Source organism: Podarcis erhardii (assembly GCF_964252035.2).
Source record: "Podarcis erhardii genome assembly, chromosome: 15".
In the NCBI taxonomy this organism is placed as follows: Eukaryota; Metazoa; Chordata; class Lepidosauria; order Squamata; family Lacertidae; genus Podarcis; species Podarcis erhardii.
In genome coordinates this window covers 12,561,644-13,138,359 of record NC_138505.1, presented here as the reverse complement: position 1 = coordinate 13,138,359, position 576,716 = coordinate 12,561,644, and the positions used below count along the sequence as shown (strand labels likewise).

At 46.1% G+C, this 576,716-nt stretch overlaps 8 protein-coding genes and 4 long non-coding RNA genes across 39 annotated transcripts; 8 read left to right on the top strand and 4 right to left on the bottom strand.

Annotated features, from left to right (window-relative positions):
- The first annotated feature begins 28,563 nt into the window (after positions 1-28,563).
- Positions 28,564-138,422, top strand: MARK2 (microtubule affinity regulating kinase 2). Of its 14 annotated transcripts, none has more exons than XM_081842910.1 (19): positions 28,564-29,154; positions 99,222-99,401; positions 104,513-104,566; positions 109,554-109,602; positions 109,988-110,053; positions 112,624-112,694; positions 113,004-113,060; positions 113,202-113,438; positions 113,873-113,992; positions 116,474-116,573; positions 116,734-116,906; positions 122,081-122,213; positions 123,075-123,253; positions 124,189-124,286; positions 127,722-127,880; positions 129,246-129,497; positions 131,808-131,834; positions 134,938-134,982; positions 135,286-138,422. In XM_081842910.1, the coding sequence occupies exons 1-19, from the start codon at positions 29,098-29,100 to the stop codon at positions 135,641-135,643; spliced, it is 2,415 nt and encodes an 804-aa protein (XP_081699036.1). In that variant the 5' UTR covers positions 28,564-29,097; the 3' UTR covers positions 135,644-138,422. The 14 variants fall into 14 exon arrangements, with proteins under 14 accessions (XP_081699036.1, XP_081699046.1, XP_081699045.1 ...); XM_081842921.1 differs by having other exon boundaries at positions 28,567-29,154; positions 116,794-116,906; XM_081842917.1 differs by lacking the exon at positions 28,564-29,154 and adding an exon at positions 36,758-36,909.
- A 193-nt stretch (positions 138,423-138,615) lies between these two features.
- On the bottom strand, positions 138,616-166,022 carry RCOR2 (REST corepressor 2). Of its 8 annotated transcripts, none has more exons than XM_081842950.1 (14): positions 163,178-166,022; positions 162,308-162,374; positions 148,507-149,941; positions 147,837-147,933; positions 145,845-145,901; positions 144,995-145,075; positions 143,987-144,039; positions 143,204-143,365; positions 142,400-142,524; positions 141,622-141,691; positions 140,830-141,045; positions 140,561-140,638; positions 140,379-140,436; positions 138,616-140,060 (listed from the first exon to the last, which is right to left on the bottom strand). In XM_081842950.1, exons 3-14 carry the CDS (start codon positions 148,534-148,536, stop codon positions 139,387-139,389), a joined length of 1,701 nt encoding a protein of 566 aa, XP_081699076.1. In that variant the 5' UTR covers positions 148,537-149,941; positions 162,308-162,374; positions 163,178-166,022; the 3' UTR covers positions 138,616-139,386. The 8 variants fall into 8 exon arrangements, with proteins under 8 accessions (XP_081699076.1, XP_081699077.1, XP_081699078.1 ...); XM_081842951.1 differs by having other exon boundaries at positions 148,507-149,727; XM_081842952.1 differs by having other exon boundaries at positions 148,507-149,114.
- A 572-nt stretch (positions 166,023-166,594) lies between these two features.
- NAA40 (N-alpha-acetyltransferase 40, NatD catalytic subunit) lies at positions 166,595-181,736 on the top strand. Its single transcript, XM_081843030.1, has 8 exons — positions 166,595-166,752; positions 170,518-170,613; positions 171,237-171,289; positions 171,869-171,964; positions 172,611-172,769; positions 174,731-174,814; positions 176,307-176,384; positions 177,512-181,736. The coding sequence occupies exons 1-8, from the start codon at positions 166,747-166,749 to the stop codon at positions 177,651-177,653; spliced, it is 714 nt and encodes a 237-aa protein (XP_081699156.1). The 5' UTR covers positions 166,595-166,746; the 3' UTR covers positions 177,654-181,736.
- Positions 181,737-182,754: 1,018 nt separating this feature from the next.
- LOC309331013 (actin, alpha cardiac muscle 1-like) lies at positions 182,755-197,111 on the bottom strand. Of its 4 annotated transcripts, none has more exons than XM_081843017.1 (7): positions 196,935-197,111; positions 193,558-193,698; positions 189,728-190,052; positions 187,538-187,699; positions 186,296-186,487; positions 183,949-184,130; positions 182,755-183,245 (listed from the first exon to the last, which is right to left on the bottom strand). In XM_081843017.1, the coding sequence occupies exons 2-7, from the start codon at positions 193,684-193,686 to the stop codon at positions 183,102-183,104; spliced, it is 1,134 nt and encodes a 377-aa protein (XP_081699143.1). In that variant the 5' UTR covers positions 193,687-193,698; positions 196,935-197,111; the 3' UTR covers positions 182,755-183,101. The 4 variants fall into 4 exon arrangements, with proteins under 4 accessions (XP_081699143.1, XP_081699142.1, XP_081699144.1 ...); XM_081843016.1 differs by lacking the exon at positions 196,935-197,111 and adding an exon at positions 195,776-195,865; XM_081843018.1 differs by lacking the exons at positions 193,558-193,698; positions 196,935-197,111 and adding an exon at positions 192,192-192,246.
- A 2,629-nt stretch (positions 197,112-199,740) lies between these two features.
- Positions 199,741-201,405, top strand: LOC309330826. The gene is made up of 2 exons (XR_014151606.1): positions 199,741-200,121; positions 201,075-201,405. It is a non-coding gene; the product is annotated as an uncharacterized lncRNA (long non-coding RNA).
- A 3,161-nt stretch (positions 201,406-204,566) lies between these two features.
- LOC309331040 lies at positions 204,567-212,911 on the top strand. Its single transcript, XR_014151697.1, has 3 exons — positions 204,567-204,648; positions 206,971-207,242; positions 212,587-212,911. It is a non-coding gene; the product is annotated as an uncharacterized lncRNA (long non-coding RNA).
- A 1,615-nt stretch (positions 212,912-214,526) lies between these two features.
- Positions 214,527-228,413, top strand: OTUB1 (OTU deubiquitinase, ubiquitin aldehyde binding 1). The gene is made up of 7 exons (XM_081843024.1): positions 214,527-214,681; positions 221,345-221,406; positions 223,490-223,588; positions 224,002-224,120; positions 225,161-225,245; positions 226,713-226,907; positions 227,969-228,413. Exons 1-7 carry the CDS (start codon positions 214,627-214,629, stop codon positions 228,164-228,166), a joined length of 813 nt encoding a protein of 270 aa, XP_081699150.1. The 5' UTR covers positions 214,527-214,626; the 3' UTR covers positions 228,167-228,413.
- Positions 228,414-229,073: 660 nt separating this feature from the next.
- On the bottom strand, positions 229,074-229,862 carry LOC309331039. Its single transcript, XR_014151696.1, has 2 exons — positions 229,621-229,862; positions 229,074-229,454 (listed from the first exon to the last, which is right to left on the bottom strand). It is a non-coding gene; the product is annotated as an uncharacterized lncRNA (long non-coding RNA).
- A 1,130-nt stretch (positions 229,863-230,992) lies between these two features.
- MACROD1 (mono-ADP ribosylhydrolase 1) lies at positions 230,993-542,739 on the bottom strand. Of its 3 annotated transcripts, XM_081843021.1 has the most exons (11): positions 542,386-542,734; positions 537,088-537,189; positions 535,800-535,919; positions 313,008-313,037; positions 258,358-258,474; positions 235,373-235,494; positions 233,986-234,016; positions 233,799-233,872; positions 232,678-232,759; positions 232,488-232,519; positions 230,993-231,174 (listed from the first exon to the last, which is right to left on the bottom strand). In XM_081843021.1, the coding sequence occupies exons 1-10, from the start codon at positions 542,645-542,647 to the stop codon at positions 232,515-232,517; spliced, it is 945 nt and encodes a 314-aa protein (XP_081699147.1). In that variant the 5' UTR covers positions 542,648-542,734; the 3' UTR covers positions 230,993-231,174; positions 232,488-232,514. The 3 variants fall into 3 exon arrangements, with proteins under 3 accessions (XP_081699147.1, XP_081699146.1, XP_081699148.1); XM_081843020.1 differs by lacking the exon at positions 232,488-232,519 and having other exon boundaries at positions 542,386-542,735; XM_081843022.1 differs by lacking the exons at positions 232,488-232,519; positions 313,008-313,037 and having other exon boundaries at positions 542,386-542,739.
- FLRT1 (fibronectin leucine rich transmembrane protein 1) lies at positions 338,489-498,043 on the top strand. 3 transcript variants are annotated; one of them, XM_081842933.1, is made up of 4 exons: positions 338,489-338,800; positions 454,000-454,818; positions 494,178-494,535; positions 495,793-498,043. In XM_081842933.1, exons 3-4 carry the CDS (start codon positions 494,230-494,232, stop codon positions 497,476-497,478), a joined length of 1,992 nt encoding a protein of 663 aa, XP_081699059.1. In that variant the 5' UTR covers positions 338,489-338,800; positions 454,000-454,818; positions 494,178-494,229; the 3' UTR covers positions 497,479-498,043. The 3 variants fall into 3 exon arrangements, with proteins under 3 accessions (XP_081699059.1, XP_081699060.1, XP_081699058.1); XM_081842934.1 differs by lacking the exon at positions 454,000-454,818; XM_081842932.1 differs by lacking the exons at positions 338,489-338,800; positions 454,000-454,818 and adding an exon at positions 472,448-472,912.
- A 14-nt stretch (positions 542,740-542,753) lies between the features above and the next one.
- LOC309331038 lies at positions 542,754-546,413 on the top strand. Its single transcript, XR_014151695.1, has 3 exons — positions 542,754-543,036; positions 545,463-545,700; positions 546,374-546,413. It is a non-coding gene; the product is annotated as an uncharacterized lncRNA (long non-coding RNA).
- Positions 546,414-548,797: 2,384 nt separating this feature from the next.
- On the top strand, positions 548,798-569,734 carry STIP1 (stress induced phosphoprotein 1). Its single transcript, XM_081842958.1, has 14 exons — positions 548,798-548,949; positions 553,913-554,122; positions 555,124-555,265; positions 557,391-557,532; positions 558,599-558,767; positions 559,599-559,725; positions 560,237-560,339; positions 561,589-561,709; positions 563,321-563,417; positions 564,534-564,658; positions 565,853-565,889; positions 566,256-566,359; positions 567,586-567,758; positions 569,220-569,734. Exons 1-14 carry the CDS (start codon positions 548,941-548,943, stop codon positions 569,290-569,292), a joined length of 1,632 nt encoding a protein of 543 aa, XP_081699084.1. The 5' UTR covers positions 548,798-548,940; the 3' UTR covers positions 569,293-569,734.
- Positions 569,735-576,716: the final 6,982 nt, after the last annotated feature.

Sequence of the window (576,716 nt, the reverse complement as noted above, 5' to 3'; positions counted from 1 at the left end):
CCCGGTATGACGGCTGAGACCCTGCCTGCCTGCGCATTGTCTCGCTAGGGTGGTGCATTCTCTGCTTATCTCCTGCTTGGACTACTTCAATGCGCTTCTGTGTGGGGCCACCTTTGAAGGTGACTCGGAAATGACAACTAATCCAGAATGCAGCAGCCAGAATGGTGACTGGGAGCAGCAGCTGAGACCATATAACACCGGTCCTAAAGGATCTGCACTGGCTCCCAGTATGTGTCAAACAGATAAATAACTACATGCCTTTTAGAAGATATATGAAGGCCTTTTAGAAGATATATGAAGATATGCCTACATGCCTTTTAGAAGATATATGAAGATATATACAGGGAAGTTTTTAATGGTTGAGGTTTTATTGTGTTTTTAATATTTTGTTATTAGATGGGTGGCATATAAATAATAAAATTATTATTATTCTGAGAAGACTAAAGCTGAATTTCTTTGAACTGGAACTTAACTTATATTATAATTTTTATTGTTAATGTCTGTAAAGTCGCGTGTATTGCCTGTTTTATTATTCAATCAAATAAAACAAAATGATATAACAAACCATTGTTAAGCAAGCCATGGTTTATAAGCCAACAACAAACCATGGCTTTCCATTGTGGTTTGTGGGTGGAAAACAGACCATGGATAGTCTGCTGCACTGGGTTCACATGTTCAAGCAAACCATGCTTTGGCTAAGCTAACCATGGCTTAGAATTATATGTGAACCAGTTCATTAAGCTGAAGGGCTTGTAGTGACTAAGACACCTAGCCCACTGACTGCAGTTGCGGCACAGGTGAGATTTTATTTGGGAACGACCTCTTTAACCACTACACTAAAGAAAAGCCGGACTTAAAGACGGCAATGAGGCAGACAAGTTTGCTGTTGGGTGTGCAGGTTACAGAGAATGTGCAAATTTTCGTTGGTCAGGATGAGAGTAGGTGGCAAATGGTGTGTGTACACCAATGTCACTTCCAGATTGTCACCATTTTGCAAGTCTGGCTCAGATACATCCCAGCACATTTAGGCTGCACAATTACAGCTGATTTGGAGCTCTTACACTACGAATCCGCTTTCCCAAAAATATTAGACTTTTTGCAGTAAGGAAAGTGATGGGAAGATGTGCTAGAGAGAGTGTGATAGCATTTGCTTGACACAACTCTCAGTCTAATCTCCCTGCAAGCCAATCATGCCAAATGCTCACTAAATACCTAACATCATCTAATCTTTCTGCAAACAAATTGAGCTGAACACTCTTTCAGCAGGTCACCTGAAAGGGACCTCATCCAAATATGTGTATAATTTTGTATATTCAAACACAAAGCTATAATTATCGTCCTACTCAAACGCTTTGATAAAATCTATATAAATATCATTTATATTAATAATCGATTATCTCAGCAACTTGTGCCAAATAGTTCCAATGTAAACATTTGCTTCCCATTACTGACAGTGGGGACCCATGCGTTTTCAAATGGCTTCCCCCCTCCCCACTGTCTTCCATCTCTAAATTTGACCAACTCTGTATAAGTTCTTCCATATACACAACAAACTACTACACCTTGCAAAAACCATTCTCTTTAAATAGGCAATTGAGTAAATCACCATCGTGCAGCTAGAATCGTTGCCGTCACATTTATTTAATCAATATACAATATGGGTTTTTTTGCTAAATGAAGCAAGAAGTCAAAGCAATGTAAGATTTCATTCTGCCCACGTATTATAAAATCCTGCCTTGCTGGAGAAAGTCGCACGTGCATTTTGTATAACCCATATTATTCTGGCATTCTCAAAGTCTGATGACAAAGCCTTTATTCCGGGGGGGTGGGGGTGGTTTGGTTAAAAGCAGCCGTGGTGTGTTTGTGTGTTTTTATTCCCTTGAGACTTCTAACCCCCCTGGCAGCTTGTGGCCATATACAATAAAGAGCACACCCACACCCCCTCTGCTGCCCCACCTATTTTCCCTAGGGACTCAAGGAATGATGTCACTGCTGGCCAATCAGAACGCATCCCGCTTACCCCAGATTGTAAATCTTCCTATTTATTTATTTTAATTGGGCAGAAGGGTAAAAGGAGGGTGGTGTGTGTGTGTGTGTGTGTGTGTGTGTGTGTGTGTGTCTAGCAAATAAGAGCTCTCTGCTTGTTTCATTGTTAACCGCAATGGAGCGGCAGATAGATTATAGATTTTTGTTAAATAGTGCTGGGGAATCCTTAGGAATCATCATCATTATGACTATTAAGATGAAGATGATTAATTACATTTTACTTTTGAAAATTGGGTGGTTGGGGACTATTATGGAGCTGCTTTGTTTCATTTATTTTATTGTGATTTTTTAAAAAGCTTCCTCAGTCGCCTTACACATCTCAAGGCAATGTAAAAACAGCAAAAAGCAGCTAAACACACATCAGATACAGTGATACCTCGGATTAAGAACTTAATTCGTTCCGGAGGTCCGTTCTTAACCTGAAACTGTTCTCAACCTGAGATACCACTTTAGCTAATGGGGCTCCCCGCTGCCGCCGCCACGCAATTTCTGTTCTCATCCTGAAGCAAAGTTCTTAACCCGAGGTACTATTTCTGGGTTAGCGGAGTCTGTAACCTGAAGCGTCTGTAACCTGAAGCATCTGCAACCCAAGGTACCACTGTATTCCTTTAAAAGAAACACAACACAACAAGGCAGAATATACACCCACGGCAGAGACCCATTCACTCAGCTGGGAAAGCCTGTCTTAACCCAAATGTCTTCAGGTGTTTCTGAAAAGTGCAGGCCATAGGCCACCTGTCCTAGGAGACGTCTCCCACAGAACAGAGGCAGCCACACAAAAAGCCCTGCTCTGAGTTACTACAAGTTACTACGGGGAGTCAAATCACCCCATTGCCTCCTTTCTCATTCTCCAAAACACCTGAAATAATCTGATTTATTTCCTGCTAAGGAAGGCATGTGTGGCCCCATCCTTGTTCAATTCCTTTAGCTTGCGTACCCTAAAAAATTTCTCCGATGAAAATAGGGACATCCTATTCCAGCAGCAGCAACATCCCCATCATCATCATAGTTTTATTATTTATACCCCGCTCATTCGACTGGGTTGCCCCAGCCACTCTCAGCGGCTTCCAACAGATACAAAAACATAATAAAACATTAAAAGTTTTTTTAAAAAAGCAACCTTCCCTAAACTTCACATGTCTTCTAAAGGTTGTATAGTTACTTGGTGCTTTTTTTTTTCCTTTAAAAAATGTTTAGGGGAACTCTCATTTTGACTCAAGAAAATCACCATTTTATAGTTCAAATCGGGAAAAATAAATACAGTAAATGGACAAAAGTATACCGATTCACAAAATGTTTAGGGGTATACATCCCCACAGAAAAAAGCACTGCATATCTCCTTGGTTCAGTGGTCACATTACCTTCTAATATATTTTCTATGAAAATAGGGATGTCCTAAGGAACAGCGTGACATTCTGGGATCAAATAAGAAACCAAGGTGGCTTCTGTAAATCTGGGACTGTCCCAGGAAAAGAGGGACCCTTGGAGGCTCTGAGCTTGCATAAAATTAGTCCTACTCAGAGAAGATCCATTGAAAACTATAGCCACGATTAGCTTTCAAGTCAACCGATTTTAATGGGTTCTCAGTGCAGCACTGAGTCTAAGGGGCAGGAAGATGGCAGCATGTGTTGCTCTTGGACCAGTTGTTGAGTAAGAAGATGAGAAAGAGGGGTCTGGCTGAGGGTAGATTGAGGTTGGTGGGGCAGCACCCCATTTGTCCTCCTGGACCAGCCTCCCCCCAACTCTTTCCCTGCCATGTCAGTCTGCAGATGGGAGGCAGGAAGGTGCTAAGGCAGCAACGCTTCCTGCAAGAGGGGTATATATATAAATGTATTTAAAAACGCTTGAGCCGGGAAGCGACCCACTTTTTCATCTGAGTAATGTTGACGGGCATGAACAAAACAGGCAATCGGTACAGAAGCAAGTGGAGCACAACAGGAAGCTGGCAAAAAACGAACCCTGGCAGTCAGCTTAAGATTTCAGCGGGGAGGAGAGAGAGAGATACCTAGAAAGATGAGACCGAGAGCTGCACAAAATCTGCCTTTACTAATTCAACATATGGAGCTGCAGGTTTAGAAATAAAAACTCATGGCGAATGGATGATTTCAACACCAACACCCCTTCTAAACATAAATCATAGAATTGTAGAGTTGAAAGAGATCCCCAGGGTCATCTAGTCCAACGCCCAGCAATGCAGGAATCTTTTCCCCAACATTGGACTCGAACCCATGACCTTAAGATGGAGTCTCAGGCTTCATTGACTGAGCTCTCCATCACGAGCCATCTTGCCAGCTTTTCAAGCAGATGATGTCTTTAGATAGAGAAGGACTGTCTTCTGTAAAGTAAGATACATGACCCAGCTCAGTAGGAAGGAGGTGGCTGGAAGGGGCTTGAACCAGGCAGGTACACGACCCTTTTTTGGTTTTAGGAACATTGGAAGCTGCCTTATACTGAGTCAGTCTTTCCAGCTCAGTAATGGGCACATGTACTGGCATCAGCTCTCCAGAGTTGCCCCATGATATTCTTGTAAATAAGCTGGTAAAATGCGGTCTTGACTATGCTACCACTCAGTGGATTTATAACTGGCTGACTGACCGAACCCAAAGGGTGCTCATCAATGGTTCCTCTTCATCCTGGAGAAGAGTGACTAGTGGGATGCCACAGGGTTCTGTCTTGGGCCCGGACTTATTCAACATCTTTATCAACGACTTGGATGATGGACTAAAGGGCATCCTGATCAAATTTGCAGATGACACCAAACTGGGAGGGGTGGCTAACACCCCAGAGGACAGGATCACACTTCAAAACGACCTTGACAGATTAGAGAACTGGGCCAAAACAAACAAGATGAATTTTAATAGGGAGAAATGTAAAGTATTGCACTTGGGCAAAAAAAATGAGAGGCACAAATACAAGATGGGTGACACCTGGCTTGAGAGCAGTACATGTGAAAAGGATCTAGGAGTCTTGGTTGACCACAAACTTGACATGAGCCAACAGTGTGACGCGGCAGCTAAAAAAGCCAATGCAATTCTGGGCTGCATCAATAGGAGTATTGCATCTAGATCAAGGGAAGTAATAGTGCCACTGTATTCTGCTCTGGTCAGACCTCACCTGGAGTACTGTGTCCAGTTCTGGGCACCACAGTTCAAGAAGGACACTGACAAACTGGAACGTGTCCAGAGGAGGGCAACCAAAATGGTCAAAGGCCTGGAAACGATGCCTTATGAAGAACGGCTAAGGGAGCTGGGCACGTTTAGCCTGGAGAAGAGGAGGTTAAGGGGTGATATGATAGCCATGTTCAAATATATAAAAGGATGTCACATAGAGGAAGGAAAAAGGTTGTTTTCTGCTGCTCCAGAGAAGCGGACACGGAGCAATGGTTCCAAACTACAAGAAAAAAGATTCCACCTAAACATTAGGAAGAACTTCCTGACAGTAAGAGCTGTTCGACAGTGGAATTTGCTGCCAAGGAGTGTGGTGGAGTCTCGTTCTTTGGAGGTCTTTAAGCAGAGGCTTGACAACCATATGTCAGGAGTGCTCTGATGGTGTTTCCTGCTTGGCAGGGGGTTGGACTCGATGGCCCTTGTGGTCTCTTCCAACTCTATGATTCTATGATTCTATGAGTTTCGGGTAGGCGGGGGGTTCTTTCCTGGCCCCAACTGTAGATGCCACTGAACAGGTGCTTTGCTACTGAGCTACAGTCCTTCGTTTAAAACTAAAGTAAGATTCTAGTCCTCATGTTGAAAGCTGCAATGAAAACTGACTCTGCATTTGTGCAGCTCAGGTTCTGGGGGAATCCATGGTGGGATCTACACACATATAAAAAAACGCTGTGAAAATGCTTTAAAAAAAAAAGTTTTGAAAAATACATTGAATTTTGCATAGCTCACTGTCGCCACCTAGTGTCACATTTGTATGTTGCGCTTTACAACACATTTAAAACGCTTTACGGTATTTGCAGCTGTGTAGCTGAGTCCCTGGGTGGTGCTGTGGGTTAAACCACAGAGCCTAGGACTTGCCAATCAGAAGTTCAGCGGTTCGAATCCCCGCGACGGGGTGAGCTCCCATTGCTCGGTCCCTGCTCCTGCCAACCTAGCAGTTCGAAAGCACGTCAAAGTGCAAGTAGATAAATAGGTAACGCTCTGGTGGGAAGGTAAACAGCATTTCCGTGTGCTGGTCTGGTTCACCAGAAGCGGCTTAGTCATGCTGGCCACATGACCTGGAAGCTGTACACCGGCTCCCTTGGCCAATAAAGCGAGATGAGCGCCGCAACCCCAGAGTCGGTCATGACTGGACCTAATGGTCAAGGGTCCCTTTACCTTTTACTAGCTGAGTCCCATGCTTTTAAAAAACAACACCCTAGAAACAAAACCATGTTGTCACTTCCTTACGCCAAGGCAGAAGAGTAAAATTCAAACTGGGAGATTCATAAGGACCAAGCAGGCTTTCTCCCAGGAAGACATATCTCGAGTAATGTGAGGAACATTTTAGACATTTTGGAATTGTTGGAAAGAGAGATTAACAGAAAAGCAGTTTTGATCTTTGTGGACGCGGAGAAAGCCTTTGACAATATTTGTTGGAGTTTTATGAGGAAGAATCTCCATGGGATGGGGGTAGGCCAGGGATTTGAAAACGGTATTGGTGCGATATATTCTGAACAAAAAGCTAAACTGATAGTGAATGGTATGGTTATGGACGAAATCTCAATAGAAAAAGGGACACGACAGGGATGCCCGATATCCCCCCTTCTTTTTATATCGGTCCTGGAGGTTTTATTAAATATGATTCGAGCGGACCCGCTGGTTAAAGGGATTCAGGTCGGAGTGAAATTCTATAAATTAAGGGCATATGCAGATGATCTGGTATTAACACTGCAACAGCCAGATGAGAGTACTAAAAGAGTATTAGAACTAATTGAAGTTTTTGGTCAAGTGGCAGGGTTTAAACTGAATAAGCAAAAAACGAAAGTGTTGGGAAAAAATTTGACATTGGAAGAGAAAGATAGATTCCAGAGTGTAACTGGTTTGGAAATAGTAAAGAAAGTGAAATATCTGGGGGTGGATGTAACATCAAAAAATATTAATTTATTTAAGGACAATTATGAAAAATGTTGGACAGAAGTTAAAAAAGATCTAGACACATGGTCGAGGCTGAAACTTTCCTTGCTAGGCCGTATTGCTGTTATTAAAATGAATGTATTGCCAAGAGTGCTGTTTTTGTTTCAAACATTACAAATTCTAGACAAGGTGGAGTGCCTCAGAAGATGGCAAAAAGATATTTCTAAATTTGTCTGGCAGGGCAAAAAGCCAAGAATTAAATTTAAGATTTTAACAGACGCGAAAGATAGAGGGGGTTTTGCCCTGCCGGACTTAAGGCTTTACTATGAGGCAGCAGCTTTCTGCTGGCTGAAACCATGGCTACTTCTTGAGGACACAGATATCTTGGATCTAGAAGGATATGACAATAATTTTGGTTGGCATGCGTATTTATGGTATGACAAGGTAAAAGTACACAAGAGTTTCAAAAACCATATTGTCAGAAAGGCGCTGTATAATGTTTGGATTAGATATAAGGATTTATTAGAAAGTAAAACCCCCAGATGGTTATCACCAATGGAAGCAAAGGCAGTTAAAAGACTCAACATGGACTCCGATTGGTTAAAATACTCAGAAATTTTGGAACATGATGGTGATAAATATAAACTTAAGAGCTACGAGAAGCTAAAGTCAAAAGTCCGAGACTGGTTGCATTATCATCAGATAAATGAAGTATTTAAGCAAGATAGGAAGATAGGCTTTCAGAGTGAGAGGTCTAAGTTAGAAACAGAGCTATTAGATTCCAATACTAAGAATCTTTCTAGAATGTATAATCTACTGCTGAAATGGAATGTACAGGATGAAACGGTAAAATCAGCAATGATTAAGTGGGCGCAAGATGTAGGTCATGATATTATGTTTGCTGACTGGGAACAGTTATGGACCACCGGCATGAAATTTACGGCATGTTCTGCCTTGAAAGAAAACATAATGAAAATGATCTATAGGTGGTACATGACCCCAGTCAAGCTGGCTAAGATCTATCATCTGCCTGACAATAAATGTTGGAAATGTAAAGAGTCTGAAGGAACCTTTTATCACCTTTGGTGGACCTGCCCAAAGATTAAGGCCTACTGGGAAATGATCTATAATGAAATTAAGAAAGTCCTTAAGTGGACATTTCCTAAGAAACCAGAGGCCTTTCTCTTGGGTATGGTGGGCCAATTGGTATCAAAGAAGGATAGGACTTTTTTTATGTACGCCACTACAGCAGCAAGAATACTACTAGCAAAGTATTGGAAGTTGCAAGAACTACCCACTCTGGAAGAATGGCAAACGAAGGTGATTGAATATATGGGACTGGCAGAGATGACCGGCAGAATCCGTGACCAGAGGAAGGAGGTGGTGGAGGAGGACTGGAAGAAATTTAAAGTGTATCTTGAGAATTGTTGTCAAATTAAGGACTGAAAAGATGTCGAGGGGTAAGAAATAAAGATTTACAGCTGTAAACTATAAACCATAGGGAAGAAGTTTTAAGGAGGTGATATGTAAAAATTGACTGAAGGGTTGCTAGAGAGAATTGTGAAATAAGGGTGCAGAACAGGAGAGGTATGGGGAAGTCTTCAAGTTTGTATGATTTGTGTTTTTTCTTTTTTTTATGTTGTATTGTTATTTTTTCTTGTTATGTTTATGTTGTTATGTTTATGTTGTGAAAACTTAATAAAAATTATTATAAAAAAAAAAGAGTAAAATTCAAACTGTGGTAGTCTGTACTGCCAAGTCCTGATATATACAGAGATACACATGCTGTCTGTGTCTGTAACAACAGCAGCTAGGATTCTTTATGCACAAAAATGGAAGGAAGAAGACGTTCCCACTTACAGAAGGATGGATAAGTAAGGACTATGTTGGAATGGCAAAGTTAACAGCTAAAATAAGAGAACCTAACAATGACTGTTTTGTGGAAGAATGGAAGCCCTTTTCAGACTACTTAAGGAAATGCTACAGTATGATGAACTCACAAGCAGCATTTGAATTAACACCTTGGAAAACAGGGTGGGAAGTAAAAAGAAAGACACACACACACACACAAGAAATATCAAGCTCTCCAAGTGTCCCTATTTTCCAGGGACAGTCCCAGATTTACAGAAGCCGTCCCGGTTTCTGATTCAATCCCGGAGTGTCCCACTTTTCCTTAGGACATCCCTATTTTTATCAGAGAAATGTTGGAGGGTATGGAGCCAAGGAGATAAGTAACTATACAACCTTTAGAAGATATCTGAAGGCAGCCCTTCTGATGTTTAATGTTTTATTATGTTTTGATATATGTTGGAAGCTGCTCAGAGTGGCTGGGGCAATCCAGTCCGATGGATGGTGCACAAAATAATAATAATAATAATAATAATAATAATAATAATAATAATACGTCCCTGTTTTCATTGGATAAATGTTGGAGGGTATGCAATATGCTGACATAGTCGTCTTTCTCTCTATAACATTTACCGTGTCTCAGGCCACTGCAGGGAGGGGAATCAGAAGGTTTGTTGTATCAGGCAAGAGCTCAATAGGCTCGGTCGATGTCTGACGCCACTGATCGCCCTGCAGCTGACTAGGCCTAAGAGGAAAATCTATACTGTGCCCTGGGTTGTTCAGCCAAGTTGAGGCTGGTTATAGTTATGGCACCACCAACCTTTTGCTCACGCTTGTGTTATAGGAATTCTAAGGTCTCATATGTATGTATATATATATATATATGCAGGTTTTGGTGTCCTCGGGTGTCTTCCCGTGTAAAACACCCGAGGACACCAAAACCTGCATTCCTGTACCCGTGAAAATCTACGAAAGCATATATATATATATATATATATATATATATATATATATATAATGTTCGCAAATTTGCAAGGCAAACACATACATAAGTATATAAACTATGTGTCTGAAATAGTACAGGAGAGCAATCCTGAAACCATTTTGACTCTCCCAAACTGACCTCAAATGTTTCTCTGCAAGGAGGAAGGAAATGGGAAAGGCTCCCCATTGTCTCTTTGCTCACAAATCCTGTCTTAAGGGCAAATGAATAGGGTGAGCCTGTGACCTGGATTCAGGAACTGAGTATTTACCATCACAAAAGGATGGCCAGGATGCCCAGGTAAAAGCAATCCATGACCATTATCAGGTATCCTGGCAGATAGGTTTTCTGCTGTAGACCGCCCCTTCAGTGATATATATATGATGTTTTTTTTGGGGGGGGGGGTCTTGAGCTACAGGGGAGGCAATTTTCAAATGTCTATACTGTATGAGAGCTTTGATTCAGGTAGGTAGCCATGTCGGTCTGACGCAGTCAAAATAAATAAATAAAAAGTAAAAAAAATTGTCCAGTAGCACCTTAGAGACCAACTAAATTTGTTCTGGGTATAAGCTTTTGTGTGCATGCACACTTCAGATATGAAGAGCTTGCACACAATTATTCTGGGTTCCTCTCCTCCCTCCCTGTGTGGGGGGAGTGGGGGACCCTGTTGCAACAGTTCAATAAAGATCATGCTTAGTAGCCTTTGTTTCTCAATATTCTCTGGCTGGCCTCTGTTATTTTCTCCCACTGATAGAGAACCTACATAAGGACTCTATACGGCCTCTTGGATACCCATAAGGCGGGGGTAGGCAAACTAAGGCCAGGGGGCCGGATCTGGCCCAATCACCTTCTAAATCCGGCCCATGGATGGTCCAGGAATCAGCGTGTTTTTATATGAGTAGAATGTGTCCTTTTATTTAAAATGCATCTCTGGGTTATTTGTGGGGCATAGGAATTCGTTCATTTTTCCCCCCAAGGTGTGAGGGACAGTGGACCAGCCCCCTGCTGAAAAAGTTTGCTGACCCCTGCCATAAGGGATAAAGGAGCAGTTTTTTCTTATAACACTCGCTATTATATTCTGCAGCATCTTAAAAAGCAGAAAGCAGAGACATCACCCTGCCAACAAAGGTCCGTATAGTTAAAGCTATGGTTTTCCCAGTAGTGATGTATGGAAGTGAGAGCTGGACCATAAAGAAGGCTGATCACCAAAGAATTGATGCTTTTGAATTATGGTGCTGGAGGAGACTCTTGAGAGTCCCATGGACTGCAAGAAAATCAGACCTACCCATTCTTAAGGAAATCAGCCCTGAGTGCTCACTGGAAGGACAGATCCTGAAGCTGAGGCTTCAATACTTTGGCCACCTCATGAGAAGAGAAGACTCCCTGGAAAAGACCCTGATGTTGGGAAAGATGGAGGGCACAAGGAGAAGGGGACAAAAGAGGACGAGATGGTTGGACAGTGTTCTCGAAGCTACCAGCATGGGTTTGACCAAACTGTGGGAGGCAGTGGAAGACAGGAGTGCCTGGCGTCCTCTGGTCCATGGGGTCACGAAGAGTCGGACATGACTAAACAATTATATTCTGACATCGCTCTGATGTTTTACGCCTGCCAACATAGCTTCAGTTCTGAACGCATCCCTTTTGTGACCCCCAATTTATTTTTACATTTGCGTTCATATCCCAGGAAGTGTGTGTGCTTCTTCCCCTCCTCGCAAAGAGAAAGAGTCACTCAAGGCGCTTGAGGGCTGAGTGGAGATTTGAACCCTGGTCCCCCAAGTCCTAGTTCAGCCAGTGAACCACTACGCCGCAGCTTGCTCTCTTCTCCAAGCACATTTACAGAGCCAGTAAGTGCTGGAGACTTGCATGCATGGGATATTATACATAATCTGCACCTTCCTGGAATGTTTCTGCCTGGCTGCAATGCATCCTTAAACCTCGCATCATGCCACTTGCTTGCTTGAATGGAAGGAGTCTCTGTGTATGTGAAGAAAGCAGCCAACTGCACAGAAATGGAAAGAAGAGAAGGTTTGAATGAAGGCGGAACAGCTTTCAAAAGCAACGGACTATGTGGAAATGGGGGACGCGGGTGGTCCTGTGGGTTAAACCACAGAGCCTAGGACTTGCCGATCAGAAGGTCGGCGGTTCGCGCCCTATATCACTCTTGAATGTAGATTATAAAATTTTTGCAGACATTTTAGCAAAAAGATTCAAAAAAGTTTTGTTAGAGGAGATTCACAGGGACCAAACTGGCTTTCTACCAGGCAGGCAATTGTCAGATAATGTGAGGAATATTATAGACATTTTAGAACTTCTGGAAACTGACATAAATAGAAAAGCTGTTTTGATTTTTGTGGATGCAGAGAAAGCCTTTGACAACATTTGTTGGAGCTTTATGAAGAGGAATCTCCAAGGGATGGGGGTAGGCAAAAACTTTGAAAATGGTATAAGTGCAATTTACTCTGAGCAAAAGGCCAAACTAATTGTAAATGGTATGGTTATGGACGAAATTCCAATAGAGAAAGGGACACGACAGGGATGCCCAATTTCCCCTCTATTGTTTATATCGGTACTGGAGGTTTTCCTAAATATGATTAGAAGAGACCAGCTGGTTAAAGGTATACAGGTCGGAACTAAACATTATAAGTTAAGAGCATTTGCAGATGATCTAGTCTTGACATTACAACAGCCAGAAACCAGTACAAAAAGAGTTTTGGAACTTATTGAAATATTTGGTCAGGTAGCAGGTTTTAAATTAAATAAACATAAGACAAAGGTGTTGGAAAAAAATCTCACGGTGGGGGAAAAAGATAGTTTTCAAAGAGAAACTGGTTTGGAAATTACTAAAAAGGTAAAATATCTGGGGGTGAATTTAACATCTAAGAATGTGAACCTATTTAAAGACAATTATGAGAAATGCTGGGCCGAAGTGAAGAAAGATTTCGATATATGGTCAAGATTGAGACTTTCCTTGTTAGGCCGAATTGCTGTTATCAAGATGAATGTATTGCCGAGATTGTTATTTCTGTTCCAGACATTGCAAATTTTAGATAAGATGGACTGTTTCAAGAAGTGGCAGAAAGATATATCTAAATTTGTCTGGCAGGGCAAAAAACCCAGAATAAAATTTAAGATTTTGACTGATGCAAAGGATAGAGGGGGCTTTGCCCTGCCGGACTTAAAACTTTATTATGAAGCAGCGGCTTTTTGCTGGCTGAAACCATGGCTACTTCTTGAGAATACAGACATTCTGGACCTGGAAGGTTATGATAATAGTTTTGGTTGGCATGCATATTTATGGTATGACAAGGTAAAGGTACATAGAAATTTTAAAAACCATATTGTTAGGAAAGCATTGTATAATGTATGGAATCGATATAAAGATTTGCTTGAAAGTAAAACCCCCAGGTGGTTGTCACCAATGGAAGCCAAGGCGGTAAAAAGACTGAACATGGATACAGAGTGGCCAAAATATTGTGAAATTATAGAATATGATGGTGAAAAGTTGAAACTACAGAGTTTTGAGAAATTGAAACCTAAAGTTCGAGATTGGTTACATTATTTCCAGATCAATGAAACTTTTAAGCAGGACAGAAAACTAGGATTTCAGAAGGAGAGGTCAAAGTTAGAAACAGAATTGCTAGAACCCAATACCAAGAATTTGTCTAAAATGTATAATCTGCTGCTAAAATGGAATACACAGGATGAAACGGTTAAATCAGCTATGATTAAGTGGGCACAGGATATTGGTCATGATATTATGTTTGCTGACTGGGAGCAGTTATGGACCACAGGTATTAAATTTACGGCATGCAGTGCCCTGAAAGAGAACATAATGAAAATGATCTATAGGTGGTACATGACTCCAGTCAAGCTTGCAAAGATATATCATTTGCCCAATAACAATTGTTGGAAGTGTAATGAATGTGAAGGAACTTTTTATCACCTTTGGTGGACCTGCCCAAAGATTAAGGCCTACTGGGAAATGATCTATAATGAAATTAAGAAAATCCTTAAGTGGACATTTGTAAAGAAACCGGAGGCTTTTCTCCTGGGCATGGTCGGCCAATTGGTACCAAAGAAAGATAGGACCTTTTTTATGTATGCAACAACAGCAGCAAGAATCCTTTTGGCGAAGTATTGGAAGACTAAAGAATTACCTACTCTGGAAGAATGGCAGACCAAGGTGACTGAATTTATGGGATTGGCAGAGATGACCGGCAGAATTCGTGACCAGAAGAAAGAGACAGTGGAGGAGGACTGGAAAAAATTTAAAATCTATCTTAAAAATTGTTGTAAAATTTCGGAATGTTAAGATGTCAAGGGATTGGATACAAAGAATTACAGCTATAAATTGAAATTTATAAAACAGAATTTTTTTAAAGAGAATTAAATATAAAAATGGGATGAAGAATTGCTAAAAATTTTTAAAATTTGGATGCAGGGAAGGGGAGGTTTGGGGAAGTCGTGTTATGTTTATTTGTTTTTTGTTTATGTTGTAAAATCAATAAAAATTATTTTAAAAAAAAAAAAAAAAGAAGGTCGGCGGTTCGAATCCCCACGACGGGGTGAGCTCCCGTTGCTCAGTCCCTGCTCCTACCAACCTAGCAGTTCGAAAGCACCTCAAAGTGCAAGTAGATAAATAGGTACCACTCCGGCGGGAAGATAAACAGCGTTTCCGTGTGCTGCTCTGGTTCGCCAGAAGTGGCTTAGTCATGCTGGCCACATGACCCGGAAGCTGTACGCCGGCTCCCTCGGTCAATAAAGCGAGGTGAGCGCCGCAACCCCAGAGTTGGCCACGACTGGACCTAATGGTCAGGGGTGCCTTTACCCTTTACCTTTATGTAGAAATGGCAAAGCTGACAGCAAAACCAGGAGACCCAAATGATAAACTTTTTATAGAAGAAGAGCAGAGTCAAATGAAACTGCTGGCAGGATTCGAGATATGAGCAGTGGAAGAAAAATGATAAAAATAATTGCATTGGGGGGATTTTTGTAATAGATGAGTGTCTGATATACAACACAGTAGAAAAGGGTTCAAACATAAACACTGTGGAAGTGTAGCTGGGAACTCAAAGCTGTTATGTAATTATTTGATTTGAAGTTAATTTGTGAAATTGTGGAAATTTAATAAAAACAAGACAGTAAGAAAAGGGAGAGAGAGAGAGAGAGAGAGAGAGAGAGAGAGAGAGAGAGAGAGAAGGAAGAAACCAGCCAAGTTTGCAAAGGTAAAAATTTCACCTCTGACCCTTCTTGTCGCTGATATGTGGCCCCCGGAATGTTGCCAGGAAGGAAATGCGGCCCTCCAGCTGAAAAAGGTTTCCTACATCTTTTTTGTGTGTGATACCATACCCGTTTTGTAAATGCACCTTAGAAATGCTTGAAATAAAATTGGCTCTCTGGGTGCTCCTGCAATTTCCACCCACCCACCTGAAGCTGGTTGAAGTTGCTGAGTTGAAGACTCCTGTGGCAGATTTGGTTTGATCTCTCTCTCTCTCTCTTTGAATGCTTTGATTGCTTTTGTGACGTAGGCGTTCTATCCTGAGACCTGAGCCGGAAATGTAGACATGTCCTATTTTCTTCCCCCCTCCCCTGTTTTCTCCACTGATTGGTGTATATATATGCACCAATTCCAGCTTTCTAGGCCAAACCAGAAGTGTTGATGCAATGGCAGACTGCGTAAAGGAAGAAAAGAAAAGCTCAGATAATGGAGGGCGCTGGAATCATCCAACTTAAGTCCACTGATTTCGATGGGTCTTTTCTGAGAAGGACTATCATCAGATATGGCCCACAGAACGGTACCTTTTAAAGCTGCAACTGTGGTGCTATAACTTTAGTAGCGCCCTCCCTACCCAACAAACTGCCCTTATAGATCATAACAATAATTTGACCCATCTGATTGGGTTGCCTCAGCTTCCAGCATATTGGAAAACATAATAAAATATCAAGCATTAAAAATTTCAGTTGTCTTCTGAAGAGATAAATATTTATCTCCTTGACATCTGATTGGGGGGAGGGCTTTCCACAACAACACTGGCAAAAAGAAAAAGAAAAGCTCAGCAACTTTTCTGTCGGGAATTTCACTTTTTGAAATATGGCAACCCTAAGATAGATAGAAAGATAGATACAGTGATACCTTGGTTTACGAACTTAATCCATACCTGATGTCTGTTCTTAAACCGAAATCGTTCTTAAAACAAGGCATGCTTTCCCTAATGAGGCCTCCCGCCGCCGGTGCCCTTCCACCGTTCGGCTTCCGTTCTTAGACCGAGGTAAAGTTCACAAACCAGAACACTATTTCTGAATTTGCGGAGTTCATAAACCGAATAGTTCATAAACAGGACTGTGTCGTAAGCCGAGGTACCACTGTAGATCTTTCTCTGGCGCCACCTACTGTTGGGCTCCCTGCCTTCCGCCCTACAAGTCCCAATGTCACCTGTTGGTAAAAAACGACCTACCTTCCAGGACTGCTGTGCAATAAAGGCGACAAAGGCAGCAAAGCACTTTGCAGAGAGCAGCGCTGAGCGCTAGCAGTCACGAACGAAGCCTAGGCGACTCGGCGCACCGTCCTGGCTCCTGACTTTTGACTTTGCTTCTCGACTTTAGACGCAGACGCAAACAGACCCCCCTCCCCTTTACCAGCATCATAGCAAAGGCTGAGTGCTGCCTACCTTGCATTCTTCCGTCTGAGGCACATGAAAGTGAAGGGGGAAATGGGTGCAGGTGCCCAGCAGAGAAGTCCAAAGTGTCTGGGGAGCCTCTCTACGTTTCTGCAGCCCGTGTCCTGCCTCCTTTGAACACACACAGGCTGACTTTGCTTCAGGTGCCCAACGTGGACTGCTCTGGAGAAGCCGTGTGCCCAGCTGCACCCCGCTGCTGCCACCCTCTATCCTCTAATGGGTATCGACAAGGCGAGGGAGCGGGAGGCCAGGGAGCGGACACCTGACCTTCCCCCAGGGGGGCCTTTCAGGCGGCTTGCCTGCTCAGTCCATTAGCAAAAGCAAGCTGGTTTGAGGGAGGGAGAGAGAGAGAGGGAGAGACATACAGAGAGCAGGCAAGCCAGGGCAGCTACCTGGCGCTTTCACTTGATTTGCGTTTCCTCGGGAGGCAGTGTAGCGTAGCGGTTAGAGCTGCGGGCCAGGGTACCCAGATTCAAACCTCTGCTCAGCTGCAAAGGTCTTAGCACATTTGTACAAATGGTGTCAAGTGATCTGGAAAGCCTCCATTGCTACCCCCCAAAATGTGTGTGGGTGAGGGGAGCTTGGGCAGCAAAAATCATGGCGAAAGGCCTGTTTTCTGCTAGAGCATCTTACTGGCACTCATAACCCTCCTCCCCTGGCATCCCCTGCCTGAAACCCAAATTGGATTCCTTGATATGAGTTTTGCATTGCTGCTGAATTTCGATTCTGTCTCTTTTAGCATTTCTGTTATGCTGCTGCCACGCCCAAGTAAGACAGCAGCATCTCAGCGATTTCCCTTTAGGAAATTAATCTCCTGCCTCTCCTGCGCCAACCCAGTCCACTGCGATGTGGGGGAAGTCCTTGGACCTGAGATAGCTCAGTCAATAGAACATGAGACTCTTAATCTCAAAAGTCATGGGTTTGAACCCCATGTTGGGCAAAAGATTCCTGCACAGCAGAGGGTTGGACTCGATGACTCTCATGGTCATTCCAACTTTGCAACTCTATGATTCTTACAGTGGGGCTCTCCAGATGTTAGCTGGACTGCAGCTCCCATCTCCCCTGGTTCCCCGGGCATATTTATTTATTCCATTTCCATTTATACCCCACCTTTCCTTCAGCAAGCTCAAGGCAGTGTACAAACTTCACCTCCCCACTTTATGCTCACAACCACCCTGCGAGGTGGGGTGGGCTGAGAGGCAGTGAATGACCCAAGGTCACCCAGTGAGCTTAATGGCCAAGGGAGGATTTGAACCCTTGTCTCCCAGGCCCTAGTCTGACACCCTAAGTGGTCAAGGAGTGCGGTAGAGTCTCCTTCTTTGGAGGTCTTTAAGCAGAGGCTTGACAACCATATGTCAGGAGTGCTCTGATGGTGTTTCCTGCTTGGCAGGGGGTTGGACTCGATGGCCCTTGTGGTCTCTTCCAACTCTATGATTCTATGATTCACTACACCCCACTGGCTCACCATAACAGCTGGGGCTAATGGCAGTTGGAGTCCATCAAGAGCTGGAGGACCACAGATTCCACAGCCCTTGTGCTAGGGCACATGGCCTGCCACTGTGCCCAGACCTGCAGGTCCTGCATGGACTGAAACACACACACACACATTTCAAAGGACTCCTCTGGAGCTGAACAATGTAAGGGGAATTACAGGAGCAAGTCATCTTTTGATAAATATAGGGACTCCGGTAGGTTTTTAAATGTTGCAATGTTTTCATGTGCTCCAATAAAGATGTGTATTTGTGTGTGTACAAGCACATCTTTTTTGGAACACGTGAAAACATTGCAATGTTTTTCGTTTATTTTTTGGAGATAAAAACCGCTGCCGCCTGGTGGTCAGCATGTGGCATTGCACACTTTAATCTTTCAGTTACAGATAGGTAGCCGTGTTGGTCTGCCATGGTCAAAAAAAAAAAAATAAAAAAAAAATTCCTTTCCAGTAGCACCTTAAAGACCAACTGAGTTAGTTCTAGGTATGAGCTTTCGTGTGCATGCACACTACTGGTATCTGAAGAAGTGTGCATGCACACGAAAGCTCATACCTAGAACTAACTCAGTTGGTCTTTAAGGTGCTACTGGAAAGAAAAAATTTTTTTTGTTTTTTGTTTTGTTTTGTTTTAATCTTTCAGTTACAGATAGGTAGCCGTGTTGGTCTGCCATAGTCAAGACAAAATAAAAAAAATCCTTCCAGTAGCACCTTAAAGACCAACTAAGTTAGTTCTAGGTATGAGCTTTCGTGTGCATTGGTATCTGAAGAAGTGTGCATGCACACGAAAGCTCATACCTAGAACTAACTTAGTTGGTCTTTAAGGTGCTACTGGAAGGATTTTTTTTATTTTGTCTTGACTTTAATCTTTGTTACTGTATTACTGTATTAGCTAGTTTGTATGAGAAACATAATAAAATAGAAAACAAGTTATTAAAAGAAAAAAACAACACAAAAATATAAAGCACCCCCCCAAAAAACCCCCTCACATCATCAAATACCAACAACAAAACACACATAGGAAGATTAGAGATTAGTACTGCAAGCCTAGACAAAAGGAAAGTTTCCTCACCCATCACAACAGTCCTTGGTCCTCTTTAAACTTTAGCTTTTGGTCCTTCCTTTAAACTCGAAAAGTGGCTTTCCTCAGTTGTTGAATTTTTGATGCAAAAAAGCTATGCAACAAGAGACAGATTCTGGTATTTGCTTGGCAATGGCTATGCAATAAGGCCAGGATCCCAAACAAGGGTAGATTGGAGACAGAAATCTCCAGAACCCAGAAGTTGCCACAGCCGCCTTTCCTCGCTTCTGTGGTGGTGGGAGGAGCATGGGCCCCTTGGATTCTGCCACCTGAGGCAGCTGCCTCACTCTACCTCATGGGATCGGCTGGCCCTGTCTCTAGGTATTGCTAGACTGCAACTTCCACCTTCTGATCATGGGCCATCCTGGCTGGGTCTGATGGAAATTGAAGTCCACCTACATTTGGAGGGCCTCAAAGGTCCCCCACCTTTGATTTAAAAGGCTCAAGGGCAGACCCTCGAAGTGTCCCTAATTTTCAGGGACATCCCTGATTTAGAGAAGCTGTCCCGGTTTCTGATTTGTTCTCGGAATGTCCCACTTAGGATGTCCCTATTTCCATTGAAGAAATGTTGGAGGGTATGGAGTTATCAGACTCCCAAGCTGTCTGAAGGCAATCCTGTATAGGGAATGTGTGGTTTTTTAATGTTGAATGTTTTATTATGTTTTTATATATGTTGGAAGCCACCCAGGGTGGCTGGGACAGCCCAGTAAGATGTGTGGGGCATAAATAGCACAATTATCATTATGGAATGTGACATCCCTATTTTCATCAGAGAAATGTTGGAGGGCATGCAAGAGCTGCCTTGGCCCTCACTGTTGAATGAAGAGCTCGAACTCCCAGTACAGCTTCTGCCACAGTCTTCTATTTGCAAATCAGATCGGTGCCAAGGCAAGGCACCGTTTACAATGTGCAGGAGGTACACACATGTGCCATAGTTTTGTAGAGCACGTTCTAGTTTCCATCTGTGTCTGTTTGCTCATCCTACAGCCACCTGCCACAGCTAGAGACAGGTGATGAACCGGATTTGTACTTAACCTTCGCCATGTTGGGAGAGGGATCCTTTTCCTAACGGCAGGTGTGGGCTCTCCAGGTGTTGCTGAGCGACAAATCCCATCCGCCACAGCAAGCATGGCCAAGGTGGGCGGGCGCTGTGGTCCAGCCACATGCGGACGGCTGCAGATTTCCCCACCACTGCTAAGAAAAGGCTCTGAAAGAGAACAGGGCTCCGGCCCTTGCATACTGCCAAATAAGAGAGGATTTCAGGAGTGCATAACTCAACTATGGAATCTGCTCCCATAGGAGGCAGTGACGGCAGTGACTGGGCAAATTGGTGGAGGAAAAGGCTATCAATGGCTACCGGCCATGATGGCTGTGCTTTGCCCCCACCACAGTAACAGTTCTGAATACCAGTTTACGGAAACTGCAGGAGAGGAGGCGGCTTTTGTGCTCAGAGGTCCTGCTTGTGAGTTTCCCAGAGGCATCTGGGTGGCCACTGCAAGAACAGGATGCTGAACTAGGAGAGCCATTGGCCTGATCCAGCAGCCTTGTCTTACGTTCCTATGCATAACAAAAAAAATTCCTTCCAGTAGCACCTTAAAGACCAACTAAGTCAGTTCTTGGTATGAGCTTTCGTGTGCATGCACACTTCTTCAGATACACACTTCTGAAGAAGTGTGCATGCACACGAAAGCTCATACCAAGAACTGACTTAGTTGGTCTTTAAGGTGCTACTGGAAGGAATTTTTTTTGTTTTGACTATGGCAGACCAACACGGCTACCTATCTGTAACTGTTCCTATGCATGGCAAGCAATACCTGCTGAAATGCCCATTTCTACTTAACTAATAATAGTAATAATAATAATAATAATAATAATAATAATAATAATAAATTTTATTTATACCCCACCCTCCCCAGTCAAGACCGGGCTCAGGGCAGCTAACACCAAATATAAAAACAATTGATTGAAATAGAGCTTAAAAAACAAGATTAAAATACAACATTAAACATTAAAATGCAGCCTCATTTCAGTGGAAACTCAATCAAAAACTTTTTTTGGGGGAAAAATGTCAATTAACAATAGTTAATTTTCGACATTTGACTGCCCTGTTTCCTGTTGGTAATGATATTTGGGGATCGTCTCTCCCCACTCTGCCTTGCCTGTCCTCCAAAGAACTAGCAGCCCTGACGGCTTTTGTGCCTCCAGAGAGGCTGGTGCATTGGAGCTCGTGTGGCACTGCCCCACCACCCTCAGCCTGCCTTCATCCGGTCCCTCCCTGCCCTTCTTCTTCTTTTTCTTCTTCTTCGGCGATCACTCGTAGCCGAGTAAGATTGTCTTCCATAAACACAGTTTTAACAATGAGTCCGTAAGTGACTGTGGAGGCCAATTCTGGATCCACACGTCCTTCCACAGTGGGGACATTGGTTTCCAGGTGGGAGTTGATCACAATGTGCATTTCCCAAGTGTGCCTTCCTCTTAGCATGTTTCTCCCTTGCGTCATGAGTTCAAGTGTCTTCAAAGCCCATGACACCTTTGGTAAAGGCTGTTCTCCACTGGAGCGCTCGCAAGCCAGTGCTTCCCAGTTGTCGGTGTTTGTACTACATTTTTAAAAATTTGCCTTGAGACAGTCTTTGAACCTCTTTTGTTGACCACCAGCATTACGCTTTCCATTTTTAAGTTCGGAATAGAGTAGTTGCTTTGGAAGACGATCATCAGGCATCCGCACAACATGGCCAGCCCAAGGAAGTTGATGTTGAAGAATCATTGCTTCCTTCCCTGCCCTGCTTCTTACTAGCATCTTGTCGAGCTGTGACTCTCTGCCTGTTAGGTTCCTCCTCCGCCTTAGTCTCAATATTGCCATGTATGGTCTAGTTGAGGTTCCTGCATTGCTAGATGACCCTCGGGGTCCTTTCCAACGATTCTATGAAAATTCAGCCGGGTGGAGGAGAAGGATGGAGGGCAAAACTATAGCTTGTGGGCTCTGCCTGTCATTGGCTCCACCTCCCTGCCTTCCACCCCACCAGCCCCAAGAGACACCAGCCGCTCTGTCAGGCATTTAACCTGTCAAGGCTTAAGCAACTATTTGATGATTATGTCCTCTAAGCTGTGCACACGTTAGTGTCTTCTCTGTCTTCCCACTGCTGGCGTCTGAAGCTGAGTGCACATGACTTTAGCCCAATCCTTAGGCATCCCATAGTTTCTCGAGAAATGCTCCCGTTTGATGCACTTTCTGTCAAAACAGCTTCCATCTGACTTGAAAGCAGAAGCTGCCGTTAAGCCAAGGTGTGTACATTTGAGACATGTTCTGCACATGCTCAGATGACAGCAACACCAGATCAGGTATCAGCCCCGGGAAAATAAATCAAGTACAATAATGTGCATTGGGTGAAGACAACCCCACACAGTCCCTGGTGTATACTCGCTCTACGTGGGGCTGCCCTTGAGACTGACCCAGAAACTCCAGCGGGTGCAGAATGCCGCGGCGAGACTCCTTATGGGGTCTTCGCTGCGAGATCACATTCACCCAGTACTATACCAGCTGCACTGGCTCCCGGTGGAGTACAGGATCAGGTTTAAGGTGCTGGTTTTAACCTTTAAAGCCCTATACGGCCTAGGACCCTCGTACCTACGGGACCGCCTCTCCTGGTATGCCCCACAGAGAAACCTACGGTCTGCAAATAATAACATCCTCAAGGTCCCAGGCCTCAGAGAGGTTAGGCTGGCCTCAACTAGAGCCAGGGCCTTCTCGGCTGCGGCTCCAATGTGGTGGAACGCTCTGTCACAAGAGACTAGGGCCCTGCGGGACCTGACATCTTTCCGCAGGGCCTGCAAGACAGAGTTGTTCCACCAGGCCTTTGGTCAGGGCGCAGCCTGACTCCCTCCTCTGGCAACCTGCACAGAATATTGCTTAATTGGTTGCCACTAATTTGATTTTAATTTTTATAATGAATATTTTGAATGTGTGATTATTTGATTATTTGATTATTGTTAGCCGCCCTGAGCCCGGTTTCGGCTGGGGAGGGCGGGATATAAATAAAATTTATTATTATTATTATTATTATTATTATTATTATTATTATTATTATTATTATACAGCAACATTAAAAAGCAATTTGAAACATGGAGGGGGGGGGAACGACTGTTCTGTGTTTTAAACCAGTAATGCGTACATAGCCATAGTCTGGAATACAGCAGATTCCTGTGTTCCTGCAGATCCATGGTTTTGTTCATGCACAAATTTATTAAAGCAATCAGCTAAGATTTCTTTAGTTGGGTAGTGGGCCAATTAATAATTCAGAGGATGCCATCCTACAGGGTGAGATCCATTTGGGAGTAAGAAGTTTTCAACTCAGCAGAACTTAGCTGGGATAGCTTAGTCGGTAGAGCATGAGACTCTTAATCTTAGGGTCATAGGTTCGAGTCCCGAATTAGGCAAAAGAATCCTGCATTGCAGAGGGTTAGACTAGATGACCCTTGTGGTCCCTTCCAACTCTAGAATTCTATGAAATATGCCTAGGAGTGCGCTGGGGCTAACGGCGCTAAATTAGCTGCAGTGCCTCACTAATACCACCAGGGGGCAGAGCGCAACTGCATATTTTTTCCATTCAAGGTTTGGGCACCAGTGCAGCCAGTTCAGGATGAGTGCTGGAAGCAGGCGCAGGGGTCAGAATTCTGGGGTCCCACTGAGCAGAGTGAGCAGGAGGGTCCTCAATAAGAGCTCCAGGCTCTTTTAAAGTGAAGGAATATGTAGACAGTATCTGTTCCTGACCATCTTGTTTGTTGAGCATTCATCCTGGCTTGTTTGCAAGGAAGTTAGTGGAAGGGCTGTAGCTCAGCGGACAGGGCATATGCTTTGCATGCAGAAGGTCACAGGTTCAATCCCCGGCATCTCCAGGTAGGCCTGGAAGAAACTCCCTGTCTGAATTTGCAGGGAGCCACTGCCAGTCAGTGTAGTGAATGGCCTGACTCACAGATACATAGAATTTTGGAGTTGGAAGGGATTCTCAGTGGTCAACTAGTCCACCCCCCAATGCAGAAATCAGCTAAGGAATCGCTGGCGGACGGCCATCCAACTTCTGTTTTTAAAAGCCTCCAATGAAGGCGAGTCCATTTCACTGTGAAACAGCTCTTGCCATCAGAAAGTACCACCAGAAATCCAGAAAGACTCAGCAGCAGGCATTTTCCTGTATTCCTATATTTAGACAATGCCGGCTATCCATTGAGCATTCATTTCGATTTGCTCACAGGGAGGTTAGACGACATTGCGTCATACAGGTGTTATTCCAGTGTGTTTCCTTGTCGCTTTTGTTTACTGCACAGACATCCAATGGGGCAGTGAAGGAGCTGGTTTGTTGTGCGAGAGCCTCCAATGAACTCTAATTGCACCAATTAAATTTAGGATTGAATCCCACCTGAAAATAGCAACTGTCTGGAAGGGCCCTAAAATTAACCAAACTGTATCACTGCAGGGCAGGCATGGCTTTAAACACACACACAAATGCTAACAACTGGTGCATGTTCTGTTCTGCTCTGCCTCTGAAGAGAAGTGTGCAGTCTTCATCCTTTCAACAGCAGCCTCATAGCTGGTGCTCAGCCACATGCAAGATTTTCGCTGCATAATTTCCCACCCACCTTGTTAGCAGTTCTTATGTGAGAGATCCTTCTTCAGGAAGGGAAAGGATAAGGTGTGGAGGTGGGGGGTGGGTGGATGAACAGCTGGGGAAGCTTTGGAACACCTCTCATTATTTTAAAAAAAGAGGAAACGTATTTGTTAACTAATAAATAGCGCCCGAGTTTGCTTCTATCCCGTTATTTATTTATTGCATTTATATCCAGCCTCCCCCCCTCCCCACCAAGGAGCTCAGAGTTTTACAACATGGTTCTCCTGCTCCTCATTTAATCCCCACAACAACCTTGTGAGGTTAGGCTACGAGGTAGTGACTGACCCCAAGGTCACTTATATGGGCCTTTAGCTTTGCAACATCAATTTAGCCCTTGCAGCAGGAAAGTGATCCATAGTCTTGGTTTAGTCCCAAATAAATTTTGCCATCATTATCCAAGAGGCTAACGGGGCGGCCCTTCTGGCATTTGTCAGCCTGACAAGGGTTTAGGGTTTCATACAGGCAGCAATTTGAGACGTCTGCTTAATTAGTTAAAATATTTGGTGCTGCTTACAGGTGCCACTTGGGACACGGGTGGCGCTGTGGGTTAAACCACAGAGCCTAGGACTTGCCGATCAGAAGGTCGGCGATTCGAACCCCCGCAATAGGGTGAGCTCCTGTTGCTCGGTCCCTGCTCCTGCCAACCTAGCAGTTCGAAAGCACGAAGTGCAAGTAGATAAATAGGTACCGCTCTGGTGGGAAGGTAAATGGCGTTTCTGTGCGCTGCTCTGGTTCGCCAGAAGCGGCTTAGTCATGCTGGCCACATGACCCGGAAGCTGTACGCCGGCTCCCTCGGCCAATAAAGCGAGATGAGCGCCGCAACCCCAGAGTCTGTCACGACTGGACCTAATGGTCAGGGGTCCCTTTACCTTTACAGGTGCCACTTAATACCTATTCTGTGTTTGTAAAAACTTGGTTGTTTAGCGTGGCAGAGCCTACTGTTGGAACTCCTTGCCTATTGAGATCAAAGCAGGCGGGACTTCCGGGTTAGCGCGAACGGCTAATGGCGGATTCCCTCCGAGCTCCGGAGGGAATCGGCTCCGCTGAAGACGGGTCTTGCCGTGCCGGCGACACGGGGACCCTCAGAAACCGCAGGCGCGGAAGCCTGCGGACTTGGTGACTCGGTGGGCACCTTAAGCGCCCTCCCCGACCCATGAAGAGCCTTTTTAAAGGCTACGGAGAGGGTACGGAGAGTGGCGTGGTGCTGAGAGTAGACCGCTACTTCAGTGGAGCGAAGCCGCAAGCCATGGCCGGAGAGCGCTGACTTTCTTCCCAAAATTTGGACTGGATAACAAAGGACCCGTGAGTAGTGGAATTTGGACTTTAAAAAATTTTTATCCTTTGAATTCGGCACGATCGGGGGATGTGTTAAAGGGAAGTCCGCACCCCCTCTACTTATAGACGATTTAAAGCAAGGAACGGAGAATTAAGGCGGAATGAATAGTGTTTTGATGATTTAAAAGTTTTTCACAAATTTGATAGAAGAAGATTTCGTGCTGGAGAGAAAGGGAGGAACTTTGGAACTTTGTGTGTAATCCCCCCCAAAACCCGGGAGTGTCCTGTTTGGGTGCCGGAGGAAGAAGTGAAAGGAGTTTGACAGCTGTCAAAGAAGCTGTCAAACGGGCGGACAAAGTAAAGAATTTTGTTATTTAACAACTCTCTGAATTAAAGGTGATACATTTGAGCTGAGGCGATTGGAAACAAAGTAGTGATAATAACAAAGTAACAGATTATTGGAAAAGGACTTATAAATAACTGAAAGCCCCCTAGGGGGAATTAGTGACATTACAATGGCTGCAGAGGGAAAATTACTGGCGGAGATAGAAAAAATGTTCTTTCTTGTGGGAATCCTGCAAGAGCAGAGTATGGCTCTGAGCAAAGTATTTATGACCTTGAATTCTGAAACAAACAACTCTGCTGAATGCACAAAGGAGACGTATGACAAAAACTCTGCAGCTGGGCAGGAAGAGATGCTTTTGGAATTGACAGAGAAGAAAGAAGGAGTGCAGATACTACAAGTGGAAAATATCAACCAGGAATCTACACTGTTAGAGTATGAGCAAGAAGACCTTTGGATTACAAACCTGCAAAAGATGAGAAAGAAGAAGAGGGAAGTCCCTGGAGTACTTGGAATATTAAAACTAAAAAGAATAAAGCAACATGATTGGGACTTTCCTCTTGAGTATGGAAAAGTAGATGATCCTTCGCAGCAACCACTTTTAAACATTTTGGATGAAAGAAAATATGATGTGACTCTGACTGAACTCCTTCGGGGTCTTAGGACCAACAAAGAGGACTACCAATATAGTTGGCAGAGAGGGACTGACAGAGAATCAGACGTTTTTTGGACATTTGTTTGGGAAGGGACAGAAACCGGGGCAGGGGGGGGGGAGAGAGAATAGAACTATAAAATGTTATGATTTGTTTATTTGGTCAATGTGACCTATAATTAATATAATAAAGGGAAAAATTTGTGGAAGGGAAGTTAGATCGACCTTAAAAAAAAAAAAGAAATTAATGATTATAAGAGAATTGGATAAGTTGAATATAGATAAACAAAAAGAATTAAATTTTTAAAAGCAATATGAATATGTTTAAGAGGTTAGGTAAGAACTTGCTGAATTAATTATTGGAACTGGGATGTAAGAGGAGGGGGTGGGGGAAGTCAATGAAAGTGGGTAAAGAAAATTAGGGTATGAAATTGTATTTATGTGTTTTTGTCTTTGTGTGTGTGTTTGTTGTTATAAAATGTAAAAACCCAATAAAAATTATTATATATATAAAAAAAAAGAGATCAAAGCAGGCGACTTCGCTGTACTCTTTGCGGCGCCTGCTAAAAACATCCCTGTTTAGAGGAGCCTCCCCAGATGCCTAGAAATCTGGGACAATTTTCAGACCCTCTAATTGTCCCTATTTTCCAGGTCCAATCCCAGGTTTACAGAAGCCGTCCCGGTTTCTTATTTGATCCCCGCTTTTCCTTAGGACGTCCCTATTTTCATCGGAGAAACGTGGGGAGGGTATGAATTTTGATCTGTTTTAGTATTTTAATTTCTGTATGTTTTAAAGCATACAGTATGTTTCTCCGTTTACTCATTTTCAAATTATTGTAAACCACTTTGAGGTTGTTGGTTGTTGTTTTTTACAGTCAAGCGGTATATAAATTTTATGAAATAAATAGAGAGACACAGACACACACAATATATATTTATTTTTCTGCCCATCAGGCCTCGTCACTTTTAGACCAGAGGATGGAGGAGAAATTAATTCGGATATTTCCGTGGAGCCCAGACAGGAGACAATTCGGGCATTTCCGGACATTGCCAACCAGAGCCTATTCGGCTGTTTACGTCCATTTCCGAACTTCTCTCTCTCTCTCCACAGGTTTCCGGATGTTGCCTCTACCTTCCCCCCTCCCTCTCCCAGTGACTTTCTCTCCCACCCCAACGCAATAGAAAGCTTTAGCCACGCCCTCTCCTTTTCCTCCCTCCCTCTCTCTCTCTCTCTCTCCCTCTCCCTCTCTCTCTTTTTCGCAAAGAAGCCCCGCCTTTCTTTCCTTGCCCAACCAATCAACTATCCACCGGCGCCTTCGTGTTTTTCCGTGCACCGTGGGAAGTTGAATCGGCTTAGCGTTCGGAACTTTCCGCCAGACCGCTGGAGGATAGCGGATGACGAGAGCGAGGCGTGCGAAGCCGCCGTTGTTGTCGAGGCCGCTTTCGAGTGTTTCCGGAAAACAGGCGGAACTTCCCGAAGCCCGGCGGAGGCGGCCATGTTGGGAGCCTCCGCTGTGTGAAGCTGAGGGGCGGCGAGTGGAGCTCGGGCACCGGCAGTGACGGGAAAACGGTGTCCGGGCCCGGTTCTGGAGGCGCGCCGGGGCTCGGAAGCCTCAGACCAGAAAAAGGCTCGCTTTGGGTCCCGGCGTTTCCCCGCTTCGGGTTTTTTCGACCGGTGCGGCCTTGTCCCCGTGCCTCATCCTCGGCCTCGCGTGAACTGTCAAGCCGGGCACCCCTCATTCAAAGCCGGCGGGGCGCGGGACCCACCTATGTATAGGCGGTGCTGGTGCCTTCCGACCACCCATTGAGCCCCATTTCCCCCATGCTGGTGGCTTGGCCGCCCCCCTCGCCGTGAGGAGGAGGAGGAGGAAGAGCCGGAGGAGGAGGAAGACCCCGACCCCTTCCAGCTGGGTCAGGGCGAAGGAGAAGGGGAAGCAGCTGAGCAGCAGTGGGGGGACTCTCCCCTCAGGCCCTGCCCAAGGGAGCCATGTCGAACAGTGGTCGGAGTCCCCTGCCCACCCTCAATGAGAGAGACACGGAGCAGGTAAAAGGGCTGGATGTGCATTTGGGGAGGGGGTGGGATCTAACAGGGAAACCTGGGGGTTCCTTGATCCCACATATATTCCTTCTGTTGGGGTTAATGTGGATGGGGAGGCATGTCTAGGTTCTTCTTTGAAAGGAAAAAGGAAAAGTGATCCTGGTTCGGCTAGCCCAGCACATGTGGGAAATTTAGCAGAGGGAATCTTCTTCTTTTCCCATGTCACAGAAATGTAGTGGTACATCTGTTTGTGTGGGTATGTGAAGCCTCCCACGTATTCCCCCTCCCCCACCAGGCTGTTGTCAGAAAGCAGACAGATATTTTTAAAAACAGCACCACACGGGTGGCAATCCTGCATGGGAAGCTGGATAAGTGCTGTCCCTTTAAGAGTTGCGTGGTAGGGAGAATCTAGCCAGATGAGATGTTCTTCACCTCCCACCCATTCCCCCTCCTCAGTCTAAGTCTCTGGAGCACTGTGATGGGAATAGCTTAAGGCTGCCACTTTCCTTTTTAACTGCCTGTGTTCCTGTGCCTTTTAAAAAACCTATAAAAGCATTTTGAGGCATGCAGAAATATAGCAGGTGAAGCGTTGTTCAGCTGTTTGTGCAATTCCAGGGAGTGTGCTTCTCTTGTTTTTATTTTCCTGTTTGATAGGCAGGTGCAGGGGAAGATTGAAAAGGTATAGAAAAGAAGGGGCAACCCTGACCTCCTCTGTGCTCCAAAGATTTGGGGGTGGGGGAGGAGCTGCATCTGACTTGATTTTCCATTCCATGTACTGTAATGTTTAAAGGGGAGCATTCTTCGTGGAGCAGCTTCCCATGAAGGAATATTGTTACTGCTTTTTTCCCCTTTTTAAAAAGTGACTCTGCTCCTGTGCTGCTTTTCAACAGTAGGTTGTTGTGGAGAAATTCAACAGGCATAACTCTCACCACCACTGATTCATCTCTTACGTGGGGGATGCAGGGGGAAGCTTACCTTTCTAGATTTCATGAGCAGGGTTAACAAAGCAACTCAATGAATGGCAACCCTGCCCTGTAAACTTTGTACAAGGCTTGAGTGCTAGGAGGAGGCTGGGAAAGGAAACCTTCAGGCTTACCTTCTTCTTGTAAAGGTGGATGTGTGGGGTAATTGGAGTGGTGGCAGAAGTGAATAACATGCAGGGTAACATCCAGGAGGGTAGGTTAAAAAAAACACCAGGAGCTGGGGAAGAAGCGGCTATTTGGGTGGAGTTACTACTGACTGTTACTTGTTTGGGACATCGTGAAAGGTATTGCTTTGGTGAATGGTTTGGGTAACAAGCAGCCACCACTGGGACGAATGAATCACAGGAAGGTGCAGCTAAAGGTGGTTAGAGAATATCTTTCTTGCATCTTTTCTCTTTTTATCCAGAAAGAACACTTGGGAACGGTACTTAATAGTGAACAGTGCTGGTACTGAGAGGAGCTGTATTGGTTTGCTTGCTGGACTGAAGAAGACAATTGAGCAATGGATAAGAGGATGAGGTTGAATTGTCAGGAATTGCATGTGTGTGTGTGTGTGTGTGTGTGTAATATTGCATTTTATTTTGAGAGATTGAGTCATTGAGTAGTCTTCCCCTTTTTGCTCTTTTGTGGCAGGGAGTGCTGTTGTGGGATGCACTGGGGAGCCAACTCAATCTAGAAGGCTGCAGGAGGTTGAAATACCATGTGGAGACATCACTCTTCTTCTCCCATTCCCCCATCCCCCTTAAGTACCACTCTTGCCTTCATGCTTCTCTTTGGATTATTATTTTGGATTGAGGAAGCTTGTCAGTGAAGCAGGTAGAGGATAGCACATTTTCTAGACATGTAGATAGGTCAACTACCTCAACCGAGTTTGAGGTTTGATGTTGCCCAAATGATACCTTAAACCACCAATAAGATTGCCAAGTCTGGTTCTGAGAGGTATATGTCAGGAACACTCTGTCACTTAGGTTCAGTCCCCATTCTGGAGTGCACTACCATGGGGGTTATCTCTGAACATGATGTATGTGTGATAGCATGAGTGAATTGCCCAGGTGCTTTGGACAAAGGGCATTTCCTCAATGAAGGTATACCATTTTCATGCCCTTAAAAGGGGTTTCATCCAAGAGTTTGAAGCAACACCTTAACATGCGTTCCCCCCAGCTGACAAACCCTTAGAGATTCCAAGTGATGAGGCATCATCTTGTTTGGGTGACTTCTGAGTGCCTACCTAATCTATCTGTGGCCAATTTTGTAGATGACACAGTTCAAGTGCTGAAAGCACTCCATACATGTTGTTCAGGTAATCCTTGTAATCTAAAGTAGAGCAATATTGTCCCTATGTTTCAAGTGTAGGGTGGAGACTGAGAGAAGTATGGTTTCACCAAGGCCACCTACTGAGTTTGTGGTGAGGTGCAGTTTGGACATGAGACTTCTCAGCTGCTATTCTACATGTGGAACGCACATAGAATATTTCAGCTTTATAAGCTACCTTCTTTCAAACTAGGAGCATTGCTGGGTCAGGCCAGAGGACGATCTACTGCTGCATCCTATTCTCACAGTGACCAAGCAGATGCCCTAAAGCAGAGCTTTCCAAAATGTGTCATGACATATTAGTGTGTTGGCTACAGTATGTAGGTATGTCGTGCGAACGCTCCCAGCGCTCCTCCTGGGGCTGGAAATGGGTTAGTTTAACCTCTAGTTTGCTAGTAAAACTGAATTACTGTGTTGCAAAATGATGCATGTCTAAAAAGTGTGTCACCAACATGAAAAGTTTAGAAAGCTCTGCCCTAAAGGGAAGCACGCAAACAGGACCTGAGTGCAACAGCAACTCCCCCCACTTGTAGTTCTCAACAACTGGTATTCCAAAGCATACTGCTTCCGACACTGAGGACAGAACATTGACATTGATAGCCTTACCCTCTAAGGTGGTGGCCATCACTACCCTCCTCTTGGTACAAGTTCCATAGTTTAACTGTGCTGTGTGATTATGTGCTGTGCAAAGGAAGTACATTATTTCGTATGTCCTCTTTCTTTTATCTGTCCTGAATCTTCCAACAACCTTTCCTTGCCTGCCATAGCTTATTTTTTTGCTACTGTACATGAGGAGTGATCATATGTACTCTCTCCTTCCTCCTTACATCACTTGACTGCCCCCAGAACCAGCACTCCCTCAGAGCCAAGAAGAGGATAAAAACCCGCTTCCCACCCTTTTTGTCTCATTCATCCCTCTTACGTGCCTATTTCTCTCTCCAACAGCTTTTTGCTCTTGTGGGCTGCTCTTTGCAGCTTCCGCAATCTCTTAATTGCGTTGGTGGGACAATTCTTTCTTTGGTTGGGCTGGGGCAGGTGGGTGGAGGAATGCATCAAGGATTAGGTGAGCTGTAGCTGATGGTTAAAAATTTCCTCTGTAGTTATACAATACATGTATCTTGGGCCACATCCACACCATACATTTGAAATCACATTAACAATCGTGACTTCTCCCAAGGATTCCCAGGAAGTATAGTTTGTTAGGTATGCTGAGAGTTGTTAGGAGTCCTCTATTCCCCTCTCAGAGCCACAATTCCTAAAGTGGTTTAACAACCAAACCCTCTTCCCAGTGGAATTGTAGCTCTGTGAGGGGAATAGGGGTGCCCTAACACCTGTCATACCTTTAACAATCTGCAGTTCCCATGATCATTTGCGGGAAGCCATGGCTCTTAAAGTACTATTTTACCACTTTAATTGTCTAGTGCGGATGTGGGCTTGCCCTTGGTAGTTCAGCCCTATGAGGAGGCATGGTTGAGCAGTAGCTTGTGGGTGCCATTAATGGGGTGATTCAGTGGCAGACAGAGATAGATTTAGGTGGCACAATCCACTGATAATTTCTCCTGCACATTCCTCATTAAAGTGAATGAGAATGCAAGTACAAGAGCACAGTTCATTTTTTTTAACAGTGCCACCTTGTCTTTAGCTGTGATTCCTTAATTGCAGGGGTTGGGCTAGATGACCCTTGGGTGTACTTTCCATCTCTACAATTATTTGAGTTTATGATAATATCCTGATGGATTGTACTCCAAATTACAGTATTGAGTTGTGGAGGGTAGTGGAATGGGGAAAGGGCTGTAGAGCACCTACTTTGCATGCAGAAGGCTCCTGGTTCAATCCCCATCATCTCCAGAATGAGAAAACCTCATGTTGGAAACCCTGGAGAGCTGCTGCCTGCCATTGTAGACAGTACTGAGCTTGATGGACCCAATGGTCTGACTTTGCAAAGGCAGATTCCTATATTCCAATGAGAGTTTGCTGTTTGGGGTTGTGCAGTGTGTGTACTGACTCATTTCCAGCAATTTATAAACTTCTCCATTTCAGCTTGCAGTGGCTGCACCTCACTTTGGAAGTTGAACACTATGACTTTAGGGTGAAGGGTGGGTAATTAATGGTGGTAAAGGTAAAGGGACCCCTGACCATTAGGTCCATTTGTGGCAGACTTTGGGGTTGCGGCGCTCATCTCGCTTTATTGGCCGAGGGAGCGGACGTACAGCTTCCAGGTCATGTGGCCAGCATGACTAAGCCGCTTCTGGCGAACCAGATCAGCGCACGGAAACGCTGTTTACCTTCCCGCCGGAGCGGTACCTATTTATCTACTTGCCCTTTGACGTGCTTTCGAACTGTTAGGTTGGCAGGAACTGGGACCGAGGAAGGGGAGCTCACCCCGTCGCGGGGATTCAAACTGCCCACCTTCTGATCGGCAAGTCCTAGGCTCTGTGGTTTAACCCACAGCGCCACCCGCATTCCTTATTAATGGTGGTATTAGTAGTAATAATAATGCATCACACTGTCCCGTCTTTGCCAGGGTGATGGGTAATCCTGAGCCCCTTCCTTATTCTGCATCTTTCCATTTAGAGACACCTTGAATCCCCTGCCCTATTATGTGATGCTGTTGCTTGCTCTTTCTGTTTTCTAACATATTTTTGGCCTTATGAGAAGGTTGGGAAATAACTGCTGCTGCCTCTTTGGGGAAGGGCCATTGTTCAATGGTATTGCTGCTCTGCATGCAGAAGTTTCCAGGTTTGATCCCTGGCACCTTTGCATAGGGCTGGAAATGTCCCCTGCTAGAAACCCTGGAGAGCCACCATCAGAGTAGACAGTGAGCTAGATGGAGTCTGTGCAAGGCAACATCCAATGTCCAAGAGATGCTGTTTCCTTTGCTAGCACACTGGGTGCTCTTCCTTTGAAACTCCTACCCTAGTAAATTTCTCCCTTCTCCTTAGAAAGTAACTTCCTAAGGTGACACTTCCTGATCTTCCCAGAGGTGGGGCCATGTTAGTCTGGTGCAGCAAAAATAACAAAGAGTCTTGTGGCAACTTAAAGACTTAGCACATTTATTGCAGCATAAGCTTTTTTGGACACATCTGATGATACATGAATTGTTATCCTGAGTTACACAGGTGTATACAGTTTATTCACATGGTTTGGTGGCTGGCTGGCTGTAAACAGTGAGGTCAGAGGGAAATAAAATGCAGAGAGTGATAATGACATAATTAACTACGGTAATTCACAAAACAGTTATTGATAATAAAGACATCCTGGCATTGATATGCCAATTAACACACACACACACACTGCATTGAAATCCTTGGTCTTGAGCTAATTCACAGGTGATGGTATTAAAACTCTTGCTGTATTGAAATCCAGCACTTCTGTGTTGCTATTTCACTTGTGATGTTCCAGAATGGCTACTTTAAGGTCATCTACAAGAGAATATTTTGGGTGGGTGAAATGTTCCCCCTGCTAGCTTTCTAATATAGACCTTTCTGATGTCAGGTTTGTGTCCATTATTCTTTTGGATAGAGACTGGTCTGTTTGTCCTACATAGAATGTAGAAGGGCATTCCTGACAAATGATGCCATATATCACATTGGAATACAGTGGTGCCTCGCAAGACCGAAAACCTGCTACACGAAAGGGTTTTCCGTTTTGGAGGCGCTTCGCAAAACGAATTTCCCTATGGGCTTGCTTCGCAAGACGAAAATGTCTTGCGAGTTCCTGCGGGGTTTTTTCCCTTTTCCCCCCCTTTTCCTAAGCCCTAAGCCGCTTATCAGCTGATCTGCTAAAAGCCGCTAAACTGCTAATAGCGCTAATCCGCTAAGCTGTCAATGGGCTTGCTTCGCAAGACGAAAAAACCGCTATATGAAGAGCCTCACGGAATGGATTAATTTCGTCTTGCGAGGCACCACTGTATGAGCAGGTGAATGAACACTTGTTGTCGTGGATGACATTATCAGGTCCTGTGATAGTGTTGCCAGGGTAGACATGGGGACAGATTTGGCATCTGCTGTTCATAATAACTTATGTACTCTGCTGGATCACCTGTGTGGTGCTACCTCTCTTCCTCATATTTTCTGTTTCCATCATTTCAGATCCCTTCTCAGAATCACCCTCCACAAAGCCTTTGGTTGAACTGCACATTCCTCATCACAGTGCTATAGATTGGGGAAACCTGTGACATGCCCGCCCTCTCATCCAGTGCTCTGGATGTTGTTTGTTTGTTTACCATACTTATGTGCCTCTTAAGGCAGCCTGTAAGTACAGTGGTACCTCTGGATGCGAACGGGATCCGTTCCGGAGCCCTGTTCGCATCCTGAAGCGAACTCAACCTGCGCATGCGCGGGTCGCAATATGCCACTTATGCGCATGTGTGTGACGTCATTTTGAGTGCACACGCGAGTGGCGAAACCTGCAAGTAATGCGTTCTGTAATTTCCGGGTCGCCGCGGAGTGCAACCCGAAAACGCTCAACCTGAAGCAACTTTAACCCGAGGTATGACTGTAATACATAATAATAAATACAGTATATGTAGTAGTGAAACCAAGAAAGTACAATGCATCTACAATATGGGCTCTTTGGGGGGGAGGGGTAAGGTATGAAGCGAATAAGTAATAATAAATAAGAATTATCGCTTCTTGGCCCTTTGGCTGAGATCAAGTGTAGTGTAAATAAGAATTCAATGCAATATTAAACAAAGCTGCAATACAGTTCAATAAAGCAATAAATCTTTAAAAACAAAAGCATAGCCACACCTTTTGAGAGATGTCCTTAGAGTCAGTTATCTGCTGGGAGTGGCTCCAGGCCCTGTTAGCCTTCGCCAGCACAGCTAATGGCCATGAATAATGGGAACTTCAGTCCAGCAGTGTCTGGAGGGCCAAAGGTTAGCCACCCTCAACATAAGGCCTTTCAGTAATTATAATAATTCATGATTTCTTCTGGCTTCTTCATCATGCAGTTTTACATGGCCCTTGTTAAAATGTTGATTTTATTAATATGGTTTTGATTTGTATTCTGTCTTGGAAAGTTACTTAGAAAGGTAGCGTATGCATAATGCATTGATAACAACAATTGATTAATAGAATTAAAATCCGTTTTGGATCATCCTTGGGAAGATTCTTGCAACTCTCTAATCCAAGCAAGTTAAATAGCAATGAGGGCAACTCATTGGTGTACTGAGCATTACTTACTCTCCACTGTTTTGTGTGTGTGTGTTTTGAAAAGGGGGGGAGTTGTGCTTTTCCAGAAGGTAGTTGCAGGGTGGGGCAAGACAGGGTGCAGCAACTGTTCCGGTTCTGCAAAGACTGTGAGCGCACCTTGTGACGTGCTTAACAGATTACAGGGGAAAGGTAGCAAGGGTAGGTAGGGGTGGTTACTTGAAAACACCAGCTGCAGGAGAGAGGCCTGGCAGGCCTTGAATTCCTTCTCAATGAGCCTTCACCCACTGGCTTTGCTGTCCTCTCCTCCTCTGGTGAGTCTCCTCAGGCCCTGCGGGTCAGCAGTTGTGCCGCCTCCTCAGTTTTGGCTCCCACAGCTGCCTTCCACTTGATTGTGCTTTTCCTTATTTTCCCAGGGGAGAGTGGTCACCCTCCCTATGTGTTACGGAGGGGAGGGGGTGGGAAGCCTCTAACTCGAGTCTTTGGGGCTCTCCTCTTTCTTGCTTTCTCTGCAAGCGCATGCATGTGTCTTAGCAACAGGGCCTGAAAAGGACAGCTAGCATGGAAATGAGACAAGTATAACAGTGGACTAAATATATCTCCAGCATCCTTTATCTTAGGGGTGGCAGAGGAAGGAAAAAAAAGAAAGAAAAGAAAAAGAAGGTTTGAATCTGGTGCCTGGTACCTTTTCTTTTGAGCCCTTCTAGCTTTGGTCTCATCAGTGGGGGTTTTTTTAAACAAATGTGGGTCCAGAGAAAGGAAAGCACATCCTCCACCTTGGTTTATAAAGCAAGAACATCTATTTAGCAAAATAACCAAATTCAGTCAACATTTAAGCATGACTGAATCAAAGTAGTTCTCTCCCCTCCTCCCTTCACCCTATTCTTTCCTCTGTAGTTTCAGCTTAAACTAGTTGAAAGCGGAGGGGGCAGAGCCCATATGACTCAGGTTACCTGTGGCAGCTGCACCTTCTTAACTGAGTAACTGAAATTTTGATTTTTTTTTTGTTTTTGTTTCCTGAGAAGTGTGCTGCTCTTTTCTCCCTGTCCCCCTTTCCACCCTGGTTTTAACATTATAATACATTTCTGTTGCTTTTTGCAGATCTTTCTTTGGTAAATCTTAAGTATTCAAGTATCCCCTTTAAAAGTAAAGTGAGGGGAGATTTCCCCCACCCTTTGGCCTTGCCTTGATTGAATGCTTGTATACACACAACTTAAACCCTGTTATTATATAATCTAATCATACAAAACTCCCTTTTTATTGGAAATCCTGTCCCCAGGGGAGAGCTGGTCCACTCAATTATCCTGTTTCTTTTGATGTGTCCGAAACATTTCCGATAAACAGGTCTGTGTGCTACCTTGTGTGGCTGGCTCCATCTCCTGGCTGGTGAAACGTAGCAGCACGGCTAGAGAGCTTCTGCTCCCCTTTCCAGCTGGACCCTCACAGTTGTTCTATCCGTCCCACTGTGCTGCTGGTCTGGGCCCCATCCCTTCCCTGGTGAGAGCTTGTCAATGTGGCATGAGGGCTGTTTCCAAGGGACACGGGGAAGGTATAACTTACGGAAGAGGCAGCATGTGGGGGACGACACAGCCCTTTGTTGCTGAAGAAGTGAACCCCCACCATTCTTGGCTCCCATCTTTTTTGATGGGGGTCAAAGCGAATGTAGAAAACAGTTGAAAAGGGAATGCTTTTGTTTGGATCCAGGCTTCCTAGCTAAGGGTTGTGCTGGTTGAACAGGCCTAATCCAAGTTCCCAGCCTAGAAACTGAATGTCTGAATGACTGACAAGGCCAAAAAGGGAGAAAGGGGTCATGAACTCAGTGGCAGCAAAGTGAGGATTTACATGGAGACAGTTTGCACTTGCCGTCTAGGAGCACAGGCTCCCATATACATAACCACAGCAGGATATTTCTCTTGAAGCATCTCAGCTTTTGAGTTTCGGCATTCGTGGTTGGATCTCTCTGTCCTTCTGTTTGTTATTTCTGTCTCCACCCCCCCCCCAATTGCTCTGACAATTCATTTTGGAAATCTGTGGAGGCCAATACCAATAGGGGTGACTTATGCATCACTTTGCAGCCAGCTGTTTTGTGTCCCTTCCTCCCACCTTTCTCTTTTTATTCCTGCTTCTTGAGGACCCTTGTGCAAGTGCGGTGGGTGAGATGCAGTGACTGGGTATCATGTGTGTCCTGGCAGCACATTTATTCAGCCTGAGTAAGAAGAGGGTTCTTAACCCACCTTTTGCTTTCCATTGGGAGGGTGAAGAACGAGGAGGAGGAGGGCAAAGTTTTCTCGCTTGCCAAACTGGTCAAGCCAGTTCTGATAATGATTGGTGTTCTCTTTCTTTTTCTGTGGTGCTCCGGGACAGATTGAGATTAAAAAAAACACACATACTGTATGCCAGTCTTGCAAGCTACACTTGATAGATGGTGAACTTTCTGTAACAAGTAGAGACTGTAGTTAATACCGAGTGGAAAGCTTGGGCTGTAACAGTACATTTTGTTATCCTTTATTACCCAGTATCCAAGGTACATGCTATGCAGCTTTGCAAATTTAGTTGCTTAGACTAGAGCGCACATAGTCTTAAAATCTCATTCGCGGGTGGAGGAATCTCATCTCTTGCATCTGTGGTGTGTAATAGTTTGCTGCATTTTTATCAGATTTATTTGTTGCTGTAAATTCCTAGCATCTGCCCCTGCTGGTGTAACTTTTTTTAAAAAAATTGTAGGGTTACAAACCAAATGTGCTTTGTTGGTGTGGCATAGGAGCTTAAGTCACAAATGAGGTTCAAATCTCACCTCAGCCACAGATTCAAGGGTCATTGGCAGTGATACGGGGTGGAAGCGTTTCCAGATTATTATTTTTCAGTGTGTAATTTTTCTATGTGTAATTTTCTGTTTCTTAAGTTCATTCGTAACAACAAATGGATGCTAAGTGCAAATAAACATTAAGCAAGTTTTTTAACTTCATACAGGTATAATAAACATCTCAAACAAAACTTTCTGGAAGCACCTGGTCAGCCACTGTAGGAATCAGGATGCTGAACTACATGGATCTTTTTGGTGAATCTCTCTCTGTCATCTTTAATGCTGACTCTTGTACTGTAGCTGCCTGGGCCTTCTGGCAAATTCCAAAATAGCAGCTTCTCCATGATCTATGCATTTCCTGGACAATGTCTAAATGGCAAAGATCTGAACAGAAGCCTTTTCTGTCTGCCATAGCTAACGTGGCACTTGGGACCAGTTTTTCAGCTTTGGTTGAGCTGTGTGTCTTGAGCCATGTAGTCTGCAGTAGTATTGGAGCTACTCAGTGTGTTTTGGAAAGAAGTACAACTGGGTCTCTCAGTATTCCACTGACCAGTGTTTCTATCAGCAGAGGTGTTCAGGTAATTTAGTTTGGGGGAGGAGAGGGTAAACACTTGCAAAGAAGGGGTCTGATACCATTCCACAGGGCCAGCCCTACCACTGGCAGAGTGAGGCAGCTGCCTCAGGCTTGGAAGATGCAGAGGTTGCTACTCAGATGTTAGTGGGCAGAGCTGTGCATGCCATCTGGCCTGCCCCGCATTCTGTTAGCTAGCCTGCTGTCCCCAACACAGTCCCATCTCTAGTACTGAAGTAAGGTTCAGCAGTTCAGTCAAGAGAAAGGACTGTAGCCCCGTGGTAGAGCGGCTGCATTCCATGCAGAAGGTCCCAGGTTCAGTCCTCGCATCTCACTGGTGAGAGACAGATCACTGCCTGAAATCCAAAAGAGCGGCTGTCAGTAAGTGCAGACCATACTAAGCTAGAAGGAGCGGTGGTCTGATTCATTATGTTCCTAACTTCTGGTCTGATTGGCTTCCCAGCTGGTGCTCTCAGGAGGTGGAGGAGACAAGATTACTTGGTTGTTTTTAAAAGAACATCCCATTTGCCATTTCTAAGTGTGTGGAGAAACACCCCAACTTTTGGCCCCAGCAATGTAGTAAGCTGGTGAGTACTTTGCTCCCCCCACCTTCACCACACAGGCAGAGCAGTGTGGCTATGCTTATATGGGCCATTAGAAGCTCTGTAGCTAGCATTGCAAATCAGGAGGCAGTTTGCAGGAAATGTGGAATTTTTTTGGGGGGGGGTGTTTCCTGTGACCTGGAATGATCAGTGTTATACTTGTAGATAGAGATGTATTAAAAGAATGAATGCTATCCTTCCGATAGTGCCTTAAAAAAAAATCAAATGTGCAAAATGCACAGAGGAAAAAAAATGCTCATTAAGCAATCCTGGACCTGGGTTAGGAGAGCAGAGCGGCGTCAAAGTTCCCTCTGTGCATAAATCTACTTTTAATTAAAACTACCTGAATGGGAGACTTGAATGTTCTCTCTCTCTTTCTCTGGCTTTCCATCCTGAAATCTCCTCTGTATATTATCCGTCATAAGGTTTACTCAGAGCACACAATGTTCTGTTACAGTTTCAGTTCGGCAAACTCGTTTTCCCTAGCTGCTGACTTTTTTCCAGGGCATGTGTTTGGATTCACGTGCCTTCAGGTACAATGGATTGCAGCAGGCTCTGTTGCTGTCTTAAGACTACTTCAATTTTCTGAATATTAAAGCTCATTTTCTTTGCAATGTGGAAATTAGTTACTGCCTGGAGATAAGCCTCCAAGTTATAGGTTCTGCTTTAATACTACTAACTGCCACACCTAAGAAGTAAGGTGGCTGGGGATGGGGCCTGTGCCATAGTGTCTATGTGTTCATGCAGTAGCCAAAATTGCAGTCAACCTGGTATAATTAGGCTTGCCGTTGCACAAGAGGATTGTAGAAATTATTACTGTTTGTTTTTTAACCCATGTTGATCCTACATGGCAGCTTCCAATTTAAATATATATGTGTGTGTGTGTGTGTGTGTGTGTGTGTGTGTGTGTGTAGTAGAATTATTCATTCCCTGGCATCTCCAAGTAAGGCTGGGAATTAATTCCTGCCTGAAACCTTGGAGAGTTGCTGCCAGTCAGTGTAGACAGTACTGAACTGGGTATACTAATGGTCTAGCTTTAGCACAAGGCAGTTTCTTATGTATTTGAAAAACAAGAGCAACTTTCATTTAAGTTAAAGAATTGGGAATTGGATCCAGCAGGTTTCCCCACCCATAATGGTCCACTTTGACCTGTGGACAGTAAGGTGAATGATTTGAGGGCTGTTACTCCTCAATTTTGATTTACTGTACGTTTAAGCCACCAGGTGTTCTCTCAGACTGAGAATAAGAAAGGAAAATGGTGAATGGTGTTTGTTGAATTGCCATTGGGTTGGGTTGTAGTGAATAATAATTATCATTTATATGGCATCTTTTTGAATAGTGCTGGTATTGGCCTTGGGCAGTTCCTAGGGCTCACAGGTGCTGACACCTGTTTTGGAACTGAGCAGCCACCAATTTCCTTCAGTTCCCCAGAGCAATACAATTTTGTGTGCTCTGGTGCACTGTGGGATATTTAAAATTGTGGCCACTCAGCCACTTGCAACAGCTTTGTAAGGTAGGTCAGGTGTTGTTTCAAATGGGGAGTTGAGATAGTAATCTGCCTAAGGTCACCCTTGGCAGAAAATAAATTCAGACTGGATTCTCTTTGGTTCAGTTGTTGTGATTGTTGGTCATTAATTTGATTCAGCATTCTTGTAGTAAAGAATCTTATTCCAGATTGGAACAGTGGCTAGTGCAGTTTGTTTTTTAAATCTCTTATTCAATTTACATTGAGCCCCAGTGCCCTCATCTATATACAGAGAGGGTTGAACATTTACAATACGGTATGATCACATCTTGCGTGGGTGTTACATTCTGGTGCATATACTCGAACCACCCCTGTGTATGCATCCTTATATTTCTGGAGCACATGCACTGAGCAGGCCTTGCCCAGTAAGTAAGCCAGAGAGCTTAAAAGCTCTATCTGTGCAGTTTCAACCAGCTGGCCTTCAAATGCACATGGCTGAAATTGCACAAGTTAAACGTATGTAAGTTGCGGTCATACTGTATCTGTCAGACACTTGGTTTGTTGTATTTTATGTAAAAGTAATTACCGTCTGTTACATTGGTTTGGAAAGGGATGCGGGTGGTGCTGTGGTCTAAACCACAGAGCCTAGGGCTTGCCAATTGGAAGGTCGGCAGTTCGAATCCCCGCAACGGGGTGAGCGCCTGTTGTTCGGTCCCAGCTCCTGCCTGCCAAGCAGTTCAAAAGCATGTCAAGTGCAAGTAGATAAATAGGTACCGCTCCAGCGGGAAGGTAAACGGCATTTCTGTGCGCTGCTCTGGTTCTCCAGAAGCGGCTTAGTCATGCTGGCCACATGACCCAGAAGCTGTCTGCAGACAAACGCCGGCTCCCCTTGGCCTATAGAGCGAGATGAGCGCGCAACCCCAGTGTTGTCTGCGACTGGACCTAATGGTCAGGGGTACCTTTACCCTTACTTTTTACATTGGTTTGATGATTTTTTGGGTTCTAATTTATTCTACAAATATATACCTGTATTGAGGCATAATTCATAATTTTAATCCTAAAGTCAGCTTCAGTGTCAGGATTCCATAGTCCACTGTTGGGCAGCACCTTTATTAGGGCCAACTAAAGAAATCACAAAAATGTGGTAAGTTTTCCAGTTTTCCAGTTTGCCACATTTTTGTGACCCCCACCCCCGCCTAAAATAGCTAACCATTTTGCTTCTCATGTCAGGATTATAGGCAAGGTAATACTGAGCATGTGTATAACTTATTAAGTGTTCAAAAGCACTTTACTTGCTATTTTGTTTATTCCTTATCGTAACTATTTAAGATAGGTTAGTATTATTCCCCATGCTGCAGTTTCACGGCAGGTGAGGGGTGGCTTGCCCAAGACCACATGGTAAGTCCTTGGCAGAGATGACATTTGAGCTGGTGACCTTCTCTGTTTACAGCTAGTTCTCTAAGCCACTATGCCACACCAGCTCTCTTCAGAATGTAATTCTAAATGTTTTCCAGTGTCAAAGGAGAGATTGCACAAACAGGAGCCAGAGGAGGGCAGCTAGGATGGTGAAGCACCTGGAAACATCCTGTGAGGAACAGTAGTGGGGAGCTGGGATTTTTTTAACCTGGAGAAGAGATAAAGGGGAGACACAAAAAGGTCTTTGAATATCTGAAGAGCTGTCACAGTTCACCTTCATGCACTCCCCAAGTGCTGTATGTATAGGATGTGGTCACACTCATTGGTTGAGCCTTTCGGCTCATTTTATTAACCTATTCCTTGAGTTGAACAGACTCCTCCTCTCTGCATGTTCCATTACAGACGCTTCAGGTTACAGACGCCACTAACCCAGAAATAGTACCTCAGGTTAAGAACTTTGCTTCAGGATGAGAACAGAAATTGTGCGGCGGTGGTGCGGCGGCAGTGGGAGGCCCCATTAGCTAAAGTAGTAGCTCAGGTTAAGAACGGACCTCTGGAACAAATTAAGTTCTTAACCCGAGGTACCACTGTAGTTCTGTTGAGGGGAGGTGTCAGTGTCTAAGGTGGAAGGGGGTTAGCAGAGGGTCTGCTTGGGGTATGTGTGTCTTGGTTTGATGGTGGAGGCTGTAAAAGCATGTCAAATGCCTGCTGATACGTACTTAGGTGAACAGCCGCCTGAGTCTTGAACACCTCTGTTGGCAAATTCCCTTCCCAGATCCAATGGTTCACCTGCTCTGGCTCTGGGTGGACAGTTTACTCATCAGTGGCATTACAGTACTCAGCTTGTTTAAAGCTGCAAAAATTTTAAGCATTTAAGTGGGGAGCAGCAATTCAGGTTGCGCTCCCCCCCCCCCCCGCTTTCTTGCACTTAACCTCTGCTTGGCAAACTTAGAGTGAGATGACTCACTTTCTCTTAACTCTTTCCGATTTTTCTTTCTGGTCATCTTGCAGTCCTTGGATAACTGAATGTTAATGTTGTTGTTGTAGTAAGACTTGAAGGGCTTTTCGCCGGAACTGGCATGTTAACAGAAATTTATTTTAGACTGGTGAACCACATCTTTCCAGTAGTGTCTTCAGTAGCTGTGGGAAAGAGATGCCTTTTTGAGAATGCATAGGAGACAGGAAGCTACCATAGACCAGGTCGACGATTGTCTGTAGATCAGCAACAACTGGCATGCCAGAGATTAGCCACAAGGGTCGCTGACTTGGTGCTCTCCAGACATTGCTGGACTATCTCATCAGCCCATACTCATTGTCCATAGTGACTGGGGCTGGTGGGAGTTGGCAGTCCAGTAACATCTGGAAGGGGCACTAGGTTGGCTGTCCCTGGTCCATACTGACTGGTTGTAACCCTCTAACGTCTCAGGCAGAGACAGTTCTTTCTCAACACCTGCTACCTGACTCATTTAGCTGAAGATTCTGGGGATTGAACTTGGAGCCTTCTGAATGCAAAGCAGATACTCTACCACTGAGCCATAGACTCTGCCCAAACTGAGATGACTGTAGAATCCTGTACAGTGAACAGAGGGCAGGCAAAAGTTGTGCCAGGATCAGCAGCAACTTAAACTGAGTCTGTATGCTGGTGAGCCTCTTGAGACTTCAAAGGGGATGGGAGAAGATGCCATCCCGGACTACTTTGGGGAGGAAGGATGGGGTATAAATTAAATGAATGAATAGTGTTAGGAGTTCTTCATGGCTCTGTCTGTATCTGGTTGGCTCTTCCTGGCCTGACTATAAATGTTGAGATACTGACAGAAGAGCAGCCCTTATAAACAGACCAGCAGAGTGTGTTTCACTCACACAATCTTTCTTGTGAAGTGACATCAATTCATAAACCAACATCACAGCAGATGCCAAGCAGGGATTCTTTCACCTGCACATCTTCTGACATGAAATGTGCCCACAGTGCCTTTCTGCCTCTTACATAAGCCAAGTTGTACTATCTCTATGTAAGATGAGACTAAAGCTGACTATTCCTGTACCAGTGGCGTAGCGTGGGTTGTCAGCACCCGGGGCAAGGCAAGTAATTTGCGCCCCCTAACCCATGGATTTGCGCCCCCTAACCCTAACCCCCAGATGTTGCGCCCGGTGCGGCCGGCCCCCCCTGCACCCCCCATGCTACGCCACTGTCCTGTACTATTCACTACAGGAAGTAATTTCCCATTGTTTAGGTGGTTTAGGATGGAGAACCTTTTTCCAATCTAAAGGCTGCATTCCCTTCTGGACAACCTGGGGGCACCATATGACAGTGGTGAGGTAGAGCCAGAAGCAAAAGTGGTTGGTTCACTATATGTACATGTTCACCTTTGTGCAGTAGCCAGGCTGGAGAAGCATGCTAAGCTTCTTCACTGCTTCCTTTTGACAAGTGGCAAAGACTTGACTTTTAAGCAGGCATAGACTGGTGACCACTGGTGGTAAAATGACCTACAGGGTCACTGAAATACCCTTATCTGGTAGGGTTTATGGATTATATAGGATGGCATCTTAATATCTTTCAAGATCTATACATTCCCCCCAGAGTCTAACTGAGTGGGTTGGGAAATGATTGTATTATTCAAATAGCTGAAGGGCTGTCATGTATAAGAGGGCAAAAGATTTGTTCTTGCTGCTCCAGAAAACAGGGCTAGATGTAATAGGCTTAAGATGCAGGAGGGTATATTTTGATTGAACATTAAGAGAACATTATTCATGGTAAAAGCAGTTTGACAATGATTCCCTACAGGGTTGGGTGGGCTCAGCTAAAGGATGAATGACCTTTTGTTGTCTCCTGGATTTCCTGCGTGAAACCGTGTTAGATTTAATGGCCTACAAGGCCCCATTCGTCTCTATGGTTGTATATAAATGTTTAAGAGAAATGCCAACTTGGTACAAAAAAACAGCTTCAGATTTGAGAGATCCTAGAGGTGTGAAGAAATCCAAATATAGCATTGGTACAAGAGCTTTAGCAAAAGCTAAGCAACATCCCCTTTCAACATACAGTTTCCTTTATTGCTATAAGGATACGCTTCATGTCAACCCAAAGTGAGGTTATGTGGCTTCCTGAGCCAGCTGCCCCACCCATTTGAGATGCCCAGGCATTGAAAAAGATATTTTGTCAGCACTCAGAACTTTTAAATTAATTAGTATGCTATTCTTATACAGTCGTACCTTGGAAGTCGAACAGAATCTGCTTCACATCTGGCCTCTGGATCTTGCCTGCCTTTAGCCCCTTCTCTTCCTCCAGTTTTGCCTCTCACTTCTAGCTATGCTTTCTGCCTGTGTTAATGCTTTTGTTCCTACCCTAAGACTTGGGAACCTGGAAGGAGGAAGGTCAGCTGGTTTGGGGAATGGAGCCAGTACAGCTTCTGTGCCTTCAGCTTCCTCCAACTCCTGCTTTCAACCCCCAGAACTACCACATGCATTCTGCTAGCTTGCTAGCAATATTCTGAAGGGCTGTGCAAACCAGGGGCAGCTCTCTTGCTTTGAAAAGTACTTCTGCATCAGTCTGGAGGTGCCTGTTGGCTCTAGAGATAATTTATGGTGTGTTACATGGCAAGTTTGGAAGGGCTACCTATCACTATCTGCTACTGGCAATGTATTTTTTTTTTTTAAAGTAGAAATCTTGCCTCCACAAATAGCAGCAAAGGGTTGAAAAAAAACAACCAAGCACCTGAGCTTCATCCAGTTAGCTTGGCAATTTTTTTCTGGTTCCAACTTCCCTTTAAGGAAGGGCTGCAGCTCACTGGTAGAGCATCCTTTTTCCATGCACAAAGCCCCCGATTAATGCCTCATGGCATCTCCATGTGAGACTAGGAGAAGTCCCTGCGTGAATTCGTAGCGAACCACCACTAGTCAGTGTAGACCAGGGGTAGGCAACGTAAGGCCCAGGGGCCGGATGTGGCCCAATCGCCTTCTCATTCCGGCCCGCGGACAGTCCGGGAATCAGCGTGTTTTTACATGAGTAGAATGTGTGCTTCTATTTAAAATGCATCTCTGGGTTATTTGTGGGGCATAGGAATTCGTTTATTCCCCCCCCCAAAGGTAGTCCAGCCCACCACATGGTCTGAGGGACGGTGGACTGGCCCACGGCTGAAAAAAGTTGCTGGCCCCTGGTGTAGACAATACTGAGCTTAGATAGGCTAAGTGTAAAGCAGCTCCCTATGTTCCTATGAGATGGCCCATTAGATGTTGATTATGAACGCTTCCTTTAACAGGCTCTGCTTAGCAGTACTTCAGTGCAATATGAATTCCCCAGGAGGTGGCGGCAGGAGGGGGGAATCTTTACCTTAATTACTCTGATCATGTCAGATGGAGAGATGGATACTAATTGATTAGGCTCTGGGCTGGCCCTCCCTTAGCAAATAAGCTGAGGAAAGGAAACCTCTTGTGGTCTGTTGCTTCAGTTTATGACTATCCTAATAACCTGTTCCCTGTCAAGTTTCTTTCTTTAACTGCAGAAGCAATTGCTCTTGAAGCTTGTTCCTTGGTAGCGCCTCTGCCTTGTTGTCACAGTAGTGTCTTTGGCCTTAGTGAGCAGGAGGGACTTAAAATACAGTGTTGTTTGAAATGGCGTGAAGGCCCAAAGGGGAGGTGCCATTCTGCCTTTTGGATATGAGCATATGACACTGCCCTCTACTGAATCAGGAGACCAGTTCTTGTTTTCTAGTTCTGAAACTGTCTTCACTAGAGAGATTAAAGACTCAGCTCTCCAGCTCCCACCAGCCTCAGCCAGCACAAGAGTACGTCTGCAAGGTACATCATATAGTATACATGACAGTTTTTATTCCCGTATACAGTACCACATTTGACCTGGAATATTGGAGGGGTGAAAATAAAAGCACTCTTAATGAACTTGAAGTGTAATGCTATGTGGTCATTTTTATTGGGATACTTTTAAAAGTATAAAGACAATGACATAAATTTCTGTAACATTAACATTTAAATTTACAAAAAAAGACAGAGGTGCTAAATACGTTTTATCAACCCAAATAATGCATAATATGCTGACTTGCATACTTCAGAGAGTTAACCACTGAAAAACAATTGCAGTTTTGAAATGGCGAGACTTTCCTGATACTATATTCACAGTTGACACCCATTCATTGCTACTACTGAACTATGAAATGGAACGTTTTATTGGGGGTGGGGATTTCCACCCTGTATCACAGGCTCAGTCCAGTTAAAAGATGGTAAAGCTGGGAAAGGCCTTTATGTTCCTGAAACACTGGAAAACCACTGTCAATCAGAAGAAGCAGTGCTTGACTAGAGGACCTCTGGACTGACTTTGTATAAAGAGCCTTCTTATATTATTATAAGTACAAGGGTAGCCAAAGTGGTTTCCTCTAGCTGTAATTGCGCTCCAACTCCCATCAGCCCCAGCCAGCACGGCTAGTTGTTGGGGATCATGGAAGGTGTAGTGTAGCAACATTTGAAGGGAACCACATTGGCTATCCCTGAAAGTGTAACTTTACCATGATGGATTGTGCTGAGGTTGACTATGAGCAGTCCTGTTCCTCCTGGAAAGATGAGAGAGAAATATTTTAAATAAGCTGTCTCTCTCCCCCACCCCATTGACCATTACATGTTCAGTAGACTCCTATTAACTTGAGCATGCAGAGTTCCCCCTTTGCTCTTCTGCTTTTCCTGTTCAGCATTTTGGAAGCTTATATTGCCGTGGCTGTGTCCCCCCCCCCCCGCCAAAAAAAAAAGAGTAGCTTCACAGTCCACTGGAAACCAGAGCTTGCGTCAAATAGAGCAGCAAACTCTTTAGCTACTGTTTGGGCTGACTCCATTGTGTGCCGGACAGTGGGACATTGTAGTGGAACTGATTAAGCAACAACGGAAAGGGGGGCAGCGGGGAGACAGATGCTCAAAAGAACCGTAGGTTCAGAGGGAGTTGAGCGGATATTTACAAAAGATTTTTTTCAGGAGGTTTACTATTTAACTGGTCCAAAAAGAGTTGTGGGGGGAGGAGACTTGGCCAACAGGCTGGTTATATATGGTCAATTACTTTACAGCATTGATTTCATAGTACTGTACCAGAGAGACTTGTGTTTTTTTTCTGTACAAGCTATGAAACAAAGAAACACAATCCTTTTAAACCAGTGCTGGCCAACATTTCTCAGCAAGTGTACCACTAGTTCCGTTCAAAATAAGTACTTGAACCACTTTTTAGAACACGTAGCATCTCCATATGCAGCCATTCTCTCCCCTCCTCTACACACCCACCATAGTTCTGTCACTTGTCTACTGAGCCAAGGCTAATCCTTTATTCCAGGGGTGAGGGATGTCTTTCAGCCAGAGGGCCACATTCTCCTCTGGGCAAACTTTTAAGGGCCACAAGCCAGTGGTAGGTGGAGCCAGGGGCAAAAATTGTTGGAGCAACCAAGGCAATTCTTACTTTTGCTTAGTGGACAGTCCCCCCCCACTCCTTCACACATGTCTGTCAATCCATGCAAACAACCTAAAGGTACAATCAGAGTTCCTTTTCACACTGGATAGCTCAGTGAGTTAGAGCGTGGTGCTGATAACACCAAGGTTGCAGGTTCAATCCCAGTATGGGACAGCTGCATATTCTTTCATTGCAAGGGGTTGGACTAGATGGTCGCTTCCAACTCTGCAGTTCCATGATTCTATGACTTGGGGTGTGAAGCAGGGGTGGTGTGGGGTGTGGCTGGGAAAGAGGGAACGTGGCCTGGGGAGGAGCACTGGAAATAGCTTGTGCGCATGCGCAAGCGTTATTTCTGGTGCACATCCGATGAATTAATAAACCCACTTTGAAAGGTAGTGAATGAGGGAGAATGTTCAAATTTCAGTGATGATTCTTCTAAAAAGAGGTCCCCAGATGTTCTGCAGGTGGTCATTCATAATTGGCCAATGAAGAAATCCAGTGGAATAATGAAAACAGAATCTGAACTGCAAGCAGGACTGAAAGGTTGCCCACCTCTGACTTGGTAGTACAGGCAAACCCCCCTTTATGCATGTTCAATGTGTGCACACGTTGCAAAAGTGGGTGGGGCGGAATGGGGGTGTTTGCAGGCTTTTTCAGCGGCATTTCAAATATACGCAGAATGTGTGGTGCTGGTGAATGTAACTCCAGTGTAAATGGGGGGTTGTCTGTACAATTATTTTCTTTGTATGCAGATGGCTCCAGTTTCAATCTGGCATCTCCAGACAGGACTGGAACTCTGGAGAGCCCCTACCAGATAGAGTAGGTAGTACAGGCAATGACCAGGGCATGTACACATTGGCTCTGCACCAAACCTGTGCAGGCCTGTGCTACTACACTTGTTAACTAAATTCTTCTGGAGGTTCCTGCAGATAAAATTAGGCCCCCTTTCTCAGTGTGGAATCTAGCATCTGCAGTTAAAATAATTTCAGGTAGTAGGTGATGGGAAAGACCCTTCTCTGCCTGAGACCCTGGAGAGCCATTGCCAGTCAGGGCAGGTAATACTGGTTTAGATGGAAAACCATCTCACAGGTCACACAAGTTGTTTTCCTATTATTATCTTTTATGGCTACTAAAAAGGAGCCCTAGTTAACTGGTTTGCAGATTTTTTAATATATGTACTTCGAAAAGCTGCAGATAGCACAGACCATCTTAGAAGGATTCTTCATTTTTTATTCTCTGTTGCCTTCTCTACAGTGATGTGGGCTAGGATGTATGAGTGCATCAACTTGAAACAGCCTGCTTCAGCCTGGTACCCTCCACTCCACTGATCATTTACATGTAGTTTGGCCAGTGGTTGGGGATGGTGGAATTTGTCTTAAGCATATGTAGGGTACCAGGTTGGAGTTGGCTGCCTCAAGAAGGCATACAATTTCCCTCGGAACTACTTTTTCCTCAAATGCAGATTTTAAAGGATTGCTCATATTAGTATCAGTTGGTTGGTTGACTAATTACCAATTAATTAATTGCCAGGGCTCTCTCCCAATTTAAAATACAAAGAAGAAACTTAATTGACTGATAGCCCTAGTAATAACCAACCCTCTGTGCTCTTAAAAATGGGGACAGAATGTAGATGTAACCAGACTTTCAACCCCCCCTCCCTTCTTGCATCCTGCAACGTGACTTTGTACAAAACGAGGGTTGCCAGTTGCAGCTGCTGCTTCCAGAGAACTGTGCAAACACCTTCATTTTTAAAAAATCCCTGGGCAGATGGTAGGGCTTCTCAGAAGCTTCAACTCCTTTGAAGCTGAGCACTGCTTCCATTTATTATATATTACCGTTTTTGTTTTGACTTTCTTTTGAAGGATCTCTGGGTGGCATACTGCTCTTGCCCTCTGAGGTAGGCTAGGTTGAGAGATAGTGACTGGCCCAAAGTCACCCAGTGAGCTTTATGGCTGACTATGGATCTGAACCCAAATTTAGTGTTCTTTCTGCTGCTTGCACCTTGAATAGAGTGAGTTAGCTCTTTAGGAAATGTTAGAAGCAGTGGCAGAATTTCCTTTGATAAAGAGAGAACACATCTCAAAACTTGTCTGTCAGTCCAGCCATTGGGTGCTTTCGTCTTGCTTTTTAAAAAAATCTTTGTTATTTGTGCTACCTGTTTGCCCTGAGCCATCTAGATCCATCAGCAGAGATTAACACGACATGGCTCAGTTTTGAAGGTATTTCCTTAGCCTACGACTTTGTTTGCATGCTTGGATGGGCAGCTTGAAATTTCCCCTTCACCAATTACTTATTTGGTCTCTTTCTGCACCGCCACCCCACCCACATCTCTCTTTCTTCAAAAGTAGTGATTTCCCCCCCTTCTAGTTAGTAGCTGTCTAGCTGGGAGTTGAAACTTTTCACTCAGGGTTCCTGAACTAGGGGCAATGTGACTGGTGCTTCTAAATAGTTTTGGGTGTTATTTTTGTTGTTTGGAAGAGAACCATAGCAGCATGTTCTCCCTGCTTGATTTGGAGACCTTTTTCTCTCCTTGGTTGGGGTAGGGCAGGGGTCTGCAACCTGCGGCTCCGGAGCCGCATGTGGCTCTTTTACACCTTTGCCACGGCTCCGGGGCGGATACTAGCGAGGGGAGGAGGCGCATTGTGCGCCCCAACACTCCCCACTGTGGCGGGCGCTGTACTGACTGTGACGTCGCATGGGGGCGGTGCGTGCGTTAGTCACGCACCATCCCGACGTCACCTTCCCGCCCGCCCGCCCACTACATTGTAAGGGGCATGTACGCTGGTCACTGCATTGAAAGGGGGCATGTACGCTGGTCACTGTTTTGAAGGGGAGTGAAGAACACACACACACAAAAAGGTAACTTGTTAATTTGACGTTTATTTCTATGAGGAGGAGTAATTCTGAGGGGTCAAACAAAGAAATAATCAAAAAGTTATTTTTAGAATGACGAGTTTTGCGGCTCCCAGTTTTTTTTCCCTTCGGAAACGGGTCCAAGTGGCTCTTTTTGTCTTAAAGGTTGCAGACCCCTGGGGTAGGGGAAGGACAGAAATGGAGTGGAAGTGCAGCTGAGCCCTTTATACAAAACAAGACGGACAGGCAGAGGGCACAGAGTTCAGTGTCACATTACATGGTACAGGCTTTGAAGACTGGCCAGCAACAGAGCTAAGTGTCTGCATCCACCCACCAGGACCTTTGCCAAAGGCTTCCGTATTTGGATCCACTTTATCCTCCACTTCCAGGTGTTCTTAAAGGCCCTGTATTGAAACAAGCATGGTTAAGGGATGGTTGCCAGCTGGAGGGAGAGGGGGACCTCATGGAATACCTGCAGAAACTTAGGTCTAAGGAGGTGTGTCAAAACACAATACCCTCCAAAACAAAATGTACAAGCAGAGGCAGGACCCCTCCCTCATGCTCCCTTCCAGTAACCATCCTGGATGCTCGGATGTACAAGATCCTAAAGTGACTTGATTTCTCCTCACGTTTTGTTTGGTGTGTCTGGACCAAGGAAGCAGTGTCAAACTGTCTTGCTTCATCTTCTTCCAGTTGCTGCATTACAGTCCAGGAGACTTGGTTGCCCAGCCTCTGTTTCCTTTGAAAGTGTGCAGATATTTGGGTTTATGAACACACCCACACCTCCCACCTCCTTACCCCATATGTCTTGCAGACGTCCTCCTGTTCTGTCTGCAAACTGGGGGCAAGGTTGGCTTCTCAAGGATGGGGGCCTAGAAGCTGCTTTAAGACCCTGATGTGGTGAAAAGTGGAATAAAGTCTGTGTTCTATGTTTATAATAATATTTTATTCTCTTGTTAATTATGCTGTTTTAACTGTTCATTTTATATTTGTCTTCCTTTGGTAATGTTTCCTTTTGAAATGTTTTAGGGGTTTTTTGTTGTTAACTTTGCTGCGTTGACTTCTCTATAATGTTTTATTTTGAAATGTTTGTTTCCTGTTGGTTATGTTGCTTTGATTGTATAGTTTATGTTTGACTTTCTTCAGTAATGTTTTATTCTGGATTGTTTTATTTGATGTTTTAATGTGTTGTAAACCACTTTCAGATTTTTTCCTAAAAATATAAAGCGGTATGGAAATGAATAATAAGAATTATTGTTGTTAAAATAAAATAAAATAAACAGAACCTGGCTTATGGAATTCCCTACCTGAAGAGGCATTCCTGGCACCAGCATTATTGTCTTTTGGTATCAGGCACGGATTTAAAAAAGATAAATCTCACAGACTTTTTAGGTTGTTATTTAGACACACTACAATTTAATATAAATTTTTATTTAGTATTTTTGACTTGCTTTTGCATGCCGTCCTGGAAGATTTGCTGAAAGGGGCAGTGTATAAAAATATCAGATGAATAAATAAGTTTGATTTGTGTCTGTAGCAAGTCACTGACACAGCCTCTGTGGATGCAGAGAGCTCTTTCCCACCATCCGGAACTTTAGTGGAATTAAATTGGAGCCATGCAAACCCACCCCACTCGCCTGCAATCTTTTCTTTAGGTCCCAACCCTTCCCCCTGCTGCCAGCTGTTTAAGCTGATCTGTAAAGAATGCTCTTTTCTCTGGCTTCTAGGCTTGGATTATACAGCTCTTTAACCAGCTCTCTCCAACCCAGCAAAAGTAGCATGGTGGGTGCAGGGGTAGGGGGAGATCTGGCAAAGTCTGTTGCCCTATGGCAGTTGTTTCTTTTTCACTACCCCTCCCTTAATTATCATTCACATTATGGTGCTCCATATAAAGAGGCTGGGAAGTGGGTGTAAGCTACCTGTAATGGAGGTGCCCCATGGCTGTGGGTATTAATATACAAATGACTTACTAGAAAAGATTATGGGACAGATTAAAAACAGGAAAAGAATCCTTTAGGAAACTGAGAGCCTTTTGTTACATACTGGACTCCATTTTAACTGTATGGAAATGCTAGAGAAGGCGGCCAGAATGTTTTCTAACTTCTCAGGAATTGTAGACACTGTCATTTGCTTTAAATTTATTTTGAATCTTGAAGAGAGGATATAAATGACACTGACCATTTTTACTTATTTATTTTTTCATGTCTTTTTATATGCTTTCCTATTATGAAAGATAGATTTTAGCTCAGTTGGTAGAGCATGAGACTCTAAATCTCAGGGTTGTGGGTTTGCGCTCTGTGTTGGGCAGAAAGATTCCTGCATTGCAGGAGGGTGGGCTAGGGGACCCTCGGGGTCCCTAGAACTCTACAATTCTATGAGAAGGCGGCTGCCTCAAGACAAAGATGGCTTAGTAAAACAGACCAGGGGGAAACCCCAGTTTCAGTGCATGAGGAATACAATCTTCTCAATAACTTCATAATAGGAAAAGAAATAATGGGTCTGCATGGGTAGGTAAGCTATGCAGGAAAAGTGGGGGAAATCGATTCTCACCTGATTTTAAACTTTCCTCCCTGCTCCCCTGGGGGCAATTTTTACTTACCACAGGTGAGTGGCTTTATCTACATTTCTATCTGGATTTCAGTCTTGGCACCTCCTTCCTTACTCCCCTCTTTTGGGTTTCAAATAAAACCTGAAACAATAATTAAAATTGCAATTCAAAATAGAAACAATGCTAGTTTATGCAGCACTGAAACAAGTGTATTTTTTTCAACTTGCTGGAATGCAATTAGCAAGGGAGGTAGGCTTCCCTCACTTGAGAAGACCTTTATGAGCTATTTCTCCCCTCTTTTTTTAATGGCATCTTTTTAACTTGAGCCACATTTGGTTTTTAGATCGGCTGTTGTAATAATCCTGCTCCTGCTATCTGGCTACCCACCTCAAAGTGGGGTTGATTGTTGCAGTCAAGGACAATGTGGGAAGCAACCTATTACTTATGGTGGGCTATTCACGCATGTGGAATAGATGAGGAGAAAACCTTAGTTTGTTTACAATGTGCTTTTTAATTTTTTATTGCTCCACATATATACAGTAATGTAATTCTTACAACACCCCTGAAAAGTGACCCTCCATTCTGATTCAGAGCTTGCATGGCCTCTACTGATCCAGATGTTGCAGAGCTGAGTATTATCAGCCAGGTGTTCACACCTCACCCCAGATTTCCTGATGACCACTTCCAAAGGCTTCATGTAGATTTGGGACAAGATGCCACCCTGTGGCACCCCGGGGGGGGGGAGACAATCACTCAGTGGTAATACCTGAAACCAACCCTGGATATAGAATCTGAAGCACCATAGAACAGTGCCTCCAGTACCCATCCCACTAAGTCGACTCAGAAGGATAAAATGGTCAATGACAGCAAAAGCTGCTTGGAGATCATGTTAAGAATAACCAGTTTGCACTTTCCCTGTTCTCCTCTCCATAAAAGTAATCCATCAGTGCAATGGATTTTGTCCCAGTGAACCTTTCCACAACCTTTGATTCCCCCCCCCACCTGCTTGTTTTTCTCCCCTTTGAAAAAATACTCTGCTATTACTTCCCCTCCTTCGCACAATTGTTTTTCTGTGGCACTCCCGGCCCTGCTAAACTTCTCCTGCATCCTGTTTTACCACTGCAATATCAACTCTCTCCTTCTCATGATATTTCCCAGCTGCGTCTTCGTCTCGCTGAATTACTTGTGTCAAGGTATGTTAAGTTTCTGGAAGCAAGCCAGTTTCCCCTCCCTCCCCCTCTCGTGTGTGTGTGTGTGGGGGGGCGGGTTGGAGTGCAGAGGGGAAATAACTGTTATGGGCTTTCAGGTTTTCCTGTGTGTAGCTTTCTGTATGTTCCCCAGATATCTCACAGCACATCTGAGTTAGATGTGTGCTGCCAAACAGCAGGAAGCTTTCTCTAAAATGCCAACAAATCTCTCCCCTCCCCATCCACCCTGCACCTCCCTCCCTCCTCCCTCCCGCTAGTCTGGGAGGGAGGAAGAGGCGGGGCTAGTGCCATACACAGGGAAGTAACCTTTCGGTTCCCTTGCAAGGAGTAGGACAAACAGGAATTGCTGGCCCATGAGAAGTGGCAGCTAGCCTGTCTAACAGCTCCCCATGACGGCCGCGATATGGAAGAGAATTAATGGGCTTGTGAGTACCGGGCAGGAGGGGGAGGGAGCTGAGCAGCCAACCACAATCCCGGTGTTCTGGGTGGGGGGGGGTGTATGTGTGGCATCTTAAGCTGCGCTTGTCACTCTCATAACTACTCTTGAGAGCCTTTGGGGGAAAGCAGGGAGGTGCCTTGGGAGCCTCCAGCCTCTGTTCATTGGGGGGAGAGCACAATTGATGATGGTGATGATTACCCAGGCTTGATGGAGAGACAGTCTTTGTGGTTCTGTTTCTCTACCTCTCTCTCTTTAAATTGTTGTTTAAATCATGTTAACTCCTGTTGTTTGGTTGGAACTCTTTACCTTCCCATAAGTGATATTTGAAGCTTTTACTTGAAAGCCCAGTAAAAACAGAGTCATCTTTTTCTCCCTCTCTTGCGTTTATTTTTTTGGATCGGCTATTTGCACTTGGAGGCAGGTTTTCTGCTGGGAAAGTCATTTGTTTAAGCACGGTTATGCAGCCCTTTGAGGAGTAGTGAACATGTATCCAACTTGGCTTTGTTTTCTTTCTTTTCCCGTTCAAGAAAACATGCCAATTTTACAGTGCTTTATTCAGAACCTGAAATTTGGAGTGTGACTTGCAAGTTTTGAAACACTAGTGAATATTCCCGTGGCAAAAGAGGGGTGTAAACAAGTGGACAGGGACCATAGTGGTGTTTGGAGGGGTGGGGGCACACCTGCATGTCATAAATGGTGGGGACAGGTAGCAATGGGCACAGAAACACTGCTTCTGAACATTGCGGGGGGGTGTTGGGGGCTGGGGTTGACACTCTTTGTTTTCAGGTATCTCTGCAACATTGAGGACTATAAACTTGCTGCTTTTGTTTGTTTGCAAAAGCGTTAAAATTGACAATCAATTGAAATTGGGGGTCTCAGGAGTCAATACTCCTGGGCAGAATTGTAGAATACAGACTTGTTGGGTGAAAAACTTGAATGAACCCTGGAATCTTGTACACAGATCTCTAAATCAAGAAGCTGGAGCCGTCTAATGTGTGTGTCTGGGCAGTCCTGCTATTAATGGTTCCTTTTATACCTCAGCTATTTTTATTGATGGCATGTGCACTACAGCCCGGCCAGCAAAACAGAGGTGCCTGGGGTTTATTTTGGTGTCACTGAATAATCTTCAAACATTTCATTGCCCATTTCCTCCTTGGCATAGTAGAAAACTTTGACGAGTGGGGGGAGCAGAAGTACTCTTGTTTAATTTTTTTAAAAAAAGAATGTTCTGAGGTATCTCTGGACCACTGGTGATTCCTGAAATGGCTCCATTAGCTGGCAGGAGGTCTTGTTAGAAAGCTTCCAGCTTACTTGATTTCTTTTTTAAATTGTGTCCCTAGTCCTCAGGGTTCCAAGCACATATTTGTCTCAGAATGCCAAAAGGTCACAAATATGGAACCAAATGCAAAGGAAACCCAAATTGCTACATTTTTAAAATGAGCACTTTTTAATTTACAAAACCGGTGTTGTTTGTCTTCAACATTACTGAGTAGTATGCCAGAATTCCCTGTTTAGAGATGGGAACTGAGGCTGAGAATATGTAACTTGAGCCTATGTTTCCACGCAGAAGGTCCCCAGGAGCAGTCTCTAGATACGGTTGGGAAACACTCCCTGGAGAGCTGCTGCCAGTTAGTGTAGACGATACTGAGCTAGACAAACCAGTGGCCTGACTCTGTATAAGGCAGCTTTCTTGGTCCAACTCATTGGTTGCACCACACTCTCTTGTTTGTGGATGTTTTGGCACTTGGGATTTCTGATTCTATGACAAAGTTTTTAAAAAAATTATTTAAGACCTGAAATTCTTCCACATTTTAGTTTACAACTTTAAGAAGAGAATTTGTTCAGAGGGCTCGAACAATTTGCTTGTACAATTGCTGAATTGTAAATTCAGATGCTCTTAAATATTAGTGGGATCCCTGTCTTACCTTGTACGTGAGTGGCGAATATAGCACAACTCATTGGCCTGTGTATCATAAGCAAATTACCTTTTTATGTCCGGCTACCTGGTTGTTACTTTCGTTTCAGCGTTTAAGCCTTTGATTCAGGAACTCTTCATGACTTCCTGTCTGGTGTATGCTGTTCTTCATTTTAAAAAAAAATACTTCGAAGTGTCACAAGGCCCCAGATACTGCATGCTATCTGCCCAGAAAGTTTAGAAATACTCCTCAGGTACTTATTTACGTTCCTTTATCATTTGCTATGGGGAACAACATATCCCATTGGCTCAGTGATGGAACATGTTTGCAGTGTTAGAAACTGAGATATGAAAGCTAGGAGCTAAATAGCACCTTAGACCTAGGTTATGGGCACTACAACGGAATGTCTAGGAACACTTTTTTCCTTCCACTCTGCAGTTTTAATCTGATATCTTAGGCACAGTACTGCGCCCAGAGCTCAGAAACTGCGTGCACTAATGAAATTCCCTGTCGCAAAATGCACCTAGAACAATGGAAATTTCAAACACGGCATGTTTGTCACATGCAAAAGATCCCAGTCCAATCTCCAGCATCTTTGGTAAGAATGGAAAATGGCTCTTGCCTTGAACCCTGGAGAGTCACTGCCCATCATTGTAAACCAGGCAGTACTGAGCTAGATGAACCAATGAACTCTCTGTAAGGTACTTTCCTATGTTCCAGGTCATATTTTGATATTGATCTTGGATGTGTTATAGCCGTGTACTGCTGTTTTCCATCCCCATGTTAAATGTGGTTGAAAGTGGCAGTATTCATATGAACATAAGAAGAGCCTGCTCAAATATGGCCAGTGGCCCATCTGGTCCAGCATCCTGTTCCCACAGTGGCCAACCAGATGCCTATGGGAAACCCGCAAGCAGGATCCGAGCACGAAAGCACTCTCCCCTCCTGCTGTTTCCAGCAACTGCCTCCAACCATGGAAGCAGAGCATAGTCATCATGGCTAGTAGCCATCAGTAGCCTTCTGCATGATACTGTGCATCCTCAGTGAGAAAATCAGGAATAGATGGTCAACTTCTTTGAAAGACAGCATTTCCACCATTGCAGGAGTCCAGCAGCAGTGGCTGCATTCTCATGTTACCATGGTTTGGTGGCACTACATGGATGAGCTCAAGCAAAGCATTGGGCTTGTGTGTTGCCTCCTTCAGGAGGAGGATTTCTGCTGAGTTTTGTTTTTCTTTTTATTGGTGTCATATAAAGATTATTGGTGTCATGTTTGGTTCCAAGGTTTAAAGCAGGGGTCAGCAAGGTTTATCTTGCCTGGGCCAGTTCGGTCCCACAGAGATCCCTCCTTGGTTGGATCGCTTCCGCCCGCAATTTTCGGTGCCTGTGCATGCACAGATGCAATTTTCAGCGTCTGCATCTGTGCAGATGTGATTTTCAGCATCTGTGCATGTGAAGACGTGATATTCAGTGCTGCATAAGCGAGTCCCCGCGCTGCGCCAGTTTAGCACAGCGTGCGAGCTGGCAACTGAGTTCAGAGGTGGCTCATGGGCCGGTCAAACGACCTCCGCGGACTTCTTCTGACCCATGTGCCCTAGGTTGCTGACCTCTGGTTTAAAGCAAACACCAGTAAGATTTTTTTCTATAACAAGCCAACTTCAAACCATGGGTTATGAAGCTGGTTTGGGTTTTAAATTCCTGGTACAAAGATAAGGCCAAGCTTGAGGTTCTTTAAAAACTGAAAGGAAACTCAGCAGAAGTCTTCCAGCCATCTGAGAGGAGGCAAGGAGTACTCTGGGGCTATGCATTGCTTGTGTTAGTTGAGTCTCATCTACATAACCCTAAACCTTGGTCTAGGGTTGCATGCAAACGTGGTTTGTATAGGAGTTGGGTGTTCAGTCAAGGATTGTACAAGGAGGCCCCACATGAAGGGAGTGGAATGCCATAGAGCATGCCCCAGAATCTTCTGCTGCTCTGTGCAGAGGTGTGTGTTTCCACATTGCCTGGTGCAGAAAAGGTAAGAATTTCTTGAAAACTGGTGGAATAGAGCTGTTCTCTCTCACGAATGCTTCACATCAGCTGCTGTGACGCTGTCATGCTTGACCGAGAAGGAAGGAGCCCATCTGTATACCCTTGAGGGCATAGGAGTGGTGTGTTCGCGTGAGAGTTAAACTGAAGTTTGATCTGCCCATGCTCATCGCCCGTATAAGGTTGGGGGGGGGGGCTGGACATTTTTTTCCTCCTGGCAGCCTTCCAGGGAGCAGTTTGAAATGGAGTTGAAGAGGACAATATGGCTGAGCCTAGAAAGAAAGGACGTGTGTGACCATTTGGGATGGAAAGGACAGTTGATGGCACATAGGGTGAAGTGGAAACGGTAGCTGTGAGAGAGGGGAAGCAATGAGCTGTGCAGACTACTGAAGGCAGAGACCGAGGTTGGAAGCTTTCCAGGCTCATGGTTGCCTGGGCATCTAAAAGAAATTGTTGCTGGCACTTAAGAATTTGAAATATTCATGTGGGGCTGACGATGTTTTCTCCATAACCACAAGCGCCAGGGATGTCCTCCTTAAAAGAGAGTCAAATGGCATTAGCTTTTATTTTATTTTTAGTGGAGAAATCATGAGTGGGTTAATTCTGAAGCCTCTTGAGTTCTCTCTATTGCTTGGCTAGCATTCTTTACTCCCGACCACATTATCTACAGTGACATGTTTTGCTTCTCAACAACTTTTGCTGCTGCTGTTAGCAGGGACTCGAAGGTCACAGGCTCACGCTGACCAGGAGAGCTCTGCAGCAGTGTCATATTCTGTGATGACCATGACGTGGTGGTGAAAATATGGGTATTTCATATAAGATGGAGTTTAAGGAAGGGTCATGGCTCATTTTACATCACCTACCCAGATGCCTCCCAAGTGAGGGTTTTTTGGCACTCCTTTGCCTTGTAAACAAGTTGCCCCAGAGCATGCTCACTCTGGCTCATGAGTGGCTCTTATCTTTAAGTAGAGTACTGGTGTCAGACTTTGAGATACTGCAAATCTTTTGGCCAGTTAAAGGCGTCCTGGCAGAAGGCTGGAGATTGTTGCCGAAATGTGACTGAATAGCACAGATGACTTTGGGGCTGTGGACAGTGTAGATGAGAGGCCTTATCTGCCGAAGTTAGTGAATGCATATTTGATATAACTTTTAATAATATGTGTATGTGTGTTGCTGTAGTGGGTTGTGTGTGAATACCTTTTTTAAAAAAGCATCACATACCTGATGAAACCTGTTTCTCATCCCATTGGTGGGACTGAGAGCTAGCAGCTTCCCAAGCTGCCTAATCTATTTATGTCAGAGGATGGATTTGAACACAGGATGCTCTGGCTTAGATTCTTAGATGCTGCCCTGTGCTGGTAGCAAAAAGCAGTGCTACCAATTGAAAACCTCAGTGGTACACAGCCTGTCTCATTTCCTTGTGTCTCGTTGGTACTAATTACTGTGCAGGCACCTTCTAGCAGAGCACCTTGTTGCTCCTGTTCTGTGCAGCATGGAAAAGCATTTGTCTTGTGTCCCAGATACCATGGTGTGTGTGTTTGTGTCCGTGTCTGGATGGCAGATGGGGCAGTTGTGGTTCCATGCCTTGGAGCGTTAATGGGGAATAATGAGGCTGCTTTTCCTGAGAGCTATAAACAACTGGAAGCCACTGAATCTATTCTCTGGCACACCCTGCTGCGTGACTCTCTTTTTTGGACTTGGATTTTTTTATTTTTTTGGCCTGCTTCCTAATTGTGCTTGGCTCTGTGGAGAGTCCCTGGAATTGCAGCATAAAGCCTGCTTGGCTTGGCTTCACAGTGAGATGGTGAGCAGAGATACTTTTGGAGCATCCCAAGGTATGTGGTGTCTGCAGTGCACCAAATATGTTTCTGTCTGCAAGATGCATTATCATGAAACTGCTAGGAGGCACAGCTGGGTAAGGCTGGGCATGTGCTCCAAGGTTAGCTCAGACTTAATGAAACTGTCGTCCATCTAGTCTAGCATTGTCTTCTTTGACTGGCAGCAGCTGTACAACATATCAGGTGGGGGGGTCTTCTTCGTTACCTGCTACCCGACTCATTTCAGTGGAGTTGCTAGAGAGTGACCCTGTGTCCATACATGCTAGAAGTCATGTGCCACTGAGCCATGGTGTTATGGAAGTTACTAGGAATTTCCAAGAGCAACTATTTTAGGGTTCTATCCTTTGTTCTGGTACTCAAGAGCTGAAGGTGCTAAAAACCCAGAGTTTAGTAGGCAGATAATGCCTGCCTTAAGAGAGAGACAGAGAGACTCTGACCCCTAACAGTTTTGTAACTGCACTTGTACTTCAAGTCTCTTCCTGGAGAATTCCACCATCCATTTTTAAAGATGCACGTTAATCATTGTCATTGCAACAGAGAAGGTGAAATCAGCCATTTGAGAGGAACTGGAAAGAGCTTCTCTTTGGGCATCATGAGGGCGGTTGCCCTTCACAGACAGTCATTGCTCCCCATTGATTTCAGGGCCCAGTTCTTCTGCCAGTACTCTTTCCTTCTAAGTGCACTGTTGAGCACTTAGAGAGAACAGCTTAAGCCAGCTTTGGAGTGATAGTCTCACTTGAGCTGTCTTCTGTTTAACCAGCTGAATTTGATTTTCATCAGGTCAATTAGTACAATTTCATTGTTGATCTCAATATTGTCTCACTGGTAATCATTTGGAACCTAGATTATTGGATTGCTGGGTTCCTTTCTGGGCTACAAGGGTGTCTGCTTGAATTTCACTGCGTGTCTGCCTTGCTTTCATGCTGTTTGGTTGTTCTATTCTGCAACATTTAATTTTTAGCTCAATAGTGTCTCCTTGATTGTCCCACATTCAAACAACAAGGACACATTGAGAGGCAAAGTTGGTGGGCCACAGCTATGACTGTAGAACCTTCTCCTTCTACAAGCCTGCCTATAAATACTTTCCAGAACAGCTATGCAGCTTTCTTATTTGGGCTGGCATTAAACAGTCAGCAGTAAGCAGGTATGGACTAAGTTTAATGAGGTGGTCTGTATAGTCTGACTCTTTTTATTACTGTTGTAACTTGCCCCAGCCCTTGGGAAATTGTAAGATGGAATTTGGGACAGAATAAATAAACATTCACAAGCAAATTCTGTTTAGGACAGGAGTGGGAAACCTGTGGCACTTCAGATGTTTCTAGACTTAAGCTCCCGTCCGTCCCAGACAGCCAACTGTCGGGGGATGATGGGACTTGTAGTCCAGCAAGATCTGGAAGGCCACAGGTTCCCTGTCCCTGCTTTACAGGCACAAACGACTGACACACATGTATGGACAAGCACTCTACTGAAAATGTGTGGACTAATCACTTTTGCAGACCTGTTTGCAAGGCTAGTTACTTTTAGCAGCCCACAGCATCCATGGAGGTGCCAGAAAGAGAGAGAAAGTCAGATTTGCTGCTGTCTCTGTTTGCTGCGATCCAAGGAAGAACTGCAGAGCTGGCAAGCGGCCTGGTGTGCAGTTAATCTTGTGGCTCATACGAAGTTGTCCATGTCTCCCCCACCCCCCTCTTTCTTCTCAGTTAATTTCTACAGTATTAGGGTCTTGCCAGCTTAAACGTAGAACCACTTAACCACAGAAGTAACAGTGTGCACAGCTATAAATATGATGGCTTGAACTGGTGCCTAGTTGGGCTCCCCCCTGCCCCCAGCTTAGAAGCATTCATTCCTTTTGGCCTTGTATGAAAACACCAGAGGTCTCTAGGCCTGTACCCAAACAAAGGGGTTGAGCCTTACGGGCATATTGCCAGGCTACTGGTGATGGGGGAATAAAGTCACAACACCAACAGTTTTTGGGTCAAAAAAAGGGCAGCAGGAGTGTCCTGAAGGACAGCAAAGCCTGGGAACAACTTACCCAAAAATATCAGGGGCCATCTGTAAAATTCCAACCAGAATGCTTTCAGGCATTTGTTATATAAAGGTAAAGGTAAAGGTAAAGGTACCCCTGCCCGTACGGGCCAGTCTTAACAGACTCTGGGGTTGTGCGCCCATCTCACTTAAGAGGCCAGGGGCCAGCGCTGTCCGGAGACACTTCCGGGTCACGTGGCCAGCGTGACGAAGCTGCTCTGGCCAGAGCCAGAGCCAGAGCCGCACACGGAAACGCCGTTTACCTTCCCGCTGGTAAGCGGTCCCTATTTATCTACTTGCACCCGGAGGTGCTTTCGAACTGCTAGGTTGGCAGGCGCTGGGACCGAGCAGCGGGAGCGCACCCCGCCGCAGGGATTCGAACCGCCGACCTTTCGATCGGCAAGTCCTAGGCGCTGAGGCTTTAACCCACAGCGCCACCTGCGTTATATAGCACACATCAAATGCTCAGAGCACTTAATATGTTTCTCAGTGATCCTTTCAGCACTAGAGCAGTTTTACTATTTGGGGTGGGCCTTAGCTCTGTGGTAGACTTACCTGCTTTAAACATGGGACATTTGGCACACAGGTTCTCATACTTTCGGTAGGATTGGGGGCCAGCTTAAGCAGAAGATCCTGGAGAACTGCTGCCAATTAGATCAGGCAATATTGGGATAGAATGAGCAACCAGTGATCTAACCTGATTTAATAACGCTTCTCATGCACCAGTATATTGCATATATACCATATGTAATACAGTTGGAGGGCTGAGGCTGAGACCATAGTTTTGAACATAATAACAAATTATGGTTTGGTGATATGAAAATGAACCTGAAAAGAGCCTCAGACTCTCACCCTCCCTTCTCCCTTTGCCTGCTCTTATTCATTTTTGCTTAATCTTCAAACCACAATTTGCTGTTGTGTTCAAACTGATAAACTCTGGTTTGTGCTTGTGTTGCAAACCAGGGTTTGAATCCTGACCTTCAGGGCAAACGCAAGCTGTAGTTTGCTGGTTTGGCTATAACAGCATACTCTGACGTAGCTGTAACTGGGAAGGAACTGTTTAAGCAATCCTGAGGCTCCTCCCAGGCTTGTTCTCATAGTAGCACCAAACTGGTTTGGCATTACCTCTAAATTGAGCCAATGATTCTGTGGACAAGTGAGGTTTTCACACAGGGACTTCCTGCCCCTTGGTCTAAACTGCAACACAGTTTCTCAGGTGTGTGTCAAAACAAAACAAATTCCTTCCAGTAGCACCTTAAAGACCAACTAAGTCAGTTCTTGGTATGAGCTTCTTCAGATACACCAATGTGTGCATGCACACGAAAGCTCATACCAAGAACTGACTTAGTTGGTCTTTAAGGTGCTATTGGAAGGAATTTGTTTTGTTTTGACTATGGCAGACCAACACGGCTACCTATCTGTATCAGGTGTGTGTGTGTGTGTGTGTGTGTGTGTTTGTGTGTGTGTTTGTTTGTTTGTTTGTTTGTTTTAGGAAACTCCCAGCTTGGATGTCCTGGTGTTGCTTTTGAGTTCAGTTATAGGCTTGAATCTTCCCATGTTGATGTGGAGATGCTACTGCCTTTGAAGCTCTCTCTCCCTGGGGTGGGGGGTAATTGTGCACAAAGGAGTGGAACAAATAGGGAGTTGCCACTCTGGTGGGGAGTGCTGGGGAGGATATCTTTGCTGCTTATCCTCTGGCAGCAGAGCCCTGGGCGAGGAGGTACTGATTATGCAGGGTGAGTCAACAGAGATTCCAGACAGTTGTCTCTGCTTAACCTGCCGTCCCTGAGGTAACCTGTCCTTATGAATTCTGTATCCTGCAGCCAGATTTCACTCAGAGGTGTTATATTTTTATTTTAGAGGTTCCCTTCCCATCCCCTCTAGGAACTGACTAGCCTAAGAGTGGATGCCATCTTCAAAACATATGCAAAAAAATTAATAATCCTCACGTGTGCGTGCGCATATGTGTGTGGATTGGGGGGGGTGTTGCCTGTTTTCGAACTCCAACCTGTTCTCAGAAAAGTAGGTGCAAGTTAGCTGAAGGGAGATCAAGCTCTTTATTCGGCTGTGGTAGTTAGTACAGCAGAGTGCTTAAATGGTGTTTAATCCACATTACCTGGCCTTGAATATGTTCCATGGTTGGGACATAGAAAATGAATGGGTGGAGATCAGGCAGTTGGAGCTGGATGACTCCGGAGAGGGTCCTAGAGAACTGGGGGAGAAGAGCTGGGACCCCATAAAGTGTTCCGCCCGGGGAAGCCTCTAGTGGGCTGGAAGGGGAAGAGTTGGATCCTGGGGAGGGACCGAACACACTGTTAGAAGAGTGTTCTGCCCACAAGACTCTGGATATCCCAAGTCTAATGCCTCCTACAAAGGAGCCGCCTCCAGCCATTGAGGACATCCTCCTTTCTGGGAACGCATATGAGAGTCTAATGCCAAGCTGGCTCTCACTCCGCCCCCATCTCCAAGGACTGGCAGTGTCATTGCAAACAAGCTTTGCAAAGCCAGCCTACTGGAAGGAGAGCTTGTTTGATTCCTGCATTGCAGGTGGTTGGACTAGATGACCCTTGTGGTCCCTTCCAACTCTACAATTCTTTGATTGCCTAGTGCCAAGACTTATATTTGCTGTTAGAGAAATGTTTTGACTTGTGCTTAGTCAGGTATTCCAGTCTCTGATTTACCTGCTGAACTCATGCTTTGTAACCTGACTTCAGTTCATTACTCTGTCCTCAACAGGAATAGTGTTAAGGGTTAGCATTCTTTGCCCTGCCATGAGAGCCTGGGCATTTGCTTTATTTGGAGCATTAACCCCCCCTCCCACAAATGTATCCCTCCTCTCATTTATCCAAAGTGAATGTGAAGTGGCTTAAAATTCATAGTGACATGATAAATACCAGTAATACAACAGCAATGGCACTAGAACGGATAATCTTCTTTTCAGTAGAGACCAAAAAACATGGCTACAGTCTCAGGAACAGCAACCAGCAGCAATTGAATCCTTGGTAAGAAAGGAGAGCTTGCTACATGCTCTTTTTGAATGAGAGGGGTTGTTTTGCCAAACTTCTTTTGTAAGAGAGGCCAATGTCAGGACTTGGATCAGTTGGTGTGACTACTGAGAAGGTCCCACACAGGTGAGTGCCTGCTGACCTTTATTTGGTAATGACACCTTGGGTGTGGGATGGAGCACACAGAGGGACACATCCAGAACAAGGTATCCTTAAGCTCCAGCTTAGTGGTAGAGCATCTGTTTTGCATATAGAAGGTCTCAGGTTCAATTCCCAGTGGCAAATCCAGGTAGGGCTGGGAAAGACTGCCAGTATAAGGAAGCTTCCTATGGCCAAAGCCGTGGGTTTTGTGGAGGGATTTGCAAGCATGGGAGGTGGGCAGCCAGGGAATATGGGCAACTCAATTCAAGAGCAGAGTTTCTTCTGTGGTTCTGATTAACACCATGCTGATTTTTTTAAAAAATCAGGCTGTTTCTTTATTGTTTCGGTGGTGGCATTATAGTCTTTATTTCAATGTATGTGGTGGTGGTTCAGCGTGTAGGCCGCCTCCAGCATGGATATATGTGGTGCAGAATGCGGCATATTAATAAAATAAAAAGAGCAAGGTGATGATTTGGATTGTGTTCCCTGGCCCTGACTCTTGCTTGGACCTATTAATGAAAGAAGAGCAGCACGTTCAGGGAGGTGAGGGGAGAGGGAGGAATTCCCTTTCTTCTAAAGCAGGCATAGGCAAATTCTGCCCTCCAGCTGTTTTGGGACTACTACTCCCATCATCCCTAGCTAACAGGACCAGTGGTCAGGGATGATGGGAATTGTAGTCTCAAAACATCTGGAGGGCCGAGTTTGCCTATGCCTGTTCTATAAAGGCAGCAAAGCTGGATAGAATCAAAATGCTCTCAGAAGCAAACCTTCCTGCTTCCCACCAATCAGTCTTCCTTGTCATTTGTGTTGCCGGTGTGCTGACTTCCCCCCTCTCCACCCCTCACCGCCTCCTGTCTCTCTTCCTCATCAGGAGTGTATCCCTCTGGGCTTCACGTGAGCAATATGGATGAAGGAGAAGTGCTCCACGCACTCTGTGGGTGCTACAAAGAATTGTTGCTTAATGCAAGGGCGGGGGGAGAATCCCAGTGGGAGGGGAAATGGAGCTTACCAGAGAAAACTTATAGCTAACCACAGAAGTGGAAGGTTGCTTTGGAGGGGATGGGGGTGGAGAGAATAGAGAGGGAGAACATATGCCAAATGCTAGGATGAGTGCCGAATAAAAGTTCATATTCTTAGCTGCCTATTTTTAGCTTTTCTTCTCAGATGCAGATGGGGGCAGTTTGCGTCAATTTTTCCAGTACGGAAGGACCTCCATTTTCTGGACATGGATTTACCTGCTTTTGGCCACATTAAGTTTATTCAATTCTCTTCCTCCAGCCATTTAAGGGAGGAGGTCGGATTTCATTTTGTTTTATTCCTTGCATTTTTTTATCCTGCCTTTCTCTCCAAGGTGTTAATGGTGGCATAAATGGCCTTCCTTTTATCCTCCCAACATGAAGGAGGTTAAGTGTTTTTGCCCCACCTCTGCAAATATTCTCATCAGATCATTTTTTACTGTCTTGTTGGTTGTGCCTCTTGTCATTCAAGAGTTTGTGGATTTGCTTCCATTTTGGAGAGATGCAACATGTTAGCACAGCCTTCCCCACCTCAGTGCCCTTCAGATGATTTTAGACTATGATTTCCATCATCCTTTTAAATATGTAAACTGCCCTGAGATGTATGGATGAAGGGCGGTATACAGATTTTAACAACAACAACAATCCCTGAACATTGGCTATGCTGGCTTCGGGTGATGGGCTATCCAAAATATCTGGAGGGCACCTGGTTGGGAAAGTTTAAATTAGTGTTTCTTGGATACTATTTGCATGAAAATATTCCAATATTAAGCATACGATTTGGAGAACTTTTCCTGGGTCACCTTTTGTTGAACTGACACAAGCTCACTTTGATAATCTTTACCCATCACCACCTGACTTAGCAGTGAAGGTGAGGTTTGCTGATGATAAAGCTTCCTTCCACTCCCACAGTGAGTGTCTTTGCTTGCCTGCTTTCCTATTTAAAATAGTAATTGGGGGCCATGGACAAAAAGGCAGGCAAAATAATGCACGTTTTAGCCATGTTGCTCCTTTTCCTTACCGGAAAGCATCTCAAATATACAAGACATCACAACTAGCTTAGAGAAACTAATGTGTGACTTGCTACAGTAGATGACAAAAAAAGGGATCTTTTCAGTTGACTGGTATGCAGGAGCCTTTCCTGGGAATATTTTAGCGCTTTGGTAGTGCCCATTGAAGGTGGTGAGCAGAAGGAAGCCTTCAGCTTTGTCTCTCCAACCCTAAAGTGGCTTTGTTTTTTCTGTGTGGTCACTGCGCTCTCCTTTCTAGACTAGCCTTCCACAAGAACATGCTCACTTATTTAGGTTGAGAGAGTTGGCATCTGGGTGGTAGGCTTAGATACACTTTCAGATCTCAGGGCTGTTCTGTGCCTCAGCTGAAGCACATGCAGCACAGGCTGCAGAGACTGGTGTCATCCCAGCCTGCGTCTCCCATGCTATGCTAATACTTGCTCCCTGGCTCATATAAGAGAAATTGCCCATGTGAACGGAGAATGCAAGACTAGCCCACTGTAATGTGGGTGTCCAGGCTGTGGAATGCTCTGCTGTGTGGGAGATTCTGCCAGCCAACACTCTCTATGGCCATAGGCACCAATGAAACCAAATTTATTTGGACACATTGTTGCATTGGGTGTTCTTTCTGTTTATGGTTGTTGCTGCTATTTTGTTTTCATGATGGCAGTTTTTTGTTTGATTATGATTTGCTAATCTTGAGGGATCCTGTTTTAGGACAGAAAGGTGGGACATAGTTGAATAAAATCACACCAAGGCTCTGAGCCCATGAAGGCTGAATGTGTATAACACTTGGCTTCCTGGGACTCCTGAACCCGGGATCCTGGTTAGTTAAGCCAGAATTCATAAGCCAGCAAGAAACCACAGTTTAAGGCTGTCTAGCAATCCTGGCAACAAACCAGGATCCTGGATTCAGCTTAATTGTGGCCTCTTGCTTTGATTTGGTGAAAAGCGGTGGCTCAGTGGTATGGCATCTGCTTTGGATACAGAAGGTCCCAGGTTCAGTTAGCAGTGGCATCTCTCAGTTGGGCTGGGAATGCTCCCTGTCTGAAATCCTTGAGAGTCATTGCCGGCCAGTGTAGACAATACCGAGCTAGATGGACCATGACTCAGTATAAGGCAGCTTCTTGTGTTCCCACTCGTGCCAGGGGAGGAGTGAAGCAGGAACAGAAGAGCATTGTGCATCAGTGCACTGCTTGTCCACAACAAACATTGATCAGCCAGCGTCCCTGGCTTGTTGTGATATGTTAGCCCAGCCATTGTCTCATGTCGTACTTGGCCAGTGGGGGACATACTTCTTTGAACAGGTCTTGTCTTCTTTCCCCCTCTCTCCATTTTTTAAAAATTAAATGATGTATATATTGATTTATTTTATTTGAAAGAAAAAAGTACATACCAAAAAAATCTCACGCAGCTGAGAAGCAGCACATAAAGTACAAGTGTGTACACAAAGCATCACAGCATCTTATTCCTGTTCTATTATCACTGATATGCTGTCATACCACCATGAATGCAATATAACTTTAGACCTGATTTTAACTTTTAGCTGTTTTGTTAGTAACAACAAGAAAATCATATCAATTACTGTCACATTCTCAACCAGTTTCACTTTATCCTCTGTACTTCATAGTAAATACATGAATTTCAAATAAGTTAAGCTCTCATTGTTGAATTGGTAGAGCCTTAGCCTCCTTTAAGTGTTGAGCAATTAAGATTCTAGCCGCAGCAAGAAAATAACTTATATCTGGGTTCCCATTGGTAAAATGGAAAAACTAATTTTCTTCTTTAAAGCATTGTCGGAAAGATAGAATAAGCAAGGAGATGTGTTTTCACTTAGGAAAGAAGGTGAATTGTGAAAGGAAACTGTACCAGTGGTTCTTAGTGCTCTCTGGTGATCATTATGTTGTCAAAGGGGTGAGATTCCTGCGTGATTTTTCCTTTGCAATTAGCATGAGCTCTGAAACAGGACAGCATTTTAGCATGAAGTTCGGAATGCCAATCCATTGATCAGACAAAAAACTGTTAATCAGTAACTTCAAATATTCCACACAGGAATATAAGAAGCTAGCTTAAACAGACTCACCACTCAGCTTAGTATTGCCTGCAGTGACTATAGTTGCTTCCCAAGGTTTCATGTGTTTCACCCTAGGGAGGCTTAACTGTGAGTCACAGGACTTTAGAGTCTACGGTATTTATTTATTTAGAATATATAAAGTTCTATGTATAGACAAAAATACCTAAGTAGTTTACAAAAATTGTAAAATGCCATAAATACAAAAAAATAATAATAAAAATGAATCAGAATATATTCTATTTAGAAAATTTCTCCATGAGAGATCATTACCATTGTATGGGAAAATCATTCTGCTCTCGCTCGCTCTCTTATTTCATTCTCTGCTTCACACTTTCTTTGTGGGGGGGGGGGGAATTCCCCTGGTGAAAGGTGGAAGGCGGTCCTAGCTGAGTGTTTTCCTTGACATGCTACTTCTCTGAGTGCAGGGATTTATTTTATTTTTATACAGGCGATTCAGTTTATTCTGTTATCTTTGTTTGTTTGTTCCAAATTTTATATCCCACTCTTCAGCCTGGAAGGCTCCCAGAGCAGCTTATATATATATCAATAAAAATAACATTGTTCCTGCCCTTAAGCATATAGTCTAGAAACACACCACACAAAAGGAAAAGGGGATGAGAAGGAAAGAGGAAAACAAGATTGCTGAGGCACCAAGTTCTTACTGTTATAAGGCTCTTATAATAGCCAACTGGGAGAGAGAGGGTCTTCTCAACATTCAAAAGCAGTCCTTGTTGGGCTCCTGAGAAGCAGCCTGGTGAGCCAGCCTTTATGGAAGTGGCTGTAATGTAGACAAGTTGTTGGCCTTATAGGGTGAGACCTTGCTGGAATCTGCCAGCTTCTTGTCTCACCTGCAGTTCTGAAGTGGTACAGCCCAGAGACAGGTTGATTGTCTCTTCCCCACTCCCTGCAGAGTGGATTCATACCAAAAATGGATAGTATTCTTGGTTGACCTCTGTAACTTGCAACACTCCCAAGCTGAATGCAGCCCACCAGGAACTTGATAACACCTCTTTTAGCTGCCTGCCAAGCTCTACAAGCACAAAGCACTGTCAAGCACACAGACGAGGCTGCATTCAGTTTGATAAGTCATAGTTGTATAAGCCTGGCTTAAGGATTCCTCTTCTTTCTTTGCAGACATCCACCTCCCTCCCAGATCCCCTGCTCATGTTGCTTAATATTTAAGTTGCTCACAGACAGGGATCTAAGTATTCTGCCTTGGAAAATCCCAAATGATGTAGCATGGAATCCCCTGTGATTCAAACACAGTCCTTTATTAAGCAAAATAGGGAACTGATCCTGCTGTTCTTAAACTGATGACGTGGAGCATTTACCCAGAGGGTTTTAGGCCCCTTTGGAACCTTTCCATATTAGGCAGTGAGGGGGGAAAGGGAGAGGGTGTCAAAAGAGTTCAGTAGCTAGGCTTTAGAACAGGCATAGGCAAACTCCGGCCCTCCAGATGTTTGGGACTACAGTTTCCCATCATCCCTGATAACTGGTCCTGTTGGCTAGGGATGATGGGAATTGTAGCCCCAATCATCTGGAGGGCCAGAGTTTGCCTGTGCCTGCTTTAGAACATAGGATAGGCAACAGGCTGCCTTGCACAGAGTCAGAACATTGGTCCATCTAGCTCAGTGTTGCCTCACTCTCCATGATTTCAGGCAAGAGTCTTTTCCAAGCCTACCTGGAGATGCCGGGGATTGAACCTGGGTAAAGGTAAAGGACCCCTGGACTGTTAAGTCAAGTCAAAGATGACTATGGCATTGCGGCAGTCACCATTTGCTTGCAAGGCATAGGCTCTGCCACTGAGCTATTGCCCTTCTGCTAGTTTATGGGGCTGGAAGATGGAGCATAGTGATTTCACACAGTGCTCATAGTCTCCTGCCATTTGAGGCAATGTTGACTTACCAGAGCAATCCACTTAGTTACTTCTGAAGTGATTATTCAGGGGATACAACACTGCCTATACTATTTACATGCATAATACACAGGTTGCTTTCCAGCAAGAATATCAGGTTGAGTGGATTTATCGTTGGCATTGCAAATTTTGTCCTCCATGTTCCATACCAGCCCTTACTGACTACTCTCTACATCAGGGCGGCACAGCTTTTCATAGCAAGTGGGCTGCAAGAATACTTTGACAGGAAACCCACAGGAGGTGTGAGGCTCTGGCATGGTCCTAGAGCCCTCCTACCTCCTTCCCAAAGCTGGGAAAGTGCTAACTAGGTTTTGGGAAGGAGGCAGGATGTCATGGGCTGGCTGGATGCAGGGGAGTGATGGGAGGCATCAATTGGGGACCCCCAAGGGAAGAAGGCTCAGAGCCAGGGAATTGGTGGTGGGACGAAGATGAGTGGACAGAGGGAGAAGAGTTTCAAAGACTTGCAGCCAACTAAGCCTTTCTCAGAGTAGGCCCAATGAAGTTAGTCATTGCCATTAATATCAGTTGGTCTACTCTGAGTAGGACTAGCATGGAATGCAACCCAAAGAGTCTGATGGAAGGTGATATCTGAGTCCTAATGTCTGTGCTTGCCTGTTGTCCACTGTTGCTTGATCCTAGTGCATGATTATCTTGAACCACTGGTATTTTCTGCCTCAGATCAGCTGAAGCCACCTTTTGTTTTTATAATTGTAGGATTAGGAAAGAGTACTAGTCCCTGTGAGTCATGGGGATGTTGCAAGTTGCTATCCTCCTTGGGAAATTATAGTGAAAAATCTAACTTGTAGCTACTGCCTGATTGTGGTTTAGTTCAGATGCTCTTCCAAACGATTGTGAGCGCTGTGGGGCTCAGTTGCTCCTTCCTTCCCTCTTGTGTAGTTTCACTTTCTTTTTCCTATTTAATGAGAACCTGATGTCCAAATCAGCAGTTAATGTTGCCCCTCTCCCCAACCTGAATCAGAAACTAGGGTTTGAAATGGGCTTCTGATTCCACTTCAGAAGGCAAGCGTTAGCCATGGGTGGTTGATTTGGACGTCACAACAAGGTAGACTTTAGCACTAGTCAGAAATTAGAGAGGGAAGCCATTTGAGAGAAAGAGGGAACTTGGTAGTCAGTGGGTTGTTTGCCATCTTCTAGCCAATTCTTTCTGAATTTAGCTTGTGTTTGATTTACAGGAAGGTTTTGAGGCAGAACACATTATCTGAAAACCCAGTTCAATATTTATGGAACTAGGTGGATTTGGCAGAGATCTGTTCTGTAACATCCCATTAAGCTCACTGGGTGATTTTGAGCCATGGTTATTGTGAGACTAAGAATAGGGGAGGATCCACATAGGGGAAGAAGAAACCACCTTCAACTCTTTGGAGGAAAGGCAGAATATAAATGTAATGAATTAACATCAGCTTCTAGTAGCAGGAATACTAGCTTTCTGAACAACTAAGCTTACAGCAAGAATTTTGAAATAGTTTTTAATTGGAGTTAAGTTGCTTTGTGCATCACACCAGAATTTAAGCAATGACAAGCAAATGTCTCCTTTTTTAAATACAGGAAGAGATTTGTCACATACTGCATTCTGTTTCATAGTCACACAATTGGGGCGTGTACATCAGTATTTTTTAATCTGCCCACTTCATTCCAACTTAAAATTGTGCTGTGCTTTACACGAGTCAGTTTCTTTAACTTCTTCCTCCACCAGCCCCTGATGATCACCAAATGATTGCCCTCATCTTGTAAAGGGAAACTGGCTCTCCCAAGAAAGCTGGCGGCTTTGGTTGGGGCTTTTGCCCCAGGGTTCGCAATTGGGAAAGGCTGAGAATAGTCATAGGCTCACTTCCTGTGACAAGAGGAAAGCAGCACTAGCCAGAATCAAGAGTGCCTGCTGGTTTGTGACTTGATGAAATCACCATCGTAATGCAACTCTTGCAAGTGCTGTGCTCTAACCCCTGCAAGACCCCAGTTCCAGTTTGGTGCTAGCAGCAGCACTGTGTTAAATGTGCAAGCAGAAGAAGTCCGGTCTTCAGCTGCCACCCTGGATATGTGTGCACTCACATGATCTTGTTAGTAGTTTTAAACTTGTTTAATGATGGCCTTCTCTAGTGCACGGGGCTTTGTTGTCAACAGGCTAGACCTGGGGTGTGGGACCTCGGGTCTTGGGGCCAAATGAGACCCTCCAGGCTTTACTGTCTAGCCCTTGAAACTATTTCCAGGCCATCCTCTGGATTGAGGATTCAGGGCGTGGGTGGGTGGGTGTGTAAAAACCAGCCTACTGTACAATGCTAAAATTCACATATATTGCCGCACCCACTTCCACCCCTAGCCCTGCTCAACATTGGCATGTGGCCCTTGAATGGTTGCCCAGAGGGGAATATGACTCCCGGGCTGCAAAAGGTTCCTCACTTCCGGGCCAGACTAATAAACTGGCACATGTAAGGGCAGCCATCTGGACTTTCTGTATAAGGAAGTGATTTGTTTTATTGTTGACGTTTAAGTTAATCTGATGCTGAAACTTAGGCTGATTTTAAATATGGTACTGCAAAGGTAGCTGAGCTACAAGTGCTTGTCCTCACCCTACCCCATCTCCTGTTGGCCTGTTATGAATAGGATAGGTGGCAGCCTTTGCTGAGAAGCAGCGTTTGTCTCAGTTCACAACAGCAGCACCACGGCAATTTATGTTCCCAGTACCCTCCTGAATCCTCCTCCAGACTGCAAGGAGGCAGTCGCCAGGTGCCTGTTCAGTTTGAGCTTGGCATTAAATTAGAGCCATAAAGCTAAAAGGAGCCTTGAGTGACAAACAGGCCTCACTTCCTGTTCCTGTTTGAAAGCTGCCATTTGGGAAGCCGGTTCATTCTACCGTCTTATCTCTGTAACTCCAGGGCTGGCTGTTTGACATTAGTTGCCTTTCAGATGGCCATGCGCAGTAGGAAATGAGAAATTTGGATCAAAATGTTTTGGGACTCTCGTTTGGAGCTCCTTTGTGACCATGTTGCTCAAGCACAGTGCCAGTTGTCCTTGATGATATTGGGTGTGTGTGTGTGTCTGTGTCTGTGTCAGACTCTTGTGGCCTGGCCTTGTGCCAGCTAGAACCTAGATTGATAAGTGCTGGAGAATATCTTAAAAAGAAGATACAGTCTAATCTTCCACAGGCTACCTTGTTATCCCAGATTTACAGAAGCTTGCAAAGGTGTATTGATGCACCTATTGGCAGTAGAGGGAGCTAGCTTCTAAGCAGAAAGGAGAAGAAAAAAACTTGAAGATTAGTATGGTTCATTGGCTAATGCTCAATTCCAGCTCTGCCTCACCCAGTGGGCTGGGCGATGTTAGTCTCACAGCCACCTTTCTTCATGTGGGAAATTTAGGTGACTTACTAATATGGTGTCTGTAAGCTCCTGCCAACCTAGCAGTTCGAAAGCACGTAGTATAAATAGGTGCAAGTAGTTAAATAGGTACTGCTCCAGCGGGAAGGTAAACGCATTTCTGTGCGCTGCTCTGGTTCGCCAGAAGTGGCTTAGTCATGCTGGCCACAAGACCCAGAAGCTGTACGCCAGCTCTCTCGGCCAATAAAGCGAGATGAGCGCTGCCACCCCAGAGTCGGCCACGACTGGACCTAATGGTCAGTGGTCTCTTTACCTTTACCTTTAAGGATGATGGAAAGTTCATGTGATATATTCCTAGTCCAAGTTCCATCTTTGAGGGCTTGCTTTGAGGGGGATGGCAAAGCTAGATTAGTATTCTTACAAGTTGGAATGAATATTTTCGGGTTGCGCTCCGCAGCGACCCGGAAGTAACAGAGCGCGTTACTTCCGGGTTTTGCCGCTCACGCATGCGCAGACGCTCAAAATGACGTCATGCATGGAAGCGGCGAATCACGACCCGTGGACGCGGGTTACATTCGCTTCAGGATGCGAATGGGTTCCGGAACAGATCCTGTTCGCATCCTGAGGTACCACTGTAACATTAATAAGCACATAAAACATTTTAGAACATCAAAACACGTTTAAAAATGATCACACACCCTCACAGTTGCTTACTTCAAGGTTGTCATCATGGCCAGTATTTTTTCAGTCATCAAATGCCTGGGTTAGCAGGAATGTTTGTAGGTTTTCCTGAAAGTCAGTGAGGGAGATGAACTTGTCTCAAGTCAACACCAACCAGAGGCAGCACCACCAACATGGCCTCCTATGCTGATCTTTGGGTCCTATTAGTGGTGGGGGATCTTCAGGTACTTGATCCCAAGCCATTTAGGACATTGTATGCTAGTACTAACACCTCAAATTGGACTCAGTAGCTCACTGGCAGCTGCTGGAGAGCTCTCCTGAGGGTGGTGCATGGTCCCACCCGGCTGCCCCACTTGCCAATCTAGTAGCCACATTCTGCACTAGCTGCAGTTTCTGGGTTGTCTCCAAGGGCATCTCCACATAGAGCACATTGCAGTAGTCTTAAGTGGGAGCTCACTAGAGTCTGGGCAGTTGAGATCAGGCTGTCCAAGTATGACAGGCTGTCCAAGTAGTAGGCAGTTCAGCCCAACCTGGGCATAAACACTCCTGGCCAAAGAATTCAGTTGAGACTTCATTGAGAAGTTGGAATCCAGGCATACTCGCAGACTAGGAACCAGTTCCTTCAGGGGGAGTGCAACCCTTCCAGAACAGGTTCTACATCTAATTCCTGGGCATGGGAACCACTCATCCACAGAAACTCCATCTTATCAGAATTCAACCTCAGTTTGTTGGCCCCCATCCAACATTTTACTGCTTCCAGACACCAGTCTACTTTCTTCACAGCATCTCCTGATTCAGATGGAATGGAGCATTTCCAAATGGTTTGGGGCAGCTTACATGGTTCTCCTCCTCCTTCATCATCCAGTGCATAGTTAAACTATGCCATTTTCTCCCACAAGATATAGTGATGGTCACCAACTCTGATGGCTTTGAAAGGAGGTTAGACAGATTTGTGGAGGATAAGACTATATTCTTTCTACACTAATGGGTCCTGCTTGTGGATGGGCATCTGCTTGACTACAGTAAGAATAGGATACTGCACAAGATAGGCCACTGGCCTGATCCAGCAGTACTGTTCTTATGACCTTTTACAAGCAAGAAAGTGTTGCTGTGATTGTAAATGAAAAGGAAATAAGTAACATGGCTTTCTTTGACTGTTGAGTATTTTTGTTAAATTTTATTGCAAATTACTTGCCTGTATCAATAGAGATTTTGGTCATATATGCATTGATTTATATTTAATTACGGAGTGAACATTAACGTAAACTGGCTGACCGCCCTATGTGGCTTCCTCCTCAAATGTTTTGGCTCTTGGCTTGGTGGATTTATACCAAGTGCGGGGAACCTGTGGCCCTCCAGATGTTGCTGAGCCACAACTTCTATCAGCCCCAGCAATACTGGAAGTTAACATTCAGCAACATCTGGAGGGCCACAGGTTCCCCACACCTGGTTTATAGTTTTTCTTAACCCCCACCCCTTTTACTCCTAAGGAGTGACTTCAAATGAAGCATAATTTTTTCCTAGGTGACCTCCTTCTGTCAGAGGTAAATAGGTCTATCTCCTTTTGTTAACTCTTCAGTGGGTGTTTATTCAGAACAAACATACTGCAGGGAGATGCAAATGTAACTGGAGTTGCTCTGCTGGGTAACAGGACTAACAAGTTCTGGCAGGAAACCGGAAGGGCTGCGCTAAGGGGTGGTGGTAGAACTTTCTCCTTGGCTGCCTAGCTCAAAATGAAGTTGGGGGGGGGGGGGGAGAAGGAAGTTCCACAACCACCAGGTTAGCAAAGTTGGTGAAACAGCCTATCTACCAATCAGCTTTCTAGGGGTGTGGGTGTACTTCTAAGCTGGCGGCCTGAGGAAGCAAGCATCCTTTATTCCACCCCGTATTTGCTTTTACCTTTCTGTGTGTGTTTTTTTTCTCCTTCAAAAAACCTTTTGGCATTTAAGGAGATTTAGATAAACTTTAGAGGCTAGATTGAGCTCTCTTTGGGGAGCTGTTCAAATCCCTGCAGAGCCAGGAAGCTTTTCTGTGCAACCTTGGTCCCAGTTGCCTCCCCATTCTGCCTAATCCGCCTCACGAGTTTCATGGGGAGGTGAACTAGAGGGAGGATTCCCAAGTAGAATTGCACTGATATATTTTCATGCAGGGGTCCTTTAAAGCAGGAGTGGGTAGCCTGTGGTTCCCCAGATATTGCTCCCATCTTTCCTGATCATTGGCCATACTGGCTGGCACTTACAGCAGTTCAGAGTCCAACAACATCTGGAGGGCTACAGGCTCTTCCCCATCCCCCGCCTTGAAGCATATCATAGGTTTTTATGCCCAGGGTCTGCTCTGTATGAGATAGATAGAAACATACACACCAAGAAAGACAGAATTCTGTCACTGTCTAAATTCTGGTTGCCACAGAATAAATGATGTCAGGAACCAGGCCCCCCAAATGAATCCCCCTGGTTTAAACTCTTTTTCTTTCTTTTTTTAATGCTCTTGAAATATACTTTATGTAAAGCCCGGTCTGTGTTTTCCACAGAACATCTGCTTGGGTTTTTTTCTGGGGAGGATCTGTGTATACACGTCATATCTGTATTTCCTCTGCCAGTATGCTGAGATGATAGTCTGAAGCTCCCAAGCTTAAAGGCTGAGTTTTCTTCCAGTGTACAGTTTCATTGCTTTGGAGCAGTAGATATGGATCAATATACTAATCAGTAATGACATGCATTCCTAGCTTCTTTGGGGCCAGAAGTGAGGTAGATGACATGGTGGCCAGACTAAAACTGGCCAAATGATGTGGAGTAGCAGCCATTTTGATAGATACCCACCTGAGATAGCATAACATGAATAATGATGGCAGCTCTTCTATTCATTTCATTCTCTTTCCTCAACCCCATACTTTTGTCACACTCCAGCTTGACCAAGAGTGAAATGCCTTTAGGGAAGGGTCATAGTTCAGTGGTCGATCACATTGTTTGCAATTAAGGCTGGAAAAGCCCCTGTCTGAAATCTGGAGAGTCACTACCAGACAGTGTCTGTGAATGGTCCCTAAGCTAAATGCACCCGTGGTCTGACTCATTACAAGACGGTTTTTCATGTTCCTGGGTAACAAGCTCAGAATGGTGCAGGTAGAAGCAACTTGATTTTTTGATATTTTTTTTTTGTAATAGGGAGGGAGCAGGGTTAACACACAAGTGGTGTTCCCCAAATACACCTGTTATCCCCACTTAAATTAATAGATGCCAAAGTTAGGCATTGCACTTGGGGACCCTTTTAGAGGAAGAGAAGTCTAGCCTGCTCTCCTCTGGAGACTTATGTGGCTTGAGCCTTCCTAGACAGGGTTCCCACAGGAATGCAATACATCTTTGTGTGCACACATCACTATGCAACACTTTGAACAATTGTTGGACATGGTCCCCTCACAATGCACTTACAGTATTCCTTTGTTTGTTGCTTTTGCAACAAATGAAATGTGTTAAAACCTTTATGCCTTTTGAAATATTGGTGGCTTTAAGACAAGCACACCAAATTGATGGTGAATATACAGCAATTTTTTTCAAGCCTCAGCCTCAGGTGACTCCAAAACCTTAGATAAGAATGTCAAATTGATGTTGCATTCTAGCCCAAATAAAATGCAAGGAAGGGTCATTACACTGTGTGGGATAATTGTGTGTTAGGGTGTCCCTCCATCTCCTCCTCCAGATGTCTGCAGGCTGTTGTTTGCCTTTAATTGGTGAATGAGGCTAATGACTCCTAGGATATCTTGTGGTGATTGTTGTTTACCCAAACAAAATTTGGTTCTGAGGCAACTTGTGTATTGGCTCAGCAGAACAAAAATTGGCTTGATGTAGACTAAGAATTTGAAAAGATTATTGGATGACCCAGAGAATGAACTTAATCTGGGCCTCTACAAAAGCAGATGAGACTTTCTCAAGTGCACATTCACTTGCTTACTGTCTTCCCCACTCAGGCAGGCTTACATTGTGGAATAAATTTGAAGCACATAAGAATCTGAAGCCCAGAACATGCGTGTGTGTGCTTTGTTCTATGAGCCCATAGATTTAGAGACCAAGTAGAGAATCTGCCATTTAGTGGTGCCTTTATTCTTTCCTTGGGTTACTCTCCCACACACACCTTTCCTCTTTTTTGCCTATGTCAGGTTTTAAATTGTCTGCTCCTCAAGGTAGGACCCAGCCCTCCTGTGCTGAGTGAAGTGCCAGACACATTAAATGCACATTTGTACAAATAATAATGTGATGCAGAATTTGATCATAAGGATCTCCTTGCTTTGACCAGGTGTGGGGAACCTTTTGCCATGCATGCTGGTGCTGATGGGAGCTGTAGTTTGGCAACAACTGGAGGGCCAGCGTTTCCCCACTCCTGCTTTAAACATACAGACAGCTGCTCCAGCCTTCTCCATTGCATAACATAGTATGTAGGGGTGTGGATGTGTTAAACCTCTCCTCTTATGTTTTATGAGGGCTAGGTCACAGTGAACCTTGTCAGTGCCATCCATCCATCCATGCAAATAGGTGGATATCTTGCCCTTGTTTTCCCAAAGAGAACTTTGGAAACTGAAGGCCAAGAAATGACTGGGGTGGGCTGAGCTGGCACAAGGGTGTCTTTTTTATACTTTTCCAGAGGTTAGTACTTTTCATCTGTTTTCTGAGGCTTTTAGTGGTTTTTAGTGGCTTTTTATAGCTTTTATTGTCTCGCTGCTGCTATTATGATTTTTATTTTATGTAAGCTTTATTGATCTCCACTCTTAGGTTTGAAATAACTTAATAATTTATTGCCTCCATTTTTGCTTGGGTTTGTCCTCTCTGTAAGCTGCTTTGTATCTTTAATTTTAATAGAAGTGCAGTCTCAGATAGGTTAAATAATTGTTTGCTGTTGTCCTATTAATATCAGGAGAAGCTTGTTCAACCAGACAATGTGCATGTGCATTTTGGAATCCTGTCAAAATGGAGAAGGTGAACTGAGGTTGCTCTCCAATCAGAAAGTGTTCACACAATGCCACTCTCCGGCATCAGAGTTTCATAGGGAAGCCTGTGGAAATGAGCTAAGTAGTGGGGTGGTTAAACCAAATGACATCCTACTTACTCTGAAGTAGGAAACCTCCGGTTCCCAAAATGGAAACCCAAGGTGCAGCATATTATTTTTACCAGGCCCATTTGCAAGTCTAGTGGGCAAACGGAGCAGTGACGGGGTATCTTAGTGGATGGCATGTGGCAGCTGCTGTTGTTTTTCATGGGGACAGTGCTTACCGACCATTCTAGAGACTTTGAACAAAGCAGAGGTTCATGATTGACTATCTGTGACACTGCAGAGTTGGCCTGATGGGATGCAGCAGAGCACTTCCGAGACCAAAGGGAAAGGTGTGAATTTGAATCTTGTTTGCTATGACCATAACTGGATGCAGGTCATATGTGTGAAGCTTTTGGAGGGGTCGGGTTATTATTTGCACTGTTGCTGTACATCACACTTGACAGAGATTTTACAGTCTACCCTGATGGTCATGTAGGCCAGTGTCCTCAATTGGTGGTCCACCCAGGGGCTCCATGGCACCATTCACACAATGAAAACCACCGTAGAGACATCTCCCCCCCCCCCAAAAGCAGGGTTCCATGGCTTGGCTTTTGAAAAACAGGGGGTCTGCAGTACTGATGAAGACAATACCAACCTAGATGGATGGGTGGTGGGACTTGGTGTGCAGCAGCTGCGATATTCCTACAATGTATGCCTGTTGAAGATTAGGGTTTGTATTGCAACACCTGCAATTCAACAACCAACTAAATTACAGAGGGAAGTATTTGGCTGTCTTCTTTCTATCCATATAGGGAAGCCTCTGGAGAAAGAAAATGCTAGACCCTGCAGCACCGCCCCAATTTGGCCCAGGGCTCTGTGCATGTCATGCCTGCAGGAAGCTTCTCTAGTCATCTCCAGTCAGCTGCAGTTGCAAATTCCCAGCCTTCAGGGGCCTTGAACAAAAGGCTCCATCCTGCATATACTCCAGTAAGGGTCAGCCCCCTCTAGGCATCTGCTTTGGAGCAGCATCAGGGTTGGGAGGGACTCTCCTCTAATTTGCACATTTAATCCCTGTGCATTTTCATGAATGTGACAGGAAGGTGCTGAATGAACTGCTGACTACATTTCCTCTTGTGCACCATTCTCATTCCTACATCAAACGTTAAGAGTTCAGGCAGACCTTTAAAAACACACAACTGATAACGACTTCAAAATCATGAGAGTTGGGAAACATAATTAAGTTGGTCTTCCGTCTGCTTTCTACAAGCAGAAAGAACACCATGTTTATTATGCTCCTCAACACTCATGATGTCCAAGTAAACTAGTAACAGTAAAGATGCGAACTAGTATTTCTTTTTTGACATTAGTTTTTAAAACTTATTTAATGCTAGAATCTAAAATGTAACTCGCAGGAACCTACTCTGGGGGGTGGTGTTGGCTATGCATGTGTTCCACTTTGTGGGTTGGGGGTAGTGCTGCAAGCTCTAATCCAGTGTATTGATAAACTAATACTTTAACAGATGACAATTAACACTTGTGTGGAGGTGTTTCACTACTGTTTTGTTTAGCTGTTGCCGTAATGACACTGAAGCAAATATCCAGCTGCTGGAAGTAGTTTTAATTTGAACTACAAGTTACCTTGCACTTCCTTCAGTATTTCATATAGGGTATATATGCTGATATTTTGGTAAGCTGCACTGTGACAAATGAAAGTGAGCATTCCCTGGCTGCTGGGAGCCTTTGTTACCTTCCTGTTTCCTAATGAATTGTTCTCTCATAGAACCCCCCCACCCCCACCCTGCTCTGTAATCCTCATGCAAATTTATTTTGGCCTGATTGCAGGTTGGGGAGCTCTGTATTAGCACACTTACTTTGCATGCAGATCGTCCCAGATTCGATTTTCAGCATCTCCAGTTATCAAAGGATCTTTGACAGTAGAGCTGGGAATACTTCTTTCTGCCTGAAACTTGAGAGAGCTGTTCCCAGACACAGCCGATACTTAAATATATTGACCCTCTTTGGATGATCATGCTTACTAAACTGAGATACTTATGAGCACCTTTCCTTGACCTGTGATTAAACCAGGAAATCTCTAATTAATTAAACTTCATTTTGTACTTGTGTCTAAAATAAGGAAACTGTGGTTATCAGCTTCAAAACAAGCCTTAAACAAACATCATACTGTGGTTTAAGAGCCTAGCTTGTTCTGAAGTTGGCAACTATAGTTTCCTGATGATCACGAAATAATAAACTATGGTTAAAGAGACATCCTAGTTGGAGCTGTGTTGAAGGTGGCCACTGAGTCAGACCACTGGCAGCTTTGTGTACAGAACCATGGGTGCTTTTAAAAAATCTGAATTCTAAGGTGCACACTCCTCCTGAATTTTGTAAGCACAGTGTTGAGTGAAATGGAGCAGTTCACAGCACCTGTGTTCCTGGCTGCTGAGAAGCTGGCACCTAAAAAGGTTTTTCCCTGGAGTAGAAAGTTTGTCCCAGTTGTGGGGGTGGAGATGGAGCTTAAAGATTGCAGCATGTCTGGAGCTTCTATCCCTATTAGGGAGTTGTAATACCCTCTTGTGGTATTGTGGCTCATTTTAACAGCTGTTGCACCTCTGCAAATGGGCCTTTTTCTGTCCTTTTTGATAGGGGGATCTGATACTTTTGGCTGCTGCATCTGTGTTCTGCATTCACACACTACAGAGGTGGAGCTGGTTGCCTGGAGGCAATTGTTAATTGCTGCAGGTGATCAGATGTGGGTGAAGGGTTTCATAATGCTATACGTATACAGAAAACCATGGTCCTTGGTGCCTGTACACAGCTGAAAAAGATTGCTTATAACTAGGTAGATAGCCTATAACTGCAGTTTTGTGGGAACACACACACAAAAATTGAATATAGTCTTGGATGCAGGTTTCAGATGTTCAGGTTTCATGGTGTTCTTTAAAGCTATCTGGTCCTAATGGCTTGCAAGGATATGGGCAATGCCTCATGAAACCACTGAAGCCGAAGTATATAAACTTTCCAGTGATCAGAGAACCATAGAAAGTGAATACATTTTATGTTTCTTGGAGGTGGGGGGCAGAATGGCAGGATATATTGGGCAGGATTTGATGCTTGGGCAGGATAAATTGGGCAGAATTCATGCTGAGGTGTAGAATTTATACCAGTTGCAGAATTCAGCTTCCCTAACTGCAGAACTCTGTCTCTCTAAGTGCAGAGTACACCCAGCCCTGCCTAGAAGCTGTTTGCTCAGCCGTACCTCTGTACAATCTCTCCTAGGCTTTCTCTCCCTTCCACTCCTTTCAAATTGGCAGCCTTTAAAAAAAAGTTTAAAAAAATCTGCCTTGCAAACTTAGTAGGCTCTGCAGGGCTCAGTCAACAGAGTTGCCTGTCAGAGCTCCAGATCACCTGACGGCAGGTCAAAGGGGTAACGTCATCCTTTTTTCCTTTGCTTTCTCTTCCCCTCCCTGGTTCTCTCCAAAGCCCTGCCTGCCGATTGCATGGGTGGGGCAGGCAGCTTCCTGTGGGGGAGAACCTGACGTTGCTCTAACTCATTCTCTCTCACACTTTCTCTCCTCCCAAGTGAGACGCAGGTTTCCTCCTACCTTCTGTCTTGGGGGGGGGGGGAGGATCTAGCAATTTGGACTTCCTTCTGGAGTAAACCTTGATTGGATTCTAGAATAACCCGTTACCTCCATTTAACTATTTGGTTTTGGGGTTGTTGTTTTTTGAGGGGTGTGTGTGTAAAATATTTCCCCGCCACCATCACTCAGACTTTAAAAGAGGCTTGGAGGACTTGCCAAACAACCCAGGTGCTCTCTGGCTCAGCAAGTGGGGAAATTGCGAAAGGTGTTGCCTTTCTCAGGTATCGGAGGTGGAGACTTGGGCACCGGCTGGATGAGGAAGCTCCACACTTCCTCAGTTCTGTTGCTGTACTTTGCTCCGTCAGGAAAGTTTTGGGTCAACAAATGAAGGGGTAAACGCACCGTCCCAGGAAAGGATTATTCCCTCTTGAGTTTCCACGAGCTGCTGCTTTGCTCAGACTTGTTCGCAGTAATTTTGGGATACCTGCCTTATCCGTTTCTTCACGGCCGAGAAAGCAGGCAACTGGATCCAGTCTTTTCTCCCTCTCTTTCTCATTTTTTCTTTGGCCTCTCTTGGAGCAGCGGTGGATCGATGAGGTACAGCTTGCCTCTGACTGGCAGAGGCACTACTGCGTGAGGTAGCAGAGAAGACTACGATTAATGAGTGGAGGACATAGATACGTTGTGCCTATGACAATGGGAGTAGTAAGTCTCTTGTATTACTGGGTATGGTTTCTGGGGTCCAAAATGGGATCCTTATATGAGGTGGTGGATTAAGATCTGGTGATTATATGAGGAAAAACTGGTATTTTGTGGCTAGTGATCTGATGGAGGTAGGAAACTGAGTTTCCAATAGGGGCTCTATTTAGAGAATGCGACCCCCCAACTCACCTTTCTTTTACACCCTGGGATAAATGCGGATCAGGCCTCAGACTCACATGCTCTCTCTTCCTTCTCACTGCAAGAGTGAGTAACTGAACAGGGAGATCCCATATTAAAAAAAAACTCCCTTGACCTCAGAAAGGTAAAATTCACCAATCCCAAGGGCTAGGAAGCAAGTTTTAATTCCATGCAGATTGGTAAGATTTTGGGCATGCGGTCCTTTCATGTTGGCCCATGGTGAGCGAGGAAAGCAGACTCAAGCTGAGGCCTCATTCTTGATCTCTCTCTACCCAAGTACTATCCTGGAAGGGTAGGGGAATATTGCTGGATCAGAACTGGCTTTTGCTGGATCAGAACAGGAGAGACCTTCTGAATCAGACCAGCTGCCCATCCAGTCCAGCATCCTGTTCTCACAGTGGCCAACTAGATGCCCGTGGGAAGCCTGTGAACAAGACCTGTGTGCAACAACAGCACTTTCCCTTCCTGCAGTTTCCAGTAACCAGTATTCAGAAGCATACTGCCTATAGCAGTGCAGGTATAACATAGCCATCAGGCTTAATAGGCATTTGTAGACTTATTCTTCATGAACAAAGGCCCTTGCACAGGTTGAAAGTACCCATCTTGGAAATGGTGACTTTATTAGCCTCTAGCGACAAGGGGCAGTGTGCTAGGGAACAACAGCAGTAGAGGGCCATTGTGCTCTTCTGTCCTGCTTATGGGTTTCCCCTCAGCATCTGGTTGGTCACTGTGGAAAACGGGATGCTGGGCTTGGATAGGCCCCATGGCATAAGTGGCTGGGGAAACCCAGCTAGATGGGCGGGGGATGTATAAATAAATAAATAAATAAATAAATAAATAAATAAATAAATAAATAGCAGCGTGCTCCTCTAATAATCCTAACAGAATATTAAAACATGATATGTCCTGAAATATTATGGGGCAGCAAATATCCTTCCCTCCTTGCATTTGGTGGTATCTATTAGGCCTGAAAAAGAGTTAGCAGTGATATTATGTGGAGTTTCATTGCTAGAATCCAGTCCGGCTATCCAAATTGACTTAAGCTTTGTGCCCTTAGTTTTTTGATACTTCTCTTAGCCTTGGTATTTTTTGGTATCGTGGATTTATTGATGGATTATTCTTCCTATTTTTATTTTTGTCCTTATTTTTTAAATACCCGTCAACTGTTTTGAGCAATATGTTTGTGGTGGAAAAAACAGGATATACATTTTTGGATAAAATAAATACATCAGATTTTCACAGAATGGGTAAACTCAGATCACAGTTTATTTCAGGATACTGTAAGTGACTTAACTGCATGACTTCAGGCATCTGACTTTTTTTAAAATCTTACTCTGAAAATAATTTTTATTTTATTTATTTAATAAAATTTCTATACTGCTTGATTGTGGTAAAACCTCTAAGCTGTTTTACAATAAATATTCCAATTTACAAGAAATGTTTAAACTAATTAAAAGCATTAAAAAATAATGACAATTAACAGTAAATTAATATTAAAACATGCCATCATTAACATGTCCGGATAGGCTTGCTCAAACAAAAATGTTTTAAGCAGATACCGAAAAGAGTACAGCGGGGTACAGCGAAAAGAGTACAACAGGCAGGGGATTCTAAATAAGAGCTATGAGCCAGTTAAATCATTTTTGTTGATTTTAAACTGTTTTTTAATTGATAAAATAATTTAATTTGGATGTTACCACAACCTGTGTTGTTGAGAGCTAGTGAACAAAAGGGAGTGTTTAAGGAGTAAAGTGCAATTTAATAAACAAAAGCTGCCACTCAGTCATTTATTTATTTTAGAAGGAAGATTGTTTTTAATCTGTTGATTAAAGCTTAAACAACAAAGAGTCTTGTGGCAACTTAAATGACTTAAACAAATGTAATATGGCATAAGCTTATGTGTACTAGAGCTTATACCATAATTTTATTAGTCTTGTTAAGGTGCCAAAGGGCATTCTTGGTTTTGCTGCAACGGACTAGGCTTGATATTCCTCTGAAAAGTTATATTACAAAGAATGATCTCTTAAGTTGGGAGAGGGAGAGCAGCATTTTAAAAAGGTTTGAATGATGAGCTGGTTCAAGAAGAGATAATTAGAACAATGTGTTTGATTTAGACCTCTGTGCTCGTGGTCTTGAGCCTGTTAGATTATCATAAAGCTCTTAACTTCCTTTCCTGATCATGGCCTAGTTCTTGCTAGGTAATGCTATACCTTGAGTATCTCTCTTCAGACTGGGGACTCGTGGGATGGGATGGCTCCTCCATATTATAATATAATGGGGAAACCTCTGCACATAGAAAACTAACTTGTAAGGAGATGGGCAGGTGCTAGGAATCACAAAAGCTATTGGACTATTGCTTGTGGTCTTCCCATAAGCATCTGGTTAGCCACTGTGAGAACAGGATGTTGGACTAGATTGGTCTCTGGGCCTGATCCAGAAGTCTTACGGCCCGACTGAAAACATCCCCTGCTGCATTTTCTGCCCAAGTTACCACAGTACCTCTTGTTTCTTTCCGGAACGATTAGGACTGCCATTGCCATCCTCCACTCCAGATTTTGAGAGGTGGGTTCTTCCAGATAGGTCTTTGCACAACGTGGGGTGCTAGCATAAGGCCACTGGTTGGAGACACTGGTGAGCCTTCTCCACAGAGCAAGCACTTTGAAGGTAAGAAGAACCTTGCTGCTGGATTGGGCCCAAGGCCCATGTCCAACTTCCTGTTCTCAGAATGCCCAGCAAGCAAGACCTAAGTGCAACTGTGCTCTCACCAGTTTTGATTCCCTAGCACCTGGTATTCTGAGGCTCACTCCAACAATGGAGGTGGAAGATAGCCAGTGTGGCTAGTAGCTATTGCTAGCCTTACTGTTTCTTCCATGAATGTATCCAATCCTTTAAAGTCTGTAGGCATCACTACATCTTGTGGGAGCAAATTCCATAGTTTAACTATGGAATTAGTACTTTTTCTTATCCTGAATCTTCCAGTGTTCAGCTTCATTGAATGGGCCCAGGATCTGGTGTTACAAGAGGGAGAAAAACTTCTTCCTATCCACTTTCCCCACACCAGACCACTATGTCTCAACAGCAGAAATGGTTCCTCTTCTCCATGTTTTCTGCAGACCTTTGTCAACAAGAGTGAATGGTCGTGTTTGCTTCTCCTTGCTCTTGTGGCTTAGACTTAGCTCATACACTGGGAACAAGTGAAATAGGATATTCATGGGTTTCCACGGATGCATTTTCTGCTTTGAGAGCAGCCTGCTTGTGCTTTCTGTGACTTAAAAAAACTAGGAGAATTGGGATGAAACCCCTCTTGCTGCTAATTTAGGAGAGAAAGGGATGGGCAACCCATGCTCTGCTCTTGGTTAAGTCACACATCAAATCAATGTGAAAAACAGGGGTTTCGTCCCCACCGTCTCTGATTTTTGATGAAACTTGGTGTATACCCTTCCCTTATGGTTGAAAGAAACCTCCTTAATTTTTTTTAAATTTTTTTTTGTCTATCTCACTTCAAAGTTTTGTGAAATCTGCATTTCTGTCCCTCTTGAGATCCTCGGCCTTGTGTACATTTTATTTTTTTCTCCATACCCAATGATCAGATCTCTTTGGAATTGTACACAGAGTTCAATAACATGATGAGGATTTCAGGGGAAAATACACCAGCACTCAAAAGATTTTATAAATGCCTTAAAAAATTATAAATGTAGTTTTTTGGGTGGAAAAACTAGGTTTAGAAAACCTAAATTTTCAGTGTGTGGGCATGATGGAATCAAAAGTTTTTGATGGTGAAAATTATTGCAAGACATGCTCTTTCTCGACAAAGAATGAAATGCAGATTTCACGAAACTTTGAAGTGCTATAAAATTAAAACCGTTCGAGATAGAGGATTTTTTTTTAAAGGGGTTTCTTTCAACCATAAGGGAAGGGTGTACACAAAGTTTCATCAAACTTGGCCCATGGAGTCCTGGTTCCATAGTATTTGGGAGTTGCTTAATATATTAGGACCATGACCAACCCATGTAGTAGGACAGATGCTCAGTTTTCTTCTTTCTACGGGAAAGGAGGATGGTGATCTGAAAGTGAAAGATTGTACATCAACGCACTGTATTTTTCGCTCTATAAGACGCACGTTTTCCCTCCTAAAAGGTAAGGGGAAATATGTGTGCATCTTATGGAGCAAATGCAGGCTGCGCAGCTATCCCAGAAGCCAGAACAGCGAGAGGGATCGCTGCGCAGCGCTCCCTCTCACTGTTCTAGCTTCTGGCTTAGCTGCGCGTAGCCTCTTCAGGGCAGCGGGGAGCCTTCATCTCGCTGCCCTGAAGAGGCTGCGCAGCTATCCCAGAAGCCAGAAGAGCAAGAAGGATCTTGCTCTTCTGGATTCAGGGATAGCCACGCAAAGCCTCTTGAGTGCAGCGGGAGCACTCCTACCTCTTCACTCAAGAGGCTTTGAGTTGCTTTCTTGTTTCTTGTTTTCCCTCCTCTAAAAACTAGGTGTGTCTTATGGTCAGGTGCATCTTATAGAGCGAAAAATACAGTATTTTTCATAGTCAGATCACTCCCTGTTGAGGTTTATGGCTTATAGCAACTGTTCCCCTCTACAAGGGGGGTGGGTACTAGAGGTTAATGAATTGTGATGGAATCTAGTTAGTTTTCTGGCTGGTTTGATTGGCAGTTCTTTCAAATTCCTGGTTACTCTGTGGAATGCAGAGATTACTCGAGTGGTTGTCGAGCTAAGCTGAACCCTACACCTGAGCTGAGGGCATTGAAGCAGGTTGAAAAATTGCATGAACACATCTGGATAAGATTTCATGATGAGTCCGACTGAACACAAGAGCTAATTATCAAGCCTTCTCTGTAGTGATGGTGAAGTAGCCATTTTTCTACACCATAATTGCATTCCCACAAAGCCATCCTGTGGAGCTTTTCCAAATGGTTTTGAGTCTTTTGAAATCTGATTTGATAGATTTGGTGGAATCCCAGTACTGTAGTTCTTTGTGATGTGTTTGCAAGAGACTTTGAGAACAAAATTGCCTGTATCCACCAATTTTCGGACCTCACAATTGTCTTGCTGGATAACTTTTACCTTTTAGGACCTCTGGATGTGGCCCTTGCCTATCCTAGCTAACTGCATCAAGCAGAGAGGGGGGTGACTGGTTGAGTGCAGGAAGTAGCAAATTCCTTGTTAACAGAGGGTGTATTCCCAGCCTCCTTTATTCCCAGACAATAGTGTTACTATTCCTAAAAAGTTTCATTGGGCCCAGAAGTTCTGAACAACTGTGGGCCAATTGCTAACACTCCCTTCCCGGACATAGTGTTCAAGCAGTAGTTGCCAGCCGTCTCCAGACACTCTTAGATGAAACTCATTTTCTAGGTCCATTTCAGTTGAGGTTTTGGCTTGGTTTTAGCAATAAAACTGCCTGGGTCACTCTGTAGCATGACTTTTGCTCAAAGTGAGATGGAGGTGCAACCCTACTGATTCTTTTGATCCCTCAATCAATCATGGTATCATTCTGGAGAGCTTGTCAAAATTGGGTGTGGGTGGCACTGCTCTTCTGTAGTTTTACTCATCTGTGTAGCAGCTGCTTACAGAAGTGGTGTTGTGGGTATCTCTGTAACTCTGTGGCATTCAGGCTTCAGGTAACATAAACATCAAATCACCAAGTGTGCTTACTGATCATAACATTTGGGCCTCAAGTCAGTACTTGAGAAAATAGTCTGCTCCAGTTTGTGATGCTTTGTGGGCTGCCCAATTTGATTCAGGATCTCAGTCTATTTCATTCCATCACCTCCCATTCACTCATAGGATTTGGGTTTTTGTTTTTTAAAGGCTGTAACTTCTCTTTGTTTTTGACCAAAGTCAATGGAATTTGCAGGTAAACTAGCCCATATTTAGTGAAAAAAGGCTACCAAATTGCAGGCAAATAGCTCAAGGGGCTTTTGTACTAGCCATATTTTTAAAGTTGATTCAAGGTGGAGAGAACTAAAAGGGATTCATTTTTCAGACAAAATTATTCCCTCTGATGTCTAAACATATCAGTCACAGTGGAGCTCTCCCTCAACTCTCTTTCCTCTCTATTGTTTGCTCTCTGTTCCTTCACCACACCACACCTCATGTTATGGAAAGCTTAGGGATCTTACTTTCACTTTCTCTGCAACTTTTTGCTATTGTTTGGATCACCAAAGCATCACAGGAGGTCTTGCTTCAACCTGTGCCACCTCATACGGATTTCATTTTGCCTCTGACAAGCCAAGGACACCCCCCCCCATACAGACATATCCCCAGGATTTGCCTGAATCCTGATGCACAACCTGTACTACATTAGATCATTTAGGGATTTGGAATGCAGCTGGCACCTAACTCTATTTCTCTTATTTATCTAATTGGCTGAGATGGTGGATATGCTAAATTAAATCCTAGGCATGGTAATCGGGTGGAGGAAGGCCAATAAACTGATGTTCAGTCCAGACAAGGCAGAGGTACTGTTAGTCCACTTTTGCGCTGGTGAATGGTGTTCAACCTGTTCAGCAGGAGGCTATACTCTCCCCTAAAAGGGGAGCGGTTCATAGTTGAGGTGCTCATTGTTCCGTCTTTGTCACAATGCCCTCCGTGGCTCAGAGTACCTTGTTCTAGCTGAGGCTGCTGCGCCAGGCATGACTGTACCGGGACCAAAAGAGATCCTTGCTTCAGTGTTCCACGCCCTGTAAACCTTCTCTTTGGGTTACTGCAATGTGTTGTGTCTGGGGCGGCCTTTGAAACTGGTTTGGAACGTTACACTGCTGCATAATGCCAGTGTGAGGGTAGTGACATTCTCTCACAGGGCTGTGAGGATAATTGAAGTAATAAGGGGACAGGTAGGGAAAAAAGACTTCCTTGGAAAGTTTTCTTTTAAAAGCAGCTGTTTTAAATGTATTGGGACAAAGATTAAACTCATCTGGACTCAAAACAAAAAAGTGCACTACCTCAGCATGCTAAAGGAAGTGTTTGGAGGGAAATTGAAATACCTGCTTCAAACCCTCCACCTTCTTTTACTTGGAAGGAAAGCTGCAAGCAACAAAGGAAACGATTCACTAACGCTTTAAAAGGCACTGTTAACTGAGCCAATGTACCTTATCAGTTAGGATTGTTTGGTTTGTTTGATCTGTATTTGTTTGTGCTTTTCTAAGCAAGGAGGGAGGGAAGAACCATGTTCAGCGCCACCTTGAGTTTCTTGGAGGAAAGATGGGAGAAATGTAATAAACAGGTGCTATAAACATACTTAATACTTGCACTTGTATCCCACCCACCAATTTCATGATGTTTACAAAACTGATAAATGCCTATAAAATAAAATCACAGCAACATTTAAAATAGAGTTAAAATGCAAAAAAATTAAAATCCCAGAAGCTTCAGAGTAAACGGCCTTCAGTTCAGCATCACATCAGTTTCCAGCAAAAGCCTGAGAGAATTGGTACCTTTTTAATCCACATCAAAAGATGACCAGCTGAGGATGCCTGTTATACCTCAGGAGGGAGGGAATTCTGTGGCTGAAATGCCAGTCATGGAGAAGGCCCCGTGCGATGTAACCACACACTGAGCCACGTCTTATCAGCAGAACTACATGAAAGGCATTTCCTGGTGATCTTAATGCACAGGCAGGCTAATACAGAGAGAGGGCCTCATTCATGTACAGTATATGGATCCCAAGTTGTCATACATGAAAGTTAAAACTTTTCAGTTCAGTTTGGTAATGTATAAGCATCCATTTTAGCATGAGTGAGAGAGAGAGAGCGCAGATTTATTACCATCGGAAAACATCAACCCCACAACATGGCTCTGCTGCTCTCTTGCAGGGATGGAGGAACTTGGTGACCTCCAGGTGATGTTGGACTAAAGATCCCATCAGTCCCAGGCAGCATGGCCAATCTTCAGCATCACCTGGAGGGAAATGGATTTCCCATCCTTGCTTTAACTTAGTTAAGGTGACCTTTGCTTTCCATTTTCTGCCTGTGGGGCTCCCACTGCACTGCTCATTTCACAGAACCATAATTTTGCTTGAGATTGGGAATGGGTGGAACCCCAGTGGTAGGGCCCCAGATGTAATCCCCAGTAGCATCTCCAGTCAGGGCTGGGAGAGTCTTCCTGTCTGAAACCCCGAAGAGCCACTGCCAGCCAGCCTAGACAGTATTGAGCTAGATTGATCAAAGGTCCGACTTGGTATAAGGCAGCTTCCTATTCCACCAGATTCCCTTTAGGATAACTTTTTTACAGTGTTAGAAACTTAGATATGAAAGCTAAGAGCTAAATGGCACCTTAAACCTAGGTTATGGGCGCCATAATGGAATGTCTAGGCACACTTTTTTATTACAAGAATACAAAGCTGAAAATGAATGAACTGCAGCTAAAATACTACGTTCCTTTTTCACATGGTCTAGTCCTTCCCCTGCCCACCCCCCTAATATTCTTAAGAGGGTCTCTTCTCCAGTATTCAGAGAGTAGCTGGAAGTGGGGAGGCAGAAAAAGGTCCTCCTTTCCTTCCACTCTGCATACAAGCCCTGGATTCTCCCTGCACCCCCTTTCCTTCACATAAATGTATCTTTTTGGCACCACAATTAGCACATATTAAAGCCCTATACAACTGATGGCAGAGACACTCGCCTTGAGTGTCCAGTTCGCAAACCTAAGTCTTCAGTGATTCTACTCCAAAATTGGTTTTGATTTTAAGCATCACTGTGAGAGTCTGAGGTAGATAACACTTTAGCATGCATTTCTTAAATCATCACAACTAACTGGCTAGTATATTTCAAATTAAAAGCACAGCATACATTAAAAGTGCATTAAACAAGGCATCTGAAACCTAAACAAAACATGTTGGGTAGAAAAGAAAAGAAAGTTTTCAGGTCCCCAATCCATGCACGTTTTACTTGGAAGGAAGCCCTGTTGAACTTGGTTGGGATTTACTTCCAAGTAACAGTGGCAATTTTAATCTGAAATCTTAGGTGCAGTACTGTGCCCAGAGCTCAGAAACTGCTTGCGTTTATGAAATTCCCTGTCACAAAACGCGCCCAGAACAATGGGAGTTTTGAATGCTGCTTGTTTAGTGGCAGCCACCTTTTTATATCTACGGAATAGGTTCCCCTGAAGGTGCAGTCACGTGAAGTCCCCATGCCTCTAGTCCTGCTCTCAGGAGTCGAGATTTGGTTGTTGTCAATGTTTTGTGTTCCTTTTCCTCCTTCCGTACCCAGACGTGAGTGTAAATTATAAATGAGTGATGCAGTGTTTGATTCTGCTCCTCCAGGGTGCCTTTTGGAATGGTGGCTCAGCTGTTGCAGTGAGCCCAAGAGAGCAACAGCCCAGAGTGTCCTTGGGAAAGCAAGCCAAATGTGGGGTGCAGTGCCAGAGCAGAAAGCATTTTTTCCGTTTTGCCAGGCCTGTCTGCATTCTGCACATCTGCAGGCTCACTGCACAAAATTCAAGACCTGCTCTAAGGTGCAGAGATTTGCACGGCTGCATTTCAGCGGTCATGATTTTTAAACGGGTTGAAAATCTGGCCAATGGGAATGTTGTGGGCATGTTCAGCCTGGTCTCAATCAGGCACTTTTAAGTCATAGTCCAATTATCCTGTAACCACTTTAAAAAAAACCAACACACACCCCCACCCTGAAGTGTTGTGAAATGCTGTCCTCAGTCAATGTGCATGTTGTCAAGTCTGGGTGAGTCTTCGTGCTCCCTACTACTTGCTGCAGCTAGGACTGTCCTCTCTAGTCACTGTCAAGTCAGGAATACGTCTTGCAGTCATTGGAGTGCAAACAGAGTGCTGTTTCCTCTTGCTAAGAAGAGTGCAAACAAATGCCCTGTGCCAGTGGCTTCACATAGGATGACAAAAAGTGGAAGGAATCAAACACACTCATATAAAGCACTGTTGATTTTGAAATTCTGTTGATTGTCTTTGAACTCTTTTCATTTAGTATGGTGGTTCTAAAAAACCCACCCACCCCCAAAAGCTAACTTCTGCCCTTGTGTGAGATGAAATTAGCTTGGGAGAAGTTGCAAGCAAGTTCTTTGATGGGGGGCTCTGGACCCAAAGGTGTGGTTGGCAAGGCCATCCAGAGATGGAGCTCTGGAGGTTTCAGTTTTGAGGACAGATTCGGAAATAGGATTGGGGAGAAGTTTGGTAGGTGGAATAGATGGAAGCGGAGATTGTTTTGACTGCAAGCTCCTTAGGACTATCTCTCCTTTTCTTTTTACTTCTCTTGCTTTGTTAATTGGGTGTGTGGAGTACTTCTCCATGTTCCACTCCTAGGAAAACTTGCTTTACAGAGCCTTCTTTGTGATGGCACCTCTTGTGGAATACAATCCTCTTGCAAACGCCAACATAGTTATTTTGACATCAAGTTAACACTTTGAAGATCCTCTTGCCAGTCAGCATAGGCGATGCTGAGCTTGGTGGAACAGTGGTCTGACTCAGGATATGTCAGTTTCCTAGGTTCCTGTATAATTACAGTCCTCCATTCAGACCCACGAAGAATAGAATCTTAGTTTACTTTTGTGGGCGGGTCATAGCTCAGTGGTAGAGCATCTGGCAAGTGGTCCAAGGTTCAGTCCCTGGGATCTCCAAGTAGGTCTGAGGGTTTCCTCTCTCTGAAACCCTGGAAAGCTGCTGCCAATCAGTGTAGACAGTACTGACTGTACATGGACCAGTGGTCTGATTCTGTATAAGGCAGCTTCTTACAATGCTGAGCTTGGTCTGTTGTTTTATCTCTGTATGCTGGTTATTAATTTTGTGCGAACTCTGCCCTGGTATCTGTACTGATGAAGGACGGGCTGATAAATCCTTCAAATATATAAAGTAAAATAGCCTAGGGATAGGGAGCCTGTGGCCCTCCCAGTGTTGCTGGACTACAGATCCTATCATTCCTCACCATTGGCTATGCTGCCTGGGACCAATGGGAGTTGCAGTTCAGCGTCATCTGGATGGCCACAGCTTCTCCATCTGTGGTATATTAGAAAATGGGAGCCGCAGCTCAGATACTTCTGGTTCCCAGCTATGCCTTTGAATGGCCTGAACCAAATTTGCATGTTCTCAGTTTTATTTCCCTATGTGTGAATTGGGGATGGTTATGGCAGGGTGAATGTGATAAGCAAGGTAAAGCGGGCAGTGTCATTTCCTTAGGGGATGTGGCCTCAACTGCATGTTTAAACAACAACTGGGTGAGACATCCCTTGAATTTCTGAGCATGCTTTGCTCTTTGGCTTTCTATAAACCCTGCAAATAAGATCCTAGATCCTCAGTCAGCCTGTGTCTGCCTGAGGGTGTGTTGGAAATGGCTGTTTTGAGCTGCGATCCACAAAGAGTCAGCCTGTACAGCAGCTGTGCTCCCTTCCTCGAACTGATAGCATCCTGGATCTTTTCCCAGCTAGAGTTTTGAGTTGGGGTATCACCCCTGGATGCTACTTTTCAGCTGCCCAGCTGGTCATCTCATTGAATATACTGTGGGCAGCTTTGGTTAATGGGGGAGGTTTTGTAGGGTGATAGAGGGTAGGGTTGTGTTTACTTTATGGATTTTTAAAGTACAAATTCTGTGCCTAATAAATTTTGCAACGCAGTATATACATTGCACAGACTGAGCAATTTTTCCACATTCTTCTAGACTAGTAACTTTCATGGTGTTTTTGAAGGACTGCTGTTTATAAGTATTTGTTACTAGGTACTGGGTGACATTCTGTCTCTCTCTCTCATTCCAGAATGGGAATGGAAAGTGGGAAATGGGGAACTTTGACACTGAATAGAACTGCTTAGACATTGCAGAAACCAAACTTTTTTTTTAATTTCTTCTCAGCCGGCCTTGGGACATCCGGAGTCCAAGCCCAACACAAAGTCCAACATGCTACGAGGCCGCGGCCCAGTTACCTCCGCTGATGAGCAGCCACACATTGGGAACTACCGCTTGTTGAAGACGATTGGGAAGGGCAACTTCGCCAAGGTCAAACTGGCACGGCATGTCCTGACAGGGAAAGAGGTGAGAGAGGGAGAGCAAGAGCAATGGGGGTCTTTTGCTTATGCAGGCAACCTCCAAAGATGTGAGGGAATGAGAGTCTAGTTGTCCAACTAACAATGCTTTTAAAAAGAGAGATGTGGGGAAATCAAATTTTGCAACCAGAAAAGCTGGCTTCTGTGTCCTGTCTCGGTGGTTTAGGTTAAAGCACAATTTTATTCAGATCTGATTATCATAGATCTTAGTGTTGGGCTTGGAGTTTCTAGGCTCAGCTGGGATGCAGAAGTAGGAGAGGGACAGGCCGATGAATACCTGGAGTGAACGGGTAAGAGGTACAAAGGTTAAGAAGGGAAGTGGGGAGACACACACAAAATGTGTGTTTGTCACACCTCCATAACCTTGAGGACTAGTAACTTGCTTTACAAATAAGCCTCTCTTGTAACAGCAACAACAAAAGCCAAGGTTCTCAGGAGAGCTAGTTCTGCACCAGCAGTAATACTTAACACTTTTGTGGTGCCTTTTTGAGTGTTGAAAGAACTTGCCTTACATTGTCCACAGAACACGCCTGTAAGGTAGCACAGTGTTATTAACTGAAAAAAGATGGAATGGTTGAGGCTGAGAGGGGGTGGCCTAGTGAGCCACCTAGTGAGTTTGTTGAGATTTAAATGGATATATCTCCCATCCTTAGCTGCTGTGCTGCATCAGCACTCACTGCATAGTAATATATGTTGACTCATGTATAAATTGATTTATAATCCTTCCTATCCACAAGGGCTCTGGGTAGATGACCTTTATAAGCACTGCGGCTTGGTCCCCAAGAGCCTCTTGAACGAGCATAAGGTGCAGTTAGTCAGCAGGGTCAGTTGTCACTGTCTCTGTTCCACCATTCTTCAACTCTGAAGAGGTCCCCTAACCTTCAGAAGCAGCTGGGTGGGTTGGGGTGGCATTCGTAGCTGCAGCAGCAGTAAGAGGAGACAGGAAAGCCCAATAGCACAAGTCAAAATCTCATTGCCATTCTTAGGCTTAAAGCCAGTACATTGCATCTTAAAAAAACAAATATTCTCTCTCACTGCGTATGGATTTTGTTTTGTTTCTAAAACCACATTTTAGCAGTAAAAACATACTACTGAAATAAAATCTTTATCTCCGGCCACTGAAGTGCCTGTCCAAATGAGAACCCCACTCCACTCTGAACCACACCAAAGTCATTGTACCAAAATAGCCTTTACTGGTTTTCCTCTTGAGACGTTGGCATGCTGCGTCTACTGTACCACACTCCCTTCTGTTAGTGAAGCACTTTGAACATACCACACACCCCAAGCTTTTTCCAGGGCTAGTTCTGAGGAACTAACATGCAGCCTTGGAAAAAAAGCCAGCTTTTCCATTTGCAAAGCTTTTAGATGCTCTCTACCTTCTCCTCCTGAGTATTTCAGCCAGTGTGGGGAGAATCTGCAGTCCCCCCTGCCCATTGCTCATCAAGATGGAATCTGCTGCCCTGTGAGGCAGACAGTTTTCTGGACGCTTGGTTATTTTTCCAAGCAGCCAAACTCAGCTTCCTGGAAGCTAGTAAGCACATGCTGCAGGCAATTTTCTGATGAGGATCCTTGAGGGAAATACCTGCTTCCACTGAAGAGAGCAGGAGTGGCTTGGCTGAAGCTGACCTGCCCGCCTTGTTTGTTCTTCCTCTACTACATCACATCCTGCATTCTTGTCTGAGGTCCCTGGCGACTCGGTGCCATACATATGGAAGGCTCTGCGTGAGGAATAGCCAGTTCTTTCCCCTTCTGGCTGAGTTTTCGCACATAGCATGCGATAAGGGCCATACTGGCACCTTTCCTGCCAGGACAGGCACTCAATGATGTAACAGGCAGGAAGGGCAGGCTGCGGGAGGCCTGAAGGGAAATAAGGAAGAAGCCAAATGGCTTCATTAGGCGAACTGCAGCTTAGAATAAGCACCAGGCTCCAAGCTTTGGAGAGGAGGAAGCCTGAGATGTTTGGCTGCTCCTGCTTATTAAGGGAAGGGCCATAGCTCAGTGATAGAGCACATGCTTTTCATGCAGAAGGTCCCAGATTCAGTACCTGGCATTGCTAGTAAATATTCCTGTCCAAAACCCTGGAACACCATGGCTTGATTCTGAGCCAGATGAATCAGTGGTCTGACTCCATATTCTGCTGCATGTGTAGACTAGGCCTCAGATTAAAGATTGTATTCAGTATTTGTTGTATTCAGAGTAGACCCATTGAGATTAATGGGCATGATGAACTTAGATCAATTAATTTCCATTGGCTATAACCCTAAAGGCTTTCTGTTGGCTTAAAGTCTTAGCGGTGAGTGAAACCACAGATACTCGACTTTTGGTGCTTCCCAGTTAGATTCCTGCAGTTCCTGGTGCCAAACATCCACCCACCCACCACTTCTTTAAGGGGGAGTGAGTTGTAGGTGCATCCGCTTCCTCATTCCCATCTTAAAGCAGCTTTTGAGAAATTCTAGTTGCTGATCAGAGCTTTCCACAACTGACTGGTCATGTCTGATACAGCTCTGAAGTTACACTGGGGCGCCTAGTTTCGTACCTAACAGGGCTCTTTTAACTAGTGACTTTGTCACGCCTCTTGCCCTAGCGTCATGGAATGCTGTTCCTCCTGAATTTTTTTCCTAGGTGTAGCATTTGCCAGAATATCTCTCTCTCTCTCTCTCTCTCTCTCAAAACACACACACACACACACACACACACACACACACAAACACCAGGCTTTTAGTCCTCTATTTATGGAGGTACTTTAAAAGGCCTGCAGGGCAGTGGTTGCAAAGGGCCTGTCATTTCTGTAATTTGCACGAATGTCTGTTAGTTACTCCTGTGCATCCTTCACATTGCATCTTCCTGCTTACACCCCCCCCCCATCACCACTGCTCTGTTTTGTCACAGGAGCACAGAATTCTGTTAAAAATGTGAAAGGTTGTGTTTTGGAGTAAACTATCCCTAATCAGCTAGCTTTGCACATGCATTTTAATTGACTTTCAGGGTTTTTAATTTTTAATTTTGATGTGTGTGTGTGTGTGTGTGTGTGTGTGTGTGTGGTGCATGATTAGGGATTCCATGAAGCGGAATCAGAAGTCTTTTAAATGCAGGGGTGTGAGCTTGCCAGGGGAAACTGGAGCACTGATATTGCTTTGAGTCCCTGTGCTCGTTACAATCATTCCCTGCCACTTGACAAGAGCTGCAATTACCAGCCTTGTTCCGATCGACTGGAGTTGCAGCTGGCCTGGTTCCATCTCTTGTTTTGCGGGTTGCTGGCTATGTTTCTCTTAATGCTCACTCACACACCACCCCCAAACCCAACTAATTGAAATTACATAGGATTGTGGCATGTTTGACCTATGAGCACCATAGGAAGCTGCCTTGTACTGAGTCAGACCAATGGCCCATGTAGCTCAGTACTGACTACACTGACTGGCAGCAGGTTCAGACATTGTTGTCTGCCAGGTCTGCCTGGAGATGCAGGCATTTCTGTTTTGTAAATGTAAGAATTGCCCTTGCTGGCTGATGCAAGGCCCAGCTATTTGAACATCCAGGGCAGGACCCTGGACTTGAGAGACGTCAAGATGGAAGGATATAGCTTGTATGCTGCCGCCCAGCTTCTAACACCCCAAAACCCCTAGTGGTGACAGCAGCAGGTTCTGGAAACTGAGCTGCCTTTCTGTACATGCAAGTCTGTTCCTTGATAGTGTCTCTAGATCAGTGACCCGTGGAAAGATGTTTAGGAGACTGAAATTCTGCCTTGTGTCTTAATTGCCCGTCCTTGTAACAGCCTGCCTAGAGAGCAATAGCTGTGCAGGCAGCCATTTAGCAAGTGGTGTAATGGGGAGTGTTTTGAACATCCACCCACTCAAGACAATACATCTCCCAGAGTGTCTTATTAGCACAGTGTCTGGGGAAACTGCAGCGGAATGCACCATGAGCCTTCTCTCTCTCTCTCTCTCTCTCTCTCTCTCTCTCTCTCTCTCTCTCTCTGTGTGTGTGTGTGTGTGTGTGTGGCTGCTTTAGGCTTGAAACAGACATTGCAGAATGATTTCCCCTCCTAGATGGAACTGTCCATATAAGGGCCAATGTGATGTCATGGCTGAGGGTGTGAGGACCTGGATCAAATGTTGCCTTGACCACAAACCCCTGAGATGGCTTTAAGTCAGCCGCATCCTCTGCATCATGGGCACAATTGTGCTATTGCTGATGCAATGTTGCATGCGAAAGCACTCTTGAACGCTCAGGGAAAATGCTGTGTAAATTTGAAGAAGCACTGTGTCCTTGTAGCTACAGGGTTTGGGTTTAAATCTCCGCCTGCAAAAAAGCTTGCAGCTGACCTTCAGTCTTGGAGAAGGCAGGAGGTATAAGAAAAGTTATAAATAGGAATAAGTAATCAAACAAACACTTTACTGATTCCATCTCTGAACCAAGCCCAGGTGGCCATGAAGTGTGCTGACCTGGTCCTGAAGCAGATACCAACATTCTGCACTAAGACCCCAAAATTGTGGAAAACATTTACAATCAGGGTTAATAGCCAGCCTCCTGAATGATTAGCCCCACTCTGATAGCATTACTGTTACACTTGACCTGTGTCCAGAAATGAGCTTCCAGAGTGACTTGGGTTCTTAAAATTCTTTTTAAAAAAGCTAGGGATGCTTCAAAGAAGCCCCTGTGTTCAGATACAGTGGTGCCCCGCAAGACGAATGCCTCGCAAGACGAAAAACTCGCTAGACGAAAGGGTTTTCCGTCTTTTGAGGTGCTTCGCAAGACGAATTTCCCTATGGGCTTGCTTCGCAAGACAAAACGTCGGGCGAGTTCTTGCGAGTTTCCCCCCCCCCCTTTTTCTAAGCCGCTAAGCCGCTAATAGCGCTAATCCACTAAGCCGCTAATAGCCGTGCTTCGCAAGACGAAAAAACCGCAAGACGAAGAGACTCGCGGAATTAATTTTGTCTTGTGAGTCACCACTGTACACGGTTACAGCTCCCATACCTGGCTGGGGGCGCAATGGTGTTGTACCATCGAGAATTAGCAAATGCCCAGGTCACCTGTTATGCATCCTATACATCAGTTAACAAGACAGACTAACATTACCTTTCTTTGTGTCCCTCCATCCAGGTGGCTGTGAAAATAATTGATAAGACGCAGCTGAACTCCTCCAGCTTACAGAAGGTAAGGAGTGTGTGGGTAGTTTTGATTTTTATACACTTAACTGAGGATCATTGTAGGATTGTGTGGCACGCTTTTGCTATCTCATTGGGTTTGCTCTTGTGAAGCTGCTCACTCCTTGTTCCACATACTGAGAGAGTAGGGACTTTGTATTTATTTGTAAATGCACAAAAAGATTTCATACTGGTTTGGTGTTTGATGAAGTCTCTGTCAGTGATAGGCTGAGGTTTCCATGATGTCACAGAGTGGCCGAACATTGGAGGCTCTGACTGCCATTGGCTATTGGGCAGCTTTGGAAAGGAGTGCTGGAGTAGAAGAATCCAGGGAGAAATAGTGGAGAGATGAGAGATACATGGAAAATGTCCAAAGCTTGGAGCTCTGCATAAACATCCTGTCCCTGGGGAATGTCCAGTCTTGAAATTGGTGATCTGCTGACAACCTAGGATTCCCTTTCTCTTCTCCCAGCTGTCCAGGCCCACTTCGTTCTCTTTTTTTCCCTTGCCTTCAGCATGCTTCCTGCATCCTCTCCCTCTCTCCTTCATGATTCTTTGCCCAGGGCAGTGAAGCTCCCACACCCAAGACTAGGCACCCCCTGACAGCATTGCCCCATATCTGCTGGGCTGGATCCTTATCACCCCGCATCTTTGCTGGCCCTGCACTTGGCATCACATATGGTGTCATGCTTAGGCCAGGTGAGTCTGACTTAGCCAAAAGAGCCTGGTGCGCCATATAAGGTTGTCTGGTGGGTTTAATTGGGGGCAGGGGTTACACATCTCCACCCTATATCAAAACATTTAACCCTGTACAGATGGTAGAGGCGCTGTTTACCTTTTTTCCTCCTCCTCCCTGCATTTGGGGAAAACTTTTCAGCCTGATAAAAGGTAAGGCCAGAGAGCAAGCAATTCAGCGCAGACTGATCTGTCCTCCTCCACCTCCCCTCCCCATTTCTCTCCATCTGCACCCTTTGTCAGCTCAGAGAAGCATCTTAGCTGCTCCTCCTCTACTTGGCTGCCCTTTGATATAATCCCCCACCTCTCATCAGAGTTGGGCTTGTGTCTGGCTGAGACCCAATATTAGCCTTGCCGTGTCCCCACAGTGGTGTGCGCACAGCCTGCAGACATTGCACCTGTCAGCAGCAGCAGCAACCAGTGGTTAAAGTGATGACCACAGAGCCAGTTGGACTTTGGGTCCTGTTTGATTCCGGGCCTGACACAGCCAGCCAGTCCCACTGCGACTCTGCTTGGCAGTGGCAGCAGCAGCTGCTGACGCGGCCTTGTAAACAAAAGGCTGAGCGAGCCAGCTGGGTTTTCTGTTTCTGCAGCAGCTCCCTGGATCTCAGAGCAGAAGCTTCCCTCTCCAGCCCAGATTGCTTTGCGTTGCCTTCCCACCTGCTGAAGCTTTCAGCACTGCCTTTCAGCTTGCTGGTGGCTGAAGGTGGGGCTTGACCTCTCTTTCCCCGGCAGCAGACCAGCATGGAATTGCTTCCCTTGAGCAGTTTGGTTCTGCTTTGGAGGCTTCGTGGTGGTGGCTGGCTTGCCAAGAGAAGCCTGTTCTATCCACAAGAGGCTGGCCCTCGCAACAGCTTAAAGAGGCCACAAAGTGACCAACCCCGTATGCTGTGACTGCAATTGAGAGCAAACTTGAAGCAGCAAAAACATTGCAGGGAGAATAAACTCCAGGAGGGTCAAAGGTTTTTCTCCCAGCCTTCACCAGTGACCAAATTTATGGGCATTGCATGCCGATCCCAGTGCTTGGAAGTGTCCTGCTGAGAATAGCTCTGGGGTATTAGTTGAGGCTTTAGGTTTCTAGTGGCAGCTGTATTGTAAACTTCAGAGCATGGCCTCCCCATGTGAAGTGCTGTTATTCTGAGGATTTTTGCTTCCCCTCTTCTCCCTACCTCTTAAAAAAAGGTTGTTTATCCCTTCTAGTTCACAGAGTGCACCCAAAGCTAGTGGCTTGGCTGTGGGTCAGTATAGTTCACTCAGTATAGTTCATTGCCCCTTATCCTGACACTTGTGTTGCTATTAACAATTGCTTGCAAAAATTTCTAGACCACCAACATTGAGGAAAAAATACCATGGGGGTTCACATTATAAAATCAATAATAAGATTATATTCCTGAAACAATTGCAGACACCCCCCTCTCTCCATTTCTTCCCTGCTCTTGTCTTGATCTCTGTCCCACCCACCACCCAGCCTAGGATGGGACAAACTATACCATATTTTGTCTGAAAAAGGCATTTTGTGTAATAAGACTCAGTAATGAAAAATAAAAAGAGATCAAGTTGCATATCCTCTGGCATTGCTTTAAGCCAGTGATGGAAAGGCCTGTGGAGCCCTTCAGAAATTGCTGGACTCCCATTCCCCATCGGCCCCAGCCAGCGTGGTCTGGAAATGACGGGAGTTGTCAGTCAGCAACATCTGGAGAGCCACAGGTTCCCCATACCTGTTTCAGGTGAATGGTTTGCTCTCACTCCCTCAGCCAGCACAGGAGAGAGATGCATTACTGAAGACTGGAGATTGCAGCTTTCTTTCTTTCTTTCTTTCTTTCTTTCTTTCTTTCTTTCTTTCTTTCTTTCTTTCTTTCTATAATGCATGCTGCTCTGTTGGTAGCAAGGTAGCCGTCCCCATGTTGCTTCCCAAATGTTCCTTCTGCTGTTCCCACCGCAGGCGCCTGGACTGCGTAGGTGTCACAAGCACATGGACTCCTCCACGAGAGGAAGGAATGTTGCTGCAAAGATAAATCCCCCCCCTCTCTCTCCCTCTCCCTCCCTCTCTCTGTCAGCTGCAATGGGTTTTTCTCAAAACCCTTCCCCCGAAAGAAACCCTTTATAGCTTTCTTCCTCAGGATGATGGATGGGGACCAGCATGCTCAATGTACTTGAGAGAGGATGGCTGCCCAGGAGGGCAGTTCCTGTTTGCACTGGTGTGGGCTCACTTGAAACAGTTCAGGCCTTCCTGTGGTTAACCTCTCGCTGGTTAGCAACCATCTTGCAAAGATGCCAGTCATTCCCCCACAGTGCTGCTCTGCAGACCGGGAGGTGCCTTGAAAGGCATCATTGCAACTGCCCAGGTGGGCGGAGGAAGAGTGTGGAGCTGGTGCTTATGCTGGGCCTTAGGCAAAGTGTTGTTCAAGTTAGACAAAATCCTGGAGGCTAAGGCTTCTGTCAGTGGCTGCTGGCCACAACGGCTATGTTCTCTCTCTCTCCACTCTCAGAGGCAACCGGTTGCTGAGAATCATAAGTGGGGAGAGTTGTTGTTGCACTAGGGTCTTGCTTGCATGTGGTTGGCCGCTTTAAGAACAGAGTGCAGAGATGGGTCTTTGTCCTGGTCCGGCAGGGGTCTTCATCTGTTCCTCTCCTCATAATCCTCTATCTCAGTGCCACAGGCCCCACCCAAGCAGCCAGATTTCAGCCAATCAGGAAAACGTCTCGTATGTGCAATGTTCTGTCAACACCTGTCAGCTGCATCCCCCTCTTGAGCCAAAAGTGCTTTCTGCTTACATTGGTTGGGCATCCGGTGCACCTGGCCCAGAAGCCTCCTTGCTGGCAGCCTGGGCAGACATCTGCCTGTCTAGTGGGCTGCCAGCTTTGCCATATCTCCCAGACGCCTCCTCCTCGCCTTCTTGGTTTCAGAAGTAATTTATAGAGCTCTTCCCAGGAACGGTCATTGGGGATCTCACCAGCTACTTAATTGCTGTGGACTCAAAGCCGAGGGAACTGAATTATTGGAAATCCAGCAGGGCCAGGCAGGCAGTGTCTAGGGTCTTACAGAAACTACTCATGCAGCCAGCGTGCTTGTAGGGCTCCTCCTTCCCCCAACTATGCTGGTGGGTTTTTTTTACCTGTGTGTGCATAAGCTCTGCAACTCCATTCAAGAACACGGAAGCTAAAATGCAGCCCTCAAGGTTGCAGCATGGAGGTGGAGCTATACTGGGAGTCAGGGCAGAGCAGGGTGCTGACCCCTCCCCAAGATTGGGATGGTTTTTCATCTTCAGAGCCCATCACTATCTTGTCCTCCCCTCACATGTCAGAGTCCTCAACATCTAGGCACACAGGTTAGAAACTGGGGCGGGGGTGGAAGCCGGCAGCTGGAATATCCATCTGCCTCCAGCTTCTGGACCAAGGCAGGATCTGAGCTGTGAGCTGGTAGTGGTGTTTTTCCCCAGCAGCAAAGGGATTATTTGCCTGAACAGCTGCTCCTGAGCTTGGGAGGGTGGGGGTCTTCCCTCCTGCATCAGCCCAAGCATCTGTTCCTTGCGCTAAGGAGATGAAGTGTCACAGGAGACCCGCCCTTTAGGGCTGCAGAGCCAACTGCCTGACGTTTGCCAAGCAGATCCTGAGCAGAAAACCCTTTTCTCCCCACCCCCTGCCACATCCTTTTGTAAATAAAGGAAATATTATAGGGAAGTTACACTCCTTATTTATCATAACTGTGTTGAGTTTGAACCTGGCCCCTTCAATCTCCTGTCTCAAGCCGATGCCGGGCGGGGGGTGGCGGAGAGCTGTGTGTTCGCCACCCCCACCTATCCCTCCGGCTCAATTATTAGCGGCTTATTACCCAGGCTCATTGCAGGCAATCGGATTGCCTTTTTTTAATTAACAGATTACTGTAACACATTATCCTTAAAAAATGTCTAATCCAAGGAGAATCAAAGATTGGGGCAAGGTTGTGGGAGGGAGGGCAGGTTCTGACCAAGCTTGAGGTTTGGGAGATTGTGATATTTGGCAGTTTTTTGGAGTGTAGAACAGACCTCCAAAGGCCACCCCATTCAGCCACTTCCTGCAAGGTCGGAGCTTCCGGCCAGTCGCCCCAGATGTCTTTAAGCCAGGCTTTTCCCAATCTGGGGCTGATGCAAGTTGTACTCCACAGCATCAGGCAGCTGCCAGGTTGGGAAAGACTTAAGCTAAGGGGCATAGGACTGTTTGTGCCTGTGTAAATCCACCTGCATTGATCCTTCTGTTTCTGCTCTGCTCTTCTGTTTCTGCAGCTCTTCCGGGAAGTGCGAATAATGAAGGTTTTGAATCATCCTAATATAGGTGAGCCCCCTTCCATTCCCCCTTCCCCTCCCTTTTGCCACCGGATTTTGATGTACTTAAACAGTATATTCTGACCTGTAAGGCACTTAATTTCCAAAAGGGTAATTGAGAGAGAGTCCCTGAGGCTTTCCTACCTCTGTGGCAATTCTTCTGAAAGCCTTTAAGTGAGCGGCTGTTGCTGCTTCGTCATGCGGCAGTGAATTCCACACATTAATTACCTCTAATGTTCAGGAGTGCTTCCTCTTTGTCTGCACTGAACGAACTGCCAGGCCGTTTCATCATGCAGGAGAGAGGAAGAGCACTTTCTCTCTGAGCCTTTTGTAATTTTTTGTAGTCTGCCCCGTCTTCCCCGCCCTTAAAAGTCTTCTGTCCTCTTGTCTTGCAGTTAAATTATTTGAAGTAATAGAGACAGAGAAGACACTGTACCTCGTCATGGAGTATGCCAGTGGGGGTGAGTGTTTGATCTGAAGCCTCTTTGAAAGACACGTTGTGGAGAACCTTATTCCGAGAGTCTATGTGGTGTATTTCAATATTATTCGTAGCTTACTTTCCCCCCCCAGATTGTGCTGGACTGCGGCTTCCATCGTCCTCATCCAGTTTAACCCGGTGGAGAGGGATTATGGGAGTTGTAGGTTAACAGCATTTGGGGGCCCAGGTTTAAGAACAATGGCGTATTTGGTTTCAATTGTCAGACTGGGGTGACCAAGGTTCAAATCCTCACTCAGCCAGGAAGCTCATTGGGTGACCAGTCTCTTTCTCACACACACATACTCTCTCTGACCTACCTCATAGGGTTGTCAGGAGGATAGAATGGAGGGGCGTCTCCTGAGCTCTTTAAATGAAGAATAAGATATATCCCTAGATCTGTCACATTCTTCTCCCAGTTCTCCCCTTTCGGCCCAGAGACAGAAGAAGAATCACAGGGTGGGGTCACAGCTAGCTTCACCTTCTCCCTCATCACATAATTTGGGAGGTGAGACATGTATCCTGTGACATACTAGTTATAGAATGGAAGGTGCACTGAGTCAGGTCAGTGACCCATCTTAGCTCAGGACCATCTGCTTAACTGGCAGCGGCTCACCAGGGGGCTTTTCCCCCATAGACAGCAAGGTGTGCACTGATAGTGTTGTATGCCATTTCGTACAGTGTTTGAACAGTAAGTACATGCAGGCAGACCTCATCTTATTGCACTTATTGCAGCTTATTTCAGGCACAGCTACAGGCAGCTTGGCTGCTTCCAGGAGAAGGAAGCCCCCTGCCGCCGTCACCCCTCTCCTGGCCATGGGAGTGGAGCTGGCTAGGGCTGGAGATGGGTTTTCCCCGTCCTGCCACTGCAGTCAGGTGGACCTGGCTTAATAGACTGCAGTATAGTGTAGTCATAAGTTTTGTATGCCTTGGGAAACAAAATTGTGTGGCTCACTTTATTGCGATATTTGCTTCATTACGGCGGTCTGGAACCAAACCCGCAACATCTCCGAGGTGTGCCTGTAAATGTTCTAAATACCACATCCTAGAGGGTTTTTTTGAAAGTGCCTATCTTTAGGTAAGTTTTATCTCACTCCTCTCTTTCTTCCCCCACCCCCTGGTGACTCTTGACAGCGGCTTTGCTGAGTTTAAGGCTTGCCCTTTTTTTTAAAGCAGGCTCTGAATCTCTGGAGGCAATCTTGCCAGTTTTGTGTGAATGTCACGCGGTCTGTCGGAAAACACAAAGGCCTTTAGAAATGCCATTGCCATTACTGGTGGGCCCTAGACAATTGCAGGAGATGGACGGAACGCATCCTACTCACCAGGCAGGCAGTGCCTGGAGACAGCCGTCCGTGGGGCATGGCTCTCTTTCAAGATGAAGCTGTAGTGACTTATGGAAAGACCCATTGTAACATAGGAAGCCGCCTTATACCAGCCTCGACTATGTGGGGCTGTCTAGTCCAATGCAGGGTCCCTGGCAGAGAAAAGGTGTCTATCCCTTTACCTGATACTTTGAACCAGGGATCTACTGCATGCCAAGCCGGTGAATGCTGCTTCCTTCTTTGGAACATAGGCAACTGCCCAATACTATGCCAAGCTATTTGTTCATCCAGCACAGTCAACTGTGGGAGGAATTTCCAGTCACTCTGTCAGCATAATCATGTCAGCTTGCCAGACAGAACCACCTTCCCTCTCCTCCCCGTCCCCCATATGCTGGTCTGGGGTTTCGCCTGACCCCAACCCCGAGCCAATTTCAGGGGTGCATGGGGGAGGAGATGGGGGGAAGCCCCATTGTGCAAACCATTGCTCAGGGTTTCCACTGGGAGAACTCGTTAGGTGAATCTTGCTCTCTGGCAGTGGTTCTCCAATTGTCTCGTGCAGAGAAAGGTCCTTCCCCGTCACCTGCTGCCTTCCTATTTAATTGGAGATAATGAGGGTTGAACCTGCCACTGAGCTCTTGTCCCTTCCTTAGAACACAGCCTTGGCCTGGTATTTATCTGTCTAGCCCAGTACTCTGAACAGCATTTCACTAGGGCGGGCATCCCCAAACTCTGCCCTCAAGCTGTTTTGGGACTACAGTTCCCATCATCCCTGACCACTGGTCCTGTTAGCCAGAGATGATGGGAGTTGTAGTCCCAAAACAGCTGGAGGGCCAAGTTTGGGGGTGCCTGCTCTAGGGTCTGTAACAGAGAAGAAGCTTCCGCATCACTTATCTGATCCTTCAAAAAACACACACAAAAGTGGCAATGACTGGGATTGAATCCAGGGTCTTGTTCATGTCAAGCAACTACTGAGCTATAGTGAGAGAAGTGGCTGAGACTTCTGAAAAGTACAGCTGGACTGGTGTGCTCCTCTCCTCCAGGCCCAAGTGGAATCTGCTCCTGAGTTTTGTTATTCTCGGTGATGGCAAAAAATGGGGGTGGGGAGTAGAGGAGGCACAGGATGGAGGGCAATGTTCTAAGTCCTTTCCTCTGACACCCCCCCCCACAACCTCAGCATCAGACTTTCAGCGGAACTCCCAAGTAACATTATGCTTCCCTCTTGCGCCCCCTGCAGGTGAGGTGTTCGATTATTTAGTAGCCCATGGAAGAATGAAAGAGAAAGAAGCACGGGCAAAATTCCGACAGGTTGGTGCTGCACCCTTCTTGAAGTGCGGGAAGCAAACAGTGTTTATAGGGCCACAGCAGCTGCCCAGCAAATATGAAAGTGGGGCTTGATGCTTTCTGTGGTGAAGATCCATGTAATTCCACCCCCCGCCCCGTTCCCCCAAGCAGTTCTATTATTCACACACAGCCCACAGGCATATGGGGATACATTGCAGAAAATCGATTCCTACACTTCTGGGGACTGTGATTAAAGGGCAATGCATCTAGATTGCGTGTGTTATGAAGCAACACAAACCTCCCCCCTGACCTCTCTGTCCTCTTGTCTTCCAGATAGTTTCTGCTGTGCAGTACTGTCACCAAAAATTCATTGTACATAGAGACTTGAAGGTGTGTATAAATGCTGAAAATGCTCCTGTAAAGCTCTGTGTTTACCCTGTGCAAATGCTGGATTTCCTGTTGGAAGTAAAACGTGGTGTTGTTGGCCCGTTGGCTTCCCCAGCCTGACTTGCCTTTCGCCTCCCTTTACAGGCAGAGAACCTGCTCTTAGATGCCGACATGAACATTAAAATTGCAGACTTCGGTTTCAGCAACGAGTTCACGTTTGGCAACAAGCTTGACACCTTCTGCGGGAGCCCCCCGTACGCCGCCCCTGAGCTTTTCCAGGGCAAGAAGTACGACGGCCCCGAGGTGGATGTCTGGAGCCTAGGGGTTATCCTTTACACACTGGTCAGCGGCTCCCTGCCCTTCGATGGGCAGAACCTCAAGGTAAGGGAGTTGTGGAGGGCGAGGAGAATGGCTTACAGCTTCAAGGGGTTGGCAGCACAATTGCGACTTGAGGCTGGCTATCCCAGTATTGAGGGAACAACCTCTGTGGATTCCCAGCTGTGTCAGTCAGACTGAGCTGTGGAGGAAGTTGCCTCGGCAATGGACCAGAGCCACCCAAAGGCTTCAGGGCCTTCCAGTATCTCCACTCCCTTCTGTGCATGTGTGTGTTAGGATCAGGGCATCTTCCCTTAGAATAGGTATAGGGAGCCTTTTGCTCTCCAGATGTTGCTAAGCTATCTCTCTTTGTCACTGGCCATGCTTGCTGTAGCCAGTGCGAATCGTTCTGCAACATCTGGAGGGTCAAAGGCTCCCCTGCACCTGCAGTTGAGTTACGTGCGGAATTGCTGCTCATTCCCTCCCCTTTCCCTCTGCAGGAGCTGCGAGAACGGGTCTTGAGGGGGAAGTACCGGATCCCCTTCTACATGTCCACGGACTGTGAGAACCTGCTGAAAAAATTCCTCATCCTCAACCCTAGCAAGAGAGGCACTTTAGAGGTGAGGAGACAGGACCGGGGACCAGGTGGGCTGGGCAGGAGGGAAGCCGGCATCCGCTTGTGGAATCCTACACCACACCACTCATCATTTTGGAGTTCCTGCTGTTGTGCCATCTAGTCATAGGAAGGTGCCTTCTTCCAAAGCAGACCATTGAGCTGTCAAGTTCAGTATTGTCTCTGCAGACTGGCAGAACCTCTCCCAAGGTTTCAGACTAGGAGTCTTTCCCAGTTCTGTCCAGAGTTGCCAGGGATGAAACCTGAGACCCAGTTTGTTCTCACTGGTGAAGTGGTAGCAGTTTTCCATACAGGGTAAGACAGATCCCTGGGCAGCTCCCGGTGGACTCTGCTGACTGAGCTATGGAAGATGCTGCCTCAGCAAAGGGCCACATGCTGCTGGGCAGCTGCTGGGCAAGAGATGTTACAAGGGATCCATCCCTAGAGTTTGAGGGTGATGGGAGATCCAAGATGGTGCAGTTGTGGGCTTCTGAGGGCTCCCTCTCCCAAGTGAGGTGATTTGTGAGCCATCTGAATCAGTCCTCCTGGGGCGACACTGGGGTGTGGATGCCAGGGACATGAGAGGACTCACTGAATGCAAAACATGTGCTGTCATTGCCTTAAATCAGTAGTTTTAGCTAGACTCCCCTCAGTTTGGAACCCATTCCCTCCTGCCCTGCCTCCCCTCCCCACCCCACCCCCAAAAATAAAAAAAATTCTGAGAAGTATGTGAAGACTTCCTTCTTTGGATGCCTTTAAGAGATTCCCTCCCTTTCTCTCTCTGATGAGATCCTTTCCCAAACACTTCTGCTTCATTCACCCGTTAATGCTTTTCAGTTTGCGCTCTTGGAAACAAAGATAACAATACCACTTTCGGTGTATACAGAAAACGTAATGTGTGAATGTACCCTTTGACAGTATTTGGTTAAGCAAGTGTATTTTGGGCAGTTGCTTAACCAACTCTGCATCCAGGTTTTGCCCTTGGTTTTTAAGTCTTAGAATTGTGCCAGCGCTGTCTCAGTTTTTAGAAGGCGTATCCAAGTCCATGCTGGTAGGAAAGCCCTATCCTTGCAAGCAGTGCGCGGTCTTGTTTGTTTTTAGTTTTATTTTCCAAAAGGCGGTTTTCCTTGCCTCCAGTGCTAGCGTGAAGAGGGCCTGGTTCATTTCCCAGCGGTTGGCTCCTGCCTTTGTCTGGCTGGGCTGCAGTGCCCCCTGCCATCCGAAACTGCCTTTCTGCGTAGGCAAGTAATTAAGAAGCCCCGCCAGCCATTCTCTTGAATAGGAGAGGGAAGTTCCTTGCTGTCTGGTGCTGGAATGCCATGGCCCCTGCTGCTCTCTGCCTGCAAGCAACAATTTTAACTGTGGGCTTCAGGGATGCAGAAGGGGAAGTGCAGGGAAGAGTGCATTAAGGGGGGCAGTTGGGTTTGTGCTCGGGTGTGGGCGGAGACAAGGCAACACACACACACACGCATGAATACACACACACACACACACACACACACACACACCCCGTTCTCTGTGATACACAGAGGGAGGGTGCTGTGTTGATTTCATGCCAGAGGCAAGGAGAAGGTCTTGGCAGATCACTGCAGCAGCAAGCTGGGGTTTCCAGTCAATGCTGCAAATTGCATGGTTTTTCTTCCTGGTTTGGTTTGGGCATAGCAGGTGTAGAGAACCTCTGGGCCCCAAGATGTTACAGAACTACAACTCCCACCCAGCCCCAGCAAACCTGGCCAGTGAATGAGGGTGATGGGAGTTGTAGTTCAGCGACATATGGAGAGCCAAAGCTTGCCTACACCTTGTTTATAGAATAAAATAACTTCATTCATTATAAAAATCTCTATCCCCACCCCACCCCCAAATAAGAGTGACTTGCAACAATATATATGTACAATGGGCAATATTCATTGTCAAGCAGAGAAAGGAAGACTGATATTAGGCAGACACCTTTGCTGTATATATATTTAGTTGCCTGCTGAAACCTTTTTTTTTTTTTTTTTAGCAATCCTAACCAGACATCTAATTTAGTTACCTATATTCATAAAAGCCTATCTGATTTTTATTTGTATTTTAATTATAATTATTTCCTGCTTACATGTTTTCATAGATTTTTTTTTGGATTTTAGTTATTTGCAGTTTTATTATGTACACTAGCTGGGAGAGCTCGCTGATTATGCCATGGTCTTTCACGAATTAACCATGGGCTTGGGTGGCGACATGGATTGCATTACCCAGACTTGCGGAGAGAGGGAGAGGTGGGCCAGATCTCCTCACAGTTGGGAGCTTGCTGTGAACATTGGGGAGAGAGGTGTGTGCAGAGCCTGCGTTTTGCACAAGTGGTTCCAGTTTTCCAATAGAAAAAACTTCCAGCTACGCAACTGGGACCATCCTCACTAAAACATTAAAAAGGAAGAAAGCACTCCTCTGTGCTATTGTCACCGCCACCCCCCGCATACTGAGCCAACGTTTCCCCTTCCCCTCTCCATAGCAAATCATGAAAGACCGCTGGATGAATGTGGGTCACGAGGACGATGAACTGAAGCCTTACGTGGAGCCTCTGCCCGACTACAAGGATCCCCGGCGGACAGGTGTGTCACTGAGGCGGGGCGGGTGATTGGGTGGCCCTGCACAGGATCTTTCCGGGCAAGCGCTTGGCTATCGTTTCCCTGCAGGGCGTACCCACAGATTTCCCTTCCTCCCTCCATGCATCTTTTAAACACAGTTTTATTTATTTATTCACCCTTCAAGGCGCTCTGACCGTCTCTCTCCTTTCCCTGTGTGTGCGTGCTCCCTTCCGTTGTCCTGCAGAGCTCATGATCTCCATGGGATATACCCGGGAGGAAATCCAGGACTCCTTAGTCAGCCAGAAGTATAACGAAGTCATGGCTACATATCTGCTGCTAGGATACAAAAATTCAGAGGTGAGTTCCTTGTCCGTTTGTGTGCGTGTGTGGCTTCCGTTTGAGGGACTGAGCTGCAAACATCTGGGTGTTCGCATGTTTTCAGCGGTAGCACTTCCCCATTGAAGCTCCATCAGTGGAAACACACTGGCGTGAAACTCCCAAGTGCAAAAGCACAATTCTGAATCTTTCCCTTTGGGTGTCTGCGGCAGAGGTTGGTGACCCCTGGGACCGGCAGGGCGGAAGGTAGAGAGGTCAACAGGAGGTGGAGGTGGAGGTGGAGGTGGAGTCAGTGACTGGCGGAGCCGTCAAATTCTACTTTGGTCATCCTCCTCCTCCTCCCTGCCGAGTCCCACAAGGACAGCATCGAGACCAAGGAGGAAGAAGTCAGCAGGCAGGGACCCCACCTGGACTGGTTGTAGGTAGGAAGGCAGCCAAGAGCAGGCTGGCTGTGGGCAGGCTGAGGTTGGTGGGTGGTGCCCCAGTCGCCCTGATAAACCAGCCTCTACTAGACACCTGCCTTCCCTGTTGATTGCTTAGAATCATAGAATTGTAGCACTGGAAGGGGCCCTGAGAGTCATCTAAACCAACCCCCTGCCCACAGCCATCCCTGGATGGGCTCAAACCACCAACCTTCTGGTTAACAGCCAAAAGCCCTGACCCATTGTACCACGAAGAGACTTGTTGGAGTTTATGGCACCCTTGTTTGTTGAGGTGTGCAGACTTTCAGTGGCTTTGCATCTGAAACCTATATTGTAGCGCTGTTTGTGGTACCCGTTGAACAGAATTTAAGAGCAAGCTTAATACTACTGGAGACCACCTGAAATTAAATATATTGTCATGAGCACACCGGATTGGGGGAATCTCTGGCCCTCCAGAGGTTGCAGAACTACAAATTGCCTCAGCACCAGCGAGCATGGCCAATGGCTAGGGCTGACAAGAATTGTAGTTCAGCAACCTCTGGAGGGCCGGAGGTTCCCCACACCTGATGCAGAATGAACTCCACTATTTCAGTCTGCAGTTGGGTGATACCTTTTTTCAAATGCCCCTTAAATTTTTGCTTGCAGTGATCTTTGGTTTTTTTTTAAAAAAAAATGTATCACAAAGTGAGCAGGTTAGGATCTTTCTCCTAGGAATATATATATATATATATATATATATATATATATATATATATATATGCAGGTTTTGGTGTCCTCGGGTGTCTTCCCGTGTAAAAGTTGGGGTGTCTAGGCGACGTTTCGACGAGGTCTCACTCGTCATCTTCAGGCTGGTGCTTTTGGCTTCTTGTTACTGGAACAGAGCAGGATCTCAGTGTTTGAGTTCCTATAAATACTGTAGAGGGGGTGTGGTGTATAGCCTCCAATGTTCTGGGCAGAGAGGAAGTTCCCAGGCTAGTGTGCCTTTTCTTCTTTTGTTCCTTAATTACTTGAGAGATATCTTGAGTGATTTCTTGAGTGATATCCTGAGTACCACTTAGGTGGGTCATTAGGTGTGGATTAGTTGTTAAAGTCTTTGTGTCTTGACCTCTTGAACTTTGTGAAGAGTTTTCCTGAGAAGATGGCTGTACTGTACTTAGTTGTGCTCTGGCTTGGCTTCGTGTATAGGGGCGAGCTGTGGTTTTGTGGCTTGTGTCAGCCAGATCTGTGTAGGGATTGCAGGGGGGTGCAGCATCCGGAGGTGCCACCATGGATTGGCTACTGGATGGTGTCTGTAATTCATCTGTGGAGAGGGTCTGGGTTTGGGTCTGGTGTGGTTGATTGGTGTTGGCGTTCTGTGTGCCTCTGGATCTGGTGTCAGTTTTTGTGGGGAGGGCTAATTTCCAGATGTCTGGCAAGCGGGATGTGTCGTCACGCTTGTTCATGTTGTGAGGGTGTTTCTCTATCTCGATGGCTTCCATGATTATTCTCTTGTGGTGATGTTCCGTGTTAAAGAGCAATTTGGAATCTGCAAAATTAATTTCGTGTCCTGTTTCTTTCATGTGTTGGAAAAGAGAGGAAGTTTTTTCTTCTTTTTTGACGGCATTCTTGTGTTCTGCGATACGTGCATTTATTCGTCTGTTTGTTTGTCCAATGTACGTGGCTGGGCAGACTTTGCAGGGTATTTCATAGATCCCTTGGTTTTCCAACTGGATTTTATCCTTGGGGTTTCTGAGGATATTGGCTATTTTTTGGTTGGTGCAAAAGGCTGTTTTGATATTGTGTTTATGGAGGATTTTGCTAATTTTATCTGTAGTGCCCTTGATATAAGGGAGGAGGGCCATGCCATTGTTTTCTTCTGTGTCTTGGTTTTTGGGGGGTGTTTCCTTTTGGATTAGCTTCGTAATCCTGTTTTGCTGGTATCCATTGGCAATTAACACGTTTGAGAGATTCTGTAACTCAGTTGTCAAGTGGTCTTTGTCAGCCAGGCGTTTGGTTCTGGAGATGAGAGTCTTGGCTACGGAGTTTATTTGTGCAGGGTGGTGGTGTGATTGTGCATGTAAGTAGCGGTTGGTGTGTGTTTTTTTCCGGTAGATAGTGTGTCCTAGGGAGCCATCAGGTTTTTTGTAGATTAGGACGTCAAGGAAGGGAAGTTGGTTGTTGGCTTCTATTTCCATAGTGAATTGTATTTTGGGGTGTAAGTTGTTGAGATGTGTGAGGAAGCTATCCAGTTTTTCTTTCCCGTGTGGCCAAATTACAAAGGTGTCGTCAACATATCTGAGCCAAAGTTTGGGTTTGTGTTCTGACTTGTCTAAAGCATTGGTTTCAAAGTGTTCCATGTACAGGTTTGCGATGACCGGTGAGAGGGGTGATCCCATAGGTGCTCCTTCTATCTGTTTGTATCTTTGTCCATTGTGGATGAAGTACGTGTTGGTTAGGCAGTGGTTGGTCAGGTCCAAGATGTATTCGGGGGGATTGTATTTGTTTTGAATAGCTGTCAAGGCTTCATTAATGGGCACTTGTGTGAAGAGAGATACAACATCGAAGCTCACAAGTAGGTCATTAGGATGTAGGTTTTGCTTCTTTATTGTTTCTATGAACTGGAAGGAGTTTGGTACGTGTGAAGAGATGGATTCTGCATAGGGCAGAATCTGCACCGGTCATCGCAAACCTGTACATGGAACACTTTGAAACCAATGCTTTAGACAAGTCAGAACACAAACCCAAACTTTGGCTCAGATATGTTGACGACACCTTTGTAATTTGGCCACACGGGAAAGAAAAACTGGATAGCTTCCTCACACATCTCAACAACTTACACCCCAAAATACAGTTCACTATGGAAATAGAAGCCAACAACCAACTTCCCTTCCTTGACGTCCTAATCTACAAAAAACCTGATGGCTCCCTAGGACACACTATCTACCGGAAAAAAACACACACCAACCGCTACTTACATGCACAATCACACCACCACCCTGCACAAATAAACTCCGTAGCCAAGACTCTCATCTCCAGAACCAAACGCCTGGCTGACAAAGACCACTTGACAACTGAGTTACAGAATCTCTCAAACGTGTTAATTGCCAATGGATACCAGCAAAACAGGATTACGAAGCTAATCCAAAAGGAAACACCCCCCAAAAACCAAGACACAGAAGAAAACAATGGCATGGCCCTCCTCCCTTATATCAAGGGCACTACAGATAAAATTAGCAAAATCCTCCATAAACACAATATCAAAACAGCCTTTTGCACCAACCAAAAAATAGCCAATATCCTCAGAAACCCCAAGGATAAAATCCAGTTGGAAAACCAAGGGATCTATGAAATACCCTGCAAAGTCTGCCCAGCCACGTACATTGGACAAACAAACAGACGAATAAATGCACGTATCGCAGAACACAAGAATGCCGTCAAAAAAGAAGAAAAAACTTCCTCTCTTTTCCAACACATGAAAGAAACAGGACACGAAATTAATTTTGCAGATTCCAAATTGCTCTTTAACACGGAACATCACCACAAGAGAATAATCATGGAAGCCATCGAGATAGAGAAACACCCTCACAACATGAACAAGCGTGACGACACATCCCGCTTGCCAGACATCTGGAAATTAGCCCTCCCCACAAAAACTGACACCAGATCCAGAGGCACACAGAACGCCAACACCAATCAACCACACCAGACCCAAACCCAGACCCTCTCCACAGATGAATTACAGACACCATCCAGTAGCCAATCCATGGTGGCACCTCCGGATGCTGCACCCCCCTGCAATCCCTACACAGATCTGGCTGACACAAGCCACAAAACCACAGCTCGCCCCTATACACGAAGCCAAGCCAGAGCACAACTAAGTACAGTACAGCCATCTTCTCAGGAAAACTATTCACAAAGTTCAAGAGGTCAAGACACAAAGACTTTAACAACTAATCCACACCTAATGACCCACCTAAGTGGTACTCAGGATATCACTCAAGAAATCACTCAAGATATCTCTCAAGTAATTAAGGAACAAAAGAAGAAAAGGCACACTAGCCTGGGAACTTCCTCTCTGCCCAGAACATTGGAGGCTATACACCACACCCCCTCTACAGTATTTATAGGAACTCAAACACTGAGATCCTGCTCTGTTCCAGTAACAAGAAGCCAAAAGCACCAGCCTGAAGATGACGAGTGAGACCTCGTCGAAACGTCGCCTAGACACCCCAACTTTTACACGGGAAGACACCCGAGGACACCAAAACCTGCATATATATATATATATATATATATATATATATATATATATACACACACACACATACACACACACACACACACACACACACACACACACACACACACAGAGGAGCCTTCTCCTAGGAATATATATATATACACACACACACACACGCACAGAGGAGCCTCCAAAATACGTATCTCTTCCTTGAGCTGAAATGGTATAATCTGTTCTGCCACATTCGTTTGGCTGTTGAGCAGGGCAGGGGGGTGGGCAGGCTGCAGTTTGGCTAGGGGAGGGGCTGCGCTTTGTATCTCAGAATGTTCACAAGCACACCCCAATTTTTATTTTCACCCTCCAGCAGCAACTATTAAGAACTCCTATTCTCCTCTTCCTCAGCCAAGAGTAGAGATCATATAAATAATGTGTGTATGTTCTTCATCTCTGATATAAATAAATGATTACATGAATGGAATGCCTGGGTCAGAGCTTCACCCACTGAGTGAGCCTCTTCTCCCCCCGCCCTCGTGCTCCTGCCTGATCTCTTCCAGCTTGACAACGATAGCATTACCCTGAAGCCACGGACCCAACCCGAACTTGCCAACAGCACCGCCCCCTCCCCGTCGCACAAGGTACAGCGCAGTGTATCAGCCAACCCCAAGCAACGCCGCTTAAGCGACCAGGGTGAGTCATGCCACCACTACCACCACATTTCTTGCTCGGGGGGACCACAGTGAGGGTTCCCTGCCATTACAGTGGAACCTCGGTTTTTAAACGTAATCGGTTCCGGAAGAACATTTGAATTCCGAAACGTTCGCAAACTCAAAACAGAAGCCTCAAAACGGAAAAATCAATACGGAAGCCGCCTCAGAAGTTCATCTTCTGAGGCATGTTCGAATACGGAAGCAGCTACTTCCGGGTTTTCGGTGTTCGAGTTTCGAAATGTTCGTCAACAGAGATGTTCAAAACCTGACGTTCCACTGTATTACAATTATTACTACTGCTACTTCTACTACTCCTGTTACTACTCTGCTCATCTGACTGCCTATTCAACAAGGAGGCATAATTTTTTTTATGTGAGATGGGGAAAGTGCATCCGTACGGGCTATTTTACAACATTCGCCAGGCACTGCGGGGACTAAGATTCTGAGATCCAGCAAGGAGAACTGGAAAACTAAACTGGGATGTTTGTGTGTGTGTTTTTAATTACACGGTTATATTTTCCCTTCTGCTTTATGTAGCTCATGACTGCAGCCATGCAGGTTATTTAAAACTCCGGACGGTTTTTAATCTCCTTCTCCCCGCATTGGGGTGCAGGGAATTTTCCAGTTGCTCATTGACTCCTTAGAAGAGAGAGTCCGTCCTTCCTTCCTTCCTTCCTTCCTTCCTTCCTTCCTTCCTTCCTCCCACACCTGTGAAACAGGGTCCTGCCCAGAAAGCACAAGCTTCCCCTTGCTGGGTATCCCTTCCCCAAACCAGACCTCGCCACGCTGACTCTTCTTCTCTCTTCCCCCACTCCCTGGCCCTCTCTTCTTCCCACCACAGTACCCACCATCCCAACATCCTCCTCGTACTCCAAGAAAACACAGGCAGCCAACGCAGAGAACAAGCGGCCTGAAGAGGAGCGGGAGGCTGGGCGCAACAAGGCCAGCAGCACGGTGAAAGTGCCTGCCAGCCCCCTGCCCAGCCTTGAGAGGAAGAAGAGCACCCCCACACCTTCCACAGTTAGTCCTTTCATGCTCTGGGGCGGGTGGGGAGGGACTCTTGTCTTGTTGTGGCCTCTTCATGTTTATGACGCAGGGAGCTGCGCTTCCAGGTCAGAGGGTTGCTGCAGCAGGGGGGGAACGTGCCATTACAGCACACGAGGAGCTGCTTCCCAGGAGCTGGACCTCAAATGAATCCTGCCTCTGAACACAGAGGTTCTGTTCAGCTGTCAGCGGGGGTGAAGGGAACCAGGGCATGCTTCTGAGAGTTTAAAGGAGGAGTTTGAGGACTGGAAGACCACAAAAAAGAGGGGGTGCAGAATTAAAGTTTGGGGAAAGTACAGCATCTCCGGGCAGAACTGGGAATGACTCCTGGTCTGAGAATTCTAGACAATACTGAGCTAGATGGACCTCAGTAGGTCATTCTCAGTATAAGGCAGCCTCCTGTTTTGGGGGAAAGGGCCAATAAGTGGTAGAACATATGTACTGCATGCAGAAGGTCCCAGGTTCAATCCCTGGTATCTCCAGGTAGGCTTGAGAAAGATCCCCTGCCTCCCTTGCAGCCTCTTGAGAGCTGCTGACAGGGTAGACAATATACTGAGCTAGATCAGTATTTTCTGAACTTGGGTCTCCAGCTGCCTTTGGACTACAATCCCCATCATCCCTGACCACTGGTCCTGCTATCTAGGGATGATGGGAATTGTAGTCCAAAAACAGCTAGAGACCCAAGTTTGGGAAACACTGAGCTTGATGGACCCTTACGTGTCTCTCTTGTGTAAGGCAGCTTCCTCTATCCCTATGTTGTGACTCTCTGGGAGACCTGGGTGCTGACTCAGGTAGCCTAGCTCAGGTAGTCTCTGCAGAAGCAGGCTGGAGCCGCTTAACTCCCTTTCTCTTTCTCTGAAGCGTGGGCAGTGAATGGCTTGTGCTCACTCAGTGTCTCTACCCCTCTGCAGAACAGCGTCCTCTCAACCAGCACAAACCGGAGCCGCAACTCCCCCATGCTGGACCGGGCCAGTTTGGGCCAGAACTCCATCCAGAACGGCAAAGATAGGTAAGGGCTTGGAGCCCAGGCCAGCTTCATCATGTTGCTTGCCAGATGCAGACATAAAGATGTACTAGGAAGAGAAAACTTCAGTAGTAGAGAGGTGTCCAGCTGTTTTGGGGCAGCTTTGCAGGTGGAGCAAAATGCAGGTGGCTGCACAGGGCTGTTTTGTGTATGGGTCACAGAGCCGGCCTACCTATGAGGCAAGGTGAGGCGACCACCTCAGGCAACAGGGCCCACCAAGGCTGCAGATCCTGGTGTTGATATTCCCCGACCCCTGGTGGGGAGCAGGGCACCATTTTGAGGTCCATCTCAGCTGCCAATGTGTCTTGGCTAGCCCTGATGGGTCATGCATTTCTTAATGCGGGGTGTGTGGCGGGGAGAGAGAGAGCCATCCCTGGAATGTACCATTAGAGATTGCAAGATGGTGGCCGAGGCATGTGTTTGAATCCTCAAGGGTGGGAATTCCTGCACTGAGAAAGCCAACATATCAAGAGGCAACAGTCAGCCAAAAGCCTTCTCCTTGGCATGACAACTTTTCTGTCTGCAGGCACCTTTGTAATGCAAAGGAGGCAAGTGATAGGGGCAATCCTAAAATTGGAGAGGTCATTGTGAGGCCATCCAGCGCAGTGCTGGAAATCAACAGCTGACTATGCAGCCTCAGCTGGAAGGTCAGACCTGCCTTGTCAGTTCTCTGTTCAGCTGGGCAAAGCCACAGTTGCTGCCTGGCTGGACTGCATGATTGAAAGCCACCAAACAGAGCTGCACACGCATGCACGAACCTTTGCCTCTGGTTCCCTTATTTCCCCTCCCAAGTCACGGATGGAGATCCTATGGCCTCTCAGATATTGCTGGACTCCAGCTCCCACCGTCTCTGACCATTGCCTGTGCTGCCTGGGACTGATGGGAGTTGGGAGTCCAACAACACCTGGAGGGCCACAGATTCCCCATCCCTGCTCTAATCCCGTGTGGTTTTAAGAATATTAGGAATGCGCTGCATACTTAAAACTGATTTTAACAGTAGTTCCTGGGACAGAGGAAGCAGTGCTCACGTTTCAAAGAGTTCTCCCCAACTGTACCAAGCTGTGGTTCCCTGGGTTTTTATGGCGCAGTCATTGCAATTACACAGGCTCAGAGGCGGTGGGTCCAAACTGCCTGGGTTCTCTGCCTTCTCTGTCAGTGGTCCATTCTCTTCTCCCCTGCTCCCCAAACACAGTCCTCAAAGAACGGAGCTGCATCCTGGTTGTGGCAAGGTGGGATTACGAGCTAGTTTGGAATACTTCAGAAGTGTTGAAAGATGATTTGTAGCATTGTTCTGCCAATTGATTGAGAGAGGGGAGATGGCTGTGGGTATTGCTGGGGGGGGCGCTTCTGTTCTTTCTTTCTGTCTGGTTCAGCAGCGGCAGCAGTAGCCTGAACCACATGTCCTGGATCTGGAGCAACAATGTTCACCCTCCAGCCCATAGTTAGCCCTGCCAAATGGAAACCGGCCTTCCTCTCTAGGGTCCCTTCCTCAACCAAGCAATCTGCTCCCTGCAGAGTTCTCCTTTCTCTGCCCCACCTTCTCCCCAGAGAATTCTGCAGCATTGGAGGAGCATCTCCTCCTATGAGCTCTCTCGCCTGCCCCCCCCCCCATGGCAGCCTGAAGTGGTGGAGCTCAAACACAGCTTGAGCCACTTCAGAGAGAACTAAGCAAATATTAGACCTTCCCTACAACGTAGCCTGTTTAAATGAGCCGGATGCATCTTGAACTGTGGACCCTCTGCAGTTAAGGCCAGTCCGGTGCGTGTTGATCCCATCACCACCCTTGCACCTCCGGGTCTTAGGCTACTAGCTACTAGCCTGCAGGGTTTATTTCATCAGCTGAAAAGGCTACTACCCTGTGTTTCCACACTGGCCGTGGAGGAGAGGAAGCCCCACCCACCCAAGGGGACTGATGGGAAGAATGGAGGGACCCATTTTTTTCTGCCAACCAGCTCACTCGCCTGGACGGGATCCTGGTCGCCTGTGTCTACCAAAAGAGTTGCTAAATCCACAGCTGGTCTTAAGCTCTCCCCACTTCTCCTACTTCCAATACGGCTCAGAAGAAGCAGCCCTGCTTGACCTCTTCATTTCTCATCCATTACGGACACGCAAATAACATAACATGCATAGATACATACAAGCAAAACCCATTTTCTTTTTGCTTGAGAACATTGGCTCTCTCTTTTTAGGGTCTAACTGCCATGGTGTCCCGTCCCCCACCCGACCCCAGCACGATTCCCTCCACATCCGTTCCCACTCTTGCATCAAGGTTGTTCCTGACACATATACACATATACCGGGTTGTATATTGTATATTTGCTCTTCCTCCCCTTCCCCGGGACATCCATGTACCTAGTAGTGGCTGTATCCATGGTGAGAAAGGGATGGGTTGGGGAGGGGGAGATCCAGGGCCTTCTTCCTTCAGCTGAAATGATTAGAAGCAGCCCAGTTTCATTGAGCAAGGGCAAGCACGTGGATGTGGTCTGAGCTGCCAAACAGACAGATTGATTATTTGACAGCACGTGCCGTATCCAAAGCTGAAGGTGGAGGATCCGCTGCCTTTCCTCCCCCCGCCATACAATCCTGCAATGAGGCCCCAGCTGCAGCATCGCCGTACCGGGGTGAGTCGGGGCCTTTGGAGAATAAGGGGGCCCTTCCCCCTTTCACAAAGCATTAGGGTCAAGCAAGGGAACAGCATCGGAGACAGACACATGCAAGGAAAGGAAAGGTTTGCTGCAAGGCCCTTGAGTGGCCCCTCCTGCCTGGGAGGAAAATGACTGGCAGAGAGACAGCCGGGTGGGAGACAAGAGCCCCTGGTGCCTCCTCTGGCTGGGCTTCCATTTTGCTTTTTTGTTTTAGCCTGTTTTGTTATAAAAGGGTTCTTTTTAATAAACGTGCATTGGTTCCGTTTTGCAAATGCCCTAAATCGCTCTAAGGACTCCAGTCAAAAAGCAGGATATAAATCCAGTCATTCGACAAACGTGGCTGTTGATGAAAGAATGCAGATCAGTTAGCGAGAGGAGTTCTGCGTTTCCATGCCCGTTGGGTGGGAATAAGGGGGAATAATCAGTGCATTGCTACTTTGGCAGTCTGTTCAGAGCCCACCCACCCCCATCTTGTGCACAGTCCCAAGTACCTTTCCTTGTAACATGACTTTTTTTTATTATTCCTGGGGGCTTGGGAATAAATCCACCTGAGACTCATAGAACGAGGAACTCTCCTTGAAACGGGGCAAACGAGATGTTGGGCGCAGTGGGTAAGGTGGCACCTCCCTCCTAGACTGGGAGTCTGCTTGGGTCAGCTACGGATACAGCCAGCCACCTTCCCTGATTTTTCCCTCCACCCTCCACCCCACCCCTCCTTTTTTAAACATCTGCTTCTCCCCTGCTTGTGTTTTCTTTCCTCCCCTCACCCCCCTAGCCTAACCACTCCAGGCTCCAGGGCTTCTACCGCTTCAGCTTCCGCCGCCGTGAGCTCTGCGCGCCCGCGACAGCACCAGAAATCCATGTCTGCCTCGGTGCACCCCTCCAAGCCCGCGCTGCCCCCCTCCGACAATAACTGTGAGGCGCAGCGACCCAGGCAAGTGGGCAGCTCTGCGTGCCTTGTGTCCTCCGTCCCCTGCCCACCCCTAGGGCTCTCCAACATTTTTGTGTCTTCCGCCTGCTCCGCACCCTGGAGCCATGTCTCTTTTTTTGCCCTTCCCCAGTGCGCTCGCTCAGGGCCTGGAGGTAAGTAGAGGGGGACAGCCAAATGTTTTGGGGTTGGAAGGATTGTGGTGCCTTGGAGGGCAACTTGGTGCCCTGCAGCTGTTTTTTGGACAAGCTGGCTTGTAGGATGTGACAGGAATATTCTCCCGCCACCACCACAAAACCAAGGAGGCACAACACTAATGCAGGGGGGACAGGGCTGCTTGGTAGAAAGTGGAACAGACATCCTTTCCAACTTCAGGTAATGGCAGGTTGGATGGCTTGAAAGGAGTCTGAGAATGAGATCAGAAGCCTCCAGTTAGTTGCCTGTCCTTTCCAGGCAGAAAAAGGACAATTGGAGCCTTCTGAACCCTTCCCCTTCTTTTTTTATCCAGCTCTGTTTGTCTCTACTTCACCAGCTGAGGTTCAGGCAAGCAGCTCTTTAACCTCATCTCCAGGGTCAACAGCAACAGCAGAGGCTATTAGCAAGTATCCTCTCTGGGAGACTCATTCCTGTCAGCTTGTTGTTGTTGTGCCCCCCCTGCCAGCGCAAAAAGCTAGTCTTCACACTGAGGACTAGGGGCTTTGGAAATCTTTTCCCTTTATCCAAGCTGGTGCATGAGTGAGCAGCGGAACGAGCTGAGATTTGAAGTGGCCAGAAATGGCAAAGGGGGCAGGGCTTCTGCACCTTTCACAATTGTGTAGAAGAGGGGATTTCAGCAGGTGAGGTTTAATTAAAGGTGTAGGGGCCCCATCCTCCTCCCCCCAACCTGGTGCCCTTACTTAAGATTGCAGGCCCTTCAGCCTGTGCTCAATTCAAAATATGGGTTGTTTATTCATTTATTTTTAAGCGTTGGCTGCCAACGAGGTATCTGCTGCACATGTTGGGTTTAAGCGACCACAGCCTTGTGGGGAGCTGCCAACATTCCGCCTGCAATTATTCTGCAGTCTTAAACTAGGCTGCAAACCCATTTTAACAGGCTCACCATTTTTCGAGAACTCCTAGGATATCAGGAGCACCTCTTCATATAATCTCAGCTGTGCGGTTCTTCATAGAACTCCCCTTGTGTTTCCTCCCACCCTCACAAGCGGAACACCACCTCCCAGAATCCTCTGGGACGCAAAGGCCATAACCCTTGAAAGTGGCTTGCCCCAAAGACTTTCCTGTTCAGCCCAGGCAGAGGAGTGTTCCTGGATGGTGAGCAAGTGGGGTCACTGACTGTCGTCTTCTCTGCTCTTCCCCCTCCCCTCCCCACAGCACTGCACCCCAGAGGGTCCCCGTCGCCTCTCCCTCAGCCCACAACATCAGCAGTGCCCTCCCGGAGCGCACCAACTTCCCGCGGGGTGTGTCCAGCCGCAGCACTTTCCATGCCGGGCAGCTCCGGCAGGTCCGGGACCAGCAGAACCTCCCCTACGGCCTCACGCCCGCGTCGCCCTCCGGGAACAGCCAAGGCAGGAGGGGGGCCTCAGGGAGCATCTTCAGCAAGTTCACCTCCAAGTTCGTGCGCAGGTGAGCAGGGAAGTGGGCAGGGGTGGGAGGAAGAGGAGCCGTCCTCCTTTTTTAGCCCTTTCCAAATCCGTAGCTGGTATTCTCTGCCAATTGGAAACTCCAGGATTGCTTGAGATATGTGCTTTGGGGGTTCAGTTTGGGGGTGAGAGGTGAATGCAAGCCATCCTCCCCCGCTTCCCCAGGGCGCAGCATGAAGGCTCACTACCTCGTGTGTGTGTGTGTGTATATATATGTGTGTGTTGTGCACAGCCAGGCCCACCCTCATAAGTACCCCTCTTCCCCACCCCACACCAAGGATGTCCTTGTGACCCCAGCCGCCTCCTCTTCGTCTTGCATCTCTCCTCCCTGCCCCCACCGTATTGCTGCACAGAACCAGCGCAGGGGCAGGAGTGTCAGCTGCCTTCCTTGGCCGGATCCTTTCCAAACTGTGCTTGGAAGGGGTTGGAGAGGACTAGCCTCCTAATTAAGCTTGGGGCAGCTCGTTTTTTCCTCTAGCATTCAACCAAGAGGGGTGTGTGTGTGTGTTTGCATGTGTTTATATGTGTGCATGTAGGGATGGAGAACCCCTTTCCTACCTTTCAGCTTCCTCCTGGTATTGGAGCAGTGAGCGGCAGAGAAGAGGCCCCTCTCAAAGGACGTCTTCAGACAATTGGGCTCAGGCGCAAGTTAGTGCACCTGGACCAGGGATGCTTGGGGAGAACCATGGCTCATTTAGACAGTGTCTGCATTGCATGCAGAAGGTCTCAGGTTTGATCCCCAGTTTCTGGTAGGTCTGGGAGTTGTCCCCTGTTGGAAACCCTGAAGAGCCACTTCTGGCCAGCAGAGACAAGGTTTGGGGGAGCCTTTGATCTTTCTGGTGTTGCTAAACTTCAACTCCCATCATCCTTTGCTCATTAGCCATTCTTCTTGGGGCTGCTGGGAGTTGTAGTTCAGCAACATGGGGGGGCAAATGCTCCTCACACCTGTTGTAGGTGATACAGCGCTAGGTGGATCAATAGCCTGACTTGCTCCATGGCAACTTCCTGTGCTTCCCTGACGTGTTAAGACCAATCAGGAGGCACCACATTGGAGAGAGGCATTCTGGGAATGGAGATCAGAAGAGCGGGCTGAAGGTCACCTTCCTCCTGGCAACTGCAGAGCTCAAGGCCATGGAGGAACCACCTTGCGCTCTCCCCAAGAGCATGCGCATGCTGCCTTATGCGCTCCTCCCCGGGAATTCCCATTTCTGCTTGCAGCTCAGGAGACCAGCAGAGTCTCAGCTGAGCCGCAGAGCAAGCCAGGCCTGCCTCCCACACCCTCCGATGGCACCCTGCTTCTGTTGTGGTTCCTGCAGTGACCTGGGGTGCTGCGAAGGCCGCAAAGCTGAGGGTGGGTGGGATCCGCCTCGCCTGCAGCCCAGCCATCCCAGGGGTGGGGGGTGGACAAGGATTTAGCAGAGCAGCCCAGATGGTGAGAGTGGCAACCAAGCTCATTTCCAGGGTTCCCCGATGCTTCTCCATCCCCTTCCAAGCGACAGGATGGAGGAGATGCCTTCTGGACCCTGTCAGTACCAGCTGCCTTCTGCGGTGAGGATCCAAACAGGGAGGTCTTGCAGCTGGGGTCTGCTCGAACCTGTCCCTCAAGGCAGCTCTTTTGTGGTGTGTGTATATGTGTGTGTGTGTGTGAATATGTCTCAAAATGGCTTCTCTCTTTCCCGTACAGCCCTGAGAGGGGATGGGCTGTGAGATGGGGCACAGTTTCCTGGCAAAGCCTTTTGTCTCAATTGGGGGGAGGGGGTGTTTTATGGTGCATGACGGGGGAGCCATTCTGTACAGCCCAGCGCCTCCTGCCCCCAACCCCTTTCCCTCTTTGCTGTAAGTGTTTAACCTGCCCCTCCACCGCACCCCCAGCTTCTGTTCCCAGCTTTGTGGGGAGAGTTAGGCTGTGGCAGCACTGGGGACGAGGGGGCAGCCAAGTGCCTCTGGGGTCCTGCCCTCCCTCCCTCCCTCCCCCCCCCCTCTGCAAGGTTCCAGCACCAATGGGAGGGGGGCAGTGGGAGCCCCAGCTCAGCCCTCCTCCCTCCGGCCTGTCTCTGTCTGAAGCAAAGGAGGCTCTTCAGATTCTCAAGTTTGCAGGGAGGAGGGAGCTAAGGTCGAGGAGGGTTGTGAGGCGGCGGGGTTGTGGGGGCCTTGCTGTGACACCCACCGCCAATTACTATTTTAGGGAGGGAGGTTGGGGCACCCTGGCCTGCTCCCGCGCGGCTGGCACTCCTGTCACTCGGTCATTTGCGCACCCACCCACCGTTTCCCCTCCTTTTTTTTTTCCTTTTAGAAATCTGTCTTTCAGGTTTGCCAGAAGGTAGGCGTTCATCACTCTGGTTTTGTTCTGTCCTCCTCCTCCTCCTGTGCAGTACTAACCTCCTCCCTGCCGGCTTCTTCCTCTCCTCTCCCCGCCCCCCCCCCTTCTGTGCCTTCTGGCTGCTAATGGTGTCTGTGTGTGTGTGTGTGTGTGTGTGTGTGTGTGTGTGTGTGTCTCTGTGTGTGTGTGCACAGAGCATGCTTAAAGGGACAGCGGGGGGGGGGGGGCTTGTTAACTCCCTGCCTCTGGGATGTGGGGTGGAGAAAGACCCCCATTGGCTCTGGCCTGCCTCTCAGCCGCCTGCAAATGAGCTGGCCTGGGACTTGGTGGGGAGGAGGGTGGGCAGGGGAAGCCACAGAGGTTGCTTGCTCACCCGGTGCTGGGCCTCCTCCTCCTCCACTTGGGCATGCTGTCTCTTTAAAGGTGCCTGCCATCTTCCTTGGTCCCCCAGGCTGGGCCTCTGATCTTTAACCGAAACCCTTCTCTCCCCCTCCCCCTGCCTTTCTCTTTCACACACGCCCACCCACCCCCCAACCCAACTAATCCCCTTTCTCCCTGCATGGTGGTGGTTAGGAGGCGCTGGGCTGTCGCTGTGCCTCTATTGCTTGCAGCTGCCTTGAGGGTTCAGGGGGAACATGTGGGGAGACGGTTGCCTCGGAATCTGCATGGCCCCAAAGAGCAGATATTATTATCCTGTGGCAGGTTTTGAGCACAATCTGGAAGATACTAGCAGTCGGTGTGTTGAGGGTTGGCTTCCTTTCTCCCTCCCCCCCCCCCATTGTAGTAGGTAGCCTTTTTATCTTGTTCTTTTTTAGAAAGGGGGAGGTTGCTAGTTCTCATGGGAACAAATCTGCAGAAAGTGTCAGCAGGTTCCACTTTAAAAGACTGTGGGTTTTTGCTTGTTTCTTTGGACATCCCAGGGCACAGGGCAGGATGTGAACCCTACATACCTCTTTGGTTCTGGCGTGTTCCAAAAACCCTGGCCTTCCTCATTCAGTCTACTTCACCTTTTTATTGTTTCAAGTTATGCTGAACATCTAACAGATTTCTCTCTTGGGGGGGGGTCAGGAAAGAACGTTTTCTCCTGGGTAAAATTGACTAAAAGTGGGGGTTGGGGGAGCAAGCAAGTGCTTTAAAACCTTAGCATTGTGGAGCTACTTGCCATAAGATGGATGACCAGGGATGGGGAGGAGAACAAAGTGGTTGAGCAGAGGGTTGTGCTAGAAATGACCTCCTCCCAGCTCTCTGATCCCGTGGACCATAAGAGACAGCTGCAGCTGCTGTATTAAAGGCTTGTGTGGGGTGTGTGTGAAGGTTTCTCCATTGTTTGATTCCCCCCATCCTCCGCCCCTACCCCACCTCCTGCCTGGTGATGGTGGATGAGCAGAGAAGGAAGCACACTGGTGATCAGGAAGCAAGTTGCTTGCTTGCTCCCTCCCTCCTCTGAGCTGGCATGAGGGAGCTCCATTGGCTGTTGCAAGTCACATGGCTTAGTGATGGATGGATGGATGTGGCTGGAATATTTAAGGATAGCAAGGAGTGGGGGGCCTGTGGCACTCCAGGTGTTAATAGCTGCTTGCTCCCGCCTTCGCCAGCCACCATGGCCAGTGGTCAGGCATGGAGGGACTTGTAGTAGTTCCACAAAATCTGGAAGGCCAAAGATTAGACATACACCGCCCTCGGTGTATATGGCTCTTTATCCCCCAGAAAGCGGTACCCAGAATGGCAAGCAGTAAATATCAGCAATACCAAAAAACAAAACAAAGAAAGAGACAGAGCTTAAACAAAAAATCTGGGCAGTTTAAAAGGCCAGCATCACTTGGCCTCAACGCCAGGAAGAATTTTGAGGAGTTGCTTTAAAAAATAAATCCAGAAGTGGTGCTTTGTATAACCAAAACCAAATTAAAAGGGTGCATGCTACTAAACGTTCGGAGCCTGAATCCAGTGAAGCAGCAGCTTTGATAAAATTGGCTCTCAGTGTCACAAAACCATTCTCCCAGGACAGCCCATTGGGCTGCTTAAAAACCTGATGGAAACCAAAGTGTTTTTAGTATGCCATCTCGAGACTCGTAAGTGGATTCCGCAAACTGTGAAGCCACCGTGGCAAGGGTTGTGCTCTTCCTTCGCTCTTGCATGGTGGTGCCATCAGCACGCTCTCCTCATTTGCTGGTCTCAGTGGGCAGGTGGGTTATGATGCAAGTTTCTATGAAGCGGGTGCAGAGTTGGGCACAGTGTATTTTTAGGCTTGGAAGTGGTGCTCAGATGAGAGGGGAAGCACCTCCCAAGCCATTTACTTTATATTCCAATAATGTCTAGAATTCCTAGAGCATGTTTTCCCCCACAGGGGTAAAGACTGTAGTTCCATAGTAGGTCATCTGCCTTGCATGCAGAAAGTCCCAGGTTCAATCGCCAGCAGCATCTCCAGTTAGGGCCAGGAGAGACTCCCTGCCTGAAACTCTGGAGAGCTGCTGCCAGCCAGTGTAGACTGTACTGGGCTAGATGGACCAGTGGTATGACTCCGTATAAGGCAGCTTCCTATATACTGATTTTCGAGTGTTAATGTGTACATTCTCTTTGTGGTCCTTGCAGCAACCCTGTAAGGTAGGCTAGTGGTGGTATTGCAGGTGGAGGCCGAGAGAGATCATGGCTCATTTTGCAAGTCTGTGGCAGAGGTATGCTTTGAGCTGGTGATCACAGCACAGCCTCTTCCCCTGCCACTCCAGCTCCATCTTCTCTTCTCTTCTCTTCCCTTCCCTGACTGTGGCTTCTGCTTGTGCTGAGGGACCAGGGAGAGAGGTGCCGCTGCGCATCCCACACCTGCAACCAGCCAGCCCAGATGCCCTCCTCCTCACCACCATGTTGGCAAAACGCACTTCCCAGCATGCCGCGCAGTGTTGCATGCCAGGGGCCTGTGGGCTTGGCATCAGCCCTCATGACGCCCTCACCAGCCCCTTCCGTGTCTTGAGTCCCCCCCCCCCCGCCCTGCCCCACCTGCCAGAGATGCACACTCGTCCCCCTTCCCCCTGGGAGAAAAGGAGAGCAGGTGTAGGAGCTGCTGACTGGAGGGTGCCTGATACCTTGTTCTCCTGCTCTGTTTTTTGAGGAACCTGCATGAGCCCGAAAGCAAAGACCGTGTGGAGACGCTCAGGTGAGATGCAGCCAGTGTCACGGGGCCTCCTCCAGCCTTTGGGGGAAGCCTTTGCTCCACTCTGTCTGTTTCTCCAGCAGGGCCAGGCTGCTCTCTGGCACCTCCTCTCCGTCTCCTCCATGTGCCTGTCTCTCTCTTCTGTTGCTCCCAAACTACTACTTAGCGTCTCTGTGTGTGTGTGTGTGTGTGTGTCTCCCCTCTCCAGCTCTTGGTTGCCGACCAGGCTTGGCTTCTGGAGGCAGCCGAAGGGGCCGAGTGGGGAGGGCGCCCTTCTCCGCTCACTGTCTCGCTCTCCCCTCTCAGGCCTCACATGGTGGGCAGCAGCGGCGACAAGGAGCGGGACGAGAACCGGGAGGCCAAGCCGCGCTCGCTGCGCTTCACCTGGAGCATGAAGACGACGAGCTCCATGGAGCCCAACGAGATGATGAAGGAGATCCGGAAAGTGCTGGACGCTAACAACTGCCAGTGCGAGCTGCAGGAGAAGTACATGCTTCTGTGCATGCACGGAGCGCCGGGCCACGAGGCCTTTGTCCAGTGGGAGATGGAGGTGTGCAAGCTTCCCCGCCTCTCCCTCAACGGTGTCCGCTTCAAGCGGATATCGGGCACCTCCATGGCCTTCAAGAACATTGCCTCAAAAATCGCCAACGAACTGAAGCTTTAACAGGCCCCCCGGGGGGGTCCAGCCTGCACGCGCATGGGGTGGGGGTTAGGAGTAAAAAGCTGCAATTTTAACTCTGGAAGGGTTTATTTTTCGATACCCTGGTGCAGGACGGAGATTGGGGGGGCAGGGAAAGGGGGCGGCAGCTGGATGTTTGGGGACATCCCCCCTCTCCATCACTACCCCCCCCCCCCCGTTGCTGGATCACCATGGAGACAGAGTGCGTGGGGTAGTGGCTGGCAGCCACCCAGCCCGTCTCCGTGGCAACAGTAGTGGGAGCGTACCAAGGGCTGTTGGTCTCTATAGTGACTGTGTTGGGGGGCATCCCTTTTGGTCTCCGTGGCGACCATGGTACTTTCCTTTTATTTCTTTTTTTTTGTTGTTGCACATGAGACAGGGTTTTAAATTTTTACCAAACACAGCAAAAAGCAAAGATGGGGAGATAAGTGGACACCCCGCCCCCTCAACTGCCAGAGCTCGCCCTCCCCCACAATGCCTTTTACCTCCCACAATGCCTTTCACTCGCACCCTCCTCTCCCGCTCCTTGTGTTGGTGGTGGGCTTTCAGCTGCCGAGCGTGTGCTTGCTCATGCCCTGGGAGAGTTGGGCTTTCCTAAGGGCGTAATGGTGCCAGTGGTTCTCCCTCTGGGTTTCCCCCGTCAGGCCAGTGATGGACGGTGGTGGGTTTGGACGGTTCTGCGGTCGCCCTCTCCTCACCTTCCTACTCTTGGCCAGTTCTGTTCCCAGAGATCAGGGCCTGTTTTTGGCAAGGCCGTTGGAAGGAGCACTGTCCTCCAATGTGCTCTTCTTCTGGCAGGGGTCCTGAGACCCCCTATAAAAAGAGTGAGGTGGAGATTCTAGCCATGCATATGGTTGTCTCCCACCTTGGAAGAATAAAGGGTGGGGAGTGTCCCAAGCCACAGCGGTCCGTTTCTTCACCTCTGACCACCTCCCTCCCCAGCAATTCTCTTCCCTGCAAGCTCCAGGAGCAACAGCATAAAGCTAGCAAGGGCTTCTGGGAGCAGAGCATTCCTTTGTTCAGCCCGAGCCAGTTTCTTTTATGGGCTTTTGACAGCTTGCACAGCATCATGGTTAGAACTGCTGCCCCATCAGTCTTGCTGGTGCCTTGCTTGTTGGTTCTGATCCCAAGCCTCCACTCCCCCCCCCCTCTCCAGCACTTCCAGGCTAAGATAACTTTCAGCATGTTTCTTCCTGACCCAGGATGCTCTGGAACACACCAGACCTTGGCCACCAACTTTGCACACGTGTTCATACTTGGCTTCTTTTCCTCTGTGCCCAAGAGTGGCTTTGGCTGTTATTAAAGCAAGTGGCACCATCTGCCTGTGGGGAGAGTTGCCTGAAGCGTCATTAGCTGGGGGAACAGCTATTTTTGCCCCAGTCTTTCCATTACGGAAGACGACATACACAGGTCATGCTGATGTTTGGGGGCAAGAGGAAGAGCTTTGTGGTGGGGTATGTGGGGGGGGGGGCTCTGTTAACACTCTCCCTGCCCAGGTAGTGGTTGCAGCAGTGGCCACCAGTATCTTACCAGTATGGTGGAAGATAAGGGGAGCTCCCCCTCCCATTTACCTCCTTCCCTGCATCTACAAAAGCAGGATAGCACAGCCTGCCCTTCCTTCCCATTTGACAAGCCGGCTTTTCCCCTCCTCTTTCCAAAGCACAAGAGAAAAATGGGACCCTGGCTGCAATTACCTCTCTTGTTCCTCCCTCCCCTTCACCCCACCACCCCTCAAGATGGGTTTCTTCCATTGTCATATCACCACTTGAGAATGTATTTTCAATCCTCTTTGGGGTGGTTGGGCTCCCCACCCTGGCAGTTTGTACTGAGCTCCTTCAACCCCACCACTGTCTCTCTCTCTCTCTCTCTCTCACACACACACACACACACAAATCTGGTTTGTATATAACTGTACTGATACCTCGGTTTTGTGAGTGGTTACTTTTTTTTTTTTTAATTCTGATCACAAAATGCCTTTTTTTAAAAAAAGAAAAAATCATGTCCCTTTTTTGTTCATCCCCCTCCCCCCCCCTCTAGGGACGCTGCCGTTTGATGTAGTTTTACAGGTTCTAGATTAAAACTTTCCAGAAAGTACCTGCCTGGCCTTGGCTTCCTCTGTTCCCACCTCCCTCCCCAAGCACTTTGCCTGGAGATGTGCTTCCACTCTCTGGGAGGCTACAAGCCTTGGTACCGTCCTGTCAAGAGTGGGTGGGGGTGGCTCCAGGGGGTTGTGGTGATGGGAAGCAAGGCCTGGGTGCAGCTGTTCCAAATGCCCAGTGGTTCCCCTTGAACGTGGAATGCTAATTCTGTGCCCCCTTTGCGTGATTTCTTTTTGCTCTGTGCCCTGACCAGGCAACAGTTGGTGAAGGAACTGATTAAGAGGGGCAGTGTGGCACTCACAACATAAAATGCTGTGGCCTGCTGTGATACCCTGAACTGTTTTTGTATTCTGAGGAGATGCAGTGTTCCACAAGAGGCTCCCTCTGTCCCTGTTACAGCAGGGCAAATTGCTAAAGGCTCTGGGAGTGGCAATTTTGCTGTCACCGCGTATGCAATTCCTTCTGGCCTTTGCTGTGTTCATCTTGCTGAGACTGGCAGGACTCATCCTGGGCAAAGCTATCTCTGTGACAGGATCAGAGCACCTTTTGGAAGACCATGCCTGGGAGGAGGCTGACGGGGCAAAGACCTCCTTCCTCTTGCTTGTGACCAAATAGCTTGCCTGATTCTCCCCTTTCCATTCTTATTAAAAGCCAAAGAAGAAAAATCATAAGCTCCAGACCTGTTTTTCAGAAGGGGAGGGGGAAGCCTTATCTCCGACATGCATCTTGAGACATGACAGCCCTTTGCTAGAGCACAGAATTTATCTTCTGCCTTGATTTGGGCAATTGTGAATGCCACACACTTTCCCCATGCTCCATTGCCTCCCGAGCTAGACACAGGGTGGAAAGACCAGCCAGTTGTAACAAAATACCTTTATTGAAAATGCTCCATGGACGACAACAACAACAAAAGACTCCCAGCAATGGGTGGGGCCTTGGAGGGGAATCGTACACAGAAGACTGCCCAATCCTACTCTTTAGGGAGTCGTTACATCTTTGCTGCCAGGGACTCCTGCCTGGCAAGGTGGACAGGCAAGTACAGAGCAAAGCAAGCTGCCACTCATTCCCTCCCCCCCTTCCAAATCTCCATGTAGAAACTGGAGAGGAAGGGAAATTGCTGTTACAGAGAGAGGGGCATCTTTACTTGGGAGCACTCTTGCCTCTGCATCCAGTCTGATCAGGTGTAAATCTTCCCTCCTTCCTCCCCCTCCCCCCAAGCTTCCACCTGTGTCAACTCTGACATACCTCCCCTTGCCCTCCCCCCAATCCCCGATTCACACAGGCACTGACGCAACTGATCCTGCAAAAGTGTAAACATAATCCAAACCCACCCCAAGCTACTAGTCCTATCACTTCCTTTCTCTTCCCTCCCCTCCCAAGAAAAAAAAAAAAACCCACCCCACCCCAATGTACATGGGATTGGGATTCCTTGCCAGCTTTCTGGATGCTACCTGAACTGGGTCAGATGACAGTTGGGACCCCGAAGCCCCTCCTTCCCCTGTTCCCTTTTCATGACCACCACAGCCGATGCACACCTTGTGGGGGGAGAGGAGGACTGTACCAATCCCAGCTGTGACTGTTGTAGAGCCAGGCTCACAGATGTCAAAGGAAGCACTTTGAAACCCCTCCTCAGAGGGAGCTGGAGGAGGGGGGAGAGGGCTCTCCTATCCCACCAAGGAGTGATGGGGGGTGCTGGCCACTGCGGGGCGCTTGTCGCGAGGTGGCTGGCCGAATAAGCGGGGGTGGCGGCTGGTTGAGCGACAGTCTGGGCTGCAGGAAGCGGCCTTGCTGCAGTGGTGGGGGTTGGCGGTGCAGCGTGGGTGCTGTTGGAAGTGTGGGCCTCAGCAAAGGGGGTGGCTGTGAGAGGGCAGCAGGTGGTGGCCGGGGAGACGCTGGGAGTGGCGGCGGAGGGGGCAGTGGCGGCGGTTGCTGCTGCTGCTGCTGCAGGGAACGGGACACCGCAGTGATCTGTACCTGCAAAAGGGCAGAAGGAGAGCTTTCAGTGCTGGAGAAGCTCAAGAGGTCTGTGCGGTGTTGGTACTTGGGGGCAGCCCCTCTCCTCACCTCATCTTCTTCCTCACTGCTTGCTAACGAAGCGCTAGAGCTCTTTTGGTCCTGAGAAGGGGAGCTACCTTGGGGGGCAGCCGGCCCCACACCCTCCTGCTCAGCCTCCCATTCCTGCAGCACCTCTTCCAAGTTGAACCGGCGCCGGTAGCTGACAAAGAAAGTCTTCACCTGGGCAACTGTCTTGTTGCCAATCACCTCTGCGATGGCCTGGAAATCTTTGCCGTATTTTCGGATGGCTGAGCAGGAAAAGAGAGGTGATTTTTGCACCGTCCCGCAACATAACCAAATGCCACCATTTGGCAAGCCAGCTACCTACTGTTGTGTCTCCAGGCCCCCAATCCATGGTAGAGAAGTTTGGTATAGAGGGTGCCACTTTAGGGTGATCATAACCTGCACTCTGGCCCTCAAATCCCAAAGACCAATAGCCTTCTCTGATACAACAGGGGGGAATAACCCATCCATCCTCTCCTAGTTCAGCCCTGCATTGCTAAGAGGAGGCAGCCTGTCACCTCTCTGCTGCATGGGCTCCCACCTGCTGGACCTTGAAGGCTCACCCTGTACAGCCAGCAGCTGTTCATCTGTTGTCCAGCGTGAATTGAACTTGATGTTTGTCTGCAAGGGAGAAAAGGAGCGTGTCTGAGCTTTGCATCCCTCCCTCTTATGCCTCCCCCGAACAGAGAAATCTGGAAACTACCATTACAGAAAAAGGGCAGCTTGCCTGCGCATGCACACTCACCTCGGGTGGCCGTAGTTTGTCTATTCCACCTTCTAGCACCTGCTTCATACTGCTATTGATCTGCTTGATGCTCTGTACCTAGTATGGACAGAGACTGGAAGGTCAGGAGGCAACAGCTCCCTTGCCCACCCCCATAGTCTGAAGAGCCCAAATTCTTTGGAAGATGAAAAGGAGAACAGGTTTTCCGTAAGGGGCGGTGCATGCTCATTGGGAGGGAGGCAGGCAGGCAGCAAGTTGTGACCACGTGTACACACTTAGGATTTTGCTACCTGGCGCTTGAGGGAAACCAGCTGGGAGTCCAGGTGGCGCAGGGTGAGAACAGCCATGTCTGGGCTGGCAGACAGGCCCGTAATGTCCTCCTGGCTCAGGTACATGCCCTTGGGAGGACGCCGGCGAGTGCGTAGTGGGTGGTGCCGATACTGGGACAGTTGCACCTCCTTCTTCACAGGCCCTGGCTTGCTGTTCAGGGGCTTCTGGTAACTAGGCTGGAGAGGAGAAAATGAGAGTGAGAGAAAATTGAACAGGACCTCCCTTCAAATTTATCATGGTTTTTACTGCCCCACTGCAGCTCTTCCTCCCATGCCCTTTAATGCTGCTTCCTTGAGGAGCTGGATTGTAATCTGTCTTGGCAGGGGTAACTCCTTGGGTTGTATCCAGTGCTAGTTGTACTCAGTACAGATCCACTGAAGTTAATAGACATGGCTAACTTAGGTTCTTTATTTCAGTGGGTCGACCCCCCAGGTAGAACTTCACTGGTTACTTCACTGGTTCATCTTCCTTAGGTTAATGTATCAGCCAGTCCTCTACCACCCAGTTCCTTTTGACATACAGTTGTCATTCAGTTATAGCTCTTTTAAGCGGTTTAATGTTCCTTGGCACATGACATCTCCATCTTGATAAATTCAGGACTTTGTGTGCCCTGTACTTAAAAAAACACACACCAAAAACCATTTTCATGGCAAAGTGCCTGTTTTCTTGCCGCTGAAGGTACTGGAACCATGTTGACCCTTGTTTATCTTAGCTACCCTTAGTTTAGACCTGTTAGTGGCCATTCCCCTTACCTCCTTCTTGGGATCCATGGCATCAAATTCACCCTCACTAGCCTGCCGTCCTTCCTCCAGTTCATCATTACTGTAGGGGAAATGCAGCAGACATTAGACGTTATTCTGCTTGCTCCAGAATATGACTTGCCTCTCCGGCAGTCTTTTTCTGGTTTCTCCAAATAGGTCTCTTCCCCCTACTGGGCTATTGCCATCCTTGCTTTGAGCTCTTCTGGGAGGCAGGAATTACTGCTGTTCAGTGCATCCTGGCTCGGCTTCACTGGAGAAAACGAACTTCTGGCCATCTCTGCTTGTGCCCCCACTTTTTCCCAAGCAGTGGGAGAAACTTAAATTGCAGGAGAAAAGTTTGGAATTCTGTCACGTACTTAAAAAAAAACAAAAAACTAGTTTTCAGTGATGCAGTGGTTAGCACAAGCAGGGGTCTTGGAGTTTTAGAAGTCCAGGCTGTGTCCACCGAAGAATTGCGTACAAGGTAGTCACTTCCAAGCCATCAATGTTTTGCCTGGTTCTGTCCTTGCTAGATTGCAATTGGTTTTATGGGCAAATCTTGACATTATACTCAGCTTAACTGGGTTTCGGCAGGCTCCCTGCCTCAGAAACTGATTTGTAGTGTTCCATTAATTGGTGGGGTCCCACTAATGAAACTGCTTTGGGGTTGAAGGCAAAGTTATTGGCTCTGTGACAAGCCCAGCCACCCAGCTACCTCTGCTACAAACCCTTTCCTTCACGAGCCTGCTAAGCCCATCCACCCCACGTACATGCACTCTTGGTCTCTGACCTGTCATCCTTTTCCTTCTTGCTGAGCAGCTTGCGGGCCTGCCGATCCATCACGCTAGTCCTGCTCCGGGTTTTCTTCCAGGAGTAGTAATACTTCACCAGGCTGGGAATCATCTTATCAGGAAGCTAAGCAAGGAGTCGCAGGAGGAACGGTGAGTAGAAGAGGGCAGCCAAAACCTGAATTACTGTGTGGCACAAGGTAATTCTAATAGGCATGTAATTAGGCCATGGAGTGATGCTCAAATACAGAGTTAACGAGTAGAGCTGTGGCACTGGGTCATTCGTATATTGTGTGTGAGAGACAGGAGGTGCCAGAATGGGACTAGTGAAATGGGGAATCTGGTCCAGAAACAACCATCAGCCCATATAGTTGCATAAGCTGGCTCCCCATACAGAGTAAAAAGGGGATACAGAACAGGGGAAAATCATGGTGCAGCCAGCCCAGGATTTCAAAGAGCAGGCCTTAAAACAGTTTTGTAAATTGTCCATATAGGCACATATCTGGTTGCAAGTTTTGGAGGGGGACTTATGCAAGATACCCTCAGCCTTACCTCCACCTTGCTGCTATCCCTATTTCCCATTCCTTGCCCTCTTCTTCTTGGCCAACTGAACCAGGGCCAAGAGGGTGAGGAAAGGCTGCTCCCCTCCTTCACTTGCATCACTGCTCACCCAGAGAACAGCCAGGAGGTGGCAGTAGGGCTGCGGAAGGGGCCTGACGAGGCCAACCTGGCACTGGTTGAGAAGAAGATTGTTCTTTGGACCCCAGCCACCCTGCCACTTACACCAGCAATAGGGGAACGCATACCATCTGCTGGATTCGAGCAAAACTCTTGCCATGGAAGCTGAAGGCTTGCTCAAACAGGACTTTGTCCTCCACCGTCCACTCATCAGGGAATGGTGTGAAATTGGCCAAGTCAGCCAGGGACTTCTCCACATCGTGTTTGTGCCACAGCAGCATCCCCAGAGCCTGTTGGGGGAAAGAAGGCAATGGGTAAGAGAGAGGAGTGACTGTCCCAGCAATGGAATGTCACTCCTGAAAATGTGGCTCCTGAAAGTCTGGCGATACCTAAGTTTCTGGCAATTCTGAAGATTAAGATAGTGATGGCAAGCAGGTCAGTGAAAGAGAGATGGCCTAGGAAGGGTTACCTTTGGCCATGGAATGGCATGTTTGTCAGCTCTTGGGGGAGGGATCCCTCTTAAATGTATCTCTCAATCTCTCACCTGGTCCTGTGGTATCACATTTTTGCTATGAGAAAATGCCTATCTTAAGACTGGGTAGCATTGTTTCCAATAAGCTTTTACTGGCTTACAAGTTGATGCTAAATGGAATGAAGTGTCCAATAAATCTAATTTGGTTAACCCGATCCAACAATGTCTAATTTTGTGGAATTTGCTCTGCTCTTATAGAATTTGTAGGATATCAGAAATGTTGAGTTAGGGTCAAGAAACAAGGGGTTGTATTCAACTTAAGATTTACACTGAATTAATGACCACCACTAAGTTAGGTCCAGTAATTTTAATGAGTCTGCTCCAAGTAAAACTTGTTGAAGCACCACCCAGGGAATCCAGTTTGTTCTGGTTTTCCTACCTGCTCTATGTTGTATCCGTGCTTCTCCTTGGCCATGGCAATATATTTGTCCACTAGAGGGAGAAAGAGGCAACCGTCAGTGCTGGGGGAGGGAAACAGAGAAGATGTAGATTCTTCATCCTCTGACATCTCTTTCCCTCGGTGGTTGACTAGCCTGCCTGCCTGCCCGGTGGGGATGGCAGTGATCATCTCCTCTTCCATGACATCCACAACCACTTTTGGGGCTTCCGGTGAGGAGCCCCTCCTGCTAGCAAAGAGGGGAGAAAATTGTAGTGCTATGTTGCGGTGCACCCTCTAGAGGAACATAAAAGCAGGCATGTGGCCAGAGGGTCCAGCACGCACTAGATCAGTGTTACAAGAGCACTGCCCAAGAGATGTGTCTGCCGGTCCCATGTGAATTCATGTTTGGGAAGGAGGGGAGAAGCATCCCCCATAGAAGTGGAAAGTGTGGCTGTAAAATATATTATGTACATGTGATATATTCTCACACAAACCCTTAATGGCAAAGCCATTGGGGTGACAATTGGCCATGCATCAATCTTTTGCCGCCCTCTTCAAAAGTGACAGCACTACCTGGGCAAGCGGAACCCCAACTTTGGGCCTCTCTGCTTCAGCATAGGCAGCGACACCATTTCTCTCCGCCCCCCCCCCCCAGCTGCCTGCACCAGCCAGATTAATAACCCAGGAGCCGGAGGCAGCGCACCAGCCGCTCGGTAATTGCTTCTAGGAGTCCCGGGAGGGGGGGAAGGGGGAGCTGTCAATCAGAGGCTCTGTTACCAGCTGAAGATGGAATGCATTTCCCCACCCCCACCCCTATTTTAGCCAGGCTGGTTCTTGGTTGATTCTGGAACTGGTTCAGAATCCAGGCCAGGGAGCAAAGGCTGTTGGAACATCCAACATGGCCTGAAGGGAGGAGAGCTCCACAGGAGTGCACAGGGCCCAGGCCCAGCCATTGATCTGACCTGGCCTTTCCACTTTTTACACAATAAAGAGGGAGGAGCAACTCACATTTGGCATCAGAGACGCAATGATTTGGAGACCAAACGAGCATCCCTTTCAACTCCTTGTTGCTGTAGCGAGCTGGGCTCTCTGAATTACAAAGACAGAGGGAAGAGAAAGCTTTAAGCACTCTGGGCAGGATCTCCTGATAGGTTCATCTGCTGCTGAAAATCAAGGTGGTGAGAGAGGAATGCAGTTGTGCTGAAGCAAGCAGTGGATGGCTTGGTGTCCACACAAATACAACCTCTCTCCGGTATCCTAGCCAGCAGTACGGGCTATCCCAGCTCAGTCAGCTTTCACTGTGTTTTCCTGGTAGTTGACCGCCCCCCCCCTCCATCACACCCACTCAGTCTGCTCATGTCTTCAGTCCCCACCTGTATTACACATTATCCAACACTTTGGTGGACCCCTCTCTTCACTCTTGGACAGCATGTGGGGAGGAGGTACATATAATTTCACCCCACTCACCCCGGAACCAAGAGCAAAGACAGGTGGAGCCTCCAGGTCCAGAAACTAGCAGCTACGCGTTGCCAGGGTGGTTGTAAGCAGGAGGCGCCAAAGATTTGGCACTGGAAGAGAGTGTGACTGCATTAGAGCTTCGGGCTGCTGTCAGGTGCAGGAGGGGGATGGTCAGAGAGAAGCCATCTGGTGCAGCAGGGTGGGGGTGGGACCCGTCGCCCTTGTTCACCTTAGGGGGAAATGCTCAGGTTCCACTTAGGAAGGAGGAGGACTCAGAATGCAATGATCCACCAGGACTGTTAAGCCAGAGCCTTTATTTGAAGGAGCCGGGAACATGACTGCCTTCTTGCTTAACCCTCTCCTGTAATCTGTAATGCTTATATGTGCCCCCCCCCTTTACCTGGTTTGCACTCTGGAATCACAGCTTGGTAATCTGCTCCCACACGGATCATGCTGTCTGTAAGGGAACAAGAAAGACAAGCTTGAAGGACCTGCTGCTGCAAGGGAGAGAGGGCAAAGGCTGGCTCAGACAGCGATACAAGCCCTCAAGAGAGGAGTCGGATCATTGAATAGCCTCAAATGCCCAGAGACATTCCCAAGGGATGTGGAGAGTGCAGGAAGCAGAATGAGACGCTCCACTGCTTTTAAGTTCAGTGGTCCAGCATAGTATTTGGGGGAGACTTCTACTGTATATGAAGGGGCAACTGCATGTGTTGGTTGGGAGGAGTCCTGGTTCTACTTGAGATATTGCAGTGGGGTGTTTGTGTGTTCCTTCTATCACTGCCTTGCTCCATTCTCAAAGGTGGTGGCGGTATGGCCAAGGGGGCAACAGTATAAATGGCTGAGCAAGCCATAGCAGCTTTCCAAATGAATAAGGAGGATCTTGGTACAAACACTCAGTGCACATACCCTCCACCACCCGAAGCACTTTGGCACTTGAGAAGCAAGGACCCTTGGGAGCCCTCCAGGGAAACATCAAGAGAAAGGCTACTGCTGAGAAACCTTCCCAGGCAGCAAATGCACCATTTTCACCATAACTTTGGATAGCCTAGTATTTTCTCCACCACCCCCTGCAAACTCCTGTTACTTAAAAAAAAACACCAAAAAAAAAAAAACCCCAAGCTACCAAGCAGCTGCTGAACGGCAGGCAAGATCTGGAAACATTTAGCCAACGTCATGCCAAGGAGCTCCTGAGCTTTCACTTTCTGGCAGAGGGGCCAAGAAACACATGCTGGGCTGGGGGCCGAGTGTCTGCTGAAAGGGCTCCATATCCATTCTGGGAAACACACACACTGTGCCCTACAGAGCAGTTTCTGGGATGGCAGTGATGGGATCCTCATGTGGCCATGTGCAGGAAGGGGCAAGGTTCTCCAGATATATCTTGGGGGCACCATCTGCACCTCCCCCAAGAGTGCATCTGGCAGCTCTAGGGTGGTGTTGGGCAGGGTGGGGTGAGGGGTGGATGTCAGTTGGCAAAGACAAATAACACCACCTTAGGGCCATGCACCATCACCACCCGGCTCACTAGAGCATGATCCAATATTCAAGGTGGAGAGAGAGAACTAGAGAAGGCAGCAGTCCTATCCAACAGTTCAAGAGAGCTAAAGCAAAACCTGCTGGTGGATGGATGGTCATGGTTATACTATCAGGGTAAACACACACATACACACACCTTGAAATGCAGGTGACACACTGAGGTAGCTTCTGTCCAAAATTTGTTTTGAGAATGAAATCTTACTAGGGTGGTTTTACTTGTGTTGTGTATCTATAGCCTGTGGCAGATGGACAAAAGTCTCTCCCCATCCAGCCCTATCAACAGCACTGTATATCTCCTAGAGCAGATGTTCAGCTGCAGGTGCACCAGTGGACATGTGGAGTACTGGGCGGGGGGTTGTCCCTCCACCACCACATCCCACAGAGAATGGAGGGAGGTGGAAGAGGAAGCCTAACAAAGCCAGAGGTGTACAGGAAATCATAACAGAGTTCGGGTGGGAGGGTGGGGAGAGAGATGACGGGAGGGCTCTGGGGACAATAAAGCTATGAGCTCAAACCCAAACCAACTTTCTAATTCTAGCCCCCAGCTGGCTCCTTTGTTAACCTGGCCAATGGGTGAAGGTGGAAAAAAGGAAAGGGGCAGTTGCAGAGGATCCCCACCCTCATCATGCTTCTGGGTCTGACCACACAGGCAAAAATGGATCAAATGTCAGAGGTAAGATAGGTGGGTGATCACTAAAGTGTGAAGCAACTGGAAAGGATTAAGGGAAAGAAGTGTCTCTTCCAACCACAGTGACCTGGCAACTATCACACTGTTTTATTCAAGGATCCCAAGCAGCAGCATAACACATGCTTGGGCTGACATTTGGGAAGATGCACTTCACTAACAGCACCTCACCTTTTGGAACACCTTGAGCCAGACTAACACCTGTGCGTCCCCCTTTCTTCTTTTGAAGCCTCATGTCACAACACTGAAGGAGCTCATCATCTGCTTCCTGCAATCAGGGTAAGACTCTCTTTTGCACACTCCTAGCTCTCTCCCTGCACCATCTCTGTTGCTTTACAAACTACAGTTTTCCAAGTTACATGTTTCTCACATGCTGTCATATGCACCCCAAAACAAACATTTTCTTAGATATATTATCCATCAGCTGTGCCCCCACAACCTCACCCCACAGCCCTCATGGAGCCAGATTTCTCTCTGCACCCCCCCCCCCATTTGTGTTACCAGCTCTCCCACGCCCACTCTCACTCTGTGGCCAGTAGAGGGCAAGGTGAGCCTGATAAAGGCCTTTCCCCTCTATTGGAAAGAGCCAAACTAAAGCCATTGGTGTCATGAGCTCAGTGGCCTGAAGTCCAGCTCCAAAAGGGTCCCTGATACCAAACTCTTTGTTCCACCGCAGCACACCACAGTGGATTCTCTCAGCCCTCTTTTTAACTGGGGCATCTTAGACCTTCAACCCACGCATCCATTGGTTCAAATCCTCCCACCCCCTTGAGTACAATGAAGTCTTGAGAAACAGCCACTTTTAATAACTCCTCGTGTGAGTGTAGCATGCTTGGCTTACCGTGGGAGTGTTCCTCTTCACTGCTGTCATCTTCTGAGTTCTGGTGGTTGCCGTTGGTGGCTGACTTGGACCGGCTTCTGGACAGGATCCCTGATTTTTCCATTACGGAAGGCATCTTCCAAGTCCCAGCAGACCACCGGGCTGGGAAAGGATATATTTTCCCCTTCCAGTCTTCGTACCTCTTTCAGGAAACTGAAATACTTGTGTGTTATTTAAATTTTAAAAAACTGAAGTTCCGCCGTTTCTTCTCCCCCTTTGCTGCAACTTCCAACTTTAAAACATTAAGAGGAGGAAATTAATGCCCCTTGTAAAAATCCATTGCAGTGAAGGTAGGAGTTAAACGTAAATTCTGTGCAAAGGGAGGAAAGATCAGAGTTCAGGTTTTCCTTTCCCACTCTGAAATTTTGTCTCTCATTCCAAAGTTACTGTAAACTTCCTTGTAATGGGTATGAACCATGAGGGGAAACTCGGTACTGCTGAAGTTATGTAGAAGATGCTCTGAGAAAGTGGGGAGCTTAACACCTGGAATAGATGTGTGTTTGGGGGAGCAGCAACCTAAAAAAGATAACTTCTAAAATAAGCTGCTTCTCCAGCTAAGATCCTCCAATCTGCAAAAAGAAGAAGGGGGAAGGAGGAAATATCACCTTAAAAATCCTAGGTAAACGTAAAAGGGGGAGAAGTCCTTTGGTCCCTAAAAGTCTACCTAAGCCCCCCCCCTCAAAAAAAGATCAGTCCTTTTCTTTTCTTCTTCAGAGCTGCAGTAACTTGTACAAAAAGGGAATATCCTCTCCAGAGTCCCAGTTTTTATCACCAGGAAAGAGAAGAAGGATCAGGAGGAAAGCCTCCCTCGTGCGTGTGAGGCACTTAAAGGAAAAGTTGCATGAGGAGGATTATTTGCAGGCGCTGCCGTCTCCTACTGCTGCCGCCACCATCTCTTTTTCCCTCCCTCTCACACAATGAGTCTGTGGCTGCTTTGCTCTTGCTCTTGCTCCTGCTGCTGCTGCTGCTCCTGCTGCTGCTGTGAGAAAGTAGTTCCAGTTCTCTGCCTTAGCACCTCTCCTCAGACTCTTCCGCCTGCCTGCACATCTGGCCAGAGGAGGCACGCAGGGGCAAGAGGCGCGCAGAAAGGGGAGGGTGGAGGCCAGATGTGCAGAATGGGGAGGGAAAGGTCAGGAGCAGGGAGGGAGCACATCAGTCCTCTGAAAGCACAAGCTGCTCTGTCTTAAAAAAGAGAGAAAAGAAAAGAATTCCCATTTCTTCAAAGGGGTGAAGGATAGAGGAAGTCTGTTCCCCTTGTAGCGAATGAGGAGAAGGTGCTGTGAGATGCTGATATTCAATTCCCAGCAGGAGACACGTGGGAAAGTCTCTCTTCCCCCTCCATTGCTTCTGCTCTAATCTGGCTTCTCTCACTTTCTCCTTATCCAGGAGAAAGGCACTGTTTGGTAGCAGCAGAACAGTAGCATCTTTATAAGATACATAACTGTGAGGTCATCTAACACTCTCAAAATTTCACTTAGCTGTCATTTTATGCTCACTATGTAGAGCTTTGGCTGCTGTGTATGGGAGAGTTCCAAAGTGAGAGAAAACAAGTCCACACCCCTATATCAGATTGACCTATTCCCTTGGCATCACTATCTCCACCACACTGCTTTTTAGAAGACAGCTTCAATCTGGATAGCTCTGCAATTCTGCAGAACAGAACTATGAAAACCCAAATGAACCCACTCACCCCACCCTCTACACAGAGGGGCACAATTAGTTGAGAAGGAAGTAGCCCTTTACTAGGCTCATTGAAATGAACACGAGCGAAACACTATGATGTTCTTGCGCAGTTCGCATTCATTTCAGGGGAGCCTATGTAAGAGAATTACCAATGGTTGTGAGTCCTATTCATCAGATCAGACCCTTTTCTCCTCTGCCACACCACAATCAGCTGCCTAAGGCAGCCAATTAACCTTTCCTCATGGTTGGGCTGCTTCTGTCTAAATTCTCTTCGGTGGTCTCACTCATGGAGAAGGATAAAATGGTAGCCCTTACACAAGGTTTACTGCACACAGGAGCAGCCCATGCACAAAGCGAGGTGAAGCCATTTGCTTCAGGTAGCGGATCCAACCCTCCCCTCCCCCATTGTTGTGTGCCTGCTAGCCCCACCAGGGCTTCCTGCACCACCATTACAGCACCATTGCCCTTGCAGCTGCAGCCTTGCCACTGTGTCATGGTGGCAGCATGGGCACAGCCACAGGTGAGGGTACAGTTGCAGTGCTAGACTGCAGGGACTGGGTGAGCGCAGGGACCTGGATCTGCTGGGGGGGGGCAGCAGGGCATTTTGCCTGCAGTGACAAAATGTCTTGGGCCAGCCCTGCACACCTGTGTCTATGAATATAAACCATAGTGAAGAAACAAAAAGCAAATGTTCTTAAAAACCCCATTACACGCAAGTTAAAAATATTATTCTAGTAATAATAAACTGATTTACAAGGAAAATACAACATATCAGGTAGCCACTTGGATTCAAACCAATCTTCCTGTGGGATGTCTTGCAGAAGTGACACTGCAAATGTCAGTGTTGGGGGTGGGGGATTTAAGCCATTTCCTGGCTACATTCAAGATTAAACTGAATGGTGGTTGTGCATTTAACATTGCGTGGAGAAACTCAGGTCCATGGGACTCTCCTCAGGCCACACCCCTTGCTAGTCCTGTGTCCATGTTCCCAATCAAAGACAATCTTTTCCCTACCTCCTCTCCCATCCCCCACTTGAAGCAAACTGATTTAAGTATTTGGCAATGTGTATCTAGGAGAGAGGAGGTCCATTTAATTGTTTCTAGCAATAGGCACTCAGTGTGAGTTGGCCAGAGTGAGTAAGAGTTCCTGAGGAAGAATTGCATAAGGTATGAAAAGGGTCCTTAAAGGAAGCCACAAATTTAGGCTCTTTACACACCAAGCACTTAAGCACTCCCAACTCATAGTGCTGGGAACTTTAATTTACACCTCACAGAGCTACAATTCCCAGCACCCTTCTCATGAGTTTGGGGGGAGGGGTGTGTTTTGAATGTGTGGGGTGTACGCTGCCTAACTTTTAAGACCTGGGTTTACCTAACTCTACCCCTTCTTCGCATGGTGATCCAGGACTCCAGGTAAATTGTCCATCCAATTACCAGCTGCTAACCCAAAAAACTCTACCATGCTTTCCTCTATTCATCCTTTCTCTGTCTACCCCAGCCTGCTTAACATTAGGTCCTTTCCCCACATTTCCCGTCAGCCTGCTAGAACTTTCGGTGATTTCTACGGAAATTCACGAGGTGATGCCCCCCTGCTTTCCCTTTTTGGTTGTTTCAGGCATTCTCTCTTCTTCCATTTCATAAATATCAGCCTCTCTTATTTCCTGTCATTTTACTCGCAATAGGATTCACTGTGGGAATAGACTACCAGCCTCCAAGGCAGCCAGACTAATGATTCAGGAGGGCTAAAAAATATTGTGGAGATCTGAAAGAGCATGGCTAAACAGGGCCATAAAATAATGGCTGGTTGAGGAGGGCTGTGGTGGGTGGCGGAGAGAAGCAAGGTGACAAAACTGCGCCTGGGTGCAAAGAGGCATGGCACTGTCAACATGACAGAGAAATTCCCTGCTGGAAGGAGAGAGCAGAGGAGGAACAATAGCTTCTTCCCCAACCCTGCTGCTTGGAAGCGGGAGGAAGCAAAGGGGAGAATTTTAGTAGGGAATTCTGTTTGTTCACAGACTCTTTGTAGCAGCTCTTTGATGTGTCAAAGGAGCTCAGGTCCTAGGCTGCCTTCCAGCCCTGTATGGTGGAGGTGGTGAGGAGCGCAGTGGGGGGAGAGGGGATTGAGCTGGCAGGAAGGGAGGGAGGACTCTGGGAGCTGAGGCCATCCACCCTGTCTCTGGAGTCTTGTTTGTTTCCTGGTCAATTAGCTGGAATGGAATGCAGGGGTCAGGGTTTTCTATCTTGGCTGCTTCTGCAAAGGAGAGCAGTTACTCTGGTTTTGTGTCCTGAGATGGGCTATCATCCCATCTTCAGCTCAATTGTGGAACCTGATTTTAATTTTTATTTTATAGAGTCCATGAGAGGACAGAATAAGAGGGGACAGCCGTGTGTAGAGGGGGGGGGGCAGTTTGTGCCTGATTGATTATGGTGTATGGAGCTGTAGTCCATCATCCAGGAAGCATTACAGGCTTCTCTCTTCCCTACACAAAGGAGGGGGATTTGTGGCATTGGAGAGCTGTAGTGAAGAGGATGTAGAAGCACACAACTTCTGCTTTCTACAGCAACAAAATCTCAAAGCTTGCTGAGGCACATTGTTGTTATTCCTAGCTGGAGATTAGAGACCGAGAAACAGATTTTCCTAAGTGTACCTTGTGAATCTAGATGGCTCCTGGACTGTAAGCAGATGTGTCTCCTTTCTCTCTCTCTCTCTCTCTCTCTCTCTCTGTGTGTGTGTGTGTGTGTGTGTGTGTTTACAATATATGTGGCTGGGCTAGAATTTGAACCCAAGTGGCTAACAATGAGAATAAGGAACATGGAAGCATGTAAAACTGTAAAGCATATGCACACATTTGTACACACACCTAGACCAGTGTAATACACACATGATGAAACTGATACCTCTTGCAGCACAGCAAACCTAACACCACAAGCCCCTTCAGCCTTTGTGGCAGTTTAGATCTGCTGGGATGAGCAGCTGCATAACAGAGGAAAAACCATTTTATTTAGGCCTTAGCCACGCTAGGAGGACACAGTGTTTTAGTCAGACAAGGGCTAAATCCATTCAGTACAGGCAGCTATGGAAGGGAGTTTGCTTCCTGCAGCAAGGACCGGACAAACACAGTCCTCTAACGGCATGACATGCTGTCACAAAAGGCATGAAAAACAGAGCAGGCCTGGGTAAGGTAAATGGATCAAGGGAGAAACTGAAATGGAAAAACAAACATTCCCAGCGGTCACTAACCAAACCATTTTCCCCCTCAACCCCAAACACCACACCAAATCCAGCATTCTATTCTCTCACTCTGCCTTCATCCCAAAATTTCAAGAGCTATGAGCTACACCCTTAGAACAATGGATAACAAAGACAGCAGAAAGTTCACTACCTCTACTCTCACTCCACATGTAAGTGATGTCTCTTAAATCACATCCTCTTGTCAGTCAGTCATTCAAATATCTATTCACACATGCACACTAATCCCCTCCACAAAAAAACTATAGCAGCCTATGCAGAAGTCATGCACACAGACCCGTCTACCACTGTCACAGTCACACAGGGGAAATCCTGCTCTTACATTTATTCTTCCCCATTCCCTTTCCCTTCTTCACCCCACCCCCATCCTGCCCTCCCACTGGAGCAGGACAAAGCAACTGCATTGTCTAAACAGACACCTGCTCCTTTGCTCGCTATGTGTGTGTGTGTACCATGCATATGCACGCGCGCGCACACACACACACACACACAGCAACAGCCCTATAAAAATGGCTGCATGAGGGAGACTGTTGGGGAGTAAGGAGTTATAAGTTATAGGGGAGCTTTTTCCTTCTTACTGCTCATTTCTCTTTGCAGAGGGAGTGGTGCAAGGAAAACCAGAATGTGAATGCCAGGCTGGGTGGCAATAGCAGCAGCTGCAAACACAAAAGCAAAGGGCCAGTCTGCCCACTTCCCACACAACACAGATTTGCTGACTCCCTGCTGGACTTCTGCCTCTCCCACCCCCTTTGCTTTATTTGAGTGACATGCTGGGGGTGGGGTTGAGAGCAGGAGCCCAGGATACTGTCCCAGGAAGGAGACAGTTGCCAAGCTGCGGAGAGAACCAGGCAAGAAGTGCTTTATTTTTTACCACCACCCCTTTATTGCTCGTATCATACAACCAGGGTAAATTGAGTGGGTCAGGACAAGGCCCCAAAATGGTTGATTTGCTGGAGATGACTATCTGTGTGTATTAAGAGGTTTGCAATGATTACGTGCCATGGTTATGATTAGACAATGGATAAAGCTAATGCGAGCCCCTGTGCTTCCGAACAGTAGAAAGATACAGCTATAGCTCACTGTTCCTGCCACCCACTCTGTTTGCAGTGGGGTCAGGAGGACACAGGATTTGGAGGGGAAGCCAACAAGGCTAAGACAAGAGGACCACAATCTTTACTTATGGGAGCAGTGGGGTGGCTTGTATCTCTCTGCAGCAGCACAGCCCTGCTGGCTCAATGCCCTGCTTGGGGTTTAGCTTCCATATTGGCTCAAAAATAAGAGACACCAACTCCCCTCTCAGGGTAGCACTGTTGATAGGGTTCTGAGATCTGGCAACTTCCACCATTATCACAATCTGGCCACTGTTTTTCTTCCAGCCAGGAAGATGCTGCCCCTGCCACAATGCACCCATAAGAACTGGACTGACATGAATGAAAAGTGGGATACTGTCCTGCTACTGCAACAGTCAGAAAAGCAAATACTCGAGTGCCTAACTCTTGATTTCAAGTGGGATGAATTACCACACAATCAATGGAAAATTGCTCCTACAGGAAAAGCAAAACTGTGTGTTTCTGTTCCAACAGTTAATCCAGTACGGCTGCCTTGTTTGACTGAGGGCAGAGACTTCGAGTGAGAAGGAGAGACACTCTGTGTGTGTGTTCATGCATGTGTGCACATAGACACACAGAATATACATGCAGGATTAGAAAGATTGCTTCAGTGGCTTTGGAATTACAGGGGAACATTTTACTCTGGCCCGCATTAATTCTGCTTTGATAGAACAGCTCTGTGCAGCTCAAAAGCTTGCATGCTCCAACTTGACACCAATAAACATTACTGCATTAAAATACAACACCTTGTCTGTATTGCATTTCTCTTTTTTGGGATTGACCCAGGAGCAGCTGTCATATGGAGTTACTGTGAGTGCACAAGAAAAAATAATGTGTTTGAGAGTGTGAGAGAGTGAGAGAGAAAGAAGGAGCACAGGTGCCTTTCACACATCATGAATGCATTCTCATGATGCAGATTCATGCAAGCATGTGCTTTTCGCTCTCCTCCTCCCAAGCTGAATTTCTATTTGGTGGGTATTTTCCTCTCTTCTTTCCAAGCCCCAAACTATAATCAGGCTCCTAAATTTAGAAGATACCAATGAGTAGCCTGCCTGGTCCCTTCACCGCATATGAGGCCATTCAAACCTCCTGCTGTCAGCAGGGATCCCAGAGTTCATGAGTCCGCCTACCCTTCCTCCCTCCACCAGCCCTCCCTCCACTGGGGCTGTGGGATGAGGAACCCGCAGGCTAGGGAGCCTAGAGTAGATGCTGACTAGTGTTGCAAACTCTCCAGTCTTCTCAGTGCACAAGCTGCTCCCCCTGCGGCATTTACAGAATAATAGGACATGTATGGGAGAACATGTGCCAATAATGCATGTGTATGTGTGTGTGTGCACATGCGCGTGTGCGTTGCACATGCATGCTCAGATGCAGCCCAAAGATGTGAATGCCCAAGTCTGTCTGCTTCAACATGGAGAAGCTGAACATCAAAGCCAAAGCACAAGGGGTGGGGGGAACTGATGCAAGGGAGAGTGAGAGCTCTGAACAGACCCAGCCGCTTTCCATCCTGCTGAAGATTAAAGGATCTGATTGCCCTCCAGGGAGCGTGCCTGGCCTGTAGCACTGCCCAGAGCAGAGGGAAGAGAAAGGGCCTGATTGGGGTCACGTACACACTCCCCCCCCCCATCGGCACACAGATACACAACTCTACTCTCCCCACCTATATCCAGAAGCACAGCCATGCTCCCTCAAGTCTAGTCACACTCCACATCCTGCATTCCCTTCTCTAGGCACACAAAGAGCCATACACACACTCCCTCGATTGTCACATGCTGTTGCTACTACTTCATCACTCTATGCATATACCATCACATTTCCCCACTGCCTGCCATCACATACTTCCTCCCTCACTCTGCTGCTGCAAAGCTACACTCATTCCACAGCTGCTGCTCCATAAACTCCATCCTTACACAGAGTCATACCCTTCCTGCTCATAAACCACAAACTGTGTCACTCCCCACCTTGAATGCAGAGAGTCACACACCACACAAGACTATGCTGTTCCCAATTTATATGCTCCCTCTCCAGTGCCTACAGCTGTTTCCTACCCAAGCATTCCACATACTTAACAGCTCTCTCTCTCTCTCTCTCTCTCTCTCTCTCACACACACACACACACACCTATGTATGGATTTCTCTGAACTACTTCTCATGTCTCTAGATTTAGTATTCTGCATGTATACCCTGTACTCAGATGTCCATTCCACATGTACTAACAATCCACAATGCCTATGCATCCCTCCCCAGTGCTCCTTCTCTGTGACAAGAGATCCACCTCTATAGAAATGTAGAACCCATAACCACTGCTTTACCGTTCATATAGCATTCCCACTCCTGATACAAAGACCCATCTTTTCCCACCCACTTAAGCCTTCTGCCCACTATTTCTAGGGTTTGCTGAATGACTTAGTTCTTCTTTTGCTGATTCTGCCTTCCTCATGATGGTCCCCAGCTTTCCAGCTACAGCAAACCTTCCCACTTCAGCACCTCCCCATCGTTTAGAGGCTAAGAAAGGGAAGGTTTGAGGTTGCATTTGTGCAGTGCAGTGGGGGGCTGCATCCACAATAAAATAAGTCCCTGGCTTCCCCCTTTTCCAGTGCACAAAGGCCTGGAAAATTCAAGTTTACTTTTGCAATAAATCTGCTCCACCCCCTCCCAATATGGTTCCTTCCCTTCTTCAGACCTCCCCCAGCTGCATTCTCCCTGCACACAGCTCCACCCCAACACAAAGGGGGGGGGGTAAATTCAGGAGAGACAGGCTCCCTCTTTTGTGCAGCCACACAAAGAACAAGGACTGGAAGCAGATGCCATCTGCTCCCTGCAACCTGACAGTCTTAAAGAGACAGACACTTCCCCCTCCCCCTCTGCCAGGAGAGCGAGGGGTGAGTGGGGGGAGGGTTGCTAGTGTTTGGTGGCAGGGAGGATGGAGAAGTGCAAGTTTCCCTTTTCACCCCAAATCCTAAACCTATCTGAGTGAAGAATGTTTGTTTGCACAATGTGATGGGGAAGGAGCCAGCTAAGTCCCAAGCACCAGTGACACCAGTTTAGGTTATTAACCTGCATGTTTGTGTGGCAGAACTATAGTAGTGGCAACAAGAAAGAGTAGGGAAAATTGCCTGCTCAGGCAAATGGATTTCATGGTGTCAGTTAGCCGCCTGCAGACACCCATACCTACAGCACCCCACTGTCACAAGAAGCACAATGTCTGCCCTTTTGTTCCCTTAGGGTGGAGATGGAGATGAAGCCCCATGCCCTGGTGCTTGAGGGGTTAAGCTTTCAGCAGTGGCAGCTGCGCCTTCAGTCAAGCTGTGCCAAGCCATCCTCTTGCAGCTCTACTCATCAGGAGGAGGAGTGGGGGGGCAACAAGAGATATGATCCAAGCTGCCTGTCCCTCTGGCCATGTCCATTCATGCTGGCCAAGAGAGGATATAGAATTTGACTGGCAGAAACCCCAAACCTGGAGAGGCCTGAAGGGAAAGTAGGAGGCTGCCACGGATGATGCCAGACAGAAAAGAAAGATGGGAGGGGGTGGCAGAATTGGACAGCAAGAAGCAATCTGCTCCCTGGGGAGTGTTGGTGAAGAGGTACAGGGTAGAGAGCAATATTGTTCTTCTTGGATTAACCACTAGTCCCTCTTGCCTGAGCTTGTCTATTTCTCTCTCTCTCTCTCTCTCTCTCTCTCAACTAGGAGGGTGATGATGCCTCCCCTCCGGAAGGAGGACACAGGAGCTTGTCTCTAGCAGCCTGGGAAAGGAGCCAATGTGGTGAAATGCAGCCTCCCCTCCTCCTGCCATCACCTTGGCCTTTCCCCTGGAGACTGGATACATGAGCTGGCTATGCAAGGAAGCTCACTCCCCCCCCCCGCACCCCCCCCCAGCAGTAAGAGAAGGAATACCTGCATTTCCTGAGCTGCTTTGTCATTCACAAAGCAAAAGGTACAATAGGCTGGAAATGGAAATAGTACCACCAGCATCTCTGCAAAAAGAACTACAAAATAAAAGCCATGACTGCGGATGCTACTCAAGGAAAGATGCTGGACAAGAAACCTGGTGGTGGTGTGGATCAGTTAGGCCAGAATGCTTTTTGAATATCAGCCAACAATATTCAGTTTGCAAACAGAGAGGAGAGAAACAGCCTGTTGTTCACACTCCATACTTTCTGTGCTCATATATTACAGTTAGCAACTTGTTTTTTTTTTATAAATATTTATTAAAGTTTTTAAATATAAATGCACACATAATAAACAATCTTACTTCTTTTACAACAATTTCAACACTTCTTTGGACTCCCTCACGTCTCCCGCTCCCATTTACATCGTTAAAATTTTTTTCCAAACAAATTATCAACTTGTTTACAATCTCATGTCCACTCATTCAAATATAATCTAGCACTTCTTCCAAAAAATTTTTATATTTTCTTTAGTCTCACTTATCATCAAATTTAAATCTAGTTTAGTGGTGGCCAATTTTTTATAATCTAGCATCCTTCTTAACATTCAACCAAATTACAATGTTTTTGTAGATACATCTTAAATTTCTCCCAGTCTTCCTCCATCTTCTCTTCTCCCAGATCACGGATTCTGCCGGTCATCTCGGCCAGTTGCATATAGTCCATCAGCTGCATCTGCCACTCTTCCAGTGTGGGTAGATCTTGAGTTTCCCAGTTTTTTGCAATAAGAATCCTTGCTGCCGTTGTTGCATACATAAAAAATGTTCGATCCTTCTTTAACACCTTCTGGCCGACAATACCCAGAAGGAAGGCCTCTGGTTTCTTTGTGAAGGTATACTTAAATACCTTTTTCAGCTCATTATATATCATTTCCCAGAAGGCCTTCACCTTAGGGCATGTCCACCAGAGGTGAAAGAATGTTCCTTCATTTTCTCTGCATTTCCAACATTTATTATCAGACGAATGGTATATTTTGGCAAGTTTAACTGGGGTCATGTGCCATCTATATATCATTTTCATTACATTTTCCTTCAGAGCATTACATGCGGTGAAGTTCAGCCCAGTGGTCCACAACCTTTCCCAGTCCTCAAACATAATGTTATGCCCAATGTCCTGTGCCCATTTTATCATAGCCGATTTAACCATTTCGTCTTGTGTATTCCATTTTAGCAGCAAGTTATACATTCTAGATAGTACCTTGGTCTTTGGTTCTAACAATTCTGTTTCTAACTTCGATTTCTCCACCTGGAACCCTAACTTTTTGTACAGTTAGCAACTTGATCTACAACTGGCATAGCCATAAGAAGTGCAAGAGGACCTGTACTTCTCAACAGAGAAGAACTGTTGCAGCTATAAATGTAATATGTAGTTCCAGGTTTGGAAGAGCAGAATGAGGGGAAGCAGCTGGACTGAAGGTCAATTCTTGGAAAAGGAGATGGGGGGGGGGATGTGGTTTGGGGCCCAATGGTGGAAGGCAGAGTATAGAATGGCAGAAGGCTGGGTCAAAGAGCTGTTTAACATAAAGGGAGGGAGACAAGGGCCTGAAGGGTTGAGGCACTTGTGCCTAGCTGCAGGGAAACTGCTTCCATGTGTGAAATAACACCCAAGGAATGAGAGCTGAAGAGCACCCTCAAAACTTTTGTCACAAAAATCCAAGGCCAGGAGAATCAAAAGGCCACAGTTTTGGACTGAAAAGCAGGCTGTGGCTGTTCATACAGACAAAGACATGAAACTGCATTAAGGACTCTGGCAGCAATCATTCAGAAATGAAGCATTTTGCTCTGATCATATTCACAAGTTCAGGAAAATACTATTTGCAAATATATAAAAATGTAGTATTCCCATCTTTATAAAGATTAATGCATACTTCCAGTGTATGAGATAAACTGATAGAGAGATAATGCGAACCAAGGACACTACAGTGGTACCTCGGGTTAAGAACTTAATTTGTTCTGGAGGTTCATTCTTAACCTGAAACTGTTCTTAACCTGAGGTACCACTTTAGCTAATGGGGCCTCCTGCTGCCGCCGTGCAGCCGTTCTCATCCTGAAGCAAAATTCTTAACCCGAGGCACTATTTCTGGGTTAGTGGAGTCTGTAACCTGAAGCGTCTGTAACCTGAAGCATCTGTAACCTGAGGTCCCACTGTGTTAATCTGAGCAAAGCTGCTGCACTTACAGAACTCAGGCAAAAAACACACAATGAATTATCAAGGTTGTGAAAAGCAGCAGTAGGGAACCTGTGGCCCTCCAGATGTTGATGGACTCCAGTTCTTATCAGCTCCAGTCAGCATGGCCAATGGTCAGAAATTATGGAAGTCGGAGTGCAACAATATATGGAAGGTCGCAGTTTCCCACCTCTGATGTTAAATTTTGTGTTTTTATCACCTTCCCCTCTGTGGGCCTCTGGAGCCACTAACTGCTTCTGATGCTTCTCTGAATGGGTTTCGGTTCCAGCAGGCTAACAGGGAACCATGATGCTTTGTGCTATATAATACATTCAAAACAAGGATACAGGTAATATTCAGAGGAAGAAAGCTGAGTCACAAAGCAGAGGACTGGAATTAAACACAGGTTTAATCTGTGTGACCTAGGTAAATCACATGATCTCACTAGGTCCTTGTGCTTTCAAAAGGAGGAGATGGTGATGACGCAAGCTTAATAATGAGAGAGAAATGTGTGGAGTTAAAGGGGTAAAAATGCATGTTAAAAGGTCATATATGTTAAAAGGTTAGTGCTGAGAATCTTACATATTGTTGTAAGATACTACAGCAGGGAGAGCAGCAAGCAGTACAGGATGGTGGGGGTGCTGAGTGAGAGAGTGCCCTCTAACTTGTGATCTCATTCTTCTTTGACTCTAATTCCAGTCTCAGGGACATTTCCTCCAAAGGTGACACTGGGTCTCTGGCACACAACCTGAATCCAGGGTCATATGACCCAGTGAAAAAGCAAGCAACAACATCCCAAGTGACCTGGAGGCAACTCAGTACCACCTCCTAGTTTAATTCATCTCCTGCCCCCACCCCATCATAGCATGGAAGGAGGAAGCGGTTGAACCTCCCCCTTTTCCGTCTAGTTTTGAGGGGGGAAACTTACAGCACAAGCGCCCTCTGGTGCCTGACAGGTTGCATAAGCAAAATAGGGTGTTTTTTTTAACAATACATCTGGTTTTAATCTTCACATGTGCCCTGCCCAGTATCATCAGGCATGCCCTCTCTAAAATAGGTAGGATGTTCCTTAGTCAGTTCCTGTTCCCTCCACAAGGTATTATCAAGATGGTTCGTGAACTTTATATATTTTATTTTTTGGTATTGTATTTTAACAGTACTGAACTGTGAAAAATTCACATCTGGAAATTGATATTGAGGGAAGAGGAATAAAACACTTGATTTTAAGGAAAGAGACAAAGAGGAAGCTACTAATTAAAGGGAGACCACCCCAGAAAAACCTTCCCAGTTATCACTCCATACTGGACTGAAATACCATTTGAATAAAAAGAAATCACCACAGATCAGTTCTGAGATGGGAAGGCAACACAGAATATTCTCAAATGAAATAATAAAGTAGCTGGAGAAACCCAGCCAGATGGGCAGGGTATAAATAATAAATTATTATTATTATTATTATTATTATTATTATTAGGTGGCAATGACACCTCCTGGGTTTTCTATAAAATTGCAGTGAACAAAGGATGTCTATTCCAGACCAAATGACTGGTAAAACCAAGTGTAGTATATAAGCTGTGAGCCTGGAGAGATCTAGATCAAAGCTTACCTTTGCCATGAACTCAGTAGGTGGTCTTCTTAGATAAACTACAGTTCTCCTGGTCTCAGCTCTCTATCTGCAATATAGGAATAATAGTAACCTACATTACAGGGCTGTTGTAAGATTTCCTGAGTTTAAGTCAAATCCTTTTAATATCTGAAATGTGCAATATTAATATTTAAAGCATTATTGTGAGGCAAAACCCACCTATAAAAACCAAGTATCTTCTTGCAATAAAACCATGTTTAGCCACATTGACTGCAATGAGACTAAACCAGATTAAGTGTGGTGTGTGGATTGTAGCCTCAGGCAAAGAAGCCATCCCCTCCAGCTACAGGAATAGGAATAAGCATCTGTAGGGACTGCTTGGAGAGGAGGGCGCAGATAAAAGATCCAAAGGCTTTGTGTCTTTGTGTTTCAAAGTAAAAGATTCTCATCCCCAGCTAGACTCTCCAGGATCAATTTGTTGTTTGATGATGAAAGAGCAAACCGTACATGGCAAAGCCAACCATAGCCTCCCCAATGGCCTTCTCCTTATTTCTTGTTCCTTCTCCCAACATTTACTCTCTTTCCTCTTCCCCCACCCCCTCGTTCATTCCTCTCACATATTCAACAACACTGGTTGGATAGAGGTCAAAACGGGCTGACAGGAGCCTATTTCCTGGGATGTGACAAAAGTTCAGCCTGCCTCAGGGCAGTTTACAAAAAGCAAAAGTCCTCGATCTATTGGAGCTGATCCCTATAAGAAATGGGCTTGTGTACTTGCCAAATTAATACTTTTGAATATCTAGGGTGCTGCAGCTGATGTGTTCTGTGGGGCTGGGATGTTCTGGCTTTAAGGAGACACACACAACAAAAAAGAGGTTTCTGGAACTTTACCTTTTCCCAAGGAGAGTCCGATGTCCTGTTGTGACTTCAAAACTACAACAAGCCTTACAAATCAACCAGGAAGCCACACCTTCTCCTCTACAAGTCCATATCTGCAATCCCAGATGTTTTCGTGCTGATGGTGATTTTTCAGTTGTGCAAGAGGAGGAGAAGCACTCTGCACATGTTCAAAAGCCCTCAGCCATGTCAGAGCTGAGCCCTGTGTTTCAAACTCTGATGAGCCTTGGCTCAGATTAAATCCTACTGAAGAAGAACTCATCTTAGCCCTGCCGCAAACAAGTGACATAAAAGATTGTGTGAGTTTATAACAAGAGTTGATCACCTTTTGGTCTGATTTTACTGGGCTATCTCTCCTTTTAGTGAAAGATCAGGAATAGGTAGGGAAACATTTTAGGAGTCATAGAAGGTGTAGGTAGAGTGATTAGGAAAGATGGAGCACAGAAGATTAAACCAAGAAGTTAACACCATCATGAGGACCTGCAGAGTGTGCGTACCCTCTAGAACTAAGCTGAAATTTATCAGAAAAGAATTCCACACTGAACAGATGATTCTTTTTCTAAAAAAAATGGGTCACACATTTTTATGTTCTTTAAAAATTATATTTTTATTGGCTTTATATGACTACAATTGTATTTCCCTCCAGTCTTATTGCCAGCTGCACATAAGGTTCTACCAAAAAAAGCAGCTCTAAAGGAACACATTGATATCTGAATGGGGACATGTGATTTAGAATTTGAAAAACAAGGGAGAATTTCTTAGGTTGTTCCAAGTAGAGCTGAAACAACCATGAACTTTAGACTGTGAATTAAAAAATGCTAATAAAAATGTTAATAAAATAATTAGTTTCAAACTCTAAAAAATAAATCCCAAACTGAGCAAGAACGGCAAACTTCATTTTTCTGCAGAAGAGTGCAGGGAAAGGGCAAAGGGTTAAGTTGCAAGGAAATTCACAGGCTGAATATAAGAGTCTTGCTGGATCAGACTAAAGGCCCATCAAGTCCAGAATCTGTTTCTACAGTGGCCAATGAGATGCCTCTGGGCAGCCCACCAGGACATGAAGGCAACATTGCCTTTCTATCCCATTCGTACCTCCCAGCAGAAGCTCCTTATTTAAAGGTATTATATACTGCCTCTAAACAGAGATTCAATTTAGCCATCATGGCCAATTCCCATTTGTAGGCAACGACCAGCAGCACATATTATGGCAGTGAATTCCATATGTTAATTATGAATCATTGTGATGTGCTTTATTTCATCTCTGCTGAATCTATTGCCAGACATTCCATCTGATGAGAAACTGAAAATATTAACTGAAAATCCTGCATTGCATGACTAGATTTCCTATTGCTTTCCTCCCCCACACCCTTCCCTCTCAAATCCACTCTGGAGGGTCCCCCAACTCCAAAGAGCAGACTTTGAGACAGTCTCATTGCACAATTGAAATCCTTGTATATATTGGATAAAGCCCTTTCCCATTAGTAATATTTAGGTAAGAAATTCAATTTGCATATAGAATATATATTGATAAGAGTTTAATTACTTCTTTGTGCATTTGTAGTACAGTATAATAACCTGTATCCAGTGCTTTTTTTTCTGGGGAGACACAGGGGTACGCATACCCCTAAACATTTTGTGAATCTAAGATTGGTCTCATTAAAGGTAAAGGGACCCCTGACCATTAGGTCCAGTCGTGGCCGACTCTGGAGTTGCAGCGCTCATCTCGCTTTACTGGCCGAGGGAGCCAGCGTACAGCTTCCAGGTCATGTGGCCAGCATGACTAAGCCGCTTCTGGCGAATCAGAGCAGTGCACGGAAACCCCGTTTACCTTCCTGCCGGAGCGGTACCTATTTACCTACTTGCACTTTGACGTGCTTTCGAACTGCTAGGTTGGCAGGAGCAGGGACCGAGCAACGGGAGCTCACCCCGTCGTGGGGATTCGAACCACCGACCTTCTGATTGGCAGGCCCTAGGCTCTGTGGTTTAACCCACAGCGCCACCCACGTCCCTTGGTCTCACTGAGGGGCAGTATTTCAATATAAGTAGGAAAATGAGAGTACCCCTAAACATTTTTTTAGAAAAAAAAGCACTGCCTGTACAGTATCTGCTTCTAGGATATACCATAAATAAAAATTAAGTTGAAAATGTCAGGAGCAGTCATTTTAAGCACTTAATCATGCCAAATATTTAAAGATGGATAAGCTGGCGGTAGGGAGCATTACAAAAGTTTATTTTATGGGATACTAGCAGCTCTGTATCTGGCACTGCTCAGGAATTCTAAGAAACCAAAAAATCAGTGAAGTTTTTTAATTGGTTGTTAGAATCAGTGGTTTTGAAAAGTTCAGTCCACTATCTTGATTCAAAATGGCATGTCTTATTCAGAAGGAAAAACCCTGTTGCGAATAGGACTGCTGCCTAATTTCCCATGTGTGTGTTGCCTTTGCATACCAATTACTGTTTGTTCTTTATTGATTTTAAATTATGAACCACTATGGGTTGATTGGGCAGTATAAAAATGCCTAAATAAGTATTTCTACATTTAACATAGCATTTTTAATGGCTGACCTATGTTCTTCACTATGTTTTTAAATCTATTTTTGTTGTATATTGCTGTAATTTTATTCTCCCCCTCTCCATGTTAGTTTAAGCTGCTTTGAACGCATACAGTACTGGAAAAGTGGGGTATATTTTAAATCAATTGGATTATTTAATCTCTTAACTGAGACACACAGCTCATTATTTGGTACTTTTAAAAGTATAGGCTCTTTTTAAAGTACATATTGGAGATTTAAATAATGATAAATAATTAGCTAATGTTTTAATCCTTTTCAGAATGGTGTCCCGCTTTTTATTGTGCTAGTCACGATGACTGGCGGTGGCCTTTTAATATACGGATTCGAATTTTTAATTGTTCTTTTTTTAAAAAAAAAAGGGGGGGGGAAGGAAACGTAGTTAGAGCTGAAAAGCAAGGGCTATTATGAGGAGAAATTTGTTGAGGCACAGCAAAGTCATCCATCTCCCCTCTCACTGAGGTAAAACAGCCGTCTCTCCCAATAGCCAATCAGCGCGGAAGAAACTTCGCCTCAACGGTCCCCCCAAAGCGCGAGACCGGCGACCGAAGATTGAACCGGGGCACTCTGAGGGCTACACCGCGCACGCGCCATCCTCTCCCTCTCATCATAATCAAGGTCTTCCACACTTTCCCGCCTTTCCTCCGCTTTAAATTCTCCTCTTCCCTCCCCGCCTTCTGAAGCTTAGGCCACCAACCCCTCTTCGGCGCACGCGCTCCGGAAGCCCCTTTACCCCTACCTTCCGCCCTCTTTACTACCCACATTCCGAGCCACGCGTGCGCGGCCACGCCCCTCCCCTCTCTCCTTTAGATGCTTCCCACCTCCACGCTGTGCGTCAGGTGCCGTTTGGTTGTCTCTTTCTTCCCCGCCGTTTGGGGCACTGCGCAGGCGCAGTAGGGGAATAACACCCCCCGCCTCTTATCACATTCGGCCCCCCCCCGGCTTTACGGATATCTTGAGGAGACTGTAGGGGGGCTCGTTGTCGTCATCGCCATGGGAGTGAGTAAGGCCTAGATTCCTCCCGGGGTGGGGGGGGGAGCGGGAAGGGAAGGGGGGGTCAAGATTTTTTGGGGGGGTGAAATGGGGGGGGCGCTATTCTGTGGGTGGAAAGTTTTGTGTTGGGTAGGGAGAATAAAAATAAAGGGGAAATCTGGAGGAGGGGGGGTCAGCGTGGGGGTACCAAAGGAATAATAACGGGGGGAGAGTTGGGGGCGTTAATGGGAAGTTTGCTGCTGGAAGAAGTGGGGCAAAGGCTTAGGGATTGGTATTTGAGATATTAAAGTAGTTCATGGAAAAATGAGTGGGGCGGGGGTTCCTGACCCCCCTACAGGCAGGTTGGTAGTGGTAGGATTAGGAGACTTGGGGAGGGGGACGGCAAGTTTAGAGGAAGGAAAGTAAATGGGGGACACCTGTAGGGGTGTAATAAGGCAACTAAGCAGGGAGAAGTTAGGTTTAATGGGGGGGGCGAGGATTAAAATAGACGGTGGAAAGTGGGATAAATTGACGGTATTGGTGGTATTAAAGTAATTTGGGAGGGGCAGGAATTAGGGGGGCGCTTTGAGTTAATGACACCCTAACACAGGCTGGGGGGTAAATCAGGGAGGGAAAGACTGGCTTGGAGAGGTGAAAGCAAGTTGGAAAAACATGTATTATGCAGGGGAATATTTGGAGGAGTGGGGTAGTGGGGAGAAAGGAAAGTTTGATGTGGGCCGGAAAATGAAAAAGTAAGAGGGAAATCCAGGGTGCAGCAGAGAGGAGGAGGAGACAGGGGGTGTTAAGATAATGATGATGGGATGTGAAGGCGTGGGGTCAGGTTGTGGGGTTTTGAAATGGGAAGATATAAGGGGAGATAAAAAGTTTTGTATTGGAAGGAGGTGTGAATGGGGTTGTGGCTATGGTGGATGGGTGTGTTTTAGGCCACTTTCTCAACCTGGTGCCTTCCAACTGTTTTGGATTACAACACCCATCAAACATGCTGGCTTGACTGATAGCACCTGAGAGTCCAAAACAGAGGGGGAAGACTGGTTTGAAGTAGGGTTTAGGATGGGGGGCAGAGATATGTGGCCTTGGTGGGTTCAATTTACAGGGTGGAAGTAATGGATAATCGCAGAACTGAAAAGGTTAAATACTTGGAAGGTTAGGATCAATTGTCATGGGCAGAAATATTTGGGATGGAAGAACAATAGTGGGGGTTGTCAGGCAGTTCAGCCCTATGACAATGCCCACATTCTTTTAAATCACATTTACTTTTTATTTGAAGAGGTTTTTATGTTTAAAGCAGAACAAATAATTAAAGACTTGTGTTTTGTTAACATACATCATTCTCCATGGAGATCTGAAGAGAGCACCCATGCTAATAAAAGGGTTTCTTTTTTAACCCAGTTCAGTCCTCACACCTTTGCGTACTTCTAAAATCTAGATGGCATTGGAGGTGCTTCAAGTTAGCAAATTGAAGCAGCTTTGACATTTGTTTGCCTTGCTGATAGGAATGGTTTTTCTTTCCCTTTCTACAACTGGATGATCCTAGGTGTCTGGAACTCAGGGGCAGGGTGGGCTATATGTTAACCCATGAAGCATCAGTATGATTTTTAGAAATCTAAATCAGTTTTTTAGATGCCAAGTGTTGGCAGGTGTACTTTGTCATTGTGGGAGAAGCTGCAGTTATTGGAATTCTCCTAGCCTGCTCAGCCCTTAAAGGTACAGGCACCTTCTCTCAAAACGTGTCATAGGTCAAGGTTGTCAGTCGCCACTTGCCTGTTTCCCAGGGGTGCGCAAGAACTGCCTTCAGACAGCTTGACACAAACACTTCCATAAACTGGAAGAAGCCTATTTACCTTTCTTGCTGTAGATGTGCCACAAATAACATTTAACAATATGTCATTCACATACTTAGACTGCAAGGCAGAAGCAGGCAAAGAAGGGTTCATAAAATTATCTCTTCCAAGCAAGCTAAAGAACCCCATCTTCCAACATAACAGAGTAGCACCTGCAAGGAAAAAATATATATTTATTGCAGGTGCATGCCTGTTCAGGCCAGGAGATACACACCATCTATCCTTTTTTATTGTTTTGGAAGTTGCTTCAGGTCTTGCTTGTGCCAGGAAGATGCAGACACAGCATTCTGCTCCCATCTGCTGGCAGTCTTCCTGCCCCACATTCTCCCTGCTCCGACTGAACTAGCTTCCCAGCCAATTTCACGTAGGGGGTGGGGGGAGAAGGATGTCCTTGCTTGAACTTTAGCAAGGGTGAAAGGGTTGCATTGAGGTTAGGCACATGTTTTTTGGCTCAGAACCTCTGGTATTCACTGACTCACCAGCCTGGCAAAACTTAACAACACTTTGTAAGCGAGTGTTTCTTTTTCTCCCTTTTTTCATAAAATGGTGATTGTATCCAGTGTTAGTCCTATTTAGAGTAGACCTATTAAAATTAATGAATATAAGGTAAGTCATGTTTGTTAACTTCAATGGATCTAGTCTGAGCTGGACTAGCACTGGACACAACTTGGTATTTCCAAGTCAGATATGAACTGGCTCTTGGGACTGTAGGTGGAAAAACGAATGTAGGATAGAAAGCTGTTTCTCTAGGAAGCCTGGGTCCTGTCTCTTTAGCACAAAAGTAGGCTGCATGCCCTCCAGGTTTTGCTTAGCTACAACTCCCATCATCTCTGACCGCTGGCTATCCTAGTTGGGGCTGATGGAAGTTGTTTCAAAACCTCTAGAAGGTACCCCACTGACTACACTTCTTCTAGGATTTGATATTCCCTGTTGCTCTCAAAGCCTGCATCATAACCTCCTTACACTCACCCACACCCTGGACAGGAAAAATCGTGATATGAGAGGAGAAATGTAACAAATGAAAAAACCCTCTGTCACCCATGAGCTGCAAGTTCTTAGCATTTCCCTGTGTTCCCTAGCACTGCTCTTGCCAAAAGGGTGTGTTTGTTTGTTTGTTTGTTTGTTTGTTTGTTGTGTGTGTGTATTTAAACCTGCAAGCTTTAATTGGCTGAAGTGGTCAATTAATCCACAAGGTTTAGTTGAAGCAGTGAGGGGCAATTTTAATCAGTGGAGCTGCAAATTTGAGAGTAAGCTCCCCGTTTTTATTTTGCTTTGTTGCTCTACTAGAAATAGCTTTCCCTGTTTGGCAGCATCATTTGGTTTGGCATAATCCTTAGGTTGCCAGTGTTTCATAGAACATAGGAGCCGAGGTAGCTGCCTTAAACTGAGCCAGGCCATTCTGCCTGTCTCACTTAGTATTGTCTGCACCAGGAGTTCTCAAACTGGTCCACGAGCTTCATTTAGGTGGTCTGTGGAGTGTCTGTGGATTTGTAGTCAATGACAGAAACCACATGTGCATTGTGTTACATATTCACATTGCTTTGTAATAGTATTTCAATAGCTTTTTATATCTTGCATTGTTTTACACTTCGGATTCTGTGGAATACAATAAAACAATATATAATAAATAAAAGAAGCAGTTAAAAATACACTGTGCTAGATGCTGTATGATTTTTTTATTGTATTTTTATTGCCACCAATAAAGTTGGGAACCACTGCTCTACACTGACTGACAGTGTGGCTCTAGGATTACAGGCAGGAGTCTCTCCCAGCCCTGGAGAGCAGATGCTGGGAGATACCTGGAGATGCTGTGGAGTGAACTTTCGTAGTCCATGTAGGGGAAGCCACGCTTAAGGCTATATACTGAGTACAACTCGGCTGCATTTACATGTTGTGTCTTGTTCTAACATCTCAGCCCTTCTTCTTTCAGAGGAAATCAAGTAAAGGCAAGGAGAAGAAACAGAAACGACTGGAGGAGCGAGCAGCAAGGGATGCCATCTGTGCCAAGGTGGAAGCTGCAAATAAAGTGAGCTTTGTTTTCTCTTTCCCCTCGACATGGAGACTGAGCCTGATATAGTGGCAGTAGAGCAGCAGTGCCCTCCAGATAGTTTGGACTTCAGCTACCATCTTGCTTGACCATTGGTAATGCTGGCCAGGGCTGATGGGAGTTGTCCAAAACATTAGGAGTCCACCAGTTGGGGAAGTCTGGATTCAAAGGTTAGATTCGGGTTAAAGAGACCCAGGTTCAAATTTCCACTTGGTTGTGGAAGTTCCCTCAGTGGCCTGGACCCAGTTTGCTTGTTTCTGTGCAGCACCAGCCAGTTAACACTGTCTGTCACTGCTGCCAAGATGTTGCTGCTGAATGTCAGAGACCACTCATTATAACTTATCCGCTGTTTGCTGTTCCAAAATTTCTTGGACAGTATATGCAAATAAACAGAAAGAAGTGGTTTAAAACCCCCCAACTCTAAACACTTTCTCTCCTCCCCACTTGGAATTTATGGTGGGCTAAAAGCAAGAGAGAGAGAGCACTTTTCCCAAAGTGAACACTTTAAATGTTAAAAGCCCCTGAAAAAGTATCTCTTTGCTTGACTGCACTGCAGACATCTATCTCTTCCTATCTTTAGTATACTCTCTTTCTTTCCATAGTTGGGAGACCCCTTAGAAGCCTTCCCAGTGTTCAAGAAATATGACAGAAATGGGTGAGTAGAAGTTCTCTGCTCGTTGAGGCTAGAGGGATTTGAACCCAGGTCTTCTTGGTCAAAACTTAGCACAGGCTTTGAGACTGTGTGTGTGTGTGTGTGTGTGTGTGTGTGTGTGTGGAAAGCCATGAAACGCTGCTGCTCCGTCTGGTATTGCATGCTTCTTGCTCCTGGGACTCAGCTACAAAGTGGACTTCTATTTACAGTGGTGCCCCGCAAGACGAATGCCTCGCAAGACGAAAAACCCGCTAGACGAAAGGGTTTTCCGTTTTGGAGGTGCTTCGCAAAACGAATTTCCTATGGGCTTGCTTTGCAAGACGAAAATGTCTTGCGAGTTTTTCCGACTTTTCCCCCCTTTTCCCCCCTTTTTCTAAGCCGCTTATCTGCTTATCCGCTAAGCCGCTAAAAGCCGCTAAGCCGCTAATAGCGCTAATCCACTAAGCCGTCAATGGGCTTGCTTCGCAAGACGAAAAAACCGCTAGACGAAGAGAATCGCGGAACGGATTCTTTTCGTCTTGCGAGGCACCACTGTATATATATTGAAAACTAATGGCTTCCATTTCCTTTCTCTCTTTGCAGGTTAAATGTCTCCATTGACTGCAAACGAGTTTCCAGCTTGGACCCGACCACACTCGACTGGGCTTTTGAACTAACCAAAACAAACATGCAGACCTTGTAAGGCCCAAGGGGGACACTCGGGGGTAGTGGGTGGCGGTGGGGAGCAATTGCCAGCTGTAGTGGGGATGTGCAAGAGCATGGGGGATGACTCCCTTTCTTTCCCGTCCCCCAAAAGTCGTATCTCTGCTAAAAAAAAAAAAAAAGCATTGTGCTCCAGATATTAGAGAGCTACTGCAAGTCAGAATAGGCAATCCTGGGGTAGATGGATCAAGGGCTTGACTCAGTATTCTGTGTTTCAGAGATTCCCAACAGAGGCTGCTGTTTTGTTAGTAAGGATGAACAGTTTTCCACAACTTTTTCTCTGTAAGGGATTCGAGGAAGGAAGAAAGTAGAACGGATTGCAGAACCTATCAGGCAATTGCGTTGCTAGCTGTCACAAAGATCTTGCAAACCAGCTTCTTGCCCCCTCTGATGGCTAATAGAGTTGGGTCCGCTTTGCAGAGTTTGTTAGGTAGCCATCCAGAGGTGCTGCTCAAAGCCCAGGTGGAGAAGGGGAACGGGTCCCGAACCAAGAGATTCCCTCCCTCTCCTAGGCAGCAATGCAGGCTGCTTCTTATGGTGAGTACTATCTCCAGGTGGCTGAGCTCTCCCCTAAGGAGAGGGTGTGAAGCGATTGGTTTTTATGCTCTCTTCCTCTCCGCAGGTATGAGCAGAGCGAGTGGGGCTGGAAAGACCGGGAGAAACGAGATGAGATGTCAGATGACCGTGCTTGGTACCTAATCGCTCTGGATGACGGCTCCCTTCCCGTGGCTTTCTCACACTTCCGCTTTGATGTGGAGTGCGGGGATGAGGTCCTCTATTGGTACGTCTCCTGCTAGGCACGTTCATATTTATTTTCAGAATCTGCCCTCAGATTCTGCACTTGGGGAGGGCCAGGTGGGTCATAGCAGAGTGGAAGGATGCACACAAGTCAAACCTGCTACAACATTTTGCAGGGTACAGGAAGGGGGATGTGGGAAGTGGAAGCTTATTGATATCCTGTATCAGCCCAGCTATATAATTGGGAACAGAAAGCTTCCTTTATTGTGTAAATCACTGCTGTTTCGATAACTAACACAAAAAATGTAAGAATGGATTTAGACACTAGGAGGGAATATATTGTTTAGTTATTACTGCTTCCTTGCTCCCATTAGTGAGATCAGCACAGTACCATCCTTTGCAGCTTAAACTTGGAAGCTAAGACAAGATTGATTTAACTTCTTGAAACAATAATCCAGAATGCTTTAAGGCGGGCTGTATTTTCCCTGGAATTACCTACCCTTTTGCCCCCTCTTAAAATAACAATCACACACACATTGTTTTGTGAAGAAATGAATGTAGTAATTAGTTACATAATCTAGGTTTTGAATCATCAGTGACAGTAGCAAGATCATCAGCAAAACTACCATCTGAGTTACAAAAGCACAAAATGTAAGTTCAAAAATGGTGAGTTCAGAGTGCCGAGTTCAGACATGTATGTGTGGCCAGCTTGGAAGCATAATGAAGAAAGAGGAGTCTGCCCCAAGGAGGAAGGAAGTACATAGTGTTACAGCTTCCTGTCAAAGGCAGACAAAGGAAGAAATCTCAAGAGTTTTCTGTAGCAAATTTTACAGGAAAGCCCTGTGAGCCTCAGCTCCTTCACGTTCCCATCTGGCAAAGCACAAATTGTTGGGTTGACTGCAGTAATGTCCCACACAAAAAAAGTTAAAGTGTGGAGTGCTCTTGTTCAGTGCGCAGGCCAGCCATGTCCTCTTTCAGGTTGTTCCTTTCCATTCTGCACCCATCCATCCAACATTCCTATCTTCCTTGGCTACTTGATCCTCATTCAGCTGTTTGGGGATTTATTCATTTTAGTCTCTTAAACTTGTCCCTAAAGACTCCTAAAAAAACGTTGGGTTTCCCTGAGGATGCTGATAACTCCAAGCTTGATATATACCATCCTTCTCCATGCTGCTTCCCTTTAGATGTTGTTGGACTACAGCTCCTATCACCCTACATCACTTGTCACACTGGTTGGGCCTAGTGAGAGTTGTATTAAAAAATGCCTGGCGGTCATCTGGTTGTGGATGACCATATGATGCATTCAGTCCCCAGCATCTTCCAGCTTCAAGGTCAGGTAGCAGGTGACGGGAGACACCTTTCTCTGCCTTGGACAGCTTCTGGTGCAGCCTTGCCTGGTATAAGACAGCTTCCTATGTTCTGAACAGAAGCACATAAAGGACAGTCCTGCTGAATCAAGTCAGTGGTCCATCTAGTCCAGCTTCCTGTTCTCACAGTGGCCAACGATTCCCATGGGAAGCCCACAAGCAAGACTCGAGTGCAAGAGCACCTTTCTGCCCCGTGGTTTCCCGAAACTGGTATTCAGAAAGACATTGCCTCCAACTATGAAGCATGGCCTTCAAAGCCTTATCTTCCATGAAAATCCGCACAGATTTGTTGTTTGATTTATGTGTGTAAACTGCTGTGTTTATTCCAGGTGCAAAATCTGAAGGGCTGTGTTCTTGCAGCTGCCAAAGTGGTGGAAGAGAAGGGGTGAATGCAACATTACAAATCAGTTGTGGCTTAAATAATCATTGTTTAGTGCTTATATAGTTCTATTTTCCTTTTCCTCTGAGAGTTTGAAAGCCATTTGCATCCATTATGTCATCTGAAGCTGTGGGGAAAGACTGAATGGGGGGTGGGGTGGAATTTTGCAGCTCAGGGCAGCGATGTTTGTGGAAGGATTTCAAGGCCTGGATGTTCTTTAATAGCATGTTGAAGCTCACCCTTTCCTCAACTCCTCAGCTACGAAGTACAGCTGGAAAGCAAAGTGAGAAGGAAAGGTCTTGGCAAATTTCTCATACAGATCCTACAGCTCGTGGCGAACAGGTAAGTGCACTATTTTTTCCTCTTCCTCTGAATTACAATTCTCTCTAGCTGTCTGAAGCTGCAGTCCTAAACATGCCCACTTGGAGTCGCTAATCTCTCCCCATTAAAAACACCCTAACAAACCCTGAATATCTTGATACCAAGGATTGACATAGAATGGCCTGGGTTGCATGGCCACCCTAACTATGGATTACCAGGTTCATGCAAGCATGCAGGTTTCCAGACATAAGCTTGCTGCTGCTTTGCTTGTCCCTGCTCTTTTTTTACTGCCACTCCAAGGTTTGGCTTAGTGTGTTATCTGAACTGGGACTCAAGCTTAGTGAGAGGAGAGAGCTTAACCTTGAGCTGTTGCCAGGGTTTGTGCTCAAAACGACTGGGGAGAAGAAAAGCAGCTGTGAGCACTGCTCAGGGAGCCTGCACAGTTCCTGGTAAGCCATGGTTTGAACTTGCTGTGCTGTTGTATGAACCAGGCCAGTGTGAATTCAGATGGTTCTGTTTTTAACCTCTTAACCATATCCAACTAAATTCTACCCAGCTGAAATTCATGATCCTAAATTACTCCTGTCTATTAACTTCAGTGGATCTACTCTGTGTAGAACTAGCATTGTATACAACCCTCTGCAGGTTTTGTGTATCAAGTTAGGCATTTTTATTTTGCTTGCATTAAAATAAAAAGCACACTGCAAAGAATTTAGCATGGACCAGAACTGGAGCCTTCTGAAGACCTTGGGTGAAGAGAGAAATTTCTGAGCAGCACCCTTCCCTAAATCTTCAACAATCTCTTCTGACACCTTTTTGAGCTTCCTTTGGTAGTTGTAAAGACTAGTGTTGGGATAGGGAAACCTGTGGCCCTCCAAATGTTGCTGGACTCCAGCTCCCATCAGCCCCATCAGAGATTATGGGAGTTGGAGTTCAACAACATCTGCAGGACCACAGATTTCCCATCCCTAGGCTCCAATCTTGCTTTAATATAATCATCGGCATCATCTGATTTGCACATAACAGGTGTGTGAGCACGCAAGATAATTGCTCCCAGATGAACATGCAGCTATAAACTGCTGTCGTGCTAGCTAGCTTGCTGTGCTCTTTGAAAATGTCTGGATTTTAAAACCTAGGGTTGTATCCTGGGGAAGTCCTACTGTGAGTAGGCACACTGAAATGAGTAAACCAAAGTTGATCAAGTCCATTCTTTTGAATGAGCCCTACTCAGAGTAGACCATCATTGGGTACAGTCATTAGATTATGCTCTCTGTTTTAATTAGTACTGTGTTAGCTCTGCTAAAACTTGGCAGTTGTGTGGAGGATCCAATTCTATACCAAATGCACTTTCAAACTTTGGGTTAAGAGAAGATGGCCATAATTTCAATTTTTACATGGGATTGGAACTAATTTAAATTAGACTACTGTGAAAGTGCAAGGAGCTTTGTTTGGCTTTCGCTTTCTTTCTTGTGACCTCATACCAAGCTGACCTTGTCTTCTCCCTGGCTCTTAGTACACAGATGAAGAAAGTCATGTTAACAGTATTTAAACACAATCATGGGGCCTACCAGTTCTTCAGAGAAGCGTTACAGTAAGACTTCATTTACTTCTTTTTTGCTCACCTGAAGTAGAGACCAGAAGAAGATTGGTTTGGGGAGATGCCCCTCTCCTACCCTTGTGATAGTTGGCTATTTGACTCTCTTTGGCCAGGGATGGGGAGCATGTGGTCCTTCAGATGTTCCTGGACTCATCATCCCTGATCTCTGGCCATGCTGGCTGGGGTTGATGGGAGTTGGAGTCCAACAAAATGTAGAGGGCCAGTGGTTCCCTGTCCCTCTCTGAGCAAAGGGCACAGAGCCCTTTTCAGAACAATATTCCTTGATGGCTAACCTTCTGGGAGACCACATGCCAGAGGTGGGTGGGGCCACAGCAAAGTGGGTGCGCCCATATATATCCTATACATCCACACACCTAGTCCTTCCCTTCCCAGCTACAATCTCCAGGCAGATCATCCATTTTTCCTGCTTCCTTTCCCCCTTCAACAATGGAAAGAAAGCTCCCACTGGTTCCAGTAGAAGGCTCCCCCCCACCACCACCAGTCTAATTGCTGGGTGGAGATGAGGCCAGGAGAGGAGGCCTTGCAGGTCCGCGGTTCCCCACACCTTTCTTAGGCCAAGGGCGGCAGGCACTGTTCCAACAATAGCACAAGCTACCAAATAACTACAGCTTCCCACAAGATACTCTGATGGCCTGGACCAACTTGGAAAGCTTTGAAACGGGACTAGAGCAATTCATGGAATAAGAGCAATTCATGGAATATAAGGCTATTAGTCACAGTCTTCCCTCCACTGTCAGAGGCAGTATGCCTATGAAAATCTTTTGTTGGGGACCGCAAGTGGGGAGAGTTGCTGTTGTTCTCTGATCCTGATCACAGGCTCCCCTTTGGGACATCTGCTTGGTTACTGTAAAACAAGGAACCTAGGCCTTTGGTCTGGTCAGCAGGGCTTTCCTCACATATTTTCTTTTCTACTGATGCTGCCCTGTTTCTACAAACAGACTCTTCATGCAATCAGTTGCTTGTGGAGACCACGCCAAGGGGCCAGGCCAGCTCCAGTTGCACAGATGTGGCTGCATTTTAAGCATTGATGCAAATGGCACCTGACACTTTCCTCTATCTCCTCTCCTCCTCCTTCACTACAACTACTTCTGCCCCTGCAGATTTGAAATCGATGATACCTCACCCAGCATGTCTGGCTGCTGCGGGGATGACTGCTCTTACGAGATCCTCAGCCGGAGAACAAAGTTTGGCGAGAGCCAGCACGCTCACCTGGGTGGTCACTGCGGAGGCTGCTGCCATTGAGGTTGTCCTTCACTCCTGAGAAAGAACCCGGCTCTCTCCACACAACCCTGCCTTTCTCTTTGGTTTCCATTGCCTGATCCTGCCCCCCACCTCCCCACCTCCTCCATTTCTTGGTACACCCCCAAGCCAGGACAAACAAGACTCCTTTATTGCATCCTGAATCCCAGGATGGAAGATCTTCCTCCGTACGGGAGGCTCTGGGAACCAAAGTCATGCCTAAGTCTCAGACCTAGTGCTAGATCTTGCATACTTAGTCTTGATCCGAAGGCATGAATCTGGGCAGCAGGGTTTGCTTGCTTATTTGTTAAGCCCATGCTGCTGCAGTGAAGAAATAGTTAATTCCCCAAGTGAATGGTGGGGATAGCTCTCTCCCTCCAAGCTGAAGAGGTGCAGGGAGTGAGTTTTACAGAATCCTTATTGGAGTAGCAGATCTAGAAACGTGACCTTTCCTCACCTGCATTGATCTGTGCCTCTCCTTTCTTCGGTTGTTACATTGGACTGCTGTTTTGCCACAAAACTGCAATGTGTATCTAATTGGATGTGGTCCCCTGCATGGGCTACCTGGGGAAACCTTGCCTGACTCCATCCTGTTGCTTGGATTTCTCCTGGGTGTATGTTGCAGCCACCTGTTGTTTTTTGGTTGATGGGGGGAGAGGGGAGGGGAGGAGAAAAGATTTGTACAGGTTTTAGAATCATACCCTGATTAATGTTCTGCATTGATCATGCCTGGAGCACTTCCCTTTTGTTTGTACGTGGGGGGTGGGGGAAATATTGATGCAGATATACTGCTTGTGCAGTTTGCTGCTGGCGAGTCCCGTATGGCTGTGTCCTTAGAGGACCTTAGAAGCCAAATCAAGCTATCAGTGACCTACACAGGTGACTTTCTGCGCACAGACACACCACCTGGAGAAAACTTGCAAGAGTTCGACGCAATGATAACTGAATTTGCTATTCCTGTTTCCAAAAGGCTGAGTTGAAGGAAGCGTGCAAGAGATCCCCCCCCCCCCAAATGCTATTAACATTTTTGGTTGTTCAGGGCCCTTCACCCTTTTGAGTCTTTGGGAAACGGGCAGCTCTAGCATTTCTGAATCCTGTGTAGCGGGGTGAGTAACCTGTGCCCCTCCAGCTGCTATTGGTTTCCAGCTCCCATCAGCCCCAGCCAGCATGGGCAGTGGTTGGGGAGGATGAGAACTGGAGCCCAAACACCCATCTTGAAAACTATAGGTTCCTCATCTCTGCTGTATATTATGAAGCGAGGATGTTCTGGTTTGGGTTTTTCTTTAAGATGTTCTTGAATGCCTTGGCTTTGCATTGATGCTTCATCATCAGAAGGGACAGCCTTTGCCTTCAGTTAATTATCTTGAGTTGCAGCTTTTTAACACAGTGTAGTGTCACTTCCCCATCATTATGACATGCTGTGCAGAAATGACATCTTACTCCCTTCTTGCCTCAGTGAGGTGTGTTGGTGTGTACAAGCTTCATTTGAGGTGTTAAGAATTGATCAGCCTGGTCCTCCTGCTGCAACTGTCAATCACTGGCCTGGCCCTGCTCTTCCCTCCAGGCTTCCTTAGTGATCTAGGCTGCAACATAGCAGCAGTTTTGGGAGGAGAGTGGCTGTTGGTTGCCAGGCAACCGCCAATAGCTTTCGTGCGTCCCAAGTTCTGTTGTTGCATGCTCTACCAGGCCCTGCTGACAACTGCCTGGGTAGTATTTCCCAGTGTTGGTCCTCCTGTGCTGTAGCAATGCTGGTGGTGCAAGTGATCCATCCCATAACTCCCCTTTGCCCAAAATGGAGCCTCTCGCACCAGCCACACAACCTCAGGACCTCACTTCTGTCTCAGGGTGTGCCTCTTTGCCTTTTTCTGGTTCCCTCTGAAGGGATGCAAAATGGGTGCTCCTACTCTTCAGCCTTTAAATGCCTGAACTCGGGGTGACCAGTGTGAGTGCCCCTCCCCCAGATGTTGCTGGACTCCACCTCCCATCAGCCACAGCCAGCATGACCTACAATCGGGGAGGATCATTCAGCAACATCTGGAGAACACCATGCTGGCTTTCTCTGGCCCCAAGTCTCTTTTTTAAGAATTAAAAATTGCCCTGCTACTTGAATTGCATCTTACCAAATAGATAGATTGCTAGTGGTTTTTCCTCTCTTGGAAATTGGATCGTAACTCCACAAGTTCATACTTAGATTTTTGTAGAAATGCATTGTCTACAGCCAAGGAGTGAGTTGCATGCAGGCTTTTGTGTGTGCATGTGGATCATTCAGGCTGCAGAATCATTCAGGGCTGGAGCAGCGATGGCCAACATTGTGAGCATCTGGGGATCAGATTTTCCAAGATTGATCTGCAGGCGGGGTACAAGTGGATCTCATCACTGTGTCTTCTCACTCCTGGTTGCATAATTGACAGGGACAAGAGTGCCTGCATGGTGAGACAGACAGGCAAGCTGCAAGTCTCAGACTGTTTCTTAGTTTGCACCCCTTCCCCCTTGAGAAACTCGCTTTGCTTTCAGTTGTCAGCACTGGGGAAAGGCTCATGGACCAGTGATAACTTGAGAACATTGCAAGCACTGCTTTCAGTCAGTCTAACAGGCATCTCCCTATCCCTTTCTGGAAGTGACGGAGACTCAGCCAGGAGACCTCTTCATGAGCTTGGTGCCTGTTCTGCAACTTCTCATTTATCAAGGGGCAGCTACAGCTACAGAATAGGCAGCAGTGTGCCACAGACTCTATGGCAGGGATGAGGAGCATGTGGCCCTCTGGATTTGGTTGGACTCCAACTCCCAACAGCCCCAGGTATGCGTGGTCACTGGTCAGGGCTGGTGGGAGTTGTAGTCCAGTAACACATGGAGGACCTCTAGTCCTGCTGTGCAGCGGTTTTGGGATGTGGCACTGCCACTTCTCACCTCCCCTCCCAGGAAATGTGTGCCTTGTAGATACAAAGTGATGAAAAAGTGAAGTTGTGGTAGGGGGTCCAAATGCCGCCTGTGGGGGAGGATAGACTACTCAGGCAGGCTGGGTGCCCTAACTGAAGGGGCGCTCACTTTGCTGGGGGTAGCACAATTTTGAGCACTTGCTGCTTCCAGAACACTTTGCTCCCCTGCATGGGTTTAGCATGTCTTTCTCCCATGTGGCAGTGGGAGGCTCTTTAATGCACTCTCCTGTTTGTGCAGGAACATGCCGCCCTGGCCTAGGGCAACAAGAGATGCAGAATTCAGCCTTGCATGGCTGTCTTTAATCTAATCTGTTCCATTGTGAGCAGGACCAAGGCAAAGAGAGCTATTCTGCCCCCCTCTCTTGGATGGGGCATCTACTCATCTTAGCACTGTTCTCCCTGAAAGTTTGTGGAGTCAACTTCACTCTTTGGCATGACCATGTCATCCTGGTCTCACTTAATTGCCTGTAGCAGGATGTAGAAACAAATGGGCCTCATTTAACACAAAACAATCCCCCTTTTTGTTTAAAAAACAACCATGTTCCTAAGATAAGCCCCCCTGTTGCTTTTTTTTAAATTATTAACATGGGAAAGTTGCTATCGTGTTCATTTTTGTTTTGTTTGATATGCTAGGGACAGTCTACGAAGCTTCTAGCTCTTTTGGACTTTTTGAACAGTAGATAAGCTAACAGTTCTCTGGATATTACCTGCCTATAGGAAAGATCCATTGATAATTGCAGTTTGCTATATTAACCTTTTGTTTTTGTTACCTTATACGTGAATCTCTTTCCGTATTCCAAAGTATCAAGAAAAGGTGGTTGAGTGTGGCTAACTCTCACTTGTATTTTTATTTTTTTTTCCCGCCCCCCCCCAAAAAAATCTGGCATGCTTTGTAATATTAAGTTGTAAACTCTGCACTGTATACTTTTATGTATCTAGTGTCCTTTTTGCCCTCTTCATTTGCCCTCTTTATTTTGTGGGTTTTTTTGGGGGGGGGGTTGTCCCCCCAAAAGTTTTTAGAATAATTTTCTATGGTAATTACATTTCTTGGCAAATATTTTCACCAGAATCAAAGGGAACAAACTGACTTTTTAATTTTGGTATTTGTTTTATTCATATGTTTGAAAATAAACATTTTCTTCAGTCTCTAGCTGTGTGTGTTTCTCAAAAGTCTCAAGTGTGCAAATCCTGGGATGTTTGGAAGCAACCTGGCCCTTCCCCCTACGGTTTTTTAATAAGCGCTCATTAATTCAACCATCTGAGCAGTTTCCATCCTTTCCCAAGGATGAAAGGCCATTAAAGACCACTTGATTCCTTTATATTCCCCCTTGATCACTGTGATATTCAGGGAAGACTGTTAGTGGCTCAGATGCCCAGCTCAGAAGCTGTGCATTCAGTATTGAGGTCCCAACTCTGTGGAACTCTCAGCTGAGATGAGACAGGCCTTAGCAGACCAGAAGCTGAACGCGAGTCAACAGGGTGATGCCGCAGCAAAAAAAGCTAATGCAATTCTAGGCTGCATCAACAGAAGTATAGTGTCCGGATCAAGGGGTGCAATAGTACACTTTATTCTGCCTTGGCCAGAACCCCATCTGGTGTACTGCATCCAGTTCTAGGCACCACTTAAATGGTTTTCTGCCTGTTGCATCAAGTTTCATGTGCTGTGCTAGATACTGTACGATTCTCAACTGCAGTTTCATTGCTTCCTTTCTTTCTTGTCTTTTAGTGTATTGCAGTTTGAATTCCATAGAATGTAATACACGTATTCCACGTAATGCAGTAAAACGTAATATAAGTAAGCAGAGGAGCAATAAAAATACCTTTGCAAATCAGTACTGTATACATATTGAATGTGATGGATGTGCTATCTCCTTTCTTCAACCACAAGGCCACAGCAATGCCACAGACCTCCTGAATGAAGCACACAGACCACAGTTTGGGAATCCCTGGCGTAGTGGTTCAAATTCCAAAGGTTCTAATTCCTGGTCAGCCATAAAGCTCATTGCTGGAATAGATAGGCCATTGGCCTGATCCAGCAGCGCCCTTCTTATGACTGACCTTTGGTACTATGCGCCTTGACAGGACCAGCCCATTTGCTGCTTCACCTCAAGTAGGAAAACATCTTGGGCCAGTCTTGTGAATGCCCCAGAAGACTCTGAGCCACGGTATTCTACTGTAAAACTGCTTTATTCTTTAAGGTTTCAGGAAGGAGAGAGAAAAGAGGGAGTAATGACAAATACTCAAACTTGAGACACTAGCACCATATGTGGTGTTGCAGAAGGGATGATTCCATGGAAATAAGACCCTGAGGAGCAGAAGAGCCTTCTGCAAATATTTTTATTTCCATTATACTCATGAGTAGACCTCTCAGCGCTGGGGCTCGGTGGGCAGTCAAGAGGAGGAATGGCTCTTGCAGCGTGAGCCAATGGCATAAGCACCACCATGAAATCTGGGAGGAAGGGACAGCAGCTGGAACCTGAAATGGAGAAGCCAGGGAGGGTAAGGAAGAGACGTTTTAGAAGCACTTCCTGTGGACAATGGATGGCCCGGCTTCATCATACTCTTGCTTGCTGATCCACATCTGCTGGAAGGTGGAGAGGGAAGCCAAAATGGAGCCGCCGATCCACACAGAGTACTTCCGCTCCGGAGGAGCAATGATCTAAAGGGAGCAAGTGAGAAAGTTAACCGGGGTGGATGATGCCTTACTAAAGCAGATTACCAAACATTCAAAAAGGAGAGAAATAGTAATGGGGGGATTCCAACTTCCCCAATATCTGTTGGGACTCAAACTCTGCCAAGAGTGTAAGGTCTGAGAAATTCCTCCATTGCATCGCTGACAATTTCCCAAAAGGTGGGAGAACCAACAAGGGGATCATCTGGGCACTACAATTTAAGAAGGATGTTGACAAGCTGGAAGGTGTGCAGAGGAGGGTAGACTTGAACCAATAGCTTCAAGTTGCAAGAAAGGAGATTCCGACTAAGCATTTGGAAAAACTTTCTGACAGTAAGAGCTGCTCAGCAGTAGAACAGACTCCTACAAGAGGTGGTGGACTCTCCTTCCTTGGAGGTTTCTAAATACAGGGAGAAAACAAGCATGCTCCCTCCTCCATGTGACAGCCCTTAAGATATTTGAAGATAGCTATCATATCTCCTCTCAGTCTCTTCTTTTCCAGGCTAAACATACCCAGCTCCTTCAAGTGCTCCTCATAGGCTTAGTTTCCAGACCCTTGATCATCTTGGTTGCCCACACACACACACAAACACCCCAGTAACTTCTGAATCTATCACAGCTTTCCTCTTACCTATCTGTTGGAATGGGATGCCAAATGTTAATAATTCTGCTGTCTATTTGCCAGTCTCACCTTGATCTTCATGGTGCTGGGTGCCAAGGCGGTGATTTCCTTCTGCATACGGTCAGCGATGCCAGGGTACATGGTGGTGCCGCCAGAGAGCACGTTGTTGGCATACAGGTCCTTACGGATGTCGATGTCACACTTCATGATGGAGTTGTAGGTGGTTTCGTGGATGCCTGCAGACTCCATGCCTGGGTTAAAAAAAAAAAAGAAGCAGCAAGATTGCAAAATCTGGGGAGCAGGGTATATGGCTAATTTAATGCTAATTGACTATATTTGGCACAAAAGGATGTATCCTTAAACAGAGGTACATCTTTACCCTGACCTTTGACATCTGAGGTGTGTATTTTCAGGAACCACCTTGTTTTTTGTGATACCAAGTTGCCTTAAACTGTTTTTAATGTTGCATTTTTGTCTTTGTCCATGGAGTTTTCTTGGCAGGGATACTGGAGTGGCTTGTCGGTTCCTGCTCCAGGTGGATCACGTTTGGTCAAAACTCTCCACTATGACCTGTCCATCTCGGGTGCCCTGTATGTGCCATACATCAGTAGTGATGTATGGAAGTGAGAGCTGGACCATAAAGAAGGCTGATCGCCAAAGAATTGATGCTTTTGAATTATGGTGCTGGAGGAGACTCTTGGGAGTCCCATGGACTGCAAGAAGATCAAACCTATCCATTCTGAAGGAAATCAGCCCTGAGTGCTCACTGGAAGGACAGATCCTGAAGCTGAGGCTCCAATACTTTGGCTACCTCATGAGAAGAGAAGACTCCCTGGAAAAGACCCTGATGCTGGGAAGGATGGAGGGCACAAGGAGAAGGGCACGTCAGAGGACGAGATGGTTGGACAGTGTTCTCGAAGCTACAAACATGAGTCTGACCAAACTGCGGGAGACAGTGGAAGACAGGCGTGCCTGGCATGCTCTGGTCCATGGGGTCACGAAGAGTCGGACACGACTAAACGACTAAACAACAAAACAATGTTGTGTTTTAATTGCTGTAAACTGCCCTGGGACCTCAGGGTGAAGGGCTGGCAATTAATGATAATTCTGCACGTGACAGGTGTGGTTGTATTCATTCTGAGAGCCAATCTTGTTCAGCCTTGCATTTAACTACCATGCCTGGTCACCACAGGCGACAAGTAATTCTGTGCAAATGAACAGGCTAGTGGAGGAGGGATGGATCAGCCTGGCCTCCACAGCCAGAACAGAAACCATGGAGGCTGTCAGCAGATGAGAAGCAGAGAGAGCTAGCCTAGTAGAAAACAAACAGGAAAAAGCAATTGCCAAGAGGCTACTAAAAACAACAACACTCAAAGACCTCCCAGGAAGTGCCTTTATTAGGGCAATTGCTAAGTTGCCTAGTTTTAAGCAAGTTTTATTTATTTTTTTCCGGCTCCTCCGGGCCTTGTGAGCTCTCATTAGGGCTAGAGACAGAACACAGTATCTTCCAGATCTGATTTTAATAAGGTGAAACAGCCCATACTGCTGCTTTGTCATGCTAGTCCCGGGTACATCCTGCAATCTCTTCTGCACCTGGTGCTGCAAGGCCGGAAGGAGTTTGAAGAAAGAAGGGCTGGGAGATCTTTGAAAGCGAGGAGACCCACAGAGAAGAATCCTTCGCCAAGGGCAAAAGTCAAAGGATTTTGTGATGGCCTCAAGTTACAGCAGCTGCTTAGCAGGAGGTCATGCTTCCCCCTCCATTTAGGAGAAGGAGGATACTATCCTGGAATTTTGTCGCTTCCCTGCCTATTTTTGGGGTAGAAAAAAGAGCATCGAAGAGCCCTGTCCTGGCGCGATCAGCTGTTCCTCTCCACCCGCTGCCAAAGCCTCGGCCCTAATCCGTAAGTGGAATGTGTCTACCTGATACCCCTCTCTCTGGTCAAGGCTGGTATCATCGAGACGCCCACCCTGGGCTCCCTGCACTTCCTGACGTGTGTCAGTAAACGTTTTCGCCATCAGTAAAACCAGTGTGACATTTCTGAGCAGTCTCAAAGGAGAAGTCTGACCTTTTTGCCACTGACATGTCTTAACCCCTCACACATCTCTCAATTGCCGCCCCAGCCAGCAAGCCTCTGCTTGATGACATTTGCAGAAGCTCCCCATCCCTCACCTATGGCCGCAGATGACTTCTCAGGTACTCCAAACCCCTCACTCTTCCAGAACAAGCCCACCAGTTGCAGATTACCCTGCCCCATCTATAAGCCCCATGGTTGGGCCAGTCTGTGGGCCCTCCAAATGCTGTTAGACCCCTAACGCCCTTCAGCCACAGCCACCAGAGCCAATGGTCTGGCATAATAGGAGCTGTGGGGCAGAAGTCTCTGCTAGAGAGGTCTCCTGTGCTCCCACTGTTTCTCACCAATAAACGAGGGTTGGAAGAGGGTCTCTGGGCACCGGAAACGCTCGTTGCCAATGGTGATGACTTGCCCATCAGGCAGCTCATAGCTCTTCTCCAGGGAGGAGGAGGAAGCGGCGGTGGCCATCTCGTTCTCAAAGTCCAAAGCCACGTAGCCCAGCTTCTCCTTGATGTCGCGCACAATCTCCCGTTCAGCTGCAGGGAGGCAGGGAGGATTTGGTCCGTTAGAGGAAGCCCACAGCTTGGAAGAACTGGTTCTGTCACTCAGCTGTAGGTTCCATCTGCACTCGAGATTGAAAGCATTATCATACTGCTTTGAACAGTGTGGCCCCACCACAAAGAACCCCGGGAGCTGCAGTTTGTTATGGGTGCTGAGAACCGCCAGGAGATTCCTTTTTTATGATTTTCAGTTTATACATTTCAATAATTTTACAATCATTTTAACATTTCAAAGCTTGACTTCCTTCCCCCTCTTCCTGTGGTTCCTTAAATTTATTTTTTATATTTTCGGCATATCCAAATTAACTTAATTTGCTCATTTATTCATGTACTTTAAAGATATACTCTGATAAAACTGCAGGTTATTACAATAATCCTGCCAATGTTCTTATCTGTTTACAGTTTGTTTGTAAATATTCCATAAACCATTTCCACTCTTTTATAAAAAGTTTGTTAACTTTTTTTTTCCTAGTAAGTTTCGCCATTTCTGCATATTCCGTATCCATTCTTCATTTGCTGGGATGAATTCTTCTTTCCATTTTTGGGCAAGTAACATTCTTGCTGCCATAGTCACATACATGAATAAATTTCTATACAGTTTGCGTAGTTCTGTCTCTATAGTTCCCAAAAAAGGGAAAGTTCTGGGTTGGTTTTTTTACAAACGTTATTTTAAACATCTTTTTCAATTCATTATATTCCTGTTCCTCTCAGAGAGCTACAATTCCCAGGGTTCCCTGGGAGGAGGGATTGACTCTGGAAACTGGAGCTCTGTGAGGATGATAGGGGTCTCCTAATAACTCTCAGCATCCTTAACAAACTACACCTCCCAGGATTCTCTGGGTGAAACCATGATTGTTCAAAGAGGTATGATACTGCTCTAAATGTATAGCGCACATGGGGTCAGAGTTAAGGCATTCAGTGTTTGTTTTCAAATGGCATGAACAATGCTCTTGGCTGGTGCAGGGAGTTGACTCAAGCAGACATTGGCTGCAGAATTAAAGCGGTACCACGTAGCAGTTCTCTTACCAGTGGTGACAAAGGAATAGCCACGTTCGGTTAGGATCTTCATCAGGTAGTCGGTGAGGTCGCGGCCAGCCAGATCCAAGCGCTGTATGGCATGGGGCAAGGCGTAGCCCTCATAGATGGGGACGTTGTGGGTAACACCATCTCCAGAATCCAGTACAATTCCTACAGAAGAGGAGACCTGAGTTGGTAGGGAGCTGGAGAGAGAGGAAGCTGCTAGGTGTCCCACAAGACAGCCTTTTGGCTGGGGGAGAGGGCTTTTAGCCTGGCTGGCCTTACGTGGTGAATGCATGCCAGACAGCTGCCAGTTAACATTTGCCACAATACTTTAGAGCAGGGGTTGCCAACCCAGCACCCACACAAGTACCATGGTGCTCCAGACTCTGAGCTTTCTTGCCCTCCTAGAAAGAAAGGGGTCAAATGTGCCTTCTAAGCAATTTATAAGAAACAAGAGTGGTGGGGTCACCTTGTATATTTTCCCTGGTATTGAGGAATGCTCCATGTTCCTGTTAGACAGAAACAACAGCATTGTGCGTGTGTTTGTGTGTAAAATCAATACTGCGTGATCTCCAGAATAAGGACCAGCAGGGCATAGCTGACTTCTCATGGTTGCCAGGCATGGCAGTCTCTCTAATTTTGTGTTATGGCACACTCTCCATGGCAGCCATTTTGTGTTGTGCCCCACCCCCACATAGTAGCTACTGTTTTGTGACTGGCACAAATGAAATGTACCCGCTGGTCCTAAAAGTTTGGCGACCCCTGCCCTAGCATAGAGGTGGGGAACCATTTTTAGTCTGAGGACCACGTTCCTTCCTGGAGGTCTTGGGGCCAGAGGCAAAAGTAGCCGGAGCAAGGAATCATAGAATCATAGAATCATAGAGTTGGAAGAGACCACAAGGGCCATCGAGTCCAACCCCCTGCCAAGCAGGAAACACCATCAGAGCACTCCTGACATATGGTTGTCAAGCCTCTGCTTAAAGACCTCCAAAGAAGGAGACTCCACCACACTCCTTGGCAGCAAATTCCACTGTCGAACAGCTCTTACTGTCAGGAAGTTCTTCCTAATGTTTAGGTGGAATCTTTTTTCTTGTAGTTTGGAACCATTGCTCCGTGTCCGCTTCTCTGGAGCAGCAGAAAACAACTTTTCTCCCTCCTCTATGTGACATCCTTTTATATATTTGAACATGGCTATCATATCACCCCTTAACCTCCTCTTCTCCAGGCTAAACATGCCCAGCTCCCTTAGACGTTCCTCATAAGGCATCGTTTCCAGGCCTTTGACCATTTTGGTTGCCCTCCTCTGGACACGTTCCAGTTTGTCCGTGTCCTTCTTGAACTGTGGTGCCCAGAACTGGACACAGTACTCCAGGTGAGGTCTGACCAGAGCAGAATACAGTGGCACTATTACTTCCCTTGATCTAGATGCAATACTCCTATTGATGCAGCCCAGAATTGCATTGGCTTTTTTAGCTGCCGCGTCACACTGTTGGCTCATGTCAAGTTTGTGGTCAACCAAGGAATGAATGTGAGGAGAAAGCAAGAGGAGCAACAAATGTAAATTGCTCATTAAACAGCCCACAATCTCCCTGCAAACAAGTCAGGATGAATTAATCATAGAGTTGGAAGGGACACAGAGGGTCATCTCATCCAGCCCTCTCCAATACAGGAATATGCAGCTGTGCCATACGGAAATTGAACCTGCAACCTTGGCATTATCAGCACCATACTCTAACCCAGGGGTCAGCAAACATTTTCAGCAGGGGGCTGGTCCACTGTCCCTCAGACCTTGGGGGGGGGGGCTGGACTATATTTTGAAGAAGAAAAATGAACGAATTCCTTTGCCCCACGAATAACCCAGAGATGCATTTTAAATAAAAGGACACATTCTACTCATGTAAAAACACACTGATTCCTGGACCATCCGCGGGCCAGATTTAGAAGGTGATTGGGCCAGATCTGGCCCCTGGGCCTTAGTTTGCCTACCCATCCCCTAACCTACCCACTTATTAAGCTACCCAGTGCTTAATAAACAGCTGGTTTGGAAGCAGCTGGCAAGTTAATGCCATTTGTTAATCCATTGAAAACATGTTTACCCCTGCCTCTTGGTCCCAAGGGGGGTCAATCAACAATTTTGCTGATTTCGGCCCCCCACAGCACACGCACACACACGCACGCAAACACACACACACTTACCAGTGGTACGGCCAGAAGCATAGAGAGAGAGCACTGCCTGAATGGCCACATACATGGCAGGCACGTTGAAGGTTTCAAACATAATCTGGGTCATCTTCTCCCGGTTGGCTTTGGGGTTGAGGGGGGCCTCGGTGAGCAGGGTGGGGTGCTCCTCGGGGGCCACGCGCAGCTCGTTGTAGAAGGTGTGGTGCCATATCTTCTCCATGTCGTCCCAGTTGGTGATGATGCCATGCTCGATGGGGTATTTCAGGGTCAGGATGCCTCTCTTGCTCTGGGCCTCGTCTCCCACATAGGAGTCTTTCTGACCCATGCCCACCATGACGCCCTGGAAGCAAGCGAGAGCAGGGACTCAGGAGAGGGTGGTCCTTTAGGGAGAGCTAGACTGTTGCCAAACCAGCCTGCCTTCGGTCCAGCCCTCACCTGTCCTGTCCAGGGGGTGGCTCTGCCTCCTTAGTCTCTGTGTGGCCCTTGTGTGGCCCTGTGTGGCCCTGTGTGGCCCTTGTAGAATGCAGCAGTGGGGAGAAGGATGGGGGCAAAACCAGAATTAATTGGCTCCATCTGCCATTGGCTCAGCTGTCCAGAGTGGCTGGGGAAACTCAGCCAGATGGGCGGGGTATAAATACTAAATTATTGTTGTTGTTGTTGTTGTTGTTGTTGTTGTTGTTGTTGTTGTTGTTGTTGTTGTTGTTATTGGCTCTGGCTCCAGCCACTGTTGGGCTCCCTGCCCTCCAGCCCCAGGGGGGGCTGGTCACCACAGCTAATCCTCCCTAGGCTTTCTGGTGCTTAATTTCAAGCAAAATAGACACAGGGGTTTTTTTTGGGGGGGGGGGTAGAAACACTGCCCTCCAATCTGGATTCTGTTCTCCCAATCATCCCCTTAAAGGGAGCAGGGAATGGTGCTTCCCCCTGCCCAAAAGGGTACAGAGCATTCAAGGCCGGCCAAGTCATTTGGGTGCCTTGGGCAATAATAAGGGCTGTAGCTCAGTGGCAGAACACCTGCTCGGCATGCAGAAGGTCCCAGGTTCACTCCCCTGTGGCAGCTCCAGGCAGGGCCGGGAGAGACTGCGTGCCTAAAACTCTGGAAAGTTGCTACCAGCCAGTGTAGACAACTGTTTATATAGGCCAACTGTCTGGCTCTGTAGAAGGCAACTTATTTTGTCTCTATGTTCCTACTGCAATAGCAATAAATTATACAGCTAAGTTTAGGATGTCAGTGAAAGTTAAATGACTGATAATTTCTTGTCCTTTTTCTTACACTCATATTCAGCTGAGTAACTCCTTGTTACTCGATGATAACTAAAATATTGAAATTATTATTGTTAGTTATTGTTATTATTGTTGGAATTTATACCGCAGCTTTCTACCAAAATACATCTCCCCACGGAACTTTGTACAAAGTAAATCAGGATGTAGGCTCAATAAACATAGTGTCTGAAACTTGAAGCATCCTCTCTCTCTCTCTCTCTCTCTCTCTCTGTGTGTGTGTGTGTGTGTGTGTGAGAGAGAGAGAGAGAGAGAGAGAGAGAGAGAAGACTCTCCAAGTGTCCCTATTTTCCAGGGACAGTCTTGGATTTACAGAAGCTGTCCTGGTTTCTGATTTGATCCCGGAATGTCCAGCTTTTCCTTAGGATGTCCCTATTTTCATTGGATAAATGTTGGAGGGGATGGAGTTATGCGACCCCCCGAGCCAAGGAGATAAGTAACTATACAACCTTTAGAAGACCTCTGAAGGCAGCCCTGTAGAGGGAAGGTTTTTAAAAAGATGTTTAATGTTTAATTTGGTTTTTATATATATATTGGATGCCACCAGAGTGGCTGGGGCAACCCTGTCAGACGGGAGGGGTATAAATAATAAAGTTGTTGTTGTTGTTGACTAAAAAAGGTAAAGATACCCCTGCCCGTACGGGCCAGTCGTGTCCGACTCTGGGGTTGCATGCTCATCTCGCTTAAGAGGCCGGGAGCCAGCGCTGTCCGAAGACACTTCCGGGTCACGTGGCCAGTCTGACGAAGCTGCTCTGGCGAGCCAGCACCAGCACAGTGCACGGAAACGCCGTTACCTTCCCGCTATAAAGCGGTACCTATTTATCTACTTGCACTTGGGGGTGCTTTCAAACTGCTTAGGTGGGCAGGAGCTGGGACCGAACGACAGGAGCTCACCCCGCTGCGGGGATTCGAACCGCCGACTAGGACATCCCTATTTTCATTGGAGAAATGTTGGAGGGCATGACAGGCTGTCTTTCTCCCCTTGCCATTGACCCTTATGCCCTGGCTCCCAAATGCTCTTTGCCTTCTAAGCTTTGGCCTAGCAGCTGTTTAAGAGCATAACTTCACCCCAGGAGGAAACAGGATCCCATTGGAAAGCCAAGAGGCAAATGATCTCTTAATTGCCTGGGTTGGAATTTGTCAGGGAGACCCCTGCTGTTCTGGGGGTGATCTCCGACAGGCCGCCTGTAAGGTCATATACATGGCTGGTGGTGGAGTCCCCCAAAGGGAAGGCCACCCGCATCCTTGCTCTCTCCTCAGGGCGACCCCCTCCAGACCAGGGTGGGGTGGGCGGGTTTGCAGGTGCATTCTGAAGCTTTCTAAAACTGGTGGTGGTGTTTTTTCCTACTCAACCACCCACACATAATTCAGCTTTTATTAGTTGGTCTGCAATGTTTCCTCAAGGGCCACATTCACACATATATTTAAGGCGCTAAGATACCACGTTAAGAGTCATGGCTTCCTCCAAAGAACCTTGGGAGCTGCAGCTTCTTAAGCAGGGGTCAGCAAACTTTTTCAGCAAGGGGCCAGTCCACTGTCCCTCAGACTTTGTGGGGGGCCAGACTATATTTTGAAGGGGGAAAAATGTACACATTCCTATGCCCCACAAATAACCCAGAGATGCATTTTAAAGAAAAGCACACATTCTACTCATGTAAAAAGATGCTGATTCCTGGACCGTCCGCAGGCCGGATTGAGAAGGTGATTGGGCCGGATCCGGCCCATGGGCTTTAGTTTACCTACCCATGTTCTTAAGGGTGCTAAGGAGACCCCTAACTGTGGAGGGAGAACATAGCCATTGTGGTTAGGATCCATCGCTTGTGTTATCCTCCATGAATTTGCCTAGTCCCCTTTCAAAGCCAGCTAAATTGGGGGCTATCGCTGCCTCCTCTGTGGCGTGTGAAACAGCACTTCTTCTTTCTCTCTCCAGAAACTTCAATCCTGCCCACATAACTTTCAACGGTCACGGCTTCGAGCCCCAAAGAAACCTGGGAGTTCTAGAGTTCTTAGGAGACCCTCTACTCTCCTCCCAGAGCTACAATTCCCAGAGCTCCATGGAAAAGGAGGATTGGTTGTTAAACCATCCTGGCCAACGATAACGCGCTATTGCTGTATGGAGAGGCACAACAAAAGTGACAGGAAAACAACAATTCCCCACAATACATTTCGTGATACAAAAAGATATAGGATTGCAGGGGGAAGTTATGGGATGTGTATTGATTGGAAACGAAGCAGCGTGGCTTCCCCAACACTTTGGCAGGCAGAAACACGATTGAAAGCAAGATTGTTTGTATAACCGCCCTGATAACACCATAAGCACAAATCACCATGAATGCCACAATAAGCTACCATTCCCAGAGCGGTTTAACAGCCAACAGGGAGCTCTGGGAATTGTAGTTCTGCAAGGGGAAAGAGGGTCTCTCCTAACAATTCTTAGCACCCTTCACAAATTGAACTCCCCAGGATTATTGCAGGGAAGCTGTGACTTTTTTAAGTGGTAGGGCTCTGCTTTAAATGAATAGTGCAAGTGGGGACCAAACAGAGCCTTGCAGCCACCGCTTCCTTACCTGGTGTCTTGGGCGCCCAACGATGGAGGGGAAGACAGCGCGAGGAGCATCATCCCCAGCAAAGCCAGCCTTCACCAAGCCAGAGCCATTGTCACACACCAAGGCAGTTGTCTCCTCGTCATCACACATGGCGCTGGCTCACTAAGGGATGAGATATGGGTGGTGAGGGTTACATTTTGGAAGTGACCCACACTGACCTCATCTGTTCCTCTTATCTCCCCCTGACAGCAGTCCTTCTGTGCCATATCTATGTGGGGCAAGTGCTGCCAGGTCTAGAGCATCCCATACCCTGAAATTTCAGGGCCCAAACTTGAGACCTAATGGCGGACTATTAAACACGGCACATGAAACATGAAACATGGTCGCTGAGAACACGTAATTCAAATATTTTTAAAAATTGCAAGGTCTAGCAAATTAGCGAATACATCACTGGTTGGAAATCCCTCCCAGATTCCATCTGATTCCTTTTCTCCTGCATGAATTTTAGGATTCAGGAAGGGGGAAGGGGTTGTTTGCCCTGGTTTTCCTCCCTCTTGTAGAATAAACTCGTAAGGTGTGAATCAACTAAATTCTCCTTTGAGTATACCTATTGAAATCAATGGATCTAAGTTAGAGCTCATCCATACTTCTGCTGGTGCCCTGCCTAGAAAGCACGGGTCGCCCCAGCCCCACTCCTTTCCAAGGGAAAAGCTGACCTTTAGCGTATCGGGGAAAATAGCAATCTAGGGGAAATCCGAATTGCAGCTTGGGGGGTGGGTGGGCAGGGAGGAGCAGCAGGGCAAGAGGAAGTGCGGATAAGCCCTTAGCCATGCTGATGAATTTCAATGGGTCTACTCTGAGTAGGACTAACATTGGAGACAGCCCATAGAGTTTCCCCTACAATGGTAAAACCCAGAAAAGCTAGAATCGATCTGGATACTTTCCAGTCCGGAACGCAAGCAGCTTGCATTTCCAAATAGAAAGCTTCCTCACCTTTCCGCTTGGCAGAAAGCAAACATTTTAAGCGTACACGCCAGACAGCTGTAGCTGCAATCACTGGCGGCGGCGGGAGAAAGTTGGTTCCAAATTCTAGACTAGAGCAATGCTGCCTATTCCTGCTGCTGGCAGCTCACCACGGCCATAGGCGGAGGTTTTCCGCTGGGATCCTTTCAACGGGAGATGCCATGCATTGAATGTGAAGAACAGAAGAGCCTGGATGCTGGATCAGGCCAAAGACCCACAAAGTCCAGCATTCTGTTCTCGCAGCCAAAGCAGATGCCTTTGGGAAACTCACAAAGAGGACCCAAGCTCTCTCTCCCAGCTTGCAATTCCCAGGAGTTGGTATTCAGAGGCCATTGGCATCCTTCTCCAGTCATTGGTCTAATCCCCTTTTTAAGCCAGCCAAGATGGTAGCCATCACTGTCCCTTGGGGGGGGGGGGCAAATTCCAAAGTTGAACTGCGCAGCGTGTGAATAAGTCCTTCCTTTTGCCTGCCCCGAATCTGCCAACATTCAGAGTCATGGTGTGGCAATTATGGGATGCCCACGAGTTGTGTGTCTTAAGAGAGGCAGAAAAACATCCCCCTCTACAACTTCTGCCCACTATGCATAATCGTATACACCTCTCAGTCGTATCCTCCCTTAACTTGCATCCCCCCCCCAAAAAAAAAAACTAAAAAATGATCACGGGGAAAGATGCTCGCTGTTTTTGCCCTTTTAGTTGCCATTTTCCCAGGTCCGCATTATCCTTTGTAGAGGTGACCATACCTGGCCTGCTATTCCTTTTCACTATGACTGGCAGTGGCTTTCCAGGGGAGCAAGGCCCTTAGTTCCGTCACAGAGCATCTGCCTTGCATGTAGAAGGTCTCGCGTCCAATCCCCAGCATATCCAGGTAAGGCAGGGGGAGACCCTTGTCTGAAACCCTGGAGAGCCACTGCCAGGCAGTATGGACACTTCTGAGACAAATGGACTCAACATAAGGCAGCTTCTGATCTTCCTACAAGCTCTGCATACACACCATACATTCAAAGCATGTTTCTCCACACCTCCAATAAGCCTGGGAACTGTGGTTTGTTAAGGGTGCTGGGAATTGTTGCTCTGTGAAGGGGTAGACGACAATTCCCAGGATTCTTTGCAGGGCTGGGAGGAGGAACAGGCTTTAAATGTATGCTGTGTACATAGCCGGAGTCTCTGCCCCAAAGAGCTTACAGTCGGCGTCAGCTGCTCTGGGGGTACTCACCAGTTCCTGCAGCAGCCCAGAGAAAGGAAGCAAAGAGCAGTCAGGCTTGGCTCGCAGGGTCCAGTCCTTTATACCCCTAAACTCCCACTGGCCTTACTCCTCCCCTCCCCTCTGCTCCTGGCGGCCTCTCTCACTCTCACCCTCTGTTTCATACATTCCATATTTGGACACATTCCAGGCCACCTGTCACTTGTGCCTTTCATGGGCATTTATGGCTCAGCTGCTGGGGGAAGCCAGACCCCACCTGCTTACCTCCCACCCCTCACCAGTCTGGCCTCCCTCCTTCTCCCATCTCTGTTTTGCAGACACTTGCAAGGCCAAGAGTGGGGGGACGGGGGGGGGGGACGGTCCAGACCCCCTGCTTGCAGTAACCATGGCAAAAACCATTCCCCAGCCATTTACGGCTGTGACACAGAGACCTGGGAAATTATTAGCATTCAGAGCAGTCTGTAAAGATCCATTTGCTGCCTTCGGATTGCGAGAGATGGAGGCACTTTGCTCAGGGGTCTTATTTTTAGATGCAAGTGGGCAGCCCCGTGGCCTGTGGGCCAGAAGCAGCTCTCTACCTCCTCTCCAAAGAGAGGGGAAAATGTTTTTTTTTAAAGGTTTTAAAGCACTTTAAACAATCTGCCCCCCCCCCGATAATTCTGGGAACTGTAGTTTGTTAGGAGTGCTGAAAGTAGTTAGAGAAGGCTCCCTACAGTGGTACCTCAGGTTACAGGAGCTTCAGGTTACAGACGCTTCAGGTTACAGACTCCACTAACCCAGAAATAGTACCTCGGGTTAAGAACTTTGCTTCAAGATGAGAACAGAAATCGTGCAGCAGCAGCACGGCGGCAGCAGGAGGCCTCATTAGCTAAAGTGGTACCTTGGGTTAAGAACAGTTTCAGGTTAAAAACGGACCTCCAGAATGAACTAAGTTCTTAACCCGAGGTACCACTGTATTCCTATTCACAGAAAGATATAATTCCCAGAGTGCTTGAGCAATCAATCCGTCTTCATAGGAAACTTGGGGAATTGTAGCTCTGTGCGGAGAATAGGGGTTCATTCCACAATGACATATCTAGGTCGGGCTGCCTGAAACTCCCAATCCATGAGTACAGATAATTCTGAGCTAGACTGGTCTGACTCAGCATAAGGTAGATTCCTATGTTCCTACCTGCATGCCTAATGCTGAGTGCATCCTCTGAACTCCTTCGCTCCAGACTACAGAGGTGGATCATGATGCAAAGCTCTCTCCTCCTGCGTTTGAGTGGCATTGACTGAGGCTAACCGGAGGCCTCTACAAAGCTGCTAATCCTCCTCCTTTCACCAAGGGAGGCCTCTGCTAGTCAGCTGGCCTGGGCTTCTGCTGCTCCAGCATTTTTTAAAAGAGCAAGTGGGGGGGGGGTGCAAGTGAGAAGGCAGCCCAAGAGATGCCACCACCAGAAGCCTAGGGCTCATGATGCAAGCTGTGTTTACATGGATAAGTTCCAGTACCACGTCCGCTGGGCAGTGCCAAGGAACGTGTGTTCTTGGCCTCAGGGTCCTCCATTGCCCCCCAAGGAAAGGGGATGCAGTGAATCTGGTTGCCCTCTCTGCTCCCGGAATACTTTGAAATCTGCATTTCCCAAAATTTTGCAATGCACTTCTGCAGCCCAGCCAAGTGAATATATTAGTGGAAAGTGCATTAAAAGCGGAAATTGCTTTGCCATAAAGATATGTATTGGGCAAAACGTCATAGCAAGAGAGGAGAAATTCACACTAAAATGCTGCCAAGTTTTCACAAGGACTTGTCTTTAAGAAACACACAAACTGATGTGGAAATGTGGAGAACAAGACTCAAGAGTGGAGAAATGAGAAACAGAATCCAGAGTTAACAGATCCACCCATTCCTAGCCACAGGGTCCTCCTTGTCTGTCCTCACATAAAGGGGTTGAAGCGAATCAAGTCCCTCCCACAGTGCTTCCAGCATAAGGTAGAGAGGGAGGTGGGAGACGGACAGAGAGCAAGTGGCCAAGGGCGAAAAGTCAAGGAGCTGCCTGGAGCATCCTGATGAAACCGACTGTGGAGGATGAGCCAGGAAAAGCCAAGTGAGATCCATCCAGCCCTTATGTGGGAAAGTTTGTGTGGGAAAGTGGCACCTTGATTCCCATCTATGGCTGGGAAGGATGGGACAGGGTCTGGGTGGGGGCCAGTCAAAGAAGGGAACCTCCATGCTCGCTTTGTGAAACAGCAGTAAGCAAGGTCAGGCTTTCGGCAAATTGTGCTCAGTGCAAAATCCTAACCTGATGTGTGCATGGGCTGGGAGCCTGCTCAGGTGAGAACTGGTCCATCTTGATCTGTATTGTCTACGCTGACTGGCAGCAGCTCTCCAAGGTTTGAGGCTTGAGACATTCCCAGTCTTTCCTGGAGACCCTGGGGAATCTCCTGCATGTAAGGCTCCACCACCAAGCTGAAGCACCACCGTCTGTTAAGAGTAATGCATTGTCCTAGGGGTGTATGGGGTGTTAGGGGAGGAGTTGTGCCTCTGGTGGGGGACACACATCATGCTCTTTCTGGGGCAGTTTGTCCACCTTTGGTCCCCACCCTGCACTCAGCTCTCACCCGTGGCTCCTAGAAGCTGTCAGCATGCAACAGTGGCCACACCCTGGAACAGCTTCGACTGGCTGGCTAAACCCGGTGAGGGTAGCTAGTGGGTCACAAAGTTAGGGACTTCCCTGGCATGTGAAGACAGGCATTGGCAGATTGAGTGGGCGAGGCCGAAGGTGGGTCCCATGGTCAAGAAGGCGGTTTCTGCATGTGCTGCAGAGGGAAGTAAGAGGCAGATGGGGCTTGTCAACCTGGGAAGGAAGCCCATCTAGGAGGAAGACACTGATCCTAAACCTCTGCAGGCTTGCAGGGTATATTCAGGAGAAGAAAAGGCTAAGAGGGAAAACCCTACACAAATCTGGAGTCCCTAGGATGGTTGGATGGCATCTTGGATGCCTCCTTCCGGCAACTCCTGCAGCTAAGCTGCCAAATGTATTGCTTTCCTTTCCTTTGGATCACATAATTGAGGCTGAGAGGGGAGTCTTGTTGTCCGGACAGCCCAGGTCCTCCATATACACTGCCCAGGCTTGGTACCCTAGGGAGGTCACTTTGGCACTGCTAGCTCTGTATTGCTGACAAGTGGCTGTAACTCACCAGAGTTATAGAGCAGAAAACTTTCCCAACCCCTGCCTGGAGATGCCCAGTATGCAAACCATTGAGCTGCAGTCGTTCCCCTGAAAAGAAAAACTAAGAGTCCAGTCCTCATGGTTATGAATGAAGGACTGCATTAAGTAGGAACAAAGGAAACTGTCTTAAAGTGAATCAATTAAATGCTCCATCCAGTTCAGCAGCGTCCACACTGACTGGCAGCAGCTGCGCCCACAGGCGTCTCTCCTCGTCCGAGCAGGAAACGACAGAGGCTCAGTCTGGAGTTTTTTTGTACAAAGCAAGTGCTCTGCCCCTGAATCATAGAGTTGAAAGCGACCCCAAGGACCATCTAGTCCATCTCCCTGCAATGAAGGAATATCAACTAAAATCAGGGATATATATTTGATAAAATAAACGAATAGGAATATGCAATTAAGTGTATTGTAGGCATGGCTAGCTAGGCGAATGGCAACCGAAGCCGTGCATTGTGGGAAGACATGGAAAGCAAGCGACCACCGCAGGAGATCGGCTAAGACACAACTACTGTACTGTACAGTACAGGACTCTTAGCAAAGCCCTCTGCTCGTAGATCTCGCGCCACTTCCTACGTAACGTGACGGCGCCTTTCTAACTGCCCTTTTCTGAAGCCACTTCTCCGCCCCTTCTATCATGTCTGCAAGAGGGCGCAATACTAACGCGGTGCTAACGGAACTTCCGGTATACTGGGAGGGGAGGATTTCCCATAGAGATGTATAGGGCTAGAGTGATACCGCCGGAATTTTTCAGATTCCAAAGCACATGGGGGGGGGGCATTTCACCACAGAGGTGCTAAGGAATAGAGCGGCACCATTCCATATAAGCCAAGATGGCGGCGTTCCTCCCCTCCCGGAAGTTTGGGTCTCTGACTCTATGAGCCGCTCTATTTTTTCCTCTATAGAATCATTACGTTGGCCAATGGCGGCTGCCGATCTCGTTTATAACGGAAGTCCCGGCTCCTGTTAGAGCTCTGTGGTCAGCCGCCATCTTGTTCTTGCTTCGTACCGGAGGAGAGGAGGAAGGTTGCATCTCTCGGCCTCATCATGTCCCTGCAGTTGCTGAGAAGAGCGGCGCTCAGGCTGCCCAGCCTGGCTGCCCAGCCTGCCAGAGGCATCACTGCTAAGGCCCCCAGGGATCCTATAGGGCCCGCGGTAAGGAGGCACCAGGGTGGGTTATGGGGAGGAGGAGGATTCCGTTTTAAAATATTTTGATTGGAGACGAGAAAATGTAACAGAAATACAGAACCAGGAGGAAAAGAAAAAAGGTGGCGCGGACCACCGCCGTTGCTCATGGAAATGGGTGACGTAAATCATAAATTATTCCAAATAAAATGATATTTGGATTAGTGTACAGTTGGGGAGCTGATCTTGTGCTGTTCAAAAAACGAGGTGGGTGGGGGGGATACAGACACGTTAGACGTGTGACTGGTATTCAGCGTAGGCCCTTCCTGTGCTGCACATCTAAAGCAGTTATCGTGCCCCTTTAAACAGTCGTGGTCATTGAAAGATTGGTCATTGAAAGGCGTTTGGTTGGGTGGTATGATGTGTAGCACGCTTGCTGCTAGGAAGGAGTTGAAGTTGGGCAAGAGATTGAGTGAGGACAGACGTCCCTTGTGGACTGCTGTGCAAGCAGATTTGTGAGTACCTGGGCACCTAAAGGATGGGCGGTGTGAGGAGAGGGCTTCTGGTGGGAATATTTGCATAATGCATATATAACAGAGCTTTTATAGATGTCATTTGTTACAGAGAGCCTTTTGGGCCTACCAAGTAATCCATTAATCTCTTGCTTCCTGTGCTTAGCTGATGTTCTCTGTCAGCGGTGTCTTGTAGCTGGAGATGTGAACAGCCATGTCTGATTTTTAAAATTTATTTTTAAGCATTATAGAGTAGTGTTTTCACATGTAAAATGTGAAAACACTACTCTATAATGCTCTTCTTCAGCTGTGGCTGTTTCTTTGAATATGCAAATCATCACTAGACACTCTTATCTCTAGCGCTGGCATTTAGAGGACTGGATCTAGCCCTGGGGCGTCTGCTTGGTGCTGATCCTCTCTTCCCCCAAGTCTCAGGGCTGAGCGCTGCTGCTTTTGTCTTCTCTTGTACAGGAGACGGTTATTGGCCTGACCACCTTCTTCATAGCATTCCTGGTCCCATCAGGCTGGATCCTGAAGAACTTGGAAAGCTACAAGACCAGAGAATGAGGAAGGAGGAGTGGACCAACCCTCATCAGCCCTGAAGCACAGGTGCTACTTCCTCCCCAGATGCATGGCTTCCTCCATTCCAGGGAAGAGTTCTCTCCAAGGCCAATCTTCCATGGGGACCAATGTCCAGAAATAGACTCTCTGCTGCTTCCCAGCCGTCACAGAGGATGTAGTTCAAGATGGCAGCACTCCGGAGACTTAAATCTGTTACAATAAATCCTGTTACATTCCTGTACTTGTGTCCTCTTTTATCTCTTGTTAACTGTTGGCAGAATACATAGAATTATACTTTGAAACATCCCAAATAAATTGGTGCACAGTTATCTACAGTGCTACCTCAAGTTACAAACACTTTGGGTTATGAACGCCACTAACCCGGAAGTAGTCCCACGGGTTGAGAACTTTGCCCCAGGATGAGAACGGAAATCGCGCACTGGTGGCAGTGGGAAGCCCCATTAGTGAAAGCATGCCTCAGGTTAAGAACTGTTTCGGGTTAAGAACGGACCTCCGGAACAAATTAAGTGCATAACCCAAGGTACCACTGCTTGTGCTTCTTCTGAGGAGCGCAATCAAACTTGCATCTCTTGTTATTATTAATTTATTGATACTCTGCCTTTTCCCCCAATGGGAATCAAAGCAGCTTACAATTGAAAATAAGAATCACTAAAAACATGAGGGGAGGAATAATTTTAAAAAGCAATTAAACATTGATAGAATTCGAACTATATACATTCATAAAATACTGTCGTACCTTGGTTGTCAAACGCCTTGGTACTCGGATGTTTTGGCTCCCGAACTCTGCAAACCCGGAAGTGAGTGTTCCAGTTTGCGAAAGTTCTACTTCCGACGGGGCTTCTGTAGCTTCCGATTGGTTACAGGAGCTTCATGCAGCCAATCAGAAGCTGTGCTTTGGTTTCAGAACATTTTGGAAAGGGAAAACAAGCTCTTTAGGACCCCAGAGATTCCTTTTGCCAGGTGTCCAAACAAATCAGTTACGGATCTGCCTTCACTCATTGGCTAAAAACACTGACAGGTGGGAGCAGCCATGTGCCTTATTTCACAGAAATTGCTTAGAAGGGGGCCTGCACATTCTGCTTTGTATCTTTCTTCCTAGGAGGGCTGAACTTACCGTATTGGCCCAAATATAAGCCACACTTTCCCCCCCAAATTCTGACAGTGAAAAGTTAAAGTGGGGCTTATATTCATGACCTTACACTGCCAGCAAAGCGGAGTGGCTCCCACCCCACCACCAAGGAAAGAGCCCGGGAGCTTGGGCCATGGCACGAAGCCCACCCACTGCTCCCCTGAGCACAGGTCAGTTGCAGATCATGGGACTTGCCCTGAAGCCAATACAAGTATTTTAAGCACAACATTTTTTCAGAGATCTGTTCAATGTGAACGTAGCCCTAAGGTTGCAAAGCAGTGATGGGTGACCCCCACCTCCTCAAACGGTTGGATCAGAAATAAGCCATGCTATTTCCCATCCTGTGCAAAAGTGAAAAATAACTTTGCTTGTTTTTGAGCCAATCTGAATTTGGACTGGAGGCCACCAGCTGCAGCCCTAATCCCCAAGCTTCCCTCCCTTATCTCCCCATAAGCCTCCCTGCCTGCTCATCCAGTACCCCCTTCCTTCCCACCCACTCACTCAACCCCCCAAACCCCTTTTTCCTGCCCCACATGCCTGAGTACTGCTGCTGACACACTTAATTTGGGGAAAAACAGGAGCAGGAAAGAGAAAGAGGTCTCTTACCACCTCCTGCTGGTGCCACATCCAAGAAGCCCACAGGGAAACTATTGAAACGCCCCTTGGGAGAAACTACATTTCCCAGGATTGACTTAGGGACACATTTATTTGGGTATTGTCTTTTCTATTTCCCCCCCTTGAATTTTAAACATGTGGCTTATATTCGGGTGCTTCTTATATTCGGGCCAATACGGTACTTTAAAAATGATAATAATGAAAGCTCAGGGTCTGGGGCACTAATGAAGGTCTTTACAGACACCCAGTTGGTGACCCCCCATTTAGAATATTGATAATTGAATAGTGTGGATACTTAGGAGTAAAACGGCTAGCAGTAACAGAATGAATAATGTCATAGTCTATTTATATACCCTATTTTCCACAAATGTATTTGTCGTTCACATTTTTTTTTAAAAAAGGCTAAATAGTCATACAGTGACAATCCATAATAAAAAAGTAAAATAATATGACTACAGCATTAACACTAGAAACACCCCCACCAACAATTAACAGTTTAATGTAGGCCATATTGTAAGTGAGCATAAAGATCACCCAAAGGTCAAGTAAAGCTATCTAATAACTTCCACATACAAAAGTAGTACCCAAAGCTGACAGTGTTAGTATTTACACGCCCAAAAGTCCTCTCTCAGAGCTGGAGAGTGGAATAAGGAAGGTAGAACCAATCCCTCCCCAGACAATGGTCAATGTAGGGTTTTATCCAATGCTAGTCTTGGGCCTAGGACCCTCGTACCTACGGGACCGCCTCTCCTGGTATGCCCCACAGAGAAACCTACGGTCTGCAAATAATAACATCCTCAAGGTCCCAGGCCTCAGAGAGGTTAGGCTGGCCTCAACTAGAGCCAGGGCCTTCTCGGCTGCGGCTCCAATCTGGTGGAACGCTCTGTCACAAGAGACTAGGGCCCTGCGGGACCTGACATCTTTCCGCAGGGCCTGCAAGACAGAGTTGTTCCACCAGGCCTTTGGTCAGGGCGCAGCCTGACTCCCTCCTCTGGCAACCTGCACAGAATATTGCTTAATCGGTTGCCACTAATTTGATTTTAATTTTTATAATGAATATTTTGAATGTGTGATTATTTGATTATTTGATTATTGTTAGCCGCCCTGAGCCCGGCTTCGGCTGGGGAGGGCGGGATATAAATAAAATTTATTATTATTATTTATTATTAGTCTTGCACAGACTTGATCAGTTGCAATTAATGAACTCAAGGTAGTCATGCTCATTAAATTCAGTGGGTCTACTCTGAGTGAAGGTTACCAGATTTTTTTCAATGAATCTGGGGACACTTTTCAACTTCAATGGATTTTGTATGGGGGCTGATTTGTAAATCCAGGGACTGTCTCCGGAATACGGGGATGTCTGGTAACCTTACTCTGAGTACGGCCAGCATAGGATTCAATCCACAATCTCTTTAAAAGAGCTACTACAGCTGCTCCATCCTGGCCTTTTAATGGCTCAATAAATCATTTAATCCCCCAGCTCTTGTCAAGAGGCACCCATAGCCACGTGGAGAAAGGCGGGAATCAAGCAGGCCAATGAAAAAACTGGCTGACTTCCTTCCAATTTGTAGGAAAGCAGGACTGGATCTGACTGGCTGGCCAGTTAGTAAGGGGGCGGGAAGCAGGGGGGTGTTCAACCTAAATGCTCTTTATACAAGTGTTGTTGGGTGTTTTCTTGCAACTTCATTCAAGCAGTGCAGTTTCTAAAGACATTTTTATGTAGGTAGTTTGTGTTCAACACTTTAGAGATATGTGCATATCTAATATAAGTTACAATGCTAACTTGTCTGTGTCAGAAGCTAAGTTTTACTGATTTGCAGTAGGGGTTTATTCCCAGGTAAATAGGGTTAGCATTGCAGCCTTCCTCTCATGACTTGGTTGGCTTGCTGAAATAGATATGATGGTTTTATGTTTTCTTGCTTAGTAATTACTTGCTTCTTATGGTTTCTTACAATTATTATACAGTATAGTATATTGCTAAAGTTGTACATGTTTTTGGCTGATTTTCCCCAGGCTTATTTTCTCCTCCAGTACAGTGGTACCTCGGGTAAAGTACTTAATTCGTTCTGGAGGTCCGTACTTAACCTGAAACTGTTCTTAACTTGAAGTTTAACTAATGGGGCCTCCCGCTGCTGCCGCGCTGCTGGAGCACGATTTCTGTTCTCATCCTGAAGCAAAGTTCTTAACCTGAAGCACTATTTCTGGGTTAGCGGAGTCTGTAACCTGAAACGTATGTAACCTGAAGCGTATGTAACCCGAGGTACCACTGTATTGTATTCTGCTTTGGGAAAATATTGAAAGATGATAAATATATGTAAGTAAATTTTTCATTTCTAAGTTGCAATGAAACTTTTGAGTGTCTTGTAATAAATAGACTGACATAACTACTCATCAAGAAACGAATCAGCCCCCACTCCCTTTTTTTTAGTTTTCAAAAACAGGATAGTGTGTTTTTTATGATGGCATGTTACTTTCCTTCTGCTGTTCTGAATCTAATGATTGTTTAGAGCACACTCTTTTATTTGGAAGTTTTAAAATTTGGCAAAAAAGAAAGAAAGAAAAAAAGACTGTGCCCTGCAAGCTTTTCAGCAGCAGTTTCTTTTTCATTCAAAACGAGTTTCGAGTTTCCCTCATATTGGGATTAATTAAAATGCATTGAAAGTGTGTTGCCTCTCATTGGCAGTAGGTGGCGCAGTTGTGTGGTTCTAAGGTGATTCTCTAGTTAAAGAGACATCCACCTTTGCTTGGTTGTGATTCATTACATTTTATATTTTGCCTTCTGCCCAAGATGTAGCTCAAGACGGTGTATGTGGGGCTTCCAGTCTTCCATCCTGGAGGTATCAGGACAAAGACAAACTTTGCATTAGCAAGCTTGCTAGACTGATCATGTGTTTTTAGGACCATCTCCTGGGAATCTAGCCCATGGGTAGGCAAACTAAGGCCCGGGGGCCGGATCCGGCCCAATCACCTTCTAAATCCAGCTTGCGAACAGTCCGGGAATCAGCGTGTTTTTACATGAGTAGAATGTGCCCTTTCATTTAAAATGCATCTCTGGGTGATTTTGGGGGCATAGGAATTCGTTCATTCCACACCCCCCCACATAGTCCGGCCCCCAACAAGATCTGAGGGACAGTGGACCGGCCCCCTGCTGAAAAAGTTTGCTGACCCCTGATCTAGCCTCTTAGCAGCAGTATAGTATAGTGGAAAGATTGTGGTTGCACTCAGGTGGGATTCCCTGTGGGAATTCCCATAGGTCATCTGGTTGTCCATAATGAGAACAAGAGGCTGGAAAGATTCTTGCCTTGCAGGGGGTTGGACTAGATGACCCTTGGGGTCCCTTCCAACTCTACAGTTCTATGACTAGGTGGGCATGTGGCTTGATCCAGCAGAGCTCTTCTTGAGGCAGAAATGTTCTTGGGTTTTTCATGTGAATTGAGGATGCCTTAGGAGCCCCCTCACAGGAAAACGAACTAGCTCTTATATAGCAAGATGGTAGCTCCACCGATGGTTCACTTTTTTGCCTGGTATAGCAAATGTTTTGTGAAAAGTTTCAGAAAGCCCAGCTTTCACTCCTTCCCATCTTTTGCAAGCAACAGGGAGTGGTGACAGACTCTTGGCACATAAATCAATACGATAAGTTACTCTCCTGCAGATGGCCGTAGTGTCATGGTTTGGCCAACTCCTGTTTCATTAGTTATATTGGTGTTCTTGGGTCCCCAAATGTTGGACTACAAATACCATCTTCCCTAGCTATTTTTAGCCAGTCAGGGATGATGGGAGTTGTAGTCCAGCAACATCTTGGAATGCAGGGTGCTATATCACAGGCAAGTCCTATTTCCTTGGTCCGAGCAATGCTCTGTGTTGGCAACTTCCTTTTTTAAAAAAATGATTTGCATATAGCATTTCAGTTTCATGCTCCATTTACAGGGGAGGCAAGTGCCTAAAACACGGCTGGACAACCTTTTTCAGCCTGAGGGTTAAATCTCACTTCTGGGTTGGCTGGTTTTTTGCTTCCTTCGACTATGTTCCTTTTCCTCCCAGGGACACCATGTTGGAAGCCAACGCCACACCTGATGACACGGAGGCTTCCGTCCAAGAAATCCCAGAAGCTCCCAGAGCGGTCCAGACCCCTCTGAGGAGCCAGCAGGAGAAGAGGAGTATAGAAGAGAGGTTGGGATTGTACCACACCCTGCCCAAGAGACGTGAACGCATTGGCTTCTATAAGGGCAGGCCCATCTCGTCCAAAGTAGACTCCTTCCGACTGAAGAAGCCCTTGTAGGCCTGCCATGGCTGAATCTTCCCCCAGTCCTTTGGTAAGTCTTCCCTTCTCCCAGCCTCCCAAGTATGGGTAAGGGCAAAACCTCAGGGGCAGGGCATCTGCTTTGCCTGCAGAAGGTCCCAGGTGGCAGGATCAGTCCCCAGCATCTCCAGGTGGAACAGCGGAAGACTCTCTATTTGATGCCCTGCCTGCCAATCAGTAGAGACCACGGGTCTTCAAACCATAGCTAGGTCATGAGGCCATCTCAGGTGGGTTGTTGCTACCATAAAAATATTCAATAAACGTTCATTTTTAATATATTTTCAACTAATTTAAGAGTAGTTTAATAATAATAATAACAAATTTTTATTTATGCCCCGCCCTTCCTGGTTCAGAAAACCGGGCTCAGGGTGGCTAACAACAAATTTAAAACACTTAATTCATGCAACAAAAAACAGCATAAAATATAGCATAAAACGTGAATAACAATAAATTCAGAATTCAAAAATCAATTTAGGGGGGAAATCCATCCAATAAACATTAGATGATCACCAGGGCTAGCTGGCTAAATTAGTCCTATTTGGGCCAGCGAGGAGACCAGGGGAGAATTAGCTGTGGGATCCCAGAGCAGGTAATCTTCATAAAAAGGGGAGGGGGAAGGAAGAAAGGGGAATAAACAATCAGGCTAAGTGATTTACCGGTACTAGTCAAGTTTCATCTGCTTCCTGACTCAGGGGTCTAAGTGGAGCCCCAGTGAGCTCAACTAAACTTACTTCTGCTTTCCTGGGATTCACTGAATTCAGTAGGGCTTGCTTGTGAGTAGACACACATCTGCTTGCACTGCTTACCGACAAACACCCTCCCCATCATTCTCACATGGTACCCAACCTCCTATTTCAGCATAAGGCTGCCAGCTAAACCTCCCCTCCATTCTGTTCCCCCCAAAAAGCCTTCCTCCCACCAATCTCCTTTTTTATCAAAGGGAGGAAGGGCAAGCAAAAAGACAGTCTCCTTTAAATAAAAAAAAAACCTTCCTTTTTGATATGGAGGAAAGCTGTTTAGGGGAAAACAACAACATAAACACCACCAGAAAACAAAAACAATAACTATTCTGCCTCTTTTTTTCCCTAATAGAAAAAAGAAAGAAGTCCAGTCATGAGGGGTTCCTCCTGGATTGTTAGCAGACTCTGCATAAATAGCTGATCTCTAAGTGGGAAGATACCAGTGAACCTGAAAGTGTTTGCTGGTTTGTGTGAGGGTTTATCTTCATTTCTTAGGAGGGAGGAGGAAGAGAGGAAACAAAGCTGGACACACAGTGCCTGCAAATTATCTGCAAAGTAACTAAAGTACAGTATGGGTTCAGCTGAGATTACCCCTGGGAAGCTGTTAAGTGTCCACCTTTTGTTCATTGGTATATTGCCTTTTTGAAATACTTACCACTATATACTGGTAATCAAGGTATTCAACAGTAGAGCCAAACCTCGGTTGTAATCTGTTCTGGAAGACCGTTCGACTTTTGAAACGTTCAGCAACCGAGGCGCAGCTTTTGATTGGTTGGAAGAGTTTCTTGCACTCAGAGCCAGTGTGGTGTAGTGGTTAAGAGCGGTAGTCTCGTAATCTGGGGAACTGGGTTCGGGTCTCCGCTCCTCCACATGCAGCTGCTGGGTGACCTTGGGCTAGTCACACTTCTTTGAAGTCTCTCAGCCCCACTCACCTCACAGAGTGTTTGTTGTGGGGGAAGAAGGGAATGGAGAATGTTAGCCACTTTGAGACTCCTTAAAGAGAGTGAAAGGCATGATATCAAATCCAAACTCTTCTTCTTCTTCTTCTTCTTCAAGCGGAAGCCGCGTCAGACGTTTTGGTTCGGAGAAACGTTCGAAAACTGGAGCATTTACTTCCAGGTTTTCAGCTTTCGGGAGCCGAAATGTACGATAACAGAGGCATTCGGGAACCGAGGTTTGACTATATGACAATTTATTGCACAGCCCTAGACATGGCTGCTTGGTTCGAAAAAGTCCTCCTGTTATGCTGTTGGACTAGGATTTGGGAGACCAATATTCAAATCCCCACTCAACCTTGATGCTCACTGGGTGACTGTCTCTCAGCCTAGCCTACCTCGTGGGGTTGTTGTGAGGGAAATATGGAGAGCAGGCCACCTTTAGCTCCTTGCAGGAAAGGTGGGCTATCAATGGAGCAATTCTGTAAGTAAGTAATAAAACTACTCCCATTCTCATCCTCTTTGGGTCCTGTTCCTCCCTTAGAAGCCAACTCTTGAGGAGAAATGAATGTGTCCTTTATCCACAGCCTGCATCTCCCACATTGCAAGAGCCAAAGTATGTTTTGAACTGTTGGTGACATACTGTCAGACAACTGTGCGCTGTTGTTTTTCTAATATATATTTAACCCAAAAGAACAAACAGTTCTGGCTTTTAAATCTGTGTTGAACAGACTGCTGCAGAGCTAAATGAAAACAAGCTGGGGGGACCCCCTCCTGTCCTCAGCAGTGTGGAATAAGAGGCGAAGCTGAGGCTCACAACCCTTTCCCCCTCTGAAATGCCGGAGGTATGTTTTTACGTCCCCTGAGGTTGCGTATGTGCCGTACCTTTAAAGCACATTCTTTCCTTCAAAGAATTATAAGCGCTGTAGCTTACCCCTCGAAGAATGGGAACTGTAGTTTAAGGGTGCTGGGAATTGTAGCTTTGTGAGGGGTAAATGACAGTTCCCAGGAAGCCATGTGCTTTTAAATGTATGGTGTGGATGCGACCTGAAACAATTGTCAAATCAATTCATTATATTTGTTATCATGACAGAACGCTTTGCAAGCCTTGAAAATTAGTTGATCACTGCGTGCTTACACACACACACACACACACACACACAGAGAGAGAGAGAGAGAGAGAGAGAGAGAGAGAGAGAGAGAGAGACACTACATGGGGCTTTGCTTCCCCACTTCTGGTCCAGCTGCGCCATTACCTGCCCCACTGTTAAGTTGTGGGCGAACATGTCAGACGACACAGCGATTCTTTAAACAGCTCTTCTTTATTCAGATGCCAGAACAGAACTAGGCTGAGGAGCTCAGTCAGCCTGCTTATATAGAGCTCCAGAACAATGCAACTGTTGCCATTTTCTAAAACTATCCAATCACTGAACGTCACTTTTCTACCCTTCATTTGCATAACTATCTACAGTATCCCCCTGCTGGCCCAGGGTGAGAACTTCAGTACATAACACCCACAAGTGGGCGTAGCTTGGGCAAAATGGCCTTGTGGGACCCAATGGGGAGGCTTAGTGGGCATAGCCAAGGGCCTATGGCTGCTGATTCCCCACCCCTGTCTTAGCTAATCTGAAGCCATCTACAAGTTTCTATTGGAAATTTGTGCTTTTTAAGACTTTATTCTTTTATTTCTGGTCATCCATTCCCTTCAGAACTTATCATTTCTCAGATACCTTCATACACTTCTTTTGCTGCTGTTAACAAGTACTTTGACTTTTCTCCATTTTAAATTGTTCCGCAACCGTCGAGTAATTGCTGTATTGATCTTTGTCTGGAAATGTCAAGTTTCTCCAACTGTCCTTCTAAAGAATTTTCCTGCTACATAATTATCATCTGGTTTCACTTTTGCTGCTTTACTAAACTGGCAGGATCTTTAAAAATAAATAAATCTGCATGAGCCAATGCAGGTAAATCAGTATTTGACCTTAACGGCATTTAAATGCTGTATTCATATGTCTTATTTTAATTTGGCTTCTGTTTCCATCCAAGTGTTTCTTCAAAGTAATCATAAAACGACCAATTACTACATAGAGTGCCTGGGGAGGGGGGGGTTGTCAAGCTTTTACCTTTTACAATCTGAATAAATGTTTACTAATTACAGGTAACCCTGCATTAATCTCATCTGACCTCCTGGTTAATATGGGAAACAACATTCCGTTGGGCTTCAAGATAGCTGTGAACGAGCAGATTAATGAGTGCTAATGACGGTGCCGATCTGTTGCAAAACCAATTAACGCAGATTGGAACGTTGTTAAAATCCATTTTTAAAAAATAAAATAAAATAAATGAGCTTCCTTATCTGTCTTGTGGAATACATATGGGGCTTTGTACCTTTTTTGCAAAATGGCAGATAATGAGAAGATGTGTAAGTTATCTCCCACAGAACTGGATTTTTTGTGTGTCAAATTATTGAAAGGGGTGAGAGGTTGGGATGAATTGTAATGGACTTGGCTATTCTTTATGAAGTAGCATCACTAAATCAAAAGGCCAAGCTGCGAATGATTAATACTGAAACAAGCAACTGGGAAGATCATGACTGGATAGCTCAGCCAGTTAGAGCATGGTGCTGAAACCGCCGAGGAGGCTGCAGGTTCAATCCCCGTATGGGACAGCTGCATAGTCCTGCATTGCAGGGGGTTGGGCTAGATGATCCTCAGGATCCCTTCCAACTCTACAAATATATGAATCTATGACAGCTATGTGCTGTGACCCGTAGGTCAGCTAGGAAGCTGGACACGTCTTTTATTTGGATGTATTGTTTTAAAACTGGGAGTTTCCATAACCATACTTATGAGCACCTCCTCTTCTACAATCTATTTCCTACTGTGAAAGCAACAGCCTCCCCCGCCCTCCATGGCATTTGCCTCAGCAGCAGCTGTTCACAGGTACATTTCACTTGTACATGGAAGTTCCATTTAGATGCCATGGGTCATAAATATACATTTCTCCACAAATTTGGCTGCCTCTAGACTGTCGGCATTGTGTAGAAGGAATTCAAGCAGACATTGAGAAAGTTAGGTTTGTGTAATTAAAGCACTTAGTCGCCCTAGCTCGACAATCCCGCTTAAAAAGAAGGGAAGAAATGGATGTTTTGTGGTTAGGAAAGTGACAGTGAAATGTACTGGAAAGTGTAGGAAGAATAAATGATTAATGAGAAGATGTCTGACCACCGTGCAAGCAAATAAGGACAGATGCAGGAAGAATACTTGTTACCCTTTATTCTTCCCACAGAGAAATTGGAGCAAATGCTCAATAAAGACTGGATACAATCTAACTTCTGCATAAGCTTTGTGCAAACATATCGGGATGAACGCTTGCTAAACAGGTCAACTGGAGGTGCCCTTTTGTTAACCTGCTGCTTTTTACAGGCATTGAAATGGTCATGTTGCATCCTGCAGTGGTAAATTCCATGTTAAGTGAACCTTCTTAGAAGGAACCTAAAATGCTATGAGAGAAATAAGATTAACTAAAACAAGAGAGGGAGACTAGTCCTACTACAGTTTCGCCTTCTCGAAAGGGTCACTGTGAGGCATATGCCTTTGATCTCAATGTGCAGTTTTGTTTTTTTAAAGATCTGCAGTGTTTTCTTTCTCCTTAACTATTTTCTCCTCCTTCTTTCTTACAGTTCTGTTACCAGGATTCTGGTGTATCCATGAAGCAAACATCTCTTTGGATAAGTTAAGAGCCGCAACCACCTGCCGTATGAAATTCCATACACATTCACAAGCACCAATATGAACTGCATTTTGCTCTTGTCTCTAGCAAGGTTGCTCCGGTCTCTTCCTCCTCCTTGCCCTCTGCATTCTTCTTCTTTTTGCAAACCTTGAAGCTTTCAATGCTAAAGAATGTTCGTAAGGCAAACACTTCCATGTTAGAAGGATTAAGTTGGGGCACTGAATATGTATATAACTTCTGCTGTACAAAATGATTCTCCTCTGTTTCTCATTAGGTTTCACCGTTATTTCATTATTATCATTTTGTAATAAAAAGATTTGAAACCTCTTCAGGCTTTTAGGTACACTTAAGATGAAAAGCTTTCTATTTCTTTGCTGCGTTGAGAGAAATGAGTGCTACCTTTTATCTTCATACACCAGTATTTGCTCAATTATCAGGACAGTATATGATGAACCAGATCGCAAAATAAAAACAGGAGTAAATGTATACTAAAATTGGTACTAACATATAACACATTGAAAGTGAGGGTGTGAAAAGGTAACAGGTACAAGGACCCATTTCACCCTGATAAAACATGGCCAGGCATTGGCAGAATGAGAATCACATTATAAGTGATGATGAGAGTAAAAGAATAATTTTGGGGGAGTGGGGGAAAAGAAAAACCTTGGAAAACAATGTAACTCAAACATGAAATAATATTTTTCATGCTTCCTTGTCACAGAGCTTTATGGCGGTGGGAGACAGCTGGCCCATATGAAGCGGGGTGGTGAACCTCAGAGCTGTGGGCCAAATGTGGCCCTCCAGGCCTCTCTAGCAGGCCCTCAGAACTCTCCCTAGGCCACACCCATCACTAGCCCTGCTTTGCACTCTCCTTGAATATTTTTGCCTGCTGGAATGTGTCATTGAGTTCTGATCATGTCTCTTGCTTTCCCTGGATAGAGGACAGAATGTGTGTGTAAAAAGTACCCTGCTTTCACAGTGCTAAAATTTACACTTGCTGCTTCACTCACTTTTGCTTCTGACCCTGATCACCACTGCAATGTGGCCTCATAAAGTTGTCCCAAAGGGAATATGGTCCTTGGGCTGAAAAAGTTTCCGCAACCCTATTACAAAAGTATGAAGTTTTATCTTAACTAAATTATATGCAGAGTAGACTCATTGAAATAAGCAGGCCTAAGGTAGGGCCACACCTGGGATAGCTCAGTTGGTAGAACCAGTCATAGAATAATAGAATTGTAGAGTTGGAAGGGAACCTGAGGATCATCTAGTCTGCCCTCCTGAAATGCAGGAATATGCAACTGCCCATATGGGGATGGAACCTGCAACCTTGGCTTATCAGCACCACACTATCCATAAGACTCACCTCCAGGTCATGGGTTTGAGGTCCCCACCCCCTTGGCCAAGATTCCTGCAATGCAGAGGGTTGGACTAGATGGACCTCGTGGTCCCTTCCAACTCTACAGTTCTATTATTCCAGGCGGTTTTGACTGGAAAGTAGCCATGCCCATTATTCCCAAATAAGTCTATTCCTAGCAGGGCAAACATTACTACAACCCGTTATTTCCTACCCCACCTTTAAACTAATCGATAGACACAGCTGTGCATATTGATTTGTCGTTTTTAAAAAAGAAAGGGAAACAGCGATGCTTTGTGAAGTCATTTTGCGATCCATCCACACGGGGAGGAGGAGGAGTCGCGGCACACGGGTGACGTCATAGTCGGGCGCACGTGCTGCGGATTGTTGTGATGACGTCACAGCAGCAGCGTGATTTTTATTTATTTATTTTTTTTAAAGATTTCCTAGCTGGGGAAGAAGAAGATAAGGTGGGTGGATTTGAGAGAAGGCGGAGCTTCCCAATTAGCGTGTGTCCATGGATGTGAGGAGCGAGTAGCGGTTGCTAGGAAAGAGAGGGCGCGCGAGAGAGAAGTGCTTCCGGTGTCCCCCGAAAGCAACCCGGAAGCGCTTCTCTGCGGGGTTGCAAGCGCGAAGATGGCGGCGGAGGAGCCTCAGCAGCAGCCGGAGCCCCTCGGCGGGGACACGGACGGTAATGGCGGGCGGGGTGGGGGAGCCTCTCTCGGGGTCGCCGGCGGCGGGACGGGGAGTGCGCAGGCGCGGCCTCCTTTCCCTCTGTGGCAGCGTCGCTTCCCGCCTCTGAGGGAGAAGCTCTTTCATTCCAGCAGCAGCAGCAGCAGCGCCTCCTTCCCTCCCTCCCTCCTTCCCTGCCTGGCCCAGAGCAGAAACGTGCTTGGCCTCCCCCTCCGCGCTCTCCTCCCGAGGAGGCCTCGCGGTCTCTTGGGCAACGGCACCCGCGCGCTGCCGCCGCCGCCGAGTGGACCCCGTCCTTCCGCCTCCGGTCGCCATGGCAACGGCGCCCCCTCCGTCCTCTCTGGCCCCGCCTCTTCTCTCTCTCCCCCCCCCCCCACCTCTGAGCAGGACGGGGGAGGCACATCGTCCAAGGCCAGGCTTCTCACTCCCACATGGGCTTCCATAGAAACGCTCCTCTGGCCCCCAGGGAAAAAAACACCTGGAGGGAAAGGGAGCATTTTTGCACTTAAGGGCTTTATTATTATCCTCTCCCCACGCAGAATTCCTCAATCCTTATATGTACGGAATTGTAAAGTCGGAAGGGGCCACGAGGGTCATCCTGTCCAACCCCCAGCAATTAAAGAATATTTTGCCCAAAGTGGGGCTCGAACCCACGACCCTGAGATTAAGGGTCTCATGCTCTACCGAATGAGCTGCTCAAGCCCATCTCCGCTCTTGCCTAAAAACAATTATTACTATATATTTTTTTTATATATATTTCAACTGTGTCAGACCAACACGGCTACCTACCTGAATCTAGAACAATTATTCCTGTTAGTGTGCTGTCAACATACCTGTTGGAATGAATCAAAACTGATAAAAGGGTTGGACTTCTGTGCACACTTCCCTAATGGTCACAACCACCCACACCCACCCACCTTGCTGAAGGTAGCGGAGGTTAATTTTGAGGAAGCAAGTGTAAGTTCATGCTGCAAGGACTGGCTGTAACTCAGTGGTAGAGCGTCTGCTGCATTGCATGCAGAAATCCCAGGTCCAACTCCTAGTCTCTCCAGGTGGGGCCGGGAGAGATTCCTGCCTGAAACCTGCCTGTCATTGTAGACAATACTGAGCTAGCTAGACCAAAGGGTCGACTCAGTACAGTGGTGCCTTGCAAGACGAAATTAATTCGTTCCGCAAGTTTTTTCTTCTTGCGAGTTTTTCGTCTTGCGAAGCACGGTTTCCCATAGGAATGCATTGAAAATCAATCAATGCGTTCCTATGGAGACCGTCCGGGGACAGAGGGGAAGCGCCGCGCGCCTTCCCCTCTGTCCCCGGACCTGTTTTAAAGCAAGGGGCGGCGAGGAGAAGATTGCTTCTCCCCGTTGCCTACCCCGCAATCTCCGGGGACAGAGGGGAAGGTGTGCGCGCCTTCCCCTCTGTCCCCGGACCTGTTTAAAGCAAGGGGCGGCGAGGAGAAGATTGCTTCTCCCCGTTGCCTGCCCCGCAATCTCCGGGGACAGAGGGGAAGGTGCACGCGCCTTCCCCTCTGTCCCCGGACCTGTTTTAAAGCAAGGGAAGAGGCAGCGGGGAGAATCGCTTCTCCCCGTTGCCGCCCCTTGGTTCAAAAGGGGTCCAGGGACAGAGGGGAAGGCGCGCGCGTGCCTTCCCCTCTGTCCCCGGAGATTGCGGGGCTGGCAACGGGGAGAAGTGATCTTCTCCCCGCCGCCCCTTGCTTCAAAAGAGGTCTGGGGACGCGCTATCCCCGGAGCTTGCGGGACAAGCTTCGTTTTGCGAAGCAAGCCCATAGGGAAATGCGTCTTGCGAAGCGGCTAAGAAAACGAAAAACTCCTTCGTCTAGCGAGTTTTTCGTCTTCTGAGGCGTTCGTCTTGCGGGGTACCACTATAAGGGACCTTTGTATGTTCCCAGGATTGCTTGGGGCTTCAATTAGGGCTGAGAAACCCATGACTCTTCAGGTGTTGTTGCACTCACAACTCCTCAGGGCCAGCCAGCATTACAGATGAGTCGGGAATTAGGCGAGTTGTTGTCCAGGGACTTATGGAGGGCCACAGCCCTCCTATCCCTTAGCGTACACATTGAGACCGCAATCCTAAAGACACTGACCTGGGACTGCTTTCTTAGTAAAGGGACTTCCTTTGATGTTTGCTAGAGTGACCGATTATAGAGGAGCAGCCATGTCAATTTTAGCAACACCAGCATAGTACATCAATGACTAACTAGATTTATTGTGGCAGATGCCACAGCAGAAGGCCAATTTATTAAACACATGAAATTCTATCCTCAGTTGGCCGATGGGTATACATGATGAATGAATGGGCAAAAATGGTAATCTGGGATCAAAAGGCAACAAGAAGCACGAGGCATTGCCTGTAATATTCTGTTCAAAGCTAAAGATGTGTATGTGAGGACCATTCAAAACCGTAGGAGCTGCGTGATAATTAACATTTCTTGCTTTGCCTATTTAGGACAGGTAGTAAGAGAATCCTGATTTCAGCTGAGTCCAAAAAGAATAGGATCAAACTTACTGACAAGAGCCTAGTGACACCTTAAAGATGAATGTATTTATTGTTGGAGAAGTGTTCATAAACTTGAGCCCACTTGATGCACCCAGTGAAGTGCTTCAAAAATTTATGCCACAGTAAACCTGCTCATCTTTAAGTCGCCACACAGGTCACTTCCTCTCCCTCATTCTAACATTTACACATTTTAAAAAATACTGTTACCCCTTAAAATTGAAGAAACATAACAACTTGCGTAGTTCACCAGATGCTGATTGAGAATTCCAGCTGTTGACATAGTAAGTAATCATATCTGAAAGTTCCTGCTCTTTTAATAAAATCATTCTAAACAGTAAAGCTGCAACTGGACTTTAATAATAATAATAATAATAATAATAATAATAATAATAATGGAGACTAACACCAAAAGCCTTACATTACCTATGTGTGCATGGTGCAATACATTTTTTTTTGTCAACAGAATACAGGTCTACATTCCCAATATGTTTACAATCTGTCAGTGGGGAAGGAGAGAGGAATGTAGTCTGGAATGAAATAGGAGCAATGCAGTTATATGTTCTTAAGCGGGATCAGAATTGGGAACGAATATTATGGCATTAAACCAAAGGTTTAATAGAAATTCTGAGTTTTGAGAGGAGATAGGATGGGAGATCTAATATGTGTTCAGGAAGGGAGTAATCAGCATATGAGGTAGCAAAGGAAAATGGGCAGAGATGTGTTTTAACAGAGATCTTTCCGGATGGTAGAATTCACTTTTGGTCCAATAGTATTGCAGTTTCTCTCTTCCCATCTCCACTGATCTTTCAACAACAGCTTAACACAGAAATGTAGGGGTAGAATTTCACACATACAGCCAGCCACACATGTTAGCTCCTTTCCAGGAGAAGAACTGCCTTCTTTAGCACCAGCTAGGGAAGGGGTGCCCAAACTTTTTTCAAAGAGGGCCAGATTTGATGGAGTGTACATGCATGAGAGCCAACCAAAGTTGTTGAGTTGGATTAGGCCTCTAAAATGAACTTTGGACATGCCTAAGATAGGGTAAAACAAAAGGTAACAAACATTCCACATCTCCATAAGATGTACCTCCCCACTTTCCTGCCTCACTTGTGCTTGCTGCCTTCCTCCTCCATGCGCGCACACCATGAAAATACCCACCCCAAACATTCATTCATTTGATCTCCCACTTCACACTTCTCCATGGATCTTGCATGTCCAAACTTTAGGGATTAAACCCACAACTGCCCCTCTTCTGAAATAAGACAGGGGTGAGGGGACTTGTGGCTTTCCGGATGGTGTCAACCCCTGTCAACATGGTTGATGGTCAGGGATGAAGGGAGCTGGAGTTCTGACAACATCTGGCGGCTTAGCCAGTCCTGCTTTGAACTCTCCTTCTGCCTTTCTCCCAAAATGATCCAGGGGACAGCTCCAGTTAAGAGCCCCAAACAAAGCTGATCCCCTTATGTCCGTATACATACTTTGTTCCTCTTCTAAACATCCTTCCTCTCCACAGACTTCTCCTTTGCTATTTTAAAGAAACAATTACTCCTCTTGACACTGGGTTGGAAATATCCCTTTCCCTGTTGAGGAACTGCCCCATTGGTGACACTTTGAGATTTCTGTATACTTTTACTCGGTGTGTACAATCCATCTGCACCAAAGCACTCTTAACATGCACATCTATTGTCTCTTAGGCAGTGCTGCCCAGTTTGCATACGTTGAATTCCTGTGCAGTATGAAAATAATATTTGTGCATTGTCATGTTGGGGAACCGGTAAGGGATGCAGAAGGATAGGATCTCTGCCTAATGAACAGTCTGTACCAAGTCAGCTTCCCTTTGGAATCCAGGCCTCATCTGCCATGGTGAGAGAATCCACATTCTCAAAAAAACCCAACCACGGACCCTTGCCTGTGTTTGAGAGCATCTATTGCTCTGGTGGGGAACCTGATGTGAACATAGGAAGCTGCCATTGGTTTAACCAGCTCCGTATTGTTTACGCTGACTGGCAGTGGTTCTAGTGGGTGTTGTTCTGGAGATGTTTCCAGCCCTACCTGGAGGTGCTATAGATTGCACCTCAGAGCCTCAATCACCGAGCTACAGTTTCCCAAATGTTGGGCTGAAACTTCCCTTGTTCTTGGCCGCTGGAGTCCAACAACAAGAGCAGGGCCACAGGTTCTCCAGAAGGTGCCTGCGTTCAGACTCCACCCCCTCCAGGTGCCTGGGAACCCCATTTTGGTTGATGTGATAATCCCTCCCAGAATGAGACACTCTTGCCCTGGAATGAACTTTGCTTTATTATTGCTCATCTGCTTTGACAGTTGCTTCTGACAGTTCCGCCTTTCTGACAGCATGTCCCCCTTTAAAATGGAATCTTGATTGAGTTCATCTTAATATACGTTGTGTAAGAATTGCCTGAAGTCGCAGTTGGTTCAGGGCCAGGTTGCCAACAGGTTAAGTAGCCCTGGACATGGGCTTTTAAGTGGACTCGCACAAAGAAAATTAAGCATCTTGAGCTTTCTCCACTGCTTTACTCCATCCCAAGAAAAGCTCAGTCTCTGCGTCAAAGGCACCTGAGAAGGGCCAATAAAGTTGGCAACTCTAGGCAGGGAAGGGGTGGACATGCCCGTGGTGTGGGCTGTTGTGTTCTTTTACCCTTCATCTTGTACCTTGCTGATTGTAAATCAGAGCATGAATTTTGCTGCCTGCCTGTGTTGGCAACCGGAAGAGCCCCTGATCCCCAAATTCATTCCTGTTGGGGCTCGCAAGCTCCAGACCCTGAAAATAGCTGCTCTCTTGAATCACACTCGCCCCTTCAGAGTTGTGTGTCAACCATTTGACCCAGATTGCATGGTAATATACATTGTGTCCCCCCCTTTCTTAAACAAGTCCTGCACGTAGCTCCTGCCCTTTGAGGATTCATTAACTCATCTTTTGCCAAGAAAATCTGGCCTGAGTGTTGGCTGATCCAGTTTTGGAAGGAAGTCTGGAGTAAATTGGGTACAATTCCACTACCTTTCTGTGGCCTGGGAGGGAAGAGGTTCGGGGGGGAGGGGAGTAGGCAGGGAGGTGAAGCCTGCAAAACCAACTGCATGAGAAAGAGTTGCAGTTGTGAGTCTCAGCCTCACTGCGGTAGCATCCTAGCAGGCTGGGAGCTGGGACACCTCTCTGGATGATGTATGATATGGAACTGGCCCAGATCAGGTTTCCTGATTTTTCTGCAGCGTTGGCAGCTGCTGTGAGCAATTGATGCTGCTGGAGGAAGCAGCTGAGAACCTGCACTGCCTGTCTTACAAAGCAGATAAAAACTTCCGCACAGCAGGCTGCGGTGTTACTATTTTCCTTTTTTTTTTGTAGTGGTGTGCAGCTGCTTGGGTTTCTGCAGCAACTGGGCCTCTCTCTTGCTCTCTCTTTTCAAATGGATACCCCGCTGGAGCCTGGCTGTAAAAGGGAGGCAGCGTCAGCGTCTGTTGTTGCAAAAACATGGTACCCAATGCAGCTTGTCATGCTAATAAGGAGGGGATGGGCCACTTGCTCAGCCCTGGGGGCTCTGTGTCGGAAGCGTGGTTGCGGGCACAAGAGCTGCGGTGAAGGTGCGATGGCATTGCATGTCCTTGAACATAAACCGGCATAGCTTCGTTTGCGAGGGTGTCTTCTTTTTTTCCGTTTTGTATTTGATGAGGCTAAGCTTTAGATTTGGCGGTTTAAAGCTGTGTGGTTCCTGTAGTTCTGAAACACTGCCCTGCAGAGGTTTTAAAGTGTGATGAGATGTTGCGATCAGGACCATAAAGTACCCTGTATTGTACAAGAAGAGATGTGCTGAATGATAAGAATTAATTAATTGACTCTTGTCTGCTCTAGAGATGTCAAAATCAATTGCAGCTGAAAATTGTAACAGGCTTAGCTCTTTCTCTAATTGCTGTCTTGCTTCTGATCCTTTGACTTTGTTGTCATTATTGTATTTTCAAGCCCTGAGGACTAGGAACTTAGGCATCGTTTTTGTCTTGAGCCATACTGTGAAAAAGCAAATTTTATCTTTTTGTGTGTGTGTGCCAGAAGATCATTGTTAATGCTGTCAAGACTGCACTGGTGCAAAGGGACCTTTCTCAACTTCATTATTATCTTCTCTCTCTTTTTTCCTGCCCGCAGGAGTGAATTGCTTGGCCTATGATGAAGCCATAATGGCACAGCAGGATCGAATTCAGCAGGAGGTGAGCCCTTGTGAACATAAGAGGTTGGCCTATGTGGTCCTGCCTGCTTTGTGTTCGGCTGCATGAGCAGCAAGCAACCACAAAAAATTGTACCCATTCATTCAGATTCACAGCCCATCCCATCTTATAGATTCCAACTGTGTACAGATGTGCTGGACTTAACATTGTACTCCTTCCGTTGTCACATCCTAGAATCTCTCCGGAAAGCTCGGTAGCAGCCTGATGTGACTAACCCCGTGATTCCCAAGTAATCGCAACATGCGTGAAACTAAGGGCTGGTTCACAAATGCACCTACATTCCTCCTTGATTTCTCCGTGCTTAATAACTGGAGCTGGCTCTGCGGTGCTGGCTCCCTTAAAGCTCTGCGTTAAGCAGAGTGAAACTCTGGGGTTCACTCCCCATAAGAAGAAGCGATGACCACCAATTTGGATTACTTTAAAAGAGGACTAGGCAGGTTGATGGAGGATAAGGCTATAATGGCTGCTAATCCTGATGGCTTGATCCTGCAGCCAGGCTCTTACGATCCATTGCATTCTTTTCTGTGGTGTTGTGCCTGGGATGGCTGCTTCACACATTCCAGTCAGGGCAAGCTAGTTGATTTTCATTGAATTGTAAAGTTGGAATTCATCTAGTCCAACCCCCTGCAATGCTGGACCATGCAGCTGTCCTTTATGGGGGATCGAACCTGCAACCTGGGCATCATCAGCACCATGCTATGCAGGCCCAATTTTCAAATAGCTAAGGCAGGTTTGGGGACCCTTTGGCCCTCTAGATACTGCTGAGCTATAACCCCCACCACCCCTGTTCCTAAGCTATGCTTGTGGGCCTGATGAGAGTTGTAGCTCAAGTCCAAAAATTCTCCACACCTGTCCTAAGGGGAAGTTCTTGTTTTTAAATTGGTGGGGGGTGGGGGAGGCCAGTGGTGAGCAGGGCTGGAGACAAAGAGGTGGGCGATGCCAAAGGTAGAGGTGAACAGAGCAATGGATGTGACTCTTGAGTAGAAGGACCTTCTAGTCATGGAGAAGGCAATGGTCTCTCTTTGCTTGTGAACATCAAAGCAAGCAAGAACCATTCTCACAGTTCAAGGATGCTGCATTGGAGGAGGGCTTGGGTGAGGGCGGTGTGGCCCCCTCACAGTCCTGAGGGCCAGATAGGGAGGTCCTGGGCCCCTGCTTTAAATGGAAGTTTCCAGCTTCCTGATTAATGTATTTTGCAAAGAGGCTGTAGAAATAAGGGTTGATGATGCGAGTGAGCTGTGCTGAAGCAAGCTATCAGCTAGCTTTGCAGAGCCTCTTTTATTGGCAAAAATCAACAGTTGGAAAGCAGTAGTGAAACCACTCTGAACTTTAACATATTTCCAGCAAAGCACATTTCCAGCCTTAGCAATACACGTGTCAACAGGTGCTCCCCCCAAAAAGCTCCCCTGATACTTGATAACGTCTGCTTTACTCGTCATGCTCCAGCCAAGCGATATGTCTAAGCAAGCAGTTTGCGAAAGGACAAAAGGTCAAGGGGAAAACCCTATCTTCCAGCCAAGAAGGCAAAAGGTCAGAGAAAGCAAGCGTAACACTCCCAGACATGCTGTGGCATATCTTTGGGCGAGGTTTGCCTTCGCAATATGGAGCGTTACCCCTACATCGGCATGGACAGAATTGGGTTGCTGCAACAACAGAACTGTGTCTACTTGCAATAAAAGCAAGCCTTTATACCCCCGGGACCATAATTCAGAACATCTGGTTATGAAGCCCCACGTAGCCCCTGCAGCTCAAGAGGGAAATTTTGCTTACTGTTGGAACTTCTAAACAATCCTCCATTTCTATGCTGAATGCTGACAGCGGAGCTTCCCTCTTCTGGGCTTGGTTTCTACTTGGAGTACAGAGGAGAGCCAGTTCATTCCATCCTCCTCTGCCAGCCCACTCACTCGCCTGCATACCACTCCTGATCGCCCGTGGCAACCAAGCTGGTGCTTTAAATAAAAGGCTGGTCCTTTTTAAGCTGCCCACCTCCCCCATATGAAAATATGTGTTTCTGTGCTCTCCTTCCTGTTCTGCACCTCTCACGTGCCAACCTGCTTCTCTGCAGATAGCCGTCCAGAATCCTCTCGTCTCAGAAAGGATGGAGTTGTCTGTCCTGTACAAGGAATACGCTGATGATGACCACGTCTACCAGCAGAAGATCAAGGTAACAAGGACCACAACCATTCCAGCGCATGGGCTGTGGAGGGCAGCTGAAATGGAGGAATGGGGTGGAGCCCTTCCTCCATGAGGAAAGGGGAACAGCCGTCGCTCAGGGACAGAGCACTGCTTTGCATGCAGGCAATTCCAGGTCCAATCCCCAGTAGCCTCTCCAGGTAGGGCTGGGGGAGATTCCCTGCCTGAAGCCCTGGGGAGCTGCTGCCAGTCAGTGTAGACAATGCTGAGCTAGATGTACCAGTGGTGTGACTTGGTACAAGGCAGCTTCCTGCGTCATTGGGGTTCAAGAGGGGAAAGTACCCTGAGGTCTGCTTTTAGAAGACAGGGCATTTATTCTGTTTCTGTCTCGAGGCCACCAAGTCAGTCGTATGCTAACCCACCTCCTCCATTCTCCCTGCACAGGATCTGCTGCAGAAGTATGCATTCATCCGGAAGACGAGGCCAGACGGCAACTGTTTCTATCGGGCATTTGGCTTCTCCCATCTTGAGGCACTCTTGGAGGATGGCAAGGAGCTCCAACGGTAGGATGTGCGGCGGGGTGTGTGTGTGAGGTGTGTCTCTGGAATTTGTTGTTGTTGTTTAGTCGTTTAGTCATGTCCAACTCTTCATGACCCCATGGACCAGAGCACGCCAGGCACTCCTGTCTTCCACTGCCTCCCGCAGTTTAGTCAAACTCATGCTGGTAGCTTCGAGAACACTGTCCAACCATCTCGTCCTCTGTTGTCCTCTTCTCCTTGTGCCCTCCATCTTTCCCAAGATCAGGGTCTTTTCCAGGGAGTCTTCTCTTCTCATGAGGTGGCCAAAGTATTGGAGCCTCAGCTTCAGGATCTGTCCTTCCAGTGAGCATTCAGGGCTGATTTCCTTCAGAATGGATAGGTTTGATCTTCTTGCAGTCCATGGGACTCTCAAGAGTCTCCTCCAGCACCATAATTCAAAAGCATCAATTCTTTGGCGATCAGCCTTCTATATGGTCCAGCTCTCACTTCCATACATCACTACTGGGAAAACCATAGCTTTAACTATACGGACCTTTATTGGCAAGGTGATGTCTCTGCTTTGTCTCTGGGATGCTCCTACTTATTTATCGCCTTCCACACATCTCAGTAAAAACAGCTAAACCTTAAAAGCAACGCAGGAAGTAAGATCAGATAAATATAAAAACATTACCAAGTAGACACCCACAACAGAGAGACATTCATCCAGCTGGCAGAACAAAGATGTCTTCCGTTGTTTCCAGAGAGTGCATCTCCACAGGGATGCCGTTCCGCAGAACAGGGGCAGCCACACGGAAAGTCCTGCTCTGAGTTACTGCAGAGAGGGGGCTTCTGATCCTTCTGGAACTGGAAGGAGAAGCTTCTCTGCAGACCAAAGTGACCTACTGGCTACATCTTGGATAAGGGAGTCTCTTGGGATGCAGGGGGGGTGGTCAGCGCTGTCAATGAAAGTATACTTGGCAGTTCTCAGCCCATTGCTGAATGTTGGGTCATTGGAATTTGCAGTGCAAAGATTCTTGCTTTACTAGAATTACTTATTCTGTACTTGTTTATTTTGCTGAGCACAGCTTCAAAGAGGTGGCTGCCAAAAGCAAGGAAGTGTTGGTTTCGCAGGGCTTCACGGAATTCACCATTGAGGACTTCCACAACACGGTAAGCCAGGGTGGGAAACCTCAGGCCAAATGCAGCCTTCCGGTCCTCTCTGCCTGGCCCTTGGGACTTTGCTCAGGCCACACTTCACACCCTTCTTGGAAGTTTTTGCCCTCTGTAATTTTTTTTGCCTGTCTGGAATATGTCCTTGAACTCAGATAATGGCCCTTAGTCTCCTGGGTAGAGAGGGGTTTGTGTGTAAAACCAGCCTACTGTACAAAAGCAATGCAGGTGACTCTTAGCTTACACAGGGGTTATGTTACGGGGAGTGCATAAAGCCAAAATCAAGTATAGTAAAAACACACTGGATGCAATGGCAGGTTCGATGGCCAAAGTTCCTTGCCCCCCCAACACCCACCCCCTTTTTGCTCCATTTTTTTGATTGATTGATTGGTTGGTTGGTTGATAGATTGCTGAGTGCATAACGCTGAAAGCATAACTTGCCAGTTACCTTTATTCACATTCGTTGCTCTATCCACTTTTGTCTCTGGCCCCGCCCACCACAGGCAGGAGTCCCATGGAAGATTGTTTAGAAAGGATTGCAGCTCTCGGGCTGGAAAATATCCCCGACGCCTGTGCTAAGGCCATGAAGGGGAGGGGTGGGGACAGGACACTTGAGCGATAGTTTGAGATTGGAAGAATTTGGGAATAAAGGGACTTCACTGTCTGTGTTTCAGTAGTCACAAACCTCAACCTTTCTTTGTTGGCATGGTGGTCCACTCCATTGTCCACTTCAGTTGCCCCCTTCTGCGTCTTTCCAAGTGCAAGTAGTATTGGTGCTTAAAACACCCGTGGGCCTCCCAAGTGAAAATCAAAAGGATGGATGGCTCACAAGTGGCTGCCGTAAATCGCGGCTCCAGCGTCACCACAGGGGCCCCTCCCCGTTGGGGCAGCAAGCAGTACTTTGCCAGGGAGACCCTGGTGTCAGCCATACCTGCTAAGATACCAGGGGTGGGGAGACTGTCAGGCCCTCCAGATGTTGTTGAAGGGAAGATGGGCATCTGGACATCTGGAGGAACATAGGAAGCCCTTGTTTCTTCTAGCTCTGTGTTGTCTACACTGACTGACAGCAACTCTCCAGGTATTCAGACCAGGAGCCTTTCCCGGTCCTTCCTGGTGCTGCTAGAGCTTGAACCTGGGACCTTCTGTACATCTTGTGAAAATGTGTCTTTCTGCCCAGGCTTTCCCAGACCTATAAGATTTCATGTGTTTGAGGCCTCTGAACTTGTTTTGCTTGCTATTGCGTGTTTTTGTATTGCTCTCTTAGTGGTTTTAGGCTTTTTGTTTTAATGATACGTTGTTTGTTTTAGATGGCGCACCGTTCAGAGAGTTTTGAAATATTAATAAATGAGTCTGATGTTGTGCCACCAAGTTAAAGCCCTTCCCCACTGTTTCCTCATCACTGGCTTACACAGCCAGCTGTTGGCGCTTTTCTTTGACCTTTTCTTTCTCTCTCTTTAATCCCTGTAGTTTATGGATCTGATAGAACAAGTGGAGAAGCAAACCACGGTTTCAGACCTGCTGGCCTCTTTCAACGACCAGAGCACCTCGGATTACCTTGTTGTGTACCTGCGGCTGCTCACTTCTGGGTACCTGCAACGCGAGAACAAGTTCTTTGAGCACTTCATCGAGGGAGGACGCAGCATAAAAGAGTTTTGCCAGCAGGTCAGGAGCGTGGAGGCAGGGGAAAGACATCTCTGACCAGGACGAGACAAGATTTTACACACACACACACACACACACACACACACACACACTTTCCATTCACTCCCCTGGCCCTTTCCTCTTGAGGTGACCATTCTGCTTTGGCCATACAGACCTTTCCTGGCAGGATCTGCGAGTCTGCATAGCTGTAGTTTCCCTATGAAGCTTTTAAACATTTCTGCTTTCTTTTTCTGGGAATCCTAGTTCTAGCACACATTGAAAAGGGGAGGAACATCTAGGTAGAGTCTGCTTAAAACTGGCCGTTGAGGGGGCCCAGTAGTGGCAGAATGCACAAGTCTTGTAATCAGGCTCTTTCCCTCATTCTGTTGTTCTCACCAGTCATTCAGTTTATTACTTGCCCTTCACCCTGAGGGGTCCCAGGACAAAACTGCAGCCCCAAGAATAGGGTGGGCCCTACCATAATATGTATCTCAGGGGAAAGAGCATTAGCCCCTTTGCTCCCTGAAGGGCCTGCCAACTCCCTCAGGTTAAATAATTAGAGAATGTTCTACAGTACCACAAGTGTGGCAGGAATGAGCCCCCTCCCCAAGCAAAGATAGCTTATTTTAAGCAAGGGGTGGCAGCAGCTAACCCATGGACTTCTGGGTATTCAAACACAGGAGCAGTTGGGGTGTTTAGTGCCGTGTGTATCCAGCCTTTGCTGAGGTGAGGATTCTGGTATCTGCATGCGTTCAGTGCAGTTCTCTATCTGGCCCGTGGCCTACAAGATGCAGCGTGGATAGTCCACCTGGGTGACATCACTGCATCGAGTACAGAGCTTAGCATCTAGTGTCTTGCTTGGCAACTTTGAAATCTCCTGGTTGCTTTTCTTGAGTATTAAAGTTAGGTTTCTAGGACTCATGATCACAGAATAGCTTGGGTGCATGGAATCTGAGAGGGGCTGGTCTGGGCAGGGCAACTCAGGTGGGGATTTCAGAGCCTTGCAAGGCGCCTTAATCTTTCTCAAGTGGGTACTGTCAAGGGGCGTAAACAGCTCTGTGTGCCTTTCCTCTCTTTTCCAGGAGGTGGAGCCCATGTGCAAGGAAAGCGACCACATCCACATCATTGCGCTGGCCCAGGCCCTCAACGTCTCCATTCAGGTGGAATACATGGACCGGGGTGAGGGCGGCACCACCAACCCCCACATCTTCCCTGAGGGCTCGGAGCCCAAAGTGTATCTACTGTACAGACCGGGACACTACGACATCCTGTATAAATAGAGGAGAGGCGGGGGGAGGCAGTCTGGCCGGTGCACCAAGCCCCCCCTCTTCTTCCTCTCTGCCTCGCATTGTCTTTCTCGCCCGTGTTTCCCTGCCCATCCGCCGGGCAGCATCGTCTGTGGTTGTAAATGGTGATCGCTCTTGCTGCCATCTCGCTCACTTGGTTTGTTATTATTATATTTTTCCTTTTTTTGTTGTTACACTCACACTCTTCTGTGTTTTATTAAAGGGGATGCCGGTGAAACAATCTACCTTGCCTGTAGCTTCTCTCTAGGGCTTTTATGGGGTGGAACCAGTGCTTTTTTTCTAAAAAAATGTTTAGGGGTACTCTCATTTTGACTCAAGAAAATCACCATTTTATAGTTCAAATTGGGGAAAATAAATACAGTAAATGGACAAAAGTACAAAGATTCACAAAATGTTTAGGGGAATGCGTACCTCTGCGTCACCCAGAAAAAAAGCACTGGGTGGAACCTTTCTCTTCCTCCTCTTTTCTGTCCTCATAGAGTGAGCAATGATTGATTTGCTTTGGTACAAAGCCCCACCCCTAAAAAGCGAGTGAGCAAGTGATGGTTTTTCAAAAGGATCATCATGAGGGTTCAGTGTGTGCCAGTGCAGATTCTGGTTGCCAGCATGTTGAATCACTTAAGTGGAGAGATTCTACTCCTGAAGGCTGCAAATATTTTTTTTAAAAAAAGAAATAAGTATACAGCATCTGGTAAAGTCCTGGAAAGCAGAGGAGGGATGGGTAGCGATTCCAGATGTTCAGGGACCAGTAGTTTAGTGTATTCACAGTGACCTGTCTTCCACCTATCTTAACTGTAATCTTGCATATTTTCCTGCCTCACAACCTGTCACCAGACTCCTTGCCACTTTTTTTCTTGGAATGTATAATGAATCTGCAGGGTTTTTGTTTTTTTTAAGAACTTTAGTAAATCACCAGTTTTTCTATCAGCAGAGAATTTGGCTTCCCTCGGAATGCAATCATCCACTGTGTTATTTTTTAAAAGTGGAGAGTGAGGTTCGTTGCTAGAGCTGAGCCAAGAGAAGGTTTTTCCTGGGAGACGTGGAATGGGAACCTGGCTAGGCACATGACCCAGAATGGTGGCTGTGCCACTGTTGCTATGGGACTTGGGAGGAGGCACCTCAGCAGCTGACTCAGTGCTTGGTTAGCAACTGTCTCTTCAAACAGGAAGCCTCTAATTGCAGAACCGGGAAAGGGGGTCCCTGTCTTTGTCGCCAGTGTTGTGTTGCTTCACTGGAAGAGTCTCCTTGCTTTGTGAAGAGTCTGTTTGTGTCAGTGGCGTAGCGTGGGTTGTCAGCACCCGGGGCAAGGCAAGTAATTTGCGCCCCCTAACCCGTGGATTTGCGCCCCCTAACCCGTGGATTTGCCCTAACCCCAGATGTTGCGCCCGGTGCGGCCGGCCCCCCCTGCACCCCCCACGCTACGCCACTGGTTTGTGTGCCTCTTGGTGCGATGGACACACACATTTGTATGAGCCATTGTGCTTGTGTGTATCCTACACATTCAGAAAATCCCTTACTTGTGGTAAAGGACTTCCTGAATTGTACCAATTTAAATCTGAGGGGGGGTATGTGGCGATGTATTGGGTTGGATGCATTTCCCCCCTCACGTGAGGAAGTGTAGCCTTCTTAAAAAAAGAGTGTTTCTAGCTTCCGACCAGACAGCATGGAGCATGGCCTCTAATCCTGCTGGCAGACACTCCCTGTAGTTCTCTCTCTCTCTCTCTCTCTCTCTCACACACACACACACACACACACACTCTTAGGCTGATCCATAATCTATCCATGTCTCTTCCAACTGCTGTCGTCTCTATGGAGCTCCATGTGTGTGAGAGAGGAATTGCTGTTTGGATTCTCCTGAATAGATAATAGAGCAATTAATTAATCCAACCCTGCTCAGAGGCAGTTTGCGGGGGGTGGAGGTGCGGTGTACACATGTGATTTGCCTTTTCCCTGCTGTGGAGATGCTGCCCAGACAGACACACTCGCAGTTACTCTTGCATCATTCCCCTGGTGCCCTCGTTTGACTGGTTGCCAGCAGGATGTGGAGGTGGGTCTGGGTCCTAGAAAGCTCCCAACTCTCTCCGTGTGTCTTGTTCTGACGTGCATTCAAAGGCTGGAGCACAAAGGTTCATCTTGTAATTGGGCAGTGGCAGTGTGTGTGTGTGTGTGTGTGTGTATGTGAGAGAGAGAGAGCGTGCGCGCGTGCGCGAGAGAGAGAGCGCGAGTGAAGAATATGGTGTCCTCCACCTGCTTCCTGGGAGCAGAAGGCCAAAGGCATTATAAGCAGTTTTCTGTTAAGCGCAGGTCTGGGGACTCCACCTCTCATCAGCCCCAGGAAACATGGTTACTGGCCAAGGATGATGGGAGCTGTAGTCCCCAGAGGAGCTGAAAGGGGCCTCATAGGCTTCCTCATCCTTGTTCTTAAAAGAAAAGTTTGGGTTTTGCTTTTGTTTTTTTAAAAAGGAGATACAGAGCAGGGCTTTTTAAAAAGTGACTAGACTTAGTCATGCCATGACTATCACCCACCTCCCCAAGCCCATGGCCTCCTACTCCCACAAAACTATTTTCTGCCTCCTGCTGTTGCTGCTGACTATGGGGAGAGCCTTGTGAGGAGCGAGTGCCAGCTCCTTCCAGACAAGCAACATGTCGCTCCAGCTTGCCTCCTGCCCTGGAGGTTCAGGCGGGGAGGAGCAGGTGAGCTGGTACCTTTTGTTATGCTTGTGCTTCTCTGCAAGGCCGAGTCCTCACTCTTCTGACGCCCCCCCCCCCTTTCCAATTTCACAAGGCATGCAACTGGAGTGTGTTTCGCATGGTTTTATTCCAACAGCAGTTCCTGGATGTTGCGCTTGTCTGGGCATTCTCTCCCACCACCACTGCGCCTCCTCCGAGCCACGGTGTATTCTGCAGCGGGGTGCTTCGCAGGGGTAGGATAGTCAATGCAAAGCGAGCTCAGAGGTGGGAGGGCAGGACCCCCGAGGCATCTGGCAAGAAGAGAAAGAGGCAAAGGTCAGGCCTGCTGGCTGGGGGCTGCCTCCCCTCTGCCCTGCATATTTCATCAGCATGACCTGAGTTGCCCAATGGGTATGCAAAGGGCAGGGCTTGAAGCAAGGGATGTACATGCTGGCTGGCAGAGTAAGTCTTGCAGCTTTGGGAGTGGGGAGGAAGGAAAAAGAGAAGGATGCAGGAGCAAATGTTTCCATTCCTCAACAATAAAGCGGGGAGGGGGGCGGAGAGAGACTGAGTGATCAGTTAGACAAGCACCAAACCCCCAACTCAACAAGCTTTTTGTTAGTGCTGCAGGTGTTAGGTTGGCCCTCAGCCCCACCAGCTACCTCCTGGATTCCTAGCGTTGCTGCTGCTTCAGTTTGTGTTCTTTGCTGTGTGCAGCAATTTCTAGTCTTGTTTTTCCCCCGAACTTGCAATTTCTGCAGCTGTTGTGACCACTGTGTGCCACATTACTCCCTCCCCATCCCCACAAATGACGTAACCAAATATGCCCCCAAATGCCTCCTCCCCAAGCCAAAAGCATTTTAAACCCTTCTCAATCTTCCAGGGCTCTAAATCCTCCGTGCCTTCTGTGAGGGAGGGGATCCTGGGTTACTGGCTCCTTCCTCTCTGTCAACCTCATAGACTCAAACCCCGATTCTGAGGCTCTTGTGGGGAGCTTTTGGATAGCTGCTCTGTGCTTCCTTCCCAGGATCAAAAAGGACCCCATAAGTCCTGGCTGTGACTGCGGTTCTTAACCCTGGAGGCCAGCAGCAGTGCCTGTGTTCGTGTGTGTGTGCATGCACGTAAGGGCTAAAGGGCACATGTGTCACAGGAGACCTGTCGTTGACTGATCCACTACTTCTATTTCTGCTTAAAAGCTGATGGGAAGGGGTGTCTGTTTTTATTTTTCTTAAGGAGCAGTAAATCTAAAGTGGCCGCAGTTGGTATTTGGCTTGTTTGGGTAGACATGAACAATGACCTATAGGACACCTTTGATGCCCCCACCTCCCCCAAGTCAGGCTAATATTAACTTCTGTGAGAGAGAAAGAGGTGGAGGCGAAGAGATTTAGAAAAAGGCCCTGCCCCCTCCAAGCCACTGCTCTGCTGGGGAACCTTTTATAGCTGCTTGTAAACTGAAACACCAGGAGAACCAGCCACAGGTCTCTCGCATCTCAGGATTCCCTAAGTGAAATGGGAATCCAGCAAACGAGGAAGAGGTTAGTCCGTGTTGGCTGCCGGGGAAGCGGCGCATGCAGACTCCCCTGTGCCTGTTTCCGCACTGCAATCGGTGCTGGAAAGCTCTTACCCCCATTGGAGAGCGTGAGGAGTGTGGTCAAGCTGGAAACAAACGGAGGGAGAGGTGAGAATCTCCCACAAAGGGCTTTTCCCTCTCGCCCTCCCTCGAAGAGCTGGAGCTTTTGTGGAAGGCCCACCAGCAGCTTATCGGAAGCATCCTCCTTTCCTGAAAAGGCCTCCTGCTGCTGCCGCCAACTCACCCACGGGGAAGAAGCGGGGCAGCATCTCCCTGTAGATCTCGTCGTCCTTCTCGAGGAAGACACAGATGATGAGCCTGTCAACCTGCCGGAGGAAGAGGAATTGGAGGGGGGAGTGAGAGCTGCACCTTTGCATTCTGTGCCATCTGCTCCTCCAGGACAGGGCTGGGAAGCCTGCCCCCCCCCCAGGTGTTGCTGGACTCCCATCATCACTGACCATTGGTCACCCCAACAGGGGCTGATGGGAGTTGGAGTCTCTTGCTGCTCTGAGCTGCCTGCAGCTGGTGTGATCCACCATGCGTAGCCATGCGTCTCTTCCTGCTTTGTCTTCCATTGTTGGGTATTTTTTTTGCTTTCCTTCCATCTTGCTCTTTGCTCTGTTCCTCCTCTGCCATTTATATTGGTGTTTTAGATAAATACCTTGGGTTTGTTTTTTTAGTTCTTCAGGGCTGATGGTGCACACATCTACCTATTCACCCATCTCCAAAAATTATGTATTTAAAATTAGAAAACATTTGCACATGCCTGCCTGTTTTACTCAGGCTGCTTTTGTCTGGCCCTTGAGAATCGCCCTCAGGCTTCACCCTTCACTGGCCCGCCTTTCTGCCCTCAAGCGCTCTTGCTTGCTGGAATTGGGCCTGTGAAGTGTAATATTGCCTCTCAATTGCCTGGCTGGATGAGGAAGGTGGGGGTACATGTGTAGAATCGTAGAATTGTAGAGTTGGAGGGACCACAAGGGTCATCTAGTCCAACCCCCCTGCAATGCAGGAATCGTTTGCCCAACATGGGGATTGAGCCCACTACCCTGAGATTAAGAGTCTACTGATTGAGGGAAACCTCCTTTTTAATGTGGCTGGAATGTAGCATAGCCCTGCCATCATTGGCATGCAACACACCCACCCTCATTGGAAAGCGTGTGGCCTTTGAGCTGAACCCACCCGTGCCTTAAAGAGCAAGGGGGCTCTGAAACTGGATTAGGACAGATGGTTAGACTGAGCTCTGCTCCCAAAGTCAAAACATGGAAGAAAGAATTCTGGGTCTCAAAGGAGGAGGCACCTGCTAGTGCCCAAACCTGCTCCTCCACACCTTCCCCAGCCAGACGCATCTTCCTCCTCTTCCCTCACCTTCTCCTTATTCTCTTCTAGCCACTTGCGCAGCGTGTTGAGCACCACCTCAGCAGCGGCATCGTTTGGATAGCCTATTGAGAAAGGGAGAAGGAAGAGCTGTAATGCTGCGGAACAACCTCCGTCCTGTCTCTTGGCCTAGGGAAGGACGGGTCCCCCTGCTCCCACTTTCCCATGCAATACTTACCAAACACACCTGTGGAAATGCAGGGGAAGGCCTGTGGGGAGAAAGGCTGTGTGTGAGAGAGATTCTGCGTGCGCATGAGCACTCTTATCTCTGGGTGCTTAATCTGCAGCAGTAAGGGTACAGGAGCTCCATCCCACTCCCTGGTTCCAGGTGTGGAGCTGAAGGTTGAAGAGGGGCTTACAACCTGATGCACCTCACGACAGCAGTGGCTGGCAGTCAAAGACCTCCTCCTTGCCTCCCATGTAAATTCGGCAAAAAGCCATAAAATAGGCCCAATGCATGGACGGTGAACCTGCAAGAGCCTGCCATTCCCAGCAGCGAAGAGCAATAGCTTATATATTCTAAAATAGCCTTTGTCAACCTGGTGCCCTCCAGAGGGTTTGGCCTACAACTCCCAGCTGCCCCAGCCAGCATGGCTGTCCTACAGTGCTGCCCCATGTGCTGCAGATAAACCACAGAGCTGGAGGCTTTTGCTCTCTTCTGAAAGCTTGGGTTTATAAAAGGCTAACTCAATTTAACAGCGCTTGAATTCAATGATTTTATATTTCGATTGTGAGCCCCTGCTTTCTAATTGTATTACAAATATATATCTGTCATCATCATTTAGACCTGTGGTTAAACCTAATTAATTTAATTATCTGTCTTATCTATCAGCCATAATAGCGAAGCATTCAACTTGCGCACTCCAGTGCAGTATCAGAAGAGCAGACGAAAGGGGGATGGTAGCTAGAAATATCTCTGCTGTTGTGAGCTCTCCTGGGACATTGAGCTGACCACTGGCAGAGGCAGAAGACTTGGGGGTGATGGTTTTTTGTAAGGAGGGAAAGGAACAGTAGTCCAGCCGAGGGGAGCAGACACAATGAACTGGGCTGCAGGTCTGCACCTTCTGAAGGCATAAAAGCAGGCACCAGAGATCTTGGCTGCATACACAGCATACATTTAAAGCACCCTTGCAAAATTCCTGGGAACTGTAGTTTATTAAGGGTGCTGGGAATTGTATCTGTGAGGGGTAAACTACAGCTCCAATGATTCTTTGTGGGGTGGGTGTGCTTTAAATGTGTACACAGTCCTTGTATCTGATGCCTGGATTTTTTCCTGTGCCTTCCATTCCGATCAGATTTAATTTCAAAGTACCCTTGGTGAATGAAAGGGGAAATTACACTGTCAGCAGCTCTAGGAGAGTAGCTGTGCTTGGGAAAAGTGCTGGCTGGCTTTGGTAGAGAAATACCCCCATTTTTTAAAAAAAGAAAGAAAGAATATCAAGAACTACCTGTGTAAATTCTTTCATCACTTACAGAGCAAGTCCCAAAGCTGAGCCATGCAGATTTGCACCAAGCCTTGCCACCTGCTCTATCAAACACCTTAAGCCTCTTCCCTGTCTGCTCACCACAGTCCGCAGCTTGTTCTCTACGGTTAATTTCAGGCTGTTCTTGTAGCAGTCGCTGAGTTCGGTCGCTTGCGCAGCACTGGGTTGCCCCTGGGCGATGGGTCCTACCGTGTGAATGACGACTGAGAAAAGAGAGAGAGACAGATGAGGGTCATCGGCCAGAAGCAGAGCCTAGCAGAGCCCCTCTTGCTCAGTTCCTTCCTCTGCAATTTGATTGAGAGATGCTTACAAGAACTGAGCTGCTGGACTTAATCAAGAGCGCATTGCTATTGCTCCTTCCAATTCTCTAAACCACCAAGGGACAAAGCATTTCTTCACGTAGTGCACGGCTGAACAATGGAACTTGCTTCCACAAGAGGCAAGCAGTGATCGCCATCAACTTGGATGGTTTTAAAAGAAGATTAGACAAATTCTAATTGGAGGTCAGAGGCTGTAATGCTTCTGACTACTAGTTGTTGGGAATCACAAGTGGGGAGAGTGCTGTTGTGCTCAAGTCCTTACTGTTTACTTCCCAGCGGCATTTGGATGGCTCTTCTGAGAACAGGATGCTGATGGGCCACTGGTCCGATCCAGCAGAGGTTTTTGCAAGTTTTTGTGGGTGGTGAGTCTCTGGCACTCCCAGCAGCAGAGCGTGTTCTCGTGGTGCCTGGGGTGTGCTCCCACGCGTGCCCGGGGAGCAGAGTGTGGGGCATGGAGGACGAACGGAGCCTGACACGTGCCAGCCCAGGCCTAACCGCCAATGCCACCCGAGCGATACCAGCCCCAACCCACTTTGCAAGGCTGCAATGATCCCTCAGGAGGCTGGGATCAAAGGGCACATGACTACTGCATCTTTCTCATGCCACCCTCCCCGAGTCGCTGATCAAATCCTAGCTTTGCAAAACAGTGCAGGGCTGGTTCGGAGAAGGTGCCGTGAGTAGCGCGCACATACACACATGAAAAATGTGCCCAGGGCACTTGCCCTGGCAGCCCCTCCAGTGCTATGCCCCTGGGCACTGCAGATATTTCTAGACTACAATGCCCATCATTCCACCCAGTAATCCTGCTGTTCAGGACTGATGGGTGTTGAGAGTCCAGCAACTTCTGGAGAGAACCACATTACTTCTCTAAAACAAGCTTACTGCAAGCCTATTCCTTCTGAAGAATAAAGATTATTTCTCAAGTATCCCTTAGGCATTTAGATAAATTATTAAGTGACAATTACTTATTTTCCTTTATTTGCTTTATACATACATACAGCCCTTTGGCTACATTTAGGCTCCCTGGGTAGTTCTGAAGTTATTACTCAGGCTTAAAGCAGCAGTATATGGAACGTTCTCATTTTTTTAATATAAAAAGTAAAACACGCAGTTAGTAATGCCCTCACTGAGTAGCAACATATTCTTTAATGTTCTCTTTTATTATAGTGAGGTTAGACACTTCTACAAGAACATATACTCTGCATGATTCATGTTAGCATTTTTATATCACTTACACTCCTGCCTTTTTTTTTTTTTTTTTTTTGGCCTTTACGAAATAAATGAACAGCAGCTCCTGAGAATAACCAAGACCTCATTTCAAATATGGCAAACGGGGGACCCGCCTGCAGTGACCCCACTTTCATGGATCTGTCTCCCCAAAGAGGCTTAGACAACCTCATCGCTGCAACCTTCAAATAAGCATTAAAGAATTGTCTGTTTCAAACAGCCTTTTCTTGATATCGTTTTGCTGCTATTAACTGAAGTGGTGCTGAATTATTTTATTTGTTTTAATTTTCTTGGACTGAAGCTGGATGTTACTATTTATTGGTCTCATTGTCTTGCTGCTATTTTACTGTTGCCGAATCTTATTGCTGCCTTTTATTCTGCAGATATCTACATAGCTATATATAGATACGTTTCTCATTTGTGCTGCTCTTGCTTTTACTTGGTATTATAATCCTATATCTGCACAACAGGAACTGCCTGGTGAAGGTATGGTCCCATAAGAGGGTATAAATGTATTTTAAATAAATATCCTCATGGCTTGGACAACTTCAGAAGCATCCCCTACCCTAGCCCCACATCTCAAGGGTTTTATCTATCTGCATTTTTAAAAATTCATTGTCTATTTATTAGGCATATTTCTAGCCCACCCTGCATCATAATCTGTCCCAGGGCAGAGTAGAATATACAAATGCATGAACTACTAACCCCCCCCAAAAAAGCTTATAAGTGGGCATAATAATAAAGCAGCTAAAATGCATTACACTTGTATTTACAAATAAAGATACATTAAAACTACAAAAGCAACCTAAAAAACTACAGAGTGAGTTACTCGCTCTCAAGCAGGGATGCTTTAGTACCCGGGCAAGCCAGCAGGTCTTTACGAGTCACCAGAACGATAGAAGTGTCTGTGTCAGAGGTGCTCCAAGGTGAGGTCATCCCAGAAGCAGGGGCCACCACACAGCAGCCTCTTTCCTCAATCTACACACACAGCATGTTTGCTGCCAATAGGAATGCAGAGGAGAGAAGTCTCTGAAGGTCTTGGGACACAGGGCTTGGGTTGGTATTGGGAGGGGTGTGGGTGTTGAGTCCCAAGCTGGCGCCTTGCATTTGGCACAAAGCGTCTGCCAAGCGCCCAGTGGTGTAAGGATACCCCTGCCGCATACTCCTGCCTCTGCCGCTGCAGTGGCACCTACTACGCATCCGGAACAGAACAGAATCAGAGAGTTGGAAGGGACCCTGAGGATCATCAAGTCCAACCCCCTGCGATGCAGAAATATGCAGCTGTCCCAGATGGGGATTGAACCTGCAACCTTGGCATTATCAGCACCACGCTCTAACCAACTGAGCTATCCAGTTGAGGACATTCAGCCAGCCTTATGGTAAGTATCCAATTGGGCCCCCGGTGTCCCTGTGCACCCTACTCTAAAATCTGCTAGTGATCCCTGGGAGAGAGTGGAACCCCAAAGAGTGATGATGTTTGCAGCAAAACATACCAATGTTTTAACAAGGCACCAGTCGCCAAGGCAAATGCGGAGATAAACAAGGGACAGTGACTTATTTACCAGGGGGAAAGAGACTGAAGGTGAGCTGGACCCAATGAATTAGTTTCTGAATCGAGTGGGGTGAGTCAAAGCTCAGCCAACAGCTGGGTTTAGTTAAATAAAGGAGGAAGTGTGCAAATATTAAAATACCAGGCGCATATTTATTGGCCTCAGCGTCTCCTGCAGGAGGAGGCAATGGTGAATTTGTAGATGGTAGTTAAGGGAGCAGGAAGATGAGTGGAGTGAGGAGGTCTGGGGGCTCAGGCCTGCCAAGAATACCAGAGGCCTCCTCCCTCTTCATTTTCAGCTGAATCAAGTTGTTCTGCCTGCTACGTAAAATTCAGGATCCAAGCGTACAAATCAGGAAGAGTAGCTATGGTCAGCAGGGGGTGCTGTTGAGCCAGCAATCATTGCCCACTAAGGTTGGAAGACTGCTTTTCGTATTTGTATTTGTGTGTGTGTGATTTATGTGAGGTAGGACTTCATCTGAGCCTGCCCTTGCCCTGCTATGAGTGTCCAGTGTTTGAGCTCATGGAGAAGGAGTCATTTTGTAGAGAGGAGTGTGCAAGCACTGGAAGGTAATCTTCCAGCCCCTGCTAAAACACTGCCTTCATCATGCTCCCTCCAATTTTGCTTTGTTTTGCAGGGATCAGCACAGCCAGGCATCTGTCAAGCCCACTGCCAACCAGCAGAGAACCCCTGGGCCCTGCTGCTCCTCACTGCCTGCTTGTTGCTATCTTCTCCAAGCCAGCAATAAGAGAAAGCACAGCTGCCGCCCCTGACAGGCCCCTGCCCACCCCTCCGCCACCTGTTCACATCCCCTTGCCTGTTCTCTTCTTCCAGCCACGCATGAGAAGTGGACTCAGAGGCAGGAGGGGGAATGCGCAAGCCACCCTTCCCCAACCTGTTGCCCTGCAGATGTCGCTGGACTCCAGCTGCCAACGCCCCTGACCATTGGTCATGCTGGCTGAGGCTGATGGGAGTGCAAAAACAGCTGGAGGTGATCAGACTGGAGGAGGCAAGGCCTCCACAAAAATGTATTTTGCCCAGGAACTCCACCACAAACAAGCGGCCACTTGTGAATTACTACTACTACTACTACTACTACTAGTATTTATAGCCCTTCAAACTGATAGGACTTCATCAAGTGGAAGGCTGTCCTACGTAAAGTAGCATACATGGGGGCACCCCACCACTGGATAACTACAAAAAACTATTCAGGGTCTACTTAGCCTCTTTTATGAGGGATACATTTACAATTTTCTTTCCGTACAAATTCTCAGTAGTGTTGTCCAATTTAAAGGGCAAGGATAATGCACAATGCACAGGAACACACATACAGGCACCGACACCCAGCTCCATTAAAATCAGCTCAAATGATTAAAACAAATAAGCAATTCAATTTTGCAGATTAAAAAGCTTTCTCCTTAAAGGACGGTTGACCTCACAACTGCCACCACCTGCCCTGCTGCGGTAGTAAAGTCTCAGTGGCGTCAGCCGGCACAGAGGTGTGTGTATGTGTGTCTCAGTGTAAAAAACACTGCGTTTTAACAAATCAAAATGATTACATGTGCTATCAATTAGTAAACATTTAATTCTGATAAAATTAAAACAGAATTTGCCAAAAAAACCACAAACCCACAAAAAATAGATGGAGTGCCAGCACACGTGTCAATCAGCCACCAGGAGGCGGGAGCAAGTTGACTTCTTAGGGTGAAACTGGTACAGGATATGACATGACCAGACCTCTCAGTGCATTCACTGTTTTCCCTTTCTGAGCAGCCATGAGTGGGGCAGGGGCAACTTGGATCCCTTGCACCAGTTTCCCAGTCTTAATTGCTCACATACGCCCCAGTTGGGGGGAAACAGGTCTGTGCATCTTAACAAGCTTTGCCCTTGCTAAGCAACTTGGCAGGTGGTATGATGATGAGTGGTCAGAGGAAGAGGACAGGGAAGAGGAGGTGTCGGAAGCTGGAGAGGTAACAGGGCTTAGTGAGCAGGGGGAGTCTGTGGCAGAGAGAAGGCCAGCGTCAGAGGAAGAAGCTGAAGCAGGGGAGGAGGGAGGTGAAGAGACAGAGGTGTCTCCCCCTTCTGCTGCAACATGTGTCCCTCCCTGCTGGTTTCCCAAAACCAGAAGAGGCATGAAAAGGGCAGAGGAGAGGTTGGCTTCACACAGGCACAGTCTCCAATTGTTTGGAAAAAGTCTTGGAGAGGAGGGGACTTGGACGGCTATGGTGAGGCAGGGGCTTTCAGTCTTGGCAACTGATCCATGGGACAAGACCCACCGGGGATGAACTGCTGTGCTCATTAGGCCAGACACTCTGCCAAGTCTGCGCAGATCGTGTTCTTGCTAATAAAGAGTTAACACCAACTTTCAGGGTATGATTTATTGTTGGCTTGCTCCTGTCACCTGCACATTTTCCCCTGCTAAATTTTGGTAGTGAAGCCGCAGAATTGATCTTGTGAGGTGATCTGGTCTGCCCCCCCCCCCCTTGCTGCAGGAAATCCAGATCCACAGCATCCCCACAAGTGACTGTCCGGCCTCTGCTTAAGGGTCTTCACCCGCTGTTCTGGGCCATTGCTACCACTGTTTTAAGTACTCTAGCCATCCAGAATTTTCTCCTAACCTTGAACACCCATCTGCCCTTCTGTCACTTAAGCCCTTGAAAACTAGTCTTGTCCTCTGAGGCAGCAGCAGAGAATGAGCCTTTGCCCTCTTCTGCGGGGCTACCTTGCAGTGATTTGAAGAGTGCTATCCAGAAAAGAAATTTCAAGCCAAAGCAGTGGTTGTGAAATCTAGCAGGTGATGTTTATTGCAGCATAAGTAAACCAGACTTTGTGCATGTGTGTGTGTGTGATGTTGTCAAGCTACCAGCCCTCGCCCAAAGGACCCAGGAGTCCTGCCTAGGCACTCCATCTTTCAGCACTCAAATGCTGCTGGCCAACTGCTGCTTCAGCTTCTTGAGTGGCCACATGCAGCCTTAGCTCTGTGAGTGATTTACTGACCCAAGGAAGGTGGCCTGGCTTCCTTGCAGTGCCCAGAGGTGGCTCGCAGGTTTGCTGCTGTGCTTACAGCCCGGCTCCTGGGCTGAAGATTTAGAAGCAATGTGCTCTGATTTTTTACCCCAGTAAACACGGGAGTTAATCCCCATGTTTCAGGATTTGAGGTTGGCCTTTTGTGGCTTCCCTTATCTACCACTCCCCATGTCAGGGACATCTGTTTGGAAAGGGAAATTGATACCCAAGAGAGCATATCCACCACTGCTGAAGAAAGCCATGGATTCAAGCTTTAGAGGGGCAAAGGATTCACAGCGGCAGGACTGGGGAAGGAACTTCAGTCACAGGGTGGTTGCTGTCAAAATGTTGTTGGGCTCCAACTCCCATCAGGCTCAATCAGCATGGGATGATGGGAGACGTACATGGCTCTGTTTTGTTTGTTGTATTTGTCAGCTGCTTTTCTTACAAAGGTAACTCAAAGCAATTTATGTCAAAACCAATGGAAAACAACAATAAAAAACCCTAAAAACACAAAAATTCAAAAATTCAAATGAAAAACACAGTTAATTTTTTTTAAAAAAATAGCAATAATGACCCAGTACCCACTAATGGAACAACAGCTGGTCCCAGGCAAAAGAAAAAAGGAAGGAAAAGCACAGTCCTGGGATTCTGTCCTTTCCTTGGGCTCCTCTTTGCCTGAGCATGGAAGCAAGAGGAGGTTCTGCGTCCTGTCTGGGGAAATGCAATCAAAATGCAAATCTCCCACTGACACACCAGCATTGCCCCTGATAATAAAGACAAATTGCCCGTGCAGACTCCATGGAGATGCCGGCGATAAATCAGCTTCTCTGGTAACCTGCATTGAGGGACATCAGCTCAACCCCCACCCTGGGGCCACAGGGTGTTTGCGGCCCTCCTCACCCCACATGCCCAGCATGAATGGTCATTTCCCCCTGTAGGTCCAGCCCTATCATGGGGTAGAGTGGGGTTACCTCAGGCAGAAAAAACGGAGAGGGAACCAAAGGCAGTTTAGTCCAGCATCCTGTTTTGGACACCAGCCTCAGCCAGGAGCTTCCAGAAAGCCCAAAAGACAGGCAGGGGGAGATGTCTTCCAAAAGACTGTTGTGCTTTTGGACACTGGTGCTGTGGTGTGCTGTGCTGTTTTTATTGCTTATGTGCTTTAACATATTTTATATATGTATATAGTTTTAATTCTAGCAATTGTTTAATTGATTTTTAATGGTAGCTTTTTCTAAAAATAAAATAAAATAGCAGTTCTTTTTTCTTTCTTTTTAATCTGTAAGCCACCTGGAGTCCCATCAGGGGAAAAGGAGGCGTATAAATAGATTTATAATGATGTACAACAACAACAACAACAACAACAACAACTGCATCATCTGAGATTCACAAGTGCAGTGTTCCTGGAGCTGAAGGTTCCATTAGCTAGTGTGGTTAGAAAGTAGGGCTATCACCTCATCAAAGAAATCTCAGTTAATGGCCCAAGGTTCACCCAGCCCAGCGGTCCCCAATTGGTGGTTGGCAGACCCCAGGGGGGCTGCAAAACCCACCCAGAGGGTCTGTGGCACATACCATTAACTGTCCGAAACATCCCATGTTGGGGGGTTGTGCTCTCACACAGATCAGGTGACTAACACAGGAGCACAGCCCGGAAGACTACACCCGTTTTGCGCTGGGACACATTGGAAGGTTCACATAACAAAAACTACCACAAAGTTATCAACGTTTTCAAAAGTAGGGGGTCCATGGATCGGCTTTTGAAAAGAGGGCCCACAGCTAATTGGGAACCACTGACCATCACACACAGACAAATTCAGGTTGTGCAATGAAAGTTGATTTAGAGATCTTGAGAAGCGAAGACTGGAAAGTGATGGGGAAATGTGCCTTGACACAACCCAACCCAACCCATCAGGATGGGTGCGCAAGTAGCAGGATGCCTGGAAGTGACCACAGAGGGTTTAAGAAAAAGCAAGTTTAGGTGGTAGGGATGGGGGCAAGACAGAAAAGTTAAGGGATGGAGGGGAAATGAATGGTGAGGCTGAGAGCGAGGAGAAAAAGGTTAATGGGTAGGGGAAAGAAAGAGCAAGGCTAGGGGATGGAAGGGGAAGAAGAGAGAGGCAAAGGGGGAGAGCGGAGACAGCTTTTCTCTGCTGACGGAAAGTCCTCTTCTTCCAACGCAGCACAGAAACCAAATGACCATTCTCATGGTTCCCTGATTCTGCTTTAAGCCAAGGAAAGACAAGCGGCCTCCTGCTTCCACTCAGTCCCCCCCCGTTGCCAACGTGGCATATTGGCTAGTGGCCTCTCTCCCTGGACAGATACGCAGGAGCAGCAGCAGTGTGATGAGTTAAAAGCAACCTGGGTGAATTTTGGCTGGTCCAGGACACCCATCAGAGTAAAAAGGTGGGCTGGATTTTTTTTTTAATATATTTTTATTAAAGATTTCTTAGTTTACAAAAATACGTGCATCGTCTCTTTTTTCAAATTGCGTTTTCTACTGATCAGTTTCATTTGTTGTGAGACATCAGTGTTATATACAGTGTTAGGTTAGGAAGAAAAGAGGGGGAAAGGGGAGGGAGAGTAGGGTGGGGTCGGGTGGCAGTGATTCTATTCTTCTACTTAGTGTATGTGTGGGGTTTTGTGTCAGTTTTTGTGTGGGTTCTCTTACTATTCGCTTGTTATATTTCCTTGGTGGTGAGAGAGGTTGGGGGTGGCCTAGGGTGTGGTTGGTTGTCTTTGGTTCGCTGTAGTGAGATTTGTTTTCATGTGTGAGTGGGGCGTGTGTTTTTGGATCAGGTTAGCCAGATTGATTCGTATGCTGTCGGCAGATTCTTGTTGTCTTGTTGGGCTGCATATGTGATAAAGGGGAACCATACTGGGTTGAAGGCGTCTTCTGCTATTTGTCCCTATGTCAGTTTCAGTTTATTGGTTAGTTTTTCTAATAAGTCTGTTTTGGGGTGGAAATTTTTGAAGGTCTTGCTAGGGACTGATTCTGGGCATCAGTCTGGAGTTAACCACTATCTGCAAATTGCAGCAAATAACTGTGCCCTGATTGTCTAGGTGCTTCCACACTATTTCAAGGATCTGCAAGACTTGCTGCTCAGGCACTATTTTCCTATGGGAAGTTGCTTGTAAAAAGCTCCCCCACCCCGCTTCTTCCAGTTATGGGAGCAGGTCCAGATCGCAACGATGCGGACTCCAAAAAGTAAGACAGGCAAGGAGCGAGTGATTATAATATGGGAGGAAAGTGAGAGCGGGATCAAGCTCTGGGATTAAGTGGGAAAGTGGGGGCTCCTGGGGGGCGGGTCAGGGAAGATTTAATTAACACTGGAAATCTCCTTTGCTGAAGGAACTTATAAGCAAATGTTATATAACCATCTCAGCCATGACACAAGTCCCCAACGCGGAACCCATGGGCGCCAGTGTGCCTGCCAGCACCTCTTACGATGTCCACCAAATATAGCAGTAAATATCCTCTCAAAAATCTACAATCCACAAAGGGCCACTTGCTCTTCCTGCTCAGCTCCTGCCTGCCCTGGGGCAGCCTCTCCTACACTGCACACACACATACCTGCCCATATTTCATGGGATGCCAGGATTTGACACCCACCCATTCTGAACAGAGGAGAGGTGCAAAGAGCTTCTGCCTGTGAGCAGTGGGTTATATGTTTTTCTTCACATCAGTGGGAGGCTGACGGGGTGGGGTGGGGTCACACCAGTACTATTTTGCGGCCTTGGCTCTGTTTCTGCTTTTTCACACGCGGCAGCCATTTTGTGTCACACCAATTCTCTGGCTCCCGCCTCCATAGCAGGCATTTCGCATTATGCCACGCACCCCACAGCAGCCGTTCTGAGACAGACACCACCAAAAATGTGCTCACTGACCCCAAAAGCTTGGAGGCCCCCCAAATATCAAGCACTTGTGTGGAATCTCAGTTTTAATTCCACTTCCACTGCTCTTGTCACGACCGCCACAGTGAGTAGCCATGGCTGTTAGCGTGGACATATTTTGTACAGATAAAGTTGGACTCGATGACCTCTCCATTCTTTTCAGCACGGTATTTATTCTCCCCTCGAGAGAACGTGACATCGAGGCAGCCCCCAAATGGAGAGAGAGAAATGTTCAGAATGACACCCTCGACTATGCTTATTGCCCTTGGAGGACTATGATTTAAGGAAGGAAGGAAGGAAATCCCAATTAAAAAATCTCTCATGTTGATCTGCCTTTTGCAAGCGAATCGATTTAATCACGCAGATTGCTGTTGCCAACAACGCGGCGCTGCCTTCCACAGAAGAGCACAAGATGGAAGCAAAAACAAAAGAGAAAAAGAAATTGCTGTCTTGCAGGAAGAGAGGGAGAAAGGGAGAAAAGAAATTCGCAGCCAAAATGTTAGTCAGAGGCGGGCACCCAGCCTGGCGTGAAATTCAATTACTAGGCAGGTAGGTGGAAATACAAGGGCCCCCAGGAAGGCACAAATGCAGCTACGAAACAGATCTAGCAGCGAGTTAAAATTAACCCTCTTAATGCTTCAGACGGAGAAGGGACCTGCCTCGGTATCCAAAAAATATACAAGATTTAGGGAGCAAAATTGGGGCTTACTTCATCCCCACTGTGTTTTCAGTCCCAGGGTTTAGCCAAGAAACATGCCAAGTAAGAATAAATGACAGCCCCTCTGAGTGAGTGCAGAGTGTGAATTCCTCACCCCACAGAATAAGCAGAGAGAAAGAGGGGAGAGAAAGTCCCCATCCATCCTGGCATTAGGGAAATGATACAACGGTGTTTTCCTCACTTCCTTGAGTGTGGTGGCAGCACCTGGTGCCTGCTGGGAATGGTTGGGAGGACGGCAGGAAGCCCAGGCAGTAGGTGAAGCCAGAGATGCTGGAAGCCAGAGCCAACCAACTCGAATTTTGTCCCCATCCTCCTCCTCCTCCTCCCTGCTGAGTTCTACAAGGGGCAAAACTGAGATGCAGGAGGAGGAAGCTGGCAGCCAGGGCCATGCGCTGTACTGGCTGTAAGAAAAAGGGCAGGCAGGCAGGCAGGCAGAGGTGGCTGGGGTCAGACTGAGGTCTAGTCTCCACTGCAAGCGCGGTGAGAAATTCCAGGGGCAGCACTTTCCTATCAGCTTTTGGTTTTATTTGGTTGAGATGGTACTGGAGACCTATATGGCATATTTCTAATGTTTGCTTTGTTTACAAAGGTACACTTACAACAGGGATGGTGAACCTCTGGCCCTCCAGATGTTGCCACACTTCAACTCCCACCCTTCCTCACTCCTGGCCATGCTGCCTGAGGCTCATGGGAGTTGGGAATCCTGCTACACCTGGAGGTCACAAGTTTCCCATCCCTGACACAGAACACACACATGTGTGTGCACAAGCCCTCCTTTAGTTGACATGTGTGTGGGGAAGTGTCCCCAGGCTCCGATGGGCACCTCATTTAAAAGCGCAAAGATTCCCATCTCTCTAGCAACCACAAGCTCCAATCAGCCAGCGATTCCGGGGTATTTAACCAACAATCCGTATAACAAAAGAAAAGTCAAAAGTGGCAACGTTACAAATTAGATGAAACTGCCTCTGAGCACATGCAGAGTGCATCTCCCTCAGCTGTATTCAAGTGTTCATCTTCTGGGTTAGAGCAACATGCAAGGGGGGAAAGTGGGGACAAGCTCCATCCCACCGGTCACTGTGAGGAGTCGGAGAGTGACTGCCTGCAGCAGGTAGCCTGGTCTACCCGGAATTAAAAAAAGAGGGATTCTAAAACTTGCAGGGAGCCTTTGGGAGCAGAGAAGGGTCCCCACAGCAGACCTGTGAAAAGGGGGATGTATACGGGTGTATATTCAACTCCTCCCCCTCCCATGTGTTGCTTTAACTCAGGAAATGCCTGAATGTAAGTACAGTGGTACCTCTAGTTGCAAACTTAATCCGTTTCAGGGTGCCTTTTGCACCCCGAAAAGTCCACAACTAGAGCGCCTCTTCTGCACATGTGCGCGGCACGATGAAGTGCTTCTGTGTGTGTGCAAAGTGCGCAGATCGCTTCTGCACATGCGTGGACAGCGAACCCAGAAGTAAACACTTTCAGGTTTGCCACGTTCGTAAGCTGAAAGTCCATAACAAGAGCGGAACGCAACATAAGGTATGACTGTAGAGACTCCTCACACATTGGTAGCTTTATCCTCCATGAATTTGCCTTTTCTTTAAAGCCTTGCACAGCTTGCAGGAATAAAGGCCATAGTCATACCTCGGGTTACAGCCACTTCAGGTTGCGTTTTTTCGGGTTACGGACTGCCGAAACCCTGAAGTACCAGAATGGGTTACTTCCGGGTTTTGGCGGTGGTGCATGCGTAGAAGTGCTAAATCGCGCTTTGCGGATGCACAGAAGCGCCGGATCGCAACCCGCAGGTGTGCAAACACGGGTTGCAAACGCTGTGGGTTGTGAATGCGCATCCCGCATGGATCACGTTCACAACCCGAGTGTCCACTGCAGTTTAACTATGCACTGTGTGAAGGACTTAATTGTCTGTCCCAAATCTTCCAACCTTCAGCTGTGTTGGGGGGCCTCCAACTTTCAGTATTTTGTAAAGAGAAAAAGCCTCCTCCCTAGCCACTTCCTCTAGACCTCTGGACTTCAGAGGGTGGGTCACATAACCTACAACTGGGTCACAGCTTCATCTAAGGTAAGTTGCAATAGCAACACTACCACCAGATAAATATATGGTAAAAAAAATTAATTAATTAAGAAATGTGTCCCCAAATGCATGCTTGATTCTAGATGTGAAAAAGTTGAAGACTACAGGTCTAGACTAACATGCAGATGGGAACTTAAGTATCCAAGAGAGTTTCACATTTGTCAGAAAGTTGTAATGTAGTTCATGGCAGTATAAATGCATCAAAATGCTTTTTTAAAAAAAGTTTTAAAAAGTAAGTAGGACTAGTGGAAAGTGCCCAGTGTTGCTCAGTAATTCTAATGCCCTTCCAAAACATGCATATGTGTCAAGTAGATAAAAACCACTGGATCCAACTGAGTACAAAAGAGTGACTGAAATGCATTGTGACGAATCTGCGTCATCGTCTTGTAAATACGTTAACTACAAGAAGGGACAGTTAGCCCAAGAGAACAGGGGGCAATCCTGAAGGCCACCGGGATAGTTTAAAGCAACAACAACAACCTCACCCAAAGTTTGTGTTTATGTTGCTACTACATGGCAAAACTGAGCTGCCCGACTGCTCTCTGTCCGGGTGATTTATGGCTGCCAGGCTGGCCATTATCACTGCTCCGTGTCCGATTTTCTTGCGGGCTGTCGATAGTGGACGCGCCTCCATCCCTGCCCTCTGCTGGATGATTTAGAGGCAGCTGGCATTTGCCGTTAAAGAGGTGGTTTCTCTATTAGCGCCAGGCAGGGGGAAGAATCGACTCCTGTGGATGTGATTTACCGAGGGACCGGGCCCTGGCATCCTGCAGCTCTTATTGACGCCTGCCCCGTGCCGTCCGTCTCCTGTGACAGCCCAATCAATAGCGCTTTGCATTTGCTGTCTGAGTCTATAATATTGGCATGATAAACGACAGCCCCTGAACACACAGTTTGGCTATGCCTGTGAGCTAGGCCCCATAGGGGGAGGAAGTGGCAGGCTGGGTGTCCCCATTGTTCCAGTCCACGCCAGGGGTAGTGGCTCCACCAACCTGTGGCTGGTCTGCCCCTCCAGAGGTCACTTTGGTCACACCATGTGAGGGGAGAGGTTGACATTTGCCAGAGCCTGGCAGGGTTGGCACCAGAAAGTATGACAGAGGGCCCCTCCAGACGTCCTTTTTATTTTGCATTCATGGTGATTTGTGCCCACGATGGTATCAGGGTGGTCATACACAATCAAGGAATCATCAGGATGTCTCTCCAAACTGGAAATCACTTCTCAGGTGGTGACTGCTTCAGGATTGTACCCAAACTGCTAAATAGAAGGCTTGCAAACCGTGAGGTTTACAGAAATAAAAACTTCCCTCCCAACCTGCCTCTCTAGCTACTTACCTAAGTGGACACACACACCTGTATGAAACAGCCCCATGTGGACTGAGTGGCCATAGAATGGGGAGTTTTGTAGGTGGGGGGAAAGTTCATTTTGCCTGGGAAAACGAAAGAGTTTAAGCTCACCCCAGAGGGCTGCAGGATGAGTCAGATAGGTGGCAATTGTTAAAAAAACACACACCAAACACCTTTCAGGAATCTGAAATTCTGATCACTGGACAAGAGGAACTTGAAACAGTCAAAGAAACATTGCTGTTGCCACATCCATACCATATATTTAAAGCACATTTATGCCACTTTGACAGTCACGGTTCCCCCACCCCAAAGAATCCTGCGAGCTGTAGCCCTAGCAGAGCTACAATTTGCAGCACCCTTGCCAAACTATGATCCCAAGATTCTCTGGGGGAAACCATGCACTTTAAATGTATGGTGTGGATGTGGATTCCTTTCCTTTCCCCTGCTTTCTTCCTACTCCTCAACCCCCTCAGTAACTCCCCATTCTATGGCCACTCAGTCCACAAGGGGCTGTTTCATACAGGTGTGTGTGCCCACTTAAGTAAGTAGCTTGAGAGGCAGAGAGGGAGGGAAATTTGTATTTCTGTCAACCTCAGGGTTTGCAAGCCTTCTATTTAGCAGTTCTGGTACAATCCTGAAGCAGTCACCACCTGAGGAGTGATTTCCAGTTTGGAGAGACATCCTGATGATTCCCCCCTCCAGCCCCCAGCCCCTCAGTATCGCTCTTTCCCTTGCCCACAAGGCAGCCGCGGCGACTTCTTGAAGCTACTGTTGGAGGAAACTGCCTGTGCTGAATACTAACCACCTGCTTAGGATGTGACTCGAATACCACATCTGGAGGGGAGGGCAGGGGATACGGACGTGTGCCAGACACACTCTCCCCGAGCTCAGCATTCCTGGCACGCCCCACATGGGCCCAGCTGTTGAGGCAGAGAGACCCTCGTGGTGGGGGGGGGAGCAAAGTTCTTGCCCCTCCAAGAGCAGCAGCAATTCACTCCAATATTCAGTCTGGGTGGGACAGGTAAAATATCCTTTACCAATGTTTGAAAAACCCCAAAGCTGTTGATTTAGGGCCCGCTTGCAATAATAAAGAATCCACTTGTGATATACCAGTGGCTCAGTGCTTGGACGCCGTTCTGGAAATGGTCTAGTATAATTCTACCACAAATACGTTGATATTGCGTCAGGAACCTGTTGCAGAATACGCCTGCCAAAAAACCCACCCGTCTGGAAGGGCCCTGAGGCTCTCGTAAGGGACAAGATGGTAGTAGCTTCTTTTTATTCACATATGTAGAGAGAGGATGGATCTTACTTTTATAGTAAAAGACATGGCTAACTTAGGTTCATTAGTTTCAATGGGTCTGCTCTCAGCAGAACTTAGATGGATGCGACTTTCTGAACAGAAAAATGAGAAGCTTAAGAGACTTGAAAACCATTATCAATCCTTACTGATTGCCTCCCGGTGAGTTTAGAGAATGGGGGCGATATTTGGATAGAGAACTTCTCGTCTTCTCTGCAAAAGGGCTTTCTACTTACCAAAGCATGAAGTGCAGTTTGGACAGCAGAGAAGAGACCAAAGGAAGAGGGAAAGGCGCCTGCCCTCCCTCCTTAGGGAGAAGGGAAATGGCTACTTCGTGGCTCACGGCAGATGGTATTTACAGCAGTATTTAATCAATTTAGAAATCAGGCAAACATGAAGTAAGCCCAGCCACTGTCATTCATTCATCTGGGATCTGCTGTTTCTCCAACAAGCTAAGCCATTCTCTGTTTCCTCACTTAGCGATTGATGAGCTAAGAGCTGTATTTATGAGCCTTTGATTAATATGCCACTGCCTCATTCACTTAATTCTTTTTTAAAAAGATTATTAAGAAGGGCTGATTTTGAGCAGAGGAATTTTTTAAAAGGAGAGATTGCTCGAAGGCTTGCCTCTTATAATTTGTTGAAACTGGAACGGCTAGTGTAAATAAGAGAGAGAATTTGGGTGCAGTTGTCATTGCTCAACGGGAGAGCGCCAGCTATGGTTGAAGAAGGCACCAAGTTCAGTACCCAATATCTCCAGACAGGACTGGGAATGTCCCCTGGAGAGCAGTTGCTGCTTCATGTAGTCAATGCTGAACTAAATGGACCAATGGTTTGACTTGGCACGTTGGTATTTCTTTTTGCTTGCAGTTTGGTTTGTAAGCTGCTAGGCAGCACATAAATCAGGGGTCGTCCTGTTTTGATGCCAAATCCCTTGGGGAAAGATGGATGGCAACAGCCAGGAGTTGCAGGACCATGGATAGCTCCAAGGGGACAAGTTGCTCCAACAAAGATTGAGAGAGCAGGCATTCTTTCAAGCCCTTGCTTCCAGATTACCTCTCCCAGGCTCCACCCACTTGTAGACAACTTTTGATTCTTAGAGGACTAACTTGAAGACTGGAGTGCCTCCTCCACCCCCAAACCTCCCACCTGGCGAGATCCGTACCACTGAACCAGCAAGGTACTGTGCAGTGCCTTTGGCTCCTTCGGGTGGGGGGAGAAGGTGCCTATGAAGGTCCTGGCTCCACATCCCCTAGTGGTATAGGGAGGTTGCTCTGGCAGATCCTGTCTGTCAGCCTCAAGCTCGGTGGTCTACTGATCTCCAGGGGCAGGCCTTGAATCGGGTTCCTCCGCTGGAGAATCCACAGCCTCCAACGCAGAGCCTTTGTGATGGCCTGGGAATCCGATTCAGAGGCTGAACCGGAGGAATCCCAGCCTGCACAGGAGTCCCCGCCTCCAGGGCCGGCTGAGCTGGGGCAGGGCCTTGATTCTGAAGCGCCTGCACCTGTGCCGAATCCTCAGGAGCAGGCACCAGGTGAATCCACTCTGGCTCCGGAGGTGGTTGAGGACTCAGTGCCTACAGGTGAGTCTCTCCCTGGGTCCAGTAACCCTTCAGCCTCTCCTGAACTGCAGAGGCTCAGGGCAGAGAGGCGAAGGGAACTGGTTTCTCCCAGGAGGAGTGCTCGCCTTAAGGCCAGGAGAGGCGGGTCTCCTGGAGGCCGGGACCGCCCCTGGCCTCAGAGAAGATAAAGGCCAGTCAGCCCGGTCCCAGGTTGCGGGAGCAACGTCGTTGAAGAGCTGTTCTGGCCAGCATCCAGTCCTGTTCCCCCAGAGTTCCTGTCCTTGCCCGGCTTCTCGCTGTGGACCCCGCTTCGCCCGTGGAGGACTGTCTGCCAACCCTCAACTCAGGTCCTGGACCTCGCCCCACGGTAACCTCCCCCCTGGACCAGCACAGCCTTGATCACTGCTGGACTCTGGGGTCATGACTGGGATAGCAGATGGGGTGCCCTCCAGATATCACTGGACTTCAGCTCCCATTATCCCTGACCCATTGGCCATGATGGTTGGAGCTGACGGGAGTTGGAGTCTAACCACATACAGAAGTCCACAAGTTAACTGCTCCTGCATTGAGTGTGATCTCTGCATCCCAGGGGGGTGGGGCTAGATGACCCTTGAGTTCCTTCCAACTCTACATTTCTATGATTCTATTTTTTTCTGCTTCAGTATTATTTCTGCTTCAGTAAAGAGGCATCCACTACGGAAAAAGCCCTCTGGCCTTGGTCACTGCCACCTGTGGCTCATGAGGCTCAGAGCAGGACTTCAGGTGATGACTGAAGGTTGTGTGGAGGAAGATAACAAAGATCCTTTGACACAGCAGGGGCATTTTAAAACACTGCAGGGGGTTGGACTAGATGACCCTCGTGGTCCCTTCCAACTCTACAAGTCTGTCTGTCTGTTTGTCTGCCTGTCTACTTCTTTTCAGCCTTAGGGCCACATGCCAGCAGAGGGGAGGCAAAGGGCAAAGGTTGGTGGAGCAATGAACATAAATATTAGCTTTGTGCAGTAGGGTATTTTTTTACACTCACTCACACAGCCCTCTCTGTCCTCTATCCAGACAAGCAAAAGGCTTTTTCAGAGTTTAAGGACACATCCCAGCCAGGAAAACACTCTCAGAGAGGGTGCAAAGCAAGGCTGGTGAGGGATGTCGCCATGGGTGGGGTAGCCAAGATTTATTGGGAGGGCAGGCTTTATGTGGGGGGGGACCTGACTTAACTGTGATGCAATTGGCCACTTAGTTAAGTATTTTTATTTTATTTTAATTATTTACTTGATGGGGGGGTAGCTGCCCCCCTGGTTAAACCCATGGATGTGACCCAGGTGGAGTTTTTAAGTCCTGGGTAGGGGGCAGGCATATTCACCCCCTGGAGGCTGAGATTCCCCATGCCTGTTTTATATTACAGATTACTGAAATTATTAGAAGAAAAGCCTGAGGTTCTGCAGTAACATTTAGATGTTTTGGTATGACAAATTACTATTTATGAAACTTAACTGTATTTCCCGGTCTCCTCTTCCCTCCCCCCCATGGTTGGAAGCAGATGATAGGCTTCCCTGTCCCCGTCCCCCCCGTCACATCCTGAAGGGTTAAAAGTGCTTGTGCCTCTGATTAAGCAGGGATGGCAAGTTTTTGCATCACCCCACTTCTATCTTTGGTTAAACAGGTAGGGTGGGTTTTTGGTATTGGTTTAAAAACCCTACCAAGTCTGCTTGAGTAGAAGGGACAAATGCCTCCCTCAAGCCACTCTCATCTCTCTTACGAACTGTCACCTGTTAGACTTGGAAAAACATGGCCTCTCCCATCCTTAACCCACTTCGCAGGGCTGCTGTGAGGCCACAATGCTGTTCCAAGGTCTTCAGGCAGAACAATAAATGTCGCCTGCAACCCAAGCGAGGGAAGCGAGGAGCAGCCAGATTCTGTATTCTCCGGAGCCACTCAGCTCTCCAGATGGTGGGGGCCGCATTTGCAAATGGAATGAGAGCCACAGTGAGGCAGAAATCAAACATGCATTTTAAAGCACTTTAATTATCACTCCGGAAATCTCCCCTCCCTATCCCGCTTCGGTTAATGCACACATTACCACAGTTCGAAAGTTACGCTGTTCCTGTGTTAAATGTCAGCACACTCTCTCTCCAGCTAGAGTGGGAAAAGGCACATGCAAACACACACACACGCTGACTGCCTAGAAAACAGAAGCATATAGCGGGGAGTGGGGGGGGCAGGGAAGGCTCTGTAGTCCGTTCAGCTGAACTTCCTGCGGAAGATTCAGGGCAACAGCCTCCACAGAAGATGATAGCATCATCTGCTTGGAGGCCTCTAGAGAGGCAGAGCCCACTATCCCTCTACGCTAGGGCTGGGGCATTTGTGGCCCTGCAGACATTGTTGGGACTCCAACTCCCATCAGCACCAGACAGCATGGCCAATGGTCAGGGATGATGGGAGTTGGAATCCAGCAACACATGGAGGGACACTGACTCCACACCCCTGGCCAAGGCAATTGGTTTCACGGTTGCGTGTTTCCTTCCATTAAGAAGTTGCTCCTGATGTTCAGATGAAATCTACCAACCTGTCACTTAAGTCAATCAGGTTGAAACCCTGTCCTTTTCTATGGGATAAGCCCCATCTGCGCTATACATTTAAAGCAGTATCATACCACTTCAAATCGCCACGCCTCCCCCAAAGAATCCTGGGAACTGTAGTTTGTTAACAGTGCAAAGAACCGGAAGGAGATCCCTATTCCCCCTGAGAGCTGCAGTTCCCAGAGATACCTGGGCAGAGTTATTGGCTGTTAACCACTCTGAAAATTATAGCTCTGCATAGGGCAGCCATAGGCAAACTCGGCCCTCCAGATGTTTTGGGACTACAACTCCCATCATCCCTAGCTAACAGGACCAGTGGTCAGGGATGATGGGAGTTGTAGTCCCTAAACATCTGGAGGGCCAAGTTTGCCTATGCCTGGCATAGGGAATAGGAGCCTCCAAAGAACTCTTACGGCACTTAATAAACTACAGTTCCCAGGAATCTTTGAGGAATGATACTGCTTTAAATGTATACTGCAGATAGGGCCACAGCCCTTCAGTTATATATAAAGGGTACGATAAAGTCCCCCTGCCTCCTGGGCAGCCTTTCTCCAGCTAAAAACATACGCAGGGGACTTCCAGACTGTTAGTATTTGGGGTGGGATTCAGCCGCACACAAATTCAGGTTGCACAGCTGAAGTTGGCTTGGTGATCTTGCACAACAACTCCCCCAACCCCACAAATCAGACCTTTTGTAATAAGGAAAACCGGACAGAAAATGAACTAGAAACTGACAAAGTTTGCACACCAAGTTTCCATACTGGAAGAAGTTAACATATGCACATAGATTTGAGGAGCTATTTGCAGCTCTACACAAGAATGGAGGGTAAAGGGTTAATAATACACATCAAGAGGAGCAAAAAGGCTAAAAAGCTCTTTAAGCAGCAGGTGTGAAACCAGGGGGCACTTCCAGACTAATCTGGTGTTCCTCCAGATTTGCTTAGAGGGAGATTAGATGACCTTGACTATTTCATGAGAATTCATTCCGATTTGTTTGTGGGGAGGTCAAAGCAAGTGTTATCCTATACTTTCCCCAGTGCATTTTCCCATTACTTTCCTTATCGCAAAAAGTCTGATCATTTTGGGTACTGGGTTTGTGGTGCAAGACGTCCCAATTAGCTATAATTGTACAACCTGAATTTTGCCAGTATGTAATTGAACCCCACCAGGAAATAACATTGAGGGACGCAGGTGGCGCTGTGGTCTAAACCACTAAGCCTAGAGCTTGCCGATCAGAAGGTCGGCAGTTCGAATCCCCACGACGGGGTGAGTGCCCATTGTTCGGTCCCTGCTCCTGCCCACCTAGCAGTTCAAAAGCACAGCAAAGTGCAAGTAGATAAATAGGTACCGCTCCGGACATTCAAAGCACATTCGAAATACATTCGTTTCCTAAAAGCATTCTGGGCACTGTAGTTTGTTAAGTACACCTGGGAATTGTAACTCTGTGAGGGGCAAACTACCATGGCCAGAATCCTTTGAAGGAAGGAATGTTCTGAATCTGCTTTAATGTGTACACAGCCTTGGTCTCGGATTGGGGGCAGACCTCTCCCACTTTCAGTGCCTTTTAACAAGCCATTGCTTGCACACCTCCAAGTCTATCTTTGCGACAATAAGGTCTAAAAAATTGCTCTTTTAAAGCAATATTATTATTATTATTATTATTATTATTATTATTATTAATTAAATTTGTATACCGCCCTTCATCCGAAGCTCTCAGGTTGGCTGAGGATTCTCAAGATGCTAAAACCTTTGCCCGGTACAAGATTCCCCACATGCATGGTGACATTTGAATGGAGGTTGCACACAAAAGAGCCGCTGACCTAGACCCTCACCCACCCCAGCAAAAAGTATCACGCTGCTACTCCTCCTGCATCTTATCAGCCCTTGTTGAGGAGCGCAAGGTGTGTCTCCCACTCCTTCCCTCCGCTCCTCTAAGTGTCACATTTGCACGTTATTGTTCTCTCAACGCACCCTCTGCTGCCGAATTATCAGTCTGAATGTGTGAGAGCAAAGACTGTGTCCCAGAGCAGCTTTAATTAACAGACTCTACTCCCTCTCAGACAGACAAGCATATTGGGGGGGCGGGGCGGTGGAATGTAGGCTGAAGAGAGGCAAATAAGAAGGAAAGGCAGTGGGAGAGGGGGAAGCAGGTATTTTTGGAGGGGGTGTGGGAAGGCAGAAGGAATGCACATTCAAAGTTGGTTTTGGAGACTAATTCATACCAATAATAATAAGGATTACACCAGGCAATGGGAGGTCATCCATTAGGGCAAATGGCATGTTGCTCCATCAACCTCAGCCAGTGTCTCCTTAGTCTCAGTATTGCTCCTTGTAGAACTCAACAGGGAAGAAGATGGGGGCTTTGACTGTCACCGGCTCCAGCTCCCTAGTTTCCACTCAACCAGTCACAACAAGCACCACCTCCCTCTGCCGTGGGGCGCACCATTTTCACTGACTTTGGAGCAGACACACTCACCCGCACCCCAATCCTGTGTTGCATAATTAAGACAGGTGGGGCTGCCTTTGTACACCGACTGGAAGCTTCTATTAGCGCAGAACGTGGCTGCCCAACTATGGCCGGGTTCAAGAGATTGGCTGCCTGTATGCTTCCGAGCCCGGTTCAAAGCGCTGGTTTTGACCTGTAAAGCTCTCTACGATTCAGGACCCCAGTATCTTCTGGAATGCCTCTCCTGATATGAACACACCCATACTCTTAGTTCTTCTATGGGAGCCCTTCTCCAGGTCCCCATTGAGGGAGACTCAGAGGGTGGTGACAGGTGAGGGGGGGCTTTTCAGTGGTGGCTCCCCATGTATTCAATGCTATTCCTGGAGAAATTTGCCTGGTGCCTTCATGACCAGAGTTATAGCTGGGGGAGTGGGCACCGCCCCGGGCGCCCAAGCAGCTAGCTACACTGCTGTTTCTGACAGCTTTTCAGTGCTAGGTAAAAATTTACTCCCCCCCCCCAAGCTTTTGATGGATTGAGCAGTTTTTTTTCTGTTAGTGTGTTGCCAAAGCTTTCTGTGTCTGTTATTGGGTATGTGTGCATCTTATTTTTGCATTTGTATAAATTTGTTAATGTTTTCTGTGACATTGTTAATGTTATTCACTATTTATATTTACGTTTTAAAATTTTGTTGTAAGTCACTTGGAAACCTCTCAGTAATAAGTGACTAATAAGTTGTTTTGTTTTGTTTTTAGTACGTTTTCTGATCAAACTCATGCTTTCCGGTTAAAAAAGGATAAATTATAAGCCACATTTCTTTCTTTCTTATTAAGGACAGAGATATGTGTGTGTGTGTGAATGTTATTGCTAGTAAACCTACAGAGAAGAAACATTATGTGTACAAAAAAAAAACTTTTAAAAAAGTTATTTAGTTGAAATATTTCCCAATGTCACATACAGGTTTACTTTATATTGCATTCTCTCCTAATCCAATAAGAAATATACAAGCTCAGTTTTTCAATGAAACTTAAAATAACACTAATAACAACACTTACATTTGGCTGGGAGGCGATATCCACAGCTAATCTTGGCTTTTCCAGTCTCACAGCCACTCAGGGTCCGGCATTCCTCTTTGAGCAAAGGCCCCGCAGCACGATGGATGCAGCCATCCACTAGCAAAGGAATGTAAAAAAAACACACCTTGTCAATGTAAGAATCAGACTTGGGCATAAAGATATGGGCAGCACTGCACACACCTTGTATCAGGACAGGAAACTCGTTCATCCCAGCACAGTCTTACCTGCCTTGATTGGAAACAGGTCTCCAGTAGAAAGAATTAGTCACATCCAACACCATCTATTCAAAGTACATGCGTACCATTTTAACAGTCTTGCAAAGAATGCTGGGAAATGTAGTTTGTTAAGAGCACTGGGAATTGTAGCTCCGTGAGGAGTCTCCTAACAGCTCTTAGATTTGCTTAACAAACTACACTTCCCAGAATTCTTTGAGGGAAGCCATGACTGTCAAAGTGATATACAGCTGCTTTAAATGGATGGTGTGGATGTTACCAGCCTTTCTCATTGCCTGTTAACGCCATCCTTCCCAACACCACGCCCATCTTTTAAACTAGATCGAACCTGGGACTTCCTGCATGTAAATCAGATGTTCTGCTACTAAAATATGGCTTCTTCCCTGCAAAACACTCCTGTGAAATCTCTGTTCTGACTGATATAGTAACTGCAGTTTCGAAATAGTGCTCCTTTCAAGTTTCCTTTCCACTGCTCCTTTCCTGTAGTGCATTTTCCTCGACTTGGGTCACATCCACACCAGAGACTTAAAGCACATTGCTTCCCCCAAAGAATTCTGGGAACTGTAGTATGTTAAGGGTGCTGGGAAATGTACCATTGCTGGGAATCACAAATGTGGAGAGTGCTGCTGTCGTCAAGCCCTCCTTGTGGGCTTCCCACGGAGACATCTGGCTGGCCACTGAGCGAACAGGAAACTAGACTAGATGGGCCTCTGGCCTCATCCTGCAGGGCTCTGCTTATTCTCTTACTACATGGACCCTCCATGTGAAGAGGCAGTATACCTAGAATACAACTTGCTGAAGTCAAACAATGGGGAAGGGCCATTGCCTTTTACACACGGCTTTGTGAGCTTCCCAGAGATTGGTTGTTTGTAGAAGGAGGATGCTGGACCTGATGGATCGTTAGCCTTCTCCAGCATTTTTTAGGTTATAAGGATTTGGGGGGCGGGGAGAGAGAAGGAGAGCATGGCCTGGTGTTCCAAGGCCTAAAGGGGGTGGGTGATTTGCTGTCCACTCTCGAGTACATTAGAGAGAAGCATTGATCAGGAGGGTCCATTATTAGCTCATTCACAGTCCATCTCCTAATCCATAAAACAATATTTTATCAGCTGTACTCCAAGGGGAGTCGATAAAAACCACAGAGGCAATGGGCAATTTTTTGATCGTACAAAGCTGTCCCCTCCCCCAACCCCCGTTAGCCTGGCTCTCTATGTGGGCGCAAATGAGAGGAAGAGATATAAATACACACATTGACCGTAGAAATCAGACAAGTGTAGCCAGGTAAGTAACCCAGTGTGATGGGCGGCAGGGGATATACACAGCATGTGTGTTGTAACAGTTAGTGTGTCAGGTTAGGACTTGGGAGACCAGAGTTCAAATCCTCACTCAGCTATGAAGCTCACTGGACGACCTTAGACCAATCGCTGCCTCTCAGCCAAACAGGGGTGTTGTGAGGGTAAAATGGAGTATGCCACCTTGAGCTAATTGGTGGAAAGGTGGGATATAAATGTAATACTACTACAGTGGTACCTCGGGTTAAGAACGTAATTCGTTCTGGAGGTCTGTTCTTAACCTGAAGCACCACTTTAGCTAATGGGGCCTCCTGCTGCCGCTGCACCACTACTGCACGATTTCTGTTCTCATCCTGAAGCAAAGTTCTTAACCCGAGGTAATATTTCTGGGTTAGCAGAGTGTAACCTGAAGCATATGTGTAACCTGAAGCGTATGTAACCCGAAGTACCACCGTACTAACTTCTGAAAAGAGAGACTGGAAGTTGAGAGAGAATGCCTGGTCTAATGGGGTTGGCTGGAATACACCAGCACTCAACACACATTTGTTGCAAGCCCATTTGTCTTTGCTGCTTTTTCCAGATGGTGGGCTCCTCCACGTGGGCTGTTTACTAATATTTCCTCCAGATTCACTTGCACTAAGCTTCCATGGAGGTTATGTGATGCCCAGCTCTTTATTGACCATTTATTTTGATTTGTTTGTGCATTTGCTCTGATTTGTCTTCCTGTCCATCAGTGGTTATCCTACACTTTCCAATGCATTTCTCCATTGCTTTCCAAACTGTTAGAAGTCAGTGGGTTGTTTTTAAGTGGATTTGTTGCTGTAGGGCAACACAGCACTTTAATCCACCTCAATTGTGCAAATCTAAATTTCCTGCACATGACTGAATCCCTCCTACAAAATAGCGACAGTCTAGAGTCAACCTGTACATCAACTAGGGTTGCTAAACCAATTTTTCCAAACGCCATAACCCCCCACCCAGCCCTACACACAAAGTTTCAAACCCCAGAGCAGACCCAGCAGCAAACCAAACTAGCTGTTATTTCCCCATCTGAAGAAGCAGAACAGATATAAATTCAATAGATACATGTCCACTGAGCAATAATGCAGGCGGATTATTTCATATGCCCCAACTGCCCCTAACAGGGACAGTCACTGTTTTCTGGGACTTGACCTTGGTAAACTCCAGGCCCTGTGTAGTTGTCACTGCTTTTGCTTTTGGGGAATGTTTGCATTTTGGGGTTCAGGTGTTAGGAGTCACCATTTCCCACCTCCCTCCCGCCAATAAAATCTCAGAGTGGAGAAGCATCATGTCCTTGGTGCTTGTGCACCTTAATGCAGTTGCTGAGGTGGATTTTGAAATGTTGATAACCCACTGTTGTTCAGCTCTGATTATCCTAGCATATTCTTAACCGCCCTCTTGGCTTCTAAACTGGCGGAAGACGGGCTGCTGCAGAAGGAATGAGCACAGGAAGCAAACAGGTGAAGCAGAACCTTCCAAAATGTACAGGACTGAGGGTGTGGCTGGTGCTTTGTGTGTGCGCACAGAATCAGGGAATCTCTCTGGGCAGAGGCGAATAAGATTATGTATGCAAGGTGTGAAGAAAGCGGAGAGTGAGAAGTTTTTGTTCCTCTCTCATAATGCTAGAACTCTGAATGGTGAAAGTTTCAGGACAGAGAAAACAAATTGACTTCATTACACAGTGCACAGCTTAATGGTGGAACTCCCTGCCACAAAATAGCTACTAGTCATTATGGCTACTAGCCGTAATGGCTCTTCTTATGTTCTTAACCTTATTAGGTATGAGGATTGCAGTGTTACAAGCTTGTCTCTGTTCTTGCCTGTGAATTTTTCAAGAGTCCACTATTTATGCCTATTATGTCGGGGGATGACCTGGGGTGGGGAGACGAGGACTAGGGGCAGCTAGAGGGTATTGCTGTGACCAATGCGCATTGGTGCCAGTTCTGCAGCTTGAAATGGAACTGATGGGGTGAGAGGAGACAAGGATGCTTTCAAGCCCAACTGTCCTGACGCTCCCAATAATGGTGGGAGGCAGGCGGGGTGTGTGTGCGCTTGTTGGCATCTGGGCTATTTCTGGCAGCGTACAAAGCAGGGGGCCTCCGGGGAGGCGCCTGTCATCTCCGTTCACCACAAAGGAGATTGTGCCCAAGGTTAGCAGCTCCCCCCCATCTCTCTCTCTCCCTGCCACCCCCCGCCACTCCAACTCCCGTTCTTCCAAGCTTATTCTTGTGCTGTGTTTGACAGGCCCGAGGCCTGAGGCCTATACAGCGGGGAACCTAGGCAGCAGCCAAGCAGAAATTCCCACACTTAATACAGCCTTGCCTACCCTCGGCAACCATAAGCCTCTTCCCCTTGCCAGCTCTGGATCGAGACAACCTGGAAGGCTCTATCTGTAGCTAATCCCCACAATTATAATTGCAGAGGAGGATTTTGACTGGTCCAGCCAAAATCTTCTTCTGCTGGCCAGTTGTCAGAACACAAGGATGTAAAACCCAGGTGTGTGTGTGTGTGAGAGAGAGAGAGAGAGAGAGAATTTGTGTGCATGTGATTTTCCTGCTCTCTATATGGTGCATTTTTATTTTAGAAAAAGGAAAGAAGGAAGGAAGGAAGGAAGGAAGGAAGGAAGGAAGGAAGGAAGGAGCCAATCTCCTTCAGAGAGGGCACTCTACACATGCTCAATAACACTGTCTTGAAAAGATATTTTCATAGCTGTCAACTTACAGATTTGAAAATAAGGGACCAGCAGCCTTGAAAATAAGGGACCAGCAGCCAAAATAAGGGACCTGCAGCCTCACCTGTTCCAGGCACTCCAGTCTTCCTGTCCTCCTGCAGTCTGGTCAAACTCATGCTGGTAGCTTCGAGAACACTGTCCAACCAACTTTGTAACCAGAGGTTCAACTGACTAGAATCTGATTCACATGCACCACAAGGCCTATGCAGCCTCAACTTAAGATGGCTCCCCTGCCTGGCTTTGCACTGCAAAGTTTGCAGCAGCACGTGCAACAAAATGGCGTCCAGCATTCAAAAAACCCCTAAGCTTGCATTAACTAGCCACACACAAGGCATGCAAGCTCCACCCCCCAGTCGTTCTTAGACTTCTTATTGGGTGAGCAACACAGCCAAGCAACACAGTTGGAGCTTCCCTCCTTCCTGGCTGGCAGGGAGGGAGGGAGAGGACCTGCTTCCTTTGAAATTTAAGGAACATCCTTTAAGGGACATCTATCTATAAGGGACAGCAGCAGGACATGGCGCTGGAATAAGGGACTGTCCCTTCAAATAAGGGACACTTGACAGCTATGCATTTTGAAAGGCAAGATACTTTGAATTATCAAGAAGTTCACTCTTAAAACCCTTCAAATAAAATATATTAGTACTGCTCAATGAAAGGCACCATGCATGTGCTCAGAGGCACCTGAACAAATTTCAGGCTCTATTTCCAAGTAGAAATTTTAATGTATCCTGCATGTATGGGTGATGACTGCATATGTCTGTTTCGCCAGGTGCACATAGGGTCTGTTCTCAAGTTTGCCACAGGCACATGGATATAGCTCTGTACCCGCCTCTCTTCCTAGACCATGGCAGCGCTTGCCTGCATGCCTCCTCTCAGCAGTGGATGTGGAGGAACGCATATGGTTGCCTAGCAACTGCATCTGAGAGACTTTGGGCCTACCTGGACCAGGGATGGAGCTCTGATGGCTAAAGGGTCCCTCATCTGGGACAAATGCTCTATTCATTATGCCCCCCCCCAGCAAGGAAGATGCACCCCCTCTGTCTCCCCTGTAGTCACTTGATGGACTGCTCTCTCTTCCCTCCCCCTGGCCTGCCCTCAGTCCTTGAATCAGCTGTTTTTCCGCCCCGACACCCAGCTTGTTAATGCGGATGAGTTTTGCCATCACGCATGGTTCCCCATCTCTTCCGCGCGCTGATACTCCCACACAGAGATGCTCTGAGATGAAGACCAAAAGTGACATATTTCAAGGAGACCCAGAGAGGGCAGAGGATAAGGGGGGTGGGGGATGGTGCCAGTCAAGAGGGTCCCAACTTAAAGGAAGCAAGAAGACAGAGGTTAGAAAGTGGGACATCCAGGTCATCTTAGTACCAATGGAACCCTTCAGCCATTGCCATTACAGAGACCCACATCCGATGAGTTGTATTAGTTTATGTTGACTAAATCTGTATAAATTTGCATATGAGGAAAGAGGGAGGAGTATATCTTGACTTAAAAGCTTACTGGTTGTAGCCAACTAAGTTCTACTCATAGTAGACCCACTCAAATAGATGAACTTAACTTAGTCCCATCTATTAACGTCAATGGGTCTACTCTGAGTGGGACTAGCACTGTATACAACCCATGCTTCCTTTGTGTTTAGATGATGCACAAACAGTTTGTGGGGGGCGCTGTCATTAGAAGAGACACCCCCCACATTATCACACACAGGAGGGAATGCCTTTTTTAAGGAAGCCTTTACCAGCTGTGATTTGTATTTATATTGATTCTTTAAAAATGAAAGAAACCCAAATACGTTAAAAAGCCGCCACCTTTTTAGTTGATCAGAATGTTTTTGACTGACTAAACATTGAAGCCCTTGTTATTACTAGTGATTTGTATATAACATTTAGCAGACGTGACAACCCAACTCTTATTCCCCTCCTATCAATACTTGATTTCTAGCCACAGGCATTCCCATGTTATAGATGAGGTGCTGAGGCTGAGAGAGGGAACCAGCATGTACTGTTGCACTGGACTCACAGAGACTCTTGAGTGATGTGGGGGACTGCTGTGGGGTCCAAAGGCAATGGAGGAGGTTGGCGGGGGCAGAATAAATGAACATGCACATCACTGGGGCATCAATAGGTCTCCCATACCCTCTTCTGAAAAAATATGGAATGCCCCCGCAAAAGCGCTAGGAGGCGCTGCAGTGCAGAGAGTGAGGAAAACAGGACAAGCGCTCCTTTCCCCTCACCCCCAACCTCATTCATGGCTCCCCTGAACAGGGTGAGCCCCATCCCATTGTCCAGAGAAGGGCTTGCCACCCCCGCTGGTCCCCACCGCAGCCACCCTGAGTGCTTCTTCTGGGCTGTTTGGAGCAGGGTGCATGTGCTTTTCCTGCCCGCCTGATATCTGTGCTGTGCATAGGTATCTCATAAGGTGCTTTTCATAATCTGTCCTTTGGCATCCCTACATACGTGTGTTGCACATTCTTGGCGGGGGCACAGCCTATGTGTGTTGTGGGGTGTGCTGGTGAGAACCACATGCATTTGTTTCCCTGATCAGGCTGTGTAGTGCAGTTGCGGCATGTGGCTGTCTGACTGGTGACCGGCAGAGCATGTGGCGGGCGTCCCTGGGGTGTGCAGTGTGTGCCGATTGGCCACTATGCTGTTCTTTGCCAGGGATGTCATCTGCACCTTGTCCCTTGTTTGTTAGATTGAGCTGCTTCTGCACACACATGCAAAGGGTGGGCCCTGTTCCTGTGACAATGCCAGCTGAACTGGCTCTCTGTGTCTGGCTGGCTTCTGTTCTCTCTGCCAGGTGGGAGCCAATTCATTTCACATTTGCCCTTCTCAGGGGCTCCTGGACAGGTTTGGATGTGACATGCTTTAGACCAAGTTAACTTAGTAAAGGTAAAGGGACCTCTGACCATTAGGTCCAGTCGTGGCTGACTCTGGGGTTGCGGTGCTCATCTCGTTTTATTTGCCAAGGGAGCCGGCGTACAGCTTCCGGGTCATGTGGCCAGCATGACTAAGCCGCTTCTGGCGAACCAGAGCAGTGCACGGAAACGCCATTTACCTTCCCGCCGGAGCGGTACCTATTTACAGTATCTACTTCCACTTTGACGTGCTTTCGAACTGCTAGGTTGGCAGGAAAGTTAACTTAGGCCAGAGTAATTTATGGCGGTTTCCCATAGTTAGAATTGCTATGCCCATTAGGTCCATTAATTTCAATGGGTCTACTCTGAGTAAAAGTTGAACACCACTGTATGTGCAAAGATGCATATGTTAGGGAGAAATGTCCATAAAAATGCATATTATTGAAGATTACATACAAAAAAGCATTATATGAGGAGAAATTGCTTGCAGGGGGGTAGTGTATGTTAGTCAAAACTGCATACAAAAATGTGCTTCTCAGGAGTAATGCTAAAATGCTGATGAATTTTCATGAGGATTAAAAATAAATAAATCAGTAATTGCTGCAGAAATGCAGAAAACTAAATTTCAGACTGGAAAAATAAGAAACTTCAAGAACCAAAGTTGTCAGATTTGTCCAGCCCTAGAAGTCACCAACATGTTTTAAGCCCCACCCTGCCGTGAGCAGGATCAGCCCCTCCCATGCCCTCTTTTCCTTCCCCAAAGATCAGCTTTATGCAATCCAGAGCAGTCACAGTTAGAGAACAGATGTCTCACAGAAGGTCTTTGCAGAGCAAACAGCACCAGATGCCTTTAATAAGAGGACCAAGCCACACCACAGAGAGGGGTGTGTGCGTGTGAGGGGGGGGGATGAGTGTGTGCCCCCCCCAGCAGCAATTCAGCAACCGCTCCTGGTGCCTTTTTATTTTTCTTTCTTTTTCTTTCTTTTTTATTAGACTCATAAAAACCAAATGGAAGAATTGAACATAATATTTACAAAAGGGTAATATAATTTACAGGAGTGTTGAAACCAGTCATGAAACTTTTCACCATGACACAATGAGCCGTGACTAAAAGCATCCAATAGATTCAGCTTTGGAGATGCAGAGGTTTGTGGGCTTCGGGTATGTGGGGCAGGAGAGGGAAGTAGGGGAGAGACACCACATGATTCAACTGCTGAATTTCCACCCCATAATGAAACTAGACCCCTTTCATATGGCAACCTAAACTGGCTAAGGAAAATATACATACATGGAAAACCCGGGATTCTTTCCCAACCCATGATATGGCAATCAGACCCAAAGCATGAACGTAATCCATAAATCCCCTGAAAAGATTTTTAACTGGTGAGGGGGTAGACCCCACTGAACACAATGAGACCTCCTTAAAAAATAATATGTATGTGAAAGATTTCACTCTTATGCTCCCATGTTCTGGGAGAGGGGTCGCCCAGCCACCTTACATAAAACGCCTTAGCTCTCTGATAGTGTTCCCCCTTGTTTTCCTGACTGGCATTTCTTATCCCTCTTCCATACAGACACACAAAAGGCCTAGTCCCGGCATCCACCACAGCCCATCCTAAACAAGCCTGATGAAAGCAACCAGTTCTTCTCCCCCTCCCGCCAGCTGCCCTTCCTGTGTGTAGGCCTCTAATCCCCCCTCAAGGGCAAATCAATGGGATCGCTCCGTAATCCACTTTCCCCGAGATCTCCTTACATAAAGAAGGGGGTGGGCGCCCGCCAGGCCCATCTGTCAGGTCTGAGAATTATCCCCTCAGATCTCATCAGGGCTCGTTTCATTCCTCTTTCCCCACTGGCTGCTGGGCATCTCTGAGGCCTTGTAGCTCAAGGAAGAGGAGCGGCGGCCGGCTGTCATGACACGCAGCCAGGATCAGGGTTCTCAAACCAAGCCTTCAACTCCCAAGTGGAAAAATCCTCCCAGCAGGTGGTTTCACCTCTCGGCGTCAAAAAGCACTTTATCCCGGTGTTTGTGGCAATGGGCTGATGTTTCTTGCATGGATGATGCCACAGGGGTGGGAAACAGACAAGAGCTTTCCCCCTCAAAGCCTTGAAGGTGGGATGGAATCGTGGGCCACATTCACACCATACGTTTAAACCACTGGAGTGCCTCTTTAAACAGTCATGGCTTCCCCCAAAGAATTCTGGGTGCTGTGGTTTGTTAAGGTTCCTGAGAGTTATTAAGAGACTCCTCTATTCCCCTCCTGGAGCTACAAATCTTAGAGTTGTTCAACAATCAATCCCTCTTTACTGGGAACTGTAGAAATCATGTTGGACAAAGACCTGGGAGACCAGGGTTCGTATCCCCACATAGCCATGAACTGACTAGCTGAGCTTGGGCCAGTCACTGCCTCTCTCAACCTAACCTACCTCACAGGGTTCTTGTAGGGATTAAATGAGGAGGGGGAGAACAATGTATGCTACCTTACACTCCTGTGAGAAAAAGGTGGGATATAAATGCAACAAACAAACAAACAACATTCTCCTAATATACACCTGTTTGTATGCAATGTTGCCTAATAGACCAATATTTGCAAAACAATTTCCCCATATAACACATTTTTGAAATTTTATATATATATATATATATATATATATATATATATATATATATGAATTTTTACACACACAGTGTAGTACATGCCTTTTGGATCACATTCCCTGGCTGGAGAATTGCATTGCAAAAGTTGGAGAAGTGTGAACGTGTTTTAGGTCGCGTATAGTTTCAGAAAGTGTGGATTAGGTACAGTAGGTTCGCCTTTAAATAAGAACTGAATTGAACCCCCCCCCCCCCGCACAATGCTCCAGTCTGTGACAGCTTCTGGCACATCAGCTTCCCCAAAGCTGCTTTCAGCTTTGGTTATACCCAGGTTTTCATGGAAGAAGGTGCCACCGCATTCAACAAGACTTTGGGGCTTCGGACGACAACGAACAAGGGCATGCAATCTTGCACCTTCAGTAAACATTTTGGCAGATGCTCAGTTCCAAAGCATATGCACCAAAATGTGCAATAATAATAATAATAGTAATAATAACAAAACGTTTAAAAACTGCAAGGTACAGTTGCAGTGTATATTTTGCTTTGACCCTTTCCTTCCTGCCTTCCCATCCTCCTCACCAGAACGCTAATTATACAGATCAAAGCCTGCGTGTTAAGCGTGGCCATTCCCCAATGAGGCTCAAAAGTTTGTATCTCCTAATAGCCACATATAGGCTAGAGGCAAAAGCAGTTAGCAGCAGAGTCTCTAGGTAAGGGCTGGAGGGAGGCGGGGGGGGGGGGGGGGAATGGAGAACAAGAACAGCAGCAGCAACTGATGGTTAGGCCCATCTGCGGCAAAGGCAGTTGCTAATCAGCCCGCCAAGACAGCCTCCTTTTTTTCCTAGGCATTAATTAAGTCTCGGAGGCTTCATTCATCCGCCATGCAGCCTCAGCGCAGATCTAGGGCACAGTCAATAAAGCTCTCCCAGCTACAATGAGCAAGGATGGAAGTTTCAATGGCGCTGAAAGAGTTAGCAAAGTGTTTGTGCTAATGCAATCCCACATTTCTCGAAAGCATAATTCTACACCCCTCCTGACCAACCTGGCGCTCTCCAGATGTTTTGGACTACAATTCCCATCAGCTCCACCCATCCTAGCCACTGGTCAGGGATGATGGGAGTTATAGTCCCAAACAGCTGGAAGGCACCAAGTTGGGGAAGGCTTCCAGGAGATAGCTGTTTACCTGGCATTCTGGCTTTTGAGGCTACTGGATGTATGTTTACAATCACAATGGCTAGAAAGCGGAAGTTCTCACCCTGCATTTTTACAAAATTGTGGAAATCAACATTTTACATACTTTTTAGTGAACATCTAAACCAGGGCTGGGAAGCCTTTAGCCCATAGGCCTCATTAGGAAAAGGTAAAATTTGGCCCACAAAGGCATTTCTGGCAAACCATGCCCTCCTGTCAATCACCTGATATCATTATGATGTCATGCAAAAACTGGAAATGGGCAAAAACTTCTAAATAATGCCACTGATCAGTGGAGAGACATCTGCTTTTGAAGTCTGTTTCCAAGCAGTTCATGTTGAAACCTCTTCCAAAGGTACTTCAAAGGTGAGCTCCTTTTAAGTTGTTACCTGATGCCATAATGATGTCAGGTGATTGACAGGAAGGTGGCCCTGCCCACCTGTCAAAGTTGGCCTGTGGTGGGGCTGGTGGAAAGCGGAATCTGACTCACTGGCTGGATCCAGTTCCCCACCCCTAAACATAGCACACACCCAATAGATTTAAGCTGTACCCCACACCATCTTACCAGTATATTAGCTAGTCCCATTTTACTTGATGTATAAGAATACACTGTTGGGCTGCAGGCCATAGCAGGGCTGGATGGATCTGCCAGTTATGGTTCTCTCAGTTTCTTATGTTTACAAGCATAAATTTGGTTCTCCACATTTCTTCAGCAATTCTCCTTTTTAAAAAAGGTTCATCAAAATTCATCAGCATTCTAATGTGAATTTTTCCTAATAAATAATTTTCTATGCAATTTTGCCCAATGTACACAATTTTGCAAAGCCATTCCCATAATATTTTCGCTGATATATGCATTTTAATGCACACTGTACTCTAGTACATGCAGCGTTGCAAAATTCAGAGAACTGCAAATTTTGAAGACTCAGCATGTCTTGGTTTGCATATTATTTTGGAAATTATGGATTTGGTAGTTTCACTTTAAATTTGAATTTACTTGAGGTTCTCCCCTATTCCTAGCATAGGAGCCAACTCCTAGGGGCCAAAGACCCTTCACTCCGGCAATAAAGTATTTGAGGGTGCCGTGGGTCCCCAAAGTTGATGGGCATTGCCATTCAAATGGTGTTTGTGTGCCGCATCTTGTGACTGGCTAAGCAGGGCAGCGCCCCTCCCATATTTTATTGAAGTTGACACCCCTGATCCCTAGTTCACAGTTCACTCTCTTGGAAATAAATTTGAACCTGTCCCCACTTCTGAAATCCAGTAGTCTCGTTGCATTGTACCACACTCACTGTGCCACGCTTCCTCCACCTTAAGAAAATAAAACAAACTGATAAGCTACGCTCTTCGGAGCAGGAAAAGATGTACACAGGTGTGCAGCCTCCAAACAACCACTTTAAAAGAAGAAAATTAAAATGGAATTCCAGGTTTTTAATATGGCAAAGGGGGAAGGAATGCTGTCCTCCTCCATCTCTAACCATGGCATAGTGATGTCACCAGCTGTCACTAACTGCATCACATGAGCAACTAAAAAGCCAGCTTTCAAAAGCATTACTGGCATGCAATATTTTCAGTGACATTAAAAGAAATAAAACTGAAAAGTGTGCACATTTTAATTCATATTTGGCACAGGAAAAATTTGAAACGTAAGATTTTGCTGCAATGACGTTTCTTATGCAGTGAAAACAGATGCCCAACAATATGGTACTTGGGGAGGACGGTATTTTCTGGTTGGAATTGGATCACTCCCCCTACTGGAAAGAAGTTTTCCTGCAACAGGAGTCAAGCCATTTCCGTTCACCCCGGAGCCACAGTGGAGAGGCATGAATTATATACAAGTCCCAGGTTACATAAGCGAGCTAAATAATAGATAATAAATAATAGCTAATAAATAATAGATCAGGCTGAGGCTTACATAATGCTCTGTGTGACACAAAAGGAAAGGAAAAAGAAGGTGAGCCGGGAAGGAAAAGTGGTTTCTCAGGCTATCGGAGTGGTGGGCACCTTTAGGGGGTACTGATGCACAGACATGAGTGTGAGACATTAAAGATGGGGAGTGGGCAATAGTGCACCAATGCCTTTGCAAATACATGGAGAGGGTCACCACCTAGTGTGCTAGTCCTTGCATCTGAGCATGTCTTTTCTCAGAATAAAGATTCCTTTAAAAAGGGGGGACGACAAAGTAGTGTGCGAGAGAAGTGGGCAGAGATAGCTCCCCCAGATAACCTGTCTACTGAACATTCATCTTGATTTGCTTCCACAAAGCTTACGCAGAGGTTAGACTACAGTGGTACCTCGGGTTACAGACGCTTCAGGTTACAGACTCCGCTAACTCAGAAATAGTACTTCGGGTTAAGAACTTTGCTTCAGGATGAGAACAGAAATTGTGCCGCCACAGTGTGAGACCCTTTTAGCTAAAGAGGTACCTCAGGTTAAGAACAGTTTCAGGTTAAGAACGGACTTCCAGAACGAATTAAATTCTTAACCCGAGGTACCACAGTATATCCAGCCTTTACTGAACATTCGTTCTGTTTTGCTTCCCGGTGGTTATATGGCGATGAGCTTTCATCCTGCATTTATCCTGATTTGCAAGTGGAGTGTTTATGCATCTCCCTTTTAGTCCTTTGTTCATCCCACACTTCTCAGGAAACTTCCCCGTCACCTTCTAACTGCACAGAAGTCTGCTTCTTTCTTAAAGGTGGATTTGCTGCGCCAGGATAACAAGAGTACATTAATCCAATTTAATTGTGTGCACCTAAATTTCCCAGTGTGCCTTGAAGGAGGGATCCTTCCTGCAAAATACCGACAGGCTGACAGGCTGCGCAAAACACTTTTCTGTCCTCTCTCCCATTACAGCAGAACAAGGGATCACCTGATCAAATGGACTGACAGTAAATCCAAGACAGACCAAGAGAGAGTCCTTCTCTTCAAAATGCATAATTAAATGTGTGGAATTGGCTGTCACAGGAGGAAGGTCCCCTGTCTTGGATGATATTAAAGAAGCGAGACCAGACAAATTCCCGGAGGAGGACTAGGAGAAGTCCATCAATAACTTCACTCAAAAAGGCCACAAGTAATTCTTTATATTCGGAAAGAGTCCATAGAGAAAGGGTGGAGGTAGAACATAGCCATCAGGTTTAGGAGCCATTGATAGCCTTAACCCTCCATGAATTTGTCTAAACTTCTTTCAAAGCCACCCAAATCCGTTATTAGGGGGCAGAAGCCCCACTCTTCAAATCCTCAAAGCTTCAGGGTTTCAAAATTTACCATGCGCCACTAAAGCAGCAACATCTAGTTTGTAACAGACGGAGACCATTGTTTGGGCTAGCTAGCTAGGCTTATCTGTGAAGGGAAGCACCAGTATTAGGCACACAAATTCAGACATGTGCGCAGGTGAGAAAAAACGCCTACAGTACCTATTAAACAGGTTGACTCGGAAGGGCCTGCCAACACAATCCCAGGAAGCAGGCTAGGGCAGCTGTTTATGGGATGTGGCCTTGAGGGGCTTGCCTTACACATCCCAGGACAAGACAGGGCCTAACTGGGGCTGGGGAGGGGGGGATCTCTTTGGTGCAAGAAGCTGTCTCCCTGGCACCCCTTTCCTCGGCTGATCCCTGCTTGCACCAGCTTTGCATTCACACTTCTGCAAAGCCCTCCGCAAAATCAATTTCAAAGTGCAAATTGACTCTTTGCTACAATACAAATCTGGTGTCAGGGATGAGGCAAGGGGGGGGCAGGAAGGGTGTGCGCGTGCGTGCATGCGCATGGGCAGCTGTGGGTAAAAGAGAGTTACAGAATGCAAATATATATATATAAAAGAGAGTTACAGAATGCAAATATATATTGGGGATCACTTAGCCAAGGTCAGACTGGGAGACAGAAGAGCTGTCTTCAGATATCTGAAGGGCTGTCAGGCAGGAAATGGAGCAGATGAGTTATCTGTTGCTCCAGAGGGCACAACTGGAAATCAATGGGTAGAAATTACAAACAAGGAGATTTTGGCAAAAACGTTAGGAGAAACTTCCTAATGGTTTGAGCAATTTGACAGTGGAGCAGAATACCTCAGGAGGAGGGAACAGGGGAGGAAATTCAGTTCAGTGCATTTGAAGGGGGGCAGAGTTACCTAATTTGCACTTTCTGAAGCAACATGCAAATTTGCAAACACATGCAAGCATGCAAAACACAGCCATCCTTTGAAATTTGCACGTCTCTAAATTTTGCAACGCAGTTCTCCAGTAAAAAAATGCATATACATGAGAAACGTCTGCATATAAATGTATGTATAAGTGAAAATTAACCTACAAAAATGCATTGTATTGGGAGAAATTGCTTTTCAAAAAAGGATATATTAGGCAAAGTTGCATACAGAAATGTGTGTATTAGGAGAAATTTGCAATAAAATGCTGAAGAATTTTCATTAGGACATTTTTTGTGTGGAGAACAGAGCTTAAGGTTGCAAAAATGAGAAAATGAGAGAAACCAAAACTCTCATTTTTGCCCACCCCTGCTTTGGAGGTGATGGTGGCAGCAGCACTTCTTTGCTGAAGGTATCCTGGACAGCCATTTGTCAGGGATTTTTCAGTTTCAGCCTGCATAGTTAGGTGCTGCACCAAGGAGGAGATTGGACGAGAGGAACTCTGAGGTACCTTCCACCTCTATGATCTCAAGAGGTGGAGCACCCAAATAGCAACCCCCTCTTTACTAATCAACATCCACCGGGAATTTGCCCTTAGCAAGCCTCTTTAAAATGATCCAAACACTGGAGATAGACAACTGTTTTTAAGTTGTTTGAGAGGCATGTTGTGTGTCTACACAGATTTATTTTCTCCATTATTTTTCCCGATCAAAAATGTTGAGGAGGCTTTTGAAGCAATACTGCAGCAATCTTATGGTGCAAAATTTGGAGAAGTGTGGATCTTGAAAGATAGCTACATTTTGGTTCTCTTTCTTTCTTTCTTTCTTTCTTTTTTTGAGGGGGGAACCACAAATGAGGCAAGTCTACTTGAACCAAACCAGGATTCCTTACTCTGAAAACCAGTTGCTTGGGGACACAAGTTAGAGGAGAGTGGCTGTTGCACTCAGGTCCCTGCTTCTAGGTCATGGGTAGGCAACCTAAGGCCCGGGGGCCGGATCCGGCCCAATCGCCTTCTAAATCCGGCCTGTGGACAGTCTGGGAATCAGCATGTTTTTACATGAGTAGAATGTGTGCTTTTATTTAAAATGCATCTCTGGGTTATTTGTGGGGCATAGGAATTCGTTCATCCCTCCCTCCCCCCCAAAAATATAGTTCGGCCCCCCACAAGGTCTGAGGGACAGTGGACCGGCCCCCTGCTGAGAAAGTTTGCTGACCCCTGTTCTAGGCTCCCCAAAGGCACCTGATTGTCCACTGTGAGAACAGGATCCTGGACTAGAGGAGCCATTGGTCTGATCCAGCAGGGTTCTTCTTTCATTCACTAAATCTCTGATAATAACTCTTATTGTTATATGATATGATTCCACTGTATGAGAGCCATGCACAGACATGATTCCAACCAGGAACCTCCTGGTTCCTGTAGGATTTGAATATCACTTGTAGTTTAATGGTGAATTTTGGACATAACAGGGAGGTAAAAGTTTTGGATTATCATAAAAGATGCAGGAGGAAATGACTAACAATAGGACCCACAGGGAGGAGGGACGTCCAAGAGATGCCTTGGAATCTTGTTTTTATGTTGTATGTTGGATATGTGACTGCAAAATTTTAATCCGAAAAACCAAATAAATAAATTTATATATTAAAAAAAGAAACCTCCTGGTTCCTAGCTCACTCTCATGTAGCACAATCCTACATGTGTCTACTCAGACATTAAATCCCACTACAGTCAAGGAGTCTCACACCCAGGTAAGTGTGCACAGAACTTCAACTTATTCTGTGTTTTTGATACGTTTCCTTTTTTAAACATTGGTTTTCCCCCAATTCCAGCTTTTTAAAACCGCTTCTCTTATGTCTCTGCCTCACCTCCAAAAGTCCTGCGCCCCTTCCTGCATATAATTTCTCCACTTCCATCCCACGCCCTTCCACAGCTAGCTCAACCCAGCCTAGTTAGGGGCTCGTTATCTCGGCCACAGCTTAATTAAAGCTTGTTTATCTGCAGTTTCTGCTTAGCCCCTCAGGAGACAGGAAGGAAAGGCTGGGGCGCCCTGGGGAATCAGAGGACCTACAAAACAACCCTGCGCTCTACAACCTGAGAGGAAGGCTTTGCTTTCCTGCTCAGATACTTCTCTATTACCTTATTTCCCATCCATACCCTTTTAAAATATGGCTCTTTTGGGGGGGAATTATTGGGTTATTGCTTTTATTTTTATTTAATATACTGTGATCCTTTTATGTGAACCACCCTGAGACCTCCGGGTATAGTATATTATTATTATTATTATTATTATTATTATTATTATTATTATTATTATTATCCGTATCGGTTTCATATGTGTTCATTGATAAGTAGTTTCCATTCCATTTCCACAGTCATCTGTGATTTTTTTTAAGTACAAAACTTCATATTTAATAAATAAGAAATGGGTATACAGTGGTGCCTCGCAAGACGAAAAGAATCCGTTCCGTGAGTCTCTTCGTCTAGCAGTTTTTTCGTCTTGCGAAGCAACCCTATTAGCGGCCTAGCGGATTAGCGCTATTAGTGGCTTAGCGGCTATTAGCGGCTTAGCGGCTTAGAAAAGGGGGGGGGAGCGAAAAAAAATCGCAAGACTCACAAGACGTTTTCGTCTTGGGAAGCAAGCCCATAGGGATATTCGTCTTGCGAAGCGCCTCAAAAACGGAAAACCCTTTCGTCTAGCGGGTTTTTCGTCTTGCGAGGCATTCGTCTTGCAGGGCACCACTGTATGTTTAATATCTGCAGTGCACAACAGGTTTGCATTAAAAGGCATGGCAGTAGGTCCATGGGGAGGGTGGGTAAAGCTAGCTGCACGTGCTCTCTCTGTACATGCTCAATGGCATCCTTCTTTCCCCGGAGCTGCTAAGGGCCTGTGTGCCCTAAGGGCAGGCAGAAGCCAAGGAGCTCAGGCAAAGAAGCACAATGACTATCAGCTCTTAGCTGGCCAGAGAGATTCTGTAAGTCTTTGTTTTATAAAATGCATTTGTTTTAGCGTTGCAAAGTTGCAAACTGCCTTGGGTGCCCCCCAGCAGAAAAGTTATATATCTGTCTTCTGTCTGGTACTTGATTTACTCTTTGGTGCTGGGTTTTAGTTGCTGAATTTGATTGTACCGCTGTCACGTTTTCTTTATCCTGCTTTTGCATTTAATTTACTGCACATCACCCAGAGAAACGAGGCGGCTAGTAAATATAAATAATAAATAAACAGGCATGCGCTCTGCAGCCGCACTCTGGGCACTCCCCAGCGCTAACAGATTAACACAAGCACACACCCCGCCCAAGCCTACCCACTTCTCAGTCATAAAGGAATTTTAAAACACCCTCGTAGTCTGGAAGTCTCCGGCGGGAGCAATTTTAATAAAAACCTGTTTTAACAATCTGTTCCAGAGATATTTAGGGTCCCTGTAATATTCATGAAGGGGAGATTAAATATTGAAATTTATGCCGATAATAAAAAAAAATTAAACAAATGAAGAAGCGGGAGAGGCAGGGTGTGAAGACTTGCACGTCAGTTTATGCTAAAGAAGCACATTGGCATGCGTGGTCGTTAATAATTTACAGGAGCCTTTTTTTAAAAAAAACCTCTTAATAGTAAGAGACAAAATGAAGGAGGAACAAATCACAGGCTTATCTGGTTTCTGATGGAGCCATTCTCCAGCTTTGGTAAATCAGCCTAACACCGTAAGATTGAACCTTTTTTCAGCCTAGTGGTTGCATTCCCTGCCGCACAACCTTTTGGGGGCCAGTGGTGGGTGGGGCCAGAGGCAAAAGTGGGTGGAGCAACGAATGCAAATTCACCTTTGTATAGTAGGCTAGCTTCTCCATCCTCTTTATCCTCCATCCAGTGAAGCGAGAGGCATTATCAAGCATCAGGGGCACATTCCAGCCAGGACCAGTGAGGGGTGGGGCCTAGGGAAAGTTCTGAGGGCCAGATACAGAAGCCGAGAGGGCCACATTTGGTTCCCAGGCCTGATGTCCACATCAGTGATTGTCCTGCAATTTTCTCCCAGTATATACATTTGTATATATTTGTATACAATCATTTTTGCAAATAAATTTCCCCTACTATGTACAATTTTTATGCACGCTCTACCCTAGTATATGCTTTTTTTGTACACTTTACTGAGCTGGATAACTGGGCTGCGATATTCAGAGAAATGAGAATTTTGAAGGATGGTTGTGTTCTGGTTAATTTATTATTCTGGAAAGCATGAATCGGGTAGGTTCGCCTTTAACTGCCGAGATTAATCAACTTCTCCCCCATCCCTATGAATATCAGAACAGCCTGGCTGCAGGATCAGGCCAAAGGCCCAACATCCTGTTCTCACAGCGGCCAGTCAGATGCCTGTGGGAAGTCCACAAGCAGGAACTGAGCACAACAGCAACTCTCCCCCACTTGTGATGCCCTGCACCTCGTATACAGAGGTACATGGCCTCTGACAGTGGAGGGGGAACACAGCCACTGACAACCTTATCCTCCATGAATTTGTCCAGTCCTCTTTTAAAGCTGTCCAAGTTGGTGGCCGCTACTGTCTCCATCCCTGACCCTTTTTACAGAACTACAATCAACAGGACTCCTTGCTAGCATGCTGAGCTATGGGACAAATCCAGCGACCAATGAAAGCCTGATTCCCACATGCACCTCACTGCACTGTGGTGTGGGAAGCGATGGGAAACGGCGGCCAGAATAACTTGGGTGGGGAGCGGGGCAGCGGCGGGCGGGAGAATATCTCTCCCGTTAATCAATTCCCCATTAGAGGCCTGCATTTCATATGGGTTAGTTGGCTCCTATTACATAGCCATGGGGACTTAACTCATGTGGATTAAATGGATTTCTCCCTCCCCAATTAAGATTAACCCGGTTTGCAAAGGGATTAAGTTTAACTCAGAAAAGGGATTTAACATGTATTAAGAGTGCCCGAGGCTTGTGGTTTGGGGGGGGGGGAGAAGACGGGGAGGGGAGGGGAGAGTTAATCAGTACGGTCTTGCTCCTATTAAACCCACACTCCCAGTTATAGTAGATTAAGGTGGTGACCTCAAATGCACTTACAAGTGAGTAAATCCCATGGATTTTCAATAAGATTTACTCATCAATAAGTGCACTTAGATCTAGGGCCAGGGCGCGGCGGAAAGGTACATTTTTACTCTGTTTGATGTGAATTGGTATTAACCCCACTGATTTTGATTGCAGGGATATCCAGTTATTGAATATGTGGTTTGTTTGTTTTTTAAAATCCCATAACCTTCAACCTTTCTCAGCACATGCCAGAAACACCCCAATTTGCAAACCGATGACACTCATCCACTCCAAATTCCACATTGCTGAAGGTTTCATTACCCGTATGTGTCACATTCGTTTACGTCATCCTTCACCAATTTGGTGCCTTTTGGAAGTTTTGGACTACAATTGCCATAAGTCCCAGCCAGCATGCTATCTAGGGCTTAGGTGACCTGCAGATCTGGAGGGCACCAGGTTGGCAAGGACTGGTTTGCATTGTGTCAGCATGTCTTTCTACTGATTTAAAAGCCAAGCCTGTGTTTGTTCTCTTGGGTTAAATGTATGTTTGAAGGCACAATTGTCACCCAATGATTCTCCCTGAATATTCCAATGCAATTGTTGGAGTTGCCGAATCCTGGCTATGTCTGGGAAATTCTGGACGTATGGCAGCCCTATTATTGGCTCAAAAGAAATGTTTATAAAAATATATATTGTATTATCAAATGTGATTAGATAGAGAATATACATTTAGAAATGTGTATTTTGTAAGTAAATTGGAAACAGGATGGGGCAGACTCTGAAGCCAACACATGCGAAACCACCAGAAATTGGGAATAGACCAATCCATTCAACAGCGTTGCCATTCTTTAAGGTGCAGCTCCCAGGAACTTAGGTGGGTGTCTATCTAGGGATGTAGGAGGAATTTGGCTCATTTTGCATTTAAAGGATAACCTACCAAATTTGCACTTTGCAAAACATGAAGTGAAACACAGCCATACTTTGAAATTTGCACTTCTCTGAATTTTGCAATGCAGTTCTCCATCCAAGCAGTGTGTACAAAAATGTATACACTGAGGCTAAAACATACATTAAAAGGTATGCCCTAGGAAATAAAATCTTAAAAAACTGTGTTAACATCATGGGAAATTGCTTTGCAAAAAACATGTAAGTTAGGCAAAACTGCATACTGAATATGTGTATGTTAGGAGAAATTTGCATTAAAAAGGTGATGGATCATGAGGCAATAAAAATAATTGCAAACTCATGTGGAAATGTGGAGAACTAAAGTGTTTTTGGGAGAATGGGAAACTGAGAAAAGATGAAATTTGACAGATTTGCCCATCCCTGAACTCTACTGCACATGAACACCAAGGCACCAAAAACTGTTGCTGAGGCTTGTTTTGAATGGTTGACAGCACAGTGTAGGAAATTATACTTTTCAAGTTTGTCTTTGACAACAACGAAGAACAAATACCTTCCACCAGCTTCCACAATGGCCCCTCCTACAGCCTGCCAGAATATTCTATGGCCCCTCCCACAATCCACCAGGTTCCACTCTAACACCTCTCACAACTTGCCACATTTTGTACTGAGCTTCGCCCCCCAGCTCCCCAGGACAGTAACCATTTCTGAATTCAAGAGTTGACAAACCCTAACGGGCCCTTTCCAGAGATGAAAAACCCACTGTGGCCCTCCAGACCTCTTCATCTGGCCCTTGGGACTCTCCCCAGGACACACACTCTCATAAGCCATGCCCAGCACCAGTCCTGCTTGGCATCCTTCTTGAGTGTTTTTGCCTGGCTAGAATCCATCCTCAAACAGCCCCTCAAATTCTTCTTGCTTTTCCAGTGGGAGGAAAAAGAGGAATGTGTAGGAGTGTGTAGAAATCTGCCTAGGTTACAAAAGTAAAATTCAAGTTTGTTGCTTTGTCTACTTTCTGCTTCCGACTGTGCCCCACTTTTGCCTCTGGTCGTTGGCTGAAAAAGTCCCCCCCCCCCCGCATTGGGCTGAAAGAGCTCAGGGGAAAAGAAGACTGGGGTTTGCCAAGTTCAGTGAAAAGGACACCTTGCCACACGCATTTATTCATCACCACTCCAGCTCGGCGCGTGTTATTGAAAACGCACTTTTATAATGGCAGGGAGCAGTTGCCGCGGAAAGCCCCTGACACCCCTCCCCCTTCCACTTGGCTCCTGGTGCTGCCACCCCTGACGCCCCCTCCCCGCTGGCCTCCCCTCTTTTCCGCCTTGGCTCTCCAAACGCTGTTTGTTTTGTTCTAGGAAACGTGTCCTAAATGCCAGGCTCGGCAGTTTCGAGTCCATGAATCACTACCACATGTCAGCTCTTGTAGCTGCACTATATCAGCAGAAAGAGAGAAAGAGAGAGAGCCAGGCTCTGATGGAAATTAACGGGCTCAGTATCGATTGCATATGCACGCATGCAAGGGGAGAAGACCTGCTCCGGCCCCGCACTCACGCGAGGTTGCCAAGTGTGAGTTGCTGGTGTTGCTACTCATCTTTGACAATTCCCTAGAGCAATAGGTTTTTGAGGGGGGCAGAATCACTCTGCAAACTATTTAAAATCCAGAGATTTGGCCATATGGATGTTTAATTTACTTGTGGTGCACCACCCCATAATATGTCCTTTGGGAGTGAAAGATCTTTCCGATATCCTGTTAACTATAGAGATGCCAGGGATCATTGGGCATTTGGGGTGTGTGTGTGTGTGTGTGTGTGTGTGTGTCTGGTAGGACCTCTGGTTGAAAGAAAAATAAGCTTTGGGTTTATTACTCCTGACGAACAAAGCCGTTCTGAGTACAGGCTTACAAGTGGCCCTCATGGAGTCATGAGGTTACCATAAACGAATGTCTAGCACTTACTGACTGAATAAGGAGAAGGAAGCAAGTAAAGCCTTAGAAAAAAACAACCGACAGATAGTTAGTTAAAAGGTATCAGTAAGGGAAGAATAGGTTGGTGTGAGCCAGTGTGGTGTAGTGGTTAAGAGCGGTAGTCTCGTAATCTGGGGAACCGGGTTCGAGTCTCCGCTCCCCCACATGCAGCTGCTGGGTGACCTTGGGCCAGTCACACTTCTCTGAAGTCTCCCAGCCCCACTCACCTCACAGAGTGTTTGTTGTGGGGGAGGAAGGGAAAGGAGAATGTTAGCCGCTTTGAGACTCCTTAAAGGGAGTGAAAGGCGGGATATCAAATCCAAACTCTTCTTCTTCTTCTTCTTTCCTGTCTACTGTGTCCCTGCTGGTTCAGGTAACTTATTGCAAACGTTGTTGCTTGGCTCCCAACCCACAGGTGAAGTGCTCCCCTCTCTCTGGCCAATGGGAATCTCACAGACCATGCCCCTTCCCAGGCCTGCTCTGCACCCATGCCAACTGGTTTTGCCTGGGTGGAATATGTCCCTGAGCAGCAATACTGCCTCCTGCTTGATTAGATCCGAGAGGATGGACTTATGTGGGGGACACATGCAAACCTCTCTTTTCTTTGTGGCTGCAATGTAGCCTATTGTATAAAAGGAAGTGTCAGGCCACTTTTGCCTCTGGCTCCACCCACCATTGGCATATGGCCTCCAGAAGTTGACCCAGAAAGGAATGAGACCCTTGGGAGGAAAAGGTTTCCCCACTCTTGGTGTAATACTCAGCTAGATGTACCAATGGCCTGTTCATAAGATCCTATTTAACTCGGCCCTTTATTCAAAGTCATGAGGGACGTAGCTCACTGCTAGAGAGCATGCTCAGCTTGCAGGAGGTCCCAGGAGAGCTACTGCCAGTCACCATCGACAATATGGACTCAGATGGACATATTGCAGTTTCCTTTCTGACCCAACAATACTCCAAACTGTTTATTATGAGCAGTTGGTCATTCCTTATCCAATGACTGGATGTGGCTGGGTTAGAACAATTTGACTGAATTGGAGCAGAGTGGACTTTAAGCAAAGTTGGTTTTCTTTCTCAGGATCTGAATAAATATCATGGGTGGGGTGGGGTTGGGGGTGGGGGTGGGGGTAGGTTCCGAAGCCACAAATATGTGGGGTCTTGCCAAGACCACAACAGCACCCTGAAATCCAGAGCGGAAGACGGCTAAACGCTGCCGTTCGTCAAGATGCAATTCTGGGGCCATTATTAAGACTGATCAGCTTCCTCAATTGATATTTGAAAACATTAAGCTTTCATAATGGGTGCACAAGCGACGGCTCTGCATTCATCACTGCATACAATAATTTCCTTTATTAAAAAACCCCGTCATACTCCTGCGGCATTGCCACCAATCAGGTGGCCCCCATTCCCAACCACAGAAAGACTGTCCCATTCATTATGTACAACAAACAGCTCTTGGAGGGGGTGGGGGGCATAGTGAGTTATGGCAGGGCATGGAGGGCTTGTTTGGGGTCAGGGGGAGAAGCAATGGCCCAATCGGCAGTCTTCCTGGAATCTGTGGGTGTATGTGCATGTGAATGTGCATGTGCGTGTGTGCTTGGGAATTTGCTTCATGTAAGAAAGCAAGGACTTTCCTGGGGGACAAAACAAAGACTTCCTAAGGCCCACACACCCAAGAGCTACATGAAGGAATTCTCCAGCGAGTTTTCTGTTTGACTCAGAAGGAGAAAGTCTGTTATTTGTTGATGGGAGCGGGATAAATACATTGCAGCTAAGGTTTTTAATATTCACTTTAGCAGCTCAACAGATCAGACAGAATTTTACTGTACAACATGGGGCTCCGTGTGCTAGGGACCGCCTGTGCTGAAATGTACTTTTTATATAGCTTGTATTCTTGTGATGACCAAAGGTTTCTACAAAATAAATTCTACAAAATAAATGTCACCCACCCACCACTCCTCTGCCACTGTTGTTGTTGTTGTTGTTGTTTTGTTATTTATGTCATTTGTAGATAGCTTCCCATGAGGCATCCCAAAGCAATTTACACTGTAACAGCACATATAATGCAGTTACATATATAAAAATAAATAAATGATTGCATATGTATAAAACCAATTTAAAATATAAAAACAGTTTAAAACAACAACAGCACATAAATAAAATCAATTCAAATCCAAGGCAGGTCCCAACTGAGACAAAGATTTTAGACACCTGGTTGAAAGAGGAATGTATTAAGCAGGTGCAAAACACACACACACACACACACACACACACACACACACACACACACACACACAAACACACTCACCCACCCTGTTATTGCAGCAAGAGGAATTTCCAACGAATAGTTGTCACCATGCTAAAGGTCCTATTCCGACATTATGCAGAATGGGTCTCCTGAACAGGATGGGATCTGCAGGACACTGCCTTCTGCAGAATGCAGTGGTTGGGCAGGTATGTAGGGGGGTGAGGTGATCTTTTAGGCATATTTGTCCTGGGATGTACATGGCTGCAACGTGCCCTCTGAGGATTTGCAGGTGGAAACAGTGACATGCCTGCGATGCTTCAATGCACATACCAAGAAGCAACACCCAAGGGACCCTGGTTCAGTGTCAGAGCAGAATCTCAGCATGCGGAAGTTCCCAAAATCAATGCCTGGCATGTCCCAGATAAAAGGATCTGGGAGCAATTTTACATCAGTTGCATTCATTAACTGTTTGATCTATTGAAAGTGTTGGGAGCAGGGCCTGATATACCAGGTGTGGGGAACTCCCATCCATTTCCCACTCAGATATTATGCTTTCTAGAGACCTTGGGAGAAGAGCTAAACCTTGAGGGGTGATAACATGAGTGAAGCACACATTAACATCATTTTCACAAGGCATTCACAAAAGGGAAGAATGGGGGAGATGGACAGCTACCAGAAAAGAAGGCCCACTGGAGCATAAGTAATAAACTAAATAATTGACAATAGGGTGGTTTTTAATGGTCCCCACAAATCTCCAGCCCGGGGTAAGCGATTTCCCCACTGCCTGTGTTTTGGTTCAACTGCAGCTAACTCATCTGAGAGTGTTCAGTGTGCCTAAGTGAGGGCAGTGCATTTAAACCAGGGACGGGGGCCTTTTTCAGCCTGAGGGCCTAATTTCCTTCTGAGCAATCTTCTGGGGGCCACATGCTTGTGGAGGGTGGGGCCAGAGGCAAAAGTGGGTGGGGCAATGAATGCAGATTTTGCCATTGTACAGTAGGCTAGTTTCTTCACACACTCACACACCCTTCTCTATCCTCTGCCTGGACAAGGAAGAGGCATTATCAGAGTTCACGTTTCACATTCCAGACAGGCAATAGAACCCTTGTGGTGTGAAGTGGAGACAGTGTGGCCTGAGAAGTGTTCCAAGGGCCTGGAGGGCTGCATTTGATCCCCTGGCCTAAGATTTCCTACCAAAAAATTAAAACCACAGGAATGTCTCTACCCGATGCTGGGCTGGCACTGTGGATTAACATGCAACGTGTGTTGCATGTGAGATGTGGAAATCCTAACCTGTGGTGTGCTATATCCATAGTGACTGAGTGACAAATGTGTGAACTAGTTGAGAGAGAGGTCTAGAGGCACTGGACCTTTAGGTGTGGCTTGCGCATAGATACATAGAGATATATTTGATATGGAGGATAACTTGCCTCCTTCCTGAGCTTACAGGATGACTGGAAAATGTGTACCAACAAGGCTGAGAAGCATTGTAAAGTCTTTTCCCTTTGATCTAACAGTAGCACAGAGCAGGCAGAAATTCAGCAGGCAAAGCTTTTCCTAACATGGAAATAAAAGTGGGGTGTTTCACTTGTTGAACTTCTGCCTTTACCAGGATGCTTAAAATGACCCAGGAGCGATGGCAGTAATAAAACTAAATTAAATGGGAACCTTAGTCTGGAGACAGAATCCATGGCTCCTGGCCCCAAATTAGACCCCTTCCATAAAAAGGGTGAGAAACAACAGGAGTCCTGATTCCAAAGTCTGCTCCCCCCTCCATTCAATTCCTCCCCTCCTAAACCAAGAGATCCATCCCCAAAGACCCTGCCAGCATCCTCTCCAAGAGGTTCCCATGCCACTTCGAACTTTGGCACAATCCCCTCCTTTTTCTTTCTGGGGAGACGGAGTAAAGGAGGGCTTTGCTGTCTGACAGAAACATAAACAGGCCAGCCATGAATGCCCCCCATTCATGCCCCCAAACTGGCGTAGGCGCCATTCCCAAAGTGCATGGAAGGTTATTATTTAAAGGGGTGATGAATCCTTCCCTTGTACCCAGCTGGGGCGCTGGCCGAGGCGGCCGCAGAGAAACATCTCACAGACAGACAGGATCTGTTTCCTTTGCACACTTTGGCACCCCCTGCAGGGCAGGGCAACGCAGAGGACTGAGCGCCTGCTTTGGGTCTGTGCAGGGAGTTGCCAAATTATCCCAGGGTGTGACTAAGCAAGGCTGGAACACACTGCATAGCGTGAGCATGCTGCTCCTTTAAGAATATATGAATCTATGGCTCTAATCTAGCACTGGTTGAGTTTGCTTAGCTTGGCTTATTGAGAATAGGCCTTGTGCTGTGCATGCTATCCAGCTACTTCTGTTTCACTCCTGCCCAGGCACTCATGGAGGGTGCAAAGCAGGGGCGGTGTGCGTAATGGTGTGGGGAGAGTTAACGGAGGGCTGCATTTGGGCCTTCCTCTTCTCCATTCATAAGTTTATGAACTTCTATGGTGTCTCTCTCATTCCCCACTATTAGTTCACTTTCCATAGAATTGTAGAGATGGAAGGGACCCAAAGGATAATCTCATCCAGCCCCCTGAAATGTAGGAATCACAGCTAGTTGTGTTCTATATCGCTTGCAGCTGTAATGCTTTCCGTAAGGTACCTTTGATGGAAAGGGAAATAAAACTGGGCAGAGGTATATATTCTTGTATATATCGGCCGCATCGTCCAGTAAAAATGTTACTACCAGCAATAGGCTGCTAGCAATAAATCAAGCAAAAACAAAAAGAATAAAAGACAATCAAATTTATCTTTTAGGAAAAAAATAGGAAAAAAGAAAATACTCGGGCAGATCTTGTACTATTCTAGTGGAACTGAATAACAAATTTAGCCAACAAAAGAGCAAGTGCCCCAGGTAAAGAGGGAGGGGGATTATTATCCAGTATTGGGGAGCATGACCTCAGAGAGCTCCCAGTGCGAGGAGGGGATTAGCCCCTCTGTGGGTTCATGGGGCTGCTTTATTAGTCAAATAAGTAATCCCTCCCCTGCCCAAATGCTACCGTAATTCCATCCTCTCTCTCCCTCTCCGCTTTCCAAACCCTTTCAACATGCTAATCTCAAACTGAGTAGTTTCCAAATCCCTTGGAAAACCAATAGGGTCTCTTAGGCAGGTTAATGCTGATTGAGAGAAAGGACCTCTGCAACCACAGGGCAGCCAGGGGCAGAGGGCAGGGGAAAGAAAATGAAAAGGGGGAAAGATGGTACCCAGATAGTTAAAAGCATACACAATCTCTCATGCACACTCCCAAATTTTGCCTGCTTCCCTTCTCTGCCAGCTCTGTCTCCCACACCTTTTTCTAGGGGAGAGTGTTATGCGGCAGGCCTTTGGATGGTTTGCATGGAAGCAGCCAAGCTGAGCTTTCTGGGGGGGTTGGGGGGGGAGAGAAAATGATAAGTCTAGGTTTCAGTTCTGGAGAAGTGGGAAATCATTTGTTTGTTTGGAAAATATCCCCCCCCCCACTTTCCACTGCTACACAAGGAGGTTTAAAGTTGTAAAAACAGTAAAATGCAATGAGTTGACAAAACACTATCCTGACGCATCTAGCAACATAAAAAATAAAACAGCAAAAGCAGAAGAGGATAAAAGATTTAAACAACAAAACAGTGGATAAAAACACTGTTAAAAGGCATTTCAAATACCACTGAAAGCACAAGATATAAAAATTCATGTTCCACTTGTTTGTAATAATAAACAAGGAGTGGCAGGTGATCTTTGGATTTCTTAGGCCCTTAAAAATGATGGGCTTTGCACCTTGTTCCAGCCTAAATCATACGCCTTAGCAAGGACTGCCAAACAGCCAGTGTCATGCTGGTTACCTTTCATATCCAGATTCTGCCCTGGCTCTGCCCAGACCCACATTCCACCCTGGCACCACTCCCAAGCCACTAGGTTCTGTTGTGACTCTGCTCATGACCTGCCAATTTCTGAGACTGAGCAAATAAAAGCTGGTCTATGCAACAGAGGTATAAGATGGCGGAAGGGACTGTGCTGGTTTAGACTGCAGGTGGGGAGGCCATTTTTGAGTGCCTCCTTATGTAGAAAACAGATGCCAAAAGGAATGGGCAGGGCACTCTTTCCTAATGTGCTTGTTTCTCTCCCAGGCCCATGTGCAGGCTTTTATTATTATTACTACTATTTTTAATGTTGCAGGATTTTAGTGGGAAATTACAGGATGTGCCGCCTGGAAATGAAACAGTGTGATCACCCTGAAACTTTTGCGGGCATGAAGGACATGGAAAGTGGAATCAGGTGTGACTGCCCTGCTACCATCAGAGTCACAACTAAGCCCGAATGCACCATAAAAAGGATGTTTGGAAGGGCCTTTCTTGTCTACCCTCAAAACATTTTAAGAGCTAAGTTGTTGACCGCGGGGTGACTTCTGCCTGGATTGAATCCACAAAGCTAACATGCCCCGGGTCTTCCAAGGGGCCGGGGGAGGGCGGGGATCACAGCTAAATGGAAAGGAAAGGGAAGCTGGGGGTGGGGGGGGGAGAGAATGGAGCGAAGGAAAGAAAGAAAGAAAGAAAGAAAGGAAGGAAGGAAGGAAGGAAGGAAGGAAGGAAGGAAGGAAGGAGGAGAGGAAACGAAGAGAGTCTCTTGAATTAAACTGTCAATGGTGCGCGGCGGCGGCGGCAGCAGCAGCAGCAGCCTCGGCCATGGCGCGTCCGTGATTTAGATGAATAATTGAAACGCTCCGATACATTTATTATCCCTTTAGTGCAAAAGTGGCAGAGAAAGACGAGTGGTAATTGAAAAACAGAACACAAATCTCCCGGTGAAAGCGCCGTTTCTTATCGCAGAGTAAACATGTCAGGCCTAATAAACAAGAGCGAGACGCGAGTTGGGGCGCGCGCGTTGATTTAGGGGATGATTTCAAGCCCCTCCTGCCCCCCCCCCCGGTGGGCGTTTTTGCGCGCGCGCGTTTGGCGATGAGAAAAGGGGCCCGTGTCGTTTTTATGGTTCTGGGGGTGTGGGGGTTATAATCATAATAAGACTAATAAAAAAGAAAAGGGCCTTTTCCTCCCCATCCCCACCTCTCCGTGCACGCTTTTATCGACCTAGTAAAAAGCCTTTTACAGTTGGCCCTGGAAGAGCGCCGCTCAGCCTGACGCTCTTGGCAGTGCCCACGCTGCGGACCCGCGGCAACCTTGGCACCGCCGGGCTCTGCCGGCGCCAGGCACACCTCTGTCCCAGGCCGTCAGCTCGGCAGGGCGCAGCCGGCTTTGCAGGCTGGACGGGAGGCGAAAAACGCGAAGGGGCTCGGCAGGGCTGGTAGGTGCCTCCTTGGGGCGCAAGGGCGAGCTGGGTGTTGGCTCAGCGAGAAGTGCGCTCCCCTCTCCTTGATGCCGACCGCGCTGGTCAGGAGGGCGATGGTGCCTCTGAGCTCGCCCCACATGGAGGAAAGAGGGCAGAGGAACCGGCAGGGCTGCGTCGCGACCCAAAATCACTGCGAATGCCAGGGGCGAGGTCCAGAGCCCTCTTTGCACGTGAGGAAGTGAAATGGATTCCATGAGTACAAGGGAAGAGCGCATTTTCGCTTCCCGGTTTGGGTTCTCCCCATTCTCACTTAAGTTTGCTGCGTCTTTTAAAAATGAAAATTTATCAGCATTATAGTGCACATTTTTCCTAATACTGTATGCACATTTTTGGGTGCACTCCCCCCCCCAATATTATTGTTTTGTTCAATAATATATGTGGTTTAATGCATTCACATGGTGCACACACACCTTATTGAAAGTCAAAGAGGCTGTGCCGAGCTGTGGCTTGTGATCCATGAACCAGATCCATCTCTCTCTGTTACTTAATATATTTATATAAATACATATCTATATAATGTGCCTTTGACAAACTTATGCTTTGCCTTAAAAAAAGCTGTTTTCACAAAGTGGCTCAAAAACATGCTTTTTAAAAGAAAAAACACACAATTCAAAAGTGCACATAATAAGCACATTTTAAAACAAACAGGTCAGGGGACAACAGATACCGTATTAAATTCTTAAAAAGCATTATGAGATTAAAATAAATATTCATAGCACACTTAAAAACACAAGGAGAGAGACAGAGCTTGGAGGGTATGTCCCCTGAGAGTGAATTCTGTAGTTTTGGATTTTGCTGTCTTTGGGGGTAGCCAGCATCAGCTACCAGAAAAGATTTACGTGCAATTTTTAATAAACAGCAGCTAAAGCTAGCACAATCTGAAGCCACCTGGCAATGGCCCCTATCACAGGGCTGCCCCTTGGCAAGCAAAAACAGGAGACAATATCTCTGAGCATGTAGAAGCAGTGATGAAGCCACAGCTGGTTTTGGGGGGTCAAAATCATAAGATCATGGGAAGCTGCCTTACTACAATGGTCCATCTAGTTCAGTATTGTCTACTCTGACTGGCAGCTGCTCTCCAGGATTTCAGATAGGTGTCCTTCTGGGACATTCTGCATGCAAGGCTGTTGCTCTACCACTGAGCTACAACCCATCCCCCAAAGAGAGACAAGGCCTGGACGGCTTGATCACATTCTGCCAGTGCATTACCAGCTGTGCTTGGCTCCCATCTGTTTCCAGGCTCAACCTAAAGCGCTGATTAGGAATACAGGAGCATAGGAAGCTGCCTTATGCTGAGTCAGATAACTGGTCCACCTACCTTAGTGTTACTTACACACTGACTGGCAGCAGCTATTCAGGCAGGGGTCTCTCCCAGCCCTACTGGGAGATGCTGAGGATCAAACCTGAGACCACCTTCCACTTGCAACGCAGGTCCTTTACCACTGAACTATGTACAATCCAAAGAGTAGTAACTTAGCTACCACTGACTGAACACAAACACCAATGAGTCTATTTTGTCTCTGCAGTTTTAAATTCCTTTTGGTTCTGTATGCTTAAATGCATGTGTATGCAGAAGTACAGTGGTACCTTGGTTGTCGAACTTAATGCATTCCAGGAGTCCGTTCGACTCCTGGAACAGTTCGAAAACCAAGACACGGCTTCCGATTGGCTGCAGGAGCTTCCTGTACTCAAGCAGAAGAAGCGGAAGCTTCCAAAAAACGTTCGCAAACCAGAACACTTACTTCTGGGTTTGTGGTGTTCGGGAGTTGATTTGTTCGGGAGCCAAGGCATTCGACAACCAAGGTACCACTGTACAGTAAATGCTACAGCGCTCAATGGAGATTACCCCCAGGGAAGCTGACACAGGACTGTAGTTTTAATTACTCAGAACCTCCCATAGCACTTGGCAGTAATGCTGACATCCTAAACTCACTTGACTGGGAGTAAGCCCCACTGAATTCAGTAGGATTTACTTCTGAGTAGACATGGTAAAGGGACCCCTGACCATTAGGTCCAGTCGTGGCCAACTCTGGGGTTGTGGTGCTCATCTCGCTTTATTGGCCGAGGGAGCCGGCGTACATGTGGCCAGCATGACTAAGCCGCTTCTAGCGAACCAGAGCAGCGCATGGAAACATCGTTTCCCTTCCCACTGGAGCGGTACCTATTTATCTACTTGCACTTTGACGTGCTTTCGAACTGCTAGGTTGCCAGGAGCTGGGACCAAGCAATGGGAGCTCACCCCGTCGTGGGGATTCGAACCACCGACCTTCTAATTGGCAAGTCCTAGGCTCTGTGGTTTAACCCACAGTGCCTGTGCTGTAAGCCGCCAAAGCCTCTCAGTTCAGGCAGACACCTGATTCAACATATAGGGACATAGGAAGCTGTGTTATATTGAACCAGGGCAGTGGTTGATATTGTCTACACTAGTGCACTTTTGACAGCGGCTCTCAGCAGACCATGGGAGCAGCTACCAAGAGACCCTGCCTTAGCCCTTGGGCCAGGGGTTCCACTGGGGGCAGCATTGGTTTCAGCAGCATTCTCTCTTCCAGTCCCCCCCCCCAATTTTATAATTGGGGGTGCCCAGCCAGGCACGTACATGGTTAACCATGCTTGTTTTATTGTTTGTAATTTAAGCAAAAATCATTTTCTACAACAAAATGCCGCTTTATTCCCAAGGAAATGTGTTTAGCATTGGAAACACATTTTCCTGTTTCTGCAGTACAAGCAAATGTTATCCCTGTAGTGGCGATGGTGCGATGATTTCAGAGGGTTTAAAATGCAAAACTGCACATGCTCAGAGAATTTTTTTCTCCTTTTAAAATCGGGGGAGGGAGGAGACTTGTTTGCTTCTTTGTTGCTTCGACATGTCAGGCACATAGAACCTGTTGTAAAGCATGGAATGTGTATGCATGAGGGAGGGGAAGGCAAAGGGGAAGAAGGGAAATGAGTAACACTATTAAATTCAGGGTCTAAGGGTACATTCACATTAATGGTTTAAAATAGTGGTTTTCAACAAGTGTGCCATGGCACCCTGGGGTGCCTTAAATGATGGTCAGGGGTGCCACGGGCAACACTGGCCTCCAGTGGCGTAGCGTGGGGGTGCAGGGGGGGCCGGCCGCACCGGGCGCAACATCAGGGGGGGGCGCGCTCGGCGACTCTGGAGTCGCTGAAGAGCCTCGGGCGCAGGCTGTAGCAGAGCCCCATGTCTCGCGGAACTGACAAGCTGTGCGCGCGTCCGGGCTGAAGGCGTCCGGCAGGCAGCGGCTCTCAGCGCTCGCCGCGGTCCCCGCGCGTCAGGGCCGCGGAGGGCGCGCCAGGCAGCCCCTCCTCACAGCCCCCCCGCCGCTGCCGCTGCTGCAGCTGCTGGGCCATGTTGCATTTTCCTCACCTCTCTGCCCTCCTCCTCCGGGCAAGCGGCGTCGTTTGAGCGGCAGCGCCAGCGGCAACTCGCCTCAGATCACCTGATATGGACCCGCCGCCGCCGTGGCTACCTTATCGTAAATACCCCAGCCCAGGCAGCAGCAAGAAGAAGCTGGCAGCGGCGGCAGGTATGGGGTTAGGGGCGCAAATTACTTGCCTTGGCCCGGGTTAGGGGGCGCAAATTACTTGCCTTGCCCCAGGTTAGGGGGCGCAAATTACTTGCCTTGCCCCGAGTGCTGACAACCCACGCTACGCCGCTGCTGGCCTCTGTCCCTCTTTCCTTCCCTCCCTCCTTCTGATGCCCCCTTGTGCCTCTGCCTCCCCAAGGCTTGCGTGGCTGTTTGCTGCAGCAGCCCTGGCCTACAAGCTCCCTAGGCAAATGGTGCCTCTGGGGCTGGCCAGGGGGTGACTTCCTTAGTCATAAAGGAACTAAAACGACTGGAATGCACCCTGTCTCTACCCCTGCAACAATGACCCTGCTAGGATCTTGCTAAATTTGAATCATATCCCCCAACAAGCTGCTCCCCCTTTCCCACAGCCCCCAACTTAATAATCGCTTGATATTAAGAAAATCAAATCTTCCAAGGCCTTGTCTCATGTCGGCAGTCAGAACCATCATACCAGATATATTCATCCCCCAACACAATGAAGTAGCTTAGCTTTAACAGGAGAAGACTGGGACTGGGGTGGGTGGGGGGCACAAAGCAACCTTAACGTACCCCCAGTAAGTAAATACAGTAAACTTGGCCCAGTATCCCTGTAATCTCAAGGGGGTGGGAGTCCCCTGAGGTGGGGGGAGGCTTTAGCAGCTGCACAGGCCTCTCTGCAGCTCTGCTTTGAAACCATGAGCATCGTCTACGCACATCTTCTGAGGGAAGCATTTTTTGCTTCAGAAAAATTAGCCTCTCTCTCTTCCCTCTTTCCCTCCCCCCCCCCGCATCTCCCGCTTCTAGTCAGTCTCTTCCCCCTCTCCAACCCCAACCCAAGGGAAAGCAATGGAGCAGAAATTCTTAAAGAAACTGATTATTCTCTTTCCCCCCACCCCCGGGCAGGGGATGGGGAGCGGGGAGGCTTAAAAGGCTGGCTTCTTGTGAAGTGGTAGCAGAAAAGAGGGCAGGAATGCCTTTCTAGCTAAGGCGGCAGAGACGCCAAGTCCCTCCGGGGAGCTGGAGGACCAGCCTGTACATTCGCCGGCTTGTTTACGCCTCACTGTTGTTGTTGGCAGGAACGAGAAAACAAACAGCAAACACAAAATATGAAATTGAAAAGAGACACACACATACACACGCACGCACGCACGCACGCACAAAGCCACCCAGATGCTGCTGCCCCACCCTGCCTCTATTGCCATTTTAAAAAGGGGATTTACTTGGCAGCAAACAAACAAGCAAGCAAGCAAGCAAACAAACAAACAAACAAACAAACACCCTTGTTAGATAACTAAATGCTGGTGAGGATGGACAGCCACAGGGCAAGACAGCCAAAGTAGGCCTGAGGCCTTGCCTCTCTGGGTGGTTCCTATAGGCGCACAGGGTTGTATCCAAAGCTAATCCTACTCAGTGTCTAGACCCACTTAATTGAAAAGACACGACTAACTAAGGTTCATTAATTTCAATGGGTCTACTCTGAGCAGGACACAGATGATACAACCTGTAGTTTGGAGAGCAGTGCTAGTGTGGAAGGTGCCGAGAAGTTCAGGACTGTATTGGTTGGGGGTGAATTTAGGTCATCTGCAGAAGTACAAATCTGTCAATTTCAATTTTTCTCCACTTTTCATTTTCCCCAATCTTAAAGTTCAGCTCTCCACTTTTCCAAATCAGTTTGCAAGTTACTATTATTTTTAAATCCTCGTGAAAAATCAATCAGCACTTTAGTGTGAATTTCGCCTACTATCCACACGTTTGCATGCATTTTTTGCAAGGCAGTTTCCCCTAATATAGTGTATTTTTGTACACATTATTTGGCTGGAGAACTGCCCTACATAATTCAAATGTGTGAATTTTGAAGGATGGTTCTGTTTCATTTTGCGTATTTCCCCCCCCCCCCCAGAAAGCGTGAATTAGGTAGATTAAATTTTACATGTGAAAGGAATCAATTTCCTGCGCCATCCTTACCTCCAGACTGTCATCATGTTGTGGAACGTATTTAATTGCATAGTGGAAATTTAGGTTTGCAGAATTAAAGTGGATGAAAATGCTCTGGCACAACAAATCCACTGTTTTAAAAAATGAACTTTCTGCAGTTAGGGGTTATGGGGAAATGCACTAAAAACTATGGGATAAATAACTGATTAGTGGGAACAAGTGCAACCACCGAACAAGTAAATCAGAATGCAAGCTCATTATCGCCATGTAAACAAATCAGAGCAAATGCTTAATAAGGATCAGACATTAACCTTCACACAAGTTTTGTGCAAACAAATCAGGATGAATGCTCTCAGTAATCAGGTCATCTGGAGGAGCCCATAGGCGGAATGTGTGTGTGTGTGTGCGCGCGCACACGCACACGCACACTCAATAACATCTGGGCTTGGCTTCTGCATTCAAGGGATCTTTGCTAGTTGTTCCACATGTTACAGAGGCCTGAATGACCCCAAGTACAAGTTGGACATTGAGTGCTGCCAATCATATGATGTGGAACGCTCTTCCAGGAGAGAGTCGGCAGGCACCCCCGCTTTTGACGTTCAGGTATCTCTTGAAGACCAACAGGGCATCCCACATCAGCGGGAGAAGGCTCGGTTGGTCCAAAGCACTGTCCCCTATGGCAGGCTTTTACATTTCCATGCAGGAATCTATGGCAATCATTTGCTTAAACGGGAGGAAATGAGTTGTATCCAGCTAAGTAGATCTGCTGAAATTAATGGACATAACTAACTGATTTATTGATTTCAACAGGTCTATTCTGAGTAGGACTAACACTGGCTACAACCCAGTCTTTGAATCTTTCCCATTTTAAGTTTTCATATCCTTCACTGGTGCATTTTAAAAAATAATTAATTTTCTGGTGTTCCATTTTTACATGCTTATAACGTTTCACTTTACTGTAAAGGTCCACAAAACCTACAAAAGGCAGAGGATGGCAAACTGCATATAAAGAATGCTCTTGAATAGCTTTTAATCTTCTTAAGTTTTCACTTAAAAATATACAAAGGAGGTGAAGTAACCAATTTTTTTACATGTAAGCACACCTAAGACCTACAACAAATAGTTGCAGTGTATATCCTCACACAGTATTCCTGTTCAGACTTCTGGCCAGTTATTCCTTTTGTGCAGGACATCCCACTCTCCTCTCCCCTGGATTTTCCTTCCCTCCTCTTTCAAACTAACACACTGCATTCCTTACCTATTGAAGCATGTTTAGTCTTCACTAGGCTGTTGTTTTGCCCTCTTAGGCTTAAAAAAAGAGAGTTCTACTTCTGTAAACCTCAAGATTCCCCAGAACACGCTGCTTATATTGTTTCTCAAAGGCCCCATTACAGCTCTGTTTCCATTGGCACTCACCACCATAGTTTGTTATTAGAGGGAGCAATATAAGTCAACCCACTTTCTTCTCATTCTGATTTCTTCATCCTACATTTTCCCTTTCTCTGTTCTCCATCTCTGTTCTTCTATACCCACCACAATCCAATTTCTTCCTTCCTTGGGAAGTCATGGTGGCCAAAGTTATACAAGACCAGTAAACACAATCAACTGTAGATCTAAACAGACAACCATTTTAAAGGAGTGTGCTTCGGTCCTCACCCCAGCTATGGCTGCTCTTAAAACAGGCTTTTGAAACAGCACAAAAGACCTGCTGCAAAGGTGTGCATACAATTGTCAGCAATGGTATCATACCACCTTGACCCTCCCCTCTTCCCCCAAACCCCTATTGTCTGTTTGGATCCCTACTGCAAACTTATGCTGGTTTTATATTACTCCACCTATCATGGCTTGGGAACTGTGGTTTAGTGAGGGTGCTCAGAAGGATTCTTTCCCCATATTTCACTTCATTTAATCCACTTTGCTACAACACGGGACAGTTTTTAAGCCACAGAAGTGACAAAATATATAACAAAGATCACACATCCTGCAATAATCAGATCCAACGCGAATGCCATAATGAAAAACGTGTCTATGAAAAGAAACAACTTAAATCAATTGTAGTCATATTCAATAATCCATTTGAAATATAGTATTGCACGATAAAAAGCAACTCTCAAAACCAGCAAATGATAAGCAGAAAACCACTCCCACCAATTACAATAAATCATTACTGGATTATAATCAATAAAAATAACAGCAAAGTCACAACACATAAAATACACCGCAGCCCGTGTTTGTTTGTTTTTTTCAAAAAATTAACTGAGCAGCAAAGTCACAAAGCTTATAAAATGACAAAACGCTTTTCCTCAACATATCCATCCTTTACAGCAGGGGGTTCCCAAATTGTGGCCTGTGGACCATCAGTGGCCACAATGGTAATTCATGTGCCCCAGGCACCTGTGGATTTGCTGCTTAAGAAATATTCATATTGATTTTTAATTGTACTTTTATTGCTTATATTGTGTCTAACCGCATTGCAATTCAAACTGCAATACAATAAAATACAATATAGAATAAAAGCAGCAATAGAAATGCAATTAAAAACACAGTATCTAGACCACATATTATAATTGACACAAGAGGCATAAAGATTAATGATTTTCAAGTAGTCTGTGGGCAAAAAGCTTGGGAGCCACTGTCTTACAGAATTAGAGTTTCCAGGGATTCCTGGGGAGCAGGGATATTCTAACAATTAAGAGTCCATGATGTAAAGATGCCATCAGCCTCATACCTAACCACTGATTTGTTCATTCATTCATTTTTATTTATCTCATTTATAAACCGCCTTTCCACATATATTTTACCCAAACCACAAGTCCAGGATGAATAAAGAACATGGTATTGGACTAGGGATGGGGGAGGAATTCAATTAATTTCACACTTAAAAGGCAAATATAGCAAATTTCACACTATTCCAACAATGCACAAACAGAAGCACAGCCATCCCTCCCAAATTTGTGAATTTTGCAGTGAAGTCCTCCAACCAAAAATAATGTATCCTAGGGTGAAGTGAGCATTTAAAATGCATGTATTAGTGACAATAACATACAAAAATGCATTATATTATAGAAAAAATGCTTTTGCAAAAATGTTTATGTCAGGCACAATTGCACACACAGAGATATTAGGAGAAATTTGCACAGAAACACTGATGAGTTTTCATGAGAACGTTTAAAAATTAAGTAAGTCACAAACTTATATACAAATGGGGAGAACTGAAGATTGGGAGGGGGGGGGGATTGAGAACCAGAGCAAAAACAAAAGTGAAGGATCTGCCCATCTCTATAGCCAACATAGCCCCCAACATTTCACAGATGAAAGTAGGGACGTCCGTAGCCTCATATCAAAGGCGATTGCCTAGTTTCTCACCACAGGGCGCACCTTTCACATTGATGAATGCTCTTCTCTGTCTTCTGCATCTGATATTCATTCACACTGCAACAGCTTGCCTTGCTCTATGTTAAAAGCTAGGAAGGAATTTGTTCTTCTGGTTAAATGAGGGGGTAGGAGCGCGTGGTCATTGGACTACAGCTCCCATTATCCCTGATTGTTGGCTATGCTTGCTGATGGGAAAGATGGCCCCAACAAGTACTGGAAGGCCCACAGATTCACCACCCCTGGGCTAAACCAATGAATATAAGAAGAGCCCTATGTAGTTCTGGACAGTGTTCTCGAAGCTACAAACATGAGTCTGACCAAACTGCGGGAGGCAGTGGAAGACACGAGTGCCTGGCGTGCTCGAAGAGTCATGAAGAGTCAGACACGACTAAACGACTAAACAACAACAACAACAACAACATGTAGTTCACCATCCAGCTTAGATATCTATTTATTTAAGCCTAGTTTTAGGCCACAAAGCACCATACGACCACAGTGGCCAACCTAAGGAGGTTGCTTATGCATCATCAAAAAGTAGGGAATGCATTGCCTCGCCTGGATAGCTTGGTTGGTTAAAGCATGGTGCTAATAATGCCAAGGTTGCTGGTTCGATCCCCTCTTGGGACAGCTGCATATTCCTGCATTGCAGGGGGTTGGACAAGATGACCCAACTCTACAATTCTATGATTCTATGAGCAGAGGAGACAGATTTGCATAAAATCTGCTTATGCTAATATATATGCATAGATGTAGAAGTAAAATACATACAGTGGTACCTCGGGTTACATACGCTTCAGGTTACATACGCTTGAGGTTACAGATTCCGCTAACCCAGAAATAGTGCTTCAGGTTAAGAACTTTGCTTCAAGATGAGAACAGAAATTGTGCTCCGGTGGCGCGGCGGTAGCAGGAGGCCCCATTAGCTAAAGTGGTGCTTCAGGTTAAGAACAGTTTCAGGTTAAGTACGGACCTCCGGAACGAATTAAGTACTTAACCCGAGGTACCACTGTATTGCCGTAATGGGGAAGACCAGATGATCTGCGTGCCAGCTCAGCCTATAGCCAACTTCAGGGTCCCTCCTGCCTTTCCTCCTTATAGTTTTCTCTATTTAAACCAGACTTAGACCAGCTAGCTCTTCAAAATACGTACAATATCTTCAAATAAAGGTCTGTCCTCTATAAAGTAGGTCGCGTGGTCACCTTAGGCCCACAAAATGCCTGTAAGAAGCCCACAAGCAGGACACGGTGGTGCTCTATAAACAAACCAGCAAGCAAATAATTGCCTTGCGCAGATAAAAGAAAAGGGTGTGCAGACAGCATTCTCCGAAACGGCCCACTAAGGTCACCTTTAGCCTGTCAGCATTGTGCAGGAAAGAATTCAATCACATACCAGAAATTTAGACCTGCACAATTAAAGTGGATTAAAGCACTCTGTCAACTCACTGCAAGAAACCCACTTTAAAAAATAAACAGTAGACGACTGATTAACCAAAAACAATGGGCTTTTTGTGGTTAGGGGATGTGATGGTGGGAAAATGCAGTGAAAAGTGTGGGATGAACAGATGATTCATGGGAAGGTGTATAAACACTGTGCAAGCCAATGAATGCTGATTGTCATATAAACTCCCCACAAACAAATCAGAAGGAATGCTCAGCAAAGACTGGCTATAGCCTAACCTGTGTGTAAGCAAACAGGGTGAACGCTCAATAAACAGGCCGTATGGAGGAGCTCCAAGGAGTCAACTTTCTCACCCCTTCCAGCATTCTGGCCAATGAATGCAAACTAGGAGGATGACTGACAGGCACTAGGGCCTTAGTTTTTAAATTCTAGGATACTTCAATTGGGTGAATACTGAAGCTTGTTCAGTAACGTTAACATATCAGGCTACCTGTATTTCTGTTCTGGCTGCACTGCAACGATTCCTCGCCTGCTTCAGGCACCCCCTCCGCACAAAATCCCTGGCCACAGGCCTGTGGTGCCTTGGAGCATGCCTGGCATGGAAAGCAGTTGGACAGGCAATGCCCAGTGGTCCATCCATAGCTGTTTCCTTGAGCATCATCTCATTTCTTGCAGAGCTGAAGTAGAGGCTGCTGCAGATTCGTGGGAGTTTAAAATCCAGCCCTTTCGCTGTCTTTGGTGCTAAAGGCAGCCCCCCACATGCTTCTACCATAATGCATCTGTTAATGGGGTAGTGGAAGCAATTGGCCCCTTGCCTTAAACACTGTTTTTTCTTCTTTTCTTTTCTAAAAAGCACCAGCTTGACGTCCGGTGTGAGAAGATATAAGGGACAGCAGGGAGGGGCCCCTCTGGAAGCTTCCCCTCTTGACAGTTTGTTGTTCTCTTCATTAGCTTGGCTTGACAGAGATTTATGGCAGATTTTTGTGAAATAGCCGAGTTCCGAGGTCCAGCTTTTTAACGCCACGGCGAGATTTATGGCACTTAGCAGCGCGAGAGTGCATTAACGGAAGGGCAGCTTTCCTTCCCCCAATTCCCCCGCCCGCCCCGCTCCCCATCTTTCTTCCTCTCTTTTTAATTTGATTGCAAAACAACTTTTAAAGGCAGGAAAATAAAATCCAAGGTAATGGGCTTAATTGTACTTCTGGACAAGGACATCTGGGGAGTGACACTAGAGTGCAATGGATGGGAAGGGAGGGGGGAAGAGAGAGAAGAGCCGGGATGCGTGGATGAAGGGTGTGCTTAAGTTAAAGGGCGTTGGAAGTTATTGTGGGATTGGTCCCAAACACCCAAATTACGCTGTCTGCAGCATCTGTATGACACCGTCGGCATCAAAAGTCCACCCCAAGGGTCGCCTCCAGTACCAGTCCGACTCAGAGGAAACCCACTGGTGTTAATAGACACGTCTAACTTAGGTTCTCTGACTTGAACTTGGTGACAATTCTGTGGCTTTCTTCTCATTAATCTGGGTTTACCCTTTCTGGGGATATTTCTGGGGATAAGTAAAAGAACCAAAAACAATGTTACCAATGACACAGCTGCAAGTTAAAAACCCCAACTCCCAGCCCATCTCATCTTGAAGTAGCCAATTCTAAGTCAATCCGTCATCGTTGGATTTATAAAATTATTATCTGCAATGTGAACTGATGGTGGTCTATTAGAAGTATTATTTGTATATTACCTTTTACATCTGTTTGCCTGGTGTTTGTCTTAGCAGTTTAGATTTGCCACAACCAATCTGTAGTAGTGCAGTATATGGACTACTCCCATCTTTTGTAATGGCCATTGTGCCACTGATAAATAAAATTGCTCACAGGTCATTGTTATGATTTATTGTTATCCTCCCCCCGCCTCTTTTTGTTCTTTAATTTTGTTTCATCTTTTCCTGTTTTTCCCCCCATTTCCCCTTTTCTTTCTTGTTAAATTCAGAAATTAATAGGATTATTGCTATTGATTCAATTTCTTACCTGCCCTTCACCATAGAACAGGTTACAGGAATTTAAAATTGAGCAGGAAAAACAGTTTAAAACAAATTACACTTCCAGGAATAGGATGGGATCTGAAAATCTATCTCTCAGGTGTCAAAGGAAGCTTGACAGGCCAGGGTAAAGAGCTGTGTCTTCTGCAGAGCTGAAGAATGTTAGCAGGACAGAGGGAGCTCATCTCCCTCAACCTTAAAACTGATAAACTCTGGGGACGGGTTGTGAGTCCGGTATAGGAAGCAGCGCCCCCCAAGAGAGTCTTGTTAAGATATTACAAGACTCTTCTGTGCAAATAAATCTTCGGGAAGTATGTCTTTGTGGAGGCACAGTGTACCATGAACTCACCTAACTGGAATAAAAGCTATTTCCTGCTTTGAAAAGGCTGCAAGCGTGGTTACCATGATAATTTGTGGTATTTGTGTGTGTGTGTGTGTGTGTGTGTGTGAGAGAGAGAGAGAGAGAGAGAGAGAATTCAAGTAGCTTGTAATACTTTACAGACCTTCCAAGCATCCCTATTTTCCAGAGACAATCCCAAATTAGGACTTGCCGATCAGAAGGTCGGCGGTTCGAATCCCCGCAACGGGTTGAGCTCCCGTTGCTCAGTCCCTGCTCCTGCCAACCTAGCAGTTCGAAAGCACGTCAAAGATAAATAGGTACTGCTCCAGCAGTAAACGGTGTTTCCGTGTGCTGCTCTGGTTTGCCAGAAGTGGCTTAGTCATGCTGGCCACATGACCCGGAAGCTGTACGCCAGCTCCCTCGGCCAATAAAGCGAGATGAGCGCCGCAACCCCAGAGTCGGTCACGACTGGACCTAATGGTCAGGGGTACCTTTACCTTTACCTTTATGTCCTGCTTTTCCTTAGAACCAGGAGCGTAGGAAGGGGGTGGGTGGGTGGGTGCAGACTGCCTGGGGTGTCATCCCTGAGGGGGGTGTCATTGCTGCACCACCACCCCCGGATGCTCGCCATGGGCGGTGCCCCCGGGAGGCTCACCCCACCCCCCTGGGACACTCACCCTGCCCCCGCGGGCGGCTAGCCCTGCCCCCTGGGTGCACGCTGCTCCGGGTGCCGGAGCAGCTAGCTCTGCCTCTGCTTTTCACTCCTATTTTCATCAGAGAAATGTTGGGAGGGTATGGATTTATGCGACCCTGGAGCAAAGGTAGATAAGTAACTAAACTAAACAACCTTTAGAAGACATCTGAAGGCAGTATAGGGAAGTTTTTAGATGTTTAATGCTTTGTTATGTCGTTATATATGTTGGAATCCACCCAGAGTGGCTGGGGTATGAATAATAAAATTATTATTGCTGTTGTTCTTATGGAATAGGACGTCCCTATTTTCAAATGTTGGAGGGTATGTACTTTGCATTATTTAATGTTCAGAGCACTGTATTTACGCAGAGACGTACAAAGAACTTTCTGGATCTAGCCCTGCGTCCCGTTCTCACTGTGGCCCAACAGTTGCTCCAATGGGAAGCCTGCAAGCAGGACCCAAACACAGCAGCACTCTCCCTCCTGTGGTTCCCAGCAGCTGGCATTCAGAAGCATTGCTCCCTCTGACTGTGGAGGCAGAACACAGCCATTGGGGTTGTAGCCATAATAGCCACTGCATTAATCATTGGGTGTGTGCACTTCCTAACAGCCACCTGTCACCAGAAGCTATCAGTGCTCATTTCAGCAAGCTTTTGTGAGTGACCAAAAGCCCAAGGGGTCTTCAGCTGTACAAAAGCTCAAAAGGAATGGCCATCTTTAAGCTTTGTGCAACCGAAACGTATTATCTATACATCTATTTTTCTACTCTTTGTTTTTATCACCTTTCACCCAGATTTTTTTTTGGGGGGGGGCTGGATTTACTTTTTAGGGAGTACATTTACGTGCCTGCGCAATCCATTTTTGTTTTCAAGTGGTTCATCCTGCAGTTTTCCCAACCGTGTGTTTTCCCACCATTCATATCTGTCTGTATCCACAAATATTCAAGCCCATTCTGCTTCCAGGTGTTGGAGGAACATCTGGATGAACACACTCGCAGATGTGCCCCCACAGAAGCATTTTGCAAGAGCTATTTTTAGCCCCTCCAGTAGCAGCAAAAAGCGTCCCCAGTTGTCAGGAGGATTGCTCTCTGTGGCATCAATCTTACCGTGGTTTTAAGTGAGCGCTGTCACTTCCCATTTAGGGGGAGATATACGCATATCCTTCTGGAGATGGAGAAATTGATTTTGTTCTCTCTCTCTCTTCTTTTTAAAGCATCGAGCTATTTTGCTGATTAGGAGTTTAATTCCGCCCCCCGCTCTGGTGGGCCGAATATCTTTTGGCTATCCAGGGAAAAAGATCGCACAGCATTTGGCAAAGTGACTTTAATGGCAGGAACAATGAATGCACTTAGCCTCTTCTCCACCGACTAGGCACATGTCTATAGCCCCACAGCTCAGAGATAAAGCACAACATTTGTATGCATGCTGTACTTATTTCATCTGGGCCTACAAAGGAGTATAGGGAGCCACCTCCTTCCAATCAGACCATTGGTCCATCCATCTCAGTTCTGTCTACACTGGGTGGGAATCCTCAGGCCTGGGAGCCAAATGTGGCCTTCCAAGCCTGGGGACTTTCCGCATGCCATGCCCTTACTTGGCCACACCCCTTCTCCCCAGGCCACGCCTCTCACTGTTCCCACTACAGTGTTTTCAGCTGGCTCATCCTTGAGTGCCTGGATGAAGAATAGGGAGGATTTGTGGGGAGAAACTACCCTAGTGTACATTAAGATCTTATTTTTCAGATTTCACTTTTGGATAAAATTGTTCATGAAGGCTGAGGAGCTTCTACATATTATATGTCAACATTTTCTTAATTTAGCCTGCTACCTGACATTGATCAGCGATGAATCATGTATCTGCTGAGGTAGCACACCTGGTGAAAAGCTTCATCTGTTAACCCAATTCCTCTCCAGTTACATGGACCTTAGAATGGGGTCAATTCAACTCAGTCCTAGGGCTGTATTAAATTAAGTTCTACTGACAGTAGACCCACTGATATTAATGAACCCATGTTAGCTATGCCCATTAATTTCAGTTCAATAGGAAGTGGAGGTATGTTCATTTGGGCAAAGGGGGCACTGCTCCACCAACTTCAGTCTGCCCTCAACCAGTGCCCACCTACTTGCCTTCTTTCTTAGATTCAGTCCAGGGGGCAGAACTGGCTCTCAGCTTCCTCCTCCTTGGTCTCAGTGTTGACCCTTGTTGACAGAGGAGGATGGCGACAAAACTGGAATTAGTTGGCTCTGCCTACCATTGGCTGTGACTCTGCCTGCCATTGGCTCACTGGCTCCACCTACTGTTGGCCCTCCTGCCTTCCGTCTCACCAGCCCCCAGTAGGCACCAGCTACCACTGTCAATACAACTAATGTTGGATACAAACCCATTTGTTTTATAGCAGATAATCTAGTCAGAGCCAAAATATGTAGAAGACGATAGGGTGTGCACCCCAAAATAAGCTTTGGGCCACCACAGACAATGTATCCACAACTGTCCAGCAGAGTTGCCTACCTGCATGAAAAATGGTTTGATGCACATGGCAAGATGCCATATACAACGTTGCGACAACCAAGGTGACGAAGATGCCTCTGAATCTGTCCTTGAAGTAGTAGAGAATGATGACAATGACTTTTACAAGGCGTTAAAACTTTGGAGGAAACCTTGTACCTAACTTTTTCTTCTTTGCGGATTTGTGAATGAAGGTATAGTAGCAACGCAGCAGCGTAATACTAAAAATATTCGTGACAATGTATTGTTCTCTTTTGCTTTCTTCTCTCTGATTTTTTTACTTCACATAAAATATATATTGCATTTGACAAGTTCTTTTGTCATTTTCTTGCTCATATTGGATTACTACTTATTTCTGGCAATTATTATCATTATTTATACAGCTAATTTTTTTTTTTTTTTTTGAGTGAAAGCAACTCAGAACTGACAGCCACCATGGCAAATAATTTTACTAGGTCATATTCTTTTTTGGGGGGGGGGAGTACTTAGTTTAATCCCTCAGGATGGTACCGTCCAACCTATTTTAAGACACACAAGTAATTGGGAGGAACCATGCTGGCAGATAAGAATGGGTGAGTATTGCTTTATACCAGCCCAGCAGAAAGATTATTGATCACTGATCAGTGTAAGATAGCAGACTAAATGAGGAATGTTTTGGTATATAACATGCCAAAATGTTGGTATATAATTGGGTAAAAGCTGTGAAACCCCCATATGGATATTGTGTATTTTTGACTATTTGTTTACACGATTAAGGTATGTTTTTCGTTGAAAGCTACTCAGGGTTGATAAATTACTATGGTCATGGGCTATATATATAAAAAAGTCCACCTTTTTCCCCATTCCAGATGGTAACAACAAAGCCTTCTGTCTCCTACTCTAATCGCCCCTGTTTTGCCCAGGGTATGTGTGTGCCTTTTAAAACCAGGAGAGAAAGGGGGAGCTAGTGAGGGGCTGGGGATAGAGAAACTTATGAGTGCAATCCCGAACGGTGTTAATTATTTGCACATAATTCTATGAGCCTTAGGAGAAAGAGAAGAAGAGTGTTAAAAGCTCATGAATAGTATATTTTTTTACTATACAAAAATGAACATCGTACATAAAATTATTTTTGCGGTTTTGAAGATTATGCCCCATTGCCCCCCCTCCACTGTCTCCTGCTTTCTCCCTCCCTCCCCCCCTCTCTCTTTCTCTCTTTCTCTCTCTCTCTCTCTCTCTCTCTCCAGAGGTTAGATCTCTGAAGGGCAGAGGATGCCAGTTCAGATAATAAATGTTGCTGAATGCATTGTGAGTTGCCGCTACCCTGAAATAACAACAGCTCAGATTCATCGTAAGATTAAAGCTTCTGAAGTTGATTTTATTTATTTATTTATTTATTTAAAGAAAGAAAGCAGTTGCGGTTGGTTTGCTAGCACAACACTCAAGTGCAATCGTGTGAGGGGAGATAAGCGGGCTGAACTGCGGTGATTCAGGCAGCAATGCTAGGTGTAAGAACCTATGCAACGTCTGAGGCCCTGCCTAATCAGAACAGACCCACTGAAATTAACGAGTGTGATTCACTTAGCTCCATTCATTTCAATGGGCCTAGTTTAAGTAGAATCTTGGATACCACTCTGTTTTAATTTGCGGGAGGGGTGACAGCATTATCAACTACCTTGGATCCTACAGTCAGCAGGAAGGCCCTGTTGCTGGTGCCGCTGCTGACTGATGCCTGGTGGTGTTGACCCGTTACAGGGACTTATTGATGGTGGCTCCCTAGCTGCGGAATGCCCTCCTTGGTGAGGTGCAACTGTTCCCCTCATTACTAACTTTCAGGAAGAAGTTAAAAACATTCCTGTTTACTCCCAGACATTTGATGGCTGAAATCTACTGCCGCTGGCCACCTTGAAATATTCAGGCATTAAGGTATGAGATTGTTAAAAAAGCTTTTATATTATTTTTAATTTTATTGTTTTACCACATTGGTGTTTGCCTTCCTGGGCTCATGGGGGGGGGGGAGGACAGGGCACTCATGGGGGGGGCAGGGCAGAGGTGCCAACTTGAATAAACTTTTGGGGGACCCCGGTAAGCCCCACCCCACATAAACAATCACATGACATAGCACACACACACCATTTGAGTGGCAATGCCCATCAACCTTTGAGGGGTCCAGCCCCATCAAATAATTTATTGGGGGGCCCAAAGGGACCTCGGCCCCTAGGAGTTGGCTCCTATGGAGGATGGGGAGAGGGAGGAGGAAGAGGTGGGAGGAGAATAATTTGGATTTATCCACTTCAAGTGTCAAAATGTTTTGGACTAGTCCCGCAGATGTAGCTTGGAAAAAAGGCATTTTCTTGATCTGCCCATTTTGCTGGCTATCCACTTGTAAGGGCCAAACTACATTTGTCATGTGGTCTACACTTCACCACCACCAGAAGGAGGAAATGCATCACCAAACAGAGAGAGGGGAAAACAAATGAAGAACTGGATTTGCATAAAATATTACGATGGTAATTCATGTATCTAATTGCAAATTTGGAAACAATGGAAATGGTCTAGCTCAGTTCCTGGTATCCACCCAGCTTATTACTGTCCACACAGACTGGCAGCAGCTTCTACAAAGTTTCAGACAATGTGCCCTGCTGCCCCACTGCCCTACCTGGAGATGCTGGGATTGAACCTCAGGTTCTTTTGCATGCAAAGTATTGTATGTGCAATCCAGTGTCCCCTGTACTGGCAAAGGAAAACATGCAGTGAGACAGGATGAGCTCCAGCTCTGGAGATTGGGCACACTGTTTCAGCACCTTCTCCCCCCCAAGCAACCAGGTGTGTGGTCTACACAGAAGGCTCCCTGCAGAGCGAGTGCAATGGTGTGGCCTGGGATGTGGTGGTGGTGGTGGGGGAATGAAAGCTACCTTTCTCTAGGATTCTAGATTCAGGTAGGTAGCCGTGTTGGCACAGTCGAAATAAATAAATTAAAAAATTGTCCAGTAGCACCTTTGAGACCAACTAAGTAGTTCTGGGTATAAGCTTTCATATGCGTGCAGGTACCTGAAGAAGTGTGCGTGCACATGTAAGCTTATACCCAGAACTACTTAGTTGGTCTCTAAGGTGCTACTGGACTTATTTATTTATTTATTTCCCTAGGATCCCTTTTGTTGCTCCAAGCAGAGAGCTACCATAAGTCAATCATTTGGAAGCATAGGAGGGAGCTGCCTGGAGGATTCTACCTGCATGCTTTCTTGCACCTGCCTAGCTCAGTGGTAGAGCATCAATCCCTGGCAGGCCCAGGTAGACATACCCTTGCATGAAACCTTGGAGAGAATTTGCCAGTTGTAGAGAGTCCTGAGCTGGGTGGGCCAATGGCTTGACAAGGCAGCTTCCTGTGTTCATTTGTTGCTCTCACCCACTCAGCACTGCCCATTGTTGTTGGTGGGGAATTTCTGTAGTTGCAAAAGGTAGGAAGTTGATTGACATTCCAGCAACACTGCACAGCAGGTGTGCTTGCTAAGTGAGATGCATTCTGTGACAGAAATGGGGGAAGGACACAGTCTGGGCCACAGCCAGTCATGAATTACTCCTCTGCTAAATAAGCTCAAGCCTCAAATACTGAAGCTCAGTAGTAGAGCATCTGCTTGATGTGCAAAAGGTCCCAGGTTCAATCCCCGACACCCCCAGGTAGTGCTGAGAATGCCTACTGCCTGAAACCCTGGAGAGCAGCTGCCAGCAAGGATGTAAGAGAATTCTGTTGGAAATGGGAGAGGAATTTGACACAATTTGCATGTTCAACAGGACCAGATATTGCACAAGCAAATACAAGTGGTGTTTGCTGTTGCAGGGTTTTTTGTTTTTGCTTTAGTCTGCAAACGTTATGTTCATGGCATTTCCCTTCCATCAAAATGCATTGAAAATAATGACCTAAGTGGGACAGCCGAACTGCAGTGGAACAGAAACAGAACTGATTGTGACGAACACAGGATAGGATGGAAATTGCTGCCTCCTGACGTCCCTAGCTGCCAGTCACTGCAGACAACACTGAGTGCACTGGACCAAGTAGTCTGACTCAGAAAAGAGGAGCATCCTATGACTAATACAGTGGGAGAGGTGGGAGAGGGAAAGCCATGAATCTCTTAAATCTTTTTTGCACAACTCTCCATGCACAAGAGGAGAGGGCAAAGAGATTGCGACTCCTTGGTGACCAGCAACTAGCTCACCAGGCTAATACCAAAGCTCTTGTTTCAAGGCCTAGGTTCCTGGTATACTACCAACATATATTTCTCAAACCATGTGGACTAGATCCTTAGATCGGCACGTATTCTCTCAGACCTTGCAGGCTGGATTCTTAGCAGCTTCATGTTTTCTCTCAGTCCTTGTGGACTAGATTCTCAGAATCTGCATGTTTTGTCTCACACCTTGTACAGTTAAGTACTTAATTTGTACTTAATTTGTACAGTTAAGTACTTAATACTCAGGTTAAGTACTTAATTTGTTCCGGAGGTCCGTACTTAACCTGAAACTGTTCTTAACCTGAAGCACCACTTTAGCTAATGGGGCCTCCTGCTGCCACCGCGCCACTGGAGCACGAAGTTCTTAACCTGAAGCACTATTTCTGGGTTAGCGGAGTCTGTAACCTGAAGCGTATGTAACCTGAAGAGTATGTAACCCGAGGTACCACTGTACACTCGATTCTTGGGAGCGGCACATTTTCTTTCAGACCATGAGGTCCAGATGCTTGGAAAGCCAGATTCTTCTAATCTTGTTAGGTTCCCCTGCTGCAGAACAGAAGGAGCCTCTTTGTCCAGGCTGGCTGTGCTGTGCTATGCCCCCCCCCCGGCCAATCCCTGTCCCCCACTTTGCTGCTGCGTCTGCAGGACTGGTAAGCTGAGGAAGAGGTTGGGCGAGCGAGTGGGTGGGTGGGTCGTTAGGCAGCCTGCAGCTTCAGCGTTTATTTGCGAGCTGTGAGATCACAGGTTAATGGACGGGAGGATAAATCCCGGTTGGTTCTTGTTTATCACCGTACGAAAAAAGCCCCACGCACACTGGCGACAGGTCCAGGACTTTAAAGAGTGGAAATAAAATGGGATCACTTCGGGTCAGGCATAAATAAAGGACCCATTAACATTGGCAGTGATGCCGCTGGGAGCGAGTGGCCTCAGGATGGGGCTTGTTTGTTTGCCTGACTCCTTCATTTCCTTGCAATTTTCTTCTGCTGGCTGGCTCGGCTTCCAGACTCCTGCCACCTTGGGCTTTGACTTTGTGAAATCTTGGCTCAGCGAGGCCTACGCTGCGTGGCATGGATGGGATACAGATGAGGGGGCTGTAGTGGCAAAGACCGGTAAAGGGCAGCCTTGCCTCTGGGGGGCACTGTGCTGCAGGTTAGAGCAGGCTTGGCCAGAGGGCCATTTCAACTCGAGAGGAGCCCCTCCCCACACTCTTGTATCTCTGCAGTGTTGGGAGTCCCTAGAAAGCCGCTCTTTCTTTAAACCAGTCTGCAAGTTCGTGAAGAGAATTGCTAGCAGTCCAGGTAAATGAATGAATCAAGTAACTGCAGGCTGCTGTGAACTCCAAATCGCCCACCCACAGAGAAGGATGCCTGCCGTCTCTCTGCGTGAGTAACTGCCCTGGACTTGCCTCTTTCCAAAGTCTCCTTTTGTGGGTGGGGTGGGGTAGAGGGAGGCAATTTTGCTGCACCTCTGCCTCATGCATGGTTGGATTAGTCCATGCCTGCAGCAAAATTCCCTGCCCCCAGAGGAGGCTGTTTGTTGCTTCTCTGCATGAGTGACTGTTGAACTGGAGAATTAACAGAATGTACCAATCCTCAAGAAGGCTCATCGGGTGTGGGGGAGCCTTTGGCCCTCCAGTTGTTTGCTGAACTACAACTCCCATCACCCCTGGACATTGGCCATACTTGCTGGGGCTCATGGGTAAATGGTTATTCCCTTCTGAAGTGGCATAACTGCTGTAGTTAAAGCTAACTTCAACTTACCTGAGAGTAAGTTCCAATCAACTCAGTAGGACTCACACCTGAGTAGAAAGGCATAGGATTATCCCATAATTATCCCACATTTTTTATGGTGGCTGTGTTTTAAATATGTTTTCCCCGTTGCTTTATAATATTTCATGGCTACATTATTTGTGCTTCTGCTGGTGTCAAACTGTTTTCGAATTTATTTACTTGTTTGTTTATTAAGATGGTTAATTTCTTGTTTTAAGGCTGTGTGCACACCACACAGAAATACTAGTTGCAGTGATCCCGGGCATGTCAGCTGACAGGGCGCATAGCTGTCCTCCTCCTGAAAGTGCATCTCTCTCTCTGTGTGTCTGTCTGTGTACCATATGTGAGCAAAAACTAAGCCGACCTCAACCTGCACCAGGGGACACCTGCCTACCTAACACCTGGAGAGCCGTGAGCATCTTGGAGAGCTATGTGCTGCCGCTGACCAAGCGTGACCTCCACTCCCTGCTTTACAGATGAATCCTGGGAGTCGCTAGCCCTCCCAGGTGCCATGTCAAAAGCCAAGCACAACCTGCTACTTGCATGGAGAGCAGCCTTTGCAGAAGAGCCCTGGGGAGTGCGGGCGGCTTCTTATTCAGAGCACATAGTATGCTGACAATGCCCACCATTTTGGAAAAGGGCAAAGGAAAGGACACATAAGTGGGGTGGGGGGGTGGGAGGGCCCTTACTCATCCAAATTCAGTGTGGTCCACAGGTTCCCCCCTCCCCCTTTGAATATTCTATAGCACAATGTCAAGCCAGGAAGTCATCACAAAAGAACTCAGAACTTTCTCATTGGCAGAAAGACCCAGAGGTCAGGGGGAGCAATAGATGTTTAGCCCCACTTTTTTCTGAACACCCAGTCTGCCTGCCTCTGTCATATCCCCTACAGCCCACTAGCCTTTGAATGGCCCTGTCTGGCCTCTCTACACTCAGCTTTTAAAGAACATCTAGGCAGGCTTTTATTTATTTTGCCAGCTCCCTGTATGTATGGTTTTATCAGATGCTGTTTTTGTTGCATGTTTGTTCAATTGTTTGATTGTAAACTGCCTTTTGAGGGCTCACTCTGAAAGGTGGGGTAATAATAATAATAATAATAATAATAATAATAATAATAATTTTTATTTATATCCCATCCTCCCCAGCCGAAGCTGGGCTCAGGGCGGCTAACAACAATAAATCCTGAGGGTAGCACTCAGGATGTCTGGATCTGTTTTGGTTTCTCAATGTTTTCCATTTTCCCAGCAATTTACACATTGATTGTTTTTTTAAAATGGTAAAAAATCAATATTTTATATGAAGTTTTGTCTAATATGCACAATTTTGTAGGCAAATTATCCTACTATAATGCATTTTTGTATGTTATTTTAATCAGTGTGCGCATTTTGAACCACATTTCCCCCCCAATATGTGCATTTTTGTGCATATTATTTGGTTGGAGAATTGCACTGCAAAATTCAGAAAAGTGAATGTGTGTTTTGGTTTGTATAACATTTTGAGAAGTACAAATTTGGCAGCTCCACATTGAAATGCAAACAAAATGGGATTTCTGTCCTCTCCCTAGGTAGCACAATATTAAACAACCAAATAAACAACACACCAAGAGTCAAAATTATCTTAATATTCTTTCCAAATGTTGTTTTGTTCTGCCCAGCCAGGTGACGAAAAAACACCTTTCTCTGCCTGAATCCCTGGAGAGCTGCTGCCAGTTAGAGTAGACCAACCTTTTTTGACCAAGGGGCACATTTTTAATTTTGAGAGAGTTTTGAGGTTGCCAGTCACAAAATGGATGCTGTGGAGGTGTGGCATAACACAACATGTTGTAGGACAACGACACATGGAGGAGCACCATGTTGGTTACCCCTTCTTCTACTGCTTGACCCCATCAGCTGTCACCAAAAGATGGAGTACCCCTGCAGATGGAGGTTCTATTTTGCCATCATGTTGAGTGGTGATTCATAGACCTATTCTCCAAGTATTTCTGTCTGTTTTTCCTTAAAAAAAAAAATTTAAAAAGCTATCTCACCTGGTAATGAAATGCTGTTAGTTATGTACTGTGGAAGACATACTTATTTAATATTGTGCCATTCTTGAACTTAAGATCACAACCTGGGCATCTCATGTATTCTGAACAGCCACAGGCAGTACCCAACTCCCAGCACCCTGTGCTTCCTTCCCCCTCCCTTTCAAACCAGTAGAGATATTAATTTGAATGCTGTGAAGAAGAAAAAGGTATCAATTAGGAGACTCACCACCGCCTCCTCCCAGCAGGGAACTGTTAGCTACAAAGAAAACACAGAGAAAGATGATGTTATTAAATTGCTGCCTGCTCATGAACCATTTCACTTTAGTTCATTCACAAAAAAAGCAGGGGGAAGCATTACAATAGTAACTCATTTGGCTTTTTGGAAAGCTCCTTCTTCCCTCCAGCCCTTGTCCCAACCCTTTGAGTCCCCTCCACCCCCACTTTGCACCAAGCTGCTTCTCTTACCAGGCCCATTTCCTTGTGGGAACTCAGGTACCGAAAGTCAAAACATCTTCATCCCTTTGTCTGAATCATAGGGTAGTAGAGTTGGAAGGGACCACAAGGGTGATCTAGTCCAACCCCCTGCAATACAGGAATATTTTCCTCAATGTGGGGATCAACCCCATGACCTTGAGCTCAAGAGTCTCATGCTCTACCAGCTGAGCTATTTGTGCAACTGCATTTCACTCTGTAATCTCCTCTGTGTCAAGTTAGTGACTGCAAAGTCACTTGGGGCAGAGACCTGTCCTTCTGCACTCGGCAAAAGGCCATGCCTGCTGATGGCTTTATATACAAATAGACCAGGAGGTGGGAACCTTTTGGCCTCGCAGGCCTGGTCTTTATCTCCCCCACTCCTCTGGGCCATCTTTGACAGGTGAGCAATATGACAGCTATTGACATCAGGACCATAGTTGTGGACACTCTGGTAAGAAATGCTTAGAGCAGGGGTCAGCAACCTTTTTCAGCTGTGGGCCGGTCCACCGTCCCTCAGACCATGTGGTGGGCCGGACTATATTTTGAAAAATAAATAAATGAATGAATTCCTATGCCCCACAGACCATGTGGTGGGCCAGACTATATTTTGAAAAATAAATAAATGAATGAATTCCTATGCCCCACAAATAACCCAGAGAGGCATTTTAAATAAAAGGACACATTCTACTCATGTAAAAACACACTGATTCCCAGACCGTCCATGGGCCGGATTAAGAAGGTGATTGGGCCGCATCTAGCCCACGGGCCTTAGGTTGCCTACCCCTGGCTTAGAGGATGCTTAGAGTAAGGGATGGGTGAACCTTGAATTTCACTTTTTCTCAGCTTCTTATCTTTTCAGTCTGAAGTTCGGTTTTCCACATTTCCACATAAGTTTGCATTTTTTTCCAGAAAGCCCTTGTGTAAATTAAGCATCTTAGTGCAGAATTGTCTTAATAGGCACATTTCCCAAATCAATTTCCCCATCGGCAATGCATTTTTTTCCTTTATTTTGATTAATATATGCATTTTAATGTGCACTTTATGCATTCTTGTCCATTTTAATTGGCTGAAGAACTGCACTGCAAGATTCGTAGAAGTCTGGGTTTCAAAGGATGGCTGCATTTCAGTTCATTTACTGCTCCAGAAAGTGCAAGTTACCAAACCATATTTCTCTTCGATTCCCAACAGGGCATGAAGGCAAAATCCCTCCCCGTGCTGGCTGCCCCCAGCATTCTGATCACCTCATAATGGGAGGTTTGCAGCTGACGGCCTCTCCCTCCCTGAATCTCTTCAATCCATTTTGAAAATCATTCTAAGTTTAATTCATTGTTTTAACCACCTGCTTTTAGTTGGTCTTATTGATTGCCCTTTTAGTGTTTGTTTTTTATTCTGACTTCATATTGTTTTTATTGTTTTCTTGGAGGGTAAGGCTGTCAATGCCAGTGTGGTGTAGTGGTTAAGAGCGGTAGTCTCGTAATCTGGTGAACCGGGTTTGATTCCCCGCTCCTCTACATGCAGCTGCTGAGTGACCTTGGGCTAGTCACACTTCTCTGAAGTCTCTCAGCCTCACTCACCTCACAGGGTGTTTGTTGTGGGGGAGGAAGGGAAAGGAGATTGTTAGCTGCTTTGAGACTCCTTAGGGTAGTGATAAAGTGGGATATCAAATCCAAACTCTTCTTCTTCTTCTTATCCGCAATGGCTGTGTTCTACCTCCACTGTCAGAGGTTGCATGTGCCTCTGAATAACTGAGAATCACATGTGGCTGTTGTGAGCTCCCTACAGGCACCTGGCTATACTGATCCTACCCCAAAAATATTCAGCGGGCCCAAAAGTGCTCAGCTGCCCCTAAGAGCTGGAGCCTCTGTCCAGCAGCAACCCCCTTCATTGTCTATCATGCTGTCCTCAGGACTGTGAGCCAATTGGCCAAAGGGTGCTAAGCAAATACACAAAATAAAGAAGTAAACAAGCAAAGAAACCAACACAAGCTAGCACCCATCACCACATCGTGGATATATTAATCTGCCAAATAAATAAAAGGTAGCAGCACATCTTGTGGAAGTGAGTTCCACATCCTACATCCCTGCTTTACTTTATACTCTAAACCTGATTCACTGGGAGACCCCTGGGTTAAAAGGGATCTGCTTACATAAGCCTATGTTGAAGTTGGACACTACTTATGGGCTGTATCCAGTGCTTCTCCTTCTCAGAGTAAGTCATGCCCATTAATTTCAATGGGTGTCCTCTGAGTAGAACTAGCATTAGATACAGTCCTGTATTTCCCTGGGCTTTCGCTACTGGGGGCAACCTGTAGGATAAGCCGTGTTTATGCTTCAAATCAGCTTGTAGACAAAATCTCCTCACTGTTTTTCCCCTCACACCCCTGTCCCCAGTTACAGCTGGAAATAAATGCCGTTCCAGACTTCATTCATGCCCTAGCAGTTTGCTGAAGGTTTAGCACCTGTTACCGAGAAGTTACCTTGGCAACGGGAGCATCGCATACGATTGCTGTCACCTCGGAAACACCCAGTACAGAATAAGCCCCTGTTCCCAGGGAGCCTAGCCAGGAGATCCACGCCGCTGTGGTTGGAGCTGGGAGAAGTGAGGTGTGTAATGCGGGTTGGGAGGGGCACGTATGGAAACTTCAGGTCATTCTCCCCACACTGCAGTGTGTGTGTAAACAGCCAACGGGCTACATCTCATATGGAGAGAGGGGGTCTCAAAATAGCTAGGAAAGAAGCACATCAAGAGAATGCCAAGAGAAGGAAAACTGCTTATCAGGTCTTTCAGAATTAACCTTTTCTTGACACATATACCAGATTTGACTGGCTGCACACCTAACCCAGAGCTGCCTACAACACAGACTGGCAGCATCTCCTTGGGGTCACCTCCTTCCTGCTCCTTTCTCCTAGCTGGAGACAGCTGGAACCTGGCACCTTCTGAAGGCAAAACACGTTCTCAACTACTCAGCTATGGGCTCCTTGGGAGCTGATCAGAGGACTCCCCAAGGAGACCATCAAGAGGGCTGAAAAGCCTTCTTAGAAAAGACAGCTCACGTGTACTCTGACTGCACTCCTCTTTACGAGAGGTGATCCCTATTTTCTGGAACCTGTCCCTGGTGAATCACCGCTCAGGGCTTCTGGGAATATTCTTGTTAAAAATTTTCTCGTGACTGAGCTGCTGGTATGGTTATTCTTCAAGATTCAGCTCCCTCCCCAGGGTCTTTAGAAATCAAATCTCTCAGCTGGGCAGGGTGGGTAGTGCACCTTGCCTCTAGCGCAGATATGCACACAGCTCATGCATGAACGCTAAGTTGCCAGTGCTGCAACTGATGAGGTGTGATTTAGAACTCTGGAAAACCCATTGTGGAGAAATGGGAGCCATGTTTGAGTGTGTCCGAGCAACCCTACCTGGAGATGCTCAGGTTTGAACCTGGGACCTTCTGCATGCAAAGCAGAAGTAGCAGTAAGTAAGCCTCTCAGTGCAAGGATTTCCCCTGGCAACATGGGGCTACCCCCTCTCCTCTTGAGTCCTCCTAAATCTGCTCTGTGCGTTTTCCCAGCCCTCCATAGTGGGAGGAAAGCCCTGTTGCACAGGCAGACATCATTGTGCTGACGGGGCTTCTAGGGGCTGGATACTGCTGAGCTGCAGCTGCAGTCTGTCCTCAAGCAGACTTCTGGCTTGCTCTTGCCTCCTAGAACATAGGCATGTGTCTTATAGTGAACCAGTCCATTTGGTCCATATAGCTCAGTATTGTCTACACTGACTTGTAGTGGCTCCTCAGGACTTCAGGCAGTGGTCTTTCCCAGCCCTACTTAGTGATGCAGGGGACTGAACCTGTGACTTTCTGCATGCAGAACAGAAGTTCTACAACCCAGCTACAGCCCTTCCCCACATCTCAATTGCATTTGGGTTAGAACAGGAACCTTGGGGCGGAACAGGCAGGAAAGGGGTGTTGGGAGCAGTGCTTGCATGCATCACACCAGTTTTTTGTTTGTTTATTTTTTTGCAAATATATCCTTAACAAAAATATTTTAAAAATAACTTGACTTTTACATCAGAGGAGGACAGGCTGCGGTAGAGTAAACGAAGACCGCAGCTGGAGTAGAATTGCTGGCAATGCGTCATAGTGTGGGGAGGGAGGGAAGCAATCTTTTGTATGAGAATTGGGGTGTTGCAAGCACGTTTCACCAGCTTACACTGGGGAGGGGGCTGAATGGCTTTTCCACCCACCACCAATCTTCTCTTGGAATTTGCAGTTGATGGGGGGGGGGGGCGGAATGTGTGTCTCCCAGGGTGTACCTTCAGTTCATGAAAAGAAACAAATTCTTCAGAGTGGTTTGAAAGCTTTCCTCGCTTCTGCTCAAACACGTTGTGCAAGATTATTATTAAGAATTCAGGACCTACATAACCTGTTTGACCAAAAGCAACAATGGCACAAACACATTCTCTCTGAGCAGCAATGGCACTTTGAAATCATATTCGACTTCCTCCAGCCTGAGAGTATCCCATAGAAAATGTCCCAGCATCCTCTGGAGTACTGTGTGTAGTTCGGGGCGACACACTGACAAACTGCATCTCATCCAGAGGAAAGCAGATAGGATGGTGAGCAGCCTTGAAACCAAGTACTATACTAGCCATGAATAGATCAGTTTAATTCTGTATCATTTCTGCATGTAGTTATTCAAAAGTCTGCTCAAAACCATAGCTCAATGGTTTTGCATCTGCCTTCCATGCAGCAGGTCCCAGGTTCAATCACTGGCATTTCCAGAAGACAAGCTGATGGGGAAAGGATGAATTAAAGATAGGAATTTTCAATTTAAAAGAAGTCTGAAAACAACTGGACAAGAGAGCACGACCAGATTTTGTTTCATTTCATTTGCTTTTAAAACATACACACTGTATTTTCCAACATGTGCTCAAAACAGCTTATTAAATAAGAGTGGGGAGGGCACGGCGGGTGGGGGTGGGAATGAAAACGGCAACAATAAAATCAATATGCAAACGGCACATTGATTTCATGCCGGGGCATAAAAGTTGCATTCAATTTGCTGAGGAAATTTACATGCTTGTGCCCCTCACTTGGTGCATGCAACATCCAAGGGTGCCTTAAAAAAAGATGTGACCTGCCACGGATCCAGCTCACGAGGAGAGAACATCTGCCTGCCCCTGCAGAGCCCACGAAAGGAAATGCTTTTTGATGGAAGCCAGTTCCCATTCCTGGCTGCTGCACTTTGAAGGATGAAAAACACGACAAAAAGTGACGAATGTGCACATTTGGGGCTGGCGTCAGTGGTCAGCATGGTTGGGCATTTGCCTATGCCCACAGCTTAGCAGAGAGCTATTGGACGGCCCTGCTTAATCCCGTTGACTGTGATTTAGCAGCAACTGAAGCAAGGCGAAGGCATACAGAAGGTATTGCATCTCCAGGTAGGGCTGGGAAAGACTCTCTGTCTGAAAACCAGAGGAACCATTGTCAAGAACCCATGCTATGTGGCTGCCTGTCAGTCACCTACAAGCTGCACTGAAGTCGGGACTTCAAACCACCTTGCAAAACACTGCTAAAACAAAAGCTCCCCCCGCCCCCTTGTTTGAACAAGGGATTCCAATGAAAACCTTTTCTTGAATCAGGGAGGAGTTGGAATGAATCTTTTTGAATTGAGCAGGATTTAACCTCTGCTGCTGGGAAGAGGTGCAGCAGCCAGTGCTTTTTATTCTAAAAAAAAAAAAAAAATGTTTAGGGGTACTCTGATTCTGACTCAAGAAAATCACCATTTTATAGTTCAAATTGGGGAAAATAAATACAGTAAATGGACAAAAGTACAAATATTCACAAAATGTTTAGGGGTATGTGTACCCCTGCATCCCCCCCAGAAAAAAGCACTGGGTGCAGCCAATTCAGGATGTAAGCCTGGCCTCTTGTCCTTCAGAAGATGTTGCCAGTGATGTCAGCCAATGGACAGTGGATGTACTTTGGGGGAAATGGCCTCATGGGACAACGTGAATACTGGCCCACTGTCCGGAGGCTCCCTACCCCCTTTAAAAAGCCCCTTAAAAAAGAACTGGACTTCTTACAGTTTAGAAAGTTACTGGGAAATACACCGAAAAGTGAGGGATGGATGAATGTTTAATGGGAAGACATGTAAACACCCCGTGAATCAAATCAAGATGGATGCTCATTGTTTTATATATCCTCCTTGCAAGCGAATCAGAACAAATGCTCAGCAAAGACCAGATACAGTGGTACCTCAGGTTACAAATGCTTCGGGTTACAGACTCCGCTAACCTGGAAGTAGTACCTCGGGTTAAGAACTTTGCTTCAGGATGAGAACAGAAATTGTGCAGTGGCGGCATGGCAGCAGCAGGAGGCCCCATTAGCTAAAGTGGTACCTCAGGTTAAGAACGGTTTCAGGTTAAGAACAGACCTCTGGAACCAATTAAGTTCTTAACCAGAGGTACCACTGTATAACCTAACCTCAGTGAAAACCTTGTGCAAGCAAATCAGGATGAATAATCATGATAAACTGGTCACCTTAGGGTGATCCCCTTTCTGCCTGTATGGGGTTAACTGATTTTGTATTTACTGCAGCCCCAAAAGTAAAATATGGTGAGGCTGCAGCTTGGGGTGGGAAGAAAACCCTATTTTAGTTCTGCTAACTGAGTTGTCAGTCTCTCAGTCGAGCTGCCAGTGCCACACAAGTGGCCTCAACAACCATATTACACACACACACCACTTTGTGAGGCCCACCCGCGCTGCCTCTCCCTGGGTCAGCATCTGACCCCTCCGTCAGGCATCCAGACAGCCCATCTCTCCATGGACGCCTGCGCTTCCACCAGCTCCTGTCAATCACCCCAGCAAACACTTAATCCACTGGCTCCCGAGTTGTGAAGCTAATTGAGGTTGTCAGTCTTTCCCTAGCTAGACTGCATCCAGGTGGACAGCGGCCCGGAAAAAAGCTTGTCGCTTTTCGAGGGGCGGAAGAGCGCCTTCCGAAAGGGATTAATTTTTGCTGTGTTCGGTTTAGGTGAGCGTCACATGAAAAAGAATAAATAATTTCTCTTCTGAGGGCTGTTCCCCTCCTTCCACCCCAACTTACCATGAGGGCTGGCGCCAATAAGAGGAATCACCAGGCAGCTGTCAGGCTGCTATTGTTGGTAACTACCCTGTGTTCTGTCTCAGCTGGAGGATTCCTCCTCCAAGGATGACCTGGAGTCCCTGTGACTTAGGGAAGCCCAGAATGTGACTAGAACTGGGGACAAGGAAGAGTTGGGACTCTCAGACCACAACCCATTGACATTAATGGCTACGTAGTACTTAGGTCCATTAATTGTAGTGGGTCTTCTCTGAGTAAAAACTAGTTGGATGCAACCCCATGTATGCCACATAGAATCATAGAGCTGGAAGGGAGCCCAGGGGTCATAATGAGTTGCATACAGGAAAAGTGGGATATAAATGCAATAATAAATTCCTAAATCAAAGAGCAGCATTACATAACACAATACCCAATTCATTAAGGTTATAGGCTCCAAGGAGTAAATTATATTGAATTCAGTGCTGCTGTCTTCTGACTGCATATATTTATCTTTGAGCTTTAACAAAAAAATTTTTAAAAAATAGTCAGCTGAAATGCAATCTTCAGCTTTTCATTAGAAATCTTGCAAAGAAATGTTGCCATTTAAACTGCTAGCATGAAGTTGGAACCCCACTGAAGAACAGGCAAGTATCTAGCCTCAGCACTGGCTAGGACTGATGAGAGCAATGGTCCAAAACATTGGGGGGGGGGAGCATCAGATTGGCAAAGGTTGCTCTATGCTACAATGTCACAAACAGGCAACCCCCGATTTGCACGGGGGGCACGTTCTGGGCCAGCGTGTGCAACAGCAGAATGCACACAAGCCCACTCTACCCTCTTCCACCCAACCCCGCCCTGTCCTGCCCCTTTTCGCAGCCCCTTCCAGGTCACTGTGATGCCCAGGTACATAGTCATGCATCAATAAATCAGTCGTTGTCTGTAGTCAAACCTAAAATACTTATTATAACCTTGTTTGCTTGCCAGAACAAGGAAGGTCCATAATTTAGCCTGGTCTTCCAGGAGACCACCTACTCTCCTGCAGTATCAGAGGCAGTATGCTACCAACTTGGATGGTTTGAAAGGGGTTAGACTAATTCATGGCAGATATGGCTATCAATTACTACTAGTCATGATGAGTATATGCCACCTCCGTATTAGAGCCAGTGGGTGTCTGAATTCCAGTTGTTGAGAGTCACAAGAAGGGAGAATTGGTGCTGTGCGTAGGTCTAAAGGTTTGCCACTGGGAGAAGAGGATGCTGGACTGGATTCTACAATTCCAGACTTGATCAGGGCTTTCGATATATCAAGGATTGTGTAAGAAAAAGCAGAAAACCTGGAGCAGCTCTATACGTGCACGCAGAGCACTGTGTGTGTACAAACTTGCCAGAGTCCACATGTTGAAGGGTATATTTATAAGCAGGGGCACATGTGCGTGTGTGAGTCAGGAACTGCCCGTGGGTTTATGCCAAGGTACAGCAGCCATGTGTGAGCTGGCCTGCTCCGTGTCTGCCCAGATCAAGGAAACCACCTGGGACAAACTGAAAGGAGATTTGCAGAAATACAGGGAGAGTAAATGGGATTGGACAGGCAGAACAGCAGAAGGCTGTGTGGTAGGCTCTTGGGAAGGAAGGCTACACAGATAGACAGATTAAATAGATAGGAAGAGATGGGACTGACGATACAGGGAAGGGAGGGAAGGAGACTGGAGCCTACAGGGAGGAGTGAGGACCAGATGAATGGCTAGACCCAGGTAAAAATAGTTCTGTATACAGCAGTTCAAGGCAAGCACAGGAGTGGCTGTGATGCTCAGCTCCCTGTGAATCGCAGTGGTCATTCTTTCCTTTCCTTTCTACAAAGAAAGAAAATAATTTAAAGTTTCTAGCCCGTATTGTTGCAGATGTATGCTGGAACGTGTATATGACGCAACATTTGTGTGGAATCTCTGAGCTGAATACCTCCTCCTCCTGCTTCCCCCAAGCAGCAGAACTTGAAGAAAACTGTTGTGCAAAAATAGATAAAGACAGTAATAAACAGCAGCACAACCTGTACAAAAAATAGGAAGGAAAACATTATTTTTACTTGTGACACACTTTGGTGTGACTTTGCCCAGCTTTCAACGTGACGGGTCCAAACTCCCAACTTGTACTATCCATTTAGAAATCACAATTTTTTTTAGTTTCTACAAATTCCTAGGCAGAGCCAGGCACTCCCGCTCGTAGATTATATTGTTGCTGCTGTTGTTTATACACATAACATTCACATCCATTATTCAACCCACTTTCTCCCCTGGCCCTGTCCACTCCTTGCATGTGGCCCTCAGAAGATTTTCCCTGAAGATAATGCAGCCCTCAAGTTGAAAAATGTTCCCCATGCCTGCCTTTTTAGGCCAGATTTGACCCATGGCTGCTCACCTGCTGACCCCCTAAGGATTCTCTTCCTCCCTTCCCAGCACGGAAATGTAGCAGATTATGGCTGAGGTAGTGAGAGCATGGGACAGACAGAAATGTGCCATGGGCCACAACCAGCCTAGTGACTTGGGGTTCCACAGCCCAGTCCTATAAGATGGAAAAACTTCGCAGCAGTTGTCTGTACACTCGCTAAGGATGGACAGACCTGTCACTATCTGTTCCTTTCCTTTTCTCATTTTTCCAACCTTAAGTTATGTTTGCCACATTTCCACATCAGTTTGCAATTTAAAAAAAAATTATCACAAAATTCACCAGCATTTTAGTGTGTGTTTCTCCTCCTAGGCACATTTCTGCAACCAATTTCCTGTAGTATGATACATCTGAGTGGCTTATTTTCACTGATACACACACACATTTTTATATACTCTTTCCTCCAATGCACACAGTTTTTTGGTTGGGGAACTGCATTGCAAAATCCAGAGAGGTGTGAATTTCCAAGGATAGCTGTGTTTCGGTTCACCCATTGCTTTGGAAAGTGAAAATTAAGACAGATTCACTTCGGAATGTAAACTGGAACAGATTTGTCCCCCGTCCCTTGCACACTCTGCCCTTCATTCAGCCACACGGCAAGCTAACACAGAGTTATGTACTATCAAACCCTCGACTTTTTTGCCCCCCCTCTACACAAACCCAACTTCCTCCCCCCTCCATCTCTCTCTCTCTGCTCCCCCCCCCCTTTGACAGTCCTGCACTTGGGGAATAATTAATCTAGCAGCCTGAAAGCACGGGGGCTGCTTTTATTTGCCAGATTAATATGAGCAGCTAATTAAGACAGAATGTGCTGCTCCCAAACTGCAAAGAGGGAAGCGCAATGGGAGTGAGCGAGGGGGTTGCTGAACCAGCCACCCCTAGCAAAGGGCTACAGATAAATCACATATGTGGGCGGTCCCTCTTATCTTTGCGGTGGCTTTGGGGCAGCTCCCCTACATCCACTCCAAGCACTCTTGTTGATCAGTATAGTCCCCCCACCCACCTTCCTACCATTCTTTTTTGCTAATTAAGGACACTGTGGTTCAGCTGGCAACAGGTGGGAAAGGCATCTGTGCCCACCAGGCCTGGTGCTGGCTCAGAGGTTTTGAAGATGCCATGACCCCAGCCCCGGTTTGGGGCACTAGGCGCCTTTCAACACAGATCAGGAAAAGCTAGGTTTCCTCCCACAAGCTGGTGTTGCTTACTTCCCCACCTCCTTGCCAGAAAAGACATATGCGGCTGCAACAACCCATAGCCCTGGGGACTGGAAAGCAGAAGGGACGCACACGCTGGCCTTAATCATCGGCTGTGGGGCCAGGGCCACTGAGAAGCTGCGTCCCCAGCCCCCCAGGAGGAACATCACGGCAGGAAGGGAAGCCCACCCTGGTGCCAACCAGCAGTCAGAGAAGGAGCAGCTGCAGGGAGCTGGCTCCCATCGCCAAACACCACCAGAAACTACTGCCTGTTGCCCCGTCACTGCAGAACTAAAGGGCTCTGGCCCCATCCATTAGCCAGGGATGACGACAATGACAACATCTCGCCTTTCCTTCAAGGAGCTGAAGGTGGCACACATACTTCTCCCCCTCCCCATTTAATCCATAATCTTGTGAGGTAGGTTAGGCTGAGAGGCAGTGGCTGGCTTAAGGTCACCCAGTGAGCTTCTCGGCTGAGTGGAAATTTGAATCCTGACCTCCCATCTGTATTATTGCAACCATTTGCTTGTAAACTGCCTTGAGAATCATTTGATTGAAAGGCAGGGATAAAGTGAGGGATAACGTTCACTTGCCCCAAAGCTCATAGGAGGATGAGTGGGAAATCAATGCAATAATTTTGCTTCTGTCGAAGGGCTGACCCTACTCCTGCTCCCTAGCTGTCAGATGGCTTGGATTGCTTATTTACATCAGTATTCCACACGCTTGCCGAGCAGCTCAAGGAGTGTGCATGGTTCTCCTCCCTCTATTTCAGCTTCACAACAATCCTATGAGGTAGATTAGGCTGAGAGGTAATGACCGGCCCAAGCAGATACCTAGCTAGTGCACTTCACAGCAAAGAGGAGATTTGAATCTGGGTCTTCCTGGCCCTAGTCTACGCTAGCCACTATACATCACTGCCTTACTTGGGCTGCAATCCTGCCCACACTCTCTCTTACTCCTTCCCCCTTTTAATATTTTCACAACAACCCTGAGAGGTAGGTAAAGTTGCGATGTATCCATAGGCCCAAAGTTATCCTGTGGCCTTCATGTCTGTATGGGGATTTGAAAGCTGAGTCTCTTCAGCCCTAGTCTGGGACTCTAACCCAACGCAGTGGCCTCCAGATATTGTTGCACTGCAATTCCCATCAGCCCTAGCCAAGCATGCCCAACAGCCAGGAATGATGGGAGTTGTAGTTCAATGGCATTGCTGGACACCAATTCCCATAAGACCCAATCAGCATGATCAACGTCAAGGAATTATGGGAGTTGTAGTCCAGCAAACATCTGGAAGGACACAGATTTTCCATTCCTGCTCTAAGAGTATGACCACGGCCCTGTGAAGTCACACTAGAAGCCGTCTCCAGCAATGGCTACTCAGGTGGCTCTGAATTATCCCCTCCCCACAACCACCAAATAACATGTTCCTATGAGCTCCCTTTCCCACCTACTGTTGTTGTTGTTTAGTCGTTTAGTCATGTCCGACTCTTCGTGACCCCATGGACCAGAGCACGCCAGGCACTCCTGTCTTCCATTGCCTCCCACAGTTTGGTCAAACTCATGCTGGTAGCTTTGAGAACACTATCCAACCATCTTGTCCTCTGCTGTCCCCTTCTCCTTGTGCCCTCCATCTTTCCCAACAGCAGGGTCTTTTCCAGGGAGTCTTCTCTTCTCATGAGGTGGCCAAAGTATTGGAGCCTCAGCTTCACGATCTGTCCTTCTAGTGAGCACTCAGGGCTGATTTCCTTAAGAATGGATAGGTTTGATCTTCTTGTCCACGGGACTCTCAAGAGTCTCCTCCAGCACCATAATACAAAAGCATCAATTCTTCAGCGATCAGCCTTCTTTATGGTCCAGCTTTCACTTCCATACATCACTACTGGAAAAACCATAGCTTTAACTATACGGACCTTTGTTGGCAAGGTGATGTCTCTGCTTTTTAGGATGCCCACCTGTTACATATCCCTGAAGGTGCTGCGCCAGCCTTCCTAACCTGCTGGCCTCCCAATATTGTTGGACTCGCAATTCCCATCAGCCCCAGCCAGAATAGTCAATGCTTAGAGAGGGTGGGGTCACAGTCCAACAATAATGGGAAATGGGGGTGGAAGGATCTGTCCACTTCAGTTTATCTCCTTTCCAATCTTAAATTCAGTTCCCCACATCTCCATAAATGTTTGCTTGTGTTTTTCTTTTAATCCTCATGAAAATTCATCAACATTTTAGTGTGCTTTTTCCTAATGTATACATTTTTCAATGTGCTTTTCCCTAATGCTTTTTTTCTATGCTGTCATCAAGAATATATGCATTCTTGTGCATACCTTATTCTCCAGCCTTTCCATACACATCACTTGGCTGGAGAACAGCACTGCAAAATTTGGAGAAATGCAAATGTCAAAGGATGCCGTTCTTTGGGGTGGGGGTCCCCAGAAAGTGGAAATTAGGTAGATATGACTTTAAATGCGACCTGACGATCTCTCCCATCCCCATCTGGAGGGCACCGGGTGGTGGGGAAGGACGCTCAAACCACAACACTACACAGTCTCTCACTTTGCAATTTTGCTCAGTAGCATTTTGGAGCCTGGGGCAGAAAACCCAAAACTGCTTCCTTCCCCTGACACCCACTGCAGGGTAAAATAAACGAAATAATGGGCATTCTGGTGGCCTCTCACGGCTTCCCCAAATCTGCCGCCCAAGGCAGGCCTGGCTCTGATTGTGGTGTTGCTGTTTATCGGCACCAATAATGATTAACAGTGACTGTCAAAAATAAGCCGCCATAAAAGAAGCCTGGCAATCAAGGAGCCCCTCACAGCCTGCGACTCAACCCATCAGGGAAACCCACACCGAGCCCGACAAGCTCAGGCTTCCTGTACCAGAGTTGTTATTGATATGTAGACCAGCGCCTCTCTTTTTCCTTCCCAAACCGCACAGTTTACGCTCTGGCGGTTGTATTAGAAAAACCCATCCATCTCCCTGGCACCCTCCTCCTTCCCCCACTTCTCTGGCATCAGGCGTTTCTGTTGCCGGGCAACCGCCGTGCAGCAAGGCTTTCCTTGTCATGACTCTAGTGCCCACTCAATTTCAGCAGACGTTTGCTCAGACCGCGGCTCACCTGCTCCCGGCAGTCTTTGCTCCACCCTGTCTGGAGGGCACATGCCGAGAGGATGCAACCTGTTGCAAAGTCCCCGCCTGCCCTGCACACACAAACAAGCAGGGTAAGCAAGGTTTAACCTACTAGTTCATGAGAGAAGTTCACGCAGAACAGCTGGCCTAGCCTGTCATAGTGAGATGCACAAAACTAAAGGCAGGCTCTCACTAAGTATCTGAATAGAGGTCACAGAAGGTGATGTGGAATTTGAAGACCAAGGGCACTTCCAGACTGCCATTAGGGATGGTGCAGGGTGGGAGGTGGAATTCATTTTGATTTGTGTTTCAAGGCAAACCTACCTAATTCGTACCTTCTGAAAAAACACATGAATCAAAACGCAGCCATCCTAAATCCATACTTTTCCAAATTTTGCAGTGCAATACTCCAGCCAAGTAACACGTACAAAAATACATATACGAGGGCAAAATGTACATATACATGCGTACATTAGTGAAAATATCATATCACAATTGCAGTATATGAGGAATTGTTTTTGAAAAATGTGCATATTAGGCTAAATTGCATACAAAAATATGCATATAGGGAGAAAATTACACTAAGATGCTTCATTATTTAAAAAGCAAGTATCAAACTGATGTGGAAATGTGGAGAACTGCACGTCTGGATAAATGAGAAACCAGAACTGACAGATCCACCCATTCCTAGCTACCACTGTTTTGGGGGTGAGATTCAGCCACTTGCTGGCAAACTTAGGTTGTTCAACTAATCATGATTTGATGATAATGCACAATAAATGCATCATTTTTTTGTGATTGGAAAATGCCCTGAAAAGTGTCGGATAGCAATGCCATCTAACTGCCCCTGCCAGCAAGCAAATCAGAATGAATGCTCAACAAACAGCCAAGGGCATCTAACCCCCTGACAAACTTTGTGGGCAAACAAGCCAGGATGGAATGCTCAACGAAAAGGTCATCCGGTAGCAACCATAAGCCTTATGCAGAAATGATTCCCCCAGGCAATCAAGGAACTTGCTGAGGGGGAGCCGGGTTGTGAACACTGGCCCTCCCAACAGCCCTGCCAACTCCAGTGACCGCCCTCCTCCACCAAGAGGAAAGACTGAAGGTGGAGACTGTGAATACGGGGCCCCCAATCAACGTGAAAGAGTCTATGCAATGTTCTGAAGAAGCAAATGTGATGCACTCATTCAATACATGTGAATTGCACAGCATGCAAGAGGTGGAAGAGCAAGAGGAGAGGAAGTGGCCCTTTTGGCAGGGAGAACCTAAAAAGAAGATTCCTGTTGCATCAGGCCAAAGGGCCATCTATCCCGGCATCTTGCTCTCCCAATGCATAACCTCTCAGTGCCTACGGGGAGCCCACAAGAAGCCCCCGAGTGCAGAGGCAACTCTCCCCTCGTGTAATTCCCAGCAGCTGGGATTCAGAAGACCACTGTCTCTGACTTTGGAAGGAAAACATCTCCATCATGGGCAGTAGCCATTGGAAGCCGTCCAAGCTGGTGACCACCGCTGCAACTTGCAGGAAAGTAATTGAACTACTACTGTTGAATAGCATTCCAATAATTATACCAGTGTCATCTATTAATAAATGGGAAGCACCGGAGTGTGTGTTACACTAACGTAAGAACTTACGGAGAGCCTGCGAGATCAGGCCAAAGGCCCATCTAGTCCAGCATCCTGTTCTCACAATGGTCAACAAGATTCTTTGGGGAAAGTACCAGCAGCACTTTTGCACTTCCCATTCCCAGCAAAAGTGGAGGCAGTAGTCAGTCCCTTGTCTCTTAGGGAGGCCTTCTTGTGAGTAAACAGCCAGCTCGTTAGTAAAGATTTGCGCACAATAAAGGCAATGGAAGGAGGCAGGAAACAGGCTTTGCTGCAGAGCCGTGGTTCCCAACATGGGGCACACGCCCCACAGGGGGGCATTTTGGAAGCTTGTTTAGAGCAAGTTAATGGCCTTTTAGGCTTCCTCCATGTGAACAGGAGTTCAGTTTTTGAATAATAAGAATTATATGTCATAGATGGGGCATGGCCAAAAAAAAGTTGGAAACCACTGCTGTAGAGGAACCGGGTGGGAATAATCCCCTGTTGCTCATACTGAGTCAGACCATTGATCCATTTAGCTCAGAATTGTTTGCACTGACTGGCAGTGACTCTCCAGGGTTTCAGGCAGGGGTCTCTCCCAGCCATAGCTGGAGATCCTGGATGGGTATAGAACCTGGGAACTTCAGCATGCAAAGCAGGTGCTCCATCACCGACCTGTGGTCCTTAACCTTCATGGCATGACCCACCTCTCTTCCCCACAATTGTGTAAGTTAATTTTCTTCCGATATGCACAAGGAATGACATGGTGCTACACAAAGCACCAAAGTCCCATTTCCTGATTCACCGAAAGCCTTGCTTAGCTCCCCGTACCCTGCCTGTCCACTGACTTCCTCTGCTGATTCAGAGTGATGAGGACTAGAAACGTATTCCTCTTTATTTCATTCAAGGAAATCTGAGATTCTCAGGCTCTGCTGGTTTCCCAGGAAGAGCAGCACTGGGTGGGTGGGGGAGGAACTGCTGGTAAGGAGCGAAAGGCTGTCCTCCTTTAGCAAATGATAGTAATGCAAATGAGCAAATGCCCCACTTTGCATAATCCAGAGCTAAGACCTGGCAATGAAATATGGTCCCAGGCTCAAAGTCTTCACCCAGCAGTTGGTACGATATAGATGCCCTAGTAACACATCTGGGTACCTGGCTATATTACCAGCAGAGGGCAGCAGTGCTCAGTGCCAGCTGCCTACGAGATGGCAAACTGCTGAGAGGGTCATCCGTAAAACTGGCACAGTCCTTGGCCAATTAAAAATGCAGTGCCTAAATTGCAAACTGCGAAAGCTTCCCGCACCAGTGGAGCAGGAATTAAAGGTGGCTTTTGCCTGCGGTGAGCAGGAGGAGTGCACTGTGAGAGTGACCAGAGAGGAGCACCTCTAAAGGGCATTTTGCAATCAAGGTTGAAATGAGGGCTGAACAAAAAACTAATTGCTGCACCCCCACGCAACCAAATGGTGATAAGCAGCGCTGAAAAACGCTTCTTCGCATTGCCCCTGCTTCCTTATTTGTTTAAAGTACAAGCTATCTCAAAATTGCCTTCAAGGGCTGTCACAGAGAATGGAACCCCACCAAGCAGGACTAGACCTGGGCCACATTCACACCACACATTTAAAGCACTGCGATGCTGCTCAAAACAGCCATGGCTTCCCCCAAAGAATTCTGGGAGCCATAGTTTGTTAAGGGTGCTGAGGTTTGTTGGCTTCACAGAGCTACAGTTCCCAGAGTGTCCTGGGAAGAGGAATGGATCGCTATACCACTCTGTGAACTGTAGTTCTGTGAGGGGAATAGTGGCTCCTAACAACTCTCAGCACCCTTAACAAACTATAGTTCCCAGGATTCTTGGGGAGAAGCCATGGCTACTTAAAAAGGTTTCATAATTCTTTAAATGTTTGGTGTGACTGTGGCCCTAATGGCCTTAACTTGATTTCAGTTGAACATTAGGAGAGTGTTGAGGAGTTTGACACCGTAACCAGTGGCCTGGAGAGGGGAGGTGATGGTGGTCTCTCTGTGGCTTGAAGTCATTCAGCACAGGTTAGGCAGACATGCTCTAGCCCTGACTTTCCTGCTCTGTGCAGGCTGTTAAGATTTTTTTTGTTTAGTCATTTAGTCGTGTCCGACTCTTCGTGACCTATGGACCAAAGCACGTCAGGCACCCTTGTCTTCCACTGCCTCCCACAGTTTGGTCAAACTCATGTTGGTAGCTTCAAGAACACTGTTCAACCATCTCGTCCTCTGTCGTCCCCTTCTCCTTGTGCCCTCCATCTTTCCCAGCATCAGGGTCTTTTCCAGGGAGTCTTCTCTTCTCATGAGGTGGCCAAAGTATTGGAGCCTCAGCTTCAGGATCTGTCCTTCCAGTGAGCAGTCAGGGCTGATTTCCTTAAGAATGGATAGGTCTGATCTTGCAGTCCATGGGACTCTCGTGTCTCCTCCAGCACCATAATTAAAAAGCATCAATTATTTGGCGATCAGCCTTCTTTATGGTCCAGTTCTCACTTCCATACATCACTACTGGGAAACCCACAGCTTTAACTATACGGACCTTTGTCGGCAAGGTGATGTCTCTGCTTTTTAAGATGCTGTCTAGGTTTGTCATTGCTTATCTCCCAAGGAGCAGGCGTCTTTTAATTTCGTGACTGGTGTCACCATCTGCAGTGATCATGAAGCCCAAGAAAGTAAAATCTCTCACTGCCTCCATTTCTTCCCGTTCTATTTGCCAGGAGGTGATGGGACCAGTGGCCATGATCTTAGTTTTTTGATGTTGAGCATAGGCCCTTCCAACTCTGATTCTATGAGGTCATCACACAGGTAAGCATGACTGGCTATGATTTTTGTTTAATGACACCCAGTGACATTGTTATACCCAGACAAAGCAGGGAGATGCCATCCTTCTATTGACAGGATCCTTGACTGGGTGGGATACGCTATGTGACCAATTTAAGAAGCTGGGTATGGGGGTTTTCAGAGGCAAGCTGTCTCTGAACATGAGAGCTTTCCAGAAACTTGGAAGCAATATAGTAGAGCTGTCATTGCTCGTGGTACACATGCTTACTCGGTGTGTTCTTCCAGAGTCTCAGATTAAATCGATTTTGCAGCGTTTTGTGGCTGTTCGAGCTGTACCACCGAAAAGCCCAAACAAGCCCCTAGTAGCGTAACCAAGACTGCTACAAATTAAGACATATGTACGTTTTGAACTGACTGTCATGGATGCTCAATGAGAAATGCCTTTCCAACACTTTCCCCAATGCTTGGCGAATTTTAAGAACAATAAGACAATCTTATTGTGCATTTTTAGTATGCCCATATCTGTGATTCTTTAAAAAGAAACTATGTAGCCTAAAAGAATTCCACCATCATTTAAAAACACCCTTGTAAAACAAGGTTTTCTTTAGGAATAAAATTGTCTTGACCATAAACTACATCTACTCTGGTCTAGCCAATTTCATGACACCATCGGTTATGGCAGGGATTTTCAGACTATACCCTAGATTCCTTCCTTCATCAGAAGCTCCAAAGAGAAGATCAGTCATGATGTTCAACTGACGCTGAAAGACAGGTTGCCTACCACTAACAGAAGTGCCTCTCTGGGTGGGGCAGAGCCAGCTTCTTTTTTGCTTACTGGGAGGGACAAGGCAGCAGGATGGTCAGTGCGGTGCAAATTCACCGGCAGAACCTGGAAAATGAAGCTACAGGGCATGTTGGGTGTGTCCTAGAGCAAGTCCACAGCTCACATATAACAGGAATTGGGGAATGCCTGAACGCTGCCCTCTGAGCCTCCCTAGCTGCTGCCAACTTTGGGTGACACCTGGCGAGAGAAGGGTATGCTTGACATGCTTCTCTTAGGCAGAGTTATGTGAATATTCATTTACTATATTTCTCAACATTTAAATCTTGTTCCTATCCATCTACATGAATTTCCACTTTGTATTCTTTGTATAAAAAAACCAGAACATTCATATTGTTATTTTGCTGCTGATTTATTGGCTTTATTTTGTTTCATTGGCTTATTTAATTGGAAATGTTGATATTAAGTATTGATTTCTGTGATAAGCAATTTTTGCATTATTGATTGCTATACCTTCAAATTCAGGCCGATTTGATTTGTTCGTGGTTTTTGCATTATTGATAGGGGATTGAGATTTGGATATTACGCAGATAGAATAATATCTGTTAGTGTATTCTACTGCTTTGCCATTGTTGAGAGTTGTTTTGAGCTCAAATTTCTTACTGGGAATGTGGCCTACGGATATCTAATCTAATGAACTTTCTTATACATAAAGCCTGACATAGCATAATGGCTAACAGAGTAATCTTAGGCCATATCTCCACCATCCATTTAAAGCAGCATCATGCTACTTTAAAAGATCATGGCTTCCCCTGCAAAGACTCCTGAGAACTGTAATCAATCAATCAATCAATCAATCAATCACTTTATTACGGTCAATGACCAGTATTCCAGGAACTATAGTCTGTTAAGGATGCCAAGAGTTGTTAGGAGACTCCTAATCCCTCAACAGAGCTACAGTCCTCTGAGTGGTATATCAATACATCCCTTCCCAGGGAACTCTGGGAACTGTAGTTGAACAATCTTCCCCAGGAGGTTATGGACTCTCCTTCCTTGGAGGTTTTTAAGCAGAGGTTGGATGGCCATCTGTCATGGATGTTTTAGCTAAGATTCCTGCATTGCAGGGGGTTGGACTAGATGACCCTTGGGGTTCCCTTCCAACTCTACAATTACATGATTCTGTGTAGCTCTGTGAGGGGAATAGGATTCTCCTAACAACTCTGGGCACCCCAAACAAGCAAGCAACCGAAACAGAAATATTTGCTGTGAAGTAGGACGGTTGCAGCCATCTCCCACCACCACCTTTGCCCATGTGAAACCACCAACAGGTGAATTGTACTCGTACTATGCAAGCTGGTCGAGATGCGCAGCTTCTGCACCAGCAGGATGGCTATGGGATCCTAGACATCGGGGTGGGGAACTTCAGATCATTCTATTGGGCCACGCCCCTCGCCCTCCTTGTTTTCACCCTCCTTGAATGTTTTTGCCTAGCTAGAATATGTCCTCAAACCCTCATAATGCCATTTGCTTTCCTGGATGGAAGACAGGGAGCGCTGTGTTGAGAAAACAGCCCACTGTACAAAAGTAATATTTACATGTGTTGCTCCACCTTATTCTCCCTATAGCCGTGCCCACCATCAGCCCGTGCCCACATCCCCCAAGGAGGCTGCCCAGAAGGGAATGCAGTTGTCGGACTGAAAAATGTTCTCCGCTCTTGATATAAGCAACAATCCTTTACTTGTCTGTGGCCAACTTTTCTCACGTCAAGGAAATAACCTCAAACCAACAGGTGCAATCTGGGATCAAGGAAGAAGGCGTCCCAGGATGTGAAGGCTCTGAGGATCCGCCCTCCCTCTCCCTCTCCTGCAAGCAGGATTCCTCAAGTGCTGGCATCTCTTGTGTGAGAGATTAAGCTGTTCTGGGCCAAAGATATCTCTCTCTCTCTCTCTCTCTCTCTCTCTCTCTCTCTCTCTGTGTGTGTGTGTGTGTGTGTGTGTGTGTGTACAACAGAATGGATTCTGCAGGCAGAAATAGCTGTTTGGTGAAATGCAAAAATTTGGCAGAGAAAATCAGAGACTAATAAGGGCACTTCATTAGTGCCGCAGAACAGGGAAATGACAAGGGATGAATAAATATTTATGACGTTTGCCATCGTTCCTCCTGGATTCATTAGGCGAGGCAAAGCAGAAGGGTTTCCTTTTTTGCTCTGTGTGTGTGTGTGTGTGTGTTTGTGTGCAAAGTGCAAGAGACTTGTCATTGCAATGGGACAGAATTCTGTTTGTTTAAAATACTGACATACCCTGCCTTTTCTGTCCACCCAGATGCCGAAAGCAGCTTAAGATCAATCTAAAACTATCCATTTGAATACACACCTGATGGCAGGTGGCGTGGCTTCAGCAAAACGGCTTTACAGCCCAAAGGAGGACGGGTAGGGATGGGGAAATTTGTCACTTTAAAGTTCTCTATGTTTCTCATTTTTCAAATCTTACGTTCTCCACATTTCAACATTGGTTTGAGGATTTTTTCTTTTAAATTCAGCTGCTTTTCCATGCCAAGGTTATCCTAATACTGTATACACATTCTTTTGTATACAGTTTTGCTGTCATACTCATCTGGCAAAGCAATTTTCCCTAATATGTTCTTTTGGTATGTTCTTTTGTATGCACACATTAGCCTAGTTTACAGTAAGCCCACAACTTCCGCAGAGGTTACATTCTGAGGAACATAACCTATAGACAAAATCACGTATAGTCAAAACACATTGGTTCAATGGCAGGTGGGATTGCCAGTGTCTTTTTCCCCCAGACACCTGCCCCCTTCCTATCCCCCCTTTAAAAAAAAAAAAATTAATTGCCAAGCACATAAAGCTGAATGTGCACATTAAATGCATGTAGGTTGCAGTCTTACTGTATGCAGTTTTGTACACACTACTTGGCCGGAGAGCTGTATTGCAAAATTCAGAGAAGTATGAATTTCAGAGGATGGCTGTGTTTCAGTTCTTGAATTGCTTTGGAAAGTACAAGTTAGGAAGGTCTGCCATTAAATGCGAATTGAATCCCCCCCCCTTACTGCTGGGCTCTAACAGATCCACAGATTCCCTGTTCCTGGTTTAGAAAGAATACAGCTGCTGCATTGGGGTCCTTTGGGAGGAAGGGCAGTATATAAATTTAATTATTATTAACAGCAACTACAAGCAGCAGCGGTAGCAGCAGCAGCAGCAAGGGAACCCATGAGAGAAGTTTATAAAATTATGCATAGTACTGAGTGAGAGCATTTTCTGTTCCCTTGTTTTACAGTACAGTATAATAATCCAGAGGTTGTAGCCAATGCTAGTTCTGCTCAGGGTAGACATACTGAAGTTAATAGACACGGCTAATTTAGGTCCATTAATTTCAACAGATCTTCTCTGAGTAAGACTTTGTTGGATACAACCCCAGGCCACCTAACGAAAGCAATGAGGTAGATATTCAAGTCAGAGAAAGACAGGCCTTCTCTCTCTTTCTCTCTCTCTCTCTCTCTCTCTCTCTCTCTCTCTCTCTCACACACACACACACACACACACACACGATTGATTGTATCTGCTGCCACATGCTTTGGCGTTGATGACATCCTCTCTTCAAAGTATTTGGCAGAACGAGGTCTTTCCCAGTTCTGCTCCTTGACACCTTTCTAGCTGGAGATGCACAGAGAGCATGTTGTTTTGCCATTTGAGTCACGGGCCCTCTTTATGTGTGTGTGGTTCAATGGTGAGCACATCAGTTGATCACCTCTGAACTTTGGCTTCAAACCTCCTAGATCTTGGCCCCAGTTGCTCCATCTCTAAAATGGGAACAATTGGAGGGGGTACCCTACTTTAAGAAGTATTCCTTTGAAAAGCGTTTGGTACAATATGCTAACAAGTGTACAACCGGGAATTTGTTCTCAATGACTTTAGACAGATTTCTTTTTATATCTGGCATGGGAAAAACTGTGGCCCTTCAGATATTGCTGGACTGCAACTCCCTTAGCCACCATTAGCCATACTGGCAGGGGCTGATTGGAGATGGAGTCGGGAGAAGCTACAGGTCCCCCGCCCCCGTTCTGTACCCTCCCAGACAATCTAATATGGAGATATGCTCACATCACACTGTACAGTAACAGGACTAAATTGTATGCCCAACCGGTGATTTGTATGAACTGATTCAATTTAACTAATTCACTGAATTGGTTCAATAATCTCTGAACAACACCTGAAAGTAGTTCCCATAATTGTCAGGTGAACCAAATGTGATTTAATTATTTATTGTTATTATTATTTATTAAAATTGTTTTTAATAAAAAAAAATTCCTCCGAAGATCACAGACCACAGCATAAAAATAGAAACTGAGAACAAAAAATAAGCAAATAAACAAAAACAATCCAATAACACTCCCTCCCACAAATACATTTAAAAGGCCATAGAATGTTAATCAGACAAAGACCTGGTTATAGAAAAATGTTTTTGCCTAGTGCCTAAAGATATGTAATGAAGGCACCAGGCGAACTTCCCAGGGGAGAGCATTCTATAAACTAGGAGCCACCACAGAAAAGGCCCGTTCTTATGTTGCCATCCTCCGGACTTCTCATGGAAGAGGCACATAAAGAAGGGTCTCAGATGATGATTGCAGGGTCCAGGTTGCTTCAAATGGGGAAAGACCGTCCTTGAGGTACTGCGGTCCTGAGCTATTTAAGTCTTTGAATTGAGCCTGGAAACTAACTGGCAGTCATTGCAGTCAGGCCAGGATCAGTGTAATATGCTCAAACCATCTTGCTCCGGTGAGCAACCTGGCCACTGAATTCTGCACCAGCTGAAGTTTCCAAACTGTATTCAGAGGCAGCCCTACATGTAATGAGCTGCATTAAGCTAGCCTAGAGATTACCAGAGCATAAATGACAGAAGTTAGGCTATTCCTGTCCATATAGGAGCACAGCTGGACCACCAACCAAAGCTAATGGAAGGCACTCCACGCCACTGAGGCCACTTGAGCCTAAAGCGACAGCAAAGGATCCAGAAGTATCTGCAAGCTACATACTTGCTTCTTTAGAGGGAGTGTAACCCCATCAAAAGCAGGCAACCTCCCATCCATCCGGTCTAGGGAACCACCCACTAACAGTGCCTCAGTCTTATTTGGATTGAGCTTCAGTTTGTTGGCTCTCATCCAGTTCATTACTGTGGCAAGACAACAGTCCAGCACATCCACTGCCTCACCTGCAGATGGAAAGGTGTAATTTCATTTTTGGGTAGAACTTGGAACAATTTTCATTCTCATACCTGTGGTTTTTATTCATTAGACTCTTCGAGCTTAAAGATCATAACTGCTGGGGAAAATAAATTTTAAAAATCATATTCCACCATCTGCGTGTTTTGATTTTTCCATAGTTGTTGTTGTTTTAGTTTTCTTAAGTATATTTTACATTTCGGCATAGCAGCTTGCAACCTTCTGAATTACTGGGGGGTGGCGATAGCCAAGGATCATTTGGATGAACTGGAATTGAACTGTGAACTGAACATGAACCAAACAAGTTCTTTTTGAATAGGGACAAAGGTAAATTGGAATTTGTTCCTTTTTGGACATCTTAAACTTGAACTAGTTCCTTTTTTTAATGAACTTTCCAGGCTCTGCACCCAATGAAGGTGTGGCTCAATTTATTTAATGCCACGAGACTTTAAAATCGCACCATCTCTTATTTATTCTTATGTCCTTTACATCACTGGGGAATTTTCCCCTCTTCTCTGGCCAGTATAAATCAGGTACTTCCATGTTTACACCACAAGTGGGTCTGGCCCAGTGGATCTTAAGAAGGAGGCAAAGGTCAAGTTTTGCAGCAGAGAGGGAGGGAGAGGGGAAGGGGGGTGGGGAGAGCACTTAGGCCCCTTTCAGACCTGGCCCCATCATTCAAACCCTACTCTCTGTCTCTATAAGCTGCAGCTTCTCCTGCTTGAGAAGCCTTTCCCCGCCACCACACCCCTGACATTTCAGCCACCCAGTTGTCATTTGCAGCTGCTTGCAATGTTATGTGTGTGCAGCATAGTCCAGATTGGAGGATGCAGATCAAAGAAAACTTGCAAGGATGCTAAAGGCATCACGGCTCCCTATTCCTCAGCCTGGACCAAATTACCAGCGGCGGCAGCAGCAGCAGCAGCAGCGGTAACGCTTAGTACAAACCAACAGCGCTCTTGATCTCATCTGGCGTGTGTGTGTCACAGCATCCTCCCTTTCCGGAGCGTGTGGCACACAGGCACACACACACACACAGGGATCTCGACATCTCACTGCCTTCTGCTCCTTACAGGAACAATACCCCTGGCCTAATCCCTTTCATTTCTATCCCCCCCCCCCCTCTCTCTCTCTCACGTCCCCACCACCTCTCAATGCTGTATCCCCTGCTCTGCACCCCCACCATGCCATCTCCTATTCTCTTCTCCATCGGTTATTTTGCTCCTGCTACTGGAATAAGCGGCTGGCTGTCGTGATAAACTTTGCAAAGGGGAGAGAGAGGGCTTCTCTGCCCATCCCCAACCATACAGCACAAACCCTCCTCCTCTGATCAGGTAAGGCAATGTCGTTTTATCCCTTATGTTTCTATATCTACAAATGTTGCTTTTTGAAGAGTCAAGGATACCTGGCTACCAAAAGAGGAAAGGATTTGCCCTGCAGAACTGATCAGCCAAGGAGAGCTGATGAGATGGAGCTGGGGGGTTCAAGTGCCTGAATTGGACTGTGTGTCTGTAGATTTATTAAGGAACCCGAAACAAACAAATGCCCAAACAACACAGCAGTTCAAACATAGGAAAAGAGAAAGGGTAATTCACAGGGATATTTGCGGCAGGTTTTGATCCTGTCTTCCCATTAGGCATTTTGCTACTTTCGTTCTGTTTATTTTTAATGAAATTGCTGGTGGGTTTGGCAAATATGTAGTGGATTAAAAAAAAAAAGCCACCAGAATTTCTAAGGGAGATGAAAAGGATAATCTTTCTTCTCTATCCCCCCTTTTCTTTTTTAAACAATGGAACATAAATGATGGCGATGATGCCCAGTGGCACTTTTAAAGTGTTTGCTGCTGCTGCTGTTTTTCTGATGTTTGTGATTTGGACATTTGATATGGGGAGGGGGAAATTACAGTTCAGCAACACTGTGCGAAGCACTGATGGTCATTTGCAAGTGTGGAATGTTGATGCTTTTGAGGCTGTGTTAACAACACCTGAATGGAAGCAGGGGGTTGTTGATTAGCCACGGGAAATATATTTTTCTTCTTCTGTGTTCGTCCTTTGCACGCGTGTTTTGGGTTGCATTTTTGTCTGGTGGGTTTCTCGTGCATAGCAGAGCCGCACATCCCAGTACACAAATAGAGACATTCGAAGGTATTTTCCATGGACAAGGCATGGGAACGGCACTCCTAACACTTTGCCATCTTTCCCCCAAAATGGCAAAATATTTGATTTCTCACCAGGAGTGGCAAAGAGGGCTGACTGGCCGCTCTGGAGAGTGGCGCAGGAGAACAGTTTGGCAATATAGATACATCTTACCATATATATGACATGTCTTGCATCTCCCTTTCTCCCCACTCCACAAAACTGGCATCGAAAGGAAACCAGCTGTCTCAGTAGGCTGGCAATTGTCACATATAAAAGCCAAATTTTAAAATGATAGTAATTTGTGGTTTTTTATTTAAATTGCGCTGAAATCCAAATTGTAGCAAAGCAAATGGAAACCGATATTCTGGGTCTGGGTCCCAGCTGTTGACAACGGAGTGCTCTCTTCTGCACTCTTCTTCTCCAAGGTTTTAAAACAAGCCTTCAGCAAGATTTGTTTTCTGATTTACTGATGATTTGTGCAGCCCAAATAGAGAGCATTCCCCCACCCACCCGAAGAAAACAAATATGTGGATTTGATTTGCAAACTCTTCATTTTCCCGGCTCTGAGTTGGCATTATGATCTACAGTTTATACCGAGGTGTATAAATCTATTTTCGGAGTCTACTAGTTAGAAAGGGGGGGGGGTATCCTACATGTTTCCCCCCTCCTCCCCTTGCAACTTTCAAAGATTTTGAGATTTATTTCATTTTTAAAAATGGCGACACAGTGAATGTGAAAGTTGGGAAGCTTTAATTAATGGATGTTTGCAAGGAGCTTAGGTGGCAGGTGATAGAGAAGGGCAAAAGGGAGATTATTATATTAGTAAAGCTTTTAATCTCATATTGTCAAGCCATCCCATCTTTCTCCCCCACCCCTTCTTTTTCCATGAGGCAGAGCATTGATTTTAAGTAAACAAAGCACGATATATCAGAAGAGCTAAGAGCAGCCTCTGTCCTAGACTAAGACGGCTTGGTGGGGAAAGTTGCATCATGCCCAGACCCGAGGCATCGCTTATTACAGTATGTTTGAGTGCTTCCCTAAAGGATATAAGATTGTAAACTTCCAAACTTTGGGCTTATTCGGAATTAAGTTTCTCCCAATATCTTAATTAAGCTTTGCACAGGCTCCCCCTCCCCCTCTCTGTGCTCCCTTGAACCTGGGCTTTTCCAGTGGATGACAATTGGAGAGAGGAAAAGGAGCAGACGTTTGTCCCCCCCCCCCCCGGTCAATTTGCTTTCATGGATTTTGTGGCTGCTTTTCAGTTTGATTTTACTAAGTGCATTAATGTTTGGGTTTGTTTATTCCTCGGCCTATGCAGCTTTTAAGAGTCTTACGCACTTTTCAAAGTTAGGCTTGTAGCTTTACTTACGACCCCATTTTTCAATCTTTTATTCTGCGCCTGTTTCACACCCACCCACCCCTTAAAGTTTGCCTTTGTGTTTTCATTTGGACAGCATCTAATCTCTACTACGTGTTTTGCTTATCTGGGAATGGAAGGAGAAAGCGTGTGGGGGTTTTTTTGGGGGGGCGGGTTCCACATGGGTGTGTACGTGCTAGAACTAACACTGCAATCTTTAGTTGAATGCAATAGTAGTAGTAGTAGTAGTAGTGGCAGCTGCTTCATGCCCTGCAGTGTGTGATGTTCCGGGAAGGGCCCCTGGCCTTGCAGAGGGTTTAAACGTGGAGAAGAGAAACAAGTGAGAAACAAGCATGTGATTGACCAGGAAGTCACCCTGTGTGGACCTCTTGGAGGTGGATAGGTCGTGCAAACGTGCTACTAGTCTCAAAAGAGGGCTTGCATAGGAGAATGTCAAAGTTTGCAGAACTTTAACCTTTAATGGCTATTCTCAATAGGTGTGCCATTTACTTATTACCCTGGCATGGTGTGTGTGTGTACAATTCCAAACCGGGGACATTTTCCCCCAAAGAGGGTACCCATTTTACAAAGCTATAGTCTTATCTATTTACCGTATCCCCAAGAAGGGAGTATTCTTTTTATTTTAATATAGTAAGAGCCATGTCCCTGCAAACATGGTCCTGATCATCTAATGGAAGAGATGTCAGGCCCAGAAAAAGCCTCTGAGCTTCTTCTAAGTTTTCTCCCAGACTGGGTGTGGGATGGAACCTATGTGTGCATCATTTGGTGGGGGGGACTTGTGCAAACAGTCCCCCCAAATGCTCATTCCGAAGCATTTAACAAGGGGTTGTAGCTGATGTTACAACCACACAAACACACACAGATCTTTCTTTCTTTCTTTCTTTAATAATTTTTATTCACACAGCATTAATTTTCACAGTTCTTGGCAAATCAGCTCTTTAGCCCCCTGTGCCTAGAAGTAGTCTTGCAAGTGTTCAGAAATAAACACAGCAACCACAGAGTAAAAAATCAGAGGTGAAGAAATCCCCATGCGTGTGTGTGTGTGTGTGTGTGTGTGTTTGCGGAGGTTGGGGCGCGTCTTATTCTGCTCTGGGGTGTTTCATCATCTGTCATCATCAAGCAGCACACCTCGAGGGAACTTCCAAGAAACAGGGAGAAAAGTGCAATCACATAAGGATATGAAGGTGTGTTGTGTAAAAGCCGGGAGGGGGGTACTGGTTTGAGCAGATGGTTGCTCAGATGCAGCCCCCAGAGCTTGGGACTCAATTCTGCAACACCAGGTAGCAATTAGGGCTGCTGATTGATTAAAGAGGTTTGTGTTCTATTAATTGATTAACAGTGCAATCCTATACATGTCTGCTTGGAAGTAAGTCCCACTGAGTTCAGGTGGGCTTGCTCCCAGGTAAGTGGGTATAGGGTTACATCCTAAAGAGCTGATTTATCATCTATTTATTTTCTAACTTAATTTATCAGTTAGATTTAAGTATGTTACTGAATCTGCTAAACCCTGAGTGCCTTGGAGGGCGGCGGTTTGATGGTGTCCAAGAGGATATAAACAAAAGCAGGCAGTCATATGTAGAAGACCATCTGCAATGTTCCTTTTTCTTTTGCTCTCTACAATTACCAAAATCGTCACAGAAACACTAGCCAACCAATTAAAACTGGCCCTTTATCAATGACTCTATGAAGGTCTCCCAAGACAGTCAGATGGCAATAAGACTAAAGTTTTAACTGATTTTGACTACCAATTAATGTTTTATCAAATTTTGAATATTCACAGAATGTTTTGAACATGTACAGATTATCATTGCCTACTTCTAAGGAATGACAGTCAGACCCACAGACATTCTGGATACGGAGAGGCATAACTTTATAGACAGATATGATTTTGAACCCAGGGCTTCATTTCTAACAAATAAAACTTAGGCCAGAAAGGTGGAAACCATCCATCAAGTTGTCTACAACAGGTGGTAATGATTTAACAAATTAGCACCTGTGATAAGTAAATAAAGACTGGGAAGCATTTTTGTGTGGATGTCGGGTGGGTGGGAATAAAGCCATGCTATATGCCCCCCCTCCACCTTGATCTGTATCCCCAGAAAACACAGGAGACGGTGGGTGAATGAAGTATTTCAATGGCAAATGTTCCACTTGTGAGTACAGGCATACCTCATTTTATTGCACTTGGCAAATATTGCTCCTTACAAGGATGAGGGTGCAGCTGCGGGCAGCCCGGCCACTTCCAGGAGAAGGAAGCTCCCCACTGCCCTTCTTCTGGCCATGGGAGTGGAGCTGGCTAGGGATGGAAGTGGGATTTTCCCCTCCCACCCCTGGAGTCAGGAGGCCTGGCTTAATGGACTACAGTCAAACCTCGGCTCCCGAACACCTCCATTTTAGAACGTTTTGGCTCCCGAATGCTGAAAACCTGGAAGTAAATGCTCCAGTTTTCAAACGTTTTTCAGAAGCTGAACATCCGGCACAGCTTTTACTTGCATGCAGGAAGCTCCTGCAACCAATTGGAAGCCGCACCTTGGTTGTTGAACATTTCAGAAGCTGAACAGGCTTCCGGAATGGATTACGTTTGACAACCAAGGTTTTACTGTATAGCATAGTGTAAACATATCTTTTATATACACTGCGGGGGGGGGGGGTGTGACTCACTTTATTGAGGTGGTCTGGAACTGACCAAGTTATGCCTGTACAATTACTGTGTTGTTCATAAAGACAGATGGACAGCATCAAAATGGGTCCAAACATATCTCTCCTTACTTTCTGCATTGGTAGGGCAAGGTAGCCATCTTCCTGGTTGCACAGGGATCTCATCGTTCCTTTTGCTGTGGCATGAGAATGGGCATCAACTAGGGGCATGGGGGGGAGGAAATCTGGTTCAGTTTGCATTTAAAGGGAAATCTACCTAATTCATTCTTGCTGAAACTATGCAAACCAAAAAACGCAGCCATCTGTTGAAATTTGCACTTCTCTTAATTTTGCAATGCAGTTTTCCAACAAAATAGTGGGTTAAAAAATGCACACATTAGGGCAAAGTATGTATGAAAATGCCTAGATTAGTAAAAAATAACATACAAAAATGCATTATACTAGGGGAAATCGCTTACAAAAATATGTACGCTGAGTGAATATTGCAGCAAAATGCTGGTGAATTTTCATCAGTGACTTTAAAAATAAGAGAATTTGCAAGTTGATACAGGAACATGGATACCTGACTTTAAAATGAGAAACGTGGAAAAACCAAAACTGGCAGGTTTACACATCCCTACCTGGGAAGCCTCCCTATTGCACAGGTACTATGCTATGATTTGAGAGCAGGTATCAACCACCTGTACCATTTCCTCCCAGCACTGTTCCTTCAGTCTCCGGAAATGGGGCTGTTGTGCCTATTTGACTATGCGACAGAAATGGGGAATGAGCAACATGGCCTTTTCCCATCACAGTTTGCAAAAGCGGTGATGGGCAACACCCTGTTAGAGGAGGATCCCCAAGACTGGAACCAAATAGCTAAACTGTGCACCTTTGGCTTCCCTATTTATGAATGTGTGTGTGTGGAATAAAAGACTACAGGCTGGATTTGGGTCTGCCAAAGCAAATCTGAGATGTCTGTGAGCATATTTGGGTGAGATGGCAGAGACAGAATTGCTACTGAAGAAGACGCCCTGATTGGCACTGACAGTGTGTCTTTCGAAGAGGCTCACTGTAACTGCCAACCAGCTGATCCCGCCTGCATCTAGTTCCAGTGCTACCGTTCTCCATCCTGAGCCAGGGATGGTCTTCGCCTTTGCAGGGCTTGGCACAGCAGCCTACGGAAGGAGACTTTCTGAAGAGCTACTGGAGGGCGGGAGACTTGAGGCGGGTGCCTGCAGACTGATGCCAGTGCACCAATCAGCTGGAGACACAGGAGAAGGTCGTCCATGATGGGGATGTCTGAGGCTGCTCAGTTGGCTGAGGGTGGCAAACAGGGCTGGGCAGGATGGGTGGGGCTGTTGAGACTCTGAGACAATCAGCTGCTAAATTCGCCAGCCAGGCGGGGCTTGGACGTTTAGGCTCTAAGTGTGGTTGTTAGGCATGCTGCAGCCATGAAAGTGAAAAATCAAGACAATACAATGATTATTATTCGTCCAGTGTAGGAAGTGAGGTGGCAGAGATGTGAATATAAGGGAAGTGGCCCTGATAATGCACTGTGGGCCAGCAGGCTGCATGGTTTTTTGTGTTTTATTTAAAATCAAGTTTCTAGCCCTCATGGGGGTGGGCATGGTCTGCAGGACTGGAAGCACAGTTTGCTCTAGAAATGACATGGAGACACACACTGTGGTATTGTTCATCATATCACTATCTTAGCATTTAAGATGATGGTTCTTTATTTAGGACTGCTGAACATCTATGGAAGAATAGGTAGCCGATTAATTGTCTGCTTTTTAACCAACTTTTTGATTAATTGATTATTTTAAATGTAATAATTGGCAAACTCTGTAGTTACTCCTTTTTTTCTTTTTTAGATATTAAAATGTAGGACATGATACAGTGACAAGTTAATAATCAGGAGCCATCGCCCCTTGCCCCCCATAAAGTAAGAAAAATATATATCATTTTCTCATTCTTCTTTAACACTAGAATCTGGGTTATCCAATCAGCACAAGATCTAGATTTGGCAAAGGGAAAGCTTTTCTTTGCACAAATGTATAACTGAATGATGGAACTCACTGTCACAAGATGTGATGAGGGTCGGTAGCTTCTATAGCTTTAAATGAGAATTAGACAGAGGACAACTTTGGGTAGGGGCTGAAGCCAGTGATGGATTAGTCCAGAACTAAAAGTGGGAAGAACCACCCCCTTTTATTTCTCTCTCCCTGCCACTGAGCCATCGCCCTTCTACAGAAAACCTAAGTAGGCTAGCCACCCCTTGAAGGTGTGGAGTCATAGGAACATAGAAAACTGCCTTATACTGGTCTATCTAGTGCAGTACTGTCTACACTGACAAGCAGCGGTTCTTGTTTTCGATCAGGGTGTCTTTTCCAGCCCTACCTGGAGATGGCAGAGATTGACCTGGAGATGGCAGAGATTGCCACTCTGCACAGACCTCCTAAGAAGGTCCAGTCTGTTTTTGCATGTCCCACTTTGGGGATATTAAGGAGGGTGCTCCCCCACCCCAAATCCAAGACCCAGTGCTGCCTCGCTGCTTACTGTTTGTCTGAACTGCCTGTGCGTCGGGTCGCTGAACAGCAAGGCCACCGAGAGGTCAGGCACGTGTGTGTGTGTGTGTGTGTGTGTGTGTGTGTGTGTATACGTGCAGAGGTTGGATGTCTGCCCTACAGATCCGCTCTCCCCGCTGCGTCCGTCCCACAGGCTCCCGGCAGAGCAGAAGGCTTCTGACATTGTCATATCTAATCACCTTCCTGGGCTCTGGGAGATGGACTCTGCCACCCGCGGGTGAAGGGGGCCTGGCAAGCTGTCAGGCCGGTGCCAGGCGGGTCCCTTCCCTGCTTTTGACAGTAAAGCAGCGCATGCCAAGCAGCCAGCACAGAAAGCCAGGAGCCTCTCCCAACAAGATTGGAAGAGCTCTGCTCCTGGGTCAGTGCCTTCTGCTTTGTTGCTGCTGTTTCGGGGAAAGATGTATGTAGGTATGTCGATGACCATGGCACTGTGGCCACAAGGCCACAATGTACCACATGCCGCTCCTTTTGCAAGAGGGGACCTGGGTGTGTTGTTGTTGGCAAACTGGTGCTTTGAATTTCTAAGATGTTTCATATTAATGACTGCTTGCCCTGGAACGTAAGCAAAAGGTTTTACTGGATCAGCCCAAAGACCCACCTCAGTGCTTGCTGCAGTTTTTGAAGGGCCCTGGAGCAATTCTGTGATTCTGTGTCAGGGGTGGGGAACTTTTCTCAGCCGGAAGTCCCTGTTCCCTTTGGTGCAACCTTCATGCCAGTGGCAGGTGGGGCCAGAGGCAAAGTAGGCGGAGCAACAAATGTAAATGTTACCTTTGTAAAGTAGGCTTATTTCCATACACAAATACACCTCTCTAGCCTACGTCCAGGTAAGCAAGAAATGTGATCAGATAACACATTCCAGCCAGGCAAAAATTCTCAAGGGGTGTGTGTGTGTGCATGGCAGGGCCGGAACAGGGTGTGTGACATGGCTGGTTTCCCAAGGGACAGAGAGGTTTGCATTTGGTCCCTGGAAGTGAGGCTTCCTATCCCTGGATTAGTTTATCGTCTTGTTTTCAACAGTGGTCAGACAGACAACCCCAAACAACCAAGCCAAAATGACTAGACAGCTCTGATTTATATTATATTATATTATATTATATTATATTATATTATATTATATTATATTATATTATATTATATTATATTATATTATATTATATTATTTTTATTATTAAATATTATTATATTATTTAATATAAAATATTTATTTATTTATATTTTATCTAAAGAAATGGAAGGTGAGAGCCTTTTCTGCTATTGCCTCCCAGCAGCCGATACTCAGCTGTGTTTTGAAGCTGGGGCTTCCTTTTCGTGATCATGGTTTAGCAACCAACGACAGACCTCCTCCTCTGCAAATTTGGCCAGTTTCTTTTGAAAGCATTCTGTGGCCTCCATCGTCACTACAAAGTATATCTCCTGACAGTGAATTTCATAAAGTTAGTAATGGTATCCTGTGTGTGGAAAAGTACCAGAGAACAAAGGCCCTTTCCTCCTGACTTTCTGGGAGAAAAAGCAACTTTATTAAGAGTATTGTTTGGGGCAGTATGTGCGTTTGTGTGTTATATTCTTTTGAACAGAGAAGGACTTAGCAAGCCCGCTCATCTTCTGGGGTGGGCAGCAATGCAGCAGGCATCCGGGCCCTTTTAGTGACCCGGCTAGGGGGTGGGAGATTAACGCCCCCCTCTGTGCCAATCTCAGCCATGTCAGCCCCGCCCGGCCAATCTATGCCAGTGGGAAGCGTGGCCGCAGGTAATTTAAATCGCGGCACAGCTGGGGGCTTCCCTCTTGCCTCCATGCCTGGTTTTACCCAATGCCTAAGCCAAACTGCTCACATCTGTAACCAATAAAGTTGTGGCCTGTTTAGCCCATAATCCAAAACACTCGTGTTGGTGTGTTTATTAATCAATGGGGAACTACAGGGCACAGGGCCTTGGCACACAAGGTGCTGGAGAGGAATAAAGGGGCCAGGAAAAAGCCCACTTACCCTAGTGTCCTGTTCCCAACCTGGGACAGCCAGACATCTTTGAGGAAAAAATTGCCCGGTACATCTCCCACCTCTCTAGGATACTCACTAGGACATGTTTGGGCCTTGAGCAAGTCAGTGTGAGAGAATCAGTGATGGTTGTAGTGGTTGGTGGGCTGGACTAAGACCTGGGAGAGCAGGGTTCAAATCACCGCTCAGCTATGAAGTACACTGGGCCAATCACTGCCTCTTGGCCTAACCTATTTCACAGGGTTGTTGGAAGGATAAGATTGGGAAGGGGAGAACAATGTATGCCTCCTTGAGCTTCATAGAAGAAAGGCAGGTTACAAATGCAAACATCAAATCGAAATAAAGCCAATTTCTTCTCTCCCTCGGCCTATTTCCTTGTGTCTCAACCACAGACAAAATTAATAGATTGACAAGTATCTCTATCAATATTTCTGTTAAGAGCCATTTGTCTACTCATTTTGGTTTGGTTGTTTTTAAAGTGAAACAAAACACTTTCCTTTTATTTACAATTGTCCGTACTTCTGCGTGCCTAGGGAGTCCCCCAAAGCATGTTGAAACTGCTGCCTTAATAAATATTTTTTGTTTGTTTGTAGCACTCAGTTTTGCTTCTGAACTAGCCACTTGAACTACCTATTAAAAGGAACATGTGGAATCTGCAATACGATGCTGCTGTGCTTGCTCATCTCCTAGCAGGATCAGTCCTGTCCTGGGTTCTAGTCAGCCAGCCACTTATGCCAGTCCTCCAGAAACCTGTACCAGCTCCCCTCCCAGTTTTTTTTTTTAAAGACTGGTAGTCAACATTCCATGGCTACTTAATCCACATCACACTAATTTTGGGGGAGGGTATAAGTTGCCCATTGGATTCCCCCCCCCCCCATAGCGCTGTGGGTTAAATCACAGAGCCTAGGACTTGCCGATCAGAAGGTCGACGGTTTGAATCCCCGCAACGGGGTGAGTTCCCGTTGTTTGGGCCCAGCTCCTGCCCACCTAGCAGTTCAAAAGCACGTCAAAGTGCAAGTGGATAAATAGGTACCGCTCCAGCGGGAAGGTAAAGGGCATTTCCGTGTGCTGCTCTGGTTTGCCAGAAGCAGCTTAGTCATGCTGGCCACATGACCTGGAAGCTGTATGGCGGCTCCCTCGGCCAATAAAGTGAGATGGGTACCGCAACCCCATAGTCAGTCACGACTGGACCAAATGATCAGGGGTCCCTTTACCTTTAGTTCTGCAAACCCCGGGTTCTCCCGAGCATGCAGATAACCCCTCTTCTTTCCAAGCAGCTCACTAAGCATTGCACCACCTGAGTTTGCTGTGAGATGGAAACATGGCAGTCACTGGGTTTAAGAGAGAAAGAAAATGTTTTGTATGTTGGTAAGTGTTTTAACATGGGCGAAGCATTCGCCTCACCTCCCTCTCATGTATACTTCATGCTGACTTCATGTTCTTAAGGTGGGAAGGGGAAAGTGCTCTCCTTAACAGCTAATGAAGAGATGGAGAACCCCTTTGAGCGAGCTTGCAGGAGCCACATGTCTGTGCCAGGTGGGGCCAGATGCAGAAACTGGCAGAGCAATGAATGTGGGTTTTACCTTTTTACAGGAGGCTAGCATCTACACACAAACACACACCTCCATCCTCCATCCAGACAAGCAAGAGGCATTGTCAGAGGTCAAGGCCCTGGATTGCAGGGTGTTGGACTAGATGACCCTTTGGGTCACATCCAATTCTACAATTCTATGAGTCTAAGGACACATTCCAGCCAAGCAAATACACTTGGAGTGGAGAGCAGGGCCGGTGAGGAGTGTGGTGGTGGTTGAGAACTCTGAGAACCAGCTAGAGAGGGCTGGTGATGGGGGTGGCGCACAAATGGGGGTGGCCCAGTCTGAGGCAGAGCTGTGAACATGAATTTTACCTCTGACTAGTTTCTACACACACATTCACATATCTTCCATCGAGGCAGCCATGTGGTCCAGAGAAAGCTGAATCACTGGATTCTACTGAATGCACAAATGGGTCCCTAATACTGCAATAGTAGAAAGGCCATTGGGCAAGGATGGAGAATAAATTCAGTTCAGTTCACTTTTAAAGGCGATCTGCCAAATCTCGCTTTCCCAAAACACAGGCATCTCTCGAAATCCACACTTATCCGAATTTTGCAATGCAGCTCTCTGACCAACCAGCACTGACAAAAAATGCATATATTAGCAGAAAGGCTGCATAAAAATGACAATGTTGCTTGCAGAATTGTCTCCATTACTAAAAACTGCATGCAAAAATGTGTCTATTGGAGGACAAATTCACACACAGACGCTGATGAACTTTCATGAGGATTTTAAAAACAACACCACACAAATTGCTGCAGAAATGTGGAGAACTAATTTAAGATTGGAAAAAGGAGAAACTGGGAGAACTGAAATGGGATGAGATTGTTCCATCTCTAGCCTTGGGGATGAGTTCTGTGGCCAAAGAAAGCTTTCTGATGGGTGGAGGTGAGAAAGACAGCATGTTAGCCATGTGTGCCCGCAGGCAGTGGCACGAGCATGTTTACTTCTCGTTCCCTACCCTGCCCAGGCCGCTCGGGACTTGGTGGCTGATGTAACGGTTGGGTGGGGTGGCGTCAACCCCTCTGCGCTGCTCAAGTCCCACTCCTGCTGCAGTGTGACAGCGGCTAATAAGCAGGTTGGGAGTTTGATTTCCCCTGCCCTGAGCCAACTCCTGGCTGCTGCTGCACGCCACCAAGGGTATTCATCCAGCAGATAAGGCAGAAGTGGGAATGTTTTGCCAATCCCAACAAGAAAACCCACAAGGTCGGCGGATTCAGGCATCTTTATTAACGCTGCGGCTCAGCCATTTAGCTTATGCCAATAGCCTTCCAATGATTAATAGGCCAAGCTGTGTATTTTGAGTCCATCAGAATGCTAACAACACAGGAAGTGCAGACTGGAGGGGGGGGATGCCAATCTTTTTTTAAAAATGAGAGGTGCCAGAGCGGAAAAAGAGAGGGGATAGAATTACGTTCCTGCCTCTCGTGGTAGCAGTAGAATTCAGGGATCACCCCAGGAATTGATTGACAGGATAGTTCAGGACAGGCAAAACAAAAAATATATTTTGATATGGTCTGTGGACTAACTCAATAAATTCTATTCACCGATGGGCAATAATAAAGTACTTCTTCGCTTAACTGGAAATGGACTTAATGGAACTGGCCAGTGATGCAGCTCAGCAGCTCTAGACTCTGGGTTTAATAGTCTTTTGGGGCCTCTCCTCTCGTTCGATACTAATGCAGAGGTGGGGAACCTTTTCCACCCCAAAGGCCAACTTCCCTTTTGGGCAGCTTTCCAGGGGCCACATGCAAAAGTGGGCATAGTCAAAAGCTGGACCATAAACAGGATTTTTACCCTTGTACAGCAGACAACTGTCTACGCACCAACACTCCCACACCCACCTTCCTATCTTCCATCCAGGCAAGCAAGAATCATTACTGGAGCTTAAGGACAGAATTCAACCAGGCAAGACAATATCAAGAAGGAGGCCAGGCAGGGCTGGAGAGGGGTGTGGCCTGGGGAGTGGCCTGCAGGGCTACATTTGGCCCCTGAGACTGAGGACCCTCTTCCCTGTGCTAATGCATTACTTCAGTTCACTTCAAAATGTAGTGAGCGAGCATCCTGGCTGTGTTGGGGAACGTGGAGGCCTTTTCATTCTGTCTCAGGATAGCACTACTGGAATGTACCATGACGAAATGATTTTGAGGGCCAGTGGCTTAGATTTCTGTACATGTGTGTGTTTCATGATCAGGAACATTTCTGAATTATACAAACCAGACTTCATCAACCTGGTGCCCTCCAGTTGTTGTCAAGCTACAACTCCCATCAGCCCCAGTGAGCACACCAGGTTGGCAAAGGCCAATACAAGTTAACCAAAGAGTGTCAGGCCTGGTGGCGAAATGGAACCTTCACCTTCAGCAGCAGTATACTTCTGAATGCCAGAGGCTGGGAACAACAGAGAAGGACCTTGCCTACAGGTTCTGCGATGGGGCTTCCCAGAGGTGTCTGGCTGGGTTAGATGGACCTTTGATCTGATCCAGTAAAGCAGTTCTTCTAGTTAAAGCTGCCTAGTAGTCAGTGGTGCCATGAGGGAAGGACTTTGGGGCAAGCGTCCACCCCACCCCCCGCAGCTGAATGAGCGAGAGAGCTCCCAAATGGAGCCGGGCAGATTACATACATTTGAAGTAAGACACATTACCATCCAGCAATCCTCCAGACTGTTAAGTCCAGAGTCCTCCATTACTGAACTGCACCAGTGCGAGCAGCTGTCAACTGCTGTGCTGGGAGCCTTTCCCTTTGAACCTAGATGGAAGCATGTGTACTTTCATAGGCAAACAGCTTGATGCAGAAAGCGAACAGCAATGGTGCTGGGTATATACCTATACACACATTTACTGCTGGGAGAAGGTGTGGAAGCTGCCTTAGACCGAGTCGGCTTGTCCATATAGCCCAGTATTGTCTACTCTGGCTGGCAGCAGCTCAAAGAGTCCCGGGCAGAGGAAGATCCCGACACCTGATACCTTATCTTGCTAAATTGGGAATATCAGGGGTTGAACCTGGGACTTTCTGCATGGAGGTCCGGTCCCTTCCCTGGAACATAGGAAGCTGCCTAATTCCAGATCAGGCTATTCCTATATCTAGCCCAGCATTCTCTACTCTGATTGGCAGCAGCTCTAAATTAGAGTCCCGGCCAAAGGAAGGTCTTTCCGCACTACCTCCTATATGGTCATTTCAACCGAAGATGGAAACAGGGACCTTCTCCATGCAAAGCAGGTGCCTCTGTTTCTGAGCTCTGTTCCCTCCCAGTGTTCTACAATGTGATATTAAAAGCACAAGTGGGTACACATGCCCAAATCGGAGATACTCAGTACTGCTGCTTCCTGCCTTCTTCCCCCCTCCCTTCGCCAGTGTGGAAAGAACTGCCTTGGATACACCGTAACGACGTCTGCTGACACTGAACGCAATTTGTGTCTAATAAATCAGACGGCGAGATTTGCGAGATCAAATAATCCTAATAACATTTGCATAATGTGCACACTTTGCATAAATTGTCGCAGCGAGCAGCAAGTGCGTGGAGTCTGCACTTCTGAGCTCTGGAATGATCATTATTTGGGTGGGCTGGAAGAAAGGGAGGGCTCTGTCATCTATGTGTGGTCAAGGATAATGACCAAGAAGAAGGGACAGAGTCGCCCTGGAGCATGAGAATATGGGACAGCTCACTTGGTAGAGCATGAGACTCTTAATCTCAGGGTCACAGGTTTGAGTCCCATGTTGGGCAAAAGATTTCTGCATTATGGGGGTTGGACTAGAGGATCCTCATAGTCCCTTCCAACTCTACAACTCGATGATTCCAAGTCAGTATCATACAGCAGACAAAACTGAAGTGGCAGAGACCAGGACCAAATGGAGTGGGGTGGAGAGGAGAGGAGAGGAGATCTGTATGGTCTCCAGGGTTGGGGGAGCCCACTGGGAGCATGCACAGCCCCAGCCCTACCCTGTTCCTCCTTATTTTGAAGCATTTTGGATTGTGGGGAGAGGGCGCCTCCTTCATTCCACAGTGGCTGTCTACACATTATACATTTAAAGTACAGTGGAACCTCAGTTTTCAAACGCCTTGGCTGACAAACGTTTCAGAAGCTGAACACCAAAAACCCGTAAGTGAATGCTTCTATTTCTGAAAGCACTTCAGAAGTCAAACAGCTTCCAGGGCGCATTTTTCCATTTTCACCATTCACTTTGCTGACAGCCCTATGATTTTCGGCTTTTGAACGTTCCAGAAGTCGAACAGACTTCTGGAACAGATTACGTTTGAAAACCGAGCTTCCGCTATACATGGCTTCCCTCAAAAGAAGTCTGGAAAATGTAGTTCACAGGATGTCAGCACCTTTAGCAGACTATCGTTCCCAGGATTCTTGGAGGGAAGTCACGTGCTTCCTATGTGTTTTACATGTATGGTGTGTGAACAGCCAAAGCTTGTGTCCAAGGTAAGTACTGGGCTCAGCCCAATGCTGGCTTAACATAGGGATCACAATCTTTGTTCCAAAATCCTAGGGGACCCTGCCCTACTGGGTGTATCCTCCTCCTCATTTGCTACTATCACACTGCCCAAGAAAGAGAGGACAAGGTGTGTGAACAATCTGCTGTTCCTTTTTCTTCCTCTTCTTCTCATTTAGCTCAGCCTGAATCTTACTCATTCTTACATCTTGATGAAAGTTGTGCTGCTCCTTTTAAGGGGTGCGATGGGAAGTTTGCTCTTGAGGATCGCCTGGCTATGGTTGTTGTGTGATTACTATGCGAAGACAAGTGGTGTCCTCCTGACGCTTTGAACTACAACTCCTGCCTGCCCCAGGTAGAGCTGTGGTCCAAACCATTGGGAAAGTCATGGTCCAAACCACTGAGAGAGAACCAGGTTGGCAAAGGCTGGTCTAGAATCAAGAAGAACCCTGCTTCCTTCAATTCCCCCAGAGTGTTGATTGGAAGCAGACTTTTTGATTGGGGCCTACACATCGCCACCTAGGCCAACCACACAACTCCCTTCATGGCCGTTTGTGGCCCACTTACCTACTGACAGTGACATTACCCACCCCATCAATGGCTGCCTGTTCCCACCTAATAAATCTTTAAAGGCTTCTGCTCCCGGATCCAGCCCAGCGAGTCATTCCTAATGGCTATCGCTGGCTTGCGCATCCACTGCTGTGTTAACGGGGCCATTAAATATGATCAGCTCTTCCTTCTCTCCCCCCACCCCCACCCACCCTCCTCCCTCCCTCCCGGTTCCCTTCATCACGATCCAGAGAAGTAGATTTTTCATGCTTAACAGCTGTAAAAGGAATCGCTGACTCTGGACTCAGACTCGGAATAATAAAAAGCAGACGCTAAGCAGGCTTTTGCCTGCTGCTGATTCTCGATTCCAACTCCCTCACATCAGACCTGCTCCTGCTCACTCCCCCTACCCTTCCCACCATATTTTCCCTGGTCTGGCCTACACACATTCTTTAGCAAAAGACACCCATGATAAGCCATGAATCATCCACTTCCCACCATGGTTCTTAGGGCTGAGGGTCATCGCCAACCCCCAGTACCTTTGCTCAAGGTGATGGAAGCAAGTTAAGGGAATTCTCCAGATATTGCAGAGGGTGGGGAATGGAGGGGAGTCCATTAGGGCAAGTGGAGCCTCGACACCCACTAACCTCGGTCTGCCCTCAGCCAGCCCCCACCTACTTGGTTTCTCCTTCAGTCCGGTGGGGTGACACTGCCTGCCAGCCTCCTCTGTCTCAGTGTTGACCCTGTGGAACTCAGCAGGGATGCGGGGGGGGGGGGGGAAACTAGAATTAATTGGCTCTGCCTGTCATGGGCTCTGGCTCTACCAGCCATGTTCTCTGGTGCCCCCTACTGTTGGCCTCCCTGATTTCCACCCTACCAGTATCAAAAGGACACCAGCCTGAACTATGGGGGAACTCTTTCAGACTGGGGGTTGCATTCTATTTGTGAATAACCTCCTGGGGGCCACATTTGAGTGGTGAGCTGGACCAGAGGAGGAATGTAGGCAGAGCAGGGGATGCAACTTGTCCCCCTGGTTGGTTCACATCCATGACATCGATAACAATGAGTAGTAACACAGGCATTCTGTTCCCTCCCCGCTTTGCCCACGCCATTTCCTGGAATCTGGTTTCCTGGTGATGCTAGCTACAGAAAGGAAGCACATCTCTCAGGAGTAGAACAGTAAGCAAGTAAAGGAAAAGTACTGTAGACACTTAAAAGTCACAGGAATCAATAAATCCAGTCTTTGTCTTATTTGTTTCCTTATTTCTAGCCTTTTCACATTTTAATTTTAGCCAGTCACATTTTCAAACCAATATCTGCCACAATGAGAAAAAGAAACTTAGCAAAAATCATACTGGGATCATAAAGAACCCTGGAATTCATTTGTAAGTGCTGCAACTTAAAGTCACGCTGCCTGACCTGAAATATTCACTCAGTTCACATTCACATACATGAAGGCTAATTGTGATCCCCCAGTTTTGACTAGGGATGGAGTGTGTCAGGGAACTGACATTGGAGCCAGAAGTGGAGGCAGGGCTCCCAAGCGATGCCGGAGAAGGGCCAAGCAGGGAGAGAGGGAACTCATCGGCTGGGGAAGGAAATCAGCGTAACACCAGGGATAAAGGGGGGCGGATGGGGGAATCGGAGAGGGGTCTCCAGGACTCTTCGCTGGAGACCAGCGGGGAGAGCACAGGTCCTCCTCTGCCCACACCCACCCTGCGCAGAAGACTTCCGCGCAGGGAAAGTAGGTGTAGACTTGGCGTCAAAGAGCTTCTGTGCTGGAAGAAGTTTAAGAAACGCCCACTGACAGATTCTGCTAGCGACTGAACAGCCACGAAGTGAAGGGCTGTCCAGCCAGGAAAGGTTTAACCAGGCTACCTAGCCAGGAGTGGCGGCAACTTACGCACGAGCAACCCCCATACAACCATTACAGAGTGGAAATTTATTTAGCTTCATATTTCAATGAGAACATACATGATTTGCACTTCCTGAAATGACAAGTGAACCAAAGCACAACTATTCTTTGAAATTCACACTTCTCCATTTTTGCTATGTGGCTCTCCTATCAAAATATGTGTACAAAGGTCCTATTCAGAATAGACTCACTGAGATTGAAGGACATGGCTGTGGTCTACTAAACAGCTCAGGATTGCAATACCTCAAGGACCACCTCTCCTCATATGAACCAATTTGGACCTTGTCATCATCATTTGAGGCTTGTCTTCATGTGCCTCCTCCATGACAAGTCCGGAGAGTGACAACACAAGAACAGGCCTTTTCTGCAGTGGCTCCATTTGTGGAATGCTCTCCCAAGGGAGGCCCGTCTGACACCTTAATTACATATCATTAGGCACCAGGAGGAAACAGTTCAGTATAACCCAGCCTTTGGCTGATTAACATTCTGTGGCCTTTAAATATGTGTGTGTGGGGGGGTGTTTATTGGCTTATTTTTCTTTTATAAAGTATTTTGTGTTTTCATTTTGTATTTTTACACTGCGAACCGCCCTGCGGTCTTCTAATGAAGGGTGGTATACAAATTTAATAAACAAATCAATAAACAAAAATAAAAATAGAAATTTCCATGGACCTAGTCAAAGTAGGACTTAACTGGATACAACCTAATGTATATAGTTTTGAAAATAATATACAAAAACACATTATATTAGAGGAAATGGCTTGCAAGAGTGTCTGTATTAGGCAAAATTGCATACAAAAATATGTATATTAGGGATTAGTAACTGCTTTGGGCTGGAAAGACGCTTCATGATATACCCTAGATAACTGGTTCTAGAAAGTTATGTTTATTGCTATTTCAGATAAATTGACATGTAATATTTAAGCAGCTAGGGGTGACATTGATCCTTCTGATTCCATCTCTATCTGTGAGTTATTTATGAAATATATGACATTGCAGTCACACAGGTGGCAAATCCCTTTGATGTATGATTTCATGGTGGCGTCTACAAACAAGCAAGACTGTTTTCTTCCTTCCTATTTCTTTCATCGTACAATATGTTGTGTTTTAATGCCCCATTTAAAATTTAATAATTGTATACATTTTATGCACTCCTGATTTTTCTTGTTTTTCTTTTGACTTTGACTATCAAAAGCTACTTGTCCTGAACTTCTATTAGTTAGGTTTCTTTTAATGTTTGCTTTTCTCTTTAAGTGTATTGGCGGTTTTCACTGTTTGTTTTGTTTTGTTTTGTTTTGTTTTTGCAAAATGTGCATTAGGAGAAATGCAGAATAAAATGCTTATATCTATCTATCTATCTATCTATCTATCTATCTATCTATCTATCTATGAATGAATGACAACCCATCTATCTATCTATCTATGAATGAATGAATGAATGAATGACAACCCAACTATGACTTTGGTTGGGTGGGGTGCTAAGTACTGAACAGATTATCAAGGGCACTCTTTTAAAAAACTATTTCTTCTCACATACCAGGACTGAGCCCTAGTTCTTCTGAGAACAGTTCCTGGATTATTACACACTCCACACATATACTTCCACAAATTAAGTCTTGGTGTCGTGCACTCCCCGCCCCCGTCCCCAACTGCTAGGATGCTTCACAGGCCATATTGCTGATCACAGGTATAAACTGTAATTTATAAGGATAGATGAAACTGTCAATTTTGAATCTCTCAGTTTCTCATTTTTCCACTCTTAAATTCTGTTGTCCACATTTCTTCACCAGTTTGCAATTTTTTAAAAAAGTTCTCATGAAAATGTGTGAACTTCCCCCGCTGTACACATTTTTGCAAAGCAAGTTCCCCATATATAATGCGTTCTTGTACGTTGTTCCCACTAATGCAGACTTTCCCTTTATAAACATATTTTTGGACACATTGCTTGGCTGGAGGACTGTGCTGCAAAATTTGGAGAAGTGAGAAATTTGATGGATGGCTGTGTTTTGATTTGTACCTTTAAAAAACCATAGAGAGCAGATTAGGTAGGTTTGCCTTTAAATGCAAACTGAATCTGATTTCTCCCCTATCTCCTTGCCGTAAAGTAAGCATTTTGTGTAGGAAATACTGGCTACCCATTCTGGATATTTCAAAGCACCAAACCTTAGATCCCACCCACCCCACCAAAGTGAATTCTCCAGGCAGTAAAAGCCTGGGAAGGACAAAAGTAGGCGACAGCCCCCACCCCCCAGCCATGCTGCCTTGCTGCTGTGTACAGATTGCATGCCTCATTAGCTGCGACTCGTGCCCTTCATTATTAGCCTGCTTGGTTGGTCACAGGAGACGGCGCTTCACCATTAGCCCACGCAGCCCCCTTCCCCAAGTGGCTAATGGCGGTCAGAAAATATTGGGATGATAGTATTTACCCAGCGGAAATACTGACAAGTCTTTCTCCAGAGACAAGGGTTTGCAATGCAGAGAGGATCTGTGGTCTTCCCCCCACCCTCTGAGAACACCGTGATTTGAATAAATCAGTGGATTTGGGAAGGGGAGAGAAGGAGGAAGTGAGAGAGCAATGGGCTCTGCTCTTAGTTAAGGCATTGAAGGGCCTATTAGCGATTGGACAGCATAGGAGGCCCGAAACACAGACTCCCATGTTTCTGTTTCTATTTTTGTGCTATGGAGAAGCAGCTACAGAACTGGAGAAGGGAGCACGATTTCTGTTCTCATCCTGAAGCAAAGCTCTTAACCCAAGGTACTATTTCTGGGTTAGCGGAGTCTGTAACCTGAAGCATATGTAACCTGAAGCGTATGTAACCCAAAGTACCACTGTATTGTAAACTGCCTTGCAATCTTTGGATGAAGGGTGGTATAGAAACTTAATAAATAGTAATACTTTCAGCATCAATTCCCATTGCTACTTCTCCATTCTAACCGCCCCGCCCCCCGCTTCTGAAGTGACTCTGTGACATAGGCCTGCATGTGTGTAACACTTAGTTGGCCAGCTTATAAATCTAGAGCAGCCTTCACATGTGCCTGCAGAGTGATGCTTGAGAGGGAGGTGAACCCATCCAGAACAGGTGACTCACCCATTTCCCAAACCTGGGAGCCACTCACCCACAGGACCTCCTCCATCTTGCTAGCATTCAGATTTGGTTCACTGGCCCTCATACAGCCCCATCACTGCATAGTCAGAGCACCTTTTAATGCCAAGCCCTTCAAGGTGGCTTACATCAGAGAGAGAGAGAGAGAGAGAGAGAGAGAGGAGGTGGAACCCAGCAAAACATATCCACTGATGCAAGGACTTTTGATTGTGCAAAGGAACTTCTCCCTCTCATCTCCCTGTGCCCCCTAAACCTGTTCTGGGGTTTCCTCCCAACCCTCTGAAGCAGATCTGGGGATGGCATGAGGGCAGGAGAGGGGATGCACAAGTGGAAAACCTTGAACTAGCCTATCTATTTAGTTGAATACTGCCACACAAAGCACTGGATGCAAGCTAGAGCTCAGTGCAGAAGGAAAGGTGCTCAAAGTACTAAATTCAAGCACTAAACAAAACTAAGCAGGTGCCAGGAGAGACAGGGGTTCTATCCCTTTAACCACCATACAGAAGAGTGGATATCTGCATAGAGATATGATGCATAGAGCTCTGAACTTTCTAAAACAAAAGGCAAACTGAAACACAGCCGTCTTTCAAAATTTGCACTCCTCCAAAATTTGCAGTGTGGTTCTCCAACCAAGTAATGTGTATAAAAATGAATATACTAGGAAAGGTACCCCTGCCCGTACGGGCCAGTCTTGACAGACTCTAGGGTTGTGCGCTCATCTCACTCTATAGGCCGGGAGCCAGCGCTGTCCGGAGACACTTCCGGGTCACGTGGCCAGCGTGACAAAGCTGCATCTGGCGAGCCAGCACAGCACACGGAACGCCGTTTACCTTCCCGCTGGTAAGCGGTCCCTATTTATTTATTTGAACCCGGGGGTGCTTTCGAACTGCTAGGTTGGCAAGCGCTGGGACCGAACGACGGGAGCGCACCCCACCGCGGGGATTCGAACCACCAACCATGCGATCGGCAAGTCCTAGGCGCTGAGGTTTTACCCACAGCACCACCCGCATCCCATACTAGGAAAAGGTTTGCATAAATGCATAGGTTAGTGTAAGTGACAGAACAAACAGGCATAATAGTAGCAGTAATTGATTGTAGGTATATGTTATTAGCTAAATTTTCTTTAAAAATTGTTTTAATACTGTATTGCAAGAAACACTGTGTATAATTGGAAAAATTCCTAGATTTGGCAACTGGCATTCCCTTTGCAAATTGCTTAATTTACAGCAAGGCAGGGGAGAAATTTGAATCCGTTCACATTTAAAGATGAACTCTCTTAATTTGCACTTTCCGAAACATAGTGCAAACTGGAACACCATTGCTGTACAAAATTCACACTTCTGAATTTTGCAGTGAAATTCTCCAATCAAGTAATGTGTAGGAAAATGCATATATTTGGATAAAGTGTGCATAAAAATACACAGTATCAGTGAAAACAACATACAACAATGCATTGTATTCAGGAAAATTGCATACAAAAATGTGCACATTGGGAGAAATTTGCACTAAAATGACAGTGAATTTGCATTTTTATTTTTTAAAAAAATCACAAACTGATGTAGTAATGTGGAGAACAGAACTTAAGACTGAGAAAATGAGAGATGCCGAAGCTGACAAATTTGCCCACCCCTCCTGGGCACTTGAGTGACACCACTCCTCCTTCTCTGACTCCTTTCTAAACGCTGCCTGTGGATCCAGGATCTGGGACTCTGGAGCAAGGGCCTCTCACACCTTCTGGTTCTCTGGACTGTGAGGGAGCAGGCCCTCTTAGGATGCACGCTGCTGCCAGGCTGACTGAGGCAGCCAGCAATGAGGATGGGGAGAGGCAATGAGGCCTGCTGGGATGCTACCTGGTGGCTATCAAGCAAATGCAGAGAGCGGATTGGTCCTGTGGGTTGCTGTGGGTAGCGACCCAAAGGGCCCATGCAGCAGCCTGGCTGCTTGTCTATACTGCATTCCTCCTCACTGACTCAGCTGCATCTTAGTGGGTAGGTGGGGAGAATCCACACCTTTCCTAATGCAGGTAGGGTTTTACCCTGGAACATAAGCACATAGCTCAGTGATGCAACATCTACTTCACATGCAAGTAGATGGTTCAGTCCCCCCAGCATCTCCAGGTAAGGCTGGGGTGAAATGAAACCTTGGCCTGGAGAGCCAGTCAGTATAGATAATACAGAATTAGACCGACTTAGTTTAAGGCAGTTTCCTATGTACTTACAGCCTCTGTGTTCCCGGCATCTATGGCTGGGTATTGGAGCTGAAGAAAGACCCGCGAGGTGTCTAATTCCTGTCGGCTGCTGTGGCTGAGAGCTGGTCGGTGGCGTTTGCAGCATGAGTTTGAGTCCCATGGGCTCTCTCACTTTTGCCTCTGACATGACATTTCCCCCCAAGGCATGCAAAAAGTGAGCAAGAGCATATTCCCCCTGCTTTCTCCTCTTGGAACTCGAACCCTCCTCTCCTGCTTCCTAACTCCAGTGTGCTCGGGGGTTAGCCACTGGAGGCTGCTGCTGTCAGTCTCTGGCTGCCCTTGTTGTATATCGCAGAAACAGATGAAACGTCCTTATCCTGAATCAGACCCTCGGTCTGGTTAGCTCAGTATGTCTTTGCTGACAAGCAGTTGCTCTCCAGTGCTTTGAGCAGGGAGTCTTTTCCCAGCACTTCCTGGAGATGACAGGGATTGAACCTGGGATGTTCTGTGTGCAAATCAGAAGCTCTGCAACTGAGCTATGTCCTTCCCTTGGTTTCCTAGCGAAAGAGTGCTTCCCTGCCTGGTGGGTGTCCTGCACTCTCTTGTCTTAGGAGGGCTGTGTGCAGGTTTGGGGATATTTTGCATCTTCTCTGTTTCCTACTCCTGCTCTCCATTTTGCTCATAAAACAATGCTAGTAAGGAGCCCAAATAAGGCAGGTTTTGTCATGTGTGTTGTGATGCAGAGGTGTGTGCTGCAGGTGGGGGAAACCCAGACAGATGGGCAGCATATAATAAATTTATTCTTATTCTTATTCTTATTCTTACTTTATTGGTGGCTGCTCTGTCTGTGGGCAGCACGGGGCTGTAATTGCCAGCACAGTTTCTGATTTGTAAGCAGTGGTGGCATTTCCTGGGATGATGTGGGATCACCTTTCTCCATATGTGCCCACTCAACTGCTTTGCTCAGTGGAACTGGCACTGTTACAGGTACCACCAGGGCTCCCCCCCCCCAGCCGGAACTCGCCGGAACTCAGCTCCAGCACCTCTCAGGTTGGCGCCATTGCCATTTTAAGAGGAGGCATTCATGGTGAGTTTCAGAACCTCTTTTTCTAGAAAAATAGCACTGGGTACCACATAATACTCATTCCACGCTTGTAAGAAATCAATGGTTTAGTGTGGTAGCCCTTTCACTCTGGAACTCCCTGCCTATTGACATCAGGCAGGCATCTTCATGGTACTTTTTCCAGTACCAGCTTAAAACATGTTAGTTTAGTCAAACCTAAATTCAATTTTTATGAGAAACTATCTAATTCATGCTTCTTTAAGCAATATACTGCAATATTTCAAAAGCCAATATTTCAAAATATTTGGTGATGCAGTTCTTTAACCAATCAATATGTATGAAAACTCCTTACATTATGCGGAAATGTGCATAAAAATGCATATATTCATGAAATAACACATGAAAACGTCTTATATAAGGGGAACTTGCTTGCAAAAATGTGTGTGTTGATCAAAACCACATATAGAAATGTGTTTAAAATGCTGATGAATTCTCATAAAGATGGAAGAAATTTATTGCAAATTGCTGTAAAGATGCAGAAAACTGAATTTAAGATTGGCAAAATAACTTAGGGAAGTGAAATGGACAGATTTGCCCATCTCTAGCCCCAACAAGGGTGAACCACATCACTGAGAACTAGATCCGAGATCTACAGCTTAACATTGGGCAACTGGAAGCTACCTCACCTGGAGTCAAAGGGTAGCAGTGATCCAGGACCCTACAGTCTAATGTAGTGAGTTGGGGACTTGCAGGCTTAGATAAGTAAGAGGCTGTTTTGGGCTCAGTACAGCTGGGGAGTAGGGGGATGTTCTATTACACACACACACACACACACACACACACACACACACACACACACAAATACCACTTCTGCCTTCTGTATACCTGCTCTGGAGTGGATGCGTACTTGGAAAACATCCTGCAATGCCTATCCTGGAGAATGGAGGAGGCCCGAAGAGCTTCTGACTGAAGGTGGGGAAGGGGCGAGAAGGGAACCTGCCCCCCTTTCTATGCCAGAGGCTCTGCAGCTGGGTGCCTGGGAGGGGGGTGGCTCAGGAAGCAGCTCTTTGCAAGCAAGGCCAGACCGTGAGACACTCGCTCATTAATGGGAGCTCTTTTTCCCCAACCTCAAAGCCTTCATTGTGGTCAGGAACGCAAGGCCCACCCGATTCAGACGGGGGTTGTGTGTGTGTGCATGTGTAGATGGATTTACGGCAGGCACTCTCTCCCCTGTTCACCCACTCTCGCTGGCCCCTTTCACTGGGCATCCTCAGCAAGAGTGCACCTGTTTGTGTGTGTGTGTGTTGTTTTGCAAGCCTCATTCCCTAGCATAGGAATATCAGAAGATGACGTAAATCAGGAGAGCCTATTTCTGCACTTCGCTCAGTATTGCCATATTCGGCTGGCAGAAGGAACTCAGGCAGAAAAGAGTGTCTCTCGTCACCTGAGCTCTGAACAGTGTCAAGATTTGAACTCAGGACTCTGCAAAGCAGGCATTCCACCACTGATGTCAGCTTTTCTGTCTACTGACCGGGGACATGGTAACAGGGACATAGGGGGCTGCCTTACACCAACACAGACCACATGTCCATTTAGAATGGGCAATGGAGGGTAAAAGGGACCAACAGCTAGCCAAAGCATAAGGCAGGGGTAGCCCATGTGGTACTCTCCACATGCCGTTGGACTGCAACTCCCATCAGCCCCAGCTAGCATGGGCTACTCCTAGTATAAGGCATGTCCTTATAGGCTTATATATCTTATATATCTGCCATCTCTTTTACTGGGTATGGGCACAGAACAGCGGTGGAGAACCCACAAGCATAGGGGTTGAATGCAGCCCTCTATGCCTCTCTTGCCAGGCTATACACCTCTTCCCAGGCAAAACCCCACACCAAGTCTGCTCCACCCCCTATTCGAGTGCTTATGCCTGCCTCAAATGTGTCCTTGAAGTGTAATATTGCCTCCTGTCTGACCAGATGGAAGCTAGAGAGGGGTCTCTCTCTCTCTCTCTCTCTCTCTCTCTCTCTCTCTCACACACACACACACACACACACAACCCAGTGACGTTTCTGTGATTGAAATTTAGCCAAATGTACAAAATCACTGCCATAGCTCCACCCTCTTTCATTTATACAATAATTTGTATAGCACTATTTACAAAACAATCAAAGCAGCTTACAGCAACCACACACACACACACACACACACACGTAAATATTTAAAATCAGAGATCAACTCTCATGGAAATATATTTTCTCAATTGCCTGCATAACTATTGCAAAATATTAAAATTTTCAAAAGATGTTTGAAGGTGAAACGTCTGGCCCCCCAAAAGTCCCCCATAAGGGAATGTGCCCCTGCAAAAGTATCCCCACCTTCATACAGAAGAGCCCAGATGTTATGGGTCCCAGCTTTTCTCCCCTCCCCCCCACGGACACTGTTTTAACCCCTGGGACCCATTCCCTTCACAGAAATGGCAAGAGAATCACGGCCACAGAGAGCCAGACCAGGCTTGTGGCCAAAGATCTCCTGGTAAAAGGATTGGGAAATCATTGCAGAACAGGCTGAACAAAAATAGAAGCAGCCTAATATGTTTATAAAGTTATTTAATTCTATTTCTTCCCAATGTGCAATCGGGTAGAATACTTTTCCTTCGATCTCCACAAGTAAAATAAACCAGAGACTTAAAAAGAAAAAAGTAAGAGTCTCTCCTGACGTCCATTTGTGATGATTTGTGCTCATGCTGCTATCAGGGCAGTTATATAGGCAGTCCTACATTCAGTGTCCACGCCTGCAAAGGTTCAGAGCAGACATCATGCTCCATTTCCAATCTGAGAATGTCCTCTAACTTTCTGCTGGAATCCTGTAGCTTTTCATGCCACAAATGTTCTAGTGTTGGGTGGGTTGTCTCACTTTCATTGCACTGTTACAAAAAATGCCCCTCCAGAACGCAGAATTACAGTAAACATGGAGGAAGTATCACAGAGGAACTAATAAAGCGGAATGATATGGGGACAATCCTGTATAAATCTGCCACTAATGCACTATTGTTTGGTCAATGACACCCTGACCACAAAAAAGACATATTGACTGCCCCTCCCCCAAAACTTGAGCTTAGATGGACCCTAACCTGTACATTCCAGAAAAGGACCAGGAATGTCCCCCACAGGGCAAGACCCTCACAGCTCACACATGCACACACACATCATCATCGGCTACAACGTTGAGCTAGACTCATAAATAATCTGGAAACACAGGAGAATCCCAGCTTCTCTGACAACCTAACAAGACTGAACTGGTGCCAGAAGGCCTTTGACCATCACATAAAAGAGGGAATATCTGCACAGAGATGGGATATAAATTTGATCCAGTTTTTATTTAAAGGTGACTCTACCTTATCTAAGCTTTCTGAACCAATACATAAATAGAAAGCACAGCCATCTTTTGAAATTCACACTCATCCAAAAATTGCAATGCCATTCTCCAGTGAAGTAATGTGTGCAAACCTGCAAGTACTAGGCTAAAGTGCACACAGAAATGCATATAATAATCAAAATAACATATATATTAAAGGCAAAGGGACCCCTGACCATTAGGTCCAGTCGTGACCGACTCTGGGGTTGCGGTGCTCATCTTGCTTTATTGGCCGAGGGAGCTGGCATACAGCTTCCGGGTCATGTGGCCAGCATGACTAAGCCACTTCTGGCGAACCAGAGCAGCGCATGGAAACGCCGTTTACCTTCCTGCCGGTGCGGTACCTATTTATCTACTTGCACTTTGACGTGCTTTCGAACTGCTAGGTTGGCAGGAGCAGGGACCGAGCAACGGGAGCTCACCCTGTTGCAGGGATTCGAACCGCCGACCTTCTGATCGGCAAGTCCTAGGCTCTGTGGTTTAACCCACAGCGACACCCTGCAGTTTTTTTTCCTTAACTCTGCACTGCTTTGGCATGACAAGATACCAAACAAAGAATTTCTAAGCAACTCTTAAACGACTGGAGGCTTTGTCACCCACGGCGAACACACTTGTTTTGTTAGTCCAGCAGTCACCTCTGATCAAATAGGTTATTCAGGTTTTCCACAACAGTACCTGTGCACAACCAGAGCCCAGAGCAGGGATGGGTGTGCAATGTAGCAGGCAAATATGTGGACCTTCATCAATACTCCTGGGGAGGTGTGGGGAACTTTTGGCCTTCTAGACATTGCTGGGGCTGATGGGAGCTGTAGTTCAGCAACATCTGGAGGGCTACAGGTTCTCCAAACCTGCTCTTGGGGAGAAAAGCTATCACTTCTTTTGTGCCAAAGATAAATTGTCCACACAATAATTGGCCATTCTATACTAGACCCTGTCTCCTTCCTAGAGCTGGGTAGTGATTGTAGGAGTCATTGCGTTCCAAGAACCCTGAAGTCCTCATTCGCAGCCCCCCTTCCCTCCCTTTCTCTCCCCTCTTGCTTGCTGTTTCCCTTTAGCTGCTGGAACTTACACAAACACACTCCAGGCTGGCCTTAGAACCCAGGAGTCCTGGCCGCCTGCCTGACCGCCTGGCTTGCTGGAATCAATAGGCAGTGCCGCCACTGTTGGGGAAATGAGAGAGGATGGTGTTTTTGCTTGATGGACTGGATAAAGAAGAAAATATCCAGTGATCACTAATGCTGACCTTGCTTTGTGTGTGGCTGTTGCCTTGCTTGTGAGCAAACTTCTGAAGCAGTTTTTGGCTGCTTGGGTTGGAAGGACAGGAGAGGAAGCCAGTACACACACACACACAGAGAGAGAGAGAGAGAGAGAGAGAGAGATATCATGGATCTTGTTGTCCCATTGCACCCATGAGGCTGGCTGTCTGCATGCAAAAAAATGCTAAGTGGGAGACAACTCCAGTCAATGATTTTGCCCATTCCCCCACCCACCCTTTTTGGCTCTGCAAAGGCAGGGTGGTGTTCATACACCTGTGTCCCACTGCACAGTGTGTGACGAGTCTGCAGTGCCACCTTCTGGCCAGGGCAAAGCAGTGTAGCCTTCAACCGTTTACCTTCGAAAGCGATAAGCAGACATCAATCAACATTTTACTTAGCAATTAAGTAGCACTTTCCCTGGATTGTTCAAAGCACTCTCAGTAAGGCCGGTTATTTGTTGTTTTTAAATCACCCTATTGCAGATGGTGAGGTTTGGTAGGGTTGCCAACTTTTCAACCAGCTACTGTTGCTGTGCCTGTGATGCGCAGGCATTAGCATGTTATCACACAGAATAATGGAACTGTCTAGCCCAACACCCTGCAATGCAGAAAACACAGCTGAGAGATGGCCCATCAAACCCCTATTTAAAAACATGTCTCCATGTTGTGAAAAGCCTCCTTTGTAGGTTTCTGCAGACCAATATGCTGTTAAAGGCAGAAGAGCAGAGCAGGACAGATTCCTCCCACCCTGCCCCTAATCAACTTTAGAACGAACGTATTGAGTTAGTGGCTACACTGAGATTCAAAGTGGAGACTTCCTTGCTCCTGCGGTAGCCCGTCCCCTAAGAAAAAAGCAAAATTCTAGTCCTCATGGTTCTTGAATAAAGGGCTGATTTAAACCTAGGAAGATGGCCAACTCAGACCATGTGTCTATCCAGCTCAGTACTGCCTGCACTAACGTACACTGGCTCTCTGGGATACCGACTGGGACTGATGGGCGTTGTAGTCCAGTGATGTAAGAAGGCACAGTTCTCCCATCAATCATCACATCCACTGTTTCTATTCTGCTACAGTACGTCCTCCAACCAAACCTGTGTTGTTGTTGTTCTTGTTGTCCACTGTGGCAAAATTACAAGGCTTATGGTATTTACTACATAAATGACACAAGTTGTCGCTACATTATTCCACCCCATTCATTTCTGTGCAAAGGAAACACAATGCAAACGGGGAGGAAATTTGATCAGTTGTGTATTGTTGGTGGACTGAAAGCAACTGCAGCAGATACCAGTTGTACTTACTGGATTGATCTCTGTTCTGGACATGAGATGAATAAGTGGCCATCACCAATTTCTGCTCTCCCTTCCATTTTTTGTTGGAATTCTCCAACATCTCCATGTGGATGGTATTATATTGGGGAAGGCAACCTTACAGGGTTGTTGTGCAAGGATTGCATGCATGTGAAGAGATTTGAAGAGAGTGCTAAACAAATGGTGATGATTAGGCAGCATACAAAGCTGTAAGTAACTTGCCTTGTTTCAGTTGCATGCAAACAATACTAAGCAGTGGCGTTTTGTGTTATGTGTCTGACAGGATTAAATGTATGTGCAATGGTGCGACAGTTACGGTAGGAGTTAACTCGATACACCCAGAGTTGGGACTATGAAAAAATAAAACAAAGAGCTACTGAAAATCGATATTGGGAGTTATTGCTAAGACAGCCAGGGCATCCTCCATCACAGTCTCCAATGTGTTACTTATTGGCTTTCTTAAAGATAATGTGTGTTCAAGATGCATCAGTCGTGTTGAGAATTTAATAACAACTGCTAGAATATGTATACAGCAAGATAAATAAAATAAAATAAACTAGGAGTCTTTTTAGCAAGAGAATAGCTGCGGTGATCTTGAAAAATGACATTTATAAATAGGGTGTTATTAAAATGAGGTGGAAACTTAACTCTTTGCAGTGGAGGAAAACATGGAAGCCTTTTATTAATAACTGGAACATGGCAGTGAAAGGATACAAAACTTTCCCACTGCAAGTTCATTAAATAAAGCATGCGAGGTGGGCCTTGTTGTGTCTCTGTAATATTTTTATTGTGATTTTAGTATTAAATAGTTCAGTTCTCAGCTGTAAATTTAAAACATTAAGTATTATTAGTGTTAGTGCTATTTTGCTCCCATTTCCTGTGCCTTTAATAGAAGAGCATCAGACAGGAATTCAGAAGGTGAATCTGTTTGAGCCACGGAAAGAAGGGGAAGCTTCACTTGTTGAATTTCGGCATGCCAACAAGGAGAGGAGAAAAAGATGGCGGTGCTCATTCTCGCCTCCATGTCCCCTGAAGTGTACATTTTGCTTTCCAGGAGACAAAGCTATTCCTGGCGTGGGGTACAGAGAATGTCCCCTGTCCAATTTCTGCGTGCCCCAAAGGCACTTAGATCCTTTGACCGGAAGACAGAAGTGGCAGCATTCTACCACAATGTGCACATCTTGCTTTCCAACACTGAAGGGTGGGGAGCCTTTTTCAGCTCAAGGGCCACATGCCAAAGAGAGGTGTGGCAAAACTGGGTGTGGCCAGATGCATGCTTCTTTCCTAGGGAAACACGATTCATGATTGCAAACCAAGCGCACATTCCAGCCAGATAATATCACTAGGAGAGGATGTGTCAGGTATGTGGCCTGGGGGGGGGGCTGGTCCTGAGATCACCCACCCCAGCACTAATGGGTCTTCCTAAGAGCATAGTCCTCATGACACAAACTGCTGATGCCCCACAGAAGTCAACGAGTGAATTCTTTACTGCAAGATGCAGTAACGGCCACTAATCTTAGAATGGCTTTAAGTGGAGCTTAGACAAATTAACGCAGGAGGAGGCTGCACTGGTGGCACTTGGTCTCAAGAAACTCCCAGTTCAGAGGAGTTTCTGGATTCCAGTTGCTTAGGAATAGACAGCAAGGGGAGGGCTAAGTTGCCTTCAAGTCCTGGAGTCTGGTTCCCCAGAAGCCACTGTAGGAAGCAGGAGTATGGAGTAGATAGGCCTTAGGTCTGAACCACCACCAGCCCCACCCGAAAACAGCAGAGATCCTAGCAGACAGATGCAACTGTGCAGGAATATGGCCCGATACCAACATCCTGTTTGTTCCTGGCTCTTAATTAACTGGTTCAGCTCTTCCCCAATTAAGGCCCCCCCCATTCCCCCTCCACCCCCCCCTCTCCTTCAGACGTGTCAATTTTTGCAAGAAATTGCAGAAGCAGCTCATTAGCAGCCTTACTCTGCCTGATTTATCCCGGCAGCGCCGGGAAGACGTGACGTATTTCAAATGGCAAGAATCGCAGGCACTGTTCCCAGCAGGTGAGAAAGTGCGTCCCAGAGATAGAGAACGGCAGAGGGTGGCTGAGGAGGCGGCTGTGGTAGGGGGGGCTAGCAGTGGCTCAAGCAGGTTGCCACAGTGACCATTCCCTGCCCCATCTCTGTTCCTTTATCACTGGTCTTTCCTCTTGCTTGAACCAACCGATATATACGGTAACTCTAGTTGGAAAGAAGGTTGCTCTTTCCTACTGTTTTATTTTTCCCTAGCAGGCCTCCTGTAGCCTTAAAAAAAATTTTTTTTTACTATATTTATACTCCACTTTTCTTCCAAAGTGCCAAAAGACAATTTGCAATTTAAGCAAATGGCTCATAGTCTGCTGCAAGTGGAAGGAAAGAGATTGGATTCAAAAGGCAGGAGGGAGGTGGAACGGAAGAGGAAAATAAGCAGATTCAAAGGTATCACCAGCCTTTTCGTTCTTATATATCAGGGATACCGCAGAAATTCAACTCACCTTACACTTGAAACTCCCAAATTCCCATTCTCCAGAAACATCACATAAACTGAAAGACAACCAGCCTTTGAAATTTGCACTTCTGTGAATTTTGCAATGCAATTAATGTGTACCAAAAATGCATACACTAGGGCAAAGTATGCATATAAATGCATATAATGTTGAAAATAATATGGTAAAATGCACTTTTTAAGGGAAATTTGCTTTGCTGAAATTTGTATATAAGACAAAACTGTATGCAAAAATGTGTAAATTAGGGGGGAATCACTCTAACCTGCTGATGAATTTTCAGGAGGATTTTTATAAAAAAATTTATAAAATATTTATAAAAAAAAACTGATGTGTAAATGTGGAGAACTGAGCATAAAACTGGAAAAAAAGAGGGACAGAGAAACTGAAGCTATCAGATTTGCCCATCCCTATGGCATCTGTGCACCTCCAGATGTTGCTGGACTGCAACTTCTGCCACTCTGCCCATTGCTGATGCTGGCAGGGGCTGGTGGGCGCTGTAGTCTAATAACATTGGAGCACCACAGGCTCCACATCATGCAGTGAAGTTACATTATGAGAACTACAGCTGCTACTGAGATAGTTCAGGGAGGGGAGGGGCACTTCCTATAGCATTTTTAAAGGCTGAAACACAGAGTTTTAAGCATTTTATTACATTCTGCTTTACTTCTGTAGTGAAAAACGGGTGAGCGAGGGCCCATCTGGTGTTTTAAAACAACCCCCACCCCCTCCAAGACTCAGAAGGGACTCTGTTATGACCAGACTGATCACCTCTCACAAACTTTATTTTGCATATCAAATTTGGAAATTTTTTACTGCGAAGATTTTTTTAAAACCCTGCTTTTCTCAAAGAAACTAAATAAATATCTCAAACTAGGAATTTCTGGTGTAAAATGTATAGCCTGAGAGCACAACCCTCAGAAATAAGTCCCTTTAAGTTCAGCGATGCTTACTTTTTGGAAACTCTGAAAAGCTCCATCTCCCATGTGCATTTATCCAGGACCGTTATCAATCTCTCTTGAACACAGGGACCCAGTTCACATCTTAACACTAACTACGATTTAGCCTCCTGAGGATGAGCCACAGAGAGCCTTCAGTGGAGATTAACGGTGGCTAATCCTAACTATGGTTTGTGGAAACAAGCCAGCTTCTTAAACTTTTATGTGAAGTTGGCTTGTTTTAACATGCCGTAGTTCACATTAACCACAGTGTGTTGGATTTGGACATGGGGACGGTTCATCTAGACCAGAAGGGAAAGCTTCCATATTCCTCCTGGTGGCTGCACCAGAAGAAGAGAAAGGCTCGGGATGATGGGAGTTGTAGTTCAGCAACATCTGGAGGGCCAAAGTTTCCTCACTCCTGACTTAAGCCCTGCATAGTACCGTTAAGTGCTTCTTCTTCCTGTTCATGCTGCTGACACTTCGTTTCCTGCAGTCTGAATGCCTCCATCTTAAATGGCCTCACAAACTCTTCCCGACTCTTCCTCAAGCAGTCATTTATTTTTTCCTGGGGTTTGCAGCCACAGATTTTTAGCTGCTTATTTCAAATCGATATGTGATTCTTCACCACCGCTGCTCCTCGCTATCTGGACTCTTTGCCCATTCTCTCAGCTTCCTTTCTCTTCCAGGGGGGTGGGGAACTGGGTGGGACGCTCAGCGTGTCCTTCCAAATCACTTTGTTGTTCTTGTCTTAATTTGGAAGTGCAGTGGGGGACCATTTTCATCGGGACTGTAGCATGCTGGGAGATTTAACTCTTTTCTCTCCTGTTGTGGTCACAACAAAAATTCCTTCCCCTCCCAACTATCCCACCATGCTCTTCATAAACAGTAGAACAGGGGTGGAAAAGCTTTTTTAGTCTGAGGGGCACATTCCCTTCTTAGCAATCTTTGAGGGGGACATACTAGTGGTGGGCAGGGCCAGAGGCAAAGTGGGTGGAGCAATGAAAGAGTATGTTACCTTTGTAAAGGTAAAGGTAAAGGTACCACTGACCATTAGGAACTGCTAGGTGGGCAGGAGCAGGGACCGAGCAACGGGAGCTCACCCTGTCGCAGGGATATGAACCGCCGACCTTCTGATCAGCAAGCCCTAGGCACTGTGGTTTAACCCACAGCGCCACCCGCGTCCCCCTTTGTTACCTTTGTACAGCAGGCTATTTTCTACTCACACTCATATGGAATCATTGAACCAAAGAATTGTAGAATTGGAAGGGACCATGAGGGTCATCTAGTCCAACTCCCTGCAATGAGGGCATCTTTTGCTCAATGTGCGGCTCGAACCCATGACCCTGAGATTAATATTCTCATGCTCAACATGTTCTTAAGTGGGGCTGACTGCGACTGATGAAAGCTGCAGTCCAAAACATCTGGAGGAAGGCCAGTTGGAGGAGGCTATTTTAGCACAAGTCTAACTGTGCTTATGTCCTGCTCAGCTTCAAGTGGTTTCTGATCTTGGTTGAGGGGGTCTTAAAACCCAGAGGCACACATACAAGCTGCCGCCTCGTAATAATTAGCCAGAAGCTGCGCAAGCCCAATCGCTTGCCAAGCTCTTGGGAGTTCCAGTGGGAGACTTCTGCCTGCGCAGTAGCTCCTTGGGAACGCTAGAAAAATAACAACCCTTTCAGCAATCATGCAATATTATTGCTAAGAGGTTTGGGATCCAGAGCAAACAAGAGAAAAAAACTCAAAGAAAAACCACCACCCAGCAATCTGATAGAAAACAGGGAAAGGGGGATAATGGCAAACCATTGTTCTACTTCATACTAAGGGGGTGAATGCTGTATGTCCAGAGTGCAGGGCAAACATTTACAAATGCCCCGCTTTTCAGGAGGGTTTGTCTGACTCTGGTGGGGCTGTGGTTGCCAAAGGGTGGGAAAAGCAGGAAATGAGCAGGCAAAGGCAGGTAAGTATGGACAACTGAGAGTGACCAAGGAATAGATAGAATCTGGGTGGGAGGTAAATTCCTACAAGTGCATTTGCTCTGTAAAAAATAAATCAAATAACAGTAATTAAATCGGGCAAATAGAATATTAGATGCAAAGGAAGCCCTGGGGCCACCACAGATTTGCAAGGCCTCTTCTAAAGCTGTTAGATTTATTTGCAATGAGAGAGGTCAAGTATTCCATCCGCCCCCCCCCCACGCCCCTAGTTCAGGGATTCTATGCTTCTCTCAGGTTGGTATCTGGACAACAGAAGGCCTGCTGGAGCGATCAAGCCTGCCAAATAGGTTTGGCTTTGTTATGTAAAATAGTTGGCCTAATACAAGCAATTTCTTGCCATAGGAGTTAATGGCTGGAGACCCTTCTGGAAAAAAAAATAGTGGTGTCAGGAGGGGGAGGTTACCTCCCTCCTCGGTCTTCCCAGTTGGACAATGGGCTCATCTTATTTGAGGAAGGGCAGTGCCTCAGTGTTAGAGCATGTGCTTTTCATGCGAAAGGTCACAGGTTCAGTTCTCAGCATCTCCAGGTAGGGCTGAGAAAGGAATCCTGCCTAAAATCCTGGAGAGCTGCTGTCAGTCTGTGCAGACAGTACTGAGCTACATGGAACAAGGATCTGTCTCAGTGGGTGGTAATCAATGCTGGTCCTACTCAGAGTAGACTAACTGATGTTAATGGACATGGCTTAGATTTATTAATTATAATGCATCTACTGAGTAGGGCTTAACTGAACACAATCCTCTGTAAGCTAGTTTCCTATATTCCTATTTGGGAACACATCTGATTTGCATGCCGAAGGTCCCAGGTTCAAACCCTGGCACTTCCAGGTAGGGCTGGGAGAGACTCCTGGTCTGAAACCCTGGAGAGGTGCTGCCCAACAGTGTAGACAATACTGATTTAGATGGGCCAATGGCCTGACTCAGTCGCAGTCAACTTACTATGTTCCTCTGCGACTGGCAGCTGATACAGGGGCTAAAAGAGACACGTGGAGAGCTGGGTTGCTCTCTGCATGAGACAGAGGACCATAGGAAGCTGCTTGACCATGTAATAGATTAACCGCAGCAGCAGTGCCAGCTCCAGGTTTTGGAGGGGCCTTAAGACAAGACCCCCTCCATGGGCTCTCCTCCCTTAGCAAGTCCACCTCCTCACTGCCAGAATCACCAGTTGCTGATGCTGCTCTTCTGCTTCCTTGTTGGTACCACCTGCTTCCTTGCCAAACACAGCCAATGAGGAAGCAGGAGGTTGCAGCTCCTGCTCTTCTGGACCATATTGAGAGGCAGGTGAACAAGCAAGTTGCAAGGTTGAAGAGGAGGAGCAGATCCAGGGGTACTCCTGCCAGGGAGCCCCCTGAGGGTGTGTGAACCGTCGGCAGGTGGCCAGCTAGGGATGTAAGATGGCACTGTTTTCCTTTCCAACCTGTATACATTACACGTAGCACCGTTTCCGTTCCACTGCAGTTCACCTTCTGCCAAAAATTACAATATTCACCACCATGCTGTCTGCTATGGCAGAACTATGTAACTTCCATAATGAACGCATTCATTTCAATGCAAAGGAACCCCAATGCAAATCGAGGGGAGGGGCTAATCAATTACATATTGGTGGCAGGCTGGAAGCAGCACCTACAACTTCCACTACCATTTTGATGCTTTTGTTGAAATTCTCTGGCATCCCTACGCCCAACCATGCCGGATCTTGATCCCTAGCTTTGCACAGTGGTAACAAAAGGTCCACCCCAAAGGAAATATTGCGGGGGGGGGGGTCTTCAGTTTCTGCTCAGTGTTTCAACCATTTGTGCTTTATTTTATTCAGGTTTTTTGGGGGGAGGGGAGTCTAAAAATACTTGGGGGGGGGGGACAAACCAGAGATGCACAGAGGCATTGATTTCCATTCTGACTTGTCTTCATCACAATCAGTGCTGTTTCCAGTCCACAGCAGTTCAGTTTCTACCAATAACTACGCTATTTGTCTCACTAACTGCTATTTAATGTTACTGTATTATTTACGTGATTTATGTAGGCTGTGAATTTAACGTAGTTAAGGATGTAATTACTTCTACACCATTCGTTCCAATGCAAAGGCCATTCACTTCAATGCAAAGGATTTAAATGGGGATAAGCCGCCATCAATTACATGTCATTTGTAGACTGAAAACAACAACAGTGTTGATTTCCATTCCGGACATGGGACAAATAAGCAAGCATTGGCAATTTCCACTACTGTTTCCGTTTTCATCAGAATACTCTTACATCTCTATGTGCAGCACGGGGAAATTGCATTGCCTGCTGGGCCGTCAGCAGGACTTGCATTTTAAACTGGAATCAATCAATTAATCCTGAAATCGAAACAAAATGAAAGCACACAATCAGGGCCATACTATAGCACTTACAGTGACCTGAAGCAGTATCCATAGAGCACGCCTCTCTCTCTCTCTCTCTCTCTCTCTCTCTCTCTCTCTCTCACATGTGTGTGCGCCTGCCTATGCATGTTGTTCACTTCTAGCTCCTCTGGTGGTACAAGGAACAAATGTGCCATAAATGCATGCTCTAGAGCACTAGACGGCATGCACACCCAGCTTGCCACTCACCTTTCAAAGGGAAACAGGAACCCAGCAGGGAGAGACCATGCTCATGTGTTTTCTCACCAGAACAACCAACCTCAGTCTGGTTTCCCACTCGTCTTGCAAAGGCGGGCAGGAGGCCAACCAGACTGGACCATGCAAGCAAGAGGAGACCGTGTGGGAAGGAGCAACACCAACAATTCATCTGGTGATTGGAGGGGCAGGGCAGGGGTTGTCTGCTCGCTTCTGCACTACATTGCAGACTGGCTCACTACTTAAAACTAGCTGCAACCTAAGGATCCAGACGCTGGCTTAAAAAAAATCAAAGTGTTGAAGTAATCAGTTGCCTGATCGCCAATGGTGAGCCCAGAATTATCTTTGGTTGACAAGGAAGGGAAGCTGCTTCTCCCCTACCTGTCTTCTTTTGGGTCACAATTGAGTGGGGGCAGTTCCAGACTGTCACTATTTTTGGATGACATTCCATCACATATTGAATTATTTGGCTTGAATTATTACAGCTGATTGGATGTTCTCTCACAACAAAGCCACTTATGCCCGGAATCGTTCATTTTGTGACAGGAAAATGTGCTGGAACGTTTGAGAGAACTATTGCTTGATGCATCATCTAACCTCCCCGCAAACAAATCAGAACAAATACTTGATAAGTCAGTATTGTTTAACCTTCCCAAACAAATCAGGATGAATTGCAAATAGCTTCAGGGAAAGTGTTTCATAAAACAATAAATGTTCGATAAACAGGTCTTCTGGGTGCAACCTTACCTAGCTCAGTGTGCATGTGCTAGTAACGTGTGAGCTCTTGTTTGCTAGGTAGTGTGCAACGAAAGCTGAGATTTTTCAGGAGGCTGAACGGTATCGCCCACAAACATATTATACTCTTGCTTGGAGCTGTCGGCGATAGAATGCACCTAGCCTTGAGCATGCATGCAAATGCTAGTCTTCCAACAGATGCTCCTGGAGCTTAATAGTTCGCTTCTTAAGCAGATGCCTTTAGCTGCTGCGTGGTTAATACATGGTGTGTTTCTCTGTAGGTATGGGGGGAGTGGGGAGAAGGAGGAACTAGGATGCAAAGGAGGGGACCGACAGCTGTTTGCTCTGCCTAAATTTGCACTTCCCCTGACAGACAAGACCCGCTTGCAGAAAGAAGACAGCAATTTGGGTGTCAGGAGCAAAGTTGATAACTGACAGCGGCATCAGTGCGACACCTTTTCCGCTTGTTGCTGCTCCCTCTCATAAGACCTATAGCATAGACAACTGCCTACTCACACACATGCACTATTCCCCTCCTCCACTTTGGTTTATAGGAGCCTGGAGAAAGGCCAGGCTTTGAATCGTGCACCGCCAGCCCAGCGGATTCAGTTTCACCAGCAAATCACTTCTAGGGAATCCCTTTACTCTGCACCAGAAGGGCGCCTGCCATCTGGGGGGCCTTGGGGGACGCTCCTGTTACACCCGCATTGTCCCCGCAAAGGTCATGGCTCGACTGCTAGTAGCAGCAAAAGCCCTGCATTGTTGAAAGCAGATATTTATACACCGTGATTCCACTCGTCGAAAATCTTAACCACACTACGGGGCAAGGAGAAGACTGGACAAAAAGGAAGAGACTTTGTTTTTACAGCTCAGTTCAGCTCAGTGAGGTCATGCATTGTATGCAGAAGGTCTCAGGTTCAATTCCTGGCATTTCCAGTTAGGGCTGGGAGATGACCTGCTGTGAAACCAGAGAACTGCTGCCAATCAGTGTAAACAATACTGGGCTAGATGGATCAATGATCCAACAGCATGAGGAAGCTTCTAATTCTTCTATTTAAATAACCCCCCTATTCCAAAACATGGGGACTAGAATGTTACTTTCTTTAGGTAAATGGCCCTAGCTCAGTAGTTGAGCACCTCTTTGTATACAGAAAGGTCCAGGTTCAATCCACGGCATCTCCAGGTGGGGCTGGGGGAAAGACTTGTCTCTCAAGCCCAGAGAGCTGCTTCCAGCCCGTGTAGAAGACATTGAGCAAAGATGGACCAACACTATTGTTATTGTTTTTAAGTGATGCTTTTCTACCTATGGTGTACACACCCATTTTTGCTGTTGTTGGCAGTAGAGTGCTGGATAGTGATGGCAGAAACGAGATGATAAAAGACAAGAATATTGCAGTAGTCTAGGTCGAGAAACGGCCAAGGCATTGACCAGACTTTTTTGCAGAGAGTGCATTTTTAAACAATGAAATTCACTCTCACAAGAGGCAGTGATATGACCACCAACACGGATGGCTTTAAAAGAGACAGACAAATAAGGGCTATGAAGTGCCTCAGGGCCAGCCCTATGATGAGGCAGAGTGAGGCAGTTGCCTCAAGTGGCAGATACTGAGGTGCGGGGACCTGACAGAGCTGTGAGTACAGTGAGGCCTGCCCTGTACCCCTACACTAGCCTGCTGCCCTCAAGTGCAGTGGAAGACATTGTCCTTTCACTAGTTTTAGGGTAAAATTCAGCTACCAGTCAAACTGGCTTCTGCATGTGCCTTGGGAGAGGGTACCATTTTGTCCTTCGCCTCAGGCAGCAAAACATCTTGAGCTGGCCATGCTCTTGGGAGAGTGATCTTTTGCTCAGGTCCTGATTGCAGGTTTTCCAGAGGCATCTAGCTGGTGAAAACAGGATGCTGGACTAGTTGGGCTACTGGCCTGATCCACCAAGGCTCTTCTTATTTTCTTATGACAGTAAGGGCTGCTGTTTTTGCCAAGTTGCAATAAGAGGAAAAAATAAGATTTGGCTATGGATGGACTAAGACGAAGACAATAGAAAAGCAGTCAAAAATAAAGCCACGGTTTGTGCCTGGTTCAACAGGCTGGATTCTTAGATTCTCCTCCCACTGGGAAGATTTGTTTAAGGCTCTTTGGAGAATGGCTGGGTGCTGCCTTCACTTACTCTGCTGCTAGCCTGCCTGCCACTCACTTTCAAAGCCAAGAGTGCTTGTTCTTTTGGTTAAAGATATGGATGAAAAACGCAATTGTCATGTAATGTGCTGCTATCAACAGCTCAAAACATCTCTCTCGGCAGCCGCAGTGTATGAAATGGAAGTCTGTGCACTGTGTGGTACTTTAGTGGTCATTTGCTAACATTTAAATACATGGATGTGCCAAACACAAGATGTACCCCACCTAGGGATTTAATTTCTATAGAGTTTAAGGTGGGGGCCAAACCCAGAAGGATGACGATACAAGCAGTTTCACACTCAAACATTTAATAGAGCCATCCACAAAAGGCAAAAATGTGGACAAAATAAATGATTTTCCTATCAACCTTTGTTGAGCTCCCAGGGACATGTACCAGAAAATAAGGGCTGTTCCTGGTAAATAGAGCTCGCTGAATCTTGCATTGAAAGCAGCATCCTCTGAAATTGTTTTTTTCTCCCGTTCTACTCCCTATCTCCCCCCCCTTTTCATTCTAATCCAGACCCATTAGGATAATTTATCAATGACAAAAAGACACTGGGTTGTACCCAATGTTAGTCCTACTCAGAGTAGACCCATTGAAACTAATGGACATTGCTGAGATGCATTATTTTCACTTGGTCTATTGAGCAGAACTTAGCAGGATACATCCCCCCTTTTTATTGCTGTCAGCGAAATATCCTGAAATGCTCACTTGAGCATAAAAACTGTCCAACTTTCTGAATATATAAGGCACAACAAAACCACAGCTGTGAGGTGCTCCAACAGTCATCTAGTCCAAGCCCCTCCCTGCTAGTGCATTAAACCTGTGACTACAGCATCTCCCAAAGGTGACTATCACGTCTCTGCTTAACTTCAAGAGAAAATGCAGGCATTATGGAGCATCCTCACTGGGAAGCAAATTCCATAACCTCAGGTTCAGGTTTATTGTATTAACGCCCAAAGTCGCAAGGACATTAATCTTAAGGGTACCTAGAGTACCTTAAGGGTTGCCTGATTCTCTCTGCTCTTCTTTGATTGCTGGGGCCATCTGATGGGGCACTCCTGATGCTGCCCCACATCCCCCTGAGGTCTGGCTGGCCTCTACCAGGGCTCGAGCCTTTGCTGCGGCAGCCCCTGCCCTGTGGAATTCCTGGCCAATAGTGGAGCCACTGCAACGTGCTTTTAGACATCGTCTTAAATGTGGGAATTAAGATTCCAGTTCCCATTTACAGAGGTAAGCAAAAGGAAGAGACCGGACTGTTTAACCCTATAATTAGTTCCCTTTCCCCTCCTATAAAAATTACGCAAGACACTCTTCTCTCAAAGTTTAAATTACAGCTAACTTTTCCTAGGCATACTTGCACTTGTTAGATTAAACATACAAGACAGGCAGGTGATACTTATGGGAACTAGAATCTAATTCCCACATTTCAGACATCTTCTAAAAACCGCATTATTCAGACAGGCGTACCGAGCCTGAGATTATTTGCCAGTTGTTTGATGCATGTAATGTTTTGATAGTTGTACCGTGGTTTTCAAACCTCTATCCTTCCCTATGATACTTTATGTGGAAGTGTGGTTTAATAAATATTTAAATAATTAAACACTCAGCTCCATCCCATCTATAGTATTTCCTCTTCTTCGTCTGTGGGTTCCGAGGGCAGAGACCTCCCTTAGTGGTTCTGTGCCCTGATGGGCTCCACTTTCAGGTTTGCAGCCAACAAAGACAAGTGGGTTCATAAATGGCCTTTCCGTTCACTAGAAACCACCTACAGATGCAGAGATATCTTGCAGCGAAGCAAAGCAGCTCGTAGAGCGTTCTCTGCACTCCTGCTGGCACACCCACAGAACATGAGAAGAGTCTTGCTGGATAGCACCCGGTGGGCTCATCTTGCCCAGCATCCTGTTCTCACTGTGGCCCACCAGGTGCATGTGGGAAGCCCACAAGCAAGATCTGAGCCCAACAGCAAATCCCTCTGCCTGTGATCTCCAGTAGCTGGTGTTCAGACGCATCACGACTCAACAAGTGGAGGTAGAACATAGACATCACCTTTGTTCTGGCTAAATAGATGTCGGGGGTAAGGGGGCCATTTCCCCCCCACCCAATCTGGTGCTGAAGTGACTTCAGAGTAATCCATTTCAATCTATTGCGGCCTATCAGGATACCCCCTCTGAAATTTGTCACACATGCACACACATACATGAATTTGGAAATCTGTCTGTTTTTGGCTACCCATAGCTTAAATACATGCCTTTCACATGCCCTTTCAAGCACATGCATTTGGAGAGGATCCCAAACTTGGCAGAGAGACAGAGAGAGAGAGAGAGAGAGAGGACCTGAAATAGGGGACAAAACTACAGTGGTACCTCGCAAGACGAATGCCTCGTAAGACGAAAAACTTGCAAGACGAAAGAGTTTTTCGTTTTTTTAGTTGCTTCGCAAGACGAATTTCCCTATAGGCTTGCTTCGCAAGACGAAACGTCTTGCAAGTTTGTTTCCTTTGTCTTGTAAGTTTGTTTCCTTTTTCTTAAAACCGTGCATTCAGGGGGTGCAGTTGCGACTTGACTTCGAGGAGCAACTCATAGCACGCGGTGTGGTAACCTTTTTTGAGGGTTTTGAAGACTTTGGTGATTTTTGAAGCTTTTCCAAAATCCGTGCTTCGCAAAACGAAAAAATCGCAAGACGAAAAAACTCGCAGAACGAATTAATTTCGTCTTGCGAGGTACCACTGTATATTATACAGGACAGGTGGCATGCATATCAGGATTAGTAGAACAAATAAGAGCCACACCCACTGGAGCAAAATCAAACCAGGCAAGCATCAGAGGAAAACCAAACTTTCCATTACAGGCCCCTTAAAAGTACATTTAAAATGTTGCACCATCACTATTCTAACAGTAAAAGGCCACCCTGCCTGTGGTGTATATAAGGAGAGGGGCACCTTTTGAGATATGGAAGCCATCCAGGCACTGAAGACTGAAAGATCTTCCCTTTCAGTTCAGCCCACCCCAGCCTGATTTGGGGACTTTCATATCACTCGCATAGCACTGACAACACCAAGTGGGAACCAAAGTATTCCATGCAGTGCTTTACGGAGGGAAGCAGTTCTAGGGGACACCATGTAACACCAAGAGAAACAAGGAAACCATTTTATTGCTATATAAGAGTTGCACAGAAGGAAGAGTTTATGTTTCTCCACTTCATGCTCCAAATTCCTGAGTGTTCAAAATTCTACAAAGTTCACAGCAGCAAATGCACGAGGAAACGAGGAGCCCCCTGTATTCTTAATTATGCAGATCTAGAAGTGTTTCAACTGTAACTGCCTTCTTAATGTTTTCTCCCCTTGTCGGCCCTTCTCTGCCCTCTGCAATCTTCCTCCGCTCTGCATTTCTCAAAAGATAGAAAGATAAATAGATTGCAAGCTTGATATTGCCTGGATAATGCTGCATGTAAATAAATACTGTTATTTGGAGCACTCCATGGGTTGGGACCGCTCAGGTCCTGTTTGCAGGCTCCCCACTGAGGTTTCTGGTTGGCCACTGTGAGAACAGAATGCTGGATGGGTCTTTGGCCTGATCCAGCAGTCAGGCTCTTATGTTCTTAAATTATTTGGCTTGCTCTTTTTTGCTTATGCTACTTTGTTCAGTGCAATGTACATTGAAAGTGGCATATAAACAGAGGAGGAGGAGGAGGATAGCATGCAGCTCTCTTCAGCCCTCTCACATTTACATATATAAGAGCTGTGCCTTGGGAAAGGCATCTCAGTGGTTTACAAAAGGGTGCATTATGGTGGGATCCTACCCTGGGGCAGTGGGTGTGTATAGCGAGGGAACTCAAAGACACATATACAGAGGCCTACAGAGAGGAAGGGTCACTGAGAGTCAAGTGCCACTGGGAAGGTCAATGGCAGACCTCAGAAGTGATCCCACATGCCAGTGATCAGTCTACATCTAGTTATCCACTTGCTGATCAATCTATCTCTGTGCACATATGTGGCATGTGTGTACCTGTGAGAATTTAAACCACAAGAAATGTCGAAACAGAGTGAGGTCCCCCCCCCCAAGAAGCTTGAAAATCGCACAGTTAAGACTAGACTTGAGTGAAAATATTTCAGTGTTGTTTTTCGGGGGGGGGGAGATCTGGGAATTTTCTTTTCTCAACTCCTCATCCCAGAAAAAGAAACCCAATTTGCTGAATTTTCTCCAAATACTCTTCACCATTGTGTGTGTGTGTGTGGTGGGCGGCTGTGAGTCCCCTGCACAAAAACACACTCAGTTCCTCTTAAATATGTTAAATCTGGGGCATTGTGCAGGATGCAAAATATTGGCCAGGCTGCTGAGACAGTTGCTGTTGTTGCCACTTGCAGCAGCAATTAAAAATAAAAGACTTAAGAAAAACAAGAAACAGTTTTCTGCTGTTATTCCTCTCCCAGAGCTAGAATTCCCAGAGTTCCCTGGGATGAGGGACTGGTTGTTAAACAACTCTAATAATTATTCTGGAAGAATAGTGGTCCTTGAACAACTCTCAGCACCCTAAACAAGCTGCCCCTCCCAGGATTCTTTGGGGGAAGCTGTGAACGTTTAAAGTGGTATAGAGTGCACAGATGGGAACCTAATCACACTGATCAAATTCAATGGGGCTACTCTGAGTATGATTCACATTGTATACAACCCCAAAATGGGTGGGCTCACTGATTTTGTTTTATAGGGAAGTTATCCCTTTTACCTTAAAAATAACAGTATGTCCATAGTGTTTTCTAGAAAGAAAAAAACAGCTGTTAGGTATATAGAAAGCAGCCTTCCTGACTTTCCACACTTACAGAAAAGCCTAGCCAAGCATACCATAGGTTTTGAAAAAAGTGCAGCCATTTCGGAAGGCTACAGAATTCAGACCACTGGAGAAATGACTTGTGGGTTGAAAGAGAGGACATCCACAAGACCCCTTAGCCACCCCAAAAATAAGGTATGTGAGGAAAACCTATACCCTGCCCATAAGAATTTCACTGGAATTTATCATTAATTGATGAAGAATAGTTGGTAAAAAACATGGAAGAAACATTCTGCATAGGTTTAGTGTGCATTATCTTGCTGTTATTCCCATTCACAGGCCTTGTGGACCTGTGTGCATATCTGTGTGTGTGTGTGTGGTGCTTCAGAAACCTAGAAGAAAAAAATCCCAATGGCAGACAACAATTCAGAGGGTAGAAAATAAATGAGTGTGCAACACACTATGATTCCTTTGTTGTGCTGCCTTCAATCTATCTGGAAAAGAAATACACACACCTTGTTGTCTGCCTCACAATCAGCGGGAAGAGCTATGCTCCCAGATCCTGAGATCAAGAGAGGATCCTTTTGTGTTTGGATTTGTGTGTGGACACACATGCGCGCGCACACAAACCCTCCATGGATTCTGCAGGGCCTAAGTCAGACTTTCAAATGCTTTGCTGCCGCTTTCTGTAACCCAACTGTGAAGCCCACTGCCTCTTCCACATTCTCTCCCGCTTGAACAAATACCATGCCAGAGGCTCAAACGCGCTTTAAGTCTCTTGCGTGAAAACGCATTTAACAGCTCACAAAGAGCGTGAGCCAGTGCTTCTGTGCGAGGAGGTGCAAATTCAGTCAGCACCATCCGGCTGCCGTGTTGTGGGATCTCGCCTGCAGTGTGTTGTGAGAGAGATACTTCAGATTTGGCTCTTCGTTTTTCTCTACTCCCGCCTTCCGCATAATGTATTCTAAAGGCGCATCTAGTTGAGCATCCTGTTTTCACAGTGGTCATGCTGAGACCCATGGCAAGCCTGCAAGCAGGAGCTGAGCACAACAGCGGCAACACTCCCCACTTGTGATTCCCAGCAACTGGCATTCAGGGGCATACGGCTTCTAACAGTGTAGGACAGAGCTTTCCAAACTGTGTGTTGCAACACATTTGTGTGTCGGCTGCAGTGTGTATGTGTGTCACGCAAACGTTGCCCGCGCTCCTCCGGGGGCTCAAAAGGGGTTAGTTTAACCTCTGATTTGTTAGTAAAACTGATTCACTGCGTCACAAAATGATGCATGTCTAAAAAGTGTGTCACCAACAGGAAAAGTTTGGAATGTTCTGGTGTAGGGAGAACAAAGGCATTGTGGCTAGTAACCTTCTTCTCTGTGAATTTGTCTAATCCAAGATGGCAGCCACCCCTGTGGGAGCTAATTCCATAGTTTAACTACACACTGTGTGAAGAAAGACTTTGTCTGGAATCTTCCAATGTTCATCTTCATCAAATGCTTTGTAGTTCTAGTACTATCAGAGAGGGATAAAAACTTCTCTGCATCCACTTTCTCCACTTTTACTAAGAATGAAAGATGAGCCTGTCTGGATAAAGGCAGGAGCCCATTTAGTCCAGCAGACTGTTATCACATAAGGAGCCCACAACCAGGACCTGAGCACAACAGCAACGTTCTCTGCTTGCGATGCCCAGCAGCTGCTCTTCAGAGGCTGCCTCCGATTGCAGATGGGAAACCAAACAATTGGCAGACCTACTGTCATCTGTTAAAGCCCTACCTAGTGTCTTCCAGATGTTTAGGACTAAAACTCCCATTCGTCCCAGCCAGCACAGCCACCGTGCTGAGACATGTGGCCCAACACATCAGATTGGGAAAGGCTGCTCGACTAGGTAAAAGCATGCCTTCAAAAACTATGTGGCCACAATCCTGGGAGAGAAGAGGAGGCAAGGAAGAGAGAGATGAGTGTGGCCGTATTTCATACTGGAGCCTTGCTCTCCTCTAATCCTCCCTAGTACAAACCCAACTTCCCACCCAGCTGACCAGCTGCCTTTCTTGGTGTCCTGCCCTTGCCATTCAGTTTCTGATCCACCACATGCAAGGCCTGACCTAACTGGTGACCTTGCACTGCCAGGGACCTGGTGTTAATTATGTGCTCTGTAAATTTCACTGTGGCCTCCATCAGGGCTTGGGAGTGGGGGGTGAGGTGGGAGGAGCGTATAAATTAAATGCTTGAGCTCTGCCCGAGTTGTTGCAAGTAAAGCAGGGAGACGACGATGCAGCAAAGGGAAAGGTTGGAGGGGCGTCTGTGCAAACGCTAGCCCACAGAGTCAACATGGTGCCTTCCAAATGCTGTTGTGCTACAATTCTCACCAGTGCCAGCCAGCAGAGAAACACTGGGAGTTGGAGCGCAACAACATTTGGAGCGCATCTTTTTGGCTACACTTGTGCTAGCCATGTGGCCCAGGACAGAAAATGATAGGAAGCAGGGAGGACAAGAGTTGATGGGGTGGCCAGTAACTGAGGCCAGTTTTTTGCCACACCACCACAGATCTCTGTCATCTGATTCCATGGAACCAGACACATGGGTTCTGTTTCTGAAGGAAGAGTTTAGAGGGTAGAACATGGATGTGCTGGTTATTCCTTCTGTACAGCAGATAAAATCTGTCAGAGCCACTGCACACAATTCAGCTACAAGGCTGACCAACCCACTCTCTGCCCTGCCATCTCAGGCAACAGTTCCACACAGTGTGCCAGGCCTGGTGCACCACGCCTGCTTATGAGGCTGTGGCTGTGTGGGCATGTAAACTACTAGAAGGAAACACGGTGGCTGCGGCACAGGTAACCCACAAGCAGCACAGGAGGATGTGGCAAGTGATGGCAGTGGATGGAGGAAGGGACTGGTTAGGAAGAAGCAAAAGGTTCAGGGGGCGGGTGTTAAAAGACTTAGCGGGACTGGTGTGGCATACTTCTTCCCAGGATGCATCATTTGCCAGGGCTGTCACTAGGTTTAACAAAAATCTCAATCAGTTAACTAAGTTTGCATGAGAAATAACGGTATTACTGAAGGGGAGGAAATCCAGATATTTTTGTTTGTAGATGATGTGTGCATCTGTCACAGAAGGGGCCATATTAGCAGAGGCATTCCCTCTTGACTCGCATGGGAGGGGATGTACTCTTTACAATGCTTTGTAAAAATGTACATATTGGGCAAAATTGCATGAAGAAGTGTGTAAATTAAGAGGAATTCGCACCCAAATGCCGATGAATTTTCATGAGGACATAACGAATAAATTAAAACCACAAACTGATCTGGAAGTGTGGAGAACTGAATTTAAGAGTGGAGAAATGGGGAACTGAGAGAAACTAAAATTGACAAATTTGCCCTTGTCTGTCCAGTGATAAGGCAGTGTGGGTGTGTGGATCAAAGTTACAGCAGGCTGGAGATTCTGTGCTGGTCAAATTCTGGCACTCTATAAGCATCAAATCCCTTTCAAGGCTCCTCCTGCCCTTTCCACTTGAAAAACCCACCCCCTGCAGCCCCTGCTCATTCCTAGTCCTCCTGTTATTGAGACAAAAGGTGTCCCCCCCCTTCTCTCTCTCTCTCTCTCTCTTTATCTGATATAGGGAAGGATTTAGCAGTGTAATCCGCTTATCCTTGCACCTCTCTTCCCCTGCAGCTGGACCTTGATATGCTTAATTACTGGTGGGGAGTGACCAGGAGCGTGTTGAGCTGGTTTCAGCACTTACCAATGCCAGGAACATTCCCAGAACTATCAGCACAAACAAAAGCCAAGGTTGCCTCTGGGCTGACAGTATTTTGTGACAGGGATATGAGTGCATGCTGGAATTTTAGGTTTGCCCAATGAAAGTAGATTAAAGGGCCTGGTACAAGAAAGCCGCTTTTTAAAAAGGGATTTTTATGGGTTGACAGGGAAATGCATTGAAAAGTGTAGGGTGAACAAAAGATTAACGGTTTGATGTATAGACACTGTAGAGGCAAATCAGGATGAATGCTCATTGTCATATAACCTCCCGAAAAACAAATCAGAACAAATGCTCAATAAAGATCAGACATAGTGTAACCGCTGCATAAACCTTGTGCAAGCAAATGTGGATGAAGGCTCAATAAACAGGTTGTCTGGAGTAGGGATATCAGAGAATTCAGACGAAAACAGAAACGGGAGAGGAAATTGCTGGTGTTCGTTTATTCGTCCCATGTCTGGAACAGAAATCAATCCAAGGGACACAATTGATATTCACTGTTGTTGTTGGTGGTGGTGGTCTGTAAATGATATGTGATTGATAACACACACACACACACACACACACACACACACACACACACACAAATTGCACTGCATTTGTTTTGCACTGAAATGATTGCAGTGGGATAATATAATCGCAACATGTGTTACATAAGTAATTGTGTAAGTTATATAATTTTGCCACAGCAGATGTGAGACAAAGAACTTGGTGGATGATGAACTGCAGCAGAACAGAAGCCACACTGCATGCAATGAATAAGGGGCATAATGGAAAACAATGACTTCGTACATCCCTAGTCTGGAGGATACTTAGGAGCCCCCCCCACACACCATTTCATAACTCTCTCACACCAGTGATGAGGAAAGAATTCCTGAGTCCCTGTGTTATACCTCTGCACCTTTAGTTTAGATGCTGGAAACACGATAAGAAGCTTAATAAATTTATACACGGTGAAGAGAAAGCTGGGAGAGAGAATTTCTTTTCTTCTGCTCCCATAACACTGAAACTCGGGAGCCACCCAATGAATGTGACTGACAGTACATTCAGAACAGATGAAATCCTCACAAACTGCCTTATTAATAGATGGAATTTGCTGCCACAAAATGTAGTTATGGTCACTGATTTGGATGGCTTTAAAATGGAGATTAAGCAAATTTATGGAAGAGGAAGAGGTCTATCAACCACTATTAGTTGTGAAATTTGAATGGAGCCTCCACTAAAGACCAACTGCTGGCACAGGGAAGAGCCGTTGCTCTCATGAATGGCTTGCGGGCCTCTCAGAGGCATCTGGTTGGCTACTGCGGGGAATCGGGAAACTGTGGGTTGCTGGAGTCTGATTTGGCAGCACTCCTGGTAAGTGGAAATAGAAACCTATGTTCAGAGACAGCCTATCACTGAATGCCAACCATTGGGACACAACAAAGTGGGGAAGGTCTATTGCCTCCAGTCCCTACTTGTGGTCTTCCTGGAGACATCTGACTAGCCATGGTGGGTAGCAGAATTGTGGACTAGATAGATCTTTGGTCTGACCCAGCAGGGATCTATTTATGTGCTACTGAGCTTACAGGGGCCTCCATCATTCCCTGTTTTCGTTGGACTCTGTAGTCACCCTGTGTGCAATCATGCAGCGGCTGGCATGCAGCCAACCAACCAACCAACCAACCAACCAACCAACCTGTGGGCTGTCTGTAGCAGCGCTCTTCAACCTTAAGTCCCTATGTATTTGGTTGAACTACAATTCCCAACACATGGAGTCTATCAGCCTTTTTCGGGCACCGAGTAACAAAAGTTTTATTTCAGAGCTCACTGAAGTTCTTTGGAGCATCTTTTTTTTCTGTTTAGCTGCTGTGGCTTTGGTTAGTGATGTATTTAGTACACAGGGAGGATAGATAGTAAGCTGCCTTATACCAACTTAGATTCTTTTGCCCATCAAGCTCTGCTCTGTCTGCTTTTTTCCAGCAGTGGCTTGCCAGGGTCTGAGGCACAGGAGGGTCTTTCCCATTCATTGTTACCTGACACTGTTTTTAAACTGGAGACAGAGAGGACTGAACCAATGACCAAAACAAGTGCCCTGACACCAAGCTAGAGAGGCCCTCCCTTGGCTTGCATTATTTCATGTTATCATTGTTGCTTTTTGGGTGAGCTGCTTTGTTGACCCATATGGGTTTTTAAAAAGAGGGGGAGCTAAAAACAGTGGCTGCTGGTGCCCATTGGAACTGGTAGGATGGAAAGCAGAGAGCCCAACAGTAGGTGGAGCCAACTAATTCTAGTTTTGCCCCAATCCTCCTGCTTCCTGCTGAGTTCCACAAGGGACAACACTGAGATACAGGAAGAGAAAATGGACAGGCAGGGAAACCCCCTGGACTGGTTATAACTAAGAAGGTAGGCAGGTGGTTGAAGACAGACAAAGGTTGGTGGGGGACTGCCCCTTTGGCCTAATGGACCAGCTCCACTGGCCTGAAATATATCCTATATAAAAGCTCATTAAAATAATAACAATAATACTGTAAATGATTCCCTATAGACACAGAGGGCTTCTCCAGAAATCCTATTTGTTGTGCATTCATCCTCATTGCTTGCAGAAAGCTTATGCAAAGATTAGACTATAGCTGGTCTTTACTGGGCATTCACCAATTTGCTTGTGGTAAGGTTATATGACAATCAGCATTTGTTCTTACTTGCTTCCAGGAATTTTATATGTCTTCCTAGTAATCCTTCATTCATCCCACACTTTTCAGTGTATTTCTACACCACTTTCCAAATTGTGAAATGTTCTTTTTTTTATACCATACAACTGTTGCACTGGGACAGCAGAACACTTTAATCCACTTTAATTGCACAAACCTGAATTACGCTTTAATCCCTCCCGCGGAATACGGACCGCCTGGAGGCAACCAAAGTCCACATCCCTTGGAATCTCTATCTTGTTTTGCAATGCCTTGCACTGGAAATTAGAATAAGAAACCAATTTTAGACCGGAAGCGCTGTAAGGACTGCATTGGGATAGGTTGTACCCAGAGCTGTAGCTAGGTGATTTTGCGCCCCTGGCAGAACTGTCCAGATTGCTCCCCCTAGCTCTTCTTTCTGCCTCTCCTCCAACACCAGGAGGGCCAAGGAGCAAGGAGGGCAGCCGGGAGCAGCTGCCGCCCAGCGCACCCTCTTCCCCACCCTTCCTGGGCTGCGGGCAGGGAGCGCTGGTTGTACACGGCACCCAGCGGAGGGTCTCAGCAGTCAACTTTGCAAGGGGCCCTCTTGCCTGCGCCCCTGGCAGGGGCCCACCTCACCACACCCTAGCTATGGCCCTGGTTGTACATCTCTGTTTTTATGGCTTTGAAGCCGCAATGGGGCTTATTCATCAGGGTCAGCCTTGTTTACAGAAAGCCAGCCCTGGGACAGCATGGTGTAGTAAGTGGGTTCCCTAAAATTCGGAGCTAGCAGCCTTGCTTTCAAGGCGACAACTGCAACTTTCTATAAATGTGCAGGCGAGTGACAAAACAAAACAAAAAAATTGTGGCATTGTTAAGGGTGCCTTGTGTAAAATTTACACTGTAAACAGAGAGCTTCCTTTTGCTGTGCTTAACATCTCTGCCCGTTGGGTTTCAAAGGCAGGAAGCAGGAGGGTGGGATAGCCAGGTGTGTGTTAACTGGCTGCCGGTCCAAAGCACAGGTCATCACCAGAGGAGCTTGAATACCAAACACATGCCAGGAAGGGCGCAGGGCTGTGGATTATAATCAAAGGGCATAGGAATCTAGAGAAGGAATTGAAAAGGCACACTTGCAGCCATACTCTGTCTATGGCGGAAAAGCCAAGGAGCAGGCTGGGAGCACAGAGACAACCGTGGTCCTCCACCCTCACCCCTCTGTCCCACCATGGAATCTTCCATGCGAGAAGATGCATGGAGTCACAAAGGACATTTCTTGGCGACTGATCCATTAAATGTGTGCGGGGTGGGGGTGGGGAAGGGTAGAGGGGGGATCGCTTCCTCACGGCTCCCTGCGGGGCGACTAACAGACCAATTAAACTGCCAATAAAAAATTTAATCAAGTAATAATGCACCTTACTTTGTTTAATTAGTGTTCTGTCAAGTGAATGAATATTTAAGATGAGCGCCGTGGAGCCCTGTGCCAGGGCTGGCCCCCAGCAGGCAGGCAGGCAGGCAAATGCAATAAGAGCGCTTGGCAAGCCTGCGGCCACATTTCAATTAAACTGACAGCTTCCCCTCGATGAGGCAGTATTGATCGTGGGCAATTAGGCCATCGGAGATGCTGGGCCACAGAGGCTGTGAGGGCAGGAAGGCCGCAGGGGCCAGTGGCAGACCCGGACCGGGCACTCAGATACCTTGCTGGTTTTGAAATTTTATTTCATTTATTATCCCGTTAAGACCCCACCTTTCTCCCTCAAGGAGCACAAGCTGGTACACGTGGTTCTTTCCCTCCCCATTTTATCCTTACAGCAACACTGTGAGGTGAATTAGACTAAGAGACAGTGACTGGCCTTAAGGGCCAGTGAGCTTCATGGCTGAGTGGGGATTTGAACTCTGGTCTCCCAGACTCTAGCCTGACATCATAACCACTAAGCCACACTGGCCTTGAGGTCACACAACACTTTCCCATTCAAGCAGGAACTGAGTGTTATATCACTTATCTGCTTGTGAGCCCCAGTGATTGGTATTCAGAAGCACATTCCCAAGCTAGTAGCCCTTGATCAGGGATGGGAGGATATGTCCATGTCAGTTTTCCCAGTTTTTTGTTATTCCAATTTAAGTTTCAGTTTTCCACATTCCCACAGCAATTTGCGATTTTATTATTTATTTTTTTAAATCCTCAGGAAAATTCTTTAGCATTTTAGTGCCACTTTCTCCCAATAAGCTCATTTTTGTATTTGGTTTTGAAAACGTACACAGTTTTGCATGCAATTTATCCTACTGTAATGCATTTTGTATGCAATTTTCACTGAATATATTCATGTTCGTGTGCACTTTCCCTTAATATATGCATTTTTGTAAACATTAGTTGGAGAATTACATTGGAAAATTCAGAAAAGTGCAAATTTTAAAGGATTGCTTGGTTTCCCTTCTCATATTTTTTCGTAAAATGCGAATGCTACAGATTCAGTTTTAATTGCTAACTGAATCAAATTCCTCCTTCATTCCCACCATTGATAGCTTTATCTTCTGACAACAGGCACAGGTGATCTAATAGGTTTCCCACATTGTTTTAAAGTGTCACTGGTATCCATAGAGGAGTTGAAGCATTTCATTTCAGAGTCCTGGCACAAAGAGGATTTTTGAAAACCCTTTCCCCACTGTGCCCATTTGCCAAATAGTGGGAATGGAGAAACTCCCTGAACCTGTTGGCCAGGCTGGCTCTGGGTTTGACAGTACTCCCTGATGAGCCCACTCTTTTGCCATTGAGTCTTGGGTGAGCTTCCTTGCTGGTGAATACAGAGGAACAAAGGAAGCTGCCTTATCCTGAGTCACTGAATGATTCAATCAGCAGCACCCACCCTGAGGCAAATACAGGGCAGAAATACCATCCCCTAATAGAGGTGGATTGAAAGGCCATGCAGCTAGAACAGTCACTCGTGCAGAGATGCAGTGGGCAGACTCCTCTGTGGGTGGAAATGCTTTGGGGTTCCTGAGGAAGAGCGTTTCAATTACCTACAACAATGTATTTCCTGAGGCACACTCCAGCCCAGCTTTTCCCAACCAAGTGCCCTCTATAGGTTGGCTAGAACTGATGTTGTTGGACTACAACTCCCATCATCCCTGATGACTGGCTGTTCAGACTAGGGCTGATGGGAGTTGTAGTAAAAATAAGTAAATCTGGAGGGCACCACACGGGGGGACACTATATACCCTCGTGGTATATAGTGTGGTAAGGACTGTAAGAGATAGATAGAAGCAGTGAGGAAAGGAGGACAAGAAGAGAGGCAGACATCCTCCTGTCCTGCCTCTCTCCTTGTGTCCCTGCCCCGCCCCACCCTCCAAGCCCCGAGAAATGGTTGTGGTCCCACAAGGCCTTCGATAATTGTTTGTTTCACTTGAGCTGTTTTGTGGCCAGGGTAGGGTGAGTCTTGTAATGAGTATGGATTTGCCAGTAAATAAGTCCCTTGCTCCTCAGCCCTGTAATAAATGCATTTGCAGTAATCTGGCTATCGCACAGTGTAATTGCTAGCTGTCAGCCCAAATTGATGCGGCGGGCCCTGACTTTGCTGCCGCCGTGCCCTTCCTTCACGCTGTGATTCCTTTCCTGCCCTGTCTCCAATCACACACACACACACACACACACACACACACACACACACACATATACACACAAAGACACACACCCTGTCCTAGAAGGCTCGTGCTTGGCACAGCCACCTGAGCGAGACAATCACTCCTTGCTTCCCTCCGGAATCCATCCAACCTGCCTGGTGGTCTTCAATCTGTGGCAAGGCGGGGAAACCAAGGCATCCGGGGCAGACAAGGCCCCACCACAAGTCATGGTGAGGCTGTGGGTTTGGGGTACCACCATTAAAGGCAAGACAGGGGAAGATGCAGTGGTGATTCCCATAGGGAACATATCTACTGGGAGGTTCTCCTGTGGAAACCTCACTAAGGACATAAGATCTCTGGTCCTTGTTTTTCCCGATGCATAGGTGGCCACCCTATCATTCAGTGAGCATCAGGTGCAAGGGCTGCTATAAACTACTGTGCTGCCCCAGAAACAGCTGCATCATTGGCTAAATAAGTACCACATCAACCTGGAAAAACATTGACAATTGTGCTAGGGAACTTGTTCTCTTATACCTGGAAGTGCCCCAGAACAAATGGCTTCAGGGGTGGGAAATTTTTTCAGCCTCAGGGCTTCATTCTCTACAGTAGGCTGTATTACTACTACCACTACCACTACTACTACTACTACTACTATGGCACCCTGTGTAAGACCAACATTTGGCACACAAACACGCCCAGTCCTCTTGCTACATTCCCAAAGGCTATTAAGAAGACGCCTGGATTTAGAAGGAGGCGCAAGGCTCTGGCTTGGTTCTAGAGTCCTCCTTCCTCCTTCCCAAAGCTGGGAAAGCACTAATTTGGCTTTGGGGAAAAGGCAGGAGGACTTTAGGACCCCTGTCAATGCCCTCATGCCTCCTTCCCAAAGCCCAGACCCTTGCTTACTGGGCTTTGAGTTGGCACCCCTTCAGCTCAGTGCCCAGTGCCCCACTTGAATGATCCTAAATCTGACTCTGCCAAGACACACACACACACACACACCATAGGTGCCTCCCTTGCCTTACTTTGTTCAAATCCCTCACCAAAACACACCTTTCCCTCTCCATTCTTACCCCTCGCCTCTCAATTTCCCTTCCACTCTCCTTTGTCTCCCCTGGGTTAAATTTCCCAGGCGCCAACTCCTCGGGGCAGAGACCTCTTGCCCTCTTGCAGGTGCTGATTCATATTCATCATGAATAAGTAAATTTGCTGCACTTTCCGTTCCTACTCTGCTGCTCCCGCAACCACTCAGTGCCGTGCCAATCATCAGGCATCGGGTTTCAAATTAGGCATGCAAACGGGAAGTCCTTATGCAAAAACCAAGGTATTTGCATAACAATGTATTGATTGCGTCACTTATTGTGAGCACTGAAATCGAGAAGCCTTCTCGGCAAAGAATTATGAACAGCCCCGCGCAAAAAAATAAATAAATAGTTGGATAGAGAAGGAAGGGAGCACCCAGTGCAAGGCAGGGGAAGTTGTATGCAAAGCCAGCACCATTTGCATAATGCTTTTTGAAGGCAGAATTTGAGGTTTCTTGGTGAGCAGCAACAGAAATGCCCTGCGCGGCAAGATATATAACCAAACCAACAGATTAATCAATAGACAGATAGCATTAAAAAGTACGCAAATTGAGAAAACCGGGAGAGAGCTGGCATATTTATATCTCTTGCACAGAACAGCTTTTTGGGAAATGCTGTGCTGCGCTCGGTACACCATTTGATTTTAGAATAGTCTCTGCAGTCTTTCTTTTGAAAACAAGCTTCTAGCCCTCATTAGCGCCAAGATTCAGCTTCAAAACATGTGTGATAATGCCTGGTGAAGTCAATGGTACCCTCAAGGCAGGGCTTTGAGGTACAAGTCCAGGCCCCACTCTGCAGAATGCATAGGCGGGAGGTGGGGTGGGGTGGTTGTGCCACAGCAAATACAGCAGCAATGAAATAATACACATTACCACCTAAAGAACCCCATTACATCCAGAGTTTAAAATTCCCTAACTGTACCACTGGGAGAAGTCTCAGAGGCTTCAGAATAGAGGAGCTGCAGAACACCTTTCCCAGCTATTGGACGGGACTCCATTAGACCTTGACCTTCCCCATGATCAGCAGAAAGTCAAATAAATTGGCAAGTTCTCATTTAAATCGGAACCAGCGAAGGCAGCAAGCATCCTGTGTGAGCATCTGGAGGCAGTTGGAAGGTAGATGGCGGTCAACAGATTGAGGTTGAATCTTGATAAGAGATTTTACCAGTAAGCTACAACCCTTCTCTAAAAGTAAATTGAAGGTCCTAGTCCTCATGGTTCTAAATAAAAGACTGCTCACTATTGTCTACACAAGTGTTGGCCAAACTTGGCCCTCTGGCTGTTTTGGCACTACAATTCCCATCATCCAAGACCATTGGTCCTGTTAGCTAGGGATGATGGGAGTTGTAGTCCAACAACAGCTGGAGGGCCAAGTTTGGCCAACACTGGCCTACACTGACTGGAAGTACCATATTGACCTGAAAATAAGCCTCACTTTTTTCACAAATTCCAACTATGAAAAGTTAAAGTATGGCTTATATTTGCGACCCTACGGTATGCAGCCAGGAGCGTGGGGCAAACAGCGCTAGAAGCGCGGCAAAGCGGCACCCGCCCCAGCCGCCAGCAACGCAGCACGGCTCCCCACCCCCCACCCAGTATGCAGCGAGGAATGGAGTGGCTTATATTCCGTTATTTTTTCTTTTTTTCTCCCCCTTCCCTCCAATTTTAAAGGTGCGGCTTATATTCGGGTCAATACGGTAGCTCTCCAGGGTTTCAGACAGGGAGTCTCTCCCACTCCCACCTGGAGTTGCCATTGTGTTTTGACCCTTGGACCTTCTGCATGCAAAGCTGATGCGATATCATTGGGCTGCAGCCCTTCCCCAAGGAAGAGGAAAGGGGAAACACAAAACCTTGCGCTGTAGCTGCATTTCTGCTGCTTTTGCAGATGGGCTGGAGGTCTCTCTCTTCCTCCCTCCCTCCCTCCCTCCCCCCTCCCTACAATAAGGTTTTCTTGTCACGCGCAACAATTTGTAAAGCGACGGGCTCTCCCGCTGACACGCCACTGCGCTGCTCATTTCCCCGCAGCTGTCAAGCCGGCAATCACGTTTAATAAAGGCGCAGAAATTAGATAGCAGAACAAGGAATCTCTTTGGCCTAACAATGCAATTATTACAGACAATGCCTCCATGCTACCCGCTTCGCGCACGCAACCCCCCCCCCATTCTCTCCTCCTCTTCTAAAAAAGGCCTTCATCTGATTTGGAATAATAATAGTAGTAGTAGTAGTAAGGGAGGGGGTATGCATGCAAGAGAATAAGCCCAGTGGGGATTGGCAGATCACTGGCAATAGATTTGTTTGTTGCAAATGATGAGGGAGCTGGGGGGGGTGTATTGCGATGTTTGTACAAAGCTTTGTGCCGGTTCCTGGAAAAGAATCTCCCGCAAAAAGTGTGGATGCATTTGTGTGCCTACCAGCATATGAATTATGAGTGTGTGTGTGTGTGCCCGCCCGCGCCCGCATGCCTCTCTCTCTCTCTGTGTATGATATACACAAAGATGTATGTACGTAGGGTAAAGATCAAAATAAAAATGGTTGACCCTGTGTAGCCCTATCTCTTGTCCCTTAGTAGCAATGAGCCCCTCTTCATTTGTGGGGCCATTCACCTTGTTTCAATAAATGGGCTACAGAGGAGTAAAAACAGAAGCATCATCAGGGCAGGACGTGGGGGCAGATGCCCAGGGCCCCCACTGAGCAGGATGAGGGGGAGTCCCAACAACAACAGCAGCAAGAATACTTATTGCAAAGTACTGGAAGACACAAGATTTACCCACCCGGGAAGAATGGCAGATGAAGGTGATGGACTATATGGAACTGGCGGAAATGACTGGCAGAATCCGAGACCAAGGAGAAGAGTTGGTGGAAGAAGATTGGAAGAAATTTAAAGTTTATCTACAGAAACATTGTAAAATTAAGGAATGTTAGAAGGATGTTGGAATGAAGTAATGTGGTTTTAGCAGAAATGATATAAAGGATTAAGTAAAAATGGATTGTTAATTGGTGAAAGAACAGAATGCAAAATTATAGTATATTAAGATAAATTATTAGGATAAAAATAAAGATGGAAAGGATTTGCTGAAATATCTAATTGAATTAGAATACAAAAAATGGAGGTGTGAGGAGGTCAAGGAAATAAGCAAAGGAAAGAAAGTTATGTAAAGGATTGATTTGTTTTTGTTTTTTTAATTATCTGCATCTTTTTTTGTGTGTTTTTTTTCCTTTGTTCTTGTATTGTTCTGTATTTTTATTTTTATTTTTTCTGTTTAAATATGTTCTTTTTTTGGTAACCTTTAAAATCTCAATAAAAATCTATTGGGGGAAAAAAAAGAGGGGGAGTCCCAACATACAAAACAGCTGACTTGCCACATTTTGAATTAATTCACACTGCTATCTAAATAATTTTGATAATTCTTTTTTGGGGCGAGGGGTGGATTTGTTGCAAAAGAGTGCCAAATCAACTTTAATTGGCACATACCTCAGTTTGCCAGTATGTGACCGAAGCTGCGTATGCTTCATACATTAAAGCACACACACACAAACACAAAAGCATCCTGGGAACTGTAGCTTGTTAAGGGTGCTGGGAATTACAGCTCCGCAAAAGGAAAACCACAATTCTCATGATTCTTTAGGGGAAGCCATATGCTTCAAATGCATAGGGTGCACATGGTCTAGGTCCCACCCCAAAATTGTGACAGTCTGGAAGAGACCTTGGATGCCTTTTTACATCTCCAGGATGAATGGAAGGAAAGGCTACTTTTCAAATTACCGAAGGAGGCAGTAGGAGAGCACCAGTCACCTTTTGCAAGCCCACCCCACAACTACGGTTGTTGGAGACCACACAGGAAGGTGTGATTTGGCTAAAACTTGGTAGACATTATAGAATAGGCCTCGTGAACTTCATTCAGGCACCCCCTTCCCTCCTCCACTGTAATTCAAGTACAAGCTTAGGAGCTGGGAATTTGGACTTCTTGCTTGCAGGAGGGGAGTGGTGTCTCATGATTAGGAAAGGGTGAATATGTAAATTTTTGTTCCTTCCAGTTTCTGCTTTTTCCAGTCTTAAGTTAAGTTCTTCACAATTCTTTTTTTTTTTTTAAGTCCACGGGAAAATCCATTAGTATCTTGGTAAAAAGTACACATATTTTTTGTATGCAGTTTCCCCTAACATACACATTTTTTGCGAAACTATTTTCCTTAATATAACACATTTTTTACGACAGTTTCACTAATACACGCATTAATATGTGTGTTTTACCCCAGTGTATGCATTTCTGTACACATCGCTTGGCCGGAGAACTGCATTACAAAGTTCGGAGACATGCAAAATTGTGAAGGATGGCTGAGGTTTGGTTGCATTATGTTTCAGAAAGTGTAAATTGGGTAAGTTGGCTTTTCTGCGCACGCTGAATCCAATTTCTCCCCCACCCCTACTCATGGCGATCAGGGAGGCTGCACACTCTCAGGGAAATCTACCAGCCTCCCATGATGACAAATGCTCCCCACTCCTCTGGTTTCCTTTGCCTCCTCTCCCCAGCCGCTCGGTCTCTGCAGCCCAGCGCTCCCTGATTAATATTTCCCTTCAATCCTTCCCCTCTATTAAGAATCCAAGCGTGTCCTTAACTACATTACTGCAGCGTGCGGGGGGGGGGAGCGCCGTTCAAGCGGGAAATGGCAGAGGCCAGAAGGCCCTTCCTCCGTGCCTGACCTCCCCACCCGGCTGACTGTGCAGCAGCTCCGGTTAATGGCTCTGCGGGGGCCCCTCCCTTCCCTTCCCCCTGCAAAGGAAGAACGGGGGCAGCTGCTGCTAATCAGGGAAGCTGGAACCCCCCACGGCAGAAGATAGCAGCTGAGCTGGGTCAAGGTGACTTCGGAGAGCTGGCTGCGCTGTAGACACATCTGCACCGCGGGCTGGTTGGAGTCCTAAATGTCGCCTCTGCAGGGAGCAGAAGGCGGCTCGCGACAGGCCTGCATTTCATTGCCTTCTTTCAGGGAGCTGGAACTGGGGTCTAAAAAGAGCTCCGTGTTCCCCTAGGCTATAATCCCACTAGCTTCCCTTCTGGCTCCGCCTCTGACCTGCCAGATTCCATCCTAACTTTGCCCCTTATTCAGAAGGTTCCATGCAACACAGAGGCAACCCAGGACCTGCCCAATACTGACTCTGTCTAGCCAAGTATTGTCTACAACCGGGGCAGAAAACCCTTTCCAGTCACATTCCCCCCTGAGCAACTTACAGGGGTGGGCAGATGTAAAAATGGGCAGAGCAATTAGTGTGGATATTAATTTTGAACACCAGTCTGGTTTCTGCACACTCACACACCCCACTCTGTCCTCCATCCATCCATTCAAGCAAGCAAGAAGCATCACGCGTGTTCAAGGACACATTCCAGTCAAGTATGATGCAACACAGGGCTGAACAAGGGTGTGACCTGGACAGAATTGTTGCTGGGGAGAGTCCCATGGGCCAAACAGAGAGGATGTCGTTCCGCCCCCACAGTCCAGGGCTTCAGGCAGGAGTCTTTCTCAGTTCTATCTGGAGAAGCCAGAGATTGAACCTGGCACCTCCTGCACGCAAAACGGCCCTTCCACCCTGTTTCTGTCCTGACCTTCCAAAGCTGCACCTCAGTTGGTTTATCCTAAGCTCTGCCCCCTGCAACTTTGCAACTGACCCATTATTTTGGGGCTTGTGGCCCTAGCAGAGAGTAAGGACTAGCTGTTAGAGAACCTTGGAAGTGAGACTTGAGGGATCGCTCATTCTCATTTGACTGTGCCATTACCATGGCCATGGCCCAGTTTTCTGAAGAGGTACCCAAGTGCTTCTGAGTGTTCTTGTGTGAGTGAGTAGCCCACAACAAGCTCCTGCACATCCAAACAGGCGGGATGCACTGCTAGCACTTCTGAAGTACTGCTGAGGACTTGGGTTGCGAGTGGAATAGAGGGGACACAACCTCCTTACCTTTTGTATCTGTTTGTTTTAAGCTTTAATGGCTTGGGGCCAGGTTCCTGGAAGGATTGCTTCCTCTCATATATGCTTGTTTGGACCTTCTGAAGTTCCTCTCTAGGTACTCCACCTACACACACACACTGAATGACATTCGGTTGGTGGTTACCAGAGATAGGGACTTTTCAGTAGTGGTGCCCTAATTTTGGAATTCCCTCCCCATAGAGTCTTGCCTGGTGCTTATAGTGCGGCTTTATCAGTGCCTGGTGATGACCTTTCCCACCCAGCCTATGCACTCAGGTCCTACTTGTGCCTTCCCATCAGGGCATCAAGTTGGCTGCTGTGAGAACAGGATGCTGGAATAGATGGCCCTTGAAACCAGGCCCTTCTAAAGTTCTAACAATTCCATCCTGACGCTTCCATCTTTCTTTAGTCCTTTATAAAGATTTTTTTTTTAAGTACTATTGCTGTTCCTGGCTGCTGGTTTTAAAACAGGATTTATTCTGCTGCTGGCTTCATTCCACTTTAGATTTTATGCTTATGCTTTATGATATGTTTATATTTTATTGACCTTTTCGCGTGTGTGTAAACTAACAAAAAAAAATGTTATTTGACCGGTATATACATTCTGTAAATTAAAATAAATGTAGCTGCTGTTTTCAGAAGGTTATGGGTGGGACGTGCAGACTTGCTTAAGCTAAAATGGGGATGTTTGTTCTGTGATTGGGGTGTGTAGATTTCATTATGAACCCTCACACACACCTTTTGTCCCATTCTCTGAGCACTGAATAATACTTTAAAATGCTCTGCACATTGAAAAGCCTTTTTATAAACTATTGTGACATTAACGTTTTGCACTCCTTATGAGATTCAGAGGCAGAACTGCGGGTTCTTGTCCAAAGGTGGTGAACATCTTGTTGGACATCAGTAGCTCCCATCATCCCATGCTGTTAGCCGTACTGGTCCCCACCCCTATAAGACAGTCACAGAGACCCATAGACTAAAAAAGCAAGTCTCTAATCCCTCTTACTTGTGGAAGAAGGTTATAGACAGGATGCTATCCCATGGGTCACTAAGGAGATGGGCTTCCCTGGCTTTATTGTGTTCTGTGCAATGGCTGCAGAAGCACTGGAATAATTGGTTAGCTTTAGGATTTTTTACTTTGAACTTTTATAACACTGAAGCTTATTTTATTGTTGTTTAACTCAGCTAACCAAGCATATTAGAGCACCTCCCTTGCTGTTCTGCAATGGTCCCTTGTCATACACCAGTGTTATAGCCTAGGAGGAATGCAACATAGCATTAAGGAGACTGCACCATCAGCACGAGATTTCTGCTTACTTGAGGGAACCATCTCTCCCTACCCCACCCCTGTAGGCTGTTCTGTGGGTTCTCCCCCCCCAAAAAAAAGACCCTCCTTGAGCCAATTTGCAGGGAGGAAAGCCCCATTATGCTAGTGGAAATCCTTGTGCAGGCTCCCACTAGGGGCCCCATTAGTTGAATCTGGCCCCCAGAGTCCCTCCTTGCTCCTTCAAGGGTGCCCAAGTGTCCTACTTCACAGAGGACAGCCCTTCTTTTGAAGGCATCCTCTCTGTTTGAAAGCCCAAGTCTGACTGAAAGATTTTTTAAAAAATTACATGAAGGGTGAGCAGAAGGAGCCTTGAACTTGCCCATCCCAGAGGAAGCGCCTGGAGTGAGCAGGCATATGAGTCACCTGGCACAGTCTTCCCCTGCCATTGTGAGATTTCTATTTAACCTATAGTAATCATTTCTAAAATTACATCAATGTATGCAAATTAGCATATGCAAATGCTATGCAAATTTTTTGGGTAAGGCATTTTTTATTTTCCAGCAAAGCACAACCAGTCGCTACAGGTTGCTCAACCAGGCAGCTAGCATTGCTCACCTGGAAAGCCAGGCTTTGGCCTGACTGATCTGTATTCCTCCAAGCTCCCCCCCTGATTTGTTAGGTTCTACTGAGCCTTTTCCCCTGCAAGGGTGCCAACGTCTCAGGGGTGGGGGGTGGGGAGAGGCCTGGTTTGCTCCTATACTTTTAGCAGCAGCTTGACCTGCAGAAACCAGCCAGCGAAATGTTCTTAGGCACTGAGGTCACTTAGGCATGATCGCCTGCTCATTCCTGCAGAGTGAGCTGTTGTTAAAGGCACAGGAGTGAAACTTGTTTCAAGAGCTGGCAATTCCACTCCCACCTGGGGGGCACTGGTATATTTCACAACCGCTGCCTCTCTACCCTCTTTGCCAAGCCCACACTTTCCTTGTACGGCATGAATCTGCACCTCTAGCCATTATCCCATGCTGCCTCTCCCTGGGGTCCTGCCCCTCTGTCATTCATCCCTGCTTACTTACTGCTAGCCCAGCTCCCGTTGAGCAAAGCAGGAGGGAGGGAGGTGAGCAGAGGGAGACTTCTTTAACTCACTTTTATTTGTCCTCAAAATTGCTATTGATCAGCATGCGCTTGATCTCTGCTCAGCCATTTATTTATTTATTTTTCTCGCGATAAAAGAAAATGATGTCAGCTTGAACTGAAATCCTTTCCGGGGCCAAGGACCGGGCACCATGTAATGTGATAGATAGACTCACACCAAGAATGCCTGGACTCAAAGCCTTACTCAGTCAGCCATGAAGGCTGCTGGGTTGACTCTGGGACAGCCATGGTACCCTCTCCGCCTAATCTACCCTGAAGAGCTGTCGCAGGAATAAAATGTGGGGTGAGATTGGGGTGGAACGTATCCCGAGTTTCTTGGGGAAAACATGGGGTAAATATCAGGGGTGTAATGAGGCATTGTTTTCTGACCCATTCTATCCAAAGTGTTGGTGCTGACCTTTAAAGCCCTAAATGGCCTCGGCCCAGTATACCCGAAGGAGCGCCTCCACCCCCATCACTCAGCCCTGGACACTGACGTCCTGCTCCGATGATCTTCTGGCAGTTTCCTCACTGCGAGAAGTGAGGTTACAGGGAACCAGGCAGAGGGCCTTCTCGGTAGTGGTGCCCACCCTGTGGAACGCCCTCCCATCAGATGTCAAAGAAATAAACAATTATACGACTTTTAGAAGACATCTGAAGGCAGCCCTGTTAAGGGAAGTTTTTAATGTTTGAAGTTTTATTCTGTTTTTAATGTTCTGTTGAAAGCCGCCCAGAGTGGCTGGGGAAACCCAGCCAGATGGGTGGGGTAGAAATGATAAATTATGATGATGATACTATATTATGTTTCTTGCATGCTGCGCTGTTTCCCTTCTGCTGCAATTAGTCTTCTGCCATATTCATATCTCTGTCTGCTGTGGCAAAATTACATAACTGACCTGATTTACAGAATTAATTACATAAATTATGTTGCTGTGATGTCATTTCACTCCATTCATTACAATGCAAGGGAAACACCGTGAAAATGGGAAGAAGGGGTGGCGTAACCAATTATGTATCATTTGTGGACAGTTGTATTCACTGAATTATGTTCCATTCTGGATATAGGGCAAATAAGGGATCATTGACAATTTCCATTCCTGTTTTCATTGGAATTTTCCAACATCCCTAGCAATAATGTACTATGTACAGATTCCTCCTGCCTACTCCAGGCAACTTTATGCCTTCCCCCACTCTGCACCCACCACTCCCAGTTTGCACCCCACCTCCTGTGTCCCCAGCCCTTGAATGCTTTCTTTTAAACACAACTCAATCCTCTCCCAGAAGCAGGGCAAAGAGGACTTAATATTCCAGTCCTCTGCACTCTAACCATTGCCCCCTTGCTCCCTCCCTGGAACAGAAAATCACTCTAAAACCCCTTTAAAAGGTAGCCTCTTTAACCCATCGGCCCCTTTCCCTCACTCCTGCTCTCAAAAAACAGCTTTCTCTGTCCCTGCCAACCAACCTGCTTCTTCTCCCCGGCACGTCGCTGAGAGACCCCAGCTGTTTATGTCCATAACTCATTTTCGCATCAATATCCTTGATAACAGGGTTTTTATTCTCCTGGGAAGCAGCAGGCCATGAATTAGATGGAGCCTTTTCCATCTCTCTCTCATCCCCCCCACCCCTGGTCAGAATTTCTTCACACCAGCAACAGGCGGCTTAGAAGGGGGGAATTAAAGGCCTGAGATTCTGCACTGTCCCGAGACGCATGTCCCCCCCCCCAGTGTGACAGATCTCGTTCCAGCTGTTTGCTAGGCCAGCAGGTACAGAAACGTCACACACCAGTGGGTCAAAACCAGGCCTTTGTAGTCTTTGGCCGTTAACAAGTGGAAACTGGGACACGCTGGGAATATCCTGCTCTCATCCCAAAGACCGCTATCTGATTACCCACTGCACTTGCAAACCTCATGCGTTGAAATAAAACCCTTTATGGGACTAAGGGCAAGGCGCTGTGTGATGTGATAGATTGAACCAGGAAGGCCTGGATTCAAAGCCTCGCTCAGCCAGTCATGAAGCCTATTGGGCAGACCCTTTCTGCCTAGCCTACCTTGCAGGGCTGTTGTGAGGATAAAATATGTGTGTGTTGGTGGGGGGGATTCCTCTCCATCTGCTCTGAGCTGTGTTCGTTTACTCTGCCATAACATAGCAGGGAGGGCTGTAGCCAAGTGCACTGCCTTGCCCCCACAATTGAGGGGGCTGGAACCGCACAATATGTGTGAGTGACGTCGTGTCATGTGCACACGTCACATGGTGTGCTGACGTGTCACATGTACGCTGCATGGTGTCTGCACACACAGCAAGCATACCAGGCAGGCTGCACAATTAAGGCAAGCACATTGTGTGGCTCGTGTACACTGCCACTGCATATATATATTTTTTGGGGGGTGACCCCTGCTTGAAAATTTGGGGGGCCCTTGGCCCCCACTAGATGGCACCTATGGCCATAGCTTGGTGGTAGCACATCTGCTTGGTATGCAGAAGGTCCCAGGCTCAATCCCTGGCATCTCCACATAGGGCTGGGAATGTCCCGGCTGTCTGAAACCCTAGATAGCCTCTGCCAGTCAGTGTAGACAATTCTGAGCTAGGTGGATGAATGGTCTGACTCTGTATAAGGCAGCTTCCTGTGCTCCTATTTTGTGCAGAACCTTGAGGACTAGAATCTTTTGCTTTACTTTTAGGGAAGGAGTCGAGCACCTGCTTTGCATACAGAAGGTCTCAGATTTGACCCTTGGCATCTTCAGGTGTGGCTGGAAGAGACTCCCTTCCTGAATTTCTGGGCAGCTACTGTCAGTCAGTGTTGACAATTCTGAGTTGCCTGGATCATCCGTCTGTTTCAGTATAAGGCAGCTTCCTATGTTCCTAATTGTCCTGAAAGGGCTCCACAAAGAGACTTTTTCATGCGCCAATGCTCCTCGAAGCACACATGGGAACAGGCAACTTCCTCAGTGCTCTGGAAGCCTCAGGGATTCGGAAATTGCTTGCTCCAGTTTTTACTGTGGGCTTGGGTGGCGTGTGCAGAAGTGGAATTAGGGGGGAAATGACTCCCCTGTTACGACTGGCGTCAGGAATAGAGCAAACTCGTTTAATGTTAAGTAGGCTCACAATAAAATAAAATTTAAGGAAAACAAATCCGAGTTCTGGAGTCTTGGGGGACATTTTATACACTGCCGGGTGGAGAAATGTGCTCATGTTCTACATTAAGGTGAGGTGGGATGAGAGGGAAATGTCTCAGCTCAGGTCCTGCTTGAAGGCTTCTCACTGACGCATTTGTTGGCCACTGAGAGAATAGGATGCTGGACTAGGTGGGTCTTTGACCTGATCCAGCAGGGCGTTTATGAGGTTCTTGTGGCCTTACATTAAAAGCAGGTGAACACAATTGGATAGGTGAGGCCCAGAGGGGCAGCAAGGAAATCACACTGGTGGGGGAGGGTGCTTTCCCTTTTCCTCCTCCTCATCACCACTCTGCTAGGGATTTAAAGGCAAACCTACCTAATTTGTGCTTTTCTGAAACAATGCACGAATCGAAACACACTTCTCAAAATTTTGCAATGCAAGTAATGAGAACACAAAAATGCATATACTAGTGGAGTAGTGTGTACAAAAATGCTGATGAAAATGAAATATAAATGAATGCATAAAATGAATACATTGCTGAAAATTATCATACAGAAATGCATTATATTCACACTAAAATGTTGATGGATTTTCATTAAGGGTTGTTTTAACAACAACCACAAAACAACAACAACAATTTATTATTTACATGCTGCCCTTCTGACTGGGTTGCCCCAGTTTGTGGCTTGAGCATGGAAAAGTCACAAACTGGCATTGTGAAGGTACTGAACTTAAGATCCTTAAAAACAAGAAACCAAGAGGAACCAAAATCACACACACGTATTTTTCGCCCTATAGGGCGCACCGGCCCACAGGACACACTTATATTTTGGGGGGGGGGGAATAAAGGGGAAAAAAATATTTCCCCCCCCCCCAAGCCCTAAAGAGCAAAGAAGCCAAGACAGCGAGCGGGATGGATCCCGCTCGCTGTCCTGGCTTCGTTTTTAGCCTTGGGGCTGGGGGTCCGGGAGCGAAGGCGCTGTTGCGCAACCTCGCCATCACTCCTGGAGCTTGCGGGGCAGGGGGAGGGGGAAGCCCAAGCTTCCCCCAACCCCAGCCCCCAGAACGGGGCCGAGAGCAATGGCGAAGCTGCGCACAGCTTCGCCATCGCTCTCGGAGCTTGCGGGGCAAGGGGGATAGCTTCCTGAAGCCTGGAGAGCGAGAGGGGTCGGTGCGCATCGACCCCTCTCACTCTCCAGGCTTCAGCGAAAGCCTGCATTCGCCCTATAGGACGCACACACATTTCCCCTTCATTTTTGGAGGGGGGAAAGTGTGTCCTATAGGGCGAAAAATACGGTACATATAAAACCTGTCCACACCATTACAGCAGAAAATTCAGACAATTTAAATGCCAGAAGGACTTGGCATATTAGCGTAGTATATAAACCACTAGGAAGGGAGGGAATTATTGAAAAGGTGTATACAAATTCATTAGGTATCTTTCATGTTATATATTTTTTATATCTAATTAATTGAAAAAGGGACAGCAGTGGCTAATAATAATAATGGAGAAAAACAGATAGAGCAACAGAGGAAGTTAAGTCCTCACCTATGCACTTCTTTTACTCTTAAAAAACAAGGCCCCTTTTCTAGCATCTACAACTAACCCAGAATGCAGCAGCTAGACTAGTAGAAGCCGGCGGGACCATAGAACACCGATCCTAAAAAATCTAAATTGGCTCCCAGTAGTTTCCTGAACATAATGAATTTAAAGCCCTAAACGGCTTTGGCCCTGTATACCTGAAGGAGCACTTCCACCCCCTTTGTTCAGCCCAGACACTGAAGTCCAGCTCCGAGGGCCTTCTGGCGGTTCCCTCACTGCGAGAAGTGAAGCTACAGCAAACAGGCAGTGGGCCTTCTCGGTAGTACTGCCCACCCTGAGGAATGCCCTCCCATCAGATGTCAAGGAAATAAACAACTACCTGATTTTTAGAAGACACCCCTGTGTAGGGAAGTTTTTAATGTTGTTGTTTTAATTTGTCAGAAGCCGCCCAGCGTGGCTGAGGGAAGCCAATAAGAAGTTGTTGTTGTTGTTGTTGTTGTTGTTGTTGTTGTTGTAAATAAATAGGGCAAATGCTCTAAACAAAACACTACCAGCCACCATCACGTCCATTTTGTCTCTGCTCCCCCAGGGTGGATATTTATGAATCTCTGTTGCTTCAGTTAAGTGGATGACACAGGAACCAAAGCAGGCGCTCTGTTTGTAAGGCGGATGGGCTGAGCCGTGCCCAGTGCCGACCTCAGAGCAGGGCAGTCTACTCAAAGATCTCCACCAAAGCGGCAGGATTAATGAGTAGGTCGGGTTCACCTTGTTAGGGCGTCCCTTATTAGTTTTTTCCCCTTCCATGAGGCCCTGCAGGGCCCATGTGTGAGCCAGCGCTCAGAGCAGCCTGCCCTTGCTCTTCTCATTAGCGGCTTTCGTTAAGCCTTCAGATGAACGCTAAAAATAATTGCCATTGTGTTTTCTAAAGGGGGGGTGGCAGAACAGATGCCACCTTTTTGTGGAGGGGGGTGATGTTTCTTTTCCAAATCTATTTCTCCACTGTCATCTCCTTTTGTTGTAAATCCCTAGCAAGAAGAAATAGGTAGACTTTGTGTCTTTTTCCTGGGGGAATGACAGTGGATTGGGGGGGATGTGTTCCTAGGACAATATGTTCCAAAAAGTGAAGCCTGTGGCGGTTCCCCCAATTTTAATCTTAAAAGGGAAGTTTCACTGCGTCCAGAGGAAAGGATGAGACAACTTCAATGCCATTCAAAGGCGAGAGAATAGGAATGGAGGAGAATTTTGTTTGGTCTGCTTTTCTTAAGTAAACCAACCTAATTCGCACCTCTCAGATTAATAGGCAGATCAGAACATAATATCCTTTTGGATTTGCACTTCTCCGAATTTTCACATACGGTTTTCAGCTCTTTATTATTATTTATTTTTCGCATTTGAGGATAAAGTATGGGTTCCTGAAGCCAACTAAATTACACTCAGAGTAGCCCTGCTGAAATTTGGGGGACCCAAGTTTTTAAAAATCAGCTTTCTAAACTGCACATTAAAAAAAAATGTAAGCATTGTGCACTTTTTGCAATATAGAAACACTATCCAATAAAACAAAAATACAGCTTGAAAATCAACAAAACATTATAAAAACATAAAAGAAAACAGAGAATCAGGGGAGTCAAGCACAAAAAATAGGGTCCGATCTTAGGGGTCAAGGAAACCTGAGCACAAAAGATAGGTCTTCACAAGACCCCCGGAGCAACTGACCTATGCTGCTTCATGAATGGCAAAGTAAAGGGCATGGGTAGGCAACCTAAGGCCCAAGGGCTGGATCCGGCCCAATCACCTTCTAAATCCAGCTCACGGACGGTCTAGGAATCAGCGTGTTTTTACATGAGTAGAATGTGTGCATCTCTGGGTTATTTGTGGGGCATAGGAATTCGTTCATTTATTTATTTTTTTCAAAATATAGTCCAGCCCCCCACAAGGTCTGAGGGACAGTGGACTGGCCCCCTGCTGAAAAAGCTTGCTGACTCCTGGTAAAGGGCATTCTGCAACAGTAGAGAACGCCCCATTTTTCAGGTCACTACCCTATGATAGCCTGTAGAGTGCGGTGCCACTCCACCTAACTGGTGAATTATGTTCATTAATTTCATTGGGTCTGTTCCAGAGGAATCCAACATGGTGCCCTCCAGTAGGTTTGGACTACAACTCCCATCAACCCCAGAAAGCATTGACCACTGTCGGTTTATTCCGAGTATGACTAATGTTGGACACAGCCCAGAGTTTAGAAATCTGTGCACTGAGATAAATTACGCAGTTAAATACGTACTTTGTGATAAGATACGTATTCAAACACATTTCTAATGTGAATGTTCATAAAGATTTTTAAAATGCATAAATTCAAATTAATGCAGACATGGGACAAAATTGATACAGGGTTGTCTTATTTGGAGTAGACCCAACAAAAGCAATAGCCATGACAAGCTTTTAGTCCATTGACTTCAACAGGTCTACTCTGAGTAGGATTTGGGGCATATCCACACTTACCCTTTTCCTGCTCTTTCCAGGCAGAGGACCACACTAACACTCAATGTCCAAGCATTTTAATTTTTTGTGTGAACTTTCCCTGTGAAAGCCCACTCTTTGAAGCTGAATCACAGCAAATGTCAATTCAGGTTTTCCGTGAACTGACGTTTGCTCCAACTGAGCTTTAAAGAGCAGGTTTTCACGGGGAAAGCTCAGAGCGATAAAGGGGGGGGGGCACTTGGCCATGGAGTTTTAAAGCACGGACTGTGCCTGGAAAGAGCAGAGAAAAGGCAAGTGCGGATAAGCCCTTAGTTGAATACAATTTACAGAATGGAAAGACAGTTATTCATCTGTCCCTGAGAGAGTGAAATAGTAGCAACAGTTCAACAAAAAAGGGAGAAGTGTACATCAGAGCTCCTGGAAAGGAGCTTATTATTATGTTATACTAACACATTTATAACTGTATATTTTAATTATGTGTCGAGATGCCAGCTTGGAATATAGGTGGTATATAAATTAATTAATGATAACCAAAATACTTTTGGCTCAAGTGAGCCTTGTTTGCCCTGCAAGGTCCCTTAAAATGCATGGTCTTTGAGCAGCCTATAATGAAATTGGTGAGATAAGCTCTTGAAAAAAGTTTCACTTAGGCCAAAACATATCAGACTCACTTAATAGCAAACATTCATCCTTCCAAGCATCTCCATTTTCTCTTTACACCATTGTAGGTGTCTTCTTGTGTTTCTGTTTGTAAAGGCAAACTTGCCTAATTTGCACTTTTCCAAACAATACGTTAACCCGAACAGCCATCCTTCACAATGCATACATTTGCAATGCAGTTCTCCAGTCAAGTAATGGGTACAATAATGCATATACTGTGGGAAATTGTGCCTTAAAATGTATATATTAGTGAAAATAATATGCAAAAAATACTTTCTGTTCTGGAAAGTTTATTTGCAAAAAAAGAGAGAAGTGTTCATTAGGTAAAATTGCATAGGGAAATGTGTATGCTAGGAGAATTTGCACTGAAATGCTGGTGAATTTTCATGGGGACTTTTTAAAGAAAACAGTTGCAAAGTGATGTGTAAACAACTTAGGACTGGAAAAATGAGAAAGAGGTGGAAACTGATATTGATAGAGTCATCCATCCCTAGTAACAGAGCACATGCTTTGCACACCAAGGGCTCCCCGTTTCCATCCCCAAAATCTTCTGTCAGCATCTATGGAGTAGGAAAAGCTCCATAGCATGCAAGCAGCTGCCTGTCACTAGGTGGACAAAGGCTCAGTGAGTCTTGCATTTTCTCCTCCTGGCTTACAGCTTATGGGGGCCAACATACATATGGCAGACCACAGCAGAAAAGGAGGACTGTGTTAATCTTGAGTCAGGTGGGCCTGGTTCAAGTTGCTGATGCCTTTTTTGCTGTGTTGGTTGCCAGAGGCGAACAAAAATTGCCTCTGGGCGAACAACCAAACAATACATTTGGTTATCTAATGATTAGGTTTTTAACCGGCCCTTCCTGCAAGGAGCTCAAGACAGTGTACAAAGGTTCTGCCTCTCCCTCTGCCATTTTATCTTCACAACAATCCTGTGAGGTATGTTAGAGAGAGGGAGGGAGGGAGATCTGGCTGAAGTGGGGTTGAGCCTGGGTCATTCCAGTCCTCATCCAACTGCCTAACCACTCTACCAAATGTTGCAAGGTGGCTCTGTCTGCTCACTTGTGCTATTGCTCAAACAGCAACCTCCTACCCCTGGCAGGAGTGGTTCTGATGTGTATGCTCCATTGAATGTCCCTCTTTACCAGGGACAGCCTCATCTGTGGGGTCCCTGAAAAAAATGACTTGTGCCTTTGAGGAATGCCTTGCTGAGTTGTTGCTAATGAGGATTGCTGGGCTGTCATACCTTCAAGGCTCAGTCTCCTCCCAGGGTCTTCAGGAGTTCAGTCGCTGAGCAGGGAATAGATGCATCTTCTCTTTACTGTGCGTAAAGGTAGCTGTATGTGCATGAATGCTAAGGCCCCAACTTCCACTGCCTAAGCTTCGCTCCTCCTCAAGACTGCATATTGTTGGAGGCTCCACTTTGCTCGCTGTACACTGTATTAATTTAATCTGCTTTTTTCCGCATCATGTTTTTTAATGCCAGGACGATTGTTTGGTTGAAGATATGCTAGATTCTTTTAAAGGGGGTGGGGTGGGGGTATCATTGTCTTACACTGCTTAAGGCCAAGTCCAAAATAAGTGCCCCTCTGCATTCATGCGTAGAGATGTGGGATAACTCCATTGGAAATAGAAACAGGAGTAGAAATTGCCACAACTTGCATGTTCACCAAGGTCAGAAATGGAAATCAAAATGTAGCAAGCAGTATTTGCCATCTGGTTATTTTTTATCCACGAACATTATGCAAACAATTGCACTATTTTCTATGTTTTTTGAAATGCATTCAGATCAATTGCATTAAAAACCTTAGTTCTCGCCATAGCAGATAACAAGATGAATATCATGGGGGGGGGGGTTGAGCAGAAGCTGAATTGCAGCAAAACAGGTCAAGAAATTAACACAAGATCCCTTTTTTTAAAAAAAAAAAAAAGGGAAAACAAGGACAGTTATGGACAAGGGGCAAGTGACATAAAATAGGGGCAATTAGAACCTACACAGCAGAAAATGACAAGGAGGATTCTTGGTTGGGCGGGGGGGGGGGGCATAATATCCATGGCGATCATGGAAATGTAGCAGTTTTGGGGTGGCAGGTAATGGGCCAGGATTCCTCAGTGACATTTCTGTATTCCAGGGGTGGGGAAACCTCTGGCCTAGGTGACAAAATGCAGCCTCACTATCTTGGTGTCAGAATTCTCCCCAGGCGATGCCCCTCTGGTCCTGCTTCAGATCCTGGGCATTTCTGATGGCTATAGCAGTCCTTGAACTCCGAAAAAGCCTCTTGCTTGTCTGGTTGGAGGGCAGAGAGGAGTATGTGAGTGTGTGCAGCAGCTAGCCTATTGTACAATGGTAAAATTTCCATTCATTGCTCTATCTGCTGTTGCCTCCAGCCCCACGCACCCCCGGTCTGAAAAAGGTTCTGCACCCCTGCTGTACTCAGTGCATCGTCAAGAGTATGGTGGGATTGCCTTTGGCTACTTCACTCTTAATCAGATTCCCAACTGTGCAAGATTCGGGCATAATTTAATAGGCTTTTCATTCCAATCCTCCCCAACACCAGGCTATGCTGCAAACAACCTCTATTTCACTGGGGGAGGAGAGAGATCTTTCAGCTGGTATATTACAGCTGTCTGATGATGGGAAAATGCCGTAAAGTATTCCAGGCACTCCCCAGAAGGAGATTTCACTGCTGGTTTAAGCAATAGGGGACATGATAGGAATAAATAAAACACGGCAAAAGCAGCATACACACACAAACAGTCAAATGCGCATTCACAACACACTCTTCCACGGCTACGATAAAAATGGATTTATTTTCCTTCCTGGAAATTGAAAAACTATTGTAGTGTGTGAGCCTTGAAGGGCCCTGCTTGGTAATACATAGATGGATGAGCTTGTAGGATCTTAAAATGTGGGGAAAGGGGGAGGGGGGCTGTGCATGAGAGAATAGCCATGGAGCAAATGTCTGAGACTGAGGCTGCAATTTTTTGCACATTTTCCACTGAGTGGCCGTGGGACTTGCTGCTGTGTAGAAACACACAGAGTTGTGCTGTGAGTTCTGTGTAGCGAGATCCTGTGCGTGTCTACTTGGAAATAAGTCTCAAGGAATGCAATGGGGGTGACTCCCTGATGACTCTGTGTGTAGGACTGCCAGCCTCAGACAAAATCAGAAGAAAAGTGTGGTGCTCAGAAACGCAACTGGATTCCCTGAGGGATATTAACTGCTCCTTCCCTGAATTTTAAGCTTTCATTAAATGGGAGGGGGGAATTATCCAGCCCAGGGGGTGGTGAATTGACTGTTCCCAAGATGTCATTGAATACCAATTCCTATTATCTTTGGTCAGTGGCCAGGCTGGCAGGGGCTGATAGGCAGAGTAGGCACTGCCCTATAGGCCCCAATAATAGTAATAATAATAATAATAATAATAATAATAATAATAATAATAATAAATTTTATTTATATCCCGCCCTCCCCAGCCGAAGCCGGGCTCAGGGCGGCTAACAACACCAAAACAGTGCAACATTATAAAAACATTATAAAAGTTAATTAAAATCCAAATTGATGGCAACCATAAACTAAAGTTTTGTAAAGATTGCCAAAGGAGGGGGTCAGGCTGCGCCCTGACCAAAGGCCTGGTGGAACAGCTCTGTCTTGCAGGCCCTGCGGAAAGATGTCAAGTCCTGCAGGGCCCTTGTCTCTTGTGACAGAGCATTCCACCAGGTTGGAGCCGCAGCCGAAAAAGCCCTGGCTCTAGTTGAGGCCAGCCTAACCTCTCTGTGGCCTGGGACCTTCAAGATGTTTTTATTTGAAGACCGTAAGTTCCTCTGTGGGGCATACCAGGAGAGGCGGTCCCATAGGTACAAGGGTCCTAGGCCTTTTAGGGGTCTCATGGCAACAGATCAAAATAAATACTGTTCGTTTTGTGTAATAAGATTGGTTTATTAAAATTGTTGGTTGGCAAAATGAAAAACATATCAGGAAATAATTTGCAAGAGGGGCCCTCAAGATTTTGAATGCCTAGGGGCCTCTACAGGGTTTAATCCGGCACTGCCTCAGGCCTGTTCTAGGTCTTTTGCTTGTGGGGATCCTGCAGGCAGGCCGGATTCTACCCAAATGCCCCACCAATGCAAAAATCTATTATTCTGTATGATTTATGCTGCATTTGTGATGTTCTGCTATGTTCTATCATGTTATTGTGGTTTGCAAGCCGCTTTGGGATTCATTTGAATGAACAGCGGCATGGACTTATAATAAATATAATAAATCAAATCAACTTGCTCCCAAATGCCACAGTTTTGACCACTGACGGCAAAGGCACTGGGGATGTCTGGCACTTACTAGGCTGGTTACAACCATGGTTACAACCAGGTTTAACTTGGTTGTAAGATTCACATTTGACTAAACAACATGAAACTTATTAGTTTACTTGTATTTAGTTTCTGGCTGTTTGGCACTGACATCTGCTCTCACCAGTACAGTGGTGCCCCACAAGACGAATGCCTCGCAAGACGAAAAACCCGCTAGACGAAAGGGTTTTCCATTTTTCGAGGCGCTTCACAAGACGAATTTCTCTATGGGCTTGCTTCGCAAGACGAAAACGTCTTGCGAGTCTTGCGATTTTTTTTCGCTCCCCCCCCCCTTTTCTAAGCCGCTAATAGCCGGTTTGCTGCTAAGCCGCTAATAGCCGCTAAGCCGCTAATAGCGCTAATCTGCTAAGCCGCTAATAGCGTTGCTTCGCAAGATGAAAAAACCGCAAGACGAAGAGACTTGCGGAACGGATTCTTTTCGTCTTGCAAGGCACCACTGTATAACCTATGCTATCTATAACTACTTCCACACCACCCAGGGCCTGCTTTTACCCCCCCCCCTCTCTCACACACACACACCCTCCCCTTGGAATGTTATGGAACCAGGTATTTCATCTGAGGGATTACTTAAACATGTGTGCCCATAGCTTGGTTTTTCATTAATTTATGTTAACACTTTATGGATGGCTTACCCAGGGGCTGCCAACATGATGCCCACGTGCACAATGGCGCCCTTCACACTTCCGACAGTGTGGTTGTGAGGTTGTATGTGCATTTACCCTTTTCTCCCTTGGAAAGTACACAGAACTGAAAAAGGAAGCTGGAAGAAAGACATTGATTTCCCACTTCCTCTCTTGGTTCTATGTGCTTTTCAAGGTTTGGATGTGACATTTATCTATATCACTTGGAAAATTAAAGTGTCCATGCAGTGTGCGGGGGGCGGGGGGAGGGTTGAGGCAGCAGCTGATAACAGGGAGGAGGGAGAGAAGTGGCCAGAGGGGGTAATGCTGACAGCACTCACTCAAAAATCCAAATGCATTACATGTTGTTGGCCCTTAAAATAGCTGGTTGTGTGAACAGACTCCACTGCTTGTTTTTCTTATGCAGAATGGTTAGTGTCCTGCTTTTTGGACCAATTTGTATGATTTAGTAAATTTTGTAAATTGTTGCCTCTTATTTGTTTACCTTTATTACTGTACTTTTGTTTCGCAGTCTGAGACTGAAAATACTAAACAAAGAGTGGATTATAAATACTGTAAATAAATAAGTTCCTTAGTATGAAATAGGGATGGACAGACCAGTCTGCGTCTCGTCCACGACAATGTCATTATCATATATCCATTCATAAATCCTTACTGCTCAATTTTACATCAATGCGTGGTTTTTTTAAATTAAAAAGTATGGAAAATTGTATTTAAACACATTTAAAATAATAATTATATGTTAATGTATTTCATCTCTGTGGACACACTTATCCTAAAATGCATTTTAAAAACACATTTTGGTATGGTTTTTGACCAATAAACTGTAACACAACATTTGGAGAAGTGCAGAACCCATTGTCTAGGAGGTGCTAATGAGGTTGGTTCATACCAGGTGAAATTCTCTTCCATTCTGGTATGACATTAAACAAACACGTACCCTCTATTTAACAGAGCTCCACAAATTGTAACGTATGAGCACACAGCCATCCTGGAGATCATCCTTCTCTTTATTCCCCTCTGCCATTTAAAGAAATCCAAAGATCAATACACTCTCTCCCCCCTGCCCCTCTCCTGCAATGCCCAAATCCAACATCTTAACTCCCATGCTGGCTCGATAGCACGCTGTTGCTTTTCAGCGGCAACTGAAGCTGTCCTCTCCTGGGCAGGTACAGGAATTGCACTCCCTTTAGGAAAGGTAACTTGCCCCTCAAATATTTGTGCATATGTACCTTTCCTGACACCAGCCTGCTATTGTTTTAATAGGGCTCCTCCTATTTCCAGGCAATGCTACAGTTTATGTCTCTGAAATAATGCTACACCAGCAGGAAGCAAGATTTAATAATACTCTATTTTTTTGGGCGGGAGGATGTGACCATTAGCAGATTCAGAACTGCTACCAGCTAATTCTCCAGAAATGTGTGTGTGTTGTTTGCTTTATAATGTATTTTCCAGCACAGCCAAATAACAAAATAATACTAATATTAACGGTAATAATAGTGAAGTGAACATTTATACTCCCCATTAACCTCATGCTTGTGGAATAAGCCCACTGACACCACTGCGGCGGCTATTATGCCTTTTTGATCTGATTAAATTCGCCAGCCTGCCATGCCAGAGAAGCTAATCAGGCAACTAAAAGGCAAAACAAGGAGAGAGAGAGAGAGAGAGAGAGAGAGAGAGAGAACCATGCCTTGCTATGTTAATAATAATGCAATCAGGTGATAATGACATGTTTTGGTGTGTGATAGCTTCACAGAAAGGATTGATGTGGTAAGAAAAATAAAAGCCTGCTGGATCAGGCCAGAATATATCCCACCTTGCCCAAGCATAGCATGCAGGCAGCAGCCTTTGCTGCCCAGAACTGGAGTTAACTGGGGAAGGGCTGTACAGGTGTTAAATGTGGAGACGCCTGTAGCTCAGTGGTCTGCTCTGCATGGAGAAGGTCATGTTGGCATGGGGGTGCATCCACAGACAAACTTGAACTGGATTAACCAATCCAGAATAAAGACTGCCTTGCATCGAACATCACCTCAGGTTAGAATTCCCAATCTTCTACAGGTCTGCTCAAGAATTAAGCCCCGGTTGGTTTAAGGGGGCCACTCTCAAACAAGTATACAGAGGATAATTTTTTTAGTACAGTAGACCAAGGCAGCCAACTGTTCTGGAAAGCAAGCAAAAGCAAATCCTTTCTGATTTTAGTGTGCTGCACATGCACAGGAAAAGCCTCCCAGTTTACTCTCAGGTGGCTGGAGGAAGGGATTCTTTCCCCCAAGTTACCCAACCAGGGGGAAAGTTGTTTTAAAAGCTATTAATTTTTTATCACATCACACACTTTTACTTCCAGCTATTCTGAATGAGAGAGAGAGAGAGAGAGAGAGAGAACATTTTTAAAAGCCAAGAAAAATGAGAAGAAAACTAACAGGAAGGAACAGACTCTGATGGGATGGAAGAATGGGGCAGCTTCAGGGGGCAATTTCCAGACTCCAACTATGCATTTCACTATCATGGAATAGTTAGTGGACCTCGGCTCCTTCAACAAATGGCCTGATTTTCTTATAAAGCTTTATTATTATTATTATTATTTAAATTTTATAACAAATAATGATACAAATTTCATTCATCATGTTATTTACAATTACTCTCCCTCCCCACCTCTGGACTTCCCTCAACGCCCCCTCTGCTGGGTTATTCAGTTTTATTTATTGTATCAAGCTTTTCCTACACAAAAATAAAATCCCTGATCATTTCTCTGAAATATCTGTTACTCAAATGAAATTGTTAAAGTTTATTCAAATCCTGCCAGTGAATCCTTATGAAGCTATCTAAACTTGTGCCTACCATCTTGTGGCAGTGGGTTCCAAAAGATGCATTGGGGGAAGAAAGGATGGGAGAGAAATTTGATTCAGTTTACATTTAAGGGTAAACCAAGCTAATTCACTTTTTCTGAAATAATCTGCAGGCCGAAACGTAGCCATCTTTCAAAATTCACATTTCTCCAAATTTTACAATGCAGTTATCCAGCCAAGTAACGTGCTTAAGAATGCATACATACGGAAGAGTAAAGTGTGCATAAAAATGTATGTATTGGGGAAAGTGCTTTGCAAAAATGTGTAGATTAGGGCAACGGCATACAAAAATGTGCACACTGAGATAAATTTGCACAAAACTGCTGGTGAATTTCCATGAGGACTTTAAAAAACTGTAAAATTGCGCAAGAACTAAACTTAACAGTGGAAAAAGGAGAAAGTGAGAAAAACTGAAACTGACAGATTAGGCCATTTACCTCTCCTCAGTTTTATTAGGTTGGGTGGTTCCTGAATGCTAGAATCACAGGTTGTTTTTAAAATAGCCTTTCCCCACTTTCTCTGTACCATGCATATTTTTATAAGCCATTCCTTGTTGAAGCAGACATGGGAAAAATAAAAAAAATAGTAAATGCTTTATTGGTGTTGTTACTGATCTGCTCTGTCATATTGTTTGAAGAAGGCAGGTTTAAATGACATTTGGCAGCTTCTAGGTCCTGTTTTACCTTTTATTTTAATGCCATTCACCCCTTTGGGTGCTGCTGTCCAAAGTGAAAACTGATTTTGCTACAAAGTAGGGTGCAGCAATTCTAAAAATGTTGAAGATGGCTATATGAAGTAGAGGGACACCAGTAATAAAGTTGGGGGGGGGTATAAGAGTAAGGGAGTCATATTTCCTACTTTTCAGAGGATCTCCTTCTTGAAGATGCCCCTCTATTTGAAGGGCCGCCTGGTTCACCTTAGGAAGGGAGGGAAGAAAAAGTCTTGAATTTGCCCTTCAACAATTGGCACCCAGATGGCAGACTGAATGGGCACACACAGGTGACCTGGTCACAATATTATTCCCTCCCTAGTATGGTGAGGTGCTAATTGTCTCTAAATATACAGCTATACTGTATGTCTAAATCACTGCATGCAAATTTTATGCAGTTCTCTTTTTTGATGATGCATTTCCTTCTTGGGGCTGGGGCTGGCTATTTGTAAGTTGCTGCCCTATATGAGGGCCACAGGACACCCACCCCCATGGCTTCCCATTTTCAGCTGTGCCGTAGGTAGAGAGAGACCAGGCGTGGGTAAGTAAATGTCCTTTCAGACCCCCAGGTCCTCTTGGCGTTCCCAGCCTGCTTTCTGCTTCTCTCGGCTGTTCAGAGATGACATTGGGCTGGGAGTGTATTAACGCTCTCTATAAGCTGCTCAGGGCAAATAAACAGAGGAGTAAATAAATCACAGGCAGCGAGTCCCTTTTCTCCTCTAGAGCAGCGAGGCCAGCCCCGGCAAGCGAATGCACGCAGAGTGCTGGGCCCTGTGATGTGGAGATAACGGGACAAGAATAGCCCTGTCAGTGGACACAAATGGAAAAGGCCCTTTGTGTGCTCTGTTATAGCCGCCTTGCAACCCTGGAGATATTACAAGCCATTTCTTTTATTGAGAACAAGTGTTAACCACCTTGTGGGGAGGAGAGTGTATAGGGCAGGGTGGGGGGTGTGGTGGGGAGAGGCATTCAAAGGACCGGTGGATCTTTAATCCACACTGTCATCATTTCAATGATGGCACAAAGAATGGAGCCGCTGGGGGCAACTGCTGTGGATCAGGAAGAAGCAGCTAACAGTTGAGGGAAAGGATGGCAGAACTCCGTTCCCTGTCTCTGGAAAATGGGGGGTTGAGACCCCAGTGGCTGAGGTGCATACATAGGGGAAGTTAAGGTTCCCTTGTTTCCCCTATGTACAGCTAAAGAACCAGGATTTTTGGGTTCCTACCTCATCTCTAGGAAGGAAGTGGGGCTTAATGGTATCAGCAGAGAGTCCTTGTCTTCAGTTAGGCCAGGGTGGGAAACTTTTTGCAGCCCAACGGCCACATTTTCTTCTGGGCAACCCTTTGGGGGTGGGGCTACATGGCAGCAGTGGGTGGGTCAAAATGTAAAAGTGGGCAGAGCAACAAATGCAAATACTATCTTCCTATGGAAGGCTAGTTTCTAGATGTGCTATCACAAACCTCTAGCTATTCAAGGCAAGCAAAGTGCATTATCAGAGTTCAGGGACACATTTCAGCCAGACAAAAATACACATGGAGGATGTAAAGCAGGAGCAGTGAGGACCAGGGTCCGGGGAGAGGGGCTGTGGTGGAATTGTGGCATGGGAAGAGTGCCAAGAGTTGGTTAGAGAGGCTTGAAGGGATGCATGTGTCCCTTGGGCCAGGCCAAGGAGCTTCATCCCAGAACACCTGGATTTTAGTCTCTATTCTGCAAGGTCAAGAGGTAGCAGGAAAGTTAAGGCAGGGGTGAGTCTAGAAGCCAAGGCTCTGGCTTTCTTTTATTTTCTTCCATCTCACCATTAGTAACTTTGCACCAAGAGCAGAAAACAAAGCAGTATGCCACCATCAAGGGGATTAATTAGGCATTGTTTTTCAAACAAATGTGACTATTAATTGCTGTTTATATAAAGCGAACAAAGTTTTCCACTTTGCTCCAACCTTCTGGGTGATCTCCTCTATCCTCAACACACATGAGGTGGTCCCAGTTTAATTGGCATGTTCCAGAGCTGGTGAGAATAAGAAGCCACACTGCACTGGCATCTTGGTTCAGGGGAGTGTGTCTAATCTAGCCAGTGGTGTGTGTGTGTGTGTGTGTGTGTAAATTTGGGACATATCTGAACATTTACCGTATATGTTTTATTAGCTCTCTGTTACTACTATTATTAAACTAAATATGACCGTATTATTTTAAAAACTATGATACAAACATAAACAAACCATTCATAATTAAAATAAGCCTGTTTGTTTATTTGTATACAGCTTAATAAAAAAGAGAAAAGCTGCTAAGCTGTTTATATGTTGTCTAGCGTGAGACAACACTGCAGCTTATGATGGTTGGTCCATGAGTCTCTCAAATTGTGTACATTTAGCTGAGCTTTATTGATAATTTTATAGTATACATGGCTTAGAGAGTTTTGTGATTAATACCCATAGGAATCAGGTTGGCCACTGCAAGAATATGATGTTGGACTCTGACGAACTTTTGGCCAGGCTCTTCTTATATCTCTATGATCTATAAACTTTTCTAAAATAAGTAAATAAATGTTCATGAACACTAAGGTGCCATTCGGGGCACAGCCTGCCATTTCATGCACACTTACCAAGGTATGTTTCAAACTGATGACAATATATTATTGGGCAATTATGTTGTACTAGCACATTTTTAAACCAAAGTTTTCCACTTTGCTCCAACCTTCTGGGTGATCTCCTCTATCCCCAACACACATGAGGTGGTCCCAAAGAACAATTGATGCCTTGTGTCTTTTTTAAAAAAACAAACAAACAGGGGAGATCATGTAGTTGTAGCAGAGTACATGAAACAGCAGGTGGCAAAGACCCTTCGGCAGAAGGTTGTAGTGTGGAAGGTCTGTGGCTTGCAAAGGAATCCTACTGTAGGTGCAAGAAAAAGAATGTGGCAGGTATATCCATATTTACATCTGTGGAAGGCTAGAAAGGTATGCCCAAGATTTCTGCTCTGTTGGCATAAGAACAAAAGAGCCCCCCCCCCCCCCCGTGATCAGGCCAAAGGCCCATCCAGTTCAGCATCCTGTTTTCATTGTGGCCAGCGAATTGCCCCCAAAGTAAGTCTAGACCTGAGTGCAACAACATTCTTTTGCATGTGTGGTTCCCATAAACTGTTACTCAGAGGCCTCCAACAGTGGAAGTAGAACACAGCCGTCGTGGCTAGTAGTCACCAACAGGCTTAACAAAAAGCTCAGGCACCTACCCATTTATGCCTACCAATAGCAACAGCGGATGTTATGCAGCCCCTTTCTCATTTCAGCGCTCTAATGGGATTCAAGCAGGCATGAGCACACACTGTCCTGTGTAGCCCACTTGGTTAGGTTGGCTTCCAAACTCAGACTATATGCTCCTGGAGCCCACTGATACCAGCTGTCACTTTTACAAGGCAAAAGCTTTAAAAACCAAAATGAAAGCTAAACTGCAGTGACCATACCTCTCTAGACCATTTAAATAATCATATCTAGCATTTCTGCAGCACATTTCAAAGCACTACACAGACGTGTACATTGTCTAGGCAATCCTTACAGCGCCTCTATAAGGTAGGAGGACAGGATCACTGTGGGTATGGACAGAGGCAGTAGTGGTTGGCTGCTTACAGATCTATCTGAGCCAGTGTGGTGTAGTGGTTAAGAGCGGTAGTCTCGTAATCTGGGGAACCGGGTTCGCGTCTCCGCTCCTCCACATGCAGCTGCTGGGTGACCTGGGGCCAGTCACACTTCTTTGAAGTCTCTCAGCCCCACTCACCTCACAGAGTGTTTGTTGTGGGGGAGGAAGGGAAAGGAGAATGTTAGCCGCTTTGAGACTCCTTAAAGGGAGTGAAAGGCGGGATATCAAATCCAAACTCTCTTCTTCTTCTTCTATCCAAACTATAGGAAGCCAGCATAATTTATCAGTGTAATGTACCCCATTCCAAACTGAGTTGGCCTGAGCCTGGCAGAGGAAATGCAATCTTCAAAGTAGAGTTTGGATTACGCCATACTTTTTGCCAGTGTAACTTGTGCTGGGGTACCTAGAGCATGTGGCTGAGCTGAGCAGAGTTTGGAATAGGGGTATGGCTCCCCCTGCCCTGTCTCGCCCCACTCCCCGGGAACACCCCCTTTCCAGAACTTACCCCAGCTGGTTCAGCTGGCTTTGGCTGAACGCTAACCAAGCTGCAGCTGGGATGAGATGGAGGATTTCAAGGACATGTTTCAGCCAGGCAAAAGTACTAAAGGAGGGCATGAAGCAGGGCCAGTGAGGGCTGTGGCCTTGGAAGACACCTGAGGGCTGGAGGGAGAGGCCTCATGGGTCACGGCCCACAGACCTGAGGTTCCCCACACCTAGTCTAGTCCAACAAAATACCTCCCGCAGCTGGGAAATGAACCTCAGGAAGCCAGACTCCCAACTTCCTTTTAATTAGTAGGCTTGCAACCCCCCCACCCAAAGTCAGGCAGGTGCTGGTGGGGATGAATCAGATCAACACAGCAAGGACACTCTCCTCCCCTGCTTTTGCGCCTCTTCATCCATTGCTGTGTGTGTGTTCTTTCCCCCTCTGTCTCTCAGCGAGGAAGCTGTGTGGCTGACCTACACGCTGCTCGTGCTGTTTATCCCCTCACAGCATCTTCCAGATGTGTGTTAATCTGTTCTCTGTATGAGGCAGGAGACGGCCTTCCCTTCACCTCCCCACCTGGCACTGGCTGGTGATGGTAGCCTCGCCTGGGCTGTCCCTGTCTGTGGCAGAGACCTGCTTTGCCATGATGCCCTCAGAGGTTCTAAGGACACAATTCCCTGGTGCTGTAGCCTCGCCGACGGCAGTGCTTGAGGTGCTAAGAGGCACAAGGAAGCTCAACTGGGTCCCATCATCAGCCTAAGGCAGGCCTGAGAAATCTCGGCAGAAGATCCCCAAACACACCCTGATCTCCTTAGCTAATTAACAGAGAATACAACCCTTAGGAAAATTATTCTGCGCAAACCCCATGAGGCCCAAAAGGCACGCTTTAACATACCAGGGCAGAGACACTTCTTTTGGGGGTGAGTGGGTACTATCCCTTGTCGATCAGACCTGCCCATTTTCCACCCTGCCATTCCCCTCCCACCAAAAAAACCCAGATCCCTAAACCCACTGTCTCAGGTGGCTGGAGTTCACTTCACAGTTACACCCGCCTGCGCTCAGCAAAGTGGATCTCTCAAGGGAGCCGAGGGGCCATTTTGAAGGCCGCCGTTCCGCCTGACAAGTCATTCTCTCTTTCCTGCCGTGGAGTCTCTCTTTCCGAGAGATGCTATCGGTTCCTCGCCTTGATGTTTGCTGACGATGCTGTGGGAATCGTAACGAGGCAGCGCCAGAGGAGAACGGGCTACTCCAGCTGCTTTTGTGGCCTACAAAGGAAGCACGGAAGTCTGTAGTGCCTTGTTTTCAAGAAAAGGCTTGTCCAAGCCCTGTCTCTTGGATTTCAATTGCGTACTTGGGGGTGGGGGTCAGAATGGCTGTCTATTAAGACTCCGTCATATTTTCTTTCCCAACACAGCAATCAGGCTGGAAAGAGACAGATAAGGCATCGAGTCCAGGCACTTTCAGAAGCTTGAAGCAAGCCACCTTGAGCTGAGTGAGAGAACACAGAAGCTGACTGCTTGATTTCTAAAACTTAAGAGGACTGGAAGATTGTTATGCCAAGTAGGGATGGGAGAGAAATTTGATTTAGTTCATATTTTAAGGCAAACCTACCAAATCTGCACTTTCTGAAACAATGCAAGAACAATGCAGTTCTCCAGCCAGCAGGCCCATGCAGGGCGGGGAGCACCCTGGTACACTTGCACTGGGCCTCAGAGGGCTAAGCCGGCTGGAGCAGGGCTCATTAGGGACCTGCTGCTTTTTTGTTTGAAATCATAACTTTATTCTAACAAGATTCCCTGCCAGTCAGTGCAATTCTCCAATCAAATAAAATGTGCACAGGGTAAAATGTGCACAGGGTAAAAAGTACCCCCAAAATGCATTATATTAGGAGAAATTGCTTTGCAAGAATGTGTGCATTAGGCATAGGAAAATGTATATATTAGGACTTAATTAGCACTGAAATGCTGATGAATTTTCATGAGGACTTCAGAAAATTGGAAACTGATGCAGAAATGTGGAGATTCAAGCAAGATCTACTCATCCCTGCATTTTGTGCACCTCTTTCACTTGCAGCACAACAAGGATGACGCACCAAGGCATGCAGGGAAGAGACGCCATCTCCTCCAGGCTGCTGCATTCACCATAACTGAGCACCCAGGCACACCGATTTGGAAGGGCTGTACCATGGCTCAGTAAGGGCTCAGTGGTAGCTGCTGACTATTGGGACTGACAGGGCAGAAGGCAGGGAGACCAAACAGTAGATGGAGGCACAGCCCATGAGAGGCAGAGGCAAAGCAGGTGACGGAGCAAAGGCAACTCCTTCTAGTTCTGTCTCCATCCTCCTCCCTGCTGAGTTCTACAAGGACAACACTAAGGAAGAAGAAGCTAACAGGCAAGTCCACATCCTGGACTGTTCTGCATGTAGGTGGGAGCAGGCAGATCCATCCAAATGAGGACAGGCGGAGGTTGGCGGGGCTGCATCCATTTGCCCTAATAGGCCAACCCTAGGGAAATGAGGAACATGGTTGCATCCCCTCCCTCCGATTTTGGGCCTGATTTCTTGTTCCAATCTCATATGCAGCCCTGGAAGCCATTTTTGTATAATGCAAATGACTAAGCCTTTCCTGTTTGCGTGACAACTCAATAACACCCCTCCTCCCCTCTTTCTTTCTCTCTCTCTCGCTGTATAGTTTGATGCAACTACAGAGGCACATATCTAGAATAAACGCCTCACACAAAATCAATCCAATTACATCTGCAAACAAGACAAGCCGTTTACAGTAATTTGGTTACCCTGCCCCCCAACACCTGAAATGTGGCAGCCCCAGTAGAGTAAATGCTTATTAAAACACCCACCCTTTGGTCTAGGCTTCGGTGAGAAGGTGTAGGAGGAACAGGAGCAGCGGGGTTGTGGGTGGGGAGGTAAGGAGAGAGCATAAAGCAGCCAGGAGCTTCGCCTCTATTGCGCACGCAACAAGATGTGAAACACAGGTGGGAGGGCTGATGCTTCCAGATTGCAGATTCTGCCATGGTTTAGTAGGATTCTGCCACTCAACAGCTAGCTCAAACATCGAATAAAGTGTTGTGGTGCTGGAAGGGCCCCCAGGTGGAAAGTGGGGCCCCACCCCTTTCCACCAAGCACCTCACAGACAAGGGGTGACATCACCTCCCTGGCAGAGGAGACATAGCTCATATGCTATCAGTGACAAGGTTTCCCACAGAAACCGAAATGTAGTGGATCAGAAACAATGCTGATTACGTCAAGCACAGGGCAGGACAGAAATTGCTGCCTCCTTACATCCCTAAAGGTCGTGCAGCAATCTCTTTCTCCACAGAATTTCCCAGGAAGGGATTGCACATTATGATGTACACTTGCTTCCTCAGGGCGTGTTAAAAAACCTTTTTTTAAAAAAATCATATGGCCACAGAGCTTTTCTAAGCAGCTTAAAAAGTTTAAGAAAGAAAGAGGAAGCTCTCGGACCATCTTGTAAGTTCAGTACTGACCCACTTATTGTTCATTTCATTGATTAAGCAGCTTAAGCTGTAGGTGTACTTTCCAATCTGTGCAAGGGTCTGGGGGTAGGACCATGCTGCAAAATGCAGAATGAACAAGAATCCTCCCCAGCCCTCATTTTTGGCTTTCACAGTTCCCAAATATTCCAATGCGGTTCTCAGCACAAAAAGTGTGTATTTTAGAAGTGTGTGTTTTCAAGGAGAAAATATATTTTAGCAATGTGTATTTTGAGAGAGCATACGTTTTAAATACCTTTTGAAATGCCAGTCTATGTGTTTATGTGTTGCTGTTTTCCCCCATCGCAGAGTCATGTGGTAACGGGATGGAATAGGCTTCAGGGAGAACACATTTTCATAGGAACAAAAACTGGAAATAGACCGGTTTGTCTGCCCTCACATAAAAAAAAACTTGCTGCAAAGAAAAATATTAAAACAAATTCATCTGCTAAGTTTATGTCTGTTAAAGAGGTGCTCTGCAAAGTGGGCTGGGCTGGCTGGGTGTGTGTGTGGGTAACACATCTCACTCTCCCAGGTGTGGCGGTGCTGCTGCCGCCTCTGGACTGAGCTCTGCCCAGGAGGTAGATAAGTCTCCATTTTGTTCTATGTGCAGGGAATTCTTGTTTGCATGGAGGAGCATTCTCTGAGTGAAGTGGTGCAGCCCACACACAGAGCTTTACTGCCTCAACGAGAACTAGGCAAAGGGCTCTTTAAACCTTAGAACACATCAGAAAAATGTCTGGCTATGTGCCTGCATACCTCTGCAATTCTGGGAGTGTGCAGAGTGGGCAGGGGGAAGTCATCTAAGAGTGTAAGAAATGCCCACAGACCCATCCAGCCCAGCATCTGCAGTTCTGTGCCAAGATCTCTTGGCCATGAACTGCTCTGCTCTTCCACTAGAATGGAAATTCTCCTGGAATGGAGTGATACAGAGGGCCACACAATCCAAGGCTCCTGCCTCTTCCCTGCTGGTAAAGGAAGGTGCCCTAACCTTAAGGGTACAACAAGAGCCCTGATGGATTAAGCCAGTGGTCCATCTAATCTAGCATCTTGTTTTCACAGTACCCAACCAGATACCCATAGCAAGCAGGACAGAGGTGCAACAGCACACTCTCCACTTGTGATTCCCAGCAGTGGAGATACAGCCTAACAATGGTGGTCCCTGTCTGACATCTGCAGCTGTTTGTGGCTGCAAGGTCGGGTCTGAAATCTTGGAGAAGGAACCTAGCCCAGCATAGGATGGTTGGAGATTAGCAACCAGCAGAGCATGGCAGATATGAGAGGTATAGAAAAGTCAGGGTTGAGCTAAAGTCAAGTGATAGGGAAGCTCTATAAGAACATAAAAACAGTTGGGGTCTGGAAGAGCCCAGGGCAAAGCTAGGCATTATGCGGCAGTGGGCTAAAAGTGATTCAAAGCAACTGGTATTCAGAGGCATTTCTCCATTCTTAAAAGGCAGAAGAGCAGGCCAAGGTGGTCTCCTCTGGGTCAGATGGCAACCATAATTCCTTTTGTCTTAAAAACAACAAAAAGCAGGAGTTTAGGAAGCTCCCAATAAGGCTTGGCCCTTATCTAATCCATCTGCCTGGCTCCTGGAGAGGTCCATCTCCTCCTGTTTCTTTCATGTTCTTCTTTTACTTTATCTATCAGATATGCTCTAAATCTAATCTGGAGATAGCGTAGGAAGGATTCTTGGAGTCTTGTGCTGCATTATAGGGCGATGCCTTTGCAGATTCCACACTGAGAAGCCAGAGAGGGTTGGTCTGTCTTGCTGACAGCTCAGAGCTGACTTATACCATGTCAGACCACTGATCAATCTAGCTCAGCACCATCCGCTCTGACTCGCAGCAACTCTGGAGGTTTGCAGATGGAGGGTTTCCCCCAGACACCAGGAAGTGAACCTGGGACCTTCTGTGCACAAGGCAAATGCTTTCCCTTTGAGGAATGTTCCAGGGAATGCCAATCTGGCGCATACCGGGCCTGTTTTCTTCCAAAGTGTGTCCATGTAACTTCTGGAACTGCAACACATGAACACACCTTGCTGGGCCGCATGCTGTTTTCTGCAGGTGCCAGCTGGACTGGGATGGGACTAGCTCAGCAGCAGAGCACCTGCAGCAGAGCACCTGCTGTACACACGGAAGATCCTAGGTGGAGTTTATCCTAACTTGCATCTGAACACATTTTGTGTGGTGGAACCTTTTTCTTTTTTTTTCTTTTTTGGATTTGGAACATAGGGGTTTTCAATAAGGAGCTAGGTCTGGCTCTGCTTCTCCTTTCTTCTAAAAGTAGCAGTAGTTCCATGGCACTGCTGCCTGATGCCAGTTGAGACTGACAGGACGTAAGGCTGGAGGCCAGCAGTAGGTGGAGCCAGAGCCTATGACAGGCACAACCACAGTCAATTACAGGCAGGAGGAACTCATTCTAGTTTTGTCCTCCATCTCCCTCGTTGCTGCGCTGTACAAAGGAAACATAGACCCTAAGGAGGAGGAAGCTGGCAGCCAGTGCCACCCCCTGGGCTGCTTGTAATAAGAAGGCTGGCAGGTGGAGGGTAGCTGAGGGCAGACTGAGGTTGGTGGCTCTGTTTCCCAAATGGGACATCCTCCATCGTCCAGTAGAGCAGACTGTGCTTGCAAAGTGGAAGGGCTGTATCAGCATGTGGTGGGGGGAGTTTAGAATAAATTACCATGATAGGTGAGAGGCAGAAACAATTCCTGAGCTTGGGAAGGAGAAACGTGCAAATCACACTGTGCTTCCACCAGTTGAACATCTGGTTTGTCGCGCCATTTGATGCCACCCGGATACTAAATATTTTTATCCTACTAACTGGCGGGAGTCTAATGGGGAGGGAGGCTGGGACGGGGCTAGATTAATGGGAGGGCACTCCCAGCTGGAGCGCTCCTGCAGCGAACAGTGTTAGCTGGCAACGTAAGTGAGATTGATAGCCCTGGAAGGAGCCTGAGAGTACATTTGGCTTTGTGATTCAGAACTGCTCGGACAGAGACCTATGGAGAATTAACTAGCGGAAGGCAAAGGGGAGGGGGGAAGAGTGCTAAGTGCCATCCCAAGCCTCCACATAAGAACATGAGAAGAACCTAGCTGCTGGGTCAACCCAAAGGCCCATCTAGCCCTGCAGTCTGTTCTCACAGTGGCCAAACAGATGCCTGCAAGATGTCTGCAAGCAGAAACTGAGCGCAACAGCATCCCACCCCCCTACTTGTGATTCTCAGCAGCTGGTATTCAGAGGCAATACTGGCTCTGACAGTGGAGGACAACATGGCCATTGTGACTAGTGGCCATACAAAGCATTATCATCCATGAATTTGTCTAATCCTATAAGAACATAAGGAGAGTCCTTCTGGGTCAAGCCAATGGTCCATCTAGTCCAGCATCCTGTTCCCACAGTGGCCAACCCATTGTCTCTGGGAAGCCCGCAAGCAGGATTTGAGTGTAGCAGCAAATCCCCCCAATTGTGATTTACAGCAATGGATATTCCAAGGCACACCACCTCCAACAGTGGAGACAGAGCATGGCAAAGGTGGCCTCTGTCTAGCATCGACAGCTGTTTGTGGCTGAAAGGGCAGGGCAGAAATCTGGGAGGAAGAACATAGCCCAGCATGGGATTACTGGAGGTTAACTGCCACTGCAAGGACAAGAGGTGAAGAGGAGTCAGGGATGACCAGAAGTACAAGGATAAGGAAATTCTTTAAGAACATAAAAACAGTTGGGGACAGTGAGGCAAGAGCCACAGTTAAAGAGTGACCAGTTAAATCAGATTGCTGAATAAAGGAGGTTGTCTGAAGGCATTCCTCCTGATTTGTTTGCACAAAGTTTGCGGGGAGGTTAAAGTGGGGTCAGGATGGTCAGCTATTTATTAAGCATTTGTTTTTATTTGTTTGTGGGGAGGTTAGATGCTGCTGCATCAGCCAATTGTTATACAACACCTCCCAGGGCATTTCCCCATCTCTTTATCTTATTTAGTGGAATTTAGGGTTCAGTAGAAGGAACAGGAGGATCCCCATATACAAGAAGACTGCAGGCTCACTGCATTTTGAAGTAAGTGAAGTAATACACACATTAATTACCATATAAAAGAGGAAGGGGTGCTCAAGACCATTAAGTCCAGATTCTTAAAAATTACCGACCTACACCACTGTCGGTCCCAGCATCATTTCCCATGCTGTTGGAAAAGCAGATTGGGGGAGTGAGCACAATTTTTAGTGGAAAGATGGCAGGGAGGGAAAGGATTAAGTAGTCCCTCTCCAATTCTGCTCCTCTGCTTCCAAAGGCAGCCTCCAAGACTGGTTTTCATGTTTTTTAAAAAATGCCGGGAGACTGGTCCTTGCATCAACATCTAATATGCCCATCAATCCAGGGGAAGGAATGGAAAGGAATGAGAAGCAGGAAACAGATGGAAGAAGAAGGGACTGAAACATAGGAAACTGGCTTATATTGATTCAGGTAGGTAGCCGTGTTGGTCTGACACAGTCGAAACATAGAATTTTTTTTTTTTTTAAATGTCCAGTAGCACCTTAGAGACCAACTAAGTTTGTGCTTGTTATAAGCTTTTGTGTGCATGCACACTTCTTCAGATATACTGAAAAAGAAGTCATCAGACCCTTAGATATAGTGGGAGGGTGGGGTGGGGTGGGGTTTTTCTCAGGGGGATAGAAGAAGAAAAACCCCATATATATATATGTTTCAACTGCCTTATACTGAATCAGACCACTGGGCCATTCAGCTCAGCACTGACTGGCAGGAGTCTCTCCCAGTCCAACCCAGAGATGCCAAGAATTGAGCCTGGGACCTTCTGGTGCAAAGCAGGGGCCCTATCCTGTTGCTCAGCTAGAGCACTGGCATAGGTTCACAAAGGCCAACAGGAACAAAGTGAGGATGGTTACATGCATACACAAGGGCAACCTCTTGCTCAGTGTCAAACCACGTGCTTGACACTCACCTGGAGAGCACCAGGTTGGGGAAGGCTGCTGCAAGGTAAGAAAGCTAGGAAGGGTGGTGGGAAAGAGGTCTAGAAACTTGGTGGTCTTACATGCATAGCAGGATTAGCTAATCGATTTAGAAGGGATGGGGATTGCAATTTAATAAAGTTTCCGTCTTCAGCTCAGTGTTGTTTCTAAGTGCTTCCATCTGACAATCCTGGGACCCGCTTGCCTGGCAGCTCCCTGTTCTATTATCCCCCGTTTGAATTTCCCTTTGCCGGATGCCAAGTGGTTGGGGGGTGGGAGGGTGAGGGCAATATAAACTGCTCAGAGAAAGGGAGCAATTAATCTTATTCAGGAGCATCGCAGCCACATGAGCCCTGCCACCCAAATTAAATTTTAACTTGTCTCATAAATCTTCCCTTTAAACTCTCCTTCTCGTGACCAGCTGCACTGGCAGACGGGCTGGAAATGTCCTTGAAACTCGGGGGACCAGCAGATTCGAAATAGAGCTTGGCTCCCTGGTCCTCCCAGCCCCTCCCACCCCCCACATGCCCTGATTCAAGGCAGCAGGCTGCGGGGCGAGCAGAACAGTGCGGCTGCTACAGGGACGGCATTAACGTGTTGGAGAATCTGGGGACGGCAACCTTGCTGTAATCGTTAAAAGAACCACCAGCCCTTTTTGGCAGAGCTTAAGATTCCTGCTCCTGGTGCCCTGGATTTTATCCAGCTCAAGTAATTAAAATCCTGGCTCCTTTCAGCTCCGCTGCTCATTGCAAATGGATGCATCCAGCGCTCAGGTGTAAACACACCGCCAATGTGCCCCTGCTCCAGAGGCACACATCCTCTTAGCAAGTCAGGAGTTTAAAACTTTCACTCCACCCCAGAGGCAGCTGCAACTAAGGGCAGTGGTGGGGTGGGTGAGTGTTCAAACACAGGGCCCTTGTACACACAACTCACACACACTCACACACTACTGTTGCTCTAAAATCAGACTCAATCCCTGAAACAAGAATTGCTGTCTAAGCAGCTGCTGTAGTCCAAGAGTGATCTGTCTGTGCAGACCACTTGTGTCACATCTGTGTCCCACCCTTCCTCCAAGTTGCTCAGGGTGGTGCATACAAGATGCGCTATCTCCACAACAAGCTAGTCAAATAAGTTAGCATAAGCTGCTGGTGTGTATGAAACTGGAGTTCCCAGCAGCCAGGCTCCTTCCCATCTGCTCTACCAGTGCCATGTTTCATCTGCAAAGCCAGCAGACTGAATTCTGGGCTGTTGAGGGCACCACCAAAGCTGCAGTACCAACCTGCAGATCATTGGGCCTCCCAAGGGGCCCACCAGCCCATGGCTCAATGGTAGAGCACTGGCTTTGCATGCAAAAGGTCTCCAAGTTCAATCCCCAGCATCTCCAGGAAGGGCTGGGAGTCTCCCCTTCCTGAGACCCTGGAGAGCCACTGGCAGTAAATGTGGACAATACTGAACTAGATGGGCCAATGGTCTGATTCAGCATAAAGGCAGCTTTCTATGTCCCTATAAAGCCTGAGTTGGAGAAGTAAGTTGTCTGCGTAAGTTGTCCCTGGCATAAGGAAATGGCTTCAGCTCCCACTTCCTTGCATTTTGTGTGTGCTGTTTTGACTAATATATGCATTTTTAACACAGTGCTTGGCTGGAGAACAGCATATCTCGGCCATGTTTCAGTTCTCTTATTGATTCAGAAGGTACAAATTAGGTGGATCCACTTTTACCTGCGAAACAACTCAAATTTCCTCCCCATCTCTAGCAGAAGCCTCTGGATTTTGCACGGCTTGAGCATAGCCTGCTGTACAAAGGCAGGACAGCACACGGCTGCTCCTTCCTCCATTATTGCCTCTGGCCATGCCTGCCGCTGTCATGCGGCCCCCAGCGAAGGCTGCCCAGGTGAGAATGCGGCCCTCAGGCAGAAAAATGGTTCCCACTCCTACAGTAATAGATCGCGCAGTCAGCAATGGTGTGTTTGTGTTGCGATGGACTCCAGTCCTTTGAAATTAAAAGCCGCACTACCCATGGTACTAGGAAGCTGGCTAAAGCCAGGAGTCTCATTGACACTCCCCTGCCTTCCGAGTTGGCATGTCAAGGCTCGCAGACTAAGCACAAAGTCATCGGGGAGCAAGTTGTAACAGAGCAGATGAGGAGGGCGAGGCCAAGTAGGCCTGGGGCAGGTGGACAAGGAGGGCAGGTAGCCAGCCAGCTGTACAATCTGTGCTTCAATGAGACAACGTGCTCAGACTGGAGAGTCCCTCCATTCAAAGGCCAGTGAGGATTGTGCCCTGCAGAAAGGGAGGGCGGCGGCTAGGAAGCAGCTGTAGTGTGGGAAGAGTGGTTGCGGCTGGGGAAGGGGTGTTTATTTGCTTATTTAAATATTAAATATTTTCAGACCACATTTTTCATAAAAATGCAGTATACAGTGATACCTTGGTTTCCATCCGTTTTGGATTACAACCACATCAAACCTGGAAGTGTGTGTCCCTTTTTTTGGATTACAACCCGTTTTGGGGGGGAGGCCCCATGGCAAAAGCGTGCCTTGGGTTACAACCTGTTTTGGTTTGCAACCGGACCTCCAGAACGGATTATGGTTGTAAACCAAGGTACCACTATACAACATACAAAATAACAGCAACTTTGTTAAGTTGTCAATAAAAGCTTCAGTAAGAGCTGGTTGGGGAAAAATAAATTCGCATTTCAAAGGCGACACTGTTTTCAATAGGTGTCTCAAAGTAGTCAGGGATGATTCCTGCCGAGCCTCTACTGGCAGGGAGTTCCAAAGTGCAGGGCCTGCCACGCTAAAGGATTGGTCCCTGCTGAAGGCTAACTAAACCCCGGGGGCATAGGGAACCACCAGAAATGCCTCATCAGAGGGTCTCAGTGATCAAGTTGGCACATAAGGCATCAAGAGGTCCTTAATGTACTTTGGGGCCAAATTGTTTAGGGCTTTGTGGATTAACCCAAGAACCTTGGACCTGGCCTGAGAGCAAATAGGCAACTCTCTTAGCAGAAGGGCAACATATTGCCAGTAACCTGCAGCATTAGCTGCAGCTTCCAAATTGCATACAAGGGCAGTTCCACATAAAGCATGCTACAGTAATCCAGTCCTGAGGTTACCAATGCACAGAGCACTATTTTGCACATAAAGAGTCCCAGGGGTCAGTAAGAGAGCCTTAAAGCATTGCAACTGGTCCCTGGGCTTGAGGTTCTGCATCTGTTCAAGCCTAACCTTTTATCCCTGATGTGTCAGCCTTCTACATGAGGAATTTTAAAAAAACAAACCACCATCCGCCAACTGCACTACAATGTCATAGAATCCCATGTTTTGGTTGAAGGCGTAGACAGTCACCTGAGCCACAACCCTGGCATCAGGATTGTGGGTCGGGTAATGGAGGGAGCAGGATCACGAGCCGTTCATGCCAGAGACATTTCATGGCCTTTGAAATAAAACAAAGTAGGAGGCATCTGGGGCTTGCCCAGGAGCACGGAATAACATTCAGAACCAACAGATGGCAAAAGGCAAGGGGGCTAAAAGGGAAAGTGAGAAACAGGGGCGGAGGAAGAAAGATGTGATCTGCTCTATGAAAATGTTTACAGTGGTTCCCAGGCAGCACATGAAAGGGTGTGGAGACAGAGGCCCTGTGGAGGTCGCCAAAGTTGTGACCAGGCCGACAGCTTAGAACCGGATCAGGAGGAAAGGACCCAGAGGGCTCCAGCTGTGACTCTGTCTGTTCCAATTGTGTCTCCTTCTTGCTGTAATACGTAGAGGAAGGGAAGGGAGAAGGAGGCTTTGCTTTTGCTGCCTCTCCTGCCTCTGCAACACACATTTTTCAAGATATTTGATGCCCTAGGTTGTGGGTAGAGATGTTCAGGCCCTGCAGATGTTGCTGAACACCTATCATCCCTGACTATTGGCCATGCTGGGCGCTTCTGATGGGAGTTGGAGTACCAACAATTGGAAGGCAACAACAACCCCCCAAACAAAAAATCATAAGATCAATACTATGAACTAGGGAGTTCTTTCTCTCCTCCCTTACTTCTCCAGTTGAATCTATACAAGCAACAGAATTAAGGTCCTGAGGTAGCAAAGTGGACTTTAAGAACACCAATCAAAGCACGCATCAAACAGTTATCATTTTATAACAAAGTATTTTATACGTATGCATTTTGGATAACGTCCTCCTGAAAATATGTCAGCATTTTGTGCCAATTTCTCCTAAAATACACGTTTTGTGTATGCTGTTTGACTAGTATACAAGTTTTTGAAGGTAATCTCCTCTAACATTATGCATTGTTCTATGTCATCTTCACGAATGTATGCATTTTTACACACACTTTCCCCTATTTGTGTACACTAGTTGGAGAGCTGCATTGCACTATTCAGTAAAGTGTAAATTTTGAAAGATACTTGTGTTTTGGTTCATGTATTGCTTCAGGAAGTGTGAATTAGGTCATTTCCCCCCTTAGAATGCTAACAAAATCAAATTCTTCCCCCGCCCCAGGGAGATAACTTTTTTGACCGCTCCCCCACAATTAAAAGAAAAACATTTCCTGTGAAGAAGAAAAAGGACTTTAAGGAAAATAGCCTAGCACTCTCCCGTTATGGAACTTTTCTGTCTGTGAAAAGCCCCCCCCCCCCATACAGTAAAAAATGTAAAAACCCTGCACCTGAATTCTGTATTGGTACCATCCATTTGTCCAGCTCAGAATTCTACATTTTCCTCCAGCTGCACACATTAAGCCCAGCCTAGTTTTTGTTATTATTTAACAAACAGTGATTGGTAGCCGTGAACAGAGAATTACTTGCAACATTTCAGACCTGGGACCTTGGTTGGTGGATGAAGTGCTGGGGTTTATAGGGGGTGGGATCCTCCTCCTGTTCAGACATATTTTCAAGCTCTGGTAGAGGCATAGTAGTAACAACATTTACGGTAGTTTTTAAATGGTTTTTTAAAAAACCGATACTTGTATTTTAAATTACAATTACCTGCTTTGATCCTAAAGTGGTAGGGGAGGTTATAAATGAAATCAGCTGGTCAATAAAAATATGGACAACAGCATCCAGAAATTATAGTGTAAGGCCAACAACAGCTGCTCCCTGAATCTCAAGGGACAGAGCTTTGCATCATCCAATCTACTTCATTAGAAAGAAAAAAGAGAGAAATAATTTTAAATGAATATGCATACTTAATTAAGTGCTCTCTCCCTCTTTTTAGTTAAATGAAAGGGGCACAATCTAGTTCAGTAGTACAAACTCTACTGAAATTAATGCATGTGCACCTGCACAACTCCCATTCATTTCAATGGGGCTCAGGAAGAAGTTTCTTAAGTTAGGGGAAAGGGAGATTTAAAGCTTGGTTCGGCTCCAGAGTTAAACCTGAGAACTTGTGCTGCAAGACCTCGCTTAGCCTGGCTTTTAAACACAGAAAGCAAATGAAAAGAGGTTCAATCCAGTCTTCTTGCATTTTAGTAATCTGAAAAACACTTTCCAACTGGCTCTCAGACCTTCCCCACGCTGCACTTCTTCCTCTAGGCCACACGCCTCACTGGCCCTGCTCCCCACCTCAAGTATTTTTGCCTGGCTGGAATGTGTCCTTGAACTCTGACTGTGCCTTTTTGCTTGTCTGGATGGAGGGGGGGCATGTAAGTGTGTGTAGAAACTAGCCTATCGAACAAAGGCAAACTTTACACTTATTCCTTTCTGTCCACCACTACTCAAAAAGGGATGCAACTCTTGGGCTGGAAAAGATTGCTTGCCTTTGTTCCAAGTGGATTCCCCTGACTGTGTAACAAATAATTAAGAGCTCACAACTAAAGGCAGGTGCGTCCTCCAACCCAAAGTTGTGGTAGAATGTGTGGATGTTGGGGAAGAAGGACATGGGTTGGCATGACCTTCGAAACAGACAGCCCAACAGAGCTCTCATGAGGGTAAGAACTGGTCTCGGCCACATCTGGCCCTCCCGCTATCAAGGAGAGGATACAGTACTTATGGACCCCTGTGTGGATCCAGAATGGCAGTTTCCAGCACTCCACAGGTCTGTTCCTCCTCCCACCGAGGTCTCCCCATTGCCTTAATATTCCTTTATGAGGATCTCTTCCTCTCCCCGTTGGCCTCTGAAGACACATCATCAGCCACCAAAGGCGCCAACATTACCATGTGCCAACCATCCAACGCTGGCCTGCTTCCTCATCTGGCGGTGTGTGATTAGGACATGACAGCAATGCCCTGCCTATGTCAGGTTTAATGGGGGAAGGGGAGAAGAGTAGCTGAAACAATGCCCAAGGAGGCACTTAAAATAAATTATCCCAGATGTTAAGATTTGCTATGTCATTTGCATTTTGAAAGTGATGCCCTCCCTCCCTCCCACACCACACTTCTCCACCTCTCTCCATACCAACCAGAGCGGCTGGAAACTCGCCCAGCAGCACACAAGGTGATAAAAACCCTATTTTATTTTACTCCTTTAAGTATCTCATTTTACACACAGACATATATAGATATAGATATAATTTCTGTCCTGAACTGCAAAAAGGATTCAAGATGTAAGTGTGCGCTTGTGTCTGTCTGTCTATGTGTAAGTGAGCTAAGGGGATCAACTTCCCTGCCCCTCACATGCCCCGGAGTGGGGAGACGCCTATAATTTTTCACTGAACGAATGTCAACTCCACCTGAATCCGACCCCAAACTATCAATTACACCTCAGTCAGACAGTGCAATTTGGACAAAGAGAAATAGTGGCGGGAGCATTGGCGCATCGCTTGCTTTCAAACATTTATAGCAGGAAAACGATAGCAAAAAGGTATAAGGCATATACAGTATATTGTTTTGCTGCGGGAGGCAAGGACAGTCCAGAGAGAGAAAGGAGAGAGAGAGAGAGAGAGAGAGAGCGCGCGCGAGCACTTCTTATGGTTGAAAGCACCCTGCTTGCTAGTTCTGAAGATGGTTCTATCATTTCTTTGGAGTGGGGAGAGGTGCTACAGGCCCCTTACATGACACCCCTGATCAAAACTGGTGGGACAAAAGCAAGTTGTCAAAAAACCATTTGGTGTTTTGAAAGCTGCTTTCCAGTACACACCCCTGTGCATCACAACATACACAAAGTGCAAGTACAATAGACCCCACTCCATTCAGCTTCAGCGGAACAACCACTGATGACCCTGCTACAGCCAGACCCCACACATCCCTACTGGGAGGGCTTTGAATCCCTTTACAGCAGTCACTAGCTCAACAGACATAGAGGGTGTGTGCACGGTTTTATGCCGGAGAGACAAAGCCCCATACCCTATCATCTGCAAGTGGGGTTTGCACCTGTGAGGGGTTTTGCATGCTGCTGCTGCTGTGCTGTGCTGTGCTGTAATTGGATGCTGTTATATAAAACCTTTTGCTCTCTGGTGGAAACAAAGGCAGGACAGTCAACTACTTGGGGCGGGTACTGCCGCCCCCTTACCAAATTTCCTGTGCCATGTCCGGGACTGGTGCAAAGTTGCACTGCTGGGCACTTCCAGACTGTTGCTATTGGGAGAGGAGAGATTACCCCTCTTGTGTGAGAAACACGCTCCCTCCCTCCCACTAAAATAAAAATTAAAAATGTGGCACGTTTTGTAATCAGGAAAATGATGGGGGAACACACTCGGAAGTGTGGGATAACACTTGCTTTCGCCCAGTGTCATTTAAGCTCCCCACAAACAAACCAGAAGGAATGCTCGACATATAGCTTATGTTGCCTAATTTTCCTACAAATCTGTGCAATAAATCAGGATGGATGCTCAGTAAACAGGTTGTCTGGAACTGCCCATTAAACAACTGCGGCCGTGGATGAAAAGTTCCTCCCCTGTGTCACTCATGTCCGTCCCCCACCCATCTCCACCCCATTCCAGCCATTCCTTCAGCATGTCTGGGGTGAGATATTTGGGGCATTCCACCAGAGTCCTGTGGCTTCCAACAGATCCTGTATAACCCCTCTGCCAGTGGATCTTCAGTAAAGGATTTTATCCTAAAAAACATGAAACTGAGGCAGTGTTAGGGATACCTGGGGACATGGCATGTATTTTCTTTTTGTAAATTGGGGTTGGCTGGCACAGCATTCTTAATGAAGTCGTGCAGGATTTCATTTTTCTTATGCACTCATCATGACCAGTGTTCATAATGGTATCAGGACAATTATATGCAATCCTGCTATCAATACTTCAAGTTTCCGAGTGGGCATACTGCTTTGTTTCCAATCAGCCCTGTAACTTCCTGCTAAAATCCTGCAACTTTTTATAATGCGAATGTTCCAGGTTTGGGAGTTTGTTTGTTTTTGCCCCACTTTTGTTGCACTATAAAGCAGGAGCTCGCTTCCAGACAACAATAATAGGAAAACTTGGGGGGAGCACTGCAGAACAACTGGTAATGTGGAAAGGTGTGTGGATAGTCCAGTATGAATCCACCACTTTTGCACCATCACTGACATGGTGCAGGATACCTGCAAAAACAGAACTGTCTGGAGGAGCCCTTAGGAGGCAAAGGCAATAAAGGCAGGAAGGAAAAGCACAATGGGAAGGCAGAGTATTTAAAACCCATCAGCCTCAGCTCTAGGTTAGAGGGACACAACAGACAAGAAGGACAACCTGATTTGGGGTGGGGGGAGTGCTATTTTAATATATAACTCCCAGAGTCAAAAAATTCTTAATGCTCAGCCTCTGGTTGGCCCTTGATTAGATGATCTTTCACATCCTTTCTAGCAATGCAGACAAATGATTCTGAATGCCAATGACTGAGAATGGCCGGCGGGATATACATACGCAATCCCAACCCTCTTCCTGTATAGGTGTAAGAAAAGCAGAAAGAAATTCTCAATGAGGTTCTTGTTTGTCTGGAAGCAACAATATGGAGTTCCAAGTCCCGGAGGGTATTATCAGGAGGTGGTGGTGGTGGGGAGAGGAGTTAGGACATCCAAATATGCAACGCCTCGCTTTATTTCACCAATGCAATTATCCCAAGCTGTTCGCTGCAATGGCACAATGTGGATTTATTACCTTCCTCACTCTCCGGGGGAGTGAGAGAGAGAGTTTAATCACCAGGCTGAAAATCCTGGCAGCTTTCAGATTTCAAAACACAAGTTGGGCTGACTCTTTGTGGCCTGGTACCTTGTCCATGAAGCTATGGCCAATGTGGTGGGGAGGGGGAATCATGTGATTAAAAATTAATGCATGTCATTGATGTGTTCCATTCTAGTTCCAAAATTTGCTACCTTCCCCCAAAAATAAATAAACAAAAACCCTATGCTGGAATATTTTTCTAAAGATGACAGAGCTAAAAGGGCATGGAATGAGGAGAGAGGGAAAATGGCTTAGGGCGGCTGGACTCTTATTAATCTGCCCCAGGAGTGGTTTAACAGTCAATCCCTCTATTCAGGGGACTCTGGGAATTGTAGCTCTGCGAAGGAGATGGGGGTCTCTTAAGAAATCTCAGTACCCTTAAGAAACTACAGTTTCCATTATTCTTTGGGGGAAACCTTGACTATTTAAAATGGTGTGACACTGCCGATGGAGGCCACTATTTCTGGATCGATATATTTTGGGACCCATGCCAATTTCACACATGTTCCTACATAAGTCCCTTCCAACCTGTTTCTACATTAATCTGTCCAAAAAAAACCCCCACCAAACTACATGAAAAATTGTATTTAAATAGCAATTTGTATTTAAATAGCATTTTATTATTTATTTAAGCACATACTTTATCTCAATATAAACATATTTCAGTGCATTTTATCATACACTACTCAGTGCATTTTATCATACTTAAGTTGTGTCTTCCTTTAAGTTCCACTGTCCTTAACAGAACTTGCAATCCATTCTCTTGAAACTGAAGTACCTTGTGTTTTCAGTGTTCCTAAATTCTTAGCTTTGGAGGGCATGGAACAACACCTTTTTTGGTGTTTTTCTCTGCATGCTTTATCCAAAGTGACCCTAGAAGCGGCTACAATCATCACAAAGAGTGAGAAGACTTATGTAGCTTTAAAAAAAAAAAAGCCCTTTCATATTGGATGGTGCTAGGACTCTTGGGAACAGGAACCCTGCTGGGATCCTGTTGCAGAAACAGTCATGGGTTTTTGACACCCTGCCCCATAACCCCAGCAGAATACACCTCTGATCTGGAGACAATAGATACCTTTTTTTATGTAAACCTACCAACTCCCCTTTGACAGTTCATCCATCTGATGAAACAGTGTCTAAGCCACCAAAGCTCAATGCTACAATCAATGTGTTAGTCTTTAAGGTGCCACAGGACTCTGCTGTTTATGCTCCCTTCCGCTTCGCTTCAGGCCACTGTATATCAGTTTTGCAGGATGACCTCAGATCTAGAAAGTGAATTATTCCACCACCAGCACCACTGGCACCACCAGCAGCCCTCCCTTCTCCCATGTACTCTCTCCAGTGCCACTCGCAGAAGGCCTGGAATGACTCCCATTATTTTTAACGGCTTTCTTCTCCCATTAAGAAGGGCTTGAAAAACAACCACTTCGAGCAGCCAGGGATTCAAATTAGCACATCCCCACTTAAACAACCTCAATATGTTTTGCTTAAAGGAGGAGCACTGATGGCGGCGCTTAAAGCAAATTTGTGGACGGTCAGGAACAAAAAGTGCCAGACTGGGCAGAGGCAAACATGATGACATTCTCACTGGATCAGACCAGGGACTTGCCTTGTACTGTACCTAGTTCCCAATGGTGGCCAGTCAGATGTTTCTCAGAAGCAAAACCTTTTCCCAAGGTGATGCAAACTGTGATGTTTCTCATAATGTATACAGATGGACCGTAATAGAGCTTTGCAGAAGGTCCCAGGTTCAGTTCCCAGTTGCATCTCCAGGTAGGGGTGGGGAAAGATTCCTGCCCAAAATCCTGGAGAGCCACAGCTGGTCAGCTAGATGGGCCAATGGTCTCTTAACTTATTAGTCAGCTTTCTCAGTGGCAGAGCAACTGCTCTGCATTCAGAAAAGCACAGGTTCAATCCCAGACAGCTCCAAGAAGGCTGGGAAAGAACTTATTGGAAAACCCTGGAGAGCTACAGCCAGTCAGTGTAGACAATATTAGACAAACTAATCATCTGATGCTCAAGCAGTGCCTTCCAATAGAGACATATCCAATGTTAGTCCTACTCAGAACAGCCCCCTTGAAATGAATAATGAATGCCAATGGGTCTGCTCTGAGTGTCAGATACAACCCTAGTTTTCGATAGACAAGGAGATTCTGGCCGGGGGAGGGAGATAGGGAGCAGTCAAACCTCCATTCCCCTTACATGCATCCTAAAGTTATGTTACCATGTTCTTAAAAAATAAAAGAAAAAAACTTTCAATTGGTCCTGAGGGGTATTCCAGTCAGCTCTGCATTTTCAGCAGGCAACTTCCTCCATTCCTACACTCCCCACCCTCTGAGCAAACTCATTTCTAAGAAACATAAATTTAGAAAAAGGAAGAAAGGAGGGGGAGAAGGAAAGCAGCAGCTAATTTACAAACAACAGGGAATCTCTTGTTGCCCATTCATAATTAATGGAACTCCTGCTTACAACTATTCTTGGTGGCAGACACACACACACCCTGTCCAATTTGTGCACAAGGCTGGAAAAAGAGGCAGGTTTGGCTGTGGACATTGTCTTTCTCTCTGTGTGTCTCTTTTTCACATGACAGCAGGTTGAGAGGCAGGACGGGAGCCTGAAAGAGAATTCTGCGTCAGCTCAGGGTGGATTCCCAGATCCCAGCAGCAGCAGGGGACTACAGCAGCTTTCGCCAACGTGGTGCCCTTCAGATGTTTTGGACTACGACTCCCATCAACCCCAGCTAGTGCTGACTGGAGTTTATGGGAGTTCTAGTCCAAAACATCTGACGAGCACCGCACTGAGAAAAGTTGTGCTCCCCCCAAAAAACAGAGGGAGCTGCCTCGTTCCCCTCCTGAAGCACTTTTTCCTTTCGCCAAAATATGAAAGGTTTCAAAGCACCCCCAGAAGGAAAAACTGTGAGCATCCAGAGCGAGGTGGAGGTTAACAAAACCAGACCGGATACATGTGCCCAACAGTAAGGCACCACAATGGCCTTGCCTAGGATTCCTGGTTGCACACCGCAGCAGGAAAACTAGATGAGAGCTTGTAGCTGTGCAAACATGCCCATGACCTTTGCTTTTCTGACTCAAACTCCACCTCCTCAACCATCAAAATTTCTTTTGTTCTTCCATTCTTCCTCCCTTCCTGGACCTCACGCCCAGAACACATTCCCAGAATGCCCTCTTAGAATTCCCAGGAGGCCCTCTTAGCCTTTTCAAATCCCTCCTTGAAGCCCAGCTGTTCAGTGAGGTCTAGCCCCCACTCCCAATAGGGGGACCCATCTAGTCCAGCATTCTGTTCTCACAGCGGCCAAGCAGATGTGCACGGGATGCCTACAAGCAGGACCTGAGCATAACAGCACATTCCCCCCCCCCCTGCAGTTTCCAGCAACCGGCATTCAGAAGCATACTGCATCCAACTGTGTAGGCAGAACATAGCCATCAGGGTTAGTAGCCTTATCCTCCATGAATCTGTCTACTCTTTTAGAGTCGTCCAAGTTGGTGGTCATCACTGCCTCTTTTGGGAGCAAATCCTACAGTTTAACTACACTGTTTGTAAAGTCCTTATTTTTGTCTGTCCTAAATCTTTCGGTTGTGTTGGGTGTTTCCTGAGTTCCCTTGTTACGAGAGAGGCAGAAAAAAACTGCTCCCTGTTCACTTTATCGACATCATGCACATCCTAGCATACCCTTCCCCAACCTGGTGCCCTCCAGATGTTGTTGGACTATAACTCCCATCATCCCTGGCCACTGGCCATCCTGGCTAGGGCTGATAGAAACTGCAGTCCAACATCCTGAGGCTGGGGGAGGCTGCCCTCCTGCAACTAAGCCAAAATACATGTAATGGCAATACAGTAATTGCAGGTTCTTCCCCTGTTTACCTCTGTCTCTACTTCCTCCTCCTCCCTCTGTAGTCTCCCCTGTGTCTGTTGCCAAGATGGTGAGCCCCTTGGGGAGGGATCTGCCCTCGTATTCTTTGTACAGCACCACATAGATGGGTGGTGCATAATAATAATAATACCAAGATTTCGCCTGCCTTTAGCATGATGACATTTCATCCACAGGTTGCCATCACCTTCCAGTCTCCAGACACATAAAAGAATAACTCTGAGGCAAAGCTGGATTCTGCAGCTGTGGTTCTGCAAGCGTCTGCCATCAGGGATGCCATAGACTGGGGATCAGGGAGTGGGTTGGAGAGAAATTTGATTCCGTTCACATTCAAAGGAGAACCTCCCTAATTCATACTGTCAGAAACAATACAATAACCGAAACAGCCATCCCTCAAAATTCCCACTTGTCCAAATTTTGCAATGCTGTTCTCCAACCAAGTATTGTGTACAGAAATGGATGTCTAAAAAATGCATCTATCAGTGAAAATAACATACCAAAATATTTGTTGTGCAAAGAAGTGTATATCAGGCAAAACTGCATACAAAAATATGTGTGTTAGGAGAAATTCACACTGGAATGCTATTGAATTTCCATTAAGATTAAAAAATAAATAAATCACAAACTGATGTGGAAATGTATAGAACAAAACTTACAAGAGGAAAAATAAGAAATGGAGAGAAACCGAAATGGCCAGATTTGCCAATTTCTACCACAGCCCCCCAAGCAGGTCTGAGGTCCAGTCTGAGAGTGTGCACTTATGGAACACCTAGAAGGAAAGGAATCATAGGCCGGTGCTGCTGTATAGGCCTGAGGGTCAGACCCCAAATGAGGATCAAGGTTCCACAGCTCTGCCATTGTAGGTTCAGCTGCCAAACTCCCCAGTGAATTCCTGAAAGAGAACTAATTGTCCAGTCAACACCAGGCAACACAACTCCCAACTCTCTGCTCTTTCAAATTACTACCAGCTCAGCAAAGGCGCAGAGGGTTTAGGCCCTCTGTGCCCAGTTTGCTATTTATGCTCGGTGGACCTCAGAGCTGCTGAGCTCATCTACTGCCACCATCATGCCTGCCAATCTGCAATATGTGCATAATACTGGCTCACCTTGCAGGGTTGATGTAAGAAATATTAAAATAATGGGTGTAAAGTGCTTTAGAGAACCCACATGGTGCTCTGGTCAGAGGGGTTGAGCTCAAAGAGGGGTGCTGAGCTCAAATCTCTGCTCGGCCCCAATCTCTGACAATTAGCTATTGTGAAGATAAAGCCGGGACAATGTAGACTGCTTTGAGCAATTTGGAAAAAAGAGTGAAATAAAATGCAAGGAAATTTACAATTGTAAGCAAACCACACACACAAACACAAGCACCATGAGAAAGTGATGTCACCTCCCCACTCCAAATCTCTAACCTGCCTGTTCAAAGTGGGAATTAAAGTATTCTAGGAGGATGTTCATATCAGAATATCCAAGGCCCAGTGAACATAACAAATGCTGCCATTTCCAGAACACCCGGGCCTCCACCACAGTGTTATGTTGAACCCTACAGAATGCCCCATATATATATATATATATATATATATATATGCTTTCGTAGATTTTCACGGGTACAGGAATGCAGGTTTTGGTGTCCTCGGGTGTCTTCCCGTGTAAAAGTTGGGGTGTCTAGGCGACGTTTCGACGAGGTCTCACTCGTCATCTTCAGGCTGGTGCTTTCGGCTTCTTGTTACTGGAACAGAGCAGGATCTCAGTGTTTGAGTTCCTATAAATACTGTAGAGGGGGTGTGGTGTATAGCCTCCAATGTTCTGGGCAGAGAGGAAGTTCCCAGGCTAGTGTGCCTTTTCTTCTTTTGTTCCTTAATTACTTGAGAGATATCTTGAGTGATTTCTTGAGTGATATCCTGAGTACCACAAAACCACAGCTCGCCCCTATACACGAAGCCAAGCCAGAGCACAACTAAGTACAGTACAGCCATCTTCTCAGGAAAACTCTTCACAAAGTTCAAGAGGTCAAGACACAAAGACTTTAACAACTAATCCACACCTAATGACCCACCTAAGTGGTACTCAGGATATCACTCAAGAAATCACTCAAGATATCTCTCAAGTAATTACGGAACAAAAGAAGAAAAGGCACACTAGCCTGGGAACTTCCTCTCTGCCCAGAACATTGGAGGCTATACACCACACCCCCTCTACAGTATTTATAGGAACTCAAACACTGAGATCCTGCTCTGTTCCAGTAACAAGAAGCCGAAAGCACCAGCCTGAAGATGACGAGTGAGAACTCGTCGAAACGTCGCCTAGACACCCCAACTTTTACACGGGAAGACACCCGAGGACACCAAAACCTGCATATATATATATATATATATATATGCCAGCCCCAAACCTTGCCTCAGAATGGATTAGGAGGGTTTTGCAAGGCTATTTAGCAGCGTGCAAGATTCAAAAGAGTAATCAAAGCACCTCTCCATTTCTTTGCTATTAAATGAGAAGAAAGCTCCAATCAGAACATCAAAGGCGAGGAATTAAACTGTCTCTGAGCTTGGCAGAGGAGGAGCAAAATCACACATAACATATGCATGCACACTTTTTATTTTTAAACATATATTTCCATATCTAATCTCACAGGAAGGAAGGAATTATGCTCCCTGTTTGTTCTTTGGGCCCCATGTGATGGCCGCTTCTCTGTTCATTAAGCAGATCGCCTTGCAGCTCTGAAATGAACCATTAGCAGATTAATTAATAAGGAAGCACTTTGAAAGTGCTGCTACTTAGACCTATCAAGGATTGGCACCAGGATTCAGTGGGGGGAGATGGAGAAGAGACCATCAGTATGCCTTCTTAACTAGCAAGCAGGAGCAGGGATCAGTCATGGCAAACTGAGGGCACAGCCAGGTGATTTGTATGAGTGAGCCAAGTTAGATGCCGTTTTTTTTTTTTTTGTTTGTTTGTTTTTTTTTAATGTCACTTTCAGTTTCCTCATCCCTGGATTTAGGGGTTACTAGGCCCTGTAAAAGCAGGCAGGTTCTGGGATCCTGGGGAGAGGTGACTGACAGTCCAAATAGGCCAGAAGCAAGTGCCTAGTCTAAAACATTTACCAGTCAAGTCTCAAGCAGCAATCAGGAAAGAGAAGCAGGGGCTTGGGCAGTGTCCCCACAGCAGAGGAAAGTTGTTCAGACTGAGAAGCAAGCTGTGAGGCTGGAGCTTTATAGGGGATGCTGCTCAAGGATTGGACGTTGGAAGTCAGCTGACAGAATGCTCAGGCAGCCTGGTACTGCTGCCTAGATGGCCCCCTGCAAGCACCAAGTCAGTCTGCCAGCCTTGTCATAGAAACAGCATTGGCATTGGCAGGTGGTAACACGCCTCCCTTGTGAGAGCCCTAGTTTGAGATTTGCTCTGCCCACTATGAGACATACTGGCTTGAAATTTTTGTCAAGCAGACTCAGGGCCCCAGCATCCACCCTCCTTGCCACCTGCCAGAGCCAGACTTGGGGCTTGCCCTGTGCTAGCAGGTTTACTGCTGGAGTTCATGCACAGCTGACCAATATATATGCATTACTGTGCCAAGCGCCTTGGGCCCCAGCTGCACACTGCAGAAGCAAAACAAGACAGGAGTTCATGGATGTGCCACTGTGGGAGAAAGACAAAGGATGCAGCCTGAGGGTGTTTTCGAGGGATGATGCAAGCAGAGTCTAGTGTTTCCATTATGTGCAACTTCAGAATGATGTCACAACATGACATCATACTTTCCAGCCCCCATAGTCTCCAGGGTCCTCAGACACAGACTGGGGGGGGGGGGGAGAGCAGCCTTTTAAACAGTTGTGTTCAAGGCTAGCCTAGTGAGCAAAGAGGGAGATAAGAAAAGAAGACTCCCATTGTTTGGGAGCTTCATCCAGCTTGGCTTTGATCTTCTGCCAGAGCTTTGCAAGGAAAACAATAAAGAGTAGGTTTATAGTGCAATCCTGTGCATGCCAACTCAGAAGTTCCCTTAACTTACCCCCTGGGGAGTGTGTAGAGCAGGGGTGAGGAACCTCAGACCTGGCAGACAAATGTGGCCCTCTAGGCCTTCCTAGCTGGCCCTCCAAAATCTCCCTGGGCCATCCATCTAATGGGAAATTTACCTTTTTCTTCCCTCCAAAGTTCTTATTTCTTACCAGTTCCCCTTATGCTGCTGGAAGGTAATGCAGACTGAGGTCTTTACATAGGAATGTAAAAAAAGCTGTCATACTAAATCAGGTAACTGGGCCATCAATAGCTCAGTATTATCTGCACTCTGGGGTTTCAGACAGCAGGCATTCCCAGCCCTACCAGGAGATGCCGCAGGTTGAACCTGGGACCTTCTACATGCAGAGCAGATGCTCCACCACTGAGCCACAGCTCTTCCCAAAACAAGCTGTGAAATTTCAGACAGCCTGCCATTTAAATTTTATTCTTCTGCTCTCCTTCCAGGCTCCAAGTTCAGTTCTACCTCTCCACCCACCAACCCCACTAGCAAGGGGCCAATATATCTGAAACTTAAAAGGCTGCCCCTTCTGTGTTCCTCAGCAGCACCAGCTATGCTGGTCCCAGTCACCCATGTCAGCACAGGAAGCTGCTTCATACCAAGTCAGACCAACAAGTCAGGTCCATCTAGCTCAGGGTTCTCTACACTGATTGGCAGCCATTCTCCAGGGTTTCAGGCAGGGGGCTCTGGAGATGTCAGGGACTGAACTTGGGACCTTCTGTGTGCAAAGCAGATGCTCTGCCACTGAGCTACAACCCTTCCCTCTCCAAAAGGAGACGGGAAGGAAAAGAGGGAAGCAAAAAAAGGAGGGAGGCAGAAAGCAAAAGGGCCTGCAGCTGGGCTAACCAGCTTCCCAATCCTCACAATGAAAGGCAATCTAATGTCTGCAGGGTTTTTAGAAACCGCTTCTCAGTAGCATGGGGTTCTTACAAATTGGCTTGAAGTCTCCCGAGTGCTTGTGCAACGGGAGGTGCAGAGGGCCGGCCTCCCTCGCCCAGCATCTTTGTCCGCAGCAGCAAGGAGCATTTGTGTTATGGAAATGTAAGAGCCGGAAGTCGGGGCTTCCAATTAATTCCCGGAAAAAGAGGGGATTTTTGCAGGCCACCACTGTGCAGTCCTGATCGGAACCCCACCCTCCTTTGTCTTCCAGCCCCACTCTCTCTTTCCTCTCCCCGCCCCTCTCGCAAATTAACCTGAAGGTGGATTTGTGCCATGGCATGAAAGAAAGGTATCTTGGTGACAGTGTCATCTTAGGCTTACGTGAAGCGCCATCCATCAGAGCAGAAATTAAGAGAAATTGTGGGAGCTGAGTTTCTCTCTCTCTCTCTATTTTGTATGGCAGCTCAAGAGGAAGGGGCAGACTACCTGTGATGCAGAGCAACAGGCCGTCACTGTACCCATTTCAGCCCTGTACCCATTTCCCTTGCCCCACTCCATAACATCTCATTTGGCCTAGACCGCCATGTCCTGCTGCTATGTTTTCCCACTTCTGCCAGTGGCAGACAATGGTGTGGAGCGGGAACTCTACACGGAGATGTTATTTTCAGCAGCAGCTCCACCTTCCACATAATGTGTCAAATCACATGCTCCATGTGCACTTTTTACATTTAAATCACTATCATACCACTTTAAAATGCCATGGCTTCCCTTGAATATTGGGAACTGCGATTTGATAATGATGCTACAATTCCCAGTGTTCCCTGGAAAGAGGGATTGATGGTCTGGGAATTGACACTGTCCATTTAATATTGCATCTGAGTATTATATGAGTATATGAAATGTACATTCACATAAAGGACATTCTAGTCAGTGTTGTGCTTGCATTCCATATTTGGAGAAGTTGCACCCTGCCTTTCCATTAAAACAACACTCAAGGTTTCTTTATATTCATTTAATTGCAGAAACCAATTTAGGCTTCACATGTGAAAATGTCCTATAGGGGGAATATGTACTCTGGAATCTAAATAGCACCAACCACGTGAAAGAAAGGCATGGGGCCTCAAATCCTCTACAGCAGCTGTTTTCAGACTTGGCTTTAGTGTTCCTCAGAACAGTGGCGGACTTTGGGCTCTTAGATTTCAGCAGCACCCTGTGCAATGCTAAAATTTGCTGTCCCCCCCCCCCACCACCTCTTGCAGGGGTTCCACATCATAGCTGCGGTGCCTCCTGTGGTGCTGGCACCCAGTGCAGCTGACCCAGCCGTGCTAACCTAAAATCACCTCTGCTCAGGTTTATCAGGTTGCCTTCAGATTCAGGTGCATACAAAAAAAAAATAGGCTTGTGCAATTTAAAGTGGATTAAAGCACTCTGGAGCCACAAATCCACCTAAAAACAACATGACTTTGCATTTTGGAAAGTGATTGGGAAATGCATTAAAAAGTGTGGGATGAACAACCGATAAAATATCACGCAAGCAACTCAAGATTAATGTTTCCCTGTTGTGTAACCTACCCACAAACAAATCAGAACGACTGCTCAATAAACACCAGACATGGTCTAACCTCCATATAAGCTTCATGCAAGAAAATCAGGATGCATTCTCAGGAAACAGGTTGTCTTGGGGATTCATCACTGAGAAGTAAGGGAAGTGAGAAATATAAAGGCACCAAGATTCCCTGGCAGATGGTTTGCCTGCACTTCCCAGTTTTCCCTTGGAGTGCACAGGTGAAAAGAGGCATTGGTGGAATTCTGCTGCATTCAGTTCACACAAAGCAATGAGTGACGCCAACAGGCCTGGCTGGTGCCTGATGTGATCTCTGTGCCCTAGAACAGATCCCAGAATACTTCGCACTGTGCAGTGGTTCTGTGGCAAACAAAGGTCAGGTCTATCCTACTCACTTCTATGCTCTGGGCATGAGCACCATTGATCACTGATATGAATTCTTGGGACCAGCTACTATATATTCAAGAAAGTTGTTTCTTTGCTATGCATTTGGACACCTCTTAAGATATTGTAACCAAATTTTACAGAAAAGTTCCTGAGATCAAATAAAAGGTTTCCATCTATGTATATAAAATTATAATTATTTTAAGTATTGTGCTATTTTAGATTTTATGTACATTTCTGTTTTATGGTTTTTGCCTTTATTCTAAACAATCCACTCAGGTTATTGAGTAGTATGGAACCATTTTTTAATTTATATTTTTAAAATCTATATAAAGTAAGAGTTTGGGGGAGGGAAGGAAAAATTAAAATGGTGATTGTTGGTATATGCACAACAATTTTACAACCTTTTTTTTCTAAAAAAAAAAAAAAGTTAGTTAAAACAGAGGGTGGGACCACACATTTAGCAGAAGGAGATGGGTAGATACTGTACCACCTCTAGACATATCACTTTTGAATGATCTACAGTGTTGAGACACACACAACTCTCTGTAAATAAAAAATAAGCACATCGCATGGAAAGGCTCTTGCCCAGAACTTCTGCCCGCTGTGTTGCCTTTCCACTTACAGAGTTTTTAAACACAGAGAACTGTTCAATACTGTGACACTCTCCAACCCCCTGCTATCCAAAGTGGTTCAGCCAGTGCTACCTGAACTCAGCAGGCTACCACCTCCTCATTCTGCCGCATGGGTAACCTGGACCTAAAAATAATATTAAAAATAAGAATGATGTGGACCCTAGACCCTAAAGGCAGAGTGTTGAAAAACAAATGCCCTGCTAAAGCCTAGAGTTGGTGTATGTGCGTGTGGAGTAAAGCAGCCCTTGCCGTGCCCTTTGCAGCTCAGCGGTCTGAGCATTTGCCAGTCAGTGCCTGCCTTTGATCCGTCAGGCTCGGCAGGGCTGCATGCAGACACCGCAGCATGCAAGGTTCTGTTGGGCAATGGGAAGCAGCTCCCCTGCTTTTGCAGCCTTCTCCTGCTTTTGCAGACTTTAATGGCCTTCTCAAATGACTTTTTTGCAGGTTTTAGAAGCTGCTGTCTGGTCCTGCGGCCTTTGCCTCGCCAACCTGATTCCATCAGCATTTTGCCGTCGCTGGGAGGATGCACTCCACTGCCAGATCATAGAAGGAATACTTTGATGATTTGGAGTCCCACCTGTACTTTTTTTGTGGGGGTGAAAATAACCTTTATTCTCAGCATAACAAATCAGCCCCCTCCACCTGCCTGTGACAAGTCAGCTCTGCGGGTCAACCAGGCTGGTGGCCACTGCTTGCTCCCCCGTCTTAGCCCAGCTCTAAAGAAGCATCCCTCTGAGATCTGCTTGAGAATTGCTGGATGTAAGTTTTGGAGAAAGCAGGGAAAAGGAGGGAAGAAAGCTTAAGCGGTGGGTCTGGGAAAGGCTAAACCAGAACTCTTTTTCGAACCACGCTGTCCCAAATGTTCAAATTCAAGGGAAGACACCGATTCACCATTATGATGGGATCTCAAATTGGCACCAGCTCAGACCACCGGATCTGAAGGCGAATAAGCAAAGGAAGAGAAAAGCAGGTGGAAGAACTGTTGGGGAGCAGGAAAGCGTTCCCTTTCCCGCAAAAGGGCATTTTCCCGAGCCACTTTGGCGTGGCCTATGGTGGGCCCGAAGGCGTCCTTGGAATTTATGTGCAAAGGAGAGGAGACTGGCAGGCAACCCACAGCATGTAAAATAGCTCCTTTCAACTAGCAAGTGGTCTTGAAGCCTTCAGGAAGGTCGATGGGAAAAAGAGGAGGAGGAAATCAACGTTAAAAGGCAAGATCCGAGAACCCTAACCTCCGCCGGCCACTTCTCTGAATCTAAGAGACAGGTAAAGATTATTCATTGAAACACTGAACTCACAGCTGTGCCCTAAACCAGTGTGCTGGTCTTCCATCAGCTGTTGCAAAGCTCTGTGAATCTAATCCATCCTTTAAATAAAGGCAGACAGCACTGAATGGGAAATGGAAGGATAGCCATTCTGGAAAGAGCTGAGGAAAAAACAAGAGCTAAAGTAGGCTGAATAGGAAGCAAAGGCAGCAGGCGAGAGATCGCTGAGTTCCGATTGCAGCTCTTGGAGAGAAAGAGCAGTTATGGCAGGGATTAGGAGCCTGTGGTCCTCCAGATGTTACTGGACTCCAACTCCCATCAGCCTTAGCCAGCAATCAAGGATGATGGGAACTGGATGAGTAGTCCACTTACAGCTTCCCCAACCCGTTGTAGGGATGGGAAAGAAATTTGATTTTGTTAGCGTTTAGAGGCAAATCTATCTAATGTGCACATCCAAGTCAATACACAAATTGAGATGCTGCCATTCTCTGCAATTCGCACTTCGAAATTTGCAATGCAGTTCTCCAGTCAAGGAATGTGTTTAAAATGCACAGACCAGGGTAGAATGTGCATAGTAATGCTTACATTGGTGAAAACACCATATACAAATGCATTCTATTGGGGGGAATCGCTCTGCAAAGATCCATGTACATAGGTAAAACTGCATGCATTTTTTTTCAAAGTTATGATACATTTGCAATACAATGCCAATAAATTATAAAGGACTTTTTTTTAAAAATGCATACTGATGTGGAAAACTGAAGACTGGAAAAATGAGAAATTGAGAAAAACTGAAACTGATAGATTTGCCTGTCTCTATCCCTAAATTACAGCAAATGATAATTACAGAAGCGCTTCTAGGTTCTGTAGCACAGCACCACTGTGTACTACCCATGGACTCCAGAAGGAAGGCTTTTATGAGACTGGCCCATTTCATGCTGCAAGTACACTACAGAACTGCATGTATGAAGGTTACCGCCAAGCTGGTTGCAGTTGGGAACTAAGCATATAAAGTAGCTTAGTTAGTAGAGCATGAGACTCTTAATCTCAGGGTTATGGTTTAAGCCCCACGTTGGGCAAGAGACTTCTGTATTGCAGGGGTTGGACTTGACAACCCTCAAGGTCCCTTCCAACTCTACAATTCTGTGATTCTATGATTCCATGAAATAATGTGCCAGAGCAAAGGCAAGACGTGTAGCCTTGCCACCACGGTTTACTGTGACAGTGGAGATGGCTCACACTTTACTGCTTTCCTCAGAAAAGTTCCAGACCTTGATCCTTGATTTAGTGTTGCATTCTGAACCAGAGGCCATGGTTCAAGAAGCTAAGAACAAACCTTGGCCTTACTTTATGGAGTTTTGGAGCAAAACAAACCACAATCCCTGGTCCAGACATAACACTAAAACATAGATTGTGGATTATTGTTCCTTTACACAGTAAGGGGAAAGCAAAGCAGGCCACCTGTGTCTTCACAGTAAACTATGAGTGCACTGTGATGTGCAACTGCAGCCACTGTGTGAAAGGCAGCCACCCATCACACTTCCTTGGCTCACCTGCCCATCCCTTAAGAACATAATAATGGAATAAAACGTCTGCTGGATCAGGCCAGTTCAGTATCCTGTTTCTCAAAACAGCCAACTAGATTTATTAATTTCTTTACTTACAGCATTTATGTGGCTTACATTTCTAAGATAGGTCACTCCCGGGCCTCAGGGTCACAATAAAAAAAGACATGACACATGAGGAAAAGGAAATAGGGGAGGGAGAAGGAAAAAGCAAACCCAAGCACAAATTCTTCAAGTTACAGTCCCCCTCGCAGACCTAAAATTCCCAGAGTTCCCTGGAAATAGGGATTTATTGTCAAACCACTCAGGGTTGCTGGAAATTGTAATTCTCTGAGGTGTAAATGACAATGCCCAGGATGCTCTGTTGCCCTAGGGCGACAAATCCACTTTCAAAAACAAATAACTTTTTGCAGAAATGGCATTGCAAAGTGTGGGGTGAACAAATAAGTAACGGGAACACCCCACAAACAGATCAAAATGAATGTTCCTTGTCACATAACCACCCTGCAAACAAAGCAAAAGGAATGTTCAGTAAAGACCAGACATAAGCTAACCTCTGTAAAAAAAACTTTCTGCAAGCAAATCAAAATGAATGCTCAATAAACAGGTTGTCTGGTGGAGCCCCAAGCCACTACCTAATATTACATGAAGCTCTACTCTACTTGCTGTATTAATTTACTCCCAACCCAACACTGATTTTGTACTAGCAGGATGTTTGTTCTTTTTTTAAAAAAAGATATACTTCTTGGAGAACAAAACTGTCCTACAATCTGTTATCAACAGATCAAATCAGACTTCAGAGCAACAGCTTCTCTCTCTCTCTCTCTCTCACACACACACACACACAGAGAGAGAGAGAGAGAGAGAGAGAGAGATTGGCAGGCTGTGTACTACATGGTGCCTTAGTGATCATGTGTGTGCATTTACATGCATGTGTCTTAGAGCAGTGTTTTTCAACCACTGTTCCGCGGCACACTAGTGTGCCGCGAGATGTTGCCTGGTGTGCCGTGGGAAAAATTGAAAAACTTGAAAGATTTAAAAATGAAGTATTTTATAATTTTTCATATTTCTGTTTACTTACTATCTCATAACAAAGTAATTATAAAATACTTTCTTTGTGTTTATTTGATTCCTATTCAAGAGAATTACTTTACATATAGTCAATATAGGCACAGAGTTAATTTTTTTAACATTTTCTAATGGTGGTGTGCCTCGTGATTTTTTTCATGAAACAAGTGTGCCTTTGCCCAAAAAAGGTTGAAAAACACTGTCTTAGAGACACAAAATACAAGCAACTCCAGGATTGCAGCTGAATCCTGAAAACAACACTTAGCAAATCACTAACAAATTTTCAATAAGGCATCCACTAAAAGAGAAAAATGGGGGCAAAATAAGAACAATTGCATACCTGCTTTGACACACAACCACTCCGTCACCTACACCGTCAAGTAAGAAACTGGGAACATACGAAGCTGCTTATACTGAGCCAGTCCATTGGCCCACCTAGCTTAGTATTGTCCACACCTACTGGCAGCCACTCTCCAGGGTATCCAACAAGCAGTCTCTCCCAGCCAGACCTGGAGATGCCAGAGACTGAACCTCAGATCTTTTGCATTCAAAGCAGATGCTCTAAGCTATAGCCCTTCCCATGGAGCCTACAACCAAGAGACCAGCCAAGGCAGCTCTTTGCAACCTCATCGGCGGATTTTCCGCCAGCGACAGGCTCTGCCCTCCTGCTGGATTTATCTGCTTTCATAATCAATAACAATTACCCCATCCAGAGGGAATCTTTCATGGCCGTGGGGCTTACAACAAAGCCATTAATGCCTTGACAAGTCAGGCATTTAGGGCTTCATCCGGATGGGTCCTGGCATCAGCCCCCTCCCACCCCCGCTCTCAGAGGCCACAGTGGGAACAGAGGGCCTGTCAATGCCACACCGTGAGTAATGCTCAAGGGCTCAAAGCACCAATAAATCAAAGGCTTATTAATCTCTCAGCCTCATTTTCAGGCGTTGTAATGAATCGGCTGCTAGTGCGTCTGATCCGCCCCCTGCCCCCTCCCACCATTGATTACCAGTTTATTAACTAACTTCCCTTGTCTTTCTTTCTTTCTTTCTTTCTTTCTTTCTTTCTTTCTTTCTTTCTTTCTTTCTCCCTCTCTCTCTCTCTCTCTCTCTCTCTCACACACACACACACATATACCTGCCAGCAGCAGAAAACCCCAAAAAGGGTCCTGAAGAGAGCTGGCATAGCCCAGAGGCCAAGAATGCCACTGGCATGCCACAAAATGTCCCCAATTCAAGCCTCCCATCAGCTCATGAACTCCTCAGAGGTGGCAAGCGGCCATTCTCTCAGCCCAGCAGTATGAAATGGTGGGTTGGTGGATGCATAACTGAGAGAATCTGCACAAAACAATCTGTACACCCCTAAGTTTACCAGCTGGTTCTGGGCATGTAGTACAGTTAGGCAATAGACTTTGGACGCTACAGGTCTTACAAGGAAGGGAGACCCTCTACAGATGGCAGTCCAACTGTGGTCAGTTAGCATTGATGTGTGTGAGGGCCTTACTACTGCTTATAAGGATTATATGGATTCAGGTTGAATCTTGACAAGACAGAAGTACTGTTTTGGAGGGGATGTTAAAATGGACTAGAAAAATTATTTCCAATTTAGCAGCAGTTTCAGTGGTTTCATTTCTCCCTCCCACACTGCTCCTTGAAACTAGAAAAACCAAAGATTCAAACAGCAGTGTGGGGCTGTTTGAAATCTCTTTTGTAAACAGCCCCTTGCTGCTCTTTGGAACTCCAGGTTTCAGAGGTTGATACAGCAGCCTTGGGCTGTTTCCAAAAAGGCTTTCAAACAGCCCTGAGCTGCGCTCTGAAGTCCCAACAATCAAGGCTTCAAAGCACTGTGTTACCTGATGTCATAGTGACATCAGGATATTGGCAGCTGGGCGGCCCCTCCCCACCTGTTAAATTTAGTCCGGCGGGAATAAGGAGAGAAGGATTTTGCTGGTCAGCCAGAAAAAGGCTTAGCAAGATTGTATAAATGTTCACTCCAGGATAATAGGTTTCAGCCACTTTGTTCCTCCCTTGTTCTTTTTGCTGCAGCACCAGGTGCCACAACAAACCAAGGTTTGGCTTAGCACCTCATCTGAACCAAGACTTGTGGTTGAGCTCTCTGCTCACTAACCAAAAGCTGTAGCCAGCAACAAACCTTAGCATGGTGCGGCGGCAAAAAGGACCAGGGAGGGGCAGAGCAGGCATGAGCTTCTCTCTGGAAGCCCACACATTCGCAGTGTCTCTGTAAGCCAACATTTGGGTGTGTTGCGAAAATAAAACCCATCGCAGTCAAGAATAACCCCTATGTTCCAGTAAACTGCCCCTTGTATATCACTGCTCTCCTGTATTTGCCTTTTGTGGGGGAACTGCTCTCTGTGTGAGCTGCTAACATGGTTGTTTGTCAGAGTCCAACACCATCCTTGGGGCTTCAGTCTGTCAGCTTTGCCTTTCCCTACATAGGAAGCTGCCTTATACTGAATCAGCCCATTGCGCCATCTAGCTCAGTAATGTCTACACTGACTGGCAGTGGCCCTCCAAAGTTTTAGACCAGGAGTCTTTCCCCAGTCCTGCCTGGAGATCCAGGGGATTAAACCAAGACTTTCTGCATGCAAAGCAGATGCTCTACCACTGAACTGCGGCCCGCCCCCAATAGAGATGATGATCTGTTTTCTTTCTGACACAGAGTGGGGGATTCAGCCAGTTAAAAGATAGAAATTGCCGTGTCTTGTCTGGAAGCCTGTTCCTGACCTTTGTTCCAAACAGCCCTCCAACCTGCTTTCTTGGGGGAGAGAGTGCATGGTCTTTATTAATTGTTGGCCGTTGTTTCACCCCAACCTAATATCCCAAGGCAGGTCATGATGCTGCTATCAATTTCACAGGAAAGGCCCTATGAATATGCAACTTAACCTTTGGGTCTGGGGTTTCCGTTGGAAGAATCTAGGCTTTCTAGATCCAGCCTGCATCTTCTAATTTCCAAATTAGTCCACAAAAAGCAAAGGGAGCTGTAAGGAAAACGTGAACATGCTGGCTCATATAAAAGTATGGATGTGTTGGTCCATTTGTTAAGCCAATCAAAATGTTATATAATAACATACAAGCTTTCGAGTTTAGTTTGACATCAAGCCAGACAAATAATTCTGGAGACCTCAAAAGCTTGCACACTATTTCATAACATTTTGGCTGATCTAATAAAGGCATTTTTAATGTGGATTTTTCAAATCAGTTCAAGGATAGCCAAAGTGGTGCCCTCCAGAAGTTGTGGACTTCCAGTTGTCAGGGATGACGGAAGCTGCAGTCCACCCCATGTGCAGGGTACTGCATTGGCTTCCCATGGTCCAGTGTTTCAGAAGCCTGAGCTACACCAACCTCACATGTTCCACCTCCCCTCTTCCTCCTTACCCCAGATCTCTCCCCTCTCCAGTGCTCCTAAGTGCCAACCCTAAAATACTGTGTACAAGGAAGAATTGCAGCTTGTGTTGTAAAAGGGTTAGGGGAAAGTTTGCACAAAGCTTAGCAAAAACAGGTTTTTGCTTTTTTTTTTACAGTTGTATCAGTATCAGAGTGTGAGAGAAAAATGTCACCTAAAGGTGTTAAAACTGACAAGAAACAAAAGCACCAAACTACATACTGGAAGGGATATAGTAAGAAAATACCACACGAGAGAAGAAAGGGCAGTTAATGAAGACTACTACTGTCTAAGCAAACAGCTGAAGGCTACTTTAGCAGTGATATCAAGGAATGTAGGATGCAGCCTAGTCAGATTATTGATCCATTTAGCTCAGTATTGTCTGCACTGATTGGCAGTGCCTCTGACAGGGGCTCTTTTTCCAGCCCTATTGGGACCTTCTGCATGCAAAGCAGATGCTCTATCACTAAATGATGACCCTTCTGCGTGCTCAGTGGGACTTACTCCAAGGAAAGTGTGCATAGGATTGCAGTTGAATCCCACATAGAGTAGACCCATTAAAATTACTGTGTATGACAAACCTATGTCCACTAATATCAAAGGGACTGCTCTGAGTTAGGGATGGGGATGAAATTTGATTTAGTTCACATTTAAAGGCAAATCTACTGAATTAGCACTTCCTGAAACAATATGAGAATTGAAACACAACCTTTGAAGTTTTCACTTCTCCAAATTTTGCAAGGCAAGCAAGCAACATGTAAAAAATGCATATTAGGGGAAATTGATTCACAAAAATGTGTACTACTTACATACCTGTGTATATTATAAGAAAATAGTTCTAAAATGCTAATGAATTTTCATGAAGCCTTTCTTAAAAAAAGATTGCAAGCCGATGTGGAAATGTGGAGAACTGAACTTATGAATGAAAAAATGAGCAACTTAGAGGAGCCAAAATTTACAGATTCACCCAACCCTCCCCTGAGTAGAACTTAGTTGGCTTTAAAAAATTCTTAAATTTTATTTATCTTTTGGGTACATGTTTTGCCCAGTAATCTTTTCCTTTATAAAACAACTTTGAAGGGGATGAGTGAAAGTGGGAAAGTAGAAGGTGGAGTGGATCACTTAACCCTTTTCTATCCCACCACATGATTTCCATCGTTAGTATAAACTATCTGCATTATGCACAAAACTGACTTTCCAGAGTTCGTAAACTTGTACGTGGCAAACCTGTGACAACCAAATCTACCTTGTTCGGAAGATAAAATTAGGGAAGTGGAAGAAAAATAAAAGATTGCTATCGGATGTTGGGGTGCTGGTCAGGTTCCTTGTACCTGTAATTGTTTTAGGAAAAACAATCACGTAGCTCCCTGCTACCAGTAGTGGCTGGTGTCCATGGAAACTGGTAAGGCAGAAGGAGCCTGACAGTAGGTGGCGCTAGAGCAATTCTACAGAGACATTCGGAGACTAAGAAACTGATAGGCAGTGCCACCCACTGAACTGGATGTAAGTAAGGAGGCACAATGACTGAGTTTGGTGGGGGAGTCTCCCATTTGCCTTAATATACCAGCCTTCACTGCCTGCTACACAATAAGCAAGTGTCTATTTTTAACCTTACTTGTGCATCCTCCAGTTGAGGACCAGTACTTCAGGGCACTCAAAGTGCCAGTAATCTTATTCTTTATAACAACCCAGTAAGGTAAGAAGGCTAGTATCATTACACCCATTTTGCAGAAGGTGAGGCCTGAGACTTATACTTTGCTGGATGCATAACAAGGGTGAGATCTGAACTGGGTTCCACCAGTCCTCTACTTACAAGTTCTCAATCTTGCTGACAGAGCAGAGCTGTCTGTCCCAATTCTGAGCTGCAGGGACCAAGGTGCTCCTTAAAGGATCAAGACAGTATTCTATCCTGCTTGGCTTGCAAGAATTTGCCAGGGAAAGATAGTATCATGATGTGAGCCTCGAGCCAGCTAGAACCAGGACCAACTAAGCATCTGTCTGATATTTATCTGGAGGTGTCTTTTTATAGAAATGGCAGCCCTTGCGATTCTCTTTTCCTACCCCGCCCCCCCCCCAAATAAAAGGAGCCTAAAGTTAATTATTTTGCCAATTTCATGCTGCATGCATTATGCATCTTGCCTTATCTCTCCTGTAATTGTAGGCAGGTATGTAAATGTTATATATCTCTTTAAAAATGCTTTAAATGCTTTAAAAACGAAGGTGGGGTGCCTCTTCCCCCGCCACGTTGAAAAACTAGCAGAGTTAATAGAAAACGCTGGTGAACAAGAAAGGATTTCAAACTTGTGTCTTGGGAGGTTAATTATATTGATAGTAACATCTGATATGAAAATATTTTTGCTGGGAAGAGGAGGATAGGGAAATAAAGGAATCGAAAGCTGCAATTTTGTGCTTGCCTTTATTAGGAGATAGAAACTTTCTGCTTCCTGTGTTGGGAGCCACTGCAATGAGACTGGGGATTATGGTGGAGTTTTACCTCTCTAACACCAGTGTGGGGTTTTTCCCTCCTATATGTGGAATTATCTCAGATTTTTTTGCAAGGAAAGTCAGGAACAGCAAGAGCCATAGCTCAGTGGCAGGGGGGTCTGCTTTGGTATGAAGAAGGTCCCAGGTTCAATCCCCAGCATCTCCATGTAAGGGTGGGAACGTCCCATGTCTGAAACACTGGAGAGCTGCTGCCAGTCAGTGTGGACAGTACTGAGTTAGATGGACCAATGTTCTGACTCCATTCCTATGTTTATAGGTTCAATCGTACCTCGGAAGTTGAATGGAATCCATTCTGGAAGTCTGTTCGACTTCCAAAACGTTTGGAAACCAAGGTGAGTCTTCCAGTTGGCTGCAGGAAGCTCCTGCAGCCAATCAGAAGCCGCACCGGACATTCAGGTTCCAAAGAACGCTCGCAAACCGGAAGACTCACTTCTGGGTTTGCGGCGTTCAGGAGCCAAAATGTAGGGGTGCCAAGGTGTTCGGCTTCCAAGGTATGACTACTTGCAGAATGTATGAACTTTTATAGCGCAGCTGCATGAGTTTTGTAACGTGCAGTTTACTCATCAGCAGGCATGCAAAGTGACTTCAGAATCTATGCCACAGGATTTGGTATCCCTTTTAAAAGGCAAGTGGCAGTTTAATTTTTATTTTTATTTTTATTATACTAATTATTATTATTATACCCCACCCATCTGGGCAACTTACAGAACATAAAAAAATAGTAAAACATCAGACATTAAAAACTTCCCTGAACAGGTCTGCCTTCAGATGTCTTCTAAAAGTCAGATAGTTGTTTATTTCCTTGACATCTGATGGGAGGGCATTGCACAGGGTGGGCTCCACAACCGAGAAGGCTCTCTGCCTGGTTCCCTATAGCCTCACTTCTCACAGTGAGGGAACCGCCAGAAGGCCCTCGGAGCTGGACCTTGGTGTCCGGGCTGGATGATGGGGGTGGAGATGCTCCTTCAGCTATACTGGGCCGAAGCCGTTTAGTAGCTGTTATGAGCATAGAGAAGAACTAAGGAAGATAGGAGGCGGAATCTGGCTCAGAATCCAGATAGGATGCTCATCCACACTTCTGCTTGTCCCATGCCTAGGAAGCACAGGTCTGAGTGGTTTTCCCCTTGGCCTGCTCCTTTCCCAGGTAATATTGCTAAATCAGAGCAAACATCAATCTACAGATATTGCCGTTTGCTCCAATTCAGCGCTAAAGAGTGGCTTTCCTTGGGGGAAAGCAGTGGGACAAAAGGAAGTGTAAGCCCAGGTTTTGAGGGCCAGGGTACAAAACTTCAGGTCTCTTCTGAAAATTGCTGCTTCCCATCTCTCAGAAGGGATATAACTTTCCTTAAAATAATAGAAAAGAAAGAGAATGTAAGATGCCCTGGTTATTTGAAATATGAGACGGTCAGTCTACAAAACTGATTTATTTGTTTTTTTATGTTATTGGAGTAAGATTTCACACCAGGTATGTAATGAACTCATAATCTTTATGCTTTTATTTTCTTTTTACTGGTTGGTTGGTTGGTTGGTTGGTTGGTTGGTTGGTTGGTTGGTTGGTTTTGTTTGCAATTATATTGCAAAATTAAAACAGGATTTATTTGTTTTTTAAGGCTTTCAGTGAAGGAATGAGTAGACAGAGGGAGACTGGAGAGAGGGAATTAAGCTCAATTTCCAGGCCTTCCTCTGGTTCCCCTCCATCAACTTCTGGTTCCTGCCAAACACTTGAAATTCTATGTAAACCTGAATTTAGGGAGCAGAACTAAATAGCTACCTTTACAGAGACTATCAATCAAATGAAACATGGCAGTTTTCCACATTACATGACTTGTTATCCAAACTCACAAGTGTGGGTTCTTGTGGGTTGTTTTTTTAAATAAATGCACTAGAGCAGGAAGATACAAGCCTTGCATACTAAAGCATATTATGATGTTGAGCCCAATCCTGTGCACTGAGTAAAAGTGAGCCTTCCTGTGTTCAATGGGGCTTGTTGATCTCCACCTCCATCCTAAAACCACAATCTCATCCATACTTACTTGGTGGGGAGTATGGACAGAATTGCACTCTTAGGATAGAGATGGAGACCAACAATAGTTTTTAAAAGGGTCGAAGGTGGTATGACAGAGACATCACTTCTCACACAAATGTGGAGATACAGTCATACCTCAAGTTGAATGTGCTTCAGGTTGAGCGTGTTCGGGTTGTGCTCCGCGGCAACCCGGAAGTAACGGAGCATGCTACTTCCGGGTTTCGCCGCTCGCACATGTGCAGACACTCAAAATGACGTCATCCGCATGCGCGAAAGCGGCGAAATGCGATCCGCGCACACGCAGACGCGCTGTCACGTCTTACGTTCCGTTCGGAATGCGAACGGGGCTCCAGAACGGACCCTGTTCACATCCCGAGGTACCACTGTAATTCTTTTGATGCTTCTGCTCAAACAGGGCCTGCAGGGTTTTTGAAACAATACAATAACCTACCAAACTTGTTTAACCCAGAGGCAGCAGTAGGAAAAACGTACACATCGTGAACAGTGAAACATGTTTCAAATTACTGTAAGTTAGAGCCTGTCATCCTTTTTAGGCCCATGAACATTATTCTTGAGGAAGTGCTGGGGAGTGCCACCTTTTTTAGCCACTTCTCCCCTGGGGATCAACTTCCCTACTCCCTCAGAGGTACATGTCAAAACGTTGCTTTTCCAAGGTATCTGGATAAAAGTCAGAGCCAGCAGATTTAATATAAACCTTGAAAAGCACACAGAGCTAAAAGAGGAAGTGGGGTTGGGAGGATCAGACTTCCAACTTCCTCTTTCAACTCTGTGTCCTTCTCAAGGGAGAAAAAAGGTAGCCACTCTCACTACCTCATCACCAAGTAGGTGGTGAATTGCAAGAGCTCAGAGGTTTTGTGGGTACTGGGAATCCCCAGGGGTGTACCACATAGGTGATCTGTGCTGTAAGTCAAGTTTTCCATTCTGTGCACTGAACAAGTCTGTTTTGCTTGCAAGCCTGCGGTTGATGGAGTAAGACAGACTGTCTTACATTTAAAAGAACAAACCTATTTGCACATTTTCCAGCAGTGTGTGGACTTATGAGGCCTAGAACCTTGCTCTTCTCTTCCCTTTTTTGTTTTCTAAGGGGAAGAAGAAGAGCAGAACAAAGCAGCTGAAGGCATACCTGGGTCAGCTTCTCTTCCAGATGTGCATCCTGCACAAAGCAGCTCAAGACAGAAACTGCCATACGTCAGCCTCAGCTCCTCAGCCAGCAAGGTCTGCTCCCGTCTGTCAGTTTGACAAGGGCTAAGTATGGCTACCCTGGAGGGGGATGAAGGGGCACCTGAGTTTCTGGATTAAAGAAAGACTCAGCACAAGCCTCCTTTGCTCCCCAGAGCCATTGGCCCTTTTAATAACAACTGCAGCATAAAAGCCCCGAGCAAGCCGCAGTGAGGGTAATTATGGTCTGCCATCCGGCCTGCTCTGGAAAGATGAAAGGGGCAACCCAAAAAGAGAAAGGAAGAAAAACTTATTATTTACTTCAAACAGTTCCATAGATATTAACTTAATGGAGGCTTGGCACCTCTGCCAGGGGGGGAATTATGCTTCTTAACTACTTCAGTGTGTGTGTTTTGGGGGGAGGGTGGTGCGAAGTGTCACAGAGGGAGGAGGGAGAATCTCCACTCCAAAGAAAGGTCTGTAGCAAATTGGGCTTTAGCTGCCCAGCCTCTAGACTCCAAATTAGTGCCTGAATTACAAAGGGGACCTGGCCCCCTTAGCTGCAGATTTTAGCTCAAAGGTCCATGCATTTGGCTACAGTTGGGGAGAATCAGGGTTGGGGCTTGTGGATTTCATGAAGAGCCCAACAGTGATTTAAGCATTGCTTCATATCCCCACCTGACATCCTGCTCCTGTGCAGAAGACAGAACTTGGGCTGCCGGCATGCCTGTTTAAAGACAGACACACACACACACACACACACACACACACACTGTTCTCATGGCATATAGTTAAACTATGGAATTTGCTCCCACAAGAGGCAGTGATGGCCTCAACTTGGATGGTCTAAAGAGGATTAGACAAATTCATGGAGGAGAAAGATATCAATGGTGGCTAACCATAATGATTATGCTCGACCTACACTGTTGGAGGCAGCATGCTTGGGGGAGGCAGAACATTGCTACTGCTGCAACCCACATTAGGTCACGGGGTTTTGGTTCCTGTTCCACAGGTGCTTTAGGAGAAACTATCATTTCTCAGCCTCCCCACTCCCCACCCAAATCTTTAATTTGGAGATAACAATACAGAATTGTTGTAATAAGAAACATTTTAGATGCTATCTGTGAATACTATGTTAACTAAAGCAAGTGCTCTCTCTTAATCATGTGAATTTTGGGGTGTCCCCAGACTGTTACTATTTCTGGGTGGGATTCAACACATACTGGACAATTTAGGTTGCACAATCAACATTGGTTTGGTGTATGGGATGTTAGGGGAGGGGAGCTGTCATTCTCCAGCAGTTTGGCTTCACCTTCAGGGGGACACTTCTTTGTTTCTAGAGACAGACGGAAGCCAAACACAAGGTGCTCTTTTGCAACAAACTCACTTCCTACCCAACATTAGACTTTTTGCTACAGGTAAAGTGATGGGAAAACATACTGGTAAGTGTGGGATAACCGTTGTTTGCCACAATGTTGTCTGAGCTCTATGCAAACAGATCAGAATGAATGCTCAATAAACTGGTCATCTGGAAGCAAGCAACCTTGGTCAAATAAATCTACATAAATTTGTAAACTGATAAAACAATAGAAAGGGGAGGAGGAACTCTGCTTTTAGCTAATGAGTACAATGTGATAGGCACCATCTTAGAAAAGGTGTTCTCTCCCGTGCTAGAAAAGGAGAAATGCCTCTTCTAAGATGTCACTAACCACATGCTTTTCCTTATAAGTGTGTATTGAAAATAATTAACCATTTTAAAAAGAAATCTGTCTTGATTAATCAGAGGCATCTTTTTTCTAATTTACCAAAATGTTTTTAATCAGTTCATCTAAGTGATGAATCAGCTTGAGCTGCTGTAACCATGCACACCTTTAGCTGAGAGCAGAACACCAGCTCTAGTGGGGCTTTGCCTCCGAATATGCCTAGGATGAGGCCACACACATTGTACACCCAATTACTATTAGCTCGCATTTCCCAACATCTCTAGGCACTGAGCAGGAAAAGCCAACATGTACGGCGATTCAATCTCTAGCTCTTATATTTGTCTATAAATAATGGATTTAATTTGAGCTTTGAAACACATGCATACACAGCAGGAGGACTCAGACAAAACCCCTCCCTTTCATTTTGGTGAAGTCAGGGAGGGCCCTGTTGGCAGAGGCATACGTAGCTAACGTGTGAGACTCAGGTCCTGTCTGCCAAGAAGACACCACAGAGGGCAGATGTAGGGATAATCCAGGGACTTGCCCAGCCGCAAGGGGAGCGTACGGCAAAATCAGGGAGCTGAAGATGCCATTGGTGCCATCCCCAAGGGCCAAAGCTGTGTGCTTTCTCTGACGTGTTTATTCATCTCACTTAAGGCACTTTGGTGTACCAAACGAACATGTTTTAATTAAAGAAAAAGTATATTGTAATACTTCTCCCCCCCCCCCCGCCCTCGTTGCCAGGGAATTAAGAAAATGACTAGCTCCTTTCAGACTCTGCCAGGGGCTGTGAGGTGCCACCCACCCAGCCGGGCTCGGGGCTCATTTGTCTGGAGCTCATTCCCGTGCTCTGTGGCACAGCCCACGGGTCTGACAGATGGCTGATTCAGCCCAAGAGTGCTCAGACCTGGACAGACCCAGCCGCCCTGTTACATTCATTGAACAACTTAAATGGGTTTGTTTTTTAAGTGTCATCCCTCCAGGAGTGCTGGAAAGGCAAGAGGCAGCATGCTCCTTGCTGAACAATTGGGTGGAATGCTGCCTGCATACATTTCCTTGCATCTCTGCAAGGAAAAAGGGTTACAGATTTCTCCCCACTTTTTAAACGAAAGCTGGATATTCGAGGAAGGAAACCTAAATCTGCCATCAGTGCCAACTGAAATATTTTTAATTTTATTTCTAAGTAAATTGCATGGTACCATCACGTAGGTTTGCAGATTTGGCTGATCTCCCCCACGCCAGAAGTTCTTTGCTTATAGAAAGCTAGCGCTTAAGTGAACATAGGAACATAGGAAGGTGTTTTATACCAAGTCAGACCATTGTTTCATCTAGTATTGTCTACACTGACTGGCAGCAGCTCTCTAGGATTTTGGGGAGGTGCCAGTGATTGAACCCGACCCTTACAGAGGAAGCTGCCTAATGGCAAGTTAGAAACCATTGGTCCGGCTAACTCATTATTGTACACACTGACTGGCAGCAGCTCTCCAAGGTTTCAGCCAGGGGACTCTCCCAGCCGTACCGGGAGATCCCAGGAATTGAACCTGGGACCTTAGCTCTCCCCAAGCATAAGAAAGGCAGACAAAGAAGGAAAGGAAACTTGTTGGCAGGTATGTCATTTTGGTCCAGGGTCAAGCACATGATGGAATTTTGAAGAAAAGGGTAGGTGGGGGCCTTTAATTAAATCCACAAGCCCTACTCTGTGAGGTTTTTGCCAAACAACTCCCCAACCCATACCCTTCTGAAAACAATAAATAAGGGAGGGAGTAAAAAAAGGGGGGGAGGTGATTCAACCATGGCATACATACTCTATGACCTTACAGTTACGGAAGTTATATTTATTTATTTTTGCAAAGGATCGTACATGAGTTGCTTCCAGATGACCTGTTTATTGAGCACTCATCCTGATTTCTTTGTGGGGCTTACAAGGAGGTTAGATAACATCAGGTATTTTATTGAGAATTCATTCTGATTTGTTTATGGGGAGCTTTAGACAAGGTTACATCAAGCAAACATTATTACACCTTTTTCCAGAGCATTTCGCTGTCACTTTCCATATTGGGGGGAAAGGTCTCATTTTAGGGGGAAGCAGGTTTGTTATGCAAGAGCACAACATCTTTAGTTGCATGAATTTGCTGGGTATGCGACTGAATCACACTGCTGGGGGTGGGGAGCAACAGAGGAAAGTGCCCATACTTGCGTATTTTGGTCTGGGCCCTGAGACAAAATGGAACCATACAACTTATTCTGCCCAGGAAAGGGTGGGGAGAAAAACAAGACTCTCTTCTGACTCCCAGCCAGTTGCACCATTTATACCCCTCCTGTTAAAATCAGGTAGGCTGCACCCATCTGTTGTGATGGAAGCCCAGAGATATTTCAACACCTCCTCAATGAATGGAATCTGAGGTTGGCATCTCAGATTCAGCCTACTGTTTTCCTAGAGGGAAGGCGCAGTAGTCTTTTAGATACCTGCTTGTTTGTTTTGGCTGGCCTATCCAGGCACATGATTTGGTTATGTATGTTCCTAAATTGGTTTTATTGTTTTTAAGAGGTTTTTTAAAAATGCTTTTTTAAATTGTTGGTCTTTTTAAGAACCACAGAAGCGTTTGCTGCCCTGGGCTCCTTTGGAAAACTAAAAAAAAAGCAATTTTAATAAACAAATAAACTCAGGGCTTTAGAACTTGACCTTTTGTGTTAGGTTAGCAGAAAACAAAAAATCTTTAGAAAAATAAGTTATTTCTTAATCAGAAGAGTTCACTGTATATAACATGCCCTATTAAATATACTTTAGCAGTCCTCAGAATGCTCTAGTGGTAGTTGAGTTTTGTTCATTTCCACTGAGGTTTTTTCCATATTCTTTTTTCTGTCTGCTGGCCTGGGCACTTCAGGGTCTGTGGAGAGCCATGACATGATGCAATGTGCTGGATGCTTCCTATATGATGTAGGGTAGGGGTGGTGGCTATCTTCTTCTTCTTGTGTTAGAATTTTACCCCTGAGCTCAGGGCTCTAAGGCTGCAATCCTATACACATTTACTTGAGAATTACCTTTCATTTAAGGTGGAATCTACTCACATATAAAAGCCGTTCTGAGAATGCTTTTTTAAAGCTTTTTTTAAAAAAATACATTGAATTTTCCATAAGGCTCACAATTGCCATCTAATGTCACATTGCATATTGCACTTAAGGCACACTTAAAACGTTTTATTTGCAGCTGTATAGCTGAGTCCTAAGGGAGTGTGGCTCACTTCTGAGTAAAAATGCACAGGATTAGGCTGCAATCCTACACAGGACTAAGCCCCACTGAGCTCAGTAGGTCTTTATTTTGAAGGAAACACGCAACAGGCTGTGATTCTGGCTGCATGCTTACTTGGAAGTAGAGGTGCCAACCCAGTCCTTCACACATGTGGCCTGATCCTACACATGGAAGAGACTCTGATTTCAACAAAGCTTGCTTCACAGAAAAAATACAAGCCTACTTTTGGGTAGGACAGGGGCGAAACTAGGCTTTATTTCATCTAGGTGAAGACCCAGTTTGGCGCCTCCCCTCCTCAATTGTGCCCCTCTAGAGGCTTCACCGGACAAAAACCCTGGCTAGCCCCCCACCCCCAGTTATGGCTCTGAGTAGGAGCGTGACCTTTCGGACTAAGCTCCTGAGGAAGGGGCATGGGGATGGGGATTTGTAGTCCTGCAATCTGCACAACGCATCACTTGGGATGTGTAAGTCTCAACTGCACTCAGATGGGGTTACTTTGGAGTTAACCTGCACAGGAGGAAGGTTTGTCTCTCAGGGTCTGCCAGTTATACACCCTAACTCAGGGAATATGCCCTGTAGAATTCAGTCACAAATCTCGGGGCTGCTTTTTGTGAATGGAAGAGAGGGATGGTGGGGGAGGGGCAGTCTAACCTTTGCCCCCAGTGAAGCTCCACCCGTGTACACTATCCTCCACCCAGTGATGTAGTCTGTTAGTTTATTTGCATCTGAACTAGTGAAAAGGATGGGAGACAGATGTGATTTGGGGGAGGGTCCTGATCAGATTGTAAAACATTGAGACGCGGGGTGGGGTGGGCTGGGGTGGGGGTCTTTGCAACTGAATCTCTCCTTCGCCACCACCCGCCAGGAATTGCTTCGTAGCACCGCCTCCTAGTCCTAAATCCTCCTCCCCCTTCCAACCTCTCTTTCCTCCTCCTCCTCCTCTCCCTGCAACGGGCCTTTTGCACAACACACACACGCAGCTGCACGCAGCCATCACTCCCGGCTCTCCCGTTAGCACGGCTGCTTCAAATGGGCCCCCAGAGAGGGATGAATCCGGAGCGGCGGAGGCAGTGAAAGCAAAAAAAAAAAAAGGGGGGGCGAGCACAAATAAAGGAGAGGAGGGTCGCGATTCGGGCGCAGCGGCAGCAGCGGAATATGGCACCGCAATGCCGGGAAGAGGGTTTTTAGGTGCCCGCTGGAGATCGCTCCGCTGCCGCCTTGGTTGCAGAAGGGGAGGCGAGCGCGCCCGGATTTGGAGAAAGCTCTCTCCCCACCCCCAGTCCCCAGACCGGGAAGGGGGAAAAGCAGGACCTAGCTATCCACACGCGCCATACAAACTCAACACGCGTTGCCAAAAGGGGAGCCGGCAGGAGGAGCGTCGCCGGGGATGCCAAGGCGCGGTGAGTAGCTTCGAGGCGAGGCAGGGGGAGAAAAAGTTTGCGAGGCAGGGATTGAATTGCCCGGGGCGCCTGGCAGCAGGGATCCGTGGCTGGCTCGGTGTCTGCGTGTAGTAGGTAGGGGTGAGGTCTCCCGCTTGGTGGAGATCAGCCTTGGCGATGGAGATCGGCCCTTGGACCAAATCTCCCCGCCGCCGCCTCTACCCCGCTTTACAAAGGCATCTTCTAGCTGCCCACCGTTGGAAACTGGACACTGGGCAAGCCGTAGGTCTGAGGCGGCAACGGAGCGGTTCGCATGGAGGAGAGACCTGTCAACACACACTGACTGGTCCCCCCAGAGCTAGCCCATCCCTGGTTTTTAAGGTTCCGACGGTGTTTATGTTTGTTTTTTTAATTTCTCAAACCATTCTAAGCCGTCGAGAGTGCTGTGAGTGCAATGAAAGGGCGGGTGTGCATTTTCTAAATGCAGGAGAGCAGACGAGGACCGTTGTATTCGGGTTTTACGCAGAAACACCGTGCTGGTTACCAGCACAAACAACAGATGCTGGATGAGATGGACCCTGTGGGGGATGCAGCAGGGCTCTTCTTGTCAGAGGGCTGAGAGAACCTGTGGCCCTTCAGGGGTTGCTGTACTACAACTCCCATCAGCCCCAGCCAGCCTGGCCAATGGTCAGGTATGATGGGAATTGGCCATTGGCCACGCTGACTAGAGTTTAAGCCTATTTGGAGGGCCACGGGTCCCCCCCCCCTCCATCTCATAGAAGAGACCATCAGGGGGTTTGGGGAGGGGAGAGATGTTTCCATTGTGGTTTGCTCCCCAAATACCCATTTATTGAGCATTCATCCTGATTTGTTTGCACGAAGTTTGAAGCAGAGGTTGTTTATTGAGCATTCCTGCATGGAGGTTAGATGTGTTGAGCGTGTGTTAATTTCACCTTTTCCAGTGCATTTTCTTGTCACAATAAGTTTTTTTTTTGGGGGGGGGGGGTGTTACTCAAGAATGGCAGATCAACTTTAATTGTGCAACATGATTTTGTGCATGACTCGTGCCCACATATAGGGATAGTTTGGAAAGGCCTCCAGAAGCAAGTGGAGTGTATGGAGACAGTGGGGGAAGTGACTCACACACCCCTCTCCTCTTCCTATTAAGGGTGTGTGTGTGTGTGTGTAAAATGTTGAATACTGGGACTGAATTTGAGAAACCTGTTCAACTGTCAATATATTTTGGTGGCCTTAGCAAGTTGCTAGCACTCAGTCTAACCTACCATACAGGGTTGTTGTGAATCTTTGAAAAAAAATTGTTCTGAGCACCTTGACACATGTGCAAATGGGGTGCAAATATAATAACCAGAGACATCCCAACTCTAGTAAAAATATTGTTGCAGCTTAGCTTGGGTGTAAAATGTGGCTGGAATCCTCAACTGCATGATGGAATTAGAGACACCCCCTAAACCAGGGATGTCATTGGATAGGTTTCCTACATCCTTGAGCCTTGACTATGCTGGCTGAGGCTGATGGGAGCTGGAGCTCACCAACATCTGGAGAGCCACATGTTCCCTAGCCTTGTACAACAGACATGATGAGTTTGATTAGGTGTGGCAGGCCTCTTCATTTGACCAGTCAAATACTGTCAGTGGGTTTTGGTCAGATATAGAAAACTAATCCAAAAATGCTACTGTATAGACAGCAGCTTGTCTTGCTTTTATAATTTTATGGTGCTGTTTGTTAGCAATGGAGGCAACTTGTCCCCTGGCACTGTATAAAAGTCTAGTGGTATGGCAGAGCTTCTGTGGCTGCCAGTGTAGTTTAGTGGCTAGAGTCTTGGACAAGGATCTGGGAGACGAGGGTTCAAATCCCTACTCAGCAATGTGGCCCACTCTGTGACCTTAGGCCAGTCAATATATCTCAGCCTAATCTAATTGTCAGGGCTGTTGTAAGGGCAAAATGGGGAGCTAGGGGGAGGAGATATACTTCCTCGAACTCCTTGGAATAAAGGTGAGATACAAATGTAAATACTGCTCGCATCTCCAGACAGGAACACAAGCTGTCATCAGTAGCTGAGCAGACCAAGGAAACTCAAGTTCAAATCTTTACTCATCCATGAGACTGATTAGATGACGCTGTGCCATTCACACATTTTTAAGACCTACCAATTTGTAGGGTTATAAGAATAAAAGAAAGGCAGGAAGGGCTATGTATGCATCCCTGGGAGGATGGGTTGAATGGGAAAAAAGTAATAAAATTAATAATTCATTACCATTGTTATTAAAGTTACCTGTTATTGGGAAACAATGGCATTATCTAATTTGTTTTTCAGTTTTGCGATTAGCATATGCATGAAAGCTGCGGCTGCTGATTAACCTCCTGCTTGTTCTTCCCATTAGTAAGAAAGCTGTAAAAATACATGACCACCAGTGGACTGATCCCTTTTAAACTGGTTCAAATCCCCAAGCTTACTCTGAGGAAAAAAATATTCTCTTAAGGTAATTGGCTATTATTTTAAAACCTTTGTACCCTAGCTTTCCTCAGTAGACCTCAATGCAGCTAGTAACGATAAAATTACAACAATTACTACATAGTCTGTCTCCCAAAAACAAATGTGCCCAAATTCCTCACATGCAGTAGGTTAGTCTTGCACCATCTTGAGCAGATGAAACCAGCTCCCAAACCTACTTGTTTTAATCCACTGCAGTTGAGAGTTAGATTCCACACTTACTATGGATAAGCTGTGAGAACTGCTAAAGCTCACTGGTAGAGCATGTGTTTTGCATTTAGAGGGTCCCAGGTTTAAGCCCCAGCATCTCCTGGAAGGGTGAAGAAAGACCCCTGCCTGTAACCCTGGAAAGCTGCTGCCAGTCAATTGTCAGCTTACCAATGTTTCTTCAGCTGACTATAATTCCCATCATCCCAGACCACAGGTTGTACTAGCTAGGGATGATGGGAGATGTAGTCAAAAAACAGCTGGAGACCCAAGTCTGGGAAACACTGGTAGACAATACTGAACTAGATGGGCCAATGGTCTAAGCCAGGTCCCTAAATATATAAAGGAGAGGGGGGCTGTAGTTTGGTGGTAGAGCATCTGTTTTGCATGCAGAAGATCACAGACTGGCAATGTTCTTTCTGAAACCCTAGAGAGCCACTGCCAGCTAGTGCAGACCAGGTGTGGGGAACCTTTGGTCCTCCAGATGTTGCTGAATTGCAACTCGCATCAGCCACAGCAAGCATGGTCAATGGGCAGGCAGGATGGGAGTTGTAGTTCAGCAACATCTGGAGGGCCACACATCCTGAAGATAGTACTGAGCTAGATGGTCTGATTCATTACAAGCCAGCTTCCTATATTTCCAAGCCGCTACCCACTTGAGTCAATGCTAAATCCCAACTTGTTGCTGATCAGCCTCATTCCATTGGAATTAATGTAACTGATTGTCATTTGTTGTAATAGCAGTAGTTCTTTGGAAACAAATGGGATCAGAGCCGTGGCATGTTGAGGATCAGCCTTAATCCACTGGAGTCAAGCCAGATCACAACTAGGTGGAGGTCTACCTTAAAACACTGGAGACAGTGGTCACAGCCACCATACATTTGAAGTACATGGCTTTCCCCCCAAAGAATCCTGGGAACTGTAGGAATGGATATCCAGCTGATATACGTTGGGAAACAGCTGATCCACTGGTGTTAAGAGGACCAGATCCACAGCCTTTAAACCAGCCTCAGTTGTACCTCAAACTAAGGGAGTCAAAAGCCCAGATTCCCACTTGGTATGCATTAGCTAACATCTGCTAGAAACAATATAACCTGGTTCCCTACTGTTTCCAATTAGCTTTGAGTTATTGGAATAAGCTCACAGTTCAGGGATGGGGGAACCTCTGGCCCTTGAGATGTTGCTCGCATACCAGTCCCATCATCCCTGACCACTGGCCACACTGGCCAGTGCGGAGGGGAGCAGTAGTCCAACAGAAGCTGGAGGGCACATGTTCCCCATCCCTAGGATAGATTCCCATCAGTCCTTGGAAATGACTTTGGTCCCATTAACATCAACACCACACATTGAAAAGGATCCTGGGAACCATACATTCAGTCTGTGGGCCCAAGCTTGAGTAACTCTCTCCCAAATGAAAGGCCACCCCTCCTTGCGGAACTTCAGGCACATGACAAAAGACTTTCTTGTTCCAGCAGGCAGTTTAAGGTAGTGTTTGGTTTTATGGTAAAATTGTATTGTTTGAGCGCCCCATTTTTTGTGGATTGCTTTTATGTATGCTGCTTAGAAATGTGAATAATTAAGTGGTATGTAAATGTTTTAAATAAATAATAGTTTGGTTAAGGGTGTTGGGAATTGTAGGTCTGCGAGGGAAGATCTACATTCCCTAGGATTCTCTGGGGAAAGCCATGTGCTTTAAATGTATAGTGTAGATGTGGCAGAAGTTGCAGATCTTTCTCCTCAAACCCTTTCACCAAATGTGTTGCATTGCCCCCGGTGCAAAAACACGGTTGCAGCTTTGGAGCTGGAATGCTGGGTGGTGTTGACCAAAAAAAGAAATAAAGAAATGGCTCTTTCGCAGATCTTTATACCAATGTAAGGTCTGGCCCTTTCTATTAATAAAAGGAGAGAGAGTGAGAGCTTTGTAGGAAGAGTCAACATCCCAAGTTTACACTTACTTCTTCTGCCTAGCTAATATTCTTTGCTTTGAATGCATTCAAGCCTGATGGAAACTTTAAAGACGCAAGAGCCGATTTTAATATTTAAACATGTGTTCCTTCAGGCAAGGGGTTTGGGAAGAAGAGGGTGTATGAACTTGGGGGCTGTGGGCAGGGATTTAGCAGTGATATGAATTATTAGGCAGATTAAAGACTCCTCCAGGAATTGGGCTGTTTTTCTTTTTCTTTTCTTTTCTGGTTATGTGGTGAATGGAAGCTGAATTTACTCAGAAGCATCGCTACACACACCCAGCTCCATCCATCCTGTCCCACGCACTGCCAGATCAGATCTATATAATAGCTGCCAAGGGGTTCAGTTCCCAAATGTTGCCAGCTCTGTTGTTCAGAGACTTAGCATCACGACAAGATTCATAAGCAGTGTTGTAGTGCTAAATTCTGATATGAAGGCACTCATTGTCATGGTTCTAAGGTCACGTGCAGGCTAGCACAATTTTGGGGTGATATTCCATCACATGCTGGAAAATTCTGGTTGCACAATTAAAAGTTGATTTGGGAGCCCACTCACAACAAACTCTCTTCCCCACAGACTGCTCCCCCCCCCACAAATAGCCAACATTGTCTAACCTCCCTGCAATCAAATAAGGATAAATGCACAATGAACAGCTTATCTGGAAGCACCCTAAAACTATTCAACAGACATGATTTTTTGACCAATATGGATATTATATAGTTTGAATACAAAGTTGGCTTCCCCTGCCTCAAACTTAATATCTGGCCTGGTAATAAGTTCTGGTGGACTCAAAAGTTTGCCCACCATTTTGGATCACTTTGGTCATAATAAAAGGATTTTGATGTCATCATTCCCCCCCCCCCAAAAAAGTGTCAGTTTAACTCTTAGCATGCGTGCTCATGTAAGTTACCTGTTCTTCTGCTTGGCTTATTTGGTTGGTTTCTCTCTGAGAAAAGCTTATTGATTGGCAAATAAAACCCTAGGAGGCAACATCATCATCCCTGCTGTGAAATAAGTGCCTGCACTCCCTTCCTGCTTCACTATGCCACTGTTCATAAAAACAAGGCGGATCCACACCATACATTTGCAGAGCTTTCACAAGTATTTAAAATAAGTGGCTTCCCCCATGGAATCCTGGGAACTGCAGTCGATGCTTCACAGAGCTAAAATTCCCAGCACTCTTAAACCTCAGTTCTCAGAATTCTTTGGGGAAAGCCATGTGTTTTAAATGTATGGTGTGGGTGTGACCTGAGACATGGTAGGCAACCTGGGGCCGCAGGTTCCCCATCCTTCTCTCAAATCAGCAGGTGGTGGACATTCTGTGAAAACCTAGGCCACTTGGCTCACATACCCCTTAAAAATATTCAGGTGCGGTGGTGGGGAGACTTGGTGTTGATGCCAAATGCTAAAATTCTAGCTACGCAGAACAACATCACACACACACACAAAGCAGATGGATACTGATTCCTTCTGGGGAAAATAACATTAGTAGTTTACATCTGATCAACCTCATCTGCAGCGACAACATCTGGGCATCAGTACAGCACAGTTTTCCCATGCTGAAAAATTGCTGTCAGGTTAGAGAGAGGTAGATTTCATCATCCTAATTTACCTTACTTTTTTTAAAAAAAGACAAAAAAGAGACGTGTGTGTAGATGGGAAATCCCAATAACTGGATTGTTGCCTCTGGGATGAGCCTGTTGCATCTTTGTCAACTCTTTTTGTTTCCTGCCCTTTCTATAATGCATTCCCACGCCAAGTACAAACAGTGAAGGGGGGGGGTGTCAATTATTTAGCAGACTGTTATGCCCATGGCCTGTTAGAAAGAAGTGTGTGAGAGAGTGTGGCTGAACAAACAGAGGTGTCTGTGTCTCATACACACCCTCTTTTCTGCCATTGGCTGAGCTGCTCTGATGTCACAAAACAGGTTGTGTAGCCCTAGGGTTTGGCATCTGAGTACTAAAGAAAAGGCTAGGGAGGGGCCTTTAATAAAGAATTGTAAGGTTAAAATCCTCCAGCCAAGGACACAAAGCAGGGGCAGTAATGAAAGTGGCCAGGGAAGAGGGGGCGTGGCTGGGGAAGGGGAGTGGTGTGGGGAGGGTCCCAAGGACCAGGCAGTGAGATTCTGAGGGCCGCATTAGGCACCTGGGCCCAAAGTTCCCCACCCTTGGTCCCCATGTCACTTGAGGAGTTTCAGTGTTTGTGTGTGACTATGCATGTTCTTGCACTGAATGGGTTTGCTGTTTTAAAATGTTCACAGCTAACAGTCCTTCAGTATAACAGCAATTTGGCATACGTGGAGGCCAGTGTGACAGAGTGGCCATAGCATTGGGACTTTGAATCTGGGTTTCACCCAGTTTGAATTCCCGCTCAGCCATTAAATTCACTTGGTGGCCTTGGGCCAGTTAGGTATTCTCTTTCCGATTCACCTACCTCAAAGGTTTGTAGTGAGGATAAAAATGGGCAAGAGGAAACCGCAAGGCCACCCTGAGCTCCTTCAAAGAAAGACTGGGCAAAAATATAAGAGTTAGATCTATGTTGCATTATTAATTTGCCTCGACCAACCCAGCTATCTCAGAATACTGTATCTGCCAACACAGACATCCAGAAAGATGAGACTGGGGTGTGGTGTGATGTAGTGTCTGTCATGTTGGACTTGGAATCTGGATCTCACCCTGTTTGAATTCCTGCTCACCTGTACAGCTCACCAGGGAACGCCACCATGGCTTGAACCCAACGCCTTAGGCATGCAAAGCAGATGGCCTACCAATACCATCTCTGACAAATTTGATTTGAAGTAATATTGTAATTTAAACAGGAGTGCCCCTGATCATAAACAGACTGCCTTTTTTCTCAGTCATAAGCAAAAGCAGCATGTCCCACATACTTAGAATGGTAGAGACTTTTAATCTCAGGGTCGTGGGTTCAAGCTGCATGTTGAGCAAAAGATTCCAGCATTGCACGAGGGTCAGGCTAGATGACTCTTAAGGTCCCTTCCAACACTACAGTTCTATGATTCTAAGGAGGAATGCTTCTCCAACCCCTGAGTCCCCTCTCAGGAAATTAAACCATACACCAAGCCTCCCTTGACAATACCCTGAGAACACCTTTTTGTGTGTATTTAACTTACCTTTTAAAAGTAAGATCTTTAGAGTACTACTTCACATACTTCCACGAAACTTTGTGCCCATTTTCATCACCGGATACAAGCAAAAGCACGGATCGCTTTGCAGAGACATGTTTTCTGGCTCAGTATAAGATTTAAATCTTTCCCCCCATTCCCACACGCATAACGCCTTTTCTTCTCCATTTGTCAAGTGAGCAAGGTATCTGCCCAAACGTGTGCTTGCAAGTTCTTAAATCTCAGAGCAGCTCAGAGTTAGCAAAGTTTTATGTTAACTTGAAGAACCACCCTTCTGGATCAGCCCCAAGGGCCATATGATCATAAGAAGAGCCTGGCTGCTGGATCAAGTCTGTGGTGGCCCCTCTAGTGCAGCACTCTGTTCTCACAGTGGCCAACCAGATGCCTTAATAGGAAGCCCACAAACAGGACTTGAGTGTAACAGCAACCCTCCTCACTTGTGATTCCCAAGTATTCAGAGACAGACTGCTGCTGACAACGGAGGTAGATTATAGCCACTGAATTTGTATAACCCTATTTTAGAGCTGTAAGTTTCTGGCCACCACTCTGTCTTGTGAGGGTTTAACTATGTGCTGTGTGAAAAATCTATGAAATGTGAAGTCCAGCATCCTGTTTCTGACAGTGGGCAGCTGGAGGAGCATGGGCAGTTCACAAACCATGCCATGAAAGCTACAGCCCTTCCCTCTTTATCTCCAGCATCCAGCCACTGGCTTAGAGTGAACTTAGGACTCACCTACTTTCATATGAATCACTCAGGTTCAGCAAAGCTTTCTAAGGCTTCAAGTTTGCTAGGTGAAAGCAAGGCACTTTGTGTGCAGAGAAGCTAAGGGAAGGGTTGCAAAGTGGATGTTAATTATCTTGCAAAGGTGCTGATCGCATATTACTGTTTTGTTTTTTAACCTAGTAAGGTATCAGGCTCTCAGATACCTCAATTTCAATAACTTTGTAAAGCAAACTTGAAAGAAAGTGAAAAGGAAGTTGGAAACAAAAGGCAGAAATCTGGTGATTGGATTTCAAAAGCAAGGGAAACTGTTGATGTGGAGTTACTCACCAAAGTGAGGATGCAGAATGCGTTTCTAATACAGGAATACTGAGAGAGGCAAGCAAATGGCCAGATAACAAGAGCATTCTGCAGAATGCAAAAATAGCCGGATGGCAGATAGAAGTGAATTAATGCATACCAATTGGTACCCAAGGGGATACTTGCCAGAAAACGTGTTATTTTAAACATTTCAAAATAGATTCATCTGATACATATCCTCTCTTCCCCCCACCCCTCAAATTCTGTGCTAAGAAGCATCTGTCTATCTGCCAGTCACTCTCCCATCACACCAAGAAATAGAACCCAAGGCGGAGATAAGTAGACTAAAGGGGAGGAGCTATGCAGAAGCAGGCCAGCTCTGCTCTGGAGTGTTTCCCATGGGAAACAAGCCCGTGTGATGTGGAACAAAGATCAGAAAGGGGATATCTGACCTTTTCCACCTCACAAATACTTAAATCACAGGGTTTAGGTTTACTCTTGACGTATGCAGCGCGAGGGGATAAACCTCCATTACAGTGGTACCTTGAGTTACAGACGTTTCTGGTTAGACTCCGCTAACCCAAAAATAGTACCTCGAGTTAAAAACTTTGCTTCAGGATGAGAACAGAGATCACACGGCAGCGGCACGGCAGCAGCGGGAGGCCCCATTAGCTAAAGTGGTGCTTCAGGTTAAGAACAGTTTCAGCTTAAGAACAGACCTCCAGAATGAATTAAGTTCTTAACCCAAGGTACCACTGTACTAACAAATGGCACCATATTTTTTTGAAAGTTGTTTGTTTGTTCACTGTGCATTTGGACAATTATTAAGATACAGTCAAACCTCGGTTGTCAAATGTAATCCGTTTCGGAAGACCATTCGACTTCCGAAACGTTCGACAACCAAGGCGCAGCTTCCGGTTGGTTGCAAGAGCTTCCTGCACTCAAGCAGAAGCTGCGTCAGACATTCTGGTTCCTATGTTTGAATATCATTGGACACTATTTTGAATCAAGATGGTGGTTTGAACCTTTCAAAGATGCACTGCTGCAATAGCTAGTTTCAAAACAGGTCAGATTTTTGGGAGTTCCTGAGCAGTGCCAGGTACAAGCCTGCTGGTAAAATGATAAAAACAAAACATAAGCTGCTGCTTCTACAGTAACATTCATGCATTAGTTTACAGGTTCCTCATCCCTCTTTTAACCGGAGACTCTGGGAGATTGAAGCTGCAACCTTCTACATGAAAAGCATGTGCTCAGCTACTGAGCCATGATCTCTCTGTTGGAATATATCCTGGCTTGGTATAAGGCATTCAGCCCAATATTGTCTACTCTGACTGGTAGAAGCCAGTTGAACCTCTAACCTTTGGCATGTAAATCATTACCACTGAGATCTGTCTTTCTGCCTCCCTCCCAGGGAAATGGTACAACAGGACCATAAGAAACTGCCTTAAAAGAGCTCGAGCTATTTGGCCATGTAACCCAGTGTTGTCTACCCCAGCTGGCAGCCACCTGGCAGGGCTTTTCAGGTGTTTGAACCCAACACCCTAAGTAAAAATCATGCCCCCTGTCTACACTTCCCCCAACTGGGTGCTTTCCAGATGCTGTTGAGACTAAAACTTCCATCATCCCTGACAAACGGTCATGACATTGTAGTCAGACATCAAGAGGACACCAGGCTGAGGAAGGCTATAAAACCACACAAGGGTGTCCTCCAGGTGACCTGTTTATTGAGCATACATCCTGATTTGCTTGCACAAAGTTTATGCAGAAGTTAAATTATATTCAGTCTCTAGGGAGCATTTGTTTACTTGTTTGCAGGGAGGTTATACGACAAAAAGCATCCATCCCGATTTGTTAGTGCAATGTCTTCCTGGTAATCATTGATTCATCCCGCACTTTTCAGCACATTTCCCAAACGCTTCCTTAACCACAAAAAGGCCATGTTTTTACAAAGCATATTTTTCTCACTACAAGAGAGCCCTTTAATCCGCTTTAACTGTGCAAGCCTAAAATTTCTGGTGTGCATTTGAATCCTTGCCTCAAAACACCTGATGGTATGGAGGTGACCAAGGTCACTGCAATATGCAGCAGACCTGGGAGATTTTTCAATATATCGTTCAAAGTCAGTTATGAAGTCCACAACACCATAACGGTTTCATAAAATGTTATTTGGCAAACATCGCGATTTTGAGAAAACCGTGTAGCCGGCAAGTGCTTTTTAGTGCTTCCTCTGCCTCCTGCAGGAGCAGCAAGCGACTCACAAGAGCAGAGGTAGCAGCCAGCCCTATGTTTCTTTCGAGCCCCAGCTCAGCTCAGCTGCCTCTGCAAGAGCAGGTGTCGATTATGAAAGTACGTAGCTGGGAAAACAACAGCTTCTTTTGATTTTGCAGCAAGCTCCGGCTCAGCAGGCTAGTAGTGGTCTGAAGGTGTGATTTACAGAGATACTGGTCTGAGCTGGCTCGGGGCTTCTTGCTGGGAGCCCCCTTCTCCCCTTTGCCCCTTCCTTACCCACCCACCCCCAAAATAAGAAACTGGGGTTGTTTTCTGCAGAGTAAGAACAAAAGACATTGCCCTGTAACTTAACTCTTTTTCTTTATTCCCATCTCCCCTTCTGCCTGTGTGTGTGTGCGCGTGTGTGCATGCATGCATGCGCAAAAAGCCTTTCTCTCCCCTTCCTGGTGCCTTTACTACCCTTCTGAGGCTGGGATTGATCACCTACCCCCACCCCTGTGTAAAAGTAAGAACAAAAAAAGACGTTGCTGTGTAAGACATTGTTGGTTTGCCTTCCATAGCTTCCCTCTTGTAAAAAGGAAGTTAAAAAAATAATAATTAAAGGATGCTACCTCGTTGCTTGCTTGCCCTTCCTCCTTTCCTTTGATAAAAAAGGAGAGATTGGTGGGATGGGGGCTTTGGGGGGGCCCTTCTGTGTCACAATAGGGGGAAATGAAGGGGGGAGATTTAACAGTTGCTACCTGGATGCTGGAAATGGGAAATTGGGTGGTTGTTGTGAGGTGAAAATGATGGGGAGGGTAGGTGCTTGTCGTTAAACAGTGCAAGCAAATGCGTGTCTACTCAGAAGCAGGCCCTAGTGAATTCAATGGTGCTTATTTCCAGGAAAGTAGAAGTGAGTAGCTGAACTGAGTGGGGCTTACTCATGCATACAATTGCAGCTGGCCCTCAGAGTGGGGAAGGAGATACAACTTGACACTAGTAAATTACATAAATTATTCTTAAATTAGTAGAAAACAGACTAAATTGTTAATCATATGCAAGTTTAATTAATATTTTTACTATATCCGCTACTTTTGTAAATTTTAAATTTGCCCCTAAAACTGCATGGAACATTAATATATTCTCCAGAAATCTTTAATGGTTTAGTTGAAGCATGCTATCATTGAGGTAATTGTCATATGATTATATGCATCAAATTTAGATTTTTGTTGTTGTTGTTCAATATTTTCCCAGATTATTTGTATTCAATATGTCTCATCACTGTATTTTGGATTGTCCTGGACCTGAATACCACTATTTGGTATCCAAGCCCCAAACCAAAGTCCTGTTTGGATGGCTTGCCTGCTGAAGAAAGTGATGATTTCATCAGTGTGTGGTGATTTAGACCTGTAACCTAGTAGCAGTTGCCAGGACATAACCATGTTCACCTCTACATAGCTCCATCTTATTTCAGATATCGCAATGTTTAGCTGGTGATATATCAGGATATTGAAAACCATATATCACCCAGCCCCAATATGCAGGCCTCCTCCCACCACATAACACATTTACCCTCTCATAACAACAGGCATTTTGCTCACTTTTAACCAGGTCTCAATCAGCACTGCATAAATTGGCACCCATATTTAAGATCACTTAATACAGATTAGCTCCCCGCCCCTGGCTGCCATGAAACATTGTTATGCATATCCAGTGTGGTTGGATTAAATGGCGGATTTCTCTCCCCATTTTTTAAGCTCACTTTCATGGAAGCGTTTACACACTCCTGTGTTCTGTTTTTATTCCACATCCACCTATCCTGACAGGCTTTCACAATCGCCAGGGCAGATTAGAATCACCTCTGTTCCCCTCTTTTAAAAAGCTCTTCAGAAGAGTGGAAGGAGCCTAATCTTTTAAAGCTCTTTAACCACCTCAATAATACAGGTGGAGGCGTGACATTATGGTAGGAGCTAATCCATTTGTGAACCACAGCCTAATCCTAGCAGAACCCATGCCACAACAGTAACCAAATTTACTCTGTATTCTGATTGGTTTTTTAAAAATTATTTAACACTGGCTTGCAGAATTTTATTTTAGGCCAGGAATGCATCTGATACAACCGCCCTCCCCCCCTGCATTATTTAACATTATAGATGGCTATCCTAGACATGCAGTGGTTTTGAGATCATCACTGGATTTGCAAAAGAAGTAACATAGAGGAGAAAGCAGCAACTGTTGCTGTGAAGGTGTTTCACAATTAAGTCAGTTGTCCAACGGTGATTTAGGTCCACATTGCTCTGGTTAGAGAAAGTGGCAATAGCTCAGTGGTAGAGCACATGCTCTGAATTCAGAAGATATCTGGTTCAGTCTGCGGCATCTCTAAATAGGGCTGGGAAAGCCTCCCTGCTTGAAATCCAGGTGAGCTATTGCCAATCTGTGTCGACAATACTGAGCTACACAGACCAGTGAAGTGGTATTCAAGGTTAGTCTTACTCAGGGTAGGCTCATTAAAATTAATGTTCAAATTTTGTGCAAACGGATCAAAAAAGAGTGCTCAATAATCAGGTCATGTGGAAGCAACCATAGAAAATGGTTGAACGCTGAAAATTCAAGACAGATGAAAGAAAGTACTATTCCCCATAGGAGGCAGTGATGGCCACCAACATAGATGGCTGTAAAAGAGGATTAGACAAATTCAGGGAGTAGAGGGCTTTTGATGGCTACCAGTCACAATGGCTCGGCTCTGCTTTCACACTTCCTGGAAACCACAGGAGAGGAGAGTGCTCTTGTGCTCAGGTTGTGCTTGAGGTTTACCACAGGCATCTGGGTGGCCACTGTGAGAACAGGAAGCTGGATTAGATGAGCCTGTGGCCTGATCCAGCAAGCCCTCCTTGCGTTCTTGAAAGCCTTGCTAGGTCAGACCAGAAGTCCATCTAGCCAGCCTTCTATTTCCAAGCACTGACCAATCAGATGTGTCTAGGGAACTCCACAAGCTGGACAGGAAGGCAAGAGCCCTTCCCTGTCATGCAATCTTCAGCACATTGCTTTCAGAAGCATACTGCCATAGCACATGCAAGGTTCTATTTAGCAGTTGTGCCTAACAGGCACTAATAGAGAGCTGTCCTCCACAGATTGTTTGAAGCATTTGTTGGGAGGGCCCCAAACCTAGTACTGTAATGGCCTGATGCCCCAACAGGGCTGCTCTATCCCCTTTGCCTGGGGCACTTGAGAAGGCTGAAGGCAGGTTGATAAAATGATTGGACTGCATGTTCTGCCTCTTCCAGGTCAAAAGCGATGGCTCCCCATCAGGAGGCTTTGCCTGAAGAGACCACCCCACTACCCAAATATTTGAGCCGATGCTGGGTGAGATTACTACAGTCTTGGAAGAGGATTGTAGCTGTCCTCTCCTCCATATTTCCTGCTTCATCCGTAGCCAGTCCTGTCTCCCTTCCCAGTAATCTCATCCCTTAATACAGCCAGAGATTGATTGCATTAGCCCGCTTAGCAGCAGTATCATGCTGTGGGGCTCAGAGCCACTCCTGAAAGGTTAAAAACATTGTCTACAGCAATTTGGGAAGTTTTGAATGGGGGAGGGATGAAGGGAAATCCCACGGTGACTTTATTTTAGTGGGATCTGCACCGCTTTTTGCAAAAAGACTGGAAACCGTGTCCAGTTGGTCTCTCTTATCTGACACCATGAAATATTGGGCTATAAAGGATTTTATGTTCCATAATGGAGAGAATATGGCCAAAGTAAGAATAAGCCAGAGGGAGATAGAAAAGTGGGGGGGGGGGGTGGAAGAAGGTGGTGGGAGAAAGAAAAAGGAAATGTAAAATTTATAGAGGAATTGAATGCATAATGAAGTCAAGGCAAGTGAGTGGTTTCTAGTGATTTAATGGGCACTGGCCCAGCAAGACACCTTGCCGACTCAAATCTTCCATGAAAAGGGCCTTGTAAAAAATAACATTGGAAGGAGTTTAACTCAGCCGAGGTTAAAAGGGATGCGCAGGAGCCCTGTAAAGTGTCGCCTCCTGTAGCGGAAGCTGCCAGTGTCCCGCATGAGTGAGTGCCCAGCTTGGGGGAAGCAGGGATGAAAAGTCAAAGCTGGAAGGACAGAGGATGGATGGAGCATATGTGGTGGGGTGTGGGGCTGGGAGAACGGCTTGATGAGCACGGAGGCTGGGGCAATGGATTAGCGACTGAAGAAGTGAATTAACAGGGAGAGAGAACAGATGAATCTGTTTCCATATTTTTTTTAAAAAGTGATTCTGCTCTGAGTTCATTTCCCCATCCCTTTTTAATGTATTTTATTTGCTACAAAAAGGAGCTGTTCTTGCAAGAATTGCATAGAAATGGGTGGAACAGGACCAGAAGGAAGTTTGTACATGTGAATCTGCTTTGTACTGAGTCAGACCCATTGGTCCACCTTGCTCAGTATTGTCCACACTGACTGGCAGAGGCTATCCAGCGTTACAGACGGGATGTTCCCATCCCTACTTGAAGAGGCATTGAACTGGGAATCTTCTACAGCCACAGAGCCATGGCCCTAGCAGAACTCCCCAACAGCAAAATGCAAAACAAAATTAAAAATCTAACCTTTTAGGAGCCAATAGCATCTTTTGTTTCAATCACCCAGCACAAGAAAATATAAGTTTTCATTTGGCAGACATCTGTCTCTCAGCCCTCAAAGATAGATAAATGCAGACCGTGAGTTATTTGCATATGCGGAGCCTAGGAAGATGCCTTCTACCAGGTCAAACTATTTGTCCAGTGTAGCTTGCTCTTGACTGGCTGTCCAAGGTATTGGACAAAGATGGGTCCTTCCTGTCACCTGATGCCCAATTTTTTCAACCAATAATACCAGGAATCAAATCTGGGACCTTCTAAATACAAAGCAGGTGCTCTGCCACTGAACTACACACTGCTGCAATGCTGTGCTTTTACAGATGTGGAATTCAGCTTCCCTTAGCACAGACGTTTGAGTATCTTCTTGTAGGGAGGTGCAGGAGAGTGTATAAACAGCCCCCAACCATGGGATTTTACTCTTCCTTTTTCTTTTATTAAGCACTCTCCTTTTATCACCGTCCCATCTTAACTCAGGTCCTTTAAGACTCTGAAGCACTCTAACATCATCACCACTGAATGCTATGGCAAGAGGAATAGGCCAGTCTCCTCTAGGAAGCTGCGTTATATCAAGTCAGACTACTGGTCCATCTAGCTCAGTATTGGCTACGCTGACTGGGAGCAGCATCCAAGGGTTTTAGGCAGGGGTCTTGCCCCAGCCATACCTGGAGATCCTATTGGGTTTTTTTTTTTCTGCAGGGGACTCTTCTGCATGCAAAGCAGATGCTCAGCTACTGAGCTGAAATCCTCCTCTTCCTAGATAACCTGTTTATTCAGCATTCATCCTGATTTGCTTGCACAAAGCTTTTGTGGAGTTTATACAGTACTTCCTCTTCGCTAATGGTTTATTTGCACTGAGGTTATACAACTAATAAACAGTCATTCTTCTTTGTTTGAAGGGAGGTTATAGGTTTTCCTGTCATTCTGTTGTCATCCCACACTTTTCTTTGTGTTTCCCCATCTCTTTTCTAACTGCAAAATCTCTGCTGTTGTTAAAGTGGATTTGTTGGGCCAAGGCCCTTTCATCCACTATACCTAAATTCCTGACATGTGAATCCTTTCTACAAAAGAGCGACAGCTGGGAGACAGCCCTAGAATACAGATCTCAGGGTCGTGGGTTTGAGCCCCACATTCGGCAAAAGATTCCTGTATTGTAGGGAGTTGGACTAGATGATCCCCATTGTCCCTTCAAACTCTACAGGTCTATGATTCTATTATCCCTTTGCCCTGCCAAGCTTCCATTTGTTCCTTCCGCCACTCCTTACCCCCTCTTTTGTTGCTTCCTTTGCTTTCTTCCCACTCTCAGGGAGAGATCCAAGAGAATAAAAACCGAGGCCATAAAGCAAAGCGATTTACTGGCCTTAATTTGATAGGCTACATAAACCGTGTAATATAAACAACAGGGGCATAAAGGAGCAGCCAAAAGAGGTGGTTAAAGCGACAGGCGCCTTTCAGGCCTCCATCTCCGAAGCCAGGCCTTTTCTCCCTCGCTCTCCAAAGGTCTTTTATGCAATGTAATTGGGAATCTGATGAGCAGCAGTGAGGAAGCTGCAAGGGCACTCATTCCCCCGCCCAGCCCCCCATCCAACTCCTGAAACGCTGCTATTTCCATTTTCAGCAGAAGGGGAAGAGCATTTCAGGCCATCTAACAACTTTGGTCAAATAGCCAAGCCTCTATGTACCTCCTCCCGCCAAAAGGAACTCCACCAGATTTGGTGTGCCCAAATTCTGAGTTGATTCTGCAAGTCCTTAGAAATATTATGCACGGTTACAAAAAAAAACCCAAAAACCTGCAGATGCAACACAGGAGATAGATAGATCTAATTAGAGGGATGAGGAAACTCTGGCCCTCTATTCTTTGGACTACAGCTCCCATCATCCCCGACACTGGCCATGCTGGCTGTGAGAGCTGTGGTCAGCAACATCCGGAGAGCCACAGGCGGCCCACCCCGGCTTATATTTTCTGATGTGAACCTCATCATCTAAGAAGAGCCCTATTGGATCATGCCAGTGGCCCATCTAGTCCAGCATCCTGTTCTCACAATGGCCAACCTAATGCCTGTGAGAAGTCCACAAGCAGGACCTCTGCGCATTACAGCGCTTTCCCCACTTGTGATTCTCTAGCAACTGGTATTCAGAAGCTTAAGTGCCTCCAATAGAGGAGGAAGAACGGAGCCACCATGGCTATTAATGGCAACTGATAGCCTTGTATCCTCCAGTTATTTGTCTGAACAAAAGTTATTTGTGAGTGCAAATTCTATAGCTGAACTACTAGGTGAAGAAGTACTTTAGAAGTCCCCCACTTGAAAGCAAAGTGGCAGGAGGCAACACATGAATCCTTTGGTGTAGTTAGCAAACTACACTTCACAGGATTATTTGGGGGAAGTCGTGACTATGAAAAATGGTACAATACTTTTCAAAATGTATGGTGTAAATGGGGCCTTAATGTATGCAAGATTGAGGCTTCCCAGAGGTTGTGATTGTTGCATGTCAGTTTTCCCACTCTATATGGTCGTCTTAAGAGGGATTTATAATGCCACTGCAAGCCGCTTCTCCAGTCTGACCTGACAGATGCTACCAAAAGGGTTTAGCACTGGGAGCCGCGCCTATAGATTGAGTGACAGGGCTGCTCCCTTTCTTTCAATCTGGTGGTAGAAGTACAGAGGCCTGGCCTATATGTATCAAACCACCAGGATATAAATTTGGCTATTTCTGTGCTGTTTACACTAAGATGTCCACAAAGAGAACATGGATCCAAGTTGACTTTGTCCCTTGTTTTTTTTTGGGGGGGGGGAGGATTGGAGGAAAGAGGATACAGTGGTACCTCGGGTTACATACACTTCAGGTTACATATGCTTCAGGTTACAGACTCCGCTAACCGAGAAATAGTGCTTCAGGGTAAGAACTTTGATTCAGGATGAGAACAGAAATCGGGCTCCAGCGGCGCAGCAGCAGCAGGAGGCCCCATTAGCTAAAGTGGTACTTCAGGTTAAGAACAGTTTCAGGTTAAGAACGGATCTCCGGAACGAATTAAGTACTTAACCCGAGGTACCACTGTACTTCAAAAGAAAAAGGAAAAAGTACATTCACCTGCTACATTTTTTAAAATACCGAACTGCTTCCCCTTGTTAGGGTGTTTGTCTGGTGTGTGTGTTTTGAATATAAACAAATTGCTGTGATTGTTAATAACCCACTTTTCCTTTCTACCAAAACCCAGTCCTACTCCCATCCCACTTAACTCACAACCCCAAGAAAAAGTTAAATGGGAAAAAGGAGAGAAAGTGGATACAGAAGACTTAAAGGACTGACAGTGTTGATACAGAGAGAATCAGACTGCCAGTCTCTGATAAAGCCCAAGCAGACCTGCCAAATTACTTGAAACTTTTCAATATTTTATTAAGGGTTGTATTCAACAAAGACTGGAAATTAGCAGACCTGTTAGGCTGCATTCATTAATGGCAATGAGTCCACTCTGTGTAGTACTAACACTGGATACAACTTTTAGTCTATACCACCACCACCCTTTGCTGTTTGAGCCAACATGTGTGTGACCGATTACTCGGCCTCAAGACCAATAGGCAACTTCCAGCATTGCAACACCATGTGCTTGGCTGCTAGTGTGGCTCTCAGCAACTAACATCTCCAAGCAAATGACATGCCCAGCACTCTGACAGGTCTATCCCAATCACACATACAAAAAAATCTATGTACAAGGTGTGTCGAGGACCATATAGAACTTAAACTAAGCTTTGTCTCCAAAAGGGGAGAGACCATGCACTGTAAAGATGACAGACCAAGATAGTTTCACCCTTTTGTCAGAGGTGGCAAAGAAGCAGCATGTGCAATGCCATCACCCCTGTTCTATTACATGCTGTCTTTCGGGGTGGAGGGGATTTGCAGGGAAGGAGGCATATTGAAGTTTATGGCAAAATGGCAGATTTCCACACACTGGTCTTGTTCCAAATGCAGGAGGATTCCTTAGTCAGTAACTCATTCTCCATTTCCAGATAGTCTTGAACAAGACACAGCAAGCCAGTAGAGCTGAGGAACCTGAATAAAGCTTGTAGGCCAACCCAGGACTTTGGCTAAATTCAGAGCAGGGATCTGGGTAAGACTCATTGTGCATTTGAGAACTGTAGTTGTTCCAGCAAAATGAACACACAGGCCAAGCTGAGATTCTTGCAGCCTTCTCTTATGGTCTTTTCCTCCTGCTTTGTAGTCAGTCAAGATCAGGGTGGAAAACCATTGACTTTCCCAGATATTGCGGCATTATAACTCCCATCAGCCCTAGTAAGCACAGCCAACAGCAGGGGATGATGGGAGCTATAGTTCTGCAGCACCTGGTCTAGATGATCTCCACTGGTACCCTTCTGATCTTGGGACTTTAAAACAAATGCCCAGGTCACCATCAACACTGAAATCCTTTCATGGGGAAAGGCATGACTCTGATTAAAATCCAATTAAAAATCCAATCAATGGTTTCACACCAATTAAAGTTGTTGTTTTAAAAGGCATTCAAAGCCTTTCAGGTACTTAGCTATCAGACTTTGGCATTTCCTAACAAGGTTAACACACAACTTCCCCATTGTGTCTATTGACTCACACAAGTTGTTAGCATGTGCCAGTTATTTACACCTTTAGTGGGGCCTTTCTTCCAAGCTTATTTATCCTGCTAGATGTTGGCACCAGATTCAAGGCCCTAATGGAGACAATTTAGGCATGCAAACAGTAACTCTTCCTGGACATTTTATCACTTCAGATCATGGCTTGGGGAAAACTTTATGAATGAGTTTTCCTCCTGCATGAAATGAAACCTTCCAATGCCCATAGAAATCAAGTGCATCAAGGAGAAGGGTTTCAGCCTTGCCATCTCCAACCAGTGCTGGCTTTTTTCAAGCAGGGAACATTTGATGATGGGGTCAGCGGGGGACACCTGCAGTCAGAAGTGGCATAGTATGGGGCAGGCAATACCACATATTGTCTGTGCAGTAAACTCAGTCCAGTCTAATCAAAGTCATGTGGGTGCTGTTTGTGGTTTATGCTGCATTGAGGGGGAAAGGCGCTCTGTAAATGCTTATCGTCACTTAATAAAACATTGGTTCTTAAGGGACTCAAGGTGGTGCCCTCCAGACATTTTGGACTACAACTCTCATCGGCCACAGACAGCATGGCCAGTCAGGAAATATGGGAATTGTACTCCAGAACATCAGGAGGGCACTACGTTGGCTACCTTTGCCCCTACTCTAGTATTACAAGAACCCTGTGGAGGCAGGCTGAGCTAAGACAGAGTGAATTGGTCCAAGATCGCTTGCTGAGTGGGGATTAGAACTTTGCAACATCCCACATCTGCTATATCATGCTGGCTTTCCATATATAAATGAGTTTGCTCTTTATATACCCTAGGGTTGAAACCCTGGATTTGAAGACATATTCTGGAGCTAAGCCCTGGTTTTGAATTAAATGCTAACTTGGTAGTCAGGGAGGGAGGGAGGGAAACTAACTGCATGGCAGGGGTGCTAGGCTCCCCCTGCATCTTTTCACCTTGAGACCAAAAAAAAACAACAAAAAAACAAGACTATAAATAAAATTAAAACATTCCATCTGCAGGTTCCAAAAGCCTAACCGCAGGACAGCCTAGCACCAACCACCCCTGCGAACCATGGCGACCACCTCACCCACAGCCGCTGTGGTGACAGCCACCGTGGTGACAACAGCAGCTGCCATGGACTTGCGTGACTGGCTGTTCCTCTGCTACGGCCTGGTTGCCTTCCTGAGCGAAGTGATTGACAGCACCACCTGCCCATCTGTTTGCCGCTGCGACAACGGCTTCATTTATTGCAATGACCGGGGCCTGACCTCCATCCCAGCTGACATCCCGGATGATGCCACCACCCTATACTTGCAGAACAATCAGATCAACAATGCCGGCATCCCCTCCACCTTGAAGAAAAAGCTAAATGTTCAGGTTGTACAACAGGGGAACTTTACTTTTGGAAAGAGGGTGGCTGATCTTCATTAATGAGCTGAGGCTGAATGTGGCTTGACCCAACTTTTTCTCCCCTTCAGAATTCTTAAATAGTAGCTGTAGAAATCTTTGGTTTATGAAACTCAGTGGTAGGCCATCAGCTTTGCATGCAGAAGGTCCCATGTTCAATCCACAGTGGAATCTCCAGTAGGGCTAGGAGAGACTCCTGTCTCCAACCCTCATCAGCTGCTGCCAGTCAATATAGACAATATTGCACTTGGTGGGCCAATGATCTGGCCTCATAAAAGGCAGCTTCCTATGTTCCTAAAGGTGAGGCCCAGCCCATGAAATATTAATAGCAGACTTATAGATGCCTGCTGAAAATGTTTGTGTTTTGACTGGCCTATCCTGAAGTGATTTGATTGCATCTGTTTTTAAATTTCATTGTTTTTAATTATTTTTAAATGTATTTTTTTATTTAAAAAATGGCTCTGGTTCAATGTTTTTCATCTTCAGTTAAAAGGATATCAAGGAGCAGAGGCCAATAAATACCTCTAATTTGTCCAAGGCCTTAAAGTGCCACTGCTAACAGGAATACACCAGAATTGGGAGTTGTTGGACTCCCATCAGCCCCAGCCAAAATGGTTAGGGGTTGATGGCAGTTGTATTCCAGAAATATCAGGAAGGTCACAGGTTCCCCGCTCCTAAATTATGTAATGTTGGGCTAGATGCACCAGTGGCCTGACCCCATGAAAGGCAGGTTCCCACAGTGCCCAATTGGTCCAGGTCCTTAGACTTTGGAGAAAATGTGTGGGGCTAGAGATTAAACTTTTTCTTTTTCTTTTTTATTTTGAGTAGATACACCCAAATCCATGTTGGAATTCAAAATATGTTCACATTTTAGATTCCATGTGGATTTTTGGTTTTGAGAAGGGTTCTGGGGTATGTTTAGCAGCATACTTTGATTTTTAGCACAGGGTTGGAATTTACACACTAGGTTTGAAGCTCAAGTTCCCTCGCCTGTTTAATGCCAAGTAATATTTTTTTAAAAATGTAATAATTTAAACACCTTTTCCTTGTGGTAAGTTCATGATTTCTAGGCTGATGACAGGCATTTTAATATGGACTAACTGGAACCCAAATTGCTCAGGTTTGAGGAAGTGTTAAATGCAGCTTTTAAAAAAACAAAAACTTGCACACCATTTCCATTCTCTAATTCTGCCCTGTTGAATTTCCTCTTAATTCAATTCCCATCAGGTCATCTACCTCTATGAAAATGACCTGGATGAGTTCCCCATCAATCTGCCCCGTTCGTTGCGGGAACTTCACCTTCAGGACAACAACGTCCGAACCATCGCCCGAGACTCCCTGGCGCGCATCCCTCTCCTGGAGAAGCTGCACCTGGACGACAACTCCGTCTCCACTGTCAGCATTGAAGACGATGCCTTTGCGGACAGCACACGCCTCAAGTTGCTCTTCCTCTCTCGCAACCACCTCAGCAGCATCCCCTCTGGCCTGCCCCGCACCCTGGAGGAACTGAGGCTGGACGACAACCGCATATCCACCATCCCCCTCCATGCCTTCAAGGGGCTGATCAGCTTGCGGCGCCTGGTGCTAGATGGCAACCTCTTGGCCAACCAGCGCATTGCAGACGACACCTTCAGCCGCCTCCAGAACCTCAGCGAGCTCTCGCTGGTGCGCAACTCTCTGGCAGCCCCACCTCTTAACCTGCCCAGCGCTCATCTGCAAAAGCTGTACCTCCAAGACAATGCCATCAGCCACATCCCCTACAACACCCTTTCCAAGATGAGGGAACTGGAGAAGCTGGACCTGTCCAACAACAACCTGACCACTCTGCCCAAGGGTCTCTTTGATGACCTTGACAGTCTCTCCCAGCTCCTGCTGAGGAACAACCCCTGGTACTGTGGCTGTAACCTCATGTGGTTGAGGGACTGGGTCAAGGCCCGGGCTGCTGTGGTGAATGTGAGAGGGCTGATGTGCCAAGGCCCCGATAAGGTCAGAGGCATGGCCATCAAGGACATCACCAATGAGATGGATGAGTGCTTTGACGTGGGCCCGCAGAGCAATTCGGGAGTGGTGGTGGCAGCCAAGACGACTGCCAGCAATGCTGCTGTCACAACCCCGCAGGGCTCCCTTTTCACCCTCAAGGCCAAGAGGCCTGGCATCCAACTGCCAGATTCCAATGTTGACTACCCAATGGCCACCGGCGCTGGAGCCAAAGCACTGATTCTGAACGTCAAGCCACTAACCGCTGACAGCATCCGCATCAGCTGGAAGGCAATGCTCCCGGCAGCCTCTTTCCGCCTGAGCTGGTTGCGCCTGGGCCACAGCCCAGCCGTGGGCTCAATCACAGAGACCCTGGTACAAGGCGACAAGACAGAGTACTTGTTGACAGCCCTGGAGCCCAAGTCCACCTATATCATCTGCATGGTCACCATGGAGACGGGCAGCACCTATGTGCCTGATGAGACCCCAGTGTGTGCCAAGGCCGAGACGGCAGACATGTACAGCCCCACCACCACCCTCAACCATGAGCAAAACATGGACCCAATGGCTGGGCTGCCATTGGCAGGGATCATTGGCGGGGCAGTGTCCTTGGTCTTCCTCTTCCTAGTCTTGGCTGCCATCTGCTGGTATGTCCACCGGACGGGAGAGCTGCTGACACGGGAGCGAGGCAGTCGGAAGAAAGATGACTATGTGGAGTCGGGCACCAAGAAGGACAACTCCATCCTGGAAATCAGAGGCCCTGGGTTGCAGATGCTTCCAATCAACCCACACCGGGCAAAGGAGGAGTACGTCATCCATACCATATTCCCATCCAATGGAACCAGTCTTTACAAAAGCACCCACACCATCGGCTACGGCACAACCCGTGGGTACAGAGACGGTGGAATTCCAGACATAGACTACTCGTATACATGATGTAGAATCCCCTCCCTCCTCCCACATACATCCCTCCTGATCCCCTCAACTGCCCAACCACTTCTCTGTTTTTACCCCCCCCCCATCCACACACACAAACACGTACACCAAGGTTTTGTTTTTTTTGCCAATGTGGGGAAAAAAAGGCAAAACACAAAAACTATTTTCCAAGCAGAACCAGGTGGAACAAAAGGGGAGGGGAAGAAAGTTTTACAAAAAAAAGAAAAAAGAAAAAGCAAACAAAAACAAAGCCTATTTTGTAGAAAACCAACAAAAACACACACAAAAGTTTTTAAAAAAGTAGACATGGAGTGGAGCAAAGACATAATTTATATTTAATATACCAGATTAAAAAAATACATAAACATACAACTCAGACCATCAAGGAACATTGGGTTGTTGTTGGGTCCCACCCCTCCCCCTGAGGGGGGCAGGGGGAAGACCTGGAAGAAGGGAAGGGGGAAAGTGAAAATGAAAAACAAAAATGCTACCTGTTTTATCTTTCTTCCTGTATAAATCCTCTATTTTGTTCAGGAGTTAGATTATAAAAAAACATCAAAATGTCTTTCCTGGCGGCTAAACTGTTGACTGCATAGGGGGGGAGGGGGCCCGTGCGAATCTGCTTCCATTTCTCCTTTTGCATTCCATAACTCTGCTTTCCTTACAGGTTCCAAATTTGTCATGCAAAGTTGAGCAACAACCACCACCACAACAAAATAAGCATTGGCAATATATATATATCTTTCTGGAGTTCTGAAACAAGACCCTAACCCCAAACCTGCCCCTTCCACACCTGACTCAAGTTTCCCCTCAGCCCCTTTCTGCAAGACTCAGAATCCGTGAACTTTGTTCTTCTGCTCAACACAGACTGATCATAAGAGAAATCTCTGTTTGGTTACCTCCTCACCCATCTATCCTTTGGGACAATCATTCAAGAATATTCTCTTTGTAGGAATAACTGCAACTCGTAGCTCTTTGTCTTTTTAGCAAAAAGAAAGAAAAAAGAAAGAAAGAAACTGACATGGAAATGGGAGATGGGCCAGCGTCTTCCAACTCGCAAGATGTTCCTTCCAAGGTGGGGGCTCTGGAAATCCTAAATGAATCTCAGGTTCACATTTAGAGTGTGAATGGTTTTTGAGATGTTAAGGAAAGACGAGAAAAGCAGGATTTTGGTTCAAGTCCTTTTCTTTTGCATCAACTCAGAAAATGACCAGCTAGGCCTTTTTCAACAGCTCATCACTAAGATGGTCGAGGGTTTCTGTTGGTCTCCTACTGTATGCATTTATTTTTTGCCTCCTCCCTGATGGGATAAGGTTTGAGCGTCCAGCTGACAATCTATACATTTTTGCAGGTGTTGGGCACAGTGGCAGGCCCTTGAGGCCACATCCAATTCCCTGACAGGTGTTTATGATTATTTGGCAATCCAAAGCAAGGGGCAAAAGCAGGTGGAGTACTGAGCCCCTGGCAAATGGCCACCACATGTGGTTGGTGGCCTGACTTCACATTGGCCAGTGTGGATATCTGAACAGCCCCATGTTGGAATTTGGTTCTTCCCCTGCCCAAGAGCAAACTCAAAAGTTGCAGAGGTGTTAGTATAAGAGATTCTCCTGCTCAAATCAGGAGGCTTAAAGGAAATTCAAACCCACATCCACCCTGTGTTTGAACACCTAAAGTTTTGCCACTTGCTATAGTTGAGCCAGTATGACAACCTGCATGTCTGCCTGACTGAGTTTTTCAGATCTTGTGAATTGCTGGGAGGATGAGAGACAAGAAAGGGGCTGTGAAATGAGCAGTAATGCACGTATCCCGAGTCTGTGTGAGGCTCCTGGATCTGATCCCCAGTATTGCCGGTGGTGCACTTTCAGGAAAAGGGCTGGGAAAGTTTGGAGAAACTTGGGGAGGTGCATCTTTGAATCTGGTTGATGGACCACTGGTCTGAATTCGTAGGAGAGAGCTTTGCTGTTCCACATGATGGTCAGGTTTGCACATGTTTGTCCCCCCAAAAGTGCAGATGTAGATTAAAGAGGCCCACAAGACTTTTGGGATGGATGGGTGTGGTGAGGAACTGGGTCACATCCATCTAAGTCCCAACTAACAGTAGAGTGGGTCCACTCAAAGAATGACTTAGGTGGATACAACCCATTACTTAGCTGGAAAGTGTCACGAAGCAAGGAAGGGGAGGGGAAAACAGATGGAGGATAAGTCCATCAAGAACTATTAAGCATGATAGTTGTGTGGAACCTCCATTTGTAAAGGTAGCATATCTTATGAGCGCCAGAGGCTAAGCACAAAATGTGCTTCTCAAAAGCATTGGGCTGGCCACCATTTGAATGAGGATGCTGAGTGAGATGAACCTTAGCTCTGGTTCAGCAAAGATTTTTGGAAATAGGCCCCCATTGAAGAAGTTTCCCCCTTATGGGAGCCCTTTTAATTTACATCTTGCCATTAATATTTACATCTTAATTTACAACTTGCCATTAATATTTAAGTATTTCTTCAAGTCCTGAGAGAAAATACTTCTCCCCACATATCACTGGATGGGCAATTCTGTAGCACCAGGCAAAGGGGATATACTTCCCTCCTCAATAAATTCACTCCAGGAAATAAAAGCCCCCAACATAAGCCCTAGGCCAGGGTTGGAACAACTTCATACCAAATGTCGCCCAGCAGTTACATAAAGTGACCTGCCAGGGTCTTGAACCCAACACCACCTTCGCACCCATTTTTATAGTCCAAAGTAGGCAGCAAAAACGATAATTTAAAAGTTCCTTGTGGGCCACCATATACAGCCAGGAGACTGTGTTTCAAGTAACTGCATTGTGTTACTTAAGCATCCACAGTACAGTACCTTTGGAAGGCAAGAGAACGTGAGGGGGACATAACCAGTTGGATCCACCTCTGGTGAGCCCCTTGCCCCCCCCCCCGCCCCCCAGATCCAGCAGTGACCAGTTGCCACTGTTTGACTTGCTGGGTTGCAAGTTGTGCAGGCCTGACCTCTACTTAGGTTTGGGTAGAATTTAAAGCATTCCCCCACTCCAAAATCCTGATCTTGACAAGCAAAACAAACTCATGGAGGAAAGTAATTAGAAGTCACTTTAGGTGTCATTCGACATGCAGCTTCTCTCTTTTTGCACGCCTTCTGCTGTGTACAAGAATGTGCAGTGTTTCAACCCCTTAATTTCTGCAAATGGCAATAAATGGGATTAGTTGGCTAACTGGAGAGCAAGGCAATAAACACGCCATTAGAGGCATCTTTCAGTGGGATTCCTTCTCCTGGCCAGCGGGGCTCTCTGACAGCCCGGCATTCCTTAATAGCAACAATAACTGTTCAGGGGAGGAAAAGATGCATTTCAAGGGGCTTGTGACAAAACAAAGTGACTGAGGAAGCAGGGTGGGCAATGAACACTCAGAAAAGGGAAAACATTAAAAGCCTGGCCAATTATCAGCAGAATGGCATTTGTGTCCATCAACTCCCGCAATGAGCAACGCATCCCTCTCTGGGTTGCAGTTCCCCTCTAGATTTACCAATTTATCCCACAGTGCCTTTGGCTTAACGGACTTTTGCACCGTCTTCTAACACAGTCCTTATTGGCACTTCCTGTATCACACTGAAATTGTTTTCTGCTCTAAAATTGCCAGTGCTATGCACAGAAAACCAGGGATAGAGGTGTGCTCCTATCATAATGGCCTATAGCAGGCTTACATTTAATACCAGATGTTCCAGCCGTGCAAGATTCTAGTCCCCATCTATTGCTATGTATAGCAATATACATGTCACAGGTTAGGAAATAGAGTGAGATAAGGCACTTTCCTAATACGTCCAAGGAAGCCTGTGGGGTTTTTTTTTTTCAGTTTCATAAAGCTCTAGTGCTTATCTGTGTTGGGAGCTCAAATTTAGAAGAATCCGGACTTTTTTTATATATATACTGCAGATCTATGTATGATGTACATAGTAAAAGTTCAAGGCAAATACTGCTTCTCTAGGGGTATTTCCAGACATGTTTATTGTGACGTTGGTGCTCCTCACACATGCAGAGGTTTTTTTCCCCTTGCAGCATCTGTACAGTGTAATTTGCCTCAAAATCCCAGATCATTTTACCCCACCCCACCCCCCATTTAATCTGGATTTACTCTTTCCAGGGAAAATATTAAGTGTTTTTTTTATTTAAAAAACTTGCAAATGATCCGTTTGCAAATTAAGACCACATCTGGAAGCAACCTAGGTTGCAGTCTAGCAACCCCAGATAGTGTATTGCAACCCCAGATAGCCCCAAGTCTGCCACTGGTTTGCCTGCCCACGAGTAAGCCTAGTTAACAAGGGGACACCTTGTCATGTATTTCCAAGCAACAGAGTGGTACCCTGCCCCTCAGGTAACCTCACTATTCCTGTGCAGAGCTTTGCACAAGGCAGTTGTGCCAAGATCAGCACAGAAGCAAAGAGGAACTGTCCTAGATTGAAGAAGGGGAAATGATGCAAAATAAAATAAGGGAGAGAGAGAAAAGGAATGCAACAAGAAACAAGGACGACACCATTAATCTCTTGGAAAACAGCAAAATGTCAGGCAACTCAGGCAGGACCTAATGGAGAGCACAGGCGGGCAGTAATAAAGGCTAGGTGGGAGAAGTCACAATTCTGGAACAGACCAAGTGCCCTTCCCCCTGTAAGGAAAAAAAATGCTGTTAAGACTCCAAATCCTATCAGCCCCACCCAGAATGACCTAGTGGTCAGGGATGGTGGGAATCCAACAGCATCTGGAGGGCCATGGTTTCACTATCTGTAGTCCAAAGAGACAGGTGCTCACAGCTCCAATTCTGTAATCACAGATACTCTGCATAAAATGCATGCACACCTCTCTCTCTAGCTATATATCCCAACCCTTGGTTCTCAGTATGCAAATTTATGCAGCTCATTAGCAGCACACTGAAATAACCAGTGGGGGGGAACAAGCCGTCCACGGAAGTCATTTTGGAAAGAAGCAGTGGGTGGGTGGGTAGCTTGTTTCTTTCCTATTAAACACCATCAACAAGGAAAACGCAAACAACAAAAATTACAAAAGAGTGCTCCAGGCCAGCTAATGTTTATATGCTAAACATCACTTTACACAATCCGGGCCTTGGACCCAACGAGTCAGTCTCGCCTCCCGTGAAGTGTAATTTTATTAAGTGTTTAACTCTATATACAGTACTTAACAAACAGAGCTAATGTGAGCACGCTCTTGGGGAGGATGCATTTAGCACAATGCAAAAAAAAAAAAAACCACCTTAAAAACCTGCCTCTCCCTGCTGCTCATTAATTCAGGTGATTCGAGGGTTGTTTGGTGTGCGCCATTGCTGGCACACATGCAGAGTTTACAGTAACAAGCAATTTGCAGCTCAGCTTGCAAAGTTTTCATTTAGGAGAGCGAGCTTTTTAAAAAAGAAAGAAAAAAGAGAGTGAGCAAGAGAGGGCAGGGGTGGAAAACAGGAAAAGAAAGCAGCACTCAAGTTTGGCTTCCCAACCCAACCTACCCACTCCCCGGAATGTGGCAACAGATAGGTCTTAAGGACATGAGGATGGGAGGTCTCAGATTTTCAAAGAGGGTTCCTCAGGGATGTTGCGGCTGGAACCTGAACTTGATTCAGTTTGCATCTAAAGGCAAACCTACCTAATTAGCACTTTTCTGAAACAATATGTGAACTGAAAAATAGGCATACTTCAGAATGTGCACTTCTCCAAAAAATTTGCAATGCAGTTCTCCAGCCAAGTAATGTGTACAAAAAGGCCCACTGTGTGCCTAAAGATGTACAGTACTGTATGTATTAGTGAAAACATGCTAAAATGCATTATGTTAGGGGGAATCGCTTTGTAAAACTCTGAATATTAGGGGAAATTGCACACCCAAATGATGATATTAAGAGAAGTGTTGATGAATTTTCATTAGGGCTATTTAAAAAAAAAAGAACCACAAACATGATGTGGAAATTAGGAGAACTCAAGTTAAGATTGGAAACGAGAAAATAATAGAAAGCACTACTGGCTGATCCACTAATGCCTACTGTATATTAGATTCTAGCCCATTTGCTTTTTGTTGGGCAGGGCAGACATCTGGGAGATGGAGACTGAAAAAATAATCTGAAAGCGAATGCAAGCACATTGATCCACCAGCACTGTTTTTTTGCCACCAGTGTGGGATGCATTCCGATGCATGTTCCCATCTGCAACAAATTAGCATGCATGCCCCCCATCACAATAATAAGCATTCGTTTGGATATCTGCTTTGTCACTGAGAGAAAACCTAAGAACCCTGCATGCACATAAGCTGCTCAGAAAAGCAAAGCGATATCAGAAACAAATCACAGACCTTCCATAGAGCATGGAGAAGAAAAGGGGGAAGCTCTGGGCTGTATCCAACTAAGTTTTACTTAGAGTAGGCCCAATGAGATTAATGAACCTACGTTAGCCATGTTCAGCGACTTCAGGGGGTCTACTGTGAGTCAGACAACAATTGGATAAAACTGTCTTTGGAAATAAGAGAGGTTTTGCTGTTCCTTAAGTAAAACCAAGGCATTCTGTCTGCAGAGGGAAAATAGTTAAAGCTGACAGCAGCACACAAAAGAGGCTGAGAAAGCCAGTCTGGTCAAGGGGGCCCATGGCACAACTTCCAATCCATCGTCCCTGCAAGGCAGCATTACCCATCAAGCAGACTCAGCTATTTGTTCTGTCCATCCCATCTAACTTGACAGCTGCCTTGGGCTCTCCACTTCCTCAGTGGAAGAACACTTAACTATTCTGCAAGTGAGGTGTGTCCTAAAAACCCTTGCTCTTAATTCCACTTCCCTCTTTATTCTACTGCTCTCCTATCCCAGATAGAAATAGACAAATCTGTCACTTTCAGTTCTCCAAGTTTCTTACTTTTCCAATTTTAAATTCAGTCCACATTTCCATCAGAATTTCTGGATTTATTTTTTTAAGTCCTCGTGAGAATTCATCAGCATTATATTGTGAATTTTTTCTATTTTTTCCTATTTTTGTGTGCAGTTTTGACTTACACGTTTTTGCAAAGAAATGTTCCTTAATATAATGCATTTTGTATGTTATTTTCACTAATATATGAATTTTTATGTACATTTTACCCCTGTATATGCATTTTTGTACTTGGCTGGAGAACTGCATCATCAAATTCAGAGAAGTGTGAATTTCAAAGGATGGCTGTGTTTGGTTTGCACTGTTTTTCAAAAAGTGTGAATTCAACATGGTTGACTTTTAAATATGAACCGAATCATGTTTTCTTCCACATTCCTAATCCAGACATGTTTTGGAAATCACTGAATCTGAAGGAAGCTATGTTCTTTTTGGCCTCCATTTTTCCTTTCCTCCAAAAGCAATTTTGCTCTCCATTTACTGGCCACTTCTAGTCTAACCTTCAGTATTTCAGGCCTATATCTAGTCTCAATATTCATCACAGGACCCGCCTTTTTTCTCCTTTTCTCTACGTCCATATTTTCCCTCCAAAGTCTTTTTAAACAGAAAGAGGAAAGATTCTTGATATGACAGGGATGCACAAAGGACTAAACACTCGCCTCCCTCCCTTTGTAAAAGTGTATGTAGGAAGTGTTGCCAAGTAACAGATTTTGCATGAGATTCACCATATGATATCCTACAGGCATGCAATCACAACAATCTTAAGAAACCTACCTAACCTAAGAAGTAGAGCAAAGGGGCTCCCTAAACTTTGACCTGGTATAAAGAATTGCCATTTCTAGTCCATCCTGTGACTTTTTCTAATCCTTTGTAACACAAGATTTCCACTTTGCAGGAGTGTGTATATTTGAAGTGACCATCCTCCAATCCTGAGTGCTTTGAACAGGCAGACATGTCTCAAGATTAATCCAGTTAATATTGGCAAACATGAGACAGGTACCAACCTGCCACCCCTAAGATAATCCTTGCAATTGCATGCATCTGTCACTAAGTTGGCATGTCAAACACACTGCTAACAAGAGGTAGCACCAGTGGAAGCTTCTCCATTAGGACAAAAGTGGCAGTGCCCCACTAACCTCAGTCTGCACTCCTATCTACATGTCTGCATATTTACTTACTACCAGCCCAGGGGGCAGCCCTCGCCTTCCATATTCCTCCTCCTCAACCTCAGTATTGCCCTTGCAGAACTCAGCAGGGAAGAGAATGGGGGCAAAACTAGACAGTGGGTTCTGCCTGTCATTGGCTCTGGCTCCCCCTACTGTTGGGCTCCCCACCTCATGCCCTATCAGTTCTGATGGGTACCAGCCACCATTCTACTTTGGTGTGTAGGCTGAAAACAGAAGGAATTCATGTGCAACCTATTTGATACATCAAGTCAGATCACTGCTCCATCTATCCCAGTATCGCCTAGAGACAAAAATGTTACCGTTTCTTTAAAGGTAAAAGTGGGAAACTGATCATAATACTTGAATAGTTTCAAATGGCAACATGGCAGAAGGTGGGGAGTTGGTGCAATGCATTGTGGGATTTTGTTTTTCCTGGGTCAAAGAGGCCTCGCACTTTTGTTTCCCTAGCTTGTTATTTGCTTTACATTCAGAATTAATGTACAAGTTCATTATATGCTACCCACAAATGTTTTGGGGTCACCCTCAAGAGGCAGGTGGTACTGGGGTACACTGAGAGCCAACAGTGTTAAACATTTGCCTGCTCTTGCCATTTTGTCAGGTTGGGAAAATTATAGCAGTGTGAATATTCAGGCACTGGGTGTGTTCTCTAGCTTCCCTGGGAAAGGAAGTAGGCCTGGTTCAACATTTCCCAAGGTGCACACACAGCCCAGCCCTGATCATTCCAATCTGCAACATCTATGACATCCTCGGACATATTCTATACATGTCCGATGGGTGCTAAAATCATTTCCCTGAGGGGAGGAGGCAATGAGGAAGAGGTCAGGACCTTAGTGGAAGGAACCCAACCAACAGGGATCTGGAAGCTGGATTGGCTTGAAGGAACTCAACACCTGTGTTGATTTTAGAGGAGATATAGAAGCCCAGTGCTGGGGTCCTGGTGGCTAAGGCAGGATAGAAGTGGAAAGCAAGCGTTTACGCGCAATGATCCTGGCTTCCTCGCAACAGGTCGCAGTTGGTCTGATATGGAAGAAGGTGTATAGACTATGGGATTGCTCTCTTATCAGAAGGCCAGGCTGGTTGTTATCTGGAGCCAGGGAAAACTTGGTGCAACAGAGGAAAGAGGGACAGTTCCATGCCTCCTCCTCCCTCTTCTTTGGCTGCCTGGTCTAAGCTGGAAAAAATCCCACAATCTGGATCTACAGATGATGCTGGCATCTGACAGCATTCAAGCATCACCAGCTAGTTCTGAAAGCTTGCACGTGCGCACAAGCAGAAGACAAGGCTAACTGTGAAATCTGAATCTCTGAGATGGTGTGTCCCCAACCTGCTTTCTTCTTAATTTTGTCTTAACAATGGCTGGGTTCCAGGCCAACAGCTCCCTCCCACCATCTTGCCAGAAGGCAACTGAGCTCTCTTTAACAACAAGCAAAAACACAAAGCGGCCTCCAACAAACTGGAAAGAAAATGACCTGCTTCCACTGTTCCTGTTGCCCACATGTATGTGTGTGGCTTTTTGTTTTGTTTTTTAAATAGAATGACAAAAATGTCTGCCAGTAATGGATTATGTGGTAGGATTAAAATCATCGATCAGTGCCGGGGGTGAAAGGCCAAGGTAGGAGAGGAGATACACCATTGGCCATGATCCTTCAATGAGCACTGGGGGTGTGGGGAGAAAAAAAAACTCATTGCACTGCAATTTCCCCCAACTGTTAAGGAAGACCTTTGTAAAAACTGGCTAGGATCAAGCTGGTCTATGTTGGTTGAAAGACAATGTCAGACAAGACAAGCATCTTTCTGCTCATCAGCCACTTCTTTTGGTCCAACTACCTGCTACACCCGTTCCTTTGCTTCTGCTGAGCTGCTTGTGGGCGAATCCCCACCCTAGACTCTCCGCCAAAATAATAAGGGTGTTTCTCCTCCCCCCGTTTCCCCCTTTTTCGTCTTCAGAGAAACCAAAGTGCACTCCTTTGGCCTCCTTCTCGTTTTAGGTGCCTTGAAAAATTTTCAAAATGTTTCAAAAAATGAATGTGTCGCAAGTTCCCTTAGTCCCTTTTTTGTTTTTTGTTTTTCATAGAAAAACAAAAGCATTTTAAAAGTACAAGTTTAAAAAAATGATAATGATAAAAACAAAAAAAAATCTTTCCTTGCCCTTTCTTGGAATAAAATAGAAAAGATTTAACTTTGATAGCAGTCTTGGTGGTGTCACTTGGTGCTGGTGCTGGTGGTGGACTCATGAAACACACTAGACACAAATGTAAAGGGAAATTTGGGAGGATGGACAGATCATGTGGGATAGAAAAGGGGGAGCTGATAGTTCCTAGAAGCAGAGTGTCAGCCAGGTATATCGAAAGCAAATGAATGTACTTATTCTTCTAAAGAAACTGCAGAAATCAGCAACAATGGGCAAGGTTTATCTACACAAATCAAGGTTCAGAAATTGATTGCCCAGGGTTAACTCTGAAATTTAAAAAAATGAAGCCTACAACTTGGTTCAAGTAATCACATGGATATTTGTTGATTGAAATTTGTGTGTGAGTAAGCACAGTTATTTCCAAAGCAAGCAAGCATGTTTTCTGTTTTTTCAGATGATTAACACAATTATGCCACAGCAGTCATCATCTTACAAGGTATCATAGCCTGTATGGGTTACAGGAGAGAATCTACCTCATAGAATGGTGCTTCCTAACTGTGATTTTTATAAGCACTTATATGAAAAATTTGGGAAAGATTGAGGGCACAAGGCGAAGGGGACGACAGAGGACGAGATGGTTGGACAGTGTTCTCGAAGCTACAAACATGAGTCTGACCAAACGGCAGGAGGCAGTGGAAGACAGGAGTGCCTGGCGTGCTCTGGTCCATGGGCTCACGAAGAGTCGGACACAACTAAACGACTAAACAACAACAAATATGAAAAATGTGCATTTTTTTTCAAAAAAAGAAAAAGAAATCTGCTGCCCAATTAACGGGGACACCTTTTTCACTAGTTATAATTTTGAATCCAGTTAGAGTGCAAATCATATATTGTGCACACTTCCCTGGAAGTAAGTTCCATTGAACTCAATTAAATCTCTAATTAAATCTCATGGCTAAATCAGATCTGATTCTGCCAGTCTTCCTTCCTGTATCCCTAGAGAAGTGGTTTTCAACCAGTGTGCCGTAGCACCTTGGGTGCCTTGAATGATGGTCAACAGTGCCATGGGCAACACTGGCCTCTGTCCCTCTTTCCTTCCCTCCCTCCTCTGATGCCCTCATGTCTCTGCCTCCCAAAGGCTTGCACAGCTGTTTATTGCAGCAGCCCTGGCTATAAGCTCCACAGGCGAATGGTGCCTTTGGAAGGCACCTCTCTTTGGGGCAGGGGCAGCTCAGAGACCAGAGGTGGCGGCAGCAGCTACCCAGAGGACTCCCAAGGAGAGGGAAGAGGAGAGGAAGCTGACGGAACACTCCACAAGGGAGGGTGTTTGAAAAAGGGTGAGAGGCTGCCAGCTCTGCAGGCAAGGGGTGACGTAACTGGGCTCCTGAGCCCCACAAGAGTGCCGCAGAAAGTATGTAGTTGGTTAAGGAAGCAGTAGACTTAAAAAGGTTGAAAACCTCTGCCTTAGAGCAAGGGTAAGGAACTGAATCTGACTGGCAGGTCCAAACCTTATTTTCTCCCACCCACTCCTGGGCCAACTTTGACAAGTGTTGTGGCTCTCCACCTCTCAGTCACCTGATGGCACAAGGATGTCAAGTGACCCATGTTCCTTGGCCCATTTTGTTAGACATCAAACTGCTGCGAGCAAAGACTTGGTGCTTTGCAAGTGCTGATGGTCAGCTGATTGGTGGTGCATGAAAAGTGTCGGGCTTTGAAGGAACCATCATCTGTTGTTTTTGTTGTTTGCAAAGCCCTCTGCCTTCTCCCAATTGCAGACTCCCTAAATGCAGCCAATCCTAACTGTCAGGAAGCCCCGATCTCAAAGGAAAAGCAGGAGCTCACCTGAAGCTCCCAACTGTTCCTTTAGACTCATTCCCTTTTGGTCCGATTCTTTTTTAATACATTACAACTTGGACCCATTTGCCCATTTCTCCTCTTGTTATTTTGTAGGGACATACCACTGCCATTAATTTTATAATCTCCAATTGCTCCCATATTTTTCCTAATTAGTTCAACTTTGGAGGGGAGGAGGAAAGCATTCAGTGTCTTTGCAATGTTATAATATATACAAATCTGTAATTGGTGTACTATAACATTACTCTCCTATCCTTGCATGTAGTTCAACAAACATAACTGTGGGTCTGTTTCCACTTGACTCAAACATTTCCTTAAGCATTCACACTAATATTTGGCAGTATGACTGCGCTTTTTCAGACTCATGCCCTTACCTGATATCACATATGGTGTGGCTTGTGGGAAACAACCTTGCAGGGCAAATTGACAGAATGGAGAAGAAAGTTAAACTGGAGGGACTAGCTTGGCTGAATTAGACCCACTGTGCAAGCAGGAAATTGGGGGCAAGTGATTGATTGATTGATTTCTCACATTTACGGTATATATCACCTTTTCTCCAACAAACCCAGGGTGTCAGACATGGGGATTTATTGATTTTTTAAAAAATCACTTTTAAAAACACTTTTAATTTACAAAAGATTTTTATATAAGACACCCAACTACAACAATTATTTAAGCAATATTGTTTTCAACTGAAAACAAAGAGTAAGAAAATGATAGGAGGAGGAGAAGGACAGGGGTGGGTGTGGGTCACATACAGATATAAATATAATTCAGGTCATGACCCAGTAACAGCTCCAGATGACAATTTTAGGGTTGCAACCTTAAAAACCCATTATTATTAACGGTATTATTTCAGTTTATGAGTTGCTTGACATGTATGGAGCCCCCATGCGATTTACAAAATTTGAAAACATAAATCATGGCATAAATTCAGGAAAAATAATACAGTACAATAAAAGCCTTACAATAACCTGTAAAACAAGCATCAGCAAAAACATCAGCAGTAAAGCACACCATCAAAAGCAGCAATTGTTAGAATGCATATTTTCTTCAAAGGATTTTTTATTTGCAAATATAAAAAGGAAAAGAAGCCTTAAATTTATTTATCTATTTGCATTAAATTTATATACCGCTTGACTGTAAGAAAAAAATTGCGCAAAGCAGATTTGCTGTAGCAGTCCTTGTTTACCACCACTGAAAGCAAGCAAAAGCTCGGCTAGCCTCTGTCATCTTGTGAATTTCAAACTTTTTATTTATGATACAGCCTACCATTGCTGAAGGCTTCCAGAAACTCTTGGGAAAGCTTAGCGTGCATAAAATTACAGACACAAAATATTTTAAAATGCATCAATCTACAAAAATTCATAAATACAGTCATCCTCAATTAATCAGGAAAAACAGTTATGGGGGGGGGGTGGAGGCGAATTATTTTTAACACAAGTGCTTCCCAAAACTGCAAACAGCAGTCACCACCTTAAAAGAGGTCTTTCCCCTTAACCCCATGAGGTGGGTTAGGCAGAGAGGTGGTGACTTGGCTCAGCATCATGCAGTGAGCTTCATGGCTGGGGGTGGAACTGTACCTGGGTCTCTCTGTTCCAAATCAAACATTCTAGCCAGAGCTCTCCTAGTAATGCAGGAAGTATCCACCACAAGGCCTAGTGCGCAGTGAGGAATCTCTGGCCAGGGGGCCAAGTGTGACTTTTCAGGCCTCTCCATCTGGCCCTTGGGACTCTCCCCAGGCGACCCCCCCCCCCACTGCCTCCATTTCACACCATTCTTTTTGCTTGGCTGGAATGTGCCCTTGACCTCTGATAATGACTCATCTTTGCCTGTGTTGAAATTAGCCTGTTTTACAAAGGGAACATTTACATTATTTGCTCCGCCCACTTTTGCCTCTGGTTCTGCCCGCCCCTGGCATGTGAGCCCCAGAAGGCTGCCCAGAAGGCACTGCAGCCCTCAGGCTGAAAAAGGTTCCTCACGCCTGGCACGGCAGAAAGTTAGTGGCTGGTAGCAGGCTTCATCTCATTCTTCCCTCCTGTTTTTACAGGATGAAAAGAGAAATCTGAGGCACAAAGTAAACTCAAACGGAAGACATTGTTAGATAAATGAGCAAAACAATAATGAGGGAACTTGATTCTCCAGAAGTAGCGATGAAATTTGGCTCCGTCCAGGTCACAACATTGCGGCCTGCAGAATAGTTCACCAAAGGGCAGAGCTGCTTAACCTTTCTTTTTCTCAAAGATATCTTAGGCCAGAGATGAGGGCCTCACTCTCTCTGGGCAAGCTTCCAGGGGCTGCATGCCACTGATGGACAAGACCAGAGGCCAGCCTGTAAGGAGCAACACACCTACTCATACACCCCCCCCCTTTCCTCCATTCCAGAGTTGCCATATTTCAAAAAGTGAAAATCCGGACACAAAAGTTGTTGAGCTTTCTTCGCAAAATAACAAAAAAAAATAATGTTTTGGGGCTATTTTTCAGGAAAATCAGGGGAAAAAACAATACTTCTGACATGGATTGCCATACGTCCGCATTTTCCCGAACATTTCCACAATTTCCATCCAGATGCTGCTTCCGACTGCAGTATTCTGGGTATGGCCGGGAAATTCCGGACGTATGGCAACCCTATCAGGAAAGTAGGAGGCAGTGTTCAAAAATACATTCCAGCCAGGAAAAAACGCTCAGGATATGAAGCAGACAGAGGAAAGGGTGTGGCTTGGAAACAGATCCAAGAACCAGATAGACAGGTGTTTGTCCCCAGGCCTGAGGTTCCCCACACTGACTTAGGCTAAAGACAAACCAAAGATTGATATAAAATGGAATAGGGTGGACAAAGCCACCATTGCCTTTGATGCACACAGACACCATTGTTTTGTTCTGTTATCCTGTTGGCTATCGTCAAACCTCTGCAGTAGGAATGGACAGGTGTCAGCCTAGCAGAATGTACTTCTTTTGTTACTCGAACGCAAAGGCCCACCAACCAGAGCCAGGCCATGGCGCAAAATGAACTACGGCAGCTTGAATGAACTCACTCAGGGGAAGGAGCCAATTGCCTACTTCTGCACCGCATGAGCCACATACTGGCCTGCCAATATGCATGCAAATCTACCTCTGAGTTACTATGGATCAGGGGTTCTAATGGCCTAAAGCTGGTGTGCAGAAATGCAAGCTTGGCTGCGGCTGCTGCTGCAGCTGCTGCTGCTGCTGCTACTTGGATTCAAACCACGTACTCCATCTGTGGTTTGACTCCAGAGCCATTTTGAAGGCACACTTTCAGCACAAATCAGCCCATCTTCAAAGCAGAGAGCTGTAACTACTGATGAGGTGTTCAGTCACTACAGTGACCTCCTTTGAACTTGATGTCATTTTGATGCCTGGGGATTGAACAAGGGGGAAAAGTTGATTCATGGGGTTTGGGGAATCCCACTGGTCAGAACCTTTCCCTTACCCAGGTGTAGACAGAAACCAGTAGTCGGGCTTGCTATAAGGCATCCTTTTGGAGAACAGCTAACAGCACAAATCAGGCTCCTGTTTGAGCCCTGTTTTGATGTATATATTAATAATGCTTAGTATTTATTTAACGAAGTGTCTTGTGGCTCCTTAATGACTAACCAAATTGATTATGGCACAAGCTTTCAAAATAAATTACTTAGGCCATAATAAATTTGTCAGTCTTCTAAAGTACAACAATACTCTTTGCTGTTTTTGCTAAAACAGGGTCGCCCCTCTGGAAGTAGTACTTACACTGGGCTTTTGAGTGTTTTAAGTGTTTCATGTGCCATTATATTGTATTCATTACAACAAGCATGCTGGGTAGATCAGTAATATTATCCCCGAGCTGCAGGTGCAGGGGCTAAGGTTTCTGAGAATACAGTGGTACCTCAGGTTACATACGCTTCAGGTTACATATGCTTCAGGTTACAGACTCCGCTAACCCAGAAATAGTACCTCAGGTTAAGAACATTGCTTCAGGGTGAGAACAGAAATCGTGCTCCGGTGGCGCGGCAGCAGCAGGAGGCTCTATTAGCTAAAGTGGTGCTTCAGGTTAAGAACAGTTTCAGGTTAAGAACAGCCCTCCGGAATGAATTAAATACTTAACCTGAGGTACCACTGTATGTGCCTTAGGCCATCTAGAGCTGGGGCTGAGCTGACAAAAGACTGGTAAATTGCTGAATGATCTGCAATAGACTGGCAAGGGTATACCTATTAAAATACGGTACAAATTTAAACTATGGTATTCCCACAAGAGGCAGCGATAGTCGTTGGGGGTAGTTCGTGGCTATTTTCCACCTCCACTGTTAGAGGCAGGATGCCTCTGAATACAAAAACAGGAGATTCTATGTGTCAAGTCTGCCCATGCCTGATCTGAAGAGTTCAAGACAGAGGGGAGATGGAAACTGGGGGCTTGCTGATCCGTAACTGAGTGGCTTAGCCCAGCTCTCGCACCATATGGACTGCATCATGTTCTCCTGATGAAATGGAGACAAAGGGGATGAGATTTGTTTGGCTTGCATGATACTGCAAACCTACCTAATCTGTACTTCTTGAACCACCACATGAACTGCAGGGCAATTATAGTTTAAAATTCACACTTCCTCTACATTTTGCAAAATACATACCAAAAAGGTGTATCTTAGGGGAAATGACACGCACACAAAAATGCATGCACTTGGAAAACTAATGTACAAAAAAGTAAACTAGGGAAGATCCCTTGCAGAAATGCATATAGAAGGAGAAATGCACACTTAAGACATATATAAAATTGCCCATGGACTTAAAAAAGGAAAAAGATTCACAAACCAATGCAGCAATGGGTTGAACTCTACGTATAAGACTGGGGGAAAAATGAGTTAAATGAGAGAAACCGAAATTGATAGATTCATCCACCCCTCCTCTTTCCCTCCTACAACACAAACGCCCTCCCTTGCACACTCCACAGTCACCCCCAGGCTAGTCTGCTTGCCTGCCGGCCTATCATACTCCCTGGGGGAGGGGAAATTATTTTCTGTCACTTGTAATAGTGGTTTCTGCTAAATTTAACATAAAACCAGAGCTCATTACTTCTGCATTAGACGGGCTCCGGCGTTTGCCTGCAGGTTAATGGATTTCTCCTGGGGATAGAGGTGCCATTTTTCAGCCAGCGGTTACGACAGGGTGGCAGGCAGTAAAGTGTTGGCCTTGTAAAGGCAGGTCTGGGGTTTGGAAACTTGTGAGGTCCCCAACAAGGCCAGAAAGCACAGCTAGGGTTAAAAAAAAGGAACTAGCGAGAGAGATATGGGGGGAAGGATCAAAGCTCCCCTCCACCCACCAAACATTCAAGCCTGGGAGGAAAGACACATTCACACATAGGCATGCTTCAGTAAGTCAGGCATGCGCAGCGAGCAAGCAGCCCTTTGCTCACATTCATCAACCCAGCCGTCTCATCCTGCTGCGGAAGATGTACAGATTCACGCAGTGAACAAGAGTGTGGCGCAGCAACTGCGATTGATCAATGTCACTGCCAGATCCAAGGATCACAAATACTATCTTGGGGTGTCTCTTCCTCGGGTTCAGATGAGGCTTGGGCGGGTTGGAGGGGGGGGGGAACAAAACAAAAAAAAACAAGAGTCAGGAAGAAAGGGAAGGTGACAAACCCAGAGGCTGGATTTCAACTGCTTGTTAAGAGGCAACTCTTCCCCCCAGCTCTTCACATTCATTTCAGTGAGACTTCTGTGGGTGGGTGGATCACGCTGGCGTATTTATTTATAAACCACACTTTCATAAAAATGCAAGGTGGCACACACAATTACAATAAGAGCAATAGAAACACCAGTGAAAACATTAATAAATACCAATGAGATTAAAAGAAACTCACATTTCAAAGGGCGAATAACACCGTTTTTAGGAGACATCTAAGGCAGGAATGATTTATTCTGAACTTCTACTGGCAGGGAGTTCCACAGGGCAGGGCCTGCCGCACTAAAGGCTCAATCCCTAATAAAGGCTGAACCTTGGGCGTATGGGGTATCACAAGAAGTGTCCCTCTTGTGAATTAACAAGAACCCTGAACCTGGCCCAGTAGCAAACTGGCAACCAATGCAGCTCTCTGAGGAGAGGGATAGCACTTTGCCAGTAGCCTGTTCCTGGCACTGCATTATGCACTACTTGCAGCTTCCATGCCAGATAAAAGGGAAGCATCACATAAAGTGTGTTATACAGTGATGGGGGGTCTGAGCTGGCAGTGATTTACCAAGGAAAGAGAATTTTGGGGTGGGGGTGGGGGATAGCTTAATGAAAACATTGACCCTCTGCATGATTGCTATGGGTAGGGGCGGGGGGGGAATTCTATGTCTGGAATCATTAGGAAAGGAACTGAAATGAATACTATCAATATCATAACACCTTTATATAAATCTATGGTGCAATTGGATTGCTTCCTTTTACATTTGCTTCTCGAAGCAGCACCTCTGCTGGCAATATTCAAAAAACGGGTTTGGCCAGCACATTCATGCCCTGCTCTGCCCTGGGGCTTCCCAGAAGGCATCTGTCCAGCATATAAGCACTCATTAAACAAGGCTGCAAACAGGGTCTCCTTATAACATGGTTCTCCGCACCCTCTCTGTTGCTTTTATACAGCCAGAAGCCTTAATTCAGGTGAGACTGCTTGTCTACCTAGCTCAGTATTATGCACTCCTATTGGCACTGGGTGTCCAGCCTCCCAGGCAGAATGGGACATCCCCATCATCTAGTACTAAAAGCATAGGGAACCTCAGGTCCAGGGGCCAGAAATGGCTCTCCAAGTTTTTCTTAACTGGCCCTCGGGACTCTCTCCAGTTCATACTCCCCCTCACTGGCCCTGCCTCACATTCTCTTTGAGGGTTTTGCCTAGCTGGAGTGGGTCCTTAAACTAGACCTAAGTATAATTCACATTTTTTTGCTCTGCTCACTTTGACCTCTGACCCCACTCACCACTGACACGTGAACCCCAGAAGGCTGCTTAGGAGAGAATATGGCCTTTAAGGTGAACACACACACACACACACACACACACACACACACACACCGCTTTTAAATTGAGATTCCCGGGACTGAAGCGGAGACGTTACGAGCCTGGATAGCTCAGTTGGTTAGAGTACGGTGTTGATAACGCTAAGGTTGCAGGTTCGATTCTCGCATGAGACAGCTGCATATTCCTGCATCGCAAGGGGTTGGACTAGACTAGATCATCCTCAGGGTGCCTTCCAACTCTACAATTCTATGACATTTCTGCACACAAAGTATGTTCTCTGCCACCCATCTATGGCTCCTTCTGTGCCTAATGATAGGACACAGCATTTATAATATTAATAATTTATTATTTATGCCCCACCCATTTACAAATGCTGGAAGGAATCATCTGGGTTCCAGGATAATTTCTGGAATCTAGACAGGCCTCACCGGCTCTTCATTTTTCTTTCCTCTCTCTTCTAACTCCCCTGCCCATCAATTTATTAAGATGAATTTTCTCAAGCAGCACTGGCCCCAAAGAAGGATACAATACTTCAGAAAAGGCTCTGTCAGTGCCAAGTGGAGCGAAACTTTCTTAACCCTAACCCTTCTAGCGCAATCCATCTATTCATAACATCCAAGATGGCAGGTGAATTTCTTGCGGCAGCAAAACACATAAATACTGTATACATTATGGCCCAGGTTCTATTCAAAGGCTTCATGGCACTTTTAACACCAGGCCAATAATACCTCATCATCCCCTCCCTGCAAACTCCTTTCTCCTTCTGTGTTCACCGATTTTCCTTGCCTCTGGGTAAACACTTCCCCGTTTGCTTTTTATAAACCTTGCCTTTATCGAGCAACATCACTAAACCCATATTTATTGACCTACATCACCACCCTTTGCAGGAGGGAGGGAGGGAGGGACTGGAAACGTTTTGTGAAATGCAACTTCTAAACATACATATTTATTTTCCTTGTGTTATTTCATTAATGAATTGCTTATTGTGAAATAATTGTGTGATTATTAATAAAAACTTCCATAAAAATACCAACAATAATAGATAGATACAGATACATAGAGATATATAGCTAGATCTATAATTTCAAATCAAATATAGATGCAAACTTAGAATCTCCAATTAAGAAGCTTGTTGAAAAAAGGTCTCCAATTGAATAAAGATGGAGCTCAGGGTGGGCAGATCAGTCCATTTCAGTTTCTCATTTTTCCAATCTTAAATTCAGTTCTCAAGAGCTCTACATCAGCAGCATTTTGCTGTGAATTTCTCTTAATGTATACATTTTTGTATGTAATCTTGACTGATATGCACATTTTTGCACTGCACTTTCCCGTAAAACACTGCATTTTTATTTGTTATTTTCATCAATATGTGCATTTTTATTCACACTACCCTCGTGTACGTGCATTTTCATACATATTACCGTACTTGGCTGGAGAACTCCATTGCAAAAATCAGAGGCAGACAAATTTCAAAGAACTTATTTCTTTTGGCCAATTATTGTTTTGGAAAAGTGTGAATAAGGTAGATTTGCCTTTAAATCTGAACTGAATTAAATTTGTTCCACATCCCTAGACAATGCTTATCTGATATGAAACAAGAGGCTAAACTGGAGGAAAGATAACTATTAACATAAAAGGAAGTAAACAAATGCATGTTTGCTCCACCCATTTGGTTTGCAAAAATCTGGATTCCCTGAACCTAAATCTCAACTTGAAAAAATTAAAAACAGAGAGAGAGAGAGAGAGAGAGAGAGAGCGAGCGCAGGAGCATGCATAGCTCTGTTAATAACCCTGGAAAATCAAATGCCAGCTCTCAAGGTCTACGAGAAGATGGACTCGTCCCACATTAAAGCACAGCTGAGGAAAGCTTCAGGGCACCCTGTGCCACTAGGATAGATGGCAAATGTCTTCTTAAAAGATGAATGCGCAGGCTGCTCGGGGAGCGGGAAAGGGCAAAAGTTAACCAGTGGAAGTGCTGGAAAGATCCCTTCAAGGAGGAAGCGTACTGGCTACAGTGAGCATGAAAGACACACAGGCACACACCGTCAATCAATTGATAAACCAGTTTAAAGCCAGAGCACTAAAGGCCAAGTCAGCTTCAGTTCCAGCTACAACTGAATTGTGGTTGTGTTTAATTTGCACTTTGGTAAACTGCTTTTTCTAGTAACATAAGAAGCTGCCTTATAATGAATCAGAGAACAGGGGGCCAATATTGTCTACACTGACTGGCAGTGGCTTTCCAGAGTTTCGGCCAGGGGTCTTTTTCAGCCCTACCTGGAGATGCCAGCTAGGCAGATGTTCTACCACGGCACTAAAGTCCTTGCCCTGCCACTTAACTCCACTTCAAGCCTGAATTGTTCCCACCACTACATTCAGACTTGCTTTTTCAAACAGTTGTGGGTATATGCCCACATTAACTCCACGCACACGCACACACACAAAATGCTCTCTGATTCTTATCACTTTCACCAAAATGTGATTCCCGAATTCTTTGGGGAAAAGCCACAATCACCAAACTGTTATACGACCAAAGTAAGTCTGTAAAGCGGCCATACCCCGAGGTCAACACATAGGAAAGAGATGGATAACCTTCTACAACCCAGGGGCCTTCTGGACATCTTTTTGGGAAGCCACATGCCAGTGGTGGGCAGGGCCAGAGGCAAAAGGAGGTAGAGCAATGAATGCAAATTTCACCTTTATGCACAAGGCTAGTTTCTACACAAAAGGGACACAGGTGGTGCTGTGGGTTAAACCACAGAGCCTAGGACTTGCTGATCAGAAGGTCAGCGGTTCGAATCCCCGCAACGGGGTGAGCTCCCGTTGCTCGGTCCCTGCTCCAGCCAATCTAGCAGTTCAAAAGCACATCAAAGTGCAAGTAGATAAATAGGTACCGCTCCGGCGGGAAGGTAAACGGCGTTTCCGTGCGCTGCTCTGGTTCGCCAGAAGCGGCTTAGTCATGCTGGCCACATGGCTCCCTCGGCCAATAAAGCGAGATGAGCGCCGCAACCCCAGAGTCGGCCACGACTGGACCTAATGGTCAGGGGTCCCTTTACCTTTACCTTTACCTTTAGTTTCTACACACATACTCTCACACACCCCTCTATACTCCATCCATGAAAGCTAGAGGCATCATCTGTTCTCAAGAACACATTGCAGCCAGTTAAAAGACCTCGAGGGCTACATACTGGAAAGAATGAGTGCCAGACACAGAGGCCTGGAGGGCTGAATTTGGCCCCTGGAGCTGACGTTTTCCAGTCCTGGAGACCCAAGTTCAAACTGCCACACAGTCATGGCATTCACTGGGTGAGCTTGGGCCAGTCAGTACCTCTCAGCATAGTCTAATTTGCAGGAATGCAGAGAGAACAAAACGACTGAGGAATGGGTGAGAGAGACCACGTACATGGTATTCAACTCACTGGTGGAAAGGAAAGGCCATAAATGCAATACATACTCAAACTAAACACAAAACAGCTTCCTTCCCCTACAGATTTTATGCCTCCTCCTGGAGACTTTGCAAAGGAAGCTAAAACCCCAAGACCTACCAGTCCTATGTTATTTGCGTAGCACCTCAACACTGGCACAGCCATCTGTCCCAGGGCAGCTGCATGTGGCCCTAGGGATGCCTGTCTCACCTTTTTAAGAATCACTGCAAACACTACATTACCCTAAACAGCCCTCTCAAGATATAAGTGGTCCCTACACAGGTGGCTCGTATCGAAGTTGTAATAAATATCCAAACCAGCTGCTTCCTCTGTCTTCTTCCTTTTTCCAAAAAAACCCAAACAAATTGGCTTATTTCTACCCCCGTGGTATGAAATATCACACACATATACAACCCATGCACAGATCCAGCAAGCCATATGCTCAGCATATGGCTGAGAATTCCGTATGAATTGCAGGGGGTGGGGGTAAATGGGGGCCACATAATTTAGCTAGTATTGCTCCAAACTCCAAAAAGGGGGCACATCTTAAAATGCCAAAGGGACAAGTGTGGTGCTGCAGGGTTCTGTCCTGGGCCTGTTGTTGATCAACATCTTTATAAACAACTAGGATGAAGGAATTGAGCAGATGCTCATCAAATCTGCAGATGACACCAAACTGGGAAGGGTAGCTAATGCCGCAGAAGAGAAAATTGGGATTCAAGATGACCTTAACTGGGTCAAAACTAACAAAATGAATTTCAATAGGGACAAACATCAGGTCTTAGGAAGAACCAGCTGCAAAATATAACATTGGGGACACCTGGTTTGCCAGTACAGTCATACCTTGGTTCTCAAACTTAATCCGTTCTGGAAGCCCATTCGACTCCTGAAACCATTCAAAAACCAAGGCGCAGCTTCCAATTGGCTGCGGGAGCTTCCTGCACTCAAGCGGAAGCTGTGTCGGATGTCAAGCTTCTGAAAAACGTTCAAAAACCGGAACACTTACTTCCGGGTTTTTGGCATTTGGGAGCCGATTTGCTCGACAACTAAGCCGTTTGAGAACCAAGGTTCCACTGTAGTACACATGGAAAGGATCTAGGGCTTAACATGAGTCAACAGTGTGATGCAACAGTGAAAAAAGTTAATGGTATTCTGTACTGCATAAAGAGAAATATAGTGTCCCAATCAAGAATAGCAAAAGCTCTACTGCCTTGGTCAGACCACACCTGGAGTACTGTGCCTTCTGAGCACCACAATTTAAGAAGGATATTAATAAGCTAGAACCTGTGCAGAGGAGGGGAGCTAAGATGATCAAGAATCTGGAAACCAAGCCTTATGAGGAGGTGTTGAGGGAATTGGGTATGCTTAGACTGCATAAGAGGAGACCAAGATATGATAGCCATCTTCAAACATCTAAAGGGCTGTCACATGGAAGATGCAGCAAGCTTGCTTTTTTTCCTGCTCCAGAGGCTAGGACCTGAACCCACAGATTTAAGTTACAAAAAGGGAGATTCCAACTAAACATCAGGAATAACTTTCTGACAGTAAGAACTGTTTGACTATGGAACAGACTCCCTCAGAAGGTGGTGGATTCTTCATGGGAAGTTTTTAAGCAGAGGTTGGATAGCCATCTATCATGGAGGCTTTAGTTGAGATTCCTACCTTGCAGGGGATTAGACTAGATGACCCTCAGAGTCCCTACTACTGAACTACATATACTAAGATCAGACCATCTTGCTCATGACAGTCTATGCTGGCTGGTAGTGCCTCTCCAGAGTTTCCAACAAAGTTCTGTCCCAAGCCCTACCTGGAGACACCAGATTTTGAAGCCGAGAAAGTCTTGTGTACTCTACCACTAAGCTAGAGGTTGCCAATATGGTTGCCTTAAGCTGTTGTGGGACTACAACTCCCATCATCCCTGACCATTGGCTATGCTGGCTGAGGCTGATGGGAGCTAGTCCAGCATGTTGGCTCTCTCCAGCCCTTCCCCACAAAAAATAACCAAACCCGTGTATGTACCAACAAAAGCTGAAATCTGCACGGTGGCAGCAGCAGTGTGTAACTCAGTCACAGAGCACCTGCTCTGCATGTAGAAGGTCTCAAATTAAATCCCTAGCATCTCCAGTTCATCAGGTGACAGGAAAGACTCTTTTCTGCCAAAGATCCTGGACAGCCACTATCAGTCAAGAAGACTATACTGGACAAATTATCTGACCTACTGCAAGGCAGCTCCATAAGCTATGGCCTGGAGTAGAGCACTCCACTGCCTCTGAACCAGCTTGCACACCTTGAGCTTTGCCTAACCGGACACTGAGAAGCACAAGGACTGTAGCATAGACAGAGCTGGCCCCTCACAAGGACTGGGTTTTGGCAGGGGGATCCAATTCAGGAGCCACCAACTCACGGGGTTCCCCCACATGACCACCATGCTACGGTTTGGCATAAAGCCTAACAGTTTAGAGGCTCCCCCCACCTTCCCCGCCATCAGATGGTCACGTGGCCACCAGCTGCAAACAAGGAGCCGCTAAGCGAGGCTCGGGGAGTGTTAAGCCAGCTGTCAGGCGTGGTTCCGTTTAGCACCACCGAAGCAGGCTTGACAGGGGCTTTTCAGATGCATTTTGTAGCCGCCAGACTGCAGCAGGCTGGTGTACAGACAGAAAGGCCCTGCTGTTTTTGCAAGGAGGCCTCGCATACGGTGCCTGTCTCCAAGGATATCTGGCAAGGGAAGTGTTGATTTTTATTTTTTTTTTTAAGCCTGGCTGTTCCTTCAGTCTCCTCAGACTGAGACACTTGCACGTGACCGCCAGGTATTTTTTGCGGATCCATCCCTCGAAGATCCCTTCCATAAGGCAAGGGAAGTCTTTGTCACATCCGTGGAGGAGGAACAATTCTCTTCTCTTCTCCCCCTTGCCCCAAATCAAACCTTTTGCGCAAGAACTGGGTAGAAAACCAAAAATTCTCAAAACAGTTCTTTGGTGCAAAGCAAAAGGAGGAAGGTGGGCTCTTATTTTTAGAAATGGGTGCCAGCATGTCGGCCACATTGTGTTGGGACGCATACAAAGGCGTGAGTCAGAGGCCGGGTGAAGGTTAAAATGTGGGAGATGGAGAGAAGAGGGGTTGACGCCCCAGCAAACAAAAGACTTTAAATAAGCAAAATGTATTGAAATTCATAAAGAATCTTCTTGTTGCTGATTTCAAGTGCCAAGATTTGTTTTCAAATGATATATTTGTTGAGCTTGATTGGACACTCTTGAACTCTTTCCACCTTTAGGGAATAAAATAAGAGAACCAAAATAGTGCAGGCCTACTTTGCACATCATGCTAAGCCAAACCAAGACTTAGCATAAATGCAGGAGCATGTGGGCTCCGTGAAAGGAGATCAAAGCATCTTTGCTCCTCCCCAGTCATTCTGCTGCTGTGCTGAAACCAGGCTTGCCATTTGCCTTTAGCAAAGACAAACCACGAGCCGTTAGACATAGGACAAAATTTGATACCAGCTCATGGTTAGTCTGAAGAGACCTAATTCACGGGTCCAGGTTCAGATGATGCACTGCATCAGGTGTGGGAACGCTTTAGCCCTCCAGATGCTGCTGAACTGCAACTCCCGTCAGCCCCAGAAAGCATGATGGGAGTTGTAGTTCAGCAGTACCTGATAGACCAAAGGTACCCCACCCCTGTACTTATGGCTTAGCTCAATGTACCACTGCAAAAGAACCATCAGGGAGGAGTAAAGCAAACTCAAGAATTAGAGATGGATGAACCTATCCATTTCATCAGCCATTTTCAGTTTCTCATTTTTCCAATCTTAACTTCAGCTTGTCTTGTTTCCACATAAGCTTTAGATTACTCTTCTATGTTTGCACGAGAATGCACTTGGGTATGTTTATTTTCACTAATGTACTCGTTTCTGTGTGCACTCCCACCAATTCACCCATTTTTGTACAAGTCTTTTGGTTGGAGAACTGCATCACAAAATTTAAATAAGTGTGAATTCTGAAGGATAGCTGTGTTTTCTTTCACCTATTGGTTTGTGAAGTGAAAATTAGGCAGGCTCAACCTTAATGTGTGGAATGTGAACAAATTCTCTCCTCCTCTTCCCCTAGCAGGAAAAAGTGGGTACTATTGCTATTATTACTATATATTTATTTATGCCCCACCTTTCCCCCTGACAGATACAGCTGTCTGTGTTCTCCCTCCATTGTCAGAGGCAGTGTGTGTCTGAGTACCAGTTGCTGGGAATTGCAAGTACAGTACAAAGAGTACTACTGCTTTCAGATTCTGCTTGCAGGCTTCCCAGAGGCATCATGTTAGCCACTGTGAGAACAGGTTGCTGAACTAGATGGGCCTTTGGCCTGACCCAAGAAGACTTTTTCTTATAATCTTATTCTCCAAATTCACCCCATTTTTTTTCTTTAGGTGAAATTCAGTGACATCTCTAGAATGGATCAGTGTTCTCTTCTGACTTGGTTTCTACAGTAACAGGCAGGGACTTTGTCCAAGGAACAGAGGGGTGCCCTAAATTAGATTCACATCAGGGATGTCCCAAATAACAGCACACACTTCGAATGACGGGAAGGAACGCAATGTGTACCCGTTTGTACACGGAAGCTGGCTTCTCCCAACACTCACCAATTATGCAAAGCAGGTCACGCAAGAGCCTGCTGACCGTTTGCTCGGCCTCCTCCTGTCCAAAAAAACTTCAACAGAATTCCTCCTTGCAGCAGCCACCCCTCCAGAAAGCAGCCACGAGGAGGTGGTTTTAACGATATTTAAAATGTCCCTGTGAAATATAGCCCAGCGGTGACAATAAAAGGGAGCTGAGACAAGAGCCATCTGATGGGGAAGTGCTCCCGACTTAGCCATGCAGAAAGCTGCTGCAAATCTCTGCTTTTATGGCAATTTTTATAGCCAAAAGGTGGAGAGAGACAGGAGGGGAGGAGGAGAGGGGGGTGGAATAGGAAATAGTGCAGCCCAGCCACACTTGTTGCAGCTTGCCTAGAGGTTGGAAAGAGAAGCCCAAAACCTGGATAGGGAATCCCTGGGAAGGGAGCAAGGCTCTAGTGGAGACGGGCCCAAGATTCCCTGCCACATCCCAGAGCATTCAGTTATCCATGCAATTTCCTTAATTCTCTGCAAAACAAGTCCATATTGATAAGTCATCTGCCCATGCAAGGGAGCATAGCTGCTGTGAGACCAAACCTCAGCAGGTTGGGTTTTTTTCACCATGGCCCCCTTTGTCGAAAAACATGGTACATCTGGCACACTTCCTGAAACAACAGCTGGCCATGGCCAGGGATGGGGTGGGGGCAGGAAGCGTAGCCTCCATCCATCCAGTTCCTTGTAATACCACCTCTCCCTCTTGCAATCCCCCCAAGCCAAGCGCAGAGTTGTCTGTAGCACATCCTCTTCCGCAGCACTGAAACCCTTCTTTCCTCTTCCTGCCAGGCACAGCGCCCAGCTTGCTCTCTTGTTAACAGCACTCATTAAAATGGAACAAAGGCTCAAATGCCACCAAGGTTGCTGACACGACACCCGCTCTCCAAAGAGGGGGAGGGAAGCAACCACCACTGTTACTTACCACTTCATGAAAACAGAGAAGGGAAGAAGGGATGGGGAGATAAAGAGGCAGCTCAGGAACCCAACTCGGAAATGATTTCACTTGAGCTGTCTGTCTGTGTGTGCTGAGTAGTCCTGGACTCATCACTGATCCTTCTACAGGGAAGCCTCTTAAAGGCAGAAGCACTCACTTTTGCATTTATTTAAGTATGCTTCATAGCTCACCTTTCTTCCCTGGCGGTCTCCCACCCAGGCCTTTTCAGTGGTGGCCCCCTTGCTTGTGAAGTGCTCTCCCCAGGGAAGAATGCTTGGCTTATCTTTCCCTATGATTTTTCTCTTTACACAGGCATTTGGCCCTTAAGTTGTGGCTTCTTTTAGTGGAGTTAGATCTGTTAAGTCTTGTCTTTTATCAGTGTAGCTGTGCTTCTAATATTTTTTAATATTAATTGGTTTTAACATGAGTCATTGGGGGTCACTCTGTGAGGAACTAACAAAGAAAGAAAGAAAGTTTGTACCACTGGTGGCTGGATCCTTATTTTCTCCCATCCCCTGCAGGTAAGGTTTGACAGCTGTCAATCACCTGATGTTACAATGGTGTCCGGTGGTCTGTTTTTGCCCTATTTGAACTCAAGCTGTACAGGCAAAGTCATCACACAGTGCAACTCCTGGCAATCAGCTGATTGCCTCTGGGCTTGCAAAGCACAGTGCCTGGGGCTGTCCAAGGGGCTTTGCAGGTGCTGTCAATCAGTTGATAGGTGGTCCCTGCAAGTTCCATTTTGGCCCAGCGGCACCTTTAACCTGACATCTTACATGACCAGCTTAACTTCTGCAAAATGGCTATATTGCAGGAGTTGGGCAGGTAGGTGGGACTTGGCCAAACAGGAAGGCTTGGTGGGCCTAATCAGGTCCGTAGGCCAGGAGTTCCTGGCCACTCCTGTATCACATTGTCCTCAGCTCATGCCCAGCAAAATGTAATGCTGCAAGATGACAAAGGGTCCATCTAGTCTAGCATCTTATATCCCACAGTGGCCAACCAGACACCTCCATGAAGCCCACAAGCAGATCCCAAAGGCAAGAGCCCTCTTTTGTCACTGATCTCCAGCAACTGGAATTCGGAGGTAGACTACCCCAGACCATGGAGGCTGAAAGCAACTGAGAGGCTTGCAGAGGAAGGCTGGGTCTATCAAATCTCATTTTAAAGCAACACATCCTGGGGCAGTGAACTTCACATGTTAGTTATGCATTGTTGCGAGAAAGTATTTTTTATTTTGTCTGTCCTGAATTGACTTTCACTGGCTTCCCTCAAGCTCTTGTACTACAAAGAGAGGGACAAAAAAAAAAAAACATCTCTCCAAACACTTTATCCACACCACTTGTTCAGAGTAGACCCACTGAAATGAAAGAACCCAAGTCAAGTCATGATCATTGGTTTCAGTGGGTCTATGCCGAGTAAGGACTTATTCACACTTCATCTTATTTTGCTCCTTTCCCCCTGAGAAAACAGCTCTGTAGCACAGCAAACAGCAATTTGGGTTTTCTGTGGATTGGCGTTTGCTCCAATTTAGCACTAAAAAGTGGGTATTCCCTGGGAAAGGAGCAGGGGCAGGGGGAAACCACTTGTACCTGTTCTTTGTAGGCACAGGACAAGTGGAAGGGTAGACCAGCCCTAAGATTAACACTGGATACAAACCACATGCAGAGCTCCCTCTAATGGTGAACTCAGGTAATAAGGCCCCAAAATGGGACCTCAGAGAAAGAGAAGAAAGAATGAGCTATCAGCATGTTATCAGGGGTAACACTGAGGTGCACAATCTGTTGCACAAGTTTGTACTAGCATAGCTTTTCCATTGGATTCCTCTTTTGCAGTGTTAAAAAATGCACCAGTCTTGGGCTAGCACAGGCAGTGAATGCTGCACAGGGCAAAACAATAATCTGCTCACAGGATTGGTCCTTATTGCTTGCGTCTTATGGGTTGTGTTGCAAAATTGTGGCAAATTTCTTAAAACCCTTCATCAGGCTAGGTTCCTTTCTCTTTCAGAGATGGGCCCCTCAGCTATGCCCAGTCAGAACTCCAGCCCTCTTAAAAAATATGACTATTTGTCATCTTCATTCAGGACACTCGGAGGTACTGCAATAAGTACATTTAATTAATCAAATTCAGAAAAGCAAGACAGTTAATCTATTAAGATCTCTCTCTTTTTTAAAAAGAGTTGACAGTAGGCAGGTTTGAAAGACAAAGTTAAGTAACAAATATTTCTTCCCCCAGTGGAAAGCAAGATCTGAGAATGTAGTAAGAGCAGAAAGCCAAACCAAACACACACACACACACACACACACACACACACACACACACACACACACACACACACAAGCTCATGTGCTCATTCAGAAACTGGCCTTTTTGACCTTGGCTGCAAAGCCAGCAGGGTCCAGGGAGCAGGGTATTGTGAGCGCCATGGGAGCATAAAGAGCTAGTGGTTTTATTTGCCAAGTCAGAAAGCCGGTTAAAATTATTCAATGCCATAAAAAGGGAGATAAAAATTGTCCATTAAAACTCCGCGCTGGAGAGCTCCCCCCACTCCCACCCCTTGACTCGCGCCATCAGATTGGTACTTTATATAACAGTCTCTTCTCAACGTAGACTGAGCAAGTCGCCCAACTCAAGAACTGCTCCAAGGAAGGGGAGAGAGTCTCTAAAAAGAACAGTACAGAACAAAAAAAGAAAAAGACCCATAACAGACGCCGATGGGTAGATTCCTGCTTTATTAAGCAGGAATCGTCAGAAGTGAAGTGCCAGGCTAGAAGGAACTACCAGGCACTGTGAGTCCAATTGTCGCCAGATCTGCTTTTAGAAAACCATGAGATGCGTTTTTAAAATAGTCCCTATATAGCGCAGGCCTCGCCATCTGGCCCTCAGGCCTCTCCCCAGGCCACACACTGCTCTGTTTGTCCTTTGATGAAAGCTTTTGCCTGGATGAAAAGCGTCCTTGAACTGTGTTAATGCCTCTTGCTTGCCTGGATGAAGGATGTGTGAGTGTTTATGCAGGTCCCACATACCTTTTTCTGCCCACATTTGCCCCTGCCCCCATCAACAAGCAGTCCCTGGAAGGTTGCCCACAAAGCATTGTGGCTCTCAGTCCGAAAAAAGGTTCCCCACCACAAGACCTAAGGGAAAGTTAGCACCTAGGGGGCAGCTTTGTATCAGTTCTTCCTCCTGTTCATGCAGCAAGGAATGAGGGAGGTGAGGCAGTCCCCAGTTAGTTCTGTGGGTGGGAGAGTGCTAAAGGTCAAGAAGTCTCAAGACATATGTATGACCAGAGTGCTTAACAGGGAAGAAAAAAATGATACTCCAGCACTAGTGATGGATTTAGCTGCATCCACACCAAGAGAGCAACTACAGAAGAGGAGAGCATCCTCTTTGAGGATTTTTTTGCCTAGCTGGAATGTACCCTTGAACTCTGATAAGTTTTCTTGCTTGTCAGGATGGAAGGTGTGCAGAAACTAGTGTCCTGTACAAAGCAAAACAAAAACAAAAACTCTTGTTCTGCCCACTTTTGCCTCTGGCTCAGCCCACCACCAGCATGTGGTTCTCCAGAAGGGAATGTGGCCCCTCAAGATTCCCAACCCTGGTTTAGAGCTTGGGCCAAGCTTACCCCTCAGACCTGTTCTTTTCGGGTTCCATCATCCCTCCTCCTAAGGCAAGCAATAGATTTCCCCCCCCCCCTAAGTCATACCCACCAAGTCTTGCGGTACCTTACAGGCTAGCCTAATGCCCTGCCTTTGGAATCTCACATTTAACTTTCACTTTTCGCCAGGGTGATAAAGATACTAGTTGGAGGGCAGCTGTCAGGATCGCTGTGTGTGTGAAATTCTCAATATGCAACAGGGGTGGTGAATATTTTTCAGACCGAGGGCCCCATTCCCTCAGGAGCAACCTTCTGGGGGCCACATACCAGTGGTGGGCAGGGCCAGAGGCAAATGTGGACAGAGCAGTAGATGTGATTTACCTTCATAGGTTACATTCCAGCCATGCAAAACACAGAGGCTTCTACGCACACCAGCACCACACCACACCTCTCCAGCAAAGCAAGAGGCATTACTTATTGCATTTATATTCCACCTTTTCTAGCCAAGGAGTTCAAGGTGGCACACATGTTTCTCCTCCCCATTTAATCCCCACAACAACCCTGTGAAGTAGGGCAAGGTCACCTAGTGAACATCTTGGCCAAATGGGAATTTGAATCCTGGTCTCCCAGGTCCTAGTCCAAATTTCTAACCACTGCACAGTGCTCGCCCTTATGAACATTATCACAGTTCAAGGACATATTCTATCCAAGCAAAACAGCTCAGGGGTGTGTGGCCTGTAGAGGGTGTCTCAAGGGCCAAACAGAGGTCTGCAGGGCCACATTTGCCCTCCAGACCAGAGGTTCTCCACACTTGCAATGCAACCACTCCCATTTACTGGCTCCAGCTCAGGTAGCTTGGAAGGTTTAACAAAACAAAACACATACAAGCTTCCCCAAGGCTGGTGCTGGCTCAGCTCCGGCCTCCTTTCCTGCTGCCCGAGCAGAAGCAAAGCGTTTGCAAGCAAACTGGACTGCCAAAGTGACAGGTGAAGCGATTTACACTGACAGTTCGGCATCGTAATATCTGCCTGGAGCTTTGTCTCCTGCACTTTGCAGTCCCATAACTATTGTCGTTATAAGGCGGCCATTCATAATACCAAGGATACATGGCGGCTCGATCCATTCATCTACTCGTAAAGTACTCAGTTGGGAGAGGAAGGCTCTGATCATTCTACCAGCTGCTTGCCTGCAGAATCTATATATATATATTAGAAGGAATGTCGCCATGGTCCCAGGAATACCCACATAAAAGCAAAGGAGCTGGATGTGCCACCAGGTGAGTCTGGGGAAGTGCCACAGTTCAGTGGCAGAGCATCTGTTTTGCATGCAGAAGGTCCCAGGGCCCAACTCCCTGTAGCGTCTCCAGGCATGGCCGGGAATGCCAGCTGCTTGAAACCCTGGAGAGCCACTGCCATATCAGTATAGACAATACCGACCTAGACAGACCAATGACCTGATTTCATGTAAGGCAGCTGGCTATGTATGCACAGGGAGCAGCTATAGCTCCATGGCAGGGAATCTGATTTACATGCAGAAAGTCCCAGGTGCAATCCCCAACATCTCCAGGTAGGACCAGAAAATAGTCCTGCCTAAAATCCTGGGAAGCCACTGCCAAGGGGCTCGTAATCGGTGTTCAAGGCCAGTGGTTCTCAACTAGTGGTCTGTGGACCCCAAGGCGTCCACATAACCCACCCAGGGGGTCCATGGCACCATTCATTTAATGAAAACTACTATAGAGACATCAAAATTTTCAAAAGTAGGGGGTCCATGGCTTGGCTTCTGAAAAACAGGGGCTCCGTAGTACTAGCTAATTGGGAACCACTGGGGTGGGCAATACTAAGCTAAATTAACTCTGTGTAAGGCAGAAAGTCTTTATTCCCACTCCCCATCTGTGGCTTATGAGGGAACTGTGGGAAACACCATCCCTCCAAAGAAGAAGGCTAATGTAAGCCAAGAAGTTCCAGAACTCGAGAGCCGACTTTTCATGTATTGTTATGTGGTATGTCTACATGTACGCGCACACACGCATATCCACTCCTGCACAAAAGCAACAAATTACTGAAACCGCACCCAGAACAGACAGAGCCTTCCCCAACCTTGTGTCCTCCAGAAGTTTTGGACTACAACTCCCATCACCCCTAACCATTGGTCATGCTAGCCGGAGTTAATGGGAGTTGGTGTCCAAGCCATCTGAAGGCATCAGGCTGCAAAAGGTTGGTCTATTGCTATTAGGGATGGGGAAGAAATTTAATTACATGAACATTTTTATATCTAATACGCACTTTCCCAAGCAATGCAAAAACTGAAACGAAATGACCCTTCAAAATTCACACTTCTCTGAATTTTGCAGTGCAGCTCTCCAGTCAAACAATGCGTACAAAAAAAATTGTATTCAGGCAAAATATGTGTTAAAATGCATATATTAGGGAAAATAACATACAAATACACATTATATTAATCAAAACTGCATGGAAAGATGTGTGTGTTAGGGAAAATGTGCGCTAAACTGCTGATGAACTAGGACATTAAAAAAAATGGAAACAGAAATGGAAATATGGAAAACTGAATTTAAGACTGGAAAAAATGAGAAACTGAAACTGACATATTTGCCAATCCTGAACCATGAATACCTTCTTCAGAGGCCTTACTCTGTGGGGAAGCTGATGTCAGGGTGCAGCCCTGCCAAGAGTTGAAACCTGGGTCTCCTCCTTGGAGGAGTAGGCCCCACCCCTAGCATATCTCTGCACCACCAGAGACACTGAGGAGCTGTAGGATTCAGACGTCTCCATCCCAGAACCAGAACTCCCCACAGCAGTTTCGTCGGTTCCTAGCCGGTTCTGGGATTCTCCACTCCCAACTGAAAGGAGATCACTCCCGGGGCATAGGAGCAGAGGAGGCAGCAAAGAAGGCAGGAGTTTCACAGCCTCTAGCAAAAGTGCCAGGCTAGCTATACAGAAGGAACTTTTGGTTATGTACAGCACTTTGCACCCTTATTTTATCTTTACTGCTTTTCACAAAAAGATGCCTCAAAGCAACTTACACAGTATTAGAAACATTAAAACCAACTATTTAAAACAACAGCCAGAACAAACTACTCAAGAATACCCATCCATAAATAAGTATAAAAAAGATGGATTCTACCTACTCCACCACAAGATTAACACTATAAAAACAGGCCGAAAGTGAACACTATGATCCAATTTAACAGCCAAATGGCTGCGTAAACGACATTCCCACATATAAAATACAAACCCCTGTATGCAGAAAACTAGCCTATCAGCAAAAATGTCCCTAGCCTGGTCTTCTATAGCTTATCATTCCCATGCAACAGTGGGGACTTACGAGGCTCTTTGCTAAATAAATAATCAAGCCGCCTTCTCGTCACCTTCTGCTTCAGGGTATCTGTTTGACACTGCAGGTGCCAGAGAGCCAGTCCAAGACCAAATGGTGACCCAGGCTAAGAAGTCTCTTTGGCACCCCTCTCCTTTTGAGCACATTTTTAAAAATTGCATTTATTGCTCATTTCATGACTTGGATGCACAATCTGCATGCCTGATTTATCCCTGTCATATAAAGACAATTAAACCTGCCTGCATGGATCTGATCGCAATTAACTCACATACAGACCATGTGTTAAATAGGCACCAATGCCTATGCCAACAAAGAACAATTAAAAAAAAAGACTAATGCAAAAGCAATCATTGCCAAGCAGATCAGCATCGCTAGCTTTAGAGACAAAGGTGAACTGTTTATAAAAATTTATTTCACGCACAGTCCCACCAAGCCCAGCACAAAACCAGCCGTCAAATCTAGCCCCAACAGGCACTTTGGGACCAAGCCAGGTCCAGTGCCAGCAGACAGTAAGATTGGGCACAGGCTGAGGGCTCCAGTAGGTCAAAAGGGCCCCTCACTGGCCACACAGCCACTTAACACTCTGCAATGGACACCGGACAGCATTGCCACTTTTGACCAGGAACCAACCTTGGCTCCCATCTGCGGTGGCCACCTGCCATTTTAATTTACCCAAAATGCAATGCCCTTCACAGATCTGTAAAATCTCTTCATGGATCCATGGTCTGGACAGAAGCTTTAATCTATAGACCAGAGCATTGCACATTGGGTACAATTAAGAAAGCAGGCAGCCACAAGGGATTGGGAGCTTAGCTTGGCTTTCATTGAAAAGCAGCGGGGCTCCCCATCTGCTGCTGCAACACCATTCAGGGGCACAGCAAGGAGAGCAGGAAGTAATGGGCTGCTGCTGTGGCAATGACAGAAACAAAACATGGTGTGACCACATGAGGACATGTGGATGTGTGCTGAGAGGGCCTTGAATTCTCGCACCTGCCCTGGATGGAGTGCTGCACCTGAACCTGGGATGAAAAACCTGCAGCCCTCCCAGATGTTGTGGGAACTCCAGCACCCGTCAGCCCCAGCCAGCATGGCCAATGGTCAGAGGCGTTGAACTACATCTCCCACCAGCACCTGGAGGGTCCCTCCACTCCCCACTTGGACCTCTTCTCACAGAGTCCCACCATCCACCCACAGCCTTGCTGTCTGCTGAAGACATTAAACCACTACAAATCACATCCGCCAAGAGCTGCCTTGGACGCACTTGATTCCTTTCAGGGAACCAAGGTTAGCAAGAAATAAAAACTCCGCCTGATTCTCTTGCCTGCACGACACAGACCACCCTGCCTTTCCCAAGATGCAGCATCGCTCATCTCCCCCCACCCCCAACCTTCCTAGCATGAAATGAGTGGCTACAACAGCAGCAAGCGGTTCCTGGCCTCGATCCGTGCAGGTAATTACTCACAGCTAATGATAATTATCGGGCCTCCTAGAATTTAATGGACACGTATTATAGTCCCACTTGCGACTTTACATATGAATTAAGCACATATGGGCTTCATGATGCACAGAGGCAGGATTTATGAAGCGCCAACAAAACCCCTTGTTAGCAAAGACTTTTATTCCACTAATAAACAGCTTGATTTATTAAGGTAGGGAAATTAATACTGGGGGCAGCCCCACAAACCATGGAGCTTTGGCGCCCTCTTGTGTAAGTTGCTGGGAATGACAACCAGGCCATGCAAACCTCAAATATTTCTGAGCTTAACGTTTGCGGAGGCTCAAAAATACCTTCCTTCCCCACAAGCTACAGCAACTGAGCCCATAACTGAGTCTAAGCATTTGTAATTAAAACCACCGAATTTTCTTTTCCTGCTTTTCCCCTTCCTGCATTCCCTGTGCTGAATTTTTGACTGTAAGCTCCTCAGGGCAGGGGCCTGTCCTCCTCTACTCTGTAAAGCACCACGTACACTGATGGTGCTACATCCACAAATAACAACAGCCATACTTGCCAGTAATTCAAATGCTGATTCAGTCATGTGTCTTGTAATCTCTTTAACCCCTTATTCAGGTGAACTGGCTATTATACATAGCTCACACATAATATTTTGATACATACATATTCTATATAATTTTAAAACACCTATTTTAACTTTTATTAAACCCAATACCCATTTCATTGACTCATTTTTATAACACCACACATTTTTTTAGTTGAAAAACCAATCGGCACTATGCACAGCCAAGTACCACTACCAGTTTTACTAGAGCATAATGCATGTTAATGAACATCTAAGAGCTACACACAGACCCCTTGTAAATATTACTTCCGTTCCTCATTTGTTGCCTGTTGTGTATATAATTCAGCTCATCCAGTGCAGCCAGATACTGCAGTCTAATATAAGTAGGGGCCAATTCAAGTCCACTTCCTCTTTTGCTTCACAAAATGTTCTGTTTAACTAAGCCAGAACCAACCTAGAGAAGCAGCTTCTTTCTCCTAAATTCTTCCACACATTATTCTCATCCAACACTGTTTCCTATACTTGAAAAGGGGTTCTGTACAAAACTTGGGAGTTCACACTTAGTGTTTGTTAACCTTAGCTGGTAACTTTAAAACCGAGGACAAACTTCTAGAGCGTTTTAAAGCAGGGCTGTGAAAGGCATTGTTTCCCATTACGTACACCCCTAACAGTATTTCTTTTTGTTTCCTATCCAGTCAAACAAGTTTCAAAAGAACACAAAAACCTACCAAACCTGTTTAACCAGAGACAAAAATGAGATGAGCGCACACATCACAAACAGTACATCTTTCAAACGACCTTCAACTCTAATGTCTTTCTGCAATCCCCAAAGTATTAGCTGTTCTGTAAATCAGCTATGAGGATTGGAGACTGGCCATTTTTGAGGTTAAGAGGATGGTACGATTGGAAGCCTTGTTGCCAGCGAAGTACACGAGGAATGCGGGAATGAGTGGCCTTTTAGATGTTGTTGGAACACAACTCGCATCCCCCTTGCAACTGGCCCCGGTGGCTGGAGCTGATGGGAGTTGCAGTCTACCAACAACTAGAGGGCCGTCCTGGTCTACACATTCATTTCTTACATTCCACCATCAAGCAGGAATGAGAAGCACTGCAAAACCGGCAAGGCTTGTGTGATCTCTCTGCCATTTTCAGTTTTCACAAATTGGAGCAGCAAGGCTCCCCCAGAAGACCAACAGACAGTGCCTGGCATGTGAGTTATAAAAGGCTACCAATAAGCCAAAACCAATCTCAACCACAGTCAACAAAAGAGCCAAACTCACTCACCAGCGTTGACAATTGCATCTACCTCCAGCTTGGTGATGTCACCACGGAAGAGAGATATCTTCTCATTCAGATGGTTATCCTTGGGGAACAAAGACTCTTCAGGCTGCTTAACCCGGGCGCCTGGCATCAAGAAGACAAGGGGGAGAGACTGCACATTTTAAAGGCTGCCTTCATGTCAAATTGGACTATTAGTCCATCTAACTCAGCATGGCCTACAACAGGGGTAGGGAATATTGTGCCCTCAGGTGTTAGCACCCCAAGCTCCCATCAGCCCCAGCCAGAATGACCAATAGTCAGGGATTATGGGAGCTGTAGTCCAGCAACATCTAAAAGGGGCTGCAATGGCTACCTCTCAAGGCTCTCCAATCCTGCCTGGAGAAGCTGGGTACTGAACCTGGGACCTTGTGTACTGCAAAGAATATGCACTGTTTGAAGTCTTAGAAAGCTGCTGAAGTCAGGGAAGACCACTGGCCTGCAGGCCTCTCCACAACATCCACCTGTCCAACACCTGATGCCAAGTGTGTGGAAAGCAAAAAGGTATGGGCTGGGCCAAAGTGGGTTTGCAGACACCACCAGTTAGCTGATGATGATCCCCCACCCCCCTGCAAAAAAAAGCCCATTGCAAGCACTGGCAATTAGCTAATCATCAGTGCTTCTGTGCGCAGTGCCATGCAAAAATGAGTCATTGTGATGTCAGGTGATGGACAGGTAGGCAACCCCACTCACCTGCCAAACCTGACCTGTTTCGGGGGAAGAAAAGGATCTGGCCTGCAAGTCGGACCCAGTTCCCCACCCCTGCCATAGACTAAATGAGCTAAATGAGCCAGCAGCCTAACATGGTATAATAAACAACAACAACCCCACACCCATCTGGCTGGATTGCCACAGCCACTCTGGGCAGGTTCCAACACATATAAAAACATAATATCACATCAAACATTAAAAACTTCCAGATACAGGGCTGCCTCCAGATGTCTTCTAAAGGTTATTTATCTCCTTGACATCTGATGGGAGGGTGTTCCACAGGGACGGTGTCACTACCGAGAAGGTCCTCTGCCTGGTTCCCTGTAACTTCACTTCTTGCAGTGAGGGAACTGTCAGGAGGCTCAGAGCTGAACCCGTGTCTGTCAGCTTTCTATGTTAACAGCTCTACAACACCCCTTTTCCTCAACCAAAGTCCACATTATCCTTGCCTTGAGCTTCTCCATGGGAGGTTGCGGGGAGCGAGGAGAAACAACATGCCCATGCAATTATACTTAAAGAGCTTTAAAACAAAATAAAATCTCACTTTTGGCCATTTCTTTCCAGCTTGGTATTTGCTTCAGTTTGATGAAATCCCTGGTGAAATAATGCTCTCGCCTCTGCTTGTTATTCAAGCCTTTCAGAAATGCTGAAGAGCAAATAAAAGGAGCAGGAGAAATAAAGACGGGTTAGTAGGATAAAGACAAATATTGGCACAAAGTCTGAGGGGAAAGGACTCGCAAAAATTCTGGGAGAAGGACTTTCAGAGCAGTGATGCAACCATTATATTTTTGCCTTGTGGATGCTCAATGGAAACCTTCATTCTCCAGAATGATGGCAAAGCCCTTTCGGAAAGTCTGCTTTATGGTGGAAACTACACACATATAAAAACCGTTCTAGGGTCACATTGTATATTAAAACGTTTTATTTGCAGGTGTATAACTGAGTCCTAAGTCAAGTACAAAGAATAAACGTAACTGCACACACACCATACATTTAAAGCACATTTTTGCACCAAGGAATCATGGGAAGTGTAGCTTGTTGAGGGTGCTGGAACTGTAGCTCTGTGAGGGGCAAACTACAGTTTCTACGATTCTTTGTGAGTGAGGAAATGTGCTTTAAATGCATTGTGTGTATGCAGCCAAGGCAGGCATAGGCAAACTCGGCCCTCCAGATGTTTTGAGACTACAATTCCCATCATCCCTGACCACTGGTCCTGTTAGCTAGGGATGGTAGGAGTTGTAGTCCCAAAACATCTGGAGGGCTGAGTTTGCCTATGCCCGAGCCAAGGCATCATTCTACTGTGTCACATATAGAGCAGGGAGAGGGAACCTGTGGCCCACCATACATGGTTGGACTACAACTCCCATCATCTCTTACTGTTGGTCATGGTGGCTGGACCCAACAGGAGATTAAATCCACCACCACAGGTTCCCCAACGCTGTCACAGACCATTATTCCACACACACACACACACACACACACACACACACACACACATCCCTTGGAAAAATTGACCCAAATAATTTGAGGAGAAATCCAAACATTTCTAAAATATTACTTGTGAAAAAATGTGAAAAAGTCATTAAATCCCCTCCTCCACTGCAGTCCAACTTTCTTTGGAGAGGTATAAACGTTGGCCTCACCAAATGAAATTGATTACTGCTAAGATCCTTTCCCCCCTTAAAATACTGAACTGCACTCCACTACTATAGCAACCCGCAGCAAGTAATGAAGAAGGCTTCTATCTTATATGGAGGTGGCCATTTTGAATTTCCCAAAAATTCAAAAAGAACCTCAGGAGAGCGCTTTCTGAGGAAAAACAAAATGGCGGCCACTCCAGTTCTCCTCCCCTCAAATGAATGCCACCTCTCACCACCACTTGTCGACATATTGCCATTTTGTCAGCAGCCATTTTGATGTGAGTTGAATGGGTCTTATATTCACACCATACGTTGAAAACACTATACAGTACAATTTTAAAGAATCTTGGCTTCCCCTAGATAATTCTGGGAGCTCTTGTTTGTTAAGGGTGCTGAGAGTTATTAGGAGGCCCCTATTCCCCTCACAGAGTTACAATTTCAGAGTGATCAAACAGCCAGTCCCTTTTCTATTATTCACATGGAACTCGGGGAGTTTTACAGGGCCAACAATTTCATATTGTTGTGTCACGTAAAAACCCATATGGAAACCAGCAAGGCCTCTGAAATATGGTTGCCAACCAATTCAAATTGTCTCAGCCCTGCTAGAATCACATCCTGCTAACAGAAAAAGGAGGTGGGGAAGAAAATAAAAGAAAAACCATGGCAGAGCAGAAAATGCATTGTCAAGGCTTTCATTTTGATTTCCTAATTTCCATAAGATTGTATCACATTACAATTTTATTTTTACTGTATTTTTTGCACTTTTTTCTCTTTGTTTCTCTTTATCACTTCATTTTTACAACTGAAACTCTTCTAAGAAAGAAGAAATATTAAAACAGGAAAGATCCTTTGCAAATGTCAAAAATGTTTTCTTTTATATTACCTCGAGGTAGCAATAAAGTTGGTACATATCCTCATTTATGGTGGGGTCAATTGGTGCAAGATTTTTAGAATTTAATTTTGGCAGAAATGATAAACATTACAACATTGTGTGTTGTCCAAAATAAATATTCCTGAATATTTTTGATACCACTGTAAATATATTGTGAGAATAATTGGTCTTATATATTATATTGGCAGCATGAACAGCAACTGCAGTTCAGTGGAAAACAGTCCAAAATCTTACACTGAGCGCTTAGTATTGCTCACTCTGGAATATAGCTATAATGGGGGGGATCACAAATAATTTTAGATTTTGACAAGGCCTAGAACCCCCAGACACTTTTTGTAAGATTTTGCATCTCTCTGTGGCATGTACAGTGGAACCATCATTTTCAAGACACTCATCATAAGACTGGCAAATCTGGAACTATACTTGATCTGAGAAGGTTAATAGTCTTTACTTGGACTTTGTTATTTTAACTCATGAACAGCTACTCATTCTATGTGCCTACTTCATAGTGTTGTTTTTCATCTTTTAATTTTTGCCTTTTGTTATATGCATTATAGCTCTGCTTTATGTATATTATAAAATGAATTTTTAAAAAGAGGGGGAAACGGGGGGGGGCTGTCACAGCAACTGGCCTTCAGAAACACACTGCCTCTGACAGGTGCTTAACAGTACAGTCCCTTTTCACCAAACAGAAGCCGACTCCCTTCACACCAAAGAGGCCCTCCCCACTCAGGCACACTTTGTCCTTGACATTTATTAATGTTTCTTTTTTCTTTTAATTAAGATGAGGTGGCAGGGTTTTTTTAAAAAAAGAGTTTGGCAACTCTATTACAGCTTCATCAGCCTCCTGGAAGATTACTTATGCTCAACCCCTTAGGAACTTCAACACCCCTCTGCAGAGATTTGCAAATCCAAGCAATATATGTAGTGGCTTTCAAACCATATTGTTGGGAAACATACAGTTCGTCATGAGCATATTGGGTGCTGTGTTCCTCAATACAACATTCATGGCATAAAGCCTGCCCAAGACGAAAGTGTAGCGCTAGGCACGCTTCTAGAGAAGGGATGGGGCCTCCAGATATAGTTGGACTACAAAGCCCATTATCCCCGACCAATGGCTATCCTGGCTAGCGCTGGATGGGAGCTGGAGTTCCAACAACCTCTGAAGAGCCACAAATTCCTCACATCCCTGTTCCAAAGCATGTTTTCCACTTATGCTAGGGCAACAGCTAAGCCAAATATGCCTAAATTGTGCCTATGCAAATGAAGGTTTGAGAAGCCCTTGGAACATATTCCCAAAACCTCTACATCAGCGGCTACTTTCAACTCCCAGGCCCCACTTGAGATCGCTTGAAAATTACTGAGGCGCACCCAGTCACAAAAGCACATTCGAAGCACATTTCCCCCTCAAAGGATTCCAGGCATTGAAGTTCACCCCTCACAGAGTTACAATTCCAATCCCAGCAGTCTCTTCTTTGGAGAAGGGAAATGTTCTTTGAATGTGGTTTAAAAGCATAGCTTGTACGCAGCCCCAGTCACAAAATGGGAGGTGGAGGAAACGTTTGGCATAATCAGTTGACAATTACTTACATTACATTCTGCCAGTATGTAACCCATCTTTGGAAATTGATAAAATTATTTGCCACAGCGCTTTCCTTGTGGCAAGTAGTTATTTAACTCGGCTTTCCTCAAGTTGAGCATAGCTCGGGTGGTATTGCAACTCAGCCTTCCCAATGTTAAGGCAGAATTTGCTGATCCAGAGGCTCTAAGTGGAGAAGGCCTTTTTAAACATATTTTTGCCTTTATACTCTCATGTGACTAAGCATTTTTACCCATCTCCTGTAATGTCTTCTCCCATTTTCCTTTCACACTCAACTTGTACCTTATCCCACCCCACCCCCCTCCTCTAAACCACCAGTTTCTTTCATCCCTCCTTCCCAGCCGTTTTACATTCACTTCTTCCAAGTGAGGTGGCCCATAGCAGGCTCCAGCCCACTGCACTACAAGGCACACAATTGCCACAGCTTGATATACAGGTGCCTCCACAGATAATTTGTATAGAAAGTATTCTCGGGCTCCCGCTTCCAAAAAAGTGTTACAGGAGTTTGGAAACAAAAACAAAACAATTCACTGCTTTAAAGTTGAATTTGGGGCACATATAGATTAACACGTCCTTTCTGACTGACAGAAACAGGAAGGCTTGGGAGGCAGTCCTGGTCATTGGCATGGTTGCCACCTTTCACTGTTAGCTCTGCTCCTGTGCTTTTAAAAAGCAGGGTGACATGTAGAAATTTAACGGCAAAGCTTGCCCTACCACTTATCCAGGCATGGATAAGCATCCATCAATTCTTAGCAGTCAAGCTGTTATTGTAGGCCCAGGAGCACAGCCAAAGTTTTCTCGCTTTCTTTTTTAAGTTGGCAACCTTATTTAGGGGACCATTCCAAAAAATAACCACCAGCATACAGTCTACCAGCTGCATCCCAGCACCTGTTTGGTACAAGAACCATAGCTTATCAAAAGTGGGGGGAGGGGTCCCCCCCCCTTCTCTAGGCCTCTGGGAAACATATGGCGGTTACTGTTATGTAGTGAAGTTTCACCCTGGGCCAGCAGGGGGATACTGTATATAGTTTTCACTCAGGTCTGTCGATAGTTTTCACTCAGGTCCACGTCAGTTATTTTAGGCGGGAACTCTGGGCTGTTGTTGCTACAATGTTGACAGCCGGCTGCCTATAAAAGCAGGCCGGCTGAGCTGTTTGCAGTCAGTTCTATTCCAGCTTACGAAATAAAGAGCAACTTGGAGAAATCGCTGTGTCGTCTGCTATGTCAACCCACAACTTAACAGCTACCATAGCCAGTCTCCTAGGAGACCATTTAGATTTCCCATGATGCACTGCAAAAAGCCTTTCCCCACTCCCAAACAGAGCAAGCTCAACCGGTGAGATACATACCCATGGTTCACAGTGCACACAGACACAAGAAGAGTTCTTGGTTCAGTAACTACAAGCCGACCGTTCTCAAAATGCCACCCCTTTGTCCTATCACAGTAGTGAAAAACTCAGAGCCAGAGCTGCAGTGCCATTACAAATAACGGGCATTGTGGATTTCAACAATCACAGCAAACATGAGGATCATGTGCTCAGGGGGAGTATATGATCAAGTAGCCCAGGAGATGAAAACTGTGCCAGGGACTGCCAGCAGGCAACAAGGGGCCCAACACTGCGGGAGGCCACAAATTTGCTCCAGAGAACCAGGACACCACAGAAACACACACACACATACACAACACACTTTCGCCTCCACATCACTTACATTTAGCCTCCTTCCAGTCAGTGGAGGTGGTCAAATCCACTTTGGCTGCCATGGCCAATGGGGGAGCAGCCAACCAGCTCCGGATGCCCCTTGCAAACACCCAGTGCTCTGGCACCCTGCAGACAGGGGCCCTGCCTCCACTCCAAGCGCCCTTCCTTCTACTACTGTGGAGCACTATAGGGCAGCTGCCCCAGACCCTCCACAACCTCCCAAAGGCTCCAAAAAAGCTCTTGTTTCCCAGGAACATGAAGAAGCCTGGCATGGCTTCAAGAAAAGGGCTGGAAGGGGGGTTCACTGGGCTCTCAGCCTGCTGCCCTGGTTGGTCACTCAGCGGGCGAGAGAAATTCTTCTCCCTTATTTATAACACCTGGTATTTAGGTGGCAGAGTGGAATCAGATTGCTAGCTGCAGCTGCAGCTGCTGCTGCTGTTGTTGCTACTGCTACCCCAGCAGCACACATGGAGGCAGGCCTTTGACTTTCAAGCCTCTTCCCTCTGGCCCCGCCCTCCTCGGGCGCAAGGGCTTCTAGGCAATGTAGTTCCACAAAGGCTCCTTCCCTGGTGCGTTTCTGCAACTGCAACGCAGCGGCACAAGCCTTCACAGTGAAAAACAAAATCAAAAACAAGAATATCAGCTCATAATAGTTTCACTGGTGAGGAAAGAAGAGCAAGCGATTGTTGATATCTTTAGAAATGTGTTTATTTTGCTGGGAATATATTATCTCAACAGTGGTACACATTTTAGACTCTGGACTGTAACGATTCTAGGGAATTCTTCCTCTTCTTCTTGTTACAATTTTTACCCATTCTTCATCATCAGGTCCCAGGGCAGGTTAAAACTGTTTTAAATGTATAATACTAAAAACCGATTTTTAAAAATACAGTTGCAAAATTAGGGTGGGTCCTAAAATGTTGTATATATAATATACTGTAGACAGACTGATTATTATTATTATTATTACTATTATTATTACTACTATTTTTATTATTACTATTATTATTATTACTATTATTATTTATTACTTGTACCCCACCCATCTGACTGGGTTGCCTCAGCCGCTTGGGACGGCTTCCAACAGAATATAAAAAACACAGCAAAACATCAAACATTTAAAACTTCTCTTCAGCATATAATGAAAATGACATAGTTAAGGTGCTAGATTCACCTCTTTGGGGAGGAAATCCCACTACTTCGGAGCTGCCCCAGAGAATGCCCTCTCCCAGGCTGACACCGTGACCCCAAGTTTCTGAGGACTAGAACAACAAAGAGACCCCCTCTGTTGATCTTAACGCCTGAGATGTTCTATAGGGGAGGAGGCATTCTTTCAAATATTTCGGTCCTAAGTTATTTCGAGCTTTAAACGCTGATGTGAGTGCCTTGAATTGGGCCTGGAAACAAACTGGCAACCAATTGCTTTTGATGGTAATGTGTATATATGGCATATTACTTCAGTGCTTGGTTACCGTAAGAACAGGATGTTGGACTAAGTAATAATAATAATAATAATAATAATAATAATAATAATAATTTATTTGTACCCCGCCCATCTGTCTGGGTTTCCCCAGCCACTCTGGGCGGCTTCCAACAAAGATGAAAAATACACTAAAATGTCACATATTAAAAACTTCCCTGAACACTCACACAGGACCTTCACCGCCTTCACTGGTTCTGATTTAAAAGAGAGGTAGAGCTGGGTATCATCCGCATACTGATGAACACCCAGCCCAAACCTCCTGATGATCTCTCCCTGTGGCTGCATGTAAATGTTGAAAAGCATGGGGGAGAGGACAGAACCCTGAGGCACCCCACAAGTGAGAGCCCAGGGGTCTGAACACTCATCCCCCACCACCACTTTCTGAGCACGGCCCAGGAGGAAGGAGCGGAACCACTGTATGACAGTGGCCCCAGCTCCCAGCCCCTCAAGACGGTCCAGAAGGATGTTATGGTCGATGGTATCAAACGCCGCTGAGAGATCCAGCAGAACTAGGAAACAGCTCTCACCTTTGTCCCTAGCCCGCCGGAGATCATCAACCAGTGCGACCAAGACAGTTTCAGTCCCATGATGAGGCCTGAATCCCGACTGGAAGGGATCCAAATGGTCCGCTTCTTCCAGGCGTGCCACACTCGCTCAATCACCTTGCCCAAGAATGGGCAAGTGGACCTTTTGGCAGCTGCCCCACTAAATAAATCAAAGTCAATACAATTGATTGCCTCCCCCCAACAAAACCTGCCCCCTCTTAGCAAAAGGTGCCCCCCTAACAAAAATCCTGGGTATGCCCATGGTTGGCTCTGATAAGTTTGAGTTAGGGCCATGGACACCTGCCTGAAAATCCTGCCCTACCAGTACCTCTGTATCTGAATATGCATCATATATTCTCTTCCTCCTCCAGACAACCTGTTTATTGAGTCTTCATCCTGATCTGCTTGCAAAAAGCTTATGCAGAGCTTAGACCACGTCTGGTCTTTATTGAGCATTAATTCTGATTTGTTGGCAGGGCAGTATATGACAATCAGCCCTTGTCCTTTTGCGGTGCTTATACATCTTCCCATTGGCAAAATTGTTTATCTAACATAGAGCTTTCCAAACTGTGTCTCGACACTTAGTGTGTCAGCTGCAGTATGGAGGTGTGTCGCGCGAACGCTCCCCACTCTCCTCCCAGGGCTGGAAATGGGTTCATTAAATCTCCGGTTTGCTAGTAAAACTGAATTACTGTGTTGCAAAGTGATGCATGTCTAAAAGTGTGTCACCAACATGAAAAGTTTGGAAATCTCTTCTCAGTGTGCTTCCCCATCACTTTCCTAACCACAAAACAGCATTTTTTAAAAGTATATTCGTTGTGCTATGGCAACAAAGCACTTTGACCCACATTAATTGTGCAAACCTAAATTTCCAGTATGTGCTTGAATCCCTTGTCTCCCACTCACACCTTCTATCTATATAAGCCCTGTACAGTAAGTGGGGGTTATGTTCCAGGCCCCTGCTCACATTAGCAAAATGCGTGTAAGTGGGGAGCAGTCTTTAAAAAGCTTTAAATGCCTATTTTTACCTGCTCTCCATGCTCTTTTTATTTTATACAGTACCTTTGCCTCCAAATCACCAGAAAGGTCAGGAAACACTGCAATCCAGCTTCCCCAACAGCTGTTCAACAGAGTAGTGCAGCAGCAGTGAGAGCTCCCATGCATTGTTTTGGAGCCCATAAGTTGGTTTTCAAAGCTTTGTTTCTGGACTTTTGGCTCACTGGCATTCTCTTCAGGCTCTATGGATGGTCTCCTCATAAGCCACGAGGACTTTCTGGCTCTCTCTCTCCATTTCCAGGTTTGAATTGAATTTATTTATTTATTTCCCGGCACCTCAAGTATTCATGTTTGCACGCAGGTCAATCATGCGTAAGTGGGGGATGCCTGTATTTGAAGAGCTGTCTGGATGAAGTCCAGCTTAAAAATAAATGAAGAGCTTTAAGTCACGTTCACACCATATGCTTAAAGCACAGAGATTCCCCCAAATAATCCTGGGAACTGTCATTTGTTAAGTTGTGGGAACCACAACTCTCTGAGGGAGTAAATTGTAGTTCCCATGGTTATTTGGAGGAAGCCATGTGCTTTAAACTTATGGTGTGGATGTCACCTTAGGCAATATAAGACCAAAAGCAGGGGGAAATGGAAATGAGAGTGCAGTTCAATGAGTTGTCAGCGGGTCATTATATCAGTGAACAGTTGTTGTGTCAAGGCTGTGAAAAGGAATGCCACATAATGGTTAAACAGGTGCACTGTCCAGCCTCAAAGGTTCAGTCCCAGAATAACTTTAGAAGGGAAGAAAGAGGCACAATCTTACTTTCCCTTGATAGGCCCATTTTTTCCTTTCTTTGCCACTTGGCATCAGTGGCTGCTAGGCTAATTTTAGGTGGGTTGCCAAGGCACCACCAGGCGAAGTCAGAAGCCAAGCTTCTAATTATAGCCGAGAAACTAATCTTTTTTCTTTCCCTCTGCAGCCCAGAGCACCAGCAGCTACAATGTGGACAAAACAGACTCCAGTGGCGTAGCGTGGGGGGTGCAGGGGGGGCCGGCCGCACCGGGCGCAACACCTGGGGTTAGGGCAAATCCGCGGGTTAGGGGGCGCAAATCCACGGGTTAGGGGGCGCAAATTATTTGCCTTGCCCCGGGTGCTGACAACCCACGCTACGCCACTGACAGACTCGGTTTTTAATTTATATTGTACCCCAGGATTCTCAAGTCAGGCATACTGTGCTATTGTAAAATCAAGAGATTTTAATATTATCAGTGGCAGCTGGTCAATTAGGGCAAATGGGACACTGCGATACCAACCTCAGACAACCCTCACCTGGCTTTCTTCCTACTGACAACCAGGCCAGGGGGTGGCACTGCTTGCCAGCTCTCTTTTCCTTAGGTCTTATCCATGCCCCCATTTCCCTCGCCACTTTTACCTGGGGAAACCTGTTCTTTAGCACTGAATCGGAACAAACAGCATTCGGGTTTTCTGTGGATTGCTGCTTGTTCTGATTTAGTGCTAAAGAGTGGGTTGACCTGGGGGAAGTTGTGGAGCAAGGGCAAAACTGCTCAGACCCATGCCTTGTAGAATTCAACAGGGAGGAGGGTGGCAACAAACCAGAATTATTTGGCTCCAGCAGTCATTGGCTCTAGCTCTGACTCTGCCTACTGCTGGGCTCCCTGCCTTTTACCAATGCAGTCCAAATGGGCACTAGCCATCACTGAATGTAATTAAAATCTTCTGGTTACTTTAGTTCAGGACCGTCTCCTCTGTAACTCCATATCCTTAAAAACAGACTCAAATTTTATCCTACTTAAGCCTTTGTGTATTTAAAATCTCCACAATTTTCTGTTAGTTCTCTCCCAGACTCCTCAATCCCCATTGAATGTTAAGCCTTACATTGTCTTTATCTCACCTGTGCTCACTTTTCCCCTGCACTCACTTCTTTATCATGTCTTCCTGTCTTTAGTTTAATCATAGATAACTAGCATAGATTACCAGTTTCACACACAACCTGCTTCCAAAGAACCTTGGGATTTATTTGTTTTCTTATATTTCTGTCCCACTTTTCTTCCATCATGGAATCCCAAATTGTGTCCGTGTCACTCCCAGGCAGTCGCACATCCAGCTACTTGCCAGAGCCATACCTCTATGTGGGAGTTTTTTGTATACTTCAGTGCCGCTGATGCATGCAAGTTTTTCACAGCATCCATGCAATGCTGTCATTGAACTACCATCCACTATTACTTTCCCATTTAATTTTCCTTTCCGCTGAGAAATCTAATCAGCATAAAAAGCCCACCATGTACTGAGACTCCATACATTAAAGCAGGGCTGGGGAACCTCTAGCCCACTGGCCAAATTTGCTTTGACAAGGGCCCTAATCTTTTCCTATACCACATACACCTGCCCCACATCTGACAAAATGTGACATCAGGTGTGGTGACATGACACAGTTCCTTGTCGGGAACTCAATCATACAGCCAATTCCTGCAGAGAGCAAGTTGATCAGCAGCCCTTCAAAGCACCATGTGGGGCTCTTTGCAAGCCTCACATGGTGCTTTGAAGTCCTGACCAGCAATGCTAGGTGCTTGCCAGATGCACAACCCCACCTACCTGTCAAATTTGGCCCTGGAAGGTTAAGTGGGAGAAGGATCTGGCCTACAGGCCAGAACAGACTTCCCACCCCTGCAGTAAATGAACCCAACTTAGGTTTATTATATGACCACTGCCATTCCTCTCCATGTCTTATTTAAAGGACTGATTAATAGGAAGCCTAAAGTCATTGTTTATTTATTTAATGTACTTTATTTTATTGTTAACTGTGGATGTCTCTGTTTAATGGAAGTGCCCAAATAAAAAATTGTAAACTAAATTTGTAATTAAAAATACTACTCAAGACAAACATTTTTAATTTTGTTTATAACTGCGTTGCATGTATGATATGATAATAGAAATTATAGAAACACAGTGAGAGAGACTTCCGTTCACCACTGGGGGGGGGGAGGCATTACTGTATGCCACTTTTCTCTAAGCGTTCAAGGACGTCCCACGAGGAAAAATCTGGAAATAAGAAAGATGGGGAGGTGGAGAAATCCGAACAAAGCTCCAGCCAATGGGCGCAGTCTGTGGTGACGTTCCAACTCACAGTCTACCCAATAGGGGCGCAGCGCAGCTTTGATCAATGAAACCCGAAGGCGGGACGTTCCAGAGGAACGAGGCCGCCGCTTGGCAAATGACACAGCGACGCACACCAATTGCCGTTATCAAGCCCCGCCCCGCTCGGGCCTGTCAAGCGTTGGGGCCAATAGCGCGTGCCGAGGACGGATATTCTATCAGGGAGAGACCCCGCCTTTCCCCCTTCGCCCTATGAGGGGGGTAGCGGGCGCGGCCTCGCGCCAGGCGGGATCCAATAAGAAGGCAGGGGCGGGGACTGGAGGGTTCTAGCAGGTTCCAGAAGGCTGGTGGGAAAAAGGAAAGGCGGGCGCAGGAAGGAGGAAAGGCTTAACTAGAAGCGGCAGCGGTGGCGCGGGAGACTTGGCCGGCGCCATGGAGAAGGTGGGCGAAGTGGCTGGAGCTTTTTAGCAACCGCAAAGGCTCATGGGAAGGTGGCGGTCCTAGAGGGGTCCCGGGAAGGGGAGAGAGGGGGAGAAAATGTGGTGTGAGGTGCTGCTGAGATTATTTTTTGCAAGGCATTCTGGGGGGAAAGGGGGTCTGACGGGAGAGGGTTTCTTTTTGAAAAGGTGGTCGGGGCGAAGGATCATGGGAAGGACTGAGGGGGGTGTTAGGAATGGGAAGGGGGTCTCGGGTAGTTTTTGACGGGATGATTGCGACGAGGGGGCGGCTATACCTGTGCAAAGCATTATGGGAAGCCTTCGTGGGTCAGGTCATGAGGGGATCTTGAAGGGAACAAGACTACCTCCTCGTAAGGGGCCTTCTGCGGGAGGCGGGGGGGAGGGGTGGCTGAACTGCGAAGGTCCTGAAGGGATAAAGAAATAAAGGGCTCTGTAAGGCCTCGTGTGAAGATCTGAGATGGGGGGGGGGAGGCTAGGCTTGTAAGGTCTTAAGTGGGGAAGGTTTATGGGCTCTGTGCCAGACATCATGGAGGGGTTTTCAGCAAATACATACTGTAGTGTGATGGGGCTACATCCGAATTAGGGGTCCTGGGGTATCATGGCAGGGCTAGGAGTGTAGGTGGAAGGGGCTGTGGCATATAAATTGGAGGGCTGAATGGCAGGCTTTGTGGGGCTGGTGGATTCAATAGTGTGTGGGGCAGAGGAACTAGATTTCTGTGAGGGATCACAATAAGCTTGATTTATTAATTTCATAAAATGTATATAGCCCTTGATTGCAGGGGTCATTGAACCAATAATGTGCCATTAGAGGATGGGAATTAAGGACTGTATCATCAAAGAGGTCATGAGAACGATAGACCATTAAAAAGGTGGCTACAGAGTTAGAGCTTGAGGCGAGGCTCCTTGCAGCATGGTTTGCGAGCTCAGTTTTGTAGGAAAAAACTTATATTAATAAGTAATCTGTGATGGTTTGAAGATGGTGCCATACCATACATTCAAAACTTAATGACTTTCTCCAAAGAATTCCGGGAACTGTAGCTTTTCCCTTCACAGAACTACAGTTTGCAGCATCTCTAACAAACTACGGTTCCCAGGAATCTTTGGGGGAAGTCGTGAGTTTTAAATGTGCATTGGGTGTGCTTTAAATGTATGGTGTGGATCTACTGTGAGTGGACTCTTGAACCACCATAGGTAATTTATGTGCATAAGTTTATTTCTAAAACCTACCCCTCAAGCTATGCCCCACACCAATGCAGCTAGTACTGCTTCTCAGGTAATCCCCATTTCCTACTCTGCACTGTTCCTCACCACAGTATTCCCCTCCCAAGCTGAAATCCTCACCTTCCTCCTCAGTCCTGGGACATAGTCTTTGAGGTGGAGCCCATGAGGGAAGCGGTGTCTGACAGACATCTTGAATAAGATGTAGCAACCTGATGGATTTTGGTTGATAGGGTAGCCTGTTATGGAGCATGCAATTAAAATAGCACAAATGCCGAAAGCTCTACCTCATTTTGGAAATTTGATCTTTAATATTTATGCAAGCTCCACTAGGGGTTGTGATTCCTAAGGCCTGGATTGCGGCAGGAATAATCTTGCAGGAAGATCTGTAGAGTAGCTTTAGGGCCACATGGTGACAGTATGTGTGGAACCATTGGAACTAGGCAAAGGACTGTAGCTTAATGTAGCTCTTACTCTGTTGGTACAAGATCCCAGCTGTAATTCCTGGTATCTCTAGGTAGGACTTGGAAGTTGGAATGGTGTAAAGCTGGAGACCTTCCAGTCTGTGTAGACAGTGCTGAGCTAGATGGACTAATGTTCTGATCCAGTAAAGGCAGCTTCCCATATTTCTAGGAGAATTGTATAGTTTTGGTAGCATGAGCAAGTTGATGGCAGTTTTCTGAGTGAAGTGCTTTAGGTGCGGATGCAGCTTTATAACCCTTGTGAGATGAAGCAAAAAGTTAGGCTGAGCAAGGATCAGTGGGGCATTGCAGCTTTTTAAAAGCCTGTTTGTTTTCCAAAGGAGCCTTCTGAGCCTATCACAGCCTGCATGTTGCAGCATGTTCGGCACCTGCTAGAAGGAAACTTTTGAGGTAGGAATTGCTGTCACACTTGGGAGTGATGGCAGTGGTCAACAGTAGAGACCCGTTCTTTGTATCCAATAGGTCCTAGGTTCAGACCCTCACATCTCCCAGTAGGGGCTGGGAATGGCTTTTACCTGGGACCCTGGAGAGGCACTGCTAGACAGTGTAGACAGTCCTGAGTTAGATGGACCAACAACCTGATTCTTCGTAAGGCAGTTCCTGTGACTAGCAACTGTTGCACTAAGGTCTTTCCCAGTCTTCTTAGCAAAGAGCCTTTTAAATTGGAACTACTGTAAAGCTAAAGCATTTTGCTTGCAAAGCATGTGGTATACCACTGAGCTATGGTGCCAGCTCACTTCCTGACATAGGAGCTGCCTCCCCATTCCAAATTGTTAAGTGTGTCTTTTGTATGTGAAAATGGGTGTAGGAAGAAAGTAATCTTCAACAAAACAGGCCTCAAGCTTAGCAAGGTGGTGATTCCACACCGTCAAGTGAAAAACAGAGCCCGTTGCGCCGAGTGTTTAGGTGAATCTGCCAAGGTTATACCATGGCAACCTGGCTGCAGTCCACCTGCATCACTTCACAATACTGGCCTCAGCTTTCTTTCTCTCCCCACTGTCCCTCCTAAATGTTTGGTGTGTGGCTGTAGGGTAATATTCTTCTTCTAGAGAAAGTTTACCACCTCCATGCCTTGCCTGCCAATTTGTACCCTTTCTGCATGTGACATCTTGCTGTGTTTTATTGTACAGCTGTGTCTCCCTCTAAGACTGAAAGGGCTCTAAAATCCTTACATGTGTAGCCTGAACGTTTTGTCCCAAATTAATGCAGCTAAGTGGAGATTGTTTTCCCCTTGGCTGTCTGTAATTTCAACAAGCAACCCCTATCTGAATAGAGCCGTGATTCAGAGGGAGCTGCCTCCAGCTTCCTGTCCCCCTTAGGAGCAGCCTTGGACACAGCAGGGACAACATTCTATTTGCATCAGCAGATGGTGGGCTGCTAATTCATTTGGGCTGCGGATGCTGCAGTTTCACTCCCTTGGCTACCTGTGGAGGCGGTGACTCATACCTGGGGGCCTGTCCCTCAGGCTCACGTCATTTCTTTCTAGAGGGAAACAGTCACTGGGAATATCTTGCAGCAGCTTTGGCCAACTTACTCACCTTCAGGTGGGAAAGAAGTGTCTCACATCTGTCACTCGTAAGAAGAAAAGTGTGCCCACTTGTAAGCAATAGAGGGTTCAACACTTTCTGTGTCATATGAAACTGCAAAGAAGTGCAACATATTATTCCCTATAGAGATGCATATTTGAATGCAGTCCTGTGCAACCCTTGTAAAATGGAATGCCCAACAACTGACTTCTATCTGGCAGTGATGGTTGAGAATTGGTGTCTTATTGCAGATATTTAGAGTACAAGAAACCTAAACCTGAACCACTTAACAACTGTTGCCACACTGTACAGATTTCATTAGCTGAAGTCTGTTTATTTCTTACAGTTGCTATAGTCTGAGGTAGGCAGACTTGGAGGTCTTTTTTAAAAAACAAAACAAAAGCGCATTCCCAAGATCTACCAATGAAAGTCAAGTACAGGCATAGGCAAACTCAGCCCTCCAGATGTTTTAGGACTACAACTCACACCATCCCTAGCTAACATGACCAGTGGTCAGGGATGATGGGAATTGTAGTCTCAAAACAGCTGGTGGAGGGCCAGGTTTTCCTATGCCTGGTCAAGTACAAAAGATAGAGTAAGAGTTAAGGAGCAGGGTGCCTCTGAACATATTCCAAGTCTTGGGATTTGTGTTCAGTACTTCCTTAATTTCAGCAACCTAATTTAGGTGGGAAAGTCATTTTTTGTTGATATCGTTAAGCAGTTGGGAATGGGAAACTCGGCTTGTTAATCATGACCCATTTTCTCCCTGTCCCTGCTTAGTGGCTAAGAGGTTAAGAGACTGAGCTACAAAATGTCGAATTCCTTGGTTCACATCTTGCATCTGCCCTTAACTCACAAGCCACCCTCAGCCCCTCCATCTGCAATTCCCCCCCAACTCTTTATATGCTGCTTTCTGGTTAAAAGGCTGCCAAAGTGGTGAACAGCATATTAAAACAAAATACAGTGGTACCTCAGGTTACAGACGCTTCAGGTTACAGATTCTGCTAACCCAGTACCTCGGGTTAAGAACTTTGCTTCAAGATGAGAACAGAAAATGTGTGGCAGCAGCGGGAGGCCCCATTAGCTAAAGTGGTGTCTCAGGTTAAGAATAGACCTCCAGAACGAATTAAGTTCTTAACCCAAGGTACCACTGTACAAAAATGCCATAAAGCATCAATCAAATGTAAAAAGTCAAAATCACGCCATGGGAGTGCAAGAGGCAAGCCATTCCAAAGTCAGGTGCTTTTGCTAACCCTGTATCCCACTCAAGGAGCTGGAAAGCTTGAGAGGAGGGGGATAAGTAATGATGACCTACCTTTTGGCGCTTTTGCTAGGATTGCAACTAGAGATGTAAAAATTGCATTCATGTATTATTACTATGTTGTGTGTTTTGCCTTGGGTAAGTAGCTGAAAATGGGTGTGCAATAAACTTTCAGAGGCCAGAAACTTACTTTCTCCCCCTCCCCCCCCAAAAAAACTGAAAAAAGTCTGCTGAAGAGAGGAGGGCCTTTTGCTTGCTGACCATCAAACTCCAATTTTTAGCAAAAATGCCTCAATTCAATGTTATAGCAACAGTGGGAGTTAGAATCAGGTGTTTACTCATCTGGGATGCTCAGAGTTTGGTAAGAAGTAGTTCACTGGAGCAATAGGTTCTTTTTCTGGGTTACTAGTGCACGGAATCCTCGGCAAGCTTTTGACTTCTTTTTTTAATTCCCACCAGGTGAATGAATTGAAAGAGAAGGGTAACAAAGCCCTGAGCTCAGGCAACACAGCAGAAGCTATCAAGCACTACTCAGAGGCCATCAAATTGGATTCTGCCAATCATGTGCTGTACAGCAATCGGTCTGCTGCTTATGCCAAGAAAGGCGAATATCAGAAAGCCCTGGAAGACGCTTGCAAGACAATTGAACTGAAGCCAGAGTGGGGCAAGGTGGGGAACCCCCTTCTAGCCAAGGAGACATGACACAGCTGTGGAGAAATGCCCATTGCATACACCAGGTGTGAGAAACCTTTTGGCTCTTCAGACGTTACTGAATTGTCAACTCCCATCAGCCCCAGCAAGCAAGGCCAAGGGCAATGGGAGTTGTAGTTCAGCAACGTATGGAGGGTGAAGGTTTCCCCATCCTTGCCATATACCATTATTCTGTTTGGTGGACTTGTGATTCCAGAATGAGAGCCCCAAGGCTTTGCCCTCCCTCACTTCACAAGGAACAAGAGAGAAGTGGGCATTAAATGCCTGGCAATGAAGTCACTGCAGTTCAGGCGTGGCATTTTCTTCCAGCTGTGTGTGCGTGCTGGGGAAGCACTGTGTATCTCAGTGGTAAAGCATGTCCTCTGCATGTAAAAGGTCCAGTCCTCAGCATCTTCAGGCAGGGTTGGGTAAGATTCTCATTTGAATGGAATTTGGGGGAACTACTATCGGTCAGTGTAGACAATAACAAAAGAAAAAAAAATCATTATTGAAGTTCCTACTACATTTTTATCCTTATTGAAGTTCCTACTACATTTTTATCCTTTTAAGGCACTCGGGGTAGCATAAATTGCTCTCCCCCACCCCTATCCTGAGGTAGGTCAGACTGAGAGATAAGTAACTGGCTTGATGTCACCCAGTGATTTCCATGGCTGAGTAGGGATTTGAACCCAGGTCTAACCTACTGCACCACACTGCAGATACTTGGCCCAAAGTGTGTCATGCACCACTGTTGCATATGCAAGGTCTGCAGGCTAAAGAAGGTTCTTCCTTGCAACTGTTGCATTGGTTTGCAACAACTGGTAGTTGGCATAGTCAATTAGGCAAGTAGCTGTCTTCAAGCATGGTGAATTAGAGTTTTGTATAGTCCTTCATGTCAGTTTTGGAAAACTGATATATTGGCTGCTCTGCCTTGTCTCATACCGTATTTGCTGACCTGGCTGCTCTTCTTCTCTTCTCAGGGCTATTCCCGAAAGGCAGCTGCCTTGGAATTTCTGAACCGCTTTGAAGAGGCCAAGAAGACATATGCAGAAGGGCTGAAACATGAGCCAGGCAACGCACAGTTGAAGGAAGGGCTGCAAAACATGGAGTCCAGGCATGCAGGTGATGGAAGTCACACCCAGATCTGCTTCCTTCCTTATCTCTTAAGACTTGCCTACATGAACTAGTTCTGTGGCTAACGTGACATGGAAGTTTGAGAAATTATCCCATGACAAAGAATTGGACAAATTGGCCTAGGAAAGGCAGTGTTCCCCATCCTTGCTGCCCTCCAGGTTTTATTGGACTGCAGCTCTCATTAGCCTCCCCATCCTTGCTGCCCTCCAGGTTTTATTGGACTGCAGCTCTCACTGGCCATGCTGGCTGAGGCTGATGGGAGTTGGAGTCCCCTGACATCTAGAGGGCAGCAGATTGGGGAGAGCTGGCGTAAGGGGATCCATGCTGATGAAGCTTCATAACTACTGGGCAACTGATTTCAGTAACCTTCCCTGCCTCTACCCTGTACCACAAAGGGAAATGGCTTTGTTACAGGGGTTGTGATGCAGATTTCAATAATAAAATTGAAGAGCATCAAATACACATATAGCTGGATTTGACTGTTGATAAGAGGGCCATGTTGTGATGGCACATGCTTTTCCAGTGAAGTCATGAAGGTTTTCTTGGTGGTTGCTTGTCAGTTGTGAGAGCCCCACTTGACATCTGTCTGGAAACAGATCTGAGTTGGGAGAGCTTAAGCAACACAGCTGAGCTTTGAAGACTGTTGGATCTTAAAATGATTTGATTTAATAAATAATAATGATAAATTATTTATACCCCGCCCTCCCCAGCCAGAACCGGGCTCAGGGCAGCTAACACCAATAAAATTACAATAAAACATAATTGGGGTGGGGGGAACAAAAACAAAAAATACCAGTTAATTAAAATACAGGTTAAAATAGAATTTAAAGTGTAGCTTTTCAAATGCTCAGCATAAGAGCAGAACTACTGTGTACCATTCTGGTGGCTTCACCTCAAAAAGGTTAATGTAGAGTTACAAAAGGACATCCCCAAATAAGGGGATGGAGCAACTCCTCCATGAAGAAAAGTTGTAGTGTTGGGACTTCCTAGTTTAAAGACAAGAGGCGGCATGATAGAAGTTTATCAAATTATGCATGGCATGGAGAAATTGGCTAGAGAAAAGTTTTTCTCCCTCAGAACTAGAAATTGTGGAAATCCCTTGAAGCTGAATGTTGGAAGATTCAGGACAGATAATAGAAAGTACTATGTTCTGTGTAGTTAAACTATGGAACGCATTATCATAGGAGGCAGTGATGGTGGGTTTAAAAGTGAATTGGACAAATTCATGGCAGAGAGGGCTATCCAAGGCTTCTAGCATGATGGCTGGGTTCTGACTGCACAGTTGGAGACAGTAACATTTCTGAATACCAGTTTCTGGAAACCACAGAAAGGGAGAGAGCTCTTGAGTGACACAGAATTTCTGGAGACCGACAGGTCGGGCATCCATAGCAGTGACCAGAGGAGGAATGACTGTTAGGAGGAGCGCAGAGAAGAAACATCATGGTGCATCTGTAGCACAACCAAACACCCCAATACCCTTTTACTTGACAGAAAATCATGAAACTACAGGTCTTCAGTGCCTGATGCTGTGAGAACACCTGGTGCATTTGCTCCACCAGCTGAACTCACTCAAGATGAAGGAAAGAGGGAGTGCTTCTGTTTCCTTATCAAAGCCTTCTTTAACCTGGTGCCCTCCAGATGTTTTGGACTACAGCTTCCATCAGCCCTAGCCAACACTGTCATGGAGGACACCAGGTTGGCAAAGACTTCCCTAGATTGCATGGATAAGATAGCTACAGGCTATCTCCAAGACCTGCAGTGGGTGCAGGCACCTATTCCAGAAGGAATTTAGATCTTGCAGATAGCTGGGCTTCAGTCTCATTAGTGTGACTCAGAACTGTAGGGCTGGGCTTTCTGTGTTTCCATAGCTTGGGGACCACAGGTATTCAGCAGCGCTGCTGTTTCCACACAGTCTAGCTGTTGAAAGATGTGAATAATGTGGGCATGTGGCAGCAGGAACCTCACACCTTCCATGACGTAATCTTCCCCCTGGGTTTTCCCAGAGCTTACAGATGGTGGAGGGCAGGGAAGGCCCTGTTGTCAAGAATGCTGCTGTGTGTCACTCAAAACTGGTATTGCCTTTCTTCTCTCCCCTGCCCTGGTCATCCTTCAGAAAGGAATCTCATGAACCCTTTCAACTTGCCCAACCTTTATCAGAAGCTGGAGAGTGATCCCCGCACAAGAGGCTTGCTCAGTGATCCGAGCTACAGAGAACTGATTGAGCAGCTCCGCAACAAGCCTTCAGACCTGGGGGCGTAAGTGCCGGGAGTGGGGGTTGGGAATTGTATGCTGTAGGATTGTCTTTCCGAGTCATGCCCAAGACTCACCGGGCCCAGAATTCCATCTCACAGCTTGCTAAATGTCCCTGGGAGCTCATAAGTGGAGCTTGGTGGTGATTGCCTTATCCTGCTTCTCATCACCAGTATTTTGGCATTCACAGATAACATTGCTTTTGTATGTGTGAATATAATTTAACTATCACAGTTAATAATTTTGTGAACTTGACAGAAGGGCAGTTTGAGGTTGTCATGGCAGCTGTACCGCTTGAAGGGAACACCATTAAAATGAATTCCAGGATATAGGAATTGTGCAAGGCAGCTTTAGAAATATTTAAATCACAATAGTAGAATATAGCAAAAGTAAAAATATAACTGTGAAGCATAGCAGGTAAAAAACATAGTGTTCAGCAGAATGTCTTCAACCTGGTATATTAAAAGTCTGCTGGAATGAAAAATTATTGAGAGCCAGTATGGATGGTGTAGTAGTTCGAATGAGAGAGGTAGATCCAGGAGTACCTCTAAATTTCTAACTAAGGGTTCATATTTACTTTTTTAATGTGCTTGAAGTCCGGCAGCAACTAGGAAAAAAACCTGCTTCATGCATAGTATTGGAAATTGAGTTAATGTGGGTGGCGTTCAGCACAAGGATCTTCAGTTTCATAGGAAGTTTGTAGCAAAAACCTCAAAGAGCCTTAAACAGGGTGTCTTTTAAGACAGTCTTTCATAAAATTGATGGACTTGGTCCATTTCAGAAAAATCACAGAAACATAGCTGCCCCTCAAAGCTGCTGGAGTATTCAATAGTCTTACAGTTAGAAAATGGAGTCTGACACTGACTTGCGCAGAACTAGATCCTGGGGGCTACATCCACCTATATCTTATTCAGAGTAGTCTAATTAAAATGAATGGACCTGCATCAGTCATTGATTTCAGTGGGTCTGTTCTGAGCCAGACCAACATTGGTTGCAACCTCGGGTCTCCAGCACTTAATCCACCAAGCTGCAGTTCTTCGTGACCCATTTTGTGGCCTGCCTTCGTAACAGGAAACTAAAGGACCCGCGGGTGATGACAACCCTTGGGGTGCTACTTGGAGTCGACTTGGCCAGTGCAGATGATGACGACGAAGCGATGTCTCCACCCCCTCCGCCACCCCCCAAGAAGGAGCCCAAGCCGGAACCTATGGAGGAAGACCTGCCAGAGAATAAGAAGCAGGTACTGCCTGCAGGCCCAGGAGACTTGGCTGCAACAGTAGAATGCTCCCTCTCAGCACTATGTACCTTATTCAGAAGATGTATTGACTGGCCACCTTTTCTTAAAAGCTTTTTAATAGCTGTCATCTTATCACAGGTCTTATTAAACATACCATACAAAATACCAAGGGTACATAAAATCTAAATTAATAGACAGTAATCAAAAACTCGTACTTAAAGGAGTGGGTGGCGCTGCAGTCTAAACCACTGAGCCTCTTGGGCTTGCTGATCAGAAGGTCAACAGTTCAAATCACCACAACAGGGTGAGCTCCTGTTGCTCTTTTCCAGCTCCTGCCAACCTAGCAGTTTGAAAGCACTTCAGTGCAAATAGATAAATAGGTACCACTGCCCAGAATATCAGCTACTGGGTGGAATGGGAATGTAATTGATAAATAATGGATTTCTGATGTATTTTAGTACCATTATCAGAAAAATGTGGCAATATCAAAATATCCCCATTAAAGGAATGCTGCAGCTTTCACCAGGCCCACAAAATATATTGATGTCTGTAACAAGCAGATCTGTTATGGGGGGTATTCCACAGCTGGGATGCCAGAACCATAAAGCTCTCTGGTAGCTGCACACCTAACGCCTGAAGTTGGGGCTAGTGGTGTGGTTTTTCAGGGTCTCAACTGATCTCAAACACTGGGCAGGTTCAAATGGCCATCCTTGAAATACACTTACACTTACACGTAAGAAATGCTGTCTCTGGCAAGGTGGAGATTTTTTGGCTGAATTATGTCTTGCCATTCTGCAATACCAGTTATTAAGTTGAGTGTCTGTTGCCTTTCAGGCTCTTAAGGAAAAAGAACTGGGGAATGAGGCTTATAAGAAGAAAGATTTTGAGGTAGCCCTGAAGCATTATGACAAGGCAAAGGAGCTGGATCCAACCAATATGACATACATCACTAACCAAGCAGGTGAGATTGTGGGGCATCATTCTTCCCATCCCAGGCAGAGCTGAGGTGCATGAACAGCCTTATGGTAGGTTTAAAATGGCAAAAAACAAAGTTTAGCGTGGGCTGGAGTTGAACCAGGGCAGTAAGGTTCCTTTAAACTCAGGGGTGGGAACCCTTTGTCCCCCCATATGTTTGGTCATTGTCGTGCACTGATCCATTCCTGGGTACTAACAGAGAAAGCAGTGAGGCTGGAGTTATGGCTGGTTGAAGGTTGTGGGACCATGGATAGCTCGGAATGAGCAACTTGCTCTGACAAAGATCAGGAACGAAATGTTGAAGAGATGGCTTGCTCTTGCCAGAGGCCTGAACTGATAGCTTGAAAGCAGGCCAAACGCCACATAAATTTTATTTTCATAATAAATAAAACTAGACAGAAGGTGTGGATTTCCCAGCCAGAGGTCTTCGTATGTAGCTCACCCAGTCTTGGGAAATCAGGGGTTCACGACTGTCTTTCCCCTTCCTTTTCCTGCAGCGGTGTATTTTGAGAAGGGGGAGTACAACAAGTGCCGGGAACTGTGTGAGCAGGCCATTGAAGTGGGACGCGAGAACCGGGAGGATTACCGGCAGATTGCCAAGTGAGTGGCATTCACATTTTTTGCTCTGCCCACTTTCCCCTCTGGCTCCACCCACCACTGAGCCATGTGGTAGAGCATTTGATTTTTTTAAAACGTGGTTGCTTAATTTAAGACGTTGAGCTAATGCAGGGGTGAGAGATGTGAAGAACCTGTGACCCTCTAGAAGTTGTTGGACTCCGACTTGTTTCAGCCCCAGCCAGTGTGACCACAGGTTAGGGATGATGGCAATTGTGGTCTTAAGAGTATCTGGAGGGCAACAGGTCTCCCACCCCTGAACTAATGAGACCTGACTGCTGACTGAATAAAGCTTTATGCATGAGCTGAATGGAAACTTGAGTCATGACGGCTTGAAATGTACTCTATTGCATGGTGCTGTGTGACCTAGATTCTGCTGTGCTATAAAATCACTACCCTGCCTAGCCTGCCTAACATAAATGTAAAAAGATGGCTGGACTAGATAGACGTTTGGCCGGACCCAGCAGGAGCCTGTTTTCCACAATGGCCAACCAGAAGGCCCCCAAGCAGAGCTGAGGGCAATAGCCCTCTCAGCCACTGGTAGCCCTTGATAGCTTAATTCCCTCCTTGAATTTGTCTCATCACCTTTCAAAGCCATCCAAGTTGGCAGCTATCACCACATCTTGTCATAGCCAAACTCCATCATTTAACATATGTGAAGACATGATGAGGGATAGTTCAGCTGGTAGAGCATGAGACTCTTAATATCAGGGTCATGGGTTTGAGCCCCATGTTAAGCAAAAGAGTTCTGAATTACTCTGAAATTCTATTATTCTAAGACGTACTTCTTTTTGCCTATCCTGAATCTCCTTCCAATAACCTTCACTGGATAATCCACCCTGGGTTTTTAGTATTATGAGAGGGAGAACACTTTCTATCTACTTCTACATAGTGCAGAATTTTATACGCCTGATCCATCCCTCTGTTCCATTTTGGTTGCCCCCTTTCTTTTTTTTCTCTTTTCTTCTCTTCCTTTCCCTTTTCTTTTTTGTGTTTACAGTATCCTTCTTAAGAAGCAGTAGCAAGAACTGTACACAGTATTCCAAATGTGGTTGCAACATAGATGTATATAAAGATTATTTCTCCTAGCTTCCCTTAGCATGGGATTTGTCTTTGTCCTGCATGCCCCTGCCCTTCCCCTGCAACAAAGCCTCCTGGGAATCATGGGTCAGGGTTCTTCACCTATTGGATGCTTTCCAGCAGCTCATTCCATGGCTTGTTCTCTTGAACATAGAGCTTATGCCCGGATTGGCAATTCCTACTTCAAGGAGGAAAAGTACAAGGAAGCCATTCAGTTTTACAACAAGTCTCTGGCTGAACACCGGACTCCGGATGTACTGAAAAAGTGTCAACAGGCAAGTGTTTGTTTGCAAGAGTTTTGCTATAGCTCGGGGTTGGGAAACCTCTCCCACTCCTGATGTGGCTGGCCTACAAATCCCATTACCCCTGACCAACCCCTGCTGGCTGGGGTTGATGAGAGTTGGGAGTCCAACAGCATCCACCCTCCTCACCCCCTAGATACTCCAGCCGAACCTGCAAACTCTGGCTCCCCCATGCAGTTCTGGCCCTCCCGTTTTTCCCAGCCATGCATTGGTCCGTCTTGTTCAGAAATTGTCTACTCTGATTGGCAGCAGCTCTCCCCAGTGTCTTGAGCACAGAGAGGGGTCTCTCCCATCTCCTGCTATCTGCTCCTTTTTGACTGAAAATGCTGTGCACCAAATTGGGACCACCTGCATGGAAAGAATATGTTCCATCACTGAGCCTGTGGCACCACGTTTTACGTTTAGGAAGTTGCCTTCTATCGGTTTTGACTATTTGTTCAGCTGGCTCAGTGTTTACTGTGACAGTGGCTTGACAGGCACATATCTGTCATGTCACCTCCTAGCTGGTCCTTTTAAATGGAGATGCCAGGGATTGAACCTAGGACCTTTAGCATGGTCTTCTACCACCAAACTCTGACCCCTCTCCATAGTCTCTGCTTGTGCTTCCTTATACTAAAATCAGGTGGCTTGGTCCATCTAGTTCAGTATTGTCAACGCCAGTGATTCCCTAACTTTTTACCCCACTATCCATTTGAAAATTGGTAATAGCTTTGGTGGGCTGTGCAATGCTTTCTTTGCCTGTTGTAATGTGCTGTGCTAAATGCTGTTTGATTGTCTTTGTATAGTTTTTTTGCAGTATTTTACAGTATTGCAGTTTGAATTTCATAGAATTCAAATTGTAATACAATAAAATACAACATAATAATAAAAAGTAGCAAAAAAAATTACAATACTCAATATAAATACTATACTTAATGCAGTGAATGTGCTGCCTCCCATCTTCAAAATTGAACCCATAGACATGCTGTGGACTATCTGACTGGAGCTTGTGGGCCACTGGTGGTCCACAGACCAGCATTTGGGAACCCTTGGTCTACCCTGACTGACCTATTAATTTCAGCGGTTCTACTTTGAATATAACATAGTTGGCTATGACCCTGAGTGTTAACACTGGCTATTCATTCACATCCAGGGTGATTGTGACCATTTTAAAGCCCTATGTGGCTTTGGTGCCAGTTACTTAAGAACACGTTCTCCTTTACTTCTTTGAGATTTGATGAGGAGGCTCTTCTGCACATCCCCTGAACTATGGCCATAACAGGATTGATGTTGCTGAATTACTGAACTCTCAGGAGACTCATTTGCCCCTGCCCTCTTTATATGCAGTCTTCTGACTTAGTCAAAAGTTGTTTCATTTAGTTAGGTGGTATGTAAGCTGGCATGATAATATGGTGTGCTGTTGCTTACAGTTGAAAGGTTGGCTCTCGGTCTTCTTAGGTTAGGGTTGCAGGGAAAGGATAGGGACCCTCTCTCCAAATTTTCTAATAGCACTGACACCTTGAATCCATTCAATAAGGCTTAGCTGCTCCATAAATCTGCCACCTCAGATCTGACAGGACTGTTCAAGCTCACTTTCTGTTTCAGGCTGAGAAAATCTTGAAAGAGCAAGAAAGAGTCGCCTATATAAATCCTGATCTTGCTCTGGAAGAGAAAAACAAAGGCAATGAGTGTTTCCAGAAAGGTAAGGCATTGTGCTTGCGAGTCCATTGTTGTTCACTGTGCTGAGAAGTAGCCACTGCAAAGAGCAGGGGGCTCCTTGTTAATTGCAGAGACTGTCTTGGAAGTACTGGCGAGAGTAGCTGAGTGATCGATATTTGCAGAAGAAATAGGCCTAAATGCCTAACTATCCTGTCCATAGTGACATGAGTTTCTGAAGGGCATGTGTTGAACTGGGAGCATATCAAGCCATGTAACTAATGTAGTTTGCCTGTCACTTTATAAAATTTATTTCATATAATGTACAGGTATAACAATCAATAAAAACAGCTATAAAAGCAAGAAAAACCATCCCAGTTAGAATGGTATAAAATTCAACAAAAGTCTTATTTGGTGAACCAGATCTCCCTTAGTTGTTGATGTTTTGGTAAAGAGTGTGCAGACTTTGCGAGATCCCCAAGTCACATCTGGCCATAAACTCACAAGGTGGGCTTAGATAAGCCTCCTTTCTCCCAACACTACCCCCTCTCCAATCTACAATAAGGGGCTGATAGTGCTAGCCTACCTTAACATGGTTATTGACACAAGAAAAGCCTTGCTGCATTTAGTCCTGCATCCTGCTTCCCCACAGTAGCTAACCCGTTGCCTCCAGGAAGCAGAGCTGGAAAGCAGCATCCCTTCCTAGCCAGAGAAGTGAACAGGAGCAATCAATCAGGACCTCTATTCCATTCCTTGCCCCACCTGCCTTTCCATTTTGGTTCCCCAGCCATTCAGAATTCCATGGTATGGCCAGTCTTTATTAGGCTGCCTTTGGGGAATTTCCCTTCTTTAGGTTATAGTTAACATTATTATCAGTACAAACATTTAGAATGTTTTTGTTCTTCTGCAAACTTGTTGGTTCTCCCAAGCCTGCCAATAGCTCCCTCTTTTCTGTGGGTGGTGCTATTTTTTGGCTAGGCATGAAATTGCACACACGGCCTAAATGTTGGATACGAAGGGAATGTCAACTGCCTCTCAGCATGGAGTTCACACTTAGCTGTGCCTAATCAGTCCTTCGTAAGGATTATTGAAAATAACGTGTGGAGAATTTGGATCCTTCAAAAAACCTCTATATGAGCTAATGACTCTCCTTCCCTCGCAGGGGACTATCCACAAGCAATGAAACACTACACAGAAGCCATCAAACGCAACCCCAACGATGCCAAACTGTACAGCAACAGAGCTGCCTGTTACACCAAATTGCTGGAGTTCCAGTTAGCAGTAAAGGTCTGGATCCTAGGCCAGTTTTGGTGGGCACACTTCTTGGAAAGGGCTTTTCTGCCTGTATTTTCCTTCCTCTGCCTAATATAGGGAAGGAAGTGTTGGTTGTGTCTGACAACACACTCCCTGTGCACAGCACATGTGCCCCTTTAAATGTGACCCCAAATCCTCTACAAAGCTGGGAGCTCTGTGGCAGACAATTCAATGCAGAAGTTAAGAGAAACTTTAGGTGTAGGCATAGGAGGCTGCCTTGATATGGAGCCAAACCATTGGCCCATCAAGCTTAGTATTGTCTTCACCAGAACTGGGGGATTGAATTCAGTTGGTGAGCCAGATTCTTACCCGCCACAGGCCAACTTTTGACAGGGGGGCAGGTCACCAATGGTAAGGCTATTCCTATTCAGCAATAGCCATAGCTGGTGGACCAGCTGAAACTGGCAAGAGACACTCCAGCTGCTGAGGTCATCTGGCCATGGAAGAAACCACCTTGTTGGTGTCCAGCTTCTTTTCTCTTTGCAGGGAGCTATTTTATAAGAAGGACCTTTGCAATCTGAAGTTCAGACCCAAATTTGCCACCTCATCTGCCACTTATGTGAACTAGGCTTAGGAGCAGGGTTAGGGAATCTCTGGTCCCCCAGATGGTCATGGACTAGAACTCCCATCATCCCTGAGCATTCTCCCTGTGACTTATAGGAGTTTGAATCCAGCAATTCCTGGAAGGCCACAGGTTCCCTATCCCTGCTTTGCGAGCAACTGCTTGAAATAAGCTCAGGTGTCTTGGCAGAAGGCCTAGCTAACATTGTGCCTGTAATCTACCCACAAACAGCCATAAGTAGTTCAGGATAATCCTGAACTGGTAGCTTTATAGTCCTCTCCAGGGAGGTGTTCTGAAGGTGATCTCTGATTCTTTGGTACCACTAGCCTGCTGGAATTGAAGGTAATCCCACACTTAGGCAGACTAATTAGGCCCCCAGTGTGGTTCCATGGTTAGGAGTGGTAGAGATGGATTGTTCTTACCTCCATCCCATCTGCCCACCTTCCCGTTCCCAAACTTGGCAGTCTGATAGCAGAGGCATAAGCATCCAGGGGTGCAAATGGAGGGAAGGCTTTTCTGACTGGAAATGGCTGGAGAAGGAACAGATGAGCCTTGCGCTCGTTCCTAAAAAACAATTTTTAAAGCAGCTTCTCTTCCTTCCACAGGACTGTGAAGAATGCATCTGCCTGGAACCCACATTCAGTAAGTACATTAATATGTCAATAGGAAGGAAGTGATTTGGGAAGGTTAAAGGCAAGAACAGGTCATCAGGCAAGGGTTTGGGGTTAAGCAGCTTAAGGGATGGTTGGAGAGTGGGTTTAGGTTTAGCAGCCAGTTATCTGTAAAATCCCACTGTGATGGGGGGTGCACCTTGTTTCAAGATAACACCAGGCAGTATCTGGGCTGAGAGGGGCAAGCTTTCAGCCAGTTACCTTAAAGAGCAGTTAATTGGGACAAGGTGCTTGAATAAACAAAGGGTGGGGTGACTCAAACTGAGATATATGAAGGAATAGGGTAAAAGATGCAAATAAGTTCAAAAGTTTGATGACTTTTGCTCTTGGCTTGCAGTCAAAGGCTACACACGCAAGGCAGCAGCACTGGAAGCAATGAAAGATTATACCAAAGCCATGGATGTATACCAGAAAGCCCTTGAGCTGGACTCCAACTGCAAGGTGAGCACTTGCTGGATATACAGCTGTGGCAGAGAAATGGGAAAGAGCTTCCCTTAAACACAGGTAATAGCAAGTGGGGAGGAATTAAAACTGAGCCTCGTCATGGTCATGATGGAAGGGTCTTTCCAGTGAAGTTCAGCCTTCAAAGGGGGGGGGGTATCAGTTCTCTTGGGAATGGGGTGTTCCTGAACTTTCAGCGAATTGGCTTATTTCTTTCCTGAGAGCCAGTGTAGTGGTTAAGAGCGGTAGTCTCGTAATCTGGGGAACCGAGTTTGCGTCTCCGCTCCTCCACATGCAGCTGCTGGGTGACCTTGGGCCAGTCACACTTCTTTGAAGTCTCTCAGCCCCACTCACTTCACAGAGTGTTTGTTGTGGGGAAGGAAGGGAAAGGAGAATGTTAGCCGCTTTGAGACTCCTTAAAGAGAGTGAAAGGCAGGATATCTAATCCAAACTCCTCCTCTTCTTCTTCTTCTTCGCCTACCTGTACACACTTCGTCAGTCCATCTTTTTTTGCTAAGAACGTAACAGGCCTTCTAGAACACAGCAAAGATTCATGTGGTCCAGCTTCTTGTTTCCCACAGGGGCCAACCAGATGTTTCTCCCTGCCCCCCCCCTCCCCCAAAGTAGTATTCAGAGATACAGTGTCTCGGAACATGAAGTTTCCATTTAGCCATCATGACTAATAGCTGTTAATTGGCCTCCCTGATTTTTAAAAATCCTATTTTAAGACAAGGGCTATCACTGCATCAGGTGGCAGTGAATCGCACAAATTAATAATGCATTCTATGAAGTATTTTCTTGTATCCTAAATCTACTGTCCATCAATCTCATTGGATGATTCAGAGATGTTCAAGTATAATTTGGGGATAGAGGGGATTCTATTTCTGCCTCCCACAACTTGGTGCCCTTCAGCTGGTGTTGAACTCCGATCATCCCCAGCCAGCGTGGGCCCAGTGGTAAAGGGATAAAGGGAGTTGTTGTCCAGCAGCCTCTAGGGGGCACCAGGAAGGTTGTTGCAATCCTTACGCAGAATCTGTCTTTACAATTTTCAAGGCCCACAAGGGGGGGGTGGCAAATAACTTTCCCTCCATCTGGCCTTGAAGCCTTGTGGTCAAAACCAATGCAGAGAAATAAGAATTTTGCTGGTGTGGTGAAAATATTCAAGGGAGGAGGGCGGGGAAACACCCATCTTGACGTGCCCTCTTGGTCCTGCCTATTTCCTACAGGAAGCTACAGAGGGCTACCAGCGATGCCTCATGTCCCAGTACAACCGCAATGACAACCCTGAGGATGTGAAGCGCCGTGCCATGGCCGACCCAGAGGTGCAGCAGATCATGAGTGACCCGGCCATGAGGCTGATCCTTGAACAGATGCAGAAAGACCCACAAGCCCTAAGCGAGTAAGTGAGGGCAGGGAGAAAGCACCAGTGTGGACGGTAGTGTGATGGCTCTTAACACAGCCTGTGTGGTGGCTCAGATGATGTGTTGGTCCACCTCATGTTATCTTCACAGGCAGTGAAGTTCTAGTTTATAAGTGGAATGTTTGACGTTGAAGGCCACTAAAGACACAGAGCACTTAGCAGTCTAGGAATAAGCACAGATCAGCATGTAGGCCAACTGTTTTGCATTTATTCTGATTTTGCATGCTTCTGTTCTGGATTCATTTGAGATCTTCTTAAACATTCAGAAATGTTAAAGGTTTCTGAAATTTGGAGTGTGGTGCTATGAGAGACATGAGAGGTTGAGAGAGAGAGAGATGTGCAAGACAGTGTCTTGCTGGGGTGGCTGACCTTTGACCCTCCAGATGCTTCTGAGCAAAAGCTCCCATCATCCCCAGCCATTGGCCATGCTGGCCAGATGCTCATGGGACTTTTGTAGTTCAGCAGTATCTGCAGGGCAACAAGTTAACCAACCCTGGGCTAATGTGTCAGATTAAAACCTGGATTCAAATCCCTGTGTATCCATGAAGCTTGCTGTGTCACTCAGGGTCAGTCACTGTCTCTCAGTCTTACTCACAGGGAGACACGGGATAAAATGGGGAGGGGAAATCTATGTACACCACTTTGAGGTCCTTTGGCATTGCGGGGGGTGGAGTTGAGATATAAATGTTATACCCATATATACTCCAGTATAAGCCAACCTGAATATAAGCCGAGGCACCTAATTTTACCACAAAAAACTGGGAAAACTTTTGACTCAAGTATAAGCCAGGTTACCACACCACAAACCTGGGTGCTTCCGGGCTGCTTGATCTTCCGCAGCCCCCAGCGGCAAAGTTGGAGGAGGAGGAAGGAGCAGCAGCCCGAAAGGACCCTCACTTGAGTATAAGCCGAGGGGGGCTTTTTCAGCATAAAAAATGATGTGGAGGTAAGCTTTGAAGAACGCATCCATAAAGACTAGATCAAGGTTTCCTGAACTTGGGACTCCAGTTGATTTGGGACTACAACTCCCATCCATCATCCCTAGCTAGCAGGACCAGTGGTCAGGGATGATGGGAATTGTAGTCCAAAAACAGCTGGAGACCCAAGTTTGTGAAACACTGGACTAGACGTGTGTTGGCTTTGACAGTGCAGTGCCCAGTTGCACCTTGCTGCCCTGTGGCCTCTGAAACCCTCTGGTCAGTTGCTTGCAGTGAAACCTTGCCTTGATGCTGATAAAAGGATCCCACTATGGCAGGGAGAGGGAGCCAGGTGTGGCAGGACTATAACTCCCGTCGCTCCTGACATTTGGCCAGGCTGGCTGGGGCTGATGGGAGTTGAAGTCCAGCAACACCTGCCAGTTTCTCCCATCCCATGGTTCGGCCTCACGGTGGGGACAAAGGTCCTGACTTGACACAACTCTTCTCTTTTCGTTTCTCACAGACACTTGAAGAATCCCGTCATTGCTCAGAAAATCCAGAAGCTCATGGATGTTGGTTTGATCGCAATTCGGTGATGATTTTGACTCTGCGCCCTCCCTCCTTCCCCTGTTGAAAAGGGCAGCTGGGACTTCTGGATGCTGGCAACGCAGTCCAAGGGCGCTCCCACCCCCTCTGTCAGAGGCAGAGACTTGTACAGTTGAGCGGTGTGTTAGTCTCGCACATATACATGCGTGTGTGCTCACATCAAGCACCCTGCCAGCACAGGGCGTGGCCTCTCAGTCATTGTGGCCCCATCGCTCTGCCACTCAGCAGTTATTCCCATTTGTGAGCTGCTCTCTTCTTTCCCTCCCCGCTCCCCCCTCCCAAGTTTTTAATTATCTTTGCCGATGGCTGTGGCGTGGAGAAAGCGCATCACTTGTTCATTTGTCTGGTTTCTTTTGGCTGTGAGGCTGCATTTTTTTTTTTTTTTTGTCGTCTGCTGCACATCCAATAAAAAAGCAAAGTTAGTGGCCTTGGCTTCCCGAGTCGCCTCCGTTCATGTCAAGGTTCTGGTCTGAGCATGTGCATGCTGGCACTCTCACTGGTAGCAGGCAATCAAAGGTGGCTTTTGCAGTCATGTCTGCACAAGGCCTTTGGCTTTTCCAAGCATAGACGGTCTCTGGTAGCATGATTTCTTCGATACCTTCCTGTGGACATCTTAATTCTTCTTCAAACCAGATCACTAATTTGATCTTGTCTAGGGTTCTGTTCTCACAATGGCCAGCCAGTTGTTCCAATGCGCAGCCCGCCAGCAGGACCCGAGTATGGCATCAGCTCTCCAAATTTGCAGTTTCTAGCAACTGGCATTCAGAGGCATGCTGCCTCCAGCAGTAGAGGAAGAATATAGCCATCGTGGCTAGTAGCCATCAGTCACTTTTCCCTCTCTGATTTTGTCTAGGTAAGGTAAAGGTACCCCTGCCCGTACGGGCCAGTCGTGTCCGACTCTAGGGTTGTGCGCCCATCTCACTTAAGAGGCCGGGGGCCAGCGCTGTCCAGAGACACTTCCAGGTCACGTGGCCAGCGTGATGAAGCTGCTCTGGCGAGCCGGCACCAGCGCAGCACACGGAAATGCCGTTTACCTTCCCGCTATTAAGCGGTACCTATTTGTCTACTTGCACTTAGGGGTGCTTTCGAACTGCTAGGTGGGCAGGAGCTGGGACCGGAAGATGGGAGCTCATCCCGCTGCGGGGATTCGAACCGCCAACCATGCGATCGGCAAGCCCTAGGTGCTGAGGTTTTACCCACAGCACCACCCGCATCCCAAAATCACGCGTCCCGTGATTTTGTCTAACCCTTGTTTTAAACACCCCCCAAGTTGGTGGCCATCACTGCCTTTTGTGGAAGCAAACAAACATTCCTGGCGATTGTCCACGCTGGCTGGGACTAATTGGGAAGGCTAACAATGGCAGACCATGGGCTCCCCATCTTGACTAGACTAATAGCAGTTAGGTCTGTGTGTACTCGGCGTAAAGTCCATAGGATGTTTTATTGCAAGCTCATTCTCCAAACTTGACCAAAACAATACCATCCACATACAGTGCTTTTTTTCTGGGGGTACGCAGGTGTACGCATACCCCTAAACATGTTGTGAATCTTTGTACTTTTGTCCATTTACTGTATTTATTTTTCCTGATTTGAACTATAAAATGGTGGTTTTCTTGAGTCAAAATGAGAACACCCCGAAACATTTTTTTAGAAAAAAAAGTACTGTCCACACACGAAGGGAAGGCAGGCTTGGGAAATGCAGGTTTGTAAAGGGACCAAAAATTGAAAAATATCCTCAGCTAGATGAGTGTGCTCAGTGACCACAGAATGGTGCATGTCTGGGGTGGTGAGTTGACAGTGGAGTATCCAGGAAAAGGGCATGAGTCACCCCTTAGTCCTATATGGCGCTGAAATACATGTCTCAATTAGTGGAGATCTCAACTCTTGGACTTCTGAGATTTCACTGAATTGTTACCTAAGTACTTAAGGGCTGTAGAAATGTTGACATGAACCAGGAAATAGTGTCAACTTTGGCCTTACTTTTGCATTAAGCATGGACATGTTCCTTGCCCTTTGCTAGACTCTGCGTAAGGAAAATAGTAGCTTGATTTTTAAGGCACCTTAAAGGACCTCTGGGGCTTGCGGGGGTGCCTAATCTTCCAGGAATCTTGAAGGATGGCCAAACACCCAATAACACTGTAGCAATTTATCTGTCTAGGTGGTCTGGGTTCTCTCCAGCCTGCCAGGTCTTTAAGGGGGACTGATGTGCTTTCCTTTCTAAATTCCTCCAGTTTTCATTGCCCATCTGTGGGCTGCCTGTTTGTATTCTTTGGTTAGGGGCATAATCAGCCAGAGGATGAGAGAAGACTTGACTTCCCTGTGACTATTCTGTGGATTTGTCTAATGGCATACTTCACAGATAAGGATCCTGTGGCCCTTGACATATTGTTGGACTCCCAATTCCCATTAATGCCAGTCAACGTGGCCTATTGGTCATGGATGATGGGAGTTGTAGTCCAACAGCTTCTGAAGGGCCAAAGGTTCCCCATTCCAGCCATACTTTAATCGGGGACTTCCAAGTTTGAACTGTTTGCTTACGCAGAAAGGTGTGGCTTCTAAAACTACCCACCCCTCCACAGCTGCATGCAGAGGAGGCAGGTTTTCACCCCCTCCTTACTCATCAAATGATGGATGTGATGACCGGGGGGGGGGGGGGACTGGACTGCACAAAGATTTAAGCCTCTCTGCCCTCATTTGTTTTCTCTTTTTGTCACCACCTCCAAAAGCAGTGGGGTTTTGTGGGGGACAAAGAAAAAAAAACCCTTTAATGGATCTGATCAATTCCCTGGGCCCAGGAGGGTAGCCTCTCCTGTTCTCTTCCCCCTTAATTACAGCATCTAGAGGGCAGCATGCACTAGACCCCCACATTTGAACTAAAAACAGATGGGGAAGCTGCAGCCTTCTAAATGTGGGGCTCCAGCTCCCATCAGCCCCAGCCAACATGACCAGTGGTCAGGGATGGTGGGAACTGGGAGTCCAGCAACATCTGCAGGTTTCCTGTCCCTGAGCTAAACATTTCTGTGAGCAGCTATAGGCTGAGTTCTTAACTATTTGACTAGAGACAACAAACGCTTTACACCTGTGTTGTTAACCTTGGTTCCCTGGGTGTTGCTGGACTGCAACTCCCATCTTTCCTTGCCAGCTTAGCCCATGGTCTAGGATGATGGGAATTGATCTCCAACAGCATCAAAGGTTTGCTTAGCTTGGATTGCCACCCGTTAAACCAACAGGCTCCCTGATGCTCAAAAGAGGGTGAAATGGGGTGAAATGCAGAACGTGAGTCACTGTGCCTGATGGGGGTGGGGGTGTATTCGATTGTCAACAACTTTCTTGCACCAGCAGCTCATGTTTTCCAGACTCGGGATGATTCATTTGGAGGCTTCCCCTTTTATTTCTTACATGCTTCTTGTTAAATTCTGCTGTAGGAGTTCTTATTGCAACAGTGCAAGAGTTCAACTGCCTTTGTCCTACATCTGCTGCTTCGTCCTACATCTGCACCCCCTGCCTGGAATTGACCATAAATGTTGATTTATGCCTTTGTAGCCCAAAAGTCAGATACCTTTGAAGGAGCCATATTTGGAAGCAACCAGTAAGATGGGCTGCATCTCCTTTACCTTTTTTTTTTTAAAGCTTTTAAAGAAATTCTGAAGAGTTACCTGCATAGATAATGAAAATAACTGCAAATATTTACCCATGTTTGGGGAAAATGCCAATGGTTTACTTAAAGTCAGGGAAGGCTGGTTACTCAGATAAGGTGTGGCAAAACCCTGCCTTTATCTTTTTCTGCACCCCCAAATCTAAAGCTATAGGCCCGAAGTGTTTCTGTCCCTCACAATTGTATTCATAAGTTTCGTATCATTGAGAGACACCGCCATGGAATCTTTTCATGTCTATGTCTCTTAATACAAGCAGAACTGAAAAATCACAGCTATATCTAGGCATTTGATGTTGATTTTTGAGAAATGTCAAACTACAAAACAGTTCTGCAGGTAAAATGTGTAGGGGCTTTCCAGTGTTTCCACTGTTGGTAGCATGCATGCTTATCTCCCTCTTGGACAGAGGTTAGGCGTGTGTCCGGGATACAATGAGCTTCTGGCTCTGGGAGCAAGTTCCTTCCTTTGATTCCAAGGTGATGGACTTGAGAAAGCTAAGAGAGGCAGAGACGTTGGTGGGTGAGACCTTTAGGGAAGTTATAGCTGTGTCCCACTTCCACTCTCATAGCTCCCCTGCTGTCAGGGAGAAGAGAAGGAGCGCCTAGGACAAAGAGCATGGTTCCCTTAGAATAGACCCAGCTCCTTGGAGGAGCACAGCTATCCTGTGCTGAGGACACATCACTGAGGGATGGAGAGATCATGGTAGCGGACAATTGAATCATTAGGAACATAGATAGTTGGGTCTGTAGTGGGCATAGAGACAACAGGGTGAATTGCCTGCCTAGTGCAAAGGTTGCGGGTGTTGGATATTGCCTCAGTAGCCTTGTAGATAGTGCTGGAGAGGAGTCGATGGCAGTAGCGCGTATTGGCACCAATGACATGGGGAAATGTACTGGGTTGTTTATTATTATTATACAAGAATATGTAGGCATAAAAATTACAAGTAACTGAGAAAAAGTAGTGTTGCAGAATAAAATAATGGCAAGCCAGTGTACCAAATTCCAGTCATGCTTTACTATCGGCATTTAAATACCCCTGCCATAACAAAGAATGAGAAGGTGGAGGGATATGGGAAGATCCCTCCCTGTTGCTATATGCAAACCAATATGCATTGAAATTATCAGATCGTGAGGTTCTGAAAGCCAAATTTAGGGTTAACTGGCCTTCCTTTTGTGCTATCTTTCTAGGTGCAGGTGCAGGCTTTAAAGCTCCATATCCAAGTAGGGTTTTTGTGTGTTGTTTTTGTGTGTTTTTTGGTCCTGTTGCTTTCCCCAAGAAAACTCATGTTTTTACCGTTGAATCAGAGCAATTGGCAACCAAGTTTCTGTGGATTGCTGTTTACTCCAATTCAGCAAGAAAATGCAGGTTTTCCCAGGACAAAAAAACCCACCACTTTGGAGACCCTGAATGACTGTGCCCTAGAACAGCTGGTTATGCGGGGGGGGGGGGCAACCCTGGATTGATATGCATTGTTCCCTCTGGCCCTGTCCACCACTGGCATGTAGCCCCCAGAAGGGAATATGGCTATGAGAAAGGCTCCCCATCTGGCGTTAAGACGTTGCCAGTTCAAAACTTGCTGAGCTACTGCAAATCACCCACCTCTTCCCGTAGATGCTGATCTGCTTTCTGCTTGACACCCCCCCCCCCCCGCTTTTAAGGAACCCAAACAGGGCTTATAAATAGAAAGCCTGCATTCTGCTTGCTGCAGGACGAAGCTCTCCCTTCAGAAGGGGAACCACAGCCCTAGCTGTTACTTTCATCACTGCCACCTCATGGCTCCTGTCTTGAGCTTGCACAGCTGAAACATATGAGCCGGGGCTGGGCCTCTGTGTCATCAGCCAAAGCAGCAATGGAGAGAGTAGAAAATGTTCCAAGAGTGGGAGGCGGGGGTTGCTCTCTCTAACCGGTACCAACCTCCTCCTACTGGCATTTACTTGGGAAGCGGAAGTGTTTCATTTCACAAGCCAAATAACAAACGGGTGCGATTGAAGAATCCAAACGTTGCAACAAGAAAAACAAATCCATCTACTTGGGTCCATCATGTAAGATGCCAAATTTTGCACGATAGGATTTTGCAACATCTGGCTCTGGGAGATTTTAATTCTGGTTCTTGCTGATTGTGAAAAGTGTGCCAGTTATACAAGGGACAATGCTTTCTCACAAACCCCTTGAGCTTCTGAAAATTCCCTGGGCCTGACCTGACCCGACCCATCTGCTTTCAAGTGTGCCTTTGTGGCCACAATGGCTAGAAATTCGGGGTGGGTTTAAAAATTCTGACCCAAGATCAGATTTGGTGGTTTTCCTTCTGTCAAAAAATTTGCTTCTAGCCCACATGCCAGTTCCAAAGATTATCAAGGTCATCATTGTGTCACTGGTATAAGACCTTTTAATGGAATGTTTTTAAGAAGAAAAAGGTGCCAGGGCTCACCATGAAGTCGTTACAGAGGTGTCCCACTTTTAACATTGGGGGGGTGCTGGTACTGCGTACCCTTGAGTACCTCCAGGGGAAGCACTGTGTTTATCTAGAGTTTTATATACCAGCTGTACACTTCCACTACCATCTTGTCAAAGAACTACAAATTTCTAGATAAAGGCTATCTAGAAATGCTCGGGTGAGTTTTAAAGAAAACAAGGTTAGTTGTACAAACCATTTTTTAATTTAATTTATTAATTGCTTCCTATGAGGTATCCCAAACAATTTATGTCATAATAAAAACAGATATGACAGTTAAATATATAAAAACAGTTAAAGCAATTGCACATATAAAATGTTTTTCTTTCAAAAAAAACCATGTTTATGTACATAATTTTTTAAAAAGACAATCATGGTGCATGCGTTAATTAAAATTCAATGCAGATGCCACCTGGGTTAAGAGCTCCATTTAGAAGGCTTGTTGATACGGAATGCACTCTTGAAAGGCTTTCTAGTGCAGTCTACAATATAAGGTCAGGTCTAAGCTTTTTTTATTCCTTTTTAACTGTGGAGCAGTTCAGAAATTGCTATTTGCTGATAAATTTGGCTGCTTGATGGGAGGAAAGAGGAGAGTGAGTTATCATTTCAGTAGTAAGGCTTCATTGCCCCGAGATCTTTTGATCAAAAGTGGTAAATTAATAAATAAAATAAAGTAACTTGGTCCCTTGCCCTGAATGCTATCAGTGGAATAAAGTATGTACAATAAGGAAATAATAATAATTAATAAATGCCTGTAAACTTCATTAATATCATGCCTTCTCTTTCTAACATTTGCGGGGGGTGAGTGGCTGGCTGGCTGACTCCTGGGATGGAGGGTGGAAATGGAAGGGAGTCATGCTCACTTATCTCCATTATTTGTGTTTTATCGGTTTCCTGGTAACCGAATTTGTGGTTGCTGTGGCCCAGAATTTACCACTGTTTTGCTAGGAAACTATGCACAGTTCTGTCCACAGTTCTGTTCATGAGTTGTCCCCGTGACACCTTCATGCTATTGCAGTCTCTATGAACATGTGGGGCAAAATGTGGCAGCTGAGGAGGAGACACTATTTTCAATACAGTGGTACCTCGGTTTCAGAACAGTCCTGTTTAGAAACAATTCGGTTTACGAACTCCGCAAAACTGGAAGTAGTGTCCCGGTTTGCGAACTTTACCTAAGAATGGAATCCAAATGGTGGAAGGGCACCAGCGGCGGGAGGCCTTGTTAGGGAGAGTGCGCCTCGGTTTAGGAACGGTTTTGGTTTAAGAATGGACTTCCGGAACAAATTAAGTTTGTAAACTGAGGTACCAC

What these genes read in the sequence shown, in the direction of transcription:
- MARK2 (XM_081842910.1), top strand. Translation starts at nt 29,098, where the DNA reads ATGTCGAACAGTGGTCGGAGTCCCCTGCCCACCCTCAATGAGAGAGAC. An exon ending in TTTGAATCATCCTAATATAG is followed by an intron (nt 109,603 to 109,987) that starts GTGAGCCCCCTT and finishes CTTGTCTTGCAG; the next exon opens with TTAAATTATTTGAAGTAATA. An exon ending in TGTGAGGCGCAGCGACCCAG is followed by an intron (nt 127,881 to 129,245) that starts GCAAGTGGGCAG and finishes CCCTCCCCACAG; the next exon opens with CACTGCACCCCAGAGGGTCC.
- RCOR2 (XM_081842950.1), bottom strand. Translation starts at nt 148,536, where the DNA reads ATGACAGCAGTGAAGAGGAACACTCCCACG. An exon ending in TTGCTCGAATCCAGCAGATG is followed by an intron (nt 142,525 to 143,203) that starts GTATGCGTTCCC and finishes CTCCTTGCTTAG; the next exon opens with CTTCCTGATAAGATGATTCC. An exon ending in TGGTTTCCCTCAAGCGCCAG is followed by an intron (nt 140,639 to 140,829) that starts GTAGCAAAATCC and finishes TGTCCATACTAG; the next exon opens with GTACAGAGCATCAAGCAGAT.
- NAA40 (XM_081843030.1), top strand. An exon ending in AGGTGGAAGCTGCAAATAAA is followed by an intron (nt 170,614 to 171,236) that starts GTGAGCTTTGTT and finishes TTCTTTCCATAG; the next exon opens with TTGGGAGACCCCTTAGAAGC. An exon ending in AAAACAAACATGCAGACCTT is followed by an intron (nt 171,965 to 172,610) that starts GTAAGGCCCAAG and finishes TCCTCTCCGCAG; the next exon opens with GTATGAGCAGAGCGAGTGGG.
- LOC309331013 (XM_081843017.1), bottom strand. Translation starts at nt 193,686, where the DNA reads ATGTGTGATGACGAGGAGACAACTGCCTTGGTGTGTGACAATGGCTCT. An exon ending in TTGGGCGCCCAAGACACCAG is followed by an intron (nt 190,053 to 193,557) that starts GTAAGGAAGCGG and finishes GCTTGCTTCCAG; the next exon opens with GGCGTCATGGTGGGCATGGG. An exon ending in CTTCCAACCCTCGTTTATTG is followed by an intron (nt 184,131 to 186,295) that starts GTGAGAAACAGT and finishes TTTTTAACCCAG; the next exon opens with GCATGGAGTCTGCAGGCATC.
- OTUB1 (XM_081843024.1), top strand. Translation starts at nt 214,627, where the DNA reads ATGGCGGCGGAGGAGCCTCAGCAGCAGCCGGAGCCCCTCGGCGGGGAC. An exon ending in CCTCGGCGGGGACACGGACG is followed by an intron (nt 214,682 to 221,344) that starts GTAATGGCGGGC and finishes TCCTGCCCGCAG; the next exon opens with GAGTGAATTGCTTGGCCTAT. An exon ending in TCTACCAGCAGAAGATCAAG is followed by an intron (nt 223,589 to 224,001) that starts GTAACAAGGACC and finishes CTCCCTGCACAG; the next exon opens with GATCTGCTGCAGAAGTATGC.
- FLRT1 (XM_081842934.1), top strand. Translation starts at nt 494,230, where the DNA reads ATGGCGACCACCTCACCCACAGCCGCTGTGGTGACAGCCACCGTGGTG. An exon ending in AGAAAAAGCTAAATGTTCAG is followed by an intron (nt 494,536 to 495,792) that starts GTTGTACAACAG and finishes AATTCCCATCAG; the next exon opens with GTCATCTACCTCTATGAAAA.
- MACROD1 (XM_081843020.1), bottom strand. Translation starts at nt 542,647, where the DNA reads ATGCCAGGCTTCTTCATGTTCCTGGGAAACAAGAGCTTTTTTGGAGCC. An exon ending in AGATGCAATTGTCAACGCTG is followed by an intron (nt 313,038 to 535,799) that starts GTGAGTGAGTTT and finishes TTTTCTTTGTAG; the next exon opens with CTAACAGTTCCCTGCTGGGA. An exon ending in ATATCGCCTCCCAGCCAAAT is followed by an intron (nt 235,495 to 258,357) that starts GTAAGTGTTGTT and finishes CTCTTTTCTCAG; the next exon opens with TCGTCATTCACACGGTAGGA.
- STIP1 (XM_081842958.1), top strand. An exon ending in TGAAGCCAGAGTGGGGCAAG is followed by an intron (nt 554,123 to 555,123) that starts GTGGGGAACCCC and finishes TTCTCTTCTCAG; the next exon opens with GGCTATTCCCGAAAGGCAGC. An exon ending in TACTGAAAAAGTGTCAACAG is followed by an intron (nt 561,710 to 563,320) that starts GCAAGTGTTTGT and finishes TTTCTGTTTCAG; the next exon opens with GCTGAGAAAATCTTGAAAGA.